The sequence below is a fragment of the Triturus cristatus genome, chromosome 1_2, assembly GCF_964204655.1.
Source record: "Triturus cristatus chromosome 1_2, aTriCri1.1, whole genome shotgun sequence".
Classification (NCBI taxonomy): domain Eukaryota; kingdom Metazoa; phylum Chordata; class Amphibia; order Caudata; family Salamandridae; genus Triturus; species Triturus cristatus.
In genome coordinates this window covers 136428741-137005456 of record NC_140580.1, presented here as the reverse complement: position 1 = coordinate 137005456, position 576716 = coordinate 136428741, and the positions used below count along the sequence as shown (strand labels likewise).

Here is a 576716-nt window from a genome sequence, read left to right as displayed (position 1 = left end):
ACAGCAGGGGTTGGCTGTCTGCATAGGATTGGCCATTGGCAATCCGCTGCTGTAACAAGACGAAGGATGTGCTCAGTGGGGTTTGGGTGGTCAGAAGGTTGTGGGCAGGGCCAGTTCCTGATGTTAAGCCCCTCTGCTCATGTCTAATCAACTATGTCATTAGAGAGGTTGTTAGTGATGTTATCTAACGTCATGCCTGGGTTAATGTTTGTTTACCCAACTATAAATGGCAAATGTAGGCTTTTTTTAGGTTTTGTAACCAAAACTACACTTAAACTGAGGGTTTTTTCAGCGAATTTCTGGGGATTTTTTTTTTTAATGTAAGGTCCTATAACCAAAGGTAACCATAATGCCAGCAACTAGATAAATTGATTTATAGACCGACAGAACGTATGTATATATCTTAAATTCCTAGTCAGGAGTAGCAAGCACTATAGAAATACAAAAATACAATTTATTTATTTATTCAATCATTTGTAGAGCTCATGGTTACACCAACCGGTGCGTCCCCGCGCTAAGACATAGACTCTGAAAGATGCGACTGCAAGTTGTACATCCTGTCGAATTACACTTATTCAGTTTTAGCGAACAGCCAGGTCTTTAGCTGTCTACGAAATCTACTTTCGCATGGCTCTGTTCTTAGAAAATTAGCAGGGTGTTCCAGATTTTTGCTGCGAGGTACCTGAAGGAGTGTGCCCCCATTCTTGCTCTAAATATTCTCTGTACTGTCACCAAGGCTTCCCCATAGATCTTAGACTCCGTCCTGGGATGTATTGGGTTAGTAGTGGTTGAAGGTACCTTGGGCCGTTCTTTAATAGAATGCGGTGACAATGGCACATTGCCTTAAACACGACTCTCTTTTCCACTGGCAGCCAGTGTAGTTCTGTCAGGGCTTTCTTCATGTTGGCTCTTCTTGGAAGGCTAAGTACCAGTCGAGCCGCCGCATTCTGAACCCTCTGTAATTTGGATATTCCTTTTTTTGTAGCGCCCAGGTATAGTACATTCCCGTAATCCAATTGGGAAGTTATTACCGCATGCACTATGGTTTTCCTGGCATTTGATGGTAACAGATCAAGGACTTTCCTTAGGATTTTCATGGCCCCATAGCATTTCCCTGCTACCTTCCGAATCTGATTGTCAAATGTCAACTCTGAGTCACACCAGATTCCGAGGTTTTTCACTTCTGCTTTTAGTGTAGGTAGTTGGCCCAGTGATTCAGGCCACAAAACAACCAAAGAACATAAACCTGTTTTAACTTGTACTTGTGGTAGTAGTCTGAAAACGTACTTTTATAATACTGCATGGCTGCCTAAGATGTAAAACTGACCTTTTGTCCTGAATTTTTTTTTTTTTAATAAATCTTTTTTATTAAGCAGTTGCTTAGTTCACAGCCGTGCAGACCGAATGGAAAGCAAATAAAGTAAGACACTCGCAGGAGGCATAAACATTCCCTTCCTTATAAATGTTCGTTATCACCCAACTTGCGTGCTCGGTAAGTAGAGTACGACGTGTTTTTCCGGATAAATCTGGTAGGGGCATTCCAGTACTTCCCACCACTACTCCCTCACAGGACTCCCTGTGGTGTGTCCAGTTACACCTGATCTTGTCAAATTTACAGGGGCACCCCAGACCCTGGTACACCTGGCACTCCGCTAACTGGCACCAGTCAAGGTCGTTTTCCCAATCCCAGACAGTCGGAGGGGGTCTGCTTGCCCCCCACGTTCTTGATACATTTCTTTTTGGGACCTCCGCAGCCAGTGTCAGCCACAGAGCGAGGTATTTGGACCATTTCACCTCCCCTATGATATCCAGTTTGTCCTGAATTTTTAACCTCTGTCCTGAATCTTTACATTCGCTTTTCAAAATGTGCCTCCATTCCAATTAGACCCCCTAGTTGGAAACCACAGCAACTGCATCAGGAAAACATAAACTCAGGATCTGCTTGACCAAGGGGTGTCTATGGAGTCTCAATAAATCGTATTGGTTAGGAGCTTCAACTTTCAGCTTGAACTGAGAATATTCTTCCATTTCTTGGGCTCCTAGAGAAGTCCGTGTTGATTAGGACTGTAATGTTGACAGGGTTGAGACTATACATTAATTCATTGAACGCCTTACCTATCATTTGTATACATTACAAAAAGCACAAATAGGCTCCCAGAAGCGCCGTGTGGCTGAAAGGAAGCGCACAGCCCAGTCCTTATGACACTGCAATAGTTCTGAATGAGGCAGCATGCATGTAGCGTTTAATTTGCTCTGGGTCCAGAACGCGGAGCTCTGTGATACAAGGGTCCATTCGAAGCGGGCCAAGGCTTCTAGAAGCGCAGACCAGTAAACCCCTTTGGGGTGAAAGATACACATGACCCCCAAATGCTAAGGATCGGTGAGGAGAGATAACAGCGAGCCTGGGAGAAAATCTCTAAACCTACTACAGAGACGAAGCACCAGTGCAGTTTCAGAAAAAAATTGCATTTGAGGGAGCATTCTTCTAGACTTTCTAAGACCAGGACCAGCGTGCTGTGTCTCGCGCATAGAAGCAGAATTATGGTTAAACGTAATATAATTGTGTTAAGAATCAGAGGTATGTCATGAGTTAAAAATGCTTGTGCTGCATAGGATGTACCAAAGGGTTTGTAAATCTTGTTGTCTGGGGTGATTAGTGTTTATTTTCGTCTCCTCAGCTTCTTTCTCAAACGTTGCCTTATTTATAATGCATGGAGGCCAGCATTGGATACCCCATCACAATGTCTCACCAGTTATTGAATATAATTACTTTTATGATTAATATATATATATATACATATATTTATTATATATATGTATATATATATATATACACAAATTGAAATAGAGTTTTATTTCAATGAAATGTACACAGTTGATTAGAACAAAGCGCTGCCACTCCTACCCTGGGTGCAGATGTCTTAAAAGGCAGCGCCAGCAGCACGATCTGTGGTTGTATGGTGTGGGGGGGGGGGCTGCCGCCAGGCAGGGCATCGCTCAAGAAGCCCGGCTTCCCTTGTGTGTAGACGTGTGCCTATTAAAAATGGATAGGGTAATCAGAGCCACATTGGTCGACAGCGCGAGACATTCCCGTTCATGTTTCATGAGTCTGTATCAAAAGTGGCAGAATGGACTGTGTGGATTAAGGAGCCGTAAAACCACGCGTGGGGACGCCCAGTGCTGGAGCTTAATGTTCTCGGGCCTGGCATCTCCTGCAGAATCCCCGATGTGTTGGGACGTCCTTGGTACGGAGGAAAGCGCCGGCGTCTGATTTATCAGCTCAATGAGGCTTACATGGTTAACTGTTGCCAGCCTCCTCGGTTCTCCCCGTGTAAAGCACCCGCGTGGGCCTCAAACTCGGGTCATTCTGTGCAGCTGGCGGGAAAGGAGTGCAAACTGCCTCATTCGGAGTCAACACGGACAGGAGACTTCTTTAACGTTCCTTCACTGCAAAACTTTTTGTAGTGTAATAATTAAAAACCTTTTTTATTTTTAAAGGTTTTATTTAGTTATACCATGCGTTGGGGCTTATTACCTCTAGTGACCCAATATACATCTTTCAAAGTTATTAAGGCCTGACTTGTATGTTGTTTATTTTCTATTTCGCATGTGTTGTGAAGCCTTTCCAGCAGGGATGCTGTACATAGGGTTGCAGACAGTATAAATGGTAGACTGGTATAGGGGTTCAGTTGATGGCATTAGTGGGAGAAGAGCCCAGAAGGGAACATTACATGACAGCAATAATGACGCAAAATATCAGGCGTGAGTTTGAGGCTACTATGGAGACTTTCCTTTAGTACCTAGACTTGACGTGGTCTATTTTCACAGCAGCCTTATGGGACCAGTGCATTGAGGTGCCTTAATTTTCATATGGGTTTTATGTCTGTCTTGAAGGCATTCTGGGAGCTGTCCATTCTCTTGTCATGGAAAGTGTGTTCCACTATAATGAGGCTGACATGGACAACGGCCTGAGCTGGAGAAGGCTTGTTGCGGGTAGGGACGCAGGGCAGAGAGGGAAGGGAGGGGTGCTTGTGGCCGTGGGAAAAGGACATGGATTGACTTGAATGATAAGTTAGAAAAAATATATTTCATGCACTTTTCTTCGACGATGCCAGCTAGCCTAGTCTTGGCAGGAGCGGGAGGTTAAATAGGGTTTGAGTGGGTATGTTGAGCCAGGAACATGTAAAGGCCTAACTTGCAGAAGACAAGGGTACTGAACAGGGTTCTGGCAACTGGGATTTGAGAATACCTCTTAGTGCAGGTAGGAAACCAATTAATAGTTTTTAAGGTCATGAAAAAACAAAGCTCAGTGCAAGACCAAACCACTTACTTTATTTACCACTGCATCACCATATGGTAAGAGGGGAGGCGTGGGGGCCCGGTAAAAGGGGTAATCATGTCAGTTCAAGCTGGAATTCCTTTTGACTACAGTGATTGGAATAAACAGGCTCTCCAATCAGTCCTTAGAGACTGAGCTTAAATATGGCATATAAAAGCCTTCTGTTAAAACCTTCCTCTTTCTTTGTATGTTCACTCCTACAAGGAGAAAAGGCTGGGCTTCCCTTCTGCCCTGGTGAGCTCTTTTCTCCAGATAGCATCACAAGTGCGTTCACAGGTAGTAGAGGTTACTACGCCTCCTTGCCCTTACCAATTAAACACAGGTTTAAACCGATTCAAATTAAATCTATTGAACAACAGCATTGCACCTTCAAGAAGCAAAAAAGATTGGGAGTCATGACCTACAGAGTCTCTACGATCATCTCTTATCATGGTACTGATTGACTTGCCAGTACCGTATGGGGATGGGGATGATCTGTCAATTAGCCTCTGAAAATGTTGCACGGTTTTTGACACCGTGTTCTTGTTGTCAGTGGCTCCAATATTGATCTTATTCTCTTTGGTGGTTACACCTAATACCGCACGTTTGGTTTGCTATTGCATTACTTCACTTCTCTGCTTACTCCCCATAAAAGCAGGACATTTTTTAGCCTATCCCCCCAGAAAATGAGCACTTTCATCAGTTGAAGCCATGACAAAACTATTTTATTTTTTTAATTTGTTTGTATTGATTTTACAGAATCAGTGAGCCAGACATTATAAAAAGATATAATGACATACAAGCATATGGTATAGTATGACATGTTTACAACCAGTGCAGGATAATATACTTAACAATGTCGGGCATCTAGTGTCCTCGTATGCATTACATAGCGGTCCAGGCTCGTTAACATAAGTCTCTAACGGTCTGTCAATACAGATTATTCTCAGCATTCTCGCCTACACCAGGAGTTCAGCTAAGCAGAAGACTACTTGTCAAAGCTATCAATATTCAATACAGTTATAACATCCTAACAAAAAAACTTCATCCAAACCCCCTCCCTCCCCGCGTGCTTGGTCCTCAATATCCAACAGTAGCATTTGCGTATCGATCATGTTCACAGGTGTGTGTAAATCGGTTCCAGAGTCTGTCGTATTTAAACTGCACATTCCTGCCATCTTACCCAGAATAGCACACAGATAATGTGCAAAACTATCTTGTTAAGGCTTTATTTTTATCATGTCTCCTACATTTAATCTGCTGAAGGTAAACTGTGCTGATCATATTCCCTGTTCATTCCAGATCTGTAGGTCTCTTTCACACAACTAGGTCTTTTTATTGAGAGTAATCATCCCTGATAAAGGATTCCTAGGTTATAGCTTCTCCACAAGGGGAAACAAAGATCCATCTAGACTCGGGGAACACTTTTTGAAAAAAGCCTATGTCTTTTGGGCCTTCCACCAAAAAAACCAATGTGGGGTTGGTCCCATCGGGGCAGGCCCGTCTTCGAGACAGCTTGTCAACCTTATAAGATGATACAATACCATCCTGTGAGCGGTCTGATAGAATAACTCAGATTTGATTGGTATTTGCTTCCTGCATGATGTGCCTTCAAAACACATTGTGACGACGTCTCTCCTACCTTGGAATTTCTATTGCGCTTTCCAATTAAATATCAAGCAGAATTAAAGACGCTATTTACAGTTCATATGTCATTGGTTTACCCATATTCGTTTTTGTTGCTAATTCTGGAGTATTTAAAACACAAAGAACTCTTTGAAAAAATGTGCAGAAGTTACCTCAATGTGTTGAAAACAAAATTATCACACAAATTAGTGCTTGATTTCCACATTTGTCATCACCAACTTGCTAATGCTAAGTGTTACGCAGATAGCCATGGTTACACGTGTTGCTACTAATGTTAATTAATTATTATGATTGAAATATAATGTTCACATTTGTAATTATTTTCATTAGTATTGCTCTTCACGAGTACCATAACACATGATCGAGAAGAATTGAGGCAAATTATTTATCCCGCTTCTATTAATCAGCAAATCATTCGATTGCCTTGCTTTTATTTATTTTCCTGATCTGTCTTCCCTTTCCTTGGTTTTCCCATTTTACTTATGAAGATAGAGGTTGGTTGAGTGTTCCACAGCTCCATCAGACTGTCTGCCACTTTGTTAGGCTGTTTCGAGAAATGAGATGAGTATTGTGCTGTCACAATTTGCATTCAAGCAAGTTTGATTTGACTCTTTTACATTGTGGCATACAGTTGAGCAAGCACTGCTTGTGGAAACTCTGGGAGTGTATTCTTCCAACAAACAGACCCCCCCCTCCGCAGGAAGTAGCTTGGTTCATCGCAATGTCTTGCTTGGTCCAAAAGAGTGCTCAGCTCTGCCCATTGCTATAAGCATCGCAATCCGATGAGTACATTCACTCTTCACCAGACGAAGCCTGGCCGCCATGTTGGTGAAGGAGTTCAAGTCACAAAGTGTTGCACTGCCATGGCTGGCTTTAGGTTTTTCATGTAGTTCTGTTCTCCTTTTGCTGTAGAAGTGTTAGACAAGGATTGGCTTGTTTGAGAGGCGTTGGGAGAAAGTCTTGGTGTTACCCGTGTTGCTGCCTTTCTCAGGTACCAGGCCCTTGCAGAGCCCCAGCTTCTTCCTGCTGGCTGTTTGCCACTACCTCCTGCACCTACACTTCGTCCTGTAGTAACAGCACCGGTGGCTCCTCTAGCTTCAACCAGACAGAGAGCGCTGCTGAAACTACTGGTGTGCTTGGGTGCCCATGTACCTTGCAGGAATGAAGAAGTGTCCTGTGAGAAGGAGCTATTTGATTGCATTTTAAAAGCTAAAGGCAGAAAGAAAGAGGACTCTACTTCCTATGTCTGGTTAGTGTGGAGGGAATGAAAATGCATTGCACGGGGGACCAGAAAGTGAGCTCTACAACTGTCGCTCGGGTTCACATCTGTCGTTATTGTGCGCACACAGAAATGGTTTAAATGTTGAATATTCTTCCGTCTGTAGGATTTCCTTTCTTTAGACGTAAAGTATGAGGGATCCGTCACAGTTTCGCAGTAACGGTGAGACAGGATGCCACGAAGATCTCATTCTATCTAGATTATGCCTCGGCTTGAATGTTTCAAATTGCTTTTTAAGGTTATTCAAAAACCCGAAAGTTGAAGAAGCAATGCTAGTTGTGACTGCCCGCAAAAACAACAGTTGATGGACAGAATGCAGAACAATGTCATACATTCACCCCAGTACAGAGATCTGGGCCTAAATCCATCGTTTTTTTGCTCACCATGCCATTCCAGTTTGAACCCAGCCATATGCAAATCAATCTTGACCCTGTGCTTCATGGGAACAGTCCAGCCCGAACTGCCAAGCCAGGTCCTCCCTGGACTGGAAAGAAGCATCCTAGGACCGGTTTCGGGGTTTCACCCCTCTTCAGCCAGGATAGCTTGATTCCAGTGGCATGGAGAGCATGGGACCCATGTCTGGGCATACCCGTCCCACTCGGGTGACAAATGCAAAAAAAACAGTGGATGGGCAGAATGCAGAACAATGTCATACATTCACCCCAGTACAGCGATCTGGGCCTAAATCCATCGTTTTTTTGCTCACCATGCCATTCCAGTTTGAACCCAGCCATATGCAAATCAGTCTTGACCCTGTGCCTCATGGGAGCAGTGTAGCCCAAACTGTCAAGCCAGGTCCTCCCTGGACTGGAAACAAGCATCCTAGGTCCGGTTTCGGGATTTCACCCCTCTTCAGCCAGGATAGCTTGATTCCAGTGGCATGGAGAGCACGGGACCCACGTCTGGTCAAAACCCGTCCCACTCGGGGTGACAAATGCAAAAACAACAGTTGATGGGCAGACCTCCCAGCAGCTCCGAAGCCTTTGGTCTTACTGTGGAAAAGGGTTGACCACTGAGCTCTGTGTCCTGATGCAGTATAAAGGGACCCTGAGACATGATAATGGCTCTATTTTACATTTCCCTCTACCAAATGGGCTTTACTTGTCAGTGCTGTACTATTTTACCCACTTAATCACGTACCCCCAGCATGACGCGTGCCCTCTATCCACACCCCAGCTGCTCCTGTAAACTTTCATTTTGGGCACTCTTTATTTATTTAGGCTACTAGTCAGTAAAAACACAAAGGACTTATCCCGCCGAAAATCTCTCCCCCCTGTTAGAGGAGATAACGCGATTTGAGGAGCACTCGCGACTGCGGAATAATTGGGCCAAGTCAGAGCTTTTTCCCTTAACAGACATCACACAGCCGGTACAGACTGATCACACCCTTAAATGGACGGAAGAGCATACGAAATATCTTGGCATCCAGCTGCACAGAGACAAGAGACAACTGTTCCAACTACACTATGGCCCCGCAATTGCCCATTTGGAACTGTAAATTGAGAGGTGTATCAAGCTACCACTCTCCATAGCTGGGCGCGTGGCCATTATTAAAAATATAGTTCTCCCCCAATTTCTGTATTTTTTTCTTAATCTTCCAATACTGCTCCCGAGCTCTTTGTTTAAAACTCTGCGTGGTCATCTCATCCAGATAGTCTGGGCAGGCACCAGTCCAAGAGTGAGATGGGAAACCCAGACATTGCCATATGAGCATGGTGGACTGGGGGTTCCGGACTTACGAATCTATTACCTGGTAGCCCAATGCCAATATACTCATCGTTGCAGGGCTGTTTCTACCATTAGGCAAGACTAGGCGGCTCCTAGGGTGGCAAAAGGGAGAGGGTGGCAAAAAACATGATTTTGGGAATATCTAATGCATTTATTCTTCTAGTCTGGATAACAGAGGGAGAGAGTGATGGTAGTTAAAAGGAGGGGGGAGTCATTTTTCAATTGTCGCCTAGGGCTGAAAAACACCTAGAAATGGCCGTGCATAGTTGGTATTACCCCGATGTACGCATACCCTACCTGCGGCCGGAGTTGGACCAGCTACAAGGACTCACACACTCTGTGGTACTGCCCAAGGGCGTCCCTTTAGATACTACTGATATTTTGACAATATAAACCACCTGCTGGGCCTGGCACACGCTACGTCATATATTGAAGGTTGGCACTCTCTACTTCCTGGGGCTTTCCCTCCGGAACAATCCATGGCTCCCCTTAATGAGCGAACCACTTGTAAACAGAGTGCTGCAGCAATAGAATATTCATACTATAGGCGACCTATTCCCTAACAGCCATGTGTTACAGATTAAGGAGGATACCAGGTTCCGAAGCATGACATATATGCAGCGATTCATATTCCAACGCTTGTATGCGACGCTACGCTCCAATATCCCCAGCTATCCCCTTGGCCCGGATAACTGACCCCCCCTGCCCCCCCCCAATGTCACTGGTAATATTGACATTGGACGGCGCACACATGACATCCAAACTGTACCGTACGTGCCTTGCGTTGAAACCCAATACTACTGCCAGGTTGTGGCAGGCATGGGAAAGGGAGCTGGATGTACCGATAACAGACAAAATGTGGTCCTACTGTTGCACCCACACTCAGAAAATCTCCTCCAACCACAGGCATAAACTATTACACTTCAAGTTTCTCCACAGGACATATCTCACGCCATTAGATATTGCGAGATACAATATTTCTAGAACTGACTGCTGCCTCAAGAGCTGCACTCCTAAGGCTGACTTTGCGCATCTCACATGGACGTGCCCTATTATCTTCGATTATTGGGTAAGGTTTATTCACACATAGCGACCATATAAGTCAGCGACATACGACCTGACCCCGGTGGTGGCACTGCTCGGATATACTGCTGACATACTCAAGGCATCGCGTAGGCTTGCTTCCATATCCCTTTAATTAGCAAAGCGTGAAATAGCACTACACTGGGGGGATACAAATCACTTATCACACGCTGCATGGCTTCAGCAAATGGCTAACTGCAACAGATTGAGCACAGACTACGCTTCCCTTCAACCACAGGTGACGTGCCCCATTGATATATGGCAACCCCTGCGCGATTACCTCCAGACACTGGACAGACCCCAATAGTCCACACTACAGCCCCCACTCGGGTGCCCTCCCTGTCGGATCCCTGCTGAGTATCGCCAGAATTTACATCTCATTATGGTATATCCCCAGAACTTGGTACCAGCCCCAGTGGAGTGAACCCCTTCCCAAACCACAGCCAGGCTCAACGTGTAGTTCCGGAATTGCATGTTTTGAAGTGATGGAATATCTGCAATTTGTGCAACTTGTGTATTGATAGCAATGTATGGTGCTCATTGGCATATGCACTTGTTTTTTTCTGTTCTGTTATCTGAAAAACTGAATAAAAACACGTTTAAAAAAAAACCAAAAAACCACAGAGGACTTAAAATAATCCAGAGCCAGTGCCAGGCCATGCTGAGAATTGATTCTGAAAGAGGGTGTGTTAATAACCATTCAACTGCTGTGCTGGTCTCTTCTTTCAAGCTTTAACTTTCTACAGCCTCCTTCAGAGAGGCACAGTGGTGTTGCAAAAATGTTCAGAGCGGGGGTGCTGTGATCACTGTTATATCATCGAAGTCGTAGCATATGAGCATTCCCCATTCCGCTGGAAAGAAGGGGTGTGGTATGTAGCCAGTGGTGCACTTTGGAGCATATTGTTCCAAATATATTACTATAGCACAGAGGCGTAACTGGAGCCAAATCTCGGCGGAGGGGGGGGAGGGGTTCTAATAAAGATTTAGGGGGGGGGGCTAATTCTTTCAGCAATAGGCAGAGTGGAGATGCAGGGGCTCTAAGACAGGGTGAAAACACACCAGAGCCTTGTTAACAAGTAAATGGTGTTTTAAAGACCTGTGAAGTACTCCGGAGCGGCTGCAATAAGACGGTTGCCAGCCCGGGAAGCTGTCTCAGCCCGGCTGGCACGCACCACAGGTGGCTGATGCCCTTTGAGCCCAATGGGCATTGCACGCCTCCTAGAGCATGGGGTTGAAACACACTTATTTACAGACAGCACAATTTCCATTGAAACGGCTACTACATTTCCACAGAGATGCAGTTTTGCTGATCGAAATATATAGTGAACAAACAACAATGTGTGGAAATAGTGTTTCAGTGATCCACTGTCATTTGCACATCACTAAGTTAAGTGTCTTGATTTGTTTTGATTCTATTCAAAAGCATTGCGTCCATCATACTTCAGAATTACAAAAACAGTGCTTCATTTGTGCTTTCTTAACTTCTGGTATATTTTGAAATATTTGTACATATACATGTAAGTTTGTGTTAGATAAATATGGCATCCTACAGCCCATCCTTTTACACTTCTTGTACTCGTGCAAGATTCTCACATAGTTTCCTTTACAAAATCCGCTCACTTTACGGTCAGAAAACGAAATGTAAACTCCAGCATGGCTATTTCTGGGGGGTGCTGCAGCACCCCCGGCAGCCCTACTTGCAGTGCCTTTGGAGAGGTATGGTTGCTGTTTTCTACGGGGGGTGCCCAGATGCTGCTTTCTGCTCCCTGTGTTTCCTTGGCTCTGGTATTCTCTCGACCCACTCTCCCTTGCCAGCCTTACTCTATCTTCAGTTTCCACAATCTCCAATGTCTTCCTCTGGAACCTCTGACTCCACCTTTGCTAACTTACTCTTTTTACTCCATCCCACCTCCTCTCTCTTACCCTTCTCCCTGTCTTTTACATTCACTTCCGCCACCTCCTCAGTGGCAGTTGGTGACTTCTTGAAGTGGCGAGGCATAAAAGTTGGGGCTGAGATCGACTTAGTGAGCTAGGGTAGCGAGCGAGCCAGACAATGGACATTAGAGGCATATGGGCAAAAGGGGGCGTGGGAGTTTCTCATCCTCAAAACTTTTTTAAAAAGAGTGGGATATGGTCCACTTAAAAATTATTTTGATAAAAAAATTGCTAAAAACACAACACGGTTTATAACTTACCCTGGCCGTAGTTCACGAAGTAGCGCTACGCAAAGTGCACTTTGCACTACGCGAGCTACGTGTAGAACTTCGCGAACTGCATAGTACCCTGTTCGCACTGTGCAAGATGCCGTTTTCAATGATTGCACAGTGCGGACAAGCATCCGGCACTGTGCAATCATTGAAAACGGTATCTTGCACAGTGCGAGCTGTAGTTTTCTGCCGCTCGAGTAGATTTTTACTCGAGCGGTAGCTTTCTCAACGCGAACTGGTAGTTTCTCATCGCGAGCGGTCGCGATCATACGCGACCACTCGCAATGAGAAACCTGATCTCCCCGTGTTGAGAATTTCGCCGGGAGGTTTATTTTCCACGCTCGCGATCGCCAACTTGATGTTGCTGATCGCGAACGTGGAAAAAGTCTCGCTGGGATGTCATTTTGCTTGCTCGCAGTCGCCAACTTGACGTTGAGGACCGCGAGCAAGCAAAAAATGACTGCTGCACTACGCTACGCGTGTTTGCACTGTGCTACGTGCAATTCGCGTAGTGCGAAGTAGCGCAAACTTCGCAAACTACGCGAGCGTAGCGTAGTGCTTTGCCCAGGCTTATTTATAAAGCAATTCTGAAGGTTTCATCCTAAAATATTAAAAAGTTGAAAGAGTGCCTCATTACCTAGTAGCATTAAATATTTTCAACAGCTACTGTGTGTGCAAATTGCAGAGAGCCACAAGTAAGATTAATCTGTGCTGAGGTGCAGTGATGTTGCACAGAGTTGAGTGATTGGAGAATAGTCTAGGGATGCAGTGGTACCAGCAACTCTCAGCCCAGCGTTCTATTATGGAGAACGCCGAAGAGGACAGATAAAGATCACCAATTTTGGTTCTTTGATTCTAATCTTGTTTCTATTTTTAGGAATGGAGTGCAGCTGCCCTAAAGATGCAGAGGAAGGCAGACATTTTATTGTGATAAAATGTAGCACAATAAAATACCTCTACTGTCTCCAATGTATAAACTATTTCAATAGATTGTCTTTGTTTTAGGGCCTGAGTTTTGACCGATAACCATGTACCCCCACAACACAAATAAGCAGAAAAACAACGCCGGATTGTCTCTTGGATCTAATACCAGATGCTACTGTTATTAAACCGAATTGGCCTCATTCTATCTACCCAGTGAACCAGTGGCAGCTCCCCCAGAATTCTCAATGTGCTAAATTCGAGCCCCTTGTCAAAGCGTTGCAGCAACACTTCATCATCACTAGGTGTCTGGACCCTGAACTCACCATTGTAAAACTGCAGGCGTGCTCCGAACAAACCAAGAGACGTGGAGGCTCACTGCTGCTGAATGTTTGCCTCAGCATTGACGCAGAGCAATTTTACATGATCTCTCAGCCGGGTCTTTACACTGGTGACAATTTCAACAGCATTTTAATTTGCTCTGGAATACCCGGACATTCCTGACAGTTATTGTGCTCAGACCTTTCGCACAGCCATATAGGGGGAGATAATGTAGCCTTAGGGCCAGGGCTGCAGACGTCGGAACTGCGGAACCGGATCAGAGTCACAGCGTTGGCTCAAACATCCCGTGATTCTGGGCAAATCACTTACTTCCCCAGTGTCTAAAAAACGTATCCGACCTTCTGTAAAGTAACTGGTGCTAATGCAAAGTGCTCCACTTCCCTTGGGCTGAGTTTGCGCCTTATAAAAATAGAAAAAAATAACAAGAGAAAGGCCATTTTCTGGTTTTGCAATCAAACTATACATCTGTTTTCGAATGCACATTATGCTGCAAAACACTGCAGAATAAATAGATGTCAAATGGCCCAACGCCCCCAGGGTTTAAATATATATATATATATATATATATATCACTTAAAAAACCATAGGTTTCACACATGTTATAGTTAGCTGGACATTTCCCTCGTAAAAAACCAATGAAATTCCCCCGTTATAGTTAGTAAAGGGAACTATAACTCACGCGACCGCAATCCACTGCTGATGACGTCAGATATTACATCACTGTATTTATTCACTTATTTACCCATTTTTCTTTCCTTTAACCTTTAGCTATACATATTTAATAAATATTTATTTTACAGAAAGACACATATGTCATCAGTGATGTAATATCTGACGTCATCAGCAGTGGATTGCGGTCGCGTGAGTTATAGTTCCCTTTACTAACTATAACGGGGGAATTTCATTGGTTTTTTACGAGGGAAATGTCCAGCTAACTATAACATGTGTGAAACCTATGGTTTTTTAAGTGAATTTGCAAGGTTTTTTAAATGCTAATTCCTAACTATAACGTGTGTGAAACCTATGATTTTTTCAGTGAATTTGTACGGTTTTTTAAATGCTAAGTCATGTATTTATTATAAAAAAAAATTATTTTTTTAAGGTTTTTTACCGTGCGCGCACGGTAAGCGCACTCCGCGATTTTTCGTAAAAATATTAAAAACATTTATGGCCCTTGGGGGTCCTTTGGGGACCCCCTGACAATGGCTAGGGGGTCAGGAACTGTCCACCCTGCCCCCTTTTCATGTTCTCCACCTTTATTTTTCACCTCCCTCGGACTGCGAGAGACAAAATGGCGGCCGACACTTCCTGGTTTCGACCGATTCGAATGTTTACTAAGATCTAACAACCAATCAGAATTGCGCTCGTGCACGGCAGGGTGCGCTTACCGTACGCGCACGGTGCGCGCCTATAGATATATATATATGCTTTTAAATGCTATTTTCTCAGAAAATACTGAACAGATTTACACCAGACCTACAAAAGGCACATCCCTGACCTGAGGACTATCTCTCTGCCAAATTTCAAGGTTTTCTGTTCAGCCGTTCGGGCTGCAGCGCGGACTAAAGGTCCTATGGGAAAATGCATGGGGAAAACACGTTTTGGGACCCCCCCTTTTTCTCAGCCCCCGCTTGACGAATCCCCCCGAGACTTTCAGGGAAGGAGCGGAGCCGAGCGCCCCACCTATTTTGAAAATTTCGCGAGGATTCGTCAATCGACGCAAAAGTTATTCCAAATAGAATGTTGCGGATTTCCTATGGAAACACGGTCCTCACTATAACTATCTACTGGCGACCGCCAGTAGATAATATGTACTTCCAACGTACTTCGTGCTGCTCACTGCTATGTCAGGACTGCCTGAGTACTGCCACCCACATGGCTTGTGTCCACTTGAAACGAGCAAGTGGGTGTGTAATTAGTAACTGGTAGGTTGCATAAATGTGATACATTGAACGGGTGGACAGGATTCAGAAAAGGAGTGCACACTGTAGAAAGCTTAATTCAAAATGACTTATTTTATGTACCAGGAACATGGATTTTGCTGAGATTCCACTGAGGCGCGGAGTCCAAAAGAATAGGCCTAGACAGGACACGACCACTCACACCTGTGTGCTTGTACTGTGTGGGGCCTGCTACAGGACACATGACTAAAAGCAACTGCTATCATCCACTACCATCCTGCACAATGCCATCACTGTCACTGTGCACAAGGGGAAAGCAGTGACATTGTGTCACCTTTAATGGAAGATGACAAATCACTGTGTGCCTTTAGAATAAAATTGCACAGAGCTTGGTAACGTCTTTTAATCATCCCACCGTCGTACTTCCTTCAAGCGCAGGCCGCAGGGATAGGCCAACCTGACCATGACCAATCCTGACTTTGCTATCATGCTTTTATACTTCAAGCTGCATGAAAGCAACACAAAGGAGACAAGGGGCTGGACTGTGCTGTGTTTCCTTTGGCTCCCCAACAGAGCGTGAGATTGAGAGGCCCAAATAGCACATTTCAGATTGGACACAGTATGAATCCTATTCATCCCAACATGCGCACTAGACTGGAACCCACTGACATTGCCAATCAACAGGATTGGCTCGGCCTGGCCCCACCCCGATGAAAAAACACAGTAGCTAGGTTGGGCCAAGTTATTTGGGGAATCAGGACTTTGGTACTGTGGTACTGTGGTAAGTAAAGATATACCACGAAGAAGTTGTTCTTCTTTCAAGTAAGGTAAGTTTATTCCAGTACAGCTTCAGCCATGACAAGGAGCAGCACACCATCAGAAGTTCGATCTGCAACTGACAGCTTCCGATCGAACCCCCAACCGCACACACTCCAAGCACGGCGCAAAATAGAACAAAGCATCAAGACAATTCTAAACAATGCAAACCCCCTACATCATCTCCCCCCTTTACACAAAATAATATAGACCCCCAAAGAACTTCTACATGTTAATATCTAACAAAATCCTTGAACTTTTAAGGAGGTCTCCTAATGCGACTCCCACGATCAGAACCAACTAAACTACCATCCAAGGAATTACCAGCAGGCTCACCAACCGATGGACTTACATTCTCGCTCCTGAACTCAGACCTTTCATGATCATGCAACCAATGCGTTCACTCCTGATCATGTTCCATCAATGAAACTTTCCTGCCGCTAATTAATTCAGCTTGAGCCTGTGTCACCTTCACCGTTCCACCAACCCTTACCTCCCAAAACACTGCACCCTTACTTACTTTACAGACTTAAATAGGATCAGAGAACACAGACTCCCCTTTTTTCACCCTGTAGTTTTTTTAAAAACAAAACCCAATCACCAACAGAAATCTCAAAATCACATAGATGGCCCCACTGTCAAACCTTTTCTTCATGTCCAATGGTTTCCCCTTGACAACATCTGCCACATTCCTAAAATTAGAGCCATCAACAATAGATTTTCTACTATCCAGCCAGGAAGGAAACAAAGTAGTATTTGCCTTTCTACCCCTCAGTAACTCAATAGGAGTAGCTTCAGTGGTACAGTGTGGCGTAGTATTGTAATTCCACACCTTTTACTCCAAAAACCTTTCTACGCCAAGGCTAGAAGCCAGAGCTGTTTGGATTCCTTCTTTAAGAACTTTATTACCCCATTCCACCAGTCCAGTGGAAGCAGGTGAATACAGAGCCATCTTAAAATGCTTAATATCTTTGGTATCTCCCAAAATGTACACATTCTTTCAGACACAAAGTGTGTCCCATTATCTGTCAGCAAAGCTCTAGGAGCCCCCTCTAACAAAAACACCTTTTTTTTAGGAAACCAATGGTGCTATTTGTATTAGGTGAATCCACAAATTTGTAATACATCCACTTCGAATAGTAGTCCATAGCCAAAATTAAATAGCTGATATCTATCGCCAAAACATTATAAGGCCCAGAAAAATCCAAACCAACTTTATCCCATGGTTTCCTGGGAAATTCAGTTGGATGCAAAGGTACCTTCGTAAGTTTCCAGTGTTTGTCAGAAAGTAAACATTTTTCACAACCATCCACTAAGCTCCTAACATGAGCCTCTAAAGCAGGCCACCAGTAATGTTGTTTAATCTTCATGGAAGTGTTCGTCACTCCCAAATGTTCTTCGTGAACGACCCTAATAATGGAACTTCTTAGACTAACAGGAGGAACAAATTTATCCCCTCTCAACATAAATCCATCGTTCACAGAAAGTTCATCTGCCACTAAAGCAGATTTCCTCAACTCCCCAGTTAAACTTTTCACCTCCGGCCATTTACTTGTAGAGTATTCCAACACCCTGGACAGAATAGTATCTTTCCTACAAGCAACCTTCCATTCCGCTTCAGAACTAATTGCACTACAATTCTCCACTGCATCCAGCACAGCAACACACTCCACCTCATCTTCCTCCAAATCTTCCTCATCATCATTCTCATTCAACATCCTTGACAAGCAATTGGCTCAAATTTTTTTACCACATTTGATGAGTTTCATTTTAAAGTTGTACTCTTGTAATTTTGAAACTAATCTATTCAACCTGGGAGACATGTTATTATTCGTAAATTTGCTGAAAATAAAAGCCAGAGGCTTGTGATCCATAAAGATGTCAAATCTGCGACCCCAAATATACATTTTGAATTTTTGAGCCACCCAAACACAAGCCAGCGCCTCACATTCAATGGTGCTGTAATTTTGCTCAAAATGTTTGAGCGATCTCGATGCGAACGCCACAGTTTGTTCCTTGCCATTCACTTTTTGCCTAAGAACCGCACCCAGACTATTCATGCTTGCATCAACCGTAATCATGGAAGCACAATCATCCTGAAAAGCATGAAGCGCCTGAGCAGAAACAATTAGGTCTTTAACTCTTGCAAACACTCCATCAAGTTCTTGTGACCACACAAATTTCTGACCCTTCTTAAGCAAGACCCGTAGAGGCTCAACAATTTGAGCATAGTTGGCAACAAATCTAGAGTAATACTCAGCAAGCCCCAGGAAAGAACGGAGTGTGTCCTTATCACAAGGGTGTCTAGCTTCTTTGAGAGCCCTGATAGACAATTTTGGTTTGATACCTTTGCTAGACATGGTATGGCCCAGATTTTCTAGCTTTTTTACCCCAAACTTGCATTTATCCGCCTTAACGGTCATGCCATGCTCGCCAAGGGCCGATAACATAATCTTCAACAAATCAAAATGCTCATTAGAACTTTTTGAAAAGATCAGGATATCATCCAATTAGGCTTGAACTCCTTTCATGCCCTTAAAAAGAGTGTCCATCCCCCTCTGAAAAACACTAGCAGCAGATGCCAGACCGAAGGGAAGACTCAGGAACTTATATGCACCGAAAGGTGTAACAAATGTGGTCAATTCCTGAGATTCCCTAGCCAATGGAATCTGATGGTAGGCTGACCTTCGGTCGATTAACGAGAACCATTTAGCACCACCCAAATTTGCTAAAAGCTCATGAATTTTGGGGAGGGGATGGCAATGATGTTCTTATTTAGACCCCTCAAGTCTGCGCAGAGCCTAATCTCGCCAGTCTTTTTGCAAGCCATGACGATGGGGGCCACCCATTGCGAGGACTCATTGGGTTGAATAATACCTTGAGAACACAACCCCTCAAACATAGATCTTAACTCCTCTTTAGCACTCAAGGGTACAGGTCTAACCTTGTGGATCACTGGCTGGGCATTAGGTAACAATCTGATTTTGTGTTCTATTCCTTTTACGCAACTGAAAAGGTAATTGAACACAGGTTTAAATCCAGCCAATAGTCCCGTAAAGTCAACCCCTGATTCACTCACACAACACACAGGGATTTCCCCGACCCTACCTGGATTGTTTTCAACTGGCACTAAATACAAACCCATCCGAGCAAGATCCTTTCAGCCCACAATATTCTTTCCCTTGACAGCTACGTACACTTTTGTAAACATATTCCAACCCAAAATGTCTACATTCGTCATAAAAAACCCCATGTCAATATCCTTCCCTCAAAAGGACTTTGGGTTTACATCCGTATGTGATAAAGCAACTTTTTTGCCACAGTTCTCGTAGAAATAAGAATCTTGAAGAATTGTCATTGGTGATCCAGAATCTGCCATAACCTTGGTTTCCATTCCATCAATTAAAGCATCCCACAAGGGACCTTTAACCTCCAATTGATCTTATTTATAATCTAAAGTCAAAAGTAAATTGTTAAAGGACTCTGCACACCGGTCCGTTTCAACATTCATACTGCCCACTTGAACAGCCCACTTGACTCTTGCAAACATTTTGAAAATGTCCCATCTTTTTACAAATAGAACGGCGCTTACCCACAGCAGGCAGCCAGGGAAGTTAGCAATATGGAATTTCGAACCACACCTGTAACAAAAGGTTTGGCCTTTCCTTTGAACAAATTTCGGAGTCTTATCTTTTACCCCCACAGCAAGTAAACCTTCCTCAGAGGACTCCTCTTGATCAGAAACCAGGTTCACTTTAAATGAAGAGCCCGCTTCCATGGCTTTAGTTGAAATCATAGATCTCTCAATGCTCAAGGCTAAATCTATGACTTCAGAGAGGGGAGGATTTTTACAGCTTAGAATCCTTTCTTTACTTTTATGAGAAGCACAATTAAAAACAAAATGGTCCCCGATGAAATCGTCCAATAAAGGCCCAAACCCACAAGTAGTAGCCAGAAGCCTTAAAGCTGAGAAGTATTCTTCCACTTTTTATTGTTCGCCCTGCTTGCATTTGTACAAAGTGTGTCTTTCTAGCATATTAGGCGCTCCCGAAAACTGTTTCTTAAGTCTAGCAATTGCCTCTAAATAAATGTTCCAGTGCCTGTCACCAGATTGACCCTGAGGAGGAGGAATTGGAGGCAAACTGTCAAAAATGCGTTATGCAGCTTGACTTAAACTGCCAAAAAGTTACTCTGTGGCATCTATAGCCACCAGGTGATTCTCACATAGGCAAAAACACTCTGATCACAACATGGATGGTTTACCTGGTTTCCTAAGAAATAGAGGAGGCTGTGTAATTTGCTGAGGAGTAGTCATGGCTGAGCCTAAAGTTCAAAAGAGTACTTTAATTTACTTTTATATCGCCACACCACACACAAAAATAAAAGACATACCGCAAGATTTGAAGTCCAAAGTTGAAGTTTCTTTGAAGATATGTGTGCCAAGGAGATGAAATTGGTGTGTGTGTCACTGAACACGCTGCTAGGATGTATTAGATAAGAATCAGATAGGTGTGCGCCTCACAGTGGTGCGCGGCCCGATGGTATTCTGTTTGATGACATGACGTTGAGTAAAAGGTGTGCGTATCACCTAGATGCGCGCGATTTGCTGCACATAGAAATCAAGGTGTGTGCATCACTGCGATGTGCAATCAGCTGATTGTCATCTGCCATAATCAAGCATTCACATGAGAAGATACCAGAGCCAAGATGGCCGCTGTACGTCCTCACATAGCGTGAGTGCGTTAGGCAGTGTGACTGAGATTCTCTTACGCACTAAGCAACGCCTTCTATGCGCGTCATTCACAGAACCTCCGGATCAGCGCGCGAATCCAGTACGAGCCGCCAACGGTCAACTACACGAAATCTTCAGAAAATTATGAAAGAAGGCTCCTACTAGTCCACGATTGACACCTGGGGAACAACCAAGTTCCGGTTGCTAATGAGAAGATCCTGGCGGCCGGCAAACTGCCATTGACAAGTTGACCTCACCGCGGGGAGTTCTTCGGATGGCTAAAGCAGGTCCCCGTCGTCGCCAAATGATATACTACGAAGAAGTTGTTCTTCTTTCAAGGAAGGTAAGTTTATTCCAATACAGCTTCAGCCACAACAAGGAGCAACACACCATCAGAAGTTCGATCTGCAACTGACAGCTGCTGATGGAACCCCCAACCGCACACACTCTAAGCACGGGGCAAAATGGAACAAAGCATCAAGACAATTCTAAACAATACAAACCCACTACAGGGACTTTTTCAATTATACATTTGTGGCAGCTTGCAGTGGGGAAGGCAATGGCCTAACGCCCTAGTAGAGGAGCCGCTGCCGTCCCTCCTCTGTTCCACTCTCCGTCTCCCTCCTGTATACACTTCCATGTACTCTATCTGCCTCCTCTATCCCTCTCCTTCAGGCGTCTCTCTTAGCCTCACGCTTTACCCTCCACCTCAAATTTTTTTTCTGCTGCACCCTTCTCTCTCCACCTCATGTTGACCCTCTTTACCCCACATTCAGGCTGTTAAATCAAGGGCACAAGTCCTAAGTAAAAGAGTAGTGGAGGCGACTAATTACCACATGCCAGTCACAAATGACGACTGAGGAAGTGACACAGGCCCCTATAATAATTCTTACTTAGAAGCTCAAGGCCCTATAGTACAAAAACAACACATTAACATAATCACAACGAAATATGAAAAAAAAATCAATTGCCTTTACTTTTATAAATTACATATATTTTTTCCATTTATCAAAGGTGTAATTGAGCTTGAAAATGGCAGAAAGTTCCAATGTGTTTTAAGCAGACATGTGGAACTTACACATTACATTTTTTAAGTGCTTTTAGTGAGTAAACAAGATGTGTTATGTATATATTTTAAACACTAAACATGTTGTTAATGCTCATTTGTTTCCTGCTGGTGTTTTTCTCTAGCTTTAAAGCACACAAGTGCTTCACATTTGCAGCTTGTTAAACAATAGATGAATTACTAGTGTAAAGTTCGTCATTTTTCTGAGAGGAGATTAAAACATAAACCCCTACCGGGCCAGTTTCTCAAATAAAGGGTGTGCCGCAAGACCGATGCCGGTTTAAAATCATCCTGGGGCCAGGTTACACACTTACAGTGTTTATAGGTGCAAGCAGTGCTGAGGAACACAATTATACCTCTCAGGCTGAGGGGAATGGAGTTCTCTTTCTAAAAATAGGTGGGGATGCTGTACACCCACACCGCACCTGTACTTGTGCCTTTCTTACATCACACGTTAAAATACCACACATACTTCTATACCATAACACCTAAAGCTTACGCTGCTGCATATATTGTACCTATTGTGCGTGTGATGGAGCATGCAGTGCTACTCAATGTGCTGTAGTGTTTCTGCATATGTGAGGGAAGCTAGCACTACTCCTGCAAATACTGTACATTCCCTGTGTTTGAGGAAGCCGATACCCATGTTTTATCTCTTCTGTGAGGAAGCATCCTTGGTGGATACCTGTGTTTTTCCTGTTGGGTGTATGGGTGACTGGGCACCTGTTGTTGCTATTAGGTAAGCTTGCACTGTTCCTATCCTAGCTGTATCTGTGTTGTGTATTAATGAAACCTGGCAAACAAGTTTTCACTAAACAAGAACAAACACAATTGGCATTGACAAAGTATGTTTTCAGTTCAGAAAGAAAATGTTATTAATAGAAATAAAGGTGTCAATACAGAAGTCATAACAATAAATTTATGTCAATACAGTACAATAGGTTGCACTACACAAAGAAGAATCTGACTTATGAATAAAAAATAAACAGTTGATACATAAAAAGTGAATCGTAGAAAGTCTTGGAATTATAAATAATCTGGGAACGTGTAAGGGGTTCAAGGAGGTTTTAAAACTTCTTGCTGAGACGGTTGTAGCTGGGAACATCGTTTGGCACATACATCAAGGTATAGTGTAACAGGGGACCACAGGTCCAAACCTTTCGCTTCCATCTGTATAGGATATATAAAAGAAGTGTCCAACCTATGATTATAGCAAACAGCATACCACCATGCCTTATAAGAATTTTTTTTGAAATCCTTCCAATTAACAGTGATTTGCTGAAAGGCAGCTGCTAATAACAGATCGATAATTTTAACATTAAATGTAACATTCTCCCAGCAAGGTGAAATACTCCCTAAGAAAACATGGGTGATAGAAAATGATAATTTAGTACCAAAAAGTAGGTTGATTTGAGACCACACTTGTTTCCAGAAACTGTCTACTATTGGACACGAGAATAACATATGTAATAAATCAGCATTTGGAGAGGAGCATGACCAAAAACATCTGAGGTATTCGCAAATCTTTTGCTTAAAGCACTCGGTGTAAATAAAAGTCTATTATAAACAAAAAACACATTTTGTATTGTGTTAGCTGCCCTGGAGGATTTGCGCAATTTAATCCATATATTATTCCATAAAGTTACTGGCCAAGAGAGTTGAAAATCTCGCTCCCATGCATCTTCTATTTTAGATTTCTGCCTGACAGTATCTTTATCTTGTAAATACTTATAAATAATGGAGGCTGTAGGTTTAGTTTTAAGCAGGGTATAAAGTTGTGGAGAAGGGCTCTGGATAATGGAAACATTACGTGTGACAGATAGTTGAACATACTTATCCATCACAGCCATCTTAAGTACATTATATTTATGTATAAATGAGGCAGGTAAATTGAATAGTTGTCTAAGTGAGGGAAAAGATAAAAAGTTTGAATGTGAGAATAACTGGTTTATCCATACTAAACCTTTCTGTCGCCAGGTCTTCCAATAGATTGGTTTATTACGAATAATCAAATCCTTGTTGTGCCAAATTGTTGAATTCAGGAAATAATCAATAGTGTTGGGGGGAGGAGGGAATGTAGAATCCAAAAGTTTAGAGGTCAATTTAATTATAGGAGTGGACACAGCCTGCGGTTTACGTGAGAAGGAAAGGTACTCGGAGAAACGGGATAAAAAAAGACGCTCAATTGTGATCCATAAGGGGCAATCCTCCGAAGGGTCGAGCAACCAAAGAGAAGCTTGACGTAGGAGAAAAGCTTTCTGATAAGCCTGAAAATCGGGAAAGTTAACTCCACCTTCTGTTTTAGGACGTGCCAATTTAGATAGAGACATTCGGGACCTCTTTGAATTCCACAAAAATGAGGAAAGAGTGGAATTGATCCTCTTAAAAAATTTAGCAGGGATAGGAACTGGAATATTAGAGATGGTGTATAAAATAATGGGTGACAGCATCATCTTTATAGTATCCAAGCGACCCCACCACGATAAGTAGAGGGGGTGCCATTTGGCCGCTAGGTCAGCAATCTTCTGTATACATTTATTCATGCATAGTGCTACCGTGTCTGATATTGAAGAGGTAACATGCAAACCTAGGTATTTAACATGGGAGGGACTCCAAGTGAAGTTTGAGGCACTAAAGTCCGCCTTAAAAGTATACTTGGTCAAGGGTAGGATCTCACATTTATCGTTATTTAACTTATAACCAGAAATTCTAGGGTAAGCTTGTACCTCCGCAAGAAAGGCAGGAATTGAGTCACTAGGATTGGACATAAAAAGTAAGATGTCATCAGCATAAGCTGCTAGTTTAATGTGAGAGTTTGCTGTTTGAAAGCCATGTAAATTCGGATTTTGACGTAGTTTAGAAAGAAATGGCCCCAAAGCTAAGTTAAAAAGGAAAGGAGAAAGAGGGCAGCCTTGACGTACTCCTCTACCTAAATCGAAAAATGAGGAGATCAAGCCATTGGCGCAGACAGCCGCACGTGGACTGGAATAAAGAAGAGAAATCAAGGATATAAATTGAGGCCCAAAACCAAACCATCTAAGGGTATAGAACAGATAAGTCCATGCAACCCTATCAAATGCTTTTTCAGCATCAAGTGCAATTCCCCCGAGGGAATGATTTAAGTGTGAAGATTTAGACAGAACATTAAAAAGGAGTCTTGTATTATCAGTTATAAATCTGCCCTTGACAAATCCAGATTGTTCCTTACCTAATAAATCAGGCAAGTAAGAGTCTAGTCATATGGCTAAAGCTTTGGAATTTTTTTTATAATCAATGTTTACCAGGGAAATAGGTCTGTAATTTTTACAATACCTGTGATCCTTACCTTCTTTGGGTATGAGGCAAATGTGTGCTTCTGAGAAAGACCCTGAGGAATTACCTAATGTACTAAAGAGATTTATTAGAGAATGCAGCTTGGGCAGTATGAGTTTGGAGAAGTGCTGATAAAATTCTACTGTGAAACCATCAGGCCCCGGCGCCTTGTCTTTTTTAAGCTGCTGAAGAGCATTTGATAGTTCTTGATGTGTTAAATCGAACTCCAGAGGGGATAGATCCGGCAAAGTATGAGGAGGTCTTTGGAGATTAGAGAAAAAGTGAAATAGGGAATGATCAGAGGGTTGTGTCGCCGAGGCGTAGAGAGATTTGTAAAAGAGAGAAAATTCATGCAAAATATCGGCATCTTTGAATTTTAAGTCTGAGCAATCATCATAGATAGATTCGATATTGAGTTTGTTATGTTTAACTTTTAAATAATTAGCCAATATTTTCCCTGCTTTGTTTTTACCCCCATAAAATTTGGCACTGGATTTTAACAAATATAGTGAGGCGTCCTCCGTTGATTTCTTATTGAATTGCAATTTGGCATTTATGAGAGCTGTGAGAGACTCCTTCGAGTGAGAGGTGTAAAAAGAGTGCTTCAGTCTTTTAATGTCCTGTAGAAGATCTTTGGTGAATTTACGGGAGATTTTTCATCTCTTAGCAACAAAGTCAATAATAAAATCCCTCGCTGAGGCTTTGAATGCGTCCCATACAGTTGAGAGGGGCATGGAATGGGTTTGATTCAGCACAAAAAATTCATCAAAGAAGGTGGTAAAGGAGGTAGTAAATTTTGGGTCCAAGAGGAGGGCATTATTAAAACGCCACCTTTTTGGACCTATAGCCTTAGGTAGAATCTTGAGGCCAATTGAAACAAGGGCATGATCTGATAATAAAATGGGACCAATCTCTGCATGTGTAAGGGTTTGTGAAATGGAATGAGAAACGAATATGTAATCAATTCTTGATTGAGTTTGATGCGATGGGGAATAAAAAGTGAACTCTCTGGTAATCGGATTACAGAGACGCCAAGCGTCTAAAAGTTTGTATTGAGTTATAGCTCACACAAATGATTTCTGAGATTTGTTAGGAATATAGGAAACTTTGGAGTTCCTGTCAACAAACGGGTCAAAGGTCTGGTTACAGTCGCCAGCTAAAATGAAATTGTCCTCCATGCAAAGGGTAATTTGTCTAGCCAGCGTGGACCAAAAGGAGGGTTCACCACATGTAGGGGCGTAAACATTAAGAAGGGAAACAGGAACACCCTTCAAGGACAAGTTAACATTCAACCATCTTCCATCGACATCTGAATCTTGAGCCAAAAGTAAAAGCGGGAGAGACTTACGGCAAAGAATCAACACTCCATTTAGTTTGCCATCACCTGGGGAAAAGAAGACTTCCCCCACCCAACCCCTTTTCAGCTTTAATGATTCAGCGTCAGAAAGGTGAGTTTCTTGCAAAAAAACAATATCAGCATCTAGTTTGGCTAAGTGGGTCAGGATTCTTTGCCTTTTGATGGGACAATTTAAACCCTTAACGTTCCATGTAATCAGTTTCAAAGACATAGGAATTTAAAGACAAAACGTAATACAAACATAGAGCAGAAGTCCAATTCAATACGAGAGCAGTATAGAATAAGAAAGGAGTAGAGCAGAAAGGAAGCAATTCGTCCAATGACATAGTGAAAATGAAAAGATGAATCAAATAGCCAGAGCAGAAAAGGATAATCGGAAATCACAATAGGAAAAAGGATAAGCCAAGTGAATAGGTAATAGGGGAGTGAAGAAATAGTTATGACAAAAGGAATAATCAAAAAGATTAGATAGGATGCAATGAATAGACAGGGAACACCTACTGACGAAAAACTACAAACAATCAAAGAAAAACAAAAAAGAGAAGATATCTAAGGAAAGACAAAAAGAAAACATACCTACAAAAGAAGATTCAGGAATATACGGGGGGATGGAACCACAAGGAGTAGGCAGTGCATCTGAGGTCGGCTGAGCGGAAAGTCGGGGAGAAACCACAATACAACGGTAAAAATCTGTGAAGACAACAGAAATCCTGTAGAGTAAACACATAAATATAACATATAACATATAATGGATCGGGCAAGAACAGAAGAACCAACAGTAGCGATAAACAACTAAGCATAAAAATGCAACTTCGTGAGAACGGCATCAAGTAAATCAAATTGTACTGGGAAAACATTTCTGCAATCTTTAAATGTCATAAGAAGGTTGACAAAGTCTAAAGAACCTGTGGAAAAAGAGAGAAGAAAGGGAAAACAGTGAAGTGTTCGATGAAGAAGGAGGCCCGGAGGAGTCCATAGCAACTGTTTTGCAGGAATTAATAAAGCTTTGTAAACGAATTGGATCTTCGTATGTCGTTGTTCTATTGTTGTATGTGACTTTGAAGAAGCACGGATGGAAAAGACCATATCTGGCCCCCAAGGAGCGAAGATCAGCTCTCATATTGAGGAAAGCTTTAGGCCTGTTAGCTGTAGTTTTAGCGTAGTCTTGTGTGAAAAATAAAGACGATCCTGACCATGTAATCTTCGGGGAAGCTTTGACTTCTGAGATCAATTTCATCAGATCTGTATATTCCAAGAAGTATAAGATGACGCCCCTTGGTTTCTGCGAGGGATTGGCTTGGGATGGAACTCGGCCCAACCTGTGAGCCCGTTGAATATTGAGTTGCGGCCCTTCTGACAGGTGAAGAACTTTAGGGAGAAACGATTTAAAGAAGGCGACCGGGTCTGACCCTTCAAGTCCCTCTCCCAGGCCGTAGATGCGCAAATTATTCCGTCTGTTGCGATTTTCAAGATCCTCAACCTGTTTCTGAAGCACAGAGACCTGGGAATGTAGATGAGAAACAGTTGAACAGGATTCTTGTAAAGAGGAAACAGACTGTTCAACATCAGAAACCCTTGTATCTAGTTGGGACCAATTATCCGTTAAAATTTGCAACTTGGTATTAGTCTCTTCCATAAAGGGTCTGAGGGCCCTGATCTCCTCGAGTAGTAATTCCATCGATACAGGTGAGGTCGACTTGGGCGGCGAAGGAGGGTCTTTTTTAAGACGTTTAGTGAGAGATTTACCAGTAGCTCCTGAAGAAGGATCCATAGTTTTGTTTGAGCACTGAGGCGTAGTCACTAAAGGGATCTCAAGCTTAGAAAGTTCCGTAAAAAGTTTTGAGTTCTTTATAAAAATATGCTTCTTGGATGAAGAGATGCGCTTTCCTGTTGTTCTGCCCATAAAATGCTAATCTAAAATTCCCACCACCATGCCACGATGAGTGCACACAGGGTGTATTCTATGAGGCGCACTGCGAAAGCACCCAGTAGCTGCCACGCACAATCTTCCCAAAAATATCGATGAGATTGTGACACAAATACCCAACAACGTGCCCTGAGGTAATGAAGAGGAGTTGTGCAATTGGTTTGAATACAAGGGCTTGCAAAGCGCATCAAAAACAAAACCAAAGAAAAAATCGGTGCGGAGATAATAGTGTAATAATTCCCAGTCAGCAACGTCAAAGCAGTGATAAAAGAGCTCCACAAGGGTTTCCTCAAATTCTCAAAATGGCCGCCATTCTTAGTCTCCTCAGATTCCCAGCAAACCCCCAGCAGCACTCCACAGCCTCAAACCCCAATGTAATGAGGGGTATCCATGCAAAAAACAAGTGTATAAGCAAACTGGGGGCATGAAAAACAGTCAGGGAAAATTCTGAGGAGGAATTCACTAAATCCGCGATTCGCGGTAAAAATCAAAATGGCGGCCGCGAAAAGACGCGACCGGTAAGGAAGTTAAAATTCATACTTGCTGGCAAAAAATATGGGCTTCGTGGGTGTCATATCGATCCTCAGGTCTTCAGCTGCACAAATCTGCTGCCATTGCGGCTCAGCTCGGTCCGGAAGCGTGATTTCTCCGTGGACTACCGGAGAGCTTCACCCGAGCGCCGCCATCTCCATCGGGCGCCAAGCCACGCCCCCCCGACAAAGTATGTTTTAAATAGTGAGCATGTCGTCTTTACACAGATTGCTCGGTCTAATAGGCAAACATATTGGCAAGGACTAAATAACGGCCTAATATTCAATGAGTGTTGCTGCTCACAGAGACTATTGTTTATTAACTTCGTGTTCTGAAAATGTGTTTAGAACTATAGTCGAGTAATTAGAAGACAACGTATTCCAATAACTTATATTCACACAGCTCACTGTTTGCTGACCACATCAACACGTGTGACAGATATCTGTTGGAATACTAACTACACACCCATTTTAGATTCTGAAATGACGCCCGCATTCATGATATTACTACTGCGACTTATATGGCTAATACCCACTGCCCGTGTTTATTTTAAACTGACTTGTTACACATTTCTCCAAAATTGCGTTTGGCGCAACCAGCTCTAAAAATAGACACACATAAATCACACACAATAATATTGTTAAAGTGTGATCTTTCTAATGCTATAATAAATTCGTGTCCACAAGTACTTCACAGATGTTCGTGATAATGGTATTTTATATGAACCAGGAGACATCACCACAGCCAAGCTCCACAGTACAGTTACAAGCTGCAGTGAAAACAAAAAAACTAACCAAAACCCTAAAGGTTCTCTGACAGAAAACATCTTTACTGCTTTCCCACTGATGAATAAATGGCTGGCCACATATTGGATGTCACAAGATACGTAGCACCTCTTTAAGATTCATATTAATGTAAATAAAAATCACAGAGTTTCATTTTGCAATTACCAATGTGTGGGAGGCAACACATTCAGCTTTCCGGGGAAGACTTAGCGCATTGTTGTCTCTGTACAGAAATGAACGTGCAATAAATATTAGCGTAATAAAAGACGTATGAATCAACTTCAAATTCTAGTGAAAAATATTTTATGTATTCTCTCTGGGCATGTTTAGATTTTTCATTATGCGGTGAGTACATGTTTCCCTTCCAAATAGTGATTATTCACTAAACTAAATCGGACGACCTTCTTACAACGGTATCGGGCAATACAGTTCGATGGCATATTACAAGGGTCATGGTTCAGAAGAATTCAATGTATAAAACGGGTCTTGGGCGGCATAGAAGGTAGTGCATGCAGGACAGAAGTGTATAAGAATACCAGGTGGTATAGTGTTCTTTAGGAGTGGGTGCAAGTGGGATACAGGATGCCAGGATTTCTTTTATTTTCTGGGCGCAGAGTGGTTGAAGAATGGCAGCATGCCAAGAATAATATTTTTGTGGATGACAGACATTGTTTTTTGTGTGTTATGATGTGTTACTGAGGCGAGGGCGAGATGAGTCTCATGTTGCCATGTTGTTTTACTCAAAGCGTTTTAGGAAGGGGGGCGGTGCCTTCAGCCCATCTTCGTGTCTGCAAAATATTCTGGGAAAGTGGCAATTTTTTTTAATTTGCTTTGTAGTGGGATGGGTTTATTAGCACGTGATGTTGAACTGCTTTAGGAGTATGGGCTATAATTTTTTTTTTATTATTCAGAAGCAAATTTGATATTCCCCACTAACGCCCTCATTATGGTTTGCTTTATTTCATCAACCGTAGTAAGTCTGGGTGAAATAATGCAATTCACATTTACATTTGATAATTAATAGTCCCACAGGCAGTCACAAGCGTGCCAGTCATCCCCGCTCATCCATTCAACATTCCCAACAGTAATGTAATGCAGCTGACATTTTCTGCCTGCTCGGATTTTTTCCCCACTGAAATGGTGATAAAGTGCTCTGAAAAGCATTTTTGGGGGATGGGGACTCATGATGGCAGGACTTTGCAGAGAGATACTGGCCAGTAAACTTCATTTTGTTCCTGCAGTACGTGCACTGCAAATTCTAGCCATCTTTTTTTTTTTTTAAACATACTTTATTGTTTTTTTAAGATTTATATTTCATGCCATTGCATTACATATTAGTAGCATCTGTAGTCGTTTCTTTATATCGATTGTACATATTTACGACATATTTTTGCTGTAAAGTAACTATACATAATCAATCTACATAATAATTGTAGCAAGATGCATTTTTTTTGGGAGCGCCGTACCAGGTGATGGTATTGCGTTATCACATTAATGCAAGAAACAGTCCCCAACTCCCCCCTCCCAGTCCACCCCAGTCTCATACGTACGGCTAAATCTGTCGCCTTTTGCATCTTCCGGTCTATGTTCATGTCAAATCAACGTGCGTTTATAATACATCTACCTGTCTTATGCGCTGTTAACTAGACTTAGTTACCGTTCAGCGCAGTCAGTTGTGTAGTCTGCTTGGGGTCTTAATCTTCAGCTGCTGCTTTCATGGCTTCCAGCATCTCATCCCACTCCATTGCTAGTGGCGTTTTTCGCAGGCCCCTTATTTCTTCTTTGCGCAATGCCGCACTCTCGGCAGTACCCCATCGCAGTAATTCCGTGTACCACGTCGGTACATCAGGGGCAAACTCTAGCAATCTTGTAATGACATTTTTAGGTCTTGCCTGCGACAGTGCATGCTGTGCATGCGCTTTTGAGATATTTTGTACAACAAGCTGCTTAGAGCTCACCCAGTGCTTTGCATTCATTGGCACTGCCTTCTAATTGGCCAGCGCGTGCTGGCCTCACTTACTCTTCTTTCGGCTGGAACATGGACAAAGTACTGACTGCTTCAGCTTGAATGCAAGCCTTCCACTGACTTTAATTCTTTCCTTTTTGCTTGTCATCCTTGTTGAACCTCTTGCAATGGCGTAACGAAGCTTGAGGGGGCCCCCCGCATAGTTTTGGAGGGGCCCCCTCCGGACTCGAAACAGGAGCTCTCCGGCCAGAGTACTGTGCTGGAGGTCCCCTGAAGCTTGGGGGCCCCCGCACCGGGGGGGCTGCAGGGGTCTGTGTTACGCCACCAACCTCTTGCCATTTGTAGCTATGTTTTACTATGCCACACACACTTTAAAGAAAACCTTTTCTTTAAAATGGGTGTTTTTTGTGAGAACAGACATTATCTGCTTTTATTGTGCCCACAGATGTTATCTGCTTCCAAATGTATTTTCACTAACACATGAGCATTATTGCTTTCTTTATCTGATAGGACTTTTTGACAAATGTCATGTATTTTTTTTCATGCATGAGGAGATTAACGGATCTGCTCAGAAGCACAGGGGTGATTTGCTGAGACCTACGAAGCACTGGCAAAGCCTAAAGGTCTCACCTTTGAGACTATTGGCTCTGGCATTGCCTTTTGTTCCTGCTGTACAGCATGGGCATTGCAGAGTTTGGCAATGATATGTAGCCACGCTGAATAACGTCAAAGCATCCGTGCTGCTATACAGCATGGCTGCAAAACATTGCCAAAGCCAGCAGCTCTCATAAGCGAGACCTTTTGGTCTTGCCAATGCTTGTTGTAAGTGCCACCAAATGGCTTGGTTGAACTGAAAGCAGCAGCCTTGAATTTGGGTTTCAAGACAGGTTTTAATTATCACGTTTATCGTAGCATATTGAAAGTCAATTTTTACAAGTGAATATTTATGGATGTATGACGTTACAACGCATACTATTACAACGCATACCTTTACAACGCATTTTTTACAACGCACAGACTATTACAACGCATTATTTTACAACGAATACTGTTACAACGCAAAACTAAGTAAAATACTTAAAAGTGCTTTTACAACGAAAACAATTACAACGCATACCATTACAACGCCAATTTTTTTTTGTTAAAGTACAATAAAATCTGGCACGGGATGCAGGGAAATTAGGGGTTTTAGGGTGGGGAAGTGTATTAAAATGTGGAGCAAAACTGAACGTAAATTAACTGAAATGCATTAGAAAATGAATGCTCGAGTATGAAATTTAATACTCGAGTATTAGAATTAATACTCGAGTATTAAAATTAATACTCCTATTTCCCTAAAAAATCCGTTTTTACTAATTTAAAAGTTTTAGACAAATAACGAATAATTAAACAACAGTTCATATATATGCAAAACATGATTATATCAGAAAATAAGTAAACGGATTAAAACACAAAACACATAGTCGCCATTTTAACTATCCCACTTCAAAACTTGTCCTACAACACTTTCTATGAAAACAATAGCAAAATACATGTTCCAAAATGGATGCCAAAACGGAGCAAATAAATGAAAACAACACATCTTTTAATGCTTTTTTAAATTATCATTTTCCACAGCAAATAAAAGTATACTTAAAAACACAACGAACGCTGTTTTTAAAAAATTATTAATGACACTGACTAAAACTTATAAATACCAGCAAGACACCATTTTGCAATCAGTTGATTATCAACTACCAGAGAGACCAGACGCAAAAACCTGACCCTCTGACACCTAGACTGTGACCTAGACTGAGAGAACACTGCAATCCATTGGAGAAGCATTCTTTCTTTCCTACTACAAGTAAGTTACTATTATATTTATACACCATGTTTTGTCCTAAATCATGTTTCATTTCCAACCAAACAGTGCAGCAAATATAATTTAAATATTTTTAAAAATGAAGTCTAACCATTTTTTTTCCTGAAGTTACTTTATTATATACGAACTTATAATATCTTTTTTTCTTCCTAAAACAGAAATTTGTTTTCCTATCAAAACCAACATATCGTTTGCCAAATTTTTTTCCAACACAACCAACACGACTCACCTTTCTTAATGTGAAGGTAAATTAATTAATACTTCTTTTAATTATAAAATTGTAAATAAAAACATTCACTTTACCATTAGCAAAAGTGTTGGATGGTGTAGGGGTAACAATTACTTTTTTTACTCCTTGAAGCTGCATCATTAAGGAAAGTGTGGGATGGTGCAGGGGTAACAATTACTAATGTAACACCAGTTAGGTGCAGCAGTAGGGAAAGTGTGGGATGGTGTAGGGGTCACAATTATTTTTCTTACTACCGGTAAGTGCAGCAGTAGGAAAAATGTAGGATGGTGTAGGGGTAACAATTACTATTCTAACTCCAGGTAGGTTCAGCATTAGGGAAAGTGTGGGATGGTGTAGGGGTAACAATTACTATTCTAACTCCAGGAAGGAGGAGGTGTTGGGAAAGTGAGGGATGGTGTACGGGTATCCATTACTATTCTAACTCCAGGAAAGTGCAGCATTATGGAAAGTGTAGGATGTTTAGGGGTACAAATTATTTATCTTACTCAAGTTTGGTGCAGCACCAGGGAAAGTATGATATGTAATGTAGTTAGACTTAAATAAAATGTCAGCTTTACAAAGAATTTTTCAAATTTTGCATTTGTCACCAACGTTGTCAAAGTTGTTCTTTTCTTATTTTTTTTTAATTTCATTTTCACAGACAATTGTTTGCAACTTTGTCAAAAAAATCTGAAAAACAAATAACCAAAAACTACAGCCAGCAGGCCAAAACCATAGCAGAAGCCAAACCAAGAAAGAAACACCAAAAACAAAAGTATTTTAAGTGAACACTGTTATAAATCCAACAATATAATAGTCAAACCTTTTATTTAATAATTAAAATAAAATTCCACAATGCAGAAAATATGAGTTGTAGTTGGAATAACTATTACTATTCTAATTCAAGGAAGGTGCAGCAGTAGGGAAAGTGTGGGATGGTGTAGGGGTAAAATTTACTATTCTAACTCCAGGAAGGTGCAGCAGTAGGGTAAGTGTGGGATGGTGTAGGGGTTAAATTTACTATTCTAACTCCAGGAAGGTGCAGCAGTAGGGAAAGTGTTGGATGGTGTAGAGGTAACAATTACTATTCTAACTCCAGGAAGGTGCAGCAGTAGGGTAAGTGTGGGATGGTGTAGGGGTAACAATTACTATTCTAACTCCAGGAAGGTGGAGGTGTAGGGAAAGTGAGGGATGGTGCAGGGGTATCCATTGCTATTCTAAGTTCAGGAAGGTGCAGCATTATTAAAAGTGTAGGATGTTTATGGGTACAAATTATTTATCTTACTCAAGTTTGGTGCAGCACAAGGGAAAGTATGATATGTACTGTAGTTAGACTTAAATAAAATGTCAGCTTTGAAAATAATTTTGCAAATTTTGCATTTGTCACCAACGTTGTCAAAGTTGTTCATTTCTTTTTTTTTTTTAATTTCATTTTCACAGACAATTGTTTGCAAGTTTGTCAAACAAATCTGAAAAACAAATAACCAAAAACTCCAGCCAGCAGGCCAAAACCATAGCAGAAGCCAAACCAAGAAAGAAACACCAAAAACAAAAGGTATTTTAAATGAACACTGTTATAAATCCAACAATATAATAGTCAAACCTTTTATTTAATAATTAAAATAAAATTCCACAATGCAGAAAATATGAGTTGTAGTTGGAATAACTATTACTATTCTAATTCAAGGAAGGTGCAGCAGTAGGGAAAGTGTGGGATGGTGTAGGGGTAAAATTTACTATTCTAACTCCAGGAAGGTGCAGCAGTAGGGTAAGTGTGGGATGGTGTAGGGGTAAAATTTACTATTCTAACTCCAGGAAGGTGCAGCAGTAGGGAAAGTGTTGGATGGTGTAGGGGTAACAATTACTATTCTAACTCCAGGAAGGTGCAGCAGTAGGGAAAGTGTTGGATGGTGTAGGGGTATAAATTACTATTCTAACTTTAGGAAGGTGCAGCAGTAGGGAAAGTGTTGGATGGTGTAGGGGTAACAATTACTAATCTAACTCCAGGAAGGTGCAGCAGTAGAGAAAGTGTGGCATGGTGTAGGGGTAACATTAGAGCTAGTGTATTTACTTTTACATCCTAATTTTTTTTTCTTCTCTTCTCTTCACAGATAATGTCTACTCTTGAAACTGCCAAATATATAAAATCGAGGAAAGGGAAAAATTTATTGAACCATGCAGGATACATATATAGTAAGGAAAGAATAAGTTTTCCTAGAAATCATTGGAGGTGTGTGCAATACTACTCTACCCATTGCAGTGGCAGAGCGGTTACACTTGATAATTTAGTTGTAAAAACAACAGAACATAACCACTCTGCCTCTGCAATGGAGGTAGAAATAAGAGAAACTGTAAATGAAATAAAAGCTATTGCAAGCACCTCCAATGATTCTACAGGATCCATTTTAAGAGAGGTTGCACAGCATGTCCCCAGTCATGTTGCTAGTAATATGCCTATAATTCCTAATTTGAGAAGAATTATTCAAAGACAAAAGCAGGCAAGTAACATCCAATTATCTACACCACATACTTTTTCTGATATTAGAATTCCACATGATCTTTCTATTTCTTTTGCTGATGAACCTTTCCTACTGCATGATAACCAAAACCCTCAGAAACGAATTCTTATTTTTAGTACCCCACGTAACCTAGCAAAGTTAGAAAATAGAGAAATTTGGATGATGGATGGGACGTTTACAAGTACACCCCATCCTTTCACTCAAATTTACACTATACATGCAAAAATTAACAATAATGTAATCCCCTTAGTATATAGTTTGCTACCTGATAAGACTTCTGCAACATACTCTGAACTTTTATCAGTTATTAAAAGTAAAACTTCTCAAAGTCCTAGGAAAATAATAATAGATTTCGAATTGAGCATGATCAATGTGATCACTAAAACGTACATGGATACCCAAATTCAGGGATGTTTTTTCCATTTTTCCCAGGCATTTTGGCGTAAATTACAAAAAACATCCCTAGTTGCAGAATACTGTCGAGATAGCAAACTACAGTTTGAATTAAAAAAATTAACAGCACTTTGTTTTGTTCCTCCCGATAGTGTGGACGAGTACTACACTGCTATTACAGAATCTGTTTTTTTTACAAGTAATGAAGAAAAATTGGCACCCATCCTAAATTATTTCGAGGACACATGGATTGTCAGCAGACCCGCCAGCAAGAAAGCCCCATGGTTCAACGACGAACTCAAGAGCTCCAAGAAGATCTGCCGAGCCCTCGAGAAAGTCTGGAGAAGGGAACCAACACCAGACAACATGACCACCCTCAAGATTGCCACCCGGAAGCACCACCAACTGATCCGCGCCGCCAAGAAAACTGCATTCAAGGACCGGCTGGACACCAACGCACACAACTGCAAGGAACTCTTCAACATCGTGAAAGAGCTCTCCAACCCCAACGCCGGAAACAACGACATCACCCCATCGCAAGACCTCTGCAACTCCCTCGCCTCCTACTTCCACAACAAGATCGCGGACATACACAACAGCTTCAGCTGTCAACCGACGCACGCCACGACCACAGCAACGCCGCCCACCACCACCCTCCGCGCCTGGACTCCGATCAGCACCGAAGACACCATCCGCATGATTAACTCCGTCCACTCCGGATCTCCGACCGACCCCTGCCCTCACCACGTTTTCAACAAGGCCGACGCTGTCATCGCACCCCACCTGCGGGACATTATCAACACCTCCTTCGACACCGCCACCTTCCCTGAGAGCTGGAAGCACGCCGAACTCAGCGCTCTACTCAAGAAACCTACAGCGGACCCCACCGATCTCAAGAACTACCGCCCCATCACGCTCCTCCCGTTTCCAGCCAAAGTCATCGAGAAGACCGTCAACAAACAGCTGGCCGCCTTCCTCGAGACGAATGGGTCCCTCGACCCCTCACAGTCTGGCTTCCGAGCCAACCACAGCACAGAGACCGCCCTCATCGCCGCCACCGACGACATCCGAGCCCTGATGGACAACGGAGAAACAGCGGCCCTCATCCTCCTAGACCTCTCCGCGGCTTTCGACACGGTCTGCCACCGCACCCTAGTGCAGCGCCTCAGCAACATCGGAATCCAGGAGAAGGCACTGGATTGGATCGTCTCCTTCCTCGACGGAAGAACACAGAGAGTCCGCCTACCACCGTACAAGTCAGAGGCCACCGAAGTCATCTGCGGCGTCCCTCAAGGATCCTCGCTGAGCCCCACCCTCTTCAACGTCTACACGAGCCCCCTCGCGGCCATCGCACGCCAACACAACCTCAACATAATCTCCTACGCCGACGACACCCAGCTGATCCTCTCCCTGACCAACGACCCCGCCGCCGCCAGAGCCAACCTGCACGATGGGATGAAATATGTAGCCGAGTGGATGACGACCAGCCGCCTGAAACTGAACTCAGACAAGACGGAGGTCCTCATCCTGGGCTCCTCGCCCTCCGCATGGGACGACTCCTGGTGGCCCCCCGCCCTGGGCACCGCACCCAAACCGACAGACCACGCACGCAACCTGGGCTTCATCCTGGACTCCTCCCTCTCCATGACCAGACAAGTCAACGCCGTCTCCTCGTCGTGCTTCAACATCCTGCGCATGCTACGGAAGATCTTCTGGTGGATCCCCACGGAGACCAGGAAGACGGTCACCCAGGCCCTCGTCACCAGCCGACTGGACTACGGCAACGCCCTCTACGCCGGAACCACCGCCAAGCTCCAGCAGAGACTCCAGCGGATCCAGAACGCCTCAGCCAGACTCATCCTCGACATCCCACGTAACAGCCACATCTCCGGACATCTGAGAGACCTGCATTGGCTCCCCGTCAACAAAAGAATCACCTTCCGTCTCCTCACCCACGCACACAAAGCCCTTCACGATCAAGGCCCGAGCTACCTCAACAACCGAGTCAACTTCTACGCTCCCAAACGCCACCTCCGATCAGCCAGCCACGCCCTCGCTGCTGTCCCCCGCATCCGAAGAGCGACAACAGGAGGAAGGTCCTTCTCTTACCTGGCCGCCAAGACCTGGAACTCCCTCCCGACCGACCTGCGCTTGACCCAAGACCACCTCTCCTTCAGGAAGAAGCTCAAGACCTGGCTGTTCGAGCAGTAACGGCACCCCACCCCCCAAAGCGCCTTGAGACCCTACGGGTGAGTAGTGCGCTCTATAAATGTCTTTGATTGATTGATTGAATGATTGATTGGGCATCTAAGCAGATCGGGTCACAGGAGGAAGCCACGATTCCATGTGGAGTGGTGGAACTGTTACACGAGCTGTTTAGAGGGAGAAGCAAAAACAAATAATGCCATAGAGGGATGGCATAACTCCTTCAACCATACAATTGGCAAACCTCATCCTAATTTCTACTCTTTCTTGGAAACTTTGAAGAAGGAGCAAAGTTTTCAAGAAATGAGACTTTCCCAAACACTTGCAGGTAGTCTAAACCCACGAGTAACTCTAAAAACAAAGGAAATGTCTGAGAGACTATTGGCTATATTACAACAATTTACGTTGTGTGTGGCTCTAGACTACCTGGAAAATCTTGCTAACATTCTTTCTTTTTAAAAATAGTTATCTACTTACTTTCCTGCTTTGCTTAAAAATTAAATAACCTTTAATTACAATTGGCATACAAATCTTTCACAAACATTTTTTCAAAATTACGAGTCGGGTAATACTACTCAAGTATTAATCTTTTATAATACTACTCATGTTAAGCGATGCTCACCGGAGGGGTCCGCCAGGAGTATTTATACTCAAAAATACTCTTTCATATTTTTGAAATACTCAAGTATTAATCTTTTATAATACTACTCATATATTTTACTTTTTCTTATTTTTGTTTTTATTTATACTCAAAAATTACTCTTTCATATTTTTAAAATATTAATATGTTTACTAAATACAATTTTTTCAAACATCTTTTGACAATAATTTAAAAAAATAAAAAAAATGCGTTGTAAAGGTATATGCGTTGTAAAAGTACTTACCATATAAAAGCATGCGTTGTAAATGCATGCGTTGTAAAAGATTTTGCGTTGTAAAAAATGCGTTGTAATAGCATTGCGTTGTAAAAGTTGCATTGTAAAGGATGTTTCCCAATATTTATTGCTGACTTGGTTTATTACTGTGTTAATTTCTTGATTGTTTGAAGCTTGTTTGTTTGGTAAAAAGGCATGGGTATGCAAATATTCTTGTTGAGGTATTGTCCTCCTATAGTGTCGTTTGGTTAACTGTGGGGGATGACTGAAGCACTGTCCATTAGCCAAACAGTGGACAAGGTTTTTATTTTATTTACTTTATTTTTCTATCTTTTTTTTTTTAGCAAAGAATGATCAATTATTTATTATTATTCCAAGCTAAAAGTACATCCTAATCCCCATATATATTTAAGTGTAGCTTTAAGGCCATACCGCAATTACTAATTACATGGTTACAATTTAACAAATTGGTAAAGCCTGGGAGGTCAGAATATGCTCAAGTGGACAATGAGTACAAAACCATACATTACATCTCAAAGACTGTAGCAAGTATCTCCGTGCTTGCAGACGTACTTGGCTTGGGTAGCACCTGCAGACTATGTTTCAGAGCGTTGCTGTAGGTGTGGTATTCGGTGAATCAGGTGGTCCGACCTTGCTAGTTAGGCATGTAGGAAGAGAACCCCATATGTATTTTGGTTTGTTTTGTATTGTTGGCAGGGATGCAAAAGTATCCAAGAATTCATCACATTATGCAGCTCCATTTAACAAAGCTTTTGTAATTGGTGAAGGGCCATGAATCCAGGAGATTGCTATTCTTCCTTTAACTAATAGTAGCAACAAATGGGTTAGGTTCCTAGTACTCTGGGTACATTTGTCCAATTACCAAAGGAGAGCCATTAATTGGGTCATCTCAAGGTCACTGGTAGTAACATCAGACAGATTCTTGAGGACAGCTGTCCAAAATCCATAGGCCTTGAGATCCATGCATGAATTTCAGACAAGATGAATAAAGTCCGCAGTGGGATGTGCACAGCGACAGCATGAAGAATTTACGTTTGGATCGATTTTATGTAGGTTTTTAGGAGTACGATAACATTTTGTTAAGAATTTATAATGTATGAGCTAGTGCTGCCCTGTAGTTCATAGAAATTAATTTGGTTTGTCTGCAACAGTATGTCCATGTCTCGTTATCTATGCTACAGTACAAGTCTAGCTCCAATCACTGTCAAGCTGGGGGAACGATGTCTAAAAATACCCCCGTATATAAACCAAACAATCTGGAAAACCATCCTTTAGTGCTGGATGAGCCTATCATTAACTGTATCGAAACAAAACTTGGCAGTTTGTTGTGGAACATGGTAAAAGCCAATTTTGTCAGCCTATTGTATTCTGTAATATGCATGTGTGTTCATCATGGACGGGGGTATTGGGGCATTAATTTGTTTGAGTGTAATAAATTCCCTTTTTATAAAAAGATCCCTTGAGTACATAAAGGTGCTGATTCCGATCCGGCAAAATAAATTTGCGGACGACTCGTATCCGTATATTTTCTTTTTTTTTTTTTTTTTTTTTTTAAACCGTTTATTACATGTTAAAAAAGGTTACAAGTATGGGCCTACAACCATCCGGCCGGCCGCTAGAGTGGCAGAAGCATATGACATACCTACAGTAAGAGTCTCTTGGCGGTGCAGATCGGTAAATCAGGAGATATCAATAGCGCAGGCCCCATAACTCCAAGCCCACAATACGGTTTCCTTTTTCCAAACAGAACAACACAAAAAACCACACCCGCAAGGCAACCCGCCATCCAAAGTGACGGCGCGTGCTCCTTAAGTGGGGGATCCCAACCAGCAGCCAAACTCTGAAGAGGGGAATGGGAATAGATCAGGGACAGGGGAACCACATGCCCGCGGCTGGGGGAGGGGGTCGGCTAAGGGGACGGAGTATCCGTATATTTTCACGTACGAATCGTACAAGTACCGTACAAACTGCGAAGTACGATTCGTACGTGAAAAATACATATGAATTGCGTCGGGAAAAGGGTACGAGAGGGAGCCGGAAATTTTTACGTCCGAATAGCGTCGGGAAAAGTGTACGATAGGGAGCCGGACATTTTTACGTGCAAATCGTAAAACAGAAGTCCGAGCGCGCAAGTACGATCCGTACCGCCCGTCCGAATACACAACCGCATGTGAAAGGCCCCGTACGGAGCGAACGCTGTAGCACACATGTACACGGGTAAACTTGTGCCCGGATCCGTGTCATACAGCCCCCCCTCCCCCCGCATATGTCAGCACCGTACCCCTGTATGTCACCCCCCCTCCGCACCGTTCCGCAGGACCGTACCCCAGCCCCGCACCTGTACGCGCTGCACCCCAGGCCCGTCTCCCAGCCCCGCACCTGTGCGCACCGTACCCCAGGCCCGTACCCCAGCCCCCCACCTGTATGCGCCGCACCCCAGGCACGTACCCCAGCCCCGTACCTGTACGCACCGTACCCCAGGACCGTACCCCAGCCCCGCACCTGTACGTGCCGCACCCCAGGCCCGTCTCCCAGCCCCGTACCTGTACGCACCGTACCCCAGGACCGTACCCCAGCCCCGCACCTGTACGCGCCGCACCCCAGGCCCGTCTCCCAGCCCCGTACCTGTACGCACCCTACCCCAGGAACGTACCCCAGCCCCCCACCTGTACGCGCCGCACCCCAGGCCCGTACCCCAGCCCTGTACCTGTACGCACCGTACCCCAACACCGTAGCCCAGCCCCGCACCTGTACGCACCGTACCCCAACACCGTACCCCAGCCCCATACCTGTACGCACCGTACCCCAGGCCCGTCTCCCAGCCCCCCACCTGTATGCGCCATACTCACGCCGTGGGTACGGCCAAGTAGCACCATTGGAATGGTGAAGTAGGTGTACGCATGGTATGGGCCGTACCCACGCTATGAGGGCGTGGGTACGGCGCGTACCTCTACATCACCACTCCAATGGTGGTACGGGCCATACCCACGCTCTGAGGGCGTGGGTACGGCGCGTACCCCTACATCACCACTCCAATGGTGGTACGGGCCGTACCCACACTCTGAGGGCATGGGTACGGCACGTACCCCTACATCACCACTCCAATGGTGGTACGGGCCGTACCCATGCCCTGAGGGCATGGGTACGGCCCGCACCACGCGTACCCCTACATCACCACTCCAATGGTGGTACGGGCCGTACCCACGCTCTGAGGGCGTGGTTACGGCCCGTACCACCATTGGAGTGGTGATGTAGGGGTACGCGCCGTACCCACGCCCTCAGAGCGTGGGTACGGCCTGTACCACGCGTACACCCACTTCACCACTCCAATGGTGGTTCAGGTCGTACCCATGCTCTGAGGGCGTGGGTACGGCGCGTACCACGCGTACCCCTACATCACCACTCCAATGGTGGTACGGGCCGTACCCACGCTCTGAGGGCGTGGTTACGGGCCGTACCACCATTGTAGTGGTGACGGGTACGCGTACGCGGGGATTGGTGGACACGCCCCCGAAGTGACCAGGCCCTGGAGGTAATGTTAGGACAGTATATGGTATTTTAAAAATTTGGTGGAGGTTATGTTTCCTGCCCCTCGCCCCCCCTTTGCCCCTGGGTGTTGAGCTGACCTTCTGCGGCGTCTGCGTCGGTTTCTGTGCACCAGGTCGTAGGCTAGGAGGGCCGGGATGACACGTAGGATTGGGTCCCTGGCTGTCTGTCGCGTCCCCCAGCTCCTTCTTCGCTTCGTCCTCACTTTCCCGGGAGTTTTTAGCTGCCGTAAAAAATGATCCGTGCGGAGTGACGTAGGCACGAATCGTACTTGCTGGTCCGTAGAACGCTGCCTGACTCTGTTCGGACGTCACGTACGCGATGTCCCGGATCGGAATTGTGGGTATTTTTTAGCCGGTCGGTGTTTTGTACGACTTGTACGGAAATGGTATTTCCGTACGAATCGTACTTGCGGGTTTGTAAGGTGGTTTTCCCGGGTACGAGTCGGACGGAGAATTCGCTCCGTACGACCATTCGTACCCGGGTTTTCAGGATCGGAATCGGCACCAAAATGTCTGGATTTATTTAAAGCCCTTGTCTTATTTTTTGAAGGCAGGGGTTAATCAACAGTTGTATATTAGCAGCATAGAGTTGGGCCAGCCATGCCTTTCTGCTAGATTCCCAAATAGCCCAGTGCATGCTACGAAGTACGTGAATCTTATGAGTAGGTCTAGGAAGAGGAGAGGAAATAAGTGATTACTGTACCTTTCTCTAGATGGTCTCTTTTGGCCACCAGATGTGCAGCATGACAGTTTGGTTGTAGCTAGTTTATACCAAAATGGGCATGGTCAGCAGAACGCAGCACATCAGGGACAATAAGACCCCATCTTTTAAACGGGATAGTTAATATATCCCATTTCAGTCTAGGAAGTTTCCCACCCCAGACTAGTTGTGAAAATGCTGCAGTAATTCTTGAAGAATGCTTCATTCAGTGTGATTTGGACCACGCAAGGATGATAATTTTCCTAATAGCTCTGCCTTTTAATTTGTGAGTATAATTTCAAACTAGTCAGCCCATAATTGCCTCTCACTACAGTTTCGCTGTTTCTGTGAATAAGGATACCTAGATATTTACTGGATTAGGTACACCAACCACGGGGGCACTCAGTATCCGAGGGTAGTGTCTGCAGTGAGTGGAAAAATTTCAGGATTTTCACAGTTTCTCTTAACTTCTGATGTGACACCAAATTTGATGACTACTGGGTTCGATTTTTTTAAATATCTTTTTATTGATTATATTAACAAAAAACACAAACAATCGGCAAATCACATATATCAGCAAACAATGCATAATAGATATGGCAGTTCCTCCGTGTTCTTGATAATTAAAAGAATATCATCCGCAAAGAGAGACAAAAGCTGTTCCCTTGTTAGCACTGAAACTCCCATGTTAGAGTGGCACTCTTGTAAGACTGTGGTTCTATTGCTAGAGTGAAAAGGAGGGAAAGGGGGGAGGAGCCAAGATGGCGACCGGGACGGCAGCGTAGACTCCCGGCTCCGTGAACCTCCGCATCCCGCACGGATATCCTGCCTGAGATCCTTAACCTGTGCTACGTGGTCGTGTTTCTGAGGGAGAGGGGCTCCCGACTGTGTGACTTCGAGGTTTCTAGCTGCGGTATCGCCGGAGAAAACTGCATCTGAACTTTGCGGCCCGTGCGGCCCTGGAGCCGGGACATCGAGTGGACGTTGTGGCCGGGTGGCAGTGCGACAACAGCGGCCGGTGGTGACTGGGTGGAGTCGGCCCACCGGAGCGGTGCCGAACTCGGCCTACATTTCGGCGTGGCCACTTCTACTGCCCTGCGTAGCGGACCGAGTGCATGACCGAGGGTGCAAATCTTAGATCCTCCGGTGACTGCCCCTGCCTTGCTGGTGAGCTGCCCGGCCGCCGTCCGTATCCTGCCCCGATCATCGCGGGCCGCCCCCGGATTTCTACGGGAGCTGGTCCGGGGTGGGGACGACTGTTGCCCGTGACCACGGATAGTTTTTTTTTTTTTTTTTTTTTTTGCCTGCCCCCGGAACCCGGTCACCCGCGACGTGGACATCGCGACGCTTGTCCAGGGGTCCCGGCCCCGGTGGGGGTCGGGCATACTTGGCGGCCATCTTGGGGCGATGAAGCCTACCATCCTGTCCTCTGGGCCGCAGCGGGCCTGTGAGCGTACGACTTTTGGGAGTGTGGCGGCGAGATCACAGAGAGCTGCGCTGGGGTACGGCGACCTCCTCGAGGCTCTTGGTACTCTTCACTCCTCCTTGGTTCATGGTTTCGTGGTCTTGGGGAGTAAGCTCGATGGTGTGGCGTCGGAGTTGGGGCAGTGGCGGCCCGCCTGTCCGCATGAACACAGAGACTACCCACACTGCGCGCAGGAGGACGCTGTGGCGGCCACCCCTGAGGTTAGTACACAACTGGACGCTCCGGCCAGTACGCTACAGTGTGTTCGGCCTTCTGAGGGCCTGATCTGTCCCGGAGGCGTTGGACCTGAGTGGGATGTGGTGGCCTCATCCCGTACATGCCCTCCTGCGACCCAGGGACAACTCCAGCAACTAATGTCTGTTTTGGCTGCTTCTGCCTTCCTGAACCTTGCATGCAGTGCAGATCCTAGGGCAGCACTGGGAAGCCTGTTTCTTCATGCGGCGGACTGTGTTGATGCTCAGAGACTTCCACCCCACCTGTGTGCGTCGCTTCTCGGTCGTTGTTGGACATTCCTCTGCCTAGGAACATTGGGTATGGTGCTGGGTCGAGGGGTCGACATGGGCAGAATTCCAAAGAGTGGTCAGGGATGAGGCTGGCCCCTGGGGGGTGGTCGCCTAGTGGACGGGCGGGCTTAGGGGTGGCGTGCTCTCCTTACATGGCTACTGGCACAATAGGTGCATAATGCTCCCCATCTTGGTTTGAGAAGATTGTTTTTTGTGCTGTTCTTTGTTCACTTTAGGGGAACCTTACCGTGCGGGAGGGAGAAGCCGGGGGTCTGTTATGAAGGCCCTCCTCCAGTTTATAAATACTTTCTCCACCCCCCCGTCTGGTGGGGGTCCTTTCCTACTTCTTTTTCCCTATTCTTCTATATTTCGGGTCTGGTTCCAGGGCGACAGGCACACTGCTGGGGGGGGGGGGCCGTACTCATCTGCAGAGGTGCAGGGTGGGGGGTTAGGGGAGGGATTCTGTATTCTTTCATCTCTTTTTCCATGGCCTCCTTTTTCTTCTCTGATTCTTTTTGTTTTTCTTTTTCTGGGATCAGCGTGATACACCTCCTTTTGCTATGCCTCGTTGCCGTTCCATGTGTTCACAACTTCCGGGGTGTTCTTGGGGAGTTCTGGCGGGGGACTGCGGGCGCAACTGTATATTATGTTCTTCCCCATCCTGATGTTCTTGTGTTTGCGCCACTGACCTAATAGATTGCTGTAAATCGCTAACGTTCATTACTCCGCATATCCGTGATCGTTGTTTTAAAATTGCTTGTCACCTGATCCTTCTGCCTTGTTTCATCATAAAATGAAAACCTCTTTCTCCTGGTGCCCTACTTACGCTGTTCACAGTATTAGCAGTACGATTTTGTTCCCCGAAGTGCTGCCTGTGTTTATACTTGTTGTTATGGCTCTGATTGCTTAGCGGCCGGCCCTGGGGGGTTGTAGGCCCGTACTTGTTCTTATTGAACTGTCAATAAAGGTTTTCAAAAAAACAAAAAAAAAAAAAAAAAGAAAAGGAGGGAAAGCAGGGGAATCCCTGTTTCATGACTGTGTTAATGAGGAAAGGGCTTAAAAGAAATCACTGGCATGCACCGTTGGGTTGGTATGCAGCAATGTAATAATGGAAGTTGGGTATCTGCTAACACCCAGCCTTTGCAGCACTGTTCATGTAAATGGACACTCAAATAAATCAAAATCCTCCTCAGAATCTGCTAATAATTTAAAGGTCTGGATATGGGGACTTATCTGGGGCATAAGAACAAATAAGGTTCTGAGATTATGGGAGGTGAATCTATCCAGTATAAAGTCAGACCGATCCGGTGGAACCAGTTTGACCATTAAGGGTGTGACTCTATTAGCTATTAGTCTGGAAAGGATTGTTTTATCTAGGCTAAGTAGGGATAGGACAGTAGGCAGGAGGGTAGGACTGACAAAGTTCCTTATTTTTATCAGGTTTCAACAACACATTAATAATGGCTTTACCGGTGGTAGCTGGGAGGGACCCTGTTGTCAAAGGTCATGAGTCAAGTTATATAGGTTTCATAGAATTTGGCTGTTAGGCCATTCAGACTGGGGGCTTTACTCTCAGGGGGGCTGTCAAATGCAATCTGAATTACAGCTAATGTGATCTCCAATAGGTGGAGTCTACTGTAGTCATCTATCCAGGACATTGCTTTAGTGTCAAGCTAGTATTTGAGGGTTTCTGATGACGACAAACATTTGGAGGTACATAGTCAGTGTAGAAGCGACAAGCTGTGGTAAAGATTTCATCTTGGGTATGTTGGCAAGAATTTTATTACTCATGGAACTAATGGTATAGATTTTTCATTGAATGGGTCTTAGTAACTACACTAGCATTCTACTGGGTCTTTCCGCATTGCCATATCTTCTAACTAGAGTGTGTTTGCTTAGGGATTTGACTTCTTGATCTGCAAGGTCTTTATAGATGACTACATTTTCATTGATCTCTGCAGGAGTGTTAGGAGACGGGGATAGCACATGTAATCTCTCAAGATTAAACAGCTTGGTATCTGAATGTTGTACTTGTGTTCTGATGGATTTGTGTATCCCTACCTGTTTTGAAATTATCATCCCTCTGATGTAAGTTTCACAAACTTCCCATATTGTGTGTTAGTTTGAGTCTGAGTCAGAATAATTGGCAAAGAACTCTTCAGTATTAGCACGGAGCTCCTCATGAGAAACCGTGTCTATTAGTGGACTGGGAGGAATTCTCCAGGCTCAGTGTTGCCATGTTTTGACAGGGATATTTAATGTTAAGGTGACCAGTGAATTATCAAAGAAGGACCTCGGTAAGTAGCTAATATGGGAAGGCCAGTGGGATATATGTCTAGAAAGCAAACAGCCAATTCAGGAGTATGAATTTGGGGGCTGATTAGGATGGTCCGCCCGCCATCCCAGTGGAAACGGGACCGTCCGCCAGACATGCGGGGGTCCCGCAGCCTTGATTAGGATGCGACCGCCACCCTGGTGGTCTGTAGCGGGTTGGAAGAAAGGGGCAGGAGTCTAGGTAGAGGTAAGGAGGGTTTTATTAGATTCAAGACACGTCTCCTTTGGGCAACCAGTCTCTTATAGTGTAAAGGAGATATAGGTGGGTTATCTTTAGAGTCCCGGTCCCGCGACGAGGTCCAGCCTCTCCTCATCCAATCCAGAATGCGCCAGAATAGCCGTTGATTCAGGTGGGTCAGGATTCGGGGTGATGAGGTTTAGGAAAGAAACAAAACAGAATACCTCGTATCAGTGTGGTGAAACAGCTTATAGTGAAAGGGAGGGGTATGTGAAGGAGCACATGGTGAAAAAACCACGGCAAACTTAGTGAGAGTGAAGTACTCAGGAAGGGTATACCGGGGAGAGGGGACCACCTACGTTTTAAAATTGGGTCTCTCCCTTCTTCCCACCCAGCCCGCAAAACGCTTGCGTACCTGCGAGAGCCACGCTCCTCCTGGAGCGTGGCTGGGTGAATCACAGGAATGTTGGCCTCCGGGCTTGCTGGCGTCTCTCGACCTCTCCGTCACCGCTCCGCTGCTCGATTCCGTCCGCGTGGCTCCTTACTCTTCTCCCTCTGGTTCTTCCTCCACGCCTTCTCCGGTGCTGCCACACACTGGCTTCCGTATTCAGCGGGCTCTTGTGGGCCAGGTTCCTTCGACGTCATCGCTGTGGGCGGGGCTTTCATCAATGTCCTCCCAGTTAAAGGTACTGCGTCCAATTTCCTCGTCGCCTTCATATTTACGTATGTCAGGACAACTCAATTTGTCTTGCTGCTGGGAGACAAGAGGGGAAACAGTGGGTGCACACTTCACCAGTCCATTGTCTGTTTTATACCCCCCTGGGTCGGACTCGTCGTGTGACACGGTCGCATTCTGCAAGTTAACATTGCCGCAGTTGCTGCTCACAGCAGCACCCGCCGCAATGTCCAAATGACATGACGTATATTCCCATGCACAAAGTGGCAGGCACCACGTGGTGCCTGCCACCTTGTGCATGGCAATGTAGGGGGGTACCATAGGTACCCCCAAGTGCGACCCCCCATCCCTCCGGGGGCCCGCAACGGGCCTCCAGAGCGATTCACCACGAGCCTTTCCATGGCGGCCTTGCCGCCATGGAAAGGCCTCCACAGCAATACATCCTAATATGGATGGACGTGCCAGCAAGGCACCGCCACCATATTAGGGGCCAATTCCGCCCGGCCGGCAATAGGAACGATTGCCAACCAGCGGAAAAGCGGCGGACGCACTTTGCGTCCGCCTCGAAACCCCCGCCATAGTAATATGGCGGGGGGTTTCACTCATTACAATGTCGTGATGGTCACCACCGCCAGCTCGGCAGTGGCGAACGTCACGACATCATAATGAGCCCCTATGTTTGGAGGAATAAAAAGAGTAGGCTCCTTCATGATTTCTGGGTTCTCCATATGTCTACCAGGACTACAGCCTCAATAATTTGGGAGATGGCCTTGCTGGCATTGGGACAAATTGTGTGGGATGCACTTTAGACCACTCAATTAGCAGATAATGGCTAGATTGCAATCTCCTCCCCCAATCAAATCTTCAAAGTTATGATTAGTACATAATGAGAGGATGTCATCAAAACATCCTGAGCGCTTATTAGGACAGTAGATATTACCCAGTGCAACGGGAGTGTCGTAAACTGTGCTAGTTATTAACAGCATTCTACCATTACAATCTAACTCAAGGCTGGGACTAACGCATACTTTTGTGTATTATCTCAATTCCCCTGGTGTACCAGCTATATGAACCCCAAAATGTAACAAATTGTGACTGTGAGCTCGGGACTATATATGGTTCCTAAATAAATACGCCATCAATTTTGTATCAGTATAAAATACTCAATATCAATCTTGACTTCTTTAATTATTAAGGCCTATAACATTCTAAGTTGCCTATCTCAGCACATGATTCTTGGGTTTTGGATGAGCCATAGTTAAGTGGTACTTGTTCTCGTCTGTGTGTGAGAATGATGTAGAAATAGTGTGCCGTGGTGTTTGATTAACCATCTTTGAATTTGTGTCATTAATATAGTAAAACATAACAACCATTCCTCCTCTAACTCCTCCTACACTGATTACCCAAATATTCAGAGTAAACCACCCAGTTCTCTCAAGCTGTTCAGCTACTACCCAGAACAAACATTTTTTTTTTATTTCCTTTATTGTATACATATACATCTTACAAAAAGACAAAACAAACTGGGCATAAAACACGGAATCATGATAATCATTACAATACATTTCAGAGTTTTGCAGTGTATTTAGTCAATTCACAACAGTACATTCCCCAGGTGATGCAGCTACACACTGATGAGTCTGAAGATAGTCTGTCAATGTTATCCAGAAGTCCCTAGGTCGAGATCTAGAAGGAAGTTCCTCCTCATAGGTCTGTAAGTTGTCTCTACAGTATGCTAGATCTTGAAGCCATTGTTTAATTCTGGGATGTCGTCTGCCTCCCCAGTACATTGACACCCTCCTTTTTGCTAGTATCAATGCTATCATACAAAATTTCCGTTTAAGAGATCGCAAATTGGACACTATCCCAAGGAGACATATCTGAATCGTACAATCTATCGGCGTCTCTAGCATTTCACCAAACATTTTTGTAACATTTTCCCAGTATATTCTAATATGGAGACATTGCCACGCCAAGTGAAGAAAGTCAGCGTTATCAATACCACATCTTTGACAGCGTGCATCGGATCGGAGCCCACATTTGTGTAACTTGAGAGGCGTGTGGTAAATTTGATACAGATATCTATAGTGTATGATGCACAAGTTACCATTTGGAGTTAGCATTTCAATCAGAGAGCAGCTAGTATGCCATTCCTCCTCTGTAAGTGGCGTGTTCAGTTGTGTATTCCATCTGTCTAATGCTTTGGACGCCCATCCCCCAATGTCTGCTTAAAGCAGTACATATAATTTTGTGACAAGATGTATATTATGGGGATTTGTGACTATCATTTGCAGTGCCTGTAGTGTGGGGGGCTCTTGTGGAAATGAAGGGTATCGTTTTTTGACGGCTCCCCTCAATCTATGATATGTAAATTTGAAAAGATCGTTTGATTGCTGATATAAGTGAGATCAGTAGTGTCTATAAATGTGCCATTATTGTACAGATCTCTCATTGTATCTATTCCCACTCGTTGGAGTTGTTCCATTCCCACCTTGTCTTGCATTACAGATAATTCTGGGTGGTACTGCAGTGGTAGTGTTGGCGCATACAGTGCCAGTCTATTCGCCAATTTGCCCATTTTATGCCAGCCTAGATTTGTAGTGCAAATCGTGTTTATCTCATGCCTACTCACATGGGCACATGAGTGTGGTAATATATTGTGTAGCGGTATTGGAGATGCGTTACCATCCTCAAATGCCATGTGCGGTAAATACCGAATCGGATGATACCAGTAAAGCGCATATTGCGCTTCAGCACCCCGGTAATAGAGCAAGAAGTCTGGAACTTTAAAGCCGCCTTCCGAATAGGGCAATGTAAGTGTATATAATTTGATGCGTGCTTGCTTGCCAGGCCATATAAGTCGCGTGACAGTGGTTGACAATCTACGAAATGTGGTGGTGTGACGGGGATGTTATTGAAAAGGTATAGAAATTGTGGCAATATAGCCATCTTAACAACGGCCATGCGATCTGCGAAGGAGAGCGGTAATTTTATCTACCTCTCTACCTGCTCCTCCAGGTTACTAATGGCTGTTCCGTAATTCGCGCAGATAACCACCTCGGGGTCTCGGTGATACCAAATTCCCAGATATTTAATCGGATCTGTGTGCCATTCCAACGGGAATTCCAGCGAGCAGCGTTTGGTAGCGTCTGTTAACGGAATAATTGTTGCTTTTCTCCAATTTATTTGGAGTCCCGAGTGTCTTCCAAATTTAATATATTACCTAATCAAGGGGGATAGATTAACATCGGGATTATGGACATATAGCACCATCTCATCAGCATATAGTGAAATATTTAGCAGACGCTGGGGAAATTGTAGGGATGTATTTTTGTGGCACTGTCTTATTTTACATGCTAGTGGCTCTAACGCAATGGCAAAAAGGAGCGGTGATAGTGGGCAGCCTTGCCGAGCACCACGCGTAATTGATATGGTTTCTGATACATATTGGTTTACCTTTATTCTCGCGACTGGCGTTGTGTATAGTATTTTGATTCACTGTATGAATATGGGGGGCAGTCCCATTTTATTTAAGACTGTAAATCGATACGTCCATTCGACTGAGTCAAGTGCTTTTGCTGCGTCTAGAAGAACCGCAGCTGCTTGCAAGTCAGGGTTTAGTTGATGAGATAATGCAAATAGAGTACAAATGTTATGGGCTGTAGAGCAATGTGGTACGAACCCTGCTTGATCCAGTAGTATAATATTAGACATCAGGGGTTGAAGTCTGATGGCAAGCAGTTTGGCTAATATTTTAGTATCTGTGTTAATCAGCGTTAGTGGTCTGTAGGAATCGCAGACCTCTGGATCTTTACCAGGCTTTAAAAGGGCTATGATCATAGCCTCTCTCAGCATAGGTGGTAGTTCCTGTTTGTCATGAGCGTCTCCATACATTTCATCTAGATGTGGGGCTAGCAGGTCAACATATTCTTTATAAAATTTGCTAGTGAAGCTATCTGGGCCTGGGGCTTTACCATTAAGTAGGGTTTTTATCACGGCTTTGACTTCTTCCACTGTGACCGCTTGTGAAAGATACTCCCGTTGGGCATCCGAGAGCCATGCTATCGCAATATCTTCAAGATATTGTAAGATTTCTGGCGAATTAGCTGTGTCACGTGAGGTGTACATGTCACCATATGTGTCCATAAATGCTTGTAGTATACCTGCCGTGTCATAGTGTAGAATGTCTTGACAATCTTTAATCTTGAGGACAGTGTGGGTGGTACGTCAGGTACATATCTTGTGCCCTAACACTCGTTCTGGTCTCACTCCCTCCCCGTAATTCCGGGCAATACTACGTTTAGAGATATATTTCAGTTATTCATCAGAATTTTTTTTTATATTCGGATATTATGTTCCGAATCTCGCCTAGTATAACCGTGTTATGGGTACGTTTGAATTCGTGTTCTAAGGTCTTAAGCTTTGTTTCACGTTGTGTGAGTTGTTTCAGAATGCCCGCAGCCGTGCTAATACACACGCCACGTGTAGTTGCCTTAAAGGCCTCCCATAGTATACTCGGGTCATTGACTGAGGGCTGGTTCAATGTAAAATATTACTCAATAGCCGTCCTAATGGTGGTGTTATAGGACGAGTCTCGGAGCGCCTTAGCGTTGAAACTCCATATATATGGTGGCGGGACATAGAAAGGAGTATCAAGCACCAAAAGGACAGGTTTATGGTCAGATAGTGTTTTCGGCAGGTGTTGTACATCTTTAGCCCATGTGGCGATTTTCCCTGTTGCTAACCAGAGGTCTATTCGGGACCAGCTATTGTGAGATGTGGAGTGATGTGTGGCTTCTGTACGGTGTGGGTTGCGCAGGCGCCAAATATCTACAATCTGAAATTCTGCCATACCATCCTTGACCGCCTGGACCGCCCGCTTATGTGGTTCTTTAGTGGATCCTGATCTATCTAAATCCTCCTCAAGGGACAGGTTGAAATCACCGCCCATATTAGTTCTATGTCAGGTAATTCTCTAAGATTCCGCCATATGTTTTGAAAAAATTCGGGATCATCTATGTTTGGCCCATATGTGTTGATCAAGCCTACATGGTGCCCTCGAATATGTCCTGTTAGTTTGATATAGCATCCCTGATCGTCAGTTATGGTGTGAATTACGATAAATTGGACGCCTTTTTTCACTAAGATCATGACACCCCTCGAGTAATTGGAATATGAAGACATTATAACGGTCTCGGCCCATTTACTCCCTAAGGGATACTTTGTCGTTTTTGCAAGGTGGGATTCCTGCAGCATCGCCACGTCAATTTGGTGACGATCGAGATATGCAAATACTTGCGGTATTTTCTTAGAATTATTTAACCCTCTGATGTTCCAGGATAAGAAACGAAGTTGTGTCGACTTTAATTTAGTCGCAATATTTTAATTTGGAGGCATATGTGATAGTATATAACACAAATGTATCGCTGATGCACACTGAGTGTACTGTGCATTAAATCCATTATCACACCTAAACATGTATACGTTGTGGAACTGTGCATGGAGTGTTCCGTTTGTAGAAGTCTGTAAATAACAATAAACCTACCCTCAAACCCCCCACCCACTTCGGCACCCCAACCATGCCAAAGCCATACCCTTATAACCAACAGTGCCATTGCACTAATAGTTCCGGGGAGCACCCTTGAGGGGGCCGCTGAGTGCTCTTTACAACATCCGTACGTATGGATGTGGTCGGGTTTTTATTTGACGTGTTTGGTACATTGAATATGTCCCTTATGGGTGAAATAAATCACAGTAGAGTATATGAACCAAGGTCTATATGCCTTGCTAGAGTGGAGGTTTAACTTATTTTGTAGTATATACCACATTCTGTTATATTGCATAGTCATGACAGCACAAGGAACAAGAAATAAACCTCTGTCCCAACTTGCGAGCAACAGAACCTGTATAGTGCTGCACTGCCATCCTGAACGAGCCGGCAACAGGCCAATAGAGCAGTTCCGTTGCCTTCATTATATATTACGCCAGGTGCTACGTACATAGATTCAACAGACCATATACACTGTCCATAATGTGAACAGACAAATGGAACAAAACTACACAGTTGCAGTCTAACATGCAAGTGGTACACGTTCATCAAGATGTGGTCTATGTGCAATAACGTACTAGAAAGCAAGGATTCATCTGATATCAGCCATAGGACAGGAGGCCACATTATATGCAAGCGGTGGACTCTCAGTGTCCGTACATACCGTAGTCTTTACCGGTGTACTATTTATACCCCATTGCACCGGATGAGTCTAGACCCCAATATGTATTAAGTCAATGACAAAAGAATGCAAAAGAATACAAATAGTCTCTATATACAACCTTATTTGCATAGTATCTTGTATACGTTACCACCAGCGATTGTACAAAAGTCTGAGTCTGGATCAGGGTTCTCACGACGTTGTTTTTTACGGCTGGAGTCAGTCTTTTTGACAAAGTCCTGTGCTGCCTTTTGTGTTGGGCAAATTTTCGTTCGCCCCTCGTGCATGATGCGCAGTCTCGCCAGGTACAGCATTGCGTATTTAATTCCCATTCCTCTCAGTTTTTGTTTAGCTCAGTCAAAGTCTTTGCGTGCCATCTGCACTGCCATCGTGAAATCCGGATAAAAGGAGATATTGTTTCCTTTGTAATTTATATGCTTTTTCTCCCTTGCCATGCGTAAGATCGTGTCTCTATCTCTGTAGTTAAGCTCTCGCGCAACAATGAGCCTTGGCGGAGCTCCTGGTGGTGGCACGGGTGCAAGTGATAGATGGGCTCTCTCAATGATAAGCATGGCAGAAAAATTTTCAGCTCCAAAAATGTCTCGCAACATATCCTCTACGTAGGTTTTCAATCTTCCCGTGTTGATACTTTCTGGAATCCCTATTATGCGCACATTATTGTGGCGGGATCTCGCTTCTAAATCTTCATTCTTCTGTTTCATGACTTCCAGGATCTTTTCAATCTCCTAACATTTGTGCGTCGTCGTATTAGACTCGTCTTCAACCGCCGAAATACGGGCTTCCACTGCGTTCAGTCTTTCACCCTGTTTATCAAGTTTGGAGGACATGTTATCCACTCTCTGCGTGAGGGTGTCGAGCTTATAATTAATAGCTTGTAGGCTCTGCTGTATAGCTTTTAGGGCGACGGTCATCTTAGATTGCTGTGTATGTTACGCGTCCAATTCAATGTCCGAATGCGCCGTCGTCTGTTTGGTAGAGCGTCGAATATCAAAGGATATCTTTGGCTGTTGTTTGTCTGGTTCACCCATGACAGCAGTGTGCCGGCAATTGGGCGATGATGTACACTGTAGTATCTAGGGTTCATCAAGATCCACACTTATTGCAGCTTGTTTCATGATGCGCTTTGCTCGCAAGGCGTGGTCGATCTCGTGAGAGTATGGTCTGCAGCTAGCAATAGCTCATGCATATATTTGGGGATTGCAATGGAATGTTGGCTTTTATTCCCTCGTGTCACATAAGTAGTGTGAAGAGCTTTTGGCAGCACGTTCAGTGGCCGCAGTGCAGCTCGATTGAGACACAGGACGCAGGTGCCCGGTTAGTTTTGATGTATCGTTAACTGGAGCGACTTTAAAGCAAATGTGACGGTCTAATGTAGTTGCTGCATGGTATTGCTTGCTTTGTGTAATCCCTCACTCTTCCTGTAATGGCTGTGGGTCACTGATTGCGTTATATCTGGAGCTTCACTTCACGGGAGCAGTGTCAACATGTGTTAACTGAGCTGCATATACACCATGGTGGCAATCTTGGACGATGTTTGGTCGCTGCAGCATGTCGTGCGGCAGTATGAACGCATGCAGCTCCAGCAGCGTGATCTGATGCGTGGTGGGTAGCGCGATGCACACATCGGTGCAATTATCGCCGCTCGTGTAATTATGTTCATATGGCAAGCCGCCACTTTATTCCCCCTTGATTTACCAGCGGTGTGGTACAGCGTCTTCCAACCAACGCAGCAGGCAGTCACCGCGTATCATACCCAACATCCGTCATTGCCTCCCGCCAGTACTTAGAACCAAGCACAGGCACGGCAGTCGTCGCGGAAGTATAAGCTCACCTTCAGCTTAGTTTGTGGCAGTGATGTACGGGTGGCGGGCAGCGCTCAGCGGCGTTGTTATCGACCTTACAGCGGAGCCGCCCGCCCATTACATTCTCCCCTATTTCCTTGCCTGCGACGCCGCCATTTGAAGAAGCCTCTTTGCCCGGGGGAGCACGTCTTCCGAATCAAAATACTCCGCGTTGGCGCAATCTTCGGCACATCTGATGCCAGTGTCACAGAGCAGGGTTGTTCCGATTCGCAATTTTATATTTCTGGCACAGTATATTGTGCCAAATACTGCGATTAGTGGCAGGATCGTGTCCCCGACCGTCGGAGCAGCACTAACGTGCAACCATTCCACAGCGCACCCTCTAGCACCTCCCCCAACTATCTAGAACAAACTTGATAGTGGTGCACACATGCTGGGGCAGAGAAGTCTCAGTCACCCAAAGAGTTATACGGCTGGGACACATCTTTGTTAAACTGCAGTGCCCTCACAGGTCAGTGTGGTGCAGCAGCAATGTATATATATTCTCTCTGGTAAGGGATGAAGTTGCCAAGCACATACCCATAACATAGCAGCTATGAACTACCTAACGAAGCACAATTACAGAAACTACAGTTTAGAAGATTACGGATTATGTGTAGTTATCCAGTCAAAATAGTATATTGATTTCACTATTTAATATCAGACACTGATATGTTGCTGGCTGGTTCAGAGCTTGTGTCCGGCAACTTCGTCTTCTTTTGCAAGAGTGCTTGTTTGTTGATTAAACGGGAGATGCCTGATGGGTTTGTGAACAAGAAGGTTTGCCCATTTTCCACCTTGAATTTATATGGTACGGCATAGCTGTTGCACCTTGTCATTTCTCTATTTATTTTTACTTATGTTTTGAATTATTTGCCCACATTATTTAGTAGATTATTGGTCACTTCTTAAAAAAGAGGACATATGGTTACAGAATTTTGCTTATAATAATGTTCATATATGGAGAGAGGATGTAGCCTTACGGCTAGAGTGGTCGACCTCGAAGCTGGGGAACCAGGTTTGAGACTCGGAAATGATGCTCAACATCCTGTGATTCTGTGCAAATCGCTTAATTTTCCCATGCCTAGCACAAAAAAAAAAAAATGAATGTGTTATTCTGTAACAAAACTGGTGCTCACGTAAAGTACTCTGATACCCGATATCTCGGGTCTAGTTCGCGCTATATAAAACTAAAAAATATATATATATATATATATCTAGGGGCCGATTCCGATCTCGCTCGGAAGGGCACCGAACGCGATCCAGCCAGAAAAAATACGAGCCGTACGTGTGTTTTCCGCCTGACTCGTACAGCTGTACAAGCGAGCAAATACGATGCGAGCAATGTGAAATTCACCGACCGAGTCGTTTCCGGGTCCGAACTGCTCCGTACGTCTCGTGGATAATGAAAGATGTTTAATTTCCTGATACCTACTGCTTAAATTCCCCCAATCTCATTTGAAACCTTAGCTTGGCATTGGGAATTTCCCTTCAGGGGAAACTGAATCTTATATGATTTGCATATGATAATCTTTTAATAAATTATCTTTGTATTTGCTATTTTGACTTGCTTTGGATGATACCAGAAAATGCTTTTATAAGGTGATTATGACTAATTTGAATGAGCCGATTGTAAATTTTCTAATCTGCTGATAAACCTTAAAAGTTTGCAAATCTACTCCTCTCTGTCATTATTGTGGCGTCTAATGTGCTTCACTGTCATTGATACATTGTTAAATTGCTGATGTTAAGCCTCAATTTTAGACAAAGGTCTAGCCACTCGAGTGCAGCTTGTATTTAAATATGCACCTGTGATTTGCACGGTGCACACCCCATCCCGCGTTGCTTCAGTGTTGTTGGCAGCTTTGCCCTTCTCAGCACGCTCCCTCTGTCTGAAGACTCAGCTATGTTCAAAGAACAGATTTAGTTTGTTTTTGTTTGTATTTCCCTATTTTGTAAGGCTTCTGCGAATAGCAGGCTATGCTATAAGGCTCAGCACAGTGACTCTGGATTGGCATGAGGGAGTGGATAATCACAAATACAATCAAGGGCAAGTTTTCAGCTATGAATGTTGGATGTCGTTACAGTTCAAACCACTTCGTGTTAAAGAGAATTGAGATTCTCCTAATATTATGACCAGAGGATCTGGATTTCATTAAAGACACGGAGGCTAATATTATGCATATTTCTTTTAATGCCACTTCAAGCAGCCATTTAGCAGTAATACATCATAAAGTAAAAGATCTAGAATAGAATCTTTATGTTGTAAAATAGTCATGCACTTAGGTTGATCTGCCTCTTTTAAATGTGAGGAAATAAGTCTTTACTGTAATCAAACGCTTAAACTTTTCTTCTTAATGTAACTTGTAGGTCCCAAACGAGGGAGTATAGGATGACACAGCAAAGGTGCTTGGGAGAACAGTCGTCGGACTTGAGTCTCCAGAGGCAAACTCTTACAGATGCATCCTTATAGGAGAGCCATCTATGCAAAATTATCTGAAAAAGAGACAGAATTAGTGTTCTATACTCGTGCACCCTATGAAAAAGGAATGTCAAATGAAAGCAATGTGTTACAATATATTTAAGGATTGTCAATAAACTATGAATCTTGTTTCATTACTTCTTTCATTTTAATATTTTGAAACAAGTTGATAAACAATCTAACCAAGAACAAGATAAACAAAATTGTTGAGTAATTACCAATTAATATATAGAAGCTTATTATCCACTTCCGGGAGGGAAGGGTTGGGATAATGTTAGCCTCCATGTCTTTAATGATATCCAGATTCTCTGGTCATAATATTAGGAGAATCACAATTTCATTACAAGATTGGAGGCTACCATTATGCATGTTGGTAGTCATGTAAAACTATATCAGACGTGTTCAATAGGTTTATAATAGTGTTTAGCAAAGGTGTAGGAATTGGACGAATCGGCAGCTTTAAGGATGCCATCCAGCTTACCCCCTTTCCAAAAGGATTCAGTAGGTATAGAGCCCCTTCATGAGTGCGCTTGAAACCTTTTAAGGTCTACAGCAGCTAATTACATTGCCAATTTAACCCTTCTTGCGATAGAGGCTAAAGTAATGGGTTTAACGAAGGAGGTAAGTAATTGGTTGAGACCAGTAGTGCGATGTTCGTTCATTGTTGCATCATATTCTTTCATAAAATCAACCACGCATAGTTTTTTGCATGCATCAAATATTGGGTAGGAGATCATATATGACATGGTTTTTGTTCTTTTAATATTTTCAAATTTGACGCCAAAGGCGTCATACATTCTATTAGTTATTTCCAGTGCCCTAACGTCTGATACTCTACAGCAAGATATTAGGCATAGGAGAGACGCTAGCTTAATGCACAGACATTGTTTTTTCCCAGGAGTTATTCTGCTCTTAGAGCTATTTTGTGTTCTAGGCAGAACATCCATTGTTTTTTGGGGTTCACTGATAGAATGTCGACGCCCAAAATATCCCCATACACAAATATCGAGTCATAAATATCGATCCTCTATTTATAATGGTAAGGATAAAAATATCGGGAAAAAAATATCAATGTAAAAGATACGGATGTATAAAATATCGATTTTTCTATATATATATATATATATATATATATATATATATATATATATATATATAGAGAGAGAGAGAGAGAGAGAGAGAGAGAGAGAGAGAGAGAGAGAGAGAGAGAGAGAGAGAGAGAGAGAGAGAGAGAGAGAGAGAGAGAGAGAGAAATAATGTTAAATATATTAAATAATAAAATTAAATTAAAAAAAAAATTGGATTTAATATACATTTTAACAAATATAAGAAATAAATTTAATTTAAAAAAGTGTAAACGTACATATATAAAATGGAATATATATATTTACTTTAAAACAATTAAACTATTAATTATAATTTATTTTAAAATGTTATAAATGTATAACAATTTACAAATAAATATATATACACACCTATAACAAAAAATCTAATAAAAAATAACATATTATAAATTAAAACATTAAAATATTTAATAGTCTTTAAACTTAAATTTTGCACTCCCTTGAGTGCAACAGTAGGGAAAGTGTAGGATAGCGGAGGGGTAAAAATTACTATTCCCACTCCAGTGAGTGCAACAGCAGGGAAAGTGTTGGATAGCGGAGGGGTAAAAATTACTATTCCCACTCCAGTGAGTTCAACAGTAGGCAAAGTGTTGGATAGCGTAGGGGTAAAAATTACTATTCCCACTCCAGTGAGTGCAACAGTAGGGAAAGTGTTGGATAGTGGAGGGGTAAAATTTACTATTCCCACTCCAGCGAGTGCAACAGTAGGGAAAGTGTTGGATAGCGGAGGGGTAAAACTTACTATTCCCACTCCAGTGAGTGCAACAGTAGGGAAAATGTTGGATAGCGGAGGGGTAAAAATTACTATTCCCACTCCAGTGAGTGCAACAGTAGGGAAAGCGTTGGAGAGCAGAGGGGTAAAACTTAATATTCCCACTCCAGTGAGTGTTACAGTAGGGAAAGTGTTGGATAGCAGAGGGGTAAAAATTAATATTCCCATTGAAGTCAGTTCAAATTTAAAAACAGACAAAATATCAACTACAACACAAAAAAGATTTTAAAAAGCAATATATAAAAAAATTACAAAAGATTGAAACATATTATAATGTACTTAAATATTCACACAATTAACACTATGAAATGTATATTAAATAAATTTATATTAAATAAATAAATAAAAAATAATAATAAATGTATTATAATTAAATTACTTCCCACCCTATTCCCCTATAAACCCACAACCCGCACCTAAAGAAATGAAACAATTAACATAATTACCAATTAATTAATTAATAAGTAACCAATTAATAAATAAATAATAATAAATGTATTCACACAATTAACAATATAAAATGTAAATTAAATAAATATTAATTAATAAAACATAATAATAAATGTATTATAATTAAATTACTTCCCACCCAATTCCCCTATAAACCCACAACTCGCTCCTAAAAAAAGAAACAATTAACATAATTACCAATTAATTAATAATAATTAACAACCCATTAATAATAAATTAATTCCCACAATTAACACGATAAAATCTAAATTAAATACTAATAAATAAAAAATAATAATTAATTTATTATAATCAAATTATTTCCCACCCTATTTCCCTATAAACCCACAACCCGCTACAGAACTAAAAAGTGCACAATTTAATTAAAATAAAATTAATAACTACTAAAAAGTTAACACATATATTAAAAAACAAAAGCAATACGTATACAAAAAAATTGTTCACATACTTTTAAAATACATACTAAAATACATAACACTAATTTAAACATCGATATTTTAAACAACTCAATTTTTGCAAACGATATTAATGACTTCGATATTTTCAAAAACGATATTTCTTACCTCCATGTAGATATTGTTGAGCACGATATTCTTGCTGTTGATATTTCTGCATCGCGATATTTCCAACTCGATACTTGTGTATGTCGACATTTAAGACTCGCTATTCTGTCTGTGCACCATTTTTTGCACCATTTTTGCCTAGATTGGATTATACTGATGATTTTGTGCCCCCTAGGCAATTTATGTATGCCACAGCTGACATGTTGTCCATTTTTAGAATGACCGTTCTGTCCTGAAGGGATTGTTTGAAACTCATCAGGGCATAGAGCCCAGCGGTTAGTTCCAGGAAATGTATGCGGTGCACACCCTCTGTATAGGACGATAAGCCTCCCGTGATCTGGTTCTGATAACACGCACACCAGTCATGAAGGCTCACATCTGATTCCAGGATGAATTACAGGGAGTACCCAAAAATGGCTTTGCCGTTCCAAGCATCTAGGTATTCTAGCCACCAAGTCAGTTCTGTCTTGATTTCCTGATCTAGAGATATTTTGTCTCCGTACCATAGGCCGGCTCGTGATCCAGCGCCAATCTGGGATCGATAATCAACAACAACACATTAACACAGGCCAATACACATTTACCCCAAATCCTCTGAATTACGCTGGGTGAGTTTCAAGACTAAAATGAACACTTTTAATCAGTTGTTGATTATACAGACTCGTATCTTACACTCTACATACATAATTGAGTCTGCATATCAGCTTCTTTCCTCTGGTCGATGGACCTAAAGTTGAGAAGTTGATGGTAATAATAAGAACAATCTATCTATCTATAATACTAAACAACCATAAACTCAATGTAAGGTTAATAATTTTATCACCAAATAATGGGGAAAATTAGAGCTCAACATGTACAGATTCACAAGGCAAACAAAGCATTAATCGCAAAGAGAGAGAACATTTATCAATGCAAACAGTGTCAAACTCATATCAAAATGAATAAATGTAAATGAAGGAGTGGATAGGCGTAGAGACAGTAGTTTCAGAGACAAAATACATTTGCAAAATATTATGCAAAGTACGGATCATTTGGCTATACTAACCTAAAGAATATCAGAGAAATACCACCCCCTGGCCACAGGGATAGCAGGGGTCCCCTGAGACAGATTCAGGGAACAAAGATTATCAGGATACTGGATACAGGGCAGGAACAAGTAGGCCTTTATCAGCAAACCGATGGACAGTGAAGATCCCCCTCAAAGCTCTTCTTCCCAATCGCACCAACCGCTACCTAAACCACACCTCCTAGGGCACCTCAAATATACCCTAAAACCTACATGTCCAACCCACACTTGTTGAAACATTTACAGAAACTTGGTCTCTCATTGGCTGATTTGGGGGGTGTTCTATCACACCACCATAGTCACGTTCATATTTTCAAAGCGTTTTTTTAATACATTTCACATTACGTAACCACGTTTTATGAATACACATTTCCTCTAGCAAGCAACACGTTGCAAGTCTCTACACTTCTATTGTTCATCACTGCCGCTTCTGCGGAAGAAGCTTGTACATTTCCTCTCGTTCCCATGGCCATCCTTCCGTTACTTGGCAGACATAAAATGTTCCTTGAAGGTTATCAGCCTTTACCTTCTTCATTTCTCTCTCAAAGCTCGATTTTCAGGTTATTTAATCTTAATAATTTCTTTTAACCCACTACTTGCATGCAGAAATGTAGGCCCATACTGGTTTCACTACAATGAGCAGAACACAAACATTATTGATTTCACGAAATGTACTTCTCACTGTTTACCACCCCCCATTGCATTATCCCACGTTATGTTCCTAGCAAGAGCATTAATGTGCAAAAGCATTATTTTTTATTTTATAGAAAATCAAAATGTAAATATGGCCTAGTCTTGCACGCATTAGTCTTCGCATTAGTGCACGCATGCGCAAAGTATTTCCCCGTGTTTTCGTGTTTGTGCCGTTATTTTCACAGCACACCGTTAGAAAATATTACTGAGGAGTTAATCTGAGCAGGTTTTATTTTCTCAAAACCCTGCTCCATCACTCGGAGGACTCTGGCCTTTACACTTTGAAGGGCCCGATAATGTGAAGGACCCGGGCAAATTGCTTGGATAGAGGATGAAAGGAGGCCCAGGAGTCTGGCAAATTCTCTTAGGGATAAGAGATCTCGTTTCAGGGCGTGCTGGCTGTCTTTTCAAATTTTGGTGATCTTCTTTGGTGGGATGAGCAGCATTGACTTTATAGGTGTCGATTCCAATCCTGGAAAAACCGGGTACGAACCGTCGGTCGGAGCGTTTTCTCCGTCCGACTCGTACCCGGGAAAAAAACGACTCGTACGTACACGGGTGTACATACACGGGGGGTACGGTCCGCACGTACACGGATGTACATACACGGGTGGGGGTACGACTCGTACGTACACGGGTGTACATACACGGGTGGGGGTACGACTCGTACGTACACGGGTGTACATGCAAGGGGGTACGACTCGTACGTACACGGGTGTACATACACGGGGGTACGGTCCGCACATACACAGGTGTACATACACGGGTGGGGGAACGACTCGTACGTACATGGGTGTACATACACGGGTGGGGGTATGACTCGTATGTACACGGGTGTACATGCACGGGGGGTACGACTCGTACGTACACGGGTGTACATACACGGGGGTTCGGCGCGTACTCACGGGGGCTGGGGGGGTCGGCGCGTATGCGGGCACATGTCTCCATGGTTGCTATGGGAGTTCGGTCTGTACGGTGCATTTTCCATACGGTTGTAACATCGGACGCACGGGACGGATCGTACTTGCGCGCTCGGACTTCACTTTTCACATTTGTACGTAAAATCGACCGGGGATGTGTCGGACACTTTTTCCGACCCGAGGACGTGTGGGGAAATTTTCCAAATGCGATTCATATGGACTTTTTCCCATACGAATCGTACTTGGCAGTTTGTACGCTACTTGTACGATTCGTACGGTAAAAAGACCGGATACGAGTCGTACGGGGAACATTTTTCCAGGATCGGAATCGGCACCATAGTGTCTACTGTGAAGCTCAAAAATTCTAGAGACCTCGAGAGGGTCATAATGGACTTTTCTCTGTTTATTATGAAGCCTAGGCTCTTTATGAGGTTTACTGATATTTAGGTCTTCCAGTGTTTGGGAGTGGCTTTGAGACATAAGGAAAATATCGTCAAGGTAAAAGATGAGGCGGATACCTCTTTCCCTCAAGAAGCATGCGATAGTCTTCATTACCTTGGTGAAGCACCAGGGAGCAGAGGAGAGACCGAAAGGGAGAGATTGGAATTCGTAAAGGCGGTTATTCCAAGTGAATTGGAGATAAGGCTCAGATTCTAAGGCCATCGGCGTCCTTCAGGTCTAATTTCACTAGCCATTCTTTTTCTAGAAGCATGTCTCTGAGGCGATGGATACCCTCCATTCTGAAGTGTTTGTAAATAAGAGATTTAGTCAGTTCTCTCAGGTTTATGCAGGTCTCCAACTTAAGTCTTTTTCTGCACTAGGAATAGATTGCTTAGGAAGTTCATACGTTCCCAAGGTACCTCTACAATTGCTCCTTTCTCTAACATTCAATTCACTTCTTCTACCTCAATGCTCTGCTGTTCTTCTGTCAAGTTTAAGATTCTTGGAGGTGTGTGTTGTGGTATTTCTGCAAAGTCAATTTTGAAGCCGTGAATTGTTTGTAAAACCCAAGGGTCCTGGGTGATTTTCTCCCATGTGTGAAAAAAGTGTTTCAGACGACCCCCTACTTTTCCTGCTGAAAAGGAAGGAGGAGGTGAGTTGGTACTTACTTGGGAGGCTGGTAGAGCTTTGTCCTCTAGCTCTGCAACTTCTAGAATGATAGGGTCTTCCTTTTTTAAAGACATTTTTTAATGCTTTTTAAGGGTTGCACGAATCAACCCTTATCTTTTTATACACTTTAAAAAAAAAATGTATTTATGGGGTCCGGAAAGGCTAACAGTTGGCTCCGCGTTGTGCGCGTCGCGGGCTCAAGGGTCTTTCCTCTAATGAGGTCCGGAAGGAGGAGGGTTAGTGAGGAGCACTCGGCCGGCAAGGATGAGGAAAGGTACGAGTGTGGGCGCACCGAGAGTCAAGAAGCTGAGGAAGGACAAGGTTGGTAAGCCACACTTGCCTCAGGTCTGGAGAAAGCGGTGTGGTCGGTTTTAAAAAACTGCCCTCAGTGATGAAAAACCGGGTAGAAATCAAGTTAGAAGGGAGGGGGAGAGCACGGAAAGTCTCCGTAAATTGGAGCACGAGAGTAAGGCACAGCGATCGTAAAAGGTGATGTTATAGGGTGATAAAAGCACCAGAAGCTACGTAAAATAGATAAAACCATCTAAAACGGTATTAGTTAAAGCTATCTAAACAGTATTATTATTAAGACATGGAAAAGCAGTCAAAAATACATAAAGCAGGTATTATTTACAAACATAGTAAGAGTAACAAAGAGTAGTACCTATCAGCTTGAAGCCGCATTTAAAAGAGGGAGATCAAGCTAAGTGCATGACTATTGAACAAAATGAAGATTCTATTCTAGATCTTTTACTTTATGATGTATTACTTCTAAATGGCTGCTTGAAGTTGCTTTAAAAGAAATATGCATAATGGTAGCCTCTGGTCTTGTAATTAAATCATGGGTAGACCCAGCAGTGAGTGCAGAGTTTTTTTTTTAACCTATGTGTAGCATCAAGCAGCTGACTTTCCTTCTGGGGGCCACTGAGCGCTGTTAGAGGTGCAGCGGTATATCGGGCTTGGCACAGAGGGCCAGCATGAGTTGGGACATCATACACAGGTCCAAGTGTCTTTGTTTAGGGTCTCAGAATAACATATAGATATACAGGTTGTGAAATTGTAAAGATCGTTTGAATTGAAAATTTGGGATCTGTAAATTATATAAATTTAAATGAAATAGATTTATTGAGAAAGGTTTATATTTTATTTATTATACTTGGTTTTGGACTAATAGCTTGTAATTCGAACATCATTCTTTAAATGTTTGCATATATCTTTTCTTGTAGTGCATGTAGGTAGAAAGGGGTTTAGCTGATGCATCCATACTGGATATATAATAAGGAAGATTTTAAATTATACATTTTATTTAAAATTACATTTATGAGTTTGTTTGGAGCTGTAGACTAGATGTATGTTTTATCATTTAAAAAAAAAACACATATTACAGTTAGATTTATAGTTGCTTCTGTCATGTAGAGAAACCTCCTCTCTCAGGCTGGTATTGCAACAACTTTGATTGTTTGTGGTGTATTCTAGGTATGTTACCTTAAATTATTAGTTGACATTTTCTATTTGTTAATTGTTGGAACTTTGAATATGATTGGTTCGGTGATTAAATGTGTTTTACTGTCGCATTAGATAGATATTTCAGTTTTATTGATATGTTTTAAAGTTGTCTTTTGTAAGTTTGTTATAGAAGTGATTATTACACATATACACATTTTTCAAATGTTTTGGCTATTTGCATCGTTCTGTTGTGTTTTTTGGCAAACAATATTTTTGTTTTCTATATATTAGTTGATATTATTTGTTTTATGTTATTTTTGTTGATATTTCTGCTGTAGGTATTATGGATTTTTTTATAGGGTGAACAGGAGGTCAATATTTTTGTAGTCAATGTTTAGACAATTATATTTTTGTATCAGGATCATTTTGCTAATGATGCGATGTACAAATGAAAAGTGACTGTTAAGGGTCATCCAGTTCAAGGACAGAGAGGTAGGACACAGCAAACAATTCACTATGAAGCAAGAATGTTGAGGATCACCATTTGTCGAGATTGGGAATGTAGTAAAAAGCATGGCAATAGAGGGAAATTCAAGATATTCACCCAGCAACCACAGATTGAATTATTACATTGGGGTCTAGATTGGTTCTTGGTCTTTAGAGGCAAAGTCAGTTGAACCTCAATAAAAATGTCTCACCCCACAAAATACTTTGTGTTCTGGGGTGCTGCTAGAGTATGGAGCAAGAAGGTTAAAAGTTCAAATGGAATGTGTGACCCAGAGAAAAGGCTGCAATGCTTAGGTGCAGATAAACTGCTAGTAATATGGAGGGCAATATGATTGAACAAGTTACCTATGCCCGAGTATGAACAGCCAAAATCTAGGTGCGCTCTTTGGCAGTTTTTAATGGTATTAATCTCCTGAATATATTTCAGAATATACACCACTATCAGTCTTGTTTTTTAAGAAATGCAACCAGATATTGCACTAATATACTCTGTATTTGTTATATTTATGTATTTAATCCGAGTTTAACGTAGTACTCAAACTGCTTTTTAGCCACTTCAATGTACTTGCAGAAATTGTAGGGAGAAACAGGGATAACAACAATGTGTACAATGTGAAGCAGAAGAAGAACTATGAACTGATGTGACATCAGTGATTCAGGGAGCTCTTAAGGTGCAATCAGGCATAGGTCTTTGTTGAATGGGAGCTTTCAGTCTCCTTCAAAAACTCATTAGGCCATCCATAAGTACTACATAAACAGGGAGGAAGATCCAAAGAGGTACCAAGTACAGGAAGGAATGTTCCCCAAACTGTTTGTGTTTCGCGTTCAACGTGTTTAATAGGTGTTGGAGAATGGCTATAGGCATTTGCTTGGGTGTTAGAACCTGAAGAGCTTGGAGAGTTGTCCTCGGATGCTGCTCTCTACTACTCTGTGAATAAAACAGAATATTGTGAACTGGGATATTTCTCTTACCATGAGCCAATGCAGGCAATTCAAATCAGAAAAAATGTGGATGAAGTGTCTCAATAAATTAATCATCTTTATTCGACCAAATTAATGGTCATAAAAGCACACATAATAATTACAAAATTCATAATTGCAGTAATAATAAAATAAAAAAGTACAATCATTAAAATCTTAAAATCAAAAACACAGCAGACAAAGCACTACATTTACAGGTTAAATTTTTTTACAACGCATACGTTTTCCTTAGCTTCATAGCTGCAATGATATAACTAAGTACAGCACAACACATTTCTGGAGTAACTAAGGATTGTAAATATCACAGGCCTTCTTTATGTGATGTAAAGTGCGGTACAAAGTGCGAAACATCATAAAGTGCACTGTGTATTGGGTATAGACAGCATCACAGGGGCACCGAAAAAAGAAGCAACCCGGGAACCAGCCATGGGAAAGGTGACTAAATGATTAACCATATGGTCCGGTACGGCCTACCGCCCCCTCCTCCCCTGACTATGACAAAACCAATAAAACCTTTTTTGTTTGGAATAGGGGGTCGTTGACCCCCGATCGTATTTATTAACAAACAAAAACACAAAGTTATATTCATATATACAATAACGCAGAAATGCCAAGACAGGATTCGGTACATTTGCTTCATACCTAGCTTTAACAAAACTCTAATACATAAATGTTCCTATCCTAGTCTAAACACATTGCTGATCACATTTCTGCGTATTCCTTTGGGCCTACGGCAAGGTCAAAACGCTGGCCCCTCCCCCTTTAATCCGAATTGTCCCGCGCAAACCCCAACCGGAGTGCGCATGCGCAGGGGGCCCAGCTGACCCGGAAGTACTTACCCCCAAAAGATGAGTCAATTTAGTCTGTCCAACCTATGACCTTACCGCACAGGCCTGCATAGTAGACCGACTATCAGGCCCCCCCAAACCCAAGGTCATACTTACCATTGAAATCGCTTGAGCCATGCTAAAATGTTGCCCAAAAATAACTCATTCCCCAAGCGTGAAAGGTGCACCCCATCTTGGATATAGCATACGTCCCCCTTAATGCACCCATGAGCAATTACGTGCAATCTGGGAGTCCTAAACAGCTTGTCTATCTTATTATTAATCCTCTGGGCAGAGTGATTAAGGGCCTTCACTGAAACCCCCCCCGCCACTGAAGCCTTGGTATCATGTGTGACCACACAATAACCGTACCAGGGCAGTGCCTGGCCAGCCATGCCGACTCAGGCAGCACCGTTTCAAGTAGGACCCGCCTATTAAGGTGTACTAAGTCGTTACCCCCCAGATGCAAGATTATCGCGTCGGGAGGAGTGTCCAAGGAAGTGAGCATGTGACCTATCCGTTCTCTGAACCTGTCAAAGCGGAGCCCACCATAGCCAAAAAAGGAGACCCTGACCTCCTGTGACAAGTGGCGTGAGAGAGATTCGTAAGATGTGCGTGCCTCGCCCATGCCCAACAGTGGCAACGTCTGTGGCTTACCATGCGAATGTCCCGCGGTGTCCTTGGGGGCCCGACCGCCGGCACTTCCTTAAGCTTGGCTTGATCGATAAGCTGTTTTGCCTTTTCCAATGCGTCCGCCCCGACCATACCCGCTGCACTCACATTCAACCCCATGTCCCCAAGCCAGGGAAGCACGGCTGCTAGGCTGGAGACAAAATCGGTAGGAAGTGTTGGTACCCCCCCGGATGCGGGGGGAACAGGTAAAGGAACATTAGGCACCTCTGGCACTGGTACCGCTGATGCGGGAATAGCATTTGCAGGTGCTGGTGATGAAACACCTGGCGTTGCAGGGGCCACTGGCGCCACCGGCGCGGGGATTGGATTCCCAGGTGCAGGTAGCGGGATACCGGGCATCGCCGGGACCAAGGGAACAGGCCCCCCTACCGGATCTACAGGAGAAGGCTCACCCCCCGGCGTAGTGGGAGACGCGGGTACTACAGGCAAAATTGGGGCCCACCATTCCTAGGGACAACCTGCGGCACTTTCCTTGCCCTACTCTTTTTTGGCAAGGGGGGAAAGCTTCTCTCGGGGGTACAGCGTCCCTGCGTGACCTCCCAGATGGCCCCTCCTGCGCATCCAGCCTTTCTGCCAGCTGTGCCATGGTGCTATCCATTTCCCCAATCTTCCTCATCAGGGAGTCTAAAACAGTTGCAATACCCGGGCGCCGCTCGCCGCGCTTAGCCTTAGTGGGCATGACAACGCTGCAACCTGTTACCACTGTTACCGCTGATTTGATGGAGGAACACGACCAGCCACAGCACCCACGCTACCGGAGCCTCAAATACTGGCTAACCCAGCAAGGCAGGTGAGCAACAGGCTCTAACCCGCTCGGCTCCCAGCAGCGCCGGAATGCAGACCCCTGTGCGTGTCCTCAGGCACCCTCTGCGTAGGCCCCCACGTCCTTGTGCACTGCTCCCGTTCTAGGTCGGCACTCCCGATGAGCAGGTACCTTGGCAAATGCTGAACTGCCCCTTCACGATCAGCGCCGCTGTGCCTGGGTAGTTTGGGAAACACTCGTCGCTTTTCTGCCAAAACAAAGTAAGAATTAATGTTCTGCTTGATGCAAGGACAAACGCTGCAAAGATCTAATGGCGGCGCTCCTCCGTGATGCTAATGGACAGGAAATCCCCTGAGCAGATGAAAAGGGAATTGAACCTGTAACCTTGAAAGTAAGAGTCTCAGACCTTAAGCCGCAGTGACTCTGCGCAGGGGATCTAATTGGGGACAAAAGAAAAAACCATGCAAAAAAAACCCCGAGGGAGTATGCCCACGACGTGACCTCCTAACAAGAGATCTACCTGAAACAGAATCAATGGGAATTGAACCTGTAGCCTCGAGAGTAAGAGTCTCAGATTTTAACCTTTTGGCCACAGTGACTCAGCGTATGACAATAGCAAAAAACTTCCGGCTCCCCCCGTGCCTATGCTCCCGGCGATCCCACGGGGCTAGTGACATGGTCAAAAACCTCTCAAGGGAGGATGCAGTCGACGCAACCTCCCCAATACAGACCTCCGCTTCTACCGCTTCAGTAAGACGAGCTATAGGAGGCTCCGTGTGACTCCCCCAAGAGACCTCCGTGAACCGGCCCGTGCACTGCTGCCGACTCCTCGACCCCGCCGCAACTACAGCCGCTTCGTAAATCGCTGATCTACGATGCTGTAGCCTCGAAGCACCCAACCTGCAAAACAAAAAGAAAAAAGGGGTTAAATGTCCTCCCGAGGGAGGAGGCACACGCGACGGGTGTGCTGCCGAGGGGAGCAAGAGATCGTCACTCGCGCTCCCTCCGGCTTTAAAGGTCCCACGAGAGTCGCCCACGCCCCGGAAGCGATCCGATCACTTCCGGGGCGCGGGGGAGCCTCCAGTGACCCGGAAGCGATTCAATCGCTTCCGGGGCACGGCCAATGGGTGGGCATGCTATGGGGGCGCGGCCGACCACCATAATGGCGGCGGGGCCGAGGCTGGCCCCGCCTTCCTCTATTTAATCTTAGCCTTGTCAAGTAAAATCTATGCTACAAATTAAGGGACCATGTTAAATACAAATTTGTGCCTGGAGTGTTAAAAGTTTGCATATAACTGATGATTAAACTCGAACTAAGAGATTTTTCAATTCTGGTCTCTCCTCTTTGGTAAGCAAATATCTCTTTTATGCTCTCTTTAGTTCGCGTGCCTGTGCCTTCAGGAGAATTGTAGAGGTGAACTCAGGCCTAGGTTATAGAAGGAATTTTTAACATAAACCAACCATGGAATAGCAGACATATTCTAAAGATGTAAACAATCCTTCAAAACTTCCCTTGTCAAACCGGCACTAAGAGTGCTCCATTATTTTACCCAAAGTAGTAAGGGGGCTATACTGATAGAATCCTCTCAAAATCCTGGTCACAATTCTGCCTGTGTAATAAACCATTTGGAAAGATTTTGATAACGGTAAGAGTCAACATAAAAACTTGTTTTCTGTTGCCTATAATTTGCCTACGGCAGCATATCCCCACACTCCTGCCCCATAAACACCAAGAGATAAGCACTTGCTTCTATACAGCTGAATCATCTCCGTAACTGGTTTATGTACTAGCTTTCTAGCAAATCTAAATATCATTTCGCAAGCTGCCCCCTCTTTTGTCAAAACTTTTAGACTTTGTACGTTTGAGGCCACAAGTCATTATAAAAGACTTTTGGGGAGTCATCTTAAGATTTAATTTAATCATTTAAACCATTTAAAAGACTTTGAAGGCCATTTGATGTTAACGCTAAAAGAACTACAGAGGCTACACTTTTGCTAATTTTAATAAAACTTTCCAGAATACTATCTGGAGCCATGTCTTGTAAGGGACCACAGGAAATATCATTAGTGGCCACAGTGTTCAAATTACTAAAAAAACGTACCAGGTTCGATATTTCTCCAATTTACTCAAAACCCTTTAGTTGCAGTGTAACTAACTGGTGTCTTATTAATTACTGGTGTACCTGCAAAAAGAGTAAACGCAAAGTGCAAAAGAATGGAACTATGATTGGACCGACCACTACTGCATCCTCTTCTTCATCAACAGGAAGGTGTCGGTAAAGAGGGTCCAGCCCATGAAAACAAAGCAATGGAAAAGGAACCTCCGAAATATAAACACTGAAGAACTAGCTACCCGTTGTATAAATTCCTTGTCTCCTCAAGCAGACTTGAAAGCGGTTCATATCCTCACTGATTTTTTTAAATAATTTCTCTATTTCTAGTGTCATGGATGCTATAGCCTCTTTACAGCACAAAAATGCTTCCCACAAAATTTCCAAATCTTGGCTCAACTCTAACTTAAACTCGGAACACCGTAAATTGAGGGCGGACGAAAGATCATGGAGATCCTTACCATCCACTGAACATTTAATCCTCCTTAGAGCTATCAGGAATTCTTACAACAAAAAAATCAACACTGCTAAAGCCGACTTCTTCAGATCCCAACATAATCAAGCTAACAACCGCCCTAAGAAACATTTTGAACTCATTAAATAACAATCGGTCAAGGCACCCAACCGCCATGACCTTGGTGACGGCTCTCCTACATGTGACGATTTAGCCACCTTTTCTCCCAGAAAACTAACAGCAATAATTTGGACATTGGTTAAAAGAAGGCTCTTCTCCCAATTTATGAAATCACTGTCCCACCTACACACCAAGAGCCACTCAGCCCCCCTAGTTTAAGCCTCAAGAACAATACATCCTGGCACACCTTTACTCACTTCAGTGCAAGTGACATTTACAACACTCTTCTTGCTATCAATCCATCTAACCACTTCAGTGACCCTCTTCCACCTTCCATCTTAAAGGAAATAAAAAACCTCCATCCTCTCCTTATAGTCCAAGATCGTTAACGCTTCACTAGTGAAAGGCACAATCCCAGACTGGTTTATGTACTAGCTTTCTAGCAAACCTAAATATCATTTCGCAAGCTGCCCCCTCTTTTGTCAAAACTTTTAGATTTTGTACGTTTGAGGCCACAAGTCATTATAAAAGACTTTTGAGGAGTCATCTTAAGATTTAATTTAATCATTTAAACCATTTAAAAGACTTTGAAGGCAATTTGATGTTAACGCTAAAAGAACTACAGAGGCTACACTTTTGCTAATTTTAATAAAACTTTCCAGAATACTATCTGGAGCCATCTCTTGTAAGGGACCACAGGCAATATCATTAGTGGCCACAGTGTTCAAATTACTAAAAAACGTACCAGGTTCGATATTCCTCCAATTTACTCAAAACCCTTTAGTTGCAGTGTAACTAACTGGTGTCTTATTAATTACTGGTGTACCTGCAAAAAGAGTAAACGCAAAGTGCAAAAGAATGGAACTATGATTGGACCGACCACTACTGCATCCTCTTCTTCATCAACAGGAAGGTGTCGGTAAAGGGGGTCCAGCCCATGAAAACAAAGCAATGGAAAAGGAACCTCCGAAATATAAACACTGAAGAACTAGCTACCCGTTGTATAAATTCCTTGTCTCCTCAAGCAGACTTGAAAGCGGTTCATATCCTCACTGATTTTTTTTTATAATTTCTCTATTTCTAGTGTCATGGATGCTATAGCCTCTTTACAGCACAAAAATGCTTCCCACAAAATTTCCAAATCTTGGTTCAACTCTAACTTAAACTCGGAACACCGTAAATTGAGGGCGGCCGAAAGATCATGGAGATCCTTACCATCCACTGAACATTTAATCCTCCTTAGAGCTATCAGGAATTCTTACAACAAAAAAATCAACACTGCTAAAGCCGACTTCTTCAGATCCCAACATAATCAAGCTAACAACTGCCCTAAGAAACATTTTGAACTCATTAAACAACAATCGGTCAAGGCACCCAACCGCCATGACCTTGGTGACGGCTCTCCTACGTGTGACGATTTAGCCACCTTTTCTCCCAGAAAACTAACAGCAATAATTTGGACATTGGTTCAAAGAAGGCTCTTCTCCCAATTTATGAAATCACTGTCCCACCTACACACCAAGAGCCACTTAGCCCCCCTAGTTTAAGCCTCAAGAACAATACATCCTGGCACACCTTTACTCACCTCAGTGCAAGTGACATTTACAACACTCTTCTTGCAATCAATCCATCTAACCACTTCATTGACCATCTTCCACCTTCCATCTTAAAGGAAATAAAAAACCTCCATCCTCTCCTTATAGTCCAAGATCGTTAACGCTTCACTAGTGCAAGGCACAATCCCAGACTGGTTTATGTACTAGCTTTCTAGCAAACCTAAATATCATTTCGCAAGCTGCCCCCTCTTTTGTCAAAACTTTTAGATTTTGTACGTTTGAGGCCACAAGTCATTATAAAAGACTTTTGAGGAGTCATCTTAAGATTGAATTTAATCATTTAAACCATTTAAAAGACTTTGAAGGCCATTTGATGTTAACGCTAAAGGAACTACAGAGGCTACACTTTTGCTAATTTTAATAAAACTTTCCAGAATACTATCTGGAGCCATGTCTTGTAAGGGACCACAGGCAATATCATTAGTGGCCACAGTGTTCAAATTACTAAAAAACGTACCAGGTTCGATATTCCTCCAATTTACTCAAAACCCTTTAGTTGCAGTGTAACTAACTGGTGTCTTATTAATTACTGGTGTACCTGCAAAAAGAGTAAACGCAAAGTGCAAAAGAATGGAACTATGATTGGACCGACCACTACTGCATCCTCTTCTTCATCAACAGGAAGGTGTCGGTAAAGGGGGTCCAGCCCATGAAAACAAAGCAATGGAAAAGGAACCTCCGAAATATAAACACTGAAGAACTAGCTACCCGTTGTATAAATTCCTTGTCTCCTCAAGCAGACTTGAAAGCGGTTCATATCCTCACTGATTTTTTTTTATAATTTCTCTATTTCTAGTGTCATGGATGCTATAGCCTCTTTACAGCACAAAAATGCTTCCCACAAAATTTCCAAATCTAGGCTCAACTCTAACTTAAACTCGGAACACCGTAAATTGAGGGCGGACGAAAGATCATGGAGATCCTTACCATCCACTGAACATTTAATCCTCCTTAGAGCTATCAGGAATTCTTACAACAAAAAAATCAACACTGCTAAAGCCGACTTCTTCAGATCCCAACATAATCAAGCTAACAACCGCCCTAAGAAACATTTTGAACTCATTAAATAACAATCGGTCAAGGCACCCAACCGCCATGACCTTGGTGACGGCTCTCCTACATGTGACGATTTAGCCACCTTTTCTCCCAGAAAACTAACAGCAATAATTTGGACATTGGTTCAAAGAAGGCTCTTCTCCCAATTTATGAAATCACTGTCCCACCTACACACCAAGAGCCACTCAGCCCCCCTAGTTTAAGCCTCAAGAACAATACATCCTGGCACACCTTTACTCACTTCAGTGCAAGTGACATTTACAACACTCTTCTTGCTATCAATCCATCTAACCACTTCAGTGACCCTCTTCCACCTTCCATCTTAAAGGAAATCAAAAACCTCCATCCTCTCCTTATAGTCCAAGATCGTTAACGCTTCACTAGTGCAAGGCACAATCCCAGACTGGTTTATGTACTAGCTTTCTAGCAAACCTAAATATCATTTCGCAAGCTGCCCCCTCTTTTGTCAAAACTTTTAGATTTTGTACGTTTGAGGCCACAAGTCATTATAAAAGACTTTTGAGGAGTCATCTTAAGATTTAATTTAATCATTTAAACCATTTAAAAGACTTTGAAGGCCATTTGATGTTAACGCTAAAAGAACTACAGAGGCTACACTTTTGCTAACTTTAATAAAACTTTCCAGAATACTATCTGGAGCCATCTCTTGTAAGGGACCACAGGCAATATCATTAGTGGCCACAGTGTTCAAATTACTAAAAAACGTACCAGGTTCGATATTCCTCCAATTTACTCAAAACCCTTTAGTTGCAGTGTAACTAACTGGTGTCTTATTAATTACTGGTGTACCTGCAAAAAGAGTAAACGCAAAGTGCAAAAGAATGGAACTATGATTGGACCGACCACTACTGCATCCTCTTCTTCATCAACAGGAAGGTGTCGGTAAAGAGGGTCCAGCCCATGAAAACAAAGCAATGGAAAAGGAACCTCCGAAATATAAACACTGAAGAACTAGCTACCCGTTGTATAAATTCCTTGTCTCCTCAAGCAGACTTGAAAGCGGTTCATATCCTCACTGATTTTTTTTTATAATTTCTCTATTTCTAGTGTCATGGATGCTATAGCCTCTTTACAGCACAAAAATGCTTCCCACAAAATTTCCAAATCTTGGCTCAACTCTAGCTTACACTCGGAACACCGTAAATTGAGGGCGGACGAAAGATCATGGAGATCCTTACCATCCACTGAACATTTAATCCTCCTTAGAGCTATCAGGAATTCTTACAACAAAAAAATCAACACTGCTAAAGCCGACTTCTTCAGATCCCAACATAATCAAGCTAACAACTGCCCTAAGAAACATTTTGAACTCATTAAACAACAATCGGTCAAGGCACCCAACCGCCATGACCTTGGTGACGGCTCTCCTACGTGTGACGATTTAGCCACCTTTTCTCCCAGAAAACTAACAGCAATAATTTGGACATTGGTTCAAAGAAGGCTCTTCTCCCAATTTATGAAATCACTGTCCCACCTACACACCAAGAGCCACTCAGCCCCCCTAGTTTAAGCCTCAAGAACAATACATCCTGGCACACCTTTACTCACCTCAGTGCAAGTGACATTTACAACACTCTTCTTGCAATCAATCCATCTAACCACTTCATTGACCATCTTCCACCTTCCATCTTAAAGGAAATAAAAAACCTCCATCCTCTCCTTATAGTCCAAGATCGTTAACGCTTCACTAGTGCAAGGCACAATCCCAGACTGGTTTATGTACTAGCTTTCTAGCAAACCTAAATATCATTTCGCAAGCTGCCCCCTCTTTTGTCAAAACTTTTAGACTTTGTACGTTTGAGGCCACAAGTCAATATAAAAGACTTTTGGGGAGTCATCTTAAGATTTAATTTAATCATTTAAACCATTTAAAAGACTTTGAAGGCCATTTGATGTTAACGCTAAAAGAACTACAGAGGCTACACTTTTGCTAATTTTAATAAAACTTTCCAGAATACTATCTGGAGCCATGTCTTGTAAGGGACGACAGGCAATATCATTAGTGGCCACAGTGTTCAAATTACTAAAAAACGTACCAGGTTCGATATTCCTCCAATTTACTCAAAACCCTTTAGTTGCAGTGTAACTAACTGGTGTCTTATTAATTACTGGTGTACCTGCAAAAAGAGTAAACGCAAAGTGCAAAAGAATGGAACTATGATTGGACCGACCACTACTGCATCCTCTTCTTCATCAACAGGAAGGTGTCGGTAAAGGGGGTCCAGCCCATGAAAACAAAGCAATGGAAAAGGAACCTCTATAAACACTGAAGAACTAGCTACCCGTTGTATAAATTCCTTGTCTCCTCAAGCAGACTTGAAAGCGGTTCATATCCTCACTGATTTTTTTTAATAATTTCTCTATTTCTAGTGTCATGGATGCTATAGCCTCTTTACAGCACAAAAATGCTTCCCACAAAATTTCCAAATCTTGGCTCAACTCTAACTTAAACTCGGAACACCGTAAATTGAGGGCGGCTGAAAGATCATGGAGATCCTTACCATCCACTGAACATTTAATCCTCCTTAGAGCTATCAGGAATTCTTACAACAAAAAAATCAACACTGCTAAAGCCGACTTCTTCAGATCCCAACATAATCAAGCTAACAACTGCCCTAAGAAACATTTTGAACTCATTAAACAACAATCGGTCAAGGCACCCAACCGCCATGACCTTGGTGACGGCTCTCCTACGTGTGACGATTTAGCCACCTTTTCTCCCAGAAAACTAACAGCAATAATTTGGACATTGGTTCAAAGAAGGCTCTTCTCCCAATTTATGAAATCACTGTCCCACCTACACACCAAGAGCCACTCAGCCCCCCTAGTTTAAGCCTCAAGAACAATACATCCTGGCACACCTTTACTCACCTCAGTGCAAGTGACATTTACAACACTCTTCTTGCAATCAATCCATCTAACCACTTCATTGACCATCTTCCACCTTCCATCTTAAAGGAAATAAAAAACCTCCATCCTCTCCTTATAGTCCAAGATCGTTAACGCTTCACTAGTGCAAGGCACAATCCCAGACTGGTTTATGTACTAGCTTTCTAGCAAACCTAAATATCATTTCGCAAGCTGCCCCCTCTTTTGTCAAAACTTTTAGATTTTGTACGTTTGAGGCCACAAGTCATTATAAAAGACTTTTGAGGAGTCATCTTAAGATTTAATTTAATCATTTAAACCATTTAAAAGACTTTGAAGGCCATTTGATGTTAACGCTAAAAGAACTACAGAGGCTACACTTTTGCTAATTTTAATAAAACTTTCCAGAATACTATCTGGAGCCATCTCTTGTAAGGGACCACAGGCAATATCATTAGTGGCAACAGTGTTCAAATTACTTAAAAACGTACCAGGTTCGATATTTCTCCAATTTACTCAAAACCCTTTAGTTGCAGTGTAACTAACTGGTGTCTTATTAATTACTGGTGTACCTGCAAAAAGAGTAAACGCAAAGTGCAAAAGAATGGAACTATGATTGGACCGACCACTACTGCATCCTCTTCTTCATCAACAGGAAGGTGTCGGTAAAGGGGGTCCAGCCCATGAAAACAAAGCAATGGAAAAGGAACCTCCGAAATATAAACACTGAAGAACTAGCTACCCGTTGTATAAATTCCTTGTCTCCTCAAGCAGACTTGAAAGCCGTTCATATCCTCACTGATTTTTTTTTATAATTTCTCTATTTCTAGTGTCATGGATGCTATAGCCTCTTTACAGCACAAAAATGCTTCCCACAAAATTTCCAAATCTTGGTTCAACTCTAACTTAAACTCGGAACACCGTAAATTGAGGGCGGCCGAAAGATCATGGAGATCCTTACCATCCACTGAACATTTAATCCTCCTTAGAGCTATCAGGAATTCTTACAACAAAAAAATCAACACTGCTAAAGCCGACTTCTTCAGATCCCAACATAATCAAGCTAACAACTGCCCTAAGAAACATTTTGAACTCATTAAACAACAATCGGTCAAGGCACCCAACCGCCATGACCTTGGTGGCGGCTCTCCTACGTGTGACGATTTAGCCACCTTTTCTCCCAGAAAACTAACAGCAATAATTTGGACATTGGTTCAAAGAAGGCTCTTCTCCCAATTTATGAAATCACTGTCCCACCTACACACCAAGAGCCACTCAGCCCCCCTAGTTTAAGCCTCAAGAACAATACATACTGGCACACCTTTACTCACCTCAGTGCAAGTGACATTTACAACACTCTTCTTGCAATCAATCCATCTAACCACTTCATTGACCCTCTTCCACCTTCCATCTTAAAGGAAATAAAAAACCTCCATCCTCTCCTTATAGTCCAAGATCGTTAACCCTTCACTAGTGCAAGGCACAATCCCAGACTGGTTTATGTACTAGCTTTCTAGCAAACCTAAATATCATTTCGCAAGCTGCCCCCTCTTTTGTCAAAACTTTTAGATTTTGTACGTTTGAGGCCACAAGTCATTATAAAAGACTTTTGAGGAGTCATCTTAAGATTTAATTTAATCATTTAAACCATTTAAAAGACTTTGAAGGCCATTTGATGTTAACGCTAAAAGAACTACAGAGGCTACACTTTTGCTAATTTTAATAAAACTTTCCAGAATACTATCTGGAGCCATCTCTTGTAAGGGACCACAGGCAATATCATTAGTGGCCACAGTGTTCAAATTACTAAAAAACGTACCAGGTTCGATATTCCTCCAATTTACTCAAAACCCTTTAGTTGCAGTGTAACTAACTGGTGTCTTATTAATTACTGGTGTACCTGCAAAAAGAGTAAACGCAAAGTGCAAAAGAATGGAACTATGATTGGACCGACCACTACTGCATCCTCTTCTTCATCAACAGGAAGGTGTCGGTAAAGGGGGTCCAGCCCATGAAAACAAAGCAATGGAAAAGGAACCTCCGAAATACAAACACTGAAGAACTAGCTACCCGTTGTATAAATTCCTTGTCTCCTCAAGCAGACTTGAAAGCGGTTCATATCCTCACTGATTTTTTTTAATAATTTCTCTATTTCTAGTGTCATGGATGCTATAGCCTCTTTACAGCACAAAAATGCTTCCCACAAAATTTCCAAATCTTGGTTCAACTCTAACTTAAACTCGGAACACCGTAAATTGAGGGCGGCCGAAAGATCATGGAGATCCTTACCATCCACTGAACATTTAATCCTCCTTAGAGCTATCAGGAATTCTTACAACAAAAAAATCAACACTGCTAAAGCCGACTTCTTCAGATCCCAACATAATCAAGCTAACAACCGCCCTAAGAAACATTTTGAACTCACTAAACAACAATCGGTCAAGGCACCCAACCGCCATGACCTTGGTGACGGCTCTCCTACGTGTGACGATTTAGCCACCTTTTCTCCCAGAAAACTAACAGCAATAATTTGGACATTGGTTCAAAGAAGGCTCTTCTCCCAATTTATGAAATCACTGTCCCACCTACACACCAAGAGCCACTCAGCCCCCCTAGTTTAAGCCTCAAGAACAATACATCCTGGCACACCTTTACTCACCTCAGTGCAAGTGACATTTACAACTCTCTTCTTGCAATCAATCCATCTAACCACTTCAGTGACCCTCTTCCACCTTCCATCTTAAAGGAAATAAAAAACCTCCATCCTCTCCTTATAGTCCAAGATCGTTAACGCTTCACTAGTGCAAGGCACAATCCCAGACTGTCTAAAAACAGCACAGGTTTCCCCCATTCTAAAAAAATCTAACGCAGACACCTGTGATCTGAAGAACGTCTGTCACATTTCCAATACCCCCACTCTGGCAAAACTTCTTGAAAAATGTGTGCTTATTCAACTCTGTTCACACATTGAGAAATTCCAATTGTTGGATCATCATCAATCTAGTTTCAGGAGAGGGCACAGCACTGAATCTGCACTCACGCACATCATGGACGACATCTTAAAGTTCCTAGACCATAATGAATCTTGCTGATTGATCCTCCTTGACTTATCTTCTGCCTTTGACACTGTGAACCATAACAAACTACTATCTTCTCTAGAACACAGGATGGGCTTATCAGGATCAGTATTGAATTGGTTCACTTCCTTCCTTCAAAACAGATCCCAAAGAATAAATCAATCTCTTTCTCAGCCCCGTACGGTAACTATGGGGGTTCCACAGGGGTCCGCCCTATCACTCACACTGTTCAATTTATTCTTGGAACCATTAGCAAATGTCTTGAACATTCTTTTTCATATGTATGCGGATGACACTCAATTTTATCTGAAAATCACCTCCCTCAGAAGACATCATCTCACTCAACTCAGTCCTAATGAACACTCAAAACTGGCTCACTGACAACTACCTCATGCTCAACACATCCAAAACTGAATTCCTTCTCATTGCTACCCCTAATCACATTCCCAAGATTGACCTTTGGATGAACTAAATTCCTCGCATCCAAGAGGTCTGAATGAACGTTACGACCTGGGCTGCTTTTTGTAATTAATGTCTCCTCTCATGAATGGATTCTATGAATTGCTAATTGTCCACTTTTGGACACCGTATGACCTTGTGCTACTGCGAATAACATTGTTTGATTCTTTCCCATTAAATGTGATTTTTACTTGTGTATTTCACTGTGTTTTATTTACATTTTGGCTCTTGATTCGTCATGCATCATTCTAGGTTTTATTTTCGTTTTATTCACTTTCCATGATATGTACCACGACACATTGTTTATTATATTGACTGTTCTGTTTGACTCTCGAAAGTCTTTTCATGTCTTTACATGCCTTCAATGCACATCCACGTATTTCTTCACTTTTACCTCGCATTATTCACCCTTTTATCAGAACACTTCTACCATATTTCATTAACACACGTGAGTCTTTTTTCCGTTTCACACTACGTTTTGGTATCGAAACTACGAGTCTTTTTTTCACGTAGTTCTTGACTATCCACGCCTTTATAGACCCACGTGTTGCACTATCACATGATCGCTACCCGCTGAACTTTACACTCACCGGAGCGTACAGAAGTGTTTTTCTCGCCACATGGAGATCTTGTAACTGCCACTACCAACCGTAAGTTTATTTTTACCATCGGTAACTTTATGAACCACTACAGTTTCCTTTGTCTCTTTGATTTTTACAGCCATATTTACTTTCTTCACCCCACCTGTTTCTGCACGTTTTTGTAAAAAATAAACTGACACCATTGTTAGATTTTAACACACGTTAAGTTTCCCATTTTCACACAAATTTACTGTGTGTTGAATCGATTATCATTGCTAAGATTATTAATAACTCAATCCTTTCAGTCATTTACTATCGCGTTATTTTTTCACGAACACCCGGGTAACTTACTAACCTGCTCTCGATTCACTATTATTCACTGCGAGCGTATTGTCCACGTTCCCATCAGGTACCTTTCCGCAACAGCTCATTTCACCAGTTTTTTCACTTGGGATTCTTTTGAGCACCTTTCTCTACCTGTTTATTTTCAAGCTTATCATCGAATACTAAAACTGACTTCTGGTCTTATCCTTTTAGAGTGTTTCCCCTGAAGAAGGGCTAAGATAGCCCGAAATGCATTGGGCACTTGGATAAATGGTTGATTGAACAAGAATGAATATAATTCTACAGCATTATTTGAAGAAAGGGTTCAATAAATTAAATTGACCTTGGAACAAGTTTCTGTTCAATTTGTTCTACCAACTAAGAGAACTTGTTTCTCATATGGAGTGCAATACGAGTGACACCTTCCTATCTAGGAGCGTGCTGACTTTTCGCATACTTTAAATGAACCACCTCACAGCCTTCAACTGCTCCAACCACATTATTGATTCAGCTAAATCCCTCGGAATCACGCTAGACATGCACTTGAATATGAAGAACCATATCAGCAATGCAACCAAGCGAGCTAAACATCAGTTGAGTTTACTAAGGAATCTCAAACCATTCCTTCCACAGAAAGGCTTCAAATTGGCGGTACAAGCTCTAGTTCTGCCAAGACTAGACTATGGTAGTTCCACACTATGTGGTCTCCTCAAACAGAGCCTGGCCCCACTAAGGGCTTTCATTAATGCCGCAGCTAGACTGATTACTGGAACAAAAAGAAAAGAACACATATCCCCATCCCTAAAATCCCTAAACTGGTCACCCTACAAGGGCAGAATTCAGTTACAAATTGCCTGCATGACGCACAAAGCCCTTCATTTCAAGACCCCATCTATCTGGCTCAAAAACTAGAACTATCAGGGGGCTGCAGAGTGTCACAAGGTGAAAGTACAATGCTTCTGAAACCACAGAATTTCCACAAAAAGAGATTGAGTAATAGAGCCTTCTCTGGCATGGCCCCAAAGATTTGGAACTCTCTTCTTCCGGAAATCTGTAAAATCTCCTCCACTGCTTCCTTCAAAAAGGAAGTGAAAAAAAATCCTAATGCTCAAGTTTCTGCCCGAATAGACCTTGGCTAATAGACTCTATTACTGTCCTTTATTCGGTCATCTTGATTGACTTGTGACATGGTTATATACCTGGAATAACATTCTTAGCATGCATTGTACATACATATATTCGAATGTTCCTCGCCCATTACTGTACCCTTATGTGAAGAGTTCTGATACCTATAGGAGTCTTGCACACGTCTTGCATAGTTATGAAACTATTATTTTGCCTCCCAATACTGTATCCCTCTTACCCAAAATTGTGAAGTGCTCTGATACCCGAAAGGATCACGTTTGCGCTATACAAAACTTTATAAATAAAATAAATAAATAATAAAATAAATAAATGATCCCTAAAGGGGAGAGAACACACCTCATATTGTAAGAGGTTTGGTGTGAGGTCGACTGTCAAAAGTACAAAATCTATAGTGCTCCCCTTGCCTCTGCCTATGAACATTGGAGGGCATGAGTTACCATGAGAGCAATTATCCGAAGTAAACATCAAATTATGAGTTAAAATGATCTCATTTAGGCATTTACCATAAGATGAATGTGTAAAATGATGTATATCATCCCCCTGAACGTTAGGGAACCCACAAGTATGACTCCCGCTATGTGTGCATTTCGTGATATTAAAGTCCCCCAACATATGATTGAGGTATCGCTGTTCCCATGTCTGTCCATAAAGTCTAAAAGTATCCTCCCGTATTTTTGTATGATCTCTACTGGTTGTATAGAGAAGAAATTAAATATAAATGTATTAAAACTAAGGCTCCCGGTTTTCTGTTTTTACAGATTTTTACAGATAAGTACAGACAGAAAACAATGTGTTTGCTGTCTGTTTTTATTTTTAAAAGCAGAAAAACACGGAAATTATGCTTCTAGTGGGTGACTCTCCATGTTGTCTTTCGTGCTTTCTAGGACAACAGTTGAGCAGATACACAGAATGGGAAGATGAAAAACAGGTTCAGATTTCCCTGAATACAGGCATGTGTTAGCATAAATTCGTATTATAATACGGATATTTACCTGTGGGTGTAAGGTTTGGCTATATTAGGCAGCTTAGTTTGCTAAAACGCAACAGGCAACAAAGTATGAGTGCATGTTTATCAGTTAAATAAATGTGGAAATATACTGTGTTATGACTCTATTTATTCTCAAACCACAAAATAAATATGGATAAATACCAATAAGATGGTCAAAATAAAATATGGATAAATACAGAAGGAAATGTTAAAAAAATATACCATAAAACCAGGAGCCCTAATTAAAACCACAGGTTCTTCAGCTGTAAATTTACAATTTGATAACATGGGCTTGATGCTATTACTTTGGCCGCAAAATTTTTGATGGTGCATAAAATAATAATAAGCAGACCCCCCTTTCCTCTCCCAGCGGGAGATGGAATTGCATGTGAGCAGAAGGATTTATACCCATTTGAAGCAATCGGGCCAATAGCCCATGTTTCCTGACAACATACAATATCAAAGTATTGGATGTATGCCACCCAATCTTCATTTTTAAGTTTGTTCGGAATCCTCGCAATATTCCGTGAAAGGAACTGCATACCTTGCCCCACGGTCAGCATTATTCTTTTCTGTTTAGGATACACACAAGTAGAGCTGAAAGGGGTGAATTGATGGCAATCTCTAACTGGTCAGTTACCTCAGTTGGACCATTCGGGATAAAGTGTCAATCATTTTCTGTAAGCCCTGATAGTAATTCAAATCGATTAGGGTGGGCAAAGGATACTGAAGAGGGAGGTCTTTGGGGAATTATTTGCATTCGGTTATACTGCACAGTGGAAATATAACCTGGTGGGAGAGGATAAAAAAACCTAATGCGCAGGCCCTTATTTTGCTAAGAAAAACAAAATTCAAACGAGACAGTAAGGAGCAAACACACTCTGGGTCTTTAAAATGTTTAACTACACAGTCCCCCTCAATAGATTTTGCTGTGGGCCCAACCCATTTTACTCTGCAAGCCATGATTATTTTGTCAATAAGGGCTGGGTTACAAGCTGCATTCCTCCTACACCAGTGAGCAGCTTTATTTAAAAGACTTTAGCAAGCCACCTGTGGGCCTTCTACTAGGGGAGGAACTCCCACTAAAACCATTGTATATGGAGGACAGTTCGGAGGTAAATGCAGGCTATCGGGGACACCTAAAAACTGTGACGTAGTAGCAGTGTGATGACACTTAGCGAAGTTCTTAATCCTAGAAGTGTGTGAGTCTGAAAGATCCTGTGATGGGCCTAACAAATCTTTAACCCCATCAACATGTGTACTGTCTTTTAATGGTAAGCCTAGCAGTGCCATCATGCGGCCACTGCACATGGCCTTGAGGGGGATGTCCGGGGCGTTAGATGGCAAACCAGGAGGACGAGCTTCAATTACTAATGAATGAGCAGTGTCCTAGGTTACCAAATCCACTCGAGGGCAATTTATTCGACAACCTTCTTTAACAGAAACAATCGCAATGGACCGCACTCCGCTAGCCCCTCCTCCGGGTCGCCCCTGGGGAATCTGGTACATGGAGTTCTTGAGTGGTTCACCCCAGTGGGTGCAAGTAAGTACTTGTTAGACTGATGATCTCAAGACCCGATACATGTCCTGGGTTTTAAAATATCGCCCGAGACATGGCTCGGGTTTCGGGATAACTTCCCTCATCAGCAGAGAAAATAGTTAGGGATGGAAGAGAGGGCCGCCAAACAACCGTCAAAGGCTTCAATGCCCGCACAGGCACGCAGGTGCGTCGTCCAGGAGCTCGTCAGCTCAAAGCTCGAGGGAGCCAATTTTTAGAAACAATCGCAATGGACCGCACTCCGCTAGCCCCTCCTCCGGGTCGCCCCTGGGGAATCTGGTACATGGAGTTCTTGAGTGGTTCACCCCAGTGGGTGCAAGTAAGTGCTTGTTAGACTGATGATCTCTAGACCCGATACATGTCCCGGGTTTTAAAATATCGCCCGAGACATGGCTCGGGTTTCGGGATAACTTCCCTCATCAGTAGAGAAAATAGTTAGGGGTGGAAGAGAGGGCCGCCAAACAACCGTCAAAGGCTTCAATGCCCGCACAGGCACGCAGGTGCGTCGTCCAGGAGCTCGTCAGCTCAAAGCTCGAGGGAGCCAATTTTTAGAAACAATCGCAATGGACCGCACTCCGCTAGCCCCTCCTCCGCGCCTTGAGTGGTACTTTACCTGAGAATATTTTTTGGCAGCCTACGCAGCAACCCCACACACATACCTACTCCCTGCTGACGAGAGGCAACTACCTCGAAACACGTGTCCAGGGATGGCTAACGCGACACTCATTTTTATTTTAAACTTTTGGCATAGGCGTACCCGCCGACGCTACTTCATGGACCACAATTCATTGGGGCAACACGCTGATAGGACTAGCAGAGTGCGGCCAATCGGATTTTTGTTTATATTCAGGCTCCCTTGAGCCGGTGGGGCTGACGAGCCCATGGCTACGCACCTGCGCGCCTTGAGTGGTACTTTACCTGAGAATATTTTTTGGCAGCCTACGCAGCAACCCCACACACATACCTACTCCCTGCTGACGAGAGGCAACTACCTCGAAACACGTGTCCAGGGATGGCTAACGCGACACTCATTTTCATTTTAAACTTTTGGCATAGGCGTACCCGCCGACGCTACTTCATGGACCACAATTCTTTGGGGCAACACGCTGATAGGACTAGCAGAGTGCGGCCAATCGGATTTTTGTTTATTTTCAGGCTCCCTTGAGCCGGTGGGGCTGACGAGCCCATGGCTACGCACCTGCGCGCCTTGAGTGGTACTTTACCTGAGAATATTTTTTGGCAGCCTACGCAGCAACCCCACACACATACCTACTCCCTGCTGACGAGAGGCAACTACCTCGAAACACGTGTCCAGGGATGGCTAAGGCGACACTCATTTTCATTTTAAAATTTTGGCATAGGCGTACCCGCCGACGCTACTTCATGGACCACAATTCTTTGGGGCAACACGCTGATAGGACTAGCAGAGTGCGGCCAATCGGATTTTTGTTTATATTCAGGCTCCCTTGAGCCGGTGGGTCTGACGAGCCCATGGCTACGCACCTGCGCGCCTTGAGTGGTACTTTACCTGAGAATATTTTTTGGCAGCCTACGCAGCAACCCCACACACATACCTACTCCCTGCTGACGAGAGGCAACTACCTCGAAACACGTGTCCAGGGATGACTAACGCGACACTCATTTTCATTTTAAACTTTTGGCATAGGCGTACCCGCCGACGCTACTTCATGGACCACAATTCTTTGGGGCAACACGCTGATAGGACTAGCAGAGTGCGGCCACTCGGATTTTTGTTTATATTCAGGCTCCCTTGAGCCGGTGGGGCTGACGAGCCCATGGCTACGCACCTGCGCGCCTTGAGTGGTACTTTACCTGAGAATATTTTTTGGCAGCCTATGCAGCAACCCCACACACATACCTACTCCCTGCTGACGAGAGGCAACTACCTCGAAACACGTGTCCAGGGATGGCTAACGCGACACTCATTTTCATTTTAAACTTTTGGCATAGGCGTACCCGCCGACGCTACTTCATGGACCACAATTCTTTGGGGCAACACGCTGATAGGACTAGCAGAGTGCGGCCAATCGGATTTTTGTTTATATTCAGGCTCCCTTGAGCCGGTGGGGCTGACGAGCCCATGGCTACGCACCTGCGCGCCTTGAGTGGTACTTTACCTGAGAATATGTTTTGGCAGCCTACGCAGCAACCCCACACACATACCTACTCCCTGCTGACGAGAGGCAACTACCTGGAAACACGTGTCCAGGGATGGCTAACGCGACACTCATTTTCATTTTAAACTTTTGGCATAGGCGTACCCGCCGACGCTACTTCATGGACCACAATTCTTTGGGGCAACACGCTGATAGGACTAGCAGAGTGCGGCCAATCGGATTTTTGTTTATATTCAGGCTCCCTTGAGCCGGTGGGGCTGACGAGCCCATGGCTACGCACCTGTGCGCCTTGAGTGGTACTTTACCTGAATATTTTTTGGCAGCCTACGCAGCAACCCCACACACATACCTACTCCCTGGTGACGAGAGGCAACTACCTCGGAACACGTGTCCAGGGATGGCTAACGCGACACTCATTTTCATTTTAAACTTTTGGCATAGGCGTACCCGCCGACGCTACTTCATGGACCACAATTCTTTGGGGCAACACGCTGATAGGACTAGCAGAGTGCGGCCAATCGGATTTTTGTTTAACCTTCTTTAACAGCTTTAACTAGGCGCGAGAGCTGATCTTCTATTTTCCCCAAACGAGTCATTATAGGCTTCAAAGCATCCGACAAAAGGTTTACAATGCTAGGGTAAAACTCCTCAAAGGGAGACATAGACCTGCCTTCACCTGAGTAATTAACAGAAGTATTTCTATCCTGATCAATGCGTACATTTCCGGGTTTCCAATCGTTGTTTTTTAGATGTTGTACCAGCCTCTACTCTTTTCCTCTTTCCATCCTTGGTTTTTGGTCTCTCATCCAAGCCCATGCTCTGCTCTGACTGGGGAACAGCTAGCAGGGTGATCAAAGACAACAATAGGGGAAAGTGGGTCTACTGATTGTAGAGCCTGCTGGTCCTCCAGCCCTCCGTCCGTCAATTCTTGTGCCACAACCGTATGGAGAGGTGATAGTGAAGACAGAGACTGTCTGCATTCGTCAAGTTCTATTTCTTTACTTATAACACCAACAGCCCGCTTTTTATTCAATAAGCTACTCATGCATAGACCTGGGAAACTTGAAAGCTCTCATGTGGGGGCATATTGCCAAGTGGACCCTTGTCATGTGTGACACCTTCAGCAAGTTGTAACTTTTGAGCAAAGAGCAAAGGTCAAAAGTTAAAGTTACCAGATGACTCCCTGTCACCAGAGAAATTATTTTCCATTCCTGGACTTTCCTTTTCAAAATAATTGTTTTTAGCTATGTTGGAAATAATTGTAAATGGGTGCAACTAGTTTATAAGCAAATCTAAAGGCTGCTTGGGATCCAGTATACAGTTTTAAATTGATGGAGTCATTTGAGGCTTTATGGTGACAAAGTTTCTTGAGGCACAGGGTCAGACTGATTTGCATATGGCCATGTCTGAACTGGGGTGGCAGAGTGGGCTAAAGAACGGTGATGGATCAAACCCAGATCTGTTGACTGGGTGTGAGTGTTTGATTGGTTCTGATGCTCCGTCAATCACCACCCCCTTTTGTACCGCTTTGTTCGCCATAAGTTGGCAGGGTATGCTCAGACGTGAGTCCCTTGCTCACTTTGCCACTGGATTCAAGCAAGCCTGGCTGAAGACGGCTGAAATGCCAGAAACCGGTCCTAGGAAGCTTGTTTCCGGTCCAGGGAAGGCATGGTTTGGCAGTTCGGGCTGGACTGTTCCCATGAGGCACAGGGTCAGACTGATTTGCATATGGCCATGTCTGAACTGGGGTGGCAGAGTGGGCTAAAGAACGGTGATGGATCAAACCCAGATCTGTTGACTGGGTGTGAGTGTTTGATTGGTTCTGATGCTCCGTCCATCACCACCCCCTTTTGTACCGCTTTGTTCGCCATAAGTTGGCAGGGTATGCTCAGACGTGAGTCCCTTGCTCACTTTGCCACTGGATTCAAGCAAGCCTGGCTGAAGATGGCTGAAATGCCAGAAACCGGTCCTAGGAAGCTTGTTTCCGGTCCAGGGAAGGCATGGTTTGGCAGTTCGGGCTGGACTGTTCCCATGAGGCACAGGGTCAGACTGATTTGCATATGGCCATGTCTGAACTGGGGTGGCAGAGTGGGCTAAAGAACGGTGATGGATCAAACCCAGATCTGTTGACTGGGTGTGAGTGTTTGATTGGTTCTGATGCTCTGTCCATCACCACCCCGTTTTGTACCGCTTTGTTCGCCATAAATTGGCAGGGTATGCTCAGATGTGAGTCCCTTGCTCACTTTGCCACTGGATCCAAGCAAGCCTGGCTGAAGACGGCTGAAATGCCAGAAACCGGTCCTAGGAAGCTTGTTTCCGGTCCAGGGAAGGCATGGCTTGGCAGTTCGGGCTGGACTGTTCCCATGAGGCACAGGGTCAGACTGATTTGCATATGGCCATGTCTGAACTGGTGTGGCAGAGTGGGCTAAAGAACGGTGATGGATCAAACCCAGATCTGTTGACTGGGTGTGAGTGTTTGATTGGTTCTGATGCTCCGTCCATCACCACCCCCTTTTGTAAAGCTTCTTGAGACAGCATCTTCACCTTTCGTTCTCCGTGTACCCTGTCCGTTATTTTTCCTCCCTCGTGCTCAACCACTGACTTGATTTGATTAGACTTAAATGTTCTGATTATACTTTTTAATTTTTTATGTGCTCATATACCCTAGGGTCCTGCCAGCACTATATGAAACTCCTAAATAAGGCAAAGATTTATTAGTTTTGAGAAGTAATGTATGGGTACTACTGGCTGAGTTCTGGATTTCATCCTTCTAAGGAAAACGTAATAAAACGGTTTGCTCTAGGTAATCTGATTGCGTATTATTAAATGTAAATATTTTGAAAGCCCTTGTTCTTATCTTAAACACTAATGGGCCGATTCCGATTCCGGCCGCAAAACGAACCGACCGACACAGACCCGGACCGAATACCGACCGACACGGACCAGCGCCTTACGACCCGTGCAGTACGATGCAACGCAAGTGAATTACAACCGAAACGTACCGAATACAAGCCGTACGACCGAGCCAGAGGGAAAATAGTGATCCGGCCGGAAAACCGATGCGATTTTCACCGACCGACACGAACCCGGAATGAACCCGACCGACCCGTACCCGCGATGTACGATTAGCGCAGTACGATGCAATGCGTGTAAAACCAGACCGACTCGCACGGAGACCAAGCCGCACGACCAACACGCACAGACAACCCGGCACACAAGGAATAGAGACCGCTGCGAACGACGCATACCAAACACAGAAGACAGGCAGCGTGAACGAGGCAGAGAAGCCTGCACGAGACAACAGCAGTGTCCGTTTCCGTCACATGAACGTCTCCTTCATGCCTACAAAACACAAAGGAAAATACCCAAAAAAAGGACCAAACAAGCAATGACTAAGCCAATAAATACCCCCAAAAAAACATGGGACAAAGACACACCCACAACTCCAACTATATAGAGGACTACAATCATTACCATCATCCCTTGTAAACAGGAGACACAGCTCACACACCATCAGCACCTCATACAAAAGCACACACACATACACACAGCAAAACCAACACCAAATCAACATCACTTGCACCCTCACACACACATCCCCCACCACCACCACCCATCACCATGCCTCCAAAGAAGAATCCAAAGTTCACAGATAGTGAGTTAGAAGTGCTGGTAGACGAGATCATCAGAGTAGAGCCACATTGGTTCAAAGGACCCCCATCTCACAGAAAACCATGATGTGGGCGAGGATTGTGGACAAGGTGAACGCACAAGCACCAACGTTGCGCACAAAGGACGATATCCAGAACCGGCGGTATGACGTGCGCAGGAGGGTCAAGAAACTCATCGAGAAAGATCACGTCCTGAGTCAGCGCACCGGCGGTGGCCCTCCTGCCAAACCAGTCTACTTAAGGACCTGGGAGGAGAAGGTGTGGGACATCCTACCACCAGAGAGCGCCCATGGCCTAACAGACATCCCAGAGCCTTGTGAGTACACAAACAACATAACCAAGATTGTGTGGCAAGGGGACAGTGAAACCATGGACCGGAAGCAAAGCTACACTAACCAATAGATAATGAACCCAAGATGTGTATGCCAGTGACACAAACACAATACCTGCCATCTCATAGTGACTGGGGACTGTGTTATGACATGCACCAACCTACAAACAAATAGAGCAAGCCAGTGGCACTAAGCCAAATACACCCAGCCAGACAGTTTGCCACCACAAACACACCACCTCACAGTGCAGCTGACTGTCAGGAAGGAATAGTGGGGATGCAGGTGAAGTGAGTGTAGACAAAAGCATGATGGGGCCTGTAGTCACAGATAATGACCCTCTCCTGATTGGCCCATCAAGACCCCTCTGAAACATGCCCACATCACAGGGAGTGGAAAATGACTGACAAGATGGCTGACACTGGGACCTGCTGTGGGGAGCACAAGGCCCTGCTAGGGCTTCTGTGCAAATTTGAAGCAGGACACCACTGACTGACATCCTGAAAGACAACTTGCCCACCCTACAAGGAAGCACGTTTCATGATGGGAAGGAGGACTGACAGCCCTGACCATACTACCCAGCATGGGGAGACACCCCCCCAACACAAACTCCACACAACTCACCGGGTACAATGCATTGACACACACCTCATTGAAATATCAGCAAAAGATACCCCGTACTGGGTGCTGCTGTGTGAAGCACAGGGGCTCACTTGAGACTTGTAGCCAAACAAACACCAGGATTTCACAGTCAGCCATCTTGCCATTGATGTCACACCGCCTCACAGGGAAGCAGAGTCAAGAGGGAGGAAGCATGGGCATGCTGGGAAGGGGGGTGTAGCCAAGAGTATGATGGGACTCGCAGTCACAGACAACCTACACCCACCCACATGGCCCTGCAAGATCAACCTGAACCATACTCGTCCCACAGGGAGTGGGAAGGGACTGACAAGATGTCTGACACTGGGCTCTGTAGTGGGGAGCACAAGGCCATGCTGGGACTGGTAGCCAAACAAACACCAGGATTTCACAGTCAGCCATCTTGCCATTGATGTCACACCCCCACACACCCACCCACATGGCCCTGCAAGATCAACCTGAACCATACTCGCCCCACAGGGAGTGGGAAGGGACTGACAAGATGTCTGACACTGGGCTCTGTTGTGGGGAGCACAAGGCAAATGGCCAACAACAAGATCAAACTCTGTCTGTGACAAGCTGGGAAAAAAGCCGTGTACAGGCAGGCATCTGTTTGAAAAGTAGAAAATGTCATGTTTGTGAACCAACGATGCATGTAGAAACATAAATCACGTTGTGTGTCTCTTCCAAACACAGGTCGTGCAGGGCACCCAGCGCCAAATGACGAGGACACTTTGCTCTCTGGTCTGACTCTCTCACTGTCCTCTTCGGATGACGACCACCAACCAGTAGCAACATCTGCCCCCCCTGTACCCACGCCTCCAGCATCTGGACACCGACCGGGCACCCCCGCGAACACGGACAGACCAAGGACAATCAACTCCCTCAGCACAGGGACACAGGACCCCCCGGAAGCTACAGCCAACACCACCAGCAACACCTCCCAAGGGGTCCCAGTGTCACCTGTGCGTACTGCCGCTGGTCCTGCCCGTGTGGAGAGGGGTGCTGGGAGGGGTGGGAGGCACAGGGCACGCCTTGCAGAGGGGTCTGGACTGCATGATGACCCCCAACTGGCACGCATCTTAGATGCGTACCAGGATAGCACCGGAGGATTTGGCCAGGTAGTGGGGATCCTCAAGGACATGCCAACAGGAGCAGGTCGCTCCACCATGCCCGCATGGAGGCAAAGTGGGATGCCCTTACTTCCAACTCCAATGTGAACTTTGGATTCCCAAACCACTGTACAGCACCCACCATCCTGTGCACTTCACTCGCACATGTTTGTAAATAAACTCACCAGTACACCATACTTGCCTCTGTTGTGATTCCAACTTGTCATGTTCAGGGCGAAGTCGATCTGCTACACAACACAGTGCATGCCAAATACTGCAACAATGTGACCAACGTAAGGTGAGTCATGGGGATGTGACACATGTGAGGGAGACACACCACTATGGCAACACAAAACATACTCACCATGGCCATGTTACTCATCCCACACAATGATGTTGACCTGAAACACATTGGCATGCACAGACACACCAAGCACAGTCAGTGGCAACAAGTCCACAGGTGAGGTAAGCAGATGTCACTCAGATGTGGGAAGACAGACAACGCACATAACAAAGCGTAGCACAGATTCATTACACATCAGCAACACGTTTATTCCACACTAGTTGCACGGTAATTCTACATAACAGTGGACACACGCTCACAATGTGTTGGAGAATGGAAGTCCAGGGATGTGCGGTACATCAGTTGATGGAAATTGTCAACTTCCACACTGGTGTTGGCTTCTGGGTGTTGGGGGTCAGTGTTGACCACACAACAGGCAAAGGACCCTGGGAAGGACAGACAAAATACAGTCAAAAGCACAGACGAACAGGAGAGAAATGCAATACACATGCACAAAACATGTTGCAAAACACCTACACAAACACTAGTTAGAAGACTACCCTATTTTGGAGTACACACCACCTGAATGGACACATCACAGCACGCATCCAGTTGAGTGGCACACAGACACACTCAGACCGCAACAGAGCTGGCTCAACACATTTCAGGCTACCTCCATACATTCACATAACAACCCTGGAAACTCACATTCAGGTGAAGAAGTTGTTGATGAGCTGGGAGCGGACGTCACCATCATCTTCATCATCACTGGTATCTTGGCCCAGGCCGGGATCCTCCATAGGTGCCGGACGTTGGTCGTCGTCATCGTCATCCTGGATGAAAGGCACCTCCTTCCGCACCACCATGTTGTGTAGCATGTAGCAGACCAGTATTATTTTGCACACCTTTGCAGGCTCATATGGGAGGGCCCCTCCGGTCTTGTCCAGGCAGCGAAAGCGGCTTTTTAGGAGGTCGAATGTCTGCTCAATCACCCTCCTGCTCCGACCATGTGCCTCATTGTAGCGCAGCTAGGCTGGTGTCACAGGGTTTCTGAGGGGTGTCAACAACCACGGCATGTTGAGGTATCCAGAGTCACCTACACAAACAAAAATGAACAAGTAGCTGAGTTTTATAGGAGTGCGGACTACAACACTGACAAACACACACAATGAGAAACAGTCAGTACACAGCGACAAGCCAGGCACGCTGAGATGGCATCTGTGACATCAGCATTGCAATGTGACTACTCCTCATAATGTAGATATCGTGCGCCGAACCAGGGAACCGTGCACACACATGTGTGATCAACATGTCAGCAAGAAAGACCACCAGAGCATTGATCGAATGGTAGTGCTTCCTGTTCCAGTATGCCTGCTCATGTGCCTGTGGTGGTATCAGGGCAACATGTGTCCCGTCAATGGATCCAATGACGTTTGGCATCCTCCCCAGTGTATAAAAGGCATCCTTAATTTCAGGGAGTTCATCTTGGCTCGGGAACTTGATATACAGGTCGAGGAATTGCAACATCCCCTCCAAGACATTGCGTAGCACCCGACTAAACCTCGTTTGCGACATACCACCAGCAGTAGCCACAGTGTACTGGAAGGTACCGGTAGCAAAGAAGTGCAGGGCTGCCATCACCTTCACCTCTGAGGTCAGTGCTGTAGGGTATGTCCGGCCAGGTAGCAGATGTGGCACCAACTGCTCCGCCAACTCCTCAATCAGTGGCCTGGTGAAGCGGTACCGTCTGATGCTGTCGCGTTCCTGCATGGCTGCAAGGTCTGGGAACGGCCGATGGACAGCTGGTGCCCTGCAGTACAGAGATGCACAAAGGAAGATTGTCAGTACATCCACCCATGTGGCCATGACCACGATCACTATCACATGCTAGTTCATGACATTACACAATGTACTGAGGTGTGTGCTGTTGGTCATGGACACATATGTCACCTACAAGACCACCACCTCACATCTCAATTCCACATGTCCACATGAGTGCCATGTAGTGCAATGGGCTGATCATCTGGCTGTGTCACCCAACCTATGTGCTGCTGCAACGTTCAAAATACCCACCCCAGTGACAAATGAGGACTCATGTCTCCCAGGCATCACAGATATTTGCCATGCAGAAACCCAGGCTCCCTGTATTGTCACATCAACACAGCAATGGACATGGCGTAGCACGTACACACCACAAGGCAAGCGTAAGTCTCACAGGTAGTGGCCACTGTTGTTCCTGCCGGCCCTACATGTACGTCTCTTAGACACACACCCCATCAAGGTTGATGCAAATACCACATGGATGTGGAGACTGTCACCCATTGGTAACATGTGATCAGACACATCTGAGACACAACATGCACACAGACTGTGGGTGCACATCAGTATTGGGGCTACAGGTCTCACTGTGACATACATGCCATCACCCCCAGGACTCAGGGTGTATGTGACATGTCTTAAACATATCCAACCTGACACTGTGGCCTTCACTCATGCCCATTACTGTCCAATTGCACATCACAGTGCTAATGTGCACAACACACAAAGGACTCGACCCCCATGTACACGTGCACAGCCTGGGAGTGGCTGCACAAAGTGCCAGACAAAAAAACAGCTGTGGCCCCCTCAAACACCCAGGGAATGCAGCCTCACATGCCATGGGACACAGTGTGGCCAATGCTATTGTGTGCCAGGTGTGTGCAGGTGTCCATGGCCAGTATATGTGTGTTGCATCCGTCTAATAGTCACACTAATGAGGTCCGATGCGGGTGACAATGCGTACGCATTGCACGGGTCATGACCGAGCCGTGCGTACGCCTTGTCATTGCATACAATGAGGTCTGACGCGGGTGACAATGCGTACGCATTGCACGGGTCATGACCGAGCCGTGCGTAAGCCTTGTCATTGCATACAATGAGGTCCGACGCGGGTGACAATGCGTACGCATTGCACGGGTCATGACCGAGCCGTGCGTACGCATTGTCACTGCATACAATGAGGTCCGACGCGGGTGACTATCATGCATACGCATTGCACAGGCATGGTCCGAGACAGGCGTACGCCTTGGCCATTGAATCGTATGGAGACGGGTGCATGTGTATATTCAAAATACGCGTTGTTCAGTAAGTTGAACGAGCCGGGCGCACACATTGGCTCAGGACTGTCATGGAGACGGATGCGGATTCAAAACTTGTACGAGTTGTGCACTGGAAATTCAGTTGGATGCCTACAACAATGTTGCAATTTCAAGTGTTCCATGAAGGTGAAGATTTGAACGATGCGGAAGGCGTGTGCTTTTGAATGAATTGGCCAGATTCATAGGATGCAACCGTGTTGGACCTATCACTTGGGACACATGGCACAGAGTCTGCCTCTGCAGCACAGATATAAGGCTGGCTGGCCCCCAGGGAGCTCACTTGCCTGCACTACATGCTACTGGACCACATCCCTGCTACCACTGCTGCTGTCTATGCATCCTTTGGCTCCTGCTATGGCACGTACACTGGTGAGGGCCCCAGCCTTCACTGAGGAGGAGAACCAGGCCCTGCTGGACAGGCTCCTTCCAGAGTAAAGAAAGCTCTATGGGACACCAGGGGAGCAGGTGAGTGTGCTGTCCACTGCCTTCCTAATTATGCATGTTGTCTGACTAGCAGTACTAGCAGTGTGTACACCAGTGGCAAGCATTCTCACTGACTACTTTCATCCACCAAAGTGTGTAGGTACATGTAATGAATAGTTTTCATGCTGCTAAAGTGCATTATTGCAAGCTTAAACTATCCAGGCATTGTTAACATGTCAGACATGCATGTGAGTTTCCATTCCCCATGGTTGCACTACCTGTGTAATTTATTTCCCTTTGTGATGATGACATGTATATCCAATAGTGTGCTGCACAAATATGGGGCATGTGTGTTAATGTACTTTTGATTGATTGATTGATTGATGTACTTATAGAGCGCAGCTATCACCCTACGGGCATCTTGGCGCTTGCATTGGGAACCCGTCCTGGTTTTTCCCTGTAAGATAACCCGTACTGGGCATCCCCAAGGTGAAAGCCAGGCATCCCGCCGCGGGGGGCCGTTGTGGAGATTAAGCAGGCTTGTTGCCCAGAGCTGCATAGTGTGAACTCGTGCTTAGAGTGGGCACCGAAGCGAGAATTATCGAGTCCGTGGACGATTGGGCTCTGGACCCTGCCGCGTCGGGAATCGAACCCAGGTCCCAGGTCTGATCTCTGCTTCAGGGTATGACTCCTCTAACCAGTGAGCTACACTTCTCCACTTTGTCATCCTCACAGGTTGATACCCACCAGAAGCAGGAGATCTGGCTGACCATCGCCCGGGCTGTTCGTTCTGTGGGGGTCTACAAGCGCCGGATCCGCAACTGCCAGAAGAGGTGGCAGGACCTTCGTGGCTGGACCCGGAGGATAGCTAGAGTCCAGCTGAAGCTGTCACCTCCACGCAGGAGGGGCGGACACCGGACCCTGACTTCCACCATCCTCCGGATACTGGCGGTGGTCTTCCCGGACCTGGATAGGCAGCTGAAGGCCAGACAGCAGCAGGAAGGGGGTAAGTCCATGCCTGATCTATGTACTATGTCTGACATGCAAATAGCAGTCTTTTGTCCTGGTCACACTTCCACATTACGTAGGTCTTGTAGTCCCAAAACCAGGTCCCTCATTTGTGTGATGCACCCTCCTCATCTGTTCCACAGGTGTGGCCCCTACAGTCTGTTGCTTGTGTCACTAGGTCACTGTGTCCCTGCAGTCAGCTATGTTTCAGGTACCAGTCAGCATCAGTTCCCGTGACTCTGTTGTGTGTTTCATGGGTGGGTCAATTGTTTACACAATGCCTGAGATCTGACATGCGAACTGTGTGTGCCCTTGAGATGTGTACCAATTGCTGGTTTGACTCGCAACATGTTTCTGGGGTATTCAAAACAAAACCATGCAGCAGGGGACTCCAATTTTTGGACATCAGGAGTATGTATATCAAGTATGTCACAATTGCTTAGCCACCTGACTACTGTCCGGGGCAATAGACTGTTTCACTTAGTCCTGCCCAGTCATGCCCCCTCAAGGGCATTCAGAAACACTCTGTAATCCCACTCCTGTGTATGAAATTGCAGGTTGTGCTTAGTGACATGTGCCCTCAGGTGTGTGCCTCTGTGTCATTAGGGTGTGGCTTGTTGCTACGTACAACTGGGGTGTCCATGATTCAGAGGGTCAGCATGACATCTGCAATGTGACTGTGGGAGACAAGACCTGTGTGACATATAGGTGTGTGATCATCTGTCAGCGCACAATGGTGTATGCAACTGTGTCCCTCATGCAGCTGGGTTATATGCATGGCAGACTGTGATGTGTTAATGTACATGGATTTGTGTTTGCTGAGACTCAAATGAATGATTTGCATGATGTGGGGGTCTTCTGGGTCCTGGGTATGTTGTTTGCATGAGATGGGCAAGTGTGCCAGTCATCTACAGAGTCAGATTTACCCCTGAGCTAGGATTGTGAGTCAGTGCATATTGTTGTCGTCTGGATAGCCTGCCCCTGTGACAGGAGACAGTGTTGACTGACTTTCAGGGCATCCCAGTGCCATGGCATTGAACTTGCTATGAGTGAGCCTGCGTTGTGTTCAAGTGTGCACCATGCACCCCATTGTGGCCTTACCCATCAGGACATGAGTACATCATAGTGTGTGTTGCTGGCATGCATCCCAAGCATGTGAAATGAGTCTCTGCCCATGCCTTCATCTGGACACCTGTACTGAGTCAGTCGCAAGAGATGTGCTGTGTGTCTAGTGATATACTCCTACATGTTTACTTGCATGTACAACTAATGTGTGGGTGGTGCATGTTGGCACATTGGTGTGTTAGCATCCAACATGCAATGGACATATGTGTGAAAGTCAAGGAGGGATATGTGTGCCATGGTTGATGTTGAGAATGACATTTGTCTCATCCTAAACAGTGTTGGCACTTTGAGCTGTGTTCAGCTGATGATGCCAGGGCTTGCCCTGTGATGTGATGTACTCACTGTGGTGTGTGCAGTTGGTGCAGGTGACTGATGTTGTTCTCTTACTTCCTATTCCTATCCAGATACATCCACGGCCACAGGAGGGGACAGCTCCACGGACCAGGAGGAGCCACAGAGCCTTACAGGGACAGAAGGAGAGGAGTCAGGTGGACCCAGTGGCACGGAGGACGAGTTGAGCCACACAGAGGAGTGGTCAGCACCATCCCCCCCAGCTGAAGGCCACAGCAGCTCTGAGGATGACTCCCCTGTGGAGGCGGGTGTCAGCAGCCACCAAACCCCAGCTAGTGAGGCTGTCTCCGCCACCGCCACCACCACCACCACCCCCCTCCGATCGGCTCCCATCCCAGAGGTCCCTGTGGGCTCCCGTATTCGCGAGCATGTCTCCTTTGTGCCAGGCACCGCACCCCCTGCCCCTGTGTCCCCTGCTGCCCTGAGTGAGGAGTCTGTGAACTTACTTCGACAGATCCATGTAGGGCAGACGTCGATGCTGAAGGTCCTCCATGCACACACAGGTCTGTTGACACAACTGGTGTCATTCATGGAGGGCATTTCCTCGGGCATGTCTGCCCTACAGAGGACCAACCAGTCCGTGGCCTCCTCCCTGACGGCAGCAGTGTCCCTTCTCCAACAGTCCCACACCCCTCCTACCCTTGCACCACCCACGATTCCTAGCAGCCTACCTGTTCCAAGCACAGAAACCCCCAAACCAAGGGCTAGACGTGCACACAAGCAAGCGCAGGGGACTAATTCCACACTCACAGTCACAGTGCTGACACACACACAGTCATCCACAACCACTCCACAGTCCTCCGAGACTTCTCCCTCCCAGCCCCCTTCCCTTGCCTCACCTGCAACCCCATCCCCCCAGAAGCTCTTCCTCTGTGACCTTGGCCTCTTCCCCACCGACCCAGCAGATCCTGATTACAAGGGGAAGAGGAAGTCCCCACACACAGAAGGGAGTACCCCTCACACCCGGACACCCTCCCCCAGGCGCAGTCAGACCAAGACGCCCACCCGCAAGTCCCCCCGGCGCAAGAAGAGCAAGACCCCCCCCACCACGCATCTCCAAGGCAAAGTCTCCGTGCTCCATCCCCCAGGCCACCACTCCAGAGGTTCCCCCGCCACTCCCTGCCCCGGGTTCCCGCACACACAGATACATTATCCCCAAAATGCTAAGGCCATCCCCCCCAGCACTTGCTCCTCCACACCTGGTCAGACAGTTTGTGCCACTGGTGTGGGGACCGTGTCCCCCCCCCCCTGCCGACCTCACCTGTCCCCCATTCCGCTCCCATGGATGTAGGCACTGCTTTGGAGTCACTGACCACCCCGTCTGACTTGGGCACTGCAGTGGTAAGCCAATCCACTCCATCTGACCTGCCCACTGGAGTTGTGCCGGCACCCACCCCATCTGACTTGTGCCCCACAGTTATGACAGCACCCACCACGTCAGTCAGCTCCACTGCAGTTGCAAGTGTCTCGCCTACATCCCCCACCTCTTCACTGCCTCCTTCTGCTGCGCCCTGATCCTGTCCCTGCGGTGCCTGGCCTGCCCCCATGTATGCCCCTCCGAGGGGATGACCCCGGTCCTTAGCAGTGCAGGCAAGCAGGGTGTGGCAGTTGTCACTCTAGTTCACTCCTTGGCATTTTGACATGGACTGGCCATTGGCCTTTTGGTTGCACCCTAGTTTAGCATTTCATATACTGAATTTGTCACTCTAGTTCACTCCTTGCCATTTGGACATGGACTGGCCATTGGCCTTTTGTTGGAACAGACGTTTCGCTTTTCATATGCTGAATAAAGCTTTTTTCTTTGTCCCTGTGAACTTGATTTAGCTGTACATCATGTTGATGTTGTTTTGCATGCCCTTGCACCTGTAATGCTTGGTTTACAATGTTGCATACTGATGTGTTGATGTGAGGTACTCCCTGTGGTCCATGAGATATGTATCCTATCCTGGTGGTTACCCATGTCATCCTTTGCAGCTACCTGGGTGTGTCTGGATCAACTATTTGTGTACATCTCTCTGTGAGCATTTCATTGGCATGGTCACATCTGTGGCTTGCACCCCTGCACATGTGATGTGCTTCCAATTGTCCAAATTGTCACTTCCACATACTTCGTGCTCATCACTACTGGCCCTACAGGTGTGTGCATCATTGTAATAGGAGCAACTGTGTCCTCTGTGCAACTTGCTAGACATATGTTTTGGGTCTGTGCCGCTGACTTAGGGGAGACTCCCGTACCCAGGCTGTTGTGACCAGAGCCTTTATTGTGTGGTAACTGATGGCTGACTGACCAAGTGTTCTGCAGACATGAGTGGGACCTGCGGTGAATATGTTTGGCACAGCTGGGCTCCCGCAGGAGTTGTGTCCCCTCAAGTTAGTTTGTTGTCCAGTGACATGGCCTGGGCCCATGGTGTGTGTTGTATGTGCATGTGTGTGTGTCTATATCCCTGTTCATACACAGGCAGGGTTCCCTTGATATGTTCCTGTTGTTGATGCTTGCTGAGTGGTACTGGGTTCATCCCACTACTTTTCCAATGGGCTACCAGATGTGTGGGTGCATGACACACTACTGTTAATTGGTGTATCATCATTGGGATTTGTCAGTTCTGAGTGGTGATGATGTTGTCAGGGTTCCTCAAGGCACTTGTTTGTTTGCAATATCATGTAGTTGTCCCTATGTGGTAGTTTTCAGTGATTGAGACATTTGTATGTGTGTGTGACTGCTCCCACTTGTCGGGTTCACGGCAGCGATGCTGGCAGGTGTCAGCATGGGTGCCTTGTGTTCCTCCTTGGCATCTGCATAGTCCTGGGACTCTGGCAGGGATTCTGAAGGTTACATGAGCTTTGAGGTCATGGCCATGTACCGCATATTGTGCAGTGTGTCTGTCATTCACCTGGGTTGTAAACAGTCCTTGTGTGATGTGTGTGTGCACCTTAGTTCCTGGCAACATTCCTGTGTTTGTCATGGGTGCATGTGCAATGTCACCTGTCCATGTGGACTTCACAGATACACATTGTTGCAGTTCAGGTGTGTGGTGTTGATGGTGGACTGATGTGACTGTTTGTATGGATGGTCCCCTAGCTCACGTTTGTCCATGGATGAGGGGCCATGCTGAGTGATTTGTGTTTGTGTATGTGTGATGTACGTTTGTGGCACAGGACACATGTCTGGGTTTCCCAGTTTTTACGACATCTGCCTTTGTCATCACAGTGGAGGTGTCATGCATGCTGTGTCACCCCACTGTCTGGTCCCTGGGGGTAGTGGTGTTGTGTCAGTCTCTTGCTGTGTTAGTTGGTGTTGATTCCAGCTTGTGTCACATGTGTCTGGTGTGCTCCCTCTCATCTCCCAATGACTGATTGTCCACTGAGGGTGTCCCAATGATGGTTTACTTTTGTATGGCACTGTGTCCACATCTGTGTCACTGTGGTTCAGCCCCCCTCATGTGTTGTGTAGTTGCCTGGGGATACTGTGACACACACACACACGCATGTTGTGTCTGATGTGCAGTGTGAGTTTGCCTGTTTGTGCATCTGCACTAGTGCATTGGTATTGCTGTAGTGGGCCTATGTCTGGATGCTGTTTCTGTGATTTTGCCTGCTGTCCCTTTGAGTCATTTCACATCATTGTGCACATTCATCCTGGTTGTTGGGTGCCATTGCTGGCATGGAATGTGAGTTTGTGAGCTGACACCTACAGTCTACACATGTTGTTTTGATTGGTGTGTCTATTTTCGAGATGTGTGCATGCTTGGTGATGGTCACTTCTGCTGTTGTGTCATTGTACGCTGTATGCATTGTCAGCCCCCATGTGTGGTGCTTGTCTGCACATGGCCGAGAGTGTTATGTTTTCACAGCACTGTTAGCCTCACCACATCTCTGTGTGTATGGGACACAACCACTAGTTTGCCCCAGAAGTGTTTGATGTGTTGGGAGCAGGGCTCATATATGCTGTTTGTTATTTGCAGCTTTGACCATGATGACACTTACCTTTTGGTCACTGTGATGAGGGGGGTTATGCCCCCATCACCACAATGCTCCACATCTGCTGCATTTTGTGAGCCCCCACTTAACTTCTGCTCTACACAGTGAGGGGGTGTTCTTTTTACATTGCCACAGTGCTATGGTGATGCTTGCCTTGTGTATGTCACCCTCATGTGTTGGTCACACATGTGCTGTTACTTACATTGTATGCACGTAGCCATAATCACTGTTGTGGGCATTTGTCACAGGCTACACACTGTTGTCAGGATGTCATGCGGGATGTATTTTGCGGACATACCTGATGTTTGCGTATGCTGGATGTGTTGCGTATCACCCATCCTATGGCTGGGGGTGGCAGGGGTGATGGGCAACAGGTCCCCTGTGAGTGGGGGTGGCAGGGGTGATGGGCAACAGGTCCCCTATGGGTGTGGGTGGCAGGGGTGGTGGGCAACAGGTCCCCTGTGAGTGGGGGTGGCAGGGGTGATGGGCAACAGGTCCCCTATGGGTGTGGGTGGCAGGGGTGATGGGCAACATAAGCCCCATGGCTGGGGGTGGCAGGGGTGATGGGCAACAGGTCTCCTGTGAGTGGGGGTGTCAGGGGTGATGGGCAACATAAGCCCTGTGAGTGGGGGTGGCAGGGGTGATGGGCAACATAAGCACTATGGTTGTGGGTGGCAGGGGTGATGGGCAACATAGTCCCTATGGGTGGGGGTGGCAGTAGTGATGGGCAACAGGTCCCCTGTGAGTGGGGGTGGCAGGGGTGATGGCAACAGGTCCCCTCTGAGTGGGGGTGGCAGGGGTGATGGGCAACATAGTCCCTATGGGTGGGGGTGGCAGTAGTGATGGGCAACAGGTCCCCTGGTGAGTGGGGGTGGCAGGGGTGATGGGCAACAGGTCCCCTGTGAGTGGGGGTGGCAGGGGTGATGGGCAACATAAGCCCTGTGAGTGGGGGTGGCAGGGGTGATGGGCAACATAGTCCCTATGGGTGGGGGTGGCAGTAGTGATGAGCAACAGGTCCCCTGTGAGTGGGGGTGGCAGGGGTGATGGGCAACATAAGCCCTGTGAGTGGGGGTGGCAGGGGTGATGGGCAACATAGTCCCTATGGGTGGGGGTGGCAGTAGTGATGAGCAACAGGTCCCCTGTGAGTGGGGGTGGCAGGGGTGATGGGCAACATAAGCCCTGTGAGTGGGGGTGGCAGGGGTGATGGGCAACATAGTCCCTATGGGTGGGGGTGGCAGTAGTGATGGGCAACAGGTCCCCTGGTGAGTGGGGGTGGCAGGGGTGATGGGCAACAGGTCCCCTGTGAGTGGGGGTGGCAGGGGTGATGGGCAACATAAGCCCTGTGAGTAGGGGTGGCAGGGGTGATGGGCAACATAGTCCCTATGGGTGGGGGTGGCAGTAGTGATGAGCAACAGGTCCCCTGTGAGTGGGGGTGGCAGGGGTGATGGGCAACATAAGCCCTGTGAGTGGGGGTGGCAGGGGTGATGGGCAACATAAGCACTATGGGTGTGGGTGGCAGGGGTGATGGGCAACATAGTCCCTATGGGTGGGGGTGGCAGTAGTGATGAGCAACAGGTCCCCTGTGAGTGGGGGTGGCAGGGGTGATGGGCAACATAGTCCCTATGGGTGGGGGTGGCAGTAGTGATGGGCAACAGGCCCCCTATGGGTGGGGGTGTTAGTGGTGCTGGCCATGCAAACCCTATAGTGGGCTGTTGTTAGTGGCCAGGATGTGGATCCCCTGTGTGTGTGTGCCATTTTGCGGGTACGTGTCGTTTGTTTATGTGGTAGGTGTCTGACTTACCGCCTGCGCCGTCGGTTCCTGAGCCGGTCATAGATGTAGAGTACTGGTATGACCTGTGCGATGGGATTCATGATGTGTTTGTGTCGTACACGCTGCTTGTTGCTCCGTCTCATACCCGCTGCAAGCTGGTCCGTCTCACAGCCATGTATTGATTTGTGGCGCGAATCGTAGCTGATATGTTTGTTTTCCGGATGCTGTGACGTGCTGTACGTGACGGCCAGTCCGGCGCGTAGGAAGTACGCATCGTACTTGTCATGCCGGAAACTGCTATGGATACTGCTTCCGGGCGACACGGTTCCTCTTTAGGAGTTACGGCTCGGATGGAGAATGGGTCTTGATTAACAGCCTACGTATCGGTCGTGTTTTTGGCAGTTATGCGCATCGTACTTACTCTACAGGACTACCAGCTCCGGGTACGTGTCGGTCACAGGGTAAGGCTACGGACAGCTGTCCGACCGGCCATCGGAATCGGCCCCTAAGGGGTTTATTACAATGTCGGGCGGATCGCCACCGCCCGCATGGCGGTGGCGATCCGCCCGACATTATCCCCCGCCCGCCTCCCATTTCCCCCGCCATATTATGATGGCGGGGGGGTACCGCAGCAGACGGGAAGGCCGTCCGCCGCTTTTCCGTACCCGGTCGACGAGTCAACCGGGCGGAAAAGGGTTGAATATGGTGGCGGTGTAATGTCTGCGGGAAGCAGCCAATGCCGCCACGGAAAGGCATGTGGTTTTCTCAGTTGGGGGCCCGTTGCGGGCCCCAGGATGTTGGGGGGGCACATGGGAGGTACCTATGGTATCCCCCTGCATTTGCATGCACTGCATGGCAGGCACCGCGCGGTGCCTGCCACGTTGTACATGCAAATGCACAAATACCTTTTTTGCCTTGCGGCGGGTGCTGCTGACTGCACAACCCGCTGCAATGCAAAAAATGCAGGATGCGCCCACCAGTGTGGCGGGCGCATTGTAATTGTGTATGCGGGACCGCCGCACACATTGCGGGCGGTCCCATTTCACGATCCGCCCGTCATCGTAATAGACCCCTGAATCTCTTTGCAGATTCTGTGGCAGCCTCACTTATAGTGTGTGTCATACAATTTTAAAATAATTACTTGCATATTCAGTGCTTTCCGTAGCGGGCTGGGAACTCATAGCACTATAAATACACATCACTATTACCCCCATGCGCCAAGGAGAATTCAGTTCTGTGACCGTGTGGTAGGGTTGCCACTTGCCCTGTTTTATACTGGTATAACCGGTATTATGATGTCCTGGCCAGTTGAAAAATGAGAAATTAACACCTGAGGCCGGTATTTTCCCCCTTCTTAGTACATACTTCAAACAGTAAATGTAAGTAGAAAACACTTTAAAATATGTACAACAGCTACCCTAATGACTCCTGACTGATAATTAAACAATAACAAATAGGCTATGTTAAAAATTAATACAGACGATTTATATAAAGATTTACCTACAAATCATGCCCAGGCCTTAAGAGCATGTTAAAACATGAACAGATGGCCCATATTTACTGTGTGTAAAGTGGTGGGGGAGCTAGGCCCGCATACTTTATGAATGAGCACACAGACACCGGATGAATAGTTGGTAACTGGCCAGGAGCACGTGCGCTCGGCCCCTTTTATTATCAGGGTCACCTGACTGGTGACGCCTGTGGTGGGTGGGTGTTTAGTGTGGGCTTACAACCATCAGGAACACTAGACTGTATCCAGCAGGATACCACACTGTGGGGAAAGTTGAAACCCTACTGTCTGGTTACACACACACACACATCTGCAAAGATCCCATCGATTAATTTAACTTCTGTTTACTTTTCATGTAATGTGCCTTATATTTTATGTGTAATTACTTAAAGGTGAAAGGCCAAGAAAATAGTTGCAGAAAATGTTGGCTTTTTCCAGCCCGTCTCAGCCTTCCTCCACATATTCACTGGCCCCGCCCCCATGGCACTCAGGATCACAGTCCTCAAATTGTTCTACGCACTTCAAAATTTGCGAACATACGTGACAAGAATTTTCAATTCTATTAAGGACAAGGAGGCGAGGATTATGCTTTCTCATTTCTTTATTAGAAATGCTCAGCAGCCAATAAAAACACAGTAGATAAAGAGAAAACTACAGTACCCATAAACACCAGGGTATCACGTGACCGACCATGGTATAAAAGGTCATGTAGAAAGTATCACATCCTCTTTCTTTGTTGAGGAAAAAACAGTTCAATTAAAACAGGAAGTCCAAGAACAACGGTGAACATCAGGGATAGAAAGACCATCAGCAGCAGCAGAAGTCCACATTGAAGAACACAGGACTCGGCGGCAGTAGAACACCGGAAACAGAAGAGCATCGAAAACAGGATAAGCCAGATGGAACAGCAACACCGTTACTTCGGTCAGAACCTGAAAAGATACAGGCAGCCGTAATACACATCCAGTATATAGTATGAAGTCACAAATAGGGGGGGTTAGAGAAATAATGAATTACACTAAACATAATGCATATGCAAAAGCAACAGTATAAATGCATAACATGTGCAGAAAACAATAACAACGGGTGGTATAATACTCGCCTCCTTGTCCTTAATAGAATTGAAAATTCTTGTCACGTATGTTCGCAAATTTTGAATTCTATGTCAGGACAGGAGGCTCCGATTATGCTTGTTCAAAGCTTATCCACCACCACCGAAGCAATATGATCAATTGGCTTGTAATAAAAGGTTTTGAACACAGAATCAGAAGACCAATCTGCGGCCTTCATGATGTCAAACAAAGTAACACCCATCGAGAATGCCTTAGAAGCCATAGCCCCACGTGCCGAATGAGCACCTAAAATGGAAACATCAATGCCTGCTTCAGACATGAGCCATCTAACCCAGCGAGCCAATGTAGCTGGGATAACAGGGCGAAAAGGCTTTTGCAAAGCAATCAACAGTTGACCATGCATATCTGAACATAAAGGAGCAGTACATACCTCATAATCCTTGACGCATTGGACAACGCAAAGGTTGGGATGATTAGGAAAGGAAGGGTAGGTAATCGAGGAAGTTTTCATTTTGGTACGTTTGGAAAGACGAAATGTGACACCCTCAGGTGTAAAACTGCGACCTGCCAAGTCCAAAGCACGAACATCAGACACCCGTTTGCAAGAAACAAGGCATAACAACATGGTCAGTGTGGCTGACAGTTGTTTACGAGGAAAGCAAAGAATTGGAAGGCCAGGCTTCCAAGAACCTCAAAACAATGGATACATCCCATAAAGACACATACTTAGGACATTGGGGTGTCGCCAGACGAATACCCTTAAGCAATTTGGTAATCAAAGGATGCTCACCCGTGGGTTTACCATCAATAGGAACGAGGCCTGCCGAAATGGCGGAACGGAAATGATTAACCGTCCGATAAGCCAAACCGGAGGAAGCAAGAGACGCTAAAAAATTAATGATCAGAGATACATCCGCTGCAGCGGGATCAGTCTCCCATTGAACACACCAAGCACACCATCGTTTCCAGGAGCCTGAGTAGCGTTTATGAGTGTTGGGTGCCCAAGATCCACTGATAAACTTGAAAGCGTCTTGTGAAAGGCCTGGGACCGTCCAACGGTCCCCGAAAGCCGCCATGCCAGAAGGAGAGAGCCTGACTGGATCAGGGGATGCGGATTGCCGAGAGGGTCCAGTAAGAGATTCCACTTCTGGGGAAGAAGGAGCGGCACTGCACAACACATTTCCAGGAGAACTGGGAACCAAGCTTGAGCCCTCCACAGAGGAGCAATCAGAATCAGTTCCGACTGATAACGCTTTGTGCAAGCCAGGACTCTGGGAATCATCATGAACGGGGGAAAGGTGTAGCACAGAAGGGGAGGCCAGATCTGTAGAAATGCGTCCGTGGCCAGGGCTTCAGGATACGGCCTCCAGCTGAAGAACCGAGGAAGCTGAGTGTTGAGGCGAGAAGCAAACAGGTCGATGTGACTGGCCCCAAAACCGAAGAAGAGAACGGAATATGCGAGGGTGAAGCCTCCAATCGCTGAAATCCCGAAGGTGACGCGAATTCCAGTCCGCAATCTGATTGTTGCGACAGGGAAGATATTCGGCAATAACAGTGATCCTCTTTTGTAGACAAAAATGCCAAAAGTCTTTGGCGATCTCCGCTAATATCCTGGATTTCGTGCCGCCCAACTTGTTGACATAACGAACCGCTGGCACATTGTCCATGCGGAGAAGAATGCAACAGTTGGATCGAAGGGGAGTCAAGCAACGGATCGCAAAGGACCCCGCCAGGAGTTCCAGGCAATTTATGTGGAGAGTCAACTCGTGAGGAGACCACCGACCCCCCGTCGATATTGGACCGCACCGGGCTCACCAACCGCACAGGCTGGCATCGGATTCTATCACCATCTCTGGAGAGGAGCCGAACAGGGCTCGCCCAGTTCCAGGCTTCCATGTGGTCTAACCACCATTGCATCTCCCACCACGCTTCCTCTGAGAGAGGAATTTGATCGGAATAGCGAAGGCCGTTCTGGAGATGACGGATCTTCAATCGTTGAAGCGCCCTGTAATGCAGAGGGCCTGGAAAAATCGCCTGAATCGAAGACGCCAATAGTCCGACGACACGTGCTATAGATCTCAACGATACAGTCTGTTTGGAGATAATCGAAGCCAACTCCCTCTTGATGTAGCGAATCTTCTGATTGGGTAAGAGAAGCTGACAGGTCAGACAATTGACCTGGAATCCTAGAAAATCTATCACTTGAGATGGGGTGAAAACAGATTTCTGAGGATTCACCAGAAATCCCAGAGATTGTAACAGGTCGATCGACCATTCCAGATGAGAAATCAACTTGTGTGGACAATCTGCCATGATCAGAATGTCGTCCAAGTATACAATCATGCGAACACCCCGAGCACGCAAGCATTCCACGACGGGCTTCAGAAGCTTCGTGAAGCACCAAGGAGCTGACGAGAGGCCGAACTGGAGAACTTTGTATTCAAACCAGTCCCCCTGCCATTGGAACTGAAGTAAACCGACGATGGGGGCTGAAGATTGGAATCGACAAATACGCATCTTTGAGATCTAGGCGAACCATCCAATCCCCTTCCCGGAGAAGATCTCGCAACAGATGGATCCCTTCCATTTTGAAATGGCGGTAAACTACCCCGCCGTTGAAATCTTCAGATTGAGAACCAAATGGGATCCGCCCCCTCGTTTCTGAACCAGAAACACCGTGCTCACGAAACCTCTTGGATGACGGGTAGTCCGAAGGATCGCCCCTTTTACGAGAAGGGAGTCTATTTCTGCTGAAATGAACTCCTGATCCTGAAGGGAGAAAAACAACGGGGTTGGAGGGAGGATTTGAGGCTGGGGCTGGTAAAACTATCTTGTAACCCTGAACCGTTTCCAGCACCCAAGCATCGTTGGAGATTAGATGCCAATTGTGGAGAAAAAATTGGATCCTGTCCCCCAAAACCACCTCGGAAGCTGGAATTAACCTCACCTGAAGTGTTGGAGTCCTGGTGACCTCCTTGGTGTCCACCGAATCGACCTTTCCTAAACTGTCCTCTCTCTTTGCGAGAGGGATAGAAATTGGAACGAGTGGTGAATCCGGAGTCCTGACCACCCCCTCTGTGGGACTGGAATCCTCTCTGGGAATTCTGTTGAGAGCCCCGGCCGAACGAGCGCCCCCTATGTCGTCCGGCCTTGGCAAAAACCAGCCGAAACGCTCGCCGCAGCGAGGCTTGAGCCTTGTCAAGGCCACAAGTGCGTAAGCTCCTTCTGGAACGGCTGACCAAATAACTGTCCTTGAGCCAAGGGGTCGGACTCGGAAGATGAGAGCTCCGCCAACTTTGGATCGAGCTTGAGAAGAATGGAACGGCGTCGTTCACACAAAATTGCGCAGTTGGCATTGCCCAACTGGCAAATAGCCCTCTGGGACCATTCAATGAGCTCATCAGGATCAACAAGGGCTGAAGACTCCTTGGCGAGAACACCAAGATCCAAGATTTTAGTAAGCGGGCCCAACTAGTCCAACAATTTGTCTTGGCAGGAACGCCAGGACCTATCAAGACCTTTCTTGGGGTCTTTGGTGTACTTTTTGAGATATGTGGCCATCGTAGGATCCACTTCTGGAGTGTCAGCCAAATGGTCAGCCAAATCAGGGCGTGGACATTCGGATCTCAGGCGGGCCCTGACATCCTTCTCAAAAGGTTGGCGAATATGAGCTTGTACATATTCCGCCACTGCAGGGAATGGCAACCAAGAAGAAGAATTTGGATGAACAATATCGGAGGGTTCAAAAGTGAGTATAGGGGGATGTGAGGGAGCGTCCACGAAGTGGTCCTTACGAGCCTTTTTCCGTGGAGGAGGTTCAAGTTCAGACGAAGTGGAGGAATGAGTGTCATCAGCATCCGTATCAGGGAAGGCGGAAAACGAAGTCCCAGCCGTCGCCTTAGGAGTAGACCTGTCTGAAGACAAATTTTTGGCCAATTTTTGGAAATCAGATTTGTGTGGATTTACAGGAGATTTAGAGGATGCACAAGCAGACAGCAACCAGCCCTGTTGTTGAGCATAGAGAGACAAATTACGTTTTAAGGGGTTAATGGCACGAACAAGCGCCTTATTAACCGACTGTTGTACTCCCTGGTCCAAAGCCTCAACCAAATCGTGCTCCAGAGAGCCAGAGGCATCATCCTCATAGCAATAGTCATCTTCATAATAATAATCCTCCATTATGACATAGATGTGCAACAAGTTATAATGCCCACAGAGATGACAATAATCAATAATGTCGACGGAGGACGTGTGAGGGGCTACCAGAGGCAGTGCTTCTTTGGAGTAAGTGTGACGACAAGAGCACCTCCCCTACCGTCCCGGGTTAAGAATATTAATCCGTAAACTCTTAATAGAGATTCCTCTCGATACTTTCCAGAGAAAAAAGGCGTTGGGAAAAAGCCCACGTTTACAGAGTAAATAAGGTAAAAAATACCCAAATAGGGGTCCAGACTGCAAAAATAGGGACCAACACCCTGACGAATGCCAGAGCGACCTTGTGGGGCGCATAAAAAGCTGGCAGAAACATGTTGGTAACTGCAGTGGGGATAGAAGGGTCGTTACCTTCCCCGATTTCCCCATATTGAAAATTTTAACCCTGCCAGAGGTTGACACAGAATAAATAGATACGGGTTAACCCCTAGGCAGTTTTAGAAGTATTTCTGCACCTCTCTTGGTCCCTTTTCGTTTTAGGAGAAAATTTATTTTCCTGTATAATTTGATTGACACTTTTTGTGTTGTGTTTTTGTCTTTCTTTATTATACTCTACCTTCACCACTGCGCTTCATCTTTTTTCCTCTAAAAAACTGCGCTCCACCCAGTGTGTTGGTCTGCACCTGGGTGTATGATGCGGTCCAATGATGAAGCATGACACTACCAAGTGTGTGAGGGCAGTACTAAAAAATCTTTTGATTTTCCCGTCTTGACTGTATAGGATCTCTATTTGTACTATAAAGTCTATCTCTGTTGTGTGAGATTTACGTTTTGCTAAGGGAGTCAGAGAGGACTTAATCCCTTGTCTCTTCTAGATTGTGATATTTAATAATCAATAATGGCCAAAGGCACAATGCAGGGGGAGTGAAAAAACCCCACAGCAAGCCAATATTGCAGGTAGAAACCTGAACACACTGCAAGAATTAAAAGTGGAGGGAGGGCTTGCTGTTCGAGAAAAAACTGTCACTCTAGGCAAAGCCTATGATGGATTGTACAGCCCAAATGATATTATGTTGCAAATGGGCGTAGTTGGGGCGGAATACACAGGCTGTGGGCGATGGGCGCTGAAACGCGACCTTCTCTTGACGAAAAATCGTCCGTTTCTGACAAAATATGGCCGCCGCGCATGCGCGGTAACAGCCGCCCGGTATTGAATAGAAATGGAGCGCTCGCATGCAGAGCGCAAGCCTCCAAGCCCCCTTCTCCCTCTCCACAAAATAAACAGAGTCGCAGGCGCTTCGCGCCCGGCTCAGGGAAGGTGAACCTCACGCTCCCTGCAAACGAACAAAAGCGGCGAGCGGAAGGGCCGATAAACGCATTACGGGAACCATGGAAACCGGGTAACAATAGCGCGGCAACGCGCGGATATGAAGCGCCACAGAAGCATTTAAAAAGGCACAAATACAATAGCAGAAACAAAGCAATACATTCATTAACCAGTAAAGAAAATACACTTTACTGGCTGCGGAGCAGCAAAGAAAGAGGATGTGATACTTTCTACATGACCTTTTATACTATGGTCGGTCACGTGATACCCTGGTGTTTATGGGTACTGTAGTTTTCTCTTTATCTACTGTGTTTTTATTGGCTGTTGAGCATTTCTAATAAAGAAATGAGAAAGCATAATCGGAGCCTCCTGTCCTGACATAGAATTACAGCTGTCATGAGAGTGATTTCTACCCACTGTTATTTTTCAGTCCACACGTTGCACGCTGGGAGTCTGGGCTGGTAGTTCGCCGTCATAAGTAGGTTGTAATAACCAGCCGTTTATCGCAGGCTGCTATTGACATGGAGCATGTTGACAGCAATGGAACGGTAGACCAAATGAGGAATCTTTGCAGTTTCCATTTTATTTTTTCATGCTGACTTAACTTAGCTCGAATCATAATAACGACTAACCCTTAAAAGGAAAGTCTCTACTCCAGTAAATGATATGTTCAGAGACAGAAGAAGGAGACCGACTACTTTCATATTTTACGATTGCGCAAATACAGTGAAGCTGTGAGGGGCAGAGACACAGAAGAGGGACTATAATTCTGTGCACACCGACAAAGAAAACGGACGATTCTGTCTAAATCGGCAGAAGTTTAGTAGACTCTCCGTTTCTATGGCTGCCGCTTCCAGCATGGGTGATGTTCATTGCAGTAAAGCAGCGCGGCTGTTGTCTTTGAGTGGTCTCTTCCCCATTTTCAAACCCATAGGACCGACATCAGCTACCTATCTCAACCAGCTGAAGGAGAAGCTGTTGAAAGGTAAAAGGGATGAGGTTGCATGTTTTCAAACACAGTTAGGGGACTGGGGTACACAGAAGATGAACACGGACTTGCTCGGAAGTCACAGTGTTGGAAGCATCTTTAGAGGTAGGAGTCGTTGCCAAGCACACATGGATGCTGCGAAGAGGTACGCGAGGCAGGATGAACGGCAAGGCTTAAACATAGAACACTTGGGCGGGCAACTAGGAAGTGGAAGATGAAAGGGTCACGTGCGGGCATAGAAGCAACCACAAGGCAGGGCTTTAAGTGGGATGGGTCTCTCCAAGTCTGAGACCCGGTAGTAATTGGAAACGGTCCCCTATTGGGCTTCATATTTATGACCTTAACCTTAGCGGTAAATAACACCGAATGATTCCTAAACAACTAATGTAAAACGCGTTTTAGTAATCCATGTCACCGATTTAGTTCCTGTTTACTTTTCACCTGCTTTGCTTAATCTTCCATGCCCGAAGAGTATTTGCTTTTTCCAGGATGTGTTCTTTTTATTTTTAAGGACAGCATAGTGAATATGAATAGTGAATATTTTTAATCTGAGTTCCCTCCACGTGCTTATACCAGCCACGAGGCAGTGCAAGTTTCTCTCGTGATGGGGGATAACAGGAGTGTGTGAGATGCTCAGAAGATAGCTCTTTCTACAGACCTTACGAATATTCTCTTATTTTGAGATTTCGAACATTTTCAAGTCTAATTATTCACAAAAATGTCACTTGTTAATCCTCTGATATTGAGTAAAATTCAGTTCAAACAAGAATTGGCATAGGCGTGGCTTTTTGTAGGTGTATGTGAGTGTTGTTTTATATGTCTGGATGTACTAAAAAAAACTTATGTACAGACACCCTGAAGTAAGTACACCGAAGGTAAGTTGAAGAAAGACTTTATTAAGTCAAAAGTAAACAGGCACTCTTAGCAGCTGGCAGTAGAGACATCTGTGAAGGCAGTCTGTCAACATTCCAAGGCTGCCTTCACTTCAACATTCTAAGCTGTACCAATAGCGGGTGGGAGGAGGGGGGGGAAAGCATGGGACCTACCAAGTGGCAAGTTATAACACATCTTCCCCCTTTAATATGAACATTTCAATGCGACTGTAAAACTGATAATTAGAACCAGACCTAGAGGGAAGAAAAGGTTAGGCATGTACATAGATCACTCCCTACTGAAGTCCTTGAGCCACCCAGGGGGGTTGTGTTGTCTGAATCCCCTTCCCTCTTGGGTTCCCCTTACACTGGATCCTGTTCCCAGATTCCCATGGCGCCCCACCTGTACAGAGTCCATCGGCCTAGTGGCCACCCGATCCATGCTCCATTTCCGCCCATCCTCCATGATGACAATGTTTCTCTTGACTTCCCTAATCTTTTCTGGAGCATAGAACTTGTCCTCCTTACTTCCTCTTGCCACTGGTTTGCGAATGTACACCTCCTGTCCTCTGCTGAAGGTTCTTTCTTTGGCGCCCCATTTGTTGTCATAGGAATCTTTGTACTTCCTTTGCCTTGCTTCAACCTTCCTTCTAAACTCCTCTTGATCGACTACCACCGGATCCTTGGTCTTCAACCAATTAGGCGTTAATTTAGATCCTGCTTTCCTTCCTCTCAACAGTTCGAAAGGTGTGTGCCCCGTGGATAGACTAGGCGTCGTGTGGTATGACCAGAGCATGTCTCTCAATGCTGCTTCAATGTTCCCCCCAGACTTAACTGCTAGTTGGATACATTCCTTCAGCATACGGTTGGCTCTTTCCACTTTGCCGTTGGCTCGTGGGCAGTACAGTGGAGTGCGTATATGCTTTATAGATAAGTCCCTTAGGAACTCTCCCATCTCCTCTGACACTAGTTGGACTCCGTTGTCTGTGATCAATGTTGAGGGTATGCCTTCCTTTGAAAATGTGTCACTCAAAAACTCAACTATAGTCTTGGTGTTGATGCTAGTTACGAACTTGTGGGAGACCCAGTTGGAATAATAGTCGATGATTACTAAAAGGTACCATTGCTGCGGTCCCTTTGCCCTGATGGGGCCTGTGATGTCAAATCCCAACTGGTCCCATGGGGACTTTGGAACCTCCACCGGGCTAAGGGGAGATCTCCTGGTGTTCTTTGACTTGTCGCTGACTTCGCACGCGTAACATTCTCTCACTCTCTCCTCCATGCTGGAATCCATGCCTGGGAACCAATAATCTGATCTTAGTCTAGCCTTGCATAGACTTCTTCCCAGGTGACCTTCATGGGTTAGGTCAATAATTTGCTTCCTTAACCCCTCCGGGGGAACTAGTCTGCCTGCTTTAAGGAGGTACTCTCCTTCGATTGACAGTTCATTCCGTACATTCCAATAGGGTCGTAAGCTCTCTGGCAGGCCTCCACATTTGTTGGGCCACCCTTTGACGACCCATGTTTTAACTTCTCGGAGGGTATTGTCCTGTTCCATGTGGCCCTCCCACTGCTCTCTGGTCATAGCCGGGATTTTTATTTCTAAAACCCTCTCCCGGTCTTCTTCCTGTCCTTCCACTGGAGCTCTGGATAGGAAGTCTGCTACTTTGTTCTGTTGGCCCGGAACATATGTAGTTCTGAAATTGTAGCCTTGTAACCCCAGCACCCACTTTGCAATGCGGGGAGTGATGTTCTCCAACACTTTGTTACCGAACAGATTGACCAAAGGCTTATGGTCGGTACATACTACGAATGGTAGGCCCCAGACATAAAAGCTGAAGTGTTTGATCGCCCAGTATACCGCCAGAGCCTCCTTCTCGATGGTGGAATAGTTGGATTCCGCCCCAGACAAGGTCCTTGATGCGAACGCCACAACTTTTACTGTATCATCCACTCTCTGTGACAGCATGGCCCCCACTCCTTTGCCACTTGCATCAGTGGTGATTACGGTGTCCTTGTTTACATCAAAGTTTCCGATGTAAGGTGCTGACACAATAGCCTCTTTGATCTTCTCAAAGGCTAGCTCCTGATCTCTCTCCCACTGGAATGACGTGTTTTTTTTTAACATTTCTCTGAGTGAATGGGCTATCATTGCAAAATTTTTTATGAACCTAGCCATGTACTCGGCTAAACCCAGAAAAGAAATTACCTCTTCCTTGCAAGATGGCATGGGCGCTTTTCTTACTGCCTCCACCAAGTCTATTTTTGGCTTTATCCCCTCCTCAGAGATGGTGTGCCCTAAGTAATCCACTGTGGTAACACCTATTTTGCATTTGCTCTCCTTGGTGGTGAAGCCCACCTCCCTTAAACATCTGAGTACCCTTTTCACATTTTCGTCATGTTCAGTGTCACTCGCCCCATAAATCAAAATATCGTCCTGAAAACACATGGACTTTGGACAATTTCTCAACACGTGCTGCATAGCCCTTTGAAACGCGGCTGCCGCTGACGCCAACCCAAAGGGCATTCTCATAAATTTAAAATTGCCAAATGGTGTAGTGAAAGCTGTCAAGGGTTGGGATTCAGGGTGCAGTCTGATTTGATGGTATGCTGATGAGAGGTCGAGCACACTGAAGAACTTGGCTCCCTGTAAAGTACTTAACATTTCATGTATCCTCGGGAGAGGATGCCTGTCCACCACAATATTGGCGTTAAGCGCCCTCAAGTCTACGCATAACCTAATACTTTTCCCACCTTCCTTGCTTGTAATGACAATGGGCGCCAACCATGCAGAACATTCTATCTCTTGTATGACTCCTTGATTTAATAGCTTCTCCAACTCCATTCTTAATGGCTCTCTCATTAGCAGGGGAATGGACCGTGTTTTGTGTACAATAGGTGTTGCACCTTCCTTGAGTTCAATCTTGTGCATGTAGTTTTTGAGTACCCCCAGATTCTCATTGAACACTTCTGGAAATTCTTTCACTAGATTGGACCCCATCCCCGGGGAGTCTATAAGGAGTACCTGCTCCTGGTTGTTGGGATCGAGTCTTATACCTAGTTCTTTCTGGTGTTTCCACCCTAAGAGACATGATCCTTCTCTAGTAACATATACCTTCCCCACAGTATGCCTGTCCTTAAAGGATATTCTCATTCTCACCATCCCATCCAACTGTATGGGTACCCTATTGTACCCTGTGGGGGCTATGTCCGCTGTCTCTAAGGTGATGTTATGTTTAGCAAATTTCTCACTGAACTCTTGCTTGTCTATTAAGGTGAACGGAGAACAAGAGTCTGCATACACCTTAAATGTCTCCCCATCTAACTTTATTTCACAAGTGGGGTACTGAGTACCTTGTTCCTTACTTTCGTCTTCAATTTGACAAATAAAATTTTTCTCTTCCCCCCCTACGTCTTCAGGGTGGTCTACCATGTGAACCTTTGAGCTCCCTACATTACATTGTTTAGCAAAATGGCCCTTTCTGTTACATCTCCTGCAAGTGACGTTCTTTGCGGGGCATCGCCAATTGTTGGCCAAGTGATTGTGGTTCCCACACCTGAAACATCTAAGACCTTCCATCTTGTTGCTCACACCTTCTCTGGACTTGCTTTCCAGTTTGCACACAGTTTCCCCCTCAGATGCTTCTTTAGATATAGCTTTATCTTTCCTTTCTTCTGACACTTTCATCTCTCTCATACATATGGCTGTATGTTCCAGCCCCTTTGCTATGCTTATGGCTTCCTCCAGATCCGGATTCCTCGTGAGCAACTCCTCCTGCACTTTCTCTTCATTGGTGCACCTTACTAATTGGTCTCTGATAAGTGAATCAGTAAGCGCCCCAAACTCGCATGTAGCTGCCATACCTCTCAACACCGCAATGTATGAAGACACTTTCTCCTCTTTTCTTTGCACCCTTTTGAAAAACTTGTGTCTTTCTAGGACTACATTAATTTTCACTTTAAAATGTGCTTCTAACTTACGCAAGGTGTATTCATAAACATCCACCCCTTCATCCTCATCTTGAACCTCGTCCTCCACTAATCTCCCAGTAATATCCTCGAAAACTTTTCTTCCCTGTATACCTAAATTATGTAGTAGTATATGCTGTTTCCTAATGTTAGAGAAGTTCCCTCCACCTATGGCTATCAGGTATGATTTAAAAATCCCTTCCCACCTTTTCCAGGGGATGTCTGGTTCCCCTAATTCATTTAGGAATGGTGGGGGTTGACTCATTCCTGCCCCTGCCATAGTCAAGTACAGTCTAACGCAGAGGAAAAGGCTGGGATAATTGAGGAACTAATGGGTGAGGAAGGAATATTAAGTGTAAAGGTGAATGACAAAGAGTCTGAAAATGGGGTTTGGCTGCTGGGAAATAGGCTCCTGGAACCCTCTTTAAAGGTTATACCCTCAGTAACCCACACAGAGAGTCTGCTACTCTATAAGATCAGTCCTCTTTCTATCTTCACCATAGACTCCCAGCAGTCCCTTGAAGTGTTTCCTGTCACTCCTTCTGCCTCCTGACGAGATCAGCGCCTTCTTCTGAGGTGAAAATAAGTACCAGCGCAGGCTGCATACGCTGAGGAGCCTCTACTTAACGGACTGCTTCCCTCGCCGTGAAGAAACACCGCTTTAACCGCTGCCTAGGATACAACAGTCGAGACGCGCTACTCACGGATCGTCTCCTGTGCGCCTCCCGCGACGCGCGGGACTGGGATCTCCCCTGAAGTGTTCCAGAGACGGCCGCTACACCGAACAGGCTCTCCTCACACGGACCAACAGCCGCTGCCCACCGCAAGTCCTCTTCTTTCCACCTGGACCGCGCGTGACAGGAGCCAGCCCTGAGGCGTCACCGCATCTCCCGGTACTGGTACACCGTCAACAGCTGGTAGGTTTTCGTAGCCACTGCCTCACCAGCCTCACAAGACCGGACAGCTCTCTCATCACGCCGTCCAACAGCAGCTACTCGCCGTAAATCCTCCTGGACAGCGCGTGACGGGAAGCAGACCCGAGGCGTCACAGCATCACCCAGTGAGGTACGCCAACAACCGCTGGTTAAGTTCTCACAGCCGCTGCCTCACCAGCTTCACCAGCCTCACCGGCTCCACACGGGTCACTCTGGAATTGAACACCCCAGCCGTCAGGCAGTCGCTACTGCCAGCACAACCTTCCCGCTGTCCATGTGCCACAGACTTCGCCTCTGATTGGAACCAGATCTCACTGCGTTGAGCGCACCACTGCACTGCCGAAATCAAAAGTTTACATACGCGCTCCGTCACCCAGCTGTCATACGATGCTTCTCCTCTGAGTTGCCAGCATGCCTTAATTCTCGCAGGGAAGAGTGCCACGCTGTCCCTGCCACAGCCACAGTTCTCCTCGTCGCCAAGATGAAGTAAGTACACCGAAGGTAAGTTGAAGAAAGACTTTATTAAGTCAAAAGTAAACAGGCACTCTTAGCAGCTGGCAGTAGAGACATCTGTGAAGGCAGTCTGTCAACATTCCAAGGCTGCCTTCACTTCAACATTCTAAGCTGTACCAATAGCGGGTGGGAGGAGGGGGGGGGAAAGCATGGGACCTACCAAGTGGCAAGTTATAACACACCCAAATACTGGTTAGGTGGCATGCTGTTTCAAGCACTGGATTTCAATTTATGTTTTATGCCATTAATTTAATTACATAGACCACACCTCTTGGAACATTATTCCTAGTGATACTTTTTTGGGCATGCCTCTTTTTGAGACTTACCCGCCAAACCTTTTTCATTTTCTACTTCAATTGCTGGGCACAGGTGTATGTAAACTATTTTCTGTTTGAATGGTGCTACTAACAGATTACCATCACCATGTTTTCAGTTCAGAAACTCCATGCTTTTCTGAAACTACAAGATAGAGAATAAAAAGTTTACACTTCTCTGGTGCATGCGTCGTAACTGTGGCTGCAAGGGCAGACGGCCACGCATAGATCCATATCGGAAAGAAGGATGAGAAATCAGCATTAGCTTCCATATGCCTCAGCAAAACTGAGAATGTGTGACACCTTACTTGCTCCGTAAGACACAATGCATAAAGGTTTATTATGTACCGGTGAAGGGGCGTTGTTAGATTTGGCATCTTTTAGCTTGTTTCCCCTGTCTTTTTGCTTTCTGACCTCGCGGTTTTGACTCTGTTTTTGCTGGTTTAGTGTCTCTGTACACTTTCTCACTGTTATTAAGTGTTAAAGTGCAAGTGCTCCTGTTGTAAATTGTCATTATGGATTGGTGTTTCCATGAGTGTCATATTTGGTTTACTGGTAAGCCCCTAGTAAAGTGCACTGAGGGTGCCAGGGCCTGTAAATCAAATGCTACTAGTGGGCCTGCAGCACTCATTGTGCCACCAACATGAGTAGCCCTGACAAGGTATCTCAAACCTGCCACTGCAGGGTCCGTGCACAGTTAGTAACTGCCATGTCGACCTGGCCAGTGCACCCACTTGCCAAACACTAACCTTCCCTTTTCTTACATATGTCCCCTCTAAGGTAGGTCCAAGGTACCCCTGTGGGCAGGGTGCTGTGTAGGTTAAAGGTAGGGGTGCCAGAGGCCGGTCCTAGGAAGCTTGTTTCCGGTCCAGGGAAGGCATGGCTTGGCAGTTCGGGCTGGACTGTTCCCATGAGGCACAGGGTCAAACTGATTTGCATGTGGCCATGTTTGAACAGGGGTGGCAGTGTGGGCTAAAGAACGGTGATGGATCAAACCCAGATCTGTTGACTGGGTGTGAGTGTTTGATTGGTTCTGATGCTCCGTCCATCACCACCCCCTTTTGTACCGCTTTGTTCGCCATAAGTTGGCAGGGTATGCTCAGACGTGAGTCCCTTGCTCACTTTGCCACTGGATTCAAGCGGGCCTGGCTGAAGACGGCTGGGGTGCCAGAGGCCGGTCCTAGGAAGCTTGTTTCCGGTCCAGGGAAGGCATGGCTTAGCAGTTCGGGCTGGACTGTTCCCATGAGGCACAGGGTCAGACTGATTTGCATGTGGCCATGTTTGAACTGGGGTGGCAGTGTGGGCTAAAGAACGGTGATGGATCAAACCCAGATCTGTTGACTGGGTGTGAGTGTTTTATTGGTTCTGATGCTCCGTCCATCACCACCCCCTTTTGTACCGCTAGGTTAAAGGTAGGACATGTACTGGTGTGTGTGACATGTCCTGGTGGTGAATTACAGTCTATTTCGTTTTTCACCACTGCAAGGCTATCTGTCCTGTAGGAAAGAATTGGAGTTTTACTTATAACATCTTATAAGCATAACTTCCCATTGAGACAAGATAGGGAAATTGAGTTTAATATACCTGGATCTTTTAGTAAAGATGATTTTTATGTTATGTGTTTGAAAATACCACTTTTAGAAAGCAGGTATTTTCTTGCTTAGCCATCCTGTGTGTCTTTGCTGGGTTTATGGTTTGACTGTCTGGCTTTGGAGTGACAGGGACTGGGGATGTGCATTCTCTTCAGACAGCCACTGGGGGGTCGAGGTGTGTCCTTCCTTTCCTGGATGTGTCAGGGCTGGGATGAATAGAACTGGGCTGCAATTAGAGTAGAGGGAGGAGATTTCTTTGCACCTGAATGGGCCTGCTCTGCTTTGAACAATGCTGTCTCCACCTCCTGCCAGGAAGCTGGGCCAGAGAGGACAGAACTGGTTTGGACTAAGCACAGACACACTCTGTCTGAGAGAACAAAGGGATTTTGAGTATAAATATTGGGGCCCAGACCCGAGAACTTTAGAACTCGCTGGAATCAAGGAACCTGCCAAGAAGAGCTGGAAGAGCTGCCAGGAGGAGTACTGCCACTTTGCTGTGTTGTTGCTTTGTTGGGTTGGCCTGCAGTTGCTGCTTCTGCCTTGGGCAGTGAAAGGACTGGACTGAACTTTCTTTTTCTTGTGCTGAGTATCTCCAAGGGCTTGAAGTAGAGCTTGCCTCCTGTGCTGAAGTCTCAGGTACTGCAAAGACTTAACCAACCTCTGGGTACCGCTTCTGGAACCGTTGTTTCAGTTGCCACAGAGAGGGCAACGCAACTGACTCTGTCACTTTTTCTGTGTCCTGACAGCACCATAGAAGGCACCGTCTGCATCTCGCACCTCAACCCTGGTCTCACCGACCACGACGACAGATGCCACTGAGCCGCTGCTTGCACCATGACCTGTGGGCACCGTTCTGCCTCGCTTTACTTCGCCATCCTGGTCTCACTGACGCCATCGCTGCTGCTTACTTCAACACCTGTGACCACATCGTGGCTGGGGGCACTGCTCATAAGTTTCACGATGCACCGCCTCGTCCCACACAGCAGTCTGGGTCGACCGACGCCAGCTCCCGCTAACCAGCTCTGTTGCTTGCATCGCCACCTGCCAGCACTGCATCGAGCACCGCCTTGCCCTGCGCCATAAGCCTTGGTCTCACCGACCTTGTCAGGACGATCGTCACCGAGCCGCTTCTATTTTGCAGCGCAACCGTGACGTTTGCTATGACCAGCTCGCACCAACGTGCCAGCCGCAACGATAATGGTACTGTTACTGAGTCTTTCCATGCTTTCGCTGGCCCGTACTGACGCGATCGGCTGCAACTGTTAGACTATGTTGTTTTCAGCATCGAGGTAGCCCCGGACAGAGCTACTACCTCGTACAAACTGTGTTTTTTGAGGTATTTCTGCAATTTCAAGGATATCTTGCAAAGTATATATTTTTAAGTACCTTATGTTGGATTTGTATTGTTGTTTTGGATATATAAAAATATTGGATCTTTTTCTAAACTGGTGTGGTGTCTTTTTGTAGTGTTGTCACTGTATTACTGTTGGATATGTACACATGCTTTACACACTGCCTCTGAAATGAGCCTGACTGCTTGTGCCAAGATACCAAGGGGGTGAGCAGGGGTTATTTTCACTAGGAAGAACGGTCCCTACTTGGACAAAGGTGAAATCATTGCCAACTAGAGACCCCCATTTCTAACAGGCGGGCTTACACGTATGGAAGTGTTGCTGGGGGGAGATGCAGAAGGGTTGATTTCCAACTGCTGACCCAATTACAGCATTAGGGGCGTAGGGAAACTATATACGCTTGGCATAATAGAGGTAATGCAGCTATTTATGTTGGATGGCTGAAACCGTTCTAGATATATTGGTTAGGGAGTAGATTGATAGGTTTGGCATGTGTGATGAAATGTGATTGGGACTTTCTTAACCTTGCTCACTTGCCACTGGATTCCATCTAGCCTGGCCGATGAAAGGTGTTACCCAGAAACCGGTCCCAGGATGCCTTTTTCCGGTTCAGGGAAGACCTGGCTTGGCAGTTCGGGCTGGACTGTTCCCATGAGGCACAGGGTCAAGACTGATTTGCATATAGCTGGGTCTGAACTGAGGTGGCGAAGTGAGCTAAAGAATGATGATGGATTCATCCCAGATCTGTGACTGGGGGTGAGTGTCTGAAAAGTTTCAGTGCTCCGTTCATCATCTCCTTGTGTTGAGTTTCTTAACCTTTGCTGTTATTTGCATGTTATCTTCTGGGTTGTTTATAATACTGGTGATCATTCGGATACACTGTTGATGTAGACAAGTACTGCATAGATAGTAATCAACCATATCATTGTAAAATATTAATCATTGTGGGAGGGTATTGATTCGGACTAAGAGGTTGGGGCCCTACTTTTATCATCACCTGAAACGGAGGTATTTTGAAGCAGGATTTTCTGACTCCTAGCACTCTTACAGAACATAACTCACAAGAGAATGAGTGAGAGACATCAGCAAGTTCTCCTTTTTTCAGAACAGAACACACTTCCTTTAAGGGCTAAGGGGGTCTCGCCTCAATATTGGGAGGAACACAACAGTGCGTATAGCCTACTTTAACACACCTGGCTAAGGTATTGTTTGTTGAAAATATGAACAATGTTTTCTGTCAATATAAGTGATTTAACATTTTAAAGCATAATTTCAATGTGTTTCTTTTTAGATCTCCTCAAATCACCCTCCACCCTCACCAGCATTTTGAATTATTATCCCTGATCAAACTCGGAATAGTCAATTTCCTGTAATTCTAGCCCTGTTCTGGTGCCCACTCCGCTAGTTCAAAAACGTCCATGGAGAAAACTCCGCTTAGAAGATCTGCATAAACTCCTGGTGTTAAATCCTCCTCCCTTAAGTGAGGACCTTGACGTAAGGTATGACCAGTTTTGCCTCTGGATCACCCAGGCACTAGACACCCTGATCCCTGCTAGGTGGATCAAGGCCCGTACTCATACGGCTAGTCCCTGGTACAACTCTGAACTAGCCATTTTGAAAAAGGAATGCAAAAAGGCGGAGAGGGGTTAGAGGAAAAACTACGATGCCAATCTCAAACAGAATTATGCCCTACTCCAGAAAACTTATCACCGAAAGGTGTGCAGAACAAGAGCGGCATATTATACCGATGAAATCAACAGTAGCTCCAACACCTCTAAATCTGTTTTTAAAATTCTGAAAGACCTTACTGCGAAAAAAATTGCTATCACTGCCACTACCTCCCCTGACCTTTGCAATAATATGGCTAATTTTTTCACCAATAAGATTAGGAAAATCTATGACACTTTCCCTAAATGTCTGCAGCTTTCGGTCACTCTGGATTTTACCAGACCTTCTCTTTCCTCTCTTCCTACTCTTGAGCAAGAGAGTTTTCAAAAAATTTGTAGGAAAATTAAATCTGGCTCCCCGGCGGATCCCTTAAAACCGGAGACTTTCTGTGGAGCCCATGAACTTATTACAGAACATATACGAGGCACTATTAACCTGTCTCTCTCTACTGCCAGCATTCCTTCTAAATGGAAGCAGGCATGGGTATCCCCCATCTTAAAAAAACCCACTTTAGACCCCATGCTTCCTGAAAATTTTAGGCCCATCTCCCTGCTTCCCTGGCCAGCCAAAATCATCGAGGCACACGTCAGTAACATTCTGACCAACTTCCTCCTAACCAATAACATTCTGGATGACTCCCAACACGGGTTTAGAGCTGGTCACAGCACCGAGACAGCCCTGCTCAGTGTTACAGAGGACCTCCGTACCATCCTTGACAGCGGCGGAACGGCAGCACTGGTCCTGTTGGACCTTAGTGCTGCCTTCGATACGGTGTCGCACGAGGTCCTTCTGACGAGACTGGAGGAAATTGGTATTACAGGGATAGCTTTAGGATGGTTTAGAGACTTTCTTTCCAACAGGTCTTTCAGAGTCTCCACCCCCCTTTACATCTCGAAGGAGCATAACATCGGACAGGGAGTGCCGCAGGGTTCTTCCCTGAGCCCTACCCTGTTCAATGTCTATGTCCGCCCCCTTGCAGAGGTGGCTAGAAGGAGCGGACTAGCATTGGTATCCTACGCTGACGATACCCAGCTGGTGGTGGCTCTCAATGACAACAGTGGTCTGGAGGCTTATCGCTTTAAACAGACACTCACTGACATCACCAACTGGATGACGGCGAATTTTCTCCAACTTAACGCGGGGAAAACAGAGATACTGCTCCTGGGGAAAAATACCGCGTCCTGGGGTGATAGTTGGTGGCCTGATGTCTTGGGCCAACCTCCTAAGCCTAAGGAATGCGTTAAAAATCTGGGAGTCTGGGTGGACTCGGCACTGAGGTTTACGCACCATACTAAAAAGGTGGCGGCCACCTGCTTTGGCATTCTACGTAACCTCAGACCTATTTTGAGGTTCTTCGACTGCCGCACCCGCCAGTTAATTGTTCAGGCGACTATCCTTTCAAGACTGGATTATGCCAGTTCTCTTTTATTAGGGGCGAACCTTGCTGAAACCTCCAGACTACAGAGAGTCCAGAATGCGGCTGCCAGGGTGCTGGTAGGTCTCCCTCGCCACTCCTCGACGACCGGAGCCTTGGAAAAATTACACTGGCTCCCGGTGGGTAAAAGGATCCAGTTTAAGGCACTATGTTTAGCCTTTAAAATCCTCAAAACCGCCTCTCCCCCCAATGCTGTGCCCCCTCTTGTCGGAGTATACTCCTAGGAGGTCGCTTCGCTCAGAGGGACAACATCTTGCGATCATTCCTCGCACCAGACTGGCCAGAGTAGGCGGCCGATCCTTTAGCTTCTTAGCTGCCAAGTTATGGAATAGTCTTCCGGAATCTATCCGTGGCATGCAGGACCTTTTGACCTTCAGAAAGGCTCTTAAAACTCACCTTTTTCAATAATTGTTTCTCTTTCTTTGCGCCTCTTTCTCTCTGCAATTGGTTTTTTCGCAGCGCCGGGACGCCCCTTGGCTGGGGCAGCCGTGCGCTATATAAATTACCATAACATTAACATTAGTTCAAGTATCAGGAGCCGCCTGGTAATCTCAAGGAAACTTGGGCAACAGATTATAAACAACAGTGTTTCGTTGAGAGTGAATGTGAAAATGGTATGCATCTTCAACCAGTTAGAAAAAAATGAATGATAAGCAGAACCACGGAACGCCAGTTAGTTAGTGGTCTCCCATTGAAGACACAGATTATGGCATATCTCCCTTAACGTACATTCCAGCAATAATTGCTGCTTCTGAGCACTGTACTAGTTTTCTGTCAAATCAATGACCACACTCGATGCAGTCTCTTCTCGTCAACTCTACATACAATATACCCAGTCCAGGCCTGCTTGGATAGATTCGTTCTACTTCATCATTGCTGTGCTCAATCTTTACTCCCCTTGACCTGCTGATGACCCCAAATTCACGACTGGGTCAAAACGCCTTTGGGGGCCCTGTCAATCATAATAGTTTCACACTATTCATGTATCAGATAGAGGATTCCTATCTGTAGGTTTTGAGTCTTTTTAAAACCGACGCAGGCCTTTACGGTATCCCTGCTTACACTTTGTAAATAAGCCTTGCGCGATCACTCTATGCACTGAGCACATTTCCTTGTACCTTGTATATAGGGATAGTATGTAATCGTATTGGAATGACAACGCAACAGTGATTATAGCAAACCTCCTTTTATCTGAGTCTTCGTTTCTGCTTTTCATTTATTGGTTTACTTACTAATTGCGTGTACGTGTTTTCTTGCCTTTTTATAGTCATCCTTGATGAGGAAACAGTGTTGTTTATAATACAGAACTCTGGAAATGCACCCCTAAACACTGTATCCTAGTATTGAAACCTCAACACTCCACTTCTAACTTGAACAAGAATGTACATGATCCGTTGTGTCACTGATAAGAAATCTGCAAGCCTTAACAAGGCACTTCTATCCTGTTTTACTTGAAGCACCACTTTAAGCTGAGGCACTCGGAGAGCTGTCGCAGTGTATCTATATTATGATATATATATATATATAAACGCAGAAGTAGACCCAGAGGGTCAACCATAGTGAGGGGGGGGGGGTGAGTGGCTAGAGAGTAGATGGATAGTATACCTCTTCACGTCTGTAATTTCTGTACACCAAAAGGTATTGTATGCGTTTATCAGGCATAGACCACAAGAAACCAATAAGCGGCAGGTAATTGACCCTAAATAATAGAAACCATTCTTATTTTGTTTGTTACACACTCACTTGTTTTATTGATGGCATGCTTCATCACTGGGTCTCATCCTGGCCCCTAAAAACCAGGATGGGATTCACCATATTTCAGGAAGCACTTTGAATAGTTTCCTGCCGGGGTCTTAGAATGAAAATACCTTGGAATACCTGGGTATCCCTTTATTAGTTGGGTTCCTGGTATGATTGAAAGCAGTACTACGAAAGGGAGGGGGGTGTCTTAGAGATAATAATCCTACACCTGGTACACGTTTACAGTCACTGTAGGTGCCAAGAGGTTTGGACACATGAGCTGAACACATCCACGTGTTATTCCAGTTTAGCGAGATCCTGGATTGGCATTTCAGACCGGACTGTTCCAACTGAAGCAGGGTCAAGACTGATTTGCACATTGCTGGGTCCAAACAGACGTGGCATGATGTGCAAAATAACTATGGACTGGGATGCGGCCCAAGTGATTACCAGTGGCTGACAATAATTCCAAACATCACTTTTTTGTTTAATTTTATATGTATCCCTAAGTGGGACTGCTGTGTTCAGAAGTGCCACTAGGACCAAGTTATACCTGGCTGTTGAGCTTTAACTTGGGCAAAACTGATCTTGGGTTGCTTGTGTACCAGTTCAGGGAGGACCTGGCCTGGCAGTTCAGGATGGACTGTTCCCTTTGGAGCAGGGTCAAGACCGATTTAAATATTGCTGATTCCAAGCTGAAGTGGCATGGTGTGCAAAATAATGATGCACTGGAATGCAAAAATAATGATGTACTGGGATGCAGCCCATGTGATTATTAGTGGCTGAGATTAATTCAATCATTTCAGCTGTCACTTGTTTGTATACTCTAGTGTTTTACACCTACGTCATTTGTATCAAGAACTACCTTTATTAAGCTCTAAAGCAAGACCTCGGACCTCCTGGTCAGGGACCTGCTCTCTCCCACGCAGCTCCGCTGTTGTGCTGCTGCCGCCAGCCCCGCCACTCCACTGCCCACAGGTTCGAGTTCCCCCCCACCGCCCCCTGAACTGTGTCCGTTCTGCTCTCCTGCTGGTTGTTTCTTGTGCCTGTCTGTGCCCCTGTGATTGTGCCCGTTCTGTTCTCCTGCTGGTTATTGTTTTTTGCGCCTGCCTGTGCCCCTGATATTGTGCCTGTTCTGCTTTCCTGCTGTTGTTTTACCTGACTATGCCCCTGTTCCGTGTTGTTCGCCTGTTTTTTCGGCCTCTGCATTTTTTTCTCATTGTCCCCACATTGTGACTTGCTCTTTGTATTTTGGTATTTTTCTCTTTTTTTTTTTCGCACGCTGCTGCCCGCTTGCCGCCCATTCCCACCTCAGCTGCCCCAGCGACCGTTCCCGCCTCCCAGCTGCTTTTTCCCCTTCCCTATTTAATGGCGGCGCTTTGTGCCTGCGCAGCGGGTGCACCGCTAGCGTGCAGAAGGTGCGCCAAAGGCAAGCTAGTCTGCGCCTGTCCACGACCCGCCCGCAACCAGTTCCAGAAACCCTGGATCTACTACCATCCACAGCTACGACTCCGCCACCCTCCTCGCACTCCACCCCAGGTGGCTAACAACTGCCAGCTATCCCTGCCGAGCATCACCCATGGACAGTTCTCCTGCAGCCAGACCTTCAACACCATCACTGCCACCACCCCCGCACCGAACGCCAACACCTTCGAAACCCTGATGTGCATCCTCCTCAACGTGCGCTCCCTGCGCAGACATGCTGTTGAGATCTGGGACCTCCTCGACACCCTCTTACCAAACGTCGCCTTCTTCACAGAAACCTGAACCAACTCCTCCTCCGCCCCCACCATCACCATCCAGACTCATACAAGATCCAGAAAAAAGACCGCCTCACCCGCCCAGGAGGAGGAATCGTCATCGCAAACAACAACTCCGTCTGACTCTCCACCACGAACCACTCCCTCTCCACCACCAAACATCTTCACTTCCAGATCCAGACCAGCCCTAGAACCACCCTTCGCGGCACCCTCGCTTACAGACCCCCAGAACCCGTGCCTCCTTCGCCACAACCATCGCCGACCTCATTGCACCACATGCCATCGCTGCCATGGACTACATACTCATCAGAGACCTGAACGTCCGCCTCGACAACCCCAGCGACCCCAACTCCACCACCCTTCTGGACAACCTCGCCAACATCGGCCCGAAACAGCTCGTCACCACGCCCACCCACAAGGCAGGGCACACCCTCGACCCCATCTTCGCAGGATGCAACAGCATCCACTTCAGCCACACCACGCAACCCCCTGGATGGACCACCACTGCGTACACTTCAACGTCAACAAGCCCACCGCCCCCAAACCCGCACTGCGCCCTCCAAGATGGAACCGAAGCAAAATCACTGAGGAGCAGCTCACTTTGCCCTCAACCGCGACACCCCCAACACATCGACCGACGCCAACCTCGCAGCCAAAGAACTCCACAGATACATCTCCAACTGCGCAAACGAGCTCGCTCCCCTGCGAACTCCGACAGACAGCACCCCAGGAAGGCCACCTGGTTCACCACCGACCTCCAAGAATCCAGACGCAGCTGCAGACGTCTCGAAAGAACTCGAGAAACAGCAAAACACCAGAAGATCGAACCACCTACAAAAATGCCATGACGGAATACCACCAACGCATCAGATCCACCAAGAGGACCTTCATCCGAAACAAGATCCTCGCCAACGCCAGCAACTCCAAGGAACTTGTCCACGTCATCCCGGAATTCACCTAACCCCCCAGCGAAACCACGGACATCACCCCCTCCCAGGACCCCTGCGATAAGCTTGGATCCTACTTCCATCTGAAAATTAAAGGCCTCTACGACCACTTCAACAACCAGACACCTGACTCTGAAACCACCTCCCCCTCCAGCAACGCCAGCCTGCCTACCGTCTCCTTCTGGACCACAGTCCCCACCGAAGACACCACCTCGACCATGAAAGGCATCGACTCGGGCCCCCATGGACCCCTGCCCGGCACACATTTACCACAGAGCCGCCTTCGCTCCAGAACTACGATGCACCATCAACACCACCCTCATGACCGGCACCTTTACCGATGACCGGAAACGCGCACAAGTCAGACCCCTGCTCAAGACGCCCTCAGCAGAACTACTGACCCATCTCCCTCCTTCCCTTCACGGCCAAAGTCACCGAAACAATCATCAATGCCCAGCTAACAAAATTCATTGAAGAAAACGCCATCCTCGACCCCTCCCAATCTGGATTCCGCAGCAACCACAGCTCCGAGACAGCTATACTTGCCGCCACAGACGACATCCGCACCCTCTTCGACCAAGGACACCCCACAGACCTGATCCTACACGACCTCTCTGCAGCATTCAACACCATCTCCCACCACATACTCACCGCCAGACTCCACGACGCCGGCATACAGGGAACTGCCCTCGACTTGATCCACTCCTTCCTCACCGGCAGAACCCAAAGGATCAGACTGCAGCCCTTCCTCTCCGAACCCACGGAAATCAACTGCTTAGTACCCAAAGGATTGTTGCTCAGCCCCACGCTCTGCAACATCTACATGGCCCCCGTCGCCGCCATCGTCAGACAGCACAGACTCAGCATAGTATCCTACGCCGACGACACCCAGCTCATCCTCTCTGTCACCCTGTCACCAACGACCCAGTCACCACCAGACTAAGCTTCCAGGAAGGAATTAAGAAGGTCGCAGCCTGGATGAGCAGCAGCTGCCATTAACTCAACTCTGAGAAGACAGAGGTCCTCATCCTTGGACCCTCCCCCTCTGCATGGGACAACACCTGTTGGCCCACTGCCTTCGGCAGACCCCCTATCCCCACGGACCACGCCCATAACCGCGGCATCGTACTCTACTCCTCCCTCTCCATGACCCGACAAGTCAATGCCGTTGTCTCCACCTGCTTCAACACCCTCAGCATCCTCTGAAAGACCTTCAAATGGATCCCTCCTGAACCACGGAAGACCGTCACCCACGCACTCATAACCAGCAGACCGGACTACGAAAACGCACTCTACGCCGTAATCAACAAATCCCTGCTCCACAAACTCCAGACCATCCAGAACACCACAGCCAGACACGTCCTTGGAATCCCACGACATGAACACATCACCCAGCACCTGCACAACCTTCACTGGCTCCCCGCTGAGAAGAGTCACATTCAGGATACTCACCCACGCCTACAAATGCCTCCACAACACCAAACCCCAATGCCTCAACGAGCGAATCTCTTTCCACGTACCCAAGAGAAACCTCCAATCCGCCGACCTCGCCCTCGCTGAAACCCCGCGCATCTGAAGAGCCAGAACAGGTGGAAGAGCCTTCTCCTACATCGTGAGCAAGACCTGGAACGAGCTCACGATCGACATCAGATGCACCCCTTCCTGAACATCTTCAGGAAGACGCTCAAGTCCTGGCTCTTCGACTGAACGTAGCTGCTTACCCCCCATCCCCCAGCGCCTTGGGACCCCATGGGTGAGTAGCGCGCTTACAATTCCCCTGATTGATTGATTTAGGTTTGGTTCACCTTTATTATAATGTGTTGGACTGGGACATGCATGCTGAACCTCGTGAGGGTGTGGCCTGTCCATGAGTGTGGACTCGTCGACTCTGATGTTGAACAACGTGAAAATTGAGTGCAGGAGGTGTCTGGTGATGTCGGTTGGTCACTTTACTCATTGGGTGAGGCTCAGGCTTCCAAGATCTGAGTTGAGGTTGGTGTAGTCTTCTAGGTGGAAGTTCAGGTCTTTGAGTAAGATTTTAGTAAGATGTATTTGTTTAATAAAAATCATGACTAAATCCTATAAAGCCACGCAGACCCATTAAATGATTTTTATAGCTTAATACTTCCTCTGAATCAACATAGAACCAAATCTTCTTCATAAGAAAATATTTGTACTTTAAAAAGCATATAACCCTATAACAAAATGCCCATGGCATCATACTCAATTAACATAGATACGGCATACATACGGATGCCTGGAAACAGATGCAACCCTTGAGCAAAATTGCAATAAAAACTGAGGATTAATTGCAGTTGAGCCAGAACTAAAAAGCACTTCCATTAAGTAATGAACAAGTTTACAATAGAAACATTAATATTGACCTTACATAAAGCTTACACGTGTGTGTGTGCATATGTGTGTGTGTGTATATATATATATATATATATATATATATAATATATATATATTCACTGAAAAAACCATAGGTTTCACACATGTTATAGTTAGCGGAAATTTTACTGATAAAAAACCAATGAAATTCCCCCGTTATAGTTAGTGCAGGCAACTATAACTCACGCGACCGCAATCCTCTGCTGATGCTAATACTGTATTTAGACACTTATTTGCCCATGTCTTCTTCCATACATTTTTAGCTATACATATATTACAAATATTTTTTTTTCATAAAGACACATATGTCATCAGCAGAAGATTGCGGTCGCGTGAGTTATAGTTGCCTGCACTAACTATAACGGGGGAATTTCATTGGTTTTTTATCAGTAAAATTTCCGCTAACTATAACATGTGTGAAACCTATGGTTTTTTCAGTGAATTTGCAAGGTTTTTTAAATGCTAATTCCTAACTATAACGTGTGTGAAACCTATGGTTTTTTCAGTGAATTTGTACGGTTTTTTTAATGCTAAGTTACTTTACGCCATTCGTGGCGTGCGCGCCCACTTAACGCAGTTCGTTCCATGCGCGCACGGTGCGCGCACAGTGAGCAGCGCACCGCGTGCCCACTTTACGCAGTTAGTGGCGTGCACTCACGGTGGGCACGCGGTGCGCTACGCGCACCGCGTGCCCACGTTACGCTAGATGGGCCATGTACTTACTTGTAGGTACCAAAAAACAAACAATAAACACAAGGGCTCTTTTTAGAGCCACCTTATATCTAAACACTTAAATGCTTTTTTTTTTTAATTTGTTTTATTAAGTTTTTTTCCGGGTGCGCGCTGGGTGCGCGCACTCGGCGATATTTTTTAACAAAATATTAATCTTTTTTTTTGCCCTACAAGGTCCTACTTTGACCCCCTTACAATGCCTACTGGGTCTATTTCTACCCACTCTGCCCCCTTTTCAAGTTCTCCCCCTTTGTTTATCACCCCCTCTTTATGCGATAGACAAAATGGCGGCCGCCGCTTCCTGATTTCCACCGATTCGAATGTTTACTAAGATCTAACAACCAATCAGAATTGCGCTCGCGCACGGCGAGGTGCGCGCACCCAGCGCGCACGGAGCGCGCTTAGATATATATATATATTGATTTAAAGGCTATTTTCTCAGAATCTACTGAACAGATTTTCACCAAACCTACAAAAGGCACTTCCTTGACCTGGGGACTACCTCTCTGCCAAATTTCAATCTGCCAATTTTCAAGTAACTCTGTTCAGCCGTTCGGGCTGTAGCCCTGTCTAAAGGTCCTATGGAAAAATGCATGGGGAAATCGCGTTTTGGGACCCCCCTTTTTTCTCAGCCCCCGCTTGACGAATTTCCCCGAGACTTTCAGGGTAGGAGCGGAGCGTAGCGCCCCACCTATTTTGAAAAATTCGCGAGGATTCGTCGACCGGCGCCAAAGTTATTCAAAATAGAATGTTGAGGTTTTCCTATGGAAAAGGGGTCCTAACTATAACTACCTACTGGCGACCGCCAGTAGGTAATATATATATATATATATATATTCTCTGAAAAAACCATAGGTGTTAGGGGTGTTATAGTTAGCTGGACATTTGACTCGTACAAAACCATTGAAATTCCTCCGATATATTTAGTTGTACTAACTACATCTCTCGCGCCTGCAATCCACTGCTGATGATGTCACATTACATCATTCATGACCTGGTCAGTGACATCACTGATGACATCATCCAGTGAATGTCGTTTGGTTCGTTATTTAAATATGTATTTTTTATATATATATATATATATATATATAGCAATTTGCATTGAAGAATGAGTGGATATATAAATATCTGAATGGAGGATTTAGTAGCAGTGTGTTTGACTGTTTACTTGACTAATTTATAGTGTCTCACTAAATATATTGGATAGTGACTAAACTGTGAATATCTGTATCACGTTGTCAGTTGTTGTGTAAACTGCTGCACCAGTTGGTTACTAGCTACTTGAAAGTCTATATTAGTTATTGATTAGTTAACTGAGTATTTGTATGGGTGAGTGAATGTGTGTGTGGTACGGTGGGGGTTGTGTGACAGCCCAAAGATGTGTGAATAGTTGATTCAGTAGGTATATGAAGTTAAAACTACATGTTATAACAGTTGTTTGGGTGAGTGAATATCTTTATGGGTGTGCTGATGAGCAAATATATGTCTCAATGGTACATATCCAACAAACTAGAAAAATAAAAGCCAGTGTATGTGTCAGTTGTTGTATATAAATAAGTATACATAAGACTCAGTGATTGTATGAGTGACTGTATGGATAACTGTATACTTGTAATAGTGATTTTATAACACACGACGTATGAGTTACTATCTATATGAATAGATGAAGTGGTGTTTGTATAAGTGTTTAGCTAAGTAAAAGTAAGTATGATCCATTGTTTGCATAAGTGAGTAGGATGACTTCATAAGTGATTAGGATGTGTGCTGGTGTGTAATGTCGATATAGGTGTATAAGTATATTTGATAGTGTTCTATTGATCATTGACAGCATGTATGAGTGAATCTATAGGTTAGTGATTAGATGTGTGTATAGATCTAGGAATCCCTGAGTGGGTGTTTAGAAACTTGTATTGGTGTGTCAATGGTTTCAAATATGGCACTCTGTATTTTACAGTGAGTGATGAAAGGTTATACTAGTGTATGATGAGGTGTATGTGATTGTCACGTGGATGATGTCATCATTGATATCATTCGAGATGTCATCAGTGATGTCACTGACCATGTCATGAATGATGTAATATGTGACATCATCAGCAGGGGATTGCGGGCGCGTGAGATTTAGTTAGTACAGCTAACTATATCGGAGGAATTTCAATGGTTTTGTACGAGTGAAATGTCCAGCTAACTAGAACACCCCTAAAACCTATGTTTTTTTCAGTGAATTTCTAAGGTTTTTTAAATGCTAATTCCTAACTATATCAGGCCTGAAACTTGTGGTTTTTTTCAGTGAATTTCAAAGGTTTTTTAAATGCTAATTCCTAACTATATCAAACCTGAAACCTATGGTTTTTTCAGTGAATTTCTAAGGTTTTTTAAATGCTAATTCCTAACTATATCAGGCCTGAAACCTATGGTTTTTTTCAGTGAATTTCAAAGGCCCCCCCTCCCACATTTTGAAGAAGCCCCGGGGGGTGCCAGTCCCCGGGGCTGGGGAGTCTGAGAGCCCCCTCACCCAATTTTAATAAGACCCGGGGGGTGGCGATCCCCGGGGCAGTGTGTAGGGGATTGGGACCCCCCCACACTATTTTATTAAAATGCCCCCGGGATTTGGCCACCCCGGGGGCCAACTACCAAAATAGGGCGGCAGCCAGCGCTTCATTTAAAAAAAAAAATTCGTCCGAAATTCGCGCTGGGTGCGCGAATCGCACCGATTTTTATTTGTGTATTTTTTTTTTTAAATGCTTTTTCTGGCCCTGGTCAGGGTGTTTCTACCCTGCCCCCTTTTTGCGTATTTCGTGTTTCTTTTGCTGATTTCTTGTACCTCGGTTTTACCGAGAAACAAGATGGCTGCCAACACTTCCTGATTTGGAGTGTTGACAGCCAATTAGAATACAGCTCGTGCACGGCAGGGTGCGCTTAGGCTGCGCTTAGGGTACGCGGATCCTCCGAGGCCATAGATGTATATGTACTTTTAAATGTCATTTTCTCAGGAACTACTGAACGGATTTACACCATTTAAGCAAAAGGCATGAGTCTGAACTAAGGACTACCTCTTTGCCAAATTTGGTGTAATTCCGTTCAGCAGTTTGGGTTTTTCTTAGCTCCCGCTTGACGAATCACAGTGAAACTTTCAGGATAGGAGCGGACCGGAGCTGGCCAAAAGTTTTGAAAATTTCGCGAAGATTCGTCAATCGGCGTCAAAGTTATTCCAAATAGAATGTTGCGGATTTCCTATGGAAAATAGGTCCTAACTATATCTACCTACTGGCGACCGCCAGGACGTAACACATAATATATATATATATATATGTGTTACGTCCTGGCGGTCGCCAGTAGGTAGATATAGTTAGGACCCTGTTTCCATAGGAAATCCGCAACATTCTATTTGGAATAACTTTGGCGCCGGTAGACGAATCCTCGCGAAATTTTCAAAACTAATGGGGCGCTACGCTCCGCTCCTACCCTGAAAGTCTCGGGGGGATTCGTCAAGCGGGGGCTGAGAAAAAAGGGGGGTCCCAAAACGCGTTTTCCCCATGCATTTTTCCATAGGACCTTTAGACACAGCTACAGCCCGAACGGCTGAACAGAGTTGCTTGAAATTTGGCAGAGAGGTAGTCTACAGGTCAAGGAAGTGCCTTTTGTAGGTCTGGTGTAAATCTGTTCAGTAGTTCCTGAGAAAATAGCATTTAAATCAATATATATATCTGTGGCAGCTCACCGTGCGCTTACGGTAAGCTTACCGTACGCGAGCGCGAATCTGATTGGCTGTTAGATCTTAGTAAACATTCGAATCGGTCGAAACCAGGAAATGGCGGCCGCCATTTTCTCTCTCGCACTCTGAGGGGGGGAGGAAAAACAAAGTTGGATATCAGGAAAAGGGGCAGGCTAGACAGCTCCTAACCACCTAGCCTTGGTTAGGGTGGTCCCAAAAGGACCCCCAAGGGCAAACATTTGTTTTTTTTTTTTTTAAAACGCCGATTGCGCTTAAAATAATTAAAAAAAAAAAAAAAAAATATCCTCAATTTCCCCACCCCGTGTGCAAAAGTTGCCCGCAGGGCACATTTTGGGCATGGGATATCGTGCCATTGAACATTTAATCGATAACCTTTCACAACGAAGCGCATAATATGTCTTCCGTGTGCGGACGGTGCGCGAAGCTTATCGTGCGTACATGGCCCATCTAGCGTAACGTGGGCACGCGGTGCGCTACGCGCACCGCGTGCCCACCGTGCGTGCACGGCACTAACTGCATAAAGTGCGCGCACGGTGCGCAAAGCGCACCGTGCGCGCACGGAACGAACTGCGTGAAGTGGGCGCGCACGCCACGAACGGCGTAAAGTAACTTAGCATTTAAAAAAACGTACAAATTCACTGAAAAAACCATAGGTTTCACACACGTTATAGTTAGGAATTAGCATTTAAAAAACCTTGCAAATTCACTGAAAAAAACATAGGTTTCACACACATTATAGTTAGCGGACATTTCACTCATAAAAAACCAATGAAATTCCCCCGTTATAGTTAGTGCAGGCAACTATAACTCACGCGACCGCAATCCTCTGCTGATGACATATGTGTCTTTATGAAAAAAAAATATTTGCAATATATGTATAGCTAAAATTTAATGGAAGAAGACATGGGCAAATAAGTGTCTAAATACAGTATTAGCATCAGCAGAGGATTGCGGTCGCGTGAGTTATAGTTGCCTGCACTAACTATAACGGGGGAATTTCATTGGTTTTTTATGAGTGAAATGTCCGCTAACTATAACGTGTGTGAAACCTATGGTTTTTTCAGTGAATATATATATGTGTGTGTATATCACCAAATGTAGATCCAATTGAAAAGAAGAATCCACACGAGCCCGCTCGATCAGTGTAGCAGTTTATTTCAGACAGGCAGAGGAGGACGACGCGTTTCGACCACGTATATACATATATATATATATATATATATCTGGAACTCGTCTGATGTTTAAATTGCTTGAAAAAGACAAGAGCAGACCCGATATTGTGCTGGTTATTTTTATTTAGCAATCACCATGTCGCCATGATGCGTTTCAGCTGGTCGACGGCCTTGATCACATGTCAGCGCCCTGGGGTGGAGATTCCACTTTTAAAGTGCTAGTGCAGAATTATAGCAGCAATGGACATAGAAAACACACATCACTGTTTTCATTGATATATGCTTAAATGCATTATTTCACAGATATGATATCTATTTTCTTTTACATACTAGGATATACGGTGATGATTTCATCTTGGTTAAAATCCAGGTTAATATGGTAATATGTTTGTATAAATACAAAAAAGACCTCCCTTTACCTCACATATTAACATCCTAGAAAAAATCTAGTCCATGGTTCCATGATAAAGTGACTAGTGCAAAACGTACCAACCTTCCCTCAGTGCAAGTCGAATTGATAAATATATGTGCAAAATGTGCAATTGTTGAGCAAGAAAATTCAGTGTAATTATTGAACATGTAGCAGCATGAAAATATTGTCTAATGCCCTCTTTCTATTTTAGGTTCAAAACCGTATCATGATCTGTGCCAATCGACAAGTTTTGACATTCTGTATCTTCAAAGCCTTAGTTAGTTGGTAGCTATCTGTTATACAAGGTTGATTCCCACAAATGAGGATATATAGTATAAAATATATAAAATCATTTCAACCCAATAAAACCAGATAAATAGGCTAAAACAGAACTGTTACAACAATTAAAACCTCCTAAAATTTAAATTCATTCCTAGAGTACTGATCAAATCAAATGTGTTAGGACTACCCTGTTATCCACCTAAAATATAAATATGAACTTTTATATTAAATATATTGAGATAATATATACAGGTGTCAATTACGTATTATCACAATAATGAAATATAGATTCTCACAATGTACCGTTGTTGTCATGAGTTTTGTTATTTTAGTATTAAGGTCTTCCAATGGATATTTGTTTTAGAGGTAAGTGTACATATCTTCACCGGTGTTTAACCCTCCATGGTGCATGGTATCCATTTCAAGGATATATCTTGTTTCTAAGCGCCTAAGCTTGACCTCCCTGTTGCCACCTCTCTTACTTGGTGACACTGCATTTAAAACAAAGTAACTAAAATGTTTGACTACTCCTGTGTTGATCTTTAAAATGCCTGGCAACTGGATAGCTTGGATCTTTATTTAAAATGGCCCGTGTATGTTGCAGAATTCTTTTGTGTACCGCCAGTTTTGTGGTGCCTAAATAATGCGAGTTGCAGCTACAAACTAGTACGTGTACTGCAAATTCTGTTTTACAGGACCGATATTGGTTAATCAAATGGGTATGGTCACTAAACGCTGTTTTATAGGACTTTGTGTTTATTCCATACTGGCAGGCTTTACAACTGGTACATCTATAGAAACCCTTCCTAACTGTTAGCCAAGTGCCTGATTCTGAATCTTCCGGACTATTTTTGACCAAACTATTACCCGTTGATGTTCTCCTGAAAGTTATTGCAGGTTTTTTAGGAAGTAACCCTCCTATAACTGGATCTCCTAGTACTGTTGGCCAGTTGCGTCTTATTGTGGATCTAATCTACCCTTCCTGTCTGGAATACGCCAATATGAGTCATGTTGGCTCATTTGGTGTAATCTTTGTGCCACCTGGGGTTTAGATCTATATTGTAATAGATCTTGTCTGGCTCTGCTTCTTGACTTGGATATCGCTGCATCAATAGTTGTCGATTTATAGCCTCTCTGGAGGAATCTGATCCTACATTGCCTCTGTTTATCCTGTGTATCCTTTTCTTCACTGCAATCAGCCTAATTTGTACCATCTCCCCATAGGGGATGCTATGTATGAGATGCGGTGGGTGAGAGCTAGATGCATGTAAAACTTCATTACCTGCTGTTTGCTTTCTAAACAGTGATGTTGCCAAGTGGTTGTTTGTAATGTACGCTTTCACATCCCAAAAAGTTATGCTTTCGCTACTGATGGAGTAAGTACATTTAAGATTCCCGTTATTGACATTTATGTCTGAAATAAAATCATGTGCACTTTGTTCCGAGCCATTCCACACAATAAAAAGGTCATTTATAAACCTTAGCCATATTATTGCATTTTCAATAAATATGTGGGCAAATTGTTTCATGAGGACCAGCTCCTCCCACCATCCCATAAATAGACAGGCGTAGCTAGGGGAGAAGCTGGCCCCCATTGCCACACCTTGGATTTGTTGATGTATTTGATTTTTGTACATAAATAAGTTGTTCTCAAGACAAAATATCAGAAAATCGATCAACATTTGATTGTGTTTGGCAAATCTTATTGGACTATTGGCTAGGAAGTGCTCCACTGCTCTGATTCCGTCATTGTTTTGTATGCAAGTATATAAAGCAGATTCATCAAGTGCTATAAGCTGATGGCCTTCTTGCATTTAATCTTGTCAATTTTTCTTATAAAATCACTAGTGTCCTGCACATATGATTTAAGGTTCCGGACGTGTTCTTGTAAAAATGAATCAATCTAAATAGACATATTCTCAAGAGGCCCACCACAAGCTGAAATGATTGGCCTTCCTGGTGGTTTGTTCATTGATTTGTGGACCTTGGGGACAAAATAGATTATTAGAATTGTGGGGTTCTCCTTTTTCAAGTATTTATATTCTTGTAGATTTAATAGGCCCAACCTTTTCCATGCTAGTAGTTTTTAAAATAAACTGTCTTGCGCATTCTTACATTTCTGCATGGAACTTTTGCGATAAGTCAGTGTCGCTTAACTGTTTTTCTGCCTCCTCCATACAATCTTTAAGAGGCCATAGAACTACGTTGCCCCCTTTATCTGCATTTCTCACTACAACCTGCTTCTCCTTATTTAATTTATCCATCAATTGTCAGAACTTTCTTTAATGGTTCGTGATTTTACGTTTGGTCATGTTAGTATACTTGTGTAGCTTTTCTATTTCCGCCGCCACATGTTCGCTGAACAAATCTAGAGTCACGTGGCATGACGGGTGTGAATTTGGATTTCTCTTTGAATCCGGTCTTGGGTTTAACACACGTTGCATATGTTGGAGACAAAAGATCTTGTGTGGTTAGTTCTGAATGTTCCCCTTGGGTCATACTGGGGTTTTCCGCTGTCATAGCTTCATCTCCTAGATTGTAAAGGTCCTTTAAAACACCCAGATCTGTTGCCATTAGGTTCTGTTTTTCTCCTGCGTTCAATATTAGGTATATGTACAGCCCTTGTGCAGAATGCTGTAAGAGTTCAATCCTGAAATCCAGCTAGTTGGGAACTAAAGTCTCTTAGATCAAATAATTGCAAGGTTTTTTAAATGCTAATTCCTAACTATAACGTGTGTGAAACCTATGGTTTTTTCAGTGAATTTGTACGGTTTTTTAAATGCTAATTTATTTATGTATTATTATTTTTTTATATATTTACTTTACAATAAACTACGTCTTAAACATTTTTCTTTTTTTTTCTTTTGGTTTTCACCGTGCGCGCACCCCGCGACTTTTTTTTTGCCTTCGGGGTCCTTCAGGGACCCCCTGACAAAGGCTAGGGGGTCAGGAACTTTCTACCCTCCCCCCTTTTCACGTTCGCCACCTTCCTTTTTCACTCTCGCACTGAAAACAAACAAAATGGCGGCCGACACTTCCTGATTTCGACCGATTCGAACGTTGACTGACATGTAACCACCAATCAGAATTACGCTCGCGCACGTTAGGGTGCTCGCACGGTGCGCGCACCCTGCGCGCGTATAGATATTGATATGCTTTTAAATGCTATTTTCTCAGGACATACTGAACAGATTTACACCAGACCTGCAAAAGCCACTTCCTTGACCTTATGGATACCTCTCTGCCAAATTTCAAGTAATTCTGTTCAGCCGTTCGGGCTGTAGCTGCGTCTAAAGGTCCTATGGAAAAATGCATGGGGAAAACGTGTTTTGGGACCCCCCTTTTTTCTCGGCCCCCGCTTGACGAAGTACCCCGAGACTTTCAGGGTAGGAGCTGAACGGAGCGCCCCATTAGTTTTGAAAATTTCGCGAGGATTCGTCAACCGGCGCCAAAGTTATTCAAAATAGAATTTTGAGATTTCCTATGGAAACACGGTCCTAACTATAACTATCTACTGGCGACCGCCAGTAGATTATTTATATATATATATATATATATATATATATATATATATCTTCCAAGAATGTCCTGCATGCAGAGACGCACTCCTCCAGCTGATGAGTTTCACAACCCTTTATTAAGCACAGAACAGGATTACAGCTCCGACTTTTCACATCCATTGCCTGACGCGTTTCAGAGCATTCGTGCTCTTTCTTCAGAGGCGATTAAAATCACACAAGTCTTTTGTAGTCCCACAGTTCCCTGCGTGCTAGATTAATTTAAGGGCTTCCGGTGTTCCCAGCTGAATAGCATTAATTCAGATGCATGCCGGAACTTGTAGTTAACTTTCCATGAATTCTTTTACCTTCGGTGGTCGTGTGCATTTTGAATCGTTTTATGGATCAATTACTGCCCTCCAGTGGGCCTCAGGGCTGTAAGCCTGTTCCAAAATCAGAAGCATCAGCTGCGCCGTCCTCTCAGCCCGATTAATTCATGGCAGACGATCCCTTTCCCAGTTGCGGGTGGTGCGAACTCTCACGGCTGGACCTGCCGTGTACACATCTTCCAAGAATGTCCTGCATGCAGAGACGCACTCCTCCAGCTGATGAGTTTCACAACCCTTTATTAAGCACAGAACAGGATTACAGCTCCGACTTTTCACATCCATTGCCTGACGCGTTTCAGAGCATTCGTGCTCTTTCTTCAGAGGCGATTAAAATCACACAAGTCTTTTGTAGTCCCACAGTTCCCTGCGTGCTAGATTAATTTAAGGGCTTCCGGTGTTCCCAGCTGAATAGCATTAATTCAGATGCATGCCGGAACTTGTAGTTAACTTTCCATGAATTCTTTTACCTTCGGTGGTCGTGTGCATTTTGAATCGTTTTATGGATCAATTACTGCCCTCCAGTGGGCCTCAGGGCTGTAAGCCTGTTCCAAAATCAGAAGCATCAGCTGCGCCGTCCTCTCAGCCCGATTAATTCATGGCAGACGATCCCTTTCCCAGTTGCGGGTGGTGCGAACTCTCACGGCTGGACCTGCCGTGTACACATCTTCCAAGAATGTCCTGCATGCAGAGACGCACTCCTCCAGCTGATGAGTTTCACAACCCTTTATTAAGCACAGAACAGGATTACAGCTCCGACTTTTCACATCCATTGCCTGACGCGTTTCAGAGCATTCGTGCTCTTTCTTCAGAGGCGATTAAAATCACACAAGTCTTTTGTAGTCCCACAGTTCCCTGCGTGCTAGATTATATATATATATTACCTACTGGCGGTCGCCAGTAGGTAGTTATAGTTAGGACCACGTTTCCATAGGAAATCCGCAACATTCTATTTTGAATAACTTTGGCGCCGGTCGACGAATCCTCGCAAAATTTTCAAAATAGGTGGGGCGCTACGCTCCGCTCCTACCCTGAAAGTCTCGGGGGGATTCGTCAAGCGGGGGCTGAGATAAAAGGGGGGTCCCAAAACGCGTTTTTCCCATGCATTTTTCCATAGGACCTTTAGACAGGGCTACAGCCCGAACGGCTGAACAGAATTACTAGAAATTTGGCAGAGAGGTAGTCCTCAGGTCAAGGAAGTGCCTTTTGTAGGTTTGGTGTAAATCTGTTCAGTAGATTCTGAGAAAATAGCCTTTAAATCAATATATATATCTGAGCCAGCTTACGGTGCGCTTACGGTACGCTTACCGTACGCGTACGGTGGCGTGCGCGAGCGCGATTCTGATTGGCTCTTAGATCTTAGTAAACATTCGAATCGGCCGAAACCAGGAAGCGGCGGCCGCCATTTTCTCTCTCGCACTGAGAGTTAGGTTTTAAAATAAAGCCCAAAAACATGTAAAGGGGCTGTTTAGACAGCTCCCACACACATAGCCATGTTGCGGGAGTCCCCAAAGATCCCCCAAGGGCAAAAATTTAATTTTTATTTTTTCGTTAATTTCGCCGATTACGCTTACCGTACGCGTACGGTAAAAAATTATAAAAAAAAAAAAACTATCCACACTCTCCCCACCCCGAGTGCAATTGGTGGCCGAAGGCCACCAATAGCGCATGGCTTATAAGAGGTGTGATAAACTATAATATTTTTTTAAAAAATAATAAAAGAAAAAATTATCCACACTCTCTCCACCCCGTGTGCAAATGGTGCCCGAAGGGCACCATTTGTGCATGGCTTATAAAAATTACGAAAAATTAAAATATTACCTTTCAAAACGAAGTGCATCATATGTCCTCCATGTGCGCACCGTGCGTGCACGGCACTAACTGCGTAAAGTGGGCGCACGGTGCGCGAAGCCCACCGTGCGCGCACGGAACGAACTGCGTTAAGTGGGTGCGCACTCCACGAATGGCGTAAAGTAACTTAGCATTTAAAAAACCGTACAAATTCACTGAAAAAACCATAGGTTTCACACACGTTATAGTTAGGAATTAGCATTTAAAAAACCTTGCAAATTCACTGAAAAAACCATAGGTTTCACACATGTTATAGTTAGCGGAAATTTTACTGATAAAAAACCAGTGAAATTCCCCCGTTATAGTTAGTGCAGGCAACTATAACTCACGCGACCGCAATCTTCTGCTGATGACATATGTGTCTTTATGAAAAAAAAATATTTGTAATATATGTATAGCTAAAAATGTATGGAAGAAGACATGGGCAAATAAGTGTCTAAATACAGTATTAGCATCAGCAGAGGATTGCGGTCGCGTGAGTTATAGTTGCCTGCACTAACTATAACGGGGGAATTTCACTGGTTTTTTATCAGTAAAATTTCCGCTAACTATAACATGTGTGAAACCTATGGTTTTTTCAGTGAATTTGCAAGGTTTTTAAATGCTAATTCCTAACTATAACGTGTGTGAAACCTATGGTTTTTTCAGTGAATATATATATATATATATATATATATAATCTGTAAAGAACTGCACCTAAAATATGGCTGGTCAGAGACTGATAAGCTCGTGCAATGATTGAGTAAATTGAACCCTTAAATTCAGGCGATAATAAATGGTTGATTAACATGTTAAACATAGTAGCATACATATTGAGATTACATAAAGCCTACACATACATTTATTTTAAAAATAAATACAGCCCTTGTTCAAAATACGACAAATGATTGATCCTTGAATCTGGCTGGTTGAGAACTAAAATCACCTACCGTAATTGAGCATATTGGCCATAATGTTAAGATTACGTAAAAAATATATTTTTTAGTGTAGATGTCCTTATAAGTTGTTTCACAAGTAATTCACTGCAAAGTGCATGTAAAACTTCTAAATGTTAGCCCGGACCAAAAGAAGGCCTCTGAACAGTTCACTGAGTATGACAGTTTTGACAAACTCCTTGTCTGAGGGTAGGATGTAATTGCTAGCATTGAGGGCGAGTGTTACGACAAAGTCTGTGATGCTGTTAGTGAAGTTGGTGCTCGATCCTGGTGGTATGTAGATCAGTGCCACTTAGGCTGAAGTTGACTGTGAGGTGTAGCTTGAATAACCGATGTTTGATCAGGGCTCGAAAAATGGTACTAGTCCTGCAGGTCTAGTCCCTTGGAAAATCCCCTCGACCTCACTGCAACCTATTTCACCTCTGTCTCTGAAAACGGAGCAAAAGTGTCAAGATAACAAGATTTAAAGGCATCTTTATTGCTCATTCCCTTTGTGAACAATAAAAATGCCTTTAAATCTTGTTATCTTGTCACTTTTGCTCCGTTTTTAAAGACAGAGGACAAAAGTTAGTTTGTCTTCCTACTCGCCAGAAAGGGCGAGTAGGACCTAAAAATAGCTCGTCCTCATCAATTCTCCCTCGCAAATAGGAGCGGGTTTGTCGAGCCCTGTTGATGATGGAGGAAGATGTGTCTGTGGAAGTGGTGCAGCTGATGAGCTTCTGAATGATGATATTTTTCACCTCTGTGCATGTGAAGTCTGTCTTGCCTGGCTGTGGTGATGTCAGGTGCAGATCCCGGGTCAGCCAGGTTTCTGTGAGGGAAAAGTAGGTCTACGGCATTGTCCTGCAGCAGGTCCCAGATCTCCGTGGCATGTTTGGTTAGTGAGAGGATGTTTAGGGGCATACATGCATGCAAGTTTGGACTGTTGTATGGGTGGTTGCAGGACTGTGTGAGTGTGTGAGAGTATGATGTTGGGTACTGTCAGTGTGGGTGCAGCGAGTGTGGGTAAGTGCATAAAACCTGCAGGAAAATCAAGATAACGCTCTCTTTGTGTTGTGTGGTGCGGCAAGGGAGCAGCATGGATTGCAGCAGCTGGGGTTGAGAATTACTCAAATTGGTTCATTTTTGTGCCAATTCCAAATGCATGTTCCTTTAGGCTCATCAGTTAGCTTCTTAAATGAACCATTAGCAATCAAAGCATTAATTTCACCTCTAATTAACACACTGTTCCATATCCAATTTTGAGAGTTGAGCAATTTTGTCTAGAAAAAAAGGGAATTAACAATTCTCTAATATCTACAAAACCAAAACATGTTGTTTGGTGAACTGTCATTTACAAGCATACAATCTTTAAGACAGTAACATACAAGAAAAATAGTATGTATTCCCTGAAGATTGCATCCTTCAGTTCCACACACGTCCAGTAAAGCAATTGTTTTATTCCACACCACAAACCCCTGTTCAGTATATTCACTCAAAAACATAGGAGAATAGTATTTTGTATTTAGAAAAAACACAAGTGGTCAGATTTCTGTATTTCTGGTTATTATTGAAAGAAGTGTCTATGTCAGATTGGTATTTTGCTGATGGTGTGATGCAAGGAAATTTTGCAATAAATATTGGTTCACTTTCCCAATCAGTATGGTGGAGTCTTCACACTGATTGCTCAGAAACGCAATCATAATGTCATTGGAAATATGTAGCACTACAATTTTATTTGTAGTGAGATGAGGGTCATTATCATATGTTTAAGAATAGGAATGTAGTTCTTCAAGTAAGTTTGTTATAGTGTTCCTACACCAATCACTGACAAAAGCACCTGGTGATAAGATGTCATGTAGGTTTCGGAGAAAGGTGTATGGCACTTGTACAGTCTCTGCTAGTCCGAGGATCTGCTAATTTCAGTCCTCCCAATAGGCAACATCTTGAATTATGATGGCTATTAACATGGCTGGACTGGCTACATAACACTTCTAGCGATTGTATTTAGATCTTCCTGCTGCCTAGCTTCGTCATTACGAATTTGGATTCTCAGTCTCTTGAATATATTTGGCCTGGATCATTTCGATTGGAAACGCACAATAGCTAGCTAAAGTGTGAAACTAAATCAGTATCAGGACTATGCAGACAGAGGTCCAGGGAGGCTTGGTGTAAGACTCCATTGCATGCCTGAACTCCAACCATTTACTTTGTAATTTAGATATCCACAACTTTATTTTCACATCATCTATAATTTTTTAGGTCGAGCCTGATCCAGCGCGCATGCGCTGCTCTGTCGATCTGCTGTAGTGGAGTATGGAATGGAAGCCCCGCCCATATTGGTCATTGTCCTTCGTAAATGTTGGCTTCTGATTCGTAAATAGGCTTGTTAGTCCCTTCTAAGTACAGCCCTGTCTTCATTTGTATCCTCCCATGACTACTGGCCCCATTACTTCGGTTGTTACATGGTACGTGTTACTTAGTCTTTCTTGTAAGTACGATTTTTTTTTTATTGATTTCTCCTACATCGTGCCATGCGTGCTTTTATTTTCCAACAGCCCGTCTCCGCCCTCATGTCGGTGTGATCGGGGGCACTGGTCTGAAATGCAGCAGGTGAGCTCTGGGTAGTTTGATATTTGTTGTTTAAGACCTATATCCAGTGAACAGCATTGGTCCTGGAAAGGTGTAAGGCCTCTATCGGGGTTTCGGTTGGCAGAGACAAACTTAAAGAGGAACCAGGAGATTTGGGCTGTATGCTATGAAGTGTTTAGAGGAAGTGTCGGTAAGACTAAAATTCAGGAAGGACCTCAAGACCCGGCTCTTCAACTGGATCACAGTGCCTTGCGACAGATCTGCAGCCTCCCCCCCATCCCCCCCCTCGCCTTGAGACAGGTGAGTAGTCCCGCTTTTCAAGCCACTTGATTGATTGATAGGCCTTGCAAGCAGTTGAAATGAAGTACTAAAGTCTTTCCAAGAAATGTTATCTTGCAGAATTTGATCCAGAAGGTAGACACATTCTGAAAACTAATATCTTGGATACATACTACCGAAGAAGGAGTCAACATCTTCAAAACATGTCTGTATGAAGTACTTCAATACTTCACTTAAAGAAGTACTGTAACTGAAAACATAGAAGAAGGAAGATATGCAGTTCTTGGATGTGATGGTTGTTTGGTGAGACACTAGAAAGGAAATCTAATAAACCACCGAAAGCTTAGTTGGCAAACTCCGGAGAGAAGAGAGTTTTTCTACTTGTCACTTTTGCAGTTCAAGCCATGGTGTGCTGAATCAGATTTACTTGGACACTATGACTGTTATGAAGACTCTTTCAACGCCATGAAAGACCGCATTGAGTGTTCAGTCTTTCCAACCTACTTGCAAAGGTTGAAAGATGAGATTGAAGAGGAAGAAAGCATTGCTGCTGAGGATAGCCGAGGAGATTTCACAAAGCAGCCAAAGTTCTGGATCACTCACTCAAGATACTCTTGAACAACCAATTATTTAAAACGAAGCAGCTATTGCTATGAATGAGGTAGAGACTGCAATGTTCGAAGCAAGAGTGGAATCTGTCCATTTTGAACAGTTACTAGAACTGAACAGATTTTTGGTTTTTAACACAGTTCAAGATAAAATAGAGCATGTATTTCTCCACAAGAAGAAACAATGTAAATGTTCTTCATTTAAATCAATACTATTCTACATCAGTGGTCAAGCTGCCTCTAGAAAAAGCTTTCTAATTAAAGTTCTCACCGGTTATCTACAGAAAACAACATAATCAAATTTGTCATGTGTAGTAACAGCACCAACAGGATTAGCTGCACATAACATTAAAGGAATTACTTTACATCAACTGCTAATGCACCCTGTTGAACATGACTATAAACTGGAATACCAGAAATTATCTGATGAAGCTTGCCACGAGGTATCAAGAGTATTGAAGAAACTGAAGCTTTTAATCATTGATGAGCTGAGCATGGTATTGAACTTAATGCTGGCCTTCATACACTTTTAAGAATGCAGCAGATTTTAAGAACAAACTACGATGTACTCTGTGGAAGAAAAACATTTGATTTGTATTTGGTGACCTGCTGCAACTTACCCTCTTAAAAGGACAACCTGATTTCAAAACACTTGTCCATAATGAAGCAAGAAATTCTTGGGGGAGTATTGGCAATGTAAATATTTGGTTACCCTTTGTATAGAAGGAACTAGTGAAAAATATGCGGCAAGCATATGATGAGGATTATGGAAATATTCTTAAGGAAATTAGAATAGAAGTTCTAACAAATGATGGAAAATGTGCTTTAGCAAGGGGGCGTGGCCAACCATCATGGCTCTGCTCCAGGCCCCGAGCAGTGGGCTGGTACAGCGCTTGTTATGCCACCAAATTAGGACCAAGAGGAGACCTAGTTACGAGGCTCCACGGGGGCTCCCGTGTTTCAATTTTGCTGCCTGGAGGTCACCGGCGGAGCCCTGAGTCGGAGAAGCCTCCAACGCAGAGAACGAATGAAGATGGCTGCGTTCCCCGAGCCATGTAGCAGAAGCTGCGGTCGGCGCTCGCGCCTGGACTAAAGGAGGGGGATCGAGTGCAGCCCACGATCTACAATCTGCAGGGCTACTTCTGCCCGGTCAGAGGAGGTCGGCGGCGGTGAAACTGAGCCGTGACCCAGGTCTGCTGGGCCAGCAGGGGTGTCCCGCCCCCTTGAGATGCCGCAAGGAGGAGTCCGGCCACCGCACCGGCTGTCAGGTGAGGAGTTCGGAGATGGCTGACCGGGAGCGACGCTCCGCTGGATTTACCCAGGGTAGCGGGTGCCCGATGGCTGGGAGGCCCTGGAGCCTGCTGTATTGACCGCCGGACTCCTACCATTAATGCCTGACTTCAAGATGGCATCGGCAAGGCACTATTCTTAGCATTGGGCGAAGGGCTGAAGCTGATGCCACATGTAAAGAACTCGGGATGTGAGACGGCAGATTGAGGGAAGCAGCCTACGTGCAACTCCTGTGGGCTTGGGGGAGTCCTGTGAACAGCAGGGAGTGCTGGCAATGTGTTGAGCCCCCTAAGCAGATTGGTGACAGCCCCTTGATCTTAGCCCTCTCACGCTGTGGTGCAGAACGTGGAGGACCCCCGATGAGTGCTCCATCAGACTCATGCCTGTCCAGGGCGGCGAACCCTATGGGTGGCCTAGCGGGATCTCCCTGAACTCACCGGCCCAGCGCACTGGCGCAGAGAGCGAGGCCCCCTGCTGGAGAGCGCCACATAGACCCAAGCCCGGCGGACTGCAGAGAGGCCCTGGGCTGACCTCATGCCCTAATCCCTATGCCACCAAAGAAGACTCAAACTACCAGGGTTTCCAGCTACTTCACCCCGGCGGGCCCAGGGGTGGACAAGAAGGGAGATGTGCAGTCTAGAGAAGACATGGCGCTCACACGTGAGGACCTGATGGTGGTGTTGCGAGACTGCAAAAGGAGCTCCGAGACGACATCAAAGCAGACATAGGGGCCTCATTTGACGCATTTAGAGCGGAGAAAACCACCGACTCACATAACCAGCTGTGGGCCATGGTACTCAAATATGAAGATCTCGAAAACCACTCCTGGAGAGACAATATAAGGGTTAGGGGCCTGGAAGAGGGCTGTGAAGGTCCAGACTTTGAGGCGTCATGGTGGGTCTCTTCTCCACGGTCTGGGAGAAGGAAGCCCAGTGGTGCAGCTGGAAAGGGTCCATAGAGTAGGGCCACAGCTGCAAGGAGACAACAGGAGGCCCAGACACTTTTTAACGAAATTCGGCTCCTTCAAAGTGAAAGAACTGGTCCTCCAGAAAGCAACAACAAGAAAACGTTCTAAAATACGACATGCTCACTTTTAAAGGCTGCAGCCCAAGCCACGCTAGGCTGATGACAGCAGTTTTTGCTGGTCACAGAGGTCCTAGGAGAATGCCAAATAAAATATTGTTGGACCTACCCCTTTGGCTTAGCTTTCATGATGGACAACAAGCACCTCCACAGCATGGTGTCAGCGGAAGCTGCAGACCTGCTGGGTCTCAGGATGCCCCCCTCCCCCGAGCCAGGCTTCATCCTCTAGGGACAAAAGAGTAGAAAAACCGGGGGAACCATGCGGTGTGGGCCCCTGGCAGACGCAAAATGAGGTGGCAAGAAAACAACGGATGATTCGCAGGGAGGCGTTGAACATTTGCAGTCCTCTCATTTTAGTCCTGCGCACCAATGTCGGTCTTTTTTGTGCTGGGGTGGTGGTTACACATTGATGAATGACGGTTAACTGTATGCCTTGGAATGTTAGAGGATTTAACTCCCCCAAAAGGAGGCAAAGTCTATGGAAAGTTTTAGTAGACCATCCTATCAAGATAGCAGCCCTGCAGGAAACTCATCTAAGAAAAAGCGAAGAGCAGCGTCTGAAGCATAAAGCCTACCCACAAATCTTTCGCGCCTCAATGAAGCAGAACGGAGTGGCCCTCCTTTTTCACACCTCGGTGCCCTTTCACCTCTACGCCACTAAGGCAGACAAAGCAGGGCGATTCCTGATGGTTAGAGAGGAACTAAGGGGAAGGCCATGTACAATTGCCATTGTCTATGCGCATAATACAGGGCAACTAGACTTCCTCTGGGCATTTGTATCGACACTAGAGGGTTTTGCCACGGTAGACATAATTCTAATGGGGGGACTTCAATTTAATATGGGACCCGGCATTAGACACGACACACCCGCACTGGTCAGCAGGAGGGGTCTTCAGCAAGCTGCTTAAAGCTTCTCTTCAGCGTCTGGGTTTGCTGGATGCGTGGAGGGACTTTCACCCCATGACACATCATTTATTCCTTTTTCTCCCACTCCCTTAGAACCTATTCTAGAATTGATCATGCCGTTATTTGTCAATCACTTCTTTACACAGTCTCGGGGACCCAGTTCCACCCGATTAGCCTCTCAGACCACGCCCCCATGGAGGTGATCTTAGACTGGCCGGCCCCTCGCTCGAAACATGCTAGATGGTACTTCCCCAATTTCCTTAGTAGGGAACTCTGGGACGAACTGAAAAAAGCAATCAGAGTATTTCAACACAAACGTCCCCGCACTCAAATCCCATGCGAATGATTGGGACGCGTTCAAGGCACTCATAAGGGGTAAATGCATTATAAATAAAAAATTAAAAAATAAATAATAAATCCGCATTTGTAAAGCGTGAACTACGCACCCTTACGGGTCTCAAGGCGCTGGGGGCCGTCATGGAAATTAAGTGAGCTATTGCCCAGAGTCACATGGTGTTGAGCTGAGCTGCCGCCGGAGCCAGGGTTTGAACCATGAACCCTGTGCTCCGAAGTCAGCTGCCCTGGCCGCTGCACCACACCTCTCCAAGGTTGGCCTTGGCCACCACGCTTAAACACCAACTGAGGGGGGAGAGACTTCTTCTAGAGGGGGAACTACAGAAAGCTGAAAAAATACACAAAGATAGTCCATCAGCCCAGACCCTACGGAAAGTCACGCCGGTAAAGGCTATGAACGCCAACAGAGCGGAAAAAACTATCCTACGCCTACAGGCCTGGAGTTACAAAAGGGGAAACAAAATGGGTACTCTGCTGGCGCCTCAGCTCAGAGCAAAACAGGAAAAAGAATGTCAAATAGTGGATGACGCTGGCGTCTCCCACTTTAGCGAGGAGAGGAAAGCAAACGCCTTCGGGGAAGTTTATCGCACCCTTTATACCGCTGAGTCGCTAGAGGCCCAGGACCAGATGGGATACCTTGAGGATCTTAAACTCCCGCAGCTCTCGCCCACTACTAATGAGTTATTTAGTAGACCCATCTCCAGTGAGGAGGTTCAGAGGGCGATCGAGGTGCTCAAACTGCAGAAGGCCCCAGGCCCAGACGGGCTAAATGCTCAATTCTATCATACATTTGCGCCTGAGCTGGCTCCTCGCCTGGTGAACCTTTTTAACGACATAGCGACCACGCAGCGGGTAACAGCTTCCATGGGGGAGGCTCTTGTCACCATTATTCCTAAACCGGGGAAAGACCCTAAAGCATGCGCCCCATACTGGCCTATAGCACTTTTACATCTAGACGCCAAGTTCTACTCTAAAATACTGGCCAGCCACCTAGAAAACGTACTGCCAACACTGAATGATCCAGACCAATCAGGAATTATTAAGGGTCGACAGACCCACGATATCCTACAGAGAATAGCACACATTATAGAGAAAGTACAGAAAAAGGGCATCCCGGCGGCCCTCCTCTCGTTGGACGTGGAAAAGGCCTTCGACCAGCTTGACTGGTCCTTCCCAAGTAGGCCGTTGGGGCGATTCGGGTTCAACTAAACCTTTATAGGTATGTTGCGGGCCAACTACCAATCTCCAAGGTCCGAGTCCTGGTAAACGGAGTAGCCTAGGACTCCTTATGTCTATCGCGGGAAACAAGGCAGGGCTGTCCGCTATCACCCCTGCCCTTTGCCCTATGCATAGAGCCGTTAGCGGAACGGATTAGGGTACACCCAGACATGCAAGGAGTAATGTTCGGTACGGACGAACATAAGATCCCCCCTCTTTGCGGATGATGTCCTGCTCCCAATCATGGATCTGCTGGACTGTTTACCAGCAATTCAAACGGTGCTTAACTGTTTTGAAAATGTGCTTTAGAAATTCGACTAATCAAACTATTTCCATCTAACATTACAGCAGCAGAACTAATTTACAATTTTATTGAAGAACAGAAATCCATAGTCTATTTAATGCCTACACTTCGAGTGCTGCAACTTCAAAAAACAATTTCTAAAACTGGAGAAAGAAGAGATTTTCGAAATTACAGCGATCGTTAGGATGGAACATCAGGGAGTGACAAAAGTACTTGCTGAAAATCTACAAGCAAGAATAGTCTTTAGAGAAGTCTGTATCCAGGACTGCAGGATTAGAAAAGCGTTTATGCATATGTAAGAACAGCCAAGTAATTTTGCGGGGTTATTTAAATGTTGAAGAAGGATTAGTAAATGGTGAAATGGATAAAAATATTGATTTAATTAATTTTCCAACTAGAGATGAGGTTGAATACACGCCCATAAAATTTGATCAGCTTGACAGCGTCCAGCAGATTGGCCGATGTGTTGTACGTTTTTGCTAGTGAAAGACTTGTAGGTACGGCATCAACAGTTCCAACTCTCTCTCGCGTATGCTGTAACACTCCATAAATCACAAGGTTTAAGTGTAGATTCAGCTTTTGTTAATATTGATAGTTCGGTCTTTAAAGAAGGAATGTCATATGTAGCACTGTCTTGAGTTAGAACATGGTCCTCTCTTTTTTTTATTTTTTATTTTATTTCGATGATAAGAAAGTTAGTGCAGATGCAAGCTGTGTAAAGAGTATAGTCAGTTAAGGAGTGTGTACACTCCTCATTTAGGCCAATACCCTGTTTATGAGAAACTCATTATCTGTTCAAAACACAAGATTACAAAAACAGATGATGAAACAAAGGAAGGAGGCAAGGACAATCCAGAAGCTGTTAAGAAAAAAAACCTGGAAAATGACAGCGACATTGTAGGTTACCAGATGGAAAACACTTCAGGTGTCAACTGCTATTCAAATGGTATCAATGCAGTGTTTCACATCTACTGAACCAAATTCAACAAATACCAGATACAAGTTTGTGTTCTGCACTGTATCATTTGCTGCAGTGTTTACTGACTGACAGAACTGTGATACATTCTGCTTCAGGCATTCAAGATCACTAAAATATATGTAGCGGATCAGTAATATTTACACTCAACACTCAACAAGACGCACAATAATTTATTATGGTTCTGTTTGGAGTTTTAGAACAAGATGTAAATATTGATGATTTATTGAGCCAGAGTTACACATGGAACCATGATTGTGAAGATTCATCTACCACTCAAATAAATTGATTGTTTTCTCTATTTAACATTACCAGATTCGAGAACTGTGCCTTGTGACAAATTGTTGAAGAAAGCTAACTAAAATATGTCTTGCAGATCAGATGTTAGGTCTATGTTGGTTCTAGGAACAACTGGAAAATATCTTATAGAGATGCTACAACGATGCAGAGCAGATGGTTCAAAATTGGAAACTCAAATTGCAAACTTTAAAGTTGGACAAGTATCAATTTTGGGAAGAACTTTTACTAATTTGGCTATTATCTTCACAAAGGAATTAATACAACCTCTGGACACTACACTGTCTATTTAAAGAGTGAAACTGGATAGACTGAATGCAATTCCGTCAACCTTAATTACAAACCAAAACTTTCATTCAAACTACCAAACTCTTCTCTTTCCTTTCTTCAACCAAAGTTCCAAGGAAGAATTCTGGATTCAAATGTGGTGTACTGCGTTTCTTCTACAAGGTTCATCAGTGTTTTAGAAATTATTCGGCCTATTGGGGGTTATGTCTTTAAAGAGTTCTTCAAAATTCAAGAGTTCTTTTATCTTCCAGAAAGGAGTTAATACCACATCTAAATTCTACTCTCTATAATGAAAGTCTGAAACTGAATCCAATTACAGCAACCTTAAGTTGAAATTAAAAACTGTCTTTGAAACAAAAACAAATGGCCCCCTTTTTCATCAACCAAACTTCTACGTACTATTTGTATAAAAAAAACGACTGTACGGGATTTTGTCTATATGGCCCATCAGCATTTTAGACTTCATTTGTCCTACAATGGGTGATGTTTTCAAAAGGATCTCCAAACTTAAAGTGCTTTATATTTATTTGTAGTGTTGTGGCAGATATAATTATCTAAAAAATATTTTTAAGATAGTTTTGTTTAGATTACTGTAGTAACTTTTTAAGGAATTGTAGTGATTGCAATTTTATAGTGTCACTTATTCATAGTGTTTTTCCCCACTGTTCAAGGATGATGCCTTCATTTAGATCATCGTTTATGGTGAGGCAGTATGAAAGCTGAACACAGTAAATGAAATGGTTACTATTTTGTGATACTGTTACAGTATAACCAATGTGTATTGTAATGTTTATGTAATTTTGAAGATGAAATACTAACATATATTTATGTTCTTTATTTAATAGCGGCTGCAGTTGAATGTCTTTAGATGTCTTAAAACACTACTTCTACCACAGAAATGTTGCTTAGAGATACCCATGGAGAGTGTTTTTAAACATGAAGTGCTCTTGCCAAAGTTTGCCATCATTTTGTTTTGCATATTTTGTAATATAAAAACTTTCAGTGTGGTTCAACAAATTTACACTATAAAACTATACACTAAGGTAGGGTCTTGTACAGCCGCTCACACATACACTGATTACACAATTCATACACGTAGTCCCTCATCCATTCTACCACTTACCCACTAACTCACTGTTACAGGTAAAAACACACCATCTTACTTACGAGTACTTCTACTACTATTACTTGATTTTACTTACTCATACAGATATTCACACATTTAGTTACTTCCTATACAGTCAATAAAACGTGCACTCAGTCACCTATTGAATACCTTAAACAACCAGTCAGCCATGCATGCAATCACTAACGTACTCAGTCATTTTCCTATGTAACTACTGTTACAGCCAATCACTCTCCAATACAGCTAGAAAGATATCCACTCACTTCTGTAAACAGTGATGCATACATTTTGTTACTTATCTAAACAGCTACTAACACAGCCAGTCCGTTTCTTATATAGCTAGTGCCATACATTTTCAATATTGCATACACTAGTACACCCTTACACACAATAATACAGCCACTGATACACTGACATAGCCACTGACTTAGTCTTAGACGTACTTACACACACATTCACTCACCCATATAAGTACACTTAATTAGTTACTCACCCACACCACACAACTTCTCATACTACCATTTACCGACTGAAACAGTCTCTTACACCTCCATTCAATCATATATACCGCTATTTACATAACCAGTGACTGACTTAGACATACTTACCTATCCACTCTTTCATCCCTACAGCCACTAACACACCCAGTCTCTCACTTATACATGCACACTCTCCCACCCAATCACTAACTCATAGGCACTAACACACAGTGTCTCACCTATACAGTCAGTTACACAATGACTCACTCATCCATAGAGGCACTCACATAGTCTGTCACCTACTCATAAAGGCACTCAGTCACCCATATAGACACTTTAACATATACTAAGTCATGCAGGCACTAACACACCCCATCATTTACTCAAACAGCCAGTCACTCGCCTATACAGCCACTCAGACAACTGCTCTCTCAATTACAGAACCAGTGACACACCCACTCTCTCACCAATATAAACACACTCAATGATGCAGGCGCAACCAAATTGATTGTCCAGTCTGTACATTGCTTTATAAAAGTAAGAGTACATTTAATAAACACACACACTACTCCAATACTATGCGCCAATTTACAAATATACATAAGTTGTTGGAATTACTTTGTGACATTGCATAACATCTCCACCCCTCCCGCAGGGGGGTGGGGTCTAGTACCACCACTCCCATGTATGCACATCATCTTGCCCCCAATGCAGTTGGTTGAACATAACCTGGGGCGAGGGCCTGGCGCACTAGCACAATCCCAGTGGTGCCTACCCCCCACCAATATCTCAACAAGCATTTAAAATAGGTAACCCTGCCTTGGGGACATATAACCCTGACTGAGCATGTCCTACTGACCATAAAGTATGCTCCTCTATATCTTAAGGGTAGCAGTCTGGGTTCTTCACCTAAGCACAGCAGCAAGAATACATGTTTACGCACACATTAGAATGACAGTACTCATCACATTTGTGGATAACTAGAATATATTGCAATTGCAGCCCCTAAAGGCATCACAGATAAAATCATAGGATTACGCATATACAGCCAGACACCCTAGGAGGAATGTCTGGCGACATAACCCAACTTTTCTTATGACATCACCTCACATGTACTTCACATTTAAAACATGAACTTTAGTCATTCTAAAAGAAATAGCCATTAGTAAATGCATTTCTGGTGCAAATACATCTCTTCACCTCCAGGGGATGCCCTTCTCCAGACATACCCAACTCAGCCCTTCATTCCATGATGCACTTTTCAATTCCAAAGTTCCAGCCCAGAAGTAGTTAAATGCTGTCTGAGCCATTGAGGGATTATTCTTTCAAATCCCCAAGACACTTAGGGTGGGACTTTTCTCTTCGTGCGGGGGGGAGACTGCGCCTCTCCAGCAGCTCCACCAGCACCTTCACTGGCGGTGACCCCGTCCTTCTGGGGCCACCACCAGCAAAGAACACGCTGGTTTGACACTGCAGGCCGGTCCTGGCCTGCAAGGTATTATGGGTAGGCTTGCATATGGAAGCAGCGGCTCTCCCGCCGTGCCGGGGTGAGCCACGATTATCTTTATGGCGCTCCGCGCCGCCTTCCCCACCGAGGCCCAGTCCCACCCGGACCCTCAGGTGAGGGTACAGCTCGGGGAGCCACCCCCGGCTGATCTGCTTCATTTTCGGGGGCCCAGTCCCACCTGGGCCCCGTGCAACTCCTCCTCGGTTGCAGGGGTTGGGGGTCCCGGGGACTCAAATAGCAACTGATAGACAGTCACTCACTCATGCAGACACTCACTCAAAAACCCACTCCCATCCAGTCACTCACCACTACAGCCACAAACATACCCAGTCACTCACTTATATAGACACTCACCTAATCACTCACTCATTCAAGCACTCAGACACTCAGTCATTTCCCTATATAGCCACTTACACACATACTCTCTCACCCATGCAGGCACTCACATAGTCACTCACTCAGTCATTGTCTTGATGATGTTGCTGTGTCTACTTCTCTTTTTTATGATTGTTTTGGCAGCTCCTGCTCCTCTCTTCCTGCTGTTGCCAATTTAGATTTTAAAAAAGATTTTAAAATGCCTTAAACCAAGGTCTGCACTAGTTGTACAGGGCAGCTCCTAAGAATGATCCAAAGATGAATTGGAGGATTCAAGAAGGTAGAAATGGGTGGGAACTTCCTTTTGATCACATGATCTTCGCAAATGCCGACGCCATTGCGAAAAACCAACGGCACCGCTAATACAATTAAAGTGCTTTACAATAAAATGTATTACAGAAATACAAGTTCAAACACTCTATTAGTAAACTACTGTTCTCAAACATTAATTCCAATATGTGTATATATGTGTTTTACATTTTTTCCAAAGTACGCTATCTTCGCGATTTTCATCGAAGCCGGAACATACGAGCTGCGATATTTCGCTATGAATTTGTGACTAAGAAAAAAATATACAGTTATTAACCCACTGAAACAAATGGCAAGGACAGACATAGAGAAATACGTAAATAGGTGGTCCATTGTGCAGCTATAGTGTACAATATACATCAGGCATTTACACAATGGGAAAGCATATACTAATTTGCTTGTGGAAAGTACTGCAGTTGGGTACACATGTTTTTGGCACAACTGTAGATTTCTCTTTGAAAAAATGAGGCTCCATTATGGCCTTAATTCTCATTTCTGATCAATTAAACCTCGACGGGAAGCACTTGCATATATAAATATAGCAGGTGCCACAGGTGAAGCTCCATGTGAGTATAGTGCAAACGTTCCTAACTTCTTGGGTTGGTGAATGCAAAGACAATCCGTTTCCTCTAATATTCTACATTTAAAAAATAATCTGAAATCTTCAATATGAAGTGAATGCATCGATAATCTATAGAAGTGCAATCTGAACTTGGGTGACTGTGACAAGTGGTTTTGTTATTGATGTGCACTTGTAAGAGCAGCGTGCTTGATTCTCCCTTTTAAGTATTCAAATGCCCAAACCCCATACCACCACTCACACACACGCAGACCCATGCAGCCACTCAAACACCCACCCACAGACCCACTCACAAAGCCATTCAGACACACACACACAGCCACTGACACAACCACTCACAGACCCACCTGCAACTCACACACTGATTCACAGATCCACTCACGTTGCCACCGACACACTCACATCCACTCAGACACACACTTACAGACCCATAGAGGTGCTCACACACCCACTATCAAAGGCTACAGTTATGATTTTCTTTTTTTTTAAACCTTAGAAACTCACAGAAAACATCAAAGATTTCAGGGGCATTATATTAAGCAAATAGATTTAAAAAAACCTTATCTTCAAAATTCACAGAAAAAACTAAAGGTTACAGAAACATAATAGTTAGGCTCAGATTTCATACGTACAGAACCATAGAAATTCAGCAGTTATAGTTACCTGAGCTAACTATAACTTAAGCCCATGCAATGCACTGCTTGTGACCGCTCATATTGCATCACTCAAGACATGGTCAGTGACATCACTCATGACATCATCCACAGAATCTCACACACACACACACCCACTCACTCACTCGCCAAAATACCCACTCACATACTGTAGAAAGCTGGCTCTCCATACAGTGTACTAAAACGAAGTACACTTTGCAGAGTCTCCAGTGGGTCCCCAGTTGGTTTATAGAGGCAAAGGTAGATAATACTGATCTCTTTTGTGCTAGTGCGGGCAAGCAGTTAGGCTTATCAGAGGGTAGTGCTAAGCAATTGTTGTACTCGCAGAGGCAATAATGAGGCACACGCTCATAGAATAAATCTGAGTCCAAAGTAGAAAAAATATTTATATGTGTTTTAAAACCAATAACTTCGTTCATAGGTAAGTACAGTTTTCGATAGCAATATTCACAGGCAAACCTTCAAACATGTGCGCTTTAATGCTGAATGCAGTCCTATGGAAGTAAAAGTCAAAGATTTATAGAGGTAGGTACAGTCTGTTTTCAGGGGTTCACCATGAGCGTTCGGAGTTGTAGTGGGCCAAGGTCCAAAGTACTACCAGAAGTCCTTCGGGAACCGTCCGGTTTCCACCGGGAGCAGGGTGCAGGTGAGGCTGGTAGCTGGTGCACTACAGGCTGCATGGGGGGACTTGCGGACAAGTCTGAGGGCTCCCAAATGGGGGCTAAGGTTGCCAGGGGTCTTGGAGCATGGGGGCACAGCTGGTTTGTCGGGACCGGAGTCGGGCGAATAGGGTGCAGAAAAGGTTATGTCGGCTGGGCTGGTGCGCAAAGATGCACCTCATGGTCAGGGACAACCAGCGGGCAGGGGAAAAATCAAAACTTGCGTGCCACTCTCGAAGTAGGTCTCAGTGATGCTGATGTCCCTTGACGGCTGGTTGGTCCTGGTGCAGTGAGAATCCAGACTAGACTCTCATTGTGTTTGTTGCAGGGCATCTGGTATCCTGGGGGCTTGGTGCTGCCCGTCTCTGGTTGGTCCTGGTGTCTTCACACTCGGTGGGTGGCGAGACAGAACTGACATTCCAGAGCATGAGTGCTATCTCCTGGTCATCTGTGGTGTCTGTTGGGCTGGGGAGCTGCAAGGCGGTGGACTCGACCCTGCTTGTTGGTGCCTGCGGACTGCAGGGGAGTAGCTCCTGTACTCAAGGGAAGGTTGGTGGTTTCCAAAGTGCTGGGAAGCTACCAAAGGCTTTGGTAGTTCTCCAGCTCGAGTCAATCAGTTGCGGTTTGTGAGAGAGGGCTAAGGACGCAAGGGTTTTGGGCCACAATCCAAAGTTCTGCTGCAGTTTTCACGAGGCGATACCAAAGGGGATGATGGACGGAGCGTTTGAGCAAATCAAACACTCACCCCCAGTCAACTGATCTGGGTTTAATCCATCATCATTCTTTAGCTCATTCCACCACCCCAGTTCAGACATGGCCATATGCAAATCAGTCTGACCCTGTGCCTCATGGGAACAGTCCAGCCCGAACTGCCAAGCCGTCCATCATGCCCTCGGGTATCGCACATTTCTCACGATGCGTAGCTCTTCTTGGTCCTTCTTCTGTTGATCCGTCGAATTCTTGGGTTCAGGGGTGGCACCTAAAAACTCAATTTAAATATGTTTATGTGGAGTGACGGGTAGTAGCTAATGGGCTACCTACCTTTAGGGTGTCTAAAACCTCTATATGACTACTTCCTGTGGGAGGTGGGCATAACCCTGACCCTAGAATTTTATTTCGTCCAAAACAACATGGAGGAATCTGAAAAGTGGAGTCCACGTCAGCTGACCCGCCCTAGCGATGGTGCTGGCTGAATGTGGGCACACCTCCTAATCTTACACATTTTTTCACCTTTCTTTCTGCCAAAACGGGGGGTCCGGACAGGGGGGTGTGTGCCTCCACAATCCGGAGAGGCCCATGGTCGCGTTAACAAAGGTGGCAGGGCCTTTGTAGCTTCCTGGCCTTGAATGCCCATTTTGCTTGGAGGAGGTGTGAACACCCAGAGCAGCCTCAGTTTCTGACCTCCAAGAGCAAAGGCCTGCACCTCAGGAGTTGAGAAACTTGTCTAGGGTGGCTGGCTGGTCGAGACCAGTCAGTCAACACACTATTAGTCTGTAGGTTTTCAGGGGGCACCTCTAAGGGTGCACCTCTGGGTGCATTTCGTAATAAATCCAACACTGGCATCAGTGTGGGTTTATTAAGACAAGGTGTTTGGTCCAAGTACCTTGGGGTACAGTGAAACCATCATGCAGCTGGGGAAGTCGTAATGTCCAGTCCATGTACTTGTATGGCTTCCCTGTGCACTGGTATTACCTAATGGTGAACTTGGATATCACCGGTGCATAACCTCTCCTGCAGATATAGCCTCACATGGTTATAGTGCGCCCTGCCTTAGTGCTGTGATGCCTCCCGTGGGGGTGATTACCTATACCGCATGTAGTGCTGACAGGCATGGCACACAGGGATGTGCACCATGTCGACTCTTCAGCTTTCTGTGCACTAAAACATGCAGACTACAAAGGAAGCTTGCATGAGCTTGGTGAGGGTCCCTTAGGGTGGCACAATTTGGGGTGCAGCCCATTAGGGACCTTCTTTAGTTCCAAGGCTATGGGTACCAGGGGTACCACTTACTAGGGGCTTATATGGATCCTAAAGGAGTGCCATGGATGTTAATGTCTGCTTAGGACTTTTCAGAAGAGAGAATTTTGCGTTGTTACAAAACAAGTCCTGGGCACACGTAATAGATGAACAGTTGTTACAATAATGAAAATTATATGGTGGTCGACACCGGTAGTTCCATGAAAGCTGGTTTATGTAAGAGGTATTCGTGAAAAGAACAACGCCAGCTGACACGTGTTTCGTCAACAGGTCGGAACATTTGTTTTGCTCTCAATATCATATTTTTTGTACTCCTGTTGTACACGATATGTCACTCAAACGCGCGCGCATGCACTATTTTGTCACTTCGCCAACTCAACTCTAGCGGTTTCGCTTTCTTGTTGTAGTCATCTCGTTTGATGCTCAACATGCGTGTTTTACCCATTATGTAGACTTTTTCTCCTCTAGGGTATTTTCCCTTTCAATCTCCATTTCTGTCATGTTTTTTACTGCAGCACCGTAATATACTAGCTATTTTTTTCCCCATTTCTCCTAGAACAGTTTGTTTAGGGTTTCCACTTTTAGTTGGGTGTCGTGTTATGTCACCTCACTATTTTCACTGATGAACATCACGTACATATTTACATTGTTATTTTTCGTATTATGATTGTTACATTATATTGTTTCCAGTCCTGAAGAGTCACGGGCAGTGACCTGTTGACGAAACATGTGTCGGCTGGCGTTGTTCTTTTCACGAATACCTCTTACATAAAACAGCTTTCATGGAACTACCGGTGTCGACCTCCATATAATTTTCATTATTGTAACAACTGTTCATCTATTACGTGTGCCAAGGACTTGTTTTGTGATTTCAGTGTTTGGGCCTTTTGGCTCATAAGTCATTCAGGAATAAAATACATCCCTGCCATCACTTCACTAGGAGTTCTATTGTACCCTGTTGTACATTCCTCACTTAGCAGTAAGCTGCATATTGTCTGTACTAAAGAAAGAAAAAAAAGAAGGACCACAAAGGGGAACGAAAGACTCCTATTAAAAGAGGTGGGCCTTGAGAGTTCTATGAAGGGTCCCATGATTGGAAATCTATCAAATGTCAACAAGCAGCTTATGCCAGCTTATGTCTGTAGAATGAAATCCCACACAGACCTGCTCCATTACCTCATCAGCCTCCACGGGATCCAAGTCTCTTGCCCCTCACCAACTTAATCAGACACTCCATGCACTTCTATGTCTCTTCTGTGTTCCTGGAGAACAAGTATAGCCAAACGAAGGGAGCAAGAGGGGATGTATCAGTGGATTTAATCATAATTGCCATTAAATACCCTGTGAGCAATGCAGTGGGCATTACACTGAGTCCCCTTGGGGGGGGGGGGGGGGGTTGTTTTGTTGCAGTTAAACCCTTGGTTAGCCTCAGAAACTTGATCACATTTTCGTAGATTGAAAAGAAATATAATCGCCATATTTTGGGTCTGCTGATTAGCTCCTGTGGTAAGAGCTAGGTTACACATTGGCATAGTTAATTCTTAACAGAATCCCCACTCCCACCACTGGCACCTTTATTTGCTTGACGTAGATATCTGAATGGTAATCCACTGTGAGTTTGGAAGCCTAACTGCATTTGGTTGGTTCCAGAAGGCAATTTCTGCTGCGATTGTTATTCTTTGGCTAATTTCGATTCATCATCCATTTTAATAAAGATATTATTACATCCCCGCTGCTATGGGAAGCTAGAGCCTGTACAATTGGTGTGACGTCTGAAACTTTAGGCTATCGGCAACCTAAGTGGTGAGCTCTGCTGTTTGAGCCTAGAAACCTATTCTAGCTATCATCTGTCTCAGGAGAATTAGGCAACTTTTATTTTCTCTTGCTTTCCTGATTGCAGTTCACATACTCTGATTTCACTTATTTATAATTGATTGAAAAAGCAGAAAATGTCCAACTTTCTAATACAAAATTACTCTCTAATCCCAAAGACCCAGCTCACCATTTGAGTGGGCCAGCCTTTTACCTGTACATCGCAGTTTGATGGTCCTGTGCAGATACTTTGCCTTACACGTTTTTATTGGTTTGTTTTGCTGACCTGCTTTAATGCTATTTTTTCATTAGAAGCTGGTATTGAACATCGGGGAATGAAACGAAAGCAGCAGAAGCTGAAGATGGGACATGGAGGCACTCTGGATAGTGCTGCATCTGGAGTACTGGGTGAATTATTTTATTCTTGCAAATTTTTATGTTTGTGAATTCCTGACAAGTTTGACTTCTTTTTCACATTAAGAAGGTTTTCAAGCACGTCTGAGCAAAAGTAAATTTGCATGTGAATAAACTCTTGTGTTATGCTAAAAAGTACTTTTTGTTCAATTCTGTTTGTTCATAGCTGCACAATAATCAATGTGAAGTAACGTGCCGTTCGATTTAGTTTGTGGTTAACCTCTTCGGTGCCCGTGACGAGCTGGACTCGTCATGGGCCGCGGTGGCGCTGTGCCCATGACGAGTCAAGCTCGTCACAAACCCCGCCCGCTAATGTAACGGCCGGCACAGGGCGGGGAAAGGGGCGGGCACCGAAGGGGTTAAATTGAACAGTTCTCAATCATTCCTTATGAATTTATGGAACATTTTTCATGACGAAAATTTAGGAACCCACATCAGAGCTCCTTCCTGCGTTGACCATAATTGATCTGCTCCTACCTTTCAACTCTGAATGTTCTGAAGTATTGAAGATAGTTTAACTGATCTGTTCCTTAGAGATATCCACATGACAATCCACTAAAATCATTCCCCTTTCAAAAAAAGAAATAATGACCTTTGTGAATGTAGCAGTTTTTGTTCTTTTCACTTAAAGTGGCTGCCATCAGTCCTTGGCTTAAAACTATTTTCAGACCTTGCAGACTCCAATTTAGGAACCCACAGACACATATATGTCTGTTCATGTATAATTATTATTATTATTATTATTATTATTAGTGCTTATATAGCGCTCAACTTACCCTTGGGCATCTTGGCGCTTGCATTGGGAACCCGTCCTGGTTTTTCCCTGTGAGATAACCCGTACTGGGCATCCCCAAGGTGAAAGCCAGGCATCCCGCCGCGGGGGGGCCGTTGTGGAGATTAAGCAAGCTATTGCCCAGAGTTGCAGAGTGTGAACCCATGATTTGAGTAGGCACCGAAGTGAGAATTATCGAGTCCGTGGACACTTGGGCTCAGACCCTGCCGCGTCGGGAATTGAACCCTGGTTCCGGGTCTGACCTCTGCTTCAGGGTATGCCTTCTCTAACCAGTGAGCCACACTTCTCCACATATAATATCAGATATAGGACTGTGCATGTGGGGTCAGTGACCACTGCAAAGTCCATTGAAAATTAAGATGATGGAAGACATTCCAGCAATGGGAAAACAGAAAGAAGGAGATTTTTAAAAAATATAATCAGGAGGAATTTCTTTCCTGGTTAACTTGCATTGAAATGGGTGGCAATTTCAGGCAGGAGAAAGCTAAATGAAAGTCACTTTTGGCTTTCCAAATCTGGAATCTCCCACCTTAATCAGGTCTATTGGCAAGTATGTGATGGATTCATTTATACTCTGAAGGGCCTGAAGTTTCCAGCCCCCTACATCGCCGTGGGAACTCAAAGAGAGAAGTACAAGTTAACACAAACCATGGGGAAACCACACTTCAAAAGACACTCTCCGCTGTAAGTGTATATTAGGAGTTCTCATTCCACTGAGCATGTGATCAGACCATTTCTTCTCCGTTGTACTGCATATGGAAAATTAATGCCAGAAATTATATTGTGGCATCTCAGAAATTTTAAACATTAACAATATTAGGTAGGGCTGCTTCGGTTCCAGATGAGACACAACATTGTTCAACCCACAGTGAGATCCACCATCCAGGACATCGGAACAGTTTCTAGTATGACAGGTGGCTTGATGTGCAGAATCAAGGCCATGAAAGCCAATATTTCAAATATACAGTCACTTATTGGCAGAGCATACCAGAAACTCGGATGGTGTGTGTCAATGACCTTAAACAAAGATTTGACAAGTGCCTTCATCGCTAAATACCAGCAGGAACCCAAGAAAGTTGGAGCCATGGTTGTGATAGGCACACAAACAAAAGTACGGGGCATGTTTGAACGGCACTAGAACCAAACAGAATTATTTTTTCTTGGTAGTGAAAACTATACAACATCAGTTGAATGCAGGAAAAACCTACTGATAAATATCAACCTTATGTTGCTAAAACTAATATTAGTCAAAACAAGAAAATCTTTACTCTGCATACAAACCATGAAAGATGCATACAAACAGGGTAAAAACCAAACAATAAAATACATATATTACAAAAACATACAAAAATTATAAATTTTAAGAAGAATATCAATTCTCATAGGTTTTACTGCATAGAGAATCGTGATTTTTTTAAAGACTAGGAGGCTAGCCTTATGCCTTATCTTTTTACTTACCACTTCTGAGGAGCAACATTACAAAGAACCTCTGAAAAGAACACCAATCATCAAACAATAGAAATAGAACTCCATAGTCCCATAAAAGCCTCCAGGCTGCCATCTTCTTCCTTTTTTGTTGTATTCTTCTTAAAACAACTTTCTTCTTTTGTTCATGACCAAATCCAGTTCCTAATTCTCTGCAAAATTCCAACAAATTATTATTAAAACCTGTACTCCTCAATCGTACAAAACTACATTTGGTATTCTTGGCATCCTTCATTGTTTGTTATAAAGTGAAAAAACCCAACACCTCTAAGTGTTTATCAATTCAAGTTGTTTTTATGTCAAGACTGGATATTAGCATTATGCATGTTCAAAGTCTTTCAACACCATCTGAAACATACTTATTTGGATTGAAGTAAAATTTCCTACACACCTCTGCATTTGACCAGTCTGTTGCTTTTAAAATGTCTTTCACTGTTTGTGTAAATGTTAGTAGCCATAGCACCCCTAATCGAGCGTGCTGCATATTGAGTTAAATTCGCACACTCCTCCTTCCTCGCGGTCCTCACCAATCTGGCTATTGTTGCTGTCGAGACACTCCTGAATGGTCTCGCATATGAAATCAACAACTAATCCACTCCATCGCTCCTATTCTCCATAACTCTAGATTCCTACTCTTCAAGACTCCTAACTATACGGAACTTAGGACAAGCATCCAACCTTGGATAAAAGAACAGACTCTGACATAGTCAGAACTCCTTGTGGTTGATAAAATCGCCCACTAATATCTAGAGCTCTAATATCTGAGACCCTCTTAAATGAAAGCCAGATACTTATTTCCTGCCCGCCTCCGATAATTAGAAAAACAACTCTATATTCCAAACAGAATGATATCGTGCCTTAGGAGGTCTCTTCAACCATATTCCTTTCATCACTCTGCAAACTAAAGGACCCTTGCCAATTGACAAAATCCTGTACCAAAGAGTAACCAGTTTCAAAAGCTGATCTGTAGCAATTTATCATTCTGTATGAAAAGCCTTTCTGAAATAAGTCTGCTAAAAAATCGCTACCATTACCTCATCAGCCTCCACGGGATCTTATATCTCTTCTGTGTTCCTGGAGCCCAAGACTCCTTGAGCAATTCTGAAGCTGCTCCTAAAAGATCTGTGAATCTTTGTGATTTCCTGATATTTCCAGACTAATAGGTTGAGCGAACCCATCTCTACCAGCGGATGCTGTTTTCCTTCTTCTCTTTTCAGTAACCCTTTGCAAGCTCTCATTAAATATGGGATCTCTATCACCAGCTCTGTCATTGATGAGACCCACCCTTGAAGTCTAAAAAGGAGTTACTAACACTACCTAACAAACCTGCCTTCCCACCTGAATCAACAGTCTTTGAATTAAAGCAAATTTAGAGAACACATAACCCCTCATCTCCTTCCAATCTTGTGTGAACGCATTTACTGCCATGGCCTCTCAGTCTGGTTTCTAACTGATATAATCCTTTAACTGATGAGCAACCCTGGCAGCAAACAGACCTACCTCAAACGGTCCCAGACAAACCTGAAGCTTCTGGAAAATTCCCTCTTCTAGCTTCTAATCGCTGTAATCTAGTATATTCCTTGAATTCCTGTCTGCTACTGCATTTTGTTTCCCTGTTAAGCACTCGGCCTGCAAGCCAATTTTGTGTTCCAAACAAAATCCCCATATTTTCTTCACTACATTCGACTAGTTCTTTGATCTGCTGCCTCCCAATTTGTTTCTATAAGTTACTGCTGTAACATTGTCCATTTTCAAGAGGCCCGAAGCTCCCTTGACCTGTGATCTCAAACTCTGCAATGCAGTTTCCTGCCTTCATCTCTAAACAGTTTATATGCTCCTTCCGTTCCTTCATACTCCAAACACCACCTATCTCCTGTTCTGAACACATTGCACCTCATCCATAATTGCTTGCATCTGCCTCCAAAACAAACTCTAGCTTTTTTCCCAAAATTGCTCGACCATTCCAGGCCTCCAAATTCTCCAACTACCATACCAATTCCTCTCTTGCCTTTTCTGACTTAACCACATAATCCCAATACCATAATCCTTTTGCAAGACCTGAAGTCTTCAAATGTTGTAATACTATGCAATGTAAAGGCCCCAGGAACACTGCTTGAATCGATGACGACAAAAGACCCATCACCCGGGCCAAATCCCTCAACATTTTCTTCTTTCTTCAGAACTGATGTTACTTCGGTCTTATTTTCTTGATTTTTCTTTTCTGGTAATAAAAACTACATTTTCACTGTGTCCACCTCAGAGCCTAAAAACTCCAAACTCTGAGTTGAAACCAAAACTGATGTCTCTAGATTTATCACAGAACCTAAGGACTCCAATAACTCCTTCACCGTAATCATCTGAGAACCTAAAATAGTTGCACTCTGATTCATAACCAGTATAACCGAATAATCGAATTCCTCTCTCACTCAAAAAACCTACTACTGGTCTCATCACCTTTTCTAAAAACACCATGGAGCTGATGATAACCTGAATGGTAAACAGAGAAATTGGTATAACTGACCTTTCCATCTGAATTGCAAATACTGCTGACTTTCTACATCTATGTGAATTGTAAAGTAAGCATCCTTTAGATCCATCTTTTTTTTTTTTTTTTTTTTTTTTTGTGTGTCCTCATTTGCCTGCCCCACAAACTTCTAGGAAAGACGCCACTCCCCTTTGATGTCGTCTGAGAAAAATAGAAAAAACTGGCTACTATTCCAACCCAAACCCAGACGACATACAAACGTCAGCCGGGGGGGGGGGGGGGGGGGGGGGAGACGTTCTCCAAGTTAGTAATGTGGTAGGAAGGGGAAAAGAAATAAACGAGAGCTCACAGCCCCTCAGTACTCCAACTTAGAATCGGAAAGGTTTTTAAGGAAACCACCAAGACCCCTGGAGTATAATGGCATAATCATCGGACCCGGGGGAATGGTTTAGATCCATCTTAACCAACCAATTTGACTCCTGTAACACATCTCTCAATAGATGTACTTACTCTATTTTGAAATGTGTGCATGTCACATAAAAATTAAAATCCTGTAAATGTATCATGGGCCTCCAACCCTTGTCTTTCTTTTCCACAAGAAAAAGTGTGCTTACAAACCCAATCTGTTAGTTGTTTGTTGTCATAACTGCACCTTTCTCTAGCATGAATTCTATTTCCTTCACTTCCTCCAAATCGTTGGTGAAACTAAGTTTTCTTGGTTCCTGCAACTGTTGAGGTTCTAAATTGATCTCTATTTGGTAACGTTAAACAGCATCAAGCACCCAAGAATCATTTGTAATCTCTCTCCAATTCTCTATATAAAATCTCAACTTTCCTCCCACCTTTTAATGGATAAAACAAGAAGTAATCCTCATACTACCCTGTTTCTGCAGCGGGTACCATGTCCTCAACCCCTTCTTGGTCTTGTTCTTGACCCTTTTCCTTTTTGAGTGTAAAATCCTTTACTGTGGGTCCTTCTGATCCAAGGGCCTTATAGAAACTACGGCCAGGAGGTTACCCTCTCCTCTTAGCCCTGCTATAAAAACGATTTGCACCTCCAAATTGTTTACGCATTGAATGCTGTGCTTTGTTCAAAGTCGTAAGGTCTGAACATACTTCCCTATGGACTTAATCATTTCTTCTCTGAACAGTAAACAAAAATAGCTCCCTCACTTGGCTCCTTTTTAGCCAACACCCCCAACTTAGGATTTATTCGCAGGAGGACAGCCTTGCACCTTCCTGTAATCAAGCCTGCATTAGCATTTTCTAAAAAAAGATCTCTCATTGGCACCAACCTCTCAATAAATTGATGTCCAAATCTGTACCCTTTAGATATGCCTCATCAATCATATCGAACAAGCTTGCTAGATGTCCCAAGATATCTAAAAGTTTGCCCTTCCACTGCTTGTATGACCTTTCCAACCCTTTCCTAGGATCTCTATGTAATTTAAACTGATACGTGAATATCTCTGGATCCAAATTAGGAGTCATAGATTCTGTCTCACCAATAACTGGGCGTGAACATTCTGCCCTCATAATGCTCATTTTCTTATTTTTCCAAAGGTCTCCTGATCCAATTCTTAATATACTCTTCCGCATGACTCAATGGCCACCAATCTGATCCTCCGCAGGCATTTCCTGCCCATCCGAAGTGTTGCTCTGGACACCAACCCTTAGTCTTTGTGAGACACTTAGAATTCCTCTTCCGTCAGTTTCCTCTTTATGGAGCATTTACCTCCTGGGCTCCTGTATGCTATTTCGTCCCCTTCAGAGATACAGTAATATTCATCATCTTCATCACAAAGACCTCTTTTCCATCGTTCATTACAGATCTTACTGTCTCTTGTAGAAAATGTTTAATCTGTTGTGTAAATAACTTTATCATCTCATCTGGGCTAGCCTCACTAGTGCTTTCTGTTCAGCCATAGCTTGGCTACTCTTAATCAATCTTAATCACTGCAATATTGTTAAAAATTACCCTTTGCTCGTTTTAAGAACTCCTTGTATCATCCAAAACTACTCCACAAAATCTTTACAAGTCCTCCAACTTTGTGAATACTGTCCTTTTACTATAAATGGCAAAATGTGTTTCATAGCAGTGCCATTTCATTGAGAAACAAATGCCTCAGTTGTTGAAAAAACAGGCCCAAATTTCTTACTACACAAACACGTCTAACGCATAATGCACCCAATTCCAAATGGCGCTGAGGTCTTCAGTTATTCTTCTGAAATAGCACATGATACGCGACTGCTCGCTTACTTCAAAAAGTCTGCCGTCATTTATCGGCTAGCTGCGTGCATCAGCTCGCCACTTTCCTCAAACTTTGAAGCAGCGCGTGGCAATCAGTAAGCGCAGTTGTCTTGATATTGGCTATTTGTGAGCAATTCACATAATTACAAATTCCTTTAAAACTCTACCTAAAAAAGATTTTACCTTTGCTATTTTTAATCCAATGTCGATCCCAGTGTGCCTGGAAAACTGTAACATTAATATTTAAATGTTGAATGGTGTAGATAATCAGTGTAGCAACAATCATTCAACAAACCCACAAATTGGATCAATTCTTGTTAAATAACCATATTCGCTCCTCGTAAACATTTAAAAAAAATACTTATCTGCTCAGAAGCAGCAAACAAAATAGGGATAAGATGGCGGACAGCAGGCTTTTATGAGACTATCGAGCTCTAATTCTATTGTTTGATGTTTAGTATTCTATTCAGATGCTCTTTGAAGTGTTGCTTCTCAGAAGTGGTGAATAGAAGGATAACGCAAAATGGTAGCCTCCTGTCTTGGCATAAAATCACCTAATGTTTCAGTCATCAAAAATGTTGAATAAATTTGACAGTTGAAAAGCATAGGAGTCATGTGGGAAGTTCTTGGTGAAAGCGGGTCCATGGTATCTAAAATTATATTTATATAGGTAATAAAACCTTCTCCTCGGGTCCTTTTATAAAAACGAAAAACCAGGAAAAATGTATTATTGATTGTCCTGGACAATTATCACAAACATGAGGTAAATCTTTCTTCTACAGGCCCTTCTCCAGAAAAGCCAGTAAAACATGTGCACTATTGAGCCTAAATCATGTTAAAAGAAATTTGTGATGCACGCTAGTTACACTAGTAAGACACAGTTTAATATTGCGAAATTGAAATTTACTGGCCTCTAGTAAAATCCTGGCTTCGCTACATTTTTCCAATAATAATAACCATTTCCCAACATTTTTCAAACAAAGATTGCCTGAATCAGGTATAGTAAAAACTTCCAGTTTTCCAATCCACTCAAGCCCCTCTTTTACTCACTTAAGCCAGTGGATTCTGTGCTCATGCTCCAGGGCTAGACAATCTGAAATGATCCAGTGGTTGAAGATTGTTTCTTTCTTTGACAGATGGAAAGCCAGAGGACTAATTAGAGAAGCTTAATATAATGCTCCAGATGAATGAATGAATGAATGAATGAATGAATGAATACCTTCTTATATAGCGCATGGCTACCCTAGAGCATCCCAGCGCTGTCAAGACCAAGGACACTATCAATAGATAACTAATCCCTAGCCCAATATGACAAATAATAGTATAAATGTTTTTGGTTAACATAGGAAGGAATTCACTAGTGATTGTAGGCCGAAATATCCGTCCAATAAATAAATGCATTTGCTTTTATAGATTACTGTTATCCCTTTAGTAGTTTTGAGCACAATTTGCTAGAAAATCAAAAAAACTGCTTTAGTCTATCATTCAAACTGATGAGCTCTAGCCCATTGGAGTTGGTCCCATGTATGTGCAGAATCCATGGAAACTCCGAAATACTGAAATGTTTTTACTTTTTGTACAGGGGTACCATGGACAAAATAATACTTTAACAGACCATGGGCCACAGACCATCACAAAAGATTTAGTAAGATTTGTCTGCAAGTCCAACTCTTGGATAAACGGTACAAATGAGCCTAAAACATTTCTAACGCATTTGCCATACGTGCCATCAGCACGACTGTCCGCACAAAGAAATATTGAAACCAGGCGTTAACCTATCTGGGGTATATCCTGATACCATCGATCTCTGAACTGGAGGAAAAAGCCAAATGAAAGAAACTCTGCTGAAGCATGGACTTGAGTAACTGAGATAGAGAGATGATCCTGTTAGGAACAGGGTTTTAACATGTACAAGGGAGTACCTGAGTCCCAGAAGGACAGGACAAAAGCTTAACACAGGACCAGGTTGGAGCAGGCTGTGATCTGAATACTGCATATTTTATGTTATGTTATATAGACTTATAAAGCGCACTGTTACCCAAGGGTGTCCTGGCGCTGCACACTGTTTACCTGAAAGAGAATGCCCCCCAAGAATTTACCAGATATTAGATTGAAAACAGCCATGTCTTCAAGTTTTTTCTGAAGGTTAGGAGTTCCGTAGCTGACCTTAAATAAAACGGAAGCTCATTCCAGGCGGTGGTGGCTTTGAGCACAATGCTCTTTCCGCCCCAGCTGGCCTTTTTTACCCTGGGAACTGCTACCCGTTTGGCTTCCAATGAGCGCAGTGATCTCCCTTGGACGTACCATTGGATATGTTCTCCTAGATCTTTAGGTCCTGTTCCATGTAGGGCTTTGGAAACCGTGCAGAGAGCCTTAAATTGGGCTCGTTTTTTGATTGGGAGCCAATGAAGGTCAGTAAGGCCTTTTCTAATTGATACCGACCTAGGAGTGCCTGTGAGCAGCCTAGCTGCCGCGTTCTGAACCATCTGGAGACTGTTAAGATGTTTATTATTAATCGTCAAATACAGACTGTTGCAATAATCCAAACGGGATAAGATTAATGCAGACAACCGATCGAAAACTTTCTTCCTCAAGGAGCGGTTTGATTTTTTTTCAATGTCCTTAGGATGAAGAAGCATGTTGATACCACTCTGCTAACCTGGTCACCAAACGAGAGGGTATTATCCAAGGTCACACCTAAGTTTTTTACTGTGCGGGCGGGTTCTGGCAGGAGGCCCATCTCCCTGGGCCACCATGCCGGGGTCCAGAGGTTAGGATTATTCCCGAAGATTATCACCTCAGTCTTGCCTGAGTTGAGCTTCAGGCAATTAGCTGACATCCAGCCTGTAATGGCCACCATACAGTCCTGGCAACTGGTGGCCACACCCTCTTCTTTCCCTCTCTGTAGAGACAGCACAATCTGGGTGTCATCCGCATAAGAGGTAATAAGTAGGCCGAAGGAACGTAAAAGGGCAGCCAGAGGTTTTACATAAATATTAAAAAGGGTGGGGCTAAGGGAAGATCCCTGAGGGACTCCACAGGGAAGGGCAAATGGTCTAGATCTTTCCCCATCCAGGTCCACCGTTTGTGTTCTGTCTGTCGATAAGCGTGCCAGTAGTACTTCATGGTGAACAGTATCGAAGGCCGCTGACAAGTCCAGCATGATAAGAATAGCTGACCCACCCTGGTCGACAGCCTCACGTATCTCTTCCGTAACTTTTATCAGAGCTGACTCCGTGCTGTGTCCAGCACGGAACCCATATTGGGAATGATCCAGAATGTTATTGTTTTCAAGGAACAGGCTTAACTGCTTGTTCATGGCCTTTTCCAAGATCTTGGCTGGTAAGGGGAGGCGAGAGATAGGCCTGTAATTGTTGGGATCGCTGGGCTCTAGGTTATTTTTTTTTAGGAGAGGTAGGATAGAGGCAGTTTTCCAAGATACCGGATAATGCCCTGTTCCCAATATCCGATTGAGTAAAGGGGTAAGGGAGTTGGTAATGATTACCGGAGACATCTTTACTATAGTGGCCGGACAAGGGTCTTTCGGGGAACCAGATCTGCAGCCCATGAGCAGATTAGGGACCTCCATGTTGGTCAGAGGGATGAAAGTATCAAAAATGGGGACAGGGTGGGTTGTTGTGGTCAGAGGACCTCTAGCATTAGTTGCTCTAGTTTGGTTGTTAAAGGAGGAGAAGATGGTATCTACTTTGTTTAGAAAGAAAGTGGCGAGCGAATTACAAAACTCAGCATTGCCATGCACAATGGGCTTGGAGGGAGTCATGAGCAAGGTTACTGTTTTTAACAGTTCTTTTGCTGAGGATTTAGCTCCGGCGATTTTTTTCAGAGAAGTAGGCTGTTTTTTCCTCCTGCAGGGTTTTTTTTATAGGCTGTAAGGCTATTTCGGTAGTGTCCCCTGTCGATTAAATTGTACCCCTTTCTCCATAAGCGCTCCAACTTCTTACACTCTGATTTGAGTTTTTGCAAATTATGTGAAAAACAGGGGGCCGAGGGGAGCAATCGTCTGGGGAGCACCATTTGACCGGGGCCAGTTTAAGGAAAGCTGCCTTAATCCAGTCCTCATATGTTGCAGTTGCTTCCTCTATGTTCGAGGAAAGATGAGGGACTGAATCTGTCAAGGTTGTATCCAGATTAGATGGATTTATGTTTTTCCAGGACCGGATGGCTATTTTTCCCTTGGGTTTAGCATCAGACAGTATGGTGGTGGTGGTGGAAGAGGAGTTTGAAAAAATAATGGCTGCATGATCAGTCCAAGGTAGTGGCAGGATATCTAGGATGGAAAGTGTAATATGGGTAATGCCTGCAAAAGACTAAACTCGCAGCACATTTATAGTGCAATAAACAATGGGAAGGCACTCTGAAAGTAGAAAGCAAAAAAATAGACTAACTATCAATAATTGTAGTTTGTATGCTCCCTGCTAATTATGTTTTCAACTAAAGAAATTACAATAAAGAGCTGTGATAATCCTGGAGCCTTCGGAGACACTCTGCTCCTACCCCACGCCACCACCAATTGCTCTTAGAACTCCTCCTGTTTGTTCTGTAATGCAGAGTTAAGGAGAGGCCTGGGTGCGGGTTCTTAAGGCACATTGTGGATTTTTGTACCACTGCCAATTGCTTTCCTAGCCCTGAACCATCTTTAGCACCTTTTAAGGAGCTCAGAGACAAATAAACTCTGTTAGATGTGGCCTTCATGATGTGCGCTGAAGGAGAATCGAGCAATTAGTTTTCAATATAGAATAACTATCACCAAAGATGCGTCTGCTGTCTGTGACAAATTGCACGTCAGCCAGGTATTTTGAAACCAGAGGTCCATTACCGTAAAGAAGAACAGAAGAAGAGTGAGAGAGAGAGAGGGTGGTGGTGTAGACCATATACTCCTGGACATAATTGCTCCCACTCACCTGCAAAATACCCTATCACTTGACTGCATGCACAAGAAATTTGTTCTAAATGAGCCCAAAAGTGAGGTAGCACATTGGGGTAAAAACTAAAGAGACTATTACCAAAGGCAAGCTGGGGAAAGTGGGGTCATCCTGGAATATTGACAAAAAAGTGAACCAGTAGATTGGTGTGTCTCTTAAGATGAGAAGCTACATTTAGGTATGTGTAAGGGATATTTATTACTGGAAGGTGTGGCGCAGCGGCCAGGGTGCCTTACTCCAGACCACGGGGTTCACGGTTCGATCCCCGGCGGCAGGATAGCCCAGCACCATGTGACTCTGGGCAATAGCTCGCTTAATCTTCCTGATGGCCCCCAGCGCCGGGACACTTCTCCGGAGGTAGCTGTGCGCTTTACAAATGCTGGTATTTCATTACTGCATTAGAGGCAACGTCCAATTTTAAATTATTCATTTACTGATTTCAAATTATCCTCTAATCTTACTGCTCCTGAAATTACTTAACAAACCATGGGTTCTAGGCACTGAATGGAAAATGACATACTTCTCTTCTTGTCTGTTGCATTACCAAAGTCTGGGGATTACAAAGCCACAGAACTAAATTTGCTGATTGTGGACGAAAGCTGAGGGTTTATGAAATCGATCACATTGCAAATCACTCTCTCATTGGCTCGCAACCTTTAAAACATACTAAGGAAGAAATCCCATCCCGGAAATCAAGGGCCCTTACATCAGACACCTGGTTCAAAAAACATTAGACAGAACAGTACTAACAACTGTGCCCAAAAGCATGTGAAGGTGCTCAGTGTCATCAGTTGAGTACAAGCTTGAGGGATTTACAGTATATATCTATTTTGTTTTTACTTAGGATTGGGTTAATGTGGTTTCTTTGTTCGAAATAGAGTTGGAAAGAAGCTCTTCTGTGTCATTTCTGGTGAGGGACAAATAGTTCTCCTTTTCTGAGGTTCATCTGTATTACGAGATCTGGATCTAATCAAGAGCTTGGAGAGGGCTGCCAGGGTGAGTTTGATGTTGTTGGACATGGACTCTATTTCTTTTCATTTTAGAGAACCCGCGGGGGAATGGTATGATAGAAATCTACCCAAGCTATTCCATTGCAGCCCGCATACAACTTGTGACTACAAAACAAATAGTCCAGCTTACTTTAGAACTCTTGGGAAGGTGCGTAGAAAGAGTATTTTAGATTCACCAGGTTACCCTTCTTTCTGGCATCTAAATATATAGCTGATCCACAATATCTGCAAATTCCAGGGGGGATTTACTCTGAGGCCTACGTCTCTTGGGAATCTATTCTTTAAAGCTGAAAGTTGTAGTTTCCTGCTCAAATAATTTGGACCCTTAGGTGCGGCAGCATCAGCTGCAATAATTTGGGACGAAAGGACATGTCATCTACATTTGGAGCATAAATATTAATTTATTTATTGCATTTCTAAAGTGCATTATACCAAAATGCATCAAAGCGCCAAACTGGAGGAAGAGACAGACTGGAAGAAGTGAGAGCCTGCTACAAAACATCACCCATGGCCAAATCCACCAACAAGTTTTGATTTGCCTGTGGAACTTCAAATAGGAGCTCTGACTCCTAATATGTTCAGGCAGGGAGTTCCATAGCCTTCCAGCTGCTGTCGTGAAGGCGTCCCTCCACCCCACAACCTGGTCTGTTTGCATCTTGAAACCACTACCTTGTAGAGTCCTGCGGATCTCGGCACTCTCCTGGGAGCATACCACTTTATGGTTGTCCTAAGATAACTGATCCCCTCAAATATAGGGCCTTATGCGACAAGCATAATACATTAAAGGACAACCGTTTCTTAATTTGTAACCAATGAAGGGATCTCATACCTTTTCTGACTGAGATGTATTTAGGTATTCCCAGGACTAGCTGTGCGGCCACATTCTGGATGACTTGGAGCTTGTTTAGAGAAAGTTGATTAATGTTTAGATACAGGGCATTACAGTATTCAATGCATAAAATGATGAGAGCAATGACCACTGCAACTCTGAGCTCCTTTTTTAAAATAATGTTTTTAAAACTTTATTTACCAGTTTCAAATATAAACAGAATGTTATTACCAGCTCGAATTCAATAACATTTGCAGCATTACACTTTATACAACCTTTGCGCCAGTAAGACATTATACGATGCTCCACATGACTTCACACTTTTTGATTAACAGTGATTCTCTCTCATAATGCCATCACCTGACCAACTACATCCCCAACTGCCTCCATTTGTACCACCATTAAATCACATTGCGGACAACAGGAGCGCACTCAATTGGTGTTTTCAAGTGATATTCTCGGAGATCAGCGTCCCATGAGTCAGCCAATACCCGCAGGAACCAACCCGCTATTTGACCGTGCATTAGGCTGTGATTGTGTTGTGGCTGTGTATTGTTTAAAAGGGCCCCATATATCCCATGGACGAGACTTACTGGGTAGTGTGGAAGCATATAAATCATATAAATCATAGTTGAGGTTGCAGTATGCCAGGCTGTGTAGCCAGTCCTTGCACTTCAACACCTCCTTCCGTCCCCATTTTAGTGCAACCTCCCTTTTTGCTAGTAGCAGCCCCAGTGCTGTGAACTTCCGGACTGATTTGGGTATGTTGTTTACATATCACTGTACCTGGGTGCCCCCCAATACATTGTACAGGGATTGCAAAGAATACAGTCTACAGCAGCCAAACTGGCCCTTGGGAGAAAGCGTGACTCATCTGTAACGCTGGCATTAAGGGACCTCCATTGGCTTACTGTTAAAGACAGAATCATGTTTAAGTCGCTGGTCACAGTCTATAAAGCCCTACACAACACTGGCCCGGTACCTCTGCGCGATCGATTCGCCTGGTACGAACCAAAAAGACTCCTCCGGTCCACTAGCCAAAGCTTGGCAGCTGTCGCCAGAGTAAAACTTACCAAGATGGGAGGCAGGGCTTTCAGCACGGCGGCAGCCCGCCTCTGGAATCAGATCCCCCAAGAGCTGCGCCAGGCAAAAACTCTTGTGGGCTTCAGGAAAGATCTCAAGACATGGTTGTTTCGCCAGGAGTAGGTGGCCTCGATCCTGACAACTGGCTATTCGTTCTGCGTGCTTCTTGTCATCATAGTCTCTCAGCGCCAGGATACCCGTAGGGTGGCAGACGCGCTTTACAAAAACGTATACAATATCCCAATAAGGCTATGGCCGGAGCAGGATCGATGTCAAAACCAATCATGTCCCCCCAATGTGTGAAATATGTCAGTCCAGAAACTGCCAATCTTAGGGCAGGTCCAAGCCAGGTGCGCAAAGTCTGCATGTGGGGCCTTGCATTTGAGGCTGTCCGGGTCTATTTTGTGTGACATCTCGGTTGTGATGTAAATTTGTCGTAGGAACTTGAAGTGATAAGCTTGTGCCTGGTGTTCAAGGACACCTCTTTCATTTGCAAGCAGCCCACTGATCATCAGTCATAAGGTGACCCAGGTCTGCCTCCCATGCAGCCCGTAACTTGGTGTCGTGAACTGGGACTATCTCTACGCAGGTCTTGTATAGTTTAGAAACCAAATGTTCCCCTGTGCTACTGTCTAGTACTATGGAAAGGGGGGACAGTGGGTCAGGTTCGACTGGAAAGCTGGAAACCCTAGCTTTTAAAGCCGCCCGTAGGCGGACAATCAGAAACCTGTCCATAAATGAAGCCTCTTGAAACTTGACTCCGTCAGAGACTGAGAAGACCTGGCCCTCAATGTAAAAATTGCCTATTTGTGTCACTTCCAATTTAGTTAGCGTGCGTTGCACTATTCTTTCCCCAGTTATCGGTATCCATCGGATGTTCGGAAGCGGTAGGCTTGGGGAATACATACTCCTGAGCAATTTTTGCCAGGCCCAACTGGTGGTGGACACCGTCTGGATGTATAGGGGATTGCGTGGGTAGTCCTGCGGCAACACCATGCTCAAGGAGTCCGGGAGGACTAGATCTGCTTCAGGTCTCAAATAGGGGATTCTGGCATCAGGATGGTACCAGGAGTGAGCATAACCGCACTGCGCGATCAAATAATATAACTGAAGGTTTGGCACTCCCAATCCACCCCTATGGTATGGGAGGGTCATGACCTCCCAACGAACCCTAGGGAGCCTGCCAAGTCAGCCGAATAAGGTGGGTATTGATGGTTTTAAAAAAGCAGTTCGTGAGAGGGATAGGTATGTTATTAAATAAATGCAAGAATTTTGGCAGTACGATCATCTTAATTAGTGCCACGCGCCCAGCAATCGAGAGTGGAAGCCGGAGCCACGTATCCACTTGTTGCTCCAAGTTGTGTATTGCTGTGCCACAGTTCAGTAATAGAATCTCAGTAGTGTTTAAGTGTATATGTATCCACAAGTATTTGACAGTCAGAGCATCAGGCGAGTGGGTATTCACATTCCCATCTGACTGTGCCAGTGGTAAGCGGGAATATCACGGACTTATGCCAGTTTATTCCAAGGCCTGTAAAACTGCCAAACCGAACTATCTCTCTAATCAAGGGGGCCAAGTTGGTTTGAGACAACCCTGACATACAGTATTACGTAGACTGCGTATAGTGACACCAATAATGGCCCAGTATTAAACTGGAGCCCTCTTTAGAGGTGACGTTCCTGAAAATGCCTGATGAGGGGGTCTATTGCCAGTATGAAAAGCAGTGGGGATGAGGGAAGCCCTGCCTTGTGCCTCGAAAGTGTGAAGGAGTGGAAAGTGCCCCGTTTAGGCGCAGTCGAGCGGTGGGGGCCGAGTATAGCAATGCGGTAAGGTTGATAAACCCAAAGGGCATACCTAACCTGCGCATGACCGTTCAGATGAATGGCCATTCCAGTGAATCAAATGCTTTCTCTGTGTCTAATAGCACTGCAGCTGCCGGAGTAACCGGGTTGATTCGGTGGAGGACCGCAAAGAGAGTGCGTAGGTTTAGGGAGGTAGATCTATGGGGGACAAATCCCGACTGGACCGGGGAAATTATTTTATCCAGCAACAGGGCAAGGCGCACTGAAATTGTTTTCGCCAAAATTTTATATTCAAAATTTAACAGTCATAGCAGTCGATATGATCCACATTGTAAGGGGTCCTTGCCGGGCTTGGGCAATAGAACGATCACCACTTCCCTCAGGGTCGGTGGAAGCTGATTCCGCTCCAAGGATCATGGTAGACCTCCAGGAGCTTGGGGGCTAGGATATCTTTGTATCGTTTATAAAAATCGCCCGTGAAGCCATCCAGGCCAGGGGCAGAGGCCCCGTTTAATGCTTCAATTGCATCTGTTATTTCATCCTTTGAAAATGGCTCGGCCAGGAAGTCTTGCTTATATTTGTCCATATATACCATCACAATCTCTTCAAAATATTCCTCCCGCGACTCAGGGGAATGCACAAGCTTGGAGGTATAAAGCTCTTCATAATACCCTAAGAAGGTGTCTCGAATATCAGCTGTATCCGTCAGAGTAGGCCCTAAGTCAGTATTGATGGCTGTGATGTACTACTTAGAATATGGAGGTCGCAGTAGTTGAGCTAGCGTACGCCCCGGCCTCTCGCCTTCCCCGTATTTGCATGCCACCACATATTTGCTGAGGAAGTGAGTTTCCCTTTCCGCCGCTTCCCGGAAGTCAAGTAATAACGCCAAGCGACGCCTTTCCCAATCAGCGGAATCTGGGGAATCTAACATGGTAATTTCTAAAGTGGTCAGCTGCTTCTCTATGGTGGCTAAAGTATTTTTTCAAGCCCCTCAATACACCTGCATGTTTTGATATGGCCACTCCCCTGATGTATGCCTTGAAGGCCTCCCAGAGAGTCGCCCACGTGTCCACTGACCCTGTGTTCAAATCAAAGTATTCTTCAATTGCCTCCCTAATTTCGTTGTCAAATAGGTCATCATTCAACGCCCTGCTCGGTAATCGCCATTGATGATCATGTCCCTCCGGTCTGGGAATGCGAAGTTTCAACAGCATGGGTGCGTGTTCAGAATAGGTGCGGGGTAGAATCGCAATTGTGTTTTGCCATGTGTTCGGGATCGGGGCGAACAGCCAGAAATCTAGTCTGGTCCAAGTGTTGTGTTGAGATGAGTAGTGAGTGTAACCCGGGTTCACCGGATTCCGAACCCTCCAGACGTCAGAGAGGTGAAATGTCTCGCACATATCCAGCAATACCTTACGGGCCCGGGGTTTGGGATCAGCCGCTCTAGAGGAGCAGTCTATGGTGCGATCTAATAGATTAAAATCTCCACCAAGTATCACACTACTGGTACTCGTACGTAAAATATGGTCATCAAGCCCCTGGAAAAATTCAGAGCTGTCAACATTAGGGGCGTAAACACATACAAGAGTAACAATATGACCCATCAGTTTACCCACTACAATAACGTAACGCCCGTCTTGATCAGTGTGGCAGTCAGATAGGGAAAATGGTAGTCTTTTAGGGATTAAGATCGCCGTGCCGCGGGCATAAGTGCTGTAATTGCAAAAAAAATGGTGTGCACCCCAGCCAGCCACAAACCGTGTGGATTCAGACTTTGGTAAATGTGTCTCCTGCAAGAAGGCGATGTCCACATTGTGCCGTTGCAAGTAATGGGTCGGGTGTTTGCATTTTTTGGGATTGTTAAGCCCCCTAATGTTCCAGGTAATGAGGGACTGAGTCAAATGAGCAGCTAAGTCAGGGACAGACGTCCTTTGTTTTTTCGTGTGGTGAACCCATGAGTGCGAAGCGTGCAAGGAGTGTCTACAGACATGCATTGGTTAGAGCTGGTAAAGAAATAACAACCAACAATTCGGAAATTTCCTCTCCCCCCCCCCCCCCCCCCCCCACACCCCTTCCGAACCTCGCGCACCAGTACGCAAGGAAAACACCCAAATAAATAATAGGCTGATGCATCCTGAAAACACCCCATTTGGGAAAACAGGGACAATGACTGATGCATTTGAGTCTGAGAGTTCAACAATGTACTATGCACCTAGGGGGGAAGCAACGCTCCAATGGCGCCAGCATAGCATAAACAATATGGGAGAAACATAGCACTGCTGTCTTAATTATCATACTAACACAGATATTGCATATTATCAATTTTTTGTTTGACGTGAGATCAGAGATCTCGCCCAGGCGGAGCAAGTGTCATTCACGAGAGAAGAGTTCAACACTAGCAACAGATCTGCTATGGGGAGGGGAAGAGTCAGTACCAACATCACGTCGCAGACTATCCGGCCTTTGTAGGACTTGCAAAAGGCTTGAGCCTCCGTGGGATTTTCGAAAATGCGGAGTCTCCTGTTGACATCAACCCGCAGACGTGCCGGGTACAGCATGCCGTATCTGATGCCCAAATTCCGTAGCAATGCTTTGACACCAGCGAACTTGCGGCGGGCCTCCTGGACGATAAGTGTAAAATCCAGGAAAAAAGACACAGCCGATCCCTGCCATGAGATCGCGCCGCGCTCCCTAGCCAAGCGCAGTGCCGTGGCCCTGTCCCGAAAGTTCATTTTGCGAGCGATGATCGGGCGCGGCGGGAGTCCAGGATTAGGACATGGGTCCAGCGATCGATGCGGCCATTCAACAACGAAACCCGGGGTGAACTCCTCCTTTCCAAAAATGTCCACCATCAACAATTTCACAAATGTGTCCATTCTGCCTGTGTTTGTCGACTCCGGGACCCCAATTATGCGAAGGTTATTGCGGCGACTACGCGCTTCCAAATCTTTGTTTTTAATGGCAATGTCTTTTAAGATTTTTTCTGCTCGTTCCAATTGTTTCGTCGTTTGAGCAGCGCCATCTTCAAAATCCGAAATGCGACCTTCTGCTGTGTCTAACCACCGATCGTGAATGTCTGTTTTGGCCCCAAGGGAATCCAAGCGCTTATCAAGCGTGTCAAATCTGCTGTCAATTGACGTAAATCCAGCCCTGAGTTCTGCCAGTAAATCTGGGTGGGTCAACGAAGCCCCAAGCGCCGCAGCCGAGCCCTGGGTACCATCCGCCATGTCAACACTATTGTCCTGTACTTTTTCTGTGGCGACGGGAAAGGACAGCACTCTCTGCTTAGGGTCTTTTCTGCCCATGCCTGTGTGCCCGCAGCCAGTTAAAAGTACGCGCAACCACCCTAAGGAACAAGACCTGGTCGAGGTGAGGTCACGCAATTGCCTTGCCAATGGTAAGGACGTTAAGGCCCTGCTGCCCTCAGAACTGGAGGCGCGCGGCGTCTGCAAAGCGCGAAACAGGCATCAGACGTGGTGAGTGATCTGCAAGGTAGGCCCCCAGCGTGTAACCTGCTGCGATGGAGTTGAGTGGCCGAAGGGGGGCCCACCCTTCAATGAGCAGGCTGTGGCGGTTGTAGTAGCCAGGTTAGCACAAACTATCCCTTATTCTTAGTTAAGAGCTCAGTTTACAAACCGTATTGAGCTCACCTACTCGCACTAAGGGCCCTATTGTGATGTGACCTGAGGTCGGAGCCTTTCCGAATCGCATATCGGTTTCACTTCCGACTGCCAAATTACTATCTAGGTGGTCGAAAGTGAAACGGGCCTGTCATTCCGGCTGGATTCGGATGGGCTCCATCGGCCAGTCTGAGACCGTAACGTAATCCCAAAAAGATGGCGGTTCTGCTGTCGGGATTACTATGTCTGTTTCCGACAGGCTTTCCATGCCAGGCTTTCCGACATGGAAAGCCTGTCGGAAAGTAACTTTGGGCCCTCTAGCAGGGCCCCCTTCTCCCTGTGAGCTCTGGTTGGGGGCCGAGGGGGCACATATGGTTCCCCCTGAAAATCCCTGCCCCATGTGGCAGGCACCGTGAGGCCTCCCATTTCTCTTTGGGAACTTACTCTTCGGCTGGTTTACGGCAGCATCACAAGCTCCCATAGAGAAATGGGAGTATGCAACCACCTCATGTGCGGTCGCATTGTAATTGTGGTGTTGGGATCGCTGACCGGAGGTCTGTCGGTCCCGAGACGGTGTGTCGGTCGGAGGCAACTAGGTTTCGTGGGTGAGGATCCGATGATGATGCATGCCACAGATGGTACCTGTGAGTGAGGATCCTACTATAGGATATGTTGGGACCCTGCAACTGATCTTTCAGAAAAGATGCACCGCAACAGTAAAGGTTAACGCTCTTGTAGATTAGAAAATAGCTCTTTTCTTCAAGGTTTGTACATTTGTAAAAACACTGTTTGGTACATAGTGATTACCATGTACATTTTCTCACTCACTGACTCAGAGCGGAGAAGGTCTCCAAGAACATTCCCATTTCTTTGAAACCGTCCTTTCCCAACAATGCTCAGTGCTTGTGGCTGTTAGGCACTGGTATGTGGCATAGGGACACCACACTCATAACTTACCTGTGTCTGTCGTGGCTGGTGCCTCCTGGTTTCCTTCGCTGTTGCGTGTACTGCGCAGCCTTTGAGGCGGTGACAGCATAGCAAGGGGAAGGAGTAAGGCTCTGAGTAGGACTCTTGGCACACAGTACCCACACCTAGATGCCTACTTATTGATACTGCAACAGTAAAGAAGCTTTATCAAAGGTGGCCACCAACTCCAGGTGGCGATTCATCTTACTGTTGCTTGCAATAAAGCATATAAGGAGGATTGGAGGTTCGGTTCACTGATTGCAACTCTGTACCTTTTTTGGACACGTTCATTGCCCATTTTCTGTCATTTTTGCCCTTGTTGTACCAGTTAATTTGTGTTTAGTGGGTCATTTCAGCCCTGCTTACTCTGGCCAGTATTGTCGACATAAAATGAAATTAGATTCAAATCATATGACCGATTCGATGCCATTGTTGCCTAGCTGTTTTGTCATTGTAAGTGGATGCAAAATGGATGCACGTGCTGTTGGAAATGTGAAGGGTCATAAAATAAATATACACATTAAGCAGATACTATTCCAGATGTTTTTCACAAGTGATTATTTCATCATGCTTTGAGGCACAGGACTAACATTATATTCATTAGTTTCTTTCTGCTGCACATATTTAATAATTTATCTGAACACATACAATCTCTCAACAGAAGACAACCTACACACCTGACGTAATAAAAGGAGTCTTTTTTTATTCTGTACATACTAGATTTTTTTAAAAACCTTTTTTATCTAACTCAGTGTAATATTTAAATCATAGGCCATGTAGAAGCAAACATCCATTTCCTTCCAGAGACAGTTGTGTAGAGCATCGTTGTACACTTTTATTATGCTTAGTAATAAATTGAAAGTGTTTGGATTCTTTTTAAACTATAAATGTCCTCTTTAAATAAATGTTGCGTGTAGAACACAGTGATGTAAGCATGAATTCGCATAGTATAACTAGAGTTTCGTGGCCAAAAAAGACTCATTCTAACGACTCCATTTACATTTCGTTTAAATAAGTGGGGTTTCTGCTATAGACGAGTGCAGCTTTAAACCACTGTATGAGGATATTTAACACCATCTTAATGCAATTCTCATGTTCCATTATACCCAAAACAAAGCCCAAGGCAATCAGTAAACTTTAGAAATGTGTCACAAACTACAGTACATTACATATAAATCGTTGTAACCTATTTGAGCGAGAAACACATTTTTGTTGAAATGTACAAGTTGTCCAGCAAGCAATGGATTATGTGACAAATCAGTCATATACTTAGTTGCACAATAAACAATGGGGAAATTAATAATTGTAGTGGCCCTGGATAAAACCAGGTAATTGGTTTATTTAGATGTATCTTAGCAATTATTAAAAACATCAGGGCATATGGTTGTAAATAACTTAGTTTAAACTGTGTTGTAGTACTAGACAACAACGTTAACTGATCCTGCTTATTTGAATTTTACATGGAGCCTGTAGCAGCATCAAAGAGAAGCCTTCTTTCAAATGCATAACTTGCAATATATGAAGATGACTTACTATTACATGGTGCCAATCCTTGCACTACTGATGAAAGGCAAATTTCAGGCTACTCTAGAAACCAGGCAAAGATTGAGTTACCAGCAATTAAATGTCACTTCATTTCTGAAGCCTATTTCTAACCGCAGATTCCTTTAGAGTCTCCCCAGGTGCCTGACTGGATCAGCAGGATTTCAACAGCATGCTCCTATCACAGTTGGTGGCTCCACGTTGACTTCATTCTTCCCTGGGAGTGATGATGGCACCGCATATAAGCTTCACCCTTGCACGTGGACGTCGGGTTTCTTTCTTCACTTTTACATCGATCTAGAGCCCAGTCCCAACTTTTTCCTCAACAGTGACTAGTTTGTTTTGTAGACTACTTTTTCCCGTGTGTTAGGGACTATGTTCCATTCTAGAACTACAGGATTTAAACCTTGTGAGGGACTGTCGCAAACAAATGTCTGTGACCGATTCCCATGAGTTGCCCCTGGTCTTTGGGTTCGGGGTATGACTCCAAGTCCTGTGAGGATTGTGAATCTGAAGGTGAAGGTGATCTGAGAATGTGCAGCAAAGCTGTACATCGCTGAACAGCACTGACGGTCCTGCTCGCGTTTGAAGGTGATGGTGCAGACCCGTTCCTGCAATAGGACTACGTCGCAGTCCAAGTCTTCCGGTAAATAGAAAGAGGAAGCACAAGAACGTTAAATCGTATCGGTCCGAGCCTGCCACTCTTAGCCCTAGAAGTCATGAGGATGTCAGTGTGACTTTCGGTCTCGTTCCCAGTCCTCTACCTCCGAGTCGATTCCACAGGTGATTCCTATGCACTTGGGTTTCCAAGACCATTGGTGACATTGCAACAGATTGAGGCATTTAAAGATGCTATGTAGCGTACTTTTACCACTCTTCTGGCTCCCTCTGATGCACCAATGATCCTCGAAGGCCTACGGTCGGGTTAACACCACACCAGTTGGTCCACCCTCAGCAACATCTATGCCTCCTGAACTAGATTTGGATTTCTTCCAATCTGACACCAAATTCTATCCCTGTCCCCATGTTATTGACGCTCGCCCCGGAGAAAGATCCTATTTCTATAGTACTTTCTGACTCTGAGCTGATTTCGCCTCTGCCCTGACTGAGGTCACGTCCAGACACAGTAACTGACTCCTGTCCCTGTCCAATCTGACTGAGACAGACTCACGCCTCTGCATTGGAGCATTAAGCCAGTGCTCCAACAACTTTTCTGTTCAGACTTTGATCACAGTCAACAAACCTTTTGTGATGACAACAGAAATAAGAGATGTTTCACCATGTCACAATGATAATGGCCATACATATATATGACTTGCAAGAGGCCATTGGGTTGGACACTACCCTTGACGTTGGATTGTGGATGAACTCAGCTGGCAGCACCTGGTTGATCACTAATGGAGGTTACGCCAAATGGTGGCACAGGATGTCTTCCAGCAATGGAGAGAATCTTGGCTAGATCTTTTCACTACTGCCGAGAACGTGCAGTGTCAAATTATGTGCTCTGGAGTTTCCAAGAAGGCTGTCTCTTGGAGACGCATTCTGGATGGAGTGGTGCAAGATACACCTGTATTCCTTTCTGCTGCTGCCTCCCCTGCCTGAGGTTTGAAGAGCAGGAACAATAGGCTCAAGTCATCCAAGTGTCATGATTGAGCTAGGAGAGTGTGGTACATGGAACTCTGCACATGAGCATCTGTTCTCCAATCGGGCTTTCGTTTTGGGAAAATTTCCTGTTGCAGCAGATGGGTAGAGTCCTACACCTCAACCTGCACAGTCTGCAATTCCCTACGCCGAGATTGAGCAGTGGCAGTTGACAGAATTCGATATTCCTCCTGGAGTTGTGGATGTCATATTAGCTGCCATGCCTCCCCTCTACAAAATCTGTCTACAACACATTGGGACAAGTTTGTAGGTTGGTGTAACACCAGCAGTACTGGCAATTTCCAGTCCAAACTGTTGGATGTGTTGTTCGTTTTAACTCTGTCCCATCAAGGGCCTCTTTCTGTTTCCAGACCAACCATCGTTGTTAAAATCACCCGTTGTGATGTGCTTTCTACAAGGGTTGATTCAATTGTGTCCTCTGAAAACCTTTCTGATGACAAAATGGGATCTTAATTTGGTTCTCACTTTCTTAATGTGAAAACCATCTGAACAAATGGACAGCTGCTGTCCCCTACGTATCCTCACTCTGAAGACCGTGTTTTGGTTGTGTTAACTTCAGTTCGTTGTGTGAATGAACTTCAAGCTATCTACGTGCAGCTGCCTTACATCATTTTTGTTCTCTGATAAAGTGGAGTTGAAAACCAGGGTGGCTTTTTTTCTTAACTTGTGACTGCTTTTCACATTGGGAAATCCATAAATCTCCCTAATGTTTATTTCTCCACCTCACCTCTCAAAAGAAGATGAGACTCCATCTCCTGGATCCCCAAAAACTTTACAGTTTTTTAGGTCTCGCCTGACCCAGCGCATGCGCTGGTGTGGCGAGACTTTTAGTGTGTGGGTTTTTTAAAGTGCTGCCACAGGCTTTTGGTGGCCTAGCGCTTGTGTTCACGCGAGCGTGCACGCGCGCAGCCGTCATCTGTCTTTTGATTGCGATCACTTTCGCGGGTCGCGCGGCCGTGTCACTTTCACGGCCGCGCGGCCAATGCTTGTTTCCTTTACATCCCCTCCTGCCAAACCATAACATAGCTGTCTTCCTCACTGCGTGCTTCACGACCCCAATCTCCAGCCGTGTGAGGCTCTTGCTTGTTAACTCTAAGAAGGCAACCTCGCCTCCATGTTCCACCGATTGCACACTCTCTCTCCCTTCCTCCACAGCTCCTATTCTATACTTTACACATTTTGCTTTTCTATGAAATGGTCTTGCCTACTTTGCTCCTGTACCAGGTACCGCTGCCAAAATACTTCATAGGCCCACCTCGAATCTCCCTGTAACTGTTACCATGGCTACTGCTTCCCCCGCGTCTCTCGCCCTCCTCCTTCATCCTCGCTGTTTCTCAAATCAATGAAGACTTGTCTTTATTCTATTCACACCTCCCCTCGCCTCCTTTCCCTTTAACTCAGGCCTGCCCTCCACACTTCGCCGGGCTCCCAGAGGCTCCTTTCCTGGGCGGGGGAGATGTCTGGATGAGGAGGCTGACAGTGAATCCGTGCAGCATGCTCACCCCTCAGCAGGCGAAAGCTCTTTCTTCGTTTCTGTGTTAGGTGAATATCCCACTCTTCGTTCCCAGTTCCCTCTCCTGTCAGTCGAATTCATGGGCCCTCTCACCATCCCCACTGACACGCCTCCTGTTGTCTCTATTTCTCTTAATTTTCGTTGCATTCAATCCCGCATCACAGCCTCTTGAACTTTCAGTCCTTCCATTCCCTATTCTTCCTCCTCAAGGTCAGCGGTACAGTCCCTTCTATCCAAAACACTCTTCTCACCCCCGCACCATTCTCCCTGCTAGCCTCTTTTAACAGCTCTCATAGGTACGAGCAGCTGTCACAATATGCTCTCCTGCCCTGTCCCTACTCTTCCCAACTCCTCCCTGCCCAAGGGAACCCCTTCTCCAGCTCACTATTATCTTCTTTGTCATGCCTCCTTTCACTCTATTCAGCCTCCGGACCTCATACCCCGCCCTCTCACACCTCCAATCTCTTGACCTAATCTCATCCCATTCGTGCCATTTGACTCCTCACTTCACACTTCTTACATTTCCTATCAACAGATTATTCGGAATTTTACCACCTCCCCATTCATGTCTTTGCGTTTTCATCCTACCATCTCCCCCTTCTCCTCCACACCGACCCCTGCTACTTCTGAAACATTCTCTTACCCCACATCTTTTACATTCATTCTATTTTCGCACTTGGCCCTGTATACCAGTCCCTCAACTATTATTTTTCCTTCTTGCCCCATCTCTCAGAGATTCTCCCTTTCCCCCTCTCCTCCTTTTTCCATTCTGTTTGCTTAGCCTTTCCACTCCTTACCTTTTCCTGCAATCACTTACCTTTCCCTCATCTTAGCCTCTTCTGCCATTCCAGTGCCCTCTATAAACAACTTCTCTTTTTTCCCTCCCCAACATCTCTCACCCGTTCCTTATTTCATCCCAACTCCCTCTTGAATAATCTCGTCAATACACTAAACCCCATCCACTCCGCCCTTTGATATACATTTATATTCCCTCATCATTCATCCTTCCTCACACCCTTTTCAGCCATTTCCTCTAATACTTTCTCCTTCTTTCCGACCCGCTCTCCCATCTCTTCTGTTTACCCATCTCTTTCTCACTTCCTATCATATCCTTTCCCCACCCTCCCACCTTTCCACTTCTGCCCTTAGTGTCTCTCTCTGTCCTACCTGCTTCCCCGCTCACCGTCTTCGCATTCTGTTTCCTTCTCTTTCATCCTTTCTTTTCCATCAGGTATCTCACTCTTAACTGCTGTCTGAAAATTCAAGTTACTATTTCCTTAATCTTAAAAGACCTTTTTAATTTTAATAGTTTTTCATGCTGTTTGGTCCTTACCATTGATGATGCTGTACCTAAATATCAACTCTTTCCCATTTGTTGCCCCGTGTGCACACTATTCAGAGTGCAAATGCATCTAAGCTGTACAGACTTTATCACGCAAGACCTTTAATGCACAGGTAAGCACTTGTTATAGGTTTTAACCTTTACCACACATCGTTTAACACGTGTGATGCAATACCTTACAATATAGGTAAGTATTTTTTTTTTTAATAACTTAATTTTTTATAGTTTTGAAAAAAGGGGGTAAAGATGTGGGTAGAGGTAAAGGAGGTAAGGATGATTTTATGGTTTAGGGGTGGGTAGAGGTACAGGACGGTAAGGGTGACTTTAGGGTTCATGGGGGTAGAGATAAAGGGTGGTAAGGGCAATTTTCAATTTTTAGAGTTGGATAGAGGTGAAGGGAGGCAAGCGTAATTTATGGGTTTAGGGGGTGAGTAAAGGTAAAGAACGGTATAGGTGGCTTTGGGGTTCAGGGGAGGGAACAAAGGAAGGGAGGTTAGGAGTAGAAAGGGTAAAGTGGCATTATAGTTAAGAATTGTAATTTTAGCTTACTTTACATTAAAAAGAAAACCTTAGAAATTCACTTAAAAAATAAAGGTTAAAATAATGTTATGGTTAGGTGAACATTTCAGTGATAATGTAATTGTTTAAACTAAAAAAAGAAAACTCTGAAATTTACCAGTTATAGTTATCTAAAGTAACTATGACTCATGCCTTAAGGTTACCATAACTCTTCCCCCACCATACACAGTGTTAAAAATTAATTGTGTTGGTTCAGTTGTCATCAGTAGTGCTGTCAAATATGTCACTGAACAAGTCATTAGTGTTGTACTATGTGAGGTCATAAGCAGTTCATGGTGAGGGCATCCAGGCCCTGCAGGCAGCCAACCCCCTACAATAACCCTACCCTCCATTACTCACAACCTTCGGCAGTGGAGGGTGTGGTGTTGGCTGCATGGTCTGGCCCCCAGGATTGTTGGCGCTGGTGGGAGAATGGGCACAGAGCCTAGTATCCAAACCCCCATGGGTGCACAGGGCCGATTATGTGATTTTACAGTCAAAAGGGTATCATTTTAAGTAAGGCCAACCTACTGAATTTGTCAATTGGAATGAACAGTAAAATCTAACGAGCATTGGCATAGCCAATAGGTCACGCCTTTGGGACCTTATAAGTGTTAGCCATGCAACAGTTGATTTTGTTGCACCAAGGATATTGTGCTGGATAACTAAACACTTATAAGGTCCCAAAGGCAAGACCTATTGGCTATGCCAATGCTTGTTATCTATAGAAGTAAAGACATGTGGGTGAATGATCAGTTATTTTTGGAGCTCTCTGGGTCAAAGAAAGGCAAGCAACATAGAAAACAACTCTGCCAAGATAGAAAGTCCTCTGCATTTGGATCTACTTTGCCCTGGCCAAGAAGCATTCCCTGGAAGGATTGAGGGCTGATCCCACCAGGGTAAAGGCTGCTACTACTGCACTGGCATGTGAACTGTCTCTTCTTGATGTCTGTAAGTAACTTGCTGGTCTGATGGATACTTTATATCTGTCAGGCCGCAACGTGGGCATCAGTACACACGTGCACGAAGGCCTACTGCCTTGACCACCAGATCAAACGACATGGGCATTGCGTCTGTTTGATTCTGCTGCACATTTGGGTTTGAATCATTCTACAGACTCACCAATTTGGGAGAGCAGTAGAACGTACTGCTTTATCTATTCTAAAGGTGAGGAATCTGCGGTTAGAAGTATCCATCAGAACAAGTTAATTAGCTTCAGTTATGCTCTTTCTGGCAAGTACTATTTCAAACTGCAGATTCCTTTCTACTGTCCCTCTTCCCCGTTCTTTGGAATGGTCTTGTTCTGTCTAAAACAGGTCCCAATTTAGAGATTTGCACACTCGTACTGCCTATTATTGTCGGGCTCAGTGTCCGAGGGAGTGGACAAATCAAGAAAGAAACTTTCATTGATTATCCGAAATGGTGTTTATGTGCAGGCCATCCTAATTTCTGGGGCAGAAAGAAGTCAAGGAGGAGCTGCACAGCACCCCCTGCCTGCGTGTTTGAGCAGTGTTGTTGGAATTTTTCAGATTCATTCTGGTGCTTGGGGATTTCCTAAAAGGATGAATCTGCTAATAGACCACCCACCAGAAGGAATGTTACTGAAGGAAAGTAACTAGTTCTCCTTCCACATCTGTATTCAAAGACTACGTTAAAAACCTTGTGTTAGAAATGGGGGTCTCTAGTTGGCAATGGCTGGCCACTGTCCAAGTAGGGACCCTTCTTCCTAAGTCAGAGTAAGCAGCCTACACCCTTTGACAACCCCTGCTCAACCCTGTGGTAACGTAGCACGAGCAGCTAGGCTTATCTCAGAGGCAGTGTGTGAAGCATTTATGACCATACACAGTAATATAATGAGAAACACTACAAATGGACACCACTCAACTAGTTATAAAAAATAGGTATATTTATATAGACTTAATCACAAGACCAATAACAGTAAAAATCCACAAAACTAGAAAAATAGGGTTACTTTAAAAATGCTGCAAAAATAGTTCAAGGTGCACAAAATGATGTTCAGTTCAATGCAGTGGTCTCTGCGACCCTTTTACTCACAAAGTATCTGGATTCCGTGGGCCATTTCCAACACCTTGGATTCTGGAGTGTAGTAAACTTCTAAAGGTTGTATGTTGTGGATAATCTAAAACACTTCTATGAAGGTTTAACAGTACTAGGTAATCTGAAAAAAACTTTAGAGTTTGATGAATAAATGTTATTCCAATGTACGTTTTGCCAATAATTCTTTCCTTATTGCACCCTGCATTTATTACAAATACAAAAAGCTATTTTTGACAAGTAAATACGACTGATGATGGTTTTGTTGAACAACTAAAGAGTCAATATATCCTATGACAAATTACCTTCCCTGCTTTGTTGGTTAGTTTCAAGCAGGGCTGATACAATGGGTTGAAATATGACAACTGTTTTCAGCTCTGGTTGAGATCATGATGGTAACAAACTTCAGAAAACGTGCAGTGAGATTGTTAATGGAGAAATAACTCTACAGAGTGATAAAGATTTGTCATTGATTTATTAAATTATTAAAACATGTCCATCATTTCAACAAAGACTTCGATTTAGAGTTAGGAAAATATCTCTGGAAATATGTCCATCACATAATCATCAGACTAAAGTTGAGGGTGAAGCATTTGTTTGTATTAATGCAATCACAAGAAGATCTATAATGCTAAATTCTATTTCCCCAAAGTATCCTAGCTCGGAGGTTTTGTTTGAAGATTTCTTTGAATAATACTGCTTAACCTAGATATTACCTCTACAAGTGAGAAGATCTTGGATATAGAGAGATCATATAAAGAGAGTCAGTCTTAAAAATACATTTTAGGCAATTCAGCCTGTGGTAACTATTCTGACTGTTTCTGCGCCAGTTTTTGTGTTTCATAAGAAGAAATTGAGGGCAGTCCTCCGTAACTCAGTGGTGAAAATGTGAGCCATCTTGGCAATCATTGGCTCTTTGTTGGACTACGTTCACTCTCTATATTTGTGTCTGCTGGATTATCCGCATCAATGCATCTGGGTCAATGAAATCCCATAAATCCCTTAAGACCTGGCTTTTTAAGAATTAATCTTCTTGTTGTGATACCTCTGGTAGAGGTTCTCTTTTTCCGTCAGTGCTGGGATGCCTACGGGTCACCATGCGCTTTATAAATCCTTTAGAATAGCATAGCATGACAGTCCAACAGCCTGCTTGGTAACGAGTGTAGGTAGATTTAGCTATAAATATATTCTCTTACAATCTTTGCCCTGGCTGACCCTAAGGGAATGTATTTTGTTTGCAACTTTCTTATGGACCTTCTCCTGCATTAATGGGCAGACATGCCGAACTATATCTTCCTGCTGGAGCCTTGCAATACTTTTTCAGCCAACCTTTTGGTTATACACAAATCTAACCAGCATTTTCAATGCAATAGGTCTCACATTTGCCAGAGCTTAAGATATTGGCATTGTAAATGACACTCGCTTTTATTTGTGTTTTTAAAAGAAGCAACATACATATAAAAGGCATTGTTATTTATAATGCCAATAGCTCAAACTCTTACAGATGTGAGACCACTTTAATGGTGGCCGTGCCCCCTTCTTTAGATGCTGTTTGCCATATTCAGGTTACAGTGAGCAGCGTCTAAAGAAAGGGGCGTGGCCAACATTAAAATGAAAGCACGGAATGGGATGCTTTCACCAAAGAAGAAACAAGAAAAAAAGAAGGCTCTGTAACGTGGATACAAAAACTGAAAGCAGATTGCGTTGTAAATTAAATAAATAAGAGCTGTCGCTATAGTGAAAGTGAACTGCACTGTAAATTAAATAAATAAACGCGGCCGCTATAGTTAAAGCAGACCGCTCTGTAAATTAAATAAATACATTACTGTTAAAAATATAAAAGTGGGTGGCGTGCTGCCTTGTAGGAAAGCACATCGTGGGCGGAATAGTGTTGGATCATTAAAGAAAATAGTGCTCATAGCTTCGATAAAGCAGACTATTTAACACAAGTAAAGAGTCCTGTCCTCGTGGGAGGTTACAAATGTAGACCAGGCAGCACCAGGGAGGGACTACGAAGCCCATTTATACATCAAAAGCAACGGTTTCGAAAGGACAGTAACAGGAGTCAATTGAAACGATGGGCAGGAAATTGGCAGAGCTTGTATTCCACACCTGAATTGAGCATGCCTCGCAGAGCAGTGCATGAGCTGGCCAGGCTCAACCTAAGAAAAGAGTAAGTATGTGTAGTTTCTCTGTTTAAGCTTTCAAGCTCTGGAGCCAACTGCCAATAACCTCGTCATCTACTCCTTAATTGTTAAGAGACTTCTGAAAACCTGTCTTTCTGTATAAATAATCTTCCACAGCAGGCACCCCTAGCATCAAATGTTTGGTGAACATGTGCTGCATAATTGGCATTAAGATAACAAACCATTAAAATAACCATGAAAGCAGATCAATCTGAACCTAAGAAATTCCAGCTCTTCTTCTTCCACAGATAATATTGAAACATAATCCTAAATTAAATTAAAACACTGCTACACACAACATTAAATAGACTAACAACTGTAAAACAAATAAATCTTGGCAGGAATATAAACCCTCTTGGCCCCACTGAAAAAGTCTGCACTATCTGCAGAGTGGTGTGCAAACCCTAACTTAGTTGTTTGTTTACATTGAGACTTCTAGGACCAACATAGCCAGTCATACACAAACCACATAGAAACACAAAAACAAATGCGAACACACCTTACACTGGCTTTTTTAATGAACATGAAGAGAGGCATACAAACCACACTGTTTGTCTTCCTACAATTGTACACAAAAGCCACCCTCATGGGAAGAGAGTCTAATTTGGATTTGTGAAGTCATCAGGATGATTATATTGGTTTTGATGACGTGAGTTTTTAGCGGTTGAGGCTTGATGGTGTCCTTCTCTGAATGGCAGTATGGTCCCTTGTGCTGCGGGTTTAATGTGTGTTAAGAAGTCCAAGATGCTGAAGAGGCACAACAATGCTCCTTAACAGCATGTGAAGGGTTTAGGATTAAGTGATGGGCAGATGCACACAATTTCAAGTAATAGGGACACTTCAGGTTTGAATAGAGAGTCATGAGGAATACAGAAGATACTTATTGACGTGGATAGCATTATAGAATTGGGGAACTTTTTTTACCAGAGCGGGTTCCAGAGTGACTCACAGACTTGCTTTATAGATTACGTTGTTTGTCACTCTGTTGTAAAGCATTACTTTCTTTCATGCTTAGCTGTCCTGAATGTTTTATCCTTTATTTAAAATTATATAGCCTTTAAGGTGACTGAAGCAGGAGGAGCTGACTGTGGAGTGTTCTGACTCAGTGCTGTTTTCTGGAGCTGATCTACCAAAGGGTGGGTCTCCTCAGAAGAAGTACCAGTTTATCCAAAACATGTGGAAGAGAAACACCCTACTCCGAGTACTTTGAAGTTATCCAGATATGTTTTAAAATGACCTTATCTGGCTAGATTTATTCACTGTTGTCTTCAAAGAAATGGTTATGATTACTTTACTGCTACAATTCATGTGTTTTTAGGTCGCACCTAAGACCGCACATGGGCTGTCTGTTGCAAGGTATACCGTTCGCTTACAGTGGGCTTAAAGCCTGCCCACTGCTTACTACTGGTTGCTTCATTGTCACTCTTATTTGATTTGTTTCTTATTCATTAGAGTTTCTTTCCTCTTCTTGTGTTTGTCCCTCCCCTGGAGCATAGACACATTGCTTTTTCATTACATTACTCTTTTTCAGGTGCTGCTTTTTTCTTTTTGTTTAAGCATTCTACAACTGTGCATGTTTCCCAGCTGTCTCCCTCGTCTGCTTCTCTTCCTTCCCTGCTCCCATACTTTGCGCTTTCCACCAACTCTTTCTCTATTGCCTTCTCGCTCATATGCTTTCTACCCACCAGCACCCAGTGACGGCTTCTCCTCTAAGGCAGAGGAGCATCGTCCCACTGAACAAAAGGAAAAATAAAATGATAACTATTATCATTTTATTTTTCCTATATTATTAGTTGCTCTTGGGGCGGGGCCAGAACAGTGGGAGGAGTGGTGACACCCTCTTGGGCCTGCCAAACAGTCTTTTGCATCTTCCCCATCAGGCTGCATTACACAGCCTGGTGAGGAACATGCAAAGCATCCCATTTCCCGTCTGAGTGCTGAACCACTGCACTTAGACCAATCACAACCCTGCATTGCAGTGTTGTGATTGGCTCAGGGGAGCTTGGGACCCTTCGTGCTTCCTGCTGCTGGCCAGGACTGCAGGAAGAGAAGGAAGATGACGGAGGATGGAGCAGAGGTGGCATCTGGCCGTTACAGGTAAGTGTTTTTATTTTTTTGTTGTCTCTCCCTACCCCACTCCCGCCCTACCGCCCGGGTCCAGTTGCAGCTGCTACTACCAGCACCATGTTGCAGTCTTTCATTTGATCCCCTCAACCCATGCCCCTTATTTTGGTATCACCCTCTCCCCTCTCACTTAGGACTCTGTGTCGCTTCCACACCCACCCAGGCTGCCATGCATTGCTCCCCTTCCCAGCGTTGCATCCCAATGTTGCTTCCCAACAACTCCCTTTAAAAATAAATGCTTCTGCACGTTTTTTGTGTTTCTTTTTAGTTATCGATCCAACGCAGATTGTTAAGTAAAACGAAAATAAAGTGGCAGTGTCATTATGCACGTATGTGTGGTATGCATCCCTACATAATGATATGGCTGGCCGCATCAATAGCTTTTACGTTACAGCATAAGTGATCATGCGCTGCATGGCTAAAACCACTGGCAAAGCAATGAGTTCCAAAGGCAAGACCTACTGGCTTTGCCAGTGCTTGTTTGTCATTGTAGTCACTAAGAATAAGCAAGTTACAGCAAAAGGATGCATTTAAAGAGTTCATATAGTTTGGTCACGTGTCTCTCTACCTGATGAAATGTCTTGGGAGGGGATGGGAGAAAACTGTCGGTCTAATCAAATTACTCAATTTTTTTATTCTGTGCTGCTACTAATAGAAATGCCTAGTTTATAGAACTGTTTGAAGTTGTACAGCGTGGCACATCTAACAGTTTGCCACATCACTGTGTAAAAATGCCCTTTAAACAGAAATAGAATCCCATTTATTATGCATATATTCTAAGGCAATCCAATTTCTCTTTTGAACACCTGCTTTTGGAAGTCGTGACTTACAATTTCTCTCTCTGTTGACAGTGGTTGGAATCGGTAAAGGGACCAAAATGCTAACTACAATGCTGACTGGGTCCAAGGTAAGAAACTCGCAAACGAAAGCATAGAGGCACAGTAACAACCAAACGTATTTGTATGTTAACTTCATGCCCAAAAATGTTGTAAAAGAAACGTAACATGTTTTTCTTCAGTTTCTGCAAATTTGTCCCACAGTTACAGGTTTCTATCCAGACTTGTGGATCTATATATGAATGCTCTGATTACTGACTGCTGATCCTCGTTAAACAAGTTCTGTTTTTTATTGTCACTATTATTATATAATGTTATGTTATGTTACAGGTTTTATAGAGCACACAGCTGCCCCCGCAAAGGGGCATCCTAGCGATTACTGTAGCAGTAGTGGGGGGGATACCGAGAGGAACAGAGCCTATAGTATAGGAAAAAGATGAGTTTTAATGGCTTCGCGAAATACCATGTAGTTGGTCATGCTGCGGATGTGCACCGGGAGGAAATTCCAGCGTTTTGTCGCTAGGATGCGGAAAGAGTGTCCTCCTGCTCGCTCCCTCCTCACCTGAGGGACAACTGCCAAATGCTGGCCCATGGAACGTAGCTGGCGCGTAGGTATGTAGGGTGAGAGCAGGTTCGCCAGGATATCTGGGGAAGAAAGTTTCTTGATTTTATGGGCAATGCAGAGGGCCTTGAACTAGATGCGTTTCGTCACCGGCAGCCAATGTAGCTTGCAGATGGCTTTGGTCGTTATTGGAAGGCCAAGTAGGGTTCTAGCAGCCACATTTTGAGCCCTTTGCAAATGCAGGATTTCAGCCTTCTTAGCCCCCAGGTAAAGTGAACTGGCATAGTCCAGCCTTGATAAGATGGAGGCCTGAATGATTACTTGGCGGACGGTGGGATAAAAAAAAACAAGTGGTCTGAGCCCTCGCAGGAGTCCAAAGCAGGTCCCCGCTACTTTTTTAGTCTGGACCTGGAAGCTAATGGCCGAATCGACCCATACACCCAGGTTTTTGACCACCTCTTGAGGGACGGGAGAGCAGCCCAAAGTCGGAGGCCACCAGCTCTCACTCTGCAGCTCAGTGTCTCTCCCTACTAGCAGAATCTCAGTTTTGCTAGCATTTAGCTGGAGGCAGTTGGCCATCATCCACTCTGCAATGGCTGCAAGATCGCTCCTGAACTTGAGAGCATCCTGCGTGGCATCATCAGAGAGTGCTACTATCAGCTGGGTATCGTCAGCGTATGATACCACCGTTAGTCCTCTATTCCTGGCAACTGCTGCTAGAGGTTGGACATATAGATTGAATAGAGTTCGTCTCAATGCTGAGCCCTGTGGCACCCCTTGTTTGCTATTGTGTATCAGGGAGGTAAAAGGAGGGGCTGACACGTGGGAGGGTCTCTCAGAGAGAAAAGAGGCGAACCAGCCCAGGGCCGCCTCAACGCCAGCCTCCACCAGACGTTGCAACAGAACTGATGAGATACCGTGTCGAACGCAGCGCTGAGATCGAGAAGTATCAGTGCCGATGTACGTCCGGCATCTGAGGCATCCCTCAGATGGTCGGTTACAGCTAGGAGGGCAGTCTCCGTACTGTGACCTGGGCGGAAACCATTCTGAGAGGAGTCAAGCGAGTTATTTTCCAGGAAACCAGTCAGAATGGATTGATGTGAGCCTTGCCGATCTTGGACACCCACGTCAGAAGTGAAATAGGATGAAAATGTTCCGGTATAGCAGTGTCCAATGTGGGTTTCTTTAGCAGAGGGACCACCATGGCTCTTTTCCAAGCCCTGGGGACAACCTCCAAGGACAGGGACAAATTGATTAGCTGACAAAGAGGGGGAAGAAGCAGAGGCAAAGATTTACAAAATTGCTCAGGCTTAAGAGGATCTGCCGGGGAACCTGATTTAATTTTTCTACATAACATATGCATCTCATCCAGAGAGATTGGAGTCGGAACAGAGTGTGGGGGTGGCAGAGGGCCTGTGAACAGAGACAGATCTGATTGTAGTGTGGGGAAAAGTCTTGTAGATGTTCTCAACCTTCTCAATGAAGAATGCGGCAAGATCCTCGCAATGCTGGTCAGACGAAATCAGAGGCACTTTAGATGACCCTGCAAATTTGAGATCTTTAAGTATTAAGAAAACGCTTTTAGCAGGATTGCTGCTATTCCTGATTTTGTCGGCAAAGTAAGCCGCCCTTTCCTTCTGAATGGCCCTATGATAACTCTTAATGGCTGCCTGGTAGTGCTCCTTCAAGACAGGGTCATAGTCCCGTCTCCATGCCCGTACCAACCTTTTGCAAGTTTTCCGAATGGTAGCTAGCTTACTGTTGTACCATGGGCTGGATTTGCTATTATGACTCTGTAACCACTTAACAGGAATGAGAGTGTCAAGAGACCGCTGATTCCATTCAGATAGGGCTTTGTCGGCCGCATATGGGTCATCAGGCAAGCTAGGGGTATGCGAAAGGAGGAGGGCATGAAATTGATCGATGTCCAATTTGTGCCAGGGGCGTTTAAGGACTGACTTCCGGACCACCCTCTGAACGGGCTCTACCCCTAAGAGTATCATAGGTACAAGATAGTGGTCGGACCAACTCCTCGGGATGGGAAGATTGACTGTAAGAGTAGAAAGATTAGAGAAGACCGGGTCAAACAGGTGACCGGCAGAATGGGTACAGCCTGGGACAAGTTGTATCAACTGAAGGGCGGCAAGGTCTGCTAGAAAATTACCCATTTCAGAATCATGTTTGTTATCCAGGTGCAGGTTCAGGTCACCAATAATCAGATCGAATAGCCGAAGCACTTACTGCAGCAATCAGTGCAGCCCTGAACTCTTTAGAGGGCCCTGGCGGGCGATAGAGCAGACATTGTGGAGGTGGCGTTGAAAATGGTCCTACAGCGCGCACACTCACAGCCGACCAAAATCTCTTTCGTAAAGGTGCAGGCGTAGCTGAATTTAACAATAACTGCAATGCCGCCACCTCTCGTCTCTCCATCGAGAGAGGGCATATGTGGACTGTGTGACAAGTCCACTTCTGGGAAGGGGTTAGGGGGTCCATCTGATCTGTATTTTATATGCACCATTGACTTTCATATTCACAAATACATTCTTTCTTCTGATGTGGGATCAGAAAGGGAGGTAGAGTTCTCTAAGACTTTCCTGTCATCCTCAGTAGCAACTTTCAAATGAATAATGATTAGAGAAGAGCCATGCACATAGGTGTCCAGGGCAGCCATACTGTATTTCATCAACCTCAAAAAATTCTGTGCCTCGGCTGGATCACCAGCTGACCCATGCCCAGCTCATTCTTTCAAGAGCATCCTCCTCAACAGGTCTACTGCTATACTGGCTAGATCCATTCTCATCTATCTATCAAACATTGGGAGGGGGAGGACTAGGTGCTTATAAAGGTGCAGTACCCATGCTCCAGAGACTAAACTCAAATCAAAAATGGTGGTACTGTTCCTGGAAAGGAAGAAAAGAAGGAATGCGTATCTATGTTGGGCAGAACGTAGGGGACAGTCAACAAGACTGTTTCTTGTTGTCCTCACACATCCCAAGGGATGTCCTGCTTCATCATAGGGCAGTTGCTCCTCGTGGGGCTGGCAATGTCCTACGGGTCCCCCGATGGGTCTCTTTGGCAGAGATCTTTTGGTTATTTACGCTGTTTGAGTGCGAGGGATGTCTTGGTAGGGTGGGGTAATGTGAAGTGTTAGTGATAAAATGAGCTAAACCTGATTGGGGGATATCACTTGAACTTTTAAATATATGGATTCCCCTGTCCGGTTAAACAAGCATTTGCAATGCAATAGGTCTGGCATTTGCGAGAGTTTAAGCTATTAGCATTGTAAATGACAATGCCTTTTATTTATGTTTTAAAAGCCAAAACATAAATAAAAGGCATTGTCATTGAGTTATTCCAAGGTTAGCTGCCCCTCCACCAGAGCATCCTACATAGTAACCCATTATCTGCTGCTGGAGGTTCTTCACTATTTTTTATCCTGTGTAACAATTAGCCTTTCGGTAGGTTGTCTTTTCGCTGGTGTAACTTTAAAGTGTTTCATTGAGAATTTAGTTCACCAGGTCACGGGAGTCATTGGCTAGCATTCTGCTAGCCCACTGTTTTCGGAGATGCCGTTCTTTTGGGTTCTCGTGTTTTCACTAGCCTTTGAGAGGGCCTCACCAGTGGAAAATGGCAATTTTTTCCACTGTTATCCATTGCCTGCTTAATGGCATTGATGACATGAATCTGGTATATCTGTAACAAGCAGTGTGTGCTGTGGCATATAGAGTAGAATTCTCACTTTGTTCTTCATTATATTTATACCTACACCCATGATTTTGTATAGGATATCTTTTAGTATCCTCATTGATGCCAAGGAAGTTGTCCTAATCCTTTATTTCCTTTCTTTTACCCTTAAAGCACAATCCGTGACACACCTAAAAAATAAACAGCCACGGTGCTCCAGACTTAGTTTGTATTAAAATGTCTACGGTAACCACACACACATAGGGGTGCTTCCTTGAGCTGAACTTCGTCATTCAGTAATCCTACTCCTGTCCTTCTTATTTGCCCCATCTCTCTTACATACCGATCTGCCTAATGAGTCCACGGACAAGCATGGACTGTGTGCTCGGATACAACACACTTGCGGCATTCAATGGGTATCCTCCCCCAGCAACGATGGGATTCATGAAGACCAGAGGGAGTTGAGGATCCCTGCTGCGGCAAGGATAGTAATCTCCAATTTCTGGCATTTTAAGTGTTTTCACTATGTTATGATCTTCTCTATAGCTTGTGTGTGTACCAGTCAGGGCATGAATCTAGGATGCCCATTTAACAACCGCTTAGCACGTGTAGTCCAACATCTTGTGCGATATAGTGTTGGACGTTTGTGATCTCTTATCTGCCATGTCTTTAGTGCTTAATGATAAGTGCCATGGAGACACTGTAAGCAAATGGTCCTGAGCTGTGCCCTGTAGTTCTTTTCCTCGAAGTCAGATCTTTCAAGAATGTCTTTCTTCATTTCATCATGAGCAGTATTGCTTGTTAGACTTGTGGCCTGATACACTGATCTCCTTTCACCAGCTAGGAGTGGACTCGCATAATGGCCTCCTATTTTCGACAGCTCCAAGGCATTTAGGGTTACATTATTTATTCATCGAATGCTTTTTTCTTGTTTGAAAAGTAAACCGCTTGCAGACAGTGTCCGAAAAGAGCTTCCTTAAAGATAAAAAATACTACAGCTTTAGGAGATTTTTAATTAAGTAACAATTACAAATTGAACGTGCATGTCTTCTTTAGCTGGGAAGGAATAGGGTGATGTATCTGTTCGAGTTCGCCCTAGATCCCTCATGCCTGACCAGCTGTTCTGCTTGAAATAATTTGTGCCTGCCAGGTACTGCTTCAGAGCGCTGAGACTACAACAGCCTGAGGCGTTTTCTGGACGCTTGTCAGGTGGACAGTGTTGGTCACTAACGAACTGTTGTACTGATTTGATTTGAAAATTGTTATAGCGCTCAAATGCCCAAGGGCGTTTAGGTGCTGTTGCAAGAGAGAACCAGAAGGTTGCAGATGAGAACTTTAGTTATCGAAGAGCAAAGTTTTTAGCGACTTTCCGAAAGATAATAAAGTTGGACTGTTCTTTATGTCTGCCGGGAACGAGTTCTATGTTTTAACAGTTTCCAAGATGAAACTTCTTCCACCCCAATGAGCTTTTTTAAATGTGGGGTTCTGTAGAAGATGGCCATGAGAAGACCTTAAGTTTCTAGAAGGCGAGTACCAAATCAGTTGATTCTTCAAATAATGTGGACCGGCACCATTCAGTGCCTTATATGCTAAACATTGGGATTTTAATTTAATCCTTTTTCCGACTGGAAGCCAGTGCAGTCTTCTTAAACCATGGGTGACTGGCTGATATCTGAGGATGTCCAGCAACAATTGAGCTGCTGCATTTTGGAGACGCTGTAACTTTTGTAAGTACTGTGTTTGGATATTCACATAAAGATCCTTTTCATAATCCAGTCTGGACAGGGCTAATGCTGTCACAAGTGTGTTTTGGGTATCTACATGTATAAAAGGGTGAATTTTTCTGATTATCTTTAGAATGAAAAAAAATTGTAGAGGTAAGAGTACTGATCTCTGCGGCTTGTCCTACTCAAAATTCTGCACCACGTTTATCTTGCTGCAGGAGTTTTTTTGGTCAATATGGGCAGGATAGCTGATCCTTATTGCCTCAGACAGAGTCACCAGGTGGGGACTTTTGTTCACATTATCTGAGAGTGTCAAATCCGCCAAACATATTGGAAAGTAGTCGCAGAACAAATGGAGAGAGCTGGGGGGGACAAAATTGACGGCTACCCCAAAACTATGCCTGCTAAACGTATGGGAGGCCACAGACTTCATCCAAGCTGGGAAATCATGGGTTTCATTGGAATGGGCCCTTGCAAAACGAAATATTGCACAAAAATGGGGTGTGGGTGAAATGCCAACTATCAGAGACTGGGTTGCTGACCGGGATAGAGCCATGATTGCGGAGAAGGATGTTTTCAAACCTAGAGGATGCCCCAGAAAATGAGATCGTAAGTGGGCTGCTTGGCATATATATAGGGGTGAAATATGCCTGTCTCCCACTGTGGAGCTACGACGCAGTGGAGTAAGATTGCATGGCCCATTAAATATTGGGGGCGAGAAACTGTAATGAAGAATCATTTTTGGAACAGTATATTGAGAATAACCTATACATATATTGCATCTGATTGTATGTTATTGATGATGTGCATTGCTGTGCTCCTTGTTATGTTGCCTAATAAAAAGTAAACAAATAAAATAAAAGTACTGATCTGATTTTTAAAAGTCATTTTATCGTCAAAGATAAAACCTAAGTTTTTCACCTTCTTCACTGGGGCTGGAAGATGACCCAGAATAGATGGGCACCATCAGGAGAACCTCAGTTTTTCCACCGTTGAGTTTTAAACAGTTGGAACTCATCCACTGATTTACTTGGGTCATACAGCTGTTAAATCGATCTGCAGTTTCTTCCAGATTAATAGAAATTGAGACTACTAGCTGAGTATCATCAGCGTAAGAGACGACTGAGAAGCCGAATTCCCTAATAATTTTAGCCAGAGGGGTAACCTGGAGATTGAAAAGTGTAAGGCTTAATGATAAGCCCTGTGGTACCCCACACGGAAGTCTGAATTGATCAGATGAAAAAGCTCCAATCTCTACTAATTGAACCCTATTAGATAGAAATGATTAAACTAGTTTAAGCGCTGTGCATTTTATCCCTAACTCTGATAACCTGGTGACCAGTATTTCATGATTCACCGTGTCGAAGGCCGCCGACAGATCCAACAGAATCAGGGCGGCCTTACCTCCAACATCCAAAATTGATCTTAGCTCTTCAGAGGTCATGACCTCTTTACAGAGGGAGTACATTTCTTGTCAGTAATTATTTTGATATAATTGTTTTTTGTTTGCTGTCTGTTTTGATTTGAGTGGGATAGTCTGTTTTTTTTTTTTTTTTTAATTGCTCTGTCGCTTCCAAAGTACATTCTCTTAGAGGAATAGTCTATTTGCTATAAACTCACTGCTCATATTAGTGATCTCGGAGGGCTAATATTTTAAAGACGTGTTAAAAGCAGCTAGAACAGGGGGCCATTGAAAACTATAGTTTAAATCCCAAGGGACTTGCATGAAAAGGGCACCTGGTGATTCAGACATATAAGGACGTCATTTGTAAAGTGAAATGACTCAAGCTTGGCTTTAACCTCCGGGGTATCATGACACAAGTGTATCCTTTTCCTGCTTTGAACAAACACCGAAGGGTCAGATAAGCTTTGGGGGCTGAGAGTCTACCTCAGTACTGAATGTTACAGTGATGGAAACCCAGGGATTCATCTGAAATGGAAGACACCCGCCATCATGAAAAGGAGAAGCGTATAACAGCTAGAATAACAAGCATTGGCATAGCCAATAGATCTCGCCTTTGGGACCTTATAAGTGTTTAGCCATGCAGCACATTATCCTGGGTTGTTCAATTATAGCTGAATTCCTGAATATGTGTAAGGTTATATCAAGCCCAAATTGGAATATGTGGAATCTCGCAGCATTTGAAGCAGTGTCGGGTCGCTTCCAGTGATGTAGGGACAGCCAAGGGAAGCTTGCAGACATGGAAGTGACCGTCTCCATCATGGGCCAAGGGTTAAAGTCGCGTCTAAATCGAATAATAGATGGGACAGCAAGGAAGGGTCCCCATTACATGTGTAATCTACATAAAAAAGGAACTCTGAAGAAGGGCTGTAAGTTCTCATTATGAATGTTTGATTTGCTCTGCTTTATGTCCATCTGTGTGTCTCTTGAAAGTTCTCATTACGTCCTACCCAAGGACTATCAGGAAAGGTTGAGGGTTCCCTTTCGTATGTGCGAGCAAAGGATGGCGCAAGACTGCTCAGATTATCCATTCAACCAGAAGTGGGTGGCTTAACCAAATTGCGGGTTAATCCTCAACCCAAAGCACACATCACCTCCTAAACTTTCATCAACAAGTTGAAAGGATAAATATTTTGTGGCGATGTGGAGGACCCCACCGAAAACATGTGTAATAGCTGTGTCGCAGCCGTAATGGTTTTCCCCACATTGGATGCTCACAGTCTGCTATTGTCTCATTAGCATAAATATATGCACAATGCGGGAAAGTCTGGAGTGTCCAATGTGAGCCAGACACACAACTAGTCCATAAATGACACAGATTAATTTTCACGCGGCACATCTATGTTTAATAAGACCGCGCCTGCGGTTTTTCTTAGCATGGATGCATTATCATTATTTTGACACAAGTTTGCTAGCTAAAGTTTTGAAAACATCTCATTACCCTAGCGCACACACACTTGGGGGCATCTGGATACCTTTGAAATCCTTCTGTCACTAGCAATATATAAACCATACTATTAATATAAAATATTACACAAAACATAATTTTCCAGCACAGGTTTGTGCCAAGTATACAAACAACACCAGCAAGGACTCGAATTGGTGGGATATGGGTACATTCTGATGTACTAGTCGTATCCAGGGAAAAAAGAACACAAAAACCCGATTTTGTTCTCTTACATTTGGTAAATCCACCAACATGCACTTGCAAGCAGTTACTCAGTAACTGTTCTGTGGTGGCTTAAATCATAGTTTATTTTTCTTTCAAGAACTTTTCTTCATCTGCAGAAGCTTCGGATCTGGAGGGCGCCTCCATGGACATAAACAATGCTTCGCCTCCCTCAAAGCAAAACAGACGATTATCTCCTTGAAGCACCGCTCCAACGACCCCAGAGAGCCCAGCATAATTCCAAAAATGCAAATCCCAGTGTGCAAGCCCGGCGCCTCCAGTTTTTTGTCCAGCAGCATCTGTGAGGAAAAAAAACACAATCCCGAGCCCCCATGGCGGTAGTGAAAGGAAGAAGTAAACTTTAGTACCAAATGAAAACGCTTACGAGCAAAAGGGAGAGCCTCAAGTGGGGATCAGTAACATATGAAGAACACAGAGCTGGAACATCGACGTAAGTCACACAATGATGCAATAGCCAGACACAATACTTGGAAATGTAGGCCATGGAAATCATTATAGCAATGGAATGAAGAGATCGGACAGATCATTTGAGCTTATTTGACCTCCTACAGAGTGAACCGCAGGTGTGTGGTACCAGGATATTGACCTTAAAATATTGATCTGCAGCAGTATTGAATCCCAAATATTGACTTGTACAGTATTGTCAGGTTAAGTGGATGATTAGTTAGAACAGCAAATCTGTATTTCCCTGTATTTGCTTACCTTTGCGGTATTGCGTTAGTCAAAATGTTGCAGATTATATTGTTGCGGACTGTTATTTTAGTAGTCGATATTGTGCTATGTAAGCACTGTAAGGCTTCCTGTAGATTTCATTTTTTGGGGTGGGGGATTCCTACTGTATCCTGTTTTTGTGTATTACTGACTCCGAGTTCAACATCACAAATCGTGGCATTTGTTCATTTGATCATTTTCATCTTTCTGGCATGCTGTGAAATAAAAGATGAATCCTGGAGAAAAAGGTTGGTCAGCTATACGCTCTAGAACTGCACTTAAGATTGGAATAAAATGGGGGATGATGAGGGGGTTTTGCAATGCTGATGTAACAAGTGAAAGACTACTTTAAAAAGTGGTTTGGAAAACTCATCTGAGAAGAAATCTAGTTTTATTGAGGGTATGTGAATCATGGGCCTGAATGTGGTCTGGTGTGTCTGTCATAAACTGAGTGGCAACTAGACTGGAACTATAGCTGTCACAACCAGGGTAGGACTCTTTACAACCTATACCTTTTGTTAACTTCTCCCCTCTCCACCTTCCAGGGAGTAAAGAGAGCAGAAAACAATGGCACTTTCCAAGCATGGAACAGTGCATTTTATTGAAAGAAGACACTGATAAATGAAATTATAAATTTTTCATGAATCTCGTTTCTTTTATGTATGCGTAGGCCTCCTGGTTGCATTCTGACGTTTCATTCAAATGTAAGTAAAGAATATCCTTGTTTTTCAATGTATTTATTTTTAATTTAAGAAGCAGTTGTAAAGATGATTCGGAGTCAGAAGGTAAGTACGAAGACTTTATTCAAAGTATGTCACTGACACCAAGGGCACGTCTTCACCCAAAGCTGCTGAGGACCGCAACTGCCAACTCCAACTGTCGCCCATGCCCAAGATTCTACATGGAACATAAGGGCGTCATAGAACACTTGGGCATGGGCGCGCGGCAGGAGAAGCAGCGCGAGGCCAGCACACATAAGGAACAAAACATAATAGAAAGCACATTGAAATAAAGATGTAAAACATAACAGCAGTGTTGGTCACATTAATGCGTACAGTAACATAGGGATGGCTAATACTATTGTTACACAATCCTTGAACTAAAATCCCAACCGGACATTTACCTCAACAAGTCTCTGTATATGTATGTATCTGGAACTTGTATAGTGTAAACCTATCCAGAAGACAGTGACGCACTATATTGAGTCAAAGACCAAGATACCAAAAACGTGATCGAATGAGCAGCTGGTTTCTAAGAGCCTAAGTGGAATGTTAGTCCATTGTGATTTAGTGCTCATTGAGCAATCTTGTCTTCAGCTCTCCCTAAAGTGGAGCAGGATGGGGTTAGTCCTGGTGGGATATGTCTTTTCAGAGTGCATAGAAGGAGACACCTATTGCCTTTTTTTCTTTTTTGCAAGTCTTCATCTCCAATCTGATGGTGTCCTGGCAGTGGGTGTGCCGAGAGCCACAGGAGATGGGGAGTTTGTCAGCCAGGTTGGAAGGAGTGCCTTTCCTGGTGGTTTTGTAGATTATGTAGCTAGGAGGGGCTACTGGGCCCAACAGTGGGGGTCGAGAACTTTTTCTCCTGGTGTGCTGGAACCCGACCTACTATGGCGTCTGAATAGCTGGGCCAAGTAATACCCCCTCAGCACTTGACTCTCAGAGGTGGGGTGAGTAGAGCAGTCCAAGGCTCTTCAGGGATAGGTAAGCACAAGGTATCACCCCAGTAAGTGGATTGTCCAGGCAAATGTTGACCTTCTTAAGTAAAGTAGAATTTATTATGCATGCAAACACAACACACTAAATAAACCCCACCGTCGTCTCTCAAATATAGCACTGAACAAGGCTGTGGCTCCTTTCCACTGTAGGTCCTCTTCCCCCCCCCCCCCCCCGCCCCCCTTTCTCATCCATGCTAAACACCGGCAGATTCAGGAGGTGACCCCAAATGCAGCTTCCTCTAGAGGTGCGCATCAAAGTCTGGTGTTTACAGTACAGCTCATTGGGCAGTAAACTGCCAAGCTTATACAAGTCTTAAATGTCTGTGAGCCAGAGGGCCTTCAACAACGAGCAGCTTGCGCCCGCATCTTCCTGCGCTCTGCGGGTTTGGTGTGCTGAGGCAATATCAGATGGCGAAAGCTTTCACATGCAGCGGCTCCTTCTTTGTGGTCCTCACCAGTACGGAGGTGAAACAGCAGCAGAGATGGAGGGCAGCTTCTGCTCTTTCTTCTGAGTTCCTCAACAGGTCGCAGGGACCCCTTCAACGCTGGCGGCTGTCCCAGCGGTCCTGTGCCCCCCTCCTGGCATCTGGCCCCAATGAGACTGGTTACATTCTGCAACTTCACGGCAGCCCAGACGAGGGTTACTACTTCCACCAGAGAGTGGATGGCCCTCTCCCAACACAAGTCCAGACTGGAATGGGCATCTCACACTGCTCACTAGGAACTACTTTCCATACGCCTTGCTCCTTCCAGGCTCTCTCTTCCTCCTTCCTCCTCACAGGGCGCCCTAGTCTTGGTAGTCAGGCAAAAGGCTATGCTCCAGTCACCAGGCAAGTGCTCTTGGCTTCCTGGGTAATGCCCCTCACCCAGCTGGGAAACCAGCAGCTTGTGGTCCCCAGTCCTGGTTACAACAGCTTATGTAGTCCAAATCCGGACACATACGTGATTTAGTGTCTGAGCCTTGAAGTTCCATTGTGGGTGTCTGCTCCTTTGAAGTGATTTCTCCCCTGCACAGCCCTTGTGAAAGGATCACAGGAAGAGTGGGATTAACCCACAGCAGAGGCCAAATGAGTAACCGGGGATCACACCTGTGTGTCAACCTCCAGTAAAATATACCCCATAATGGTTCAAAGGCCAAGACTCCCTTTATAGCAAGATTCCTGGTCCACAGTGCCAACCTTATTAATACCACCATCTCCCTGAAAATGAGCCCAGGACCAACTGACCAGAAACTCTTGCAAAGAATCTGAGGATTGTCTTCTCCCCTCTTCTTCAGTATATGTTCCCACCCCAGCACTCGGGAATGTCAGCAAGCCACATCTCGTGCTTGGGAGCTGCAGTCCTCCCCTCCAAAGGCCTATTCAGACAGTGTTTTCCCAGAATGGAAACCACTGGCCTCCATGCTATGTATGTACCAAACACAGGCACACACATGAACACCAGCATGCGCATACAGGTATCACATGCTGTCTGGCGCTACACACAATCCATGCAGGCCAAGGTTGAGATAAGTACATAGCCATGGAACTTTGCATGAGTGGACAAGAAAGCCCCTCTTCTGTGACACGGATACAAATGCCTGTAGACACTACTACTTACAGCTGAACACAAAATGCTCCCATCACTGGGCTCGTGTCACTGAACTCCAGATAAGGGTAGTAGCCCTCTACCATCATGAGGGTAGTGCTTGATTCGCTCCTCCTGGTCTAACCTGACCACATTACTGTGAGACAGGCCTAGGTCATGACTCGCATGCATGCTCTGTGCTTGCTCATGACCAGAAATCATTACAAAGGGTGAGATATCCATGCAAATTGGGTACTCAGAGCACGTATACACGTTTGTCACCATGTAGGGGATTTTTCCGTCCCAACAGGGCTCATCAGACATCCTAGTTTTATTCCCCAGAGCAAGAGAAGGGTTGATGAGAATACTCCATCAGTCTGGCACAGGAAGAACCAGCTCACCCTGTTGAAATATTTATCTGCATTAATCTGCACAAAGGCTGCTAAAGTGCTCTTTCTTGTGAACTTTACAACAAGGTGAATTATCTACCTAATGTTGTCGAAGATCTTGGAGTCTGTGACAAAATCAGCCTCATCTGCACGAATGAGAAATGGCAGTTTATGGACCGGACAGCTGCTATCTGCCAGATTTAGGCAATACTGAGCATTTAAGCAGCACAGAGCACTTGAAATCAGTTTGTGCTGAAAAATTGTATAAAAATCCCTGATAAAGCTCAGTAGGGGCTGCTACCAAACTGGGTTGGGAGAGGGCACAGGGTGCAGGGGGAGGGGAGCAGAGGGAATAAAAAAGAAATCACCTGGATATGGCCTGCCGCCACCTCTACTCCGTCCTCTTCTATTCTCCCGGGATGCAGGAACCAGGAAGCACACAGTCTCCCAGACTCCCCTGACCAATCACAACGCTGTCTTACAGCAGTGTTGTGATTGGTCTGAGAGCCTTGGTTCAGCGCTCAGACTCAGAGGCTGTGCAAGTTCTCCACCCAGGCTGTAAGTAGCCTGGGTGGAGAACAAGCAAAGTGTGCATGACTGTTTGGCCAGCCCAAGAGGGCCAGCCAAAATGTAATGCGCACTTAGGAAGTGCCTACCACTCCTACCCCGGCGCTAAACAGCCCAGTCCTCCGACCAACTGAGCCATTACGGTTAAATAAAATTATGATAACGTTGCGTTATTATCCTTTTATTTTTCCATTTTGAATTGCTCAGTGGAGTGACGCTCCTCCACCTTAGCGAGGAGCCACCACTGATAAAGCTATCTGGCTTTGATGTCTTATGGAATTTGATTATTTTAATAAATGAAGCTACCGCAAAAGGTTCAAAGGATGACACCAAGGTTTCTCATTGAGGTTCCTAGGGTAAGTAGGTTGGTGCCTTTATTTAGCCAGCTTCTGTTAATCTTCCAATCTGGTCCTCAACAGAACCCTGTCTGTGTTCATCCCTGCTGCATCGAGAGTAATTTACCCTAGCAGTGCTGCTTTATAGGGCAGCCCCTAAGGTAATCCTTCTGGCTTTTTGGGAGAAAACAAGTTAGGAATGAACTCTGGTAATTTTCACAAGGGAATTAAGTCCCTTATCATTTAAATATAAGATACTGAAGGTAATGATTGATTCAAACACAGAACTATATAAATCCTCTTAGAGGTGACAAATCCACTACAAATCATCTGCTGAAAGAGTGAACTTTTCTCACCAAACCATCCGTTCTACCTCCCATACCAAGCCAAGCCCTCCTCACCGTAACGCACATCCTCAAAGTGAACCCAAACGCAGCACAACCTTTTGTGCAGGGGCCAATTCTGCCTCCTTTGAAAAAATTAGGACCGACATTTCTACCGAAAGGTTAAAAAATATGAGGTCTTCTCTATCAATAGCTTTTAGAATTGATTGGTAACATTTCATTACCTGTGACAGCATGATCTTTCTTTTCTATTTTTGGTAAGTTTAGTGTTACTATATGTGTACAATGCTTTGTGCAGAATAAGATATGTGGCAGGTTCTGCATGACATGACACTAACTAACTCCAAATCAGCTGGGGCTGCAAGATTACATTTCTTAAATGAATTGCACTCTTACTTTTTAGGAGAACAAAAACAGATATATTCAAGGCATGTGAGCTGTAGATCACATGCTATGCATAACTCGCCATCTAGTGTTGGGTCCGGATGTTTTTGTTAAAAAAGGTCTTTCCAGTCACGAGGTAGGTGACTCCTCCTTTCGGTGATAGTGTGCATCGGCTCCATCGTTGATTGTTTTTTTCAGCCATCAGGTTTGAATGTGTATTGCTGCGCTCTGGTTCGGCACTGTTTCTCGGAACCCTTCACCGTGCAATCCTCTACCCTCGACAGTATTGTAATCGATCGCGGCTTCCCATTCTTCGTGTATCCTCTCAACTCAAAACAACTTTGATTGGAAAACTCGTGGCAGGCCGTCGGGCCTACCCGCACCGACCGCACCAGCAGTCGATGGAACAGACTCCCGTCCTGTTCTGCCCCGGGTGTCGTGCTAAGTTTCCACGCACCAACTTGCACGAAGTGTGCAACCTCTGCCTGTCCTCAGAACACGACAAGAAAGACTGCGGAGCATGTTGATCGTTTCGATCGAAGAAGATGCTTCGTGACCGTCGAACTTGAAGTCACAAGATGCAACACCAAAGCAGCTCCGCACCGGACATCTTCGGCAAAGATTCCAACACAGAACATCACGCTCAAGGAGCCGAGTAAGACTAGCAATATACCTCCATGTCCGAAGCCGACTCTGACATGGAAGAGGAGGAACAGGTTACTCCTGGTCAGCGTACCGTGAGTAAAGATACCCCCATGCCCCCTCCACAAACAAAGAAAAAGGCTCCGATCCCTCCTCTGCCTTGGGCCAAGATCGGTTTCTGATGCCCCGCCCTCTGGCCCGGCTCTGAAACACAAAGACAAGCCTTCCGGATCAGGCTCGAGCTGCCCCCATATCAGTGCCGAACCGACCCCTTCGGCACCGAAATCGAAACATCTCCTGGTACCAATTCCAAAGGCTCAGAGCCGAAACCGGCGAGTAAGGAGAAAGACACTCCGTCTGAAGAGCCTCGGCCCCATGCTCCACCTTCGGATCCGAAGCAGAAAAAAATGGTTATAAACCCTGATACAGGACATATGCATGTCACCCTTCCAAAAAAACATAAAATAGACCAGCCAGAGGATTACCACATTCCTCTCAAAAGGAAAAGTGTGGGTACTAACCCTTCTCCCCCTTACATTCCACCTACTTATCCCACTGATCCCAATTTACTTATTACACCCTCAAGTTTACCACTATCCCTTTCACCTAACCCACAGGATGGCGGGGATGGGGGGTGAGGATCAGTATAGGCCACAGGACATCGACCCTTGGAAAGATTATCATACTGACCCCAATACAGATCTGATCTGTATCCGTCTAGACCCCCCCCCCCCCCACCTGATAACATTGGATATATTGAGCTTCTTAACAGGGCTGCTCAATATCACGGGGTGAAACTCCATAAAGAGACATTAGAAGGGGATTTCCTCTTTGAGACCCTTACTTCCTCTCAAAAAACCACTCCTACATTGCCAGTGCTTAAAGGCATGTTAAAACACACAGATGACATATTTAAAGATCCTGTGAGGGCCCGAATGATTACACCTAGGGTGGATAAAAAATATAAGCCTGCCCCTACTGACCCTGCTTATGTCAGAGGTCAGTTGTCCTAAGACTCGCTTTTGATTTCTAACGCTCGCAAGAGAGCCAACTCACAGGCCACAGGTAAGGCTCCTCCTCCTGATAAGGAGTCTAAGCTCATTGATTCCTCTGGCAAGAGAGTGGGTTCGTAAGCAGCCAATCATTGGCGCATTGCCAATGCTCAAGCTTTGCTGACTTGCTACGATAGGGCTCAATACGATGAGTTGGAAAAACTTATGCAATTTCTGCCTGAGGAATACAAGACTAAGGCTAATTATCTTATCCAAGAAGGTAAACTCATCACCAATACATCTATCAAGTGTGCCTTAGACGCAGCAGACACCGCAACCTGTAGCGTACACCTACGCAGGCATGCTTGGTTGAGAATCTCAGGATTCAAGCCTGAGGTGCAACCAACCATTTGATAAGGAACATCTCTTTGGGCCAGCGGTGGACACCTCGCTGGAGAAAATGGAAAAAAGACATGGAGGTCTCAAAGATCCATGGAGGCTTTGCAGTTACCTACCAATAGTGGTTACTTTCGCCGCTCCTTTTACAGGGGTGGTTCCAAAAATGTATCCGCCGAAAATCCCTCCTCCTCTTACAAGGGCAACAACCAATTCCCCTCATCAAGTGGTTATTTTAGAGGAGGTTTTAGAGGAAACAACGGTAAGGAAAGAGGCAGAGGCAACTCCACCCGCACTTCCCCCACACACAAACAGTGACTTCCTTCCATTGCCCCTGATCATTCCACTCCTGTTGGGGGACGTCTCTCCCAATTCCTACCTGTCTGGAATTATCACCTCAGACAAGTGGGTACTACAAATTATCCAGTATGATTACTGCCTGGAGCTTACAAACACTCCCCCAAATATTCCTCCAAGATCACATGCAATGTCACAAGAGCATCTTACCCTTCTAAGGCAAGAGGTTCTCTCTCTGTTGGAAAAACACGCTATAGAGCTAGTCCCATTACTTTACCAGGGAACCGCAGTATACTCCCTGTAATTCTTAATTCCCAATAAGGACGGTTTAACTCAGGCCTATACTAGACCTCAGAGAACTAAATCTATACATTCAGTCGGACCACTTTCACATGGTCACACTCCAACAAGAACTTCCACTCCTTCAGCAAGGCGACTTTCTGTCCACTTTGGACTTAAAGTATGCCTATTTCCATATTCCCATTCCCCCTGCTCACTGCAAGTACCTCAGGTTGGTGGTAGACAGCCAACATTATCAATTCCAGGTCCTCCCGTTCGGAGTAACTACTGCACCCAGGGTTTTCACAAAATGCCTGGCAGTAGTTGCGGCTCATCTGTGAAGACAGCACATCCATGTCTTCCCTTACCTAGACGACTGGCTCATAAAGGCCAGCTCGCAGCGAAGCTGCCTACGACACACTCGAAAAGCAGTGCAACTACTTCACGACCTTGAGTTCACTGTAAACCTTACCAAGTCTCATCTCCAACCGTCCAACATACAAGTGTACACTTGGGAGCCACAATCGACACTCACAAAGCACTAGCGTGTCCCAACCCACTCAGAATCTGCAACATGCAGACTCTAATCTCTCAATTTCAGCCCCAACACTCATTAACAGCTTGAGATTTTATGCAATTGCTAGGAATGATGGCGTCTTGCATTTTTATAATTCCTTACACAAGACTCCAAATGCGCCCCCTTCAAGAGTGCTTAGCACGTCAGTGGAACCAGGTTCAGAATCAGTTACCAGATCTAGCATTGGTGGACGGCCGCACCCATCGCTCTCTGCAGTGGTGGAATACACGTAACCTTTCAAAGGGGCGGCCCTTCATTGACCCGGTTCCACAGATTGTGCTAACAGCAGACACATCGCTCACTGGTTGAGGAGCTCATCCTCCAAAGCATACCATTCAGGACATGTGGACTCTGCAACAAAAGCAACTCCACATAAACCATCTCGAGCTTCTAGCAATATTTCTAGTGCTCAAAGCGTTTCAACTTTATCCAGTAGGCAAAGCTGTCCTAGTTTGTACAGACAAGATGACAGCAATATACTACATACAAAAACAGGGGGGACACCCTCTCTCCAGCTGTCACAATTAGCTCAGAACATCTGGAGATGGCCCATAACTCACAAAATATATCTCCTTGCAGAACACCTTCCAGGAGGAAACAACCAGATTGCAGATCTGCTCATCTGCTCAGTCGTCAACGCCAACAGATCCATGAATGGGAACTCCACTTTCAAGTTCTCCTTCCATTCTTTCAAATGTAGGGCTTCCCAGAGATAGCTCTGTTCGCCACACATCTAAACGCAAAATGCCCAAGCTTCGCGTCCAGGTATCCACACCTATTGTCCAAAGGCAATGCACTATGGATGAACTGGTCAGGGATAGTTGCTTACACTTTTCCGCCTCTCCAACTCATTTCATTAGTGGTTCGGAAGCTCAGATAACAATCCCAGTCACTAATCCTAGTTGCTCCCACATAGGCCTGTCAACCGTGGTTCATAACCCTGTTGGAGTTATCAGTAGTTCCTCTCCAAAAACTACACATTACTCCTAATATTCTCACTCAGAACCGTGGATAGATGAGGCATCCAGATCCCAGTCATCTCAACCTTGCGATCTGGCACCTGAAATCTTAGAGTTTGGCTACCTCGGTCTTCCCCCAGACTGCATGAATATCATCAAGGAGGCTAGTCGCCCTACTACAAGAGCATGCTATGCAGCAAAATGGAAGCGGTTTGTGATATGCTGTAATAACAATCAAATCAATACACTGGACACTTCAATCCAAAACATCATTTGCCATCTGTTACATCTACAGCGTTTCAATTTAGCGTACACCTCTATGCACTTACATCTTGCTGCAATAGCCACATATCTTCAGAACAGGCAACATTTGTCTCTTTTCAGAGTGCCTTCTATTAAAGCATTTATGGAAGGACTTAAAAGAATCATTCCCCTAACACTTCCACCTGCTCCAGTGTGGAACCTCAACATCGTCCTTACCAGACTCATGGGTTAGCCACCACATCTCTGAGGAGAGTGGGTGAGCTTCAGGCACTAACCATAGAAGAACCATTTTTACAAATACAACAGAATTGAGTGGTTCTTAGGACTAACCCAAAATTCTTACCCAAAGTAATTTCTGCCTTTCATATCAACCAATCTGTTGAGTTGCCTGTGTTCTTCCCTCAACCAGATTTCGTGGCAGAATGCGCTCTTCACACCCTAGATGTGAAAAGAGCATTACTGTGCTACATTGAAAGGATAAAATCTTTCCGTAAGACCAAGCAACTCTTTCTTGCTTTTGCTGCACCACATAAATGCAATCCCATATCAAAATCAGGTATTGCACGGTGGATAGTCAAGTGCATTCAAACATGTTTCATTAAAGCAAGACGCACATTGACAATTCCCCCTAGAGTGCACTCCACTCGCAAACTGGGGGCTTCTATGGCATTTTTGGGAAACATACCCATGGATGACATCTGCAAAGCTGCAATATGGTCTACATCACACACATTCACAAAACACTATTGTGTAGCTGTGTTAGCTAGATAACAAACTAGTGTGGGTCAAGCAGTTTTACGTACACTATTTCAGACGGCTGCAACAGCTGCAGGTTAGCCACCGCTTTGGGAATTACTGCTATATAGTCTATGCAAAGCATGTGAACTACAGCTCATATGCCTCAAACGGAAAATGCTACTTACCACAGTATGCATCTGTTCTTCGCATGCAGAGCGGTAGAGCCACATGCACCCACCCACCTCCCCGGGTACCTGTACCTGTTGCGGTAATATCTTACTTCGATACAATCTAAATGGTTATCTCTCTTTACTACTCTTTCTAACTCCATCATCACCCTCTGCGGCAAAACAATCTGACGATGGTGCCAATGCCCATGCACACTATCACTGAAAGGAGGAGTCGCGTACCTCGTGACTGGAAAGACTTCTTCAACAAAAACAAAGTGCAAACATCCGGACCCAACACTAGATGGCGAGCTATGCATAGCATGTGGCTCTACAGCTCTACATCCCAAGAACAGATGCATACTGTGTTAAGTAGCATTTTCCTTTTTGTTTTTGTCAACTAATACAAAGTACCCGGATTTAAAATTATTTTCTATCTAAAAGCAATGGTTGGTTATTTAAGGCTGTTATAATGTCAAGTAATTGGAAATATTTAAATCCTCTTACACTAAGCTTTGTGTGCTAAGTCTGGGGAAAAAAGTTGCATGCAGTTCATACTATAAAGACTACATATATAAATACAAGTCCTTAACTAACATTAGCACTCAGAGACAAAACGTTAGGAGCCTGTCAGCCAACCAGCCTTTGATGGTAATATTTAACTTTACAGGCCCGAATACGAAGTCTTATGTAGCTGGCCAAATTTCAGCTTCGCGATGTGGACAAATAGAATGTGCTGTAGGTGTATTAACAGCTTCTCACCTGAATGTTTGGGTGAAAAATGGCTCAAATCTCCTGTGATACTCCCTCTGCCTCTTCTAATAGAGCTGCATGTACACAGATTGCTTTTTGGCAGTGGGACATTAGCTATGGTCTCCGAGAGCTGCAGCTGTGCTCATCACTTTGGGCGACAGGCCTGCAGAGTACTATGAACAGTTTGCCTTGAAGGACTTTCTGGATTTGCTTAACCCTTCTACCATGGATATGTTGTCAGATGTCAACCACCAGGCCCTCCCCACCAAGTGCATGCTGGACGTGAACACCCCCATGATGCCTTTGGATGAGGCAGTAATTGTTCAAATAAGGAGGCCTATGCCGTATTGTGGAATAACACCCCATAACTAGTGCTGCCAGCCATAATCAAAACACCAATTTGCCAACGATACAAAAAGAGTTATCAAAAGAAGAAAATAGTGGGCGCTGCAAGTTGTGTTATGTTCATAGGTAACCATAACTGGTGAATTTCAGTAGTTTCCTGTGTTTGAACCAGAGCCATAAATCCGTTTTTAACCTAGTTTTTTTCTGTGAATGTATATTAGATTATATGATATTATAGTTTGAATGTCTTAACTAACCAATAAAGAACGCTTCAATCTTGCAAATCAGTTAAACATTGGAAGCAAATGGTAGGATTACAGAGGTCCGCCACACTCATGGTGCCTCTCCCCTCACTGTCTTCCATTCAGTTTATATCCCTCTTGATCTATTGGCAGCATGATGCGAAGAGCAAGAGTAGAGAGAGAGAGTCACTGTTGTGCAGCAGTGCAATATCTCAGATGATGAAGAGCACTAGAAATTCACTTGCAGTCCTAAATTTCACCAGCAGGTGTCCGTCAAATCTTACGCCAGCCCCTCTTTTGTTGGTAAATGGCTGCCAACAGACGTTTTAGTTTTGTTGGGGTCCACTGCCCAGGACCAGCAGGCCTGGCCAGGTCACCAAAAGAAAGTAGAAAAGGCAGCAAGTCTTGTGGTGAGATGGACGTTACATACCGCAGTGAGCTGCTGGGTACTGATGGATCCTCTGGCAATAGGCACAGATAATATGGTGTGGGGATTCAGGTGGCTCAAGGCCCCAGCAATGCGTCTGTAGGTTGATTAGTGAGCTTCCTGGTCCCACAGATGACAGCACTGGTCCCCCTTTTTATCAGTAGATCCTCCCCATAAACAGCCACCGAGATATAACCACACCATCCATACTTTGCCAAGGGGCAGGACAGGGTCCTGGAGACCTCTACTAGAGCACAGCCATGGCCAGGCCAGGCTCTGCTTCTACAGTTTATTTCCAAATATATTTCAGTGATGTGGTTTTTCTCTGTTTTGGTGTCAATCTGCTTAATTCCAAAAAGTCATGTTCACCGTGAGAATGATAATGTACCTTTCAAGTTCTCAAAAAGAGACTACATTCTAACTGAAGTCATTTACGGTGACCCCCACCCCCAAATCACCACAGTACTAGATCGTGGGAAGTTGAAAAGCCCACATCTACCTCCTTTTCGATTCTAGTGCCACATCAGTGGCTTTTAATTCCTTCAGTCAGATCACATAAATGGTTCTGGCTTCTTGTAGTTTTTTCATCATTTGTGGCACTTCCTTAGTCATATACAATATGAACACAGAGTCTAGTACGAGTAGGTTCAAGGGAATGCTTAAAAGTCTTATACAGTGAGGGATGGACTTTATTCAAAAGTCCTTACAGAGAAGATTTTTCATCTCCTTTCTCAAGCAGAGATTTGAAGGAGAGAGCCTTATCATTGATCTTTCGATTGGGTGTGCTTTTTTTCTGTTAGTTTCAAATATGACGATAGTGCAGTTTCTGGCATTACGCTGGTCTTTAAACCATTTTTGAAGAAGAACCATATGTCTCAAATGTTTCTCTTGGAAGTATGACGTTCCTGATATCTAACTCACAATTGAACATTGGTTATATACTTCTAATTTGTAACCCTCTAAAAATGATTTGGCTCAGTTTATTACAATAAAGTGGTGGGTGGAGGTTGATTAGTCACACTTTCTAAATTTTGTATTGCTGGGAGTTGAGAAAAATACGGTTGATCAACGTAGTTTCATGCCCTTAAACAGAAATTTCATTTATATTGATTTATTTTATTGCCTGGGTTAGTTAAACTGACATTACACACCCCTTTCCAATTAAATAATATCAAAGAAAGTGGTGGCATAACCATTCCCCATTCCTGGTACCTTTTGCAAACCGCTTTGATACTGACAACTCCATTGACCATGTGCAGAACTGCCCGTAAGTAGACCTACCCACATTGTTAATTCAATGGTTTGACACTGTTTTCCTGGTAACCATGTCTCCTAGGAACCATAGATTGCACAAGAAAGCTAGTCCTCTGGACCTTTAAGGTAAGATTCCTGTTCATCCAAACTCTGGCATTAATAGCCAATAATTCAACCATCGTCCGTCCACTCCCTTTCATGGTCTTCTTTATCAAACAGACTTCCTATTCCTAGTTTTAATGTTTTTGAAATAAACACAAAGGTAAGTTTGAGGAGGGAAAACATTGTATATGCCCCCGTTTTCCATACAAAGAATACAAATTGACAATATAATACATGAAGTCCCAAGAATGGCTACTTGCCCAATGCTACTAGGATGCTTTTACTTTTATCAAGTAAGCTTGATCATAATTTGTCCTACTATTGTAACTGACTGCATTTATATGCACAGAGACAGAGACCTCTTACTTCTTTCTGTGCGGGCTCTGTACTTCCTTAGCAGTTTGTTGTCCCTGGCATCACCCTCCGGTTATAAAAAGAAAAGAGAAAGGCGGTATCACCTCTCAAAAGGCATGATTTAACAATACACTGTTGCCAATGGTCTATTTAAATAATCAAGAGGGTCAAGATGTAGGATCTGGACAGTCTGAATCTTTATAAGACTTAGTCTAAAGCCAAATCATATAATGTACGCGAGACAGAATTCCAGGTTGAACCTTTTAGGTTTATTCAAAATAAACATCATTACTGAAAGCAAAAGGTAGTTAATCAATTGTGAATTTGCTCAAATAAAATAGTCCAAACCCTAATCTGTGAAAGAACTAACATAAGCTAAGTGTCTCAAGCAAGCCAATAGCCAGAACATATTATAAACCAACTAGAATAACATGAAGTCTGCTCAGTTCGAGGTCAAAGCAAGATTAAAATATATAGTTAATAAACAGACTAGTGAAAAGACTGCCCAGTTTACAATCCCAAGAAAGTAAGGCACATATCCCAAAAACATAATCTTTTACAGGGTTATAGACAGAAAAACCAAACTCCTCTAGTTGTAAGGTAACGTAATATGGTTGAACTAGAAATGGATCATAAGCCAATGAACAGTTTAACACATAAGATACATTAATTAAGATATGTTTAGAGGCACCTATTTCTACTACTTATCATTTAATGAGGTGTGAATGGTAAATGAAGGAAATGACATAACATTTATATAATACAGAAATACACAGTTTAGCTAATGAATGTTCCAAAGAAAAGACTTGAGGAAAGGACCTTGAAAGTTACAAACACAGGAACATCCTGAACATGGCTTCCTTACGAGGAACACTCATTAATACAATTGATTAATACAGAGACCATGGAGGCTTATGTTTCACTAGTTTTCTGAAATGCAAAAGCCCCAAACGTGGGAAGTCTTGTTTGCATAAAATAGAAGTGCATATTTATTTCTGCAAATATGAATAGATTTCAATGCAAGCTGTTTGAGGCCTAGTCAGGCTAACTAAACAATATGTAAGTTGTGCATTATTTTTTAAATAGTAACACTTTCACAATCCCCTCTTCTGATAATTTTATCAAAATAAGTATTGCACTATACTACACAATACTAAACTAGAGTACTTCACCATTGTTAGCTACTTCGACTTCTTCTGTAAGGCCTCAATTCATCATACACTCTGGATTTGAAAACATCCAATTCGATCTCCTCCTTCGTCTGGTTATTTTCATCTTTTCCCTGCCACGTTACCCAAGTTTTAGCTGTATCTGTGAATTTTTAATCATGGTCTCATCTTTTAAAAGAAAGTCCATTCGTCCTTTCCATTACTACATTTCACTCTTCTTCCAATACATTCTGTAATAAAATTATGTTCCGCATCAGTCTACTTACACTTTTTTCAATCATTCCATTAGTGATGGAATGATGTAACATAATGAGACTATTCTATTTACAACTTCAGGCATATTATCTATAGAAACTATATGATGTACTTCATATTCTTTCTACTTCATATTCTTCTAAAGAGTTGGGATTCATCAGTATGCTTGAATATTTAAATAAATAGAACACAAAATCCCAAGGGAAAGACGATGCTGTATGAATGCGGCACCTTCTGAAACAGTTGGTAAATGCATGCAAATATAGCAATTGGAAACATTCATAATCTCTTTGTGAGCAGTAAACCAAATAGTATAAGTATTTTCTATGTCATTTCTATTAATGCAATTTCTTTGATCTAACCTACTATCTGCTGTCCCATTATTATTCTGTGTATGATGCGTATTACTTGAAACATATCCAGCATCGATATATAGACTCAGTTAGATTCCAATTAGTGTTCCGAATAAAAAAAAACATACAAATTATTTTAAGAGTCAAGCTACATTTTTCTTTACATAAAGCTGTCTTCTTTATGTGAAAAATAATGCAAATCTTAAAAATGCAAAGAGTTTTAAAATCTCAAAGTGTTAGTCTTAGTATTGTACGGGCATTAAAAAAATAGTTCTTTTAAGCAACAGAGTTTAACAAATCTTGAAATGATGCATACAGATTTTTTCTACTGTGTTAAAATTTCAAATAACAGATGCGGGCAGAAAGGTTTTTTACAGCTATTCAGACAATTTTATTTTTGAATGCAGGCAGAAATCTGTTCAACTATAGGAGCATAAAACCTATCCTCGTCTATAATCTATGTACAAAAATTAATCTTTTTAAGATGAATGAATAGCTCTAAAAATGCAGACACAAATAAAAATGTACTTAAAATGTTCAGACTTTCTTCTCAAAGTTTCACAAATTAAGTTCTATTTCTTCATGAGGATATTATTCAGTGGTGTTCATCTTCAGGCTCAGTTCATGTGCCAATTCATGGAGGTTCATCAAACGTAATTTAAAAATATCTAAGATTAATGTCTTTCTTCTGGCACAATTTGTGTGAGATATGCCCATTCAGGAGCTGTATACTTTTTTTTGGCTCTCTTACTATAGTTGATATACTGATTACTGATTTATTAGTCTCTTTGTCATTCAAATCTAATACTGCTTCATCTTATTTTACTTTGTCTCTTGACAGTGTTAAATCTAGGCAACACCCTTGTTGTTTCTCTCACACCATTCTGCCTGGATCAGGCTTTTGTCTTCTGGTTCATTTTTTTCATCTGTCACATTTTCTTCTTCATTTGTGTCTTGATTTACACCTCTTGCTACTGGAATACTTTGATTTGCTTTTCAGGTTTTCAGAGTTTGGATTTTAAGTTTGATTTTCTTGATTTAGATTTTATTGTTTCTCTTATTCTTCTTGAACACTTTGTTGTGCCCCCTTTTGATCCACGCAGTGAACTCCTACTCTTCTGTGAACCAGCAGCTTGTGTTACTGTTTCTTCACCTGCAGGCTTCACTCTTTTTTTGTGTGTGAAATGTGTGGATCCAGTACTGCTAACTTTCACATTTCACAGCAGTGTTAGTCACCAATATGACTTGGTGAGGCCTGTTCCTCCTAGGCCCAGGGAAGGTCTTTTGAATGTGCTTCTTCACCACAACCCAATCTTCAGGTACCAGGTTGTAGCAGTGTTCATTGCTTGCTGAAGATGTTATAGGCTTTACCTGGTGAGAAAGTGTACCATAGCAACCAAACCTTTGCAGTGATCTAGAACCAAACCATCACTAATATTCAGAAGTACAGCTGATGGAATACCTAGAATCATTATAGCTTCCCTATTTATATTTATTAAATGTTTTCATTGATTACAATACAAACAAGCAGAACCCACAGTGTTGTAAATACCGTGCTCAGCAATATCAACATATCAAAGATCACATTAGTAGCCATGCAACGCCTCCATTATTTGACCCATCTCAGTTTAAATCATGTTCATGTCCTTGGAATGGTATAGGGTCTTTCGCAGTGACACCAGTTATCTAACCACACCGCACTCACCCTTCATGGCCACTGCATAACTTGCATCAACAGGTATAATTCTGCAACCTCATCTCCCTCCTGCTCTGTCAGCTTTGATGTCACCTATGTCATGATTTAACAGGTACTCTTGAAGGGGTCCCAGGTGCTCCTAGGTTGATGAGTCTTGGGGATCAGTGGAATGGTAGAGTTCTAGCTGCTCATTACAAAACATCATATCCTGCAACCAATTCCCCACCCTTGGTCTCTGCCCCTCACACACATAGGATACCCATCTCTTAGCTGGCAACCGAGTCAGTGATGCAAACCGCCTCAATGAGCACTATACATCTCTGGTATATCCTAGTAACGCCACTTTTAGGAATAGCTCTATATCTTCAGCAACCATGTCTGAAAGTACACAGTCCACACCACACCAGTACCTTGTCACCTCCCGGCATTGCCACCCTAGGTGCAGGAAGTCTCCTTCCGGCATGTTACACCTAGCACAGCATGAGTTTGTTTGTAAATAGTTTGTAGGGAGTGTAGTAGATTCAATGTACATATTTAAAGTGAATGAGTCACAGTCTGCCATTAGAAGAAAACTCCCCAATCTAGGAACAAGAGTATGCCCACTCCTTGTCTGAAAGAGTTCCCCACAGGTCTGTGTCCCATTGGGCTCTAGCCAGAGAGTTATATGGAGAAGTACACCAAGTTAGTCATGACTAATCGGTGGGGCAGTTCTCCATTAATATTGTTCTGTTTGGGATACTTGTCATGCTAAATAGGACTAAAGGAAGAGCATCTCGCTATTTCAATTACGTTAAAGAGCACACTTTAGCCAGTATTTCTTTTCCTTTCCAGTACAGCTGGTACTTCGGGATGGTAACTACAATGGAATTTTTGCTCGATCTTCAGGACAATACATGACTCTTATTATCTCATTTTTAAAATATGTTCCCTTATCTGATTCTATAGGAGTTGGCAAACCAAATTTTGGGATTAACTTACTCAATAGCAGCCTGGCTACAGCCAAAGAGTCTTTATACACCGAAGAGGAGTGAGAAGTATATGATAAGGGTATACCCTCAGCTTCACTACTTACTATGCAATAAACAAGGAGAGGGGAGACCCAGTTATTTGTGACAGTGTCTGACTAGCCTGTATCCGAGACAAGTGAGCGTAATGCACCCTGGTAAATCGGTGCTTGCTTCACAATTTCTCAGACAGTAAACTTTCTCTGAGGTGGTGTGAAAATATCATGACAAAGGCTTCACGCCAAAACGTGTTGACGCTCGTTTACCGATTTGCTTTTCTTGATGGAATAAAACAACCTCTTGATCAACGCAAGCCCTGTCGAGTGCCGTTCCTCCCTGGTGAATATTTTGAGGTTGGAAGTCTGCTAATATATATTCTAACTCACAGGTACCACCTGTTGCATGCTTCATCATTGGACCCTTACCCAGACACTGAATGTGAATGCTTGGGCTCGACACGTTTGTAAGTGGAGCTCTTTGAGTGGTAGCAGTGAGTGAGGGCAGGGTTGAGTGCGTGTGTTAAAATAGCCTTTGTAACAAATTTATTATTCTGGGATCTAGGGCTAGGTTAAAATATATCAGTGTGATGCTTTTAGGAATTAATGTTCCCAGGCATCCGATAGGTCAACATGTATCAGTCTTTATATAGCTCGTGAAGGGTCAGTAGGCTTTCCTCAGGACCTCGTTTATACCCTGCTTTTTGTGATTGCTAATTTTCTGTGCAATTAAATAGTAATAAACATGCACGTTACCATACAGTCCATATTTATAGGACCTTTTCCTTTGTGTGGTTGTAACTGAAAAGAGAAAAAGTGTGGGACGGATTAGGCATCTGTGGGTGCTTGTACGGTTTTGGAGCACCCCCAATAGTAAGATTATTAAATAGGCTGTAAGTATTTAGGTGAAAACAATGTGTTTGCCTTAAAATAGTTGTCGCCACATCTAGAAACTCAGCATAATTAAAATTTTAAGTAGCACTACGGAAAATACATTTAGAAGGAAAAACAGACTAGACCTATTACACACATGACTTGTTTTTTCAACAGACATCACAGGGGTACCAGCGGAAGACGGACTCTATAGTCACACACTAGGAAGAGAAAATTCATTTAAAGTCATTCTGTTGTAAAAAATTACTTTCTGCATAAGCAGAGCAATTCAGCTAATCTGCGTCGGTAAATGGGAGGTAAAATTAGGAGAGAAAAGACCGTACTTCATCAAGAGTACGCGTTCGCTCACGCTAGTTTCGTCTCCCTGTGTCCCTGCATGTTGAGGAAGGTCTGTTTTTTTCTCTCCTTTAATGTGCCTTGTGTATCCTTGTCATGTGATCCTTGTCATGTGATCCTTGTCATGTGATCCTTGTCATGTGATCTTTGGTCATGTGATCAGGTCCAGAAAGAAATTGAAAGAAATACTCTTTCGGTTGCATTGAAGAACTCTGGTGTTTGTGTGACCCTCAAAATACCTCCTCTGGTATGTGGTCGGAACAATAAGCTGCCACGTTGCCAGTGGTTTTGTGCGGGCTTGCTGGTTTTTGTCAAAGTAGCGATAAATTGTATTGTATTGCGTGTGCATGAACGTGGCTCCTCCCTTTCTTTCAATGTATCCGGAGCAAAGGATTCTGGAACCTTGATTCCAAAAATCAAGACTGAAGTTAAAAGACCTTGTTTGTAACCTAAACGGGGAGTCAAAACTATCCATGATCGAAGCCTATTTGTATAATGATCCTACTCCATTTTCAATAAGAGCAATCAGATAGTTGGAATTATCAAGATGGTTAAGTCCAATGGGGGTGATAACAAAAGTATTCATCTGTGGTTGTTATCATGCCTAGTATTTCCTGCTGTGTAAATAGCGGGATGCCAATATTTGGGGTGTCTTGATTCAGACCTATCACTATTCCTCATTCTCAAATTATTTGCAAAAAATAATGAGAATATTTAGAGAATGTTACCCCATGGAACATCATCATTTAAACCTCTGGTATGACTAGATAGTTTATAAATCCATCTTTGTTCCTTTTCAAAAAGGATTTATTTCCAAATTTCTTATCTCTGCGGATACCTGTTTTAAAACTATCCATCTCATATCATTAGGGGTATGATTGTTTGTTATGAAGCGTTCCGCCATCTTGGTGGTACGGCGTCTACATCGTATTGTGCTCCTATGTTCCACGATACGTGTGTTTACATTTCCTGTTGTCATTCCTATGTATTTGAGATTCCACGGGCATACAGTGAGGTAGTTTGGTGTTGCAATTAGTATGTTTTCTCAACTCCCACAGAGTATTTAGTCCCAGGTCTATAGTTGTTGTTGCTGACGTCAGGTGGCAAATGCTACATTGCTCACAGGGGTAATGTCCTGTGTTTGGTGGGAGCCCCAGCATCGTGTTCATTGTTTGTCCTGGTGTTTGTTGTTGTCTAGGTCTTGTGTGTACCAGATTGTCACGTATGCTTCATGCTCTCTTGTAAGAGAATAGGGGTGGATCCTATTGTTTGCCTCCTATATTCAGAGTTCTCCAATTACGTTGAATTCTTTTTTAAATTTGGTTAGATGCTATGTTATATTTAGTAACGCATACTGGGGGGGGATCTGTCTTGTTGCGTGTTGCACCCTCCAAAGTCCCTCTCTGTTTTGGTTTCTAGCTCTTTTTTTGATTTCTCTATCAATTGTTCAGGTAGTTCCTGGCTTTCAGCTTGTTTGTCAATATTTCTGCTTGTTTCTTGAAGCCTTTTGTTTGGCTACAGTTGCATTGTAGGTGGAGAAACTGGCCATAAGGGAGATTCTCTCACAGAGGGTGCAGATGAAACCTATCGAATCTCACAAGATAGTTTATTGTTGTGGGTTTATGGTACCTTTCTGTATGTAACCTACCCTCTTCATGGACGATCGTGACATCAAGGAACGTAAGATTATTTTCATCTATGGTATGAGTGAATTTGAGGTTTCTGTCTTGTTCTGTCAAGTATTCCTGTCATGCGAGGGGAGGAAAACGGTAACCAGCGAAAACGGTCTACATCTCCCAGGATGCTTAGCGGTTGAGAGGTTATGTAAACAGGAGAGCTGTTACATAACTCAAGGAAAACACGCCCTTATGTACACAGGAGAGCTGTTACATAACTCAAGGAAAACACGCCCTTATGTAAACAGGAGAGCTGTTACATAACTCAAGGAAAACACGCCCTTATGTAAACAGGAGAGCTGTTACATAACTCAAGGAAAACACGCCCTTATGTAAACAGGAGAGCTGTTACATAACTCAAGGAAAACACGTCCTATAAAGGGAGGAACCGGGAGGTACAACGCTGTCGGATATTGTGTTTACACCGACGTACCTGCTTCGTGAAGAGCAGTGTTCCGGAGTGGTGCTCCAGTAAGGCAAGAACGGAGGTAGGTCGAGTCGTTACTCCCTGGGCCGTGTCTTGCCCCATCGTCACCTGTGAAGGACCCGGAAGCTCTACCGGTCAACCATTGAGCTTCGCTTTTTGACTCGGCTGAGTCAAAGCGCAGTAGCGCTTTTGCTGGTTGGAGTCGTAACTCCCAGCCTGACCAGAGATACAGGGACTGCCAGCTGTAACGCACACCAGGAGGTGTTTGCCGTGTTACAGACTCGGAAGTCCACAGGATCGATCGAGCGGCTGCTCTCGGTTCAGTCTTCTTGCTTTTTGATTGGGGTATCGGTGACGCACCACCAGGAGGTGACTCCGCGTCCCGGTGCAGTCTGAGGAAGAGGTTGAACGGCTGCTCCCTTCAGGTAGAGACCCCGGTTGAGTGTTTCCCTGACTCCTCGATTCTCCCCAACACTCTTCGTGCCCCTCACAGCCTACCGATTGGCATTGTCGGCCATTTCATTTCTGCCCTCTGTTGGCATACGCCGGGATCGGCGTATATGCAGAGGACGGTTAGGACCATCCGTGCTGTGGGCTGGTAACGTACTTAGCCTGGAGGATTCCAGTGACTATAACTTTTGTTTATTCTTTGTATTATTTTTGCCTTCATTAAAATAACTAACCCTTCACAAGTGGTTGCGTCCTCATTATCGTGTCTGTTAAACGATCCTGAGACGTTCAGGGCGTTACAAAATATCCGACCTTAATAACACTAACTGTCTCCCGGTCGATAACAGACATGGCAACACTTGATGATGTGCTGGCTGCTTTGGTGACCGTGCAAGTTGAAGTGGCTGCCTCTAGGCAAGAAACAGCCGATGTAAAAGCCAGATTGGATGCTATCCAATTGGACCCGCTCACGCCCAGCACCTCCCTCACGAACCAGACCCCTGCGGTAGTAGTGGAAATGCCGGTAGCCATCCCCTTGGCAACACCAGAGAGGTACAGTGGGGATCCTAACACAGTGCAGGTATTCTTCACACAAGTGGCGCTACATTTATCGTGCAAACCAAAGGCGTTCCCCACGAGTCAGGCTCGTGTGGCTTTCCTTATTTCCTATTTGGCTGGAAACGCGGCACAATGGGCCGTACCTCTGGTGAGCAGGGACGACCCCATCTTATGTGATTGGGGTGCTTTTCGCGAGGAATTCCTGAAGGTATTCGACAGAAGGGCTGACTCGTACACGGCGGACCGTGAAATGCTTGAGTTGAGACAGGGATCCAACGACCTGGTGCAGTATCTCAACGCGTTCCGAAGGCTGGTTGCGGAAACCAAGTGGCCTGTTGCTAAACAGACGGCGCTCTTCCATCATGGGCTGTGCGATGAGCTCAAGGACGCCGTGGCTCATATTGACCCTCAACCCAAGACATGTGAGGGCCTTATCAACCTGGTATTACGGCTGGAACATAGGCTAAGTGAAAGAAAGGGGGATTATGGGAGAAAAGGAAAATCCCTTCCATCCTATGTGACGGTGGGAAGTCCTGAAACTTCCACCGCATCCAAGGGAGAACCCATGGACATCGGCGCAATACGAGCGAGCCTCACAGCCACGGAGAAAGAGTCACGCCGTAAACAAGGATTGTGCCTATATTGTGGCAAAAAAGGCCACTTCGTACGTGAATGCCCTGCCAAACCGAAAACGTCACGTTATCGGGCCAACCTGTCGGTAACAGCCGTGGTGGACATACCGGCGGAAAACTAGAGGACTCCCAGACCAAAGAAGGGGCATCTCGGAGTCACTCATCCATCCCTCCACTTTCCAACTCGGTCACTAAGGGACAACGACACCTGTTTCTCACGGTGCACGTGGGAGTGCATGACCAGTGGATACCCGTTGTGGCCATGGTGGATTCAGGGGCCACTGGCATGTTTATGGACCACAACGAGGCATGCAGGCTAGGGCTAGTGCTTCTTCCCAAAGCTGTACCCGAAGACGTCTATGCTGTAGACGGAAGGCGATTGGTGACGGGGCCCATCGGGCAGCACACGGGGGTCCTTCCGATGAGATATGGGAGGAACCATTTGGAACAAATCGATTTTAACATCATCCGAGCGCCCCAATATGGCGTCATATTGGGATTGCCGTGGCTACAGAAACACAACCCCTCTGTGGATTGGCCAACACATCGCATCGAAATGACGTCACCGTATTGCATCCTGCATTGTGGAATAAGAACGGAATCCCTTGACGCAGATGAGAACGGGAGTCAGACGGTGGCTACAGCGGCAGAAAAAGATGTGGCTCTCCCCCAGGCTTATCACAGTTTTGAGGATGTATTTGATGAGGTGAAGGCGGAAGTGCTACCACCACATAGACAGTTTGACTGCCAGATCGACCTGGTGCCAGGGGCCAGCGTTCCCAGCGGCAGGCTGTATGCCCTGACGGAGCCTGAAAACGTGCATCTCCGGGGGGTACCTGGATAAACTCCTCAAGCTAGGATTCATCCGCCCGTCCAAGTCTCCGGCCGCCTCGCCACTCTTCTTCATCCCGAAGGCTAATGGGGAGCTGAGAGCCTGTGTGGACTTTAGGGCATTGAATGCGATAACCATAAAAAATCGGTACCCCTTGCCTCTCATCAGTGTACTTCTGGAACAGGTCAAGAAAGCTCGTATCTACACCAAGTTGGATTTGAAAGGGGCATACCATCTGGTGCGCATGAGGGACGGAGACGAGTGGAAGACCGCCTTTAAGACCAGGTTCGGCCTTTTTGAGTACCTCGTCATGCCGTTCGGTCTGTGCAACGCCCCGGCAGCCTTTCAGTACTTTTTGAATGAGGTATTCAGAGAGGAGTTGGATATCTACGTGGTCGTATATATCGACGACATCCTCATCTATTCGTCCAGTGTGGAGGAGCACGTACACCACGTCAAAGCTGTGCTCCAAAAGCTGAGGGAAAACATGCTGTTTTGTAAACTCAGCAAGTGTGACTTCCACGTCACATCCGTGGAATTCCTCGGAGTGATGCTGAGTCCAGAGGGACAGGAGATGGCAGAACGAAAGATCAAGGCGGTGAAAGAATGGCCGGTGCCCCAAAGCGTGAAGGACGTCCAAAGTTTCATTGGCTTCGCCAACTTTTACAGGCGGTTTATAGATGGATTTTCAGGATTGGTGGCCCCAATCACACAGCTACTGAGGAAGTCCAAGGAGTTTGTCTGGTCCCCTGAAGCGAACAAAGCCTTTGAGGCCCTGAAAAGCACCTTTGGTAAGGCGCCGGTGTTGGCTCACCCCGATCCGGATCTCCCCTACGTGGTGGAAGCGGACGCATCGGATGTGGCGCTGGGGGCTATCTTGTCCCAACGCAACCACGACACAGGGGTGCTTCATCCCGTTGCGTACATGTCCCGCAAACTCAACGACGCCGAACGCAACTACCATATTGCGGAGAAGGAGCTTCTCGCAATCAAGGACGCCTTCACCGAATGGAGGCATTGGTTGATGGGGGCAAGACATGTGGTATCGGTGTACACGGACCATCGGAACCTACAGTTCATGACGGCCACAAGACACCTTTCTCCCAGGCAGCTGCGGTGGATGATCTTCTTTGCGGGGTTCAACTTCCGCATCACATATCGGCCGGGGACGGAAAACCGGAAGGCGGACGCCCTGTCCCGTCAATCTGCAGTTAAGGAACCATTGCCTGCGACCGAGCGTTCCATCATTTCCCCAAGGATGGTATTGGGGGTTATCCAACCGGATACTTTCCTGAGGGGAATAAAGAGAGGGATCATGTCATTCGCATGGCGGAGGTGGCTCCTCAGTCACAGAGAATGGCAGCTGAAGGACGGGATACCCCTGAAGGGCAGGTGCCTATTGATACCCACGCCTAGGCTAAGGAAACAAGCATTCATCTGGTGCCATGACTCTCCATGCGCAGGTCATTTGGGCTTTGAAAAAACGGTGGCTAGCATGGGACGGCATTTCTGGTGGCCAACCATGAGAGTGGATGTCAGGAGGTGGGGACAGGAGTGTCCTACGTGTTCTACCATGAAGGCCGACCATGGCCGAACCCAAGGGCTCTTACATCCACTTCCGACCCCGGATAGACCATGGGATAGCATATCACTGGACTTCGTGGTGGGCCTACCGGTAGACCAGGGGATGACGGCAATACTGGTGGTGGTGGATTACTTGACGAAAATGGGGCACTTCATCCCCTGCAAGAGAGTCCCTACGGCCGGGGAATTGGCGTCACTACTCCTAAAGAATGTGGTACGACTGCATGGATTACCTGGGGTGATCGTGTCGGACCGGGGGTCGCAGTTTACTGCGCAATTCTGGAAGACTTGGTGCACGGCGCTGCATGTAAAGACCGCCCTGTCCACCAGCTACCACCCTCAAACAGACGGCCAAACCGAGCACCTGAACCAAACGCTCAAACAGTATCTGCGATGTTTTGTGGACCAGGGCAGGGAAGAATGGGTCGACTTGCTATGGGTTGCAGAGATAGCCTATAACAACGCCACTCACAGCTCCACACAGTCATCTCCGTTCTATAGCAACTATGGCCAACATCCCAGGTTCTTGCCATTTCTACATCCGTTCAGAGAGGACAGGATTCCCGCCGCAGCGGACAGGGTGGCACACATAAAAGACACGTTGATGCGCTCAAGGGCTGTCCTAATAGAGGCCAAGAGAAGATACAAGGCTGCGGCAGACAGGAAGAGAAGGCCCGGGCCACTGTACCGCACTGGAGACTACGTCTGGATATCCACAAGAAACATGAGGTTTCGAAAGAACAGTGTGTTCCATCCCAAGTACATGGGCCCCTATCGAATTACCAAATGTATGGGTCCCGTGAACGTGAAGGTGTGCTTGCCCCAGTCGTTGCGGATACACCCTGTCTTTCATGTATCATTGCTCAAACCAGCACCCTCCAAGCCGTCTGGGACACCTAGGCCGGTATGCGTGGAGTCGGAGGTGGAGTATGAAGTGTCGGGCATACGGGCGTCCAAATGGCACAGGGGGAAGCTGTGGTACCTGGTTGCGTGGAAAGGCTATGGCCCGGAGGAGCAATCATGGGAACCGGCTGAAGGGGTTCATGCTCCGCGCTTGGTCTCCTTGTTCCATCGGCGTTTTCCTGCCAGCGCTGGACCCGTGGGGAGCCGCTGAGAGGGAGGATGTACTGTCAAGTATTCCTGTCATGCGAGGGTAGGAAAACGGTAACCAGCGAAAACGGACTACATCTCCCAGGATGCTTAGCGGTTGAGAGGTTATGTAAACAGGAGAGCTGTTACATAACTCAAGGAAAACACGCCCTTATGTACACAGGAGAGCTGTTACATAACTCAAGGAAAACACGCCCTTATGTAAACAGGAGAGCTGTTACATAACTCAAGGAAAACACGCCCTTATGTAAACAGGAGAGCTGTTACATAACTCAAGGAAAACACGCCCTTATGTAAACAGGAAAGCTGTTGCATAACTCAAGGAAAACACGCCCTATAAAGGGAGGAACCGGGAGGTACAACGCTGTCGGATATTGTGTTTACACCGACGTACCTGCTTCGTGAAGAGCAGTGTTCCGGAGTGGTGCTCCAGTAAGGCAAGAACGGAGGTAGGTCGAGTCGTTACTCCCTGGGCCGTGTCTTGCCCCATCGTCACCTGTGAAGGACCCGGAAGCTCTACCGGTCAACCATTGAGCTTCGCTTTTTGACTCGGCTGAGTCAAAGCGCAGTGGCGCTTTTGCTGGTTGGAGTCGTAACTCCCAGCCTGACCAGAGATACAGGGACTGCCAGCTGTAACGCACACCAGGAGGTGTTTGCCGCGTTACAGACTCGGAAGTCCACAGGATCGATCGAGCGGCTGCTCTCGGTTCAGTCTTCTTGCTTTTTGACTGGGGTATCGGTGACGCACCACCAGGAGGTGACTCCGCGTCCCGGTGCAGTCTGAGGAAGATGTTGAGCGGCTGCTCCCTTCAGGTAGAGACCCCGGCTGGGTGTTTCCTTGACTCCTCGATTCTCCCCAACACTCTTCGTGCCCCTCACAGCCTACCGATTGGCATTGTCGGCCATTTCATTTCTGCCCTCTGTTGGCATACGCCGGGATCGGCGTATATGCAGAGGACGGTTAGGACCATCCGTGCTGTGGGCTGGTAACGTACTTAGCCTGGAGGATTCCAGTGACTATAACTTTTGTTTATTCTTTGTATTATTTTTGCCTTCATTAAAATAACTAACCCTTCACAAGTGGTTGCGTCCTCATTATCGTGTCTGTTAAACGATCCTGAGACGTTCAGGGCGTTACACTTGTTCATTTAACCAATCAATAAAGGTTAAGGCTGTGTTCCTGTCTTCCTTCCATAGAATGAAGATGTTGTCTATATATCTCTTCCACATGGAGATGTGTCTGTGATAAGGATGTGTTTCATGAAGGATACATTCTGTTTATAGGTTGATGATATAAAGTCCTGCTATGCTTGGAGTGAAGGTGCTCCCCATCGATGTTCCATTTGTTTGCAGGTACAGTGTTCCCTTGAATTCAAATAAATTCCTAGTCTGAGCTAGATCTGCACATTCTAAAATGAATTCTCTTGGTGTGTTAAATTGCCAGTCTTCTTTGTGTAAGGTTTGTCTTAATACATCCAGAGTCTCATCCTTTGGGAGACTTGTATAGAGGCTTTCCACATACAAGCTCAATAGCAGGTGTGTTTGAGCATAATACTCGTAATCTCTAATTTGTGTCAGCAAATCTTTCGTGTCTTTTATGTATGTTTTTGTTTTTTGGAGAATAGGTTTGAAATACAAATCGCAGAATTGGGACAAGGGCTCTAACAATGAGCCAATACCTGACACGATCGGTCGTCCTGGTGGAGGGTCCAGATTTTGTAAAAATATTTTGGGTGGGTGTAAAAGTATGGAGTTCTAGAGTTGGTGTTTCATAGGAAATGTTCCTCTGACTTTGTTATCCATCCTTCACATTCCGCCTCCTCTACCAAGTTTACAATTTCTAGTAACAACGATGGTGGTGGATCTCTGGATAGGATTTTATAGTTGTGTCTGTCATTTAACAACCATAAGCATTCAGTTTTGTATGCAACAGTATTCTGCATGACAATGCTCCTGTGTTATCTGCCGGTTTGGTTATTATTGAAGTGTTGTTCTGTAGTTCAGTCAAAGCCATCCTTTACTGTCTGGTCAGGTTCTGAAATGTGTTAATGTTCTTTGTGTCTAAATCCTCAACCTCTGAGTATACTGGTTTTTCAAAAGCTAATACTTCAACCAGTGTGGTGTGTGTGTCAGTGGATTTTTTATGTAGCCCTGTATTCAAGAGTTCGCCAGTGGGTTCTTGTTTGTTAAAAGGAGCCTTCAGGCTTAGCTTGCAGCGGAAGCCAGCCAGTTTGCAGTGTAAGCTGAATTTGTCAAACCCAGGGGTGGGTACGAACCCTAAGCCCTTGTTTAGCTCTTGCATCTGGGTGGGTGTCAGAGTTTTATCGAATTAGTTAGTGTTAGACCTGTCAGCCCTTTGGGTGGTCCCTCCTCATCATTATTTATTTTGTCCCACTTTTGCCTCAAACCCTGTTATAATTTTTCCTTTTTGGGAACCACCAGACTTTTTAGTGTTGATGCAGGGTCAGGGAGCCATTTTCCCTACCCCTGGAACTTCTGTCTGAGGGCCTGAGACACAAAATGGTGGCCACCCATTGTCACCTGTGACATCACCAGAACACACTAGAGGTTTCTAGAACCTTCTGCAACATTCTAGAACCCTGGGACAGAGGGAGGCAGTTTAGAATGTTGAGAGGCCATCTCAGTGTGGCAGTTGGCATCTGACTAGAGAGGAGAGAGGACCAGTTCAGAAGGAGGTCGGAGTAAGGCAGCAGGGGTGGAAACCAGTGCTTGGAGTGGGGTCCAGAAACCCACCCTTGATGCTAGTCCCTACTGACCAAGCCCAGCCTAGAGCCCTGTGTGGGACCAAGACCAGAAAAACCATCTTAAGGACCTAAATATTGTGAAGAGGCCTTAAAGAAGAAGACCAGCAAGCTCCTGACCTGTTTAGCGGTGTCCTCCTGGAGCCCTGACGTCGAGAAGCCTGGAGACCTGAGGCCTGAGGTGGAGAAGCGGCGCTGACAGAAAGCAGACGTCGTACCCGGAGCCGTCAGAGGTCGATAGAGGGCGCCGACGGAGGTCGTGGAGAGGCACCGGAGGTCGAGTAAGGAGTCACCTGAGGTCGAGGTGAAGCACGCCGGAGGTCGGGAGTGGAGATCGCACTCCGGAGTCGCCGGAGATCGAGGTGAAGCGCGCCGGAGGTCGGGAGTGGAGATCGCACTCCGGAGACGCCGGAATCTGAGGTGAAGCGCGCCGGAGGTCGGGAGTGGAGGTCGCACACCGGAGACACCCGGAAGCGGGGAGACCGTGACCCTGCGACGCCGGAAGGCGACATCGAGCCGGAGCAGCCCAGCGACATCGAGCCGAGGCCCCCCAGCGACATCGATCCGAAGCCGCCCAGCGACACCGAACCGGAGCCGCCCAGCGACATCGAGCCGGAGCAGCCCAGCGACATCGGGCCGAGGCCGCCCAGCGACACCGAACCGAGGCCGCCCAGCGACATCGAACCGGAGCCGCCCAGCGACGTCGACCCGGCGCCGAGCGGAGCCGATCATCGTGAAAAGGGCAGTAAGTGGTAGAGGGGGCGTCTGAGGCCCCGTGGAGCCCTAAAAGACCATTCTAGGGGCTAGAGGGGTGTTAGAACCAGCCTGGGAGTGCCAGGGGTGAACTGAGACTGGTGCAGTGACCTCTGTGAGGGGTTGGGTATTTTGGGAGAGCCAGATCCTTAGGTTACCCCTATTCTACCTCAGTTCAGGCCCCAGCCTTGACCAACCGAGGTGGGACACCCCCCATGCCATCCAAGTGTCCTTAAGTTGTGTATGGGCAAAGTAAGACCAAGTGACCTCATGTAAATGATTTGCATTGTCACTGTCATTGATTGTTTTACTTTATTTATTGGAAGTGCTTTATTTATTGTCATCCACTAATTTATTCCTGCACTATATTTACTGTCTGACTGTATTTATTTGCCATCTGTAATTATTGCACATCTATTTATTCCTTGCTTATTTATGACCTGAACCTATTAGTATTATTTATTTGACCTGCACTTTCAAGGAGAATCTTATTGTCTTGTATTTATGTAATGAAACCTGCAACTAAGAGAAAATAAGATAAAGACATATATATTTTCAATTTGACTTGCATTATTATTTTTTTACGGTGTAGTGTCGTTTTTGGAACGGATGAGCGCATGGTTATTGTGAGGGTGTGACGTACGCTTAACACGGTGCCTGACCCCCAACCGCTCGAGCCAAGCTACCACTGTGCTGGGAACCTGGTGACTGCTAACCCGGTTGCCCGGTTTCCAACATAAAATTGGTGTTCAGTGATGGGATAGAGCTGTGCTTGCGTCTACTCGACAATAACTGTGGGTAGTCCATAGGCCTACACCGGGAGTTTTCTCCAAGCGGACTTCCTAATTTTGAGTTTTGTTTTTTCTAAATTTACTTCTGGTGGTGGGAGGAGGTATTACAAAAGGTACCCCCCTGCATAGCTTCTGTAAGCAACTGTCTTCTATCCTGAGTGGGCAAAATGGAGTTTGTATTGGAGGATGTGGAAACTTACACTGTGGCCCAACTCAGAGAGTTTTGTGAGCGAGAGGGGGTGTTTTGTCCCCAAGGTGCAAAGAAGGGTGAGCTCCAGACCAGCTTAAGGGCTTGGGGGGAGGCACGACGAGAAAGTAAGGTGGAGAAGGAAGATAGGGATGGAGAGCCTGTCAGCGAGGGGGCTGGTTTGTACCAACCTGAGGTGGGGGACCTAGTAGCGGGGCCCAGAACACTTTCAAGGAAGGGCAGCAGTGTCTCTAGCAACGGCTTATTAGAAGCAGAATTCACTGACCGGAGGGAGAAAAGACAGCTCACATGGGATTTGGCGAAGCTGGAGAAAGAAAAAGAGGAACGGAGGATGGCTCACGAGTTGAGGCTCAGGGAGATAGATCTCCAGATCCTACGGGTCGGGGCACACCCTGTTCCTAGTGGTGGCAGTGAAGAAAGAGAAATCACCAGGGAAGCCAAACCCTATTTGCCGAAAGACATAGTAGCTAGCTATAGTGCGGGTGATGATATTGCCAAGTGGCTAGCGGCCTATGAGATCTCATTAAGAGTCCATGGGGTTCCAGAGAAGTATTGGGGAGGGGGATTGTATAAATACATGCCTCCAGCTGGTAGGGATACATTATTGGCCCTGGAGCAGGATGAGCAGACCCACTACCCCACCATGAAAGTGGCGCTCGTGAGGAAGTTTGGACTAACACCCGAGAAGTATAGACAGAAGTTCCGGGGTAGCCACAAACTGGGCACACACAGAATTGGGTGGATTTCCTGGACTATGCAAAGAAGGCATTAGAGGGTTGGATACAAGGCAGTGAGGTGAGGGACTACGAGGGGTTGTTTGATTTGATGTTGAAGGAATACCTGCTCGAAAAATGTTTCCCTGAACTGCGTCAACACCTGGTGGATAGCAAGCTGACCAATCCCCGGAAGCTTGCTGAGGAGGCGGACATTTGGGCTAGTACCCGGGTGTCCACAAGGGGGACTGGAGGGGACTCTCAAAAGACCGGACAGGGCGCCCCCCAGAAGAAAGAGGGAGGGGAAAAGAAAGCAGAGTTCTCTAAAGGCCCCCAAAATAATTTTCAAGGGAAAGGAACGGGATTCACCCCTAGGGATAACCCACCCAGAAACCTTAATCCTGGCCAGAGTCAGCAACCAAGGGTTGTCCATTGCTTCGAGTGCGGTGGTGTCGGACACTATAAAGGAGATGTGAAGTGCCCGAAAAGACCACCCCCTCCCATCGGAGGAAAGGCCCCCGGAGTAGCTAGTGTAGTGCTCGGGGAGGAGATGCCCTTAGATAAGGGAAGGGAGTGGGCGGGTGTCACTTTAGTGTCCCTGGGAGAACGGGAGATGGTTCCTAAGATCCAGGTGCCCGCAAATACCACAAAGTATGGGCAGTGGGTCACCATCAACGGCCAAAGAGGGGAGGCTCTGAGAGACACAGGAGCCAGTATGACTATGGTACGTAGTCAACTGGTGTCTCCAGAGCAGGTGATTCCCAATGTACTCCACCCTGCCGCGATGGCTGACGGCAGAATGGGCCACTATCCGGTGGCCGAGGTTCCATTTGAATGGGAAGGGGTTGCAGGTTCACTTCGAGTTGCCGTAAGCCCTGCCGTGCCAGTCGATTGTCTGCTGGGGAATGACATGCAGCATAATGCTTGGAAGGAGGTGGAATACCGGACTCATGCTGAGATGCTGGGTACACCTAACTCGGCCTGTGTCAGCACAGGGTCTACGACTACCCGGAGGGGGAGTTCGTTTAGGCTGGAGCCTGGAACAAAGGCACAGCCGGCTGCTGATCAAGGGAAGAACCGAGGACAGGAGGAGCCTGCCTCGGCATCCGCACCCCGTGAGATGGATAGGCCACCGGAGGTGGTGGGCCAGGAGTCCGCGGAGGGGGATGTTACCGAACTGGGGAACCTACCCATCCCGGCCGAGTGGCACGTGGAGGGAGGGCCGACCAGGGAGGAATTCTGCAAGGGCCAGAGGGAGTGCCCTACCCTTGAGGGACTGAGGCGATAGGCCGAAGCCCAGGCAGCAGGGAACGTTGAGGGGAACTACAACATTTACTGGGAGGATGGCCTCCTCTACAGTGAACCCAAGGCACCCATGCACGGATCATCACGGGCCTTGGTAGTCCCTCAACGTTATCGAGCCTTTCTCTTGGAGTTGGCTCATGAGATCCCCTTTGCAGGACACCTGTGGCAAGACAAGACCTTTGCCCGGCTTGTCCCACACTTTTATTGGCCTCAAATGAAAGTGTCGTCCGACACCTACTGCCGGACGTGCGTGTCTTGTCAAGCCAGTGGGAAAACGGGGGTGAAGCTGAAAGCTCCCCTGGAACCACTTCCTGTCGTTAGCACCCCCTTTGAAAGGGTGGGCATCGACATTGTGGGTCCGTTAGATCCGCCTACTACAGCTGGTCACAGGTTTATCCTGGTGGATCATGCCACACGGTACCCAGAGGCTATACCTCTGAGGGCCATTACTGCACCTGTTGTGGCTAGGGCCCTGATGGGAATCTTTACCCGAGTGGGTTTTCCCAAGGAAGTTGTGCCCGACAGGGGGACCAACTTCATGTCAGCATATATGCGGGCGATGTGGAAGGAGTGTGGAGTGACCTACCGGTTCACCACTCCTTACCACCCCCAGACCAATGGTCTGGTGGAGAGGTTCAATAAAACCTTGAAAGGCATGATCAGAAGTCTGCCTGAAAGCCTGCGGAGGAAATGGGACGTCCTCCTACCCTGTCTATTGTTTTCTTACAGGGAAGTGCCACAGAAGGGAGTGGGCTTCAGCCCCTTCGAGCTTTTGTATGGGCACCCTGTGCGTGGACCTCTCAGCCTGGTGAGAGACGGATGGGAAAGAACTCCCAGAAAGCTTCCCCAGGACGTGGTGAGCTACATGCTGGCCTTCCGGAGCCAAATGGCTAAGTTGTGGAAGCAAGCTTCTGACAACTTGGAAGCCAGCCAAGCAGTGATGAAGGCGTGGTACGACCACAATGCTCACCTGGTGGAGTTGGAGCCTGGCCAGAAGGTGTGGGTGATCGAACCGGGAGAGCTTAGAGCCCTCCAGGATCGCTGGTCAGGACCCTTTGAGGTGTTGGAAAGGAGGGTAAGGCTACCTACTTGGTGGATCTTAAGGCCCCTCGCCAGCCCCTACGGGTGCTGCATGCCAACCGCCTTAAACCCCACCATGAGAGGCCCGAAGTCATATTGCTGATGGTGACTGAAGGAGCAGAGGACGTGGAAAGCGAGCCTCTCCCCGACTTATTTGCGTCTCAAGAAAAGGATGGGTCGGTGGAGGGAGTGATTCTCTTCCCCATCCCTAACTCCTGAACAGCAGGAGGACTGCCGCCAGGTCCTGGGGCAGTACTCTTCGTTGTTCTCCCTTGTTCCGGGTAGGACTCACCTGTGCATCCATGATGTGGACACAGGAGACAGCCCACCTGTGAAGTCAAAGATCTACCGGATGACAGACAAGGTGAAGGCCAGCATTCACAGTGAAGTCACTAAGATGCTGGAGCTAGGAGTGATTGAACCTTCCAGCAGCCCCTGGTCCAGTCCGGTGGTACTAGCTGTACCACCGGGTGCCCAACCGGAACTGAGGTTCTGTGTGGACTACCGGGGCCTGAACTCAGTAACCAAGACTGATGCTCATCCGATCCCAAGGGCGGATGAATTGATTGACCGGCTGGGAGCTGCCCAATATTTGAGTACCTTTGACCTTACTTCCGGGTACTGGCAGATCTCTCTGACTGATGGAGCTAAGGAAAGGTCAGCCTTCTCCACGCCCAAGGGCCACTACCAGTTCTGCGTGATGCCCTTTGGGCTCAAGAACGCACCTGCCACGTTTCAGCGTCTGGTGAACCAGATCCTCGCCGGAATGGAGAGTTTCTCTGCTGCTTATCTGGACGACATTGCCGTCTTCAGTAACAGCTGGGAGGATCACTCGCGGCACCTGCAAACTGTTCTCCAGGCCCTGAAGCAAGCTGGTTTAACGATCAAGGCCAGTAAATGCCAGATCGGGCAGGGGTCGGTAGTGTACCTTGGACACTTGGTGGGTAGGGGAGCGGTGCAACCCCTCCAGGCGAAAATCGAGGCTATCATGGCCTGGGAACCCCCCAAGACTCAGACTGAGGTCCGAGCTTTTCTGGGCCTCACAGGATATTACCGCCGCTTCGTGAAGGGGTATGGTACCATTGTGGCCCCCCTCACGGAGCTTACGTCCAAGAAACAACCTCGACGGGTAGTCTGGATGGAGGCTTGTCAGCAGGCCTTTGTGAAACTGAAGCAAGCCATGTGCGAGGCCCCGGTCTTAAGGGCCCCAGACTTTTACAAGGAGTTCATTGTCCAGACGGATGCATCGGAACATGGCATTGGGGCAGTGTTATCGCAACTCAATGAAGAGGGTCTGGATCAACCCGTGGTCTTCCTATCCCGGAGACTACTTCCCAGGGAACAGAAGTGGAGTGCAATAGAGCGTGAAGCCTTTGCAGTGGTATGGGCTCTGAAGAAGTTGCGGCCATACCTGTTTGGCTCGCACTTCCTAGTTCAGACCGACCACAGACCCCTTCGTTGGCTGATGCAGATGAAGGGGGAGAATCCCAAGTTGCTAAGGTGGTCTATCTCCCTACAGGGAATGGACTTTCAGGTGGAACATCGGCCTGGAGTGGACCACGCCAATGCAGACGGTCTCTCAAGGTATTTCCGCCTTAGTGATGAGAACTCCCAAGGGGTTGGGTAGCTCTCCCCACTTTCAGCTGGGGGGGACGCGTGTTAGACCTGTCAGCCCTTTGGGTGGTCCCTCCTCATCATTATTTATTTTGTCCCACTTTTGCCTCAAACCCTGTTATAATTTTTCCTTTTTGGGAACCACCAGACTTTTTAGTGTTGATGCAGGGTCAGGGAGCCATTTTCCCTACCCCTGGAACTTCTGTCTGAGGGCCTGAGACACAAAATGGTGGCCACCCATTGTCACCTGTGACATCACCAGAACACACTAGAGGTTTCTAGAACCTTCTGCAACATTCTAGAACCCTGGGACAGAGGGAGGCAGTTTAGAATGTTGAGAGGCCATCTCAGTGTGGCAGTTGGCATCTGACTAGAGAGGAGAGAGGACCAGTTCAGAAGGAGGTCGGAGTAAGGCAGCAGGGGTGGAAACCAGTGCTTGGAGTGGGGTCCAGAAACCCACCCTTGATGCTAGTCCCTACTGACCAAGCCCAGCCTAGAGCCCTGTGTGGGACCAAGACCAGAAAAACCATCTTAAGGACCTAAATATTGTGAAGAGGCCTTAAAGAAGAAGACCAGCAAGCTCCTGACCTGTTTAGCGGTGTCCTCCTGGAGCCCTGACGTCGAGAAGCCTGGAGACCTGAGGCCTGAGGTGGAGAAGCGGCGCTGACAGAAAGCAGACGTCGTACCCGGAGCCGTCAGAGGTCGATAGAGGGCGCCGACGGAGGTCGTGGAGAGGCACCGGAGGTCGAGTAAGGAGTCACCTGAGGTCGAGGTGAAGCGCGCCTGAGGTCGGGAGTGGAGATCGCACTCCGGAGACACCGGAATCTGAGGTGAAGCGTGCCGGAGGTCGGGAGTGGAGGTCGCACTCCGGAGACACCCGGAAGCGGGGAGACCGTGACCCTGCGACGCCGGAAGGCGACATCGAGCCGGAGCAGCCCAGCGACATCGAGCCGAGGCCGCCCAGCGACATCGATCCGAAGCCGCCCAGCGACACCGAACCGGAGCCGCCCAGCGACATCGAGCCGGAGCAGCCCAGCGACATCGGGCCGAGGCCGCCCAGCGACACCGAACCGAGGCCGCCCAGCGACATCGAACCGGAGCCGCCCAGCGACGTCGACCCGGCGCCGAGCGGAGCCGATCATCGTGAAAAGGGCAGTAAGTGGTAGAGGGGGCGTCTGAGGCCCCGTGGAGCCCTAAAAGACCATTCTAGGGGCTAGAGGGGTGTTAGAACCAGCCTGGGAGTGCCAGGGGTGAACTGAGACTGGTGCAGTGACCTCTGTGAGGGGTTGGGTATTTTGGGAGAGCCAGATCCTTAGGTTACCCCTATTCTACCTCAGTTCAGGCCCCAGCCTTGACCAACCTAGGTGGGACACCCCCCATGCCATCCAAGTGTCCTTAAGTTGTGTATGGGCAAAGTAAGACCAAGTGACCTCATGTAAATGATTTGCATTGTCACTGTCATTGATTGTTTTACTTTATTTATTGGAAGTGCTTTATTTATTGTCATCCACTAATTTATTCCTGCACTATATTTACTGTCTGACTGTATTTATTTGCCATCTGTAATTATTGCACATCTATTTATTCCTTGCTTATTTATGACCTGAACCTATTTATTGAAATTCCAATGTAGTATTATTTATTTGACCTGCACTTTCAAGGAGAATCTTATTGTCTTGTATTTATGTAATGAAACCTGCAACTAAGAGAAAATAAGATAAAGACATATATATTTTCAATTTGACTTGCATTATTATTTTTTTACGGTGTAGTGTCGTTTTTGGAACGGATGAGCGCATGGTTATTGTGAGGGTGTGACGTACGCTTAACACGGTGCCTGACCCCCAACCGCTCGAGCCAAGCTACCACTGTGCTGGGAACCTGGTGACTGCTAACCCGGTTGCCCGGTTTCCAACAGTTAGTGACTAGGTTTTGGACATACTCGCTCCCTGTTGTGCTGACATGCTCATGGTGTTGACTCTGGTATCTTCCTCCTCCCAATGTACCTTGCTATCCTTTCTTCTCCCTCCCCTTCTGTTTTGACCTCTCCCTAAAAAAGGGGGCGCTGGGTAGTTTGGAAAATTCGGGGGAAGCATTGTGGTGACCGGATTCTATGCACTGCATCATTTTATTGAAATGTTCTCAGCTGCCAAAATAATTTGCTCAATGACTGTGAGGTGCCGAGTGCGTGTACGAATCAATGTTTCAACTGAATGAGGAACCAACACAATAAGTGTGCACCCCATCATTATTCCCTCTCTCTGAACAATTGCGGAGGTTGGATCCAGTAATGTAGAAAAATATTCAGTTGGTGTTTTTGCAACTCGATGTTACTGTATGAGAACAGAAAGTGTGCACACCTGTTTTGAATGACAGGATGCATATAAATCTTTCATATAAGTAGGCATTTCTAAAGATGTGGCAGTACACAATAAATGTCTAAGTGCCAGGAAGGCTTGCGTGCATTATTCATCCCAGGACGCCGGACACATCATTGTGCGCAAGTCACTGTAGAGGAGAGGTCTTCAAACTTTTTTACTCTGAGCTCCCCCTAAGCAAAATGTTTCGAGGTCAGGCCCCCCTCCAAACTTGGGGAAATGGCTTCGTTCAGGGGGTAGCCCCCCTCCTCCCGGCAAACAATCAATCACAGAGCTAAATAAACCATTTTTACAATACTTTTGCCTAAGTAGGTACTCCTAGGTACCATTCAGAAAAAAAAAAAATACCTAATTAGCCGGCACATGCAATTAATACTGTCCACAATGAGTCATGAATATATCCACTATGTGTTTCTCTGAAAATGTATCAATTTCCTTAGTGCACAATAACAGACACATGAAACATTTGATTCACTGAACATAATAAAAGATGAGCAAAGTGTCCTCATTGAAACAGAAGAATATGTGACGTTACAACGCGATCAAAATGATTGCGGAACATTACATCACAGTTTTTACAACCTGGAGGGCTCAGGACTTGGTAATAGTATGATTTACTATTTCAACCCCAGTCTACGTACAGTAGGGAAGGTGTTGGAATAGTAAATCATACTATTCCTTAGGTTAGAGCGCCATCCAGAGTTGTAATACCCGCGATATAAAGGCATTGAGATGCAATGCCAGTGTGGTAATGGATGTTTCCCAAACAGAACCACAAGGAAAAGAAAACAACATATTTTGGTGTCAGCAATTTTAACAAGCAAACTAACAATGTGGGGACATTGAAATCAACAACGTGGAGCCATAAAAAAAAAGGCCAGTAGAGTATTAAAGATGATTTCTTGTAGTTGTTCGTTATGAGAAACGCACATGTACTGGAGTATGCTGCACGGAAATCCATCTGCATTTTCCCCAAATTTATTCATTTATTTATTCCCCTGTTGCCCTCCTAGAGTGCATCTGACAAACCTACCGACCGTCTCACATTTCTGATTTCCATAACCTCTTGCAATTTTCTATTTGCCTTTTCCATCTTTAGCATGTTCAATTCATCTTACTATTCTACCTCACTCCTCATCTTTTTCCACCTAAACCTATGTCCGCCTTCCTCCTCTTCCTGTTATCATAGCCCTCCACCCCTCCAACTCCTTATCGCCCTAACTAATTCTAATATAGTATCGCGTGCACTTTTTTCCTTAATCACTCCACTACAGACCCAAAACGTAAATGACAAACATTACAATTTATGACGCCAATAGCTTTAACTTTTACAAATGCCAGTCCTTTAGTATGAAAACACAAAACACATACTTTTTGTCTTTTTAAGCAACCTCCTTGACCCTGCCAGCACATTTACTGACCCCTGCTCTCACTATTCTTCGGAATAAAAGAAGACAGCCTGAAAATGTAGCAAATACAGATCGCCGCACTTCCAGGCAATCTTTATTTACATGCATCTGCAGAGATATTCACGCCCCCCTGGAAACCCATCCACGCCCCCCCAGGGGGGCGCGCCCCACAGTTTGAAGATCTCTGCTGTAGAGGCTTCACAATCAAGGAAAAGTTTGGAATCCACTGACAACAGTAGCGAACCATTCCTAGAAACAAATAAATTACTACTTTTTGACAGTACTACATTGTAGTAGGGGACACTTTATGCCCATTGTAGCCAAATAAGTTAATAAAGCAATTGTGTCTAGCTTACAGCCCTCTTTTGTTTTTGCTGCAATCAACATGTCATCAATGTCCTGCACCAGTAATGAATCATAAGGCAAATCTAAACTTTCCAGCTCTTTCTAAAGTATTTGTGAAAAGATTTATCTTTGAATCTGAATGCAAAAAAAGACACTGACTATCTTCATGAAGAGAAATAGAGAAAAATGCTGAACACAACTCAATCACTGTAAACCACTCTGCATTTGCTAGAAATTATAATAAAATCACTACTGTATTTGGTACCATGGGACAACATGGAATCACTGTCATTTATTTTGGAAAGATCTTGTACTATCCTCCATTTGCCACTTGGCCTTTTCAAAACCACTATATGTGAGTTACATAAGCTTCCCTCAAAATGCCCTGCCCATTCATTTTACGAATGACAGATGGAATCCCTTTTCTTCTTCATGTGCAAGCCTGTATTGATGAGTACAGGAAGACACTGCATTTGGTTTTCCATTAATCTATACCGCTTCTGAATTTGTAATTTACCCATTTTGTTTCAGAAAACTCCCAAACCTACTTATTTACAGCATGTCCTAAATGTGAAGGCAAGTCCTCTGTTGCTGGAACTGTGAAATTTCTCATTTTGCTTCTCATGATTTTTGTATAAAATCAACATTGTCATCCTTTAGTCTGAATGCCAACACCATCCGGTGTTCAGTAAATTATGCAATTTAACTTGCACAAAAGATCACAACGCAACAGATTCTCTGGACTTGTTTCACTAATTATGAACTCATGATTATTAATACTTGAACCAATTTTAAGTAGGATATATGCTGACAGCGTATTAGTAGGTTGCTTATTCTAAATATCTACAACTTAGACCTCCGCAAGAAGGGCAGATTAGGACATTTCACTGGTCTAACTCGGGATCGGGTAGCTCCTGCATAAATCTTAAATGCCGAATATCCCTTAACCTCTACTTCCACTAATGGGCCACCTTGGTCAACCTCTGGGACTGCACCAAGCAAGCAATCTTCTCCCCCCCCCCACACACACAGTCACTGTGCTTTACTTTTTCCTGTGGAAACTCCCAGTGTAACTGCAGATTGATTACTGAATTTTTCAGCTAAAATGTCAAATGTGGCTAAAATCCTCATGTTGTTCTGCATTGATTGCTGAAGGGCTGGTGCTGAAGGCATATTCCCATTGAACTACTTTACTTTCTTCATGCTCTGCACATAGGCCAGAAGGGATGGGACCGTTTACTGCATTATCCCATTCTGTGCCATCTGATTCATATTATGCTGCTATTGAGAAACCATTTTTTTACTCGTTAGAAATATATTCATATTAAATCTACACGTTTGGTTCCATTGGCCTTCTGTACCACAACATAACATATGCCGATCTTACCTGCCCATTTTATTGTTAGCAAAAACTATATCTCGAGGATCACCATTTCCACCTTGCACAAATTGCACTCCTTCGCTAGGTGCCTGAAAATGTCCTTGACCAAAAAGGTTGTTATTTTTCTGAGAGAATTTGCCTGAGACACCCTCAACTTTTCCTTAGTCTCCTTTCTCCCAAAACAATAATCATTACAGTACTTCGGATATGGCAACATCTTACTCAGTGCTTTTGCTTGCCCAAACATCACAATCGTTTTTAGTTGTGCACAGATTCTGGGATAGAAGCCCAACAAAAAAGCAGAAACCAATCCCGACGCACTTTCCTTTACTGGGTCTTCAACTCCACTACGCTGCCTATACTTCTGCACCAATCTCCCGTAATATTCATGAGCTGACTTATCTGAATTTCGTTTGGCTCCCATGATTTTTGACCAACTATCCTGTTTCTGCAGAACCTTTCCTTTGAAAGGCTCATTAACCTGAGTATACTTCTGCATGACTATAGGTTAAGGCTTAAAACTAGGACCCTCTTTCTCTGTAATGGAGGCCCAATGTAGAGCGGCGGTCTTGCTCTCAGTCCACAAGTCTTTAGGCACAACAGTTGAAAGCAATGCATCTAGATCTTCCTGAAGCACCTTCAAAACAGTCACTATTCGCTCTATCTCAGAATACCACTGTTGTGGCTCCCCACTAAGTTAAGGAAACATTTTTAAAACAGTCCACAAGCCCTACCATGTCCAGGGTATACGCGTGCACATATGCTTCTTCAGGCACTTCTCTCAATGAAAATTATTTTTCAACTTTCACTTCTCATTCAGACTCATTCACACTCTTGACTACTTTTGACTTAAGCTTTTTCATTTTTCAAACTTATCAGAAACTTCAGTCCTTTCCTCTCCGTACCTTGTCACATTTTCCCTGTCACCAGCCACATTAATTAATTCTCTCAGATTGTCTCAAAAAGGAGTAACTTTTTGTTTTTGCAACTTGCATTCAGTCAATCTTATTCTAAAAGTTTCAAAATTGTTCTTTTTAAATAAATTCACTTAAAATACTTCAGCCAATTTCTTACGTGCTTTATGTGCCTCATGTTTTTTTATATTCTGCAACGGAAAATAACTATTCATTTTTATTATTCATCTAATTCATTTTTAATGAAATTTTAACACTATGAATTTCCGTTTCCTCTTGAAAATCAAAAATACAAATTTCCACTGTCTTCACTCACTTTGAGAAGCTGGAACAGGCTTTGGGTCCTCTACTGCTCTCACATCTAGCACTTGCTTCTGAATCTTGTTATGCGGAAATGGTCTTACTTCAATCAACAAATGATCCATGAACTCATACGCTCCCCATGAATTACTCTCACTCACACTCTGTTGCATTTTTACTTTGATTTTCTTTTGTTTTTGTCTAAATTAGCAACAGTTGCAGGAAATACACCCACAGTTTTTTGTATGTTCTCACACCACTCCTTTCTCCTTATTCGCAATCTCGCTTCCACCCAATTATACACAGCCTTACTGACTTGACCTTTCTGCATTTTCTGATGTCTCTTTTCATTGGCCATCTAATTCCATTCATTCAGTGCTTCAACATGCGCAGGTCTAGATTATGGTCTCATCTCAAACATGAAATGTTTCAAATACTTAGTTCTTTACATCGAACATACCATACTCAGGAAAATTGCAGCTTCTTGTCACATTTAGTAGGTCTATGCCATTCTTTAAGTATTGGGCATGGGTGTAAGGCATGATCCAGCATCATTTCATATGGCGCACTTCACACTAAAGGTGGAATTTCTCCACTAATGTATGATTTTTTGGATTTTACCATATGCACACCCATCATTGACTCAACCAGACTTTGCAATATATGTAACGAATCACAATACAATTTGAAAACAAATCCTTAAACACAATACACAATCTTAATAAACTAAAATACACAAACCTATGCCTTCCTACTGAGACACAGGAAGGGAATCAAACTCGTCACTACAAAGGATATAGTGCCTTGTGATACTACTACATGCACTCTGAGCTAGGTTTCTTGGCCAGCGATCCAGATCCAACCTGGAGTCCATGAATTTTATCAGCGTGCACAGAACAAAATCCCACAAGTTCTAATTTGTACTGATTCGCAGCTAGACTATTAAGGATCTCATAAACTTCAACTTATGAAATATCCTAGAGCCACACCCTATTCAGCAATCAACTTTATATAGCTAGAGTTCTCGTTAAATCACATAAAATCTTCAGTATGTTCAATAAAACATGAACCCATGGCACACTCCTTTTCAATATCTCCCAACTTTGCTTGTCCAGTGCAAATGCGACATAACACAAATATAATCACCAAATCAGTAACCTATATCACACGTCGCATGACATCTCACACCATGGCAAAGCCCAATTAATACTGTCAAAATCCAATCATGATATGACATATTCTGATAATCTGGCAATAATGCAAGCTCTCCAAAATTTTACAACTTTAAACCACCAACAATTTTAATTAGTGTCAATTATGTTAATTTAATTAATTATTTTTTCCTGCCCAAATTCTTCCCCAAAGATCTTTCAATGCTCTAATTAAATAAGAGGGTAGAGATGTAGGACCAGGACTGTCTGAGTGTTTAGAAGACTTAGTCCAAAGCCAAATCAAATAACTGCGCGATATAGAATTCCAGGTTAGACCTAATAGGCTTATTCAACATGGAGAATGAACACAAGGTTGGTGTCCTAAACAAGCTAACAACACAGCCAAAGATAAATCATATAAACAGACAAACATAGTCTTCTCAGTTAGAAAGGGAAAGCAACTCTTAAGTATAAAGACTTAAACAGACTAGTGCAGTGTCTCTTCAGTTTAAAAACCCAAGGAACTCTGACACATATCCCAAAAAGAATATTTCTTTTTAGGGTTTTAGACAGCAAAGCCACACATACTGTGTGGTAAGATATAATGTAATAGGTTTGAACTAGCAATGTACCATTCTAGTAAGCCAATGGACATTATAATACATAGGATCCATTCAATATAATACATTTAGCAACATCTGTGTCTTATATTAATAAACGAGGTATGCATGGAAATAAAGTAAATGATATATATATAGAATACAGAAGTACAGTAGACAGGTCAACAAATGAACGGTCTCTAGAAAATACTCGATTGAAAGACTTTGAAAGTAACTAAGACAGGAACATCCTGAACAAGGCTTTCTCAAGAGGAACACACATTAATACAATTTATTAATGCAGAGACGAGGCTTCTATATGGCTGATTTTCTGAAATGGAAAAGCACACTGAGACATGCTCGTGGAAAGGTTTGTTCACATAAATGTGCACATTTTTTATGCAAATAGGAATAGGTATCAGTGCAAGCTGTCTGTGACCTAGTCATGTTAACTAAACCATTTTTTCTAATAATAAAAATATGTTAACACTGTTTTGTTCTGCTAGGCAATCCATCATATGACTTTTCACACTCCATTTCCTTTATATAGATTTCCTTTATATAGATTATATTGCTTTTCTTGATAGCTCACCTATGTGCAATGGCCACTAATCTGGTCTGAAACTGTGAAAAATATATGTTGTAGAGTAATGCATAGAAAATATGAGCAAAACTTTTATGTTTAGGTCCCTTAAGATCAATAGTATATTGAGTTACTGTGGTAGCTCCAAAATATCGACCGTAATAACTAGAAGAGATGAGCAGAAGTGAGGAATACTTCCGAGACACAGAGTAAATGGGGGACATACAGAAGATGCCATTAGGAAACTGTTACATTGGTTAAGGAGCTGGTTTAAAGCTAGGTTTGAGCCTAACTTTTAACAACAAACATTCAGTATGCCAATGTGAGAAAAGTGTTGTAGTATATGGTGTGGTTGTGACCTCACAGTGCAATACACTCGCAATACTGTCTTAGGTTCAGTCAGGCACGTTTGTTGAACCTTACCTCAAACCTGGGTGGTTGTGGTTTTGAGCAGTCAGGCTTAAACAAAGGAGCAAGTGCAAAGCATTTAGAAGTACCAAAACGATGAAATAAGAAAGTCACACAACACAACAAACTAGTCGCCAATTTATAAAAAATAGATCTTATTTTTATGAATTTTTAGTCGCCAAAGTGAACAGAAAAATTGACCGGAAGGTTCAGAGAGATAGATTTTTCAGTAAAACATAAATCACAGCTTGTCAGATTACCAACAAACATTGGTACTACTGCGATCAGCAAAAACTTCTTAAAGCTTTTAAGAGTCCAGCTACATGTGGCTATCGAAAAAGACGTGGCAGAACCCATTCCGTTACATGCCACTATCTATAAGCCCTACCATAGAACGCCTGGAGAGGTGAACACAGTCGAGACTCTTCGATGGGCATGGGAGGGTTTGAGGAAACGTGTTGGCACTCCATTATTGTACGCTCCATCCCCTCCTCTTGCAAGTCACCCATTGTTCCCTATCCTTCAGGATACTGGCACTATACAGCGCGCCCGAAATCGGTCTATCTAGGTTGAGCGATTTATACCCACAGGATACGTTCTTAGTGACACCGCAAAATCAAGATAGTAGCCTCATACCTATCCTACAGATATTACTCTATTACCAGCTTAGAGCGACCTGTAGAACATTACACTCCTCATTCCCAACATCTCCAGCCACTATGCTGCCGCTGGAGCACCTATCGGCCACTTCCTCTCCTCGGAAATTAGTCACCAGAATATGTAGGCTTACGCAGTCTGGTGGTCCTTTAGTTGCCCTGAAGGCCCTTGTCCAGTGGAGAATTGATCTGAATCAAACACCTACAGATGAGCAGTGGCCTTTTTGCTGTTCTCCGCTACGACACCTATCCTCAAATTATAAACTGAGGCTCATTCACTTTAAGTTTTAACATAGGATGTATCGCACTCCCCTACAATTGCACAAGTTAGGTTTACGCCAGGACTCGAAATGTTGGAAGTGCAAACAGGACAACGCAACATTTCTACATGTAGCGTGTGATTGCCCTTCATAGCTAGATTTTGAGAGGAGGTATAAGGCACTGTTAAGAAGGTCACTGGGATATCACTGGACTGCACGCCGCTAGTGGCCCTATTGGGGTACATTGAAGATGCCCCGATTACGAAACGCCGACTCACGGCAATGATGTTACTACTTGCAAAACGTAGATTAGCCATACATTTGGGTATTTCTCAAGCCCCCCGTACTAAGACTTGGATACAGGATGTGATTTACTGTCAGGAGCACCTCCCCGCATTTTAAGACCTAATGCCCATGGCCTCTCGCCCTAAAGATATTTGGGAACCCCTCAGGTCCTGGCTTAGAGAAAAAGACGGGACAATTATAGATAGAATTACAAAAAATTTAGTTTATGGCGTTCCTCTATAATAGTCGGTAAAGTCAAAGAGAAGGCTGGAACCAACTAGGTACACAATGTGTCCATGGTTGGGAATCCTTATGTTGGATTATGGTGCCCTCACACACCCTTTCAGGTGTCATGCTTCATCATATGGGCTGCTCCTTGTCGGGTCGGCAGTGCAATACCCAACGGGCTCCCTTAAAAAGGGGCTCTTTGTCAGAGATCCTCTATCCAACTGCCGTATGGTGAAGTGTGGGTGTGGGGCCAGGATAGTGTAGATGTGTTTTAGTGATTTAAAACGGGTGCCTGACAGGAATTAATTTTTATTCTGGGGGCCTCCTACCCTGATTAAAAATGTGTGAACATGGCACTCGCCTGAGTATAATGTCTCGTACTAGAGTGTCCTATGCTAAAGAATGTGGGTCAACATGTTTCTCGCATAGAGTGGAATTACTCGCGATTCGTCAGGACCAAAAATAACACGGAAAAGAACTATCTACATCTAAAAGCTACTGGTATTGAAGTGTGCAGTAAATTAAGTATTTCTTAGCTATAATACCTGTTGTGATCAGGAGCTACCTGTAAGGAAAGAAGGAAGGTTATGAAAATAACATACAGGTATGTAATGCATATAACAGTTGGAGATACAGCCTTCAATGTGACTCAAAGCTCTCATTTAGAGTTAATGGTGGTGATCGCTGGTGCGTCAGAGGACATGTTAAAACTCATAAAAGAAATTGGTGGTGGATCCCCACAGTGAGCTATCGTGACTACTCACCTCTGTGGAAATCCAATTAAAAACAGCAGAAAACATGTTGGTATGACTCACCCTATTCAATAACTGCCCAGACATCAACAGTACTCGGTGGACTGCGCATGAGTGAAAGTTCCTCAGTAAGTAGGACTGGACAGGAAAAGGTAACACAGTTGAACGGAGAATATATCGAAAAAGTAACTGTGTGGGCTCAGATAATAAATAGAACCAAACAATGGTGAAACTGGTGTGGTTCTACAAATCACGTAAATAGTACATAAGTTATGTGATAGCCGTTTAGTGCCAAGTATAGCTCGTTCTAGTGTTTGGGTCCCTACCTACTTGAATGCAGTAGACAGGGGAGTCGAAGTGGATCTAAAGAGGAGACCAGGAGCCACACCATCAGAAAACCAACTTAGTGGTCAATCTGTCATCCAGACAATTGACAGACCGAAGACGACGTCCTCCAGAAAGGATTAGGATTTGTTCCTACTCCTAAGGTGGACCTCTTCAAACAAACCTGCAAATTACATCACTTCTTTCGCAAAATACGCCTCAAATCTTTTTTTGATGGCAAGGATCGTACACCTGACGAGGACTCTGGTTTACATAACCCCTCCTCCTTTACCCCCCACAGTGGGGTGGTGCCAAATGAAGTTTTGACCTATGAACAGGCAGTACTAAAAGATGTGAAAGCCTGCACTGGGCGTAAACATTTCAACAACATCACCAAAAAAGAGATGCTGGCAATTGAATCACTTGCCAACGACCCTACAATCATCGTAAAACAAGCCGACAAAGGCGGTGCCACAGTCATAATGACAACAACAGACGATGACACAGAGTGTCTGAGACAATTGGGCAATAGAAAATACTATACACCCATCCCCAGGAATCCAACTGAGCGCCTGAAGAAAACCATTATGGGATTGGTTGACTCTGCAGTGAGCCAAGGATGGCTTAGTAAGAAAGAAGCCTCCTTCCTCATAAAAAAAGAATCCAAGACCCCCTATTTTTACATTCTACCAAAGATTCATAAGGGGGTCACACCTGTACCAGGGCGCCCGATAGTGTCCGGCATTGACTCCGTTCTAGAACCCTTATCACAATTTTGTGATCACTTCTTACAACCACTGGTAAAACACACACCATCATATATACAAGACACCACGGATGTACTACTGTTACTGGACCAGTTCCAAGACACCAACCAAATCAACTTCCTCATCACTCTAGATGTAGAAGCCCTCTACACTAACATCTCACAGAGGGCAACTCTAGAAGTGATTGAGGAAGCATTGAATACATCATCCTGGGAGTCACCTATCCCACCTTCCTTCATCATGGAATGCGCCACACTAGCCCTGACCGAAAAAAAATTCGAGTTCAGGGGCCAACTCTACCATCAGACGCAGGGTACTTCCATGGGGAGTACCTTCGCTCCTAGTGTGGCCTGCCTCTACATGGCAGCCTTCGAGGGAGAACACATTTTCCTTGACACTAACCCATACCGTAACAACATCCGTCTATGGAAGCGCTTTATAGACGATATCCTGATTTTCTGGACAGGAGACTGTGACAGCTATGGTAACTTCTTTAGGTGGATTAATAATCTTAATCCCTACCTTAATTTCACTATCGCAGTATCTCCCTCTTAGATAGCTTTCTTGGATCTAACTATCAAAATCACACAGGGCAACTTCACTACCACCATGTACAGGAAAGCCACTGATCGGAATATCCTGCTACACTTCAACAGTCATCATCCTAAATCTCTCAAAGAAAACTTGCCCTTCGGACAATTTTTGAGAGTCAGGAGGAACTGTAGCACTTTGGAGGAATACAAGAGTGAATCAGCGATTCTTGCCCATAATTTGACTGAAAGACAATACCCACAGAGGAGTATTACACTCTCCAAAAAACGAGCACGGAACAATCATAGAGAATGGTTCTTGGAACACAAAGTAAAAAACAGTTCCGAGGTACTGACGTGTGTAACCACTTTTACACCAGCCTCTAACCAGTTGACTAAAGTGTTGAAAAAACACTGGACTATACTTAACACGGGTACTATGAGCCTTGAATTACCCCGGTTTGCGTACATACAAACGCTCCAAAAACATCAAAGATATGCTTGTACAAAGTAGACCCAAACCAAAGGAAAAAGCCCCACAAAGTACACTGTGGCAACTACCCATGGTCAGAGGACACTACCCATGTGGGTCCTGTAGTGCATGTGCTTTCGCCTCTATACAGAAGACCATAACACTCAATACAACCTTTACCTGGGAAATGAGAGCGCATACCAACTGCAATACTGCCAACTGTATTTACCTCCGAACGTGCCCATGTGGTCTCCACTATGTGGGGATGACGACTCGCCCTGTAAAATTGCGAATCTCAGAACATCGCAGCAATTTTCGCTGCCATAAGAGTAACACTAAAATATGTGCCCACTATCTCGAAATGAACCATTCGCCTGACTCGTCAAATGGCTTATCCTAGAAGCCATCCCCAACATAGCTAAACAGAGTCTCTTCGCTAAGGAACAGCGATGGATACATCGCTTATCTTCCAATACCAATGGTCTTAATGATGAAATTCCTTGGGGTTCGATCAAGATTTAACACGTCTGACTAAACCCCTATCCTGAACCAGCCATACTACTATTAATTGGCTAAGATCTCCCTGCCCATCTCCTCCCCTTGATATTTATTGCGTATATCCCTTATAACATCACTTTGACACGGCGCTTTTTGAACCTCCGAATTACTCAATATTACCTTGAGCCAATGAACTGTAAAGATGATCATTTTCAAGTAATCCTAAATACTTTTTGACTCTTCAAGCCGACTACATGCCAGACATCTTGAATATTAGCACAGATAATATCGCAGCACCCATTTTTAACCATGAGTGTTACCCACACTAACTCCATTCCAAGATGGCCGCCATCTATACTTGTTCTAGAAACCAGGACGGACGTATACCCAACCCCCTGTCACATGACACAACATTCAGTATAAGTCCTTCGCTACTTTCCACCACGCTACCTCCCGGACCCGGTGGAGTGGGTAGGTCACTAGGAGCAGCGTGAGGTAACCAAATGTGAGTAATCGGTACCATTACCACCATAAACTTGGAAATTGACTCAGTACAAGTCTATCCCCATGCACTTAAGCGCACTTAACCCTAGCCGTTACTGTTCACCACGAATTCTTTACAAAAGATCCCCTTCAGTCTTGCTTGTTACATTTTTCCATTTGTTATTATTGCGGGCCCCACACCTGTTTAACTTTTTACCACAGAGCTGAACCAAAATTTTCTCTAGCTACAGCACGCACTCTCGTAAACAACGGATTGCATTCTTATTAATGCCATAATGATACACCAACCATTACGAGTATTCACTTGTCATAGAACAGCCCGTTGACTGTAACCAAACGAGTCCGGTGCTATTTAACACACAACGAGGCCCCCTCTTTTTATACTTGCTCACTTGCAATGGTCTTTACATCGTTGTGTATACGAGTTCAGTAATATTTAACACACAACAAGACTCTTTTTCATACTCGCTCACGTATAGCGGTCTCCACATTGCTGCGTTTTCCGCCGATCACCTGCTTTCCCGAAGCCTCAACTCTCAAACCCCTTGTGCTTCGTGGGATGAATACAGTACTATGACTTTAAGATACAACGCTTATCAAAGGCAATTATTACTCCATTGTGTGTATTTCGCCACGCCATCCTTTCCTTTCCCGAAGCCACAACCTCCAACCCCCACTTTGTGTTGCACGTGCTTCAAGGGATCTACATCTTATAATAGAATTTAAGATATAGCGCTCGCCATTGTTCTGTGCTAAATCATTATCTTTAGATCCACTTCGACTCCCCTGTCTACTGCATTAGCATAGCATAGGACACTCTAGTACGAGACATTATACTCGGGCGAGTGCCATGTTCACACGTTTTTAATCAGGGTAGGAGGCCCCCAGAATAAAAATTAATTACTGTCAGGCACTCCTAACCCTGTTTTAAATCACTAAAACACATCTACACTATCCTGGCCCCACACCCACACTTCACCATACGGCAGTTGGATAGAAGATCTCCGACAAAGTTCCCCTTTTTAAGGGAGCCCGTTTGGTATTGCACTGCCGACCCGACGAGGAGCAGCCCATATGATGAAGCATGACACCTGAAAGGGTGTGTGAGGGCACCATAATCCAACATAAGGATTCCCAACCATGAACACATTGTGTACCTAGTTGGTTCCAGCCTTCTCTTTGACTTTATCGACTCTATTGTAGAGGAACAGCATAAACTCCTTTTTTTGTAATACTTGCATCTGGGGCTTTTGTTTATGCTGGACCTCCTACTCCCCTGTGAGTGGAAAAAGCCCCTCTGTCCCTCTTTTTGTATCTAACAATTATAGATAGTCCAACAGAAGCCACAGGCACCTAACTACCAATGCTACACTAATTGCCAGCCTAATTCACAATAACCTGGGAACAATGCTCTTCTGAGCGGTTGCAGATATTCGAGGTATGCCCTGTATGATCACTTTGTATTTGGAAACTGCCATGACTTGTGAATTCACTGTGAGTTAAACCCGCAAATACATCAGGACTTACAAAGCAACCTCCAATCGCAGGATTCGTATACCTGGACTCTTGAGAAACGTAACGCACACAGTATTGTAACTTTTTTTGTAGAAAAAGATGTGACGAAATCCAACTTTGAAATGTGTTTGCTACTAAGCTCTGTAATGCTACAAGTTTGGAAAAGAATTGTTTGATACATTGCTGCGAAACTGTATGAAACAAGCCGATGTCTGTACAAAATTACATAAATAAAACTTTTTTTTTAAAAAGAAGCTTTTGAAGAGTTGTGTTCAGGTACTCCGGCCCACTTTGGTCGACCAACTCCGGCAGGTAAAGGGGGACAGTAAGGAGGTGTAGGACTGTTAACTTGCCACCAAAGCAGTCTCCAGCCCAGTTTCAGCGTCTATGGGAGAACGCCATAGACTTTAATGGAGTGGTCCTGATACAAGGGTTACAGGATGCTGAGGATGCTGTGCAGTCCATAGTGGGCTTCCTGAGGCTTCTCCTCAGTCTTGGTGGCTTGACTTTAGCCACAGGGGTCGTTGTCCCTCAAAGTCCTGGTGGTGCCAGCAAACGTCTAGTTACCACTGGACAACTGGTCTCTGGCCACAATGAAACCAGTGGTTCCCTTTGACGTAGGCTAGTGTCCTTCTTGGTTGACCAAACTGCACTCCGATGAATCTCCCGAGTCCAGCAGGCTTGGCTGCAACTTTTGTGCATCGGGACTTGGTCTTCCAGGCTGCATATCAGCAGTTTGTGGCGGTCAATCGGTTGTGGCTGCTGACTTGCCAAGGCAGACTTCTTCAGCTTTTGTGGTCCTGGTACTGTAACCTGTAGTCAGACAACTAACTCATGGAGTTCACCTCTTCTGTCTGGGGCTTGGGAGTGAATTTTCCTCAAGCCAGGCACCACAGACGCAGTCCTCCCTTTGCTAGACAAGGATCAAAAGCTGCAGCCCAGTCTTTGGTGCAGTCTCTCTTGCCAGGTCAAGGGAACAGCAGGGCAGTCCTTCTTTGCACGATTTCAGCCTATCCACAGCCGTCTTGCCTTTTCACAAGGCACACACACACATTGTGCTCACCAGGCCTCCTCCAGCGCATTCTAGATCCGCTGATCTGTGGCGCGCGCGCTCGCTGGGCAGAGCAGTGCTCACAGGCCCAAAAACGTTCACCATTCTTTTCTGACAAACCCACAGCAGCCAGAGATCCGTTTCTTATCTAAATCTTGTGTATTTCGTTCTTCCGGGCGGTACACGCAGTAACTATCGCCTGTCTGAAATCTCTGGCTGCCTTTGAGGTAAACACCAGATGGGAATGTTTAGCAAGGGTTGCTCGTCTGTTTCCCGCGTTTCTAAGCTGCGCAATGCCTCGATGACATGCGGCTTGCTATCTGTCCAAAGCATGACGCAGTGCTTTCCATGCAGATCTGTTTCCTGAAAAGCAGCGTGTTTTCCTACTTGTGGCTTTTCTCTAAAAACACCTGCCGTGAGGCCTTGGTGCTCTTCACTTCTGCGGTAGATGGAGCTAGCATTCGTTCTCACAGACATTTTACGAGCTTTGAGATAGATGTACGTAGACCTTTGATTTTTGGGGGGTGCAGGGGAGTGTAGGACGCAAATGTACAAGTGTGGTTAGGCGAACTGTAGATGGCTTACACTAAGCCTCTTTCTTGCCCGTGCTAGCTGCCCTCGGTGCATGTGTCTGTCAGTGTGCATCTGCTGGAGCAGAGGGTGCTTCTATGATATATACCTTGGATGAGCTGTGAAAAAAGAATACCATATTTTAGGATATTTTCTTTGAAAAATAAGTTACTTAAAAGTACACAGGCAGAAGATGTAGCAGATTTGTACCCTTTATTTATAGGATATAAAAAGTTTCCAGGTCTGCTTTGGATCTAACGCAAGGAACGTGAGTATCCGGTGAGATTTCCTTTGACCTCACCTGTACTCTAGGCCGCCTAACAGTAGATCACTAGATGACCGGAAACCATCTGATGTTCATGATCATTGACCAGCCTTCTGTGGATACCAGCAGACCCTTGTTGATGCCTCCACCCAATGCTTAATTTGTAAAATAACAGTGCTAGTGGCCAAAGTTTTTCTCAGAAGCCATCAGCCGGTTGCTGATGAATGTCTGGATTTCCGGAAATCAAGGCTGTGCACTCTTGATCGTACCATATGCCATATTTCTTCCACCATCATAAACTCCCTGAAGGTGAAATCCTAAATCTTTAATTGGCACTTCCTAAATACATCTTCCCTCTAACTAGCCTTCACGAAACAAGTGACGGCACTGTTAGCTATGCCAAGTCTTATCATAGCTGTGCTAAACCTTTGTACCTACATCTAAACATAACTTTTTACTGCATCCCCAAGGAGGGTAAAATGTTGTGGACTCACTTCTGCTTCATCTGCATCGACGACTTCAGTTGTGGTCTATTCCATGCACAGGCTTCCAGTCACTAAAAAGTAGACTTTTAAATTATTTGCATCACCTGCTGAGTTTTCAGTGGACGTGAACCAGAATTCCTCAATAGCATCCTCCACTGTTAGCCGCTCAGTCGACCTCTTCATTCTACCTCCTCTCATACTATGCTTCCAGGTTTTCCATAATGTGCACATACGTTCTAGAACAAACTCTCTTCATCCTCTGCAATAGGCCTCTCACTAAAATTGTTTCACCTCAGACCACTTGGCCTTTAGTTTAAAAAAAAAAAAGAAAAAGCACATTTAAAATCTGTTGAACTAGCCAATGATCTGCCTTCAAATTAGTTTCCAACTACCATAGTCAATGAAAAAAAAGACACATTTTTGTACTTCAAGTGCAAAATCTTTTCCCTGTAGGCCAGCACCCATATCAAAGACCTTGTCGATGCTCGCTAGTCTTGTAAGGAATTATTAGGCAGGTAAGTTTGTGGTTTATCCATCCTTCTGGATGCTAATGTTTTGGTCTTAATAGGCACTCGGGTTTTTGATACTTGAAGCAGTCTTACATGCCAAGATCTGATGCCATAACTTGTGACTTTGCAGAAATCCCCACCTAACTGGGGAGTGCCTGCAGGTCTACAGGAACGACCAAAGGCTATATGGAAGCTATATCAGCAACCTGCACCACATGGCAAAATGCTTTTGTGACTTTCTTTTAATTTTCAATAGACAATTTGTGCGGCACAGCATTTCAAGTAAGTCTCAAGGTGCATACCAAGTTGGACGCTAATAAAAGTGGCCAAGGAGTTTTGTGAAGGCTTGCTGAACCGGCCCTGTTTTTGTGTGTTTTCTTAAAGCCCTATCGCTGTTGGGGAAGTGGATTAATGGTCTCAATCTACTTCCTCAGCAGATGATGATTTCAAAGTCTGGGTGTTGCTCATATTCTTGATGGCAGAGCGAAAGGATATCTGTGAAGAATGTTGGATATTTAGCTCTCTGTGACGTACTCGCGCTTGAAATATTCTCTTTCTTTGAGATACAAGTATAGGACAACACTACCTACAGGTGTTAGTGCTTGAGGGTTGCAATAAGTACTCTTCGTACCAGGCAAGCTATGGTTTTGGGCGACTGGGAAGAGATCAGCAAAGTGTCTGATCCATAAAGGATGGCTGAAGTAGAACCAGTGTGTTCCTTTGTGCATGCAGACTGTGTTGTGATCTGATTAGCTGAACGAACGTGCTTGAATGTGGTAGCTCAGAATATTCAAGGAGTTTAAATTCAGACTAGAGCTAGTCTCTGAGGAACAGAAAGTGAGGCTTACAGTGACTGTCCGCAGGGCGGCCCTTTGAGGCCTCTGCATTGCCATGTCTTGAATGAGTGGCAGGGCCCTGACTTTGCCTGTGTAATCTTGGGCTCCCTGCCTAACTGGAGAAACTGGACCCTCTGTGGGACCTAAGAACTGGGTGGCCTGTCACTAGGTCTCATCAAGCCATCTTCAGGCAAATTTTCTAAGGCTCTCCTTGTCAAATATCCCGTCTTCACTTAGTGCTGAGGTGCAAGAGACAGAAAAGTCAGTTTGGGATCATTGGTACTATCACAATTCTATGGGGACCAAATAGGGACATTTTGAGGAAGCCATTCCCACATCTGCTTGCATACCAAGTTGTCTCTCGCTATTTGCTCTTCGCCCCTACAGAGCAGGTGTTAAGGCCACTCCTGTGACAGGTGACACTCGGGGAGATGTGATGGAGAGGAGGAAGGGTAATCACCCCCCAGATGTGAATGAGTCAGTATCGTAGTGTCCCCAGAGTTCCAGAGAGACGTTCTTGTGTTCTTCATAATGTCTTCCTGCTGCAACAGATGGTTCTGTTTATAAACTATTGGCACCCAACAATGTTGTGAGCCTAGAGACACGAGTGAGTAGTCGCGTTTACAAGCCATTGATTGATTGAGAATACAAAAATGAGTTTCTGGTGCTGCCATTGAATGTCCTCTGTACCATGTCATGTCCATATAGTATGTAAACATGTGAATCTTGTAGCGTACCCCCTGCTTCCCCACATGTGACCCATGAGGCAGATCTGATCAACACTGAGAAAGAAGTCTGGTTCGGGGAAAGAAGGTTTCAGAAGACTTGTGTTCCGAGTTTCCTGATGAGAGCAGTTGTATCTTTAGAGAATGGCATTACAAAAAAAAGTCTAATTTGGAAGCGATTAGTAACTGGGTGATAGTTCTGACATTCAGATGAGAGAGTATCGTTACCTGAGAGGACCTTTCAAAGTGAAATTACAGAAGAATATTTGAGAAATAATGTGTGCGTCTTAGAAAAGATGGTTATCGTGTGTTATTCCTGTTCTCCTTGTTTTTTGGCTTTGAAAATGTAATGTTTGAGTCAAGTTTGAGAGAAGGAAACAATGAAAACTGTAAGACGATGCACTGTAAGGTTCTAAGCATTTGAAGTGGTGTGTCTGAGGCAGAACAGATCAACGTTCATCCACATTTTTAAAAAAAATTATTTGTTTTATTGGTGCAAAAATCACATACAGCAGTACAATCCGAAATCGCTTGACCCGTTGCTCTTGCAACATACGTACATAAGATCAGTACAACTTATAAATATATCTTGACGGTTACTTTGAAACACAAACCGTATCCCTATGTATGGTGAACGTTCATCCAGTTTTGAATATTGATCCGAATGTGGTACAAATACTGGATCTGTTTCGAGTGTAGCGGAGAACATGTTATGAACCTAAATGTGGGATCTAACGCCAGGGGATCTTAAGACATCTGCAGATGGTTACCTACAGATTTTGAACCATGTTGTTGAGAGGATGAAGGCCTTAGTAACTCTACTAGGTTTAGAGCTGTGGAGGTAAATAAGATTAATCTTATTTATATCGTTTTGTTTTGAAGTGATCACTTGAAACTGTAAATGGCATTGTCGGTCACGGTGGCCACTTATTGAAGCGTTCGCCTTCAGTGATTATGTTGTTTTGGTTTGAAGGAAATGTAAGGTTATTTATTTGTTTCACCTCTCTTTGACCTAGAAATATACGACAGTTGGAGAGCTGGGAAAAGCCACTGACACCTTGGATGCTCTTGGAAAAGTCACAGAAGAAAAGGATTATGGTAGGCCTTGCATGATAATTCCATACATATACCTAGAACTTGCCTTATTGTTATGTTTAATGTACAAAAGCACATCTCCAAACACACTTCACATTAATTTGAAGGTGAATGAAAAAGTGAAGCCAATAAGAATCTGTTTGAATTATCTTTCCATACGGTCTGAGATAACAAAAAACAAAATCCTATCCATATCCGTAATTTGTAAATTAAATAATATCAATAGCTCTCTTATTTTCATTTGAACAATTCCCAATTTGTTTCAGATGATGTTTTTTTTAATGTATTCGTGGGTTGACACTTTATTTGGTGTAATACAGAGTACCCAGAAAAACATTGGTTTACAGGCTAGAAGAAGCAGTATTTCCTGCTCTGACATCAAACATTGCTATTTTTGAGCTGACAGGTTTTGCTTGCTCCTATTATCTGCCCATTGCCAAATTTCATATTTTGGGTAGCAATAATTTAATTTCATTAGTCCAGATGGATGTTTGACTAAATATGATCAGAATTAAAAACAGGTTGTTGATTATCTGGGTCACAGTCTATGTTTGATGGGACAACCACAAATACTTTTGTTATAAAAGACTTTGTAAATGCACAGCAGTATGGGGACATTCTGAAATTCTGATATTGAAAATGCTATCCTGGTTCAACCATCATGCAGTATATTTAATATTGACCATATCTGTTGGATAAATAAGGTAATATGCAAGCTTTTCAAATGCTTTTGGAAGTAACAGGGCATACGTTTTTTTCTGTACTACAGTACAATAAAACATAGCGGATAGTTGAGAAATAAGAGTTCCAGGACCCAAGGGCAGTCTAAAAAGAACTAAGCACCAATTTTAACAACTAGGGTCTTTCACGTCTAGGGCCTCAATAATGCAGACCCACAAACTGGGAGCCACATAGCCCTTGACGCAGTTAACAGTTCAAGGGATACTCAAGGGGAGTGCTGTGGGCCAGAGACCCAGAACTCTGCACTGCAACAAACAACACTTCATAGACTGCTGGCCAGTCAGTGCTTTTACTTTTGGGAAAAAAAGTGATTCACTTCACACAAACGACCTACTGCGCACATATTAGCACACATATAAGCTGGCGGGTAGAAATCTGTATGCTGTATGTGGAAACCCTATAATGGGCCTCACAACCTACAGGAGACACTCAATAAAGGTCATACAGGTTAAGTACCCAAAAAGGTCACTGCACACCCGGTGCTGGAGGTACTAATGGTTTGCACTTCAGCAAGCTCATCACCTTAAACTTGTGTGCCTAATACAAACGTGTGGTGTGCGTTAATAAAAAGTCAATCTGTCCTCGCATTATTCATTAGTAGATCATAAGACCTCAAGTTCAATAAACATTTTAGATAATGCTAGAGATAAACACTGAACTTAAATTAACATTCCAGCAATAATGAAACCGTTAACATTTCAGGTGAGGGTCTTATTTCTACATTTAACAAGGTTGTCTACCAACCACTGAAGATCGAACAGCAAAGGTCAGTGCACCCCATAGTCTAAAGTTCCCACTCCGTGACTTCTTAAATCCCAAGAAAAAGTCCCCTGGGATCACTCTTTCTGAGGAAACTTAAAACGACATTTCGAAATTGCTTGTGGGGTCTCTGTGTACTTGGGGAGTGAGGGCACCACAGCTCCTGGGTGACCCCCTAGCACTATTTGCCTTTTCTTTTTCCTGTGGGGCCCTTACACTCCAGGTGGCCCACACACCAAATATGCAAATTTTTACCGTCATTTTGCGGATTTTTGAGGCCTCCTTTTGGCCCCGAACAGTGGCTTTTTGTACTGTCTGTCAAGGTTACCGGTAAGTTTTGCATTTACGTTCTCCTTCGTGTTCCTACACCTGCTTGCATTGCGATTTTTAGGTCTCACCTGAGCTAGCGCATGCGCTGCTCTGGCGAGACTTTTAGTAAGTGGGCTTCAAAAAGCTCACCACATGCTTTTTGTGTGGCCTAAAGCGTGCGGTTAAGCGCACGGTTATGCGCACAGGCGCCATCTGGCTTTCCTCTCTCGTCATGGCTCATTAAGCGCATCACTCGCGGGCACCCTTATGATTGCAATGCCAGCAGTGTGTTTTTCTTTTACTTTTACTCGCACGCGTGTGCTTTAAAAAATCAGCATTAGTTATTCACTCCTGCACGGCTTTTATTTTGTGTGTGCTTTAAAATATTATCATTAGTTATTCAATTGTGCACGGCTCCTTATTCATTTATTTGTTCCAACTCCAAACGAAGGCGTAGTCTTCATTTCCACATATTCTGACTTGAGCGTATAGGTGTTGAAAAAGGAAAATCCCGCACGTATGCTTTGCTTTTGCTTTCAGTGTTAATCATTTAAAAAGCATTTAGATAACATGATTAGTGTACTCCTACTCTGCCGCGGCTCCTCTCTGCGTCCTTCTCCCCCATACGCATCCTTTCTGTGCCTCCCCCCTCTCCCCTTGCTCTTGGTTCTGAACCTCGCTCTCTACCGAGTGTGGAGCACAAGACCCGGCCCACTTAAAGTCCTGCCAACCTTGCTTTCTCCTGCTGTACTGCTCTACTCTTGCTCTGTACCTCTATTTCCTTCTTTCTAATTCCGTAGCCCCTCCTCCTCGCCTGCCTGTCATCTCTGCTGGGCTGCTGCGTTCCTCTGTGCCTGACAGAAGACCGGAAGCAGTACTGTTCTATCGCTACCGCTTCCGGGGGGAATTAGTTGTCCTTAGCTGCCCGTGTTTACAGGCAGGGGGATCTAGCCCGGTGTGAGTGCTTCCGGCCTTGGAGATGCGGGGACTCTCCGGCCCACGGGCTCTGCTGCTGCCCCCCAGCCCAGGCCTCCTTCTGCTTCTCGGCTACCATCTCTGCCTGGGCTGTGGCAGCACCGCTATGCCGCCCGCATCACAGCGTAAGGACAGGGGTGGGCAGGGCACCGGGTAAACAAAGGACTGGGCACAGCTGTAGTTCATTGAAGTAGTGCATGTGGGTTATTCAGGCACTTGTCTTATTCCCGCACACCGTCCGTGTTAGAGCGGCATTCCTTGTGGTGCGTGTAGGACTTTAGAAAGTGGCATGCGGTCAGTGAACTGTTCCCGGGCTGTGTTAATCACTGTATAATTTATTTAACGCTTCACTCATCTGTCGAAGCCACGAAGCGTCCCTTTGCATGGTTGACAGCACGTATGAAGTTAAGTTCCTGTGACTGTAGTTGGGGAACAGCATTGATGAGCCAGCTGGCTGTTTGAGTTCTTTACAAAACCTCTAATCTAAACCGCATAATTCAGTGACTTTCAATGGGGACATGCGACTTCTGCTACTTTTAGGTGGTAATCGGTCACTACTCCCTAACAATGCTGTGGGTCTGTGCTCTCAAAGCCGAGAGGTCCAACTGGCATACTTCATTGAAGAAGAGATTAAACGCATCGTCAGGGGTAGTAAACACTATAAATGTAATTACAATTTAAAAAAATCTTCCATTACAACTGACGTTTCCATATTCTTAAACACCCTACAACTATCGGGTTTGTCCTGAGATGCCCCAGGCCACAGAGCCGTGTCTAACACTCTTTCACGTGACGTTCTGTGCCCCTTGTTAGTTGTTAGACTTATATTGACATGACAGCATTATACTTCAATGATGGAATGATTGATGAAACACAAAGATTACTGTGTAGCAAGGAACACCAAGCCTCCTTCTCAGTGTTTCTAAATTGTCAGCCATGCATCTTCTTGTCTACGTTATACCAACCTATTATAACAAGCATTGGCATAGCCAATAGGTCTCGCCTTTCGGACCTTATAAGTATTTAGTTATGCAGTACAATATCATTGGTACAACAGCATCGATTGTTGCATGGCTAAACACTTATAAGGTCCCTAAGGCGAGACCTATTGGCTGTGCCAATGCTTATTCTTTAAAGTACCTGCCCAGCAGAACAGGCCTCCATGTGTTGCCCTTGTCCTCTTAGGCACTATGATTGCTTTGGGGCATCAACTGCATGACAAGCACAAAAACTGTGCCATCTCATGCTCATCTGCTGGCCCTCCACTCCACTTCTCTGTAGTGGAAAAGTGCATGGTCTTCCTCCTTACTCTCTCTCACTCAGTGATTTGCTTTTTAGTGCCACAGGGAAGAGTACATGCTCCCCACACAGCGGCCTGGGGAGTCTTCCCCTTGCCGGCCCCAGCGAGTACACCAGGCACATTGTTCCCCTTTCTTGGGAAGTATTTGAATGTGTGTGCAACAACTCCATACAACATCCTGTGGGACCCAATGGGCACCAGCACTCCAGGGGTGAAATCAGGATCCCACCCAGGTTCAAGTGACACACAGCTGTGCCTCTGAACTTAGGGCACCACTGCGATTCTTCACAGCACCAAATGCTAGATGCAGAAACAAAATGAGATTTATGTAGTCCCAATGGGCCTTTTTTAGACAGTGTGTGACTTGCTATATTCCTGGTGGCATGCTCCAGCAACTACAAGAGTCAGATCAGGGCCTCCTAGCCTTAATGAATTTGGGATTGTTTTTCTGATGTTTTTAAAATACTTTTTCTAGACTCCTGGACCCAGCTGCTTCCTGCTAGAGGAAGGGAGCTGTTAAGGGCACAGAATCTGCCTTTCTATCCTGGGGTTTGATAACCTCCTTAGCCCATGGTCTTCCTGCAGCAGCACCCTACACAGCCGGACTGGGAACAGAAACCAGCCTTGGAAATTCACCTTGACCGGCTTCGAGCAGGTGGAGGAGTTGCAGGGGGTGGTGGCAGATGCTACAGAGAAGTGTCGACCCGGGGGAGGGGGGTGCTAGTCTAGAGCATTGTTGCCACTTTTGTTACAGGGGGCCGATATTGCATCACTGCTGCAAAACTGGCCCCCAGTAACAAAACCGCCCCCACGGGTCAGAAACTGGCCCCACCCTTCCGGCCCACTGGGGAAACGCCCAGTGCTTGCTATGACCAGTTCGACCCTGGCACCCTATAGTCTGCAAGGCAGTCTAATCTCTCTACCTGCACTTATGGGCTTGAAGTACGCCAGCTGAATGTCCAGCATAAGCGAAGGGACATACCTCCAGCGGTACCCACCACAAGGTCAGACCACAGAAATCTAAGAGTACCCTCTCCTTCAGAGTTCCTAGTACATCCACTCCCAGATGGGAGTGGGGAGTGCCACTGGATGTGGAGTCAAGAGTCCAAAGAATCCAAGAAATCTAAGTCCAATGTGGGTCCCTCTAACCAGACAATCAGACAGATGTTTATCAGCAAGATTGTCTGTCCTCCTTCTATATCTCCCTCTTCTTTATCAAAGTGTCTGTACCTGTGCATAGGTTTAAAAGGGGAAGTGGAGAACTCTAAAAGTTGGATTCCCCTACCCAATCCACCCCCTTACCGCCAGCTATCATTTCCTGGGATCAGCCCTAAGGCTGGCTTCGCTCTATTTCACCCAGACAATATCTTGGTATTTTGAAAGATAGCAAAATCAAGTATTTTCCAGGACATCAGAAGTAGCTGTGGTGCGGCTGGTGTCAGTGTTCTACCCTTTTTCTCTTTTTCAGTGGGAGATGTGCATGCCCAGGTCTCTCAGTAAGTGTCAGCTGATCACTCTATTCCAATTTTTCCCCGCTCCTTTGGTAATAGAAGACTTATCCTTCCCAAATGGGCCTGCTATCCAGGGAAGTTTCTAAACTGACAGCAGAGAAACTAACTTGGGTAAGCAGAGTAGTTCAGAACCCAAATATCATTATGGTTGGCTCAGTGAAATAATAACGTCAAAGCACATCATGGACAGGTACATGGACAAATCAATATTATATATCGAGTCTGACCTTTTTTAAATCGCGAAAAAAGTCAAATCAATCTCTTTTCTATGTTGAATCCACACAAATTGACATTTTGCTCAGGTTCACTCCAAGTGTAAATATAGTTAAGTGCTACAAACTTACCCTTCAGTCAAAAAGCAAGGAATCTATATTTTTGCATTCCCAATTGTGTTCCGCGTTTTGCACGGGCCATAGACGTTTTTTTTCTGGGTCCCATACGTGTTGGTGTACCCGGTGCGCAGATACCAGGCTGAATCAGACAACAGTCTTCCTTGCTCAGTCTGCAGATGTGTGCATACAGATATGCAAAAACAACAATTGATGGACAAAATGCAGAACAATGTCATACATTCACCCCAGTACAAAGATCTGGGCCTAAATCCATCATTTTTTTTGCTCACCATGCCATCCTATTAGGACCCAGCCATATGCAAATCAGTCTTGACCCTGCGCCCAATGGGAACAGTCCAGCCCGAAATGCCAGGCCCGATCCTCCCTGGATCGGAAACAAGCATCCTAGGACCGGTTTCGGGCTTTCAGCTCATCAGCCAGGATAGCTTGACTCCAGTGGCAAGGAGAGCACGGGACCCACGTCTGGGCATGCTCCGTCCATCATCTCCTTGTGTTTGCCTCATACAGATATGCACCCATGTGCGCGTAAAACCTGCTCATGTTCCTCGTGTCCTGGTTCTGCCCAGCAGCTGGCCCTAATTTAAAAGTACAGCAATGGCAGCTACAGCTAAAGTCTCTTTTACAGAACGTATAGTGGGTGAGGTCCAAAAAACAGCATGTCCAAGATCAAATAAGCTGGATGGTTTAAGCAGATCGGAATCCACATCCTTACAACAGTGAAAATATGTTGCTCCACCATCATTTGGCAAATGGATAAATCGGTCTCATTAGATAACACTGACTGCGTCAACACTGGTAAATGGACCTAGTAATTTAAAGAAAAAATTAGCTATTTGCAAAATTCAGGTATATATTGACTCTGAAGTGTTGGGCTTTTTCGTAGAATTAACGGGAGGTTCACTAGGTAGGTTTCACTAATTAATTTTCTTTTCCTCTCATTTACTTACACTTTACTAATCCTAGCCAAAAAATTTATCACAGCGGTGCTGTGTAAATGTAAGGGGCAATATTTTTCTGGCTATTTGAAAGTTAGTGTTAACCAAGATCCGGATGAAAGGGAAAAGGACAGTAACACTGCTGCAGTGGATTAACTTGTATTCCTTGTATTAGGTGGGTTACTGTTTGTTTACACAAGAATAAATGCCTTGAAGGACACCAAGTTAGGTGGATTAACCAAGTTAGGTAGGCTCCCCTTGAAGTTTCAAGTATTTTAGGGTTGAGGTCCAACATTGATTCAGTGGCACTGCTACCCTGACATCATAGGCAAGTAAGATCTACGAGGATGATCACCAGGGAAAAAAAAGCAAATTTCTAAGTGTTTATATTTATTGATGTGAAATCGATAGTGGCACACTCAAAAGAGAAATGACAGTTTTAAAATAGCATTTGTTCAATGTATTTGCTGTTGGGGTGCGGGGGAGGTGGGGGGGGGGAAGGTTTCCTAATGCCTAACCTAACCCAGAACGCTGGGTATGTTTGGCCATCACCGGGATTATTTTAGACCAGTGTGAATGTTTGCGGCATGTCCCAAGAGGTGTCCTGATCTGCTATTCTTCTAATCGCAGATAGTGTCCTATTTCATTGAATTTTTCTAAAACCAGTCAGAGCTGCTTGGCAACTTCAGAGGTATGTTTTTGCTGGTTTTGTCAGACTGCTCTTTTTGCGTTTGGAATTCATCATAATGAGGCAATATAATTTTGAATGTGTTTATTCGAATAATGTGACCGGATTCTTGGGCTTTGCACAGTATTGAAATAGCTGCTATTGTGTTTTCTTGACATGATTATGGTTTTTGTTCTTGAGAATGTGGGGTGTTCTGCACTGAAGTTTCTAGTGTCTGCTGCACATTCAATTGGTGCCAGTCACACCTCTTTCCTTTTTGGAGTGGGGCACTAAGGGTCCGCATTGACACATGCCAGTGGACGCTTTCCCAGTGACGGAACACTCTTTAATGTGCATGTTGCTAAGAGGAGCTAGACTTTTCAAACCCCTAGCCTAATCATCACACCCCTTGAGATATGAGTGGAGTGTTGAGATTGCTGAGGAGCCAGCCAGACAGCAAAGATTTCTCTAGAAAGGAGCTGACCGCTAAATTGACTGTGTTGTGTTTTGTTTCTTTACATCAAATTGATTTCTTCAGTAGTGGCACTGGATTTGACTGGTGAGATTGGCTAACGCCATAGGTTGTGTGTGGTGAGATGTCTTAGGGCAGCGGTTCCCAACCTGTGGTCCGCAGGTCCCCAGGAGTCTGTGACACATTCCCAAGGGGTCCACAGGTCTTAGGCGCCTTCCGAGTTCCACTTGCATGATAGTGCTGGTATTTGTAATGTTGTCACTATCAACTCGGCGGTAGTCAATAACTCCACCACCATGTCCAAAATAGTTCCACCCACGCTCTGTGTGCTGCCATAAATAAGTCATCGGGCACAGTTATGCGCCAGACACGGAACTAATAATACTGTGTTCGGTGTCTACATCCACACGTTGCGTGCTAAGTAGGCCACTCGGCTCCACCGGATCCAGGTCTACAGTGAGTTCCTGCCACAGACCACTACAGTAGTACCCATAAGTGGCCCTGTTCTTCGAGTGGGGCCAAAGTGGTGGCCTCTGCTGATTGGCACGGAACGCACTGCAGCAGTGGTTTTGCTTTGGTATTGGTCTCTGAGGCAGAAGTGGTTGGAGCAGCTCCCAGTCCGTCCCTTGTTTGTTGGCCGAAACAGTCTGGTTAATTCTCTTGGGTATTGGAGGCTCACTTGAGACTGTCTGCACCTTCTCCTCACGTGCAATCATGGGTGACCAGATCCCACGAGCCATTGAAAGGAAGTGCTATCTTCTCGCTGCTAACAGATAGTTGGCTGTAACTGGTTGCTCTTCTCTGGGGTTGGATGCAAGTACGTATATGTTAGCGCTGGGCAGGATGCAGATGCGACTGGGTCGCACTCACAACAAAGTAGGCTGGCAGTTTGTGCTGACCAGGGTGTTGGGGTGTGTTGCCTGATGACCTCATTGTGTTGAGTGCGCATGCACAAGCAGTGTGTGGCCTATATTCAAATGCACTTAGGGTTGGACTGCGTTTAGTACAATTCCAATGGGAATCAGTTATGCAGAGATATTTATCTCAGAGCTGGATTCAGATACAAACGGGTGATGAAAGGGTTACCTTGCATTTTAAAGTTTAAGATGGAGTTGACTTCACTTTATGGTGTGATTCTGAACAGAGTTCAGTCGTTTTATTGAGATTTAACACAGCGTGGATGGAGTTTATTGATTTTGGTGTTTAATGAAGTGCGACGCGTCCAATTTCATTGACTAAAAAGCACTGTGTACAGTTCACTACCTGACGGAGTCAGTTTAGTGTGAGCTTAGAAGCTTAAGCTTTCGTTGAAATTACTACAAGAAATTGTTATGTAGCTATCGTTTGTGTGTAGAGTCTAGTACTGTCATCATTGTGGTGTCTTCTCCATTGTGCAGTCTCCTAAAGCACGATAAGCAAAACACTTGAAACTATTGCAAACAGTCAACACCACACAAACCAATAGGAATTATGCCAAAATGTGAATTGTATTTCATATCTGCTTGTAATAGACGCAAGCATAAAATAAAATATGATAAATAGTATTCCTATTTTAAGGGTCTCCAACTAAGGTCTGTAATGGGTTTTTATGAATATTACATTAAGGAGATTTACATTTCACAAATTAAAATAGAGCCCATTTAGTTACTATTTAACCCAAAAATCTGACAGGGTTCTGGACTTCTTTACCTATACTAGACACCCATGATTTGTCGCCATGTTTGGGTCTCGCCTATTGACAGCTTTAGCTGTCTTTCCAGTCAAATGTTTTCTAAAAAACAAAAAATCTATAAATATATGCATATGTAAATATAGGTGCTTTCACTCTGCCCTCCTCATCCATTAGTCTGACAGCACCTATATATGCCTATACATATTTTTATTGTTTTTTAAATTTATTTATTTTAGTCTGATTAGTCTGTTCAGGTGTCATTTACATTTTGCTTCTGCCCACTACAGACTACACTGAGGCAGTGGGTCAGCCCGCTTCAACCATTTGCTCTTTTCACTGTGCTTGATGGTATCTGTGATAATGAGTACCCTCACTTCTATATTTCACTTACTAGCATTACTTGCCAGTTTAATATAAGCACTGTGAAATTGGGTGCTAGAGAGAGTTGCTTGCAAAGCTGTGCCATTTCACAGCATTAGCAACAAAAATGTGTTCTTATTCAGCATACACACTAGGCATCATTTACAGTTGCATTGTTGCGGCACACATTCATAGCTGCTGCAGTCAGGGTGAGTTAGGTTTTTTGGGAGGGTGAATATTCTGGCAAATTCATGTGTACATCTGCATGCAGCGTTCCTATGATTGTCATATCCATTCATATGATTTGCTAGTGTCCTCTGTCTTTTGCACAAAACTAGTGCTGATACAGTGTTAAAATCTTCTTACAGGCACTGTTTAATTTCCAAACGTCATAGTATATGTAGTCTGGAAACCTCTGATGAGGGCATCCTGCATTTGTAGGTAATTTAGTGAAGTTCTACGTTCGTTGCCAAATAGCTTAGCCTAGAAATTGATTCCATAACCCAATGTAAGTGATTTAAGTCAAACGAGAACAAAGTGTCACAAATACAATGTTGAATATTTATCAGTGGGTTTCACATGTTCAGGTTTAGAACATTGCATTCTATGTTATGAAATTTAATCAAATGAGTCTATAAAACCTTCTAAATTATGAAGACACTTGAAAGCTAAGCATAAATAACATGCTACCAAATCCACAGAATTCTTCGAAAATAAAGAGCAAGTGCTCTGACAAAGTAGAAAAATAATTAAGAAAATTGCAATAGGATCTTTTAATGAAAATGCTCTTAAAGCTTCATATGAAGTGCACACGCACGTAGCAAAAACTGGGAAACCTCATAAATTGCTGAAGAACCAATGGTACCTGCTGCTAAAGCCATGGTGAATGCAATAGTTGACGAAAAGGCAGCAAAAGATTTAAATTTGGTGCCATTATCTAAAAGGCGAATTGACAAAATGTTAGACAACATAAAAGAACAGCTGATTGAAAGAATTTGTAAAAGTCAACATTATAACCTAAAAGTAGATGAAAGTAAGGACATAGCAAATTAATCTCATCTCCTGTGTTACGTTGGTTTATGAGTTTGATGGGAACATTATTGAAGATTTACTGTTCTGCCGCTATTTGATACATACCTCTGCTGAAGAGGTCTTCAGTACTTTCAGCACTTTCAATGAATTTCTGACATCAAATGGAATTCAGTGGTTCAAATGCATAGGAATCAGCACAGATGGGGCGTATGCCATGTCTGGTAGTCTAACCGGACTTTTTGCACGAATAAAGGAAATTAACCCTTCAGTTGTATGGCATCATTGTTGCATTCATCGAGAATCATTAGCCACCAAGAAGATGCCAGAGGAATTAAAAAGGTTTGGAATAAGTCAGTCAAAGTTGTAAATTTGATCAAAGCTATGTAACTAAATTCAAAGCTTTTTGGAAAGCTTTGTCAGTGTATGGATAGTGCTAATCCGCTTTTGCTGCATACAGATGTCTGATGGCTGTCTCGTGGTAGAGGTTTGTCTCTGCTTTTTGAACTGAGATATGAAATCAGAGTATTCTTCACTGAACTGGCATCTCAATTTGCACTTGAAGAGTGCTGAAATGACTACTTGGTTAGCCATGCTGGTGCATATGGCAGACATCTTCACTCATTTCAATGCACTCAATTTGAGTATCCACAGAGTAGGTATCGCAATTTTTAATGTCGAAGACAAGATTGAGGCAATCATAAAAAATTTAGATTTGCTTATCACAGAGACATTTAGATTATTTCCAAAACTTGAAGACATCCTTGGAATTTGCTGATGATTAATTATTAAACAAAGTCTTGAGATTTTTTTATCCAGCATCTACAAGATATGCTGTGTAGTTTTCCTTGGTACTTTCCACTTCCAGATGAAAGCAAAAAACTGGATTAAAAGTCCTTTTAATGTAGATATTGACAATTTAACTGGACATACAGCATCTGAAGAAAATGGTTTGATTGAAACCTCTACATATAGCGCACTTAAACTTCAATTCAAAGAAAATGCTCTGGCAAATTTATGGCTGCATATACAAACAGATTATCCTGAATTAGACTACAAAGCACTTAAGGTTTTACTTCCTTTGTCAACCACATATTTATGTGGAAAAGCTTTCTCTGTGCTTATGTACCTAAAAAAGAAATACAGAAATCGCTTGGGAAATGTAGACTCTGACCTGAGGATTCAACTTTCCGAAATAAAACCAAACATTGAAAAATTAGTCGTTGAGATGCAGCACCAACCTTAGCATTTAACATTTTCGATTTTTGCATATTTTTTCAATATTAAATAATAAAATCTTTAGTAATTTGAGTATTTATTTGGTGTGTACTTGTGTATTTTTTGTGAATTAGTGTTTTAATGTTTGAATTTAAATCGTACAAATTCATTGGGGGTCCTCGGCTTCCAAAAGGGATTTAGTGGAGGTCCACAGGAGTCAAAAGGTTGGGAACCACTGATCTACACTATGGAACAAACAGCGTGCACACCTAAGACTTGAAAAATGCTTCCTAAAGTTCTGTAAAAGCCTTTGGGAAAAACTAACAAAATGGGGCATCCCGCAGCCTCTACTGAACGCTCTCATTGCCCTATACACTGACACCTGGGTAAAAATAAAAGTTTCCTCGAGATGGTCAACTACCAATAAAATCATGACCAATAGAGGCTTAAAGCAGGGATGCATATTGGCTCCTCTACTCTTTAAATTGTATCTAGCAGACCTGCCCGAGTGGCTGGCCCTCTCTCGAGCATTTCCACATTGAATCAACTAAAATTCAATTGCTGCAATATGCTGATGACGCGATTCTTCTTTATTAAACCCAGGTGGGCCTTCAAAGACTCTTCGATTCGCTGGCACTGTACTGTAAAACAAACGCTTTGGAGATTAACATCACCAAAACTAAGGTGATGATAATCTCGCGTTCACGAGCAAGAAAGCGCTCCTGGTACGTTGAAGGGAAGTCTATAGAGATAGTGGCTGCATATAAGTATCTGGGTGTCTGGCTAGATCACAGAGGGAGACCGGCGCCGCATATCGCTGCAATGCAGGGTATGGCCCGCTGCTTGGAGGGGGCTTTCATAAGAACTAAGAAAGCCCTTCATTCTCCAGATTTCTCGCCACTAATCAGAGTGATAGGCGCCAAACTTTTACCGACTATAGCCTTCGGCGCCATAACCTTTAAAGACAACATGTTCACCTGGTTAGACAGAGCGCAGTCAGCGTGTTTTAGCAGAGTGTTCAATCTACCTAACTCGACTTCTCGCGACCAAATTCGTATGGAGTTCTCTTTGTCATCTCAACACTGGATTAAGAAAATAAGATTTATTGCCTATTGTTTAAAAACTGAAATGGCTCGTTACTTTGCACTAAAGAGTTGCATATCGTCCCTGTTAAACAATTATAGTACTTCCTGGAGCCAATTTTTAACATTTTGCCTCGGCGCACTAGAAGCTCAAGACATAGGGGCAAGCTCCCTTCCCATAGGGATGGTTGCAAAAGTCCTGACGAAAGAAGCGAAGAACTTGTCATTGGAACATGATGCGCTAGCCGTGAAAAATCTCTCCCATGGCAGTTGGGCGTCAAAACACTACACCCCCAAAACCCTGCCACACTACTTATCAACTATGAAGCCACGATTGAAACATCACCTAATGAGATTACGTTTTGGCCTAATTCCGCTGATGGCGTACAAGTATGGCCGGAGGTACAAGGCAGATGTGTCCTCAAAATGCCGTTTTTGTAACAACGGGGAAGAAAACTTAATCTACGTCTTGTGCACCTTCAGAATTTTACTCCCTCTGCAAACTTTTTGGCTGCGTCCAATTTGGCGGATCCCGAACGTCCGGACATGTCAAGAAGCTCTAGAGGAGTGTATGAAGGGTGACTCAGCTCAGATGGCTGCCTGTTTTGTAAAATACATGTCTGAGATCAATTCCATGTTACCATTAGACGACCGCCATGAATCTCTGCCTTGCCAGCTATGAACCCCTTTTTTAACATGAATTCCTCTTTTTAATAGAACTCGGAAATTGCTTTTAACTCGTTTTTGTATGAATTGCAATGATTTTAATTAATTGTGCAAAATAAATATTCTATTCTATTCTGTAAAAGCCTTTGTTTGCCTCGTTTTCTTATCAATTCACTAATCTCTTAATGCCTTTATTTTCTTCAAGACTTTAAGCCAGACGCCTAGGACAAAACTTAGGTTGCTAAGATTGGTACTTTTTTGCAGCTGTGGAGAACTACAGTCATCTGGAAGAACAGTAACCTTCATGGCCATCCTCAAAAACTAATGACACCCTTCATGCTGGAGCAGCTTCCTGCTGTGTGCATGCACCTTTCAAATATATAGATACATAAATGAAGAGAAATTTAGTAAAGAAATAGAAGAAACGGACGTCTCACTCCATAATGAATTAACAAAGCTTTGTTACTGGATCGATTTCCATTAAATTGTCAGATATTTTGCTGAAACTCTTGTTTCAACTGCAATTCATTTCACCAGTTTGGTGCGGTCACAGACTCTATGGCATAGGTGTTGGTCTTGTTGACCCCAGATCTGTCAAGGACCAGTGCCGGCTCTTCTGCAAAGGCAGAGGAGCGTCGCCCCACTGCTTAAAGCAGTGGCAATAAAGGAAAAATAAAATGATAATAACTAGTTATTATCATTTGATTTGTTCCTGCTGCGGCATTTGAGGGCGGGGATGGGCGGCTCTGCTCTCAGAGCAGAGGGGAGGAATGGTGAGCACACTGCAAGTGCGAAAGGAAGAGGGTTGGCCAAACAGTCATGTGTACTTTGCATGTTCCCACCCAGGCTGCATTCCCGCCTAGGTGGAGAACATGCCCACGCTACCCTCCCCTTCCCTGACTGAGCGCCAAACCACGGTTCTCAGACCAATCACAATGCTGCATTGCAGCGTTGTGATTGGTCAGGGGAAACTGGATGTGCTTCCTGTTCCTGGCTGGGAGAGACGTGGTGACCATGGAGGAGAGTTGCGGCGAAGAGGTACCGTGTTTTTTTCCCTCATTATTTTTCCAATACTCTAATTCCCCGACCACTCCTGATCCGTGCCAGCCTCCACTGTCAAGGACATTCACCTGGGTGCCTTGTAATTGGTGTAACAAACCTAGATATACAAAAAAGATTGCAGCTATGCAAAGGGGTGTGGCTCCCAAGGATTGTTGATTTTGGACAAGCAGCTTTTGAGTTTAACAGGCAGATTGCGGCAACATATGATTAATAAACTATTTTTTTTTTTTTTTTTAAACCTTTATTACAAATTTCAATAGATATACAGGTACGGGCCTACAACCTCCGGGCCGGCCGCTAGTAAACAATAAGGTCATAAACATATAGGTATAAAACACAAGCAGCAAGCAGTGTAGATCCCAAGGATCCGAAATATCATTTGCGGCTATAGGCCTTGACATCCCAAATGACGGTTTCATTTTAAATGAAAAAAGAAACAAACCCACAAGGCGGCAAAAGTCCAGGTGACATTATGCGCTCCCCTCGGGAGGGGCCTACCAAACTACAATGGAAGGAGGGGGGGGAAGGGCAGGGGGCAGAGACAAAGGTATCCCGATAACACAGAATCATGGAGATGCGCAGACTAGGGAGACAGGGCCTCAGCAGAGTCACGCGTTAGGGGCGGGGCGCAAATCCCGCCACGATAGGAGTTCCAGGGGCCCCACACCTTTACCCATTTCCCAGGCTTGCCTCTCGCCACATACAGTCTTTTCTCGGAACATACACCAATCCATATTTTCCTTCCACACCGAAATCGTGGGTGACCTCTGGGAGCCCCACAATTGTGCTATGTCACGCTTGGCCACCATATATCCCAATGTCACCCACCACGTTTGCGCCACCGTGTAATCAGTCGGCTCCCAAACATTCAACAAACACCTCCTCGCCACGGGGAACAACGCAACATGCGTGACCGCCTGCAATACTGCATGCACGCCACGCCAGAACCGAGTCACCTCCGGACATTCCCACAAAACATGGAGGAAGGTCCCAATCATACCACACCCACGCTTACACATCCCATCCACCGCATATCCCATACGCATCAGGCCCGGACCCGTAACATACACCCTGTGGAGTATCTTGAGCTGGACGAACCGAAGGCGGGCCGGTATGGCCACCTCTTTCGGGGAGGCCACCGCAGGCACCCAATCCTCGTCATCCAGCTCCAATCCATCAGCGACCCATGCCTCACGAAGGGCGGCCAGCAGCCCCGAGCGATCATTGACGAGCTTTTTATAGATGAATGAAATAGTGCTATCCGGCACATACCCATCTAGTACTCTATCTTCCAATGGGGAGCACTCCGGGATGGACGCGACCTCCGGGAATACGGAGAGCAACGCATGACGAACCTGCGCATACCGAAAGTACTCCCTGTCATGCAATTGGTACTCCGCTTTCAGCACATCAAACGTTTTAAATCCCCCCCTTCGTGCAGAGATCCCCTACCCTGCTAATGCCGATCGTGTCCCACTTCTCAAAGCCTTTCGTCGTCCACAAACAACCCAATCGCTCGGAAGCATACAATGGCGTCGCCCGGGTCAACCGATCCTTCCACCCCATCGCCGAGTTTGCCGCGTGCCACACACGTACCGCAACCCGTGTTGGACCCGTCAACCGCGCGTCGAGCGATCTGGAGTAGAGCGCCCTATTGTAGTCGCCACCCAGCAACAACAATTTGTCCATCTCAAAAGCCGGATTAAGGGCAGGCCCATAAAGCCCGTGATTTATCGCTGCCAGCTGGGAAGCCCAATAATAACGTTTGATATCGGGGAGGGCGACCCCCCCCCGTCGTACCACGGGAGCGTCAGCTTCGCGAGGGCGATCCGCGGCCTCCCATCCCAGAACAGTTGGCGCTGCAGACCCTCCACCTCCCTAAAATAGCTAGCCAGCACGACATCCATTGTGTTTTGTAAGGCGTATAAAAACCGCGGCAATGACATCATCTTAAACAGCGCCGCCCGGCCAAGCAGCGAGAGCGGCAAGTGCCGCCAACGCGCCACATCCGCCTTCAAACGTTGGAGAGGGGGGAGTAAATTCTGTGTGTATCGGGCCGCTGAGTCCAGGGTAATAAAAATTCCCAGATACTTGAATCCCTGGTGAGCGACCTGGACAGGGCAACCCCGCGGGAGGATAGGGGCCTCTCCAAAAAGAACATAAACACAGGACTTAGCCCAGTTGATGACTAGGCTGGAGTTACGGCCAAAGGAGGACAATACATCCACCAACACAATCAACGATTCACGCGGGGAAGCGAGATACAAAAGAATATCGTCCGCATAGAGAGAGACTCGGTCCTCATACTCTGGGGTCCATCGGAGACCACGAATCGAAGGGTGCCACCGCAGCCACTCCGCCAGGGGCTCCAAAGCGAGCGCAAAGAGGAGAGGCGACAGCGGACAACCCTGACGCGTGCCCCTACCCAACTCGAAGGGAGCCGACACTCTACCATTCACCACCACCTGCGCCAGCGGTCTAGAATACAGCAATTTCACCCAACCGATGAATCCCGGGCCAAACCCAAACTTCTCCAGCGTCGCCCAAATATATGGCCACTCAAGCGTATCAAACGCCATAGTGGCGTCCAGGGACGCCAAAATGGCCGGCTCACGTATAAACGGAACCCTCGCGAGCACCCCATGCGGACGCCGTAGGTTAAGCGCGGTGTTGCGATGAGGAATAAAACCGGACTGATCCTGATGGATCAGATAGCACACCACGCCAACCAGTCGATTAGCCAGCACCTGAGCAAGGATTTTCGGTTCCGCATTCAAAAGCGAAATGGGCCTGTAGGACGTGACTCGATCCCGCGGCCTCCCCTCCTTATGAATAACCACGATGGTGGCGAGACGCTGGTCCAGCGGGAGAGAACCCGCCGCCCGAGCCGCGAGAAACATATCACGAAGATGAGGCGCTAAGGTATCCGGCCACAACTTGTACAATTCAATGGGAAGGCCATTGGGACCCATGGCCTTGCCAGAAGCGACTGAGCGTATGGCCAGGGCGATCTCCTCAGACGTCGGAGTCGCGTCCATCAACAATTTATCCTCCTCCGAAAGGGAAGGCAACCCAATATCTTTAAGCAGGACGCGGGAGTCCTCTTCTGGGCGAGAAGAGACCGGGGAGTACACCCCGCGGAAATACTCTGCAAAGCAATCAACAATTTCCTCGGGATCAGTAACACACACACCATCCACTCTCTCAACCAGCGGCACAACTCGACTCGCTCTCTCCTTTTTATCCAGCCACGCAATCAGTTTTCCAGCCTTATCCCCCATATCATACAGTTGCCCCTGTTGCTCCCTACTCATGCCCTTGGCCGCTTCAGTGACCAGGGCCTTGTAGTCTGCTTGTTTGAGTCTGAGAGCATGCAATTTGTCCTCCGTGACACCACGATCCAGGTCACCCTCCAACTCAGTAATTTCAGACTCAATACGAGTCACCTCCTCCCGCTTGCGCCTCTTGGAATGGGAAATGAGGGACAGGGCTTCCCCCCGGAGTACCGTATTGAACGCCTCCCAAAGAGAAACAGCAGACGAGACCGATCCCACATTATCTTCAAAATATTGCTCAAGGGATTTAATCAAATCTGCACGAATTGTGGGATTACGCAGGTACCAGGAGTTGATCGGGACCACCCTCCCCTCCACCCTGAGGACAATATCGAAGTGTAACAGAAGCGGGGAGTGGTCTGAAATACCCCGGGCAAGATGTCGCACCTCCCCGATCCTCACCGCCTGGGCCGCTGGCATAAGAACATAATCAAGTCGTGAAAGACTACCATGGGCCCCGGAGTGGAACGTGTACTGTGTCTGTGCAGGGTGTTTTAGCCGCCAACAATCCACCAATCCCAGGGTGTCCAAGAGTCCAGACAACCAAGTTTGGGCCCGGGGGAGGTCCCTGGGGGGGTATCGATCCTCAGCTCCGGAAACCACAGCATTAAAGTCCCCTCCAACCACTAGAATCCCCTCTGGTAGCCCAAGAAGAAGGCGCCCCAAGTCGGCAAAAGTAGTAGTCTGCAAACCCGGCGGGACATAAATAGAAACCAAAACAATCACTTTACCCTCCCATCTGCCCACCAGTGCAGTGTAGCGCCCCCTATCATCATGGATCACCTCGTCAACCTCCAGCGGGAGCGAGGTTTAACCATTATGCCCACACCCCTCGAACCAGAGGTGAAGCCCGAATGAGCCAGAAGGCGATAGCCCCGCCTATTCATAGCACGGAAGGAATTACCAATGAGGTGTGTTTCCTGCAGAAACACGATATCGGGTGAGATCCGTTTTAAAAACTGCAGGACCACCCCCCGTTTTATCCTTTCCCCCAGTCCGTTAACATTCCAGGAAAGAAGTCTGTCCCCTACCCCCCATCACAACCAGCTCCAATCACCACCCTCCCAGAGAGCACTTTAAGTATGAAACAACAATAATCCTGCCTTGTGGTACGAACAAACAATACCCAACCCCAACCCAACATTCCAAACAAAACTCCCCCCACCCTGCACCCCTGCATGAGCCCAAACAGCCCCCCCAACTTGCAGTGTGCCTATCGCCCTTGCATGAACTAAACTACAAAAAGACCCCCTGGAGGAGGAAAGAGAACCCCCTCAAGACACACCACAACCTCCAAGCGAAGGAGGACAAAGCACGACAGTCAAGGAACCCGGAGCCCAACAAAGAAGTGACATCATCAGAAAGTAGCCCCAATGTCAATACATTAGGCCCGGTCCGGTGGGCACCCCCCACTCGCGGCCCCCGGTCCCTCTCGATCATGTCCCCTAGTGTCCAACCAATCCCCCGCCGCCTCCGGACGGTCAAAGAAATGAGAACGACCCTCGGATTCCACCCGCAGCCTGGCCGGGAAAAGCATGGCGTACTTCAAGTTCATGTCTCGGAGCCGCCGTTTGACGCCCATGAAACCCAGCCTCTGCTTCTGGACCGCTTGCGTGAAGTCAGGATAGAAATTCACCTCAACGTTCTCTAGCTTAAGCGGCCCCTGCACTCTAGAGGCTTGTAAAATCGCATCCCTATCCCGAAAATTGAAGATACGTGCAATAAGAGGCCGCGGAGGAGCTCCAACCTTCGGCTTGCCACCAGGAACTCTATGGGCCCTCTCCACAGCGAAGAATTTGCTCAATCCCCGAGGCATCAGACGATTGGAATTCAAGTCCTCCACAAAGAGATCCGCAGCCGAATCCTCCAATCCCTCAGGCACTCCGATAATGCGGACGTTGTTCCTCCGGGCCCTACTCTCGGAATCCTCCAGTCGCCGATCCGTGAGAGCACTGGCCTGCCGGAGCCGACGTACCTCTGTTTGGAGGGCAGCCACCTCAGTCGTGAGGCCCGACGCGGTGAGGGCCAAAGAGTCAACCCTATCATTTGTCTTGGAAAGATCAGCCCTAACAAGGTTGACATCGATGAGAACCGCGTCAAGTTTGTGCGCCAGGGTGTCAAACTGTTGACCCACCGTGGTCTTCATCTCCGCTATGGCGCCCATGATATCCTGCAAGGTCAGGTCCGTTGGCAAATCCGGGGCATCCGCGGGCCGCTCCAAAGACTTATGCGACCCGCCGGGAGAACCTTTCGGCAGGGTGTAGCGATCCATAACGTTGGCCTGGGTAGAGGCACCACGCCGGGCCGATTTGGCCTTCAGCCTCTCTCCATCCTGCTTCGTCGCCATCGCCCTGTAATCCGTGCACCCACGAGTCCAGCGACGGGGGGCGAACAATCGAGGCCGAAGACCCCAGAGGTCGCCTCAGGAAGGCGGAACGGGTCCCCGCAGAGTAGGCAGGGTCTCCCAGTGAGCCAACCACCACACTCCGCGAAAGAGCCGAGATCCCACTTGTGATGATGGCAAGAGGGCTCGAAAGTGAAAGTGAGGGGTGCGCGCCCCGCCAGGCTCGACCCGCCGTTGTTATTCACTTCACCACTGGATCGCCCCTCAACTCAAGTCCGGGGTCAGAGGAGAAGCAGGCCGCAAACTTCAAGCGAAGCCCATCACGGCACCCGGGGTCCGATTCGAAAACGGGCACCACCTCGGCTCAGGTTCACAAACAAAGTCCCCTCAACCAAATCAGGATGAGGACAGGATAGATGTAGGAGGTCGTGGAGGTCCTCGGGAGCCTCGCACCTACGCGGCCATCTTGGTTGCGCGCTAGGCTCCTCCGATTAATAAACTATTTAATACATATTTCTAAGAGAAGGCCGGCCTCACATGAACGCAGAGAAGACCTCCAGTATGATTGATTTGAGATTTTTGGAAAATGTATTTAATTGGAATAATATTTTCGAATCACCCCACCCTAACAGCAACGTTCAGATAAGTTCATGCTTTGCTGGGGCTGCACTGCGTTTGTGTACTCCAGCATTGAAGCCTTTTGATCAAAATAATTAGTAACTTGTATAAGAAAAATGTCATATTCCCAGATATTGAATATAAATCGAAGACGTTTTTCTGCACTGCCAACTTCCCTCCCAAACTTGATGACGGACCATAAATGATACAAATCTATGTGTTTACAGTAAGCCTTAGCAGATCTGAGATGCTTACTTAATCTTCCCAGTGGAGGAGATGGAGCACTTGGACTCATTTAGCTGGAGGAGTGGCCGTGATCGATTTCTGGGTTTGTTTCATGTACCAAAATTCCCGTGGTAAATTGCACACTATCTTCAGTGCGCTAAGCTGAGACTTCATAAGATGGAGTAGCAAGGCAATGTCATAGTTCGGCAAATTGACATTTGTGAGGATGAAAATTCTTCCAAGAATATTGAATTTTTAGTTCATGCACTGCTCTTCTGCTTAGTCAGGGCTTTTAAACATCTGAAAAAAATATCGATCGTCCTTATCTGGAAGGCAAAACAGATCATCTTACGGCAGTGATATTCTGTCAAATCAGATGGGGTGAGGGTGGGGAGGAAAAGCTTCTCTTTAAAAACCTAGCTTTACTGCTGCCTAACTTTAAATTGAGACTGGTAGAAAGATGTATGTGCCATGGCGGTGACATATGGAGTGAAAAGGAAGAAACACTAGGTGAACTGCTATTCCACGCAGTGTGGCTCCCCAAAGGTACAAGATCTATCGCAGTATAGTGCAGCCCAACAACGGGAACTACCTGTAAGATTGAATGCACATTAACATTTGCAGTATCAGGCACACCCATGAAATATTATCTTTCATTCACACTGGTCTGAGCACTGGCAACATCTGGGCATCTGAGGGAAGTGGTGAAGGTAGGGAATGGGGAGCTGTGCAGACCTTGGACCCCTTTTTTTATTCGGTCTGATCTTCCATCTTTAATACTGCGAGAGCATTACTACATGAGAGGGACTACTCAACAAGAACCAGAAGCTATTCAAAGGTATTCCTGACATTATTCTTAGACATTTGTTGAAGCCTGAAATAGTGACTTGTATGTGCAAAGTTGGGACAATTCTAATTTGGGAAAGAAGAGCGTGGCGCCAGAGCTCGCTCATAAGTGGGAGTTCACAAGCTGATTTCTGCTGATGGAAATGACCGTCCCTTCTTGGGAAGGGATCCTGCTCGATCCTCGGTTGGTGTGCTGTGGCTGGAGCATAAAAGGCTTCATTTTCTGAAATCCAAATAAAGGTCATTGATAACTGTTCTTCTGATGGTGGGAACCGACCACCAGACGGCATGCATGCTGCTTTACGTCTTGCATGTTGGCAGAAGGAAAAACAGTGTAAAATACAAATAATTCTACCACAGTTTCCAGCTGCATTTCTTCAACTTAAGAACATCTTGACATCAGTTTATATTGACCCCAGTGAGGCACTGAACTGTGCAGGCGGTTCTGAAGAGGCGTTTGATGTGAAAAGCGCATCCTTTTATATGTATGAAATTCTAGCTACAACCATAGCCTGGGTTACATTAAATGTGCATGGTTACAACTAAACATCCCTAAATGTTATAACCTGGTTTACAATGCATTTGTCAGGAATGAGATTACATTTTTTCTTCCTAGGAAATCGTAGTGGTCCCATCCCGATAGTCGAGGGAGTAAAATACTGCTCCTTGTACAGATGCTCAAAGCAAACCAAGATATCTGATCAGCTACCGCACAGTAACGTTTGAGGCACTAATGCGTGTTAACACCTAACGTGGGCACCACTGTGTGGCCACAGAGGACAACAGTGTGTGTGTAAGGAGATGACATACCGGACTGACAGTCCTAACTGTGTTTTTATTTCATGTACCTCGTACACGCATGACCTAGTTGATAACATGCCGCTGGCAGACTCTGAGTTGTGGACACTACTATACCTAGATGAACAGTGGAACCCTGTGAGGTTCCACACACCATGCTCAAGATCGCTGTGTGTGGTGTTGGTTGGGAATCTGCGGGCCTGGAGTTCCCCACGGTTGGATTGTGTCTAGAGCGGAACTCCCTTGCGTCATCGTGGCCTCCGAAGCACTTTCGTGATGACTTGAGGCCAGAAGCCCAGCAGAACACAATCCATAAGGTGGTCAAAAGAGCCAATCCAAACATACATAGGGGGCCCCAGCACGAGCAGAGTATACACAGTATATGGTTTGAGGGCGTCTCAACCTAAACTGGGAAAGGACGATACCAGACTTTTTCATGACTAAAGGGACAGTTTTTACATTTTACATTTTTAGATTGAGTAGCTGTTTAAAGTTCCCTTGAGGTAGGCTGGGGCAACGGGGGCAAGGGAGGGATGGATGTAGTACATTTCTCATACGTCACTAGTAGACAATGTAAATCAGTCTGACGATACCTGAATTAATGCCTTCCTCATATATCCCTCCTTTTTTATAGCTTTCTGGAACTCCGGAATGTTACACAAAAATGGAGCGATTATCGTATTTCAGGCAGAATTGACTGACTATGCGTCCTCTGCCATTGCTTTCAAAAGAATAACCGCTGAGCCATGAAGGAGTCCTCTCTGATATTATGGTTTGGATTCTGCCCAGAGTTCTTCTTTTTCGGGCATCACCTCCGGATGTGGCCATTGGCTCTTTGGCACTGTCAATGTTGAATGTGGATTGGACTATACCTAGCTGGTGTGCTGCTACCTCTGAAAGCGTTTATGTGCAAGTCCCTTGACTTGGGTGCGCCCTGGCTATTTGACCATCCTGGACAGTTCCTGTCGGTAGCCTTTTTCCCATGTGAAGTCTATTCAAATGTATCATTAGCCAAAAACACCAGCATCTGAATTATGCACATGGTGTCACTTTGAGCTCTACCGGCCCTCAGTCCCCGCCGTGTACGTAACATTCCCCTCGTTTGCACACTATCGCCAGCAAGCATTGTACAACTTAATACTGCCTTGGTCAGTGTAAGACTTTTATGATTTAGTCTCGGACTCACAGACAGACTGTCCAAGCAGGCTGGTGAGTTACTGTTTTGGGAACTAGTTCCAAATTAGACACTGCCTGGAGCAGAAGGTTGTCTTGAAATAGTTGTGGTAGAAGCTAAGCATGGTGTATTCTGCCTTCCAGGTTAAACTGTTTTATGTTATCGTTTTGTAGGTATTTGTGAAGTGTTTTTTAGCCTTGGGATAATACAATCACCTCTGGGACCATCCTGCAGAAATCGATTTTCTCTTGAGCTGCGTGTTAACCACGAATGCGCAAGACGAATCATTCTGTTCAGCCCAAATCCTCCTGTGCATTTCTTTTTTAGCTGTAAACCTTTTCTTTTCTCTTTTAACAGCGAACACCTTTTCTAACCTGATAGCAGTGTGCAGAAACAAGATGGCAGACAAGCCGCTGTGCCTGATGCAGATAACGCCGCTGCTTGCTGTTCTCATTCATTGCCCAGAGCCTGTAAGCACATTTTTCACCCGCGGCGAAGGCATTGTTCATGGCTTCTTTCATAGGGTTTGCTCTTGTACCTCTGAGTTGCATTATCCATTGGGAAAGCTTGCCAGAGTCAACTGTTCGCAGGGAGGATGAACACTAGTGATTAATGAGGCCTGCTGAGTCTGTGCTCTTCCCACCTGCCCAACCAATGCTTCAGGAGCAGCTGGTCCCAGTGTACATCGCCGTCTACCTACAGTCGAAATGAGGCGAGATGCGCCACTGCAGCGAACCTTATGGCTAGGTGGTTAGGATTACTTATCCAAGTTTTATGGTTTTTATTTTTTATTTTTTCCGTCTGTACTAATCTATATTAATGTTATTGCTAATTTTATCTGTAGTGAACTCTATTTATTTTTTTGATAATTTTATTTCTATTAGCCATATCTTTTTTGTGCTAATTCCATTTGTATTATACATAAATATTTTTTGTTTGTTAATTCTATCTGTATTTATCCATATTTATTTTGAGTTTGTGATCAAACGAACCTGCAGCTTGTATATTTCCACTTATTTTTAACTAATAATGCCAGAATCATACTTCCATGCCTGATGGGATTTACTATCATAAGAAAGCATGGACTATGCATTACTTGTATAAAATAATCTCATATGAAAACGTTAGAATTTCTGTATAAGCACATCTGCAGCTGATTAAAGCTTCTACACAAAATCTTGTTCTTTTTACCCCTCCTCCCCCCCTCCTTACTTCCAGCCTGCACAGTAATTGGCCTGGCAGTCCTGATTGACAGCATTGATAGTAATTAAAAAAATAATTTCGTTTTTTCACTTTTAAACACAAATAGGGTTGGTGAAATAGATGGGGTTGTGTCTGTATTTCTCTGTAAAAAACAATTAAAAATGGAACACAGGAAGCCTTATTTTTGATTAGTTGGTATCCATGGCTTCTCTTCACACAATTCGCATGGTTATTCTGTATGACTTGCAGACTGTCCCTATTGCAAGCCAGACAGCCTCTTTCAATAAAAGCAACTTTCCAACGTGTAACATTCTGTATCATTAGCCTTTGTTTCCCGTCCGCACGAGACGCAGCTTTTAGGGAGTACAGAATTGTGCATAGAAGGTCATTGTGCCACTCGAATGCGGTGGCATGCTTTCCTTTGTCATCTTCTACTCCCGGCTCCTAAATGTTTCCAAGTGTCCGAGTGTACACAGTTGGCATGTTGCTGGTTTACAGACTTTATGCTTTGGAATAAGCACCCCAAAGGAGGCCTCCTTTGACCTCAGGCCATCGGGCATCCTTCAAAGGACTGTTGCTTCGTGTGTGTCCTGAGTGTGTGCCTCTGCGTCATTCCCCGGAGATGTCAATCTGTCTCCTTCCGGTTTCCTGGGTAACTCGGATAAAGCAAGCATTTCAAGCAGGGCCTTTAGCATTGGGGCATAAAATAATGATAAAATGATGGATTGTGAGGATAGTATAGTAAACGGCTACATCACATTTATTTCTCCTGCATTAAGATCTGGATTTTCATTTGTCAGCGTTCTTGTTTATCTGAGCAGTTCATAGCAGAGTGAACGTGTTATCTGTGTTCCTTCCAGCTGTCACCTTGAAAGGACAGCATTCCTTCATCCCATGTCATACATATTTTATTTTCCTCTGTCATCGTTGTCAGACTTATCCCCGCTGCCTCGCGCGGGATCGCGGCTCCAGTTGAGTTTTCATCATGCCCCGGCCGCCTCTCGGCTGATTTATGAGCCCCTGTGGCACTATCATCCCTGCCACGGCTCCACGCCCTCGCGAGGCACGGCATTGACCTCTGGCTCCGGAAGTGCACTCAGTGCATACCGTTAACCTGCAGTTGGGTTTCCGTGCAGTCGCGATGTTTCATGGATGGGGACCTGGTCTTAAAAGATGGCTTTGTTTGACCAGAAGCACGGACCACAGGCAGGAGAAGCCATAGTTGGAGTGTGCCTTCTCATGGCTGCTTTATATGAGCAGATCTGCGTGCGCACTCTTAGTAAAAGGCATCACACTGGCGGGATCAATGCGGTTCTTCAGTCAATTGAGAATGAATAAACTCTTGCAAAGTTGACTTCCAACCTGGTGCTTTTCTCTTGCTCACCTCTTTACTTATAAACCTTTAGTTCTCTGATTGCTAACAGTTCCTTAACAGCAGATGTTCGTTCCGCCATACCAGATGAATATTCAGCTCACGCTGCTGAATAACTTTTCTTAAAATTTATTTTTTTTATTTTCACAGATGAAACGAGCGTCCTACTCCGATACAAGTGGAAAACAGTAGTAAATTTCACCTGCCTCTCATCAAATATAGTGACAATCGTTGCAGTGCCCCATGACAGTCATGTAATCAGTAACAATACCACAAACAAGGCCTCTTAGTGGAGGCCGTGGAGGAACAGGGTCCCTGCTAGGGGCCCCCAAAGTCAGTTTCCGCCTTTAAATGGCGGTCGGACCGCGATTGAAAGACTGCCTGAAATGTGCATTGTAGTCCATACAGTGGTGCCTGAGCAGGCACTGCCCCATTGTAGGGGATCCGCCTGCTGCCCCAACGGGCTCCTTGAGCCTGTCGCATAGGCAGCAGTCAGTCCTTCCGCCCCCTGCCTCCTACCGCCGCATCGTAATCCGGCAGTCGGACTACATGTCAAGATGTCGGTCAGATCGCAACCGGCAGGCCATCTGTTGCTATCTGACCGACATCGTAATCAGCCCCTAATTGTGTTCATGCAGTTCCTGATAGGATAGTGATTTAGGGCTCCTGTACTTGAAGGTTGAGTAAACAGATTACGATTCCTTCTGCAGACGTGGTGTGCATTTAAACCAGTGGCGGCCGGTACGTTTTGGGGGGAGGGGGCGGATGGGACGCAAACATAACACTCGCAGCCATGCATTTACACATGTGCACAAACACATCCATACACAACACTCTTTACCAAACATTCATACATACACGCACCAAACATTAATTTAAAAGAAAACACACACTTAACTGCAGCCAGCACTGCCTCGGATGTTCCAGGAGGCTTGGGACTGCTGCCCTCCCTCATTGGCTAACCTAAGCCAATGGGGTAAGGCAGCAGTCCCAACATCATCACAGAGTGGGATGGGGTCAGTGAAACTGCTGACTCCACCCCACCCTGTGATGAAGTGTCACTGATTGACACTCGACACTGGGCACTTCAGGTCTATAAACTGAAGTGCCCATGTGCAAGGCAATCCGTGACGCCAAGGGGAGGGCCTCAGGGACCTATGCTGAGCTGAGGACGTCACGCCCACAGGAGCTGTGACTTCCTCAGCTCAGCAAAGTTCAGCTCAGGCAGCCAGGAGCCTGCACATATAACACGTCTGGCTTCTGGCTGCCTGGCCTAAAAACGAAGTGTCTGTCAGGCTGACCTTTGTTCAGCCTGATCGACACTGTTCGTGAGGGGCAAAAGGTGGAGGGGCGTGGCCACGGCTGCATTTAACAGTGCTCAGTAATGTAAAAAGTAAAATCTTGAATCTTAGAGCAGTAGAGTATAGTGCTTGTTGATAAATAAATACTGTATGATAAAGCACTGATTCTGACATGGTCAGATAAGGCGTGCACATTTAAACATTATTACAAGTAGGAGTTTAGCCAATGTTTTGTTAAGTTCTTGCAACAGTTCATACAGAGACCAGCCCCATGAGCAATGGTGCTGGAACAGTTTTCAGAGTGAGGGTGCTGCCATCAATGTTATATTACTGAAGTCATAGGTATTGTGAAAAATCAAAGCGTCAATCAAAGAACAAGTGCATTAAGCAAGCAACGCCCATTCTGCAGGAATGTTGGTAAGGGACATGTATGTAGACATGGTATGGTGCATTTTGGAGCATACTGTTGAAAATGTATTACTATAGCATAGTGTGCTAGTGCACTATCATTTACAGACCGCATAGAAATGGCCACTACATTTGCAGACATGTAGTATTACTTTTAAAACTATTTAGTGCAAAAATGTGTGAAAATCAGGTTTCAGCAAATATTTATAATTTGTGCATTACAAAGTAAATTTGTTTTCATCCTATTAAAATCTTTGTTTGCAACACACTTCAGAATTGCAAAGAACAGTGCTTATGTGTGGTTTCCTAACGCCTGATATAGTTTGAACTATATGTGCAGTTCATTTACAGGTATTTAAATGTTAAGGTGTTAGAAAAAAAGGACCTCCTACCAGTGGTGGCTGCTGCCAATATGATGTGGTGAGGCAGCGCAGGGGGAAAAATATTTTATTTTTTATTTTTAAATTTACACTTACCTTCTGCTGCCGGCCGCTGCCTCGGTGATCCACTGCTGCGGCTCTGCAGTGCCCCTGGGCACGGACTCCCAGGCTCCCCACACAATTCCAACGCTGCTCTCATGCTATTACCCAGAATGGGAGAAGCGCCAGACTTGGTCTCAGCAGACTGGTGTAGCGCTCATCTAGGTCCCAGGAGCCTGTGCTTGTCTCCACCCGGCTGTGCAGCACAGCTCAGTTGGAGACATGTAAGTGTGATGTCGGTTTGTCCGTCCTAACTTGCAGGAGGCCACTGGGAAATTGCACACTTAAAAGAAAAAGTAACCTGGACTGCATTTAAAAAGAAATGTTTACTTTACCAAAAGGAGATCACAGACAGTGGTGTGATAACCCTAGGAGGCTACCATCCCTTATGATGGCCACCGATAGGACTGAGTCACAATTTGCAACCTGCCTTATTAATATTCATGAGGTAGTTGGGATTATGTCTACTCCAAATTAGAAGTTTATAAACTAACTTACTAGTGCGTAGGTCGGGCCATAACAGTTGCAAACATACCGGTCGTAAATTTCAACCAGTTATTTGTAACAAGTGTTTAGTACATCTGGCCCACAGTTTTTAGGTCGAGCCTAGAGCGCTTGTGCTGCAGGATCATTTGTTGTATGTACTTTGTGGGATTTGACTCTTCCAATGCTTTGTATTGGCTTTTGTCTGTCTCATTCAAAATTCGTAGCCTCCAAATTGCTAATGGTTGGTGCACCTCCCACTTTTTCTCAAAAGTTCACTCTCATGGAGTATTGCAGCGTGAACGAGCAGAGGCGTGCAGGATGGCTACCACCTCCTCTCCTCCTCCCAAGCTGTTGTGCTCCGATCGGAGCTTCTGCGACGGGGGTGCTCTGTGATGAGTGTTGGCACTTTCTCATTAAACAGACATGGGAACATGCTAAAAATTAAAAATCTTACTTGTCCAGTTCTTACTTTTTGGCGTTTCGGGCAGGCAGAGACAGCCTTACACATACGCTGCGCCTCATCTTTAACAATGGAGGCCGCACACCTTTCTTTTGTTCAGCGCGGCACGCACACCTCTTTATATTTTTTGGGCGACGAACAAATAGACCACTCTTTTGCTCCGTCAATCAGGTCTTTTTGGCCTGCGGTGACTACAAGGGAAGGGGACAGTGCACTGAATGTGGATTTATCCTTGTCTTCACCGATCGGTATTGTTTCATTTTATTTCTCCTGATCTGCATGTTTTTTGTAATCATGGGGAGAGCTGACGCCGAGGCTCTAACCCTGTTCCACAGTGCCAAAGTTGGCACATGGAAGAAAGAACGTGGCTGTACACCACTGACAATGTGATTTGGTGCCTTAATAAGTCGTAGTTTATTCAGACATAACATGGTTGTACATTTCGCAATTTCATTGGTCATTCATAACATCCATGGGATTGTAGACGTCCGTTGTCTTTGTACATTCATTGTTGTTATTTGCTCCCAAACATTCTAGCTTTTTGCGAGTGCCCCTTTGGCCGGGCCTCTGTGTCTGTGGTTCCAGGCTTCAACTTGCTATCGAATTTGGTGTGTGTCCCACAGGACCTGCCCGGGCTGCAAGTGCCGTTCCGCTTGCCCGGGACCCTTTGTTGGCCCCTCGCCTGCTCCTGCCGCGTGGCATCCCAAGTACCCTGTGTGAGCCTCTCATCTACTCAGCCTGTGGCTGTGTCCTGACATTTAGCTCCCTCAGTACCCCTGCCGTGAGGTATCCCAAGGGCCCTGTTGGAGCGTCCCATATACTCTGCCTGTGGCTGTGTGCCGTCCTTAGCTTCCTCAGTGCCCCTGCCGTGAGGTATCCCAAGGACACTGTGTGAGCCATCCAGCTACCTCTAGTAAGATTTCTCTCTTTTGTATATCTTTCCTGGGTTTCCTCCCGCCACGCTACCTACGGTTTTACGATCGGAGGGAGCTCCCCCTTCTCTCCCTTCCTTCTTCACCAGAAACCCATCTCCGTTTTCGACCGATGCAGGAGGATCTTCCTATTACCTGCCCTCAATTCCACGTCTGCCCGCCGGCTGCGGGTGTTTGAGTTATCTGCTGCGGAGGCCCCCATCTCCCTGGCCCTGCATGCCCCAACGAATGCCAGCGTGACCGCTGCCTTAGACAGCTTAGCCTCCAGTTCCATGGAGCCTACCTCATCTAATGCCCATCTTATTTATGTAGTACCGCAAAACAATGGGCTGTGCTAGTGCGCTTGCTGACATTTGTTGGAGACTATAGAGCTTGCTCCCAGTAGCGGAAAATTGTTGGGATTTGAACCTGCGAATGCTAACTACTGATTCAACTCTTACTTGCCAGCCCCAAGTGGGATGCCAATAGGAGGCCGTCTTGCAACATGCAGCGTGGCTTCGCCATTATTACTATCTAATGCAGTGGTTTTAGCTGCATTTCCCTTATTTAAATTATTTGTGGTCTCCCTGCCTAACAACTTGGAGGGCACTGGAGCCCGATTTGACATAGCCGAAAGTTCTGCTTTTTTAACTCATTAAGCTAGACTTCGATCCGTCTCACAAAACAGTTACCCCGGTGGGATACAGGTACCTTATACCATATCCCAACCTTACGGTGATAGCATCAATCCTTGTGTTTAAAGCAGTGCACGGGCAATGTTATACAAGACAGCTGACTGCAAGTACTCAGCACAGAGAAAAACAAACTCAGAGCTAACACGTTGGACCATGGTTTCTGCCCAAATGAATCCTTTTTGCAGCGTTAGGATAATAACCAAATGGATCCTTGGAATTGGGATGCCGCGTTACTTTTAGCTTTGGTGCAATTCAACGAACTCACTTCAAAGCTGTTGATGCATAATAGAAAACCTAAAATTGGAGCATCCCTCTTTGGTGCTTGGGGGGTATCTGGGTTCCCTCTGTCCCCCAGCCAACTTCGACAAACCCCACCTAACGCAGTTTCCTTTTTCACTACTATTCTAGAAAGTAATTCCTACACATGTCCTCGTAGCTCATAATTTCCCCAAATTCAGTAAAATTCAAACATCTTCATGTTTATCTTTTAGTCTGCCCGCTAATGTAAGTGTTCGTATAAAGCAGCATCCTCTTTTATAATCCTTCTAGGTTTGCTCTCTGATGCCATACATGTGATGGGAACTGATGCCCTCGGGTAGGTTAGGTCATATCATTAACCTTAATGTATAACTGAATGCACTGCAAATGTAACCCCAACACATAGCGTCTAGTTTGAGTCCCGAAACAAGGAGTGCTCATGAACCGGAGTGCTCATGAACCCGAACGCTCATGTCCGGAAGCAATACCCATTCGATGCTGTGTCTCTCCCTGCAGCAGTCTTCACTCTGCCCGGGAGTTTATTCACCGCAAACCTGATTGAAAGCCAACGAAGAAAATGTGTGACCCTCTTTCTTAATATACTTGGACACTCGTCTCAATCGCCTACACTGATTGTACATTTGGTGCTCTCCTGCCACCGCATATTTATCCCAGTCGACCGAGACCAGTGTGGAGGGATTTCTTGTTCCCACTCTGAGATTGACTGGGCCCTGAATTTTTTTTTATTCACGGACACCGGGGCTCTACTTGTTTAACATGGGCACCAGTTACATCCCCAAGCACCTATTCATGTTTTGAATCGCGGGACGTTGGCAGCTCTAGCCTCATGCCACAACCTCGGTCACCGCATCAACATCTACCCTCGCTTTATCGAGCTGACCCTCTGTGTCAGGAAGAATCTATGTCGCGTGGTGGGAAAGGATATTTGAAACAGCCTTTAATCAGCCCGGCTCTCTTTACTATTCTAGGGAGTTTATGCACTGAACACATGCTTGAGGGCCAGCTCCTTAAAATTATTACGCATGTGGTGCAAACCTGCCATCGCATATTTCTTCCTCAGTTGACTGGTTTCAGGATAATCCTGGCAAAGACTCGAACCCCCAATTTCCAGCATGAGAGTCTGGGCCCTTGACCACCAGCCCAAACCTGTTTTTCTAGTGAGTGTATGCACTCAAAACATGATTGAAAGCCAAGCGCCTAACATGACTACACATCTGGTGCAGTCCTGTCATCGCATATTTTCTCCCCAGTTGACTGATTTGAGGATAATACTGGCAAAGACTCGAACCCCTGATTTACTGCATACGAGTCTGAGCCCATAACCACCAGCCCAAGCCTGCCTGCTCCTCTTTTCTATCACCCACGTATAGGCTAATCCGGGCGGACTAACGGGGTCTCGCGCTCCTCCTGCCCCTTCTCCGCTCCTTAATTTTACGGTAGCCATCTGCGCCATGGAGTCCCGCTCGTACCTACCATGAGCTGCGGGGGGATACTGTGTACACTAGTATATTAATGGCACTAGGTAACTTTCATCATTGTAACTATCTTCATTGTAGTTCTCTGTCGCATAACGTTTTGAGAACTCGAACAGACTTTTTTTTAAACCATATTTTATTGGTTTTTAAACAATATCAACATACATGTGCATCCAGAAGCCCGGATATAGTGCCCGGCGTACATGACATGCCATTTACAGTCCCTGGCTCATTTTCTTCAACATTCCCTTTAAAACAAAACAAACCCCCCTTCCCCCTTGAGTTGCGCTTAGGTAACCGGTGAGTGTTTCCACGTACTACTGGGTTCTTTTGCTTCAATCTATCAGGGTTCCTGCGTTATAGTGCTATACCTTCTGATGTCGTTAGGCTGAGTGTCCCTCCTGTCTTATCCTCTCGCTCTGGCTCTGCCACTCTCGGCGTGCTCGCTCCATATTGTTGTCCTGCTCATTCAACACCAACTCGCACACTAAACTTTCCCATGCTCTAGCCCTCTCCATTTTGCCTATACCCCGGCTGGCCTCTGAGCAACATTCTACCTTCTGCTCCTGCCCTACTCTCAAGCTCTTTTTTCCATGTGGTAACCCGCGGCCCTCCCGGCGCTTTCCAATTCCTGGCTATCTCCCTCTTGGCCAGGACATAGGCAAGGTCCTGAAACTTTCCTGTCACTTTATTTTTGGCCGTATGGGGGAACCACCCTAAAAGGAAGTGCTCTGGGGCCTCTGGAAGCTCTTTATCAATGAGGTCGCCTACCACCTGTCGTATCCCCTCCCAAAAGGCTTCCAATATGGGGCAGCTCCAAAACATATGGAGTACGTGCGCCTCTCTTTCCCCGCATCTCGGGCAAACTGCCGTCTCCGCACCAAAATGTCTCCTTATGCGGGCTGGCGTTAAATATGCCCTATGGAGCACATAATAGTTAATTAGTTTAAATGTCGCATTTCTAGACGCTTTCGGGGTGCGTGCTAGGATTTTATCCCACTCTCCGTCTGGTATCTGTTTACCCAAGTCTTCTTCCCATTGTAATCGCAGGCGCTCTAACGGCTTTCGCATATCCCCCCGTATTGCCTTATAGAGGCAGGACACCATCTTAATTCTTCCTGCTGACCGCGAACTTACCTGCATCCCGCCAATGCTCGCGGTTCCGCGCCCCCAGCTTTCCAGTGTGTTCTAATCCTTCGCGTGAGGGGGCTATGTTTCAGGAAGTGACCCCCAGGCAATTCGTACGCAGCTTGCAAGTCTTCAAATGAAAGTAGGGTGGAATCTTGAAGGTATTTCAGGGGAATAGGGAGTTGCAGCGCCCACTTTCCTCAAGTATCTAGCCCAGCAGCGCGCCACCACCCTAGTTTCAGTTGTGTCTTCGGATGTATTCCGATGCACTTGCAGCAGGATTTTCGTCAAAGTTGCAGTGTCCGGTGCAGTTGGGCATTGTTCCCGTTACGGGTTACGATCTGCTGCAAACCATTGCATCAGCCAATATAGTTGTGCGGCTAAATAGTAACTTTCAAAATCAGGCATCGCTAGCCCGCCCTCCACTGTGGGGCGTTGCAGTGAGGTCAATGCCACCCTTTTCCGTCCCGCACCCCAAAGGAAGGACGTGACCATTGAGTCAAGTTCTTTGAACATCGCTCGCGGGATCCACACCAGGAGAGTCCTGAAGTAGTATAGTAGGCGCGGCAACATTACCATTTTCAGAACGGCTACCCTTCCAGCCACCGACAGCGGCAGCGTTCCCCAAAAGTCCATCGCTATTTTCGCTGACCTTATCGCCTTACCCACATTACCTTCCAGTAGTTTTGTCGCTCTGTGATATGTTTTAGCTCCAAGGTACTGTAGGCAGCTAGGCTCCCACCTCAAGTGTTCTAGAGCAAGTGGTGGGGGGTATCCGGCGCCATTGGGTTTAAGCTTGATTTTTGCCAATTCACTTTCAGGCCAGACACTGTGCCAAATCGGTTCAGCATGTCACGCGCTCCGCGGAGTTCATCCATTGTGTTGCGTGAGAATAGTAAGAGGTTGTCCGCATACAATGCTATGTAGTGTCGCCTCGTTCCTGTCTCCGGGCCCTCATAGTCCTGCCCGTTCCTGGCTCTGCTCGCCAGCGGTTCCATAGCCAGTGCAAACAGGAGCGGGGAGAGGGGACATCCTTATCTAGTACCTCTCTCCACCCTCTGTCTAGACAAGATAGTCCTCCCAGTGCGCACTCGGGCCGTAAGGGATGCGTATAGCAAGCGCACCCATGCCACAAAACCCTCCCCCAGACACATCCTGGCCAGGACTTCATAGAGGTACGACCACTCCAGGCTGTCAAATGCCTTCTCTATGTCCACTGCGAACACTACCGCCTCTCGCTTGTCGTACCCCTCAGAATCCATCACAGCCAGGAGTTGTCTGATATTTATGGCAATATTCCATCCCGGGATAAACCCCGTCCGGTCCGCGTGGACCAGGCTGGACATGTGAGGGAGTAAGAGCGTCGCAAGAATTTTACTCAGGATTTTATAATCCATGTTCAACATTGATAGTGGTCTGTAAGCCGTGTAGTCATGTGGGTCCTTCCCTGGCTTGGGTACTGGGACAATAAGGGCCTCCCTGGCACTTTCAGGCAACTCTCTGAGTTCTCGGGCCTCTTAGTACATTGTAACCAGACAGGGCTCAGCTCCTCCGCGTATATTGCATAGAATTCAGCCGGGAGGCTGTCTGTGCCCGGGTCTTGTTTCGTGCCATGCCCTTAATGGCAACCCCCACCTCCCACTGTGTGATGGCTTCCCCCAGTTATTCCGCCGCTTCCAGGCGCAGGCTCGTCCGCTGTAAATCAGCCAGGTAGTCCCTTACGTCCGTAGGCTCGCCTTCGTGTGTCTTCCTGTAGAGTTTGGCATAATAGCGAGCAAAGACCTCATTGATCTTTTCTTGTGTGTAGTGTCTAACCCCCTATTCGTACTCTATCTCCACCAGGAAGGGACCCCTATTCACTGGGTTCATAAGCCATGCCAGAAGCGACCCTGACTTGTCCCTCTCAGCATGCGTACGCTCCAAGTATTTCTTATAATCAAAGCTTCTAAGCCTCTCCGTCTGCTTCGCCACTTCCTCCTTGGCATCTAAGAGTGCCTGTTGAAGCTCCGGGTGCCCAGGCCTTCTGCATTCTATCTCTCTGAGAGCTGTCTCTGCCCCCTCTACTTCTCTCATGATGACGCACCTAACACCCGTGGCCCGGGTAATACATTGGCTCCTCAGGACCACTTTGAAAGCGTCCCACTCTGTGTTCAGTGATGCGGTCGTTCCTGCATTAGTTTCAAAGTAGTGAGCTATTTCGCCCCTAATCTCCTCCCGAAAGACCTGGTCTTCCAGGGTGCCCCGGCGAAGTCTCCACGTAGGAATCGCTGTTGCTGGGTGTGCCCACTTCAGAGACCGAACTAGCGGATTATGATCCGAGATGGTTCACGCAAGGTATTCCGCAGCAGTGACCTGACGCTGAGCATCTACTGAGCATAAGAAGGCATCCAGTCGCACATGCACCTTATGGACCACGGAGAAGTAGCAGTAGTCCCTTTCTTGTGGGTATAGGGTTCTCCAAGCATCTATCAGGCCCCAACTCTGTCTCCACGTAATGAATGCATGAGCAGCACGCGCTGCTTGAGAATTTCGTAAGGGGGGGGTGGGATCTGTCCAGAAGTGTGTCATCTACGCTGTTAAAGTCGCCTCCCACCATCCTAGCCAGACAGTGGTAATTAGACGACTCTTTTCAAGTGACTAAACATTAGACACGGTGTGCCCCCAGTTATATCTCCCCAGTTCTCCAGTTTAAATCATTGGCTAGCATATCGAACAATTTACAGCACAGGGCTGAAGTTGAGAGCGATTACCCTACCGTAGGTACAGGCTATGACTACCATGCATGGACTCAAATCTAGCCCTACCTACCACTCTATAATAATGATATCCTGCTTCACAATATCTGGTGTGACATGTATTCAGATGTCACTGTACTCCATGACCAGATGTATAATTAATGGATGTTACGCTACACTTGCAATAGTTACTACTGTCCTGTTCTTTTTTGAAAATGCAAATAAAAATGATTTATTAAAAAAAAAGTCGCCTCCCACCATAACAGTACCTGCGAAATATTGTGCTTGTCTGTGACGCAATGTCGCGAAAAAGGCCGGCTGCTCTACGTTAGGGGCATATACAGTGATTATACTAATCTCCCGCCCCTCCAGTCGCCCCTTTATGGCTACATATCGACCCTCCGCATCTACCATGGAACTCAGCAGTTGGAATGGGACTCCCGCCTGTACCCATATTAGTACCCCCTCGCATAAGCAGAGTAAGGGGTGTAAAAAAGCTGCCCCCTCCACCGTCTTTGTAGTGCCTGGCTTTCCTTCTGCGTTAGGTGTGTTTCTTGCAGAAGAGCTATGTGTGCTCCCCGCCTTTTAATGTATGAGAGGACCTTGTGGCGCTTTGACATTGTATGCATGCCCCTAATGAGAACTCGAACAGTCTTATAGAGAAATTGCGTAGATTAAGCTAGTCTAAGAGATGGTTTGGTTCGCGGACTGCTCTGTCTGGGGAAGATGGCATTTCCCACATGATCTGGGACCTGAGCCCAGCCCGCCCCCACCGGACGTTTTGTGACTCAGAACAGTGAGTACTGGATGCACAGAGAGATTGTGGCTTGTCCCTACCGCCGCGTGTATCTCTTAAACAAGGTGATTCTACACCAAGAGGGGCATTTTAGCCCCTGCTTATTCGTCAATAGAGAAATGGCAATTGAAAGAAACTTTACTGTTCTTCATTAAAGACGGTGACGGAGCCAGGAATCCCATCTACAATAGTGGCTGTTTTACTCCAGCGCGCATGCGCATAACCCGTCCCGGACGTGCAATAGACCTCCAGCCCCATCCCGGCCAATTCTTGACTCCCTTCCGGTTCCCCCATCTCCCCCGTGAACACACAACGGGGGGGGGGCACATAACTGGGCTATAAACATCCGTATTCAAACAGATCACACAAATTCGAATACCAAACAACGCGATTGCGACATCGCATTATCCTCCTTATGAATAATGTATTCTTTTACTGACAAACTTAACTGGCTTGCTTTTTCCAGCGAAATATCACGACCTTGGAAAATGCAAGGCGGAGCTGCGCTGCGCCGACCCATGAGGGGACAACACCGTGGCTCATGTACCATTCAGACTCATGCTTACCGCCGCCACTTGCTCGTCCATCGTCTTGGGGGCACCTCTGCCCGCTCCGACTCACCACACGGTTTGCGACCCGGCCGGCTGGCCCTCTTGCATTAAGGCCAGTGCTCCCGGTCAGCTCGCCCTGCATCCTGGCTGGGATGCCCCCCTCATTACCGCTGTGTTGGCTCGAGCTGCCCTTGGAAAGCCTGCCGATGTCTGAGCCCCCAGACACCGCTGTAGTGGCGGCAGGTGCCGGTAAGGCTGGACAAGCACTGTCCTGATTCTATGTTTGTCTGCGCTTTCTCCTGCTCATTCCCGGCTTCGACCTTGATGCTTCCACCAGCCTCGAAGTCGGTGGGTGATAGACTTCGCTGCCGCTGACCTTCACTGCTCCTCCGGGTGACCCCTCAATGTCCCCAGCCACCAAACTTCCTCATCTGCTGGTAAGCTGCTCCTCTTCAGCAGCGATTCTTTCTTTTCCCTGCAGGGGAGGGTTGTGTGCTAACTCAGGGCCTCACACCCTTATTTAACCCCCCCCCCCCCAGCTGCTTACCAACTCTCCCCCTGATTCGGGGGGGAGCGTTGGCTATCTTGGGGTGACCAATCCTGGTCATCCCTTCTGCCGCGGGCTTCGTGACCGGGGGAGGGCTTCCCTCCTCTGGGCGGCGTTCCAAAAATACCCCAACCAAAATTTACCATAAATTACCCCATGTACTGCCCCAATGGCATCATTTCCTTTTTGACCATTTTGGTTTACCTGTCCAGCTTTTCCTCCACCCTCCCCCCGCCCCAGAGGGAAGGATAAGCCCGCTCCAGACTATCCAAACCCTCAAAAAACCGCATGAAAGAAAAACACATGAAATGAAACAAAATGTCACCTGTCCTAAACGTGACTTAAGATCAAAAAATTCATCAATATATTATATATATATATATATATTTTTTTTTTTTTAGTATATTTTTTTTTTTTTAGTATATTTTTTTTTTTATTAAAATATATATATATATATATATATATATTTTTTTTTTTTTTACAGAAAAAAGAGGGTGGGAGGGAGGGTCACAAAAAACGACCGTCTCCCTGCCTCAGCGCTCGTTTCCCGCCTAAACGCCTTCCCAACGGTGAAAACCTAAGCCCCGCCCCCTACCTAACACGTGATTCGCTGCGTGGTCTGTACCATCGCGCGAACCTTCCCAGGGGGACACCCGGCTCGCGCCGCGGTCCCCCCGGGTCCCATCGCGCAATAAGACAGACCACACCAAATTTTGACTTAGCAAAAAAGGTCACTTTATTAGGACAGGTAACTAAGAACCACTTATTGAGACAATGTAAATATTATCAAATTGCTTCCCAAACATTTTTGCCACAAACAATTCCAAAAATACCCCAACCAAAATTTACCATAAATTACCCCATGTACTGCCCCAATGGCATCATTTCCTTTTTGACCATTTTGGTTTACCTGTCCAGCTTTTCCTCCACCCTCCCCCCGCCCCAGAGGGAAGGATAAGCCCGCTCCAGACTATCCAAACCCTCAAAAAACCGCATGAAAGAAAAACACATGAAATGAAACAAAATGTCACCTGTCCTAAACGTGACTTAAGATCAAAAAATTCATCAATATATTATATATATATATATATATATATTTTTTTTTTTTAGTATATTTTTTTTTTTTAGTATATTTTTTTTTTTTATTAAAATATATATATATATATTTTTTTTTTTTACAGAAAAAAGAGGGTGGGAGGGAGGGTCACAAAAAACGACCGTCTCCCTGCCTCAGCGCTCGTTTCCCGCCTAAACGCCTTCCCAACGGTGAAAACCTAAGCCCCGCCCCCTACCTAACACGTGATTCGCTGCGTGGTCTGTACCATCGCGCGAACCTTCCCAGGGGGACACCCGGCTCGCGCCGCGGTCCCCCCGGGTCCCATCGCGCAATAAGACAGACCACACCAAATTTTGACTTAGCAAAAAAGGTCACTTTATTAGGACAGGTAACTAAGAACCACTTATTGAGACAATGTAAATATTATCAAATTGCTTCCCAAACATTTTTGCCACAAACAATTCCAAAAATACCCCAACCAAAATTTACCATAAATTACCCCATGTACTGCCCCAATGGCATCATTTCCTTTTTGACCATTTTGGTTTACCTGTCCAGCTTTTCCTCCACCCTCCCCCCGCCCCAGAGGGAAGGATAAGCCCGCTCCAGACTATCCAAACCCTCAAAAAACCGCCACCCAGGAAAACCCAAAGAGTTTTCCTGGCTCACCCCCAAAAACAAAATTGCTCAAAAAAAAAAAACAACATACTCTACTTTAAAAGATGATCACACCAAAGATTCTCATTCCAAAAACCCGCCAGCAAATCCCGTAATTCCATCATATAGTAGGCTTGACCTAACTGGGATAAATGAACCCCATCCTCCTGAAAAAGATGATACTCGACACTGGTAATGTTATCATGAGACAAAACCTGAATACCCATTGCATTGCAAAAAATCTTCATCGCACGGTTTAATTTTTTGCGAGCTTTTTCCATGGCTGAATAATTGCGGGCCCCCCTCCACTGTTGTCTATAAATAAATTCGGTCCACACCAGAGACGTACCCACCCAATTGTTCTTGATGACTGCTAGATCCAATTGCATTTGTTTCCAGAGTGATAACCCAGATAAAGGTACAAGATCATTCTCACCTAAATGTATGATTAAGTCTGGAAAACCTCTATCAGTTGATAATTCAGATAGCGTAGAAAACAACTTGCTCCACCTCATCCCACCATTACCCTTCCATAGAACTTCGTGGCCTTTGCTAGGAAGTCCGAGCGACCTGCCGTAGATCTGACGTTCAGCAAAAACAGCAGACCACTTGACGAAGGAATGACCTATGATCCAAGTACGCATTTTTGAGGAAAAAGAATTGATGGCACGACCTAGGTAGAAAAGTAAAAATTAGCCTGTATCAAAGCAAACGGATAAGCCATCATAGTCTGACATAACGAGAACAACATGCAGACTTCCACCTACCAATCCTCTTAATGTCCTCCCAGTCCCAGCCCAATTTAGCCGCTTCCGTAGCTGCCCCGATCCTAAATGAGTGAGTCCCAAAAAGTAAGGGGTCCCTCCCAATCCTCTTCAAGGATTTGCGTAAAACAGCCAATAAATGAGCATCAGTAATTTTTGACCCATCTTGATGCAAAAATATGGGCCCATGTATGAAATCACGGGAACCTACAAATGAATCCCATTCCCAAATAGGACAACATCCTTGAACCCCACTCCCACTCAACTTAACCCAAACACCTTTACCCAACTGGTCAGTTTTAGACTTTTTCATAAATAACTTGATTGACACCCCACGTTGAAAATCAATTTCACTGGACCGAATCCCCATTTGTCCTCGCAGCCCCAATAATTCTGAAACCCGAAAGGCACCAAAAAACAACCAAATCATACATAGACGAAAGCGCGACACTTCCCAAAGGTCATAACAACAAAAAGGCAATTGAACTAGTAACTGCTGTAACAATCCAAAAGTAATAGGTTCTCGTAAAGGCCCGGACTGTGTCCGCTCCCTGCTCAAACCTTTGAGCATCCGCCGCAACAAAACATCCCCAACTAAATCTTGACCCCACCATAGCTGACCATAAAAAGAAATCCCAGCCAATTTGCCAGAAATGGTTGTGTGTGATAAACCTTTATTGACTAAAGATAAAACAAACTGTAACATACAAAACTTGGAATCCAATAAAGGACCTTCAAAACAGTGTGATCTCATAAAAGTTAAAAATTCAGACCAAGCCTGCAGATAAGTGCGTCTAGTAGCAGGGGCTATCGATTTCTCGACCAAATCGATGATTCTCATTCCCCCAGCACCCAGATGTCTTGCGGGATTGGAGTTTTGTAGGTGTCTGCACCAGGCGCCAAGTTGCGGAATTTCTGCCAATTAGAACGAGACAAGGCGTCTGCAATTGAATTATTGACACCTGGAATGTGCTTTGCACGAAAAACAATATTGCATTTTAAGCTGAGTAACATGAACAAACGCAAAAGCCTCAACACCCTTAGATCTTTGGCCTTCTGATTATTTATGAGCTGAACCACAGCCATGTTATCAATGTGGAACATTACACATCTGTTACTGAATTCCACACCCCAAACCATCAGGGCCACAATTAATGGAAACAACTCAAGGAAAGCAATACTGCGCCCTTGTGATAACCAATGGCGTGGCCATGTCTCCGCACACCAACGCCCTCCCAAAAAAGACCAAAACCGTGTGCTCCAGAGGCATCCGAAAAAATCTGTATCTGCCAAATAGTATTGTCACCAAGAAAATATAAAGAAACTCCATTGAAATCTGACAAAAAGGTTAACCACACCCGAAGATCTTCCTTGATGGCTTTGGTAAGACGAATTCTGTGGTGAGGAAGATAGGCTCCGGACATCGCAAAACCCAAACTTCTGCAAAAAGTCCTGCCTGCCCTAACAACCCGACAAGCAAAATTCAGATCGCCCAAAAGCCGTTGGACTTGCCGAAGCTCAATCTTATCCTTACCAAGAACCTCCAAAAGAAAAGACCTGATCTCTTCTACCTTTGCAGTTGGCAAACTAGCCATCATAGTTACCGTGTCTATCTCTATGCCCAAAAATACGAGCTTAGTGCAAGGACCTTCCGTTTTTTCAGGAGCCAGCGGAACACCAAACTCCTCAGCCAAGTCCTGAAAGAATTCGAGACCTTTAAGACATTGTTTTAGTTGTGCATCGCCAATGAACATAAAATCGTCCAAGTAATGACAGACATGTGTGTGGCCACTCCTCAACGAAAAACACCATTGTAGGAACGTGCTAAACGTTTCAAACCAGGCACAAGACACTGAGCACCCCATAGGAAGTACTTTGTCAACGTAAAAAGCTCCATTAAAAAACATACCTAGCAATTCAAAATCCGATGGATGGATAGGGAGTAAACGGAAGGCCGATTGAATATCACATTTTGCTAATTCTGCACCAACCCCTACCTCCCGTACCAATCTCAAAGCGTCATCCACGGACGCATAAGAGACATTGGAATCCTCAGGGGAAATGAAATCGTTAATAGATTGGCCTTCCGGCCATGACAGGTGTAAAATCATTCTGAACTCACCAACCCGTTTTTTAGGGACTACCCCCAACGGAGATATTATCAAATTCTCCAAGGGGCATTGAATAAAAGGCCCAGCTACACAACCAGCTTGAATTTCAGCCTCCAATTTCCGTTGCACCACTTGAGGCAGTTCCTTAGCAGATTTTAGATTGTCAGCCCAACGGTGATCACGAGGCCCTTGGTAGCCAATGCGAAAACCTTCTTTAAAACCCCAAAACAGTTTGGACGCAGCTTCATAATCGGGATAAACTTCCAATCAAGGCAGCAAACGCATCAGATTAATTGGGGTATGAGCCCTTTTACATAAGTTGAGGGAATCCCCCTCCACCCCTTGGAAAACTCCCTGAACCCCCTTGAGGCTGTTTAGCGAAGCATTGGGTGATGGCATGTCTACCGCCACATTGGGAGCACTCGTGTTTGAACCTACAGAATTGCCTAGTGCATGAGCCCCGGTTAAAATTCCAGCAGGCCCCTGGCATCGGCAAGTGACCCCTTCCTGTAACCCCCGCCCCAACTGGAGCGGGGCGAGGCAGAAAGGGCCGATATATAATCGGCAGACCACTTGCAGTGTGCGTTGACGCAACCGGCTGAGCAGAGGACATCCACTGCAGCCAAAGCTCTTGATCTACTTCACCCCACGGTTTATCTTTAAACATACTGATCCTCGCCCTAAATTCTTCATCATAATTAAGCCATGCATAGCCCCCAAACTGCAAATGTGCCTTACGAATGGTGTCCATGTATTTAAACAATGAAATAGCCCTGTCCGGATACCTCTCACAATACACGCTAGCATATATCAAAAAAGCTGCAGTCCAATTTTCTATAGACTTTGGGACCCTGGGCCGCCTAGAAAGTTCCCACTCCTCCTCCTTGGACCCCTCTCTGGCTTGAATATCCCTATGAAGGAGTTTAAAAATATCGACAAATTCATGAAGCCAAATCTTATTCTTGGTGTTAACTGACATATGTATGCCTAATGGCATGGCAAGACCCATATAAGGAAGCTTTTGCCGAGTCCCAGCAGTAGCCTTCACCTGACTTGAACCAGCAGGACCAACCTCAGCAACCCCACTACCCAACGAAGACCTTTTGCTGGATCTATCCGCATTACCTGAATTAGATGTTCGAAAAGCCTTGTCCCTTGTATCCCCACCAAAACCAACCCCCAACACCTTAGATGTATTTGACTCGTCCACCCCCACCGAGCCCGGCAAAATTTTGCCTACCCAAGGTTGTGACCAAGCAGCCCACCAATGAGGCTTACCTGACGTTAGTTGTGCAGCACGCTTCTGAAATTCCCGAGGATCATCACGACGCTGATAATCGCGATGCCGCTCTTGGTCCGACGTGAAATCCGCACTTGACTTCTGTAAGACACTAGCAGAATTGGTTGCCCCCGCACCCGTTGAAGGCACGAAAGGAACATGTTCGGAACAACAATCATTACCCCCACGATCCTTTTCTGGAAAAACATCTTCAGTACCATCAAAATAACCCAGACCTTGAATACCCTGCACCTCTGAAGATTCACAAACATCCTTGCTTGTACTTGGCATTTCGCCATCACCCACCCCACCATCGTAAAACTCCCAATTGGTCACAGGCCTCCGATTAGAGAGCCCGGCCGCTATATTAAGATCCGCACCTGATCCGCTTGACGAAAATGGCACGTTACCAAAAGGCGAAACCTGTTTCTGAATTGCTTTTCGAGGAAAAACTTGAGCTGCCTGCTGGACTGAATAACCTACCGCCTCCTCGCCGCTCGTGCCAGAATGCGATAACTTACCATGACCAGAGACATGATTACAAGCATCCGCCTCCGAAGAGTCCGGAACAGCATGCTCAACCCAAATCCATTGACCACGTTGAGGACCAAAAGGAGAATCAAAATCCACCTGCGGGTGACAAGGAGGGGGGCGAGAAGCCGGGAAAATGGAGACAATGTCTGAAGAGTTAATAACAGTATCTTCTTGTAAAGGCCCAGCATCTTCCGATGACCTCTGTACCACCGTAGCCACATTCTCTGACACATCTTCACCCAAAGGGAGATAAGAAGGAGTAACTTGCTCCAAGCCAACTGCTGATGTGAGAGCATGCACACCTTTGGACCCAGGGGGGCCCCTAGGTAAAGGGGACACCCCAGAAACTGAAAAACGCTTACCGAAATAAGTTCCCTTCGCTAGGCGTCCCCCACAAGCCTCAGAAGGGATAGAAAAAGATGACCTGTCTAGACAAACCTCCTCCTCCCCACCACTATCGCTAGGATAGTCCACCAAAGCTGCAGAGCGTCCCAATGACAAAACAGGAGGAGCAATGTCAATATTATGCCCAGAAAAGTAACCGCGTCTGTTCAAAAAATACTCTGCGCCCCTCAAAGACGCCCGTTTTGCAGGAGAAGGGGACTCAATAAACATAATGTCAGCACCCTCACTAGACATTCCCCTCCCCTTCCCACCTATACCTCTGCGTGATGATGCAGGCAGGCTTCTAGAAACCGCGCCTCCCCTGGCGCTGACTCGACGACGGGCTCGTCCCACCCGAGTCACAGAGACCTCCCCGGACTCCCTCACCGTGACTGCTGGTGCAGAAGCGCAGCACGCTGTCAGGAGCCGGGAATGGGAGCTCAAACGAGCAGGCCTGCCGCGTGGATCCTTAGCTGAAAAAGGGGCGAGTTCACCTCTGGTGGCCATCTCCTGCACACGTCCTTTGACAGGAAGACAAGCTGCCACTGCGTCGCTCACACCTTTCGCCGCCACTCTCTTCGGGCGCCTCACAGCTGAAGACATTAAGTCAGGAACACCAGGGGCCAGTAAGTCCACCCGGCCTGCCTCATACAGAACACGGAGCGCATTCTGAACAGCTGGGTCGTCAGCCATGACCAGCTTCTTTAGTTAAATACAAATTAAATAAATAATGAGGCAAAAAACGGCACAAAAAACGACCGTCTCCCTGCCTCAGCGCTCGTTTCCCGCCTAAACGCCTTCCCAACGGTGAAAACCTAAGCCCCGCCCCCTACCTAACACGTGATTCGCTGCGTGGTCTGTACCATCGCGCGAACCTTCCCAGGGGGACACCCGGCTCGCGCCGCGGTCCCCCCGGGTCCCATTCAACCTGCTGAGTTTAGGTACAGCCATTAGCCCCCATACAAAAGTATTCTTTACACTAGGTAAAAGCAATTTTTGTGTTACAAAGTTAGAGACCTGTCTGTTGCTTCTCATCAGCATTTGTGCTTTAAAATTTGTCAATTTAGGGAGCAGCAGACCACCTGTACGTAGGTCGCATTCAGTGAAATTGTCTTCTATATCTGTAGAAACTATTTTTTGTAAAAAGTGATGAAAATTGACAGTAAAGTTACCACTACGTGCTTCTGTATTGTATTGTAATTGCATTTATATAGCGCTTATTACCCCTGATGAGACGTTGAAGCGCTTTTTCAGCGAGTAGCACACTACTCCGGGACCCATAGAGGATTGGTGTTGAACAAGTATAGTGAAACATGCAAGTAAATTTTAAGTGGTGGATAGGTTAGTCAGTTATTTGGATTCGGAAAGAATAGCAGAAGGATAGCAGAGGGAAAAAAAAAAGGTTTGTATTTATATAGCGCTTGTTACCCCTGACGAGGCGTCAAAGCGCTTTTTCGGAGAGTAGCACACTACTCCGGGACCCATAGAGGATTGGTGTTGAACTAGTATAGTGAAACATGCAAGTAAATTTTAAGTGGTGGATACGTTAGTCAGTTATTTGGATTCGGAAAGAATAGCAGAAGGATAGAAGAGGAAAGAAAAAAAAAAAAAAAAAGGTTTGTATTTATATAGCGCTTGTTACCCCTGATGGGGTGTTGAAGCATGCTACTCCGGAAACACATAAAGGATTAGTGCTGAATTAGTATGGTGAAATATGAACGTAATTTGAGTGTTGGATAGTAGTCAGTTATTTGGAGTGAGAAGGGTAGCGGAGGGATAAAAGGTTTGCATTCATGTAGCTCCTATTACGCCTGATGGGTGTTGAAGCACTTTTCCGGCGAGTAGGATGCTACCCCGGAACCCATAAAGGATTAGTGTTGAAAATTAGTATAGTGGAGAATGAAGTAATCTGAGTGGTGGATATGTTATTAAGTTATTTGGATAGAGAAGGGTAGGCGGTGGGATAGCAAAGGGAAAGAGGTTTGTATTTATATAGCGCTGGTAACCCTGATGGGGTGTTGAAACGCTTTAATGGCGAGTAGCACGCTACTCTGAAACCCATAAAGGATTAGTCAGAGGATGAGTCAGAGCATCCTGAAGTGCTACCTAAGTGTCATATCCACTGTCGAGAATTGTTGTGTTACTCATGCCTCGACATCAGTTGCTGAATCGAAGGCGGCTGGTTTAAAAAAAAAAAAAAATTCAACGTCTATGGATTGTGTCATATGCCTTAGCCATTTAAATAAGTGAGACCACCTTTCACTATAGACACACACCCAATGTGCTAAATATAAGACACATATCTCCGCTACTTAATTATAACTGTTTTTTGCATAGTACATAAAGTTAAGCTTTCATACAATCTCATCTTTCACCCTGCATCTCATTTTTTTGTTCTCTTTCCTTTTCTCTCTTCTCTTTTACTCTCTTCTCTTTTACTCTCACTTTTATTCTTTTTTTAAAAACTACTTTTATTTAACGTTTGCATCATTACATGTGGATTGTAAAAACATAGGTACATAGTTTTCAGTTTCAGGAACACAGAGCCCTAAAAACAAGGCCGTTTGTGGTAATCTGTAAGCAGTATGCATTTTGAATATTTCTTTACCAATTTCTAGTGTAAGCTTGCCTCAAGGTAAGATTTGCGGAACCCTTCTACCTTCCTCCCCAGTCACAGAGAGTATTCATACCCTGAGCCAGTGCTTCAAATGCCCCTAGAGAATTTCCACGGTTCGCACACTTTTTCCCACTTTTTGGGGCAGCCTCGTCCTTTATCTATTAATTGTTTCGATTCTTGCACCAATCTAGGTCTGTCTTCCATTGTCGTATCGTTGGAGGGTCTGTCTTTCCCCATGCTCTAGCTAGATTTCTTTTTGCTACCCCTAGGGCTCGGGCAACCCATATTCTAACTTTTATTCTCGTTCTTGCAAATCCCAACGCCGTGCTACACTACAGAAACCGAGGTAATACCTCATACAGTCATGTGCATTTGGAACTAACATTACAAAATCAATATTAATAGCGCCTATTTCCACATCTAAACCCGCAATGCAAGCCATGCTTTTAGCAGGTGGTAACTGCTGACCATTCCATGTAGTATTACAGGATCAAGGAATTCCGCTGCGCGATAACAATACATCCCCATTATACATTTTTTGGGGCCAAACATGGATGACTGGGCAGCTTCTAATGGGCGCCGAGGTCTGCCACATTCCCTTAAAAGAGGCACATCCCGTTCCCTACTGACAGCCCATTTTGTTTTTTTTTTAGAACGGATTTCCGGTATCCTGTTTATCTTCTACGTCTCATTTATCTACGAACGTGATTGCCCCTCCTTAACTCCCCACCCTCCTACACACCAAAAGTCCCTTAAAGCAAGTCCCCCAACATAGCTTAAACACATGGTCAAAGCCAATAGCTCTGGCGAAACACTTATAAGGTCCAAAAGGCCAGACCTATTGGCTATGCCAATGCTTGTTTGGGCAAACAGGGACCCCAGATTTAATTCTCATGTAGAAAGCAGACATGAGTGTAACAAGTACAAAGAATGGTGGATACAGCACCACATGGAGGGCACGGGTAACCTGTGCATGCCATGTGGAAAGTTCACAAGGAATCTGTGAATACTATGTGGCTAGCACACTATGATAAATACATACTATGCAAAACATGTGTAAATACTGCACAGAGCACATAGGGGAAAATCACCGACATAGAAAGAACTCACAGGAGCAATGAATTCTAACTGGGATGTTTTATACCTTTTATATCGCATTTTCTTTTCAATTTGTTCATTACTGCTGTGCAAAACAAGTATTGTATATGAAACCTATTCAGCGCCATTTGTATTTTGTGAAGACTGCTTTTATTTATTTTTTTAAACCAAATTGTATTGGGTGTTTTTCATAGTTGTTCTTGTACATCAGCAAATTAGTGCTTAATATTAATGACTGTGTCCATACATAGCTGGTTCTTTAATCCCAAAACTATTACAACTCCCCCTTGTAAAGACTGCTTTTAATGCAAATAAACCTGAACTGAACTGCAAATACCACAAGGAAGGCCCTCAGAGGACCAGTGAAAAGCATGTCGAAAGCACCGTGGGGCAGTAGATCGATCACACATGGAACACACACCGAAAGAACATTGATCCCTCTAAAACGGAATGATTTCAGTCAAAATTGTTCTCTACTGGCACACGCATTCACCCCACTTTGACGGGGTGAATGCAACTCTAATCTCAGAATGAATCCAAATGCAGATGGTGTTGTCGATTTGCAAGGGAAATGGAAAAAGGAAACATGCATGCCTTTTTCTTGCACTTAGTGTTATCATGCAAGCTCATGAGTCTCTTACATGTTTCGTTTCCAGATCACATCACCAGGTCAGACATGGAAGGCGTCCTCTCAAAGTTTGTCGGTGACATAATGCAGGTTCCACCAATGTAAGCATAGCTTGGATTTTATGCATTCATTTTTGTTACAGAGTGTGATAACTTGCGTTTGATTTCCCTTACACATAAACAGGCACTAATCCTCAATTGGGCACAAACTGTTTTTCTCCCGATACAACCTGGTAAAAATCTTGCTGGCCTATAATTCAGTTTTCAGTTTTGTGCACTTTGGAATGGCAGAAAACCGATTATTTGCACGCTGTTTTCCATTCTGATGTCTGAAACCTGGAATTGTGTGGTATTTATTCACTTGCTAATTACTACACCCACAGGAATCGCAAATAGTGGGTGTGCAGTTACTGCCCCAGATTTGAACCCATGCTGGAATGACACCTGTTGGGGTGGGACTGTCCCCTGCATGATATACAGTCGTGTTGCCAGCCCTGCATGCCTAAAGTGCGAAAATCTGATCTTGAAATTTGGATTAAGGCCTTGACGCGCACTAATCTAGTGTGTGCGTGAAAGCCTAGGAATGCTTTTTAACTGAGGTAGAGCCTGTATTTGTCCTAATCCTAGAGAGGCGCATAAGGGGGGCCCTTACAGTGACAGAAGGACTACATCCCTGTCACGGGTTTCATGAGTGCACTGTAGTGGTGACAGCATACCATGTTTGTAACTGATTATAGTGACCTGGGCTTTTTACCTGTAACGTGGGAACATGAGCCTGCTGGCCCATTTATCTGGAGGTTCCTCTGCTTATGCTGAACCCTGAATACTAGTGCACAGATCCCGAGCAGAGCGTGTGCTGATATGCAGTAAATGTGTGTCTGAATGATCGAGTGACAGACAGGTGGGCTTCATTTTGGAAGCCCCTGGCCTGGGCATGTGTAGAAGATGGAGGTGGGGTTGCTTTCCCCTGGCGGAAGGTGTGTATTACTGGCATTACTGAGATAAGAGGCTGGATTACCAGACGCTAGAGTGAAGAAAGAGGAGACGGGTTTCCCCTAGACACTGCTTAGGCCCTTTCTGATCCAGAGTGCTTGTGAATAGTCTTCCTGTGGTGCTGTTCGGTGGACGGTGTGGGCATGAAGGGCGAGGAGTCCTGAGTCTGGTGCCAGGGATGAAAGGTTCCTTTGAAGGGAGCTGACCTTTGTCGCGTCCCGATCGCTGTCAGAAGGAGTCATAAATAGCCATGGTGCAGCCTGCTCAGACCTCTTTTGGACCTCTGTGGTGTGTACTCTATCTGGAGACTTCCCTCCCGTGAGCAGCATCACTCGAGATAAAGGCCGGGCCAGGAGATGGCATGGCTGGGACACTTGAAAAACGGGCTACATGAATGCAGCGCTGGAATCCACATCCCCCGTTTGTGAAAACCATATAAAATTGGGAGCTGACGACCCATGTTTTGTTCTATCTCCACATTCTCTTGGACAAAGGAGGGATACTCCTCAGCCTACTCAAAGGACTAATGCACAAGCAAGGGTTGGTGTCTGTCTGTCACCTAGTACCCCAGAGGTGAGGGAACAACATCTGGAGTATGATTTGAAGGGGGAATTGCTGAACCTGTCCTTAGAACAAAGAAGTCCTGCATGTGAAAGAACAGAAAGCGCCAAACCTGCAGGAGAAGGTGGCTGAGGAAGGAACTACAGTAAATGACCCTGGTGTTGGGTTCTATCTAATAAGAGACTAACCATTAGGCCTTGCGGACGAGATCGGGGTTGCCGCTGTGTGCAGCTTTATTCGAAGGAGCCCCTACTCTGTCGAAGTGTGTCAGGTAGCCTCCTTGCATTATTCCTAAAGTCACAACCAAGCAACCAGGAGCTGCGTTTACGATTGATAGTCCTAACTGAAGCCAGGATAAGTGCCTGGTAGTGGCACCCTTTGTGTGTATCGGAGCATTTGGATGGTGTGACCAGTGCACTGCCAGTCTGTCCTGTGCAGTCCTGACCAGTCCCCTATAAGAAAAGACTACCAACCCTGCGCTGCCCTGTAATGAGTAGAGAACCCTACACTGCCCAGATGTGCCCCCTTACTCAGAATATTTGTGACGCTATGCCTGGCAGCTGAGGCACCGAAGACCTCCTGTCCGATTGGCCACCGTCGTGCTCAAACCAAACACGGTAAGAGACTTTAGCGGACCCCGTGCCCTACAGACTGTGTGTGCTAAGAGAGGGGGGAGAGCTCGTGCTGCACCTTATTCGAACCCACTTCATGAACCCTGAAGAGTCTGAAACCGAGACTGAGGGGGGAAAGGGGTTTACAGCATCCAGAGGGAGCAGGCCCACTTTTAAGCACCCAAGACTCACGCCTCTGAATCTGGTATTCCCCCAAGATTGTCTAGTGGACTATTCTACTTTCTGTGTAATAAGGCACGTTTCTATAAATAGAAGCACTAGGCTGCTCATTGAATTGATTGTGCTGCTGGTGAGTGCTGTGTCCAAGTAACCCCATGCTATCCTTCTTGAGAACCCTGTGACTGCTCGCCATCGCTGCCAGAGTCAAGGGCTGATGGGGCTGTGCTTGACCCAGTTTCCAGAGCCATAGTAGGACAGGTCTTGGGGCAGTAGGCAGTAGCAAACAACTCCACCCTCCAAGGCTTTGGCTCAGTAGCCCCTGCCCCATGCCCTCCGAATAGTCTGACATTTGGTCTCGAGTGGTGTGAGATAATACAGAGGCCAGTTGCAATTTTCCATAGCAAAAGTGTAGGTCCAACTTTATTACATTACAGCCTACACAAGAATAGTGGATACAAGACTGAAGGGAGCAGGCCTGGATACCCTGACATTACATCAAACTGTGAGATCTGTGTATGGCTAGAGGGTAGAGGAATCCCAGAGCTAAGTATTGGAGGATCCTTGTGAGATACGTTAAAAGACCATTACAGGAGCTGGAGAGAAGAACCTGAGATGGATTCAGGGAGGGTACTATAGCAGAATGTTGTGGAGTTGGGCTCTTCTAGCCCCATAGTTCAGTTTTCCCCCAAAAGACATCTTGTGTGTTAACAAAATTTGCTTTCCAGAAATTCGCCAATACATTCATGGCTATCGATTTCTATACTTAAGTTGACACCAACTCCACAAATTATTCCCTTAGGAGGATTATGTCTAGCAAACAATTGGCTCTCCAGAAAGCTAAGGCTAAGGAAGAATAGAAAGCCAGGGAGTTTGAGAAGAAGTTGAGATTAGATCAACAGTGACAAGAAAAAAGGAGGAGGGCGATATGGGAAGAATAGACCGATGAGGCAAAGAAAAGGGAGCATAAAGAGCAGGAAAGGGAAAGGTGAGACAAAGAAAATGAGAGGGAACGTGAGACCGAAAGGATAGCACTAGAGAAGGAAACGTTTAAAATGGCAGCATAGATGGCTACATTGGGAAAAGAGATTCCACTTCATTCTCATAGTGTTCTTGCCATTGTTCCAAAAGAGCTTTTGCACATGTGTGTGGAGGGACAGAACATTTTCGAATAGTTTGTGAACCCTGAGATCGCTTGTTAGGCTCAGGCTTTGAATGAGGAGTTTAAGGCAGTAGCATTCATGAGTCTGTTGTTTATAGAAAGGACAGTAGTCCTTGTAATGATGCTTGTGGCTGAGCAAATGGTGTATGAGCAGATAAAATAAACTCTGATCAGAAGGTGTGGGCTAAAGCCAGCGCAGTACTTCCCAATATTTAAGGATAGCAAGCGAACAGATGGTTTATCATTTAAGACTTGGATTCACTGAGTATTACGTGATTGGAATGAGTGCTTGTGCAGTATGGGGACTAAAGATTTTCATGCCCTAAAGCAGTTAATAGTTCGAGAGCTACTTTTGGAGGAGTTCTCTTCCCCACTTTGGCAATACCTGCCAGATCTAACTGAGGGGGATTTGGGAAAATGTGCAGTGTTGGCTGACAAGTGGTTACCAAACAGTTAAAAAACAGCTGGAGCAGAATGTCCGAAAAACCAGAGGGCTGAGGAACGCTCCACAGACTGGCAATCCCCTAAATTCCGGGCAGAAAAAGAAGGTGTATTGGGTTCCTATCCAGGAAAGCCTAACAAAGTAAAAATAAATATGCTTCCAAGCCCTGGGTGACAACTTGCTTTAAGTGTCAAAAGGAGGGTATTACAAAGGAGACTGGCAGTTTTTTTTTTTTTTTTTTAATTCATGTTTAATTGGACCATTGGTCCTCAAATATTACATATATTCGTTAAAATACATCTAATATTACACATCTTTAAATACATTAAAACGCTTCTTAAAGCACACATTATTATAAAACCCTCCATCAATTATATCAGGGTAAGTATTAAAAACGAATTGATAAAGAAATAAAAAATGCCTTCACTCTTTGCATAAATTTCCCAATGGCAACGGCAATATGTAAATGGCTCATTTCAGTCACCAAAATTACTGTCTGTGTCCTATTTTTAATCTCATATTTCCTAAATATCGGTCTTAAAAACGTAATTCGAATATCAAGAAACTTCTGGCAATCCATTAAGATATGTAACAGGTCACATGAGGAGCCCAAAGTGCAAGTACAACTTCCCGTCTTATCAATCATTGAGCATTTTACCACATTATTTACATAACAAGGGTTCACCCCAATTCTTACCCTTAAAACCTCTCTTCGTAAATGACAATTGGGTAATCTGTCAATGTAGGGGAAGCATTGTTTGTTTTTCCATGCAGCAGTCACAAACTGTACTGAGATTTTGTTCGAAAGATAGTTTTGGTTCTGTACCTGCGATATTTCTTTCCCCTGCGTCCTAAGTACCTTCTTATCAATATTAATCATGTAGGTAATGGGTCACAATTTGACCTTCATCAGACAACACAGCTTCGTCATGATAGCTCGAGTCTCTCTTGCCCATTTTAATTCGCTATTCTGGATTTTGTATTTACACCATTGTGATATTTTGGAGTTCTTACCTACTCCTAGGCGTTGCCAGAAACTAAGTAGGGCCATACCAGCTAAAATGCTCCTTGAGGTCAGTCCCAGTTCAAGTCTTACGGCCTGGACCATTGCCGACAGAGGAAGTGTGAATACGTTTTTTTAATTTTTACATTCCTCAACATCCCAACCCTCTTTGCCGCTCAGGTATAGCAATTTTGCGTCATACAGAACTTGCGGGGGTACCATGGCCGAATAAGCTTTTAGAACTGGTTTATCTGACATCACACCATAAACTTTATTGAATAATTTCAGTCCGCTAATCGATGCTGAGGTTCTTAATTTTAGCGCATCTAGGTGGGTATGCCATTTCAAACTTTTTTCTAGCCACATTCCCAGATACCTATATTCTGTAACCGTTTCTACTTTCTCAGCGCCCAAAAACCACATAAACCCAACTTTCCACCGGCCAAAGCTCAAGGTTTTAGTTTTGTCCATATTTACAACAAGTTTTTTCTTGCAGCAATAATCATTAAATATATTTAGTTACCTTTGCAGGCCTATTTTGGTTTGATCCATGATCACAAGATCGTCTGCATAGAGCAAGCATGCAATATGCTTACCATCTTGTTTCGGGCTTGCCCCATTTACGTTCCTATAGCCAACGGCAAATCTGCTAAGAACAGAGAAAACCGCAGGGGGGCCAATACACATCCCTGCCGCAGCCTGTTACCAATCTCAATCTTCTCAGATAAGTTTCCATCTGTATCTAAGATTATCTGGGCCCAGTTCTTTGTATGGAGAAATTGTATCAGGCTTAACAGATCCTTTGAGATACCATATCTAATTAGTGTCTCCCACAACAGCTCCCGGTCCACCAAATCGAAGGCTGCGCGGAAGTCCACAAAACAGCAGAACAAGCTTCCCCGCTGTTCGATCGACTTCCGCGCTATGGACCAGAGAGCAAAACAATGATCAATTGTGGAGTGGCCTGCTTTAAATCCCCCCTGTTCCGGGGGTATAATTTGATTTTCCTCAGCCCAGTCTTTAAGTAAACCCAAAATGGCTTTCGCAAAGACGTTTTCCCCAATATCCAGGAGATTTATTAGCCTATAGTTCTTTGGTGATTTTAGATCACCCTTTTTATGAATTGGTCTTATAATTGCACCCTTCCAGCTTTCTGGTACAATCCCTGTCCCAAGATCACTTGGAACATCTTTGCGAAAAACTCAGCCCACCCCTCGGGTCTAGTTTTTATTATCACTGCCGGAATATTATCCGGGCCTGCAGCACGAGTAAGGTTCAAACTTGCTCTAATTTTCTTTACATGGCTAGAAGTAAAATATTCTTTTATGTCATCCCTCACCCGTGACCAAACTAACGTCCTTGCCTCATCTTGTATTGACCATTTCCCATATATTTCTCCCAGGTAACCCACCCAGTCATCTTCAGGTACCATACAGACTAGGGATCCTACTTTTCTGCCCACACTTTCTTGGACCAATTTCCAGAATCCTTTGACATTTCTAGTTTCTATTACCTCCAACATGTTTGCCCAGCAGTTAACTTTAAACATTTTTTTTTATTTCTAATTAATGTTTTATATTTTATCCTTGATGACTGGAGGGCCTGAGATAATTCCACATTAAACTTTACCCTTTATCTTCTCTCCTTCTGTCTGATTTGTGCCTTTTTCTACATGGCATTCTTTGTCAAACCAAGCATGCACATTTTTAATGACTCTGTGACTTCCAGTCCCTGACTTTCTTGATTTAAATTTTATCTTTAGGGTATCCACCAACCTATGGAATTTCTTCTAAAAGGATCGCCAGCTGGGTTTGCTTGACAGCCGTTTAGGATACTCCACATATACTTGTAGGACCCTTTCTCTATTTTTGCGACTTGATAAAAATAATTCTGTCCTCCATGGGAAATGATCGCTGCCTTTCATTTTTACCGCCTCAAACTTTTTTATTAGCCCAAAACACCAGGCATGGGAAAACACATAATCTATTGGGCAGGATTGCTGGCCCTTCATAAAAGTGCGACTCGCTGGCCGATCCGACTGCCTTCTCCCATTTACACATACCATGCCTAATGAGCCCATCAGCTGTGTAAACATCACATCTTGTGGCGAAGTCTCTCCTCTAGGGAAGATGGCCTCTTCAATATTATAAGATGTTAATAATTCCTCATGCCAGCAATCCACCATTCGGGGATCCAATCTATGGTTAAAATCGCCTAGCACCAATAATAGATCCTTCTGATAATTTACACTTACAGACGCTATATCCTCTTTCAGCTTTCACAGGTTCTCCTTATAATCATGGTCCTTTCCCTTCTGTATATATATACATTTATAATACATATTCTATCATAACAGGGATCCAGCTTCTGTAGCAGAACCCTACAACCTAGCGCCCATTTACAATGTAGCTTCACATTTTCAACCTTCCTGGCTATCTGTGTGGAGATCAACGTTAGTTGCCCCCTGATGACCTCCCCAAGGTATTTTTCTTTGCTGTGTTTGGGTGTTGAACAAATCCTTCTGTAACTAGGGTTTCTAGGGTATCGTCACACAGCCAAGTCTCCTTGCAGGCACACAATATCGTTACTCCTAATGAATTAGACTGGCAGGGGAAAGACCCTGTACCAATCACAATCCATCATAGCTAATAATTTCAACTATTAAGGAAGGGCCCTGAGATGACCCTGTTGCACTTAACCTAGTTTGTATGAACATCTGGGAGAGAGAAGCAGATGGTCTGAAGCACATACACTGAATACTGGGATAGTATCAATGGAAGGATTGCCTCCTCTGAGGGATAGAAGAGCTCACAGAACTATGGCTGAGAGGAAGTATCTCAAGACACAGGTGATTCTCCTTGGTGCCAAAGGCACAGGCTTAGTACCAATGGAGAGTACATGGAATATCAGATTACCCGAGCTGAGATGGAAATCAATGGCAAATCAGCCATGAAATGTTCGGGTAAGAGAAAAACAAGGAGCTGGATATCTCTTCGACTTGGATTTCATTGCTCTGGTTTAGGACCAGGCCTAGAAGGCTGTATGGCTTAAACATCATCACCTTTGTTGACCAGAGCACAGGCTGCATGTCAGTCTTTGGGAGAGAATGAAACCATTCTTATTTTGCAGATAACAGGATTAGGTAGCCAGCAGATCAGGGTGGACTCTGGGAATGCACTGTCGATGGCATCCACTGCCCCTGTTCCAGAAGGAGAGGAGAGTGGGGCACTTGAAATGGACCAAGTGTTGGAGTCTGGGTCACTGCCAGAGTTGCAGGAGTTTTTAGCTGCTTAAGGACCTGCCTGGAAAGAATTCCGCAAGGCACAGCTTGAGAGCCCTATGTTTGTGGAACTTTGGAAGGAACCAGGTCAACAAAGGAGTGGTAGGAAGATACTATGTTGCGTGGGAAGATCGTCTGCTACATAGTGAGCTGGTGAATCCTGAGCAAAGTGCTAGCAAGGCCACATAGGCATTTGAAAGACCCAGGATAGGTTAGACCCTCTGTTCTACTGGCCTGAAATGCTCAGCAATGCAGAGCGGTTCTATAGAACCTGTCATACATGCCAGCTGAATAATAAGTCTAGAGGTAAGACCAAGGCACAGTTAGTGTCTCTACCAGTGGTAGGTGTTCCATTTGAGTATTTGGTATACACATAGTTGGTCCACTCAACCTACCCTCAACATCATGTAACAAATATATCTTGGCTGTGCTGGATAGTGCCCCTTAAGACACGCCTGCAAAGGTGGTAGCTAGGTCTCTCTACGGATCCTTTCTGGGGTTGGATTTCCAAAGACACTACATTCTGATTGTGGAACAAAGTTCTCCTATTGTTATATGAGAGGGATGTGGGAGCAAGTTGGTACTACTTCTACATTGGTTACATTTACTAGAGAGGTTTAACAAGAAGCTTCAGAGCATGACAGGCACTCTACCAGGCAACTTCAGGAGGTAGTGTGATTTTCTCCTGCCATATCTCTTATTTGCTTACTGGGAGATTCTGCACGAACAAGTTGGATTCAGTCCCTTCAAAGTTCTGTTTGGGCACCCAATCAGTAGACTATTCACTTTACTGGGTTTGTCTGTTATTGGCTCCCATGTGGCTGAAAGAGTAATTCTGTACTTTCTGGATGGCTCTCAAGGAGGTTGCCAGAGTAATGTAATGTTTTTTCTGGGCACCCACAGGAGACTTGGCACAAAGCAACAAGATTATTTCACTGTGCCAAAATCCATTTGTTTATTTTGTCCAATAACATCTGGTATGATTGACATAGTTTATTCACTTAAGGAGTGAAGTCTGAAATACGTTTTAGCATGGATTTTTCTATTATACTCCCATGATCAGATGCCCTGTTTATATCATATTGCTTGTCTGTTTTTTACCTGGTCAGATACTCCGCTTTGAAGAAAGATGGGGCAACACTTTCAAGTTTGGCGAAGAAGGGAGAAAAGGTGGAAGCCAAACCTGCCAGGCCGGTGACAGTCTACAGTATATCTCTCAAAGCATTCCAGCCACCGTTGTTCACGCTTGGTAAGAGCAGAGCAATACTGGCAGATATGAGTGACTCTCACTTATATGCAGTTGCAGGGTGATAACTAAGCAGGTGTGAATGTAGAGGTGGTTGTAAAGATGTTTACCTTTCGACCTGCATGTGTGTTAGGTGCCTGATAAAAGGTTTAATACATTATGGGCCAGATGCATCAAAAAAATGTTTTGCGATTTCCTAATTGCGAATCATTGTGAATCGCAATTAGGAAATCGCAAAACGGCATGCATGAAAGTGTGCAGTAAACTTTCTGTGATTCCTAAGGGGTCGCAAATGACCTACCTAATGAATATTAATGAGGTAGGTCGCAATTTGCTACCCCCTAGGAATCGCAAAAATCACAGGGATGGTGGCCTGCTGAGATCAGCAGACCACCACGCCTGTGATGCTTTTAAATAAAGCAATCATTTTTTTTGTAAAGCAGCCTGTTTTCCTTAAAGGAAAACGAAATGCTTTACAAAATGAAAAAGTTTTCTTTTCATGTTTTTAAGAGCAGGCAGTGGTCTGTGGGACCACTGCCTGCTCGTACAAATGCTTTTACAAACATTCACAAAGGGGAAGGGGTTCCCCAAGGGACCCCTTCCCATTTGCGAATGTCTTGCCACCTACTTGAAGTAGGTGGTAAAATGCGAATGTTTTGCGACCGCATTCATAGTCACAAAACATTCATGCATACTGTTAGGATTCGCTATTTGAAAGGAACGCCCTTAACACGCCCCTTCCAAATAGCAAATCGCAAACCCATTTTGCGATTCGGTAACAGGTTACCGAATCCGGGCTGATTCTGCAAATCAGCCCGTTTACGAGGAGAAAAATGCTTGATGCATCTGGCCCTATATATCTGTACATGCTTCACAAGATGCTGATTGGCATTACCACACATCTTGTATTTAGGCCACTGGAATGACACTAAAATGGCCGGACATAGACCAATAATCCCTGAAAGGAACCAACGTATCCAGCAAGCATTTGCTGACCAAACTGTCACCAAGATGAACAATAGCGTACCCAACCAGGACCTGGTCTAAGATAGGAAAGTGTAACACCAGCTAAACCCGTAAACCAGAAAAAACAAGCACATACAGACTAGCCATAAGGTAGCTGAATGCAGATTGAAGCTGTGCCCATTTAATATTAAGGCGAAGCCGGCCTCACTGAGGTCCAAAACAGAAAGATAACATTTGTATTTTGTATTTGTAATTGAATTTATAGGGCGCGCAGCTACCCACAAGGGGTCTCCCGGCGCCAGTAGAGTTAATGATTACGCATCGCAGTTGTTATTGAGAGAAGGGCCAGGTTTTAAGGTCTTTGCGGAATTTTAACAGAGATGGTTCGAGTTTCAGTGTAGCTGGAAGAGAATTCCACAACCTGGGGGCAACACAGGAGAAAGAGCATCCGCCTATTCTCGTCAGTGTAAAGCGCGGAATCAGAAAGTTGCCATGAGCTGATGATCTGAGGAGGCGGGATGGAGAGTATTGTTGGACAAGGGCCTTGAGGTAACCTGGGGCCGACCCTTGATTGATTTTATGCATAAAACAGAGGGCCTTGAATTTGACACGGTTAGCGAAAGAAAGGGGGAAATTGGAGATCTCCACGGGACCTTGCAAAGGAGGCGGGCGGCTGAATTCTGTACAAGCTGAAGTCTCCTCTGAAGCTCCAGGGTAACTCCTAGGTAGAGCACATTGCCGTAGTCCAGGCGAGAGGTGATTAAAGCCTGGATCACCGAGCGTCTTGTCCATACTGGGAGCATCCATAAAATTTTACGGAGCCACCCCAGGATGGAGAAGCAGGTGGCTGCCACCTTAACCACTTGATGTCGCATGGAGAGCGAATCGTCCAGGACAAAGCCAAGATTGCGAACCTGGGTCACTGGAAGGGGTGGTGAGCCCATTTCTGACGGCCAGTGTGCAGGGCTCCAGAGGTGCTTTTGCTTGCCCAGAATGAGCACCTCCGTCTTATCTCCGTTCAATTTCAGGAGGTTCGCCTGCATCCACTCTGCCACTCGGCTAAGTCCTAGTTTAAGAGCAGATGGAGTGTTTGCTGCGGCCGAGGAGAGGGAAAAAAGGATCTGAGTGTCATCTGCGTATGAGTAGAAAAAGAGACCAGAGTCTTCCACGATGGTTGCTAGGGGTCTCACGTAGATATTAAAGAGCATAGGGCTCAGTGAAGACCCCTGCGGGACACCATACGCAGATGAGCGAACAGAGGAGGAAGAGCCGGAAGAAACAACCTGAAAAGTGCGGTGATTTAAGAAAGAGGCCAGCCAAGCAAGGGCACGGTCAGTCACTCCAGCCGTTCTCAGAGCTCTCAGAAGAATGGAGTGTGAGACCGTGTCGAATGCGGCGCTTAAATCTAAAAGAATAAGCGCCGCGGTCTCACCGTGATCAAGACGGGTGCGCTGGTTCTCAGTAACCCCCAGGAGAGTTGTTTCGGTGGAGAAGTGGGAGCGGAATCCCGATTGGGACGGATGTAAAAAACCTATAGTCTCCACATGAGATGTGAGATGTATGTTGATATGCCTCTCCAGAATTTTTGAGAACATAGGCATCAAGGAGATGGGCCGGAAGTTGGCGAGCGTCTTGGGGTCTGCACCGTTTTTTTTTTTAAAGTGGCACTACCAAAGCTATTTTCCATTCATCCGGGACTATAGATTCCCGCAATGAGGAATTCAGGAGCTCTTGAATGATTAGTAGAGCGTCGGGGGAGAGCTGGCGAAGGATGTTCATAGGAATTGGGTCCAGGGGGGAGCCTGAGTTGACCTTTGTTATGCAGGCGAGCAGCAAGTTGGAGTCTAGCAGGGGCCATTCAGAGATCTGTGTTTCCTGAGATTGCGGGCTCAGTGAGTCCAGAGTAGGGGGGTCGGGAGGGGGTATGGGAGAGGCTCGGGACAGGGCATTGTAGATGGTTTCGACTTTGGATATAAAAAAGTGACATGACAACTTCACAGCCGAAAGGCACGCATCGAACATGGATGCATAGTCAACATGGTAGATGGCGTAAAATGTAACTGCATACTTCTGAAAAATGCCACTACCTCATCGCCCTGCAGGCACAAACCAGGAGCATCGCTCACCAACTCTGCATATAATAAAACAACAACCCATACTAGAAAGAGCATCTTAAAACGTCCTGCATCATCTCTACCCTGATCCATTATAGTGAGGGAATTAATCCTAACGAATAAACCTAGAGAAAGGAAGAAACTCTGTTGAACCCTTTCCTTTCAGTACCCTTTTATATCAATGTCAGAGTGGCTTGACAATCCCAGAGAATGTCCACTTAGGCCACCTCTTTTAATTACATTACCAGCCACATAGATTTCCTTTTACTGCCCCATAATCTGGTCCTGCATGTATACACAATTCTAGTATAAAGAAAAGGTATGGGAGCTGGATAATTGTATCGATCTTCATTTTCTATCTCGAGTCTGTCTTGTTCCAGAAAGCCTGTCCAACCAAGAAACAGAAAGGCCGGAAACAATTGTAAACGGAAATATAGGCCCATCCAGAGGGAAAGTCTCTAAAAGATTTCCAAATGGGATCAAAAGCAGCATAGTCAATTACTTTTGTTGAACAGACATGCCAGAGGGAGCCTACTGGAAAGTAGAACAGAACTTCTCTGTGCTCGTTTACCACCACAGGCTGGGTAAAAGTGTTCATATCACCACAAGTCTATATTTTCGAGGAGCAGTCATTGGTGCCATGGCTGAATCTGGCCTGTTCAAATTTGCATCGTTTCTAGAAGGCAGGAGGCTTGCTAAAGCGCACCATCTGGACTGAGCTCTCCTTTTTTGACTGATTTCTTTTGATGTTTTGTGGAAGTCTACTGTGCCTTTTTCCCATTTTTCAGAAATGTCCCTGAAGAAACCCACCGGGTTCAAGCCTTGTGGTGCCATTCATCGACAGATGTCAGTGATGGACCCCCACTTGGTGTGTCTGTGGTGTCATGTGCGGAGTGTAAGACCATGAACCAAAAGGCCATCTGCAAGCAGGCCATGAAGCTCTTGGCCACTTGCCATGCGACTGCGCACTTCTCCAGGTCTGGTTCACGTGGGAGCTCTCAGGACCGCTCCTAAAGTCGTTTGCATTGGTCCTCATTGCACGCCAGTACTTCTTCAGGTAAGTCCCATAAGAAGTCCAAGAAGTCGAAGCACTCTTAGGCTTCACCGTGTCAATCTCATTCTTAAGACGACACGAGGGAATGATGCCACAAATCCCGACCTCGCTCATGGGTGGTTCCTGTGCAGCTGGTGTCAGAAACTGAGTCCGCTTCATGCTTCCCCGAATTTCTTGGGGCCAGAGCAACCCCCCCCAGCTCCAAGTGTTTTATGAGGCTCTGAGCCTAATATTTGGCAGTCGAACCCCTATGGATCACCTTCAGGTCCCACTGATTCAGGAGGGTCTTTGACTGGGTCTCTGCCGCTGGTCCACCCTCGGCACCAGATAACCCCACCCAAGTTGGTGAATCGGGATCAGCTCCTCCTGTTACTTCATGACCTCCTCCAAGGATCGTTCCAATAACGTCGTTCTCTGTGCTGCCAGTGCCAAACCTATTGTGATTCCCGATACGGACGTCGGTTCTGGCGCTGAACAGGCCCACATGGCCCAAATAGTAGCCAGAGCTCTATTTCACTAAAGGGCTTACTAAGGAGCATGAATGGAGGGGATCTGGGGATTCCTATACTAGACTGACCCCCCCCAGCAGTGTCCATGGCCGATGGCAACTGCTGTCAGGACCTGGCTGATGCTAGTAGTCTGGACACCTCACCAGACACTGGCCTTCTCTCTCCTCCTACAGTTGCTACAGAGGAATAGGCTTCCTTTGCGATGGAGGTTCGGAGGGTGGCTGAGGTCCTAGACCTGCAGCAGCCCACGGTTCAAGCCAAAACAAATGTCTTGATGGAGCTGCTTCGACCTGGGGTATTCCCATCGGAACCTTTACTACCCTTCAATTAAGCCCTCACTGATGTCCTGCTTGTGCACAGGACCATAGCTCGCAGCCATCGCTCCACTCCTGAGGCTACAGCCTTCCTCTCCCACCACTTTACCCCTGAGACCCTGGTGGTCTAGCCTCAGTTACCCGAATCCGTCCCATTGCGTTTCCTACCACACCACCGGATAGGTAATCCAAGAGGCTGAACTGTTTTGTCACATAACCCTCCCTTTTGGCACACTAGTCATTCCTCCTCAGGTTGGCTCCATGCTTCTGGTGCAGAAAAACAGTCAAGAGCTGAGGTCCGCATGCTGGGGTGGTGCCTACAAAGGCACTGCACACGTTACTCCTGGCACGAACATCGCCATTTGAAGCCAGACACCACCTAATGTCACACAAGGGGATTGCTCAAAACATTTCTGAATCCAGTCTGATGCCTGGTAATATTCTACGGTAAGGAATCTGCAGCTAGATAGTCTCTACCAGATTCGGCGGTACTGACCCCCCAAGAGTTACCAATTACCCCTAGGAAAAATAGCAATAACTGTAAGATACTGACTCACACTCTCGAGTAAAGAGACACACAGCATAAGCTGAAGAAGCAATGACCAGGACATTAGCACCCCATCTCAAAGATTACAACATGCGATGAAACCATGCAGCCCAGCCATTCTAGGGTCAAAAGCCAATCTATGGATATGAATCATTCATTTGACACCAAAAACACTGTTGGCGGCAACAAAACTTCTGTAGGACATGAAACATAAAAACTATACCCTGTGACTTGAAGAAAAAAAAAAATATATATATATATATATATATATATATATATATATATATATATTCACTGAAAAAACCATAGGTTTCACACACGTTATAGTTAGGAATTAGCATTTAAAAAACCTTGCAAATTCACTGAAAAAACCATAGGTTTCACACATGTTATAGTTAGCGGAAATTTTACTGATAAAAAAACCAGTGAAATTGCCCCGTTATAGTTAGTGCTGGCAACTATAACTCACGCGACCGCAATCCTCTGCTGATGCTAATACTGTATTTAGACACTTATTTGCCCATGTCTTCTTCCATACATTTTTAGCTATACATATATTACAAATATTTTTTTTTCATAAAGACACATATGTCATCAGCAGAAGATTGCGGTCGCGTGAGTTATAGTTGCCAGCACTAACTATAACGGGGCAATTTCACTGGTTTTTTATCAGTAAAATTTCCGCTAACTATAACATGTGTGAAACCTATGGTTTTTTCAGTGAATTTGCAAGGTTTTTTAAATGCTAATCTGTAACTATAACGTTTTTGAAACCTTTGGTTTTTTCAGAGAATTTGTATGGTTTTTTGTATGCTAAGTTATGTATTTTTAATTAAAGATATTTTTTTTAATTTAAATAAAATTACTTTATATTCATTTATATATTATCTTTTTTTTTATAAATTATTTTTTTAAAAAATTCAATTTGGATATTTTTTTTATTTAATTTTTTTAATTATTTTATGTCCACTTTTTTTTTTTTTATAAATTCTTGGGGTGCGCGCTCTGTGCGCGCACCTAGTACTATTTTATGAATTTCGGCGTACGTTATTTACGTACGCAAATATACTTAATGGTGCGCGCTGGGAGCGCGCACCCAGTACGTATGCGTACGTACGTACGCATGCGTCCTACGCCCTCGACGCGGTTTACTTCCGCATACGCTAAAATTATGCGCAATAACGGTCGCGTATACGCGTGTTCAACGTATGCGCGCTAGGTACGCGTATATGACGTATGCACCTTCGCGTTTACGCGTTCGTGCATACGTCATCGCGGAGTGCGCGCACGGAGCTTGCGCAGTGCGCGCACCTCGGGTTTATACATAATAAAACAATATTTCTTATTGGTTATCATTACTTTCAGTTTCTAATTGTATCAATACCACACCCAATCCCCTCATGGCAAGTCATGTGATCAAGAATCTTCACTTTTGATTGGTTTGAAGTACTTTCTGTTCCAGATTCTTCCCAAACCACACCTACTCCCCTCATTATTAGTTCTGATTCCTTTGGAGAAGGAGCTATTCTGTTGTTGAGAGACAATGGCTGAACAGCAACCTACTTCAGACAGTGAGCAGGACACTCTTGAGAGGCAGAGGAACAGGAAGCAGAAAGACAGCTTTATATGGCAGTTTTTCACTTTTCCAGAGAATGAGAAAAAGGTAAATGCACCGAAAGTTACATGTGTACTTTGTAAAAAAGTCTTATCTCGTGGGAATCCTAACAAGAAATATTCTTTTAGCATTCACACTATGTTGAGACATGTTTACAAAATGCATCCAGTATCTTATCGTCGAGCTTCTGGAGAAAACCCTCCACCTGCTCAGCCGACGACATCAGCAGCAGCTCAGCCGAGCACATCTTCGGCAGCTCAGGGGAGCACTTCAGCTGCGATGGTGCCTTCACCTGTTTCTTTACCTCTTGTTGGTCCACCTTGTTTGGCGAGGTTGTCTACACGGTGCACTGATTGCGGTTCTCTTATTTCTGTGGGGGAGACCAGTCTTGATCTCCTTCAGAGAAAATTTGATGCGCATACGTGCACTAGGCCATAGATGTTTTTTCTTTTTTTGCGTTTTTCTCTTCCTGTTTCCCTCCATTAACTCAAGGGCTCTTTTAAGAGCCACTTATAAACTTAATCAAACAAATTTTGTTTTTAGAATTTTTTTTTGAAATTTTTTTGAGGTGCGCGCACCCTGCGCGCACCCATGTTTTTTTAAATTTTTTTTTTTTTTGAGAGACTACAATTAAAAATTGAAAATGTGATTGTACAGAAGTACAAACCTCAAAACCCCACTCGCTTAAATGCGTTTTTTTTTTATTTTGTTTTATTAAGTTTTTTTTCGGGTGCGCGCTGGGTGCGCGCACTCGGCGATATTTTTTTACAAAATATTAACCTTTTTTTTTGCCCTACAAGGTCCTACTTTAACCCCCTTACAATGCCTACTGGGTCTATTTCTACCCACTCTGCCCCCTTTTCAAGTTCTCCCCCTTTGTTTTTCACCCCCTCTTTATGCGATTGACAAAATGGCGGCCGCCGCTTCCTGATTTCCACCGATTCGAATGTTTACTAAGATCTAACAACCAATCAGAATTGCGCTCGCGCACGGCGAGGTGCGCGCACCCAGCGCGCACTCTGCGCGCTTATATATATATATATTGATTTAAAGGCTATTTTCTCAGAATCTACTGAACAGATTTACACCAGACCTACAAAAGGCACTTCCTTGACCTGGGGACTACCTCTCTGCCAAATTTCTAGTAATTCTGTTCAGCCGTTCGGGCTGTAGCTCTGTCTAAAGGTCCTATGGAAAAATGCATGGGAAAAACGCGTTTTGGGACCCCCCTTTTATCTCAGTCCCCGCTTGACGAATCCCCCCGAGACTTTCAGGGTAGGAGCGGAGCGTAGCGCCCACCTATTTTGAGAAATTCGCGAACATTCGTCGACCGGCGCCAAAGTTATTCCAAATAGAATGTTGCGGATTTCCTATGGAAACGTGGTCCTAACTATAACTACCTACTGGCGACCGCCAGTAGGTAATATATATATATATATATATATATATATATATATATATATATATATATATATATATATATATTGTACGATATATTATAATATTTATATATATATTATATATAGTACGATATATAGTAGGATAGTATATATATCCTACGCTCAGTGTCCCTGGCCCCGTACCCTGCCCTGAGCTTGCGTGTACAGCTACTGTCTTTTTAGGTCTCGCCTTGCTATCGCGTAAGCGATAGCAAAGCGAGACTATTGTAAGGGGCTCCCAAAAGTGCTCCGAAAAGCGGATTGCATGGCAAGCACGCGCACAATCACGCGCATCGTGCCGCCATGCAATCCGTTTGGCATCACACTTCAAAGGGCCCGCTCCCCGCCTGGAATGCGCTCCCCCGCCCCCGCCAAGTGCTCGCGCCACGCTCCGCCGGGCTTGTCTTGTTTTATTAGCACACAATTTTCTGTCTTTTCTTTTATTAGCACACAATTTTCTGTCGTGCGTGTAACATTTCTTTTCGGCTCATTATGAGGGAATACGCACATCTTTAGAGCACTAGAAGATGGGAAAGATTACAGCAAGGGTTCGGAGACATCCTCGGAAAGTGCTTCAATCGGTCACTTTAATTCGATGCGAAATCGCCCACTTTCACTTTCTAGCATCCTGCAGTACCTTCTATGCTTGGACCCTTGTTTTATCCTGGGTGCTAGAAGGTTGTAGCCTTCAGGTATTAAAACCGCATATACGCACAATTCACTACTAGTGATGCTTAATACAGCAAGGCATAGAGTTGACAGGTGTGAGATGTGAAACAGAACAGTACACTTTGCTCTGCGCTGGTATTTGTTTATTTATATAATTTGTACTACGTTCCCTTTGGTTACAGTGAGTTACCAAGGGTAGATTCTTTCTGAAACAGAGAGTAGGAACTACATGTCCTATAATTCATTACAATCTACACAGGGTTATTAATTAAAAATCGGACTTGTTAAATACTTTGTTCAAAAATAGTATTTGTTTCCTTTTTGCCCTCAACTTCATATATGTTAGTATTCCTCTCCAAGCACACTTATAAAGAGTTTGCTCTTATCTCCTTATAAACCTTCCGTTTTCCTTCTACCTGAATGGAATTCTCTTTTCACTGCTCCTATGGGACAGAACAGCAACTTCTCAAGGAGATAGCAATCTTAAGTGCCAGGCCACATGTCTTTTATTATGCTGCCACAGTCTAAACAATTGGAACTTTTGACACCACGCCAGACTTCTTGGGGCAGGGAGGAACTGATAACAGTCAACAGTTGTACACTGGCTCAGTTACTGCTCACACATTAAGCCACGGGTCTCGACAAAGGAACATGCAGCTTTGTTATACCCTACATCCTTATATCCCAACTTTTAAGTGTGCTGCCGCAGTCTCTAACAGAAGTACATTTAAGAAACAATTGCAAAATTTCACACCACGCCACACTGCTTGGCACATCTTTCTTTCTTTTTTGAAGCACAAGGTGTGAATACATTTAAAACAGACTGAACTGATAGAATAGCCTAAAGGCAGCATTACGTTTTTAGCCAATTACAACGCAGCTTTCTAAAACAAGCATTTGCAAAGCAATATGTATCGCATTTGCGAGAGTTTAAGCTTTTAGCATTGTAAATGGCAATGCTTTTATTTATGTTTTAAATACCAAAACATAAATAAGAGGCATTGTCATTTACAATGCCAAGAGCTCAAACTTGCGTAAGTGCGAGACCTATTGCATTGCAAATGCTTGTTAAGAGAAGCTGCCTCCAGTGCGAGGCACGAAGCAAGAAACTCAGTGAGAGCAGAAAGCTCCCAGCTTGCGCAGTGTGAGGCAGCAGCCGGTGTGGCCGCTCCGGCTACAACTCCCCAGCCTTGGATGTGTCTCGCGAATAGCTGGCTTCCGTTACCTCTCAGATTGGATGTTTCTAACGCGCAGGCCCGTCCTCTCCAGCAGGTGAGTCCCGCAAGGAGGGTTACTATTTAAAGACTCCCATGCCAGTGCTCAGCGGCTTGTGCATGTGGGCACTGCAAAGCATATATAAAGTGTCATTGCAGTTTATGCTATGTGCTATGCTTTGTTTTGCTATGCAATGCCTATGCTGTGCTGTGCTGTGCTGTGTAATTTGGGTTACAGCTGCTTGTGCATGACAGCACGAGATGTTTATTGCAGATAACCCAGAAAGGTTCCATGAAAGCCTGACTGACAGGGATGTCCTCATTTGCATAATACCTACTTCAGTCGGTTTGAGGTTGTGATTGGCAGTTGCCGGTTGCAGTTTAACATCCACTCCTAGAAATGTCAATTGAAACTACGACCTTCCGAGGCCCTCCCGGGCTACAGTTCAAAGCAGTTTGAAAGTGTCGCTAGTCCTGGCTGCCAAGTGGTACTGGGAAACCGGGGCACTGACAGCACCCACGCCTGAAATGCCAACACTGCCAGGGAGATATTCAAAGCAACGCGTGTGACACCCTGCGGACTACCAGTATGCAGGCATTTGATTTGCCCTTGGCAGGATAAATGGGATAGAACGATGTCTGGCACTTTCTTTTTCCTGCTCAATGTGTTTTTAAAGAAGACGTTTTCATTTTTATTTTCGGTAGGTGGTATACAGTGCACAATGCACGCACAGTGTTGTCTTCTTGTAGTTCTTGAAATATGCACTTTCCTCCACATTATTATAAGGCAGTGCCTGTGAGGTGAAGAACACACTCCAGGTGGGTGATTACTGGACAGCTAGCGTTAACTTGAAGATGGAACCGTTTTCTTTTTCAACTTGTCATTTACGCTTAAAGTCTGGACGTGCACCATAAGGAGTACACATCACTGATCAGCAATAGTTTTCTAGCGCTGGCTTCTTTCAAGAGACGAGTTGGCCGAAAAATCGGATGAACTCACGACAATCGGGGCACGACATGTGACTGCTACTTCCCCAGCCCTCCTGTTCTTTCAAAGGGACGAGACTGTGTAGAAATATCATGCTTTCCCTGCAGGCTAGTCCACTACTGGTTGTATGTTGTGTAGTGTATGTAGTGTGTTACATGTGCATCTGTCAACAAACAGGACATCAAGCAGTCTCAAAAGAATTTTTTCAGGGGCACGTGTAATTATGTACATGTACGCTAGATTACAATATTTGCAGTTGTGTAACAGTTTTTAAACCCTTTGATCTGCTGTCCCAGATACATGTCACCGACGCTCTCTACACGTCATGTAATCCATGGTCTTCTCTCCAAAAGGCTCCTCCACCATTAATGTTCTGAGTACAGCATCTCTTGTAGGAGATGCTTCCACTGTAGTATTATTGTTGCTCCTTTGAGTTGGGCCTGGACTATAGTAAGCATCTAAAATAAAATGCAAATACGATGTATGCAAAGACCCTGGGTGGAGCAGGAATGCCCATTCGGCAGCAGGTACAAAGTCTGAAGGACCCTCATTAAACCCATGACTGAGCGTTTTACATTGTAAAACTTATATTTATTCATTTATTTATGTTTCAATAGCGCTTAGACCTCCTTGCTAATGTTTCAAATCATATAAAATGGGAGAGGGCAATGAAGGGGTAGGTGATAAAAGTAAAGAAACCGAATAGGCAAACAAGCATCCACCGGAAGTGGCTTGTAAGCAGGCTTTCCTAGGAGGATTCCGTATTACTCTTCAGCAACACTAAACACTTAATTCACAACCCCGGCACCGAAACTCAGAGATGCAAAATGCTCCACTGCATACTTCAGAGCACTATGTGGCCAGCACAACAGAATAACGAGCATTGGCATAGCCAATAGGTCTTGCCTTTGGGACCTGCTGCATAACGAAATACTTATAAGGTCCCAAAAGCGAGATCTATTGGCTATGCCAATGTTTGTTTGTTTTGCTAATAACTTTGGTGCTGTTTGACGAATCTTCACGAAATTTTCAAAACTATTTTGCCTATCACTTCAGCTGCTGTCTGTAAGGTTTTGGGTAGATTCATAAAGGGGGGGATCCCAAAATGCGTTTTCCCCATACAATGTCCAATAGGGATTTTAGACACAACTACAGTCCGAACCGCTGAATGGACGTGGATCCTCCGTGAATCCTGGCAGTTTTGCGGATCCGTGTGCCAACAGCTATGCCGGGATTGGCTGGTCACACCCTGAGAGGAAAGTAGCGCAATTTTGGGCATCAGGATTCGGTTCCTGGGGGTATAAAATGTAAAAGTTACTTCTGACACTGGCTATATATTATCTACTGGCGGTCGCCAGTAGATAGTTATAGTTAGGACCGAGTTCCCATAGGAAATCTGAAAATTCTATTTTGAATAACTTTGGCGCCGGTTGACGAATCCTCGCGAAATTTTCAAAACTAATGGGGCGCTCCGCTCAGCTCCTACCCTGAAAGTCTCGGGGTGATTCGTCAAGCGGGGGCTGAGAAAATAGGGGGGTCCCAAAACGCGTTTTCCCCATGCATTTTCCCATAGGACCTTTAGTCGAAGGTACAGCCCGAACGGCTGAACAGAATTACTTGAATTTTGGCAGAGAGGTAGTCCTCCGGTCAAGGAAGTGCCTTTTGTAGGTTTGGTGTAAATCTGTTCAGTAGATTCTGAGAAAATAGCCTTTAAATCAATATATATATACTTGAAATTTGGCAAAGAGGTAGTCCTCAGGTCAGGGATGTGCCTTTTGCATATATGGTGTGAATCTGTTCAGTAGTTCCTGAGAAAATTGCAGTTAAAAGTACATAAATATCTATATGCGCGCACCGTGCGCGAGCGTAATTCTGATTGGTGGTTAGATGTCAGTCAACATTCGAATCGGTCGAAATCAGGAAGTGTCGGACGCCATTTTGTGTGTGGTAGTGAAAAAGAAAGGTGGAGAACGTGAAAAGGGGGCAGGGTAGAGAGTTCCTGACCCCCTAGCCTTTGTCAGGGGGTCCCTGAAGGACCCCGAAGGGTGAAATTTTTTTTTATTTTTTTTCAAAAAATCGCGGAGTGCGCGCACCGTGCGCGCACGGTGAAAAAACCCTTAAAAAAAAAAAAAAAAAAACATTTCAAACGAGCCATTCCATCTTACAGGTTAGATGTCAGTCAACATTCGAATCGGTCGAAATCAGGAAGTGTCGGACGCCATTTTGTGTGTGGTAGTGAAAAAGAAAGGTGGAGAACGTGAAAAGGGGGCAGGGTAGAGAGTTCCTGACCCCCTAGCCTTTGTCAGGGGGTCCCTGAAGGACCCCGAAGGGTGAAATTTTTTTTAATTTTTTTTCAAAAAATCGCGGAGTGCGCGCACCGTGCGCGCACGGTGAAAAAACCCTTAAAAAAAAAAAAAACATTTCAAACGAGCCATTCCATCTTACAGGATACAGTCAATCTATAACTATATACATTGGTAGTTTATTGTAAAATAAATATATAAAAAGTATAATAATACATACATAAATTAGCATTTAAAAAACCTTACAAATTCACTAAAAAAAACATAGGTTTCACACACGTTATAGTTAGAAATTAGCATTTAAAAAACCTTGCAAATTCACTTAAAAAACCATAGGTTTCACACACGTTATAGTTAGCTGGACATTTCACTCGTAAAAAACCATTGTGGACTCGTTACCTTAATCAAATTCCTCACAGCACCCACTTGGGATTTTATTTTTTGCCATGCAATGAGCCCTGGTAGCAATCATTTGATTTGGATACGGACTACTTGCCCCATAATGCCACTGTGCTGAAAGGATTAAGGTAACGAGTCCACACAGCTGCTGAGACTTTGCGCATGCAGCCAGTGAACAAGGGCATGGAGCCCGAAACATGTTTGGCGCTTTGCTGATGGGGTTTAAACGCACTGTGCTTGTTACCTGCAATAAACGAAGGCCATATTTCCACCTGAGTTGGCGTCTCTATGCAAGGAAACTTGAACTTTGGGGGATATATATATATATATATATATAATTACCTACTGGCAGTCGCCAGTAGGTAGTTATAGTTAGGACCACGTTTCCATAGGAAATCCGCAACATTCTATTTTGAATAACTTTTGCGCCGGTCGACGAATCCTCGCGAATTTTTCAAAATAGGTGGGGCGCTACGCTCCGCTCCTACCCTGAAAGTCTCGGGGGGATTCGTCAAGCGGGGGCTGAGATAAAAGGGGGGTCCCAAAACACGTTTTTCCCATGCATTTTTCCATAGGACCTTTAGACACAGCTACAGCCCGAACGGCTGAACAGAATTACTTGAAATTTGGCAGAGAGGTAGTCCTCCGGTCAAGGAAGTGCCTTTTGTAGGTTTGGTGTAAATCTGTTCAGTAGATTCTGAGAAAATAGCCTTTAAATCAATATATATATCTGAGCCAGCTTACGGTGCGCTTACGGTGCGCTTACCGTACGCGTACGGTGACGTGCGCGAGCGCGATTCTGATTGGCTCTTAGATCTTAGTAAACATTCGAATCGGCCGAAACCAGGAAGCGGCGGCCGCCATTTTCTCTCTCGCACTCTGAGTGGGGCAGCATAAATGAAGCCCAAAAATGTGTAAAGGGGCAGTATATTGAGATAATAATCACCCAGCAGTGATATACGGGCCCCCAAACAACCCCCAAGGCCATTTTATTTTTTTTTCCGAAAAATCGCCGATTACGCTTACCGTACGCGTACGGTAAAAATTTGTTTAAAAAAAAAAATGATCCACCCTCTCCCCACCCCATGTTCAAATGGTGCCCGAATGGCACCATTTGTGCATGGCTTAACAACTAAACGAAAATAATAAACAAAACATTTCACAACGATGCGCATAATATGTCCCCCATGTGCGCACGGAAGCGCACCGTGCGTACATGGCCCATCCCGCATAATGTGGGCACGCGGTGCGCTGCGCGCACCGCGTGACCACCGGGCGTGCATGGCACTAACTGCGTAAAGTGGGCGCGCGGTGCGCAAAGCGCACCGCGTGCTCACTGTGCGCGCACTGTGCGCGAAGCGCACCGTGCGCGCACGGAACGAACTGCGTTAACTGGGCGCGCACGCCACGAGTGGCGTAAAGTAAGTTAGCATTTCAAAAACAATACAAATTCACTGAAAAAACCATAGGTTTCACACACGTTATAGTTAGGAATTAGCATTTAAAAAACCTTGCAAATTCACTGAAAAAACCATAGGTTTCACACATGTTATAGTTAGCTGTACATTTTACTGATAAAAAACCAATGAAATTCCCCCGTTATAGTTACTGTAGGTAACTATAACTCACGTGACCGTAATGCTCTGCTGATGACATATGTGTCTTTATGAAAAAAAAATATTTGTAATATATGTATAGCTAAAATTTAATGGAAGAAGACATGGGCAAATAAGTGTCTAAATACAGTATTAGCATCAGCAGAGCATTACGGTCGCGTGAGTTATAGTTGCCTACAGTAACTATAACGGGGGAATTTCATTGGTTTTTTATCAGTAAAATGTACAGCTAACTATAACATGTGTGAAACCTATGGTTTTTTCAGTGTATATATATATATATATATATATATATATATATATATATATATTTATATTAATGCTCGATATGTGGTTGCCACAAGTGTTGCATATGTATGGACTCATTTGTGTACACACTTTTCACTGTTCATGTTGTCAGAGATTTTATATCTTAGTATATGGACTGTTGCTAATAACTACTGCCATAAATATTAACATATAATATTAATGTAGATTTGTCCTACCTTTGTTTTTCCTCAGCAAAGTCACTTTTCCTTTCAAGGTGGATTCAACTATTGGACTGGAATACGGTAGCCAGGGTGCACCCTCTTAAAGTGATTTCACAACTTGGGTGCTCTAGAGGAGCAAGGAACATGGGTGCCCTCTTTTCCCCCTGCTGTTTTACTTAGCAATGAAACTTCTTGAATATGCTTTGTGGTAGAGGTCCCAGAAGTAAGGTATACCTTATCATGTAGCACACTCATGGTTTCACTGTATCCGACAGTGCTCTCCTGTTCCTGGGAGAACCCAGGCGGAGCCTGCCGAAGCTGTTGGAGATGCTGGGTCAGTTTGAGTCCCATTCTAACCGAAAGGTTAATTGGGAAAATAAATGCTCCCAATCTTCCTTACCTGATCTGATGGACATCTATACCCCGCTTCAATTGGAGCCTGAATTTTTGGTATTTAGGGGTACAAATATATCACAGTGACGATCGTCTAATATCTATGAAGTTTTGGAGAGCTGCATTGTGAATTAGATCCTTCATTCCTTTCTTGGCTAGGTTCCTTCTTTCGCCTCTGGTGGTAGCCCAAAAATGTAATATTGCTCAGGTTACTTTGCGTTTTGTGACCATTCGTGCCATTCCAAAGAACGTGTTCTTTAAGAAACTCAGTGGCTTCCTTTGAGGCTTAATTTGGACATCTAAAAGGAAATAAATTGCATTTCGAAAGTCCATGATACCAGTAAATGAAGGTGGCATGGGAGTACCAAATCTGAAGGTGTATTATTATGTGGCATAGTTGACCTGGTCGATGGGGTGCATTAAACACGCAACAGATCAGGAGAGTCTCTATAGGTTCAGCTTGTTTGAGCGAGAAGTGTGGGGTGGGTCGTGTGTGCTTAGATGGGGATTATGAAAGATTCGAGGCAGCACACCAGGGCCATCTGAGTGGCTAGGTCTTGTCGTAAATATGCATGTGGACTTGGTGGTGGTGCGATCTATGCTCCGGTAATACCGCAGTGTTTTTGGCTGACATTACGGAGCTCATACGGCTGGTCTTGGGCATGTTTATGCCACTTGACCCAGTGATGTTGTGGTTGGGTCAGATGCAACAACCAAAACCGCTAAAATATAAATTGCACTTGATAGGCCTAAAATGAACATTGCAATGGGGGTGGAAAGAGCCTGAATCTATAAGATGGCTGCAAGACGTTAAGAAGTGGGGCATGACGGAATAAAGTGCTCTTCACGCTGCCAGAGGACCAAGTGCTAGAGGCAAGTTGATGGCCACCTGAGATGTTGTTGACTATAGAAGCTAAATTGAATAATTTACGAACATAACGAGATGAGCACATTAAAATGCTGTGCCAGACCATGAATGTAAATAATGGAACTAGGATAGAATGCGACCTGGAAGTGAATCGCTGGGTAGCATATGATGACTGGGATGTGTTCTCCCCTTGAATAATTACAAGTTAAACTGGTGGGCAACACTGGTGCAATGAAAGGTAATTGGTCTACTGAGTTGTAAGTTGCACTGAAATTGCTGGACTTTGCCCTGTGAGGGTAGGGATAATTTTAGGCTATTGTATTTTACTTTTCTAATGCTCGCTGGATTAAATAATTATGAGTGATTCTTGAAGACGCAGGATGTGTGCCACATATTACATGTAATATGACCAGAATCTTGAACAAGTTGTACTGACTGCCCCAAGAAAGGCAAGTTAGGTAGAAATTTCATAGGCAGCAGCCTGCTAAGAACAAAGAAAAACTAATCCCCCCCCCAAAAAAGTCGGAAGGCCCTTTTAGTAAAGGATACCACAAACGCAAGACCGGAAACCTGCCGTCCAAAGAGCTTGCGAAAGGTTGAGTGCTCCAAGATGTTCTAGACTCTTTGGCAAAGGTGCCAAATGTAGGACCAGAAAGGTCAGATCCATTCCAGTCTTTCAGAATAACCACTGTCTAAGTAAATAAATTCCAAAGTGATTAATTATATGCATATTTATTTTATGTAGAAATTTTGTGAAAATTAAGTATGGATTTGGCCTTGTTGGACACCACTGCTCTTGTGGCTGTTTAAAGCTCTTTATACTGACTACATTTGCAAGGCAGACATTAGAATTTATTTCCTTACCGACATGTGAGATTCATTAATCTTGCTTCTCTGCAGAGTTCGCAATTTGGTTCAAACGGAAAGCGTTGTAATGTCTTATTCAGCGCGTTTGGGATTGATGCAAGGGTTGTTCCAAAGATGACATGTCTTCATTGCTGCAGATATTGACAGCTTTGGGGCAGATAGGGTGCCACTACTGATTTAAAAGGCAAGTTGCTTTTCATGTGCACCCTGTGCATGTCCTGCAATCTTATTATACATGAAGCAACATAAGCCCATCAAATATAAGAGTGTGTTTATACAACGCACATTTTAAAGTCCCTCATTTGAATGTGCTTGGGATCCTACGATTTGGTCAAGAGGGGCTGCCAGGGTTGATCCAAGGATTTCTGGCTCCACATTGTGCAATTAAGTCCGTAGCTGGTTGCACATTGTGCAATTGAGCCAGTTGCTGGACAGCCTTTTCTTCTTGTTACATCAAAAGTAAATGCTTCGCATCAGTTTAGACCATGGGTGGCAGGCAGATGTCGCATGAAGGATCGGTTTGTTGAGAATGCATTGGCTGGCTCCAGCGTAAACAACTGTGCTGATTTTTTTTTTTCTTTTGCATGTAATAGCCTGCTTTTGTTACAGCTGTGGCAGAAGCTGCAGGAGGAAATGAAAGTGTAGCACAGATTTGAGCAGAGGAGTAATTAAAGAAAAAACAGATGCGCTTTTGTCAATTGAGTGACATTTGAAACTTCGCCTTTTTGCACCTGGCTTGGGTAGAAATTGACCTAAAGATAACTGGATTGTAATAATGCAAATCATACTCCTTCAGCTACCTTATTGCATAAGATAAGAGCAAAAGGTTCTCGAACTCGTCTAGGAGGCCAAATATTACACAACAGCTGTCAACAAGATAATGGCAGAGGTGCCATCCCACACAGGAGAGCGGCAGGCCGTGGAAGAGAGGAGTGGTAAAGAGCTAGGATATCGACACACAACATTGATCATGGAGTGAAGCATGACCGACCAGAAGGTAAAATTTGTTTCATCACAACAAAGCCATTTATCCTCAGGAGCACACAAATGAGAGAGTGAGAAGGAGGTTGCGGGGGATACAGTCTGCCCTTAACTGACACACAGCTGCAAAGCCACACCAAATCAACTTCTCTTGTTCTCTGGTAGCATCGCAGATCAAAGAGCAGGAAAGTCATTTGCTTGCATTTTGGTGCCTCGACCCCTTGTTTCCACCTTGCACCTTACTAGTCAGCACATGCCTCCCTCCCCCGCACCCATCTACTGCACAGTGCAAAAGTTCAAAAAACTACTGTACTATAGCCTTTACATGTATCCCACTGTAAAGCCAACTGCCCACAGTTGCTTTTTTAGGTCTCGCCTAGGCAGCGTTTGTGCTATCTCTTCGAGACATGCTGTATTACTTGTGCAGGCAGTATATGCTCTCCCGCTACGCTTTAAAAAATTGTTTTTATTTATTTAAAAGCGTGGTACGCCTCAGCACTATTTTTTTTTATACAATGGCGACACCCGCGCTTTAGCTTTAAACATCTTAAGCTAAATGGTGGGGGCCGTAGGTGCTTCAAGAGTAAAGATATAGGAAAAAAAATTGATTTCTTTTTTCCTATTTCTTTATTTTTAAAGCAATTGTGGCACCTGCCTTTTAGTTTAAGAAGTTTAAAGCTAAAAGTGCGGGTGCCGCCATTGTAAAGTAAAAAAAAAAAATGGAAAAAAGCGAGCAGCGTAATTTTTTCCCCCTATTTGTTTGCTTTTGTTACAATCATGGCACCAGCAGTTTAGCTTTAAACATTTTAAGCTAAAGCGCGGGTGCCGCGATTGCTTCAACTATTTCTTTACTTGTGCAGCAATAACGGCACCCGTGCTTTAGCTTAAGATGTTTACAACTAAAGCGCAAGTGCCACGATTGATTTGGTGCGCCTAATGCCTGTACACCTTAGGCCCTATTTTTATATTTGGTAGGGCTTGTAAAGGGTGTCATTCACTGGTCAACTAGACCGTGCACTAAAATGAATGGCGCCCCTCACTGGAACAGCCAATGTGACTGATCATAAAAACTCTCTCTGCAAAACAAATGCAAAATATATTAGTAAAGTGTCAAGCTGGGAGGAATCAGTCACTCAGTCACAATAGCGTAGTTTCCATAAAACATAAAAATTAAAACCTTAAAGTGCATGTGCAAGTGTGCATCTAATAGCAGCCAACGTTACACTATCCTTTTGGTTAGGTTTGTGCATAAAAGTAGCAGATGAGTGTCCCATTTGATTAAATGGATTTGTCATCAGTATTGGGGGTTCATCTTGTTCTTCTGCAGAGATGCAGTAACAGACACATGCAGATGTTGAAAACCAGGCATTTTAGGAATAACGCAACACAAAAAGATGATGAACAGAATGTTGAACATTGCATTGGAGCTCGCCACTCCATTTCGGTTTGGACCCAGCCATATGCAAATCAGTTTTGACCCAGTTCCTCATGGGAACAGTCCAGCCTGAACTGCTAGGCCAGGTCCTCCCTGGACCGGTGAACAAGCATCCTGGGACCGGTTTCAAGGCATCACCCCATATCAGACAGGCTAGCTTGAAACTGGTGGCATAGCGAGCACGGAACCCACGTCTGCGCATACCCTTCCCGCTTAGGGTGAAAATTCAACGCAAAAAGATGATGGGCGGAATGTTGAACATTGTCAAACATTCACTCACAGTCACAGATCTGGGTTTAATCAATCGTTATTTTGCTCGCCACTGCATTCCAGTTTGGATCCAGCCATATGCAATTCAGTCTTGACCCAGTTCCTCATGGGAACTGTCCAGTCTGAACTGCCAGGCCCGTTCCTCCTGGGACCAGTTTCGGGGTATCACCCCTTATCAGCCAGGCTAGCTTGAAACCTGTGGCGTAGCGAGCACAGGGCCCACACCTGATAAGAATAACCCTTGGTGTCACCACATCACTCCTTCCAAGATGATAATTTCATTTTTCAATTGGGGATCACTGGCAAGGGTTAGAGAGGAAGGGCCAGTTACAGGAGGTGGGGCCAGTAACATCGGCTCATTCCTTGATTCTGAAGCACGCTGTGGTGCATAATGTCATAGGCTGCCAAGAGATTGAGGTGGGTAAAGGCGGAGTTCTTCTTTTAATCCGAGGACAACTCTACTCTGGTATTGGCCAGGGCGGGTTTTGGTGCCTCATTTTCCTGATTGGTAGCCATGACTTCACATTTTATATTTATTTTTAGCGCATTATTTCCTCCCCTGTGTGGCAGACCCTGGGTTTTTTAAGGATGTCTGTGTAGCAAGAACATGCTCTCATTGGTGACCCTATGGGTGTGTCAGAGGGATTTGCTGCACTGAAGTAACTAAGGAGTTTGTATCTACATTCTATATTTATTTTAAGCAACTACTTTTGATTGTTTTTGTACCCTGCTGGCACCTGCAGTTTACTCTCTCTGGTTCTCATCTTGCAGAGAGAGCTTTTCTACTTTGCTCTTTTCCCGCCATATTTCCTCCACTGGCCGGTCCCTTGTTAGGCTATCATTTTGGAAAAGCAAGCACTAGATTTTGTTTCTTCCACCATGTGCAGGCAGTCCCCCAGCTATTTAAGAACGGCTGCAGCATGGATGACCAAGGACAAGCCAAAGGCAAGCCTGTCCGTGCACCGTCTGCGCACAGGGAAAGCCATGCTGACTGTTTCAGGTGGCAATCCTTCCTTTACGTCCCTCCCCAGCTTCCACAATTAGATCGGCTAGCCATTGCGGCCGCTTCCCAAGGCTGCACAAATTTCTTATGTCATTAGGCAGTAAAACAAGCTTTTGCAATGCAATAGGTCTTGCATTACTGAAAGTTTGAGCTATTGGCATTGCAAATAATAATGTAATGTCAATAGCTTAAACTTGCAGTATCGCGTTGCAAATGCTTTTTTTTTTTTCTTTCTCTGTGGCCGGACATTGAATCACAGGCAGAAAGCAGAGATCCCGATAGAGCTGCTGCTAGGGGCTGGAGGAGCTGAAATGAGACCTCCCAATGGCCCTCTTGAGTCCCCACCCTCCCGGGTCTGAGGAGGGGGAGCAAACATAGCCTGCTCATTGTCTTCAGTAACATCACTGTCCCCACGCCCCTAGGCTGTTTCCCCAACGGGGAGAGGTGTGAAATCGTACTAAAGGGTTGGGCTCTAGACTCCCACAGCCAATCAAAGGCTAGATCTCATTTATGGGCTTCTAGCCTGTCAGAGTCCTCTAACCTCCGATGGTCATAGGATTTATTCTAGCATTTGCGATGGCTGAGTCCCAGAGTGCCACAGCTCGTACATTATTTACTGTGAGTTAAAGTCTAGTTGTCCATCTGACAAAATAGGCATTCAATCTTCTTGTCCACCACAAAAATCATTATTTCTCGGGCAATATGAATCCCATAACCCTGCATGTTTACAACATCAGTGTGAGATAAACCACCTCTGAGTGGGACACCCCTACATTCTAAATTATTCAATAATCTGCAGGGCCCCAAAATCTTCAACAAAGGTCTGGAAATAAACATTTACACCGTATAAATGTCCTTGCTACCTAGAATGTGTCTATACCTCTGTATTACAGCTATTTAACCTGGGCATGTGCCCAGATATCCACCCGTGCATAATCTGTTGGCAACAGAAGCATTGGCCTTACTTACAAAATGTTGGGAACAGGCTTTAGCATTACGCCGCAACCTACTTTTAAACATATGCCTGCAACCCACAGTAGGTGCACTCCGCCTTTAACTTGTTTAACATAGAGTAATTCATGCACCCCAAAGTTTAGTGATTTGTAAACGGTGCACCATATAAGTTTCAACATGCACAGTCACACATGCCTCTACGACTTACGCTTTTTTAATGCTATGGACCCACATGTGTACACTCATTAACTCTATGCTATATATTGATATGATGTTATCAGTGATGTCTTCAATGATGTCATTGAACATGTCATGAGTGATGCAGTGTGAGAGGTCATATGCTTTGCATGGCGTGTATTGGTGAATTTCTGTTTTTTGTTGTTTTTTTAAACATTTGTTTTTCTTATTTTAACACACAAGTAAAACGTCACGTTAACCTTTGTTTTTTTGAGTGAATATAGTTATAGCTAGGACCTAGTTTCCATAGACGATGCATTTTTTGCTTTACAAATAACTTTAGCGCCTTTTGACGAACCTTCACAAATGTTTCAAAACTAGTACACCAGTCACTTCATCTGCTGTCTGGAAAGTTTCGGGGTGATTCATCAAGCAGGGGCCAAGAAATAGGGTGGTTCCTAAAACGCTTTTTCCCCATGGAATTCCCCATTGGGATTTTAGCCCCCACTAGAGCCTGAATCGTTGAACGGAATTACACCAAATTTGGCAGAAAGCTAGATTTTGATCCAGAAAGATCTTTTTGTGATTTGGTGTAAATCTGTTCAGTAGTTTTGGAGTTATGAAAGAAAATAAATATGAATATCTAGAGACGCAGATGATCTGCAAATCTGACAGATCTCAAAAGGAGATCTGATTTGCTGCCACCACTTCAACCAGGAAGTGGTACAGCCAAGTCTTGGGACTGCATTGCAGTGTTGTGATTGACTCTAGGGAACCAGGGTCCTTCCTGTTCCGGCCCCAGGGTAGAGACGGTGACGGAGAAGCGGCATCAGGTAAGTGTTTTTTATTCTTTTTTTAATCCACGTTACCCCCCTTCTGCCCCCGATCGTACCAGCCGCCACTGTAGACAAGACATCAGGGTACTTTGAGGTCCTGGCCTTGATCTCCTAATTCGAAACCGATCTTGTACCTTGTCCCGATCCAGCACAAATTTTCAGGTCCACCGGCGACACCGCAGTAGACTCGGGGCTTCAAGTCGACCATGCTGCAAATCTTCAGTACCCCTCCAAATCCCTATGGAGTATCATTGGGCCCAACGGATAGGAGGAGGCAGCCAGTCGGGTTTCTGCTGGCATATCCCTCCCCAATGCCATCTGTGCTTCTCAACCTCATCCCGGGACCTGCCTGACTCTGTGACTGATGCCTGCTTCGTCTTCCCCTATGGAGCCAAGAACTGCACCAGGGCCCAGTGCTTCGATAGCAACTCTGCATTTGTCGGAGGATGAGCCTATTGTACTATCAGACTCTGTAGCAAATCTGACACAACTTAGTCCAAAGTCAAGCCCCATCAGTACCTTCCACAACTTCAATGTCATTCAGACACACTTCCCCTGAATTATGGATTCTTTTAACCGGGTGCCGCAAGTCAATGAAAGTAATAAAACCTCAGTTATACAACACAAACATCTATTCCTTAACCTGCAAGATACCAGTACCTTGACACATCACCAGACACTACCCTAAACTCTCCACCTGGCCCCTCTACACTAAAGTTTGCCTCATTTGCCATGGTTATCAGAAAAGCAGCTGAAGGACTTGACCTTTAACTCCCCTCAATGGAAGTAAAGAGAGACACGCTCATAGAGGTACTGCAACCAGGGCTGTCCTCTCTAGAATCCCTTCTGACATTCAATGAGGTACAGACAGACACTCTTTTGAGCACCTGGCTGAAGCCAGGACCTTGCCCTCCTGTCAAGCACCAAATATCCAAGAAACGTAGACCTGCCCTGGGGGCCTATCCTTCCTCCAGCAGCCCTCCACCTGCCTCCACCAGCCAACTGATTCCCAACATGTGTCCTACTACCCTGCCAGAAAATCCAAATGAACAGATGATTTTGGGAAACCTATTTTATCGTCTGTTAGTTTTGCCCTAAGGTCCGCAAAATCAAGTTACCTCCAGGTGTCTTATTCACATGCATTATTGGGTGGATGACATCTTGCTAGCGGTCTAGGATGATCTTTGGACCAACCGTCAATAGATCATTCCCGAAGGCCGGGAGGCACCAAATTACTTAATCAGATTAGACCTGAACACCACTGACTGTCTGGGTTGGACAGTCGCTACCAGAGTGATGCTTTGGTGGCATGCCTGCCTGTGCACCACAGGCCTCTTGAGTGACATTCAACAATCACTCATGGACATGTCCTTTGACAGCACCCATCTCTTTGGAGACAAGGCAGACACGGCGGTGGAGTGCTTAAAAAACCCAGAAATCAATAGCATGCTCGTTTGACATAGTACCGGATGCAGAGCAGTTTCCACAGCTATATCATCCTTCAAGGCTTCAAAAGGGGCTTACAGCAGAGGCTAGGTCAGATCAGAGGCGTAAGACAAGTCCTGTGTAGCTGTGAAGCCCCAGCTCTCTGAGCTCCCTCTGTAGGGAGTGTGTATTGTTTTCTACTTTTGATTTTTACTTTTTACAGTAGAGCAGGCTACCTGTTCAGGGCATTGATACCACCGACTTAATCTGGCACTGGACACTTGAGGTATTCGTCTATAGCAGTATATGACGACCATGTTCCCTTTGACACATAACAGCTATATGTTGTATAAGGCACAGTGGTATGTTATGTGGTTTAATAAAATGAATGCTGCTTACATTTTTTTACAGAATGGTTGGCATATTCGTTGGCGGTTTCACCACCATCTTTTATTGTTTACTATAGAGCTGTACTTAAAGGTTTTTTTAAAGTGCAACACAACAAAGCAGTTTCTAGGAGTAGGTTAGACTCCATTATAAAGATGAGTGCTCCGCTCCTATGCACATTCTCTTATGGAGAGTTAGTCTTTGGCCACTGTGCACATGTCAAGAATGTGCACCTATAACTGATCTTCTAAACTGCAAATCATAAAAGAACGAAAAGACCATTTGCCTTTGAAGTGTCACCAAAGAAAAGAACCAACTGCACACAGACTGACCTTGTCTGAATGTGCAGCAAAGAGTGCCATATTAACGCTATAACTATATGTCTATTGAGTTTGATATATGTGGGCATTTCTTTGGACAAAAATAATTTTTCTCACAGTGCTTGCAGCATTCTTGTAGCTGGTGTTTAGACTGTTTTGAAGTCTAGGCATGAAAATACTGAGACAACATATGGTGCTGGTTGAGTTTTGAGCACAGATCAGGAACCCACCGCAGGCCACAGATGCATATGATAATATCGACATGTTGCATGCCAGAACATGCCTGCTACAGCCCACAAAAACGTAGCCACTTAGTCCATGCAATATGACTCAAAGGTATTACCTATGCTAGAGGATGTACCAGCATCCACCAGTATTCATGCTTTCTCTGTGCTGATACAGAAGCAGTAAGAAATTTGCATGACACATAGAGCACTGGAGATGGGTCAGACTGTTTTAGAAGTGGGACCATAGGAAAGGGCAGAAGAAAAATAAGATATCCTTAGGGAGTGAGAAAGATTGTGAATTTAGCCTGCATGCAAGACTGTACCTTCTGTAGCATATGCATATTATCCCTGTATACTAACTCCGGAGCCTGTCTTTCTGTATAACCTGTGAGATCGCTCTACTCCATGAGGACTAATGAAAGCAGAAATTAGTGGACCACATGAAAGGGAGATGTGGTGTGTGCCACTTCATTATAACTTGAAGGGTGGCCCTCCGAATGTTTTGTTATGCCACTGTGTCAGGCCTTTTAAGGCAGAATTCAGGATCTGGTCAACAATGATGGGGCCCAGAGGGGCAACCAACTACCCAATTCCTCTCCCACATCTCTCGCCCTCCTGCTGCCTCCCCTGCAAACCCTCTTTAATTTTCACTCAACAGTACACTTTCACCCAGTCAGAGACTGGATACATTATTACCTCCATGGGTAGCTAGGCATCAAACTGATGGATATTTCAACTTTACCAGCATGGCTACACCTTTTACCCCTCCAAACATGCCACCTACACCACAACAGCTTCCGGAGGACTATGTATCTGTTCTCTGAAAAGCAGTTCAAGCTCGGAGAAGGGTCATATAGAGAGGGTGTTGCTTCAGAAGTCAGGGCTGGTTGTTACGTCCATTACTTTCTATTGCCAAAAAAGGACAGAGAACTTCAAACTATTTTAGATCTCCGTCCCCTGAACTGCTTTCTCGAGTAGTTCCAAATGCACACTCTGGCCCAAGGCTTGTCTGCCCTGGATCTGAGCGACTGGATTGTGGCATTGTACCTGCAGGACACCCATTTCTACATCCCCGTCCTGCAGTTTCACAGATGCTACCTGCAGTTCAGATTAGGTCATGAGCATTTTCAGCTCGTGGTGCTCCCCTTCGGCCTTACCAGCACCCATTGGATGTTAACGAATGTGATGATGGTGTTCACTGCTAGTCTTCGAGGTTAGGAATATTAGTCTTCCCATATCTCAACAATTGGTTACTGAAAGTAGGCTTGCTTCACCTCTTAACACCAGCCAATCTCTTCATTTTTCCAAGATTCCCTATCAATGCGCCAAAGTGACAACTTACTATTTTGCAGAAGCCCCCGTTCATTGGAGCCACCCTGGACATTGTACTGTTTTCGAGCTGTCCCTCTACCTCAGCGAGTCCAGGATATTTGGGGTATGAGCCTGATGTTTCAACCCTTATGTGGGTCTGAGTGAGATTCTTGGTCTCCTGCATCCTGCTAGTCAACCACGCCAGGTGTCACATGCAGCCTTTGCAGTGAGATCTGGGATCTGAAACCTCAGTGGGCTCAGCACCCAAGGAACCTCTCATATTTCACACAGACATTGGAGGAGACTGTGAAAGATCTGCAATGGTGGTTTCTGGACTACAATTCACCCAGGGCCGACCCCTCTCACCCAAAGTGAACGGTCATGACTCTGGCATCAAGGCTGGATTAGGGAGGCCATTTGGGAGAGATGGAGATCAGAAGATTCTGATCTTCAACAGAAACACGTCTCCAGATCAACTGGTTGGAGTTATGGATGATTTGCTTGGTATTGAAAGCCTTCCTCCAGTCAATCAAGGAAGATCGAGTGCAGGTTCTCATGAACAACACCACCGCCATGTGGTACGGCCACAAGCAGGCCGTAATAGGGTTGTGGGTCCTGTGCCAGGAGGCTTTGCACCTCTGGAACTGGCTGAGTCATCGGGGCATCTCCCTAGTCATACAATACCTGGCAGCATCTTTAAGTACTAGAGGGACAGACTCAGCCTGTGAAGCCGAGCGGATCACGAATGGCTGCTGCGCTCAGAGGTAGCATGGGGCATCTACCAACAATGTGGAGAATCTAAGCTCAACCTTTTCGCCACCACTGAGAACACGCAGCGTTTAAGCTTTTGCACATTGGAGTTCAGATGGCAGTCCTCACTTGAAGATGCATTTCGGTTAGACTTGAGCTTTTCTCTACCTCTGCTGCCAACATTTCTGAAGAGGATTGAGAACAACCAGGTCTAAGTCATCCTAGTGGCTCTGGATTGGGTCAGGAGAGTTGGGTACCCAGAACACCTGCCCATGAGCATCAGAACTCCCATTGGGCTGCCTCTTTGGGAGTACCTGATATCGCAACAACAGGGCAGGGTTCAGTGCCTGCACAACTTACACTTCCATGGTTGGAAATTGAGCAGTGACTGTTAACTGTAATCAGTTTTCCTTCCAAAGTGGTGAATGTAATTGTAGCAGCCAAGCATCTCTCCACTAAGACTATCTATGCAGGACAGTGGGTGAAGCTGTTTGTTCTTCTTTGCACATCCAACCATTACAGGCTCAGTTATCAGATGTTCTCCTTTTCTCCTGGTCTCTAGCCCAGCAAAGTCTTGCTGTGGCAACAGTTAAAGTTTATTTGTCGATCTAATTGCCTTTCTTTGTTTGCTTGATCAACCATCCTTGTTTGTCACCTATTGTGATACATTTTTGAAAGGTCTGATCCATATGTTCCCACCAAAACCCTTTGTGATGCCCCATTTGGGTCTCAATCTCATACTTACATTCTTGATGTGCATCCATTTGCATAGCTGTCTCATGAGAGACCACACATTTAGGAGCGTCCCTTGTTGCAATCACGTCAGGTCATCATGTGAGTGAGCTGCAAGCATATTCTGTCCAGCAAACATGCACCACTTTTTTACCCAGACAAAATTGATGCTAAGGAGCAAGGCAGCATTTTCTCCCAAACGTTGTAACACCTTTCCACATTGGGCAGTCTGTTACCCTACCAATGTTCTTCACTCCTCCTCATCCATCCAAGGAGAAAGAGAGACTTGTTTGCCTAGACTAAAGAGAGCTTGTAGTTTGTACATCGATGGCACCAAGGATCACCGAGTGGATGATCAGCTCTTTGTGGGTTTCTCTGGGGCAAAGGAGGGAAAGGCAGTGCAAAAAAAGTACCATCTCCAGATTGATTGTTCTTTGTGTAATGATCTGCTATGGTCTGGTCAAAAAACATCCCCCGGAAGGACTGCGGGCTCATCCCACCAGAGCCAAAGCTGCTACCACAGCTCTGGTTAGTGGCGTGCCTGTTTTGGCCATCTGCCAGGATGGGACGTGGGCATTGTTTCACACGTTCATGAAGCACTACTACCTACATAGCGAGATCTGTTGGGAAGGATACTTTGCTTGTTTAGTCCAGCAGTATTTCATGGTTTGCGCCATTCCACAGGGCCACCACCTGGTGAGGTACTCCTTTAGTATCTGTTCATGAGGTGAGGAATCTGCAGTTAGATGTGTCCATTATAAGGACAAGATACTTACCTTTGGTAAAGCTCCTTTTGGTGGAAACTGTCTAACATCCGATTCCTCACCGACCCACCCGCATCCCCGTTCTGTGGAATGATCTCCTTTGGTCTATCCTCAAAAGAATCCAATTAGAGATCTCCATTCTGGCTCAGTCTTATTCCCAGGGCTTCATGTCGGATGACGCACATAGATATCAGAAAGAAAATGACATTGATGCACGGAGGTGGCAGTTACAAATGGGACCCCAATTGATCCCAAGTGTGAAGAGTCTACAGTTACATAGGGTATCTGCCAGAAAAAGTGTTACCATAGGTAAGTAACTTGTTCTTTTGGTCAGCCCACTTCAAAAAGCTGTTTGTTTTTTTTAAGTGAAAACCTTCCCTTCTCGGAAGATGTGAACACAGACATGGCTATGAGAGCCAACGCTGGGTAGATGTGGAGAGCACAGCTGGCAAAAGGTATTATATCATGCCTCGTACCTTTGCCAGATATCGATTTGCACCCAACATTCAGGATCAATTTACAGCACTCCATTCCAATTTATCCCACTCCCCTCCAAACTCCCCCACTCCAATCTGACACAGCCTACTCCACTCCAATCTACCACACTCCACTCCAATCTGCCACACTCCAATCCACCCAATCTACCCACCCCCACCCCCACTCTTCCACACTCCACTCTCCCCAAATCTAGTCCACTCAATCTACCCCACTCCAATCTAACCCACTTCATCCCAATCCACCCACTCCAGCCAAATCTACCCTACTACAATCCACCCCTCACCAATCTACCTCACCCTAATTTACCCCAGCCCAGTATAATCCATCTACTTTACTCCACCCCAATCTACCCCACTGCAATCCACCCCACTCCAACCCATTCCATTCTACCCCACTCCAATCGTCCCTCTTCAATCTACCTCACTCCATTCAAGTCTATCCTACTCCAATCTAGCTCACTCCACTCCAATCTAGCTCACTCCACTCCAGCCTAATCTACCCCACTCCAGTCTATCTGATTCCGCTCCACTCTTCCCCAATCTAGCTCCCTCCACTCTAGACTCCACTACAATCTATCCAACTCCACTCCACTCCAATCTAACCCACTGAACTCAGTCCCAATCTACCCCACTCCAATCTGACCCACTCCACTCTACCCCAGTCTACCACACTCCATTCCGCTCTATCCAATCTACCCCACTCCAGTTAACTCCAATCTACCACATGCCACCCAAATCTACCCCACTCCAGTCCAATCTAACCCAATCCACCCCACTCCATCCAACTCCAATCTATCTACCCCACCCCAAAACTACCCTACTCCAATCTACTTCACCCGCCCCACTCCAGTCTGCCCCTCTGCAGTCTATCCCAGTCTACTCCACCCTAACCCAATCTACTCCACACACCTCTATCCAACTCTACTCCACTTTATCCCAATCTACCCACTCCAGACTACCCCACTACTATCTCATTCCAATCTACTCCACTCCAGTCTACTCCACTTAACTCCAGTCTACCCCACTCTAGTCAACCCCACTCCATCCAATCTACCCCACACCAATGCAATCTACCCCACACCAATCCAATCTATCCCAATCCATCCCACTATATCCCCACTCTATTCCATTCTACCCTACTATAATGCACCCAATCGTTCCCACTCCAATCTACCCCACTACACTCCACCCTGCCCGACTCCACTCTGGTCTACCCCATTCCACTCCAATCTACCCCAATATATACCACTCCACCCCACTTCTATCAACCCCACTTCTATCAACCCTACTTCTATCTACCCCACTGTAATCTACCCCAATCTACTTCACTCAGTTCTGCTTTACTCATCCCAATCTACCTCACTCCATTCCAATCGACCCGCTCAAATCTTCCCCAATCCACCCCATTCCTTTCTATCCCACTCTACCCCCACTCCACTATATGCCAATCTACAACACTCCACTCTACCCCAATCTACCATATCCCACTCTAACCTAATCTACTCCACTCCAATCTGCTCCACCCCACTAACTTTTAGCCATGCTGAGCAGCAGCCACACTGAAGTACACCATTGGCGGCTCCTCCGCTAAGGCAGAGGAGGGTCGCCCCACTGCTCACTGAGCAGTGTAAAAGAAAAAAGAAAATGATAGCTTAAGCTATTGTCATTTTATTTTTGGTATTGTCAGGTTAGGGTGGGGTGGGGCTTGCCTCCCCTGACGTCGGGGAGGAGGAGTGGTTGCTACACTCTAAAGTGGGCATGACGCTTTGGCTGGCCATCTTGGCCTGGCCAAACCGTCATGCGCAATTTGCATGTTCTCCACCCAGGCTGCTTTACAGCCAGGGTGGAGGACATGCCCAGGCTCCCTGTCCCCATCTGAGCGCCGAACAACAGTGCTCAGACCAACTACAAGACAGCATTGCGATTGGCTCAGGGTAGCCTGGGTGCTTCCTGGAAGACATGATGTGGGAGAGACGGAGGAGAGACACGGTGATCAGGGACGAGAATTTTATTCCCCCTAGCCCTGCTCCACCACCCCCATACCGTACCGCCCACACTGGCTAAACACATTGCAAAAAGCAAATAGCCAATGCTTGTTTAGACTTGTTGCACAGCAGCGCACACTACTGCGCGTAAGATGGTTTATAATTAAAGAAAAAAGTGCTGTGATGGTGCCAGCGCTGCCCACTTCACAGCACTATTATTTTCTTTATTTTCAGCCACGTTGCACAGCAGTCCGCACTACAGTGCAAAATGTCTAAAAACACTAACAAACGCAATATCTCTCGCATAGCTGCAATCTATTGCCTTTGCCAATGCTTGTTTTGTTATCGTTTTTAGAGCTGCTCGATCTGTGGGTGTCAGTCATGAATATGTGTCTGCTCCCCAAGATGGCGGGCTGTGATCCTAGCTGATTATTTGTTTCGTTCGGATCGCTCGGCGGTGAGAAGCTGCGTCACGCCCGCTTGGTTCTGCGCTCTCGGAACACTCGGTTACTGGAGCCGCGGCTTCTCATGTTTTCAGAAAACAGGACATTCTCTGTTCACAGGCAACTGCTGCCGCGTCAGCCGGGAGCGATCCGAAGAACGGATGTGTTCAGTAGACAGTTCAGTGAAGCCTGGCTTGTAATTTAAAATAAGCTCATCCATTTTCTTTTATTTCTGCTCCGCGCCTCTGCGATCTCCGCAGCACGTGTCGTTGGATGAATAATTTATGCGGCATCCCATCAATATTTGATCCTTGCGTTTGGTTACATGGGCCTTTGAAGGGTCAGTCTGTTTTCTGTGCCGTTTAGATTCACCTCTGGTAAACTGTTCCTCTTTTGTTCCAGATGTCGAGTGCGGAGGAGGCTTTTATATCCGGAGCCTGGTCAGCGACATTGGTAAAGGTGTGTACAATGATGGCCATGCGGCCTTTTGTGTTTACCTGAAACTGCATGGCGCCTAAAAAGGCCACTCCAGTAACGCTCGCTTCGCTTGCATAATTGTATCTCCCTCTCCTCTTTCCCCAGATCCCCTATGGAATCCTCACATTGGCATCTATATGCCAGCCACACTGCACCTAGCATCCACCCTCGGGCGCCCTCTGCTTCCATTTCCTCCATTCTTGGTACCTTGAGTGGTAACATAAATCCAGTTTCTCTTGATTCCACTTACACCCCCTGCCTGTGTACTCCATCCTTAAGCTATACATTTGCCAATCACCTCTTCCACTTCGATCATCTCGAATCCCCGGAGTTTTATAGCTATTTAATAGTGGAATATTTGCCTGTTCCCTGCCTAGTGCCTCCTCTTATCATGAGTAGGCCTCCCAGCTCAGCTCATTGCTTGCTTTCCTCTGAGACTGGATCCTATCCCAGACACGACACTCTTCATCAATGCAACCACATGACTACAGGATGAGCCCTGGCCATTTTAAGCTCTTCCTTCATTCAGCCTAGTCTTATCACCTTCCAAGTGCAAAGGCAGACATGTTTTCTTCTTTCTCTAGAGCTGTCGTCTTGCGCTAGCGTGAAGGAGCTGACGCGCACAAAGCAAGGCCAATTTACCGAAGAGAATGCAGTACCCGAGGAGAACTGGACCATAGAGGGTATTGCACAGGTACTGGAAGAACAAGGCCCGCCATCTGCTGCCACAGACCCGTCTTCTAAGAGGTTTAAGGCTCAAGACTCAAACAAAGAGGCCGAGGGGCCAGCGCCGAGTGCGACGTGTGATCTGGACTGTGAGCAGAAGCGACAAGGACTTCAGGAGTGTTCAGGCGAGACTGCAGTTCCTGATGGACGTCCATAGCCTCTTACTCTGTAGGGTGGATGCACCCCCAGAAAAATGGCAGTCTTCTCCATAGCAAAGGGAAATTCATCATCATTGCCTCGGGGCACCTTGCAAGACAACTTTCATCTACTGAGTCACTGCTGCCTGGAGGGAGGCTTTCAGAGCAGCTGGCGACTTATATCTACATTTACCTTCTCCACCCACAGGGGGGAGCTCTTCAAGAATGGGGCGGAAGGTCAGCATGATACCTGGGCAGGGAGTCGCTTAGAACTCTGGGTGTTTTTCGGATGCAACCTGTCTACCAGCAGTGACACAGCCTGGTCATGTGAGAGGTTACCCCTTTTTTTATGCGTTGAAATGAAACGCGGGTATTTTTCCTTTGGCTGTTTTTTGTTGTTGTTTTTTTTAACCATTTCATTTGTGTGTTATTAGTCAGTGGTTAGGTATTAGCTTGTCACAATCGGAAATCCCGCAAGAACATAATGGCATTGCAGAGACCCAGCGATTGAAAGGGTAATTCGTCTGTTCGGTTTGTTGTGACCTGCAAAAGAAAGGCAGTACTTGGAATGCATATTTTTCTTTAACGAAGCATTCTTTTGTGTGGAGGCGACATTATTCATTTCTAAAAGATTTCTATAGTCATTAAAATGCCAACTTCAATTTTATTTATTGAATTATATTCAACCTTACGCATGGGAGCAGCACAATAATGTATAATTGCATAGGGTTGAGCACACGATGATGGTTTCTTTATAACCTTTATAACCTGGACGTCAAGAAAATGAATTCCCAGCAAGCTTTTGAGGTCGGTAAATGGAGTACCCTTTAGTACGATAACACATGCACCTGCGCTAGGATGCAAGTCAGATTCTGAAGAGTGCTGTGTAAATGGTGAATGTAAAGTGTGCAGTAAAACGTGTTCATGCAACAGTAGCGTTAAAAGAAAGGCACACTCGGAAGAAAAGGGTTCTTTCTCGGCTCATGTAACCTTGAAGAAAAACGAATCTCCGATTGGGGTGAAGTACTTTTCTGGGGGACGTGGGCTGGGCAGTTAATGTTGACTGGGTAGGATTCTCGTGGGTACCGTCGCTTTCTACTAATGTCTCAGGGCAGTAATACTGTGGCACTCCAGTTGAAGACCTAAGTTACTGCCTTTGGGCAGCTGACTCTAAGTGGCGAAGGCAAACCGCGCGAGCCTACTGTGGGAAGTGATGGGGATCACAGGTACATGTACAGAACGACACATAAATAGCACTAAATCGCGTTAATGTTTTGTTCTGTCACTGAAGAATAGGAATCTTATTCACAGGCATCCAAAAAGAGCCGACAAAAGTATTACACACACACATAACTGGAAGGTACTAGCACCTTTTTTGTGCTCGGGATGAGTGCAAATGTTTTTAGGTGCTAAATTTTCTAGAACGTTGGTCATATCAGACTATGCTTGGGATGACTCAAGTGACTTTACTTGTCGGCCCATAGCTTTCTCCAAAAACTGTTCCCTCCCCAAGGGATTGAAAATTGTGTACGGATTACAGATGTGGGACTCCCGGACCAAGTCCTTTTAAAGATCCAATTCTGTGTACCATTTTCAATAACTCAGCAGGCTGAAGCTTCCGCTGTTGAGTTTCCAGCACCACATAATAAAATCGTCAGGAATCCAAAGACTCGAACCCCATCTCCTAAATAAGGTCCCCATCTCTATGAAATATCTGATGCAGTTGAGGGAAGTCCTGTTTCCAGTATTTAGGACAACGGAGACTAGGGGTCCATGTACCAGTGTATAGCTCTGTGCTCTGCTCACTGGAGTGCAGCAACCAGTTAAATACCTGAATGGTATGCATGCTGCGTTTCTGTAGTGAAAACGTAGCCAAATAGGAAGTGGTGTACTGTATAGCGTTAAAATGCAAACGCAGTCAACAAGTGGTTGGAGATGTGCTGGGTTCTGACAGCATTAGTGTTGTCACTGCATTGTAATGTTTTATTCTTTAAAGAAGTGTGTCTTCAACACTTCCCGAAATTGGAGCAGATTGCAACAGTCCTGATAGATATGGGGATGTTGTTCCAGATCAAGAGTGCAAAGATGGAGAAAGAGTGTTTTCATTTTCTTACGCTTCTTTGGCTCCCGCCCATCTAATGGTGTCCTTACTCTGGATTTGCTGAGTGCCACTGGAGATGGTAAGCCGAGACAGGTGGGAGTGTTGGTCATAATAGTTTTGTGAATCATATAGCTGATTTTTAATGTGGTGGGGCCATCAAGGAGAGGCAGAGGAAATCTATTATGAGGATGTGAAGTGATTATATTTCTTAAGCAAAATAGCCCTGCACACTTCCAAAGGTTCAAGTACATGTACATGTCATTAATTGGACCATATCCACAGTGCAAATGATTTACAGTAAACAGTTGTTTTCCCAAATGAAAAAAGTCGATTGGATCTTGCGATGTTAAAAGTTATTCTTTATTCATGTTCTTTAAAATTGAATTTTAAAGAACATGAATAAAGAATACCTTTTTACATGTGCTTGAACCTTTGGCAGTGTGCAGGGCTATTTTGCTTGTATTGTTTTAGAGTGATCAAGGAATTTGTGTTTTTCTTGCTTCTCTATTCTGGGACCTAGGGGGATTGTGTCCTAAGCCCATTTGCACCTTATCTTGCTGAATATCACTACTTGGGATGTTAGGACTGGTGCAGGCTTTGATTATATTTCTCCAGGCCCTGGATAAGACATGCTGAAGCATGTGTAGGATGTCTTTAACTGGAGGCCGGTGTGAGAGGCCAGAGAGCAGAGCATTGACACCATCCACATGCAAGAGTATAGGGGCTGGAACAGCAGTTCTGAAATTGCTTTCATTGAGGAACCGTTTCACTTTCCTTATTAGTGAGAACTGGTATAAGGTTGTCTTTGTTTCCTTTGTGTTTTTTTAGGGTGAGGTTGGTGTCCTGGGTGAATCCAGGTGACTTGGCCATGGGTAGAAGTTGGGATTCAAAGTCTTCAAGGTTCATGTCAGGGAGTTGGGTTTGGACTATTTCTTAGCTCATTGTTCCTGACAAACTATAGAAATTCTGTTTTGATGGGGTACATCTTCATGTTGGTGCTGGACATCCAATCTGGATGATGTACAGGCAGTGTGCGAGTCGTTGGATGTCTGGAGTGGAGGAAACTTTTACATAGAGCTGTGTATCGTCAACACATTGGTGAATTTTGAAGCTGTTATCAGGGAGCTTAGTCCCAAAAAGCTCCATGTTAAAGATGATGGGGGGGCGTGATGAAATCCTAGGGGACACCAGAGAGGATTGGGATATCTGGCATCTTCCATGCCCATGTAAGTAAAGTCTTGTCTTTTGGTTATGTAGGGCCAGAACTAACGAAGGATGCTTCCAGTGAATAATTACTTTAGGGACTCCAGGGCGTGCATAAGGATTGAATGGTCAACAGTGTTGATGGGTGCTAAGAGGTCCAATAATATCAGGAGACAGTGGTTGTTTTCGTGTGGCAGCCTGAACTGAAGCCAGATTTGTAGTGTTGCTGGAGATATTTGCATTGTTATTTTAAGTTTATTCAAAAGTGGGAGACTGGCCTGTCTTGAGAGGTTCTGGCGAGATGCCTTGAGTGAGGGGACACATTAGCATTGTGCAGTGCAATTGTGAGAGAGCTTCTCCAGAGAGAGCCTTGATAAAGGACAAGGATGAGACAACATCTTCATAGGATGTGGCTTTGAGGGGGTTAAGCATATCTGGGAGAGAAAGGACTTTGAAGCATGGCCATTGCAGAATGCGATAAGAACGAGTGGATCTAAGAGGAGTAGCACACTTGGTCTTGTAGATGTCCTGTCAGATTGTTTGTATTTTTCCCACTAAAGAGGATGCCATTCCACTTGTCTGTGGAGCATGGGATAAAAGGGTCATGCAGTGGTTGATGCAGTGTTTGTTTGCCTTGAAGAGGTTTTGCTTTTGTTGACAACTTCATTAATGGTCTTGGATCAGTATTTGGCTCTTGATGATATGAAATTTGTGAATGTAGTCTGGAGGGACTTCAGAAGCGTGCAATCATTCAGGATTCTTTTTTTCTTCCATTTGTTTGCCTGTCTGTAGGTGAAGTATTTGTTTTCAGTGGGGACTTAGGAGCACCAGGGTGCTGAAGGTTTTACCTTGCACTTACACAGCCTCCTGCCTACATCCACAGGCCGGCAGAGCACACATCAAGCAGCAATACACAGCTTTTATGCCAGGAACCCTGAGGCCGGCAGCGTTATTGCAGGAATAGCTCTTCGTAGTGTTCAGTGACTTCTTACTTTTCAATGTAGAGAAAAACAATAATAAAAAAATATAAAAGGGGAAGACAACAAGGAGAACATACCCAAACATAAACCCCCCTTATCACTCCCCCACCCTCTTGCTCACCTGTCAACTCTACCAAATCAGCTCCATGACCCACGAACAGTAAGGTTAGTGGCAGGTCCCTCTTAGGTTGTCTTCAGAGGTGCAGCTACATTAGCATCCTGTGGCAGTAGTTTAAGGATTTGCAGATATTTAGGGCAGGTGATTTCCCTCATACCTTTGGACAGCAGCTGCAGAAATGGAGCCCACAATTCAGCATAGACCTCCCCCTTCCCGTCCACTACTAGGGACCGGCGCTCCATAGCCAAAATATGCCACAGGCGATTCAACCAAGTTGTGAACTCAGGTATGGCCTTTGTTCCCCACTGAGCTAAGATGACTTGCCTTGCTGCTAACAAAGCTAGCGCCATTTGCCTGCCTCTCATAGATCGTAGAGGGAAGACCCGAGAGTGTGACAGCCCAAGGAGGGTGTACTCCGGAGACCGGGGTATGGCGGTATCGAACGCCTCATCAATGTTATTAAGGACCTCAGTCCAGTAGCGCTGAAGCTTGGGACAATGCGATAGGGTGCCAGACATCCTACACCCCCTCCAGCAGACCTCGGATTTGCTTTTGTCCCAGCTGTGTATTCGCATTGGGGTATAGTACCAATATGAGAAGACTTTAAATGCGGAATCTGACCCGGCAGTATTATGCGCAGTGTGGTGTGCTCTGTAGAGTATATGCTCCCATTCTTTAGCAGAAAGTGGCCTTCCCAGCTCCGTCTCCCATTGGTTTTGCGCCTTCGTGCGCTGCTCTGCGGGTCGCGCAATAAGCATAGCGTACAGTTTAGAGATAAGGCAATGGTCATCTTTTTTGCGGATCAGCCATTTTTCAAATGAAGTAAGAGGTCGGGACATTCTATTGTAATTAGGGGGCATGGTGACCCAGTGATATAGTTGGCGAAATGCATATTCATCAGTCGCTAGGAGATCGTAGTCTCGCCTAAGCTGAGCAAACTGGGCCAGGCCTTCTGTGTTAAAGAGAGATCCCACCCTCTTGCATCCCTCTTCTCTCCATCGTTGAAATACCACTGAGGCCTGCCCTGGGGGAAATTCCGGGTTATCTACAATTGGAGTCATAGGCGAGGGAAAGGTCGTCCAGCCTTTTTTGATGGCCACAAGATCCCAAACCTTCAGTGTCGGGGAAGTGACTGGTGAGGAGTATAGCCCCCAGGCCCTGTGCTTGCATGGTAACTAGAGCTCCCGCCATATGTTAATTCCAGCTACCGCCTGGTAAAAGAAGTTCCAGTACTTACCAGACAAGGGTCTGTTCCGTTCCACGATGTATCGAAGGCAGGACGCCTGGTAGTAGCTGCTAATCACAGGAAGACCCACCCCCCCTCTTTCTTCGGACGGACCATTTGAGTTAACGAGGGGCGCAGCTTCTTTCCACCCCATACAAATGTATTGATAAGGGTCTGTAATTGAGCTAACACCCTTGGCGGAGGCGTCGTAGGGATCGTCTGAAATATATAAAGGATGCGAGGGAGAACCGTCATTTTGACCGCTGCAATCCTCCCAAATTTTGCCAATCGCAGTCGTGCCCAAGCGTCCAGTGCTTTGGCCGTGTGTTCTAATAGAGTCGCATAGTTTAGAGCTACTGTCCAGGCAATGGTCGGCGTAAGGTGTATGCCGAGGTACGATATGTCTTGCTGGGTCCATGGGAACGAGAATTGTTGCTGCAGACCGTCCACCATAGCTGGGGAGATTGATAGGTTTAGGATGTTTGATTTGCCCAGGTTGACTTTGAACCCATATGCCTCCCCAAATGTGCGTAGCTCCACAAGGTCATTTGAGGGTTGGTGAGGGACTTAGACGGTGGATGAGTGTCTCCATGTAGAGCGCGAATAAAAGGGGGGACAGAGCACAGCCTTGCTGTGTCCCCCGCGATATTGGGAAAGTAGCTGATCTGGTGCCATTTACTCTCACGAAAGCCCTGGGCTCGCTGTAAATGTATTTGATCCACTTTATGTAGTTCTCCCCAAACCGAAAGCAGCGCAGGGTATCAAACAGGTAAGCCCAGCTTACTCTGTTGAATGCCTTTTCGGCGTCCATAGATCGGAATAAGGCCTGTCTACCCGATCTCTGTGCGCTGTCCATGAGGTGGAAGAGGCGCTTCGTATTGTCCCCCCTTGCCTTGTTTGGATAAAACCTGCTTGGTGGGGTCGATTAAGTCTGCCATTAGGGGATTTAAACGCGCCGCAAGGATACTGGCGAAGATCTTTGCATCTAAATTTAGGAGAGATATGGGCCGGTAGGACCCACAGTCTATTGGATCTTTGGAGGGCTTCAGAATGACAGAAATAGCTGCCTCCGACATGGAATGTGTTACCACCCCCGTTAGTTAGTTTAGTTAAAATGGGATCCAGCTCAAAACAGAAGGATTTGCGAAAGAGGGCTGAAAAGCCGTCAGGTCCCAGCAACTTGCTGAGTTTCAATCGGGATATAGCTGTGATTACTTCCTCCACGCTAATGGCAGAATCAAGCAGTTCTGCCATTGCTTTAGGGAGAGGAGAAATCGCACAGGTGTCCAAATATGAGAGGGTCCAGTGTCGGTGGGTCTTACCCAGTGTATGGGGGCAATAGAATGAGCGGAAGGCTTCCACTATGTGCGTATCTGCGCTCTGTTCCTCCCCAGTCTGGTCTCTAATCGCCTGGATCATAGCCGCCTGTGTTTTAGCCCGCAGCCTCTGGGCCTGGAGCCTGCCACACTTATTGCTGCTAAGATACAATTTATGGCGGAGTCTAAGAAGAGCATGCTCAGCCCTGTCGAGGTCCAGATGCTTCAGAAGACTCCTGTGTTTCTCCAGCTCCCTCCAAACCATCGGCGCCCCAGTTCTTTTATGTAAGGACTCTAGTTCCTCTACCCCGTTCTCTAGTTCGCTGCGCTTTTCTTTCCGTAGTTTGTTTTCAGCTGCAGAAATGGCGATTAATTCACCCCTGATTATGAACTTTAGAGCTTCCCAGACCGCCGACAGCGACGCTGAGCTCATGTCATTAAGCTGCAAATAGTCCACTAATTTTTGTTTAATGCGCTTCACTGTTTCGGAGGAATGCCGGAGGCTCTCCCGCAAATGCCAACCAGGGGGCACCGCATGGGAGGGCTGCGCAGGGACATGTACAGCGATGAGTGCATGATCCGACAAGGACCTGGGTTCGATAGTGGCGGTTTGTAATTGACGCGCTAAGGGAGTAGAAGCCAAAAAATGGTCAAGTTGCGCATATGTTTTGTGGGCTGCTGAGTAGTAAGTGTAGTCCTTCAGCCCAGGGTGTTGGGCACGCCAAACGTCATTTAGTCCATTGTCCGTCAGCCAGTCCCGGCCCATGAGGAGAATGTCCCAGCCTGATTCGACCTTTGCCCTGGTCTATCTAAATCAGCATTCATCACTAAGTTAAAGTCCCCTCCTACCAGTATCTCTGTGTCTTGTGTTGTAAGAACCTCTGTGAGGGCGGTAACGATAAAGGATTCCTGTTGTGTGTTGGGAGCATAGAACGAGGCCAGGGTAATGTGTGAACCAACCCATTGTATCCTAACTGCCAGCAAGCGCCCCTTGATTTCCGCCACGGTTGCTATGACTTTACCCGGGAAGTGTGCTCTGTTTAGGATCGCCACCCCATTTTTCTTGGACAAGCCCGTGGACCAGAATTGCTGCGGGAAGCATCTAGTGTGCATGCGGGGAGTGTCCTTAGAAAGGAAGTGCATCTCCTGGAGAAGACATATATCACCTCCAGAATTTTCCAGCAAGGAAAGGATGGCTGTTCTTTTCACGGGGTTGTTTAGACTCTGCACATTAAGGCTAACTATCTTGAGGGCTTTCCCCATCGGGAGTGTGTATAAGTGCAACGTTCTGCTTTGCCCGCATCCCGCTATCTGGGCCTGCATTGCTCGGGATGTCCCTGTGCCTCAGCGAGGAGACATGGAAGGAGGACTGACTGGTGCGGAAACCCCAAAAAGAAATAACAACCTGCAGTGACATCAAAAAGAAAACATGTCGCAAAATAGCTACTGAGATCAAGGAAAGACAAATGTTAGTCAAGGGATGGAAAACCAGGGAGGTCATGGCTCTCTCATCAACAGGTGGGGTGGAATTCGTGGTCCGTCCCAGACCGCAAGCGAGAAGCTTGCTAGCGAGTGTCGGAGACTTCCGCCCGTGTACCCCCGGCAGCCTGCTACATCACCCAATCCGGCGTAGTCCAGTTGCGTAGTTCATGGGGTAGCCGGGCGCTCCAAAGGCTGCGTCGGGGAGGAGAGCACCACCTCTCGCTCTTTGGCCATCGTTGCCGGGTCAGGCTTTAGTTTGGAGGCAGGTTTGCCAACCAGCTGCTATCGCGTTGATCACCGAGGAGCGCGCTCTGTAGGCCCCTCTGTCTGCTCCGCTGTTGGCGTGTTATCAAGGCCAAGCACTTCAAGTGCCTCGGTAAGAGAACTAATCTGTCGCAATTTCCCCTGTAGTTTGAATTTGATGTGGAAGGGATGGCCCCAGGAATATGGAATGCCTTTCTCACGAAGATAGGAGTTGACCACCCTGAATTCTTGCCGTTTGATCAACATGGATGCCGCCAAATCTTGAAAAATAGCTGGTGTCTGACCCCGGAACTGGACCGGGTGAGCCTCCCTCGCTTTGCGAATTATCTTCTCTTGAAAGTCATGGACACACACAAGGATGTCCGGAGGCGGCGCTTTGTCTCCTCTGGGGAGGCCCACCCTATGGACACGGTCCATTTGTATGTCCTTCGAGTCGTCTTCACCCAATATCTGCCGGAACAGAGCCCTGACATAAGACCGGAATTCATCTCCCTCCTCTCGCCAGGGCACTCCTCGAATCTGAACGTTGTTCCGCCGAGAGCGGTTCTCAAGATCTTCGGCATGTGCCTGTAGATCTAGATGTTGCTCCTTGAGGCAGAGCAGGTCTTGTTGCATCTGGTGGGGTTCCTCTTCCCGGCTGAGTTCATGCTCTTGCAGAGTAGCTACCCGTTCTCCCACCTCATCAATGTCGCGCCTCACCTCCCTGAGATCGGCAGAGAGCTGGTTCTTGAGGTCTTAGATATCTTCCTTAGTGGCAGAGAACAGTTCCATCATGAAGGTCTTAGTGGCCGGGCCATCCCCCCCCCTTCCCTCTAGTGCCCCCTCTTGTCTCTGAGCTGCTGGTGTGGTGGGCCCAGGTGGTTTCAGGAGCATCTCCTTCAGGGTTTTATCTTTCTTGGTGCGTGCCGCCGCCATGTCGTGAGCACTGTCTGCCCGTTCTCCTATCCCAATTCGGCAGCAGCAGGGGCCACGGCACCACATCGTGCATCTCCCAGTCGTGCCCCGGGGAATACTGCACCACCGTCTCGCTGTGTCTATTCGGGCCTGGCTGGGCACGCTCCTGCACCGTCCAGGGCAAGGGACCAACTCCGGCGAGCAGCTGCATCGGCCCACCGTGCACATCGGAGTCAGGCTCGTACCATCCAGGCTTGTCGCTTTACCGTGAGGAGGGCCGCCACCACTGCTGCTCCTGCGTGAGCCACCAGAAAAGCCTGCAGAGCAACCAACTCCAAGCCCAAAGCTGAGCCCGGGCCCAGGTTTCAATTCTATGGCGAGGCTAGTCTCGACCTCCGGCCACACTCGGCGAGTTACACCCTCATTACCGGTTTGCGGGCCTCCGCCAGGGGGATCCTAGCATGGGGGATCTGCGATATCCGGGCCAGGGTCCTCGCGCATCACCACCTAGGTGCCTCGTCGCTGGTCACAGGCTCTTGCCGTTCTATTCTTAGCAGGCCCAGGGTAGACCGCCTGGCACACTCTCGTCGCGCTGCCGGGCCTCACCTTCTTATGGGCAGGGGGCTGATGGCTGCCCTGCGCATGAGTCTTGCACTACTGTCTAGGCCCTTCTTTGCCTCCCTAGGGCCGGCCAATGCAGCACTGGGCCTCAGCCCTAAGGATGCACAGTGCGCCACTCCTCCCCAGATCGCTTAGGGGCCCACCCCATCTCCAGGGGTTCCGCTGGGCCCGATGTGAGACCCCTCGGCTGTACGGCACAGATGTATGGCTGCCGCCGCTGATGTCTTCTGTGTGGGACTGCTGCTCAGCGGGCCAGGGGGCAGCCCCACCGAGTCTCACCGCAGTCCAGTGCAGTCCTGGGCCTCGGCGCCAAGGATGCACAGTGCGCCGCTCCTCCCCAGATCGTGTTGGGCCCACCCTGCCTCCCGGGGTTCTGCTGGGCCCGATTTGAGGCCCCCTGGCTGTCCGGCATAGATGAATGGCCGCCACCGCTGATGGCTTCTATGTGTGACCTATGCTCCGCGGACCGGGAGCAGCCCCTCCGAGTTTCACCGCAGTCCGCGGCCGGCTCCCGGCGGTGCTGGTTTGGTCACCAATGGCGTCTCCCCTTGAAATGGCAGCTCCCGCCCCACTCTTCTCTCTGGTCTCCACTATGCTGCCGGCTCACGCTTGCCGCAGGTCAGCACTGGTGCCGGCACAGCGCCTCAGGTCCCGAAGACCTCTCCGTGCTCATCCACTTCCGGCGCACTCCACCCGGCAGCTCCATGCTCCACCACAGCTGGCGCACTCCGCTCGGGAGCTCCGTCTGGAAGCGGGCCTTTCTGCTCCACCCACTGCAAATCTGCTCCGGCCTTCGAGCCCAACTCCGGCTGGGATCGGATGCGCCATCGGAAATTCGGCAGACCGGTATTTTGCTGCTTGCGGATGCCACCCGGTTCCTTTATGGTGCCCTGAAGAACTGGGAATGGGCTCTAATACAATGCAAAAGAGTGGCGGTGCCGGAGGAACACAATCATGCGTCCTAACTAGCCGCCACCTTGGCCACGCCCCCATGATGAAATAATTTAGAAGAGTGTTGATGGGGGACGTAGAGTTGGCAGGAGCGAGAGAAGTTTGAGCATTAGGTTACTGATGGAGAAAGTTTGAAGGACTTGAATGTTTGGTGTTGTCTTTTGGGTTGATCTTGGCGTACTGGTTGAACAATAAGTAGTACGATGCGATGGCTGAGTAGTCAGTCCAGTCCAGGGATACTTGTGCCTTCCATTTTATGGTTGGTTATGCCGAGAATTGGAGGTTGAGATTTGGAGTGTTTTGGTTGGGTGATATGCTGTACCACATTGAATGTCAGTGAGGTTAAGGATGGCGTCCCTGTTTTTCTTTTTACTTTGCATTGTCTAGGAGGTAGAAGTCACTCTGTAGGGTGGTGTGGGCCTGTCGAATAGATCAGGTTATATGGAGGTCCAAGAATTATTCATGAATCAAATACTTGATCTATCCCGGAAGCAGACGGTCGTGGTCTAAGTTACAAAGAGTGGGGAGTGGCATGTCAGGACTTCCAAGGAGTTGAGCACCACTTGCTTGCCTGGGTAGTGGAACTTAAAGGATTTATGGATGACTGTGAGGCGGCCTCCCTACTTGTGTGTGGTCCTCTCTGTGGATGCTGTATCCTTCAGGAGCAAGGATTTGCAAGCATATGGATGCAAGCTATGGTTACTTGATGAAGAACACATTAAGCTTGAGGAAGGTAACAAGGGCTGCAATATCTTCAGAATGGCGTTAATAAGCATTAGCTGGAATTTGTGTTTGATCATTTGAGGGGATGTGGTGAGTACTGGGATGTGTATAAAGTGGGTCATGTTATGAGGATGTGGTTTTAGAGAAAGTGTGTGTTTGGTGTCTAGGTGTGATTGTGGGGATGAGTAGTGTGGAGTGCTGGGTTAGGCACTTAATGAGATCTTACCTTGCAGGTGTTACTGTTGGTTGCAGTGGAGTATGGGTTCTGGCCCAAGAGACTCATAGGCGCTGCCAGGCAATGCTCTTGTCTGTGTCGGTCCTGTGCTTGTAGTGCGATGCCCTAAAGATTTAACAGTAGCAGAAGGCTACAGGAAAATGCAGTTGCAATGCCATTACCTCCTTAAGAACTAAATGCTGGGATATGAGGTCCATGTGTTTGGCTTCTTCTATTAACTGTTTTTCTTAATGTTTTTAAAGTGTAAAAACATACTAGTCACCTTGGGCACCTTCCTCTAGGCCTCTCATTTGCAATTGACATTTTCTGGATAACAGGCACCCACAGGACCAGTGATGCCAACTAAAGCTAATGACTCTAGATTTAGGGCCTCAACCGTAATTTCCAGTGTTGATTTCTGGAGTACCATATGGGCTAGAAATATGGGACAAATAGTTCTGAAAGCAGGGCTGTCTCCCCGGCCAACAGAACTGGAACCCACATCAAGACTTTTTTTAAGGTGTAAAATAGCTGCAGGCCCCTCTGGGCATGGGAAAGGCATCATTGTAAGCAAATTCAGGATGCAGATGTTATGGATGGTTCAAGCTAACTAGCTCAACGGTGACTAGCAACATCACAGAGCCTTGACACAGATGATGCAGATCATAGTTCTTTTTTTCCCCCTCTCTGGGCAATGGGTATCTCATGGCTCTCAGTGGCTTCCCACGATTGAGTAGCTTTCTGTGCTAACTCTCCAGTCAGCTGAACTTTTCCAAGTGTTCCTTGAACCAGTTCAGTTCCTTATGACAGACGTAGTCCACGTCTTTGTGCAGGCAGGTAAGCTCACCGATTCTCCTACAGTCACATCGGACAAGGCTTCACATAGGGTTCTAGGCTTAGGCTTAGTCAAAAGGAACAGTGGCATCTCACAGAGGTTCCCCTTGTGGCATCATGTTTGAGCTTAATCTACAGCTAAACTAATCGCTGGAGTTTAGGTGTGATCTTTTCACAAAGCCTTGCGAAGGGAGATGAAAACCACCTCCTCTTGGTTATACTTATGCTGTCAGGCCATAGTGTACTGGGGTTGTAACTCTAGTCAACCAAAGTTTGTAAAGGCACTCCTTCATTGTAAGGTGGGGCATTATATCAAGGGCACCAGCCTTCTGTGATGCTTCGAGTATACTCACAAGGTAACATCTATTCACACTATTAGGTAGCCTACAGGACATAGGTACTTTTATGGTGTAAGGACTTCTAGACTTAGATGTTCTTGCTCATGTCAGTCTCATTGACCACACCCAAGTGCTAGTGTTACCACCTCAATGCTACTGCATACCCATGTTACTACAAGATCTTACCACAAGGAGTACAGAACAATAACACTAAGTATGCCTACGTTTGGATACATGCTGTTTTTTAAAAATACTTCTACAAACAAGATTTAGAGATGGTCACATTATTCCCTTTGTAAAATCAAATTTGCGTATACCCTTTCAAATCCATACCAGGTCCTATGTTTTCTTCTGGTTCTTTATTGTATCCTGGTATACTCTACCCCACCTTCCAGTAATCTCTTGGTGTGTGTGGTCCTGATCATATGAGTTCTATAGACCTATGCCTTTCCCAACACTTAAAGCTAACTGTTGTATTGACATTAGGGATGGGCGGAATTTGCATAGTCGTGCTACGCAAAGCTCCGCGAAACGGTAAAAAATCTCCGCGAGCATGCAGAAATTCCGCGAACACGCGGAATTGCTTTTTCGTGATGCTTTTTTCCTGTTCGTGAACGCTGTTTGCGTGCTCGGGGAGAAATATCTCGCAAACACGCATTTTGAGAACGCGAACAAGCACAAAATTCCGTGAACCCGCGGAATGCAGAATTTCGGGCAATTTCGCGGTCTCCGCGGTACGCGAAATTACCAAAATTCCGCAAGCGGAACGGAATTTACCGCCCAGGCCTAGTTGACATTTACAATTACTTGCTAATATCTGTAGTCCCATACTGGAATGTTAGCTACATGCAAAAATGTCTAATTCACTATCATATAGACTCAGAAGTATGAACACTGGTTCCTATTCTTAGGTCAAAGGTTATCTACTGGTAGTTGTCTCCTCACTATATGGATGGATGCTTTGGATTTCCACCTAGCCTTTGTTAGATCCCAAGCCACTCCATCCACTCCAAAGTATTTAGTCACTTTAAACCATCTGAAACTGCCACTCACCAGTGGTCAGTTTGTTGTGAAATGTAATAATCACCTGTCCTGCTACAATGCAGGTGTATAGCACCCACTATATTCGATATGCATCATAGGCCAAAAACGAATCCTGCAAAATGTATACACGGTTAGGCTGATGCTTGTGTTCTGTGCCTTTAAGAGGCTTATTCACAAAGGTAACTTTACATGTATAGATCCATGTAAACGTATTAGTGCACCTAATATTAGCTTTACATTTGTAGCTATTTACCTTTTCCAAGTGTAAATATACTAGTAGGTGCAGACTTGCATTCCTCTGCCCCCTAAAAACCGTGGGTGGAGCCAGCTAGAATGTGATTTAAGAGTGTAGATTTACTACTAGTAACTTTTCACGTATAGGTGGAGGTCTTCGCCCCCAGGACAGAGGTCTTCCAATGGTACTGTATAAGAAAAAATAATTACATTTTGTCATTATTAAAATAGTAAAAATATTTTAATGTAAAATAAAAATGTAAATTAACTTGAAATAATTATAATTAATTGAAAACGAAAAAAAATGTAATGAATGATTTAAAGTATTATGAATGATGTAATGTGGGAGATCATGAGCAGTGCATAATGGGTACGCAAGATATAGTTAGTTTAGTAAACTAACTGGCAAATTTCAGTGTTTTAAAAAAAAGTTTTTGAACATTAGTTGTTGTCTCATTTTCAGCACCTAATTATGTCGCTTTAACCATTTCTTTCCATAGTTTTCTTTCAGTAAATATATGCTCTAAGCCTGAAATGCTATACTTGTGATATACATACATATATACCTTTTCCCTCAGCAATAGCTCTTTAGCATCTCCAGGTGGCACTATGGTGCTTTAGCCACAGTGTCATCTGCCCCACTTGTGACATCACAGTATATATATATATATATATATATATATTCAATGAAAAAACCAAAGGTTTCACACATGTTATAGTTAGCTGGACATTTCACTCGTAAAAAACCAATGAAATTCCCCCGTTATAGTTAGTTCAGCTAACTATAACTCGCGCGCCCGCAATGCACTGCTGATGACGTCACATATTACATCACTCATGACATGGTCAGTGACATCACTCATGACATCACTGATGACATCTCAAATGACATCACTGATGACATCACTGATGACATCATCCAGTGAATGTGTGTGTTTCTGAAAATTAAATATGTTTTATATATGTATATCTCAAGGTCGATGGAAGAATAAATGGGTATATAAGTGTCTAAATGGATGATTTGTTTTTGAAAAATTGATTGTGTAACTGACTGATTAAGTGTATCATAGTGAATACATGGCTTAGTGAGTAATGTTTAAATATGTAAATATCTGTATCAGTCTCTCACTTTGTGTATAAGTGGCTGCATGGGTTGGTGAGTAGCTACATGGGTGTCTATATAGGTTATTAGTTGGTTTTATGAGTATCAGTCTGAGTGTCTGCATGGTTCGGTGGGGGTATTACGTAGTGCATAGGTGCATGAATGAATGTCTCACTCTTTGTATGTGTTGAAGACAGCATGTGTGCAGGACTCTATGGGTGGATGAGTGAGTGTATGGGTGTGTTAGTGAGTGAATGACTGTCTCAATAGTGTCTTTATGAGTAACTACATATGTTTTAAACTAGTATATGTGACTATTGGTGTATATAAGCGAGTATATGTGAGAGTGAGAGATTGAAAGAGTTCCTGTATGAATAAGTATGTGTTTCTATAAGTGATTGTTTAAAAGACTAAGTATGTGTAAGTTTCCGTAGAAGTAAGTGTGGTGGTGTGTGTATAACTGTATATGCAAGTAAATGTATGTTTGATTCTTTTTTAGCATGAGTGACTATGTGTGTGAGTACCTCTATGGATGAGTGGCATTGTGTAACAGGATGTATAGGTGTATGAGTACATATGATGAGTGAGTACATGTATGAGTGACTGTATAGGACTGTTGGTGAATGAGTGGATGTGTATGTGGATCTTAGAATTACTGTATAGGTTGTTGTAACTGGTATTGGTATGTCCATTGTTTTTAAAATTTTAGTTTCTATTTTTGAATGTGTGTATCAAAGGTTATATTAGGGGAAGAGGAGGTCTGCCACTCTATCACAAGGATGATGTCATCAGTGATGTCATCAGTGATGTCATTTGAGATGTCATCAGTGATGTCATGAGTGATGTCACTGACCATGTCATGAGTGATGTAATATGTGACGTCATCAGCAGTGCATTGCGGGCGCGCGAGTTATAGTTAGCTGAACTAACTATAACGGGGGAATTTCATTGGTTTTTTACGAGTGAAATGTCCAGCTAACTATAACATGTGTGAAACCTTTGGTTTTTTCATTGAATTTCTAAGGTTTTTTAAATGCTAATTCCTAACTATAAAGTGTGTGAAACCCATGGTTTTTTCAGTGAATTTGCAAGGTTTTTTAAATGCTAATTTTTTTTTTTTTCTTCTATTTTTTTAAACATATTTTTATTTTAATTTTCTATCCTTTTTTAAAGACTATGGTTAAATTTTTAAAATTCTATAATATGTTTTTTTTAATATATTTTATAAAATAAACATGTAAAAATTTTTTGCAATACATGTTTTCCTTTTTTTTATTTTTTTTTTAGTACGCGTACCGTAAGCTTACGGTAAGCGTACGGTTTACGCAACGTCCGTAATGTTTCTACGCTGTTTGCGTATATTTACGCAATTTGCGTAGCCGCGCGTACTCCGCATGGGACGCGTACGCGTGTACGCTACACGCGCACGTTACGCGGAAGTGTCGGGGAGTGACTGTTATGCGCATGCGCGCAAGCGCGTGTCTTTTTTACGCGCATGCGTACATTTGCCGTAAGCGTACCGTAAGCGTACGGTAGGTCATGTGATCATGAAACACAACTTTTGATTGGTTGAAACTACTTTCAGTTCTAGAACTCTCCTACACCACACCCATTCCCCTCATTTCTGCTTGTGATCCCTTAGGAGAAGGAGCTGGGTTGTCTTTGTGATACGATGGCAGAACAGCAGAGCCCTTCTGAGAGTGAGGCTAGCACTAGCAGCACTACCTTGAGGCAGAGAGCGAGGAAACAAAAGACCTCTTATGTATGGGATTATTTTACTTTTCCTGAAGGCCAGCAAAAGGTAAATGCACCCTTAGTAACTTGTAAGCTGTGTAAGCGTGTACTTTCAAGAGGTAATCCTGACAGGAAGTATTCCTTTGGGAATCATACCATGATGAAACACCTCAAGGATGTACACAGAAGGACACATGCTCGACTTACTGGAGGTAACCCTTCAGAAAGTCAACCAAGCACATCCACAGCAGCTCAGCCTGGACCATCATCTGCAGGGCCGAGTCCTTCTTCTGCAGGTCAGGTGAGCCCTTCATCTGTGGGGGGAGCATCTCCTTTTGCTGGCCCTCTGGAAATTAACCCTCGATTTCTGAGGGTTGATATTCGATGCGCCTCTTGTCATGATCTAATTTGTCATAGGGAGACCAGTGTTTCCCTAGTGAACAACAAAATAGATCAGCACACTTGTCGCAGAGACTAATTTTCCCAATCTTTCTTTCCTCTGTCCCTGCATGAACACAACGGCTCTTTTAAGAGCCAACCTTATCTTTCATCTTTTTTTTATATATGTTTTTAAAAACTTTTTTTATTTTTTTTGTACCGTACGCATACGGTGCGCGTAATTTTTTTTTTTTTTTTTAAAAACACTAAAATTCAATTATCACATTACAAGGTCCTTGAGAGACTACAATTAAAAACTGAAAATGTGATTGTGGAGAAGTGGAAAAAAGGGACCATGATATTTTTGACTTACCATACCCACTCCAAAAAATATTTATTCATTTAAATTTTTTTTTAATTGCATTAAAAATGGTTCTAGTTTTCGAAAATTATCTATCTCAATCATAATATCTCTGCCTGTAATTCCTATATGCACACAGAGTCATGTTTTCACATTAGTCACAAAACGAAATTTCTTTGCCAATTTGAAAGCACACTTACTGCTCTTTTTTTTTGGCAAGTGATAATCACTTTTACAGACTGACACATTATGAATCCACTTTTCAGATTTTTTAAAAAGCCCATGTCCAGACTGCTTTTTCAGACCACCACCATGTGTATCCTGGGTGACTGCCTACACTCCAGCAAGGGCAACCAGCCTTAGTGATGCTGAATGTATTTGCATTACAGACTGAAACCTCAAACCCCACTCGCTTGTAAATACTGTGCATGATTCTACATGGAAAGCAGCTGGGTGTGTGCTAAGAGTCTGCTTCTGCACCAAAAAATGGCTCCCCCTTTTTCCTACTAATGCAACTGTGAAATCACCAGAGCAAAACGCAATAAATCTCTGCCTGTAATTCCTATTTGCACACAGAGTCATGTTTTCACATTAGTCACAAAACGAAATTTCTTTGCCAATTTGAAAGCACACTTACTGCTCTTTTTTTTTGGCAAGTGATAATCACTTTTACAGACTGACACATTATGAATCCACTTTTCAGATTTTTTAAAAAGCCCATGTCCAGACTGCTTTTTCAGACCACCACCATGTGTATCCTGGGTGACTGCCTACACTCCAGCAAGGGCAACCAGCCTTAGTGATGCTGAATGTATTTGCATTACAGACTGAAACCTCAAACCCCACTCGCTTGTAAATACTGTGCATGATTCTACATGGAAAGCAGCTGGGTGTGTGCTAAGAGTCTGCTTCTGCACCAAAAAATGGCTCCCCCTTTTTCCTACTAATGCAACTGTGAAATCACCAGAGCAAAACGCAATAAATCTCTGCCTGTAATTCCTATTTGCACACAGAGTCATGTTTTCACATTAGTCACAAAACGAAATTTCTTTGCCAATTTGAAAGCACACTTACTGCTCTTTTTTTTTGGCAAGTGATAATCACTTTTACAGACTGACACATTATGAATCCACTTTTCAGATTTTTTAAAAAGCCCATGTCCAGACTGCTTTTTCAGACCACCACCATGTGTATCCTGGGTGACTGCCTACATACCAGCAAGGGCAACCAGCCTTAGTGATGCTGAATGTATTTGCATTACAGACTGAAACCTCAAACCCCACTCGCTTGTAAATACTGTGCATGATTATACATGGAAAGCAGCTGGGTGTGTGCTAGGAGTCTGCTTTTGCACCAAAAAATCGCTCCCCCTTTTTCCTACTAATGCAAATATAAAATTACCAGAGTTGTACACAATAAATCTCTGCCTATATTTCCCAACATGTGTAACCTGGGTGACTGCCTACATTCCAGCAAGGGCAACCAGCCTTAGTGATGCTGAATGTATTTGCATTACTGAGTCCAACCTCAAACCCTTAAACTATTCTTTTTTTATACCAATACACCTTAATTTATCGTGGAAACATAGTCCATATTATTTTACATGTTCCTCACATTTAAATTTCTCCCAAAACAGAAAATAATAAACACAACTTCAACAAAAAGAATTACATTTCTATTATTCATTTATTAATTTACCATATACATCTCCTCTCAAACTCTAAACTCACCTTTAAAATTAGTTAGTTGTGAAAGAAATGTGGCACTCAAACAGCAGATTATCAGAGCCAGGATCTCTGTTCTCTACATCTCTCTCCTCTCAGCAGAACCAGATAATGGCAAAGTTTCCCTCTATTTGTCCACACATATACATGTAAGTTTCAAATCTCAGTGCTTCCCCCTTTTTTTCAAATGTAATCACACATTTCTATTGGTTGAAAACCAACCCTTTTCCAAAAGTACCCTTCCCCCAACTTGACTTCTGCCTAGTACCCTTCCCCCAACTTGACTTCTGCCTGCTACCATAGCAACAGCTCATGGAACACTGCTGTGTGGAGTCAGGTCAGAAGTTCGCCAAACAATGTTTCAATTCCACAGAGCAAGAGTGCTTGACTTTTCAAACCTAACAGCAAATCCATAGTACTGTTCTTTGGTAACACATTTTTCTGTACCAATACAAAACATGCTTCTATTAATTTACACATACAGCCTAGTTTTTATTCTAGAATGGTATGAAACAGCCAATCAGTTCTTTTTTTTTGTTGAAAAAAATATGTATGCCTCCATTTCCAAACTGTCTTTCTTTTCATATTGCCATTCTACTGAAAGACACCTCCTGAGTGCATCCAGTTCTCCTTTGAAGATGTTCACAGTGTGGATTGTAGGGCACAGCTATGTCTTCTGGAGTGAAAAGTATGCAGAGAAAACAGATATGGTGAGAGACCTTGCTTTGCCAAATGTAGACATTAAATGGATTGGTCAGAGAGGGTTAAAGTGGCACCAATTAATGCCATTGGTGAAATCCTTCATGCACATCCAACACCCTGACCTCATAATAGTGCACTGTGGTGGCAATGACCTAGGCACTTTGACTGGGGTAGGTCTGGAAATGCTTATGAAGGACACCTTTGCACAACTGTTTTCACTTTTCCCTAAAACTGCCTTTGTGTTTTCTAACATATGCCAAAGGCAAAAATGGAACTGGTCCAATCATTTCTGTCCGCAGATTGACAAAGCAAGAAAGCACGTCAACAAATCTGTTTCTGCTTTCCTCCGTGACTATGGTATGGGTTCCATTTACCACAACAACTTGCGTTATGACATGCAAGACATTTATAGAGGAGATGGTGTACACTTCAATGATGAAGGGAACAGAGTCTTCCTCTTGCACCTTAGACTCTGCATCGGTACTTACTTGTAGGTACCACAAAAAAATCACTTCATAAACACAACGGCTCTTTTTAGAGCCCCCTAATATCTAAACACTTAAATCTGATTTTCATTTCTTTTTTTTTTTTTTTTTTTACCGTACGCTTACCGTACGCGTACCCCGTGATTTTTTTTAAAATCAATAAATGTTTTCTTTGTACTTTTCTGTCCTTCTTTGACCCCCTTACAAATGTTAGGGGGTCTGTAACTCTCCTCCTTGCCCCCTTTTCTTGTTATCACTCTTTTTTTTCTGAGTGAAACACACGAAATGGCGTCCGCCGCTTCCTGGTTTCGACCGATTCAAATGTTTACTAAGATCTAAGAGCCAATCAGAATCGCGCTCGCGCACGCCACCGTACGCGTACCGTAAGCGTACCGTAAGCTGGCTCAGATATATATATTGATTTAAAGGCTATTTTCTCAGAATCTACTGAACAGATTTACACCAAACCTACAAAAGGCACTTCCTTGACCTGAGGACTACCTCTCTGCCAAATTTCTAGTAATTCTGTTCAGCCGTTCGGGCTGTAACCCTGTCTAAAGGTCCTATGGAAAAATGCATGGGAAAAACGCGTTTTGGGACCCCCCTTTTATCTCAGCCCCCGCTTGACGAATCCCCCCGAGACTTTCAGGGTAGGAGCGGAGCGTAGCGCCCCACCTATTTTGAGAAATTCGCGAGGATTCGTCGACCGGCGCCAAAGTTATTCAAAATAGAATGTTGCGGATTTCCTATGGAAACGTGGTCCTAACTATAACTACCTACTGGCGACCGTCAGTAGGTAATATATATACTGCGTTAAGTGGGCGCGCACGCCACGAATGGCGTAAAGTAACTTAGCATTTAAAAAACCGTACAAATTCACTGAAAAAACCATAGGTTTCACACACGTTATAGTTAGGAATTAGCATTTAAAAAACCTTGCAAATTCACTGAAAAAACCATAGGTTTCACACATGTTATAGTTAGCGGAAATTTTACTGATAAAAAAAACCAATGAAATTCCCCCGTTATAGTTAGTGCAGGCAACTATAACTCACGCGACCGCAATCTTCTGCTGATGACATATGTGTCTTTATGAAAAAAAAATATTTGTAATATATGTATAGCTAAAAATGTATGGAAGAAGACATGGGCAAATAAGTGTCTAAATACAGTATTAGCATCAGCAGAGGATTGCGGTCGCGTGAGTTATAGTTGCCTGCACTAACTATAACGGGGAATTTCATTGGTTTTTTATCAGTAAAATTTCCGCTAACTATAACATGTGTGAAACCTATGGTTTTTTCAGTGAATTTTATATATATATATATATATATATATATATATATATATATATATATATATATATTCACTGAAAAAACCATAGGTTTCACACACGTTATAGTTAGGAATTATCATTTACAAAACCTTGCAAATTCACTTAAAAAAACCATAGGTTTCACACATGTTATAGTTAGCTGTACATTTCACTCGTAAAAAACCAATGAAATTCCACGTTATAGTTAGATCAGGTAACTATAACTTGCGCGCCCACAATAAACTGCTGATGACGTCACATAGTACATCACTCATGACATGGTCAGTGACATCACTCATGACATCAATGATGACATCTGAAATTACACATTGTGGATTGCGGTCGCGCAAGTTATAGTTACCTGATCTAACTATAACGTGGAATTTCATTGGTTTTTTACGAGTGAAATGTACAGCTAACTATAACATGTGTTATAGTTAGCTGGTCTTAAGATGTGTGTGTGTGTGTGTATATATATATATATATATATATATATATATCCAACATGGGTATATTCCTTCTAGGAAATAAACATCCAGCACTCCGGTGAAAGAATGGGCACTCGGTCTTTATTTTTGACGAACGAGGTATAACATCAACGCGTTTCAGCAGACTCGCGCTGCCTTGTTCACGATGTTTTGTGCACCACTTTTTTTCAATAAAATACGTTTCATTTAGTGATTGACAACAAAGAGGGACTCAACCTCCATATTCCACAGCTCTGTATAATGCACTTTGGCCGCCATCTTGTAACATGTTCATTCCTATTTGTTTCACATGTTTTCTTAGTACATTTTATAATCAATTTGCACATATTACTGTATTACATAGCTCAATGATTACAGCTACTTCTTATGTTTCGCGCAGGATACTTCCTTGCGCATATTAACAATAGCTAATTAAAAATCAGAGTTAGTCATACAGTTTTAAAAGATTTGAATTTTTTTCAACATGCTAATGCAGATGATATTAGTTTTCAGGAAATAAATTCGGCAAGTGCCTTTTTAACATTTCCTTATAAAATTCAATAACTCAAAGTGCTAGTGCTCATTGTGCAAATTACGCATACTAAAGTGCCAGTGCTAGTTCTTTTTAAGAATTAATAATTAAAGGTGCTAATGCCTATTGTGCAAATTACGCAGAGAAACCTTTTCCCGATATATACAGGTTCTTGATCTATATAACTGTATAAATTCGTCAAGACCAATTCTTTTACTCAAAATTATCATGACATTCCTAAAGTGCAAGTGCTTATGTAAACTTAGACTTTTCCCAAATATCCATTTTACTTTCTCAGCTTTAGCACAATTAGTTCCATATGGGATAGGGATTAATATCACACGTACATACATATTCACAAATATTAAAATCATATTTGATATTTCTATACAGAGCTGTTATCTTTGTCGGGTTACCTTCTAAAATGATTGTTTTTTCACTAATAAAAGTAATGATAGCAGGAATTTCTCATTTCTTATCTCCTTGAGTGTTTCAAGACAAACACGTATACAAATCCTCATCCACATTCAACCCTTGCGGTTCTTTACAGTTAAATTCCAGAATAAAAAATGTTTCCAGTCTCCTTAGTTCCTATATATATATACATATATTTTAGGACATCAAATCTCGTACGTCCACAAGACGGGAGAGCCCGCACACTGCTTGTCAGTTTCAAGTGTTGAAACTGACACTCTATGTGCGGGCCCTTCTGTCTTCTGGACATATGAGATTTGCTGTTGTAAATGGTAAGCAGGACTTGCACCTGCTGCCTAACTCCATCCCGTCAGGTGGACGTTGTGGGTATCACTGCACAACTTCTGTGAATCAAAATATATATATATGGTGGCGACAGGAGCCCGGGAGGATGGTGTGGCTGGAGGAAAACTAGGCTCTGGAAGGGGTCGCCCCTCACCTTTAAAAAAAAAAAAAAAAACACAACCCCTGGGGATGGGGTCCCTGGAGCCTCAGACGGCTTAGGGAGGGGGGCCAAGTGGCCTCCCTCCCCTTCACAATAAGGTACAGCCCCGGGGGATGTGGTCATAGGGCTTATAAAGGCTCGGGGAGGGAGGCTGCGCACCCCCTTTCTTTATTAATTGCAAGGCCCTGGGGGGTGGGTACCCAAGCCTAATACGACTCCGGGGAGGGGCGTTGCGTGCTCTCCCTCCCCTTTTAAATAAAACACGGCCTCAGGGGATAGGGTCTGGGAAGGGGGCCATGTGGTCCCCCTCACCCTTATAATGTAATGCAGCCATGGGGGATGGGTTCACCGGGGCCTGAGAAGGCTCGAGGAAAGGAGCTGTGCAGCTGCAGGTAGTATGATCTTTAGTGCGTTCAGACCTTGATTATTTTAAGAGAATAATGTATTTTTTGAGAAGTGTTTCATAGTGTACACACTGTTCCTACTAGATACTTTTTAACACTATATGGTGTATTTCTCATGAGAGTTTCATTGTCTGCAAACAGTGTGGTACAGAATACACTCTCTCCATAGAGTAATCAATGTTTACAGTTCCCACTTTTCTACTCAAATCAACTCAATTTCTCAATGTAGGTCCAGTGACTTTGAGGGGTTTGATACAGATAAAAGCTGCCCATAGTAGGGCATTCATTTTGGACCAGACGTTGAGTATCTTGAGGAACTTGATTTTCGCAGAGCAGTTGTATACAGATTGAACACCTGTACGATAGGGGTTACCCATCTATCTGTGGTTGATTGTTAATGTGAACTTGGCTACCCATGAAGTTCATGTTATAGGGTCAATGTTGCACTTAACACATGCTAGCAATACCTAAAGGAGTTGTATCTATGATGGCATTAATGATGCTGCATATTATTCTGATCTATTTTTCACTTACTTTCACTAATGTCATACTATATTATAGAGTCATTTGTATAAAAGATGCTTGGATGATGCCATCAGAGACATCCTCAATGGTGTCATAGAACATGTCATGAGTGATGTAAAATGTGAGGTCATAAGCAGTGCATGGTGGGGGTGCAAGTTCTAGTTAGCTCTGCTAAATAGAACTGGTAAATTTGTGTATTTTTTTTAGTTCAAAACATTAATGTTGTCACTAACATATTCACCTAATTTATTTTAACCTTTGATTTTTTTCAGTGAATATATATATATATATATATATATATATATATATATATATATATATATATATATATATATATATATGGTTTTCGAAAGTCACTGTGGGGAGCCGCTCACCCTCCTAACGACGCCGGTGCCAGCAGCGGGCACAGTCCCGCTATGTATATTTTCAAAGAAGTCGTTATCCCAAGCTTCAGAATAACGTCCAGCGGCACACCAGAGGACGAGTTCAATAAAGATTTATTGCCTCAAAAACAAAACAGTACGACGCGTTTCGGCGAAGCCTTTGTCAAGCAGTTTGACCTGTGCCCAATTCCCCATAGAAATAGGGGTTACCGTTTATGAACAGAGAAACAATACTTCCCAAAGAAAAACGTTATAGAAAAACAGACTGAAATATACATTGCATGAACTATTTCAATTGAAAATAAAAGGAAGATATACATCCTGTGATAAGTCGGAGCTGTATGTTGATGCGCCAATGTTTTTCACCAAAACTGAGTTATTCTTGGAAAACACAATGCGTTATGGAATATATACCACAGAGCTGACAGCTAATCGATACTATTCAGCTAGCGGTCGCAAAAGCTAATATGCAGAATAAATGTTTGCAACCATCTCACAAGTACCTTCAATATATAAACATGGATATATCCATCGTGATTGATTCGAGATCATGTAATGGTAATGTACCCATTATATCGTCTGAGTCGTGTAAGGCGACATCACATTAATTTGACATCTTGATTGCCTAGAGCTTAAGAAAACAATTGTTATATTGTTATATTAATGTCCTGAGATCACGGGTAATGTACCCTGCCTATGACGTACAGCAACATGATTCATGCAAGTGTTTATCACACAAATTGGATCTACAATCAATAGGGGAAGCATTATAACATTTCACATATACGGCAGGATATGCACACAAAAAACATGAGATAGTGGACCAAAATAATGTACCCTGATCATAATAACCTAATAACCAATAACATATTATTTTAAGGCGTGTCCACTTGTGTTGCATTCCACTGCCTTACAAATAGACATACATGTTTTTCTGTAAAGGGCAAAGGTGTACATTTGTTCGTGATGAGAATAATTACAGTGATGCTACGATATGTGAATCGTTGAGTGATAAGTGTGTGATAAATATTAAAAAGGATAACATTGAAGGGTAAGGAGAAAAGTGATCGCAGTTAAAGCCGAATAGCCACAGATACCGGCATACAGGCTTACTGCACTCTTCATAGTGCCTTGAGCATAGGATCTTGGTCGCTACTATTGGACCTATTAGAGACTGCCCTTCAATGCGGTCACTATCAAAACTACCCTTCATAAAAGTGCAATCAAGTGAGATGGAACAGCAAAAGTGCTGACACATACAGAAAAGGAGAAAGAGAAAATAGGGGCAAGAGATGTTATCATTTATGACCTATGTGGGTTGCCAGTTCTTCTCCATAATTCATGCCATGTGGGATTTTAGTATTTAGATCTATGATGTACTTGGATTCCATGATACGTAGGAGTTTCTCCCGGTCTCCACCTCTAGGGTGAGATAGGGTCCTGTCAATGCCGAAGAATTGGAGAAGATTTGAATTACCTTGATGTTTTTCATGAAAATGTCTCGCGACAGGGTAATTCAAATCAGCATTGGTTACTGCCCTCATGTGTTGTAGCACACGCAATTTGAGTTGAAGTTTTGTGCTTCCTACATATTGTAAGCCGCAGGGACACTCTAGGATATAGACGCAGAACTCACTAGTGCAAGTTATGAATTTGTTGATTACTCTTTTCTTCTTTTTTCTACCCTGTCCGGTGAAATAACTGTCTCTGTTAGTACTATTCCTGCAAGCCTTGCAGGAATTGCATTTTTTGAAGCCCTTAGCCGTTCCCAGCCAAGTAGGGGTGGTAGGTATTTGCTGGTAGCTATGGGCCAAGCAATCTCGAAGTGATTGGGATTTCCTATAAGTTATGGCTGGAGCTTTCCCCACATGTTGCCCAATAATGGGATCCGTCTCTAGGAGTCCCCAGTGCTTTTTCATAACTGTCCTTAACTGATTGGATCTCCCATTGAAAGTAGTAAGGAATCTAGGTGGTCCACTGCTGTCTGTCGACTTATCTTTGGTAGAGAAAAGTGCCTCATTACGGGTGATTGCTTTGACTTTTTTGCTTGCAGCTTCTATGATCTTATCCTTGTAACCTCTCTGCCTAAATCTGTCCATCATGATAGTGTGTTCTTTTTCAAAATTGCTGTCAGTACTACAATTCCTTCGAGCCCGAAGGAATTCCCCATAAGGAATACTGTTTTTTAGTGGGGCCGGATGATTGCTATTGGCATGCAATAATGTATTGCCAGCCGTTTTCTTGCGAAAGAGGTTCGTGGTCATTTTCCCTCCCTCGATAGTGATTGCAACGTCAAGAAATTCGCAATATGACTGACTGATGGACTCAGTGAACTTGAGGTTAAGGTCATTGTTACCTAATTCCCGTATGAACTCCAATGCCAGGTCCACCGGACCATCCCAGATCAGGAACAGGTCATCAATGTACCTGATCCAGATGGGGATGTGTTCAGTGTACCTGTCATTGGCCTCAACCCAGACTATCTGCTCCTCCCACCAGCCTAGGAAGAGATTGGCTAAACTGGGGGCAAAACATGTACCCATGGCAGACCCTGCCTTCTGGCGGTAAAGTGTCTTATCAAAGAGAAAGATGTTTTCATTTAGGCAGTAAAGCATCATTGTTTTTAGCATTTGTGTGTGGTCCCATAGAGAGATGTGTCTCTCCCTTAGGAAATACATGCACGCTTCTACTCCCTTCGATTGTTCAATACAGGTGTAGAGTGAGCACACATCAAGTGCTATCATATGATAGCTCTCCTCCCACGTTATGTCGTGAATGCGGCGTAAAAAATCAGTGCTGTCGCGACAATAGGATCTTAGTCTGGTAACAAATGGTGACAGAAAATAATCCAGGAAAATTGAGGTGTTTTCTAGCAAACCTCCATTAGAGGATACTATAGGTCTACCTGGTGGTCTAGTGGGATGTTTGTGTATTTTGGGGAGTAGATAAAAACAGGGAATTCGTGGGTTGTCCGTTTTCAGAAAAAGATATTCAGCCCTGTCTAGCATCCCCATTTCCCACCAGGATTTTAACAGGTCATGATATCTTAAAATCGATGTTCTATATGTGTCCCAGCTAATCTCTTCATAGCATAAAGTATCTGATAGTTGTCTACATGCTTCTTGATTGTATTGTTCCACATTCATGATGACAACATTTCCACCCTTGTCAGAGGGTTTGATGATGATACTTTTATCGTCCATTAGCGTCTTTAGTGCATTCCTCTGAGGGCCAGATAGATTATCAAATTGTGATCTTGGTTGTTGTTCTCTCATTTTCTTAATTTCCTGTATTATCACATTGCTGAAGGCCTCGATGTTATCATAGGGCACATTTGGGTTGAAAGTCGATTTAGGTCTCATTCCTGTATGATAGGAAGCACCTGGTTGGAGGCCTAGTGTTGTCAATGCGCTACTCTTTTCCCTAGGAGAACGGTCATTTATATCTTCTTCCATCTGATGCAATTCCAATAGAAGATTGGCGTCTTCTAAATTTAAATCGGATGTCTGCTCAGTGAGATTACAGCCATGTCTTGGCATATTCATTTTTGTAGCAGTCTTGTATAATTTCAATAATTTGAGCTTTCGAGTATACAAAAACAGATCAATACGTGTTGAGACAAAGTCCATATCTTTTTTAGGGCAGAATGATAGACCTATTTGTAACAAGGTTTTCTCTTGATTCGTGATTTCCCTGGAGGAGAGGTTGATGACCGACAGATTAGTGGCAATAGAGGATAAGGCCGCTGTGCTGGTTGAGGCGGTTCTGCCTCCCCTTCTATTTCTTACTCGTCGTTTTTTCTGAATGTTCCTCTTCCTCTTCCTCTTCTTGTTCCTCTGCCTCTTCCCCTCTTTCCCTGTGGTTTCTCTTCCTGATCCTTCTTCTGTTTCAATAAATGGAACTCGTGGAGGAAGGTGAGGGGTCTCGTGCCTAAAGGGATATTTCGGGCTTCTGTGTCTGAACTCAGTTCAGAACTAGAATCAGTTGATATGACTGTTTGTTCTCTTTGTTTTTGTATTACATGTAGGTTTCTTTGAGCCCAATCAAATTTCTTGGCATACGTTAGAATACGCCCTTTGGCATAGTCTCTCTTGTCTCGTAAGAATTTACGTTGCTTTTTTGCTTTTATCGCATCCTCGTAATTTTTTAATTTGGTTTCTAGGTGTTTCTCAAAGTCAATGACTGTTTTGTCGTTTTTGAATTTACTCAATTCCTGTCTTAATTCTGCCAGTTCCTTTCTGGTGTTATCCAAATCGATCTGGGCATATTTAACCAACATTTCTAGCATGCCCCTGCATGTTTTGGCCATAAAAGATGACCACTCCTTCAATAGGTCAGGGTTCGGATTCTCGTAGGTGGGGATGATTGAAATTCGAAGTCCCCGTGGTACCCTGTTAACCTCGATGTAATTGGTTAGCGACGTGATTTCCCACCATTTGTTGATCTCTCTTTTCGTCAATTTCTCGAGAAGAAATAATTTTTGCTTCACAGATGGTTCCGTCGTGCTACTTCCATTGCTTAATGGCGGTTCTGTTTGCTCCGTTCCCAGACTCTCATCGAAGAGTGAAAGAGCCTCCACTTTTCTCGTAGTCTCCCAATCACTCATAACAGTATAAAAGATGAGTGTAGCTAATAGCGTGTCCTGAGGCGCCCTCGCCGAGATCCTGGCGTGGGCGCTGCGTCTGCTCCTGATCACTCAGCAATATACGTGTGATTCCGAAAAGGCAGCTGCAGCACTATAGGAGCATGACTAGTGGCCCCATCAAGGAAAACCCCCACCCTCCGGTGCGATCTCCCGATAAGGCCCCCAATCCGCCCCCAGTGCCCGCTTACCCTACTTGTCGCACAATGCAGAGTTGGAGCGGCGGGAGCAGCTTCAGAATAGGTTTTCGAAAGTCACTGTGGGGAGCCGCTCACCCTCCTAACGACGCCGGTGCCAGCAGTTATTCTGAAGCTTGGGATAACGACTTCTTTGAAAATATATATATATATATATATATATATATATATATATATATATATATATATATATATATATATTCCCTTAAAAACCATAGGATTCACACGTTATAGTTAGGTGGATATTTCACTCGTAAAAAACCAATGAAATTCCCGCGTTATAGTTACTTCAGATAACTATAACTCGCGCGCCCGCAATCCTGTGCTCATGACGTCACATATTACATCACTCATGACATGGTCACTGGCATCACCCTTGACATCACTGATGACCTTGTGATAGAGTGGCGGTCGCGCGAATTATAGTTATCTGAAGTAACTATAACGCGGGAATTTCATTGTTTTTTTACGAGTGAAATATCCACCTAACTACACCATGTGTGAAACCTATGGTTTTTTAAGTGAATTTGCAAGGTTTTTTAAATGCTAATTCCTAACTATAACGTGTGTGAAACCTATGGTTTTTTCAGTGAATTTGTACGTTTTTTTTTAAATGCTAAGTTATGTATGTATTATTTTTTTTATATATTTATTTTTCAATAAACTACTTATTAATTTGTTTTTTTTTTTATGGTTTCTCACCGTGCGCGCACCTCCGCGATTTAAAAAAAAAAAAATGTACTTTTTTTTTCTGACTTCGGGATCCTTCAGGGACCCCCTGACCAAGGCTAGGGGGTCAGGAACTCTCTACCCTGCCCCCTTTTCACGTTCGCCACCTTCCTTTTCCACTCTCGCACTGAAAACAAACAAAATGGCGGCCGACACTTCCTGATTTCGACCGATTCGAACGTTGACTGACATGTAACAACCAATCAGAATTACGCTCGCGCACGTTAGGGTGCGCGCACGGTGCGCGGCTATAGATATGTATGTGCTTTTAAATGCAATTTTCTCAGGAACTACTGAACAGATTGACTCCATATATGCAAAAGGCCCTTCCCTGACCTGAGGACTACCTCTCTGCCAAATTTCAAGTAATTCTGTTCAGCCGTTCGGGCTGTACCTTCGACTAAAGGTCCTATGGAAAAATGCATGGGGAAAACGCGTTTTGGGACCCCCCTTTATTCTCAGCCCCCGCTTGACGAATCACCCCGAGACTTTAAAGGTAGGAGCTGAGCGGAGCGCCCCATTAGTTTTGAAAATTTCGCGAAGATTCGTCAACCTGCGCCAAAGTTATTCCAAATAGAATTTTGAGATTTCCTATGGAAACACGGTCCTAACTATAACTATCTACTGGCGACCGCCAGTAGAATATATATATATATATATATATATCACCAATCCCGCCTTCCTTAAACGGGTCCGACACATGCTTGGAACCTCTTCAGGGGAAATGTATTTGCCACCATCCGGAATAAAAACACCTGGCAGACGCGTTTCGGCGAATGCCTTAATCATTGCCAGCTTTGTGTTTAGTCTTTGTTGTTAGCACGGGGCATTGACATACTGCTAGATGTATTCTCATTGGAGCGTGAATAGTCCAATCAGAGGCGCGATCTTTCCTCCTCTGTGTGCAGCATGCGCTAAGGTTGCTGGTAGATGTAGTCCCCACAGTGCATTGCAGTCCAAGACGTTCACACTCACAGAGAGCATGTAGGCAGTCCCACGTCGCGAACTCCGGTTCAGTGACCGGTTCGTGCATTAAGTAATGCCCTGACGGTGTCAGCTTGCGAGTCCACCCACTCTCTGTCGTGTGGACATATGGTGGCAATCGTCTCCCGAAGGTGTCCCAATCAGCAGAAATCTGCTGCTTTCTCCCCAATACCATGAACGTTGTCTTGGGTGGGGGGGAGCCGCTGTGTGCATTCAGCACTTCACACCAGGAAAGATTGTCAGCTATCAGCGGAGCTCCAGAACGAGAGGCGCATCGGAATGCAGCGTCGACTGCTGCAATAACATGAAACACCAATCCCGCCTTCCTTAAAAAACGGGTCCGACACATGCTTGGAACCTCTTCAGGGGAAATTTATATCTACATACAAATGTGTATATATATATATATATATATATATATATATATCAGTCTGGCCCAAGTTCGGAGGCAGGACCCGCTGCGAATACAAGAATTCAGCTTTTCCCATAGGGAAGTTTTTTCCTCATGCACTCCCGTGTGACGGAGTCAAAAACCACACCGGGTTTTAGATCAAATTACAGTTTCTTTATTTCAGCATCCAGCAAAACCTAACGCGTTTCGGTCTCTACGGAGACCTTGCTCACAGGTAGTGTGTTTGACAAAATTTGTGCTTTTAAATAAAGGGGAAGGGGGAAAAACCAATTGGGTTACATCACTTCCTGTAAGTTGTACAGGCATTCTGGGACATGTAGTTTGTTGATTCAACAAATGGCGCAAAACGTTGATTTTTATCTTTTTCACAGAAAGCATACTTCCAAAATTAAAGTTTCTTATAGTTTTTGCATTTAACTCATGCATTTGTTGTCATACTAGATAACATAAAGAGTTAAATTGACAGACCCACAAAATTGTATCAAGGCCCTCCAGTGGGCAAAACCTGTTTCGCACTAAATTTTTTTCGTCAATTTAGATGCTGGTGCAAGAGTTCACCAATTTTTTTAAAATTATAATCATACATTTCAATTGATGTGTTATTTGAACAACTTTTTTTACTTATCTAAGTTGTTCAAATAACACATCAATTGAAACTTGAATTCATATATATATATATGTATATACACATATATACATATATATATCCAACACTAGTAGCAGCAAAGGACCTGTGCCGCTTACAATGGCAGGCTGTGGCAGGGTCGCCAACCCTCATAGATCTACACACAGAAAGCCATCTCAAACGTATGAAGACAACAAGCCTTAGCCCATAATTGCTTCACGAGTGAACAAGAAGCGGACGCTTCGAAAACGCGTTGGGTGACTTTCTGTGAATAAAATATCACGCTTGAAGCAATTATGGGCTAAGGCTTGTCTTCGTGCGTTCGAGATGGCTTTCTGTTTGTGGATATATATATAATATTCACTAAAGAAAAGTTTATAGGAACGTTATAGTTAGATTCAGATTTCATGTACACAAAACCATAGAAATTCAGCAGTTATACTTATCTCAAGTAACTATAACTGGTGCCCTAAGGTAACTATAACTTGTGCCCCCACCATGCACAGTTTTCTGATTAATAATTTTACAGCAAATGTTGCACTGATATTATCAATAATGTCATCGAAGATGTTATGAGTTTTGTAATTTGTGGGGTAATTAGCTGTGCATGGCGAGGGTGTGATTTGTAATTATCTTAGAGAATGGCTTATACTTGAGATAACTAACTATAACTGCTTAATTTCTATGGTTTTGTGTTTGTAAAATTTGAACTGAACTATAAAGTCCCTGTAACCTTTGTCTTTTTTTAGTGAATTCCTATGTTTTTTAAAATTCTGTTTCCTAACTAAAATGTCCCTGTAGCCTTTGGGTTTTTTCCCCAATACATTTCTATGCTTTTTTTAATGTTCTATTTAATTACCATACGTTAATCCAACCGTTGCCACCCACGGCCTTCTGTTGTGCGCAGCGGAGTGTTGGCCACCGGGCCTGCGGCCAAATCCCCCCACCCCCCGTCCAGCCAACCCCTTCCGCACACAGCCGTTGGCCATGCATGGCTGGGGGGCTGGCCACACGTATGTAGCCAACCATATGCCACGCCGGGCCTTTGCCCGCGCACAGCAAGGGGTTGTGCAGAAGGCACCCAACCTGGGAAGGGGTCATGCAGCCCCCCTCCTCAGGCCGATTTCGGCCGAGGACCCCATCCCCAATGGTCCGGCATATTTTGTGAGGGAAGGCATGTGTTTTTTAGGGGAAGAGGTAGGAGGCCCTCTCCTGGAGCCATTTGTGGCCCAGGACCCAATCCCCTGGGGCCCACAACTGCATATATAGGGGAGGTGGACACGCAGCCCCTCTCCCCGGGCTGATTTTGGTTCAGGGGATATTGTAAACGAGGGGAAGGGCACACAGCCACCCTCCCCAGGCCAATTGGGCCCCAGGGACCCAATCCCCCAGGACCCTCCTTCTATTTAAAGGGGGCACACAGCTCCCCTCCCTGGGCTGATTTTGTCCGCTGGCCCCCCCATCCCCCAGGGCCCGGCCAATTACTCAGGGGGAGAGAGGCATGCTGCCCCAAGCCTGATTTCAGCCCCAGAGGCACCATCCCCCGGCCAAGAAAGGGCAGGTCCCATGGAGCCCACCCAGGGCACCCGCTGCATCTTTGATGGGGGGCAATGGGGGAGCCCCAAGGCCCCGTGGTCCAAGCCGGCTCCCCGCACTAATGCTGCCAAGGAAACAGCTATGTCCTGGTGGTGGGCACCCTGGGACATAGCTGGAGCGCGTCCCTCCTCTTTTGGCATGGCTGGGCCCTGGGAGTTAGGGTCCACAGGGCTGAAATTTACCCGGGGCAGGGGCCCACTACCCCTCTCCCTTTTTACGGCTGGGCCCCGGGGCATGCTGGTCCCCAGGCCCAAAATCGGCCTGAGAGGGGGGGGCTACATGTCCCCTCCCACTATTACTAAAGCTAGGCCTCGGGGGTTAGGGTCCCTGAGACTGAATTCAGCCCGGGGAGGAGTGCTGTGTGGCCCCAATCCCCTCCAGAACATCGGCCTGGCTCTGGGGGGTGATGGTCCCCGGGGCCGAATTTGGCATAGGGAGGGGTCTACATCCCCCAAAATAATACATCAAAGTCTCCCTGGACCCGACCCACCCTCGGGTGGGGGCAGAAAAAAAAACAAGCGCAGGAGACCACTCTTGTGGTTTTTTTTTTTTGGTAATTTTGCTGATTATCCACAGATCCTCTATGAATTCACGGAAACATTTTGAAAAACGTTTTTGGCTCCCAGTGAGGTCCCTATGGGACCTCACAACCAGGCCTTTGGTATCGGGGTATTCCTACCCTGCCTTCTTGTTTTTTTGTAAAATATTTTTTGGCGGAGTCCTGAGTCCCAGGATGGCTATCACCACTTTTGGTTGAAGTGGGTGCAGCCAATTAGATCTCACCATGAGGGGTAACATCCTGAACAACGAGTTCCAGTGTCACGAAAGCCAAACAATGACTTGCCCGAACAACGACTTAGCCTGAGCCCTGCCTGTGCATGGTTCAGGCTAAGACGGTCTAGTGTTCGGGATGGACGGAGTTGAATGGAGCATCGGAGGAACAGGACGGGTAAGAGGGGTTCGGGGGTGAGGAGGGGTTTGGGTGTTAGTTTTTAGGGGGTGGGAGGTTTTTGGGGTAGATTTTAAGGGGTGTGGGTTCGTGTTAGTTTTTAGGGGTTGGGGGTTGTGATCATTTTTAGGGGGTGGGAGGGGTTTGTGTTAGTTTTAGGGGGTGGGAGAGGTTATAGTTAGTTTTAAGGGGGTGTGGGCGTTCGTATTAGTTTTTAGGGGTTGGGGGTTCATGATCGTTTTTAGGGGGTGGGAGGGGTTCGGGGTAGATTTTAAGGGGTGGGGGTTCGTGTTAGTTTTTAGGGGTTGGGAGGGGTTTGTGTTAGTAGGGGTTTGTGTTAGTTCTCGGGGTGGGAGGGGTTTGTGATCGTTTTTAGGGGGAGGGAGGGGTTAGAGTTAGTTTTAAGGGAGTGGGGGGTTCATAGGAGTTTTGAGGGGGTGGGGTTTCTGTTAGTTTTAAGGGTGTGGGAGGTGGGGGGGTACGTGGTAGGTTTTAGGGAGTGGAAGGGGTTCGATTTAGATTTTAGGGGTGGGTTTTCCATGCATTCCTTTACCACAAAATTCATTTTTCAATTTATGGACACAATTCAAGGCCTTTTAATGCACAGACAGAAAGACAAGTGCCTTGATGCAAGTCAACAGCACTATAACGTTCTATTAAACCGCTTATGAGGGTGATTGGAAACTTACAAAAAAAAACACATACAATTTGTTGATCACTTATTTACTCCCTTAGGTGGTTAAGCGAGTCTTTTTGGACATCTGAGGGTGCATATAAAACAAGCCCCAAGCTTTTAAGGACAGTCTCGGGCGTGCTGGGAAGTAGTGTTTTTTCTTCCACTGAGCCAGCAGAGAGAAGCACCAATCATGCTGGTGTTTATTTTGCATTTTAAAAGGTTTTCCTCAAGTAAACACAATTAATTACGTTTAAAGTGGGTAGTCTGCCAACAGAGACCAAATTCTCTTAGTTCTCAGTGGTCAGGTCACAAAGGAGTTGTGACCTAACGCTAGAGCAGCCGCATTTGGAGCTGGTGCAATCAAATTTGGCCCTGGCATTAATTCAACATTCTGTCGGTGTTATAGTTTTGTTGTTAAGAAAAAAACTTCATAGGAAAGCGATCCCTCTTTAAAACCCCACTCCTTCCCCCATACTCTTCAAAAATACTCAACCATTTTCAAGCCAACCCTATAACAACCTACCTCTCTTTACTCCAAATAAACTGTTTCTTTGTGAGCTTTGTCAATGTAGGGAGAGATGTGCACGTGTATATAATACATTTAGTGGTTTGAAGTAGCCGACTGGTTACAAGCAACACTTTAAAATGTCACAAATATATATATTGGCCTCACTGACTGTTTTCCTTGGGACAGTGCTAGATTGTAGTTACAAAGCCACTGCTCATCGACCAGTATTGTTTTTGTTGCAATGAGTAGTAATTGTTTGGTTTAATATGCACTTGTGTTGTACACATATCCTCGTGCATATGGCGCTATAAAAGGCGAGCGTTATCGCATAAGGCATGATTAGCAGAGTCTAGTAACCCTTCAGATTTTGGGGAAATGTGTTTTGCATCAGGAGGAGGTGGATTCTCGCAGGGAGAAGCCGGCCAGAGGTGGTTGCTCTGAGCGGGACTGGGGGCGGAGGGGGCAGGCACAGGAGATGTCAAGGGAGACAGCTCTATGAGCAGACACTGAGCACCTTGTGTTGTAATGAGCTGTAATGTCCTGCCCAAAATGCAATTTTTAGCAGTGTGACGGTCTGAAGGACAAACTAGAAAGGAGGCATGACAAAAGCTTTCCATAAACCAATAGGAAGAAAGAATAGCAGAGGGACAATGGAGACTGAAAATAGCAAGTCCGTGGGCAGGCTGTAATCCCACACAGTGTATACAGCATGTTTTGAAGAGACCGCACATGCGCTCCCTAGGCTCAACCTAAAAAAGAATCACCATCAACCTATCCCAGCAGTCTTACAAAAGTACTTGATATTACACTCACAGATTTCTAGGTCTTATCTTTTATGGACTACAGAAACATTACTTGAGATTTCCAGTATTTTGTAGGAACTCCAATCAAGCCCACTATGGGTGGATATTACATTAGTACATCCTAATAAAGAAAATTGATAAGGGCACTTAAGAGTTTCTCCATAAGGCAAATAGGCTATAGGGCGCTGACTTCGGGTGGCACCGTGACAATTTTAAAAGCACCTGCTTCTGTGTTCCTGGATATCTACAATTTTTAGGCAGCTATTAAAATGGCAGGATAATTCTGGTGATTAATGGACCTACTGGAGAGAGATTGGAGTTTTGTCTGTTGGACGTTTTGACTCGTAATAAAGTAGCACAGAGGATTAATGCCTGCTGCAAAGCACGTGTTCCATGCAGATCACAATTTGCATATAATGTAGCTAGTTGAGTGGGCTACTGCTTTTGTCTGGGAGATCCTTTTGATACTATCAGTTCATAGGTTGAAATCCTGATATAGAACAGTGAGCTATTAACTGACATCAAAGAGCTGCATGCAAACTGCAAGGTATAGGTCAGAGAGTTATGATTTCCCCCCAGTCTTTCATTATCCTAATGTCATAAAAGGGTTTTTTAGGTTGAAATCAATTCTTATTAGTAAAGACAACCCATGGTGTTATGTTTTAAATTCTGAGCTTATGCTTCTCCAGACAAGCATTCTTAAAGTATACTACCTAACAGTATGGATGACATGTGACTTCTACACCTTGTAATCCTCTGTCTTATGTAAAAGTTCCTATGCACTGATTTACGCACGTATGATACTGTCTCTTTGTAATGTGTGTGTGATGGAAAGTGCTCTAACACCCTATACACACTATACATGTGTGAGTGGCGCTGTGAAACACAAGAAATGCTTGTGAGAGAGAGTGGTTATGGAGCTCTAAGGGGCACTGTCAAAGGGTGGTGGTGATGGAATTGGAGAAAAAAGAGGTCATTGGGGGGCACCAGCACTAAAGCCAGTCCTGCTCTAAGGAATAATTCAGTTGAACTTTGCCTGACCAGAGAATATAGTTACTCCACTCACGATCCAATTTCCACATGATAAAATGCATTGATCTATTCAGAAGGAGTACAAGTCACAATTTCAACCTTCTAAGTAGGAATCATACACAGCCAAGGGGTAACTTGGGGCAGACCCAGAAAAAGTACATGATTAACACTACATTCTTCCCCTCCTAGTTTGTTTCTACCAATGCCCCCTCAATACTATGCCTTAACTAGGCTCTTATCGTTTATAAAAATTCAGGTTACAGCCAAATCTCATGACTTTACCTCCTTTCCTCTTGTGCTGGGCCTACCTGTGTACTTGCAATTGGTAAGATACGGCTGCTCAGACAAACGCCATATTTTGTTGGAATTTAAATATGCACCTGTCGGACTTAATTTAAAAAGTACCATCACCTGGTGAGTGCTCCCCACTGACAGCACCATATTGGAGCGGGTTATGCTCCTGTGTATCAAGCCTGTGGGGGGGCTGTAAGCCCACAGAGTGAATACAGCATGTCTTGAAGAGACCTTGCATTCGCTGCCTAGGCTCGACCTAGACATTGTGCGCAGAAAATAACATAAATGACCAAAAGAATAAGACTACGTGTAATAGGGTCACACACTCTGGGAGGGAACAAAACATCTAAAGGAGGGGCAAATACAACAGATGCACTAAAGAAAAGCAAGATTTTATGAAGGGCACACAAAGGAATGACTGAAAAGTGAGGGGCATGCTCTAAGCCCAGTAGATATACAGCATGTCTTGGAAGAGACCGCACATGTTACATAAAAACTGGGCATCGTCATTACTGAATTGCATTAGGTAGTCCTCTGTCTAGAGTGGCACAGTGGGCAGAACACAGTGGGTTGGAATGGTATCATGACCAATTGTAACAAGTTAGACTATTTGTCAGCATTCATCGCATCACCCTTCTGGTGTTTGAGTACCAGCAGTATGCCTGGAAACCTAAGACTCCCTCCTATGCCCCTGCCTATCCCACCTGTACCTGGTAGTTCTCCCTGGGAACTTATGACTACAGTTACATACATCATAAAAGCCTGGAGTTCATGCCTGGGAATCACTTATTTTAATTGTATTTTCACTACACAACTACGCACCTTTTACAAATCATTTTATCAATTGAATGATGGCATAATGTACTAAACATGAGTCCCAAATAGAAGTGGGCGTGCCAGCACATTTCTACGGCAATCCGAACCAGAGCTGATCCACGGGTCAGACTTGGCTTTAAGAGTCCATGCACAAGCTTAGCCATGAAAATGTTTGCCATGTATCCCATGAGACAAACATTATGTAAATATATGATACAGGTTCTACAAGTGTATTTCTGTTATAGGCAGAAGTGTTTCATCTTAGTACATCACATTATATAACTGCATAGACAAATATTTATTAAAAGTGTTCTTAGAAACATTCTTGGCACGTCCCTTAATGACCATGCCATTGTGAAATAGGAGGCAAGTCCATAGTCATGTAAACCTACACGTAGCCTAGATTCTTATTATAGTTAGAGCAACATCACAGTCTATTAAATTTAATGTAAGAGGTGCTTGTACAGTACATATCCTGAACTCAAGTATTTAAAAGTAACAAAAAAACAAAGGATCTTGGTGAAATAAAATATTTTTAAGCATGAAATTAGAAACCTTAATGGCTTGTACCCCCTCAATGACAATGCCATTGGTGAACTAAGAGGCAAGTCAGTAGTCATGTATTGACCTATATTCTTATTATTGAAGGAGCAACATTTTATACTATTAACTTAAACATAGGAGGTGCTTGCTCAGTGCTCATCCTGAACTCAAGTATTTAAAAGTGCTTTCATCTGTGATAAAGAAAAAGGATGCTCTGTAAAATAAAATGTTTGCCTTTATCACACAGTTTGGACAAGCAGGGAAGCAAGTATTGATTCCAGGTAATCTGGTTTCACATTTTGCAATTCGGCCACCAGATGAATATGTGGGTCTGTCTTCTGTTTTGCATCAAAGGAGACTTTTTTGGCTTTTGTTCTTAGTCAACAACAAGGAAAACCAACATAGACCTAGCCAACCTGAGTCAGGGCCCCCAGACCCAACAACCAAGCTAAGAATGGATTTATTTGGGGGGTGTCGCACCCAAAACACTCCCCTTGAATCTACTCCACTGCAGCGGTGGCATACTTATTATTGCTCATAACAAATGGTAAATAAATCTCAATTGTATTGACAGTTACTCAAAACAGTGCAGTCATTTAACTTGAATTGCTAATCCTTTACTGTAACATCTAGATCCAAAGCACAAGATGCAGAGAATCACACATGCAGATGCAGAGGATTCCACATCATATCAGTTGCTTAGACTGAGTTGGTTTGCTTGATTAGGTCATGTTGTGTTCTGCTGTGAGAGCAAAGATTCTTTTGTTACTATATTTGAAGTTGGGAGTGTGTTGTATTTTGTTTGTCTTCTGATCTCTCTCTTGTTCCTCCCTTGGCTTCATGCTGTACTGTGTCATGGTGGCGCAGATGATGGCAGGAAGTTCCACCTGAGTATTTGGAGTGTGTCAGTTTGAACCTGGCAAGAGCAATCAAGAGACTGACCTATGACTACCTATCGACTTTGCAAGAGGGTTACTTTGCTATAGTGTCTTAATTATGATTAATAGGCCATGTATATATGGATAAAGTACACCCTGCCTTAAATTATAAGGATATTGTAAGCCAACAAGGAATTAAATGACCATATAGAGGAACCAGGCTGAAGGACGAGTTTCTTTATAAGATTGTGGAACTCTGAGGTCACTTGCAATGTCCTTACCACATACGACAGGGGCAGCTTTATTCCATATAATACATGGTCCGAAAGTTGCCTTTCTCACAAACTACTTAAATCATTAGTGCATAGCTCTTTGATATGAAAGAGAGAGAGAATGTTTGCAAACAAGAAAAATAAAAATAGACTCCCTAGTGCAAAATTAAACACATCAAAAAGCTGTTAGATATTTGTTGCAAAAAGGTATTAAAATCAGTTCAATTCAAGTCAGTTAAAAAAAAAAATTAGGGGACTAGGTGCTTCACAAGATGCTGATTACAAAAGAAAGTAGAGACATGTTTTTGACACGGGTTTTGCAGAATGCCATGTATTGTAGGACTCTTCCTGTAAAAATAGATGCCTCCACACGTCAGTCATTTGTAACATTGTCAAAATGAAGAGAGCCTAGTAAATTTGGTTCTTGAGTGTCTTCTTTAACTTTACCTGGTCTGTTTCCCATTTAATAATAACATCAGTGGACACCACTTCTACCTTCAGCACCACCGTCTTTCTCCTCGCAGAGTGGCCCATTTATATTTAAATTGGCTACTGATGATTGTATTCGGATGAGCTTGGATGGCTTGATTTTCTGAATAATAAATGATGGAGCAAGGGGCCCGCTACGTATTTAAACGCATTTGGTTGTCACCTTGCTTTGACAGGATGCCAATGGAGAGTTCCTATGTCTTATTTCCCATATTGCCTTCTTTTGAGGGTTGCTGCCAGTCACACCCCTATGTTTTGTGCTTTTTGGAATAGGGTTACCTTTATTTTTGTAATGTCGTGACACAGAGCGTGAATTAAATAAAGACCGGCCAACTCACATAGTGCAAAACACAATATTGACTCTTTTCTGCAGTCTGTTGGTGAAGAGCTGATATCACATGATGTAAGCATAGTGAGCTGGAAACCTTGGAATTGTTTTGTATACTTCAGTGAGATGCCCTGAGTGTGACACATATGCCCAAACGTGGTCCTATGCTCACTGAAACCAAGGGACACCTGACTGATGATCCACAATCTGGGCAAAACTGGTCATGGGTTGCTTGGGTTCTGGTTCAGGGAGGGCCTGGCCTTGCAGTCCATTGTGGGCTGTTCCTATTGGAGCAAGGTCAGAATGATTTATGTACTGCTAGGTCCACACTGCTGTGGCATGGTGTGTGCAAAATAACAATGGACTGGGATGTGACTAGAGTAATTGCCAGTGGCTGAAATTAATTCAAGCATTCCATGCATCACTTTTTGTATATATCAGTGCAAAGCTCCAAGTGTGACAAGTATGCCTATCAGTGGGCCCTATGCTCACTATGCCACTGGAGCCTTCATCCATTGGTCTGTCTTAGAATTTGGAATTTGACTTTCAGCTAACATAGCATACAGTAGTGGGCACAGGGGCCACCCACTTCAGGAATTACCTACTAGGCTGTGGTATAATGCTCTTGCACATCCACGCATAAGTAGCCCCCTGCCGTGCCCTAAATATAGAAAATATACGTTGCAGCTTTTAGACAATGATTTCTTCATTCATATACAAAATTAGCATTTTCAAAACCAGTCAGCAGCCAACACCAGACCCGTTGGCAAGGCTTGTTCCTGCTGCTTTTTTCCCTATAGTCAGACGGGGGATTATATTCCGTAATAACCTTTGGGGTAAATTAAATATTTTGGAGACTATACGAAAGGCATAGATTTGAAGTTCTGGTATAAAAACCGCTTAATAAAAAGGCGTGCCTTTTATTTCAAGAAGCGGATGCAAACAGACTTGTTTTTGGCAGAGCATTGTATGTTTTGCTCAATTTGCTTTTACTGTGGCTGGTAGAAATGACACTCAATACAATATTTCTATACTTCTGTGCACGACAAAATCACTACTTGCCAGACAATAACATTTTGTAGAGGATCTGATGAATGGAAATAATTTAATTTCTTAAGACACCTTTGTATATTCTCTTTCGTCCATTCTAAATCAATTTGTGGTAAAATATCAGGATAATAAGGCCACAGAATGTGCCTCATAATTGGCCCGTCATTGGTGAATGTCATGTTTTTATTTTATTTTCATATGCCATAATTTAATTAGCGCTGCCACATATTTTAGACCTCCATTGCCGCATCATTCCAGTGCCTCTACATTCGTATTGAGCACTATGGACAGAATGAATTGTACAGTAGAGTGGAATCTAGTACACAGAAGTGAGATATAGTAGAGTGGGGTATAGTAGAGTGGCATAGAGTGCAGTGGCATGCAATGAAGTGGTGTACAAAGGAATAGCGTATAGTAGAGTGCCATTCAGTGGAATGGTGTAGAGTGGAGTGGTAGAGAGTGGGATATCATACAGTGGAGTGTGGTACAGTGGAGTTGCATACAGTGGAATAGTGTACCGTTGATTGGCGTACAGTGGAGTACCATAGACTGGAGTATCATAGTGTTGCACCATGCAGTGAAATAGCATATACTGGAATGGTGTTCCGTGCAGTGGTATAGAGTGGAGTGACATAGAGTGGAGTGAGATACAGTGTAGTAGCATAAAGTTGAATAGCGAAGAGTGGACTGGCGGACAGTGGAGTAGCGTACAGTGGATTAGTGTAGAGGCATACCGTGGATGGGCAGACAGTGGAGTAGTCTAGAGTGGAATAACTTTGAGTTTAGTGGTATTCAGTCTGGTGATTTACAGCATAGTGGCATATAGTGGTGAAGTGTAGAGTACAGTGTCAAACAGTGTAACAGCATAGAATGTAATGTTGTACAGTATAATAGCATACACTGGATTGTGGTAGCATGAAGGGGAGTGGCGAGCAGTGGAATAGAGGTGAGTGCAGTGGTGTACACTGAAGTGGTGCAGAATCGAATAGCATAGAGTGTAGTGTTGTAGAGTGGAGATGCATACAGTTGAATAGTGTACAGTGGAGGGGCATACAGTGAAATGGCATAGACTCGCGTGTCATAGAATTGAGTGGCGTACAGTGGAGCAGCATAGAGTGGATTAGCATAGAGTGAAGTTTTATTGAAACAGACATTTTTTTTTGTTGAAATATTTTTATTGAGTTTTTCAACAACACAGAAAATAAACACCACTCGTATAGTGCAAGGCATGGCATACAAAGGTTTCGAGGTATCGCAGCACTGGCAGCACAGGTGTCACAGAGAGAAATAAACAGCCCATAGGTATCGTACCGTCGTTCCCTTCCCCGCCCATCGCCGGCGGTGGAGCCACTAGTCATGGTCACTGAGGTCCGAATCTGCTGCATCCGGTGGGGGCTCACAGATGTTCCCCCTGTAAACATTCCATCCACCCCAGACCTGGGACCATTTCTTGGGGCACCCTCTATGAACATACACAGTTTTTTCAGTCACCATTACAAGGTCCATATCCCGGATCCAATGCGCCAGGGTAGGCACCTGCCCCGATCCCCATCTCTGGGCTATATTACGTTTCGCAAGCATGAGCCCCAATGTCACCCACAGCTGGGTCACTCTATTGTGGTCCGTCTGTTCCCAGACATGAAGGAGACAGAGCCGAGGTTCCGGCCGCGTGGGAATTTTGGTTACCTGGGAAAGAATACGCAACACCCCTTTCCAATAAGTCGCTATGATAGGGCACTCCCAGAGGGTATGCAGGAAGGTCCCCTCGAGGCCACAGTTCCTGAGACACTGCGGGGACTCCACCCGGTGGAGTTTGAATAGGAGGGTACGGGTATAGTATGTGCGGTGCAGAATTTTAAGTTGGACCAGTCTCAACTTGGAAGATATGCCCACCTCCCTGGGGGACGAGAGCGCGGAATTCCAATCCGTCTCATCGAATTCTCCAAGCTCTGCCTCCCATTTCCCCTTAAGGGTGGAAAAAGGGTCGGGCGGTTATTTATTATCTTCCGGTACGTTAGGGACGTCGCTCTCTGGAGCAGATGCTCCATGAGGAGCCGGTCTTCCAAGGGCGATGACTCAGGGAGCCGAGTCCCATGTGGAATCGCCGTCCGAAGAGCGTGATGGATTTGTAAATATCGGAAGTGTTCGGTGTCCGCCAAGTCGTACTCCGCCTGCAATTGGGCAAAAGTGATCACCTCTCCATTACGCCAGAGGTCTCCAACCCTGGAAATACCAATAAGATCCCACTGGTGGAATCCCTTGGTAGTGCAAAGTACCACGAGCTGCTTAGTGTCCCAAAGCGGCGTTGCCTGGGTAATCCTCCCAGCCCAGCCCATCGCACGCTGCGCCGCGTGCCATATCTGGAGGGTATGGGCTGCGGGCCCCGCCGGAACGCGGCCTCTTTTTGGGTTGTAAAGGGCTCCCATCACCCCTCCGGGGCCGAGTAGTTGTCTGTCCATACGGTATGCAGGGTCCTCCCCCGGCACATGGAGCCACTGATTGATAATCATGAGGTGTGACGCCCAGTAATAGGTTTTAATATCTGGGAGGGCTATACCTCCATCGTACCAGCCACTGGTAAGCTTGTGGAGAGCAATACGGGGCGCCTTGTCCTCCCAAAGAAGACGAGTGATCTCAGCATTGACTGCAGTGAAATAAGAAGGCGCAATTGGGAAGGGGGTATTTTGTAGCGCATAGAGGAATCTCGGGAGGGCGAGCATCTTAAAGAGCGAAGCCCTTCCAAGCAATGTCAGTGGCAAGGCGCGCCAGTGTTTGACGTCGGTGCGAAGCCGTTGGAGGGGCTTCATTAGGTTTTCCGCAACAAATTTGTCCCGATCGGCAGTGATGTACACGGCAAGATATTTGAACCCGTCGTGAGCTACTAGAATGTTACATCCTCGCGGAAGCCGAGGCGGGGAGCCTCGGAGCATATATAAAATGGATTTCTCCCAGTTTATTTCGTATCCGGACCTCCGCCCGTACGATTCACATATGTCGAGGAGACAGGCGATAGAGCGCGCCGGCGAGGCAAGATAGAGGAGCACATCATCCGCATAAAGGGATATGCGATCTTCCCAGTCCGTCGTCCACCTGAGGCCACGGATCATCGGATCCTGTCGCACCCACGCCGCCAAGGGCTCGAGAGCCATAGCAAAGAGGAGCGGGGAGAGGGGGCAACCCTGTCTAGTCCCCCGACCCAGCGGAAAGGCGTCAGAGACGCGGCCATTTACTACCACCTGTGCAAGCGGCTGAGTGTACAGCAGTTGAATCCACGCGCAAATCTTGGGGCCAAGCCCCATGTGGCGGAGAACGGCGAAGAGGAAAGGCCACTCCACTCTATCAAACGCCATCCGCGCATCCAACGACAGTATGGCCGCATCTTCCTCGATCGAGGAGCGGCAAGCAATGATGCCCTGGAGACGCCGCAGGTTCAAAGCGGTGTTCCGGTGGGGCATAAATCCCGACTGGTCAGGGTGTATTAGGGTCGAGAGGTAAGGCTGCAACCGTGCTGCCAGTACCTTGGCCAGAATCTTCGCCTCGGCATTGAGTAGCGAAATCGGGCGATAAGAGGAGCACTCGTGCGACGGTTTGTTGGGTTTCGGAATCACCACTATTGTAGCCATCCTCTGATCGCGGGGGAGGATCCCGGTCGATAGACCGTCCTTATACATGGCCAATAGGTGAGGGACCACTAGGGAGGAGTTTTGCTTATAGTATTCGATAGGGATTCCGTTAGGCCCCATCGCCTTACCAGTGCGAAGGGCCAAAATCGCCAGCGTGATCTCCTCAGCCGTCAGATCTGCCTCCAGGGCCTCAGCCCCCGAAGCGGTCAGCCTAGGCATTGAGATGTCCCTAAGGAAGAGCTCGTTGTCCGCAACGGAAGCGGAGGCCTCAGGTGTATAGACGCATTGATAATGGGCCGCGAAGGCCCCCGCTATTCGCTGGGGCTCCGAGGTAAAGTCCCCTTCGCCCAGGCGAATCCGCGCCACCCACCGCGACGCTCGGTCCCCCCTCTCCAACCACGCCAGGAGTTTGCCCGCCTTGTCCCCGAGTTCGTAGATGGTGTGTTGGGTCACTACCTGTCTGGCACGGGCCCCCTCCCAAAGATGGGACCTATACTCATGCTGCGCCATATGGAGTGTATGTGCCGAATCGTCATCCCCGTGTAATGTATGGGATGCTTCCGCTTCAACTATCGCACACTCTAACTCCAGCACAGCAAGCCGCTGGGTTTTCGTGTGGTCCGTAATGATGGAGATGGCTTGGCCACGGAGGACGGTTTTAAAGGCCTCCCAGAGGGTTGCTGCGCTCCCGACGGACTCAGCATTTTCTGTGAAATAGTTCTTGGTCGCTGTTTTGAGGGTCTTAGCGATTTTAGGGATTTTAAGATATCCGGGGCGGATCGGGAACAACGTGCGCCTGCACGGGTCACCGGACGCAAATGTGGTGACCACCGGCGAGTGGTCTGAGATGCCCCTCGGGAGGTGCGACACCTCGGTCACCCCCTTGTACCCGGCCGGTGAGGTGAAGATGTAGTCGATACGTGAGAGGGTATGGTGTACCCCGGAAAGAAAGGTGTATTGTCTCTCATCAGGCCAATATGCCCTCCATGCGTCCACTAAGCCAAGCGCGGTAGTAAATTCTGCGAGAGCGGAGGCGTCGGCCCCGAGCGGCCTTGTGTGAAGACCTGTCTAGTGCCGGGTCCATGGCTGCGTTGAAGTCCCCACCAATGATGAGCTCCCCTGGCGGGAGCGCCAAAAGGAATTCCCCAAGTGCCTTGAAAGAGACGTGGTGCAGTGTCGGGCGGATGTAGACGGTAACCAGATTATATACCCTCCCCTCCCATTGGCAGGTGAGTGCCGCGAAGCGGCCATAATCGTTCCTACAGGAGTCAAGAAGAATCAGGGGAAAACGCTTGTTTGAAACAGACATTTTTGTCGTCTAGACATGAAACATGAATCCCATCAGCCACCAGAGTAGCAGCCCACATCATTTGGGATCCGATAGCCCTGTCTGAGCCATCAAGTTGATCAAGGCTGCAGATTGTTCGGGCAACTTAAACCTCTCTGTACATCTTGAGATGAGGTATCTATCAAATCTTAATGTGGCTGACAAGTATAAAAGGTGGTGATAGAAGCAGTGCAAAACCAAAAAGTAAGTGATGTTAAAATTGTCAAATAGGACAGAAAAAACTTTTTAATAATATCTGTCCATATGGCAAAATCTAAAAACAGTACAGACGCAGTTTTGACAGAATAACTGCTCAAGTCCAACAATTAGGTCAACATGTTTCAGCCGAAGGATAAATAAGTTCAATAATCCACTACAAATACTTGTTAGTGTCACGAGCTATATAATGCTCAAAGAAGAGGGAAAGAATGCTTACCCGTCTATAGTACGGGAGACCGCCTCACCTAACCTGGCATCCTGCTCAGATAAAAGTGGCCCCGCTCTAAGTGGAGACAAGTGGTGCAAAACTGTATTTAACCTCTTGTCTATTGTTAAAAACCAAATCTTTTAATTTCCAAATCGGCATCTAACTCCATGTCATAACTATGTTCTGTCTACAATAGCCTGGTACAGACCGTAGTAGAGACCATTGTGTTCCTACAATCAGACTATGCAGACTAGTGTTCGTATTTAAGCTATTATATCAAATAGTAAGGAGTCTCTTAACATGCGAAAAAGACCAGCAAATCACATTGTCGCATGAGGATCGTATAATCAAGACAAACATACTTGCTCAAATAGTGACACACACCTCCCGTAATAAGATCTAGGATCAAATCAGTATAACGGTTCTTGCATTTTATGACATGAAATTATACTGAAACCGCCAGACCTCAACGATAAAACAACCCCAGCAAAGGATTCAGCAACCTGTCCGTCGGTACCACGGGGCTTTTCAGAGTAGAACGGGGAGGTACAGGCGCGCTAGTGTCGTTTGTTTAAATGCAGTTTAACATGACGCGTTAAAGCATGACGTCATTCTAGCGCGACCAGGCATCATGGGATTTGTAGTTCCCATATAAACTAATGATGAATGTCCGCGGGACCACACGCCCATTAATTGCATGAACATGATGCGTCTCAGCAACATGGGTTATGTAGTCCCTTCTTGTTTGTTTAAATGCAGTTTGGCACAGCGTATTCTAACGTGACCTCAAACTAGCGCGACAAAGCATTACGGGATTTGTAGTCCCCATAAAGACTAATAGAGAATGTCAACACAAACTCCTTGATTATGTAACCATGAAGCGACTTAGCATCATGGGTCATGTAGTCTTGTATTGTCCACTTAGTACAAGACAATTTTCTCGCTTCATAAAAGGAGACAGAAATTCTCAGGGCCCACGATCTTATATATTGGTGGAGCCTAGAAAATCCGTCTAATGTTTATCTCTATACGTTTAAGAAGCTCTAAACTCAGTGGCATAAAAGTATTTTTTGTATATTAGCCTGACACATGTTGAAAAAATGTTGAAAAAATAAATAAAGTAATCCAGCTATTCAATAGACAAAACACCTTACCATGGCCATGATCAATACTGTAATGTGTGCTTATTGTTAGACACAATTAAAGTGCTGTCCAGGGAATATCATCATTTAATCCCTGCTCATCAGTGCGAAGTCTATAAATCCATTTCTGTTCCCTTTTGAACAAAAATTGTGAAATGTCACTAACATGAGAAGGGATGAATGGCTGTTCAAGTACAGTCCACTTTAGGTCCTCAGCTTTATGATTCAGCATCAAAAAATGATTAGTCAAGCGAGTAGCCTGTTTCTTGCACCGAATCGTGCTTTTATGTTCACTGATACGTAACTTTACTTTGCGTATCGTCATTCCAACGTACCTAAGTGAACATGGACAGGTGATGATGTAGATTACCTTTTCAGAGTTGTAATTTGTGTGTTTTTTCAAAACCCATGGTCTTGGGGTTCCGATGTCTATCTGTTTCACATGTTGCGTCTGAGGGCAAACAGAGCACGAACCACAAGGAAAGTGGCCTTGTTCCGGGGGAAGGTTCCACAAAGTATTGGTTTGGGTCAGTGTAATATTCTTAGGCCTTGTGTGGACCAAAACATCCCTCAGGTTGGTGCCTCTCTTATATGAAAAAAGCGGACTAGGTACAGTGTCAGGCCCTATGTTTAGAATCCGCCAGTGTTTACGTATACTTTTCTGTACTTTGTTAGTCATGGTACTAAAAGTATGCACAAACGTCAGTCTGTCTAACGATTGTTAAGTCACTGGGGGTTCTAGAAGTGCCTCCCGGTTGTTATTAGAGGCTCTCTTCCATGCTCTCTTAACCAAACGTGTAGGGTAGCGGCGCTATTTTAATTGCACTGACAAATTTTTAGCATGTTTTTGGAACTTGACAGGGTCAGAACAATTCCTCTTAATTCGCAGAAACTGGCCTACTGGCACGTTTTCTCTCAATGCTCTAGGATAATGGCTTTCAAAAGTGAGCAATGAATTTCTTGCCATCGGCTTCTTGTATAGTTCACTGCCAAGGTGTCCATCATGAGGATTTATACAAATGTCAAGGAAGGGGAGACGTTCTTACGTAAACTCTACTGTGAATTTCAAAAAGGCATTACGATGGTTCAGCCATTGATGAAAGACCTGGATGTCAGAAGCTGTACCTCTATAGATGACAAAAATATCATCTATATATCTTTTCCACAATAGTATTTTATCGCGGAAAGGATTACTCGAGGTCAAGATGTGATCTTGTTCAAACTTATGGACATACAAATTAGCTAACGATGGTGCAAAAATACTGCCCATATATCTTGTCATATAGTGTTTAGAGCAGCCTCGGCTGCGGGTCGTTTTTTCATGCTCTCTAGTTGTTGATTCCAATGTGATGTTAATACAATTGAGCGTTTATAATTTACACATTTCTCAGATTTCCTAATCATGGCTGAATACTCAGGCTTGTCATTTGACGACAGTGTCTTACAAACAATCATGACAGACAATCCTAGCATTCTAGATACATTACCGGAGGCTCCATCTAATTCTCAAGATGATTGGCAATCTCTGCTCAATCTGAAGAGAGTACATACACGTACATCAATCCACGGTTCAATATTGAATCCAACTACCTCAGCCATCAGTTAGAGCTTTCCACCAGCTCTCAATTCAGCCATTTAAATAGCGCCTCTTTTTGTAGTGCTTCGCAATAACATTGAGCCCCACACCTCTCTTGAGAACGTCCTAAAGACAGGCCAAAAGAAGTTAATAATATGCCCAAATCTAAAGCTAAGGAATAAGTAGTGAAAAAGCACAAAAGCGAAACATTTAAATATTACCAACTGTCCCTCGAAAAATAGTTAGCGCATGCACCTCAAGACCATAAAGGAGACAGGTGTACATTTAACAAAAGGTGTTAATGGAGAAGTCTGCAGGTCGTGCCTCAAGTTATAAGGTATGATGTGATTGAACCGAAAACAAACTGTGTAAACATTGAGTCAAGTATGTTGGTCTTAAGGAAGAAAATGAGGGTAGGTTTTTATTTGATGGAGATAATTGTAATGGCCTTCTCCTTTGCAGAACTTTGTGATAGAGGTATTTATTTTAATTAGGGTTTGTATTAATTTACGTTTGTGCATACCATACTAATGTCCCTTAAAGGGAAGCCCGTAAGTTACTCAATGTATAGTTACTTTTAGGATGCTATGTAGGATCCAAGGTCAAATGGTGTCACTTCCTTTGATTTAAATCCTGTGATGACCTCTCATAAGCGAGAGCCCCTATTGGCCAGCAATACCCTGGGCCTCACAAAACCTAAAACATTCCTAGGACAGATTCTAGGACAATCCCAGGACTGGCTTTGGTGATAGATAGCAAATCCAGACCACAGCCCTGGAATATTCCTGCACTGGAATGAAAGAGCCCAGCCACTCCCTCATGCGGGCGTATATGGAGGTCTTTTAGGCAGTAAACGGCCGGGCTGAGGGGAGTGTGCTCCACTGGGGTCGATCACCCCAACTGCTCGTGTCAGAAGGTTTATATAGTGGGGTGCTCTTCTACCCAATAGCCAGCCAGTCACAACAATCCTCTATTCCTTTATCACTCTTGCTGCGGTGCCCTGCCCCAAAAGATCCCTCCCTGCCACAGCAGTAACCTGTTTTAATTGGTTGCGTTGTCCCACAGCTGAGACCATCATTATTAATGTCATAAGGCATATGATGTCTACATATCAGTACACATTTTGCCAGTACCTTGGGTTGGTAGCGCTCACTCTCTTTGGTATATCATTCCATATACGAAAGGTAAATGAATAGCAGAACAAAGATAGGAAATTAGAGGACAGACCATCCTTTCACCAAAATGAAAAGGTAGTGGATATGACCTCACACACCATGTGGAACCCCTTTACTCCCCCTCCCCTCCCACGTGGGGGTGTTACAAGTAGAGGCTTACCATAACTCTTGACCATAGTGAGGTCCAGTGTGCAAACAAAATAATCCTTATTGAAATTTGGATTCTGCAGCTCTTAAACCTTGACTAATATTGTGCACAATCAAAGCGCTAGCCAGCATTGAAGGCTCTCTTGCTGTGAACAGACCAGCAGTCACACTGCTGAATAACAGGGCTTGAAAAACAGCCCATAGGAGCAGCACTTGCTAGTTGCTAGCTCTGAGTAGCTGCAATGGCGCCCCTCTGAGAGCAGCGCTAAGAGGACGCTGCTTTATCACCACGAGCAGCCCTACACGCTTCAGTGGACATGCTTTCCTGGTGAAAGTTGGAAATATCTGAGTGATCAAATAATCAAGAGTGTTTATTCAATAAGCAACATCAAATTTCTGACAGCCGTTTCGAAAACGTAATAAATGAGGGACAAAAACGGGAGCCTAGTTTTGCTGAGTGGGCGCCTCAACCCTGTGGAGTGTGCATGCCTGCCAGCAATAAATATTCCCATTTATTAGTTGCCTTTTGCAGGTAGCGCGGGAATCGTGAAACCACTGAACCGTCGCCTCCAGCCACATTACCTGAGCAATTGTGTGCAAGTCTTCCTATTTTTATAGCTTGAAGATTTGCTCAGTTCGCAGGATGAAAACTTGCTGACCTGTCCCTTCGTCGCGTCGGAAGCGGCTGCAAATAAGAGATCATGTTTCACAAAAGGTAAGGTTTAATGGAAGTTCAAAATCTGATTTGCGCAGCTATGATAAGCACAGCAATTGTTTCTGGCAATGTTAGAACTCTAACCAGGCACACTATAGAATCTATGAAATCGAATGTTTCCACCTATTTTTGGAGTTTCCAAAGGGTTGCAGCGCTTAAGGGTGCATGTTGGGGAACATCTTCCTATGGTGAGTGCTGCAGGACCGCAGAGACATTCTTCAAATGTAAAATAATTTGCACCCCTAAAGTGCCTGGAAGCAGTTGTACGCCAAGAGCTCCAGATCCAACGCTGCATGGACATGACCTTTGGGGTTCAGGGAAATTCGAGGTGGTGCAGTCACCGGTCCCACAATCTGCTATGCATGGCCTCTGCACAGCACATTCAGTGGCTTGGGGCTACCTCGAGGGCTGGCGACTGCACCCGTAGATCATTATACTTGGACAAAGGCTGTGCACGCTGCTTTATATATGCAGTAAGGTACAGATAATGGCTCTCACCAGAGCCTGCACCCAGGCCTGCTATGCATGGGGAAAGGTTACAGCATGCGGCTTGGAAGCAAATGGCCAGGATACGGCTTGGCTGGAGGCCAGGACCCACGCTTAGAACCTGCTGCACACGGCTAAAGGCAGTGGGTTGATGGTTTGATGAGAAAGAGGCTGACCCAGAGCCAGACCAAATACTGTGCACAATGGTCTTGGAGGCAAATGGCTCAATGGCACTGGGGCAGCGCCCAGGGCCTGCTAGGTATAGGAGAAGGCGTTTGGCAAAAGGCCTAGCTATAGGGGTTGTTGTAATCCCTATCCTCCAGCCACACTCTGTACCAAGACCCTACTAAGGCCAGCCCTTTGGCAGGCCTTTCACCCAATGTCTGCTGTGGACGGCTGAAGGCCATGTACAGTGGGTTTGGAGGATGCAGGCCAGCCCTTCTACACAGAGAGCATTGCGCATGACTAAAAGATATATGCAGTGCATTATATCAAAGAGTGTTGAATATACATCACAGAAAACAACAACAATTCACAGAAACATCTTTGTTAAAGGTAAGTTTTGGTTAATATTGCTTATAAGACTTTAATATTTGTTTAAAAAAATAGCAGTTATTTGATAATAAACACAATTAAAGTGACGTTAGGATTATAATTTTCAGTAACAAAATCACTGAAATTTCCAAGTTTTGTTGCCTTTAACCTGTTTCCAATGCATTTAAAAATATATTTTTAGAGTTTTAAATAGCTTGAACTCAACCCAAAGGTATCGGAGCGCCTTACATGAGCACCAGTTACATTACAGAAGGACACATTAATTTTTAGGTCTCGCCTGGCGTAGACTGCGCAGATATGCGCAGTCTCGCTGGCGAGATTTAATGAGTTAGGGTAGATTTCACTAGCGGGGTTTAAGCCCCGCCCCTCTTTTCCATTGGCTGGCGTCACCGTTTATGCTAAACGGTGGCCAGCCATTGGAAAAGAGCGTCTAGTGACGTACAGTTTTCTCTTTTAGAGCCGTCCCAGTTGGACTGGCTCGGTTGCTTTACGTTTGTGGTAAAAGCTTTTCTTATCTTTATGGGGCCATGTGTTTCAAACATATGGCCCCATAAAGACAAGAGATCGGCTGCAGCGCGGTCCTCTTTCACTTTCGGGACCGCGTTGCTCTGCCTTGTTCCTCTTGTAACGTATAGTTTGCTACCTCTTCTTGTATATTGTTTGCTTTTGATACATGCACATTTGTCACTTTTGCCTCATGTAATGTAACGTTTGCTTTTGTAACATGCTCACTTGTAATTTTCTCCTCATGTAACGCTGCTGTTCCTATTGTGAAGCGCTCTGACACCTTCGGGTAAAGTCCGCGCTATATAAAAACGCATTAAATAAATAAATAAGTACAATCTCCTGCAGCCTGACCAACTGATGAGTCTACTGTTCTCTGTGAGAGGCTCGCACAGTCAACTCGGTTCTGTCCACCTTAAGGCACACCCCTCCTTATGACCGGCAGGTTGAACCGGAAGTGTATGACACGCACGCTGCAGGAAAGAAAAACAACCATGGTGGCACCAGGCAGCAAGAAGTGAGAAAGTGCTTGCACCGGGCTTGTAGTGCGTATAGGGTGGAGGGATGAGCAGAGTTACGAGCGGGGTGTGGAAGGCATGGACCGAGGGCACAGGAGTTGAGCGGGTTTTCAACAGAAGGGAGAAGGGTAAACTAAGTCCAGCACGTGTGGTCGTGGGCTAAGAGGCGAACATGTGAGAGCATCAGCTGTGGGAAGAAGGAAGACAGCAGTAGGTGGAACACGGGACAGAAGACCAAGCGGGCTCTACATACTTGTCTTTAGGTGTGGGAAACGTGCGGTCAGATAGTAGTGGCAAACCTCTGTAGCAAGGGCAACAGGGTGGAAAAACTGGCAGGGACAGCAAGGGTGTGTGGTAACTTGCTTAGCTGTTTCGGTACGCTCTTATGGTCTCATAGCAGCTCTAGAGTTGTAGTTGAGGTGGCATTTGTGTGAACTGTATGTATTGGGAAGCAGCTCCCCAGGGCATCAGCTGTGGGGTAATTTCAGCTGGGGTAGTAAGTGAGGAGGAGACGGGAGCAGACTGTATATGTAGATGGTGCATCTATGGGGGCATAAGATCGATATCTGGTGCAGGAGTGAAGGCTCTGTAGTTGGTGTAACAGCTATGGGGGCATGCAGGCTTTGTAGTTGGTGCAGGGTCTACTGGCCATGCTTTATAGGTGTGATAACAGCTACGGGGATGGGTTGTATGACCGGAAAGCAACTGCAGAGAAGAACTTTGTAGCCTGTGGAGCAGATGTTGGTCTGGCCTCTATAGCCGGGAAAGCAGTTGTGGGGAGGGTTTTCTAGCTGGAGGAGGAGCTGTGGAGAAGGCATTTATGTGTAATTTCTTAAAATATTTACTTGGCCAAGTGACCGGATTTTGTACTATAAAACAACTTCACATGTTCCTTTTGGTGTCATGTAAAGAGGTGGTATGTGATGATACCGTTTTCATTATATCAGAACTTTGATAACAGTCTAGGTTTATGCCAGGGATTATGTTTTGTCCTGGTTTGTATTGTAGCTAGCCTTTTGTTATGCCACCTTTATGATTATAGTAGACTTGGAACATACAATACCTATTTGAATTTTTTTTCTATGTCCCTTACTCCACTTGGTGTCATGCAAGTTAATTTCTAATTTAAATTAGTCCCAAATCGAATTAGTCCGATGTTTTTGAATTGAGCCTCATGGATACTTTTGCTGTGTCTCCCTACTAGGGGTGTGGTAACCAGCTGACCTTGAACTAATTTCTGTTATTTGTAAATGTATGCACTATGTGTTTGTGTGGCAACAAGATAAGAAACTTGTCTTTTTGTCCGGTATGATTTAGGTGAACAATTGAATTTACTTTTTAAGCATGTATCATTTTTTTTATTTAAATAGTTTTTATTCACATTTGACATTTTAATACAATACATTACATACCCCCCTCCCGCCTAGGAGACCAAGGTCAAGAAGCACCTTCGGTTGAACCACCTTTAGAATATACGTTGAAGAAGTAGACTCTCGCAGCGTGCAGATTTGATAGCCCAGAAAAACAAAAAGGAGAAGAAAATAAGGAACAAAGAGAAAGAGATTCACACATCCACTTTCTCCTTAGGGTTATTCCCTTAAATATATTACCCTTAACTGTGATCTTCTATCCAGAGTAACAATGGTTCCCAAATCATCATTCCTCTCTGTTTTTTCTTAGATCCCTTGTTCTTATATATGGCCACCTCCACGCTACATATGGCAAGTAATCTAGCCCTCCATTATGTGGAAGATGGTGGTTGAGGATCAAGCCAATGCTACAAAAATCAGCCCCTGTTGGTATATTGGGCGCTCAATTGCAGCCACTCCTAAGATCATTTCTTCACTGGAGATAGTAATTTCTACCTGAAATAAATCCGAAATGAAATTAGATACTTCTATCCTAAGATTAGTAAGTGATGAGCACGTGGCGAACATGTGAATATCATTAGCTGCCGCCAATGAACAGCGTGGACAAGCAGTTCCCGAGCCGCTGGCCCATTTGCCCATTTTATACGGTGTGTAGTAAAGGGCAAAAAATGTTTTGTAGAATTGTGCTTGCAATTTTATTGACATTAGCAATGTTTGTGCAAACTCTAGCGCTCGCTCCGGTATTGCTCGCTGTACGGATAGGTTAGTCTGCCATCTAATAAGATGTTTATCAAGATCATCCGGGAGAGTACTAATAAGATCCTTATATATTTCCCCGATTCTAGGGGTAGTTTCCGAACATAATTTATCTATTGCTACGATATTTTGGAAATTACAGCGCCCCCCCATTTTCTTTGACAAGAAATCCCTAACCTGTAAGTACTTAAAAAAATCCCTATTGCTAACATTATAGTCATTACGAAGCTCTGAGAAACTTTTCAATCGGTTTTTGATATAGAAGCAACCTAGTTGGGTAATCCCTGCCCTGACCCACCTAGACATATAACCATCATGAAATATCTCAGAGAGATCAGAGTTGCCACTAATTGGAGTATAGCATGAGAAGCGTCCCAACCCTAGGAGTTTACGGATATTGCTCCAAATTCCCAAAATAGTCTTGAGTTTAGTTTTCTTTAAAAAGTTGTCATTAATATGTCACCATAAACACCCTTTACTTCTAACTCCTAAAACCATTTCCTGTGGGGTCGGGATCGCACAATTACTCGGCTCGATATCTATCAGGTTTGTACAGTATTTGGCCACTGTTGCCCAATAATAGATCCTGAAGTTGGGCAACGCTAACCCTCCTCTTTCTTTTGGTAGCATAATCCATTTTAATGCCCTTTGTGGTTTCTTAAATCCCCAAATAAATCTAGAGAGCAGAGATTCGATGTTTTTAAAGTAATACGGGGAAAACTCGAGACAAATTGTTCTGAAGAAGTATAAAAATGTAGGTAGGATCAGCATTTTAATCAGATTGCACCTGCCACCAATAGTTAAGTGTAGATTATCCAATCTAATTAAGTCTTTTCTGGTGCGCCCTATTAGTGGGTCAAGGTTTATCTGTACAATTTTGTCTACCTTGGCGCTTATATTGGCACCTAGATAAGTAGCGTGTTCCACAACTCTATCGTCTTCCATCTCCACTTTGTCATTTATAACTATTTGAGTTTTCTCCATATTCAGTTTATAACCGGAAGTTTTGCCGAATCGTGTTGCTTCCTCCTCAACCATCTTGATTGCCTCCTTGTGGTTGGTGGTAACTAAAGCTATATCGTCTGCGTAAGCTAGGACTTTGGTTTCATAATTGTTGATCATAATAGATGGCACGTAAGGATGGCTATCAAGTTTGCGTATAAATTGATCGATGTATATCACGAATAAGAGAGGCAAGCAGGGACACCCCTGTCTAGTTCCCCTCGTGATCATGAAGTTCTCGGACATTCTCCCGTTTATCACGACGTTAGCCCTTGGATTGACATATAGTCCTTGGATAGCTTTGATAAATCCCTTCGTTAATCCCCGATCTGACATTGCTGCCCATAAAAACTTCCAGGAGACCCTATCGAACGCCTTTTCTGCATCCAGAAGAATAAGGGCCATAGGGTCTCCTGTAGTTTCTGCATAGTCAAATAAAGAGATAGCTCTCTGTATATGGTCACTTGTTGATCTGCCGGGGATAAATCCGTGTTGTCGGACTGATACAATTTTATGAATTATAGGTGCTAATCGCCCTGCAAGGAGTTTGGAGTACATTTTTGAGTTTCTATTAATCAGGGTTATTGGGCGATACGAGCCCATTTCCAACGGATTTTTCTTTTTCTTCAGGAAGATCATAATTTTTGCTAGTGACCAAGACGGTGGTGGGTTTCCTCCCTGAAGTATGGACTTAAAAAGTTGTAACATGATAGTTTTCATTTGTTCTGCAAACTCAAGAAAAAACTCTGTAGGGATTCCATCTACACCTGCTGCTTTACCAGCGGTCAGGGATTTCATGGCTAATAGAATTTTCTCCCATCTAATGGGAGAGTCCAGTAAATCCTTATCTTCTTGTCCGAGGGGCTCGACCAGCTCTTTATCCAGATAGTCTCTAGCATCCTCTTGCCCTCCTAGCGGTTCCTCATACAATTCTTGAAAAAACATTTGAAAAGCAGTTCTAATATCAAGTTCTTCTAGTCTCAATTCACCATTCCTATCATTTATAGCTTTTATCATATTTCCCGTCATCTCCTCCCTTGTACGAACAGCCAGCTGGTGCCCTACTTTCTCGCTGAGTTCATAAGTTTTTTCTTTGTATGTCATAGCTTTAGTGATCGCTTTTTCCGTAAATATCTCAGATATCTTATTTCTCGCGATTGCAACTTGCGCTAGTCCTTCGGGACCCTGACCTGTTTGCAGAGCTATAATCAAATCTGCTTCATCTTTATTCAGATTCTGATATAAAAAGGCTAGTTGTTCTTTACCTTTCCTGTTAGTGCGTACTGAGAATTGCAATGTCTCCCCTCTGATGCCAGCTTTCATTGCATCCCAAACTACTTCAACAGGAGCACTGCCCATATTTATTTCTAAGAAAGATGGTAGCCACTCTCTCATAAGAATACGGTACTCCTCATTTCTTAAGAAGGCTCTTTCAAATGTCCAAAGGTTTCTAGTACGGATAGTACTACTATATGCAATATTCAGTTCTAGAGGGTTGTGGTCGGATAATACCCTTGGAAGCTTCCTTATAGTGCAGCCATCCCTGATGGAATTCGATAGAAGAATATAGTCTAGACGGGCATGACGAGAATGGGGATGGGAAAAGAAAGTATATCCTTGGTCCCCGGGATGACCCAATTGCCATCCATACAGCTGGCCATGTCGTTCGCACAAGTCTTTAAGCGCTCTAAAGACTTTAGTTTTTCTCCCTTCATAGTTAAATACAGGGCCAGCGGTCCAATCTCCGGGTAGGTGAAGGTTTAGGTCACCACACACAATAAGAGGTAAGGGCCAATGTACTAATTCATTAGAAATGCTTAGAAGGGTATCGGGGTCATCCCCCAGATTCCCATAAGCTGTACATAGGGTCACCGTATACTGACCACTATTGTATCAGCACTCAGTAATGGCCCATCTCCCAAGCTTGTCTGCAAGTGATAGACTGAATTGTAAGCCCCCTCCTTTAGCAAGAATGGCCACTCCCTTCGTACGAGTTCCCTGAGTGGATGCAGCTATAAGTTGAAACCCCAGGGATTTCAGCAGATGTTGTTGGCCTCTCTCTATATGGGTCTCTTGTAAGCAAACTATATTGGCCTCCATGGCATGGAGACCTTCAGCTACGGTTTGTCTCTTTTTTAGGTCGTTGAGTCCGCAAATATTTAAGGATACAATTCGTAGTCTAGCCATCTATGTTATAAATCTTACGTCGTGTAAAAGCGATAATTGTTATTTTTAACCGCCATACTCTTCCTCCCTGGCCCTTGATCAGTTCTTTAAATCCTACTAACAAATTTACTTCTTTTGAAATACTAAAGGTACTCTCTTCACTGATTGTCTTCCCTTGGTCTTCCCCCCATCCCAACCCTTCCCTCCCTTCCACCTGCTTGCCCACCCCCCCCCACCCCCCCTTACCACCCTATGAGGCGTCCTGGGTCCTGGAGTACCCAGGTGTGGGCGTCGGTATAATCAGTGATGTATCAATGCGGAAATTGTGAACTTCTATCTCTATAATGTGTCAGGAGTCACGTGTGTGTATAGGCCGGAAACCAAATGGTGTTTCTTTTTTGTGACCAAGGCCGTCGGAAGTGGCCAACATGCATTAAGCGGCTACTCTTAATAAACAAGAGTCTTTGGCAAAAGCTTAGAGTTTGGGCACCTGTTTCTTTGAACAGAGCAAAGTTGGAATATGTAGAAGCCGTTTTTGCTGACGCTTCCCCGCGGTCTGGAGCTCAGCGGCCCACGGCACCATACGGCTAAGTGATATTTATTAAATGAAAAAAACAAAGGTTACAGGGACATTATAGTAAGGAAATAGTATTTTAAAAACCTTATAAATTCACTGAAAAAACAAAGGTTACAGGGACATTATACTTGGGCTCAGATTTCTCTTGTACAAAACCATAGAAATTCTGCAGTTATAGTCACCTGAGCGAACTATAACCTACGTCCCCGCAATGCACTGCTTATGACCTCACATATTACATCACTCATGACATGGTCAGTGACATCATCCTGTGAGTGTAAGTGTTTCAATAACGTTTCTGAGACTTAAAGATATATACTAAGCTAATACAAGTCATATTACTATTCTTTCTGTACTAGTAATTAGTCATACTATTTCTAGCATATCTCATCTGAGTGGCTGTGTGACTGTCTGTATCAGTATGTGAGTGGATGTCTGAGTGGCTGTATGGGTGTTTGAGTGGCTGTATGGATGTGTTAGTGGGTTTGTGATTAGCTGTATGAGTGAGTGAGTGGCTGTGTGAGTGGCTGTATTGGAGAGTGAGTGGGTGTGTGAGTGGCTGTATTGGTGAGTAGCTGTTTAAGTGTGTGTTTAGGTAAGTGAGTAGCTGTATTGGAGAGTGAATGTCTGTGAGTTGCTGTAAGGGTGAGTGAGTGGGTGTGTGAGTGGTTGTAAGGATGTGTGAATGGGTATGTAAGTGGTTTCTGTGGGTGTGTGAGTGGGTGTATAAGTGAGTGGCTGTGTCAGTGGCTATATAAGTAATTGAGTGGGTGTGTGATTAGCTGTATTGGTGAGCGAGTGGCAGTATGGGTGAGTGTATGAGCTTCTGTTTGGGTGATTGAGTGGGTGTGTGAGTGACTGTAAGGGTGTAGGAGTGGGTGTGTAAGTGTATGTGACTGGATGTGTAAGTGTCTGGATGTGTAAGTGTCTGTATCAGTGAATGAATGGGAGCATGAGTGGCTGTATAGGCGAGTGAGCGGGTGTGCGAGTGGCAGTATGAGTGACTGGATGTTTGAGAGATTCTATGAATGAGTGATGGGTTGTGTGAGTACTGGTATGGGTTTGTGAATGGGTATGTGAGTGGTTGTGTAGGAGTGAGTGTTTTGGAGGTTCTAGGGGTGTGTCAGTGGGTGTGTAAGTGGTCCTATGGATGATGTCATCAGTGATGTCATTTGAGATGTCATCAGAGATGTCACTGACCATGTCATGAGTGACGTAATATGTGATATGTGATGTCATAAGCAGTGCATTGCGGGGGCGTAAGTTATAGGTTGCTCAGGTAAGCTTAACTGCTGAATTTAACTGGTTTTGTATGAGTGAAATATGAGCCTTAGTATAACATCCCTGTAACCTTTGTTATTTTTCAGTGAATTTCTAAGAAATTTAAAATCTTATTTCCAAACTATACCATCCCTGTAACCTTTGGTTTTTTAAGTGCATTTCTAAGGTTTTTTTTAATGTTATTTCCTAACTGTAACCTGTAAAGTTTGAGGGTGAGTGAGTGCATGAGTGCCACAGTGGGTGCATGAGTGTCTCAGTGGATATGTGAGTGGGTGTGTGAGTGTTTGAGTGGGTCTGTGAGTTGGTTTGAGAGTGTCTGAGTGGGTTTGCAAGTACCGCCATGTGTGTGAGTCAGTCTGTGAGTGAGTGCATGAGTGTCGAAATGGGTCTGTAAGTGAGTGGGTGGGTGAGTCTCTGAGTGGGTGTTTGAGTGGGTGTGAGTCAGTCTGAGTGAGTGTCTCACTGGGTGCATGTGTGGGTGCATGAGTGTCTGAGTGGGTCTGTGAGTGAGTGGGTCTGTGAGTCTCTGAGTGGGTGTTTGAGTGGGTGTGAGTCAGTCTGTGAGTGAGTATCTCCCTGGTTGCGTGAGTGGGTGCATGAATGCGAGTGAGTATCTGAGTGGGTCTGTGAGTGGGTGTGATGGTGTTTGAGTGGGTTTGCAAGTGCCTCCATGTGTGTGTGTGTCTATCTGTGAGTGCATGAGTGTCTGAGTGGGGCTGTGAGTGGGTGCATGAGTGTCTGAATGAGTGTCTCAGTGGGTCTGTGAGGAGGTGTGAGGTTTGTGAGTGTGAGTGGGTCTGCGAGTGAGTGCCTAAGTGTATAAGTGGGTCTGTGAGTAGGTGTGTGAGTGTCTCAGTGGGTCTGTGAGTGGGTGCATGAGTCTGAGTGGGTTTGTGAATGAGTTTCTCAGTGGTTCTGTGAGTGCATGCTTGAGTCTCCTAGTGGGTCTGTGAGTGGTGTGTGAATCTCTGTGGGTCTGTGAGTGGGTGTGTGAGTCTCTGACTGGGTTTGTGAGTAGGTGTATGAGTGTCTCATTGGGTCTGTGAGTGGGTATGGCAGTGTCTGAGTGCTCTCTGTTTTACCATCTTCTGCTCTGTTTTGTCTTTTCTGCTAGTTTTTCTGCCCTCTGTTTTACCTTTTCTGCTAGTTTTTCTGCCCTCTGTTTTACCTTTTCTGCTAGTTTTTCTGCGTTCTGTTATGCCTTTTCTGTCTACTTTTTGTCTTTTCTGCTTGTTTTTCTGCCGTCTATTTAACCCTCTCGTGCTAAGTTTTTCCTTCCCTGCTCATTTTTTTGTCATCTGTTTTGCCTTTCCTGCTCATTTTTCGGCCCTCTGTTTTGTCTTTCCTGCTCGTTTTTCTGCCCTCCATTTTATCTCTTATAAGCCTTGGGGACCACCACCTCCCCAATACTTTAATGATATTAAGGATGCCGCACTGCAGGGACCCCCCTCCATTGAGCTCCAAGAGCCACAGGGACCACCATCTCCCCAGGGGTTTACTTAACCCCTTCCATGCGGGGCAAATTCTGCCGCGGTGCGAGGGGGGCAGGGCTGGGCGTGGCGCTCAGGTGCTCAGGACGGCTCCCGGCCATCATAAATCACGGTGGGCGTGTGCTCATGACGGCCGGGAGCCATCCAAACTCCGCCCACTAATTGATTCGCCCGCACAGGCGGGGAATGTGCCGTAACGGTCGGACGGCTCCCGGCCGTCATGAGCACACGACTACCGTGACTCATGACGGCCGGGAGCCATCCTGAGCATGGAAGGGGTTAAAGCAAAGGAGGGGGTCTGCACAAATCCCCATCCTGGGGCTTTCGTATGCCTCGGGGACTACCACCTAATCGGGGCTAATTTAAAATTATGTGGGGAGCCGTGCGGAGCCCCAGGGACCACCACCTACCTGAGGTCAAATACATTCTTTAGAGTGGGAGGGGGAACATGGCCCACTTCCTGGCCACATACGGCCCGACGCCCTCATCCCCCGGGGCCTGGCCGGAACTCAATGGGGGAGGGAAGCCATGCAGCCCCCCTACCCAGACCAATTTCAACATCGGAGATCCCATCCCCCAGGGCCTGGCCATGTTTTCTTTTTTTATTTTGCCGCAAATTTCGAGATTTCGCTGCAAAAATGCCTCTGGGACCCCACCACCAGAGCTACAGGGTCATGCTAGTTGTACCCTGCCCCCTTTTCTTTTTTTGTGCTTTTTTTTGGTACCCGGCTGAAGTTGAGTCCTAAAATGGCTGCCAACACTTCCTGGTTGAAGTGTTGGCAGCCAATCAGAGCTCTGCCGATCTCTGCACGAGCTCGTTATTATTCACTCTCTAATAAACAACTTTGGATTTCCTTTAACCCCTTCAGTGCCACGCCCTTTCCCCCTCCTGTGCCGGGCGTTGCACTAGTGGGTGGGGTTCATGACGAGATAGTCTCGTCATGGGCACAGCGCAACCGTGCTCCATGACGAGACTATCTCGTCATGGGCACTGAAGAGGTTAATTTCTCAACAAATACTGAATGAATTTACACCAAATAACTGAAAGCTGATCTGCGTAACCAAATCTACCTTTCTGCCAAATTTGGTGTAATTCGGTCCAGCAGTTCAGGCTGCAGGAATGTCTAAAGAGTCTATAGGAATTAACGTGAGAAGCTCTCTTTTTTTTTTTTTTTTAACACCCTCCCCCTTTTTTTTCGGCCCCCTCTATACAGATCCACTGGGGCACTTTTTGGGAAAATTTTGTGACGATTTCGTCAAGCGTCTCCAAAGATATAGGCAAGTCAAAAAACACTTTTCCTATGGTAACATGGTCCTGACTATAATTACCTACTGGCGACCGTCAGTAGGTAATATGAAATATATCTGTATATATATATATATATTCACTGAAAAAACCATAGGTTTCACACATGTTATAGTTAGCTGGACATTTTACTGATAAAAAACCAATGAAATTCCCCCGTTATAGTTACTGCAGGCAACTATAACTCACGCCACCGCAATCCTCTGCTGATGCTAATACTGCTTTAGACACTTATTTGCCCATGTCTTCTTCCATTAAATTTTAGCTTTACATATATTACAAATATTTTTTTTTCATAAAGACACATATGTCATCAGCAGAAGATTGCGGTCGCGTGAGTTATAGTTGCCTGCAGTAACTATAACGGGGGAATTTCATTGGTTTTTTATCAGTAAAATGTCCAGCTAACTATAACATGTGTGAAACCTATGGTTTTTTCAGTGAATTTGCAAGGTTTTTTAAATGCTAAGTTACTTTACGCCATTCGTGGCGTGCGCGCCCAGTTAACGCAGTTCGTTCCGTGCGCGCACGGTGCGCTTCGCGCACCGTGCGCGCACAGTGAGCACGCGGTGCGCTTCGCGCACCGCGCGCCCACTTTACGCAGTTAGTGCCGTGCACGCACAGTGGTCACGTTAAGCGGGATGGGCCATGTACGCACGATGCGCTTCGCGCACCGTGCACACATGGGGAACATATTTTGCGCATCTTTGTGAAATGTATTCTTTGTTAACTTCCTACCTATGATAAGCCATGCACAAATGGTGCCCTTCGGGCACCATTTGCACACGGGGTAGGGAGAATGTGGATAATTTTTTTTTTTTACTATTTTTTACCGTGCGCGTACGGTAAGCGTAATCGGCGATTTTCCGAAAAAAAAAAAATTTTTTTTTTGGGCTTGGGGGTGGTTTGGGGACCCCTGTATCAATGCTGGGTGGTTAGGATCTCATTAAACTGCCTCTTTACACATTTTTGGGGTTGGTTTTTGCTGCCCTACTCAGGAAGCGAGAGAGAAAATGGCGGCCGCCGCTTCCTGGTTTCGACCGATTCGAATGTTTACTAAGAACTAAGAGCCAATCAGAATCGCGCTCGCGCACGCCACCGTACGCGTACGGTAAGCTTACGGTAAGCGCACCGTAAGCGCACCGTAAGCTGCCACAGATATATATATTGATTTAAAGGCTATTTTCTCAGAATCTACTGAACAGATTTACACCAAACCTACAAAAGGCACTTCCTTGACCTGGGGACTACCTCTCTGCCAAATTCCATTAAATTCTGTTCAGCCGTTCGGGCTGTAGCCCTGTCTAAAGGTCCTATGGAAAAATGCATGGGAAAAACGCGTTTTGAGACCCCCCTTTTATCTCAGCCCCCGCTTGACGAATCCCCCCGAGACTTTCAGGGTAGGAGCGGAGCGTAGCGCCCCACCTATTTTGAAACATTTGCGAGGATTCGTCGACCGGCGCCAAAGTTATTCAAAATAGAATGTTGCGGATTTCCTATGGAAACGTGGTCCTAACTATAACTACCTACTGGCGACCGCCAGTAGGTAATATATATATATATATATATATATATATATTATCATCTACTGGGGGTCGCCAGTAGATAGTTATAGTTAGGACCGAGTTCCCATAGGAAATCTGAAAATTCTATTTTGAATAACTTTGGCGCCGGTTGACGAATTCTCGTGAAATTTTCAAAACTAATGGGGCGCTCCGCTCAGCTCCTACCCTGAAAGTCTCGGGGTGATTCGTCAAGCGGGGGCTGAGAAAAAAGTGGGGTCCCAAAACGCGTTTTCCCCATGCATTTTCCCATAGGACCTTTAGTCGAAGGTACAGCCCGAACGGCTGAACAGAATTACTTGAAATTTGGCAAAGAGGTAGTCCTCAGGTCAGGCATGTGCCTTTTGCATATATGGTGTCAATCTGTTCAGTAGTTCCTGAGAAAATTGCAGTTAAAAGTACATAAATATCTATATGCGCGCACCGTGCGCGCACCAAATGTGCACGAGCGTAATTCTGATTGGTGGTTAGATGTCAGTCAACATTCGAATCGGTCGAAATCAGGAAGTGTCGGACGCCATTTTGTGTGTGGCAGTGAAAAAGAAAGGTGGAGAACGTGAAAAAGGGGCAGGGTAGAGAGTTCCTGACCCCCTAGCCTTTGTCAGGGGGTCCCTGAAGGACCCCGAAGGGTGAAAAAAACATTTTATTTTTTTTCAAAAAATCGCAGGGTGCGCGCAGGGTGAAAAACCCTTAAAAAAAAAAAAAACATTTTAAACTGTTTATAAGTTTATAGAAGATATTAACTATGCTGTTCAACTTTATCCAAATTCAAAAAAAAAAAGCTGAGCCATTCCATATTACAGGATACAGTCAATCTATAACTATATACATAGGTAGTTTATTGTAAAATAAATATATAAAAAATATAATAATACATACATAAATTAGCATTTAAAAAACCTTACAAATTCACTAAAAAAACCATAGGTTTCACACACGTTATAGTTAGAAATTAGCATTTAAAAAACCTTGCAAATTCACTTAAAGAATCATAGGTTTCACACACGTTATAGTTAGGAATTAGCATTTAAAAAACCTTGCAAATTCACTGAAAAAACCATAGGTTTCACACATGTTATAGTTAGCTGGACATTTCACTCGTAAAAAAACATTGAAATTCCCCCGTTATAGTTAGTTCAGCTAACTATAACTCGCGCGACTGCAATCCACTGCTGATGACGTCCCATATTACATCACTCATGACATGGTCAGTGACATCTCAAATGACATCACTGATGACATCACTGATGACATCATCCAGTGAATATGTGTCTTTCTGAAAAATAAATATTTTTTATATATGTATATCTAAAGGTTAATGGAAGAATAAATGGGTAAATAAGTGTCTAAATGGATGGGTTTTTTTGTAAAATTAATTGTATAACTGACTTATTAACAGTATCTTAGTGAATACAGTGATGTAATATGTGACGTCATCAGCAGTGGATTGTGGTCGCGCGAGTTATAGTTAGCTGAACTAACTATAACGGGGGAATTTCAATGGTTTTTTACGAGTGAAATGTCCAGCTAACTATAACATGTGTGAAACCTATGGTTTTTTCAGTGAATATATATATATATATATATATATATGTAATATAAAAATAAAAAAAATTCTTTACCATACATCAACTCTTTTCACTGCAAGCAGTATGTAGTAATCAGGTCCATTCAGTAGTGATGATTTAAGTAAGTTTATTGGAAGATGGTACAGAATCACAAGTAGATTAGAATAAGATAGTATAAAGACCAAGTCTAGATCAGATGAAGACCCCACCAGGAGCAGCCAGCAGGCAGCTCAGCCCCAGTCAACTGACATTACTCACTGGAGATTCCCAACATTCTGACTGCATCATCACATGAACATTCCACTGGTGGTAGACTGGCATTGCATCAACATTAGCAGGATATAACATATCTCCCTTTCTTTACCGAAAAACAGAAAACTAGAAACATAAGAGGAAACGTGAGAAAGTGACAGCAAAGTGATTATAGAAACCAAGGAGAACAACGATCATAGAAAACAGTGTGAGAACAACCATGGAGAAAATAACCTGAAAGAAAATAAGAAACAGAGAAAACTCCAACATAGAAACCAACATAGGAAAACAACCATAGAAACATCATCCCTTCTTGCAACGAGAAAAGAAACGAATATAGAAACTCCAAAAGACTGCCCCAATACATACCCACTGGCCAGAACAGGAATGTAAGAAGGCAGAAGAGGAATGAACACACAAAACTTAGAGTAATTCCCCTTCTAAACACCACCATCTTAAAGCAATGACAACATTGTAATGCAAAGATAACAGTGCAAAATAGCAAATAAGAAATAATATCAACAAAACATACTTAGCATTGAAAATATGAAAAGCATTCAAATAAAGTATAGACCTAAGCTAAATATGTAAACTAAACTGAATGGGTGAAAACCCTTGACAAATCTCTTCAAATAGCGAAGTGTTGTGCACAAAACTGGAAACGCTTCCTACACTAAAATAAGTGTAAAGGCAAACATTGTGTGGAAAACCCCACCGTGCACCGTAGACGTAACTGTGTTAAAACAGCAGATACGACAGTGTTCAGGTCGGAACCCACCTTATGCAACCGGACTAAAACCCTTGCATGAGGATTGACAGTGTTCTGGATCGGAACCCACACTTTTGCAACCGGACTAAAACCCTTGCATGAGGATTGACAGTGTTTTGAGTCGGAACCCACACTTTTGCAACCGGACTAAAACCCTTGCATGAGGATTGACAGTGTTTTGAGTCGGAACTCATACTTATGCAACCGGACTGAAGCCCTTGCATGAAAAATTGACAGAGTTTTGGGTCGGAACCCATAAAATTGACCGTGTATAGGTAGGAACCCATATACATAATACAAAGATAATACACCCCTGCATAACTCCCAGGAGGGAGGTCGAATTGAATTGCACAATAGAGATGGAACTGACCCCCAAACTATACAGCTTAGAATCAGGACACGAACCAAAACTGTACATCTTGTGTATGTGTGTATAAACCAACTAGAGAATTGACAAAATGAGATAGGAACCATTATCGAATGCCGCCTGAGTGAGGTAACAGTATACAAGAATTTGAATTGAAACGGGCACTGTGCGGCAATGTGAAGTAAACAAATGTATAAACAAAGTAATTTCGAAACAAAACATGCGTGCGTGATAATAGAGATAATACATGAAACTCGTAGACCAATATCACTAATGTTAAACATGCCTTACTCATGACAAACAAGGTCACAACACATGGTGTTAAGAGAAACTAACACTCCACCAAACTTCACAATAATAGTCTTGTCAGATTGTAGAATCAAATGCTGCATAGCGTCTGTATGTAGACCGGTGACAAACTCGTAGACGTAACACCACCTGGTAATACCTGTACATAAGCCGGTGACAAGCTGGAAGGAGGAAATGATTTAGCTCAAAATTCCCGTTGCCTCATGTTGAAAACGAATTTCCGTTGCTTCGTTTGAAGACGAAAATACATTATACGTCAAAGAGCGCAAAACTTTATTAGTTGAACAAAGGTTGGCAGAATAATGGAGGGCACCGTCATCCGTGGATAAGAGGAAAATGCAATGCATAGATCCGCCAAGATCAAGATGGCGGCACGTTAAGGAGATGCCGGCCGAGTGGCTCACGGCACGCTCTTGTTACAGAGTGACCGCTGGCAGCGTTGAGACTCCGTAAGAATGAAAACGTCATGGCGATCTGAAGCTGCTTCGTGCCACACCACGAGCCAGGTAAGATGCGCGAGCTCAATTGAGATTTGAAATGTAGAATGACGGTTGTACCAGGCGGCCTTATCGCAAAGGAAAAATGACAAATTTAGGAAATAGTACAATGTTCAGTTCTGAAAGATGACAAATCCACAATCGATCCGTGTGGCACTAAAACAGGATGTCTGCAAAGCGGCAAAGCAAATCCACAGCAAACGAGTCAAAATACTACTACCAGCAGAAAGGTTTACTTTTCAACGTAGAGGACATCAAATGACTTTCAAATCATGCTCTTTTTTAAATTGAAACACACACGAAGGAGCTAGACTAAACAAAAACAGATAGGCTGTAAGAACAGCACTAACCGACCTTTATACTGTGGAGACTTGAGTCGCCAGAAAGAGGAATTAGAGCTTGAGATGCTGTGGGAACAGCAAATGATTCTTTGAGTAGCATGTGAAGTCTTTGTTTTGCTAGACCATGACCATGACATGAGTTCGTATAACTGGAAGGCACTGGTAGGCAAATTACCTTGTTCCATACATGTTAAAACGTTGTGATGCTGAGAGCAGGAAGCAGACAGGAACTGGTGCATAGATTTGAAAACTCTCTGCGCTGTGTAATGTGGAACTGGCACATTGATTTGAAAACACACGTGCTGTGCTGACAGGAACTGGAGTTTTGAATTGAAAGTACAGCAAAAGACACGTAGCAATAGCTCTGGAAAGTAGATGCCCAAAACTGAGTGTAGACTTCTCAGGCGGTTTTCCTCACAGGAACAACTGGCAGACAGTATTTCCCATACGTTAGGCTTACCCTCACATGAAGGCGCAGCATCGATAGAAGACATAGAAGATGTTGGCAGGCTTACTCTCACTGAGGGCACAGCACTTGCGCAGACACAAAGGAACAACTGGCAGAGTGGTAGTGGGCGACCGATGGGAGGTCACTGGTGGGGTCAAGATGCCAGTTGAGATGACTTGAGTTGAGTTGATATTTTGAAGTTGCTTGAAGAGCTTGTAGAGGTGACAGGAGTAGGTCCTTGAAGTAAAATCGTCGCCAAAAATATGTAATAATCAGGTCCATTCAGTAGTGATGATTTAAGTAAGTTTATTGGAAGATGGTACAGGATCACAAGTAGATTAGAATAAGATAGTATAAAGACCAAGTCTAGATCAGATGAAGACCCCACCAGGAGCAGCCAGCAGGCAGCTCAGCCCCAGTCAACTGACATTACTCACTGGAGATTCCCAACATTCTGACTGCATCATCACATGAACATTCCACTGGTGGTAGACTGGCATTGCATCAACATTAGCAGGATATAACACAGTACTAGGCAAGCATGCTAAAAAGAGGGTTGTTTAGCTCATCACTTTCCTTCACTGCCTCTGCACGGTCAGTTTGTGGTGTTCTAATGTCTTCTGTCTTCTGGTGAAATCCTCATACTTGACCTTAGGGTGTCTGCTCATGGTAAATGTGCCAAAATCTACTGAACTTCCTGGCGCACAGTTTGTGGTTCACCCTTTGGTCATTTAACAACTTCTCACCAGAGCCCCCACAGTCCCCTCAATACAGACCAATTCTTGCTCCTGAGATGCAGTTGATGGTCCTGCAGCCTCCTTGTCAGCTGACCCAACATTGTGAAAAAGGCAACAACTGAAACATTCCTGAATAGCAACTGGTCTTCTCTCGGGAAATAGTCAATCTGGCTCCTGATGCTACAAGACAGGCACTTTTTGATATAGAAGAAGGTTACTTGAAGTTTTAATTCAAAATGCCCTTTAAAATGTAAAATAGTCTGCAGACTAAACGGGAAGTCTGAAGACTACGGAGGACGTCTCGCTCTTGTTGCCAGGTGTGCAAAGTCTGCGATATTATGATTGAAACTTCAGACTTCGTGCATTAAACATAAATGTTGACCTAGATGGCTGTGTAATTCATAGTGATAAATGGCGATGGAATGCGACTATGTGTTCAGTGAACAAATGCATGTTTTTTTCTCCTTATGGTTGTGTTAATTATACTACACAAAATGTATTAATAAGACTATTTATATGAAAAAAGTTGAATCCACAATCTACCCCTCAACCTCCCATCACCCACTCCTTAATGTTCACTCTCTACTCAGTCCACACCTAAGAGGACATTTTTATAAAGATAAAATACAATTTTATAAATTTTAATGGCACCTAAATATGTTGTTAGTTTGCGGACTATTTTTCTGGCCCATAGACTTTGCATACATAGTCCGCAGCTCCGTTATGAGGAACACATACTATTTAAGGCACCCATCATGGGTCAGAAGTTTTATAGCATGTGGACCTGAGTTTAAGGCTGTGATCTTGACATCTCCAAAATTGTCCCCATAGACCACACCTTTGATAGCAATAACCTCTAGAACAGTTTTGGATCTTCTTCTGCTGTCTTCGTTCCAAGACTCGGGACTAGGAATCAAGAACGCAGAGGGGCGTTTGCCCATTGGGAGTTTGAACCCATCTCGTGGTTCACAGACCCAGCGTTAAAATCGCTTTTTTTAAAAAACATTCTTGGTGAGGGACTTTTGGGAGTCTTTGCACTTATGCCTTGGGGTCAGGGTGTGCTAAACCTGCCTCTTTAGTGGCCTTTCACTTTTTTTTTTAGGCCACTAAGACCATGCTCTGTATCCTTTAATAGGGGCAGCAAGAGAAAAATGCCCTTGTTGGTGTAATTTCCATTAGTGCACTTCCATTTTCTAAGAACACAGACCTGAAATGTACAACGTGAGCAAAAAAGTCCCATGTCCAATGAAAGGAGTGGATATTTTTTATTTACGTACCAAAACAGTATGCAAATTCGTTTTGCAAACCAACACGGCTAAAGATATATAAATGTTTTAACCCTTTCAACCTCATCTGCCTTTTAATAACATCAATATCTCATATGCTACTGAATCTATTTGCATCAAATCACAAAAAGCCCACTTTCTAAGTAAAGTACTGCTTTCCTGCAAAGTTTACCGTAAATGAATTCATTGGTTCTTCCTGAGTTTCCTATGAGAACTCAGACGGGGAAAACCCATTTTGCGCAATAGCCTCACTTAATGTTCATTACCCTTCACAAATGTTTGGGAAAACATAGTTCAGTATTCGGGCTTCCATCAAGCAAAATGTGGTACAGATTGAGAAATTCCTCTGAAAATGTAGTACGGGATTCCTGCCACCCTCATAAAGAGAAACATATATTAAGGCTTTTATGTGAACCCCACAGTGGCCCATAGCCAGCCTAGACTACCAGAAAAGAGCACCGACTGTACCATGATACCACCAGATCGAGATGGTGAAGACATTTTACTAACACCAGACTGTGAGGATCGGCTTCTAATAACTCTGGCTCAAGTAGCACTAGCCATCAAGTCAATGTGAGCAGACGGTGCAGCCCAGCCCAAGTGGCATCCCTGCCGCAGTATACAGGTGGGCTCAGTCTCGATGGGCCACAGTGATGGTTCCTCTATTCCAAGAGTTCCGACTGGATGGAAGAAAGGAAGCTGATCCCATTGTCTCAAACTGGCTTCTTGAAGGGTTGCCATTTTGAAGACAACCTTATTTGCTTCTCCCATCTGATTGAAGCCACGTTAGCAACACAGAGAAGGGCCCTCTATGCTGGATTCATCGATTTCCGGTCTTCATTTGACAGTGTCATGGCCAAGACTTTGGGCAAAACTTAGCAACTGGGGCATGCCTCAAAATGTATTAAAAGCAGTCATCACCCATTACTCGGACACCTAGGTAAAGATCAGAGTCCGCATTGGATGGGCCACCAAAGATAAAATCCAGACAAACAAAGACTTAAAGCAAGGTTGCATACTGGCACCACTTGTATTTAATCTGTACCTGGCTGACCTTCCAAACCATCGTCCCACCTAAAATGGCTGGCCTCGGAATCTAATCACTCCAGTACGCGGATGGTATGGTCCTTTTAGGTCAAACACTGATTGGCCTCCAGAGACTCTTTATGGCGCTGTCTATTGTAAGGCCATTTACCTAAAAGTTATAATAACAAGCATTTACAATGCAATGGTCTCGGCATTGTTAAAGTTAGAGCTATTGGCATTGCTCATGATATTATTTTTGTTTGTTTTTGTCTTTAAAACATTTAAAGAAACGGCATTGTTATTTACAATGTCAATAGCTTAATCACTCAAATGCGAGACCTATTGCATGTGCACCCACACAGAGCCACACACCCACAGAGCCACCCACCCACAGAGCCACCCACACACACACACAAAGAGCCACCCACCCACCCACAGAGCCACCCACCCACAGAGCCACCCACACAGCCAGCCAGTGCACTCTAGGGCAGTGCTTAATTTGTATTAAAAAAAAAAGTGCCAGGGCTCTTGACAGAAGGCCATTGCAACTTGCACCACACATTGTCCCTGACATGCTGCTAAAGATCATAACAACACAACTACTAACCATCACACTCCTACAAATGAGACAATTCGGACTATTTCAGGCCCCCAAAGCTATAAGAATGGCTTAGGTGGCAGGTGATAGTAATTTTTAATGTATATTGCATTAATAAATGACTGTTGTTGTGTTCATGTCTAAATAACCCAGTCATGCGCCTTATTACTCACAGACAATGAAGTCAGATAGATGTAGCAATCGCACACGATTGCGATCAACTGAACAGCACAAACCCACACATTTAGGTTGCCCTCACTCACATTCAGTTATACACACATGCTAGTGCATTTCTCGACACCGGATGCACTGCGAAGTCACCCAATCATAGGTATATTACTATCACCATCAGATCTGTCGTACAATCAGCTAAACACATACCATGGACTTTCATATACACACAAAAACAGCTGTCACACAGTGTTACGTTACAAAAACACTAACGTTATTATTAGCCACCCCCCAACATACAGATAAATATTCCTGTTCCATGACTAGCTGTACACAATAACCTCACCTACACAAAGAGTTCTGATACACTCTTGCCTCCCCCCCTCACCCGTGTTGGTGCTTTCATGATGATGTGACAAGGAAGCTGGAAACTTTTTTTTTCTCTCAACACCATTGCTGCCGCTTACGGAGGCAGCGCAATTCATTTGAGTGCACTGTAAGACTGAGCCACCATTGCAGTGCCAGGAAATGATGCATTACGTCTGTGACAGGTCGCGAGGAGCGTGGTTAATTATGTAACCAGATCATGGCAGCAGGCTGCTGAAACTGAGGGGTACAAAGTAAAAGCCCATGCATAAAGTTTAAAATGGGGCTGGGGTGGGGGTCTCTTACCCTGTACGTCCAAGGTGAGCTTCTTCGTGGCCAAAACAGAGACTTTGTGGAGTGCAACCTGTGACTGCCATGCGTGTATGCGCGCTTCCTACCCGAGAAGCGCTGTTTATATAACACCTCCTGGTCGCAGCCGGCGCTGTGTGTTAAAGACATGAACTTCGCAGAAAGTTCAGGGCTCGGGGAGTGACTTCCGCCTCTGGCTGCTGCCTGCGACTGAAGCGGGGCTCGCTTGTTTATCCCGCAGGTTTCCTGTCCGCCTCAGCCAGAGAGGTCCCCATGGAGGAGGAGGCGGAGGTGGTGGCGCCGGGGCCTGGCTGCCGGACTGGGGCCACGAACAAGAGGCAGGCCTGCGCGCAGAGCAGGGACTCCTGGCAGGCCTCCGAAGACCCGCCCGCTGCCTCGCTGCACCCGTGAGAGCTGGCGGGCCTGTCCGCCGAAGCAGGTCGGTTTGATTCCATCCACCCTCTCGGCCCCCCTGATGCGCGTCCTATCAGTAATGCCCAGCTCTTTCTCTCCAAAGGGCACGTACCCAATGAGAAGATCGCGACCTGGCTGGAGGACTGCAGGTAAGCCCCGACTTTTGAAACTTTTTGCTGCACAGCCCTTACGCGTCAGTGTGTGAGGGCATTACATACGTCCAAGACATCCTTCCATCAGCAAGGAAGCCCGGGGCTTATCAGAGCTTGGAAGAACCGGGAGTGCTGGGGTCGGCATTCTGTGGGGAGAAAACGCCACCGCCTTTCTCCGATGCGAAGCAGAAATGCCTCGGAGAAAGGCAGCGGCGGTTTCGGATTCGGGGGCGTGTTTTTCTTTTCTCTCCTCTTGCCATTGGCTGAAGCAGAGAAAAACACGCCCGGGCGAGCGAAAAGCAACAAAAAAAACGCCCCCGAATCCGAAAAGGACGGGGCCTGTTCGGAATGACAAACCTCTTCTCCAATGGCTGGCCAGCATTCAAGAGGCCAGCCAATGGAGAAGAGGAGAGAAGAGGGGCGGGTTCAAGCCCCTCTTCTCCAGGTCAATAAATCTCGCGAGCGAGACTGCGCAAGCGCAGCCTTCGCTAGCCGAGACCTAAAAACAAAGGGGATGATAATCTCCTGTAAATTGTTAACAAGCATTTGCAATGCAATCTGTCTTGCCTTTGGACCCTTATATGTATTTAGCTATGCAGCACATTAGCCTGGGTGCTGAAACATCTACTGTTCTTTTACATGGAGGGAAAGTAAGCACCAAAGTGCGTGACACGCCAGGTATGGGAACAAATGGAGAGAAATATTGCCTTTCAGCAAGAAATTGTATAGTCCAAAGCTCTGTTTTTAATATAAAATCAGGGCCTTTGGTGGTCATATCACTGAAAATGCAAGATTTGAAAAAAATATTAATTACCACGGGTGCTCGTGGAAGACAATTTCTATGGACTGGAATTTAGAGAATGCTAAAGTGATTCTGATATTTTACTGACGTCTGCTGGTCGTTTTCTATCAAGAAAGTTAAATAGAGGCAGTTGCCAGAAAAAAAAAAAAAAAAGTCTCCCAGCAGAAAGCAATTCTGGTATTTTACTGACCTCTTCTGGTCGTTTTCTATCAAGACAGTTAAATAGAGGCAGTTGAACAGAAAAAAAGTCCCAAAGCGGAAGGCGACACGTCCTAGGGCTGATCTCCAGAGCCCACAACGTACATACACATACAAGTATATAATGCTAAGTATATACTAAAGTATATACAAGAGGTCTCGAATGCTTCCCCTAAAAAGGGATCATGGTCCATCAGAAATACTTGGGAGTTTGGTAGGACCACAGGGGCTGTTTAGCAGCACATATCACTGCCCAACAGGGGGCAACCAATTCCCTAGAAGGAGCCTTTTGCAAAAGAAAAATATCAATGAATACCCAGGATTTATCCTCCCTCCTGAAGGTAATAAAATGCAAATTGCTCCCACCGGTGGCCTATGGGATGCTGACCTTCAGAAGCAGAATGGCCAACTGGCTGGATAGAGCACAGTCATCTTACTTTCAAATAGTATTTTTGCTTCCAAATTTTACTTCACAATCTCAAATTTGGCTACAGTTTGAGCTAACTTCTCAGCAATGGCTTCTAAAAGCCAGGTTCCTAGCTTATAACCTGAAAGCCAAGCAGGCGCAGGAGCACACGCTGAAAAACTCAATCTGGAAATTAACAAGCAGACCGGCAACAAACTAGTACAAGTTCTTAATCCATGCTTTGGAGACTTTAAAAGCGTGCACAATCTGGACAAGTGGGCTGCCGACACCCGTGGTGGCGAAGCTACTGACCAAACCAGCTAGGCTAATATTGGCAGGCCATGACCCACAAGCTGTGAAAAACTGGGCCATGGTAGTCTGGCCTCGATGTTTTATAAGCCAGAGTCCCTTCCATTCTACCTTTTCTTGCCCCTTAATCTCCACATGAAATGACAGCTAATGGGCTCGCGCTTTGGTTTAGTCCAGCTGAGGTCCTATTGGTACGAACGGAGGATTCTGGAGGAGAAGGGCAGATGATACCTCTGTGCTAAGGCAGAGGAATCACTGACCCACATGTTTTGTATCAGTGTGGAATTGACCCTGCTAAGGAAGTTTTGGCTTCTACCACTTTGGTCCATCTGGAATGTTCGAACCTGCCGAGGAGTCACAGAGGTGTGTTTGAGAGGGGAATCTGTACAATTGGCGTCCCGCTTTGTGAAATTTATGAAGGCTGCAGGAGCATTGCTGTCGTCTTGACAATTACAAGGTTTTATTCATGGGCAGAACCTTTCATAACTCAACCCTTAACCAGCCATTGAAGAGAAAACGGATTCACGACCTCCCCTTCCCACACTCGGACCAAAATGGCGATAGACCCGCTGAAATGGAGAGTTCTGGAGGTTAGGGGGGAATCTGCACTCCTACTACTGACCTCCTCCGAGACATTTGATTTTAATATACCACTTGCTTCATTATCGCCCTTATTTAATGATTTATTTATGTGTGTTGCGCCATTTTGATTGTAGTTGTTTTTAATATGCAAAGGTTTTCAGATTGTAATGAATTTAAGTAATCATGCAATAAATAAATAAATCTGAATCTTTAAATGACAATGACACAATTTGTTTCTCTCTAGTACGAAAAGTAGTACACGTTCACCAATTGTTTGTTAAGGAGGAGGATAGTGATTTATTCTGTATGCTATCACATAGGTATACTTGGTTCAATCATTCTGCTGATGACAATAAACAGAGTATTTGTAATACATGTATTATAAGTATACACGGGTAACAGATCCGGCAGGAAGATGTTGCTCTTGATTTTCTGTGATAAAATAAGTTGTGGGGAATAACCGTCGATTTACGTAGAACAGTCGATACAGTCAACACGTGTTTCGTCACTATGACTTTTTAAAGGCTATTATTGTCTGGATAAGCGAAGTGTATTACGTTTTGTTCTAGACGGAGACAATTGTGTTCCGAAAATTCATTTGTATGTTATGTGGGAGATGCTCTTGCAGTCTCCGCTTTCACACTGTTTGGTAGCAAAAGGGTGGTCTGCTGCAACACTAGCTTAACCTGCTCCTTTTTCTCTTCTCAATTTTATTTACATATCAGCCACTGTGTAATAGGGATTGAGGTTAACCAGGGCACAAGTCGGGGGTACACGTGGGTACACGACATCCACCTACTCTTTTCACAGGATGGACGCTGTCCCCCCCTACCAAGAAGTTGGGCCCACAGAAATATGCTGTACTTGTCCCGGTCTAATTTTCCGACACCGGGACACGTTCAGCAGCGCCTCTACATTGTCTGCTTTCAATTCCCAGCAGCAACGTGCAGACAGCGAGAGGGTGTTTTTTCACCTCCAGCTGTGCCGAAGTTACGGGGCCATCAGGCTTCCTTTGGTTTGAATATCCTGACTGGAGGGGGCCTGGAACCTCACTCTTAAATGTAAATCCCAGGGAGGGGAAACAAAGTCACACAGCTCGTTATTTCTTCACAGGTGCTTTAGAGAGGCAGCTTTTGCCTTTGTTCAGTCCCTGTATATAATAGATGCATGCACTGTAAGAATGTCAGGTGTGTTGGTCTGTCCCAGTATTTACACATAACAATTCCAATAGCACTATTTGATTTTTTTTTTTATAGTGCTATGCAACCCAATGCAGGGTGTCGGAGTTCTCTACATAACCAACATTATACATTGATAATAAATTGTGTACATGTATAAATCAGTGTACAAGATGAGTTACATGAGACAGTAAGGGTTACAAGGTGTAGGAGTCACATGTCCTTCATACCACACTGTGGTCTTTTAGAAGGATTACAATTTATGAACTGCAGGTAATAAAAGGATCTCTGTGTTAAAAGCAGTAACCCACTTTACTATCTACATAAAATAAAAATCTGTCATCTGCATGATGTGCTTTGCAGAAGACACATTTACCTTCTCTACTACTTTGATTTAAATCTGGGAGTTTACAAAACACAGATCTCTCCAGCAGGTGCATTAACCACCAAAGTTATCTCACCATTATTACTATTACCTGAGATTTACTGGACACCTTCACAGCAGATACCTTAACCCAATAAATATATAAAAATGTAGACTTTGCAACCAATTAAGCATAACAGATCTAATACCATGCGTTGCCAATTTCTTTATGGTAGTGTTTAAAAAAATGAATATATTAGTTGAGGCCCAGATTTTGCTTTAGGATTGCGCCACTTTTTTGGCACTACCCCAAGGCCAAATCTCATTTGTTAAATCTCATAATGCGCTTAAATGTACTTATGATATACCTGATAAACATGTGAGGTCTTAATATGTGATGCCACTTCTTGTGATGTCCCGTGTCGTGACATCATGAACCGTGAAAACACGCGTCATGATTTCACTTCCATACTGCCTAACCCGGTTAGTCCCCCACTTCCTATTTTAGGACTTGGGCCCTGAGGTTAACTGAAACCTCTGTAAAAGGGCCTGGAGTCCTGCGAAATTCACAGTGCAAAAGTCTCCGATAACGATTTTTTTTGTGTGCAATTTTATATTGCGCAAATTTGGCCCAGGGGCAGCAGTGCGGACGCGATTACCGGTTACGTAACAAAAGGTCAGATTCACTTTTATACACCAGAGATTATGTCATCACATGATGTTGAGGAAAGGCCGGGATTCGAACCTGCTTCCCTAGTTCCAAAGTTAGCAGCTCTGGCCGTAAACCACATCCTCTTCCCTTTATTTTTGCTGCCCGCTGTTTTCAAGCTTTACCTGACATTAATGACCTGGAGAACATTGCTTATGTTTTAGCACACGCAGGCCAGAACATTAGCGATTTCTGCCTTGAATTCCGGGGACCTTTGTCTTATCAAGGATGGCCCTGTGACAGGTGAAAGTAATGAGATATAGTACACCTTGTGAGATTCTGCAATATACTTAATTCATCCAGTATGGAACGTGGATTTGTGTGAATGTCTTGAATTAATCGGGTAAGTGTTTGATATAGATGCTGACCTAATACATAGGTAATCAGCCCATAAGGAATGCATTTATGAACAATGAGCGAGATTCTATACACGATTAATTCAAACGTGTTAGCGGCTTTTATAGCACACATACAAAATCCCTTCCTCGTGTTACATACGAGTCTACTTTATTCTTTCAACCAACACAAGAACATTATTTTCTGTATAATATGTATACCCATGTTGCAGGAGACTGCATGCCAAGTAAACAAGAGCCCACTGTGACAACCTGGCGCCATCCGACTGACGAGGGCTTCAATTGTCTGTAGCTTAGGCTCCTCGCCCTTCCATTCTTTGGCCTCCCTGCTGTTTCTCTTGGCCTGTCTTGCTGAAGCTGCGACTGCTTACAGCTTCTGAGAGCTCTCGATAAACAGATGTTTGTCCAAAATACATAGACGCTACTTTGGACGCCTGATCGCTGACCCCGCAGTACTTTTGACTGAAGGGGTGGAGTCTATCAGTTGTACTTGGCATCACCCCTGCACTTTGAAGCATGGACTACTGGACATTGTGTTTGGCACTGGAAGACCCTAAACTCGTGCTCGGAGCAGGGTGTGCACAAGTCAACCATATTGTGGAACACCCCTCTTGGCCTGACTACTCTGTTTTCACTTACTGACAGAGTGTAGACTCTTGTGAACATCAACTTACAAAGCGTTTACTAGGAATGCAGCATTTAGCTGATTAGGACATCAAGGGATGGGTTACAGAAAGGACCTAGGGTCACAAGTGCATTTGTGACCATTTTGTCCAGCACCAGGTGCAGCAGGGTCCTCAGACACTTGTGCTGCCCTTTCTGTAATACTGATCACGCCCCACACATTCTGAGCCTGCAGGATTCCCCTTGGGCTTCCCTCGTGTGTACAGCGGTGTGACCCTTGCAAAGGGAATGCATTTGCCACTGCTCCATGGTGTATTACAGATGTGGACACAGGGGCAAACAGACCATCAGAAGTGGTTTACACTGAGTGCAACACCAGACGTCGCCCCTTGAGAGGGGCTTGGGATCCAAGGCACCCACCTCCGATGGGTGCATGGTTTGCCTAAGTCTGAAAGAGGGGAGGGGGGAGGTCACTGACCCCTTCTCAACCTGCTGCTTTGAAAGATGGTCCGCCCTTCTTTGTTGCCCTGTTCCTTCCTCTTCCATTCCTGTCCTTGCCTAATCAGCAGGTAGTCATCTATGTCTCTCCACCTAACCCCAAGGAGAGGGGGATTTATAACATGTCCCTGGGTTACAAACGTGACAGAACATGCATTGTGTACAAGAAAAACATTGCGTGTGAGAGAAAACGTTATATGTAGGGAAGGTTTAGGTATATGTGGCAAGTGGTTTTCTCATTTATATCATGCTGTTGTTTGTTTGCACACACTACAAGAGTTTACTTCTTTAATTTATGCAAGATCCATCAAGTGCAGAAAGGAATGTATGATGTCAATAATACAATGTACAGTCTTTTGTCAATATTGAAGTCCTTTTTATGGCATGCATCAGTCACAAATACTTATAGACGGGGCATATTTTCATCTTAATGTTCTACCTTTGTTCTGAGCTCATGTCTCGGTTAGGTCGACTGCTATTGCCATTTTTAGAGTAAAATATAGCCCATACTGTTTATTTAGTTTGTGGAACTCTACCATGTTAGTAATCAATTCTTGAATCATTAGTGTATTTTGTATGAATTTCGTCCTCCTTTCCAGTGCATCGATGTGCTTCAACCTTCACAAATTGTGGCTTTGTGGCGTCTTCATCAGGGTCCAAGGCTGCTGGGAAAGGTTCTTGTGAAGGACTCTGGTTTCTCCAAAAAACGAGGTAGAGGCAGGGCCGGACTGGGAACTGAAATCAGCCCTGGCAAAATTTGGCAGACCAGCCCCCGTCAAATTTTGCAGACCAGCCTCCGTCCAGCGCGTAGCGAGCGAGCGCAGCGAGCGAGCCCGACCGCTACTAGGGGGGTTTGGGGGGGTTCTCCCCCCAAGAAAATTTTGGAAAACAACCGACCAAAATGGTGAATTTTACAGCACATTTTTCATTACATATTCAATTGTATCAACTTTCAAACCACAGTAAATAGTAGATGATGACCTTCAAGAGCACCAGGTTACCCACCCAGTCATATGTACCCATAGACATTCTTTCAGAGAGCACCAAAAATAGGCACGAGTAGTAAATCAGAGAGAAATAAAAGTGAGACCAGCCCCCACATGGTGTGTAACGAGCAAGCGCAGTGAGCAACCACTATTAGGGGGAGTTTGGGGGGGTTGAACTTGTCCCCCCCACACAAGAAATTTGGGAGACAGAAAGGCCAAAAAAAAAAAGTATTTTTCAACACATTTTTCATTACATATTATATTGGATTGTATTAACTTTTAAAGCATAGTAAATGATTACCTTAAGGAGCACCAAGATACACAGTCATAAAACATAGACATTCCTACAGAGAACACTAAAAAATGAAATGTCGAGCACAAAACATGAATATAAATATAAACAATTTATTCTTCATATAAAATAGCATAAAGACATTTAAAAACGCACTTAACTTCAAACAATTGTGCAAAGGTTCAGAGTAAAAAGTGTACAAGACAATGTGCAAACATTAAATGATTTTTATATCCTGAGTTTTGTAAATAGTGCTAAAATAAAGCATCTCTCCGTAGCCACTCCCCCTCATGGCCTCCTCCTCAGACACCCTAACTACCACCCTCCACCAGTGCCCCTCATCTCTCCGTAGCTCCCACACCCCATGACCTCCTCCTCAGATTCCCTCACTGCCAACCTTCACCAGCACCCCTCATCACTCCGTAGTTTCCCCCCACCCCATGACCCCCTCATCGGATTCCCTCACTGCCATCCTCCACTAGTGCCCCTCATTTCTCTGTAGCCCCCCCACCCCATGACCTCCTCCTCAGATTCCCTCACTTCCATCCTCCACTAGTGCCCCTCATTTCTCTGTAGCCCCCCACCCCATGACCTACTCAGATTCCCTCACCGCTCCCTCCACCAGCGCCCCTCATCTGTCTGTAGTTCCCCCCCTACCCCGTGACCTCCTCCTCGGATTCCCTCACTGCCACCCCCACCAGTGCCCCTCATCTCTCTGTAGTTCCCTTCCAGCCTGTGACCCACCTCCTCATAAGATTCCCTCACTGCCACCCTCCACTATTGCCCCTCATCGCTCTGTAGTTCCCCCTGCCCCATGACATCCTCGTTGGCTTCCCTCACTGCCACCCTCCATTAGTACCCCTCATCTCTCCTGTAGTTCCCCCACCTCATGACCTCCACCTCGGTTTCCCTCACTCCCACTCTCCACTAGTGCCCCTCAGCTCTCTGTAGTTCCCCCCCACCCCGGGACCTCCTCCTCTGACTCCCTCACTGCCACCCTCCCTCACTGTCTGCCACCCACACCCTTCATCTCTCTGTAGCTCCCCCCACCCCATGACCTCTTCCTGGTATTCCCTCACTGCCACCCTCCACTAGTGCCCCTTATCTCTCCGTTGCCCCTCTCATACCCATTCCATTCGTTGTATAGCACTACTCATATCAGTGTAAGGTGTCACAGTACTTTACATAACAGCAGCACACATTATACAGAGACAATAAATCAAAATCAGTTTACGCGAAATGTCACATAAGCTAATGAGGATTACAAGGTGTAGAAATCACTTCATCCATTCTGGTGGGCAGTATATTTTACAGGGGTTTGGTCGGGACTCGGAGAAGCACAAAGTCAGGATTTAAAGAGTACTCCAGTGGTCAGGGTTGGCTTTACTGATAAAAATGTATAACTGCCCAAACAAACTCTTATTAGTAACATTAGAATAATGAAAGAATGGAGAAGTTCTAACTACATCACAACACAAAAAAGCGAAGTTTGTATGCAGTTTTTTTATGACAGTTCATTGGTCACTGTCTTATGTTAACTTCTGAACTGCAAGTAACACAAGGATATCTGTGACAGAGGTAGTAACCCACTGAGCTATTCCCATAAAATTCAGTTTATCTGCATTTACGAACTACCAACCGACAAATGGTTGCTCTGCAGCAGGATCGTAAATCACAAGTTAACAGTTTTTATTGTTGTTGTACATCGGTGGCAGATTCACTGCGACTGCGAGGGCTAAGGAGGCTCATGTTTGGTGGGCCTGGCCCACCCTCTAGAACCGGGCCTGGTAGGTAGTGGTGCAGCCTGCTAGCATAGCCGGAGTCTTGCTCGCAGCCTCAGGCACAGGCAGATCAGTGAGGAAGACTGCCCTCAAGGCCAGGGACGGCCTTAGCACTGGTGGTGCCCTTTGCATTAATAGCTCACTGTTCTATGTTAGGATTTTAACTTATTAACTGCAAGTAACAATAGGATCTCTCTGACAAAAGCAGTAGCCCACTGACCTATTTACATTATGTGCACTTTGTGATCTGCATGGTACATGTTCTTTGCAGCAGGCACATTAACACTCTGAGCTACCTTTCCATAAGTCAAAACTTCCACTAAACAATATGCAGATCTCTCTCTAGGAAGAACATTCAACACCAGATTCATCATGCCATTTTTATTGATGCCGAAAATTGCTGGAGGCCAGGAAGGAGGCAGCAAGCGCTTTTAAAATCTTAATATACTTGCAAACATAATGCCTCCACCCAAAGTCAGCACCCGGTGCGGTCACACCGGTTGCACTGCCCTAGAGCTGGACCTTCAAGGGTCCTGTGACCTCAATGACAGTCACTGTTCTAGGGTGTGCTGCTTCATAGGCCTGCCCGCAAGACTGGAGGTGAACTTCAGTATGGATTGTGGTGGACAAGCCTTGAAGGTTAAACCACACTTGCCACTGCTAGGATCCGCCTGCTGGTGCTAAGACACCAGAGTTTCTAAGGTCTTGCGAAGCCTTCTAAGGTCTAGCATGGGTTGTGCTCACTCAGGAGAGTGGTCTAATGGACTGGTTATTAAGGCTGAACCTGGTTCACCAGTTCCAAATTCAGCAGCTCTGGCCATAGTGCCACATCCTCTCCCCCACTGAAAACCATACTGCCCCACTGAGAAAAACTCACACTACCTTCAATTACAACCCAATTGTTGCCGGCTATAAACACCTGGATGTGGCTCAATTTAAATGACGCACTAGACAAGAGCAATATGTGGCCTACAAAAAATAGTAACAACATCCTGGAAAAGCAAACACTCAAAGGGAATGCAAAATTAGCAAACCATGTGAAATGTAAGCAGGAACAACATGGTTAGCTTAGCGCTTTTACACTCACTATTCAGAAATCAGTGAGTGCTTTTGCCTGAAAAGTTGAGGACATGACAACAAGGCCCTGAATGGACCCATTTTAACGTCCATTGCTTATATCCTTACAAAATGTAAGCAGTAGTAGGGTAAAAAAGACCACATCCCTGGACGCAGAGCCGCAGTACACATTTCTTTTCTCCAATCCACACATTGCAGCACCTCCAGGATTGGTGCACTAGGTGCAAGCCCAGGAAAAACAAAGACAAGAAAACAAAAATAGCGCTTCACTGGCAAACTCTGTAAAAGTGACGCTAATGTGTTTGGGTGTTAATAAAATCAATCTGGCCAGCTTGCTACCACTCTGTCTTACTTTATTTAGTTATTTTATCATATTTTAACCTTTTATTCCCGAAGCTGCACCTTGGAAATAAAATAACAGAAAAATACGACATTTCCAACAAAAGTGTTTTTTTTTTTGGATCCATTTCACAGGGGAGCAAATAAAAGAAAGGAGAGGAATGAGACAGGGGACGCACATCGCACCGTGAACTAGACTGTCAATCAGCGCTGGACAGTCACCCAGTCCTGCGGCTTTTAGTGTCAGGGAGCAGCGTCGCGTGTCAGGCAGTAGGCGATAATCCTAAACCCGTGCTGGCTGCAGTGCCAGGCCTGAGGCCAGCCACCACCTCGCTCCCTGTGCCTAGTAGTAGCCCCCTTGCCCCTTACTTCCTTAGGCCCCTTTTGCTTTTGAAATTTCTGGCCCGCTCCAGCCCGGTCTTGAGTCGCGACTCCCCCGCACCAGGAACACTGCCCTGACACTACAGTGCCACCACACCATAGGACGGAACAATGCACGCAGTTGCCCATATGTCGTGTTCACCGAGCTCAGGTTTGTGTATGTAAGTTATGTAACAGAGCAAAAGGAAAATCCAGATCAGACTCTGATCTGGATTCTCCTGTTGCTCTGTTACGTAACTTACATACACAAACCTGAGCTCGGTGAACACGACAATCAGAGAATACCAGGTCGATCCCTACCCGTTGACCCCGCGCTCCTACTGCTGTGCATTATCTGATTGAAAATGCAATTAGCAAAAATGCAAAAACAACACTCACTTGGCGGCGGGCGGCACTGGGACACACTGGGACAGGCAGGGGCTAGGGGGCTATAAATAAATTAAATTATGGGGTGGCGAGAGAGGGCCTCTGGTCGACTCGTCAAGGTCTCAGTCTCTGCTGCAGCCTGCGTTCTGGAACCTGGGGATCACGCGCACTTTTTATTGCGTGAGCTCCAATGCGCATGTGTCAACTCACCACCAACAGCCGCACCCGCCCCACCCCCCTAAGGTGGGTGAACTGCGAGTCTGCGACTAAGAGCAGGCAGCGCAGACGCGGCGGTGGAGACTTCAGCGCACCGCGCTATTTATCCAGCACTGACCTACAGTCAGCACTAAATTCATTAATTGTGTTCATAAATTTTGCTTTTTTCCGCACCGAGCGAGGGAGACGCAGTCACGCAGCAGAGACAGTACAGAGCAAACAGTGAGCAACAAAACCGGCCCCCGGCCCAAAAACCGGCCCCCGGCCCAAAAACCGGCCCCCACCCCTGGCAGCCTACCGGGGGATTGCCCGGTGCCCGGCATTGCCAGTCCGGGCCTGGGTAGAGGGTGATGAATAATGTTTTAATTGAACTTGTTTGTGCAGCCACCACTCGTGTGAATGCCGGTGTATGCTCTGGGCTCATTGCACAATGCCTGGATAGGGCTGTCGAGCGTACTCCTATCACGAGGCCACGCCGTGGAATTATTGGTGTCAGCATCATTGTGTTGTTTCTCTTCTGCTTGGAAATAGGAATCGATTTAGAATGTCCATGTCTGATGTATAATCATGTTGCATTGCAATGGATAGGGTGTGGTACATTTCAACAGTCATCTGTTTCTTCCTGGATTCGGATGTCTCTAGGAATTCCTCCTCTGGGTTTATACAAGTGGTCAGCAATTTTTGAATGCAGCACTTGTGTTAGGTTTTAACCAGTGTGTGCTTCGCCCACTTCAAGGACTTTATACGAGGAGTCTTTCAGTACCCATAGTAAATTTATGTTTGTTATGAAGAAAAAATTAACAGGGCTAACCTGTATTCCTGAAGGGGAAGCCTGCGTAAGTCGGTAAAAAGAACACTGGTCCCTACACTTCGTTTCTAGGTTGCAAATGTATAGTTAGGATAAGAATGAAGGTTCTCTGTGCCAAACAACAAAGGGAAATGTATTAATCGTATCCATGTAATGTCTCCCTTGATCCTGTGTGTTTGGAAACATGTAATGTAGAGAGAGCTATATGATTACCAGACATAAGAGAATTAATCAGAATAAAGTGAATCTTTATCTTATGCCAGTCTGTACTCATTTCATAGGTCTTGAAATTACATTTCCAAGCAAAGGCTGACTGTGCAGAAAACAAACTTGAGATTTGGGGGTGGTGTATTTACTAAAATGTGCATCTGTAAGAAAAACCTAGGCTGAACTATATAACATGGGCTCTTAAGGGAGACCTGATTATCCAGTAAGTTCTCAATTAATGGTTTGGTTAATTCAGACTATACAAATATCAGTCACCATTTTAACCATTATAGTGCGTTTTGGTAGATTTCACAAGGTTATATACAACACCAGTCAAAAACACACAGAAAATGTAAATCCCTGATTGTAGTAAAACAGTTAATATGATTGGGTAGGAGGGCAATTAGTGATTTCCTGGTAGCATCAATTAAAATGGAGATTGTCAGATAGTCACACGAGTCAGATAGTCCCATTAGTGTGATTAGTACCTTAGGGTGTGATAATGTAACCCTAAATGAGGAAGCAGAAGGAAAGCCCGTCTCTGCCGGTAGCTATTCACCAAATGAGATCCACTCTTCATTATTGGATGATCTGATGTCAATAATCAAGGCGAATTTCTCTGCCACACACACTCTTTATGACAGAGGACATTTAGCTGGTAGCTTCTCCTCCATGTATAGCATTTCCTACAGAGATTGGAGTATTTTCAATTACCACAAACTCTAAAACAGGTACAGGGTACTCGCCGCCGCAGAGAAGAGCAATAAATTCCACAACTTGAAATATAACTTGATTAAATGTATGCTTATGTGTTCCTTCATAGGACCCGGACCCCCCAGGTTGGCTCCCGGCCCCGCCCCCATGCAAACCCACAAATCCATACTTGATGACCAGCGCTGTGGGTAAAAGAGGCCATGTTTATAACAAACCATAACACAAACATGACAATATATAATTAATACAATTCGATACGATATGGATTCATCAAATTCAATCGCTAAACAATATTTACATTTAAGTTGATCATAAAATCATAAGCCGTCAGCAAATCTGACAGAACTCAATTTTGCTACACGAAGAATGTTGTCTATTGCTCCAGCAGTAAGGGGCCTTCTGGCTAGCGTCCCCCAACCAACTGAGAACCATGCAAGGCGCAACCCACCTGCGTCCTTGAGAGGTGAGCCCCTGCCATCTGGTCCTTGTCCGCCACCTGAGGGGCCCACCCCTCCACCACCAGGCTGCCCATCGGGGCTCGTAGGGAATAACCAAGGGCGGATGCCCCATGCCCTTGTTTGTAAACTGTGCGCCCTTGCCCCCAGCCGGTGGCTCCATTCTCTCTGGGGTGAGCTTACCGTATCTCCCCCTCAGTGCTGGCCTAGGGAGTATGCAGGAGGACTCCCCTTAACAATGTAAGACAATTTATGTGGCCTCCTTACGGCCACAAGAGCGACCAGGGCAGACCGCCTTTCGCCCTCCCCACCACAAGGCAACCCCTGAACCATTAAGTTCCCATCATCTTCAGGCTCAGAGCCATGTCGGATTCAAATGCACAGATTCATCAGTCAGGGTCCCCCGTATACATACGATTCCCATGCCCCAATTTGTGGCTGTATCACCAAGCAGGCCCCCTGCCCAGTGCAACGCTAGGCCATACCAGTGCAGTGGCCCATATGCTCAGTATGCGTAATCTCCGATGTGTCTTCCTAAACTGTCCCCTGCCCCAGGCACACCCAGGCTATTCCAGCATTCAAGGTGCTTGACCGGAACATTCAAGCCCAAACATAACGTTACCTCCTTGATGTAGGATAACTGTTGGAGGGAGGACCACCGGGGAGTCAGGGGGCCCACTCCGGGGCACCTTCCTACCGCAAAATTATAGCCGAGCGCCGCTGAGAAGCCTCCTAGGAGAGGTCTTTCTCCTATGATCGTACTAGGCCCAGTAACACCACCACACAGGACTCCGTATCAGTTGCTTATCTAGGTACTTTATCAATAGTAGCACATTCGAGATATTTACAGGGGGATCGAGAGATCCGGAAAGAGTCTCGATGTCTTTGTAGGGACAAGGTAGCGGGACAGTCTTAGTACCAGCCTGGTACGAGGAAACTCTGCGCCAGACCTTGCGTTAGGCCGAAGGTGGCTCCGGGGACCGAAGCGGCAGGTGCTGGTCTCAAAGCAGCTCGGACGTGGAGAGCCGCGACGGGGTCTGCAGGGCTCGGGTGGTAGTTCCGCTTGGGTCGAGCCGCGACACAGTCAGCAGGGCTCCGGTGGTAGGTCCGCTTCGGTCGAGCCGCGACGAGGTCAGCCGGGCTCTGATGGCAAGTTCAACAAGGTCAGGCCGCGACAGCGTCAGCAGGGCCCCAAGGGTTCGTGAAGGTTTTTAAGCACGGTGGAGCCGCGACGTAGTCAGCAGGGCTCAGAGCGTGGTTCCAGGATGAGGCTTTCTCCGTAGGGTCAGCCGCGATCCGATCAGCAGGGCTCTTGACTCCGGGATACAACTGCTGTCCTGTTGCAGGGTCGCCCCAGATATAGGGCTGGAGCCCTTTGATGTCCGGACCCTTGCGCCCGGGGGGGCGGAGAGGCCGGGTCGGGAGCGGCCATATGCTCAGCAGGAGAGGCGCCAGGCCCAGGAGAGCTGTGGGGCGATCGCACCTAGGTGTGGGAGGACGGTTGGGGGTCCCATCGATACTGCCCTCCGCCGGGAGTGGGGAAGTGTTCACGTGGTACCCCCTGGCCAGTTGTTGGTGCCTTGATGTCGGGGCTTGCTGGGGCCGAGGCCGGGTTGAGCGGGGTCACGTAGGCTGGTGCGCAGAGTCACGTACAATCCAAAATAGAGGAGCCCCGAGGTGCAGGGGACCTCGTGCGGCTTGGCGAGGGGGAACAGGACCACGCCACGAGGCCGGCTCCAACAATAACCAACTCTGGGAACTGCAGTCCCCCACGGCACACGGAGTCTTCCACCCGCCTGCGAATGTGTGCAATCTGAAAAAGGGGGCCAGAAATTAATCACACAAACAGGGGAGACACTCTCTTTTTTTTTTTGTTTAAGAAGTTTTTATTGAATTTTCAGAGAAAAAGAAAAAGAAAAACAAATGATACAATAAACAAATATTCCAATATAGCGCCATAAAGAGATAGTATATAAACGAAGTTGGTTTACAATAACTGGGCAGACAAAAAAGGATCAATAATAGGGCAATTTAAGGAAAAGGCACTGATAAATGGGATAGGAGGAAAAGGGGGGAAGAAAAGAGGAAAGACCAAAGAGAAGAGAGGGAAAGAGAAAAGAGAAAGCCAGAGAGAGAAGAAAATGAAAAGAAAATGAATTATCACATGGGAGGGTGCGAGGAGAGATAAGTAGTAAAAGGGAGCCAAAGAAGATCAGCTTTGATTTTTTGGGAAACAGAAGAGGAGGAAACGGAAGCAATCCTATGTTCGTCACAAATAAAATTCCACCAAGTAATTGACGACAGTTTAGAATTGTCTTTCCATGCAGACAGGATCACTTTAAATGCTAATGCAATAAAAAGATCAAATAACCTAGAACTAGGTAAAACAGTTTCCATATCAGGAGCTAAAGAACCTAAAAAAATATTTACAAAAGTTAAAGTTGCATTAAAGTTGAAAACTGACATGCATACATTCCAAATTGAATTCCAAAAAGATAGAACAGATGCACATTCATATAGCTGATGAACTAATGTACCAGTTTCGGTAGAGCAGGACCAGCAAAGGGGAGAGGATGTAGGGGAAAACTTACAAATAGCAACAGGAGTAATAATGGCTCTATGATATAGAAAAAACAGAGATTGGGTTATCCTGGCTGCAGCCGAAACTTTAAATAATTTCGACCATAATTTGTCCCAACTATCAATAGAAAGAGAGATGGATAGGTCCATTTCCCATGCACTTTCAATGTTGGATTTAGAGCGAACATTGGCATTAGATAACAATAACTTATAAACAGTGGCAGCTTTAAGTTTATGCGCCGGGAATAGAGAATATAATGGTGAAGAGGGTATTAAAGGGGGTGAAACTGATGGGAGAGAGTAAGTAGCTAATTGGGTTTGTATAGCATTAGAGATAATAATGTATTCCTTGTAAAAGGAGTCAGGGAGCTGATGTCGTGTCTGTAGTTCTTGGAAGGAGCTGATAGAAAACCCATTCAAAAACTGATGCACAAAAAAGATCTCCTTTTCCTTCCAGTATTTGTAATAGAAAGATCTACCTTTATATTTAAGAAATTTGTTATACCATAGGATGGAGGTTAAAAAACATTGGATAGGGGATAGGTCTTTAAGAAATGTATTGCACAGCAATTCACGGGAGTATTTTAATACAGGGCTTTTAGACAAAAAGGTGCAGTTAGACATAAATGTAACATGCTGAAACTGAAACTCTTTTAGAAGCGACCGCTCAAAGATAATCCAACGAGGAATAGGCGTATCCCCAAAATCGAAGGCCAATGAGAAAGATTGTTTAATCAAGAAAGCAGAGTGGTATACTTTAAAATTAGGAAAGCGCACTCCCCCCTCATCTTTGGGGCGAATAAGTTTGTTCAAAGCAATGCGGGAGCGTTTATTGTTCCATAAAAATTTAATACATAGAGAGTTTAATTGGGAAAAAAACGTGTTAGGGATTTTGACAGGGAGCATAGAAACCGTGTAAAGGATATGAGGAGTGACCATCATCTTAATAGTATCTAGTCTACCCCACCATGATAAAAATAAGGGGGACCACACGAGGAGAAGAGATTTCAATTTAGTCATTAGTGCGTTAAAAGTGAATTTAATAGTATCCGCTATATTGGAGGCAAACCAAATGCCAAGGTATTTAATTTTGGAAGGACACCATGCAAAGGCAGTATCCGCAAACATAAATTGATAACATATCGAATTTAAAGGGAGAACCTCCGTTTTGGATAGGTTAAGTTTGTACCCAGAAATGGAAGAGTAAAGGCGGACTTCCTCTAAAAAAGGGGAAAGGGATTCACTAGGATTGGACATGTATACCAATATATCATCCGCGTAGGCAGATATTTTAGTTTCAACAGAAGCCGAGGCAAAACCTTTAATTTTGGGATTGGTTCGAATACGCTCAAGGAAGGGTTCCAAACACAGGATAAAAAGTAATGGGGAGACAGGACAACCTTGTCTGGTGCCTCTAGATAGGGGAAAAAATTGAGAAAATTGGTTATTAACAAAAATACTAGCCCTCGGACATGAGTATAACAATTTGATAAAAGAAATAAAATTAGGGCCAAAACCAAACCATTGTAGTGTATGAAACATAAACTGCCAATTTATACGATCGAATGCTTTTTCAGCGTCTAGAGACAAAGCAGCCAGAGGATCTTTATAATTTTTACCATGGGACAGGATGTTCATGAACATTCTAGCATTATCGGAAGCCAATCTACCTTTGACAAAACCCACCTGGTCCGTCTTGATCAGAAGGGGTATGATAGAATCAAGCCGAGACGCAATAATCTTAGCGAAGATCTTGCAGTCGTAATTGATTAGGGAGATTGGGCGAAAATTTTTACAAAAAGAGTGGTCCTTATCAGGCTTAGGGATAATGACGATCAGGGCATCCATAAAGGAGCCAGATGCTTTCGCATCAGTAATGAAGGAATTAAACAGCTGCAATAATTTAGGGGCAAACACAGATTTGAAAGTACAATAAAACTCCACCGGTAATCCGTCCGGACCAGGGGCTTTTGACTTCTTTAAAGCTTGTAGGGCAGTAAGTATCTCTTGTAAAGTAATATCCGCCTCTAAAGCGGAAAACTCAGCATTCAGAGACGGGGGAGCAGGGAGTCCAGAAAAAAACTTATCAAGATTATGAGAGGAGGGGAATGTATCATCTGAATAAAGAGATCGATAGTAGTCATGAAAGACCGCTGCAATTTCTTCATCAGAGGACACCAGATTATTGGTGGATTCATCCATGATCGGACCAATGGTCTTACGTTCAGAGCGAATTTTTAAGTAATTCGCTAGCATTTTGCCTGCTTTATTTTGCCCTCCGTGAAATTTAGACTTAATTCTAAGTAAAACATTGCAGGCATCAACAGTCACAATTTTGTTAAGGTTGGTTTTGGCTGTAATTAAATTCTTAAGTGAGTCAGCACTTTTGGAGGAGAAATAGTCATGCTCTAATTTTTTCAGCTGTTGTAATTGGTCCTCATACTTTTTCACATTGGCCTTCTTTTTCCGGGACACAAAGGAAATAGTGAAAGCACGGCGAGCCGCCTTAAAAGCATCCCAGTTGTTAGGAATGGAAGTGTCTGATGGGTTGTTAAAGGTAAAAAATTCATTAATAAAGGAGGTGGCTTCTGTAAGATAAGCTGTATCCGATAACAGGTGAGTGTTAAACTTCCAGCGATTAAATTTGGTGGAGGTAAGTGCAAGGTCAAAAACAGCATAGACAGGGGCATGATCTGAGATAAAGATAGAGCCAATTTCAGATTTTTGGATAGATGGAAGAAGGGATTTGCTAACCAAGATATAATCAATTCTGGATCGTGTTTGGTGTACATTAGAAAAGAACGTATATTCCAACAAATCAGGGTTACAGGTTCTCCAGACATCATACATTGGGCGAGAGGCAATGGCCGATTGAAAGGATTTATGGGTCTTATCCGGTTGAAATTTGTACTTTGATAAGCGATCCGAAAAAGGATCCAACCACTGATTAAATTCGCCTGCTACAATAATATTAGGACAGTCAGCGGTGGAGAGGAGAATTTTGATATCATTCCAGAATTTTGGATCCGGTTTCACAGGGCCATAAATGTTTAACAAAACTAGCGTTTTATTGTATAAAACAATCTTGGCCATTACCCATCGACCTGCATCACCATTTTGAGAAGAAATAATTTGCACAGATAAAGTTTTGTGGAACAATATGGCAACCCACCCTTTTTTGTTAACAGCAGGGGAAAAAACAACTTGGCCTACCCACTGCCTTTTTAATTTCAGCGACTCGACATCATTACAATGAGTTTCTTGAAGAAAGGAAATTTGAGAGTTGAGTTTAGATAAATGAGAAATTACCTTTTGTCTTTTAACAGGATTTCCAAGACCACGGACGTTCCACGTAACAAAATTACACATACGCGAGGGTCAGGGGAATGTGATACACATGGTGTGGAAATACTTCAAAGACAAAACGACACTGGAAGACAAAATGCGCATAGAGGTTACAAAAGGAAGCAACAGAACATAAAACCACATTACTAAGAAAAATCAACAAGCCTTTGGCAATGTAATAAATAAAGAGAGGTCTAAAAGCGCCACAACCAAGGAGAAATGAAGGGAAAAAAGACTGAAGTAAGAAAGTGTGAGAAAGAGCAGGGGAAGGAAAGAAGGTAAGCAGACGTAGAGAGTATAGGAAAGCAGAGAAAGAAAACAGGTCAAGGAAAAGAGTCCAGACCTGAAAGACATCAATAAAAAAGTGAAGTTGGAGCGTGATGAGACCGGAGAGAAGACAGCGGTATGAACCACATGGATAAGATTGGAAGCAGGAATAAACCTGGTAATTGTAAGAAAGGAGCAAAGAAAAGACGGTATGAGGGAAAGAAGAAAGAATTGAACAGGAAGAGCCAATAACGAAGAAGGAGAAACGTGATTAACAAACATACAATAAGCAATAGAGCATATGGAAAGCTATATATACGAAGTATCTAAGGTAACCAGAAAAAAGCTGTTGAGAACACCACACTAAGCAGCAATAAGAAGAAGCACTCAATGATTTGTGTCCATATTCCGAGAGGAGATGTTATTAAGAAACAGTTTCAATTTTCCCGGGTCATCAAAGGACCTTGTCTGGCCGTCGTGGGTGATCTTGCAGATGGAGGGATGGAGAATGCCATACTGGACGTTCAAGTGTCTCATTTGTGGACGCAGTGCAAGGAATTCTTTGCGTCGAGCATTGGTCGCATTGGAGACATCTTGTGAGATAAAGATATTGTGTCCAGACCACGATAGGTGACGTTTAAGTTTAGCTGCTTTAAGTACAGTCATAAGTTCTGTGAACTCCAGAAAAAGCATGATAATACCACGGGGTTTGGTGGAATTCGGTTGAAGGCGACCTAAGCGGTGAGCTCTCTGCATATTCAAGGGTGTAGATGACTGAAGGCCCAAGAGATCATGAAGGAATTTTCGAAGGAAAAGCAACATATCAGGACCCTTAATATTCTCTGGCAAGCCAAAAAGACGGAGGTTATTCCTTCGATTACGATTCTCCAAGTCCTCAGTATGGAGCTTTAGTTTGTGAATCTCTTGTTCCAATAACGGTATTTTTGTGGCAACATCCTGAACGTCACTGACGCGCTGTTCTAACTCAGTCACCCTACCTTCCATGACAATCCATCGGTCCTCTATTTGTTGCAATTTTTCGTTCGTGGCGACCATAAAGGGTTGAAGACCACGCACTTCCTCTAGTATATTATCTAGAACTGGACTTTGTGACGAAAGAATAGGTGAAGGCGGGTCATTCTTCTGCCTTTTGGGCTTTGCGCCAGAAAAAGACGGTTTACTTGGAGGATGGGAGTCACTAGACATCTTGGCAATTTGACTAGACACCTTCTTGGCAGGAAAAAGTATGCGGAATTCTCTCATACGTTGTAAAATTTGACGAAGAGTCTCATAAAGCCATTACAGCATCACCTTAGAACAAATAAAATAAATAAAGCTGTATCGCATCCAGCCTGTAGCTCTGAAAATACCGGAACATAGGGGTTAATCACGGCTCCTCTGAAGAAAAGACAAAATTATGAAACCTTCTCCTGAGAGAAAAACGGTACAGAACAAGCATGGCCAGGGGATAGTGGCAACTGTTGAACTTAAAACAGACTCCCTCTCGGAGAAAAATGAAGCAGTAAAGCATCAAAGCATGACTGGATCCAGGAAATGCGTGCGCGGTGCTGCAGGAATAAGATACGGGCGCCTCGATACAAAATGGCCGCCGTCGAGTATTACCTCAGGAAATCAAACCGCCACGTCTCCGGGTGATAGGAATGATAAAAACAGCCGACGAAGGGCAATTCCGAATCACGACATGTTCCGCTGGCAAATTCTTCTGGAGACAGCAACCGCAGCTCGCTGGGAAGCCTTCCACACAGCTACATAGCACCGCGTCCAAGCGGAGCTAACGGAGATCCGCCATCTTCCCTCGGCGTCCAAGCCACGCCCCCCAGGGGGAGACACTCTCTAAGCCCACCAGCTTCAGCTCCCGCAGCTGTTCCAGATGAAAAATGGCCCATCTCATGATCAAGTGACCCAGCACCCACACCCATTCGGACGATATACTACCTTAATTCCTTGCGATTAAATATCTGGCCTGCTGCGCCTGTCGCAGCACCAATCCTGTTGTGAGCGACTGACTACCTCAGTCCCCCCAGCTGCGATAGGTAGGCCCAACTATGCTATGTCTGATCATGCATGAGTTGGAACCAGAGGACAGGTGTACATGTAAGCCCCCTATGCGCCTTAACAGGCCTACTCTATCCATTTTTCCGCCTAGGGCCCGCCTGCCTGCACATACCCCAGAGTCCGGGAATCGCGAAAACTTCCCCAGTGTGCCCAGTCACAATGCCCATACCAATTCCATCCCTCTGAGGACACGCAAAGGCCCAGTAAGCCAAAGCACTTACACATGCCTTCTGAGTGTGCTCACACCAACTATGATAGGGCCACGCCCCAAACCACCCCAATAGGTGTAGAGAACCTACCCATCTAATACTCTGCTTGAAAGGAGGTACTGATAGCCTCTTGATTCCAGCGTTTGCTATACGTGCAGGTGGCATGACATTGTCGCCCAACATCACAGAAAATTGTGCAGTGTCACTGAAAATGCCCTATTGTCCGAAATTACCCGAGGACAAGTAAGTTCTGCACATTTCTGAGGGATTCCGCCTCATGGTCGGGTGAACAGCGCCCCATCATCAAAACCATGGGTAAACGCCAACTACCAGCGTGCCCCATCAACTAGCTTCTTGCCACTGGCTGGTAGCAGCCATTCTATCTCATTGGCTACAAGGAAACCAAAACCATCCAAAGGATGGGTTACACCCCATTGTCTTAATTGTAGTGTTCAACTAGTGGGAGGGTTCCAAATCCGGAGACGGGGGTTCGGCCAATCAAAGAATCTATTTAACGATCTGCTCCTTGAGCAGGCCCGGGGACTACCGGACACAGAAGAGATGGGGCTAATCCAATGAATTAACTCTTGCTTAGGTGCGTGGCCCAGCCCCCTATCAATAGACCAGTACAAACAGTCCATTTCCGCCACCCCTAACCATAAACCTCTCCATGGTAAGATCGCTAAACAATAAGACCTGCCCCCCCCCACTGATCCCGTGAACAATAAAACGTTCCTAGAACGTCAACTGCGTGAACACTTTGACTTGACCACAGGCCACTCTGTGCAGTCTGAGAGCTGACTGCAACTCGTCAGACTTGTTTTGTGTGCCATTGTCCCCCCCGGTATCCCGACATCGACCTGCCATCTAAAGGGTGTACTTTGACTTGACGGAGGGCCAGTCGACTCGTAGCTGCACAGTGAACTGTCTCATTAACTAATAACAAGGCAGGAACATTAGGGAAGCACATTTTTTGCACTCAATATTCTTGCAAGTATTTCAAATATTTCCTTCGATACCTAACAAAGAAGGTAAAAGGATCAAGACCCGGACCCTCGCTTTCTAATGCCTCACTGACGTACCCTGAAGAATTACAAGTCACTGATTGTTCCTGGGGGTCTTCGGAGAGAAGTGGGCCCTGCTTGACTCTAGCGGGTTCTGCTAGCTAACTCCCAGGTGCCGTCCTAAACTCAAAATTCCTCCATACATTCCTTTGGGATCACAACAAACACTTCTCATTTGTACTACATACATTGGAGCTAAAAGAATGATACAACTTTTGAGCATGAGCAGTGTGACTCTTTCCGTACGTAGGAGAACCCTTCCTTTCTTCAGTCTAATGTGTTCACCCATAATAGAGACATTTACCACATAGGGCACCCCCCTCCCCTCTTGAGGACAGCTGTGTCTTTCAGTCCAGAGTTAAAACTTAGAGAGGATGATTACACTAAATTGTTGCTTCACCGTGACAGGTTTTATTTTATTTGAAATGCTTCTCTTCACTAAGCTAAATAAGCCCTAATTCCCATTGCATCTAAAAAGTAAAGTTAGTGTATAAAGCTGTATCCTCAACAGACACGAGATAATGACCCAAATAACAAGTTACAACCTCCCACCTGTAGGAGTGCTGGGACCTACACCCTCTTTCCTCTTCCCCTCCGAAGAGTGTATATGGGGTGGAGGTGACACTGCCAGCATAATTCCATACTATGCTCTTTCCAAACGTCAAATCAAGACACAAATTGCCACCATTCCTGTGGCACGAACTGCACGCTGTGTAAGGTTCTGAACGCAACAATTGCAAGCCCAGCCCCAGTACACACAAACTGCCCACGCTCACCGCCAGTATCATTTGAATGACCGAGACTTCTTGCAATTGTGGTTTCAAGCATAAGTTCGGCTATTAAGGTATTCCAGTGTGTAAAACAGTTTCACATGACATGCTTTGATGAGAAATAAAACACCCGTTGCTATTGTAATGCATACTGTGGGTCTTCGGCACGAAATCGCAACTATTGGAACAATTCCCGTAGGCAGAATGTTCTTATGATATTGAGCGTAGGAGTCCATAGTACACCAAGCAAGATGGCGCATAAAACCATCCTGAAGCAGAGTTATTGCTGCGTTTGGATATTTTGTGTCAATTATGTAATCCAACCCCAGCAGTACGCATGCGTTACAGCCCACTGTTTGAGTTTTGAGCCTACTTGCCACAGGTGAGGTTTGACCACATGTCTCCCGACAGCCCTTGTAAACGCCCCTGTGGTGAAAAGCGCGAACTATCAGGAAGCACGCACCCTGGAGTAGCAGGGAAGATTTACTTAGCCTCTGGGTGACGGAAATATGGCCCAGTCGCCCCCCCCTTCCACCACAGACTGCACCCCTTCTCCCCCATGAGATACCTGAGTAAACGCTCCGCTCCTGTGCGTCTCAGCACCATATTGATATGGCTGTCCTCCGACCCTGCTTCAGACCGGAGAAAATATTGTCCAGGATGACATGTTTCGGGTCGGGCTCTGGTGCTGTGCCACCAGAATCGCATCCGCCCCCCTTCTCCGCCGCTTGGTCCACCCAAGTATCTCTATCTGCGCCTGCTCAGGCCAAGCTCCAGGGACAGAGAAAGGCAGAAAACTAAACAGAAAAAGGCATCATCCTAGCCCCAACAGAGCAGCCTGGTGCCATATTGGGATGAATGTGACATGCTTATAATGAACGTTGGTTTCACTGACGATAACCAACACAGCGAATTACCGTGTCCAACTTCAAGCTAGCGCGTGGCAAGTCAGTGTACAATTCTGCAGTAACAGGCCGCCCCTGAGCCCCGCAGGCACCTCCTGCCCATGCTAGCGCCCCGTGATGCACTCACATTTCATTGGCAAATTCAATCAATTGCTTGTTAGAAATCATATTCTCATTTCATTGGCAAATTGCACTCTCGTTTCATTGGCAAATTCAATCAATTGCACATTTTGTTGCAATCAGATGCCGCATCGCCTCTGGAGAAGCGTGTAGATTCGGAATTCGATCTACTCGCCAGCAGCGCCTGTCGTGAACCTGGTATACCTCTAATACCAAAACTAAGACCCAGACGTGATCCATGGCTCTCTCAGCCCCAGAACAAAAAAGTGGGGGGTCGCAAGTTTCCCCGGAAGGAATTCCTGCTGTAGTCACGCCCAATCCTTCGATGAGTAACCACGAGGGCGTGGCTGGGTTCCTGGGCGGCCGCGTCCTAATGGCGCGCTTCCCTATAGTCTGCGCTTTTCCAAAGTATCTAGATAGCACATCCCGATCACCACACCCATAGCATCACACACTGTGATGCAGACTTGTGTAGGAGGCTGTATGAACAGAATAAGGATCATCTAGGCCTGACCTAAGGATCTTGGCATGAGCTTGGAGTGGAGGAAGAGAACCCTGCTGTGACAACAAAGTGAGGAATCTTAGCTCCGATACAGAAGCGTCGTGCACATGAGCTGGAGTTATGAGAGATGACGGATGAAGGATGCCACAGAAGGTGACATGCTTGTTAGACAGGTTGAGGCTGGTTGGCTGTGTCTGGTGTATCTTTTCAACGAAAGTGTTACATCTGAAGTTCAGTCGCATAGATCTTTTTTTGGGAAGTAATTTGTTGCAGAGCATCAATCCGGTGCACATGGCTACATCTTCAGGTCTTTTCGCTGGCTTATATAGTAGAGGCATTCATCCAAAAAAGATGAAGCAACTCTGTTCTCATGCCCGGCAGCCAATGAACAGGTTGCAAGTGTTTTTCAAGCCAGCTCCTTCTCAAGTGTTATCCTGGACAGTTCCATTATCATTTCAACTGACTGATTCAAGGTCACCATACTGATTAATGTAATTTGTTAAACTTTTGGCCAACAGTTATTATACCCTATCAAGCGACTTGAGAGCATTAAATGGGAAAACAGTTTTAGGATTCCGTTTGGAACCTCTGACCTATAGTTTTATTAATTTGTAAAAAATTCAAAGTGAAGTACAAGACTTTCAAGGAATTCCGAAGTGTCTGGTAAACAGGGACCAGACTTTTTAGGCCAATAAAGCAGCCTTAATGGACATTCTTCTTTAATGTATGTAACCTGAACTTCAAATATGCAAAGGTAGAAATTAAGTATGACTTTACTAAGAGATAGCTTGCTATACCTCCAATTCACAGCAAAGTTCTTAAAAAAGAATGTATAGTAATTTCATGTCCGCATAGGTTCGGCGTGTCCCTTACACTGCAGGTAGATCTTAGATAACTATATATGCCAAGAATACGTATTACTAAATGTATTCCTTCCTTACACAAAAACTGAAACCAGTGAAGGAACATGCGTCTATGGATTTGTGGATAAGAGCATGGGAAGTGTAAGTTGGAAGTAGAATGTTGAGAGTCAGGTGTGATGGTTTGAATCAGGAATCATTTACTGGAAACTGGTGGATGGGAGGTGGTTTGGTTCGGTGCTGCTCCTACATCTGTCTGAATTACTACTGAATAAAGAAGTTTCCCTGATTCACCAGCTGGGCAGTGTCTCCTTGACCTGTGTGCAACTTGGAACATATAACAAAATATAAACCTGGAAATAAATATTACTCCATGGAACCACAAATTATTCAGAAACGATTCAAAGCCTTCTGATTTCTAGGCATCATTGGAACCACAATCTCTTCAGAAACTTCTTGATTTTTTTTTTTTTTAAAGATTTTTATATAGCGCGAACTAGACCCGAGTCATTGGGTATCAGAGCGCTTTACACGAGCACCAGTTTTGTTACAGAAGGACACATTCATTTTGTTAGGCACAGGGAGATTAAGTGATTTGCCCAGAATCACAGGATGATGAGCGTCGTTGCCGAGACTCGAACCCTCTGAGGTCGACAGCTCTAGCTGTAAGGCTACATCCTCTCCCTAAATTGAATTACCAATATGCTCTTTTTCCCTCAACTTCCAGACTCTCATTCTATACCTCATTTCCAACTCCTTCTCTACTAACTGTCCTACTACCAATCTCCCTGATACCGCTAAAGAAAAGGTATATATAACTTTATTCATATCACACTACCACTCATTTACCTTCACCGCTCTATCCCATCTCCACTGTCCAACTAGGAATTTTCACTTGACCAAACCATCAACCGTTATTGTACATTCCTTTCTCTTTCCAAATCTTTCGCAGAGTATATAATTCTCAATACTCTGTTTCACTTCAAGACTGCATTTTCTTTTTTCATTCACTTCAACCGTGAGCTTCAACTTTTTCCTACAAATGTAATCAGTATCAATCTATAACCACCAACACATACTATTATTCTGCACCAAAAACTACAAAGCACCCCTAAAATGGATTGCAACCTTCTGCCATCGTCAAACACGGAGCTTTACATGTTTAGGACGACTTTTCTTACAACTCACACACTTTTTCTTTTACAAAATGAACAATTCTTTCATCCGTATATCACCACAAGGAATTTATTGTAACATCCTCTTTTTGTACTGGTCTTTGTGTTCTCCATACCAGAACTGGGTGATATAATCTCATCACCCGTACATGACAGCATCTCCATCATCAGATAACTCCCTGAGTTTTATTAATGCCTGTAAGTCGGTGTTCAGTACTTTCTGTCTTGGGCAGCCTTTCATAGCATATTTTGTAATCTTTAACATTTCCTTGGCCAACCCGTCTTCCCATGCTCCATAGCTAATTGCATTCCTTTTTTCCATAAACCGTGTCTACTAAAGTAGCCAATATTCAATATTCCAAGATTTCTTTATTGTCACCGACTTGCAACCAGCAAGGAGACCATGACAATCCGCCCAGATATTTCTTGCACATGGAACACAAACAATTTACACATTGTACTTCAGGCAAAGTCACTGCTCCGTAATAAAAATCCAGAGTAGATTGTGATGTGTGCTCAGTTCAAGAGGTTTCCCCTACAATTATATTTTGAAATGCTTAACACTGCGGCGCAGGAGACTTTACGTCCCATTGTACTACGCAGCGTCCCTGTTACGTTCATACGACCCTCAGGGCAGAGAACCGCACCAGCAGCTCACTTGAGGCTGCATGATCACGAAGCGGAAAGAGTTTTTCATGCACTTTCCATAAGCGTATTGGCAGACGCAGCGCCCAGGCTGAAGCGGGCATCCGCGCCCTCTGGGACGTCTCTGCACTTTCGCCCTCGCTGTGATCCAGAGGGCTGTTCAGTAAATCATGTGTAACGTGAAGGGCACCAGCTGGACTTCAGAACTCTGTGCAGTGTGCGTGATGACAGGCCGGGGCTTTTTCTTCAAAATCGAATGAATCTTGTCATCAATAGTTATAAGGGGCAGAACTCAGCCTTATACAAAGCACAAAAGCACTTTCCAGGATGGTGGTGAGTCTACTCAAGGATGTCTGAGTATCCCAATCCAAGATGATGCAGAGTTTCTTCGTGTGATGCCAGTTCCTGTTGAAGCATTATATATATATATATATTACATAGTGACAGTCACCAATGTATACTTATAGTTAGGTCAGAGTTTCCATAGGAAGAGTGTGCCACTTGCCGAATCTTTAAAAAAGAAAAGTTCATCTACCTTAGCTCCTTTCTGGAAAGATTCAGGGTGATCCGTCAAGCAAGGGCCAAGAAAAAGGCAAGGACTCTCAAAATCTTGTTTTCCGGTGTTAATCCCCATAGGATAGTTTGGTAAGTGATACAGAAAAAACGCTGAATGGAAGTACCCCAAATTTGGCAAAATGTTAGAACTTTACTCAGAAAGCAAGCTTTTCATTATTGGGTGTAAATCTGTTTAGTCGTTTTTGAGAAATTCATGTTTAAGGAGGTGCTCTTCAGATCCAATTCTGGGAATTAACAAATTAAGGTATTGTCAATGTGTTTGAGTGGTTTGTCCATACACATTTTTGAAGGATATATATACCATGGATAGTGGCCGTTTTTTAATGGGAAGCTGAAAAGCACCATTTCAGTACTTTTAATGAGCCTCCTCTAAAGTCTTTGTCGCCCAAAAGCTCGTGATAGCATTGTTGTGTTTCAACCCCTAGCAAAGAAATGAGGAGGATTTTCGTTATTGCATGGTAGGAGAGGTGAGCCAACCAAGTGATTAGTGAAGGATGAGTATTTTGCACACCTTGTTTTTGGATGCTGCATTACAGTAGTTACCGTGAAATTTACTATATTCAAAGGTAATAATTAAAAGATATTCTCACTTCCAGTTGTATCACAACCAGTACTCTAACCAATTTTGGGCGATAGCACCCACAAAGATGGCTGGTGTGGCAATACTTTGCAAACTTAAAGAGGGGAATGGAGGAGTCAAAGTCAAAAGGCCCAGGAAGGCGTGCCATATTAAACTACAACTGTTCTACACAACGTACCGTACACCTTTCTCAACTTCTACGCCCCCAGAATGGCTGAAGAGTAATTAGTCAGAAGACTATTCCACTACCAACTGGGGGACACCGACTGGTGGTGACTTCAGCTTCGCCTGGACCCTGAGTTAGATAGCGATAGAAGGTTGTACACAGGTACTGTAGCCACATCAGGTGTGCTTAAGAAAGAACTAACAGCCATATACCTTGAGATCTCTTTTCCTGGGAGACAAAGTCTTCTCCTACTCCCATGTGCATGTCATATACTCACATATAGATTACCTACTGATCATGCACTCTCTTATTTGATCTCTAAAGGGAGTGACCATGTCTGATATTTCTATCTCCTACCACACCCATTTGGAAAGACCTGGGAAAGGAGAATATGTCAAGTGGGGACATCACATTGGAGGATGTGGGTGAGAACGCTTCAGGACCCTGTCCATAAGGTAGCAAAGGTGATAAGTGATTTAATTGAGACTAACGCCTCTACGGGCATGCACTTCAAAACGGTCTTGGGTGCCTTTAAGCCAGCTCTTTGTGGTACTCCATCAGCACTAAAGCGGGGCTGGTCCAAGAGAAGAAACTGTTGGAAAACAATCTCACAGCTCAGCTTATGGCCTTAGAAGCTATAGATAAATGTAAACCAACTAAAAAAAACTAAACGCCAGCTGCCAATGTTTAGGGGTCAGGTTAGGGCCTATAGGATCAACTGAGTGGAGACAACATTGCGGGAAATAAGTCAGTATTCCTATGGTAAGGGAATAAACAGCACCCCTACTAGCCCGGAAGCTTTGTTTCCTAAGAGCAAGGGCACTATAGCTAAAGTAAACAGGAGATGGGCAACTTGGGAGTGAGACAAACGGGAAACTTTTACAGACTTCTTTCAAGCCATTTGTAAAGGGAGATGAATGCAGGGCAGACATATTGGGGTATCTGAAGGCCTGACAACCTCTTGGCCCGGTCATCTTCCTGGTGTTCTTTTTAAAAACCAAAGTCAGCCCTGGTCAATATGTTCATGCACAACTCATGCCTTACCCCCCACTATGTGTGCTGCAGATATTACAGTAATCCACAAACCTGGTAAGGATCTAAGCGCATCTTACAGGCTTAAAGCACTATATAACAACAATGCAAAGATATATATACTATGATCCTAACCAATTGTCTTGAAGCTCTCAAGGCCCACCTGATAGACCGCAGTCAAAAAGATATAACAACACAAAAAGAGGGAAAGGAGGATATAACAAAAATGTAAGGTGTCATTAAAACACCTTCTTAACTCTATATAAAGCAAAGGTATTCAACTCGCGTTGAAGGTAATACTGGTGCTCTCTCATTGAGGTGCAGTACCCTAATGTTGTGGGTCTTCCTAAAATGGACGAAAACCTGCAGAGACATGCTTCATCATTAGGCTCCTCCTCATCGTGGTAGTTCCCAAAGGGTCCATTCAGTGGACATCCCATGGACTTCTTTAGCAGGAAAAAAGTATGCCACCCTAATGGTGAGGTGTATAGGACCTAAGAAGATAATATAAAAAAGAGAGAGAGAATTGTGTAGAGCTGTTTTTCCTCTCCATATCATCTGACAACAATACGTTTAATATGGGGAACAGTGCAATGTTGGTTCTGAGGATGTAGCTAGTGTCGCCAAATATAGCTAGTACCAATCAAAACCAGGTCCCTCCATGACATTGGGGGCTTCCCTTTTGGGGGAGAGGAATGCAAGATCTGTCTCTTTGCAGATGACATCCTGCTTTCACTGGACTTTGGGGGGGTCATAGTGTCATGCTCACGTTTAAAGTGGACATCTTTTCTTGAACATTGATACTTTTCACACATTTGCTTGTGTGTCTGTATGGGATAATATTCTCTGAAATGGCTTGGCTTACTTTGTAGGCATATTATCAGAGCCTTGAACATTCTATAAGAGTACTAAAGTTCACTGTCCAAAATGTTGTTTGTTATTGTTCAATAGAATCAATAATTGCAGCCTGACTGAGGCTTCGGCATGGCAAAATGGATGAAGTTTGGTATATAAACAACTTCACTCCTTTGATGAATTAGAGGAGCTTTTCGCTGACACTGTCCAGTTACCTGATGCCAGAATTCCAGCCCAGCCCAGCTACGTACCTCCTGAGAATGATGGTGCCCAGCTCTACACCAAGACGGGCTCCTAGATAAAACATATCCACTGGTAACTGGGGAGTTAGATCACCCGCAGGGATTCTGGCGGGTTTACCCACTCTAGGCACACTAGGATAAGGAGTGATAAGTAGGAGCATAACTATAACTTAACTCCTTTGTAAACATATATTTTGTGTAACATCACAATGGTTGAATTGTTCATTTTCTTTACCATTCTCGTGATGCTGATTACTCTGTTTTTTTTCCTTCTATTGATAATTGCAGCACACGTGTTTTACATAAGAATCTTCTTGCTTCAATAAATATTTGAAATGCTAATTCGAGTGTTTCTTGTTTCTCTTTGGGCATGCATGAGTTACCAAACAAAAGGGCTTTTAAAGATGTCTATTGCACAGTATTTACGATTGGGATGTATTAGTCGACATGTTGCTATTGTGTCTACTGCATATCTTATGGGTAATTTTCTTTGCGATGTTTTCATTTATTTTCCAATGATTGCATGGTAATTCCCCCTTGGCATAATGTTACCGATACTAATTGATGTACACTGCTGTGAACTGTTAAATAAAATCAATAAATAAAAAAATAAAAAAGGACTTTTAATCTGTTTCCATGATTTCCTTGGGGAGTCAGGGTTGTCATGTTGTGAGCTAGCCAGGACTAAGGCCAATATATCCTGATGGGGTGCATGGACTCAGTCTCGTGCAGTTTGGAAGTTTATGTTGTCCAACAAATGCACAGTTTTACTGAGAAAGTATTAACTGTACGACAATTGAAGGGTAGGTTCAGGTTCAACAAACAAAAATCTATCATCCTCAAAATGTCTTTTCCCACCCACAGCTGCCCAAGGCCTGTAGCAGTCATTTTTGCTTTTGGGGGCTGACTGATTAATTCATTACCTAGGCCTTACCTCTCCAACAGATAGAAGATTTGGGGGGGGAGCAACTGGTTGGTCCTGCGCAAACAATTATGCAAGGATCTCAGGTGGTGGGGCTCTCCTTACGCTCCATGGCCAAAACGCATCAAAGACCTTAAAATTAATATACTTCCCAGAGTCCTCTACCTCTTCCAGTCTCTGCCAATAAGCATCCTTACAGCTGCCATACAAGCAATGCAAAGCCGATTGATGGAGTTCAGTTGTGGAGGCCTCTTATCTCAATGAAAATTCTGATTGCACATAAAGACGGTGGTGTGGGGGCTTGTGCTCGGATTTGCATGGGTACTACTGACTGGTGCATCTTCGCATCATCTTCAGTGGACAGGGAGCTATAAAAGTGGATTCTCATTCATTGGGTGGTAGAGGGTGTTTCAAAGTGGGCTTGAAATGACTGGAGTGACTCACCACCTGTGCAGTTCATATCTGGTCACCACATTGAAGAAAAGGCTTGAGGTATGGGACCAGGTAGCAGAAACAGGGGGCCTAATCACTTTCTTATTGCTAAACACACCCTTCCTCCGCAATCCAGCATTATCCCTCAGCCATAGGCGGCAAAGCTGTTGTCTCTGGGAAAAGGGGGAGTGTAGGGTGCTAATAGAATTCCTCCTCCAAGGGCCAAACTAAGTCATTTGGACAATGCAAAGCAGACTACAAAATTTCAGTAAGAAATTGGAAACAATACTGCCAACTGAGGCACTAGGCTCTACAGCTTCCTAATGTCTCCCGACCCATTTCTAAAATCTGGTATGGTGGATTATTGGGCTTTTATCTCTAACATTTATAGGCCACTCCATCTTAGATAGGCAGTTGGGAAATGTCCCTTCCAGCCGACGTACAAAACATACCTGGTGTAGCAGATCACAGATGGGTTGTGGAAGTGTGTGTGGTCGGACACTCCCAAGACCTTTCGAAGTATGCACCATGGGGAATCAGCATATAAGATAATGTATCAGTGGTATATGATGCAAGTGCCTCTTCATTGCATCCTCCCCATTGTCACTTAAGAATGCTGGAGGTGTGGGATAGGTAGGGGGCTTTCTACAGATACGGTGGTTGTGTATAGCCATTTAGACATCAGTTTCCTTTAATTTCCATGGCCATAATGATGCCTTGACCTGAAGTCCAAGCCTAATACTCTCATGTCCTTTCGTTTGTCTCGCGGTGAGGTGGGGGGGAGGGCAGACATTGGTTCACTTGTAAGTTAATGATTGGCTTATGAACCATTGATTTTATGGATTATCCATCGCAGTCTGCGGTCTTGTATGTGTTGCTGTGTCAAAAACCATATGCGAAGTAAAAAAAGGTTTTTCTAAAAGAAACCCCCTTTCTTGCACAAGTAGAGAGTGTCAAAGCCCTGCTCCAGCATGTATCCAAAATAATTCTCCTAACCTGTAAACCAAAAGAGCAGCCCCATCCTTTCTCTTGATATTTTTGTTGTTTTCTGTACCTGTCAGTTTGCAGTACTCTTTGTAATGACTTAAATTGTGTCTTAACTCATGCCTCCTGTTGTGGTAACTATTTTATACTTCACTGTAGACTGCTGGGTGTGTGTGTGCAACGCACACCTACACACCTACACACACACCTACACACACACCTACACACACCTCTACACACACCTACACCTACACACACCTCTACACACACCTACACCTACACACACTTCTACACACACACCTCTACACACACACCTCTACACCTACACCTCTACACCTACACACACACCTACACACACCTACATCATTCCAGAAGACTGGGATGCAGCAAAATTTTTAATTTGGTCTAACCTCGATGCGACGGATTGCTTGGGTTGGGCAATTGGCACAAGTGTGGTGTTATGGCACCATGTTTGGATGAGATCTACGGGCTTCTCAGAGGATGTCCAAGTATCATTAATACATATGCCATTTTATGCCTCTCACCTCTTTGGTGAGAAGGTGGATTAGACACTGGAATGATTTAGGGAGAAGTGCTCCACAGCTTGCTCCTTGAGTTCTTACACACCCGCAAGACAGTTTCCTCAACAATTTTACCTATTTCGGGGTTACACCAGAGGTTTGGCATAAAGTCCACATCAGATCTTGCTGCTAGCACAGCAAACTTCCTAGCCCCTTCGAGGTCGGGCCACGGCTTCCAGAGACAAAGCCCAGGACATCTGGGACAATGCACAGCTTAATGTACCTTTGCCAACACAGAGCCACCGTATAGGCAGCAGGATTCATCATGTCCTCCTGTGGTGGCGAGACATGACTTATGAAAAATGGGTTCTTGTTAGCATGGGAAAGTCCTTTGCATGGTAGTGGATGTGCACCCCTGCCTCGAGTGCCCAACTGTACTGATGTCTGGTTTCCTAATTTAGTTGTCATAGGCAAACATGAATCATGCGTGTGTGCCATGACATAGGCCTGTCTCACAGACTGCAGTCTTTGTTGGACAAGGAAGGGTGCCCAAAGCGCTACCCACATAGTGGTGGAAGGCTACTGCTTTCACCAAGAGTTAAGCAACATGAGCGCTGTAGTGGCAGCATACTGTGTAGTGGTCAGTAGAAGTGAACAGGTCCTTTTAACCTTTGTCACTGGAGTGGGGCCTACAGGCTTAATCATTTGTAATGTTTCGCTGCTGTGTGCTTAATTCGCCCTAGTAGTTCTGCACAGTTCAGAGGTAGTGTATCTGCACTGGGTGTGTATGTGCCTCGGAAGGGTACTATATATATGTATAATGCAATACTGAGCAATGCGTGTAGGGTCTATGCATGTAGTTGATGTACATGGTCCCAAAAGGGGTACAATACCAGAAGGATGTATTGCTGTGCAGTGCATGCAGGACAAATGCAGATGCAGGGTGCATGTGTACCTTTGAGTTGTATAATACATAAAGGATTCAGTGCATGCGTGTTAAATGCATATGGTGGATGTTTGGATGCCTGTGAGTGGTACCGTACATGAAGGGGAGAGTGCGTGCATGTTAAATGCATATGCTGGATGTATGTGTGCCGATGAGCAGTACAAAACATATAGGATACAGTGCGGGGCAGTGCGTGCATGTTAAAAGCAATGGCTGAATGTCTGTGTCCCTGTGAGTGATGCAGTACATGGAGGGCCCTGTCTTCCTTTTTGGGAGACACAGGCCTGCATGGTGAAACATTAAGAGGAGGTAGAGAGACCCCCAGAAAGATTTGTGCATTTCTGCATTCCTGTAAACTGTGTGGGACACACACTAGAGTGGGGAGGACCATACTCTTCAAAGAGTGCTCTTTATTTCATTGAGAGGTCACAAGGAAGGGACTGGGGCACATGTCAGGAAAATGATGGGGCTGATAAGAGAACAGTGGCGGCTGGTGACATTGTAAGCTGGTGATAAGTAAAAACAAAGTTTGGGATGAGGGCCCTATGGTGAGCGAGCGTAGCAGGCGACCCGACCGTTATGAGGGGAATTTAGGGGGATTCTCCTCCCTCTGAGAAAAGTTTTTTTTTAAAATTGTAGGCAAATGGTGCATTTTGGCATACATTTTAGAAAGCAAGAAGGTTAATTAAGGAAACTGTGAAAGTATGGTTATGAAATCAATAAAGAGATTTCATATATTGATGTAGGTACAGCCTGAGTTAATTACTGTCTCCCTAGCCACATTCTCAATTTACATCACAATGCAGGCTACCCTACCAACCCTTTGGCACTGGTTTGCATTTCAACAGAAAGTTCACGTTGAGACACAATTTCAATGTCACAGAACAACGAAGGACATCCCTTAGTAAGGTAGCCTTACACATTTGTTCCTGAAACAACTGCCAATGTAATGCTGCAAAATGAAACCACCTAAGGACATTTTGCAGGCACAGCATCAGTCCGAGGTTAGCTGTATTGTTTTTAAAGGACATTCTAATATACTTTCGAGTAGTGCTCGTGCTGCTGTTTAGTGGCACTATAAATATAACCCATATATATTATCAAAACCACCCTTCACAATGCACAACTTGTTGACCTCAGAAAGTTGAGTGGGTGTAGTGCAGGCTGAGTTAATTGCTGTCGCGAGCACATTCTCAAATTTATATCATAATGCAAGCTACCGTATCTATACAGTAGCAATGGTTTGCATTGCAGTAGAAAGGTCCCGTTGAGTCACAATTTAAATGCCGGAGGACATCCCTAATATTACAGGAAACAATGGTCCCTGAAAACAAAAGGAATAAGTAAAGCAATAAATATAGCCAAAATTGGTACTATATTTCAGCCAGTGTCCAGCCGGACAGAGGCACCTTTAATAAGTTGAGATGATTAACAATGAATCAAAAAAATGTAAGTATGATCTCAGTGGGATACAAGCCTGTATCCTGGGACTTACATATCATAAGAACAAATTGTGAAAAGACGTTCAGGCAATTTGTAGGATGTTTCAATCAGAAAATTATATAGAATAGCGAAACATCTGATACATTTACTGCCACCTTCACATTACGTTATGTACAAAGAATACAATGTGTAAGGTAGACAACTGTGTCGACGGCGTTTCGATCCATATCAGGAGGATATCGGATCATCATCAGGACTAATCAATTAAATTGCCCATGTTGTAAAGCCTCATTGTACGAGGGCTCTAGGACTGGTGATGAGTCCAGATAATTCCTATACGACGCAAGTCTGGTATCAAGAGAAGTAGAGCGATGCCTATGGCTTACGGATTCCGGGAATACAGGTCACGGTGTAATGTCTGTGATAGTCTCAGGATGGTGAGAGGATCGGATACCGTGACCACACCAGAGACGACTCTCTCGGGCAGCGCGAATGCGGAAGACATCCCTTACGCATTTTACATGTGGGAGCAGTTGCATGTCATTTTATAAAACAAATTCACTGAGAAAATCTCACAACTGAAAACCTATTGTTTCTTTAAAGAGGGAGGGGTAAAATCCCTGTAATGTGAGTACACATCCCAGCCAGCCTTGTTTGTGGTGCTCCAAATTGCAGTGAAGAGGATGAAAGGCATCCCTTTTTCACTATGCAAAGTTTTTAAAAAGACATTACAGTTAGAGTTCAAGACAACAATAAAGGCATAGGTGGCATTTGCTGCACAGTGCATAAAAAAACACCCAAATTCCTGAAGCATGAAAATGAACAAACAATGGCGTTCATCACACCTGATGCATATCCTTAAAATCTGTTGAACGATGACATGGGCAGAAAGTGTACAGCTATTGGAAAACGTTCTCATAAAAAGCTTGTGGGTAAATAAAAAGGTAGCATGATAATGTTTAGCAATAAATGTGTTCCTTAATTGATTATATAGTTCAGAGCTGGGAATTAAACGAGGCCTCAACGCCACATATGGCACTGGGTAGTAAAAACTCCTCTTGAACACTTTGTGCTGCTTTGAAGAACTTGTTTGACTTGGGTCTGGTCTAATTGTTGAGCGCTGTGAGCAAGAGCAGCACGGAGGTGGGGGAGGAGGGCAGATGGTTTGAGGGCGTTGTGACAGCCCAGAACAAGCACAGGAGGACAAGGGGGCTTCGCTCTTATATGCACCATTATTTCTAATTACACACTGTTCAAACCACAAGCGCTAACCTTGATTGGCAGGCGCACTGACGGTGAAAGGTGGAAATGGAAAGACACTACATGTATAAGGAAACTTACCTCTGTGCGGAAGCAGGAAGCTCTTTTAAAATCAATGCTTGCCGATGCCATACCAGCAACAAACGCTGCACCCGATTCTTGTCATGCCAGCACCGGACGAAAAGAGAAACGGTAGAGAGAAAGGGACAGCCTCCTCCCACCCTGCTCTCTCACATGCGCACACACTGCACCAGAGGCCCCATGTTCTGTAACTACTTCCGCATTTCTAAACCAATCCAGACGCTGCTCCTGCTGTTACAGCAGTGCCTGGATTGGCTGGGGCAGGGAACCTAAACGCTCATTCCTGAGCCCGGGGGCTGCGGCTGTGAGTCACCCGGGGGTTTAGTAAGTGCAAGGGAAGAGACTCTGTGGGCATTTCGGGCTGGCCGGAGAAAGGCAGCCGTCGAACCCGACATGCGCCCTTGGGCGACTCTGATGGTGTCTCTCAATATTGTGAAGCCCCGCCCCCTCAGGTCCGCACTGGTTTCTCGAGGGACACGCCTCGATATTGCAACCGGCCCGGAGCAAAATCCAAAATACTTAAAATGTTCAGGACTTTACAAGCATTTAATTGGGAGGACACGGGGGCAAAATATGAGTGGGCAACACCCCAGCGCCCTAAGAGAGGCACCGCCCCTGTAAGAGAATCAAAAAGAGTAGGGCTGGGGGGCCCTGGGCTAACCTTCTGATGCGCATATCATTGTGACTGATACCCAGATGTGAACTCTAGTCTCTCCCATGACCTGTGTTGTGGCGCTATCAGCTATGGGGACACTCTTGCTGTGACAGATTGCTTTTCAAGAGCAAGAGGGAACGGAGGAGAGGGCACTTCAAAAGAAACAGAACCCAACATATAACTTCAAAGACTCAGACTAAATCACATTTGGTGCCTGGAAATAGACTATAAGACGGGGAGTTTGGGACCGCAAAAAATGGTCACCTGTCAAGCAGCCAGATGGGCTGTGTGAGAAGTGGAAACTCTGCATGACTTCTGCCTCTGACGAGGACTGGGAGCCAAAGCCTGCTAGTCTGCCTGCTGGGTGAGGGGAAATCACCCATGAAATCCAAGACCACCTAGCCTGGAGCACCAGCGCCTGTCTGCTTGCCAAAACCAGTGTGCCCTGTAACGGAGAAGAGAGTGTTAGAGAGAGTGAGTTCCAGTGGGGATTCCTATTGAGTGGACTCCTGGTGTGAGGAAACAGCTGCTGCTCTGATCGAGTCATTGTCCGTGTGCTGGACCAAGTTAGTGGCCCCCCTATACCAGGAGAGGGCCACCATGAATTTAACCATGTGTCAAGCTGCACCGATCGAGCAGGAACCCATGTGTGGTAGCGAAGCAGTGACCCCGTATGTCAGGAGGGGCCACCAGGGACATACTGATGTGCAGAAAGGGGCCATATTCCTGTGCGGTAGTGAAGTGGCAGCCCCACATGCCAGAAGGGGCCACTGGGAAAAAGATTGCCGTGCAGCAGTGTGGCATTGACCCTGTATGCCAGGAGTGGTCCCTGTGGAGAGTATCACAATGCTGATCGGGGCTCGTGAACAGTGAGTTGCGGTGACTGCCTTGCCAGAGAGGGTCACTGGGAGCACCAAGGACTGTGACATGTTCTGCCCTGCCAGAGAAGTGAGGACCTGTGGGAGCACCTGTGCACAGTCACCCAGGCGAGGGACACAACACAGGGTCATCATAGCCACACCTCATCTGGAGCTGACAAAAAACTTGCCTAGCAGTAGGAGACATCGAAGCCTCCGGTTACTTCAGGAGACTGACCGCAAGTGAGAGCCTGTGCACCCGGTGAGTGCAGCAGTCTGGGACGCTTGCGACTGACTTACCTGAACATCACTGCAGCCATGGATGGGGCACACGCAGGAACTCCGAGGGCCTAACACCTGTGGCTGCGCGTAAGACTGGTTTAGGGCCTGTTGACCCTGGAAGAACTTGCTGCTAGTAGCGCTGCAACTCTAGAACACTGTTGACTTTAACTAAGAGTCAAAGTGGATTCTGAAGACTCGGACTACTAGTGGGCCGTACCCTGGATGTTACCAATAATGAATGAGGAATAGCCATTAGGAGTGAGTGAGGCAGGGAATCGGCATAGAAACACTAGAGCCCCGACTTGAAGGAGGATTGTGTAATTGTTTTACGTGTGTCGTATTTTTCCTTTGTGTGGATAGAGTTAGAAAATAACATATTTCCTTTTTTTGCATAAATGTGAGTATTTAGCTGGACAATGATGTATTGCTGCTGCTGCACACATATTGAGTTGTGAACCTGTGTTCACTATCCTGTATTTACCTCCCCTCTGAGAGAGCCTTGGACTACTTGGACCATGCTAACCCTGAGCGTTAAATGCTGAAGGAGTACTTGGCCCAGTTGCTCAGTCAGTCGTGCCCTGGGACATCAGGAGTAGAAGGCCTCGAACACCACAGTTGGGCTCTGCAGTGGGATCTGAAGTCCCTGTGGGTACAACACTGCGAAAAATTGTCAGATTCTATCCAGGTTTCAGAGGAGACTCCAAAAGACCTGCAGTAGTGGCTGCTCAAAAGTGATTTGATTGGGCCAGCAAGTGACCCATCTCCTTACCCACCCAGAGCTCACGGTGGTGAGCATTTGGGAGAGGTAGAGATCAGGGGACTCTGGTTTCTGGCAGAAACCCAGTTCCACATCAGTCTGTTGGAGTTGCAGTCGATCTGGTTGGGGTTGAAGGATTTTCTGCCAATCATCAAAGAGAGGCTGGTACAGGTTCATACAGTCAACACCACTGCAACCACCACTGTTGGTACTGCAACAAGTGGGGCAGAGACTGGGTCTTGGGACCTGTGCCAGGAAGCTCTGCTCCTCTGGAAATAGCTGAATCACCAAGACATTTCTCTGGTCATGAACCACCTGGTGAGATCTCTAAATGTCAGGGTGAACAAACACTTAGTGTCTCACAAATGGCTGTTAACACCAAAGTTGATGCAAGGCATTTTTCAGTAATGGGGAGAACCCTGACCCGATCTTTTTTATACTGCAGAGAACGTGCAAAGCCAACAGTTTTGCTTCTTGGAGTTTCCAAGAAGGCTCTCTCTCTGAGACGCATTCTGCCTGGAGCTTGGGACTCCTGTATGCCCTTACATCTTTCTGCTCGAGTTCTGAAAAACATCAGGAAGGAGTGGGCTTAAGTAATTTTAGTGACACTGGATTGCACCAGGAGAATGTGGTTCCAAGAACTCCTGGACATTAGCATATGTCCTCTGACCAAGCTGCCACCTAAGGAGGATTGTCTGATTCGGCAGTCGGGGCAGGGTCGTGCACCTGGGCCTGTGTTACCTGCACCTCCATGCATTGATTGAATGGCGGTAATTGATTCCATATGATTTCCCTCCCAAGGTCTCTGATGTTATCGTGGCAGTGAGGCACCCTTCCAGAAAGTTAGTGTACGCCCAGCGCTGGACAAGATTTGTGGCTTGGTGCAGCAAATGTCATATGGACCAATTATAGGTCAAACTGCTGGACACTTTGTTGTTTGTTTTGACTTTGGCCCACCAGGGACTTAGACTGGGCACTGTGTCAAGTGAAGGGTTGGGCAAATAGGTGGTGGGTGGGGGTGAGTAAAATAAATACATTAAAAATAAAAATAAAATGAAAAGTTACTTACCATGCTTGCTGCACGACACGTCCTCCTCGCTCCGGTTCTCTTCTTCACTCGTGACGTCACGTCCAGGGTCCCAGCCAACTCCATTAACCAATCCTAGCTTTGCTCTCATGACGTTAACCAGAATGAGAGCAGCACCAGGATTGGAGAGAGTGGCCTCTCTCAGTGCTCTCAAGGGCACTGGAGGCTTGTGATTTCTCTAACCCAGCTGTCAAAGACAGCTGGGTTAAAGAGGTGCAATGTGCACGTCTGGCTGGCCGTCACAAGACGGCCGGTCAAAGAGACATGCGCACTTCAAACTAATGCACAGGCAGTCCACCACTCCTCGGTGGTGCTGCTGTCACTCAGCAGGCCCCATCCCGTCCTGACATTCTGTTCGGGACTGGTTCACAAAAAATTAAATGGTAATGAATTAACTTCATTACCATTTTATTTCTCATCTCTTTAGCTTTTCTGGGGGCCTTTTATCTGGGCGCCGCTCCAATGAAGGAGCGCTCTTGCTGATTAGAAAAAATGCAGAAGGCAATATGGTGAGAAGCAAGGCTCTCCACACCAATGAGTACGCATCTGTAGCGAGCTACCTGAAGACATGAATACATTTATTGGTCCCTCTCGCGAGAGCATCACAGTGCAGACAAGAGGCGGAAGCCTGGCTCTGTCTAGAGTGGGAGGTACGCGGGAGTACAAGCATGGTGCGATGCAGGGTCAGTCCAGCACGGCGCCGGCGCAGTGGCCAAGACAGCATCAGGGCAGACGGTTAGCAAACTGAGGCACTATCAATGCTGTATGTCAGTGTTTTAAATGTATTTATTTATTTATGCATTTTTATAAAGCGCGGACTTTACCCGAAGGTGTCAGAGCGCTGTACAGTAGAACCAGTTACGTTACATGAGAGAAATGTTACATAATAGAACGTACAATAATAGCAGGACACAGAATCAAACACAGCAGGCAAGATGAACACAATATCAAACACAGCAAGCAAGGAATGTGCAAAAAATAAATAAATATACAAATTTACAATGATTAACGAACTTCCTGGCGGGGTCTGAAAATGAAGGAATTAGTTCTGAAAGTGTCTTTGGAATAGAAGAGATTTGAGGTCCGCTTTGAAGATCCGGATGGAAGTGGTGGCACGGAGCAAAGGAGGAAGCGAGTTCCAGATTCTCACCGCATTACCTGAGAACGATTGAGCCATCAATTTTTCCCTTTTGACGGAGGGGGGCTCAAGCAAGAACTTTTCCGCATTCTGAGAAGGTCTCAAGCCTCCGGACAATTTCAGCTTATTCGCCAGATAGCGAGGGGAGGAAGAGTGCAAGGCTTTGTGGGTGATGCAAGCCGTTTTGTAAATAGCTCTAGCCTCGATGGGAAGCCATTGGAGAGAAGACAGGATAGGAGTGATGTGGTCACTACGTTTGGATCCTGAAATGAAGCGAGCTGCTGAATGGAGGACGGATTTAAGGGGGGAGAGGTGAGATTTGGGAAGGCCAGTCAGAAGAGAATTACAATAATCCAGTCTAGAGAGAACTAGTGATTGGACCAAGGTTTTTAGGTCTTTCTCCGGGAACAACCGACGAATCCCCCACAGAAGACGCAGCTGATAACGTGCGTTCTTGGCAATGGAGTTGATGTGTGAGATTAGGTTGAGTCTTTTGTCAAGTATGACACCTAGGGATTTAGCGCAGTCGACAATGATGGGTTTACTGTTGAGTAAATTCAGCTGATCCATCCAGGATTGAACAGGAGGCGGGGAGAGAGAGGTAGATAGGAGGAATTCAGTTTTGGAGGGATTGAGAATGAGTTGGTGAACTAACATCCAGTTGTGAATAGAGTTGAGAGTAGAGTTGAGTAGTGAGAGATCTTGAGAGGAAGACACCTTGAGGTAGATTTGGGTGTCATCTGCATAGAGAATTCCAGATTTGCTTAGGAGGTTCCCTAATGGTTCCAGATAGAGATTAAACAGAGTGGGTGCAAGGATGCAACCTTGAGGGACGCCTTGACCAATCACCAGTGGAGACGAGAGACTGTTCACAATCTTGATCATTTTGGATCTGTCCGAGAGGAATGAGGCAAACCATTTAAGCACTGTGCCTTCCACGTCCATTCTCTGTTGAAGAGTGTTAAGGAGGGTGTTGTGATTAACAGTGTCAAAGGCTGTAGATAGGTCAAGAAGAATCAGAAGGCACGATTCCCCCGAATCGAGTATATGCAGTGCATCATCGATCACTTTACAGCAGGGCTGTTTCAGTGCTGCAATTTTGAATAAAGCCAGACTGGAAAACATCAAGGAGATTATTGTCCATAATGTGTTGGGAAAGTTGTTTTGCAACACATTTTCTGTGATCTTTGAATGAAAAGGAAGATTGGTGATGGGGCGGAAGTTATTATGGTTGTTCGCATCTGCGGAGGTTTGTTTTAGAAGGGGGGTAACCTGTCCTATTTTGAGGACAGCTGGGAGGGATCCTTGACTGAGGAAGAGATTAGCTAGCCTGGTCCAATAAGAGAGAGTATTGGTATAGAAATCAATGGCGATGACACTAGGTATGGGGTCAGAAGAATGGTTGGATGGGCAGGCAGTGGTCGAAGTGGGCGGGATCGACAGGGCATGGGGTGCCCCTACTTCTTTTATTTAATACAGTCCATTCCCCTACTTTATTATTTTAGATATGCGTCCCAGGATGGCCGAAATAGCCCGGCCGTTCGTGGCTGTTCAAGGACGGACGGGCACAGAAGGAAAAGGGCTGTCATTTCCTTCTAGGTCAGAGAAGTCAAGGATAGTGTCCACTTCTCCTGCTCCACCGCTAGCAGCCGCCCCCTCTCTTTCTCTTATTCTCTACCTTTTTGTCGTACTCCAGGTCACTTGTTGAAAACTGTGACTTTTCTTTCCTCTGCTTTTCTTCATTCGTTCCCCTGCGAAATGGATCCAAAAAAAGAGGAAACACTTTTGCTGCAAGTGTCTTTTTCTGAAATTTTTCTATGCAGCATCAGGAGGAGAGAAAAAAAGGTTTAAATTTGAACAATAAATACATAACTAAATAAAGCAAGAGAGAGTGGTTGCAAATTGGCCTGATTGATTTTATTCACCCCCAAACACGTTAGTGGCACTTTACAGCGTTTGCCAATGAATCGCTACTTTTCTTTTCTCATCTTTCTTTAAACAGAATTTTTGCCCAAGTGGGGAAGAGCGTTATTCATGGAGGTACTGCAATACCTGCTTGATGAGTGGATTGGAAAACATTTAATGTGATCCTAATCAGTTGTTTTCCCTATTTTAGTTCATAATGTGTACCGCCGCTGTCTCCAGGGATGTGGTCTTTTTAAACCATACTGCCTATGTTTTGTAAGGATATAAGCAATGGACATTGAAACGGGTCCCTTCCAAGCCCTTTAGTCATGTGCTTAACTTTTCAGGCAAAAGCGCTCATTGATTTCTGAATAATGAGTGTAAAAGTGTTAAGTTGTATTCCCTATGAGTGTTTGCTTTTTCCAGAATGTTGTTACTTTTTTCAGCCAGCGTATTACTCTTGTCAAGTGTATATTTTTTATTGAATCTCATCTAGGTGTTTATAGAGGGGCACAATTTGGTAGTAGTTAAAGGCTGTGCGATTTTCTCTAAGTGGGGCAGTATGGTGTCCAGTGGCGGAGAGGATGTGGCACTTCTTTGGCCAGAGATGCCGAATTTGGAACTGGGGAACCAGGTTCAGCCTTTATGACCAGTCCAACAGACTACTCTCCTGAGAGAGCACATTCCCCTGCTAGACCTTAGAAGGCCCAGCTAGACCTTAAAAGCCCTGGTGTCTTAGCATCAGCAGGTGGACCCTAGGTGTGGCAAGTGTGGGTTAATCTTCAAGTCAATCCATACTGAAGTTCACCTCCAGTCTTGGTGGCAGGCATACGAAGAAGCACACCCTAGAGCGACAGTGACTCTGTCCCTGAGGTCCCAGGACCCTTGATGCCGGTCCGCCTCACCCATTTGTACCTCCGTTGGCCTTGTTTCAGCAGTATTAGCTGCAACTCATCAGGGCTTGGCAATGCAGGATTTGCACGCACACCAAAATAAGTTCACAAAGTTAACAGTCTCTTTGCTTCATGCACAAGCACTTTTAACATGTGCTGCCTGCTTTGAAGTCGCTGGAATTATGCAGCAATGGAGGACAAAATTATGCTACAGTGTTAACTAAATTATGCAGCAAGAAAAAAGCTGCAGCGTAATGCGGTATATTTCCTAATACTTTATTATTTTGACATTCTTACACATACTAACAGTCTCTGCAAATATTTTGACTCGTCAGTACCAATTCAACATTCAAATGTAGCAGTGATAAAGGTGACCACTCAATCTTTGCAAAGGGCCATTCACTTCACAGCAACACAAGTCACATTTTTAGTAACTTTTGATCCGTTTGAGCTACAAACAATTTATTAGTTAAATGCGTCAGATAATGCAGCAGATGATGTATTATGTAGCAAATATGGCAGAGCCATAATTATGTGGAAAATATTTGCAAAATAGGATATTTTGCCATTCATGTTTGAACTGCTTTTGTGGAAAAGGGGAGGAAAAGCTCCGATGACAGATACTGCACGGCTGAGAAACAAATGGCTTGTGATAGCACTTTGAAGCGAATTTGGGATATTCTGTGATCGGATACGTATCCCAATTTGTGAATGTATTTTAATGTCAATTTGAATTAAATAACGTAATGAGCTGTCAGTGAGATGCAAAACAAATACTAAAAATTGGTATGTTTTGCTCCTTCTGGCCACACCTCTGACTCAGCCCACTGTCCCAATCCTCGGGTTATTTCCGCTCTCTGATTATCCGCCCACAGTGCCCCTACTTCCCCCCCCCCACTTCGACCACTGTGGGCAGGTACTCTCAGGAACTGTGTACCGGCACATCTTTAATTTGAAAGGAAGAGTAACTGCACTTCTCAACAAGACATGAACACTTCTAAGTGGAAAGTAGCAGCACGTCTCTGCAGCAAACAGTAACTCTGGACCAATGAGTGTCTGCACTTCTATATTTACATTTCTTGAAGTGTCCTCTACCTGCAAAAGGCCATGGCAGCCATTAAACGTGTCTGCACTGCACGCTGGAGTTCAAACACCATAACACTATGTTCATGTAAATATTTTCAAATTTCAATAAATGCCATGTAACGCTGAATCTCGTGGTAGCATGTCGGAACGAAACCCTGCTGACGGTGACGTTTATATTTGGGCCTTGGAGTTGCCTTCTGACTTTATTTTCCACTGGGACTACTACCCATGGGACAACGGTGTCTCAGATTAAGCACTGCTGACAGGCATTTTATGAATGAATAAGAAGGCAAAGGGAATGCCGAAGATCACACAACATGATAGCAGGAACTGCAGTTTGAACACGACTACCACGTTTATGGCGAATGTATTTAATCACGCAACATGTAATAATAGTACTGACAAGTGGCTGCACACAACACAACTAATGTGCTCAGATATATTTCTGTGAGGTCTAGGATATGCCTTAGAAAACGTGTGACTCCTGTTTTACCTGCTTTCATAATTGTATCCGGAAGTGGCCACACATATGGCCAAATGGCCCTTCAGTTGACGTCTCAATTGGAAGTGGCCCTCTGAGAGGTTAGTTCTGAAGATACTGAATTAGATTCTTTGGGGCATCTCTTAAGCGGCCTAATATTCCAAGGAAACCAAGCCTTAGGTAGTGGAAGTTTTCCATACTAAATGCTTGCAGAATGCCATTTGTGCTTCACTTTGAAGGGCACTCTCTGGAGTGAAATCTGGAAGAGCACTCTCGTGAATTACTTTATTGTTCATAAAAGTGATTCAAATTTTATCTTACATTTCTAAGAAGAGTGGGTGTGACATGCACGATCTGAGCACTTGGTGTTTCCGTCATAATTGGGGCGACAGGCACGTGGAATAATGACACGCTGTAAACAAACCAATGCGCTTTACAAAAATCCAAGATTTATTTTATTTTATATGAGATTGATATACGCATGCCTGAGACAATATATGAGTTTCTCCTATATTATGGCATTAGTTGGTGTTCTAAAAATACGGTACACTAACTTACACTTTCCTTTTTTCCTTTTCTTGTCATTTTTAGATGGAATAACGTAACTTTAAAAATATTAGTGTTACAAAGGAGCAGCTACCTGCCCTTTATTTTAAATAGTGTAGGGAAGATCCCAGTTCCCAGGGAAGATCCCAGGGGACGACATAGCCCTGAAGAAAGTCCCTGCACCATAATATTTGGGCATACGAGGACTGAAACATGTTGGCCCTAGGGTCCTAGGACCATAATATTCCATGTGACCCTATTGTCTGTATTTTTAATATTCCTGTTGTACCCAAGAATAAAGGGAAACTGGGGTCCAACAGTGAATTTTTAATCTTTATCCCCTGGCCTATTATATGATCTAAGTGCTCCCTGGAATATTGGTCGAGCCCACCCCGACTTATAGGGGTCGCGGTGTCCCGATGATGAAGCATGACACCACTAGGGTGTGTGAGGGAAAATAAATAAAAGGATAGGTTTTTCCCGCTATATGTCTATTAATACTGGCTTCGCATCGGAACTCCCCAATATCTATTCCTAATATCATGATAAGAATAAACGGTGAAGTACTATAAATTGTAATTGTCATGGCAGGTAGCCATGTAGACAGGAACCATTCCAGTAAAGAGTTGCTATGAAATCTGGAAGGATTCCTGTCTAGCCAGGCTGCTGTATGTGTCCGAGAGAACATTAGCATTTGAATAAATGTTGGATGGGAGCCAGGGGACGTGTGGTATTTGAAAGAGGTGCTGACTCAGCCAGTACTTAGGGATATCTTTCAGAAGAGTCCTTAATAAGACAATGTTTGCTTCGTAGGTCTAGTGCCACACAACCTGGGACTGCCTTATCCTCCAAAGGGCCTAATGTGTACATCTGTGCCGAGGGTGTATGTATTTTATATTTAAAGTTATTGGTGATAATAACGTTGTAGCACATAGAAGAACCCTAAAAATGGAGTTAGTTGGCTGTCTAATCCTTCCAAGTTTTATTTAATTTTGTATTTAAGAATTGTTTTATGTAGAACAGACTCCCGTCTCCTCCCACCCCGAGCAAGTTTTAATGTCACATACACTGTATCATAACATATAAATAGCTTGGCTTGAATTATTTTGAGTAAAATTGAGAATATCAAAGTAAAAGTAAGTAATATCTGTGGAACGTCGATCAAACATATTTATTTTCAATGTGTCAAAGAGAGAAACAGTGACAGTAGCTTGACTTATGTGGCTTTGAAAATAACAAGAGCATCCGGAGGGGATCAGTTATAAGGGCAAATACAGCCTTGGAGTAGTATCTCAAGAGAGAGATTTTCAGGGCTTTCAAGAAAGGATCTCAAAGATGAACAAGATGTTTATCATTTACAATTGGCAGGAGAAAATACATATTGGGAATGAATAATAGGCGTATGCACAAAATACTATAATAGGTGAGAAACGAGTAAACAGCGTTTGCAGAAAGTGAGTACGACCAGCGATTGTGCGAAAGGTGCTGTACTAAAAACCTTGGTCAGACATCAACCAACAAGACAGGTAGGCATGGAAGAGGATAGGTGATTGTCTTAGCCTGGGATGCATCCATTTGGTGCCTGTGGCCTGGCTGAGGACACTAGTTCCATCTCTCGTTAGTGGAATCGTACATGGGCTGCTCTGCCTCTAAGGCTCTGAGTAGTGGTTTCACGGTTTGCATCTAGGTTCCTGCTCTGTGATAACCTTTCTCTTTGATGCTGCTTGCATTGTACCTCCCATTTGGATGCTACCGAATCCCACACTTCCAGTATTATGGACATTCTCATCTCTTTCCCATTCAGTAGAATTCTTGCATAGAATCCTCAAGGCTGCACCCTCTGTGTGCCTATCATTGCTTGGACCAGCATGCACTTCTCAGAGTGCAAATGTATAAAGCATACTACAGGTGTAGATAAAAGTCAAACTTCAAGTTATGAAACTATTGAGACTGCCATATTTAAATGTACAAGACACTTAATTGATGAGCGGAATGCAGAACAAATCAAAACATTCACCCCCAATCAAGAGATCTGGGTTAAATCCATCCTTCTTTTGCTCACCATGCCACCCCAGGTTTAGATCTAGTCATATGCAAATCAGCCTTGACCCTGTGCCTCATGGGAAAAGTCCAGCCCGAACTGCCAAAAACTATGGATTTAGGCCTAGATCTCTGTACTGGGGTGAATGTATGACATTGTTCTACATTCTGTCCATCAATTGTTCTTTTTGAATTTGTCAGCCCGAAACTGGTCCTAGGATGCTTTTTTTTCAGTCCAGGGAGGACCTGGCCTGGTAGTTCGGGCTGGACTGTTCCCATTGGGCACAGGGTCAAGGCTGATTTGCATATGCCTGGGTCCAAACTGGAATGGCATAGTGAACAAAAAAAAGATGGATTTAGGCCCAGATCTCTGTACTGGGGTGAATGTATGACATTGTTCTGCATTCTGTCCATCAATTGTTCTTTTTGCATTTGTCACCCCGAGTGGGACGGGAATGCCCACACGTGGGTCCTGTGCTCACCATGCCACTGTAGTCAAGCTATCCTGGCTGATGAGGGCTGAAAGCCCGTAACCGGACCTAGGATGCTTGTTTCCAGTCCAGGGAGGACCTGGCCTGGCAGTTCGGGCTGGACTGTTCCCATGTGGCACAAGGTCAAGACTGATTTGCATATGGCTGGGTCCAAACTGGAATGGCATGGTGAGCAAAAAAACGATGGATTTAGGCCCAGATCTCTGTACTAGGGTGGATGTGACCTGGCCTGGCAGTTCGAGCAGGACTGTTCCCATTCGGCACAGGGTCAAGACTGATTTGCATATGGCTGGGTCCAAACTGGAATGGCATTGTGAGCAAAAAAACGATGGATTTAGACCCAGATCTCTGTACTGGGGTGAATGTATGACATTGTCCTGCATTCTGTCCATCAACTGTTGTTTTTGCATTTGTCACCCCGAGTGGGATGGGTATGCCCACACGTGGGTCCTGTGCTCACCATGTCACTGTAGTCAAGCTATCCTGGCTGATGAGGGCTGAAAGCCCGAAACCGGACCTAGGATGCTTGTTTCCAGTCCAGGGAGGACCTGGCATGGCAGTTCGGGCTGGACTGTTCCCATGTGGCACAAGGTCAAGATTGATTTGCATATGGCTGGGTCCAAACTGGAATGGCATGGTGAGCAAAAAAACGATGGATTTAGGCCCAGATCTCTGTACTGGGGTGGATGTGACCTGGCCTGGCAGTTCGAGCAGGACTGTTCCCATTCGGCACAGGGTCAAGACTGATTTGCATATGGCTGGGTCCAAACTGGAATGGCATTGTGAGCAAAAAAACGATGGATTTAGACCCAGATCTCTGTACTGGGGTGAATGTATGACATTGTCCTGCATTCTGTCCATCAATTGTTATTTTTTGCATATTTAAATGTACACCAGAAAGCCAAATCATCTCCATAATAGAACTTGGACTTCTCAACAAGTAGGTTGTACTTTCCAGCGACTATACCAACAAATTTAGTCATGGCTGATGTGCATTGAAAGGTATGGCATCAGCACGTCTCACCAAGAGCATGTAGTACTAAATAATAAAGGGTGCCATATTTAAGCTTTTTGTAAAAAGCAAGGTGGACCAAGTAGACCTTAATAGGACTTCGAAGAATACAAAGTAAGGTGATTTTTGGATCTTACACTAAAGTCCTTTTTAGAAAATAAGGGGAATTGTGTACATTGAAATCACATTGAGCCAGTTGTATTGGCAGAAACTTGATAAGCTATAAATTCCACTTAAAATCTCCAATCACTTTTTCTCCATGTGTATCTAGCTCTCTTTTTCCTTCTTGAGGCTCAGTTTAATTTCTCTTTTCTCTCCTCGGCTCCTAATCTGTCTCCACTGCCTCTCTCTCACCATCTCTGTCCCCACTGTTTGCCACTGCATCTATTTGTATTCCCCTTCCGGTCTCCCCTGCTCTCTCATTCTCTTGCTTTTGCAGTTTTCTCTCCTTTCTTTCTCCCCTTCTTTCCTTTTCTAGAACCTCTTCTAGCTTCCCTGTACTTCTTCGTATTTTTATTCTCTCCCTAGCCCTGTTCTTCATATATCATGTATGGCAAATGAAACTTTCTCTTTGCTCTGCATTGCCATGAGCAGCAGCTGGCAGCTTTCTTTGGCCATTTTGACTTTAGCTGTTCTCTAGTCCCAAAAGCCTACCGTCTGGAATTGGAGAAGCTCCCTCCGGCCATGAAACAAAGATGCTAGTGCAATGGGGCTATCATATCCCTGCAGCTTGTTGTCCATTCCTATTGGACAGGACAACAGGCTACATGGATTTGGTGTAGGACAGAGGACAACCCATTAATGTCCACCGCAGTATGTTCACAGGGTGGTGAATTCAACGGTCGACCTCAGTACTGGAAAAGAAAATATTTCTGGTAAAAACACCAGAAACATTTCCTTTTCCAACATCAAAGTGGGGACACAGGAAAATTCTTCCCTCTAACCCAGAGTTTGAATTTTTCTTTTTATTTTTCTGTATTGCGTGGCTAACGTCACAGCAAAACAAAAGTGCAAGCAGACTGTGCTAATGTAATCTGTGGGGATCCACAAATTTCCTGCCACACACATTGTTCCTACTGTTCTCAGAATAACAGTAGTACTCCGTTTAAGTGGCTGGGCTACCGCCTTTGAAAGATAAGGGCGCAAAAACAATACGGAAACCATCAAGATTAAGTAAATTGACCCCTCCTGGCAATGTGGATAGACGAGGTATTTAAGCTAGGGCTCGGTTGGTATCCAGGGAAACCTGTCAGGCTCAGACATTGCTGAAAACAAGGCACCTAGGATACACCGGGGTGCTGTGGCTTGAGTTGATCTCAATACCTTTTCTTACACTTAATACCCTGTAATCATCAAACTTTGGCTAAATCACAGATTTTCCTCATATTTTTGTGAAGGAAAATTCTAGAATCTATGAGCATCCATAAAATTCCCTCCACTCAGCATTGCCACACTTCTCCCAATAAAAACAGTACACCAATTGTTCACCAAGTATTATATATTTAGTACATTAGTTACATAGGACCTTATAGCAGCAATTTATGTCATAAACATAAAGTAGATAGAGATAACGCAGAATTTCAAAGAAACCAATACATTTTAAAAATCTGAGTCGCACTGCACACATCTGAGATGACAATATATAACAAGCGTTGACAAAGCAAATAGGTCTCGCCTATGCAAGAGCTATTGGCTTCAACAATGTGTTTTTCCTATGCTGTACGCCAGTGTGACTGCTGGTCAGTATGGCTAAAGGTTATTGCCGTAAAGTGGACTTGGGGGAGTAGAGTGTCGTAGAGTCGAGTAGAGCTCAGTGGTTCAGTGGCAGATTGTGTCATAGAGTACAGTGTTATAGAGTGCAGTGTCGTAGAGTGGAGTGGTGTAGAGTGGTGTAGCGTAGAGTGGAGTGGAGTGGGGTGGCATAAGGTGGAGTGGGTTGGAGTGGATTGCGGTAGTGGGGTGGATTGGATTGGGGTAGAGTGGTTGGATTGAGTGGAGTGGATTGAGTGGAGTGGGGTGGATTGGAGTGAGTGGACTGGATGGGGTTGATTGGAGTGAGGTGGACTGAAATGGAGTGAGGTAGATTGGAATGGGGTGAGCTGAACTGGAGTGGGGCGGATTGGAGGGGGTAAATTGGATTTGGCTGGATTGGGGTGGATTGGATTGAGGTGGGGCAGATTGGATTGAAGGGGGTGGATTGATATGAGTGAGGTGGATTGGATTGGGTTGAGGTGAGGTGAGTTGGTTTGGATTGGATTGGAGTGGGGCAGATTGTTTTGTATTGTAGTGGGACAGACTGGAGTGGGACAAATTGTTTTGGATTGGAGTTGGGCAGATTGATTTGGGGCAGATTGGAGTTGGGCAGATCATTCTGGATGGAGTGAGGTGGATTGGAGTGGGGTGGAGTGGGGTGAATTTGATTTGAGTAAGTCAGATTGTTTTTAATTAGAGTGGGACAAATTGCTTTGGACTGGAGTGGGGCTGATTGGAGTGGGGCAGATTGTTTTGGATTGGAGTGGGGTGGATTGGATTGCGGTGGGATGGCTTCGGGAAGGAGTAGGGGGATTAGTTTGGGGTGAGGTTAATTAGATTGTATTGGAGGTGGGTAGAGTGGCTGGATTGGATTGGTGTGGGGTGCATTGGATTGGAGTGGGGTGGGATGTGGTGGAATGGAGTGTGGTGAGTTGATATGTAGTGGGTGGATAAAGGTGAGGTGGTTTGTACTGGATTGGGGTGGAGTGGGCAGATTGGAGTGGGGCAGATTGTTTTGGATTGGAGAGGGGCAAATTGTTTTGCATTGGAGGGGGCAGATTGGAGTGAGGAACACTGCTTTGGATTGGAATGGGGTAAATTGAAATAAGGCAAATTGTTTTAGATTGGAGTGTGGCAGATTGCAATGTGTCAGATTGGATTGGAATGGGCAGATTGTTTTGGACTGCAGTGGAGCAGATTGGAATGGGGCAGATTGTTTTGGATTGCAGTGGGGCAATTTGGAGTGGGGCAGATTGTTTTGGATTGGAGTGGGGCAGATTGGAATGTGGCAGATTGTATTGGATTGGAGTGGGGCAGATTGTTTTGGACTGCAGTGGAGCAGATTGGAGTGGGGCAGATTGCTTTGGAATGAGCGAGGCAAATTGTTTTGGATTGCAGTGGGGTAAACTGGAGTGGGGCAGATTGTTTTGGATTGGAGTGGGGCAGATTGGAATGTGGCAGATTGGAGTGGGATTGAATGTTTTGGATTGGAGCGGGGCAGATTATTTTGGTTTGGAGTGGGGCGAATTTGAGTGGGGCGAATTTGAGTGCGGCAGATTAGAGTGGGGCAGATTAGAGTGGGTGGGTTGGGAGGATTGGAGTGAATTGGATTGAGGTGAGTGATCTGCATTGGAGTTGGGTGGATCGGATTAGACTGGGGTGAATTGGATTGAGTGGGGTGGAGTGGAGTGGGGCAGATTGGAAAGGGGTGATTTGGGGTGTACTTCACGATTATGTGCTAAAGCATCATTTCAGAAATTACACACAAGAAAGAAACAATGTTGCTTTGCAATATAATAATCCTCATCTTTTGAGAACAGCTCCCACAAGCAAAAACAAAAGAAAACATGAGTGCAAAGTGTAGAAAGAAGAATTGGCAAATTAAAAGAAATTTAACTATTGAAAATAAATCTTTCCAATTTTATTTGTCCTGCTGGGAAAGTTTTTGCCAGTCACACGTCTTTTGTTTGCAAGGCGCTAAAAGTCAAACAGAACAAAATAGTACCTCAGTCACACCGGGAGCAGTGGGCGGGCACTGATTAAGTTGAATGAATCAGTGCTTGGTCCCTGCTTCACGGAGAGGAAGGGAAATGGTGCTAGGACTGCCTTTACAAATTAAGAGGCTGTAAAGAAGAGTGCCATGCAAGCCAACAAATGGTAAGCAACGGGCGGGCTCCAAGCCCTTCTTTGTTAACTGTCTCACAAGCTAGACGATAAAAATCAGAAAATGTTAGTCAATGTTGTGCGGAGATGTCTTGAGAGGTCAAGTATAATACAAACGATTTCTATCTCAGATGCCCTGAGTATGGTTTACACAGTACTTGGTTTGAGGAGATGAATTTTCAGCGTGTTGATTCTAGCAGGGTTATCTAGTAATTAAATCATTTTTTAAGGAGAAATAGTCAGTTATAGCAGCCTTTTGTGACATGGCAGGCAATATTGGATCATTTCATATTTACACTACTGCTAGATAGGATATTTGCAGCCCTGTGCAGCAGACAAATTACCTTAGTGAACTATCTGGTTCCTGGAAACAAAATAAGTATCTTTAGAGCAGATGCATTATCTCATCGGGGTACATTTCACGACGGCCCAATGCCCCTACAAAGGCTCTAGGCTAGAGCAGTGTCAGTCAAATATAATCATGCCTGACTTGTGATGACTGCCCAAGCCCAATAGACTAGTTAAAGCACTATGGAATCTGGAGATTTCCTGGTTGGACAATGCTTCAGAATGGCTGGTAGGTTTAGCTAGTAAGAACATGTCGACATGGGGACCTCAATCAACATTCTATCCTTGTCACTGCACAAAGGGATGGCCTCACCACCAGCACAGCACCCTACCACCACCAGGGTCTATGCCTACAGCACCTCCATGTGCCTCCCACTGGCAGGCACTTTCACCACCACCACCATCAGCAACCAAGGACAAGCCACCAGAACGAAAGCCTACATGATAGAAGGGGGTGTGGACATGTTGGTCAGCTGCCACACAGCGGAACAGCTCCAACTGGTCCAATTTGAATTTGGGGTTCATGTCAATGCCCTCATTTCCCTTCTGAGTGAGTTCAAACAACTCTTCCAAGGCATTGGCAGTCTCACATCGTACCCTAGCCCGCAGACTCCACGACGCAGGAATCCGGAACAAGGCCCTCGACTGGATCCGCTCTTTCCTCTCTGGCATAACGCAGAGGGTCAGACTCCCCCCCCCCCCCCGTTCTTCTCGGAACCCACACTGACCACCTGCAGAGTCTCGCAAGGATCCTCCATCAGCCCCACCCTGTTCATTGTCTACATGGCCCGGTCGCATCCATCGTCAGATTACATGAGCTCAACATCATATCATATGCAGATCACACCAACTCATCCTCTCTCTCTCCAACAAACCTAACATCTCCAAACACAACTTTCAAGAAGGAATGAAAGCAGTCGACAAGTGGATGAAGAACAGCTGCCTATAACTCAACACAGACAAAACCGAAGTACTCCTCATGGGCCCACACATCGACACCTGGAACAACAACTGGTGGCCCCCTGCCCACTGGACCCTCCCTCCCCAAAAAACCACGCACGCAACTTGAGAATCATCCTAGACTCCGAACTCAAATGGGACCAACAGATCAACGCTGTCACCTCTTCCTGCTACCACACCCTCTATCTACTCAATAAGACTTTCAACTGGATTCCCCTTGAACATAGGAAAACTGTCAACCACGCCCTCATCAGCAGCAGACTGGACTACGGCAACGCACTCTACGCCGGGATCAACAAGAACCATATTCGCAAACTCCAGAACGTCCATAACGCCGCCGCCAGAGTATTCCTCAACATACCGCGCCACTGCCACATCATCCTACACCTACAAGCACTACAGTGGCTCCTCGTTGAGAAGTGAATCACCTTCAAGCTTCTCACCCATGCCCACAAGGCCCTAAACAACACCGGATCCGCCTACATGAACCACCACCTCTCATTCCACGCACCCCAAAGATCCCTCTGCTCAGCCCAGCTCTCCCTTGCAAAAGTACCAAGCATCAAGAAGACCAGAACAGGAGGACGCTCCTTCTCCCTCCTAGCGGCCAAGGCATGGAACTCCCTCCCTCTCCACCTATGACAGACACCAACTCTCCCAAGTTCTTGAAGGACCTCAAGACCTGACTCTTCGACGAAACACCGTGAACTCCCAGGAGCTGTGCACCCCACTCTCCCCTCAGTGCCTTGAGACCCTTTCGGGTGAGTAGTACGCTTTACCAACCGATTGATTGATTGATTGATCAAAGACCACTTAGCCCACCTCCACATTGACCAGTCGGTGCAACCGGTGGCATTGCAACATTGGCAAGTGGCCTTTCGCCTTCGACCTAAAGTGGAGGCCGAACTGCTGAAGTTGGACAAAGCCAACATCATAGAAAAAGTGCAAGGGTCAACACCCTGAGTGTTGTACTTTGTTGTCGCCCGTAAGCCAAAACAGCCAGGAAAGGCACACATATGCATTCATAGGAGGATCCTGAACACTGTCATAAAGAGACATTGCCACATGACACCTACCTTGGATGACATTGTAGGGGAGTTATCAGGCTCCCGTTGGTTTGGAAATGGATCTACGTTCCGGGTACCACCAGATACTCCTTGAGCCTGAAACCCGGTATGTGACCACCTTCTCCACGCATCTTGGTCTGCGACAATATAAATGCCTCAACTTTGGCATCTCCAGTGTGGCTGAGATGTTTCATGACATTTTCAGAGGAGTGCTGCTGGGACTCACGAGTGTCCTGAATGTCAGTAATGACACCCTGGTCCATGATCCCACCCTGGAAGAACAACTCTACAGACTGCGGTCAGTATTCCATCGAGTGCAAAAATGCAGCCTTACTGTGCACAAGGAGAAGTGTAAATTCCTGAAAGAGGAAATAGGTTTCTTTGGATACTGCTTCTCTGCAAAGGAAATCACCCCTGACCCTGCCAAGGTCCATGACATCAAGAATGCGCCTACACCATCCACCTTCACCGGGGTGAGAAGTTTCTTAGGTCTGGTCACATACTGCTGCTGTTTAATGCAGAACCTGACCGGGCCACTATGTGACCTCACCAAGCCGTCAACCCCCTCTCAGTAGGTTCCGTAACAAGAAAAGTCTTTCCAAAACATGAAACAGGCTTTGTCCGCCGACACCACTCTTGCCTACTTCGACCCCAGCAATGACACTGAGCTGTCAATGGATGCCAGCCCCACAGGTCTGGGAGACCTCCTTTCCTCAAAAAAGCAGTGCAGAGAGTGGTCCCCCATTGCCTATGCCAGCCGGGCTCTGACTCCCGACGAGCAGCGATATTCTCATATTGAGAAAGAGGCAATTGCAATCCACTGGGGCTTCAGATGTTATCATATCTGCCTGTAAGGACACCTGTTAGTCGTCAGTACCAACCACAAACCCCTAATACCTCCTTTGAAAGATTCGCCATCCAAGCCTCCGCCGAGGACTGAAAAGTGGATGCTCCAGTTACAGGAATATCATTTCTCTGTGGAATACCGGCCCAAAACCCACAACCCAGCGGACTACCACTCCAGACGCGCCCAGGCTGCCACCCCTCAGGAAGAACAAGAGGCAGAGGATGCTGAGGAGTATGTGAGGATCATCATGGGAAGGTCATGCCCTCTTCCCATCTAGACGTCTGACATCATGGAAACCACCCAAGCTGACAACTGTCTCCAACAAGTCATGGCAGCTACGAGATCAGGAATATGGGACACCGTCATGTCAACCCTGCTCCAAAAGACACCAGAAGCCCATAACACACTCTGGTCAGTACGTCATGTGAGATAGGAACTCACCATCTCAGCAGACAGATGCCTGCTCAGAGTACCCCGACTTGTGGTGCCAGCCAGTTTGGATGGTAGACCTCACACACGGATCACACCAGGGAGTTATTAAAACAAAAAACAAACTGAGGAGCAAGATCTGGTTACCTAGCCTCGACAAGAAAGTTGAACTGACACTCCAACAGTGCTGTCTCTGCCAGCCACCAAAGGAGATAATTCCCCCTCCCCCCATCATCACTGAACAATCACTTGATGGCCCCTGGCACTGTAACAGTGTGGATTTTGGCAGACTGCCCAATGGCAGACACCTCTTAGTGGTCATTGATGACTATTCTCGTTATACAGAGGTTGCGATCGTGAAGACCACCTCCATAGAGGAAACAATCCCTAAACTGAAGAAGGTTATGGTTACCCACGGCCTTATCTGGAAACTCCGCATGGACAACGACCCACTGTTCAACGGCCAGTACCTGGTAAACTACCTGGTGTCCTTAGGAACCAAACACCTGCAGATCACTCTAAATTGGCCTCAAGCCAACAGTTTTGTCGAATGCTTCATGAGGACTGGCATCCGCAATGCACAGGCTGAGCAGCAGTGCATAGAGTGCCATCCACACATTTTTAAAGGACTACCGACTGACCCCGCACTCAACTACGGGAGTGGCACCCAGCACCCTTTGTTTTGGTCTAAAGGTCACGGATGTCTTCATGCACCACTCCTCTTGGGAACAAGCCCCAGTGCCACCCAACCGTGATCAAGCTCATAGAGAAGACCAGTACCGCCAGGCATCTTGACATAGGTGAGCGAAAGCCCCAAAGCTCTCCGTAAGAGACTGGGTGCGCATCAAGGACTGCCACCCCGGAAGCAAGTTCCATCTTCCGTTTGAGTTAAATCCATGGGAAGTCTCTAGGATCCATGGGACAATGGTAACAGCCTCCAGGGGCCGATAGACAGTAACCTGAAATGTGTCACATTTCAAACTGTTCAAGGGATCCCCAGAGATTTACCCGAGTCTCCAAACCAACACCTGCAAGGATCATTCAATGACCAACATATGACTGATCCGCCACCCATCACTCGGGAGAGTTTGCCCTGTCAACTGCCTTTCCAAATGGAGCCTGCCCCCGCTTGGCTGTTCGCCACTGAGGAGACAGAAAGACCCAGTACTGAACGAACTGGACTTGACAGGGGCCTCCTGAGATACAACCTCCCGTGGAATCTGACGCCATCTCAAGAGTTCCAGGACTATGTGATATACTAGTTGAAGGGGTGCAGCCAGCAACTGATAGATCAGCCACCGGTATCCTTTTACCAACAACATATTTGTCTGTTTGTTAGACACAGTGCCCTAGCCCCTCACGGGGAAATTTGTGTGACTAAGTGTCAATTTGGTCGTTTTGCACAGTTTCTGTTTATTTTGTTTCTAATATAGGAGGAATGTAATGTGGCAGGCCTAGAAGGGATGTTAGAGTTCTCACCCCGGCCTGCGACCACCCATTTGGTTTCACCAGTGGTCATGTGACCGAAAAGACATAAATGAATGGCGGGGCTGCGCATAGGCAGTCCTGTGTCATATCGAAGCCTGAGTGTGAGCCTGTGACGGAGCTCCGAGCGCTACCCCGGGGGTTACTGAAGACACTGATTGGTGGACCCCGCTTACACGGGTCTCTAACCTTCTTCCCTGTCCGCAGGATGAGTGGGATTCGGCAGCTGAAGATCAGCTTTTCCGGATGGGTGCTGGGCCCTTTAACTGGGAGCGTCCAGAATCACAAGTCCAGCCCTGCAGTGACGTCACGACGCGAGGTCCTACAAACGTGGGTGGAACCAGGAAGTCGACGGACGGCGAACCCTGGAGGAGTGTTGGAGTCGCAGAGAGCAAGGAGCACGGCGAGAAGGAGAGCGAGGAGCAGCTGAACCGACCGGAGTACCGCAGGAAGGCGGAGGTGGAGAGGACCGCAGGATACGGACCCGGCGAAGCGCCCTGCCACGTTCCCGGGGGAGGAGCGTGGCTAGGACAGGTACGGGACCGGGTAGCGGGCTGGATGGGGAGGCGGGACCGTCCACGGTAGTCGGCGACCGCAGCGTTTCTCCCTAGGCCTTATTTGTGTTTAAAACCCCATCCCTCACGGTTACGGTTGCGATCACTGGAATCTTTTGTTTGTGGTTCTCACAAGGTGATCCCTCACTCCCCTGGTCCTGGTGTTAGGTACAAGTCCACATATACAAAGCCTAATAAGCCCCTTCTCTTTCCTTCTGGGGACCGGCGAGCGCGGACCTTGGGGAGACGAGAGACCGGACCCCTCCGTGGGAGAAGACGACCCCAAGACCTTGACCGACGTATCATCACGGATCCCGCCCGGTTTGCCCGAGAAAGACTGACTATCAGAACGAAACGCAAACTTATAGCAATAAAACCTAAACTACCTCGACCCCGTGTTCCGTCTCTCCTTGGTTCCCCGTCACACGTGGTGTCAGAAGTGGGATTAACATCTCACTCCGTCTGTGAACCAAAGATGGAGGCCCTCGTGCAGCATCTGATTCAAGGCCAGGAGAAACTCAGCTGGGCCGTCGAGAGGCAGATGACGTCCGCTCAAGCCGACAGAGAACTGTTCCAAAATTCAATGAAAGCCCATCTCGAATCACTGCCCAAGCCAATACCGGATATGCCCCCTCCTGTCCCCGTAGAAAGACGACTCCCTTATTCGAGTGCAGCGGGGGTGTCCTTACAGAAGTATGCCCCCGGCGAAGACCCGGATGCCTTTTTGACTAACTTTGAGAGGGCCGCTCGTGCCTGTGGATGGCCGGAAGAAAAGTGGCCCTTCTTTCTGGCCCCGCTCCTGTCCGGGGAGGCCCAAGCCGCGTACCAGGTGGCCAACCCTACCGGAGCCACTGGCTATCAGACCATCAAGGAAATTATACTGGAACACTTGGGGCTTGATGGGGAAGCATATCGGTGCAAGTTCCGAAAGGAAAGAGGGGTACCAGGAGAAAATCCCAGGACCCTATACTTCCGCCTAAAAACGGCAGCTGATAAATGGCTGAAGCCTGACGCCAGCTCCAAGGAAGAAATCATGGCTAAGATATACATGGAACAATTCCTAGAGGCTTTGCCCTTCGGAACCCAAAGATGGTTAAGACAGCACCCACACTTAACCCCGGAACAAGCGGTGGACATGGCTAAATATTTTTCAAGAGCTCAACCCCGCCTGGAGGTTGAGAAGATGACCAAACCACCGGTGGGAGGCCGACCCGAGAGAAAAGCGACCCCTCCCACTGTACTACCCCGTGCTAAGACTTACCGCTCAGAATCCCCAATGACCCGTGGTCCTCAGTGCTTCGAGTGCGGAGAATGGGGCCATATCGCCAGGATGTGCCACAAGAAGAGGACCGAGGAACCCATGGACGTGGGGTACCTGCCAAAAAGCGTCCTCTACTCGGCTGAAATGGGCCCGTCATTTTACGTACGTGTGGGGTTGAATGGCTTTTCCTTAAGTGCGTTATTAGACTCCGGATGCCGGCAGTCGGTAGTCCAGAAACGTCTGGTGTTACCCCAGCAATATCTAGCCCAACAACAGGTTCACATACGGTGTATACACGGGGAGGTCCGACCCTACCCTTTGGCCCTGGTAACGCTTAAGCCCATGAACAGTCCCGCTTGTACAGTGAGGGTGGGGGTGGTGGATTCCCTACCCGAAGACATCATCCTGGGAGTAGACAACCCAGATTTTCTATCAATGTTTAAAAAGTCCACGAAAGGCGAGACACAGGGAAGCGGGAGGGTCACCTCGGGTCTGGTCTCAGCAGATCCGTGGATTTCCGACAGGAGTTTCCTTTTTGCCCAGGGCAATGACCGCACCTTGTTCAACGCATGGGAAAGCGCTCACATACACCAAAACCACCCGACAGACACGTATCCCAGATTTATCATAAAAGATAACCTTTTATACAGGGAAGGAACCAAGGATGGGGGTCTCCAGCTGTTAGTGCCCCAACCTTTCCGGGAACAGATATTGTTCTTCTCGCATGCCCACCTACTGGCCGGTCATGCAGGGAAAGAAAAGACTACCAGTGGTGTGTTGCGGTTTTTCTATTGGCCAGGTGTTTATAGGGATGTTGAGGAGTACTGTAAGACCTGTGACATCTGTCAGAGGACTTCCTCATATAAACCCAGAGCTGCTCCCCTACAACCCATGCCCATCATCGGGGTTCCATTCGAGAGGGTGGGTATGGACCTGATAGGGCCACTTCCTCGCACGAAAAGGGGCCATCTGCATGTTCTGGTTATAGTGGATTACGCCACCCGCTTCATTGAGGCTTTTCCTTTGACCACCCCCACCACCAAGAACGTGGCAGACAAAGTGGTGGAACTATTCTCCAGGGTCGGATTCCCGAAAGAAGTTGTAACAGACCAAGGCACCCCGTTTACTTCCCGTCTCATGAAGGAGGTGTGTAACACTCTGAACATCCACCAGTTGCACACCTCAGTGTACCATCCCCAGACGGACGGACTGGTGGAGAGGTACAATCGTACGTTAAAGTCTACTCTGAAGAAGATGCTGATGGCGGAACGCCAAGAGTGGGACAAATTGCTCCCCTTGGCCTTATACGTGCTGAGGGCCCAAGTGCAGAGTCGTACTGGATATTCCGCCTTTGAGCTCCTATACGGGAGACAGCCTAGGTCCTTGCTGGAGATAACAAGAGACGCCTGGATACAAGAAGGCTCCCAAGACCACCGTACCGTCCTGGAATATACATCCCAGCTCCAGTCCAAGTTAGGAAAGCTCAGGGACCTGGCTCACGACAACATGGAAAAGAGCCAAGCCAAACAGAAGAGATTGTACGATAAAGGAAAGAAATTAAGGACCCTGCAGAGAGGAGACTGGGCCCTAGTGCTGTTACCTACCAGCACCAGCAAGTTCAAGAGCGAATGGCAAGGCCCTTACCAGGTGGTGGACACAATCGGACAGACCACATACAAACTGCAGTTGACCCCATCCCGAACTCAAAGTTATCATATTAACTTACTGAAAAAGTGGCTGGGACCCATACCAAAGAACGCCCACTTCTTACTTCCCTCACACCAACAGAGCAAGTCCACGGTGGGAGACCTGGTGATAAATCCCGAATTAGCAGACGACAAAACAAAGCAGCTACTCGAGACTCTCCACCGATTTGATGAGATATTCTCGGACTCTCCGGGGAGGACCCCGCTCGCAGAACATACCATCGAAACGATACCGGGGAAGGTAGTAAGACAAAAGGCGTATAGAGTTCCAGCAGCCAAACGAGACGCCATTCGGAAGGAAGTGCACGATATGTTAAGGCTGGGGGTTATAAGACCATCCACCAGTCCATGGGCGTCGCCCATCGTGATGATACCCAAGCCTGATGGGTCATCACGATTTTGCATGGATTTCAGGGCGTTGAATAGCATATCTTCTTTCGATGCATACCCTATCCCAAGAGTGGACGACCTCATTGAGAAGATAGGTGATGCCACCTACATAACAACGTTGGACCTTACTAAGGGGTACTGGCAGGTGCCCCTACGGGAACAAGACCGGAAGAAGACTGCCTTCTCAACGGACCTTGGGCTTTTTGAGTTTACGGTGTTACCATTTGGGCTCCACGGGGCCCCAGCGACTTTCCAGAGACTAATGAACGCAGTATTGTTGCCCTACTCCTCTTTTAGTTCGGCTTACCTGGACGACATAGTGGTGTTTAGTCGCTCGTGGGAGGACCATCTGCTCCACGTCCAAACGATACTTCACGCCCTACGCCAAGCCAACCTGCACATCAATGCCAAGAAGTCCAGGGTAGCGTTTAACCAGGTCCAGTATTTGGGGTATGTCCTAGGGGATGGGGTCATCGCTCCCCAAGAAAGGAAAATCAGGGCTATAGGAGAGGCACCCTTCCCATCCACTAAGAAGGAACTAAGGGGTTTCCTAGGTCTCATCGGATACTATAGGCGTTTCATACCCTCTTTTGCAAATCTGGCGTCTCCCTTGACGGATCTCCTCAGGAAAGAGGGCTCTTCTCATCACCTGCGCTCTCCCTCCCCGGACGCGATGCTCGCCTTCCAGCAGCTGAAAACAGCTATCACGACAGCTCCGGTTCTTCTATCCCCTAATTTCCTGAAACCGTTTATTGTAGCCACTGACGCATCAGACACCGGGATAGGGGCGGTTTTGTCCCAAACCGATGACGATGGCCACGAACACCCGATCCTGTACGTCAGTCGCAAGTTGTTTCCCCGGGAGCGGGCCTATCCCACCATAGAGAAAGAATGCCTTGCGGTTAAATGGGCGATAGAAAAACTGCGCTACTACCTTGAGGGGAAGCCATTCATCCTCTACACCGACCATGCCCCCTTGCAGTGGATGCATCGCAATAAAAGCAACAATCCCCGGGTCCTCCGGTGGTTCTTGTCCTTACAGCCATTTGCATTTACGGTACACCACCGCAGGGGCCGAGACAATGGCAATGCTGACTTTCTTTCCCGAGTCTCATCTCTCCCCGAGCGGGAGCAGCCAGGGGGGGTGGTATGTGACGGAGCTCCGAGCGCTACCCCGGGGGTTACTGAAGACACTGATTGGTGGACCCCGCTTACACGGGTCTCTAACCTTCTTCCCTGTCCGCAGGATGAGTGGGATTCGGCAGCTGAAGATCAGCTTTTCCGGATGGGTGCTGGGCCCTTTAACTGGGAGCGTCCAGAATCACAAGTCCAGCCCTGCAGTGACGTCACGACGCGAGGTCCTACAAACGTGGGTGGAACCAGGAAGTCGACGGACGGCGAACCCTGGAGGAGTGTTGGAGTCGCAGAGAGCAAGGAGCACGGCGAGAAGGAGAGCGAGGAGCAGCTGAACCGACCGGAGTACCGCAGGAAGGCGGAGGTGGAGAGGACCGCAGGATACGGACCCGGCGAAGCGCCCTGCTACGTTCCCGGGGGAGGAGCGTGGCTAGGACAGGTACGGGACCGGGTAGCGGGCTGGATGGGGAGGCGGGACCGTCCACGGTAGTCGGCGACCGCAGCGTTTCTCCCTAGGCCTTATTTGTGTTTAAAACCCCATCCCTCACGGTTACGGTTGCGATCACTGGAATCTTTTGTTTGTGGTTCTCACAAGGTGATCCCTCACTCCCCTGGTCCTGGTGTTAGGTACAAGTCCACATATACAAAGCCTAATAAGCCCCTTCTCTTTCCTTCTGGGGACCGGCGAGCGCGGACCTTGGGGAGACGAGAGACCGGACCCCTCCGTGGGAGAAGACGACCCCAAGACCTTGACCGACGTATCATCACGGATCCCGCCCGGTTTGCCCGAGAAAGACTGACTATCAGAACGAAACGCAAACTTATAGCAATAAAACCTAAACTACCTCGACCCCGTGTTCCGTCTCTCCTTGGTTCCCCGTCACAGAGCCTTACAATTATTCCTGCACAGCGCGCTGCCTATGTAGCACGCTTTGTGTCCCGACCAGCAACTGGGCCATAACACAACACCCCCCTCGGGGCTTTGACCCTGATGCAGGACCATGGATTCTGTCAGCTCCAGTGGGAAGGGCGGTGGTGATAACAGAAGGAAATTATAGGCGATGCCCATTTTCCAACACAGAGGATCAGTTTTTCCCAGCAGTCACCAGGGAGCATGTCTAGGATCCGGATGTGTTGACATAGGGAGTCTACAATAACTGTGGAAGTAATTGGAATTAGGGTGGGACTAGAATTTGAAATGGTCGGGCCCTTGACCTTTTCGCTAAAAGGCACCACCAATCAGAAGACACTCCCTTCCTAGTGGCTACACCTAACTCCGGAAAAGCCAATCTGAATAAGATTGTGAATAAAGAAATAACTCTTTCTTTGGAAAACAGAAGTTGAAATGTCTTCTTTTCGTGCTACAACACTGGCAACGTATGTGGTAATAGTGAGAATGGCAGTCAACTTGGAGTCGAGCATCAGAGAGGAGTATGGTGGATGTTGGATGCAGCAGTATTGGTGCAAGGTTTCTCATTCTCCGGCAACAACTTGGTAAGGGAGAATTGTGACAAATTAAAGTGAGGCCATGTATAGTATAAAGGGCGGGGCACAAAACTGGACCTGGTTGACTGTGATGTCAGTTGTCTGCACTGAAAGGGAGTATCTTGAAGCCATCTTTGTTGTGGGGAGTAGGAGCCAAAGCAGCACAACCCGTGTTGGCTGTATGCGAGTTTTAGAGGTACTGAGAAATATTATCAAGGCTTACTTTCAAAACCAGAAATCCTCCTACATTATGGCAGCACACAGCAGAAGTTAACGTGATGAATAAGAAAGGCAGTGGATGGTGAAAATGGGAGAGAGGAGAGAAAATGGGTGGACATTTGTTACAGGTGTGGCAAGTCCAATCATTTGAGGAATTTCAGATCATGCCCAGTTTATGACAGTGTGTAACACATACAAAAAAAGAGTGCACCTCAGCAAAGTTTGCATGAGTTATGAAGGGCATAAAAACACTTTAGTTGAAGAAGAAATGGTGTAGAATGACAACTTTGGTATAAACCAACTGTAGTTAAGAATGTAGTGGCTGGTGAAAGAAAATGTAAGGGACTACACAACATTGCACTATAAAAATGGATGGCAAGACAGTAGTAGTATTGGTGGATCTTTGTGTGGGGGTTACAATCTTAGGTAAGGCCTTAGTGACTAACCTGTGTGAGATAGGAAATAGATATCGATATAAAACCTGCTAGGTACCAAGGACATGCAGATGGAACTTAGCATGCGACATTTGTACAAATACTGATTTTCATGAAAGAAAGAAAAGAAGGAAGCGGTATGCCTCTGAAAAAGGGGACCTCAGGGTTGTAGATATTGGGACATAGTGTGAACTTCAGAAAATGATTGCCTTAGAATGGATATTTCAAAAATCAAAGGAGCAACCCTTAGACCTAAAAAGGACCTGAGTGTGAGATATTCAAATACAACAATGTCCTATCAGATATCATTTGAACCCATCTTCCATAATTCTTACAGTATCAAATTAATGTATTGTACAATGCCATGAGTCGAAAAAGGAAAATAAATAAATAAAAGAAATAAAGAATATGACATCATGCAAATTCATAAAACCAGTGAAATAAGTGCTCAGCATAGTGTGATCATGCCGTGCTCCATAATATACGGCTCAAGACATAAATGTGATCACAATAAAATCAAGAGACCATCAGAAAAGACCCCAAAAATAAGTGAAGATCCTATGGTAAACAAATTAGACTCCCAATTTTTCAAAAAAGATGAATTCCTGCATATACGGGATCATTAAATAAAAGTTTCTCTTAGCCAGAAAGATGTTTCGACCCATATATTAATGAAGGGTCATCATCAGGACCAAGGTGATTAAGATTGAGAACAATCAATCAGAAATGCTGAAAACACTGCTCAAATACGTATAATTCTTGTGAGGGCCAAGCCAATCCTGCAATATGAGATGGGTGCCCAGGGATCAACAATCCAAGGTGCAGGCAGGAGCCCAGTACCACAAACCTGGGAGCAGCAACCCATTTATTGCTAGAATTCAGAATTTTAAACCAAGGATGAATGCTACCCTAGCAATCACACTGATCATCTCCTAGGGGGGTGTCCAAACAAATTTGAAAAGACAGGGAGGAAAAACCTTACATGTTAAGCTGTTCAGCATGTACCTTTTGTGCACCTTCTAAACTGTTAGTTCTAGTGGCTGGCTAGGCAAAGACAGCTGAGGCCACACTTTTGTAAAAAAAAAAAAGTTTTTTCTCTCAACTATTTGTACAACTGTGCAGAGCTAAAAGTGATCATAACTGCAGTGATATGAATATATATGGGTCGAAACACCATCAACAACTTTCCGACTAAGAGAAACTTTCATTTAATGACCCCCTATGTGCAGTGATTCATATTTTTTGAAAAACTGGACCTCTGATGTGTTTACCATAGTATTTGCACTTGTTTTTGGGGTCTTTCTGCTGTTCTCTTGTCTTGAGCCGCATTGCACATATTATGGAGCACCGCATGTCCACACTACAATGAGCACTTAATTCACTGGTTTTATGAATTGCTGGGTTGAAAAACGTTACTTATAACTGGACTTTGGATCTCTTGCACTAGGAGCTCCCTATTTCTTGCAGAGCAAACATAGCTGATAACAGATAATGACTGCCGAACCTACAAGCTGAAAAACACATCCGTTGGGATGTGAGTCATAACTTGCTTTTCTCAAATGCAGTTTGAGCAAGAACATGTCTAGAAAAGACATGTTTAGGTTCATAGACTAAGCATCATGATTCTTTATTTGTCTGTGCTACCTCCTAATTCAACAGAGGGCTGGCCCCAGACATCTTTGCACAGAGAATCCCACAGCACTATCACCCTCTGTGTGTTCTGAAAGCTGCAGCACTCTCTCTTCAGAGAACCTGCTTGAGTCGCTTGATCCTGTGCAAGAGACGCCCATGGGCTGTTTATACAGCAAGGACATTGCCATATGTATTTCTTTATGGAACAGAAAAGACCTGCAGTAATGCACAGATTTTGGGGTGCATTGCCGGTTTGTGGGAAAAAGGCTGAGTATCGTTTGGGCACATGTCCGGCCAGTACCCCTAGGTTATAGGGATAGTACTAGATTGAAGTAAAGGGATCAAGTGCACCCATGCCTGCACACCATAGGGACTTATTGATACAACATATGTCAAAGTCAACAAAACAGTTTTTCACAGCACAAATTACACACAGTCTACAGGTGATGTAACAAGACACCCACTCCCATCACAATATCTTATTTGAGCATGGTATGGACTTCACAAAATGAAGACCTTGGAATAGAGATGCTGACTCCCCAAAATAATTTTGTGTCAGAAAGGGAATTTGCCAGAAGGAGCATGACCACTTGTCAAAATTGTTGCAGCATCATTTGATAAAACAATCCGTCCCCAATGCTCTTCTCACAGTATTATTAATAGGAAATGCTGGCAAAATCGTGCTATTATCACTGGTTATGGATGCTTTAACCAGTTTCAATAAAGATCCTGGTCAGCAATGTGAAACTACATAACGATGTTCCACATTTCCTATGCCAAAAGCAGGATCACCACCAAACACCAGCAATACAAATTACATAATTCCCTATTGTTTGATAACATCAGGTTTGATTTTGACGCCTACTGTGAGATCATTCACTGGGTGGCCAATTTAACAATCGACAACACATATACTATTTTTGGTGTACCATGTGGGTGCTTTTAAGTTACTTCCCCGTGCCTAGCCTCCAAATTATACTGAGTGGTCAATGCAGCTGAACCTGAACCATCAGTGATCCTATCTTTCTTTCTATTCCTGTTTAATTCTCTTGTTGAGCATGCATTCATTCGCTTCATCCCCTGCAAGGCATCTTCGGATGCAAGGCAATATTTGGTAGTGGTCCAGGGTGCCACCAGCAAAGGGAGTTATAAAGACAGTCCATTAAAGGCCAAAATATGGACCGTTGTCATGGGAGTGGGCCGCAAAATGTTCCTTTGCTGAAGGCATCAAAACCCCTGACGTGGGCTCTTACCCTCCCTACATGTATATGACCACGTTATGTGTCATCCTGTTAAGGCAAAGGACTTTTTAATACTTTACTCTGCAAATTAAACAAGCAGGCGAGAAACATCTGTAACTACTACTAAGCTACAGGGCCGGACTCAGATCCCAAAGCAGCCCTGGCACATTTTGTCAGACCAGCTGCCGTGGGGTGCATAGTGAGTGCAGCGAGGGAGCCTGACCACTACAAGGAGGGTTTGGGATGGTGCTCCCCCCAAGAAAAGTTGGGCAAAAAGAGCTCATTTTACAACACATTTTTTTCATTGTATATTCAATTGCATTCGCTTTTAAAAGCAGAGTGAATTATGAACTTATAGTGCACCAGGACACAAAATCTTTGTTGGGGCTCTTCAATGATTCCCTCACTATCACCCTCCACCAGTGCTCCTCATCTCTCCATAACCCCTCTCTCACCTGTATTTGATTTGTTTTATAGTGCCACTCATGCCAGCGTAGGGTGTTGGAGCACTTTACATCATACACATATAGAGACAATGAATCATTCATGTGTAAATCAATGTTAGAAAACGCTACATAAGGCAAATGGAACTACAAGGTGTAGGATTCACATGTCATCCTTACTAGCATTTTGGTCTGGAGAAGCTCAAACTCAGGATTCAAAACGTACCACAGTGATTAAGGTTGACTTTCCTAATAGGATTTTATTTCTAACCAAATAAACTCTTTTTAGCAACATTAGGATAATGAAAGACTCTAAGAAACATAACTTTGTAACCTACAGCATGTAGTTTGTATGCAGCTCTTGGATGACACTCGCGGTGCTAGATTATGATCGTAACTTATGAACCGTACAATAACAAAAGGGTCTCTGTGACAAAAGCAGTAGCTAACTAAGCTGTGTATGTAAAATAGTGTTCTGCGATCAGCGATCCGCATGGTAGCAGGCATAGTAACCCTCTGCGCTACACTAGATAAGTCAAAACTGCCACTAGACAAAACCATCTCTTTCCAGCAGATACATTATTCACTAAAGTTATCTTGACCCACTTATCGTTTCCTGAAAACTACTGGATATACAAGGTATTTTCAGGGGGGCCCTTTCAAAACTTCTGCACTGCTACAAAAGCGGCCCCCAGTAACATAACCGGCCCCCACCCTTCCAGCCTCCCGGGGAAACTCCCGATGCCCTGAGCTACTATTACCTCGTGTTGACCCTTTGATTGTTGACTGGGAGTTTCATAAAATAACAGACCTCGTCAGCGAAAACCAGAGCTGGAGCACCGAGGAAGCACTCTGAAAACACGCAGGCTTGGCTTCCATAGGCCAACCGATGTCACTGCTCCGGCCAGGCTGCAGAGATGCTCGTGTTTAAAGCATTCGCTCTACAAGCTTTCCAATGTAACAAGAGCGAGCATGCCAAAGCAAGCAAACGCATGCCTTTCATTCAGTCTCAGCATTGCGGCACTGGCAGCGGCGGGTGTGGGGTGGCTAGGGTATAATATTTTATGGGTCTCACCGATGCCGCGTATAAATCTGAAGTTAGATTTTATAGTTGCATGCACATTGCCAGCGTTAGGCACAGCGTCTTTCTCTAAACTATGCAGAAGCAATTCTCCTCAACATTTAAACTGTCTTCAAATTATAAAAATGTATGACATTTTCTATTAGAGATACATAGAAATAAAATACAGACATGTGCCAAAATGTATAAAGCCATTTGCACTTGCAAATTAAACTTACATGTACAAATTGCATTACTTATGAGTGTGTTCGAGTTTTTGTATTGATAAAACAAGAATTTAAGGTTCTAAACACATGTACTCTATTTATTCGACTAGTATGATGAGATATTATTTGAGGCTACATTTGTTGCTTGAGGAGCTCTTGAAAATTTCTGAAACAATTTCTGGCCTCATTACCATCCTGCAGATGGTGTAAAATTTACTTCTGTCTCAAGCAGGAGAAGGGCTATTTTCAGTGTGGAAGGGACCCAGCTAGCATTAATGTGTGTGTGGGAGATAGGCTTTGTCCACAGGCAAAAGTAACTTTAATATGGAGAAAAATGAGAAAAAGTTACTTTATGCAAATGCATCTGTGGTAAGCTTTGACTATATGCTATATATAATGACACTTGTGACTGCACAACATCATTTTTACTGCTAACTGAGTGAAAAGCCATTTTTAAATCTGGGTTGACAGCTCAACTGTCTGCACTACATAGGAGTCTATTACGATGTTGTTCGGAAGGACTCCGAATTGGATTTTGGTTTGCCGAATTCGGTCTGGAGCCCTTGTTTCCAACTGAATCGTGCACAGTTCTGAACGACCGATTACGATGCCTGCAAACCGTTAGGGCTGTCCAAATCGCATCCGAAAGGCATTCGGACAGGTCGAGCATTTCAGAGCCGAATTGTACAGCTCTATGGACTCAGTTTCCGAGCGAGTGATTACGATGACCGATTCGGACAGCCGTTCCGATTCAGTTTGCTCAAAATTAAACGGCTGTTGGAATCTATCTTTGGGGGCCCATAGGAGGCCCTCTTCACCTGGGGCCTTCCAAATCGGGCCCATGCGGGTACCCATCTGTCCCTTCTTCCCAACCATGCACAGTGTGGCAGGCACCATGGGGTGCCCGCCACACAGTGCACGATCTTCCCCAGCTACCCCTTTCTTCAATGGGAGCCTGTGTTCTCGTTCGGAACACAGGTTCCCATTGAAGTCAATGGGAGTCCAATCGAATCGTATCCGGAAGCATCCGGATGCACCCAAATCGCTCAGTCCGACTCCCCGATCCAAGTCGTTTGGAAAGCATTCCGGATACGATTTGGTTGGAATGCTAGACCTGGTAGTGAGCTCAGTTGACCACATTCAGAGGGGAAATTAGTGCATCGCTCCAGTCTTGCAAGTTGCTGATGTCTGCTTCCCAAGCCTTGTTAACAGCGCAGAAGGAACCAGGGGAGTTAATGACTAGTGACCTATAAAGTTTAGATATCTTTGACCCTTCAGGCTCCCGTGGTCAGCATGGCCTCTAGTGTCTTAAAGTCAGAAATCCATTAGAGTGTTTCAGGTAATGGGATAGTGCATGCCTCAGCAGTAAGTAGGAAACAATTAGGCTCTGTTGAGATCAAAGCCTTGCGGTATTTCCAAAAAGGTTTGGAGCTGAGACTAAAAGACTCTTTAGCTGGGATCAAGTCCCATCTCACAAAGCCCTGAAGGGCAGAATCCTGTTGGAATCATGTCTCAACTCAAAGGGGAGGGGAGCTTCCCATATAACTTTCCATACCATTTGATGGTACCAAGAGACTCCACTTTGGTAGCTGAAGGTAATGAGGGGGCAGCTTGACCACCATAAATGTACTGGAAGGGGGACATTTCCTGTTGTCTACCAATCTTTCACACAAGCCCCAGACCTCAAGAGCCAACCATTGATAACCTGTAAGGGTTCCAAGTGGCACTAGACGGAATGTTTATCAAGCTAAGGCCACCATCATAATGAGACTTAAATCATTTGGCTATAGCAAACCAAGGGACCTTTCCCTCCCACAGAAGTTCATGAAAAGAGAATTAACTGTTCAAAAGATTTGAAATTGATATTCTGTGAAAGCATTTTTGACAAGTGGATATCACTTATTTTTGAGAGGGCGTTTAGTAGGCCATTTTAATTTTAGAGCTATGCTAAGCTAGATATTTATAAAGTGCATGTCTACCTGACGGACTTCTCAGAGCTGTTTTACCTGAATCCTTTAGATGGCCAGCCGGCCATGGACAGGTGCAGATGGGCATGCTCTATCTTTTTTTTTAGTTTAGAAAGCTTTATTAAGGTAATAAACAAAGTAAAACATCAGTACATAATACATAAAGAGGAGTGGCGTTGTTAGAATAAATTTAACAATAGGGTAAAAGATGAATCACACCTCAGTTGAGAGAACTATACAAAGTCAAATGCATTTTTAAGATTATGAGAAGGGGGAAGAAGAGAAGAACGGAAAAAGAGGGAGAAAGAGAGAGAAGATAGAGAGAGAAAAGAGAAGAGTCTAAAACCAGAAGAAAAACAGTTTTATAATGGTGAATGGAAACAAGGAGCAAGGAGAATAAAAAATAAAAAATACATTAAAATGCATATACAAGCTTAATTATTTGACCTGGAAAGAAAAGAAGTTAAAGGCAGCCACAGCAAGTCTTTTTTTTATCAACAAAGTAGTAGAGTTAGCAAAAGCTCGGTTCAGTCTGTGATGATGTAGTTGATGTAATATTGGTAATTTGTATGTCATGTATTGTAATGTGTTCAATTGTATGTTTGTTAATTTTTTTATGTGTTTTTAGTAAAATAATTTATTATTTATGAAATTGGTGAAACTGATATTTTTAGTTATGTTAATGTATTTAAATAATAGTTTTCTATTTTTTTTTAAGTAGCAGCATATTGGGTTTTTGGGGATAAGAGTGGGGAGTTTAACCCCTTCGATGCTGCGCAGATTCCGCCGCTGTGCTGGCGGAATCTTGCGCGGGCGTGGTCATGACGGAATGGTTCCGTCATGAGCACAGCTCAACCGTGGGTCATGACGGAACCATTCCGTCATGAGCACCGAAGGGGTTAAAAAAATGTATTTTAAAATAAAAGATCTGGTAATAATATGCAAATTAATATTTTACAATTTTTTTATTAATTTTGTTTCTTTAATGTTTTAAATTACTGTAAGACAAATTAAAATATATATTAATTGTATTTAGAATTAAAAAATAATTTGATTAAAAAGAATTTATCAAAATAATGTAAAAAATAAAAATATTTAAAAAATTGTTGTAATGAAGTAAAATAATAAGAAATTCTTTTTTTATAGAAGTTTCAAAATGTATAGGTTTTCTGGAAAATATTTAATTTTAATATTAAATAGAATACAATATATATACAATATTATACATACATATTAATGGTATTAAATGTAAAACAAATTGCTTTTTATTATAAACAAGTTTACATTATCCCCCCAAAATATTTTTTTTAAATATAGTTTTTTACAAATATTTTTACTATTCGATGTTCTTACTTTGCATCTTGGATACTGCAAAAAGAACATAATAACAGCAAAAACAATAACTTGTTTTGCATGAGATACATTCCGAAAGGGCCATACATTATTCATGCCAACAATACCTATTGATTTAATACATTTATCTCCACAGTGTAATAACCCTGACATTAGGTCACATCTGAATGATCATAAGACATTAGACTTATGTTTAACTAGTCTGACGATGCATACCCTGAACCATGACATCAATATGTTTGGTATTAAGAGGTGTGGATATTGGGGCATCATCTAGTAGGTCTAGCCCCTAGTAACGTCTCCAGTGTGACTCAACTGCGTAATTTAGGCCCAATGACTCATTTAATGAGCGAGTGGTCAAGGAACGGCCAATGTACAGCATTGAATGCTTTTTCCACATCTAAGGAAAGAAATAAATGGGGTGTCGGGCGGTTCCCGACCCTCATCAACCAGTTGTGTGTTCTACGCAGGTTGAATCTAGAGGCGTGGCCAGACATAAACCTCGACTGATTATTATGCACCAGGGTAGTTAGGTGCTCTAGAAGTCGAATTGCTAGAATTGTGGCCAGGATTTTCACTTCGGTGTTTAACCCCTTCGATGCTGCGCAGATTCCGCCGCTGTGCTGACGGAATCTTGCGCGGGTGTGCTCATGACGGAATGGTTCCGTCATGAGCACAGCTCAACCGTGGGTCATGACGGAACCATTCCGTCATGAGCACCGAAGGGGTTAATAGGGAGATGGGGCTATAAGAGTTGCATCCGTCTTGCGATTTGCCCTCTTTCTGAATCACTACAGTTGTGGCAGACCACAGGTCCATAAGTAGAAAGAGGCGCAGTAGGTGTGGCCTCAGCAGATCTATGCATCTCGTATATAGTTCAGTCTGTAGGCTATTGGGGCCTGGGACTTTGCCAGTTTTCAACTTAGCTACTTCCTCCTGAATTTCTGTTAGTGTTAGGTCAGCTTCTAATTCTGCCATTCCCTCACCACTCAGCACTGGGGTCGGCATGCTCTCTCAGTATCGGACTATCTCAGTGTTACTTCTCAAGGGGCGTGCTTCATAGAAGCTTTCTTAACAGTCTGCAAACGCAAAGGCAATCTGTGGCAGTCTGTGGCATGGGTTCTCCCTGATAGTCCCTGACATCCTGGACCCACCTGGTCTGTATCTCTTTCTTGTGAAGCCATGCCAGTAGTTTCCCTGCCTTGTCTCCGACCTCATAGAGTCTGTGTAACATCGCCAGTCTCTGTTTTTTGCTTTATCCATGGCCACATTTTGATATTCTTGTCTAGCCGTCGGCTGAGCCCGTGGTCTCCAGCTGTTATTATCCGTGTGTCAAGGGCCAGTATTTTCAGTTCTAGTTCCTCTAACTATTTAAACCTATTATTTTTCTCCCAGGCAATCCGGTTTTGAGCTTTGTCCTGCAGGACGGTCTTGTAAGCCTCCCATACTGTTACCCCAGATGTAACCACGGCCTCGTTTTCATTGAAGTAGACCTCGGTATCTGCCCTAATACCTCTGAGCACTCTGCTCTCCTAGAGATCCCATGCGCTAAGGCACCATTTAGTGCATCGATTGTGTTTACTCATCCTCAACCGTATTAGCAGAGGGGAATGGTCTGACAGTTCCCTGGCGAGGAACTCCGCTTGCCCACATCTTTCATTTCCTCTCCAGGGACAAAAACATAGCCCAGTCTAGAGTATACGTTATGCGCACCAGAGTGTTAGGAGTATGCCATGAGTGGGGGTGACAGTATCGCCATTTGTCAGCGAGTCCTAATGTAGTGGCAAATCATCCGAGTGGCATAGTGCCCCTTGGTTCTACGCCCGCCTCAGATTGGTCCACCAATAGGTTCATAACATCATTGAGGTCACCTCCAATCACGTGAAAGGAGTGTGCCTCTAGTAGGAAATCTACAACCTTTTCCAGTGTAGGTGCCTATACGCTTAAAAGTTACCTATTGTCTGCCCCATTGACTCGTGACCCCCACGTATCCACCCATGGCCCCTATCCATTGGCGCATCATTGTGAATGGGGGGATTTATTTGAAAATATATTTTTTTAAAGTATCAATATTAGAAAATATTTTTGTATACCTTTTTTTAAAATGGTATTTTTTTCTGGAAAAGTTCTTAATTCAAAAAATCATATTTTTTTGTTTTCAAATTATATGTTCATTTAAATTTATATTTAACATTTTTTAAAACAGCTAAATGTGTTTATTTAATGTTTTTTTCTATGATTATTTATTTTGGATTTTGAATTTATTTCATTTTTATGGTATACTTTAGGAATGCTAGTAATTTATTTTATATTTATATTTATTATTTTTAAGAATTTCACTTACATTTTGATTTTGAAATATGTATATATGTGTATATATATATATATATATTCACTGAAAAAACCATAGGTTTCACACATGTTATAGTTAGCTGGACATTTCACTCGTAAAAAACCATTGATATTCCCCCGTTATAGTTAGTTCAGCTAACTATAACTCGCGCGACCGCAATCCACTGCTGATGACGTCGCATATTACATCACTGTATTCACTAAGATACTGTTAATAAGTCAGTTATACAATTAATTTTACAAAAACAAACATCCATTTAGAAACTTATTTACCCATTTATTCTTCCATTAACCTTTAGATATACATATATAAAAACATTTTTTTTTTCAGAAAGACACATATTCACTGGATGATGTCATCAGTGATGTCATCAGTGATGTCGTGAGTGATGTCACTGACCATGTCATGAGTGATGTAATATGCAACGTCATCAGCAGTGGATTGCGGTCGCGCGAGTTATAGTTAGCTGAACTAACTATAACGGGGGAATTTCAATTGTTTTTTATCGAGTGAAATGTCCAGCTAACTATAACATGTGTAAAACCTATGGTTTTTTCAGTGAATTTGCAAGGTTTTTTAAATGCTAATTCCTAACTATAACGTGTGTGAAACCTATGTTTTTTTTAGTGAATTTGTAAGGTTTTTTTAAATGCTAATTGATGTATGTAATATTATATTTTTTATATATTTATTTTACAATAAACTACCTATGTATATAGTTATAGATTGACTGTATCCTTTAATATGGAATGGCTCAGCTCTTTTATTTTGAATTTGGATAAAGTTGAACAGCATAGTTAATATCTTCTATAAACTTATAAACAGTTTAAAATGTTTTTTTTGTTTTTTTTAAGGGTTTTTCACCATGCGCGCACCCCGCGATTTTTTGAAAAAAATTTAAATGTTTTTTTCACCCTTTGGGGTCCTTCAGGGACCCCCTGACAAAGGCTCGGGGTCAGGAACTCTCTACCCTGCCCCCTTTTCACGTTCTCCACCTTTCTTTTTCACTGCCACACACAAAATGGCATTCGACACTTCCTGATTTCGACCGATTCGAATGTTGACTGACATTTAACCACCAATCAGAATTACGCTCGTGCACATTTGGTGCGCGCGCGGTGCGAGCACCGTGCGCGCACGGTGCGCGCATATACATATTTATGTACTTTTAACTACAATTTTCTCAGGAACTACTGAACAGATTTACACCATATATGCAAAAGGCACATGCCTGACCTGAGGACTACCTCTTTGCCAAATTTCAAGTAATTCTGTTCAGCCGTTCGGGCTGTACCTTCGACTAAAGGTCCTATAAGAAAATGCATGGGGAAAACGCGTTTTGGGACCCCCCTTTTTTCTCAGCCCCCGCATGACGAATCACCCCAAGACTTTCAGGGTAGGAGCTGAGCGGAGCGCCCCATTAGTTTTGAAAATTTCGCGAGGATTCGTCAACCGGCGCCAAAGTTATTCAAAATTGAATTTTCAGATTTCCTATGGGAACTCGGGCCTAACTATAACTATCTACTGGCGACCGCCAGTAGATAATATATATATGTCTGTAGTTTTGGATAGTGTGTCTTTCAATTAAATATTATGGTATTTTATAGTTAAGAAATTGTGTGGAGTATTGTTTGTTTATATAAAATATTTATTTTGTTTTAGCGTTCTTTAAAATGTTTTCAATTTAAGTGTATATAGTAAATGTTATCTCTTTAGTGTCTAATATCTTCTTCAAATAGCCTTAGATTGGAGTGGGAATAGTAAATGTCACAACTTTAGTGTCCAATACTTTCCCCCAATATAGTACACTGGGGATGGTAAATGTCACCCTTTTAGGTTCCAGAGCAAAAGGAACAAATGTTGGTCGGAATGCTGTACAATGCAAACATTCACCCCCAGTCACAAAGATATGGGTTTAATCCATTGTTCTTTTGCTCACCACGCCCCCCCCCAGTTTGGACCCAGCCATATGCAAATCAGTCTTGACCCCGTTCCACATGTTTGTCAAGACTGCCAAGCTAGGTCCTCCCTGGACCGGAAACAAGCATCCTGGGACTGGTTTCGGGGCCTCACCACATATCAGCCAGGCTAGCTTGAATTCAGTGGTGCAGTGAGCACAGGACCCACGTCTGGGCATACCCTTCCCATTTAGGGCGACAATAGCAAAAGGAACAAATAATGGACGGAATGCTGAACAATGCAAACATTCTACCCCAGTCACAAATATCTGGGTTTAATCCATCGTTCTTTTGCTCACCACGCCACCCCAGTTTGGACCCAGCCATATGCAAATCAGTCTTGACCCTGTTCTTCATCGGAAAAGTCGAGCCAGAACTGCCAAGACAGGTCCTCCCTGGAGTGGACACAAGCATCCTGGGACCAATGTCAGGGCATCACCCCTCATCAGCCAGGCTAGCTTGAATCCAGTGGCACAGTGAGCACGGGACCCACATCTGGGCATACCCTTTCCACTTAGGGCAACAAAAGCAAAAGAAATAATAGATTGTCTTGCAACAATGAGATTAGATTTCTCATAAAACTTAACATACATGCGCATACTAGTCTGTACACAAATGTAACATAAAGTGTCTCTGTCAATGGGACTGGATACAAAGTATCCCAGCAAATGAGAAAGTATTCAGTGTCTGCTGTCAAGCACCATGGGTGGAGCTTGTGCATCGCAATATGCAATCATGCGGGAAATTAACAATGGAGTTGACCTCATTCAGGGGAGAGGCACTCTACCAATAATTACAATCCCAACGGCCCATCACAGAGTACTGTGAATTAATACACACATAGTGACTGTCATTATGGGCCATAGCAGACCAAAATAGTTAAGCCAACAGAGCATCCCCTAGAAATTCTGCATATCAAATTTGAATAACATCAATATGACAGTAACAATCTCAACTGATACAATTCCGCCCCAGTGGGCAAATCATAGAAAGTATATAAAATCACAAGGCAAATAAATAATTATTTAACAAATTGAATTGAATCAAATTCTTAGCTTTGTGATCACCTCAGAATAACAGATACTCATCTCTTGTATTCTGTAACCCTGCAAATCAAAAAGGAAAGCATATAAGAAGTGAAAACAAATGTGTTCTAAAAAGAAAAAAAGCTTATAATGTGAATAAAATATGTAGCAACATTAAAAACCATATTGGTTTTTACGCAACAGTGAACACACATAGGGTCTGAATATGACTTTGGCGATACGGTGCTGGGACCATATGTCATCAGTGATGTCACTAACCATGTCATGAGTGATGTAATATGTGACGTCATCAGCAGTGCATTGCGGGGGCGCGAGTTATAGTTAGCTGAACTAACTATAACGGGGGAATTTCTAGGGTTTTGTACGAGGGAAATGTCCAGCTAACTAGAACGCCCCTGAAACCTATGGTTTTTTCAGTGAATTTCTAAGGTTTTTTAAATGCCAATTCCTAACTATAACGCCCCTGAAACCTTTGGTTTTTTCAGTGAATTTCAAAGGTTTTTTAAATGCCAATTCCTAACTATAACGTGCATGAAACCTATGGTTTTTTCAGTGAATTTCAAAGGTTTTTTAAATGCTAATTCCTATCTATAACTTATCTCTAAAGATATCATGTTTAATGATTTTCATTGGATTTCTATATTTTTCAATTTCAGTGTGTCAATTTCATTAATTATGTTTTTTTGAAATTCTTTTTTAACACTATTTTTTTAACCTATTTTTTCATTGAAATCTTTTCAAAATTAACAAATATTATTTGTTTTTATTGGGTTTTTCAAACATATTTTTTATATTTAATTTTTTTTTTTAACTATATGTTCAAAACTTTATTTTAAATATTTTTTTCCATGTTTTTTGGATCCGCGCACCCTATGCGCACCGTTCTCGATCCCTACGCGATAGCATCCGCGCATGGTATGCGTTGGGTACGTGTTTAGTGTGCGATCGCAATGCGACCGGTACGCGACTCCCAGCCTATACGCGACACGTTCGATGTACGTAACGCGACGTCATATGCGTGTATGACGCGGTAGGTGCGCGGATTCCGGGAAATATTTAACATTTAAAAAAACATAATATATGTATTAAATGTCATTTTTTTTTCCTTGGATCCGCGCACCCAACGCGTTAGGAACCGCTCACCCAACGTGAGAGAATCCGTGCACCCAACGCGATAGGATGCGCGCACCCTGCGCGCATTTCGCCGTTTAAAAAAAAAAAAAGGGGGACCCCAGGGGGTCCTTCTGGGACCCCCTAAGCAGATCAAGAGGGTCAGAGTATTTCCACTCTGCCCCCTTTATATGTTTTACACACTTATTCCCCTTGCTTCTTCAGCCTCACTTCTACCGAGGTAGAAAATGGCCGCCAACAGTTCCTGGTTTCGAATGTAGACAGACACTCGACAGCCAATTAGCATTCAGCGCGTGATCGTCAGGGTGCGCGCTCGGTTCGGGGAGGGTGCGCTTACGGTGCGGGTAGGGTACGCGGATCCTCCCAGGCCATAGATATCGCTAACTTTTTTACCCTAATTTTCTCAGGAGCTACTGAACAGATTCACACCATTTATGCAAAAGGCACAAGTCTGAACTGAGGACTACCTCTTTGCCAAATTTGGTGTCATTCCGTTCGGGCTGTAGCTGCAACAACAGATCCTATGGGAAATTGCATGGGGAAAACGCGTTTTGGGACCCCCCTTTTTTTTGGCCCCCGCTTGACGACTCACCACAAAACTTTCAGGGTAGGAGCGGAGCGGAGCTGTCCAAAAGTTTGGAAAATTTCGCGAAGATTCGTCAATCGGCGCCAGACTTATTGGGAATAGAAGGTTGTGGATTTCCTATGGAAAATAGGTCCTAACTATAACTATCTACTGGCGACCGCCATTAGATAATATACATATATATATATTTTAGATTTCAACACAGCAGCCCGGCCGTGGAGGATTGCACCACCCGCCCAAAGAAAATGCGGGACTGCGGAGTTGGAATTATGCTGATCTGAACAGCATGAAGTTCCTTTGTAATTAATGACCGCTGTTTCTTTCTGAGACCCACTGGAGGGTTTATGACACGATGTACTGTGTTGGAATACGGACCCCACTGGAGGAGAATGATTTATTGCACTACATCTCCCAGCATGCAGAAACAGCCACTCACCTGAGAGCTGCATGAATTTCGAAAATAAAACGATGGAGTGCGCAGCCGTGCAACTGACAGCTTCTCCCTATGATTAAGGGGCAGTGGCCCTGAAATGCGTCAGAGACTTTTTAAAATCGGATTGAAAATGCTGGTCATGTTCAATAAAGTTCAAGGTGAATGAAGCCTCGTAGAGTAGCATCTATATATATATATATATATATATATATATATATATATATATATATATATATATATATACATATATATATATATACATATACATATACATATATATATATATATATATATATATATATATATATCCAAGGTATCCAACAGTGCATGAGTACGCTCTCAGGAAGGAAAGGCAGACACGATCATTCCCATCACCAGTTTAATGCACACGACGCGTTTCGGCAGAAGCCTTGTTCACGTGTGACAAGCTGTCAATATTACACACTGATAAAGTTAACACGTTCCAAAGTAAGCAAAATCAACATAGGACAATCCCATAATGCATGACCGCCATCTTGGAATGGGTAGAATACCCTATCTTACAGTGGGGAACAGAACAAAATCTGGGCTGCACGAGTAAATGGCAATGTACAGTTCCTGTGGAAGGAAAATACGATATGCATACATGTATCAAGAGTGCTGAAAACATTGTACCCAGTTAATGTAAAAGATATACAAGCGACAAAATGTCGATATACCACACTCTTAAATTCCGTAAGATCCAAAGTAAATAAGGGACAATCCTGAAATGCATGGCGGCCATCATGGAATGGGTAAAATACCCTTCCAAACAGTAGGGAACAAACCAACCCCTGGTCAAAATAATGTGTGATCAAATATACAATTGCTGGGGAAGAAAGACATAATGTGCATTCACGTTAGAAAATAAAATAAAAGAGAGCAAATGTTATCAACTAACCAATTACCGGTAGGAGATAAGCACAATGAACACAATGTGTGTCGCTAATGTTGCATGGTTATGCATAATAACGGAGACGGAGAGCGTCAACCAAAGATGGTGCGGGTGAGCATCTCATCTAACTGTGAAGAATACAGAATAATAATAAGACTGCGTGGACCACAGAAATCCATGGCTAAGTGGCAAACAATTATGGCTAAGCGAAGGTTTACACATAGTGTGTACAAATTGAACCAGAGACAGTCCAAGCTGTGAGGATAACGTGAAAAAAGTAATTTAGGCACACAGAAGAACAAAGTAGTCCCAAAGTTGTTCCGCATAACAGAGCTACCTGGTCAACCTGGAACGTGTCGAAATCAGTGGACGTGGTTGGTGACAGCATAAATAAAGATGTGGCAAACGTGAAGGTCATACCGGATGAAAAGGGTAGGATGCCCGTGCTGGTGAATACGTGAAAGTGGGCCCCTTCCTTTTCTCCTGTAAAGAATGATAAACAATAATTAGAATTCAAGAATATAAAACACATACAAATGTTGCACATCCTAACGAGAAGTGGAAGAAGCAAGGAGGTTAAGTATGAAAGTTAACTGAATATACTGAATGTCCAAGACAAGAACTGAAGAATAGTAACAACCTGTAAGACAAAGACATACACTAGGCAAGTCACAATCATACGTGTATGTCTCTACATAATGAGGGTTGACGGCACTTTCCTTGTCCTGGAACTGTACAGTTTCACAATAAAAAGACACAGTTATGAACTTTCTTTGAGGTGAATGGATAACTCTTCATCCATGTTAAGCCCCCCAGGGGTCTTCGTCTGAAAATCTATGATGTATCTAGATTCGCGTTGTCGTAAAGAGAGTACCCTATCACCACCTCTAGGATTTCTGGGAACATGTTCCAAGATGGTGAAACTAACATTGGAAATATTGGAGAAATGCGATTCTTCAAAGTGACGTGCCACAGGATATTTGGGGTCATGATTGGAAATGGCTCTTAAATGTTCTAAGATCCTCTTTTTCGCAGGACAGGTGGTGCTCCCAATGTACCATAATTTGCAGGGACACTCAATGGCGTAGATCACAAAACTGGTACTACATGTAAGGAATTGTGAAATACTTTTCGTAGTACCATTGTAAGAAAGAGTGGTTTTAAACTTACTATATTTACATGCCTTACAGTGGCCACATGGATAAAATCCAATTAGACCGTGACCTGTGGTGGTGGGTGATTGTGTGATGTCATTAATAACCACCAGATCTCGGATGTTCTTATTGCGTCTGTAAGTGATGGTGGGTCTATTGGGAGTGCTGCTACCCAGGACACTGTCATTTTTCAGAATGTCCCAGTGTTTGACCAGTATGTGTTTGATTTTGTGTGAATCAGAATTGAAGGTCAGGATCATCCTGGTGTTATCCGAGTCTCTATCAGTGGGAGGCTCTATGGGATCAGAAAGAGTGTTTTTTCTCTCAATCAATTTAGCCCGAGCAGTGGCTTTTTTAAGAACCCAATTGGGGTAACCCCTGTGTTTGAATCTTTCAATGATGTTATCCCTTTCCTCAGCATAAGATGTCTCATTGTTACAATTTCTCTTGGCCCTGAGTAATTCCCCGTAGGGTATGCTCCACTTCAAAGCTTCCGGATGACTACTGAGAGCATGTAAAACACTGTTACCCGCAGTAGCCTTCCGAAAGAGAGAAGTGCAAATCTGGCCCTGTTTGATCTCAAGGCAAACATCAAGGAAATCAGTCCGTTCCGCATTAATGTTACCCGTGAGTAAGATGTTGTACTTGTTCATGTTGAGTTGCTTGATGAAATTTTCAGCCTCCCCTTTGGTGCCTTTCCAGATAATGAACAGGTCATCTATGTAGCGAAGCCACATGACGACCTGTTCAAAATCTCTCTTGAGTGTGGTGCTACACATAATCTCCTGTTCCCAAAAGCCCATAAACAGATTAGCGAAGCTCGGTGCGAAGCACGAACCCATGGCAGTGCCATTGATCTGCCTGTAGAGGGCGCCATTGAATGAAAAAATATTGTTGTTGAGACAAAAATGTATCATTTCCATTATCATCTTGCTGTGTTCACGGTATCTGAGCGGTCTCTGTTGTAAAAAATGCTCACATGCCTCCATCCCCTGTTGGTTGTCTATGATGGTGTAGAGTGAATGTACGTCAAGAACAATAAACAGAAAATTGGTGTTCCATTTTAACTTGTCAATTTTACAAAGAAAATCTTTGGTATCTCTCAGATAGCTGGGTAACTCGGTAACGTACTCCCTCAAAAAATGATCAACGTATTTAGATATATGTTCGCTGACACTACCAATAGAGGAAACTATGGGGCGCCCAGGTGGTCTCATGTAATCCTTGTGCAATTTTGGGAGAAGGTAGAGTATAGGAAGTTTGGGATGGTCATTTTTGAGGTAGCAATATTCCTCCCACACTAACAAACCCTTATCTTTCCAGGTAATGAGTTTTTCCCACAAGTTGGTAATGCTCGAGTCATAGATATCTTGAGTGATGGGTGCATAGAATTTGGTGTCATTCAACTGCCGTAAGGCTTCCTTTATGTAATCATCTCTGTCGGCAGGATGGATTACAATGTTGGTGTCTTCACGTAGGTTTTTGAGAGCTTGTCTTTGACTGAAGGATAAATTATTGGTGTTCTCCCTAAAGTGATTTTTGTTTTTACGTCTTAACTCCATGAGTGCCTGTGTGGTGCAATCATGGAAGGTGTCAATATTATCGTGAGGCAGTGTGGGTAAAAAGGTGGATTTGACCCTGAATTCCGTCCTAGCGGATGCATCTTGCTCTATTTCCATGTTTTCAAGAATTTGAGTAGTGGAGATATCTTCATTAGGACTCTCATTGGTGTTATCAAGTGAGGCCAGGATAATAAGATTATCAACATCACTGATGGTGAGGTTATCGTTAGACATGATAGTGTGTTGTTTCACCTGAGCGTGATTAAGCCTTTTCAGTTTATGCCATTTTTTTAGTTTTAATTTTCTCACGAATTTGAACAGATCTATTCTAGCATCCGTATAGTTAAAAGGCAAGGAGGGACAGAAGGAGAGTCCCAGACACAAAGTTTTTTTATCCAAGTCACTGATAGGTCTGCTAGACAGGTTAACCACTGTTTTGTTTACCATGTTTTTATCCATTAGTATTTCTTGTTTGAGCGCGTTCTCCGATTTCCCACGGCGCCCCTTCCTCTGTCTGTGCTCCCATCGTTGCTTGAGTCTCTTTTTTCTGTTGCGTCGCTTCTTTGTCCTCTGCCCCGGCCCCTTCCTCGTCCTCTCGCTCTCATCGGAGGATTGTCTCTCATTTTCTGTCGGTCTTTTCTCAACACCCGAAACTCGTCTAAAAAATTGATCTGTTTCTGGATGTGCTCCTCGCTGGATATGTTTCCTTCTGATACATCAGATTCTGTATCACTTACGATGGAAATGTCCGTTGTTTTGTTGGTAGTTTCTGGCAGTTCACTTGAAGATGCTTCAGATTTATAGAGATGATCGTATTTTTTACTAAAGGTCAAGATCCTGCCGCTTTCATAATCAGCATAGTCACGATTCATTTTTCTTTGTTTTCTTGCCTTTATCTCTTCCTCATATCACGTAATACGTTCTTTCATAGACTCCAGTGCTTTGTTCAGCGTACTTTCATCCATGAGTTGTGTTAATTCCGAGAGGATTTCTTTGATCAATTTCAATGTTTCTTCCCTATCCTGCCAGGCATATTTTATCAAGATTTCCATCATGATCTTAGAGCTGGCTGCCGAGTGTTCCTGTGGCACGTCACTTTGAAGAATCGCATTTCTCCAATATTTGTTTCACCATCTTGGAACATGTTCCCAGAAATCCTAGAGGTGGTGATAGGGTACTCTCTTTACGACAACGCGAATCTAGATACATCATAGATTTTCAGCCGAAGACCCCTGGGGGGCTTAACATGGATGAAGAGTTATCCATTCACCTCAAAGAAAGTTCATAACTGTGTCTTTTTATTGTGAAACTGTACAGTTCCAGGACAAGGAAAGTGCCGTCAACCCTCATTATGTAGAGACATACACGTATGATTGTGACTTGCCTAGTGTATGTCTTTGTCTTACAGGTTGTTACTATTCTTCAGTTCTTGTCTTGGACATTCAGTATATTCAGTTAACTTTCATACTTAACCTCCTTGCTTCTTCCACTTCTCGTTAGGATGTGCAACATTTGTATGTGTTTTATATTCTTGAATTCTAATTATTGTTTATCATTCTTTACAGGAGAAAAGGAAGGGGCCCACTTTCACGTATTCACCAGCACGGGCATCCTACCCTTTTCATCCGGTATGACCTTCACGTTTGCCACATCTTTATTTATGCTGTCACCAACCACGTCGACTGATTTCGACACGTTCCAGGTTGACCAGGTAGCTCTGTTATGCGGAACAACTTTGGGACTACTTTGTTCTTCTGTGTGCCTAAATTACTTTTTTCACGTTATCCTCACAGCTTGGACTGTCTCTGGTTCAATTTGTACACACTATGTGTAAACCTTCGCTTAGCCATAATTGTTTGGCACTTAGCCATGGATTTCTGTGGTCCACGCAGTCTTATTATTATTCTGTATTCTTCACAGTTAGATGAGATGCTCACCCGCACCATCTTTGGTTGACGCTCTCCGTCTCCGTTATTATGCATAACCATGCAACATTAGCGACACACATTGTGTTCATTGTGCTTATCTCCTACCGGTAATTGGTTAGTTGATAACATTTGCTCTCTTTTATTTTATTTTCTAACGTGAATGCACATTATGTCTTTCTTCCCCAGCAATTGTATATTTGATCACACATTATTTTGACCAGGGGTTGGTTTGTTCCCTACTGTTTGGAAGGGTATTTTACCCATTCCATGATGGCCGCCATGCATTTCAGGATTGTCCCTTATTTACTTTGGATCTTACGGAATTTAAGAGTGTGGTATATCGACATTTTGTCGCTTGTATATCTTTTACATTAACTGGGTACAATGTTTTCAGCACTCTTGATACATGTATGCATATCTTATTTTCCTTCCACAGGAACTGTACATTGCCATTTACTCGTGCAGCCCAGATTTTGTTCTGTTCCCCACTGTAAGATAGGGTATTCTACCCATTCCAAGATGGCGGTCATGCATTATGGGATTGTCCTATGTTGATTTTGCTTACTTTGGAACGTGTTAACTTTATCAGTGTGTAATATTGACAGCTTGTCACACGTGAACAAGGCTTCTGCCGAAACGCGTCGTGTGCATTAAACTGGTGATGGGAATGATCGTGTCTGCCTTTCCTTCCTGAGAGCGTACTCATGCACTGTTGGATACCTTGGATTGATTTTCCGGTTTTGCTCCACCGGAGCGTACGCCACTCTTCGAGGGTCCCAGCGTTCCAGTAGGAGCTCTGTCTTGGAAGGATATATATATATATATATATATATATATATATATATATATATATATATATATATATATATATATATATAAGTATCACGGTCCGTCTTGACTGAGAATCCCAGGAAAACAGGTACGGACCACAGCGTGTTCTGGTACTCAGTGCAGTTTATTACTTAGGTTATCAGCAATTCTAGCATAGCATAGTTACGCGTTTCGACACTGAACCACTGTCTTGATCACATCATATATATATATATATATGTATATATATGTATGTATGTATATATACATATATATATATATGCACACCACCATCCTGAAGTAATCGTAGTCTTGATCACATCAAACAGGTACGGACCACCGCATGGATAATTAATTCTTCATTTTATTTTAGCAGATTCAAAAAAAGTGCAAATGCAAGTGCAAAATCAATACGAGCAAGTGCCCAGCATGACGCGTTTCGACTGCACACAGGCAGTCTTGATCACATGACGCGCTGGACCTATCAGTGCACTTAAATAGTGAAATTCAAATTGAGCACATGATTCCATTCACCCAATTACAGCAATCATAGAATTAACATATAAGACCGGTTTTGATGGTACTTCCCTGAAGGGAATCGTATGTTAAACATAAATGTAAAACCAATACAGTACCAAACAATGATAAAAATATAGTGTTTACATTTTATAACCAGTCTATAAGAATTCATTTCAAAGCATTAGAGCCAAGATTACTTACACATTTCTTAATGAAGAGTCTCAATTGGAAATAAAATTTCCACAAATAATGTAAGTAACCACAATCACTGGCCTAAATCACAAAAAATATTTGTATCAGATTCCGTATACATGGTAAATCATTATGTGCAAAAATAGTGCAAAAAAGTGATCTAGTGCTAAAGTGCATAATAATAGAATTTCAGTCAATAAAATGTGAACATACAAAAATAGCAGCAGATAATCGATGTCCCTTATGTAATCTCCTCATCATAAATCTTTCAGTTAATTTCATCACGTTAAGTTGTCTTGTCCCACTCTTCAGTCTTAATACCCAGATGTTTCTATTGGCAAAAAAGGAAAAAATAGATTTACAGATATTTGGAAGCTAATGATTATTAACTCAATTCAGACACAGTGTCTCAAATTAATTAGAGTTGGTTTTGAATTAAACAAAAACCAAAAACCAGATAGCCGGTCAGGGTCCCATGAAACTAAAAACCATTTAAGGAAACCTTAAATATAATCAAGTAAAATCAGGGGTGTAAATCATTTCTAATTCCTAAAACAAGACATAGACCAATGTGGGTATTAAGAAGATATACAAAATTATAACAATAGCTGCCAGTCAAGATGAAATGCATTATTTTTCAATAAAATATATAACAAATGGAATAAAAACTGGATAAGATTCCCCAGGCTTTGAAACTGGCCATAAGTATTATCACCACTTAAGAAATCTAAAAAAAATCTTAAAAAATTCTTAAAAAATTCTAAAACTTCCAGAAAACTTCAGTCATAAAAGAGTAGATAAAAGCCATTTGATAGTAAAACTGGGATCTAAAATAACATAGTAAGTAATGTCAAAAGCCAGTTATTCATTAGAGAAAATTGTGCAAATCATCGCTGTTATTAAGACCATTAGGCATTTTAGTGTCGAGTAGCAAAATAAATTCCGATTCAATTTGTCTCAGTCTTTTTTCTCTATTGCCACCTCGAATATTTTTGGGCACTGCACTGATAACAAAATATTTGAGATCATCAAGATTGTTACTATGTACAAGTTTAAAATGTCGTGCCACAGGATAATTGGAATCAGAATTTACCACAGCTCTAAGGTGTTGTAGAATCCTATTAAAAACTTGCAATTTTGTGCTACCTACATACAATAAATGACAGGTGCATTCCAGAACGTAAACGGCATAATCTGTTCTGCAAGTATAGTGTCCTTGTATTTTAATAGGTTCGCTACCAAAAGCAGTCATATATTCAGTAGTATTTTTGCCAAACTTGCAAGCACGACATGAACTGCATTTAAAAAATCCTGATCTCAAAGTGAGCCAAGTATTAGAGATTGTCACTTCAGGACTGTTTCTAACTAATGCATCTCTCATAGATGGAGCTCTTCTGAAAGTTAGACTGGGAAGTTTTGGTAAGATTTGCGACATTGTTATGTCAGACCGAATAATTGGCCAATTTTTATAAAGAATCTTGCGAATCTTTCTCTCCTGTCTGCAAAAATTAGTAATCAATCTTATATTCTCTATAGATTCAATAGCTGTTGTAATAGTGACATCTTTAACCTGGACATTTGTCGGGATTTCAGACTCTTCCACTGTCTCACAGTTAACATCAACACTATTCGCCTTGTCTTTCGCTTTGATTAAATCTGTAGTCTTATATCCTCTTTGTAAAAATCTATTGAAAGCCTCTTGCTGACACTCTTCAAGATCCCCCTTATGGCTACAAATGCGTTTTATTCTCAAAAATTCACCAAAGGGGATACTTCGTATCAGGTGTTGGGGATGTGAGCTGCTAGCATGTAATACAGAATTTCCTGCCGTGGGTTTCCTATGTAGCCTGGTATGTATTCTATTCTCTTTTATATATATTTCCACATCCAGGAATTGTACTTTTTCATTACTGATATCAGAAGTAAATTTCAAATTTAAGGCATTGTCATTCAAATCATTAATAAAATCAATAGCTGACTCAGGTGAACCTTTCCAGATTAAACAAACATCATCAATGAACCTCCACCACTGGAGAACATGCTGATCAAATCTAACTTTGTGAGTGCTTTTGAGGACATGCTCCTCCCACCAGCCCACGTGTAAACACGCGTAGCTGGGAGAGAAGCATGCCCCCATAGCTACTCCGCGTAGTTGTTGGTAAACCTCCTTATTGAAAAGGAAGTAGTTACGAGTTAAACAAATTTCCACCATCTTGGTCAACATCTTATTATGTTCATACATATGAATGCTTCTTTGATCCAAGAAGTGGCGAATTGCGTTGATGCCATCCTTATGATGAATACTAGTGTACAATGAACTAATGTCCATTACAATTAGTAGATAGTCCTCCTCCCATTTGACTGATCTTAATTTATTCAGAAAATGACCGGTATCCCTAATAAATGAAGGTAGATTTTCCACAAATTCATGTAGGAAGTGATCCACGTACTTGGACATAGCCTCCAGTAAACTTTTTTGTGCCGAAATAATCGGTCTTCCAGGCACTGGTGTCAGATTTTTGTGCACCTTAGGGATAAAATATAAGAAAGGAGTCAAAGGATGGTCATTTTTTAAAAAATGTACTCATTTTTAGATAGTAGTCCAGCACGTCTCCACTGTGCCAGTTCACCAAAAACAAAATCTTTATTTTGCCTTAGTTCCTGAAAGTTTGCTTTCCTATAGCAATTGGTGTCATTTAAATGTAACCCTGCTTCTTCCATGTACATATCTCGTGGCCAGAGAACGATATTCCCGTCTTTATCGGCTTTATTGATAATGACTTCAGTGTGTTTTTTGAGTTTGCAAATAAGTTTAGTATACTGAATTTCAGAGTGATTTCTCCGCCGATTACGTTGAGTGACTTCTCTATTTAATTTTTTCAGATCTTCCACTATGCAATCATTGAAAACATCTATCGCATCTCTTGGCATCATGGGAATGAAGGTAGAAGGAGGTTTAAATGGGCTGGTTGCTGGCATATTACATATGATACCAGCTTCTAAAAGATTCTCCTGAGTATCGCTTATTTGTGAATTATTAGTTACTGCCAAAGTTTGTACTGCAAGAAGAGTATTCACATCCGCTGCCTGCAAATTTGAACAAAACCCCTGTGCAGTGCTATTCTGTAGAGCAGTATTAGCAGCTTTATTTAATTGAAAGTGTTTCCTTAACTTAAGCTTTCGGATGAATTTAAAAACATCCACTCTTGTTTGGGTATATTTAAAACAATTGGTGGGACAAAATGACAAACCCAAAGCCAAAAGTTGTTTTTCCGCGACTGACAATGTGATTTCTGATAGGTTGATTACTGTATTATCATTCAATTCATTAGGTACCTAATTTATTTCCTTTTGTTGTAATTCCTCCTGCCTCTTCCTCTGTAATTTGTGTTTCCGCCTCTGTTTCCTCCGTTGGTTCCTTCTGGTCCTTGTTGCTGCGCTTGATTGCGCGGTCTTAGAGTTTGCCGGCGGTCCTCCACTAAAAAAGAAAGCTCTTCTCCTGGCGCAAAATTAGTGGGTACTTGAGGCGTTTTCTGTGCCAAACCCTCCTCCGATTCATTACTACTGTCAACACTACTTATTTCAATAGAAGAGAAGTTATCATTTAATGATGCACTACTAAGAGTAGCCGTGTTCTTTGTGTTGCTATCATTGGTTAGCGCTCGTCGTTTTATATTATCAAATTTCCTCGAACGTGAAAACGCGACCAGTTTCATAATCGCGCTTATCTCTAGCAAATTTAAAAACTTTTCTTTCCTTTATAGATTCTTCATGTTTCTTAAGCCTTGCTGTGATATCTTCTCTTCCTTTTTTAATTTGATCTTTTTGTTCATTTTTTTCCAATAGTGTGTTGACCTCGTCTATCTCTTTAAGGATTCCAATCCGGTCGATTTCAGCATACTTTATAAGTATCGATACCATATTCATTGATGCGTCTAAGTTATTCGTCGCCCATTCCTTTAGCATTAAGGGATTTGGATTTTCAAAGGATGGTGCAATCATAACTCTGAGACCCCGTGGGACCCGTCCCACCTTTTTATATTTTTCCAGAGATTTCTTTTCCCACCATTTTGTCATTTCCACACGATGCAACTTCTCTAGCTTTTTCAATAAAGTTTTAGCATCATTATTGGCATTGGGGTTAAGGTCGTTTATTCCATCTATTCTTAATGTTACAGCTTCCGTAATGTTACCAAAAAGGTCATCCGCTGCCTCTTCACGGTCCTTGAGCGCGTCTGCTGTAGAAAACATAGCTAAATGAATCTGCTTATTAATAAATAACCAATCGAAACTTTTGAGATCGGTTTGTTGAATAAAATCCAAAATCCCTAGTACTCGTAGTAATTACTTGAATACGCCGATAGAGCAGCTCACCGTGAGGAACAAAGTTCCGGTACCTTTAGCGTCCTCCGACTCCTTAGGACCGTCCGTTGAAACCTCCAGGTATCGCTCGGCTCCCAACTTCGACTTTCAAAAACAATCTACGAGGGGCTGGCTTCCAAGATACCCTTTCCGGGTTACTACACAATCACTTCCGTGAATCCGGCTGTTTTGCCGGCCAGCCGCTGCAGTCAGGGAGGGTCCGTAAGACGAAGACAGCCGTTCTCCGTTCAAATCATAAGCACACCACCATCCTGAAGTAATCGTAGTCTTGATCACATCAAACAGGTACGGACCACCGCATGGATAATTAATTCTTCATTTTATTTTAGCAGATTCAAAAAAAGTGCAAATGCAAGTGCAAAATCAATACGAGCAAGTGCCCAGCATGACGCGTTTCGACTGCACACAGGCAGTCTTGATCACATGACGCGCTGGACCTATCAGTGCACTTAAATAGTGAAATTCAAATTGAGCACATGATTCCATTCACCCAATTACAGCAATCATAGAATTAACATATAAGACCGGTTTTGATGGTACTTCCCTGAAGGGAATCGTATGTTAAACATAAATGTAAAACCAATACAGTACCAAACAATGATAAAAACATAGTGTTTACATTTTATAACCAGTCTATAAGAATTCATTTCAAAGCATTAGAGCCAAGATTACTTACACATTTCTTAATGAAGAGTCTCAATTGGAAATAAAATTTCCACAAATAATGTAAGTAACCACAATCACTGGCCTAAATCACAAAAAATATTTGTATCAGATTCCGTATACATGGTAAATCATTATGTGCAAAAATAGTGCAAAAAAGTGATCTAGTGCTAAAGTGCATAATAATAGAATTTCAGTCAATAAAATGTGAACATACAAAAATAGCAGCAGATAATCGATGTCCCTTATGTAATCTCCTCATCATAAATCTTTCAGTTAATTTCATCACGTTAAGTTGTCTTGTTCCACTCTTCAGTCTTAATACCCAGATGTTTCTATTGGCAAAAAAGGAAAAAATAGATTTACAGATATTTGGAAGCTAATGATTATTAACTCAATTCAGACACAGTGTCTCAAATTAATTAGAGTTGGTTTTGAATTAAACAAAAACCAAAAACCAGATAGCCGGTCAGGGTCCCATGAAACTAAAAACCATTTAAGGAAACCTTAAATATAATCAAGTAAAATCAGGGGTGTAAATCATTTCTAATTCCTAAAACAAGACATAGACCAATGTGGGTATTAAGAAGATATACAAAATTATAACAATAGCTGCCAGTCAAGATGAAATGCCTTATTTTTCAATAAAATATATAATAAATGGAATAAAAACTGGATAAGATTCCCCAGGCTTTGAAACTGGCCATAAGTACTATCACCACTTAAGAAATCTAAAAAAAATCTTAAAAATTTCTTAAAAAATTCTAAAACTTCCAGAAAACTTCAGTCATAAAAGAGTAGATAAAAGCCATTTGATAGTAAAACTGGGATCTAAAATAACATAGTAAGTAATGTCAAAAGCCAGTTATTCATTAGAGAAAATTGTGCAAATCATCGCTGTTATTAAGACCATTAGGCATTTTAGTGTCGAGTAGCAAAATAAATTCCGATTCAATTTGTCTCAGTCTTTTTTCTCTATTGCCACCTCGAATATTTTTGGGCACTGCACTGATAACAAAATATTTGAGATCATCAAGATTGTTACTATGTACAAGTTTAAAATGTCGTGCCACAGGATAATTGGAATCAGAATTTACCACAGCTCTAAGGTGTTGTAGAATCCTATTAAAAACTTGCAATTTTGTGCTACCTACATACAATAAATGACAGGTGCATTCCAGAACGTAAACGGCATAATCTGTTCTGCAAGTATAGTGTCCTTGTATTTTAATAGGTTCGCTACCAAAAGCAGTCATATATTCAGTAGTATTTTTGCCAAACTTGCAAGCACGACATGAACTGCATTTAAAAAATCCTGATCTCAAAGTGAGCCAAGTATTAGAGATTGTCACTTCAGGACTGTTTCTAACTAATGCATCTCTCATAGATGGAGCTCTTCTGAAAGTTAGACTGGGAAGTTTTGGTAAGATTTGCGACATTGTTATGTCAGACCGAATAATTGGCCAATTTTTATAAAGAATCTTGCGAATCTTTCTCTCCTGTCTGCAAAAATTAGTAATCAATCTTATATTCTCTATAGATTCAATAGCTGTTGTAATAGTGACATCTTTAACCTGGACATTTGTCGGGATTTCAGACTCTTCCACTGTCTCACAGTTAACATCAACACTATTCGCCTTGTCTTTCGCTTTGATTAAATCTGTAGTCTTATATCCTCTTTGTAAAAATCTATTGAAAGCCTCTTGCTGACACTCTTCAAGATCCCCCTTATGGCTACAAATGCGTTTTATTCTCAAAAATTCACCAAAGGGGATACTTCGTATCAGGTGTTGGGGATGTGAGCTGCTAGCATGTAATACAGAATTTCCTGCCGTGGGTTTCCTATGTAGCCTGGTATGTATTCTATTCTCTTTTATATATATTTCCACATCCAGGAATTGTACTTTTTCATTACTGATATCAGAAGTAAATTTCAAATTTAAGGCATTGTCATTCAAATCATTAATAAAATCAATAGCTGACTCAGGTGAACCTTTCCAGATTAAACAAACATCATCAATGAACCTCCACCACTGGAGAACATGCTGATCAAATCTAACTTTGTGAGTGCTTTTGAGGACATGCTCCTCCCACCAGCCCACGTGTAAACACGCGTAGCTGGGAGAGAAGCATGCCCCCATAGCTACTCCGCGTAGTTGTTGGTAAACCTCCTTATTGAAAAGGAAGTAGTTACGAGTTAAACAAATTTCCACCATCTTGGTCAACATCTTATTATGTTCATACATATGAATGCTTCTTTGATCCAAGAAGTGGCGAATTGCGTTGATGCCATCCTTATGATGAATACTAGTGTACAATGAACTAATGTCCATTACAATTAGTAGATAGTCCTCCTCCCATTTGACTGATCTTAATTTATTCAGAAAATGACCGGTATCCCTAATAAATGAAGGTAGATTTTCCACAAATTCATGTAGGAAGTGATCCACGTACTTGGACATAGCTTCCAGTAAATTTTTTTGTGCCGAAATAATCGGTCTTCCAGGCACTGGTGTCAGATTTTTGTGCACCTTAGGGATAACATATAAGAAAGGAGTCAAAGGATGGTCATTTTTAAAAAAATTGTACTCATTTTTAGATAGTAGTCCAGCACGTCTCCACTGTGCCAGTTCACCAAAAACAAAATCTTTATTTTGCCTTAGTTCCTGAAAGTTTGCTTTCCTATAGCAATTGGTGTCATTTAAATGTAACCCTGCTTCTTCCATGTACATATCTCGTGGCCAGAGAACGATATTCCCGCCTTTATCGGCTTTATTGATAATGACTTCAGTGTGTTTTTTGAGTTTGCAAATAAGTTTAGTATACTGAATTTCAGAGTGATTTCTCCGCCGATTACGTTGAGTGACTTCTCTATTTAATTTTTTCAGATCTTCCACTATGCAATCATTGAAAACATCTATCGCATCTCTTGGCATCATGGGAATGAAGGTAGAAGGAGGTTTAAATGGGCTGGTTGCTGGCATATTACATATGATACCAGCTTCTAAAAGATTCTCCTGAGTATCGCTTATTTGTGAATTATTAGTTACTGCCAAAGTTTGTACTGCAAGAAGAGTATTCACATCCGCTGCCTGCAAATTTGAACAAAACCCCTGTGCAGTGCTATTCTGTAGAGCAGTATTAGCAGCTTTATTTAATTGAAAGTGTTTCCTTAACTTAAGCTTTCGGATGAATTTAAAAACATCCACTCTTGTTTGGGTATATTTAAAACAATTGGTGGGACAAAATGACAAACCCAAAGCCAAAAGTTGTTTTTCCGCGACTGACAATGTGATTTCTGATAGGTTGATTACTGTATTATTATTCAATTCATTAGGTACCTGATTTATTTCCTTTTGTTGTAATTCCTCCTGCCTCTTCCTCTGTAATTTGTGTTTCCGCCTCTGTTTCCTCCGTTGGTTCCTTCTGGTCCTTGTTGCTGCGCTTGATTGCGCGGTCTTAGAGTTTGCCGGCGGTCCTCCACTAAAAAAGAAAGCTCTTCTCCTGGCGCAAAATTAGTGGGTACTTGAGGCGTTTTCTGTGCCAAATATATATATGTGTGTGTGTATATTCTACTAGCGGTCGCCAGTAGATAGTTATAGTTAGAACCTAGTTTCTATAGGAAAAGCATTTTTTGATGTGCTTATAACTTTGGCGTAGTTTGATGAATATTTACGAAATTTTCCAAAAAGTTCCTCTTTTCAGATCAGCTCCTATCTTGAATGTTTGGGGGGGGGCTGAGAAAAAAGGGGGGTCCCAAAATGTGTTTTCTCCATGTAATTTCCATAGGAAAATTTAGACAAGGCTACAGGTCAAACTGCTGAACGGAATTTCGCCAAATTTGACAGGGAGAAAGGTATTGGTCCAGAAAGCACGCTTTTGTTGAAATGGAGTAAATCCATTCAGTACTTTTTGAGATATTAAAGGAAAAAAATATATATATATCTGCCTTTAGAAGCTAGATCGCCGGCTCGCAGTTCTGCGTTTGCGAGCCATTGGGCTGCGAGCCGTCGGGCCCGCAGCTCTACCTCTGCGAGCCAGCCCATTAACTCGTAGCTGTGTGTCTGACAGCTCTCTGAAGCATAGCCCCCAACAACCTTCTCGGGCCTGCAGCTCTACCTCTGCGAGCCAGCCCATTAGCTCATAGCTCGGGCATGCAACTGTCCCTCTGCAAACCACTGGTCGGCTCGCAGCTCTTCGTGTGCGAGTTCTCGGGCCCGCAGTTGTATCACTGAAGCCAAGACTGGAACTATACTGCAGCTCTCTCTCTGCGAGATACCCCCTTCACGCTCCCTCTCCCCACTTCACCGTCCCGCAGCTATCCCTTTGCAAGCCGACAGCCCGCACCTTTCCCTATACCAGTCGGCCCGCAGCTCTCCCTCTGTGAGCCGACGGGCCGCAGCTCTCCCTCTACGAGCCAGCATGCCAGCTCGCAAGTCTCTGTCTGCGAACCACCGGTCCGGTCGGCTCGCAGCCCATTAGCTCGTAGCTGTGTGTCTGCTAGCAGGCCCGTCGGCCCGTTGCTCTCCCTCTGTGAGTCAGACCACAGCTCTCTGAAGCATATCCCCCAACAACCTTCTCGGTCCCGCAGCTCTATCTCTGCAAGCCAATCCATTAGCTCGTAGTTGTGTGTTTGCTAGCAGGCCCGTCGGCCCGTTGCTCTCCCTGTGCGAGTCAGACCACAGCTCTCTGAAGCATAGCCCCCAACAACCTTCTCACACATAAGCCCCCAAAAGAAAGGGAATAGACAACACCTATACACATCCACTCCCTTTCCACAAACAAAAAGAGGTGCAAAAGAGAACACACCACAACAAAACCCATGCCGTAAGAGAAGCAGGAAATGTAGAAGAAAAACACAATAAAATGCTCAGCAGAAACGGAAAAGCTGAAGGCGAAGTGACATTCACCTACCAACCACAGAAAAGTGGTAGATACGAGTGACTCAAAAACATAGTCAACTCTAACCAATGCCCACGTGGGAGACAAACCTAAGTCCATCCACAACTAGAAAAATATTGGTAGGCCAGCGAGGCTCCAAAATATAGAGTACTCTCACATACACACCCCCAACAGTGAGAGGTAAACACACTCCTACAACAACCACAAGGGGTCATTTATGAAACATTGCACACAAAGGTAACACACCAATGTCACTCACAACCACGAAGATAGTGGTAGGCTAGAGAGGCTCCGAACCTAAGAGCCAACTCATACACACACCCCCAATAGAGAGATACACACACTCTCAGAACAACGACAGGGGATGACCAGGAGGGACATGACATGTAAAAGTGAACTCGACAACACATACTCAGGTGGTAGCAAAGAGTGACCTAACACCAAGGATCGACTCAAACACACCAACCACAGGGTGATGTACCCACGACACCCACACACATATTAACCTGAAATAAAGTTATCTAAAGATAATACTTGGAGTGGACCTACTTTTGATTACAACACTCTCCCTCTGCGAGCTGGTACGCTGCTGTGCCTTTGCGAGCCGAGCCCATGGGCCGCAGCTCTCTCTCTGCGAGCCTGCCTGACGGCCTGCAGGTCTTTCTCTGCTAGCCGGACCGCAGCTGTTACTCTGCGAGACGATATTGAGAATATAAGGCGGCTCTAAAAAGAGCCCTTGTGTTTATTAGTTGGAGCTACATGTAAGTGCGGATGCACAGCTTCAGGTTATTTAGAAAAACTCGGTTTCCCTCATCTGTGAAGTGTACTCCATCACTTCTGTAGATATGAGCCATATCAAAACGTATGTTGTTGTTGTAGATCGACCCCATTCTATTGTCTCTGAGGTATGCAGACACAGCTTTGTTGACATTCTTCCTAGATTTTTCTCTCTTATGACAAAATTGGTCTGACCATTTCCACTTCTGTCTTTGGCATATATTGGAATATACAAAGACAGTTTGAGGTAAAAGCAACATCAATTCTCCAAAGGTGTCCTTTATAAGTATTTCCAAACCTACGCCAGTCAATGTGCCTAGGTTGTTACTACCACAGTGCACAATCATGAGGTCAGGGTGTTGGAGATGCAAACAGGTTTTAACCAAAGGCAGCAATTGGTGCCACTTTAATCCTCTCTCTGCAAACCATTTAATGTTCACATTTTGTAAACCTAGGTCTAAGATAATACGTCTCTGTTCTGCATAGTTCTTGCACCAGAAAACATAGCTATGTCCTACGATCCACAATAGCATTTTGAAGTATGGCTGGAAAATATGGGTAGATGTCTGTAGCTCAAGCAGTCCGTTCGTTGAATAAGAGATATGTTTAAAGATGGGGGAACTACTTATTTTTTCCCATTGAAAATGTTAACTGATTGGGAGATGAAAAGCATTGTTTCCTAAAAAGTAGGGTGCATATTATTTTTGAGGAAAAGTATGTGTGTCATTGGTTAAGAAAAAAGCAGTTTAAACGTGGAGTACATATTATAGGATAAAATCTGCTCAGCTCAACCACACCTGCTAATTGCATTTGGAAGGTACAGTTTAAACTTAAAAGAATGGTGAACTTTTAACCTGCACGTGCCGTTAAATGTTCGAGAAAATGTTGCAAAAAAAATATCGTTAGGTTTAAAAAAGTGATGAACTTTTAACCTGCACATGTCGTAGAATGTTCTAGAAAGTGTGTTGATAGAATGCGTTGAACTTTTCAAATGTATGTGTCCTTCAATGTTAAAAAAACTGTATATATGGAAAGTTCAAAAATAGCCAATAGAGAGAAGTTTTGCAATCTAAAAGAATTAAGGAACTATTCTGATTTGTTCTTTACATGTATTTATGTATGGAGCAACAGGGAAATTGTGCCATTACTGGTTCCATTCTTGATGAAAGCGGTGCATTGCATGTACTGTGTGACACAGAAAGAATTGCATACGTTTCTGACATTTGAAATCTGCAGACCAACTACGAAGGCAAGTTAGAAATTAAGAAGGTGTATTATGTGTTTTGTAGTAATGGTTAAGTATTTGAGGCGATATTTTTAACTTTGAAGGAATTTTAAATTTCTAAATAATATAGTGTTAGTAAAGTCTGGCGTTTCACATTGGTTCTAAAATATGTATAAAGTGTGACTAGTTGTTAAACAAGTACTTTATGTATGTTTAGGAGTTTTCCACAAAGAAAAGGTGTAAGTTGTCATCTGTAAAAGACTGTATAGTTTTGAAAATTAGATGTACCGTTAATTTGGATTTATATATCTATTCCGCCGAGATAAACAGAATGTCGCACGTTTGCAAATTATGCTTAGTCTGGAAATAGTGGGGAAGGGGTGAGAGTAGAAAATTTAAGTGTTATTAACTTAACAGTGATGGAACAAAAACCAAAAATGTTATGTGCACAGTTTGTGGTCTCATTTTTTATACTGAGAGGTAGATTTAAATATCAGTGAAGGCTGGCGTGGTACTGCGAGGCTTTGGATTTGGGTGTTCTTAGAAAATCTAAGTTGTTGGGGAGCGTTTCTTTAAAAGACATTTTTTATAAATATGTGGGAGATAAAAAATAAATGAAAATGTTCTCTGTATATTTTCTGTACCATTTTGTTCACAGTAAACTTGTTTATTAGTGATGGTAATTGTCAGGATGTGTTCCTCGGCTGAATATACGCAGGCCTTTAAGTCGTCCGGGTCTTATCGGTACTGAGCCCCGTCACTTCTTTAAGACAGCCGCCAATTTTTTCATCCCAATTAAAGCTGTTAATATACGTATAGTAAAGGGGCGATACAGATATTTTATAAATGTGTGAGAGATAAAAAAAAATTTAAATGCTCATAGTAAATTTTCTGTACGATTTTTTCACACTACTAAACTAACTGTGATTATAAGTGATGAAAATTGTTAGGGTGTGTCTCTGTGCTGAATATATGCAGGTTTTTAAGTGGGCCGGGTCTTACCGGTGCTGAACACTGCTACCCCTTTCAGACACCCGCCATTTGTTTCATCCCACTTAAAGCCCTCAATATACTTATATTAAAGAAACTGTACAATAAAAGTTTAGGAATTACTACTCTGTTTACTCTCCTCATGTCCCACCCCCATTTTGTGCAGCCAACAGTAGTGTTTATAAAAATTAAGTGATAGAGCTTTATCTAGTATGACAATAGCACTTATACCCTTAATGATTTGTACGTGGGATCTGTATTGTAAAGAGAAGGTCGTAATCAGTTTCAATGTTACAAAAGTGACGTGACATATATTTGAAAGATTACATGGTTTTAGGAATAAGGTATAGGGGTAACAAATAAGAAGTGTAGTTTGTTATGTTTAAACAAGTATGTAGTTTTGTAAATCAGGTACAGTGTTGATTTGTGTTGAGAAATACATTTGGCCGAGATAAAGAAAATGTCACACGTTTGGAAATTATGCTTGGTCTGGAATTAGTGGTGAAGGGAGGGGGGTTAGTGGGATATATATCTGTTATTAATTTAAGGCAGATAATACAAAAAACAGATATATTATGTGTACAGCTTGTGGGCTCATTTTTCACACACAGAGGTATATTTGAATATAAGCCAAGGGAGGTGTTGTACTGCAAGCACGTTTACAATGTGCAGACATTACATGGAGAGCAAATACACAAAGTAAATATGTACCTTCCTTTGGATATGTACGCATGGCTTGTATAATTTGATGATACTTTTAGATATAATGTACAATGCCCGGTGATGCGGGGCAAGAGAGGGTGAAGGAGGAATTTCTGAGAGAGAGCTGTGGTATAGCTTGTAGCTCGGGCCCGCAACTCTCCCTCTGTGAACCACCGGTCGGCTCGCAGCTCTTCCTGTGCGAGTTCTAGAGCCCGCAGTTGTATTTCTGAAGCCAAGACTGGAAATATACCGCAGTTCTCTCTCTGCGAGATACCCCCTTCATGCTCCCTCTCCCCACATCACTGTCCCGCAGCTATCAGTTTGCAAGCCGACGGCCCGCACCTTTCCCTATACCAGTCGGCCCGCAGCTGTTCCTCTGCGAGCTGGCCCGCAGCTGTCCCTCTGCAAGCCAATGGGCTGCAGCTTTCCCTCTATGAGCCAGCCAGTCGGCTTGCATCTCTTCCTCTATGAGCCAGCCCACCGGCTCACAAGTCTCTGTCTGTGAACAACTGGTCGGCTACATATGCTTTTGCAAGCCGATGGGCCGCAGCTCTCCCTATGCGAGTCAGCCCGTAGCTGTCCCTCTGCGAGCCAACGGGCCGCAGCTCTCTCTCTACGAGCCAGCCAGTCGACTCGCAACTCTTCCTCTACGAGCCAGCCCGCCGGCTCACAACTCTCCCTCTGCGAACCACCGGTCGGCTCGCAGCTCTTCGTCTGTGAGTCCTCGAGCCCGCAGTTGTACCTCTGCAAGCCAAGACTGGAAATAAATCGCAGCTCTCTCTCTGCGAGATATCCCCTTCACGCTCCCTCTCACCACTTCACTGTCCCGCAGCTATCCCTTTGCAAGTGGACGGCCAGCACCTTTCCCTATACCAGTCGGCCCGCAGCTGTTCCTCTGCGAGCCGACGGGCCGCAGCTCTCCCTCTATGAGCCAGCCAGTCGGCTCACAGCTCTTCCTCTGCGAACCAGCCTGCCGGATCGCAAGTCTGTCTGCGAACCATCGGTCGGCTTGCAGCTCTTGGTCTGCGAGCCTTCGGGCCCGCAGTTGTACCTCTGCAAACCAATACTGGAAATATACCGCAGCTTTCCCTCTGCCAGATACTCCCTTCACCCTCCCTGGCTGCACATCACCGATCGTACGTATCCTTTTGCAAGCCGACGGCCCGCAGCTCTCCCTATGCGAGTCGGACCGTAGCTGTCCCTCTACGAGCTGGCCCTCAGCTCTCCCTCTGCGAGCCGGCACGCAGCTGTCCCTCTAGGAGCCAACGGCCCGCAGCTCTCCCTGTATGAGCCACTCCGTCGGGGGGGACGATTCACTGCCACTGTGTGCTATTTTTATGCTAAATAAATCTCTGTTTGTTTATTTTTATAAACAGTACTGTCAGGGGCAAAAAGTGTTGGTTGCAGTACTAAAGGACACGTATATGTAAATTAACATCATTACGAGGTTTTCTGCTGGTGTTGAAGCTCCGTACACGACTGGGCTGCCACATTACCAAAATGGGAATGACACCTTACTTAATCTCTCACCCCTCTCCATCCCCATGTCGGTCGTTTTTGTTGCTCTCTAACAGTTGATTTGTTTTTGGTTATGTACATCCAGGAAGAAATGTAAGCCTGTACCATATCTTTATTAATATGGTGCAGTGTTATGCTTGCTAAGTTGCCTATAGAAGTGTTAAGGTAATAATGGTAACGTTTACATGTGCCATTTAGTTGAGAATATCAGTCTAATTATACAGATAACAATTTTTCAAAGTAGTGTCTACAAAGTTATCTGTAGTGGGTTGCAGAGGAAGTGCTCTTGGATGGTGGGGAGTGTGGGACGGTGGGTTGGGTCGGGGGGAGGGGAAAAGTAGGAGGTAGTAGATTCTCATATAAAATGGGATGGTGAATCTAAATAAATAAATACATGCTGTATATCCGGTGACACTACCTGCCACCCTACTACTCCCTTATTCCGCTCCACTGCCATACAGCATTCCCTCTGCAAGCCGCCAGTGGAACTTATCTAATTGTATGTGATTATTTTAATATATTGAACAGATATAACAAACTATTGAAACTTTTTTTTCTTTCTCAGAAAATTATTTTATTTGGATTAAAAATTAGAATTGCCTAGAAGAACTGAAAAAAAAGGAAAGACAAAAAGGCCATCTACTTAAGGAAAAGTCAAAAATGCGGATTACAAGTAAATGAGAGTACTACAAAAAGACTTTTTTCTGGTAAAAACACAGAAATTTTAAAAAAAAAGTATTATGAACATTTAATGAAAATAACATCACACAATGGAAACAGAAGAATTTTTCAAGTAAGGGGAAGCAGACTTCGACTTCAAAATGCAAGGAATAAAATCATGATAAGGAAAGGGTATTTGTTACCCGTAGACAAAAACAATTAAAAAAAAATTTGTCAAAGACTTTTTCGAAATAGAGTACTTCAGAATTTAATAAAAGGATGCCGGAAATATTAAAAGAAAGTGCTGCAATTGAAACAGAAACAGCAATTGGAAAGCATCGTGGATACTGCTTTTAAATTAAAACAAAAAATATTCATTTTGATTTTGAAGAGGATCAAACTGTTGGATAAAACAATGAAGATTCTGAAATAGAAAAGTAAAAAATAAAAGACTTGTGAACAGAAGCAACTTTTGTAAAGTCTTTAGTGGAGAATGGAAACATACGTCTAATAATGAACCTTTTTTTAATGAAGAGAGTTACTTCCAAGAAAATAGTTTACCATTTGCAGTTGATACTAGAAGTCGTTACTACGAAGTTCAGAATGGTTGTCCTGTTCCAAAAGAGGAATTGGTTGGTATTAGTGCAGAACAGTTAATAGCTGAAGAAGTGCAAGGGAAACGCACACAAGCTCCTGTGTATAAGTGGGGTTGTAGCAGTATTTGTAATATTCAACAGGAATCTATTAATATAATGCGAAATTTGTTACGAGAATACACACTGAAAAGTGTTAAACAGAAGATTAGGTTGTTACAAGGACTATGTTAGAAAATATACTGAGAAACATGGTCATTCTCTGGCTTGTCTTTCACGAAAAGTGTGTAAAAGTGTTTTTCATCACTTGAGGATGTTAGCAGTACACCATTCAGAAATGCGGAAGTTTGTAAGGAAACTGTACTATGTCAAAAGTCCTGCATTATGTTTAAATGAACTAAATACAGCTCTTTTACACGGTTCTTTATCAGATGTACAAAAAAAATGTGATGACATTGAGTTCCGATATTTTGGTTCAGAAGAGCAGTGCATAGAAAGTGAAAGTTTGACAATTACAGATGTTCAAGAAGATGGGAAAGTGATTAGGATTGATCAGTTTGAAGATGAAATTGGAAAGTTTAACATAGTGTGCTCTGAAATTCCAAACTATATTTGTGTTTGTTGTCGACGTACAAATTATAAAATTCAAATTAGAAATGTTGATTTGTATTTGAAATCTGAAAAGAAGAATAATGATAAATGGAAGGAATTTGCAACATACTTGTTAGTGGAAGGTCAATTTGAGTTAGGCAGTGATCAATATATTTGTAAATACCGTTATAACAAATTTGAAGAGAACAAAATGCCCGCTAGAGCAGTACATAATAAGTTAGAAGGAGGAACTGGCAGATTTGAATACATATGAGTCAGTTCTAATACAACCTGTTCATCCATTTGTTTGTAAGTGATCTGTCTTCTCTGTCCTATGCAGTGAACCACATACATAAAACTGGAGTTCATCAATCACTTCTTTCAGCGAAAGAATTTGTGGAGAAAGTTCAACAAACAGATGAAAATTCAGAAGCACAGTTAATTAATTGTCAACGAGGAACAAATGAGTATTGGTATCATCGTCATGGAGAACTGAAGTGTATGTTACGGAACATAGGTACACCAACATGGTTTGTGACACTTAGCTGTGCAGAGAATGCATGGGAAGATTTGCTTGAATTTCTACGAGAAGCAAATTCCAATATAAAGAATGTTGAAATTAAGACACCTGGAGAATTGTGTTCTTTGGATCCTGTAAATGTGTGCAGATATTTTAATCATAGGTTTCAGGCTATGATGTCTTTCATCTACAATAAAAAGAATCCACCTCTTGGAGAAGTTATCGATTTCTTTTGGAGAAAGGAGTACCAAGCGAGAGGTGCTCCTCATATACATATGTTATTGTGGATCTCGGATGTACCTAAATTTGGAACTGATTCAGATGAAATAGTATTGTCTTTTATTGAACAGTATGTGACATGTGAGATTCCAAGAGAAGGAGGAGATAGAAGCTTGAGACAGCAGGTTTTACATTTCCAAACTCACCGTTGTGGAAAGCACTGCTGACGAAAACACAAGTCCAAAGGAAAACTTTATACCAAGTATCGGTTTGGATTTCAACGTCCAGTAATTTCTAAAGGAAGAGTAAATTCTTTTTTTTCTTCTATAAGGCACACAATAACTCGCAAATCTCCAAAGAATACCTACAATTTGAAAAGAACAGAACTGTCAAAGTATATTAATGACTACAATCCGGTTATTTTAAAAATGTGGAATGCACACATGGACATCAAGTATGTTGCAGACAACTCAATTGCTGTTGCACGCTACATAACATCATATATAACGAAATCAGAAAAAATGAGATGAAACAATTGTGGGAAGAAATTGCACAAGAGAAGAGCCTAAGCAAAAATTGTACAGCTTTACTTTGAAAATGCTTTCCCACAGTGAAATTGGATCCTATGAATGTTCAGACCGCTTGTCCTCTTCAAGTTTATATTTAAAATCACGAGGGATCATTTGGGTAAGTTTAAGTCTTGCCTGCTCACGAAGTAGAGTGTTGAAATCATTAGAAGAAATTGAATACTTAGCAGCAAATGAATCAGACAGTACAGAAATTCTTAAAAATAATATGTTGGATACATACTATCCGAAAAGGAGTCGACATCTGGAACAGCTATGTCTATATGAAGTACTTCAACATTACAGCTTCAAAAGAAATGTTAAACAGAATTTAAAATAAGGAAAATATGCAGTAGTTGGATGTCATGGATGTTTAGTAAAACACACAAAAGGTAACCTTATCAACCACAAGAAACTCAGTTGTGAAACTCCAGATAAGCAAGAATTTTACTATTTAGTACTTCTCCAACTGTTCAAACCATGGCGTAGCGAAAGTGATTTACTTGGGGATTTCGACTGCTACGAAGATTCTTTTAATGCATGTAAAGTTCCCTACATATTTAAAATTTTTGCATGATGAAGTTGAACAAGAAAAGACTATTTCAGCTGAAGTTGCTAATGAAAGTTCCCAAGATAGTCAAAGTTCTGGTCCATGTAGTCAAGATCCACTTGGACAACCAATTGTGGAAAATGAAGCAGCGATTGCTATGCATGAAGTCGAAATGTATTTATTTATTAATCTTATAAGGCGCATAGCTACCAAAAAGGTTTCCCAGCGCCACTATACAGGAAAAAGTACAAGTGGCCAAGCTATCCACAATCTATTGATTAAATAACCATGCCTTTAAATGTCTACGCAAATTGCTGAAAACAGTTTTCTTCCTAAGAAATAGGGGAAGGGAGTTCCAGAGAAGAGAGCCTAGATAAGCAAAGGACCGACCACCCAGACGGGACCGTTTGATTCTGGGCACTAAAAACTTAGCCTGGGTAGAGGAACGGAGAGAACGTGGAGGAAGATAAGAATGAACGATGGCCCTTAAATATTGAGGGGCACTGCCAGACTTCACTTTAAATATATAGCTCAGGGTCTTGAACTTTACACGGCACTCGACCCTGAGCCAGTGAAGCTCACGAAGAGAGCTAGAAACAGAGGTCATTTGCGGGATCTGGCAGAGCAGCCTAGCCGCCGCGTTCTGCACCACTTGCAGTCTGCGTATCACATCCTTATTGGCTCCCAAATATAGGATGTTGCCGTAGTCCAGTCTAGATGTGATAAGTGCTTGGACTACCGTTTTTTTAGTAGAACTAGGCAACATCCAGAGGATCTTCCTGAGCCATTTCAGGATTGTGAAGCAGGTAGAAGCCACTTTTACTGCTTGCTGCTTCATTGAAAGTTGATTGTTGATAATCATACCCAGATTGCGAACTTGAGTGGTGGGTATAGGGAAAATTCCCATTTCAGGCGGCCAGTGCTGAGGGCCCCAGAGGTCTCAATTCTTTCCCTATATAAGGACCTCCGTTTTATCCCCATTAAGTTTCAGTGAGTTGGCTTCCATCCATCCAGCAATTTCCCTAAGACCTGTCTGGAGAGAAGATGACTTAGAAAACCTATTTGCCGACAAGGAAAAGATTATTTGAGTATCATCGGCATAGGAGAAGATAGACAGTCCTGCTTCTTCAGCAATATTTGCCAGCGGCTTAACATGAATGTTAAATAATAAAGGGCTCAAAATGGAGCCTTGAGGAACACCGTAAGGAGATAAGTGAATTTTCGATGCTGCCTCAGAAGAAAAGACCTGAAAAGTTCGATTGGTCAGAAAGTCATTGAGCCAATTAAGGGCTGGGCCAACAACCCTCAGTGAACGCAGAGCTGTCAGTAACACCAAATGAAACACCGTGTCAAAGGCGGCGCTTAAGTCAAGCAGGATAAGCGCTGCTGTCTCCCCAGCATCCAAGTGACCACGTAACTTCTCTGTGACCCCCAAAAGCGCTGTCTGAGTCGAGAGACCGTCCCTGAAGCCTGACTGCGAAGGATGTAAAAAATTTTGGGTGGCAACAAATTTAGTTAGTTGAATGTTAATATGTTTTCTCAAAATTTTGGAATACACTGGAAGCAGAGAAATAGGGCGAAAGTTGGACAACTGCTCTGGGTCAGCATTAGCTTTATTTTAAAGCGGGAGAACCATAGCATGCTTCCACTCGGCAGTTATAGTAGATTCACGAATGGAAGCATTCAGTAACTCCATAAGCACTTTCAACGCTGATGAATCCAATTTCTGCATAGCTATAACAGGAAGTAGATCTTTTGTTGAACCCGATTTAAGGCTATCTAAAATTTGCTTAAAAGTGGTAGCATGAAGAAGTTCCCAATTTTCAAGTAAAGAACTAGATTGCACATGTGTGTCATTCAACTGTTCCGCTATATTAGATGTTAAAAAAGTATGGTTAGTCGACAATGGGGTATTATCTCGTTTAACCTTCAAAGCAGCATAGATTTTTTTCTATTTTATTAAGGAAGAATCCAGCCAGATCTTCGCATTGTATTTCGGTAAGAATAGGAGGGCTGGGAAGGTTATCAGTGCCAGACAAATTTCTAACTACTTTGAACAAAGTCTTGGAATTATTTTGTGCATTTTTTATAGTGATATTCACATATTCAGCTTTGGCAGTATTGCACAGAGAGTGATAAGCTCGTATTGCCGTTTTATAGGCGATTTTAGAGTTGATCGAATAATCCTTCGTCCAGCGTCTTTTGAGCCCTTTACATTTACTTTTTTCTTGCTTTAGTTTCTCCGAAAACCAAGGGGCAGGGGGGCGATGATTATTTAATTTCTTCATAGAGAGAAGAAGACATATATCAATAGATTTTTCAAGCCAGCAGTGAATGTTTTGCATGTCAGCTAAAGAAATCTGATTAATATCAGGAGCATTTTTTGCTAAAGCCTGGTTAAAAACTTCGAAATTCAACTTCCCCAATTCCTACATTTAACTTTACCACCCAGAGCAAGAGTAGGAGGATTAAACAAAGTTTGCTTAAAACTAAATCCAGTTAAATAGTGGTCTGACCACGTCACAGGGAGAGCTGGGGAACAATCCATGTTTAAAAGATTAGAAAAAATGGGATCAAGTAAATGCCCAGCCAAATGGGTCGTACCAGAATTGTGAAGTAAAATGTTCATAGCCGCTAAATCTGAAATCAGGGTAGTACTGATCCCACAGGTAGAGTCATCCAGATGCAAATTTAAATCACCCAAGATGGTAAAACTGGCAGTCTGTAAAAGATAAGGGGCAATTAAATCGGGGAGGGCAGCAGCCCATGGGCCAGCAGGCCCAGGAGGATGATAAATTAAGAACCCCAAAAAGGTGTATTGGAGATTTAGGGTCAGTCTGAATAAAGCAGCTTCACAACCTGTAAAGATTAAATCTTCAAATTTACAACTGTAAGTGTTTTTATAAATAATAGCAATGCCACCACCTGATTTCTCTTTCCTATCCTTCCTCATTATTATGTAATTGGCAGGCAGAGCGATAGCTACATCAGGTCCAGAGCTATCCTTTAGCCAAGTTTCTGTAAGGAACATGGCATCCGGCTGCTCATTAAGCAATAAATCAAAAATATCCTCTTTGTGCTTAGGCAGCGAACGGCAATTAATGTTTAAAAAAGAGAACGTGGAAACCCCTACTTTGTTAACTATGCTGGAATGCATAGTATGTGTCTTAAAAACGGGTGAAGTAGGGGGGGCAATCTTAGTGTTATCTATTTGTGTGTTTAAAACATACTGACAATTAACGCAGCTAAGCCTAATAAGTTCTGGATGAATTACCATGCATTCGCTCGATAGAGTAGGGCGTAACGCTAATAATTGCTCACATGAATATTGAGTGATAGATTTGCCAATTTGAGCAGGACTCCTCGCCCCTAGGCCTGAACAGGCGCGGATGGGCGCAGACGGGCTTGCGTTAGGCGCACCCACTGCGCGCGTCCACTGCACGTCCGATCTAAGGCCATTAAATAGTGAAGCGGGCGGACAGCATGCAAAGACTAGAGCGCTGACTACAACCAGCGCGTGGCCCAGGCAAAATAGCCACCTGGCGCCGAACAGGTAATGATAAAAACGTAGCAGCACAAAAGTTAAAACATGTAGCACTTCCCCCAAGATTTCCCCCCAATTTCAATAAAAACTATTCGCCCAATAGATTCAGGGAAGCTTGAACTTGAAAAAGAGACCTGTAACAGCGCTGCGCGTCCGATCTCAGCCCGTTAAGTAGTGAAGCGGGCGGACGGCATGCAAAGACTAGAGTGCTGACTACAACCTGCGCATGGCCCAGGCAAAATGGCCGCCTGGCGCAGAACAGGTAATGATAAAAACGTAGCAGCACAAAAGTTAAAACATGTAGCACTTCCCCCAATTTCAATAAAAAGTATTCGCCCAATAGATTCAGGGAAGCTTGAACTTGAAAAAGAGACCTGTAACAGCACTGCGCGTCCAATCTCAGCCCGTTAAGTAGTGAAGGGGGCAGACGGCGTGCAAAGACTAGAGCGCTGACTAAAACCAGCGCGTGGCCCAGGCAAAATGGCCGCCTGGCGCCGAACAGGTAATGATAAAAACGTAGCAGCACAAAAGTTAAAACATGTAGCACTTCCCCCAAGATTTCCCCCCAATTTCAATAAAAACAATTCGCCCAATAGATTCAGGGAAGCTTGAAATTGAAAAAGAGACCTGTAACAGCCAATTGCAATGCAACAAGTACAAGAGAAGAATATTACATTAGAAAAGTTAGTAGAACAAGAAAATATTGAACAGAAAGAAATATATCTACAAGTGAGAGAACAGATAGGACATGGTTTGTTACATGAAGAAAAAGAATGTGTATGCTCATTGTTTAAACCTATTCTGATGTACATCAATGGTCAAGCTGGAATGGGTAAACGTTTTTAAATTACATTTTTGACCACTTATCTTCAAAAAACTACTGGTTCACATGGACTGGATTCGCTGCGCACAATTTTAAAGGAATTAGTTCCCATAGATTACTGATGTTACCAGTTGAGCATGAAAATAAATGAGAATATCAGAAGTTGTCTGGAGAAGCTTCTTATGAAGTGTCAAGAGTGCTGAAGAAGATGAAACTTTTAATTATTGATGAAGTGAGCATAGTCTAAAACTTAATGCTTGCTTTCGTGCATTTAAGAATGCAACAGGTATTAAAAACAGATTATGACGTTCTCTTTGGAGGAAAACATTTTATTGTATTTGGAGATCTGTTAACAACTAACTCCTGTAAAAGGAGAACCAGTCATTAAAACTCTTCTACATGAAGACACGAGGAAATCTTTGGGAAGTATTGGAAATGTGAATCTCAGGTTAAATTTTGAATATAAAGAACTCACTCAGAATATGCGACAAGCAAGTGATGAAGATTATGGAAATATTCTGAAAGATGTAAGAATTGGTGTTCTAAGCAAACATGGTAAACAAGCTTTACAAAGTTGTCTACTAAAGAACTTGTTTACAACTGAAAACACACTAGCAGCAGTACTGTACAAGAACATTGCAGAAACAAAATAAATCTATAGTTTGCTTAATGCCTACAGTGGAAGAGTGTTATGCATTTAATCAAGAGCTTCTGAAATTGGAAAATCAAGAAATGGTTCACATTGATAAAATCGAGCATCAAGGAATAACAATTCTTCTTTCAAATAAACTACAGATTAAATTGGATTCTTTGGAAAAGTCTGTATCAAAAACTGCTGGCGTAGAATTTATTTCGATGTGTGTATAAACTGTTGAGTAATTTTGAGGCGAAATTTGAATATAGAAGAAGGTTTAGTGAATGGAGCAATAGGGAAAGTTGTTGAATTTGTAAAATATTGTGAGAAGTTGGCCTGGCATATGCTGTCTCCTAGTTATAGGGACACCTTGCACCAGTCCAATTCGACTCTTATTGATGATAGGTTTAAGACAACCTTTAAAGAAAGTTATCCTAGTGGTAGCTGTGGAGAGCAGCCTTCAGGCTAAGTCTTGAAGGAGTGTTAAGCTTATTGTTTTACCATAATAACCTCTTGAATAACCAAATGAAAGAGTGGCCCACACAGGTATATATATAAAATATATGTATTTATTCTAGACAGAATCCCACAGTCTCTTTATGAGGCTAGTGGCAAAGTTACAATTCAAACAAGCATTTATAAACACAATAAATAGCACAGGAATCACAGGGCCCTAGGGGGTGACCAAACCATACATCAAAAAAGTGGTATGAGAACCACGACAATTCTACTGACAATGCCTAGGGCATTTAGGATCGCTGGCCCCTTAAGAATCCACCCCAGGTTATGAGGAAGGGGACCCACGGGAGGCGCGTGCAGTGGAAATAGCTGCTATCGGGATCTCTATTATAGCCTATGGAGAATGTCGCGGTTGAAATGGCACAGATTAAAGTCACTTCTAGCAGGAGTACAAAGTTAAAACTTTAGACTTAAGCTTTTGAGGAGCCCACTACCACGAGAGTACCAAGGTACCACTGTTACCTGCCCCAGGGAAGCCGGGTGCATAGGTCGTTTTCGATGTCGGGTCGCGGGCTGATTTTCTATAGGAAAATGTTCAAAAGTGCTGCTAGCCAAAAGCGTCGATGATGCCGTGAAGATCAAAGATGTGAAGATTGTAGAGAAGAACCTGAAAGCAGAGGGGACAGAGTCTGGGTCACGGCAAAGTGACCAGGAGGCTCAAAGCAAAGAGCCCTTCGATGTCGGGTGCTTCAGGTGGGAAGTGGTGTAGCTTGGATCTGCAGCCACGGGCTTTGGGAGGCTTCAAGAAAGGCCAGCTTCTGGAGGGCGACTGTCCCACGTCGGATGAGGGTTGCTGCAGTGTTAGTGTCCGGATTGGATCCACTAAGCCTTGGCAACCGCAACCCACGCAAGATGAACAAATCTGCTACAGTACAGACCCACGAGGTCTGGGAGAGGTCTCCTTTGGGGAGACTGTAGAGCAGGCCTGGAGCAATCAGGGGAACTCTTGATTCTTGAAATAGACCTCCGCTGGGGCCCACAAGTTGAGAGACAAGGGACTGCGGGAGGCGGCAATTTGGAGTGCGTAAAAGGGCACCCACGGGCCACCGGAGGGGGCTAGGGTGCTGGTCTTTGGCACAATTGCTGTAGAGTGGTTGGCTTGTAAACGGGCCAAAGCACAACTTCCCCACTGGTCAGGGTCCTGTGCTACGCAAGAGGTGGCCGGTGTTCTGGGGTATTGGGGATCTCGGCACCCATGCGGTCCACGGTGCCCAAACTCATTGAGCACACTCACTGGCCTCTGGGATGCGCTGAAAACCCACCTCAAGGGTGCTGGAAGTCGTGGAAGTCCGTAGGAGCAGCGAGGTTCCAACTGGGTCACTTGCAGTGTTTCAGGTGCCTGCCAAGCAGGGGGAGATTTCTTCCGTCAGCTGGGCAGCAGCAAGTTGAAGGTCAAGACTGTAAAGTTCAAGATTAATCTGAGGCTCTGGGGCCACGTTATTCTCCTTTATCCCCAAGATTAGGGGAGTGTCCAGAGTAGTGTCCACCAATGAGTGGTGAGGCGGGAAAGGGTGGCTACACCCTCTCCCCTTTGTGTGTTTCCCGCCTGGGCGAGGGGCAGGATGCCCCTGAACCGCTTCCAAGCGGTGTATGCAGAATGAGGGCTCTGCAGCTGCCTACGTGCAACTCTGAAAGGACATTTTGGTGCACCCACCCTGTTCCAGTCCACATTATCCTGTCTGGGGAGATGCTAGCACCTCCCTGCCACAGGAGCCCTATTGTCCAGCTGGCGAGGCTGGGGTTTTCCCCAGCAACAGCCAGCCAGAGTCGTGTGGGTGGCGGGTAGTAGCCATTTTGTACTACATTTGCACTTTTAAATTGGTGTCTCAATTCTGCTGCTTTTCCCATATCGCCCCTCTAGCAGGGGGGAATCGTACCCTCATGCCCATGGCTGGACTGGGGGTATGATTCCTACATGTTTGACACCAAACACGATATGGTTCTGTGTAGCCATTCTCAAGTTATTGCGTTATCGCGATAGACTTATAATGCGGTTAAGAGTATATGGTATGGCTACACTACAAACAAACAACCATGTCTGAACTGGGGTGGCAGAGTGGGCTAAAGAACGGTGATGGATTAAACCCAGATCGGTTGACTGGGGGTGAGTGCTTGCAATGTTCAACACTCCGTCCATCATTTCCTTTGGTTTTTGCTTTGTTCGCCATAAGTTGGCAGGGTATGCTCAGACGTGAGTCCCTTGCTCACTTTGCCACTGGATTCAAGCAAGCCTGGCTGAAGACGGCTGAAATGCCAGAAACCGGTCCTAGGAAGCTTGTTTCCGGTCCAGGGAAGACATGGCTTGGCAGTTCGGGCTGGACTGTTCCCATGAGGCACAGGGTCAGACTGATTTGCATATGGCCATGTCTGAACTGGGGTGGCAGAGTGGGCTAAAGAACGGTGATGGATTAAACCCAGATCGGTTGACTGGGGGTGAGTGCTTGCAATGTTCAACACTCCGTCCATCATTTCCTTTGGTACACTACAAACAACCCAGCAATGATTTTACGAAGGTTGCAGGGAGGTCCTACTCATGTAGGGGTCCCCCCTCACACATACCTCAGCACCCTGCCTTTTAGGATTAGCAAGGCCTGCCATAGGGGTGACCCATGAGAGTACATGTGTTGTAATGGGGTGGGATATAGGCTACCTATATCCCTGTAAGGGGTGCTAGCACCACCTTACCCAGACTACAGTAGTGGTCTGGTGGTGTCAGTTTGTATGGCTGTCCCAGGGTGGCACAATAAGTGCTGCAGCCCTGGTAGGCCTACTGTGGGACCCATGCCATGGGTACCTAGGGTACCATCTACAAGGGACTGTCAGGGCACCCTCAGCATCCAATTGGTTTGTACCTAGGGTACTTCATATTAGTTTTAGGGAGAAAGCAGATAGGCTGGGGTCCTGGATAGCAGGATCCCAGCCAGACTAGTCAAAAACCACTCAAATACCAGGCAAAAAGTTGGGGGCAACCATTAGTCAGATTCCACCTTCCTACATATATCAAAACAGAAATGCAATTGAATTCTTAAAAATTTAATTTGATCAGATTACAGAGGTAAGACAGATTGGGCGTTGTGCTGTACGTTTTTAGCTGGTAAAAGACTTGTATGTTCGTAGAAAACAGTTTCCTTTCTGTTTAGCATATGCTATAACCATTCATATATCTCAAGGTTTAAGTGCAGATAATGCTTTAGTAAATGTTGGAAGAACTGTGTTTAAAGAGGGAATGGCATATGTTGCATTGTCTCGAGTTAGAACATTGTCTGGTTTGTATTTAATTGATTTAGATGAAAACAAGGTTAGTGCTGATGTAAATTGTGTAAGAGAATATAATTGTTTAAGAAGACTTTATGCACCAACTTTAGGTGAATATCCTATTTATGAAAAACGTGTTGTGTGTTCAAAACGGAAACATGTTGATGAATCAAGTGTGGTTGAAAAGCAGAAATAATTCAAGAGAAAATAAAAGATGCAAAGAAACAGAAAATACAAACAAGTGATGATGTTGTGGGATACCAATTAGAAAATGCTTCTGGTGCCAACTGCTATGGTAATGTTATTCTAAACGTTATATTTTATACTGAAATTATGGAAAGTCAGGAAAAAAGATTATGTTCTGCACTTTATACTTTATTTGAACAATTGAGAACTGACAGAAGTAAGATCCATACTGCTTCTGGTATTCGCCAACTCTTGGATACATGTACTGGATCTTTAGCGTTCAGCCCTAACAAGATGCACAAGAGTTTCTGATGGTTATACTTGGAATTTTAGAAGATGAAGGAATCCAGATTGAGAGTTTATTTGGACTCAGTTACAAATGGGATCACAATTGTGAACAGTGTTCATTAACTTCAAACACTATAGTTGACAGAGAACGATTTGTATATTTAACAATACCTGACTGCAAATCTGTACCTTTTCCGAAATTAGTAAAAGAAGCAAATCATGATATGAAATGTTCTCGTTGTCAATCAGAAATTTTATCTACATTATGCCTACAAAGATATGGAAAATATCTAATTTTAATGCTACAACGCTGTAGACCAAATGGAAGAAAAGTGGAAACGAAAATTAAAATCTTTGTTGCAACTCAAGTATCTATTTCTGGAAAAACGTTCGCAACACTGGCTATTGTTTTCTATGCTGGAGCTACTACCACATGTGGACATTATACTGTGTATTTAAAATGCAATAATAGTTGGAGTCACTGCAACAATACGCACTTGGAAATAAAACCGAGATTGGCTTATGAATTACCCAACTCATACTTGATATTTCTTCAACAACAATTTTAGATACAATATTCGGCCTAGAGGGAAAATGGACAGCTGCTTTAAGGAATTCATACTGGATGATTTCGAAAAAATAATTCAACACATTATTTGGCCTTGAGGAAAAATGTGAACAGAAACTACAGAATAAAGGTAAGATTTAAAAATTGGAAATAGTATTGAATGTGTTATTTGTGTTGATTTCGTATTTCTCAGCCATTCTCACAATTACTGACTCTCAGATATAGTTATTTATATACACCATCAGTTACATATACTGCGTTTTACATATGTAGTTACTTGCACATGTACCACTGAAACATCCATTCACTCACCAACACACCCATACACACACTCACCCACCCATACAGCTGTTTCCATATGCACTCTTGAACCCATACACCCAGTGAATCAACCACTCACACATCTATGCACAGAGTCACACACCTCCCACCCACACACACAGACACTCAGGCAGCCATACAAATACTCAGGCAAGCAATCAATAACTCATATAGACACTCATGCAGCTACTCACCAACCTATGCAGCAGCTTAAAAAACAACAGACTGATACAGACTTTCACACAGTTTAGTCACTAACCCATGCATTCAGTAAGACACATTTAATCACTCACTTATACAGTCAGTCACGCACCTACTAGATCCTCCATACAGACACTTATACAACCACTCATTCTTCAATACAGCTTGGCATATATATAAAACAAATTTAAACTTTACAGAAACACATAGTCACTGGATGATGTCATCAGTGATGTCACTGACCATGTCATAAATTATGTAATATGTGATGTCATCAGCAGTGCATTACGGGGGCACGAGTTATAGTTAGCTGAACTTACTATAACGGTGGAATTTCTCTGGTTTTGTACGAGGGAAATGTCCAACTAACTATAACGTCCCTGAAACCTATGGTTTTTTCAGTGTGTATATATATATATATATATGTGTGTATATATATATATATATATATATCTATCAGCTTCACACTTCACCTCCTCCGTGTACTCGCGGACGGGTGCATGGATGGGTGGTCCTTAGTGGGGGTGCACCCGCAATTATGTCAGCTTCCAAGCCTGTGAGTGCTTCGTTTCGTACATAACAGCACGAGGTTGGAAGCTGATATATATAGATATATATATATACTGGCGGGCGTCAGTAGGTAGTTATATTTAGGACCTATTATCCATTCTATTCCAAATAACTTTGGCGCCGGTTGACGAATCTTCGCAAAATTTTGAAAACTAATGGCACGTTCCGGTCAGCTCCTATCCTGAAAGTTTGGGGGTGGTTCATCAAGCGGGGGCCGAGAAAAAAGGGGTCCCAAAACGCGTTTCCCCATGTTATTTCCCATAGGAAATTTTAGACACGGCTACAGCCCAAACTGCTGAATGGAATTACACCAAATTTTGCAAAAAGGTAGCCCTTGGTTCAGAAAGCGCCCTTTTTTTTTTTTTTAAATGGTGTAAATCCGTTCAGTAGTTCCTGAGAAATTCAAAAGATAGTGGTGAAATAGGAAACTTTAGACACTGTTATAGCGAAAACTGCTGAGCGGATTTACACCAAATTTGGCAAAAATGTACTGATTGGCTCAGAAAGCGACCTTTTTAAAAATGGTGTAAATCCGTTCAGTAGTTTTTGAGAAATTAAGAAATAAATATAGTGATATCTAGAGGCATGGAGGATCCTCGCACCCTCCCGATCACGAACTTCATGCTTATTGGCTGTCAACACTTCAATCCAGAAAGTGTTGGCAGCCATCTTGTGAAGGGAGGGGACGAGGCCTGAGCTGACGTGTGCAAACACGCCCTGTGGCGTGTTTTAAGTTGGGGAAATAATTGCCCTTCAATCCTGAGGGCTCCTGGGGGCCAACTAGACCACCAGGTGCTTCCAGTAAGTGCCACTGCGCTGTGTTGCAGAGAGGTGGTACAGGCCGTGCCCCTTTTTACACCTCTTTGCAACGCAGCTCTGTGGCACTTACTGGAGGTACCTAGTGGGTTAGTTGGACCCTAGGAACCCACAGGATTCAAGGGGAGTTAATCTCCCAACTTAAAACTGCCACAGGGCGTGTTTACACGGTGGTGAAGGGAGGGGACGGAGCCTGAGGTGACATGTGCAGACACACCCTGTGGCGCGTTTTAAGTTGGGGAAATAATTCCCCTTCAATCCAGAGTGTCCCTTGGGTCCAACTAGAGCACCTGGTGCTTCCAGTAAGCGCCACTGCGCTGCGTTGCAGGGAGGTGGTCCAGGCCGTGCCCCTTTTTACACCTCTCTGCAATGCAGCTCTGTAGCTCTTACTGGAGATACCTGGTGGGCTAGGTGGACCCAAGGGACTCAGTGCTACCGAGTCACAAGATGGCTGCCAACACTTCCTGGTTTGGAGTGTTGGCAGCCAATTCGAAGCTCGTGCTCGGGAGGGTACGCGAACCCTCCTCGGTGCTCAGGTATATAAATTCTTTCTTTCTTTAATTTCTCAGCAACTACTGAATGGATTTACACCATTTAACAAAAACGGCTCTTTCTGAACCAAGGGCTACCTTTTTGCCAAATTTGTTCAGCAGTTCAGGCTGTAGCTTTGTCTAAAGCTTCCTATGGAAATTAACATGGGGAAAACGCATTTTGGGACCCCCTTTTTTCTCTGCCCCCGCTCAACGAATCACCCCGAACCTTTCAAGACAGGAGCTGACCGGTGTGCCCCACTAGTTTTGAAAATTTCACGAAGATTCGTCAAACGACGCCAAAGTTATTGGGAAAACAAAAAACGCTTTTTGAATAGAAACGTGGTCCTAACTATAACTACCTACTGGCGACTGCCAGTAGGTAATAGATATATATATATATATATCTATTACCTACTGGCAGTCGCCAGTAGGTAGTTATTGTTAGGACCAAGTTTCCATAGAAGAGTATTTTTTATTTTCCTTATAACTTTGGCGTTGTTTGATGAATCCTCATGAAATTTTCCAAACTAATTCATTGTTCATATCAGCTCCTATGTTGAAAGTTCAGGGGTGATTCGTCAAGGGGGGGCGAGAAAAAAGGGTGGTCCCAAAACGTGTTTCTCCATGCAATTTCCATAGGAAACTTTAGACAAGGCTACAGGTCGAACGGATGAACAGGATTACCCCAAATTTGTCAGGGAGAAGGGTCTTGGTCTAGAAAGCACGCTTTTGTTTATTTGGTGTGAATCCGTTCAGTATTTTTGGAGAGATATCGAAATATACAGATATCGATATTTGGGAATTCTGCCATCTGATTGGCTGAGGCGTTACGAGCACGAGCTTGCTGGTTATTGGCTGCGAACGGTTGCAACTAGGAAGTGTTGGCAGCCATTTTGTGATTCCGTTGAAGCGAGTAAGGGGAAAAAAGGGCGAAAAAAGTAGGAAAGAGGAGGGTAGGAGCGCTGTGAGCTCTGTGGGGTGGTTAGGGTGTGCTATACAGGAAGTGTGAAGTGAAGTATTCATCCTTACCGGTGTGAAAGTGCTGTTTTGCCCCGAGTGAGATGGTGCTGAGGTGAGGTGAGGGTACACTCAGTGATGAAACCGTGAGCTGATTGCTGTAAACTGATGTGCTCTGGGCGCTGTAGCATACTGGCCACTGTAGCATAGCTGTGCAAGTGGTGTTAGTATGGGTTTAGACTATAGTGGGAGTGGGAAGCAAACTACTCACCCCTACCGGTCTGAAGACTCCAATGGAGTGTTTTACCAAGCAGGAATAAAGAAATAATCATGAAGAATATAATGCAGAATGTTGCAATGCCACAGAAGAAAAATGGTGAAATCAGGTGTGTTTAAGAAAGTGGCTGTGTGTAATAAAGCGATGGAGTATATAAAAAGTGTCTTTATTTAAGTGCCATAAAAGGACCCACTGGTGCAAGAGCTAAGGCCTCCAGCTGATGCAAACTCCAACCGCTTCTGCTGTATTCAAACCTAAGCTCCTACATCAGTCAATTCCACATTACATGTTACAGTTCCATGTGACATAAACAATTTCTATTAGACATGGATGACTGTAAATTGTATAATGAAAAATAAAGGTAGGATACGATTACCACACTGTGCCAACCAGTTCCTAAACAATGCCGTATTTTTTTATCTTGATCGCCAGCTCGTGAGCAGAGGCTGAGGATGAGCTAATTTGTGTGAAAGGGCTTCATGGATAACAGGCAGGCAGAGAGACGTGTGCACAAAGAATAGACATGGTTTCAAAATGGATGTCGGGTTTAGGCTAATTTAGCAAGTAAATAGCATATTTGCATAGGCCATACATCACCCATCCCTGGTTAGTCTGGAGAAGTAAGGGGCAATAATGAAAACAGAGTTCAAATGGCTAAGCATACTTAGAAAATTCTTATATGAAAATAGTTCAATTGAAGTGTATTAAAAAAATTTATAGGAAAAAGTCAAAAAAGTTGGAAAAAATCAATCCAAGAATAACGTGAATTTCTTACAAGTCTTGGAGATTGCAGTCCGGAAGTTCTTTAGCGGCTTGAGATGCGTAATGTTCAAGATGCCATTGTTACCATCGTGTGAGAAAAGCAAAGCAATCCAATTCATATCCTCGAAGTGACAATTCATATCCTCGAATGTTGGAGCGGCAATTTGAATTGGTAGGCAGTCTGCGATGTTGTCAAAGGTCGCACGTTGCAGGAGATCTTTCGCAGCTGCGCAGAAATCCCATTCCGCCAGGATACCTTTTTGCGTTGCATCCGCCATTGCTCCACTGCCTGAACAATCAAGTTCATGGTTTTCAAGATACTCCATTACCTGCTGGATTTCGGGAGCGTTTGTTGGGATGTTGGCAAGGCATAGATCCATTCGCCAGTCGAATGGGCAAGTTTTGCAATAAAAAGATGGTTGCATGCAGATTGCTTATGTGTAAATAAATGTCATGTTGTAGCTGGCTCCGATAATAGATAGAGGCAGGCAGCCGAAAAGTTGTTCCATTTTTTCACGGTATTGATGTAGATTCGCGTAGAGGCGTATTCTGTCGGACATGATTGTTACCACAGGGAGCGCAGCCATTTTTTACAAGCAAAAATAGTAATAGGATGGCCGCAAACAGAGCGAGAATTATGGGCACTGTTCCTGGTATTCTAGAGATGAATCAATGAATTAAGTCTGGTATTATACCAACAACAGTTTGAAAACCTGTGACAAGGCCGGAGGAGACAGTGTTAAAAAAGTGTGCCAGAGTTTAAATGTCAGATGTGTTGAAAATTGTGTAACAATTCACAAAGTGTAATGGGATGTTCGTATTTAAAAGGGAGTGTATTTTACTTGAAGTTCGTGCTATCTGCAGTTGATAAATTACTTTTAGAGAAGTGAGGGACACTTCTGTTTGAAACAAAAGCGCTTTCAGTTTGCTCAGTTGAATAAAATCTGTTTTCAAAGTAGGTATTGAAGGCCGAGTTGAACTTTGGGAGCTACTTTGTGTGGGTGGAAATAGAGATTGCCACAGGAAGATACCCGGTTTGAAACAGTAAGGACATACAGCATGCCAGCTCACATTCCCTAGCAGTCCATGTTATTAAGAAGCAGATAACTGCCGTTAGAAAGCTGTGTGAATGTTGGTCTGATTGTGGGAGTTGGCGTGCTTTTAAGAAAGCACGCAAGATTGGGGGCTGTAAGCTTAGAAGCGTTGTGCAGTTGGACATTCTTGCATAGTAATGAATGACTTCCATTGTGATCGCACTTTTCACATGTGAGAAAAACTTCTGTATCCTCTTTAAGACAGCGATATGTAAATGGGAGAAACCACTGCTCGTAAATAAACGCGCTACCTTATATATCACATACAACATGACAAACCACATGTACACCTAGCAGACACAACAACACTACGTACTGTGGGAACCGTGGCTAGCCATGTAGACAAACCAAACATGGCATAGCACCTCTGCCACACAATGCAGAATTCGGGGAGAGATGGGAGCAAAGTATACAAGCATTTGCTTTGCAATAGGTCTCGCATTTACGCTAGTTTGAGCTATTGGCATTGTAAATGACAATGTCTTTTATTTAGGTTTGGCTTTTAAAAACCTAAATAAGAGGCATTTTTATTTACAATGCTAATAGCTTAAACTCTTGCAAATGCGAGGCCTATTGCATTGCAAATGCTTGTTCTTGTTTGTATTCACGCCTATTTTGTTTTCTTTGTTGGTACTTATTTTACTAATTTTGTTACCCGTTGAAGCCCTCACTTGTTCCCATGAAACGACCGCTGATGGTTACTTATTCGCTCTGCTCATTATTCCCCCACCATACCGTGTTTCTCATCACCTTCATAAATTTGGCTTCCCTCGTTTATTTTGCCTCATGCCAGGGTCACTGTTTATTTATTCAGTTACTCCATATTTATCCGTACACACTCGAAACCCTCCCTCTGTAGGATATAATTATGCACATAAGCATGACTCAGCAGCAAACGTGTTACCAAGCTGACGAATGAGCTGTGGACGGATTACTCTGACATAATGCCCAAACTGAATGAGAAGGCAATCTGAGAGCTGCCAGCCTGTATTAAGAAAAACTACAAACAGTGGAACAAAAGCTAAAACTTTCACTGGGTTGGCAGACATAGTGTCCTCAAACTCTCCCTTTAAAAACAATGCCCTGGATTAGTTGTTGGACCGGCCGTGATGCATAAAGTTTTCCACCAGGGCCAGAATGAAACTAAAATCACATTGCACATTTTCTGTACTTGAGTTAGGAAGTTTAGGACAAAAATGCATGCGTTTAATTTTTTTTATTATGAACAAACTGGTGGAATAAAAGCTTTGGGGCTGTACAGCAAGCTGAAGATATTATAATTTTCCTAGCCGGTCCACGCCCCCTCCTCTATAAACTACAGTACCTGTCACAGCTGTACTTAACCATGCACGGCAGAGTTCACAGAAGCGTATTTCAGCACCGGATGCCGGCGGCGCGAGCTCTGGACAGACTGCTGCACACGCTCTCGTGAAGATTTCTCTGCCCTCGCAGTTGTAAGATAAGAGAAAACTACAATCCGAGTGTGAGTGAGCGATACTCGCACAGCTCGGCCTTTCTCTGTAAGGCCTGCTAAACGCTGCAGATTCTAGCCTTTGCCGGTTGAGCTGTGAGATCCCAGGGAGGCAGGGCACCGGATCCAGCTTGTGTCTGATCTGGGCGATGCAAGTACAGCTTGCTGTGTGCAGTTCAAGTCGAATCCAGACCGGAGTTTGTAGTTCACTTTCATTCATACAGGACAGCAGAAGCCGGTTGAATAGTTCTTCGATCTAGCTATGGGACCCGGTTGAGAGAATATTATTTATTTTCTAAATAAAAGCCGAGGGTAAATAATCTATAAAAAAAATACATTAGGATTACACATTTCAATATAGAACAAAGGCTCAATTCGTTAAACAAGCGCACGCCATGACGTATTTACTCGTCTTTTTCTGCCGAGCCACTTGGACGGCCTCGGCTGCGAAAAGGTTTCTTATCTTTATGGGGCCATGTGTTTGGCCCAATAAAGATAAGAAACCTTTTGTGACGAACGCAAAGCAGGCCAGGCCGTCCAAATGGGACGGCTCAGAAAGCCAAGCAAATACGTCACTGACACCTCTTTTCCAATGGCTGGCCACCGTTTAGCATAAACGGTGACGCCAGCCAATGGAAAAGAGGGGAGGGGCTTAATGCCCCTTACAGAAAATACCACATCTCATTAAATCTCGCCAGCGAGACTGCGCATGCGCGCAGCCTACGCCAGGCGAAACCTAACAATGCAAAGTGTTGAGGGGATGTGCTGGACAGACTTGAGTATGCAGAGCACAGACATGTACATGTCAACATACACTGATGGTCTATTGAGTGAAGTGGACAGTGGACGCAACTATGATAGTACAGTCAGTAGGGAAGATTACGAAAACATAGCGCATACGTGCCCCCTTCCCCCCCCCAAATCTTTAGCGCAGTGGGCTGGCTCGGCGTACGCAAGGCTAGCATAGGGTTATGAATAAAAGGCACATTTCTCTGGGTGTGGTTCTCTTCCAGAATGGTGAGCATGTCTGCCAGGTCTGCGCAGCTTACACAGCCACGAGGCTGACGCAGTGAGCGAAGGTGGCTGCGGAAATAATGCTCTCAGCCTGCTGATACCCAGAAACCGCCATGGCCGCTGCGACGCACATATGCCCCACAGTTCACCTTTCGACACCGCCGTATGTGAAAGAGGGCCCACCACATGCCTGCGGAAGCTTTTGGGCAGAGGTCTGCAAGCTGGGAAGGCTCCTGAGATCAACGTTGGCTACCGCGACACAGGCAGACAGCGCCCAGCCTGAGGCCCAGCACCGTGGAGTGCTATGTATACTACTAACACAGTAGTCCAACAGTGGAACGGTGTCTTGATCCCACAATGGACGATGTTAGAACTGCATCTGAGAGTGGAGATGAAGGTACTCCCTTCGACCAGGTGTAACCACTTCTAGGTCCCAACAGTGGAACGGTGTCTTGATCCCCCAATGGCCGATGTTAGAACTGCATCTGAGAGTGGAGATGAAGGTACTCCCTTCGACCAGGTGCAAGCAACTCTAGGTCCCAACAGTGGAATGGTGTCTTGATCCCAGAATGGACGATGTCCAATATTACCTGCTGCTTGTTGTTTTTTACAAAACTCCCTCTGTTGAGGTGCATCAGACTCTGTGCTTCCGTAGCTAATTGCTGCACATGATCATTGGGCATGGCTGACTGCAGTCGCTGGAGTACACCGCATTACAGCAGGTCCGAACAGTGAAATGGGGTCTTGATCCCACAATGGACGATGTTAGAACTGCATCTGAGAGTGGAGATAAAGGTACTCCCTTCGACCAGGTGCAACCAACTCTAGGTCCCAACAGTGGAACGGTGTCTTGATCCCAGAATGGACGATGTCTGATATTACCTGCTGCTTGGTTTTCACAGAAGTCCCTCCGTTGAGGTCAGTGGCGGCTTCACCATTGGGGCGTAGGGGCGTTGCCCCACTGCTTTCTCGCAGTGCGAGAAAGCAGAAGTGCCTCTATGCCTGGTTGGGGGCGGGCGGGTGGGCAGGCGTGCTCGAGGGCAGGGGGGAGTGGCTTACCCACTGTTGTGGGTACTGACTGTTTGGTCGGCCCCAGGGCCGAACAAAGCAGTCATGTGCACTCCCCCTTGTTGTCTATGTAGGCTGCTGCATACAGCCTACATAGAGAAAATGGCCTGGGTGGGGCGCTCTCTGCTGCGCCTCCCCAATCACAACGCTGCCATTGCAGTGTTGTGATTGGCTTGGAGGAGGGAGGCTGCCTGCTGGCTTCTTCCTGTCCCTGCAGCAGGAACCCCGGACTGGCTGCACCACAGCGTGACCTGGCAGGAGCAGAGGCGCGCGGTACCCGGGCCGGCATTAATGTACAGGTACGTCTTATTTTTATTATTTTAATTGCCCATCCCGCAACCCCCACCCCTCCTGCGAGCATGCCGGCAGCGGCTGGGCTGCTGACTATCTGCAAAAAAACACCCCTTTTCTGCCGTCAGTGTTGCATTTAAGGCTTTACTTTGACTAAGTCAATCAAGCAGGTCTTGGTTGACTGACTAAAAGCAATTCCAAACAACTGTGGTCATGGGTTAATTCGGGTTATTGAAGAAGAACCGAATACATTTTAGATTTAAAAACCTGCCCATATTTAGAACTGGGGCTCATCTAATTTCCCCAAACCGGCTTGCTGTCGTCATTCGTGCAATTTAAAATTGAACAGTTTTTAAGGTAATCCTGTTTTCATAGATAAGACAGCTTGTTATTTACACATTCTGTGCATTATGATACAAAGACGATAAATGGTGAGGTCATCACAAAAGTCCATCTTCTGGCAAACTGGCCCACGCTATTGATACTCGATATACAAAGGCAAGTGAAGCAGAAAGGTACATCCCTGGCTTCTGTTTACATTTCCAATCTGGAGGCGGAAGTGGTGTACCGGTGCTGTTCATGCTGTGACGCACCTCACCAGTTCGCTTGTCAGCTTTGCTTGTACACATACTCTTTTTGATGGCCCTCGGTGCGTGCTCTGGAGTGAATGAAAAAAGCACGAGAACAACAGGCGTTGGGGACCTGTTGCGTTCGGGAATAAAACAAGCAGTTTCTTTGTCTGAATATTTTACAAATTGCAGAAAGCTAATCAACAGTAAGTTTTAATGTACATGAAAGAGCGACAGTCTTACGAGCACTGCGTACATTTTGCCTGTCAGCATCAAAAGTGTGTCTCAAATTGACAACCACACTTAACGAGACAAACATGAAATTTCTCAGTCTGATCAATGGTGATTAATCTGTTTGTACGTTACTGAATGTCACTGGTCAAAAAACAGGCCTACGCCCCTTATAATGTAAGAGAAGTAGGGAAAGAAAAATAAAGAGAGGAGAGTCATGGAAAAGTTTTTTTCTGTAAATAAAGCAGTTTATGTAGTGTTACGCTTTTATGTAAGATTATTTCCATTTGCACAGCCTCTTGCCTCTGATTTGCAATGTTTCTGCAGATTGCCATCTGCTGAGGTGGCTAGGGCTTAGATTTTTCTCTTCATTTCTTTACTGTCCAATGGCCTTTCTTTCTCTTCTATCACATGATCTTTCTTGCCTTCTCCCTGTTTGTTCACCTAGCTATCACTCTTTTCATTTTCGAACTGGAATGCACTCACATGTCTCTTCTAAACTTTTCCTCGTATATTTAGGGCGATGCATTCATGCTATGTCCTGGTACGAGCATCTGTTTGGTGCATTACTACGGTTTCTATGGCCTTGACGGGCTTTCGAATTGTAAGTGACCTTTCCAGGGATTCTTGTAAACGGAATCCAATTGTGCTTGGTTGTGTTTCGTACTGTATAAGGGTGAGCAAGGTTCTGGTAGATTACTGGGTGTTTACTGGTGGATTATATAGGAAGAGGCCCAGTGGATCTTTTCATAAATAATGTGAAGCATTATGTGGATGGTTGCATGTGCAGAAAGTCACTGCTGTCCATTCCATTCTCCTGGCGTGCATAGAGGTCCATTGTTTACTTGCACGTGTCTGTGATGTTTCAAGACTTCTTTGTCCATTATGTGGTTTTAGTGCATTCCACATTGGTTAATACGTATATTATTGAGGTGGTGAATGCTTAGCTCACTTTATCCCTTGGGGCTATGTTGAGTGCTGTGCTTGGAAGCTGCTATTGGGCATGATACAAAACATCACAGTTGTGCAGATGTCACAAACAGTAAAAGCACCACACGCTTAATGGCAGTAGGCGATAGGAAAAAATGTGCTTATTGCGGCAGAAGCAGGTAGTTCAGCAGGAGTACAGACAGGTTGTCGCAATACTTGCACATGGTACCATCACAGATGCAGAAATAACGCAGTAAAAGCTCCAGACTTTGGCCAAGAATGAACTTTGTGCATGTATTCAGTGCAGCAGAAGCAGCAAGGCGTGAGCGAAGCGGGCGGCAGCGAGGTATCAAGGAGGACCAATTGGTTGTCTGTCCTTACGCCCACTACTTTCAAATGTAACTAGCTACCACTGGTTGAGGTGCATCAGACTCTGTGCTTCCGTAGCTAACTGCTGCACATGATTATTGGGCTTGGTTGACTGTAGTCGCTGGACTACACCGCGGTACAGTAGGTGCGAACAGTGAAACGGGGTCTTGATTCTATGATTTAGGATGTCAGAAGTTAAAGTCTGTGGTGATTTCTGTGTACCCCCTCCGATCAGGTGCAAGCAACTCCGTGCATCTGAATCCAACGGCACGTGGCTGTGAGACGTTAATGACCACTTCCTCTGGCCTACACTGTGGTCAGCAGGGCTCACAATTCAGATCGAGTGGTGATTGTTTAATTACAGAATCCAGTAGACAACTAACTACAACGTCTATTGAAATATACACAATAGCCTTTTAGTATACTTGCTTGAAGAACTTTTTTTTAGATGACTTATAGGTTTAGTACAATGACCAAATTGTCCTTGGTAGTGGAAAAGAACACTGAATAACAGTCTACACTGTGGACAGCAGAGGTCGCAATTCGAATTGTTTTGATTTATTTATTGCAGAGTTTTTTGTAATTTATGTTGTTGTATTTTGTGAAGAGGAAGTGAGAAAAAGTATTCATGGATGACTGTGCTGACTACTGCCTTCAATTTACACTGCAGACAGCAGTGTTCACAATTCAGATTGAGTCGCTATTGTAGATGACGCAGTCGTGTAGGCAAAATACATTGCTCCAGTGCGCTCTGTCCGCACCACACATACGCATCATCACAGGCTCCACACGCGGTTTTTGTTGCTTCGTGTATGACAAACTGTCCAGCTCAAGTCAACGCCACGTGGCTGTGGGCCCTTGCTGACCGCTCTCTCTGGCCTACACTGCAGACAAAAGTGTTTACAATTCAGATCGAGTTGCTATTGCAGATGATGCAGTCCTGTAGGCAATAGACATTGTTCCTAGTACGGCCCGCTGGCTGTGCACATGGTGAATGCTTTTGATGTGGCTATCTGAGTGCACTAGAACTGATGGACCATTTATGATACAATCTTTTGGTGTATTATTTCAGATCTACTGCCTGTATCTCAGTTTACCACAAGTTATGGTTCTTGTACTATAGAATCTTTTGTGTATTATTTCACATCTACTGTCCCTACCTTACTGCAGCACAAACTATTGACCCTTTTATTATTTAATCTCTGTGTGTGATCCAATGATTACTGTTGTAGTTGATGCTAGCAGCAACCATTCCCTGAGGGCTAGTTTACACTCACCCCATACGCATCCAGCACAGATGTTACTGGATATGTGACCCTGGTAATAACAAGGAGTCAAGCACACATGCCCCGACCCACTTCCACTATCTATCTGTGTCCGTGTGTTCATTATCTATGCATGATACTGCTCCTGGGCCGTACCACATTACATTGTGCTTGTGCTGTGGACAGCGTATGCAACCATGTTACCTCTGGCAGTGGGGAAAACTTCGGGTATGTAACTTTTAGGTGCATGGCTATCACAGGTGGAAGGCTACTCTACAGAGCATGAATATTGATGAAGATGATGGTTGCATGTTGTTTGTAGTGTCAGATATGTGTACATAGCAAAACGTTTTCATAAAAAGCTCTTTAAGCAGAAGAGGAGTCTCTCATCAAACGCTGTAGAGAGAATGACTAAAATGGGTGGGGTCCTCCAACTGTTACAATGGGAAATGTTATGAACCAATCAAATGCTTTTTTTTAAGGTCATATGGCAATCGCGCACCGAGCGCGCAAGGAGGCCGCACCCGACGCGATTTTGAGAAAATATATTTACCATAATACAAATTTATTACAGTTAGAAACATATAAATGTTTAAAATATTTTAGATTATCGCTTGCTCTCATATACACTTTAAACTTATTTAGATATAGTTTTGAGATGAAAAAAAAATGAGGGAGTGGCGTACTAGGCGCTACACCATACGTCTATGACATAACACAGGGCCTGGCAGCGTGCACTCATCGCATACGCAAGGTGCAGCGGGCGCGACCCCATACGTACATGACATAATGCGTGGCTTGGTACTGCATACCCGTCGCATACCAAAGTAGCAGCTGGCACGACCACATACGTATATGATGTGACGTGGGACGCGGTGCCACGAACCTGTCAGATACGAAATGCACATCATTTACGAGTTTAGCAATATGGCGGATAGGATTTGCGTGCTGATGGACCTTGGTACACTACCGGTACGGGACTCCAGTTTTCTCCCCCCCCCAAAAAAAAGATGCACATGCTTTTTTTTGAAGATATAAAACATTACATCATTTTTTTAATTAAAAAAAAGGATAATAGAGTTCCAAAATATTACAAAAAAAATAGAAAAAATATAGGTTTTATAAATATTAAAATATGAACATTTAAAAAACCTTCGAAATTCACTGAAAAAACCATAGGTTTTACAGACGTTATAGTTAGGAATTAGCATTTAAATGCTAATTCCTAACTATAACGTCTGTAAAACCTATGGTTTTTTCAAACCTTTGAAATTCACTAAAACCATAGGTTTCAGGGACGTTATAGTTAGTTGGACATTTGACTCATATAAAACCAGAGAAATTTGCCCGTTATAGTTAGTTGAGCTAACTATAACTCGCGCGCCCGCAATGCACTGGTGATGACATCACATATTACATCACTCATGACATGGTCAGTGACA

The 576716-nt window shown here is 44.6% G+C and overlaps 1 protein-coding gene across 1 annotated transcript; it reads left to right on the top strand.

Annotated features, from left to right (window-relative positions):
- Nucleotides 1-116855: 116855 nt before the first annotated feature.
- Nucleotides 116856-367637, top strand: TRUB1 (TruB pseudouridine synthase family member 1). Its single transcript, XM_085603278.1, has 8 exons — nt 116856-117326; nt 169805-169900; nt 205008-205063; nt 272830-272911; nt 323343-323415; nt 332652-332791; nt 366033-366089; nt 366692-367637. Exons 1-8 carry the CDS (start codon nt 117182-117184, stop codon nt 366988-366990), a joined length of 948 nt encoding a protein of 315 aa, XP_085459404.1. The 5' UTR covers nt 116856-117181; the 3' UTR covers nt 366991-367637.
- Nucleotides 367638-576716: the final 209079 nt, after the last annotated feature.

What these genes read in the sequence shown, in the direction of transcription:
- TRUB1 (XM_085603278.1), top strand. Translation starts at nt 117,182, where the DNA reads ATGGCTGCCGCTTCCAGCATGGGTGATGTTCATTGCAGTAAAGCAGCG. An exon ending in GCCACCGTTGTTCACGCTTG is followed by an intron (nt 332,792 to 366,032) that starts GTAAGAGCAGAG and finishes CTTTTGTTCCAG; the next exon opens with ATGTCGAGTGCGGAGGAGGC. An exon ending in GGTCAGCGACATTGGTAAAG is followed by an intron (nt 366,090 to 366,691) that starts GTGTGTACAATG and finishes TTCTTTCTCTAG; the next exon opens with AGCTGTCGTCTTGCGCTAGC.